The 576,716-nt window shown below is 36.2% G+C and overlaps 6 protein-coding genes and 4 long non-coding RNA genes across 35 annotated transcripts in view; 7 read left to right on the top strand and 3 right to left on the bottom strand.

Moving 5' to 3' along the window:
• Window positions 1-42,778, top strand: part of vav2 (vav 2 guanine nucleotide exchange factor) — a 238,597-nt gene extending 195,819 nt beyond the window's left edge. For 2 of the 10 annotated variants that reach the window (XM_009295357.5, XM_017352942.4), the window contains 24 exons: window positions 2,689-2,787; window positions 5,129-5,197; window positions 5,352-5,452; window positions 15,771-15,870; window positions 20,623-20,718; window positions 22,638-22,706; window positions 22,867-22,953; window positions 23,741-23,826; window positions 23,934-24,066; window positions 24,489-24,503; window positions 26,163-26,272; window positions 26,360-26,461; window positions 31,958-32,046; window positions 32,164-32,177; window positions 32,415-32,436; window positions 32,706-32,833; window positions 33,583-33,654; window positions 33,802-33,863; window positions 34,218-34,334; window positions 34,464-34,551; window positions 36,050-36,173; window positions 38,460-38,546; window positions 38,819-38,973; window positions 40,923-42,778. In XM_009295357.5, coding sequence (XP_009293632.2) covers window positions 2,689-2,787; window positions 5,129-5,197; window positions 5,352-5,452; window positions 15,771-15,870; window positions 20,623-20,718; window positions 22,638-22,706; window positions 22,867-22,953; window positions 23,741-23,826; window positions 23,934-24,066; window positions 24,489-24,503; window positions 26,163-26,272; window positions 26,360-26,461; window positions 31,958-32,046; window positions 32,164-32,177; window positions 32,415-32,436; window positions 32,706-32,833; window positions 33,583-33,654; window positions 33,802-33,863; window positions 34,218-34,334; window positions 34,464-34,551; window positions 36,050-36,173; window positions 38,460-38,546; window positions 38,819-38,973; window positions 40,923-40,970 — 2,073 coding nt within the window. In that variant the 3' untranslated portion in view covers window positions 40,971-42,778. Of the gene's footprint in view, window positions 1-2,688; window positions 2,788-5,128; window positions 5,198-5,351; window positions 5,453-15,770; window positions 15,871-20,622; window positions 20,719-22,637; window positions 22,707-22,866; window positions 22,954-23,740; window positions 23,827-23,933; window positions 24,074-24,488; window positions 24,504-26,162; window positions 26,273-26,359; window positions 28,066-31,957; window positions 32,047-32,163; window positions 32,178-32,414; window positions 32,437-32,705; window positions 32,834-33,582; window positions 33,655-33,801; window positions 33,864-34,217; window positions 34,335-34,463; window positions 34,552-36,049; window positions 36,174-38,459; window positions 38,547-38,818; window positions 38,974-40,922 lie in introns of those variants that run through there. The other 8 variants (XM_009295358.5, XM_068216025.2, XM_009295356.5 and 5 more) reach the window with 7 other exon arrangements.
• Window positions 42,779-49,151: 6,373 nt separating this feature from the next.
• On the top strand, window positions 49,152-51,321 carry LOC141379845 (uncharacterized). Its single transcript, XR_012396708.1, has 4 exons — window positions 49,152-49,207; window positions 50,450-50,555; window positions 50,678-50,748; window positions 51,188-51,321. It is a non-coding gene; the product is annotated as an uncharacterized lncRNA (long non-coding RNA).
• A 1,391-nt stretch (window positions 51,322-52,712) lies between these two features.
• LOC110438227 (uncharacterized) lies at window positions 52,713-79,725 on the top strand. Its single transcript, XR_002456322.3, has 2 exons — window positions 52,713-53,081; window positions 78,452-79,725. It is a non-coding gene; the product is annotated as an uncharacterized lncRNA (long non-coding RNA).
• A 1,047-nt stretch (window positions 79,726-80,772) lies between these two features.
• Window positions 80,773-106,339, bottom strand: dnai1.2 (dynein, axonemal, intermediate chain 1, paralog 2; the record flags this gene model as incomplete). Its single annotated transcript, NM_001080558.1, is given in 19 exon segments — window positions 80,773-81,099; window positions 90,048-90,230; window positions 96,495-96,594; window positions 98,218-98,366; window positions 100,550-100,626; window positions 101,721-101,802; window positions 101,887-101,976; window positions 103,119-103,366; window positions 104,101-104,144; window positions 104,242-104,359; window positions 104,455-104,539; window positions 104,719-104,847; window positions 104,972-105,031; window positions 105,209-105,457; window positions 105,543-105,623; window positions 105,773-105,868; window positions 105,963-106,031; window positions 106,220-106,260; window positions 106,263-106,339. Coding segments are annotated over 18 exon segments (1,982 nt in total), but the record flags the coding sequence as incomplete, so codon positions are not given.
• A 289-nt stretch (window positions 106,340-106,628) lies between these two features.
• On the top strand, window positions 106,629-111,910 carry stx2a (syntaxin 2a). 2 transcript variants are annotated; one of them, XM_005161168.6, is made up of 9 exons: window positions 106,629-106,876; window positions 107,135-107,197; window positions 107,897-107,996; window positions 108,239-108,313; window positions 109,072-109,151; window positions 109,248-109,356; window positions 109,915-109,988; window positions 110,079-110,216; window positions 110,824-111,907. In XM_005161168.6, the coding sequence occupies exons 1-9, from the start codon at window positions 106,847-106,849 to the stop codon at window positions 111,007-111,009; spliced, it is 855 nt and encodes a 284-aa protein (XP_005161225.2). In that variant the 5' UTR covers window positions 106,629-106,846; the 3' UTR covers window positions 111,010-111,907.
• A 5,006-nt stretch (window positions 111,911-116,916) lies between these two features.
• rxraa (retinoid X receptor, alpha a) lies at window positions 116,917-463,281 on the bottom strand. 6 transcript variants are annotated; one of them, XM_073934683.1, is made up of 16 exons: window positions 463,175-463,281; window positions 458,205-458,272; window positions 433,960-434,009; window positions 422,573-422,668; window positions 416,269-416,545; window positions 404,153-404,275; window positions 248,466-248,576; window positions 185,528-185,766; window positions 153,818-153,968; window positions 152,505-152,684; window positions 146,403-146,572; window positions 131,745-131,874; window positions 128,897-129,029; window positions 125,030-125,121; window positions 122,557-122,662; window positions 116,917-119,813 (listed from the first exon to the last, which is right to left on the bottom strand). In XM_073934683.1, exons 6-16 carry the CDS (start codon window positions 404,181-404,183, stop codon window positions 119,666-119,668), a joined length of 1,491 nt encoding a protein of 496 aa, XP_073790784.1. In that variant the 5' UTR covers window positions 404,184-404,275; window positions 416,269-416,545; window positions 422,573-422,668; window positions 433,960-434,009; window positions 458,205-458,272; window positions 463,175-463,281; the 3' UTR covers window positions 116,917-119,665.
• LOC141379844 (uncharacterized) lies at window positions 156,113-158,099 on the top strand. The gene is made up of 3 exons (XR_012396706.1): window positions 156,113-156,210; window positions 156,809-156,856; window positions 157,712-158,099. It is a non-coding gene; the product is annotated as an uncharacterized lncRNA (long non-coding RNA).
• A 3,873-nt stretch (window positions 463,282-467,154) lies between the features above and the next one.
• gsna (gelsolin a) lies at window positions 467,155-495,810 on the top strand. Of its 2 annotated transcripts, XM_021468752.3 has the most exons (17): window positions 467,177-467,258; window positions 478,755-478,952; window positions 479,076-479,230; window positions 481,164-481,325; window positions 481,413-481,562; window positions 481,642-481,731; window positions 483,688-483,820; window positions 483,903-484,207; window positions 484,300-484,433; window positions 484,518-484,608; window positions 486,042-486,068; window positions 487,435-487,605; window positions 489,296-489,470; window positions 490,014-490,135; window positions 490,257-490,334; window positions 494,511-494,571; window positions 494,930-495,416. In XM_021468752.3, exons 2-17 carry the CDS (start codon window positions 478,760-478,762, stop codon window positions 495,097-495,099), a joined length of 2,217 nt encoding a protein of 738 aa, XP_021324427.2. In that variant the 5' UTR covers window positions 467,177-467,258; window positions 478,755-478,759; the 3' UTR covers window positions 495,100-495,416.
• A 2,344-nt stretch (window positions 495,811-498,154) lies between these two features.
• stom (stomatin) lies at window positions 498,155-524,713 on the bottom strand. Of its 9 annotated transcripts, none has more exon segments than NM_001320073.1 (10): window positions 498,182-499,697; window positions 499,724-500,668; window positions 500,860-501,406; window positions 507,312-507,446; window positions 509,853-510,056; window positions 512,578-512,660; window positions 518,195-518,267; window positions 520,913-521,022; window positions 524,119-524,148; window positions 524,536-524,713. In NM_001320073.1, coding segments are annotated over 8 exon segments (885 nt in total). In that variant the 5' UTR covers window positions 524,597-524,713; the 3' UTR covers window positions 498,182-499,697; window positions 499,724-500,668; window positions 500,860-501,217.
• Window positions 524,714-526,355: 1,642 nt separating this feature from the next.
• On the top strand, window positions 526,356-557,750 carry LOC141379843 (uncharacterized). 2 transcript variants are annotated; one of them, XR_012396704.1, is made up of 4 exons: window positions 526,356-526,400; window positions 532,051-532,158; window positions 546,744-546,785; window positions 548,338-549,452. It is a non-coding gene; the product is annotated as an uncharacterized lncRNA (long non-coding RNA). The 2 variants fall into 2 exon arrangements; XR_012396705.1 differs by lacking the exons at window positions 526,356-526,400; window positions 532,051-532,158; window positions 546,744-546,785 and adding exons at window positions 547,973-548,240; window positions 554,942-557,750 and having other exon boundaries at window positions 548,338-548,420.
• The last annotated feature ends 18,966 nt before the right edge of the window (window positions 557,751-576,716 follow it).

The following is a 576,716-nucleotide window of genomic DNA, read 5'->3' as shown; positions in this document are numbered from 1 at the left end:
TTATAATGCAATGGCAAGTGTCATTCTCAAACCTACAGAAGTTCAAGAACAATCAACACTTGTTATACAGACCTCTGATAAGCCAGTTAATCACCGGCCACTATATAAGGTACGTCTTAATAGTACCGGGTTTGACCCCCTTTTGCATTCAGAACTTTGTGGCATATATTCAACAAGGTACTACTGTAAATATTCCTCGGAGATTTTGGTCCATATTGACATGATAGCATCATGCAGTGTCTGCAAATTCGTCGGCTGCACATCCATGGTGCGAATGTCCCATTCCACCACATCCCAAAGATACTCAATTGGATTGAGTCTGGTGACTGTGGAGGCCATTTGAGTACATTGAACTCATTGTCATGTTCAAGAAACCTGTCTGAGATGATTCTTGCTTTATGACATGGCATGTTATCCTGCTGGAAGTAGCGATCAGAAGATGGTTCCATTGTGGTCGTAAAGGGATGGATATGGTCAGCAACAATACTCAGGTAGGCTGTGATTTTGAGACGATGCTCAGTTGGTACTAATAGGCCCAAACTGTGCCAAAAAAATCCCCACACCTACCATCCGAATGTTGCAGCAGAACTTGAGACTCATCAGACCAGGCAACATTTTTCCAATCTTCTATTGTACAATTTTTGTGAGCCTGTGCAAATTGCAATTGTAGCCTCAGTTTCCTGTTCTTGGTTGACAGGAGTGGCACCCAGTGTGGTCTTCTGCTGCTGTAGCCCATCTGCCTCAAGGTAGAAGGTGTTGTGCATTCAGAGATGCACTTCTGCATACCTCGGTTGTAACGAGTGGTTGAGTTACTGTTGCCTTTTTATCAGCTCAAACCAGTCTGGCCATTCTCTGTAAAATTTAGGGATGGTTGTGCTTGAAAGTCCCGGTAGATCAGCAGTTTCTGAAATTATCAGATCAGCCCATCTGGCACCAATAACCGTACCACGTTCAAAGCCACTTAAATTGCCTTTTTTCCCATTTTGATGCTCATTTTGAACTGCAGCAGATCGTCTTCACCATGTCTACATGCCTAAAAGCATTGAGTTGCTGCCATGTGATTGACTTATTAGAAATTTGCATTAAACAGCAGTAGGAAAGGTGGACCTAATAAAGTGGCCGGTGAGTGTATAACACCTTTATTTCCAAGAAACCTCATAGCTCAAGATTTAATGCAGCTTTTCTTTAAATATTGTGATAAAGCTAAAGTTTAATATAAAATATAGTCTTTTGAATGTACACTTTATGTATGTATAGTGAATTGATCAAAACAGAGCAATAAAATTTTAGTTTTACAAGCTTATAGCTAACTTGAACTAATTGTGTGGTACTTTTATAGTACCATTTGTGTAATTTTCTGATAATTACAGCATGTGGCCTCTGTTTATATTATTTATAAAAGAGCTGCAAGAACATTCTGCATCCAACCAGATTTTTTAAAATTTTTTTTATGGATGACAAAGTCATGCAGGTTTGGATTGACGTCTATTATGATATCAGGCCATTTCTGATTATTTATTATTATTATTATTGTATTTTAGGTATTCTATTTTCCTTAAACATTTCATCATTCAATTGAAAAATATACAGCTGAATGTATTTCATGGCAGGAGCATTTTCCTTTGTAAAAAATGAAAAAGGAGGAGAAGGTGACTCAGTGCTTACATGTCCATCTGAACTAAAGAGAGTGCTGTCTCACCAAGTGAGCTAATGTTAGGTTATTTTAAACCCACAAGGGAGGAAATCCCTTCTTCAGACAGAGAAAACTGTCCCGCCTTCACAGAGAAATGCACACACACACACATACAGCAAGCCTCTATGTGGGAAAAATAAAGCAACTCGAAGGAAAGAAAGCATAGAAAATAGCATCAGACACCCAGACATAATACTTTCAGAACTGTTTTGTGATTTTGCAAATTTGATCTTTCTTCATACCACTCGATATCCAGAGTCTACCTCTTTAAAATATGCATACATCCCTTAGTCATGAACAGTTATAGATGAATTTGCCTTACCCGAATCTGTCTGCTTTCAGTGTTGCTAAGGGCGTTCTTCATTGTTCTTTCTTTCCATTTTTTCCCCCTTCACTCTAATGAAACAATTGTTTGTGGTCTTGAATTTCTCTGGATGTGGGCAGGTTTGCTTTGGCCTCATGCACCGCCAGACCCAGATGTTCAAATGTGTGTTCACTCCAGCTCTGGCCTCCAGCTGGCGTTTCCTCTCTTCCAGTGTTATCGCCACTTTCTTAAACAAGCTCACATCCCACTCGCATTACACCAATATCTAGTGATCAGACTTAATCAAATGCATCACCTTCTGTTAGATCATTTTCTGTTGTTATTGTCATGTGAATTGACCTCATTAAGTCCTCATCAAAACCATATTTATTATGGCTTTCCTGCAGTTGTTTTGTGCTTTTGACTTAAATGTGTATGTTGTTTTGAATGAATGCAAGATTCAACTTTTTATCCTACAGTCCTTGTCAGCATTACCCTTGAGAGTTTGTTGTAAAATGCTCTTCGTCCACCTCTGTCTTTTACTGTAGTGTGCTTTGGCTATCCTGATTGTGACCTGAATTCCTTTAAATAACAGTTTGGTACCTTGCACAGGTGTTTAAAGGTGCTGAGCTGGTCTCTTGCGGGACAATACCAACATAATTTGTGTTTTTTTTTCTTGTTCCCATAATAGAAAATGGGCATGACTGAAGATGATAAGAGGAACTGCTGCTTGGTGGAGATTCAGGAGACTGAGGCAAAATACTACAAGACACTGGAGGACATTGAGAAGGTGAGTGGGAAAAGCATTGAGTTTTGGAGCTGGGGAGAGGGGAATTGAAGGTCTGGAAGTGGGTCAAGGTCTTACTAGGGTCCTCCGAGGACAGTGAGGTAACTCAAAAATAGATGGAGAGAGTATAAGACAAAAGATGAGAACTGAGCCCCTAGGAGGCAAGTGTCCTGCTGCTGTATTCCTTTTGAATTATTCAGATTCTTTGAAGTCAATCTGAAATTCAATCTGAAACCATTTTCTTTATAAATGCTTATTTGGCTCAAATCATTCATACAATATATAGAAAGAAATATTGATGGAAAATAAATCTGTACTGCGCGTTTAACATGCTTGCTTACATAATATTATATTTAGATTACTTTTTTAATCATTTATTGATGATTAAGTGCTAATTCTTAACATTGTCAATTTTTAATCCTTTATAGTGTTGTAATGTCAAACATTATTGACATTATAACTATTGTTTTTAGATTGTGTTTTTTTTTTTTTTTTGCTTTATTTTGTAAAATAAAGTATTTTATATAATTAATTTAAAGAGCACCTATGATGAAAATCATCTTTTTAAAGCTGTTTGGACATAACTGTGTGTAGGTATAGTGTGTCCACAAGTCTCTTTTTAATTTCCTCAAGTTATAAGATCCAGATCCCTCCCTTTTTTTTAGGCCCACCGCAACTTGATATAAGAGTGCAGTTTCAATACCCACCCAATTGATTGACAGCCGCATATAAACATGTCTCCATAGTAATGCATATAATCATATCAACAAGACAGGACATGCGCAAAGCAACTTGGGTTAAAGATCTGTTCAGCTCTCTGTGATCATCAATCATCATCAAATGTGATCAAGAATGAGTTTTACAAGTTTAAAACGTTTAATACAGTGCATCTTTGTAGTAAGGACAGTAAAATCGCATCGTAAATCGCCACCACAGCCCCATAATGTCAGTACAATTATAAAAGAAGACGCTTCAATAACGGTTTGTAATTTTTAAATCAGGTTTATTTTTCATATTAACATAAAGGATATCCATACAGCAGTGGATATTAACATGCATCCTGTCACATTTGCCATGAAAAAACAGTGCAAAGTTAAGTTAATTCTGTCACTGTGCTGTTTATCTGACGCACCCAAGGCTGAGATTAAGGGACACTCTGACAGCCACATGGGAACAGTGGGCAAGGAAAAAACAAAAACAAGACAAAAACAGCTACATTGTGTTCAAAGCAGAAAATGTCAATATTCTGAAAGCTATAATAAATAATCTGATGGGTGTTTTGAGCTGAAACTTTACACACACATTCTGGAGACACAAAAGACTTCTCTTAAATCTTGAAAAAGAGGTAAAATAGGTGCCCTTTAAAAAGTCAATCATAAATATATATATATATATATATATATATATATATATATATATATATATATATATATATATATATATATATATATATATATATATATATATATAGCCTTCTGAAATTAATTTTATTTTTATAAAATTATTGTTTCTGTTTTAATTTCAGTTGACACACTGTATTAATATATAAATTAAAGTTTAGTCATAAAAAGGCTGGTCTAATTAAATAATAAAATCCTGAAACCTTACAATCCATTACATTCATGCTTTTCACATGACTGAAATCATAGCAGTCTGCATAAATTAAAAAAAAATCATACAGTCATATATAGGCTAAACATTTTTTTTCTTGATGTGTGCCCTCTCTTTGCCCTCCAGATTCAGGGGTCATTCAGAGGCCAGCAATGCCATGTGCTGACTACAAAGTGAAATAGCATGTCTGTTTACTAAATCAATACTGTTGGCACAAGATCCCACCCTGGGGTTATTGCATGCATTCACGCTTGTATGTACAAATCTTACAAACGTGTATGTGTGATGTTTAAGGCTGGCCTGTTTTCAATTGCTCTGTCAAACACAGCACACAGAATTTGAGGTGTGGAGCAAAATAGTCCAGTGTACTGTTATTAGAGGTGATGAATTGCTGTCAAAACAGTAAGGGGGTCGTCCGGATTTCATATCCAAGATAGAGGCTTTGTTTACTGATTATCACTTCTTTCGTTTCTTCCTAATTAATCCAAATGTGTCAGGATTGCTCTGAAATCACTTTCTGCTTTACAACTGAAACAAATAGATGCGTTTGCCAGGGTTTCTCAGGGTTTATTATATTAGAACAGCCTGCCTGCAGCCACGCTAGACAAGTATTTGACTTTTGCTGGTCAAAAACAATTACCAAACCACAGCAAGGTGTAAATCTAATTGCTTGTGTTTGATTGTGCCTTGTGAATTTATTTCTGAGTTTTTCCCCTCTGTTTTACCTTTTTAGAATTACATGATCCCCTTGAAGCAAGTGTTAACACCACAGGAGATGGAGGCTATATTTGTAAATTTAGAGGTGAGTTGCCATCTACTATGCTCCACTTTTACATCCATTATTCCCAACATTTTACAGATAGCTTAATTTTTCAGTTTCAAACCAAATGAAGGCAAAACAGTGTGGTACAGATAACAGATAAATAACATCAACTGGCAAACCTTTATTTTCACAGGACATTATCAGAGTCCATTTTGCTCTGCTGAGAGCTATTGACCTGACCATGGTGAGTGGGGGCAATGGCCTGGGGAAGATCTTTCTGGATTTCAAGGAGAGGTCAGTGTTTTCTCGCAGTGTGGATTTATTACTATCAGTTATGTTATAGCATCTCACCCTTTTGTCAACACCTTAAGCCTCAGTTGAGCTGAAATGACCTCAAGTGAAGGAGGCAAAGTCTTGCTGCTGTCACCCTCCCCAAAAAAAATCCATCACACCAGCATGGCCTGACCGCAGCAGCCCAGCTATTTTAAAATAAATCCTCGTCAGAGCCCACAACCCACAGGGCTTAAAAAGAAAATAGACCTGTCTGCAAGAGGCTGCTACATTAGAAGCAAACGCTTCCTGTTTGAGTGGTCTTTTTGTCTCCTGTTGCTGCTATATCAAAAATCAATAACCAGATAATAGAGAATGTTTTAGCTACTTCATCCACAGTAGTTGACAGATTCCCCAGGGGTTCAAGTAAAACCAAAACACTGTTATACAGTCTTTATTCTATGTTGAACCCATAAAAGTGTATCTTAATCTGTTTTTATATATATATATATATATATATATATATATATATATATATATATATATATATATATATATATATATATATATATATATATATTTTTTTTTTTTTTTTTTAATTGAGAAGGATGTTAAAGAAATCTAAAAAATACTCATTACATCATCATTTACTTTACTCCCATGTTATTTTAAACCTTCATTACTTCATTTTTTTCTGTGTACCACACATATATGTTTTGAAAGATGTTTCAGCTGATTTAGTCCAGGAATGAAAGTTAGACATTTCTGAGAACAGAAGGGTAGTAAGTCACACAGGGTTGGTGCAAATTAATGATGAAATATGTTTGGATGAGTTACCTTTTTAATTCTGTAGGCTCACATACACAGTGGGCAATATTAGGATGCAGACGAGCCACTCATATTCTCTCAAAAGTCTGAATGTGAGCGGCAGTACGTGGTGTACCACAGGTCACTGGTCTGGGACCACTGCTGATTCAGCTCAGTAATGTGCAATTTTCCTGCAGGTCCCTTAGGTTTGAGAAACATTGAAGCTTGACTAAATGACAGGCCATGTAACAGTCAGCTTATTCTAGTAATGCTACACAACATTAAACTTATCAGGCATTACCAAGATCTGTTGAATCTGTATTTCTATAAAAGAGTTTTGCTCTTGCTGCACTCAGCACAAATGCTGTTTTTTTTATCCCAACGGGGACCCACTTAATAAAACCAAGTAGGTGTAACACAAAATTATGACCTCACTGCAATTAGAGTGCATGTGTCCTCAGAGAGAAGAACTTTGGTCCAGTGTTCTGGTTTATTAAGCAGTCAGATGACCTTGCAGTAAGATCATAGGAATTAATGTTGCCGCAGTTCTCGACAACTTGCGAGCTGCGAAGGCACAGCCTTATCAGACACCAGCATTATAAAAAAAAAACTTCTGTTTTATACATGCATATCAGAAGGAAAAAGTGAATGGTGTAGATTTATTGCAGTAGCTTTACAGAACATATGACCCTAGTCAATGTTTCAATGCATGACCCTAGTCTACACTACCTGACTGAAGTCTTATCGCCTATCCAAGTTTTAGACTTTTAGATTACGCTTATTTTACCAAAATAAAACATGGTCATGCCTTGATTTTGAATTATTTAATTAGGACAGTAAGCTCTGACTTCGCTTAGACAAAAGTCTTGTCATTATACAGAAATAATGTACAGTATAGAATATAAAGTCATGGTGTAGTGGAAAAAGAATTAATATTGTTTATGGCTCTTATGAGCTTGGAGGCATCCCTACATCTCTGCAATGACTCAAATAACTTATTAATAAAATCATCTGGAATGGCAGAGAAAGCGATCTTGCAAGACTCCCAGAGATTATCAGTATTCTTTGGATTCATCTTCAATGCCTCCTTCATCTCACCCCAGACATCCTCAATAACGTTCATGTCTGATGACTTGGCTGGCCAATCCTGGAGCACCTTGACCTTTTTTGCTTTCAGGAACTTTGATGTAGAGGTAGAAGTATGAGTAGGAGCGCTATCCTGCTGAAGAATTTGCCCTCTTCTGTGGTTTGTAATGTAAAGGGCAGCACAAATGTCTTGATACCTCAGGCTGTTGATGTTGCCATCCTCTCTGCAGATCTCTCGGACGCCCACATACTGAATGTAACCCCAAACCATGATTTTTCCTTCACCAAACTTGACTGATTTCTGTGACAATCTTGGGTCCATGTGGGTTTCAACAGCTCTTCTGCAGTATTTGTGATTATTGAGAGATGCAATTCAATAAATCTAACCACTATAAATCTAATTCAATAATCTGCCACTTATCCCAATGATCAACTAGAAATTAAGTTAATATTTGTTGCTTATACAACTGGTATGGATGACAAGACTTTTGTCAGGTAGCGTATGGACATGTATAAGCATTTTAGAATCATAAAGAACACTTGATAGTGTCTGAGGTTAACATTTCTTAACATCTTCAATCAAGTGAATGTAGAAAGCAAAAAACGGGTTTAGTTTAAAAAGAGGGAATACACTGAAATAACCATTACTGGCAGCTGCCTGATTAGTTTAACATCATGTGGCAGACAAGCAAGCTTCAGAAATGTCCTTTTATTTAAGTGATGGTTCATCTAAAAATGAAAAGTGCAATCTTACATTGCCTATGGTATCCTAAACCTGCATGCCACAAAAAAACTAAATGATCTGAAATAACTTTAGACCCCTTTTACTTTAATTGCATGAGATATACAGTAATTCAAAACAATTTTGTGGCTCATAGAAAAACAGTTCTAAAGGTTTTAAAGACATAAGGGTGAGTAAATGGTAGCTTGTATTGCAGTAATGTGTCTGTTTTGATTTCATGTTAGCTCTAAAGTCTTTAGTATGCTCTTTCAAGCAGCCACTTGTTCTAATGCACATTAAAGACTTTGTTCCTCTTTTATCTTCTTCCCTGCTGTAGACATCTAATTTAACCTCCGCTTGAGTGCATCCATAGATATCTTATCTCTCGGGTGGGTAAATGACGTCTCCCAATGAGAATTACCATATAGGCTCTTACGAACATAACTGAGACTTTATTCTGCACCAGATTTGTTGAATTCAGCAGTTGCACGGGGCATTTGCTTTCTCCCCATGAGAGCTTGATCTGTACATTACTGTGGTGTGGGTAATGATAATTACAGGTTCGTTTTCAGTAATGATAACACACTCTGACAGAAACCTTTCTCAGTAATATTCAATCCTTTTTTCTTATTCTTTTTAACTTCCATTAGCTGAAGCAAACCCAATAATGTGCTTATTTGCTATTTACAGTTGTTTAAGTTGACAGGGATCGATCACCCCCCCCCCACCCCCAAAAGCATGGAAAAGAATAGGGATGAGGAGACAACCCTATTGTTTCCATTTGTCAGTTTGTATAGGTAATTGGCCCATTACAAGGCTCTTCCCAGTACCCAGCGGGCAGCATCACACAGAGTCAGCGTGACAGCACCGCCTCTCTCGCCCGCACTCTTTTGTTTATGTAATTCTGAGCCTGTCATCTCATTGAGCCAGTCTTCCGTGGGTGCTCCCACTAACATGCACTTTGGCACAACATTAGCGGGAGTGCGACCTCGTTCTGACACGCAAGATCATTTCTCTATACCTTGCTGCAGCACTTTTCCTTTTTGCTTGATTTCCTTATCCACCTGTTTGCTTGTCTATATTGTCCATGACCATCATTCTCTTTAGATAATTTAATTAGCTGATTCTCAGACATTTTTAAAATACTTTACTTATCCAACTTATCCTACATGTTTTTCACAGCAGATGCCCTTCCAGCTGCAACCCAACACTGGGAAACACCCATACAGTACACTCATATACACACACATACACTAAGGACAATTTTTGTTTTAATTCACTGATTCAGAGGTTGCATAAGAAGATGTAATGAATTTCTGTTTAAACACATCAGCGTATAGTTATAACTATACATTCGAAATACCAATTATAAATATGTATTTAACAAATAAATAAGTAAGGGACAGCTCAGATAATCACAGAATAAAGGTTAGAAATAATCTACTCACCTATTTGAACAACAAGAAACAATAAAATATATCTTCCAGACAAAGTTAATCCCATCGTACGTCCAGTAAAACCATTGGAGTATATGCCAATTTTAGATAGTTGTGAGGGGAAAAGATTGACAAATATTAGGGCAATGATCAACAAAGCTAAGACATTTTTTATTAATTTCAACGTTCTTTCAAGATTAAAAATATGGGAGAAATATCGGAAAATACTTAATGATAGGATGATAGTGGGATAGAATGGTAAAATATGGGACAATCCCTGCAGAATCGGGAGGGGTGAACAGGAAGTGTTTATCGAGCAACAGTTTTGCGGGGAATGCAAAAACTTAAAAAAATAATAATTTCCGATCACTATTGTTTTTCTTTCATCCATTTTTCTTTTCTGCCACCCATTTTTTCCCCCACCATCACATCCCTTTTAGTTCTCCGTAGACATTTGGGGACATTAAGCAGTAAACAAAGCTCAGTGTTGTTTGCAAGTTATTCATTTCATTAAAGTAAATGTCTGCTTTCTTACTATTAAAGCCATATGTTGATCATCACCCTTCATATGGAACCTCTGCACTGACTGATGGACGCACTCCATATGAGAAACTGATCCCAGATCAGCTTCTGTACAATTTAAATATATATGGGATATGAGTGTTTAAACACAAATTCACTAAATAATACAGTATGTAAATGTGTCCACATCCTGAGTGTTACTAAAATAATCAAATGCTTTCGTTATAGATCATAGTTGCATATCATCATCATTATAGTGCATTCCTAAAGTGACACCTCTGTTATCAAACAAAACAAAACGTGAGATTCATTTGCTGCTCTTCGCTTGTTTGATAACAGAGGTGTCAAAAACGTTGTGTATAAAAGCTGATCTGTATGGAATCACTTTATCATATAGAGCACATCCGTCAGTCTGTGCTTATACATGTATTAGCTGATTCAGAGGTTGCATATGAAGGGTGATGATGAACGCACAGACCTCCTAAGCTCTGCGTAACGGGTCTGTGATGAATTCTTTAAATTTTAAAGTTCGTTTTGGCCCAATACCTCCATTAGTGGTTCTGTTCTCCCATCAGTTGGAATAGAATAACTTTTGCATAGATTACAACAGAGACATTTTTCACCAACCTACTGTAGACCACACAGAACCTAAAAGGTACACTTTCAAATTTGAGTTTACAAAAAAAGCGCCTTTTTTTTTTTTGAGGGATTGATAACACAACAACATATACAATTATTTAAATAACATTCAACAGTGTTTTATCAAACTTTAAAGAGTTTTCTTTAAAATGATACCAAACATTTGCAATTACACCTCTGCATGTGGATTTGGTAAGCGTTTGAATTCAGGTTGGCAAAATCCAAGCGGAAACCCCAAAATGGCATTTGACTTTAAGAGGGTTATGAAAAATAAAGTGAATGCAGACATTTTTATATTAATTTCAATTTACTTTCAAGATAATCAAATCAAATCAAATCACTTTTATTGTCACATCATCAGCAGCACGTGTGCTATGATGAGTGAAAAGCTTAGGTGCTTGCCCCAGACAGCACAAAATACAGACAATACAAATAAAATGATAGTGCAAAATACAGACAGTGCAAATAAAATGATAGTGCAAAATACAGACAGTGCAAATAAAATGACAGTGCAAAATACAGACAGTGCAAATAAAATGACAGTGCAAAATACAGACATTAAAAATATATGAGAACTATGGGAAGAATACCTATGTATAGGATGATTAAAACATATTTGCAAAGATGCAAAAGCTTAAAAAATATATTTTCCTATCACTTGGTTTTTTTTTTTTTCCATACATTTTTTTCCTCACCATCACGTCCCTTCTGGGTCTCCTTAGACATTTGGTGGCATTAAACAACGCTGAGTATTTTTGGCAAATTATTCATTTCATTAAAGCAGGGCTGCGTCAATTTTCATCTGATTGGCATGTTTCTCTTTTTCATTATGGAATGCACAGACCTTCTCCCTTTCCTTTCAACAAAGAGAGAAATGGCCAGGGGATTTGGCTGTTGTGTGGCTGCTATCATCCACACCTCCTTCCATTGCTCAAAAAGCCCAGCTGCCTTTAATTAATTTTGTTATCTCTCTTGTAAGTCCCTGTGACCTTTTGCGGCACTGCGTTCCACAGAATGAAATAATTGAGAAGCTTTTCAGAAGCTGTTGACACTATGAAGGGCATATTGAAGAGCAAAAACACCATCTCATTTTAAACTGTATCAAGTTGCTTTATGAAATCACAGATTTTATAATGTCTTTAAACTCTCAAATGTTTTTTTTTTTTTTTTTTTTTTTTTTTTGGAGAGTTATTTCATAACTATTTTAAGAGATAGTGCTAAAATAAGCTAAGAGTTACTAAGGAACATTATTAGTTGGTTTGCATTGAGATTAAGCCGCTATTCACTGTGTTGTGCAGTGTTGGAGTGAAGGTGAGGGGTCTTCAATGCCTCATGTCAGAGACTATTACTTCTCTCACCGGCCTGTCACTTCCACTTTGCTCTCCGTTATCCTCATCGGCCTCGGTCTTTTCCTTTGGACAGATGGAACTGGAAGGAGAGCGTCTTTCCCAAATTGTATTTTCTGTGAAATAACATGCATGACAGCTTTGCCATAATGAGAAATTCGGGGACAGCGGGCGATTGCAGCAGAAGAGAGATGAATTCAAAGAGCATGTGTTTACACAGCGATGGCAAAGGTTTTCACCCCGGGGAATATTCACACTTAAGCAACCAAGGGTGTTTTTTCTCTCTCTCTTTTCCTCTCAATCACATCCCACCCTCACAATCTGAAGTGCCAAAGGAGGAGGAAACAAGGATGAACTTCTGGAGAAGAGCCTGAATAGCATTGACTGGTTTGCCATTGCTGTTGTCAGAACGTTGCATGTCTATGCTTGGCTGGCATCGCAACCAGTGAGACAAATTCCAACATTTATTTTTATTTCAACACCTTTGCTGTACAATTTGCCTTCAGGTAGGCTGAAACTGACTGTTTATCACTGCAAGCTGGATAAGTCATCAGAATTGGCTTCATAAAGAGTGCATTCCTTCAGGCTGCACTGCTGATGTGCAGTGGTTCTGGTTGTTAGCGTGTTCTACTCTGATCGCATTTAAACACATGTAATTAATGGGTCATTAAAGAGTGATCTCTACTGCACACTAATTTATGCCTGAGTACAAGCCTAAATGAAGGAGCATTTGCATCCTTCCTAATCAAATCTGTTCACTGAATTTGTACGCCACTCTTCACATTATTGCTTGTGCTTGTACGAATTTTTCTTTGTAATTTAATGTAGGCTAATTTAGTAACAATAGATGCTCCGCAAAGATGTACAAAGCATGGTTTGAGTGTTTGGGTGAAAGAACATCCATTAGAGCATCATGAATGGACTTGCTAGTGAACAAAGCACGGCTGTCCACTTTGAAAAATAACCTAGCTGACATGGTTGAATAGATTTTACTCATGTTCAATTCATTATTAGGAGAAATATTTACCTCAAGCAATGCTCAATTAAAGCGATTAACATTGAAAGGCACATTACATTTATTAAACACATGAGGTTAAAATATCATACTATTAATTTAGATATGTGTATACTGCCATTCAAATGCTTGTGGTCAGTAAAATTTTTCATTTATATATATATTTTCCATAGAAAAAGAATTGTTATATAAAAACTGTATATATTTTAATAATAAAATGTACATTCAACATTTAAATAATTTCTGAGATGGCAAAGGTAACCTGTTTGTTAAGTGCGACATCACGCGAAGCAGCTTTCAGTCCAAGTGCCATATTAAACTGTATGGGGAGGCTCATCAAATGGTAATAATACACATTTACAAAGCGATGTCTTTTGGAAAATCATGATCGAATAAATATATATCCATGCCATGCCCAGGGCTTGAAATTATCGAGCAAGTTAGACAGACACTTCCATCAGCCACTTTGGCTGGTTGAAAATAATTTTTAATTGTAGTTTTTTTAAAAGCTGGGCTCGACAGTAAGGATGGCCCAATATGTGTGCAAATGTAATCTTAGAATCAAGAAGCAGCACGGCTGACAAAATAATTGTGTTTGCCCAAGCACAATAAAACAGGTGAATAGCGAATGAGAGGATGATCACTCGCGCATGCAGGTGAATTGATGCGCGCAACTGTTTAAATCAGCCTTGAAAAGCATGCACGCTCCCGTTTACTTGCACGAAGCATCCTTGCCTAGAGGAAATGCAACTGGTGTGATCGGTTCTCTTCGAAATAGACTGGACAAAAAGTGATGATCTAAAAAAAAAATTTTTATTATTATATATATATATATATATATATATATATATATATATATATATATATATATATATATATATATATATACACACTACATTTCACTTGTTTTGACACATTATGTAAAATTTGCATCTAAGAAATTATTATTTATTTATTTTTGGTATGGTCAGAGATAAATTTGGTAAATCCTTAATTGTAGACCCTAAAAAGTCATGTGAAATTAAAAGTGGCCATAAACGAATATTTTCTCAATTCAAATAAGTAGCGGCTTGGACCCGGAAACAGTATTTCATACGTCACCGTTATGTCACGACTTAACAAGTAGATAGATTTTCCTTCAGTCGCTAACATCAGATGTTATTCTTTAGAAATGATTCTTATGTTGATTTTTATGATCAAGACCAAGACAAGAATAAAAGACACCTTTCAAGAATAAGACACCTTTCTAATTGATATGTCAAAATTGTTGAAAACAATCATGCTTTGTGGGAACTTGGAAATTATTGTTGTTATTGCAATACAATTTTGCATTTTAACAAAATATAGCAAATTTTACTTTAACTTAATAACTTTTACGTTTTGTATATGTTCATATATGCAATTTAAAACTTTAACAGCTGCTGTATTTCTGTCTGTTCTTGACTAATTTGAAGATTCTTCTACCATTGTTCCTGCTATTTCACGTGTCTTACATAGAGCGCCGTCTCTCCCTCTCCGTCCATTTTACGAGGCACCTGAAACATTTAATCTGGAAATTGCCTTGTAAAGAAGACCTTCATGTTCAATTATGTCTGTGACATCTGTTATTACAGTTAATTCCCGACACCTGCTCCCGCATTTTCAATATGCTGTTGAATGTGCGTTTCGGCTCATAATTGAGCGAGGCCGCCATTAATCTCCATCAGTCCATTTCCATAAGGAACCAAGCCCGTCTCTCTTGTTCCAGATTAGCCTTTAATCAGGCCTGCTTAGCCCAAGGGCACGGAGGCCCAGACATTGAGCAGAGCAGTAAGGGAGCCCCTTTTCAGCTTAAGACACTTTTACTTAGCTTTACGCTCTTTACAGTAGCAAATCTTAGTGGGTGGCTCAAGTGTCAATGCATGGAGCCTGTCCTAGATTGCAGACCATGAAGAAGGTTGTAACACTTCAGAGACCATAATTAATGAGCTGGATTTGAGTTGATCATCATCCTTGAATTCATTTGACCCCATTCAGATTTTGCCCTCATTAGTGGATAAACTCAGATAAAAATGTATCTTGCTTTGATCAGCCAACTTCTCTTTTCAGATCTGATTTTTCTTTTGGGGGGGAATTCTGCGGGATAACTGACACTTTCTTTCTTCTGATCAAGGATAACTAACCAATGAGTCTTTCTTGTGAAGTGAAATTGGCTTAACTAAGACCACAATTAAGAGGCAGGCAAGCTGAAAGTATGCGAGGGTTTGAGCTTGCCAACTATGCCAGTGTCCTACTTAAATCAGAGGCAGAAATCTGTGCCACACGTGGTGCCATCATCTAGGCGAGATGACTTTGAGCTGTTTCCAGCCTGTGCTGATCGCTATCAGGAGTCCATTGTGAAATTTAATAAATGTTTCTTGATGTGCTCAGTGGCCCAAATTAACTTGTACACAATCCAGAATCCATCAAAAAGCTTCACTCATATTCATTTGATGAAGAAAGCACAACAGATGTAGCTCCGTTATAAACATTATTGAACACTGTTATGTTTATCATTTGGTTTTAAAGATTCATAAAAAAAAGAAATATTATCCCAAAGTTGGAAATTCTGTTATCATTTACTCACATTCATTTTGTGCCAAACCTATCTAAATGACTTTATTTTTACGCAAAACATCTGTTGTTTTCCTTATAATGAAACTTTTATTCATCTTGTTTTGGGAATTGCTACTAAATTTGTAGTAAATTTGATTGCAGGCTTATGTTCTCCGCCTTTTTATTTAATTTGTAGACTGCTGATTTACGGCCAATACTGCAGCCATATGGAGAACGCTCAGAAGACACTGGATGAGCTGATTGCCACACGAGAAGATGTCAAATGTAAAGTGGAGGTAGGTGATTACTTTAGCTAATGTTGAATGGGACAATGTAATGCTTTTGTAATATATACATTTTTCATGTATACAGTTACAGTTTTATTATATGTAGTGGTGCTTACTGCCTGAAACTTTGCATCCATATTTCAACATTTAAAAGAGTTGATTTCGTTTATTAAGTGCAGTGTTTCATTGCTTTATAGACACTCTCTCTAAATGCTAATATTTTATTAATTTGAGGAGCAGAGAGTTTGTTTATAACATCTGTCAAGTCTTATCCAATACTGATTTAATAGCATTTACATAGCTTAATGTTTGTAATGTGATTTTGGCCAAATGATGTTAAAAAAACAGGAAAAATTGAGCACCCACATAGTTACAGTAAACTTAACCTGCAAGCTTGATTAAAATTTCATCTAATACACTCATGATGGACAAAAAAAATTCCTTACATTCGCTGGTCACAAACTTTGTAACTCAATTTAAGCTTGATTTTGGTAAAATGTAATCATATGACATGCTAGTGTATCACCATTCAGTATGTAAAACCACATTATGAAATTTTGATGGCATTTTGCTTAATTATTTAAGAAATGTATTTATTTTTTATAATTTCTCAAAAAGTGCTCCGGTTTCCCCCACAATCCAAAGCCATGTGGTACAGGTGAATTGGGTAGGCTAAATTGTCCGCTGTGTGTGTGTGTGTGTGTGTGTGTGTGTGGGTGTGGGTGTGGGTGTGTGTGTGGATGTTTCCCAGAGATGGGTTGCGGCTGGTAGGGCATCCGCTGCGTAAAAACTTGCTAGATTAGTTGGCGGTTTATTCCGCTGTGGCGACCCCGGATTAATAAAGGGACTAACCCGACAAGAAAATGAATTAATGAATTTCTCAAAAAGTAGTGGGTTTGGACATAACAAGGTTTCAATCGAACAGTGACGTATGTTTGTGTGCCTATACTTTACATATGTATGCCTAGTTCAATCAAAAGTCCTGCAAATTAATAAAGTTTCAGTTTAACTAACAAGAGACAGTAAAAATTATTTAATTGCTTATCTGGGTCTCCAGGCTATGCAGTGTAGGTTCATCTCTCATCTATATTCAGAGTCCTCATGTAATTCACTGGTTATGCCATATACTGGTTATGCCAGTCACAAAACTCATTCATTGTTCATGTTAATTGCTAAGGTTAGAACGTAATGGAGGCACAGAATAACAGAATATTGGCTGATTCACCTGTGCAACTGCTGGGATTGAATCAAGTCAATTTGAATTGAAACTGATTTGTTAATAAGTAAAGTAAGTAAAGTAACTAAAGTAAATAAATAAATAAGACCTGTGTTGTGAACTAAATCAAATTTCTTTAAAAAAAATCTACTCGAAGCACTGTTGTGAACATTGTTATTGCTTTTGTGATCTCTCATAAACTCAGTCTGTTGCTTTCACACAATTTCTTGTGGCGTGAAGAGTTGATGAGACAGTTGATATTAATTTTTTTTTTTTCCCTCTTTGTTAAAGATATAAAGCTTTAATACCCATTTCTTACTATTGCATGGAAATTAGCAGGCAGGATATTTAGTTATTTAGTGTTGAAATGATGTGCATTTGAAACATGAGCATGATTAAATAAAAGCAAAATGTAATTTTGTAGGTTATTAGTTTTTTATATTTTGAAAATTGATAAAATCTGGTGGAAATATTATTCAGGTCATGCTCCCGGTAATAAGCTTATTTCAGCCGGTTGAGTGTGCTGAGGCAGGGACAGTGCCTCAAAGCGACTGTTTCAACAGCTTTTTTTTCCTAGAGACCGCTTGAGTGGTCAGATGCAATGCAACACAGCATTCCCTCAGCAGACTGCTGTTGACAGTTTTGGGACATGAACTAATTTTGCTTTCTATTAATGCTGCTCAGAATGCAAAAGACTATAGGGCTTTTTTTCTCCCTGTCAGTGTGAGGAAATGTGGCTTACTTTAATTACTTTAAAAAATAAAGAGTGGCATAAGAAGCCGGTTTATTTCCAGTTGGGATTAAAGGAGATTACAGATAAAATCACAGCATCTGCAGTAGTGGACGTGCTTGTTGACAAATTCACGTAATTATTATCATCCTGTTATCTCACACATAAGAAGGCGTCCGTAATTGGGTACAGTTCATTCAGAGCGTGGCTACAAGACCTCTTGGAAAGAGACGAGAGGCTCTTGTTGTGGATTAGCTCTTGTTGTGGATTAGAGATCCTTCATCAGGAGGTACGTGGAGTCCCTGATAGTCATAGAGATGAGAAACCCCTTACTGAAGTATATTCTGAATGTCAAGCGTGACATTTGTGTGGTCCATCCACCTTGTTTACTTGTCACGTGAGAACAGGGAAGATTTCAAATAAAAGGATTAACACGGAAAGTAAAGACAATAAATTTATCATGCAGAGGAAACACATACTGTACATGTAACCTAAAATACATATTTGATTCCAGTCATTATTATTTAACAAAATAAGAAACATTTCTGGTTATATAGTTTATAATTTATGTGATTAAGTGGCCTGTTTCTCTCTCAGAATTTGGAGAAATTTAACATAATGAGGCTTTATAATACCAGTTATATTAAGGTTGTATAATATTGATATTCATAATATTTGTTCAGATATGAACTGAAGTCACATTATGAGATATCAGTCTTAAATTGGGCTCCATAACCACTGTAGTTTGTGCTGTACCTGAGAAGTTAAATATTTCTGCAGTATGCATTCAAATAACGTATTCAGCATGTGAATGTGTCTTGATGTAAAGATTGTGAAGATTGAAGCCTCCTGTAACTTATTTATGATTAGGGTTAGATTATCCCATAGAATTATGATTTCCCCAGCCAGTCTGGCTTGCAAATTTCCCCAAAAAAGAAATAAATAAAAAAATAACAAATCACAAAAGTTCACCAATGTTAATCGTCTAACTTCGATGAATGATTGATTTGTTTCTTTCTGACAAATGGCGAAAAGCAGTGGAGGCTGTAATATTGCCTATTAATCAAACTTCCTGTGGAGGGTTAATTATGAAATTAAATTATAGATGATTTATATCTGTGGATAGCGGCTGCATTTGCAGGTGCTCCAAATAATTTGCAGGTTGGGCAGGCCAGCTAATCTGAAAACTTTTTTGACAAACATATTTATTTTACATTTTGTGCAGATACAATATTATATTCATACAAAAAATAAGTAACACACTGTACTGCTTTTTCACAACTAAGAACCAATGAACATAAAAACAATATAGTTATTAAATAACACGGTAAATGTAAATATATAAATAATATAATATAATATATATTTATGAATGAATAAATAAATTACAAAAAATCTAACAATAACAGTAATAAATAAATAATTAAAAATATTCATTATTATTTATTCATCGTCCGCTTCAAGATCAATGGTGTAAATATAATTCAACAAAGGTTTCCATGTTTTGTAAAAAGATTTTAAAGACCCTCTTAATGAAAAACTAATTTATATATTATCCATCTGTCATATGAAGTTGGATATGTTTGTTTCCACCTAAGGAGAATAAGCCTTCTAGCCAATAATGTGGTGAAAGTAACAACATTCTGTGTTATTGAAAGCATATTTGATCTAGAAGGATTTCCGAATAGTGCTGCTAGAGGGTTTGGAGTGGCTGATATGTTAAAGATTTTTTTCAAAAGAATCAAACATTTTAGACCGAAACACTGTCAATCTTGGACAAGACCAAAACATGTGTGTGTGATTTGCTGGAGATTGTTGACACCTATTACAAGTATTACTTTTAGTTGGGTATATTTTGCATAATCTGGCACTTAAAACTTGTATTTTTTTTAACTTTTCTTAAAATATAGGACTGTTTTCAAATATATTTTCTATTATGCAGATTCTCAAACTGTGTTTTTGGGCTGAAATGGAGGTGAAAGATCTGAGAGAAAATAAAAAAGGGACAATTAAAACAAAAATGAAAGGCAAGAAGAGAACAGTGTGGGAGCATTTAGGCGAAGCAATTAACAAGTCAATGCTTGGGCTAAACATAGGATATAGTTTGTGTGTTGTAATGAGAGCAACAGTGACATTCCCATTAAAGTCTGAAGGAAGTAAAGCCGGTGTTTGTTTTAATAAGAAAATGGAGGCCAATCTGGGCAAAGCCAAACTTTTGCTTCATAAATAAATGTTCATTCAAATAAAAAGCAACTAGCATATTTTCTATAGATGCACTGCACAGATTAGCTCCAATGCCACTGAATCTTCTGATAAAAATAAGCAATTCACTAACCTCTCACTTAAAATAAAGAGTTAGAATAATTAATGTGATGATCAGGAGTGAATATCTATATTAGAGAAATGAATAGATGCAGGTGGAGAATTTGTTTGATATATAATCTCATATATTATATATCTGTGCATCTGTTGATCTGCGCATCTTATATCTTATACACACACACACACACACACACACACACACACACACACACACACACACACACACACACACACACACACATCTAAATATTTTTTCTACTATTCAATATATAATTATTATGTATAGATAAAATAGTATATTTATGAGTGTATGTTGTTAGGTTGTTTGTATTTATTTTGTTTATTCTTTTTATGTTGTTTACTTTTCCCCCACTTTAAAATGTCATTTCCTGAAGCACTGTCATTTTCAGCTTTGTAAAGTGCCATTTTGATTTTGGTATTCAGTAGTACTTTTGAGTTTCTGTTGAACTGTTGTCATAATATTCCTCCACAGGAGTGTACCATGAAGGTTCAAGAGGGGAAGTTCAAGCTGCAGGATCTCCTGGTGGTCCCCATGCAGAGGGTCCTTAAATACCACCTTCTGCTAAAGGTGAGAAGCGCTCATCATCATCGACACCCTTATCAGCTCCTCCGTCACTGAGAGGGTTTAAGAAAAAATAAGGAACCTGTTCAACTTCCATTTATTTTGATTTAAAGTTTAAAAGCAGAGCAGCAGCACCTCTTCTGAACCCCTAAATCCTATAAAACATTCAGATCATTTTTACCTCATCCAACAAGACCCATGTGGCTCTCCACTCTGCCTAGCCACTGCTAATAGAGATCATGTATAAAACAGGACGCCCTGCATGATACAAACCATCATTAATTCACAGCACGCATTAATAATGGATACAGAGAGAAAGAGTGTGACGTGTGACAGACGGGCAGGACACAGCAGAGCGGGAAGAGAGCTTTGGGAGGTGGATACAGTGACACTGTTTAAATCAGCCATGCTTAAATCATATTATCCGCACCCCATTTCATACACTCTAACCTAGGGAGAGTTGCTGTGGTTCAGATGACAGGTGCTGTTTCCTAAAAGGCTTCTTTCTTTGAGGATATCCTCTTTTGAGCATAGATGCTTTGGTTTCAGATCGCAATCAGCTAAAAATCGCTGCTTAATTCTCCATCATTGACCTCTCAATTTGATGCTGTATTTTATAGAGATGCTATAAAAAATTGTATTTCGATGCTGTAAGAAGCTCTAGGGTTTACAGTGAATGGTCCAAAAAAGAGAAAATATCCACTCCTGTCAACTATGATTGTAATGGAATGAGGGATATTTTCTTGGCACACTTTGGGCCCAATAGCACCAATTGAGCATCGTGCCAACGCCACAGCCTTCCTAAATATTGTTGCTGACCATGTCCTTCCCTTTATGATCAAAGTTTACCCACCTTTTGATGGCTACTTCGATAACGCCACCTGCCATAAAGTGAATCATCTTAGACTGGATTCTTGAATCTGACAATGAGTCCAATGTACTCAAATGGCCTCCAAAGTCACCAGATCTCATTCCAATTGAGCACCTTTGGGAAATGGTGGAACGGAAGATTCAATATGGACCAAAAGCTCTGTGGAATATTTCTATACCTTGTTGAATCTATGCCATGAAGGATAAAGGCAGTTCTTGAGGCAAAAGGGAGTCCAACTCGGTACTAGTAAGGTGTACCTAATAAAGTGGCCAGTGAGTGTATGTTACTGTAGAAAATATTTATGTAAAACTACTTAAAAAAAAAAAAAAAAGATCTACAATATAGTTTAGAATTGTCTTATGCTCACCATGACTGCATTTATTTCATCAAAAATGAATTCAACTTTATTATTGTTTGTATTTTATTAGAATTTAATTAGGAAATTTGTTCATTTAATGGCAAAGGAGAATGTTCAATGTTAGGTTTCATATGGGATCTTTATTTTCAATTATAAAATGTATAATTTTATTTCATAGTCATTACTAGTCATTAAACATTTATATTAAAATTTAATGCATCAATGATGATTAAAAGTATTAATGTCAGAGAAACTACTGATTGGACATCCTATACATAATTAAGGCTTTAAAGTCACTTTAGCATTGGTAATACATTGCTTTGGATATAAATATCTGCCAAAATTATTAAATGTAAATATAAAGCATTTTTATCCAGTGGTTTTCCATATTTGTTCACCAGGTCAGTGTCTTTGTAGGTTAAGGTTTTGACTCTTTCTTTTATAGGTGTTTAGGACCTTTAATAACTGAAATATTTTAGAAATAATTTTGTGATATTTAAGAACTATTGCCAATCAAAAACTATTGCCAATCAATTTTATTCTTTTGTTTTATTTTATTTTATTTTCAGTTTTGAAGAAAATGTTTCCTTAAGATAAATTTTTGGAGTGAGAAATCACCTGAAAAATCTTTCCTCTTCTTACTATAAACAGGCTTTGTTTGTATATGTAACTTATCATTATGTTGTCTGTCTGCAGGAGTTAGTGAGTCACTCTATGGACCGACCAGAGAGGCAGCAGCTTAAAGAAGCACTAGAAGCCATGCAGGTGTGAACTCTAATACAGCTACCATATACTGTTTGCTTTTGGTTTGTAATTTAACTGTGCTTAACATAACTTAACATTAATTACTTAATGTGTAAATATATCTTAGTATTTCGGTAATCAAGTGGTGTTTTAATGAGTGTTTTGTCTATGTCTTTTGAAGGACCTGGCCATGTATATCAATGAGGTGAAAAGAGACAATGAAACCCTGAAGAAAATAAGTGAATTTCAGAGCTCTATAGAAAATCTAGTGAGTGTTTGTGGAGATCATAATCAATGCAGTAAATGCAGCATAACGGTGTACTTCATCACCTGTAGTATTAATGACTCTTTTTGCCTAATATGTTAATGCTTTATATATTGCATGTGTATTTATTTCCACTTGTCATGCTTATTCAAGGGCCTGTTGATTTTTATATCACTTCACATTACCTTAACAAATCTAGTTGCACTCCTTTGCTGTCACTTGAAAGACTTACAATGTCTGAGTTCAAGCACATATCAGCATGCTGGCCAATTCCTCTTTATCCCCAAACATTTAGTTGTTTACAAGCCTCCACCTGCCCCCCGTCTGTCACTTCTGTTCAGTAAAATAAATCCCAAAAAGCCTCCAGGCCACAAGCACAGGCAGGCACACTTAGGACTGTGTTTAAAAGGAATGAAATCAGTGTATCCTCTTCCAGTAGCTAATATAAGAGTCAGTGTATCAGCTCTGGTTTATTTATGTGAGGGCCTGTGGTGCAGATGACGCCTGCGGCTAAACATCAATGAGCCAATGAGGCATGCCACTTACGGACAAAGACCTGCACTGTGGGCTTTGCCGTGCCTTTAATGACTCTTAATAAAGCAGCAAGTGTACTATTTTGTAACAAAAACATGAGGCATAAATCTGTAATTGGTATATAAATATTAGAGAAATGTCCTTAAGGTAACACAATTGCTATTGCAAGCAAGAAGGTCATCCATTGTGCATGAAACTCCTGAGGCCTTTATGCTAATATAAATGTATGGATTATAATTTTGTGTGTCATTTACAGCAGGTGAAGCTAGAGGAGTACGGTAGGCCAAAGATAGACGGAGAGCTCAAAGTGTGCTCTATAGTAAACCGGACCAAACAAGACAGGTAAGACTGCACCTGTCCATTTGTTTTTGTTTGCAGCAGGATCAAATGGGCTGTTTTGCTACACAATAATTTGTGTTTCAATCCATTTCTTCCTTTTCTCTACCTAGATATATCTTCCTGTTTGATAAAGTTGTGATTGTTTGCAAGAGGAAAGGTTATAACTATGAGTTAAAAGAGGTTATCGAACTTCACCTCTACAAGATGTCTGATGACCCCATGAATAACCGTGACATGAAAAAGGTGAGAGGCCTTCGATTGGCCAGCCATTGGATTTGTTTCAGAATAAATATACCTAATTATATTAGTTTTATCAAATTGATTATGGCACTGATCTTAACGTAATGTGTTAAACGTGCAAAGGCAATTGGGACGGTCTGATCGTTTGCTTGGTGAATAGCACAGATGGATTTCGTTCATTATACGCTTGTCCTTGAGTGTTATAGCATGATGCTTGTAATTGCAACCAATCAGAAATGATGTACTGCCCTCTTCGGTGCTCTGGCATGTGTATGTAAATGCAGAGAGGTCGATGCATTCTCCAGGAATCTAACAATCAGGAATTTTTGCATGTATATGAGAATGCATGTGTAACAGGGTGTCTCTTTCTCTCTCTCTTTCTGTTTTTTCTTTCTCCGCCTTCAATCTCTTTGCATGCCTGCCAGTCGAGTGGAAAAATGGTAAGCTGAATGCTCATGTTCTTTAAGCACTGACGTGCTGTGATTGTGCATTTCACTTCTTTGACGTTGCGATCGGTTTCCTGTCATCTCAAGGGATCCATCAGCTTTATGCTGCCAGAATAGCATCAGCAGTTTTTACAAATCAACAATCTGATATTTGTTGTGCAGACTCCATTGAGATGCATTTTCAGCATTGATCATGATCTGCATTTTTCAGTGTCTTAAAGATCTCATGAATTATAGAAGTTTTGTCTTTTACCTCTTTTCCACCAGAATGGTTTGTGTTCTGGTTCTGGCAGCAGAATCTTTTGTCAGCCTGTTCTCTGCCAGGTGAACTAGACCCTTTTACAAACTGGCCACGTATTTCCAATGACTTGGAGAATGAAAAATGATGTACTGTAACACTGCTATGTGTTGTTTACCTGGCTATAACCAGACTAAAAGATACATTGCAGGTCCTGCTGTTTCTATAGACATTTTAGCACTTTTGTTTTTTCTTTAGTTTGCACAAAATGTACATATGAAAGACAGGAACCCACATATGAGGGTGCTTTCACACTAGCAATTTGGTCCGCACCTAGGTTCGGTTGACGTCAGAGTATGGTACGTTTAGCTAGTGTGAACGCTGTCTTCCAAACTTGGGTGAGCATCCACGATCTATACCCGAGTCCACCTGAAAGAGGTGGTCTGGGGTATGGTTTGTGTGAACTGGTCTAGTTCCCTTCTGATATGTGTGTCTGTATATCACCTACCTTTGGGACAAGCGGGCCTGACACAGTGCAAACAGTGATAATGTCTGCTTGTCTTCACCAAAAACCACTTCTGCAGACATCGCATGATGTTCTGTACATTTATCATATTTTTTTACAGCAGATAGATACTAGTGGCTCTTTCGGTAACAAAGCAAAATATTTAGTAAAAGCATGATGAACGTGATATGCGGACGTCTCCATTTTGCCACTTTTGTGGCCTTCACCTAGCAACAGCTGTACACAAAACAGCAGCTTAATGATGCAGGCATACTGGCGTTTAGAAGAAACCAGCCGAAAAGGTGGCAAGGGGGGACAATCAAATCTGGGTTTGGTCCAGACAATTGAACCAAGTGTGAAAACACCCTGAATCAGGTCAGTGGAAAAGGGGTAAATGAGATCTATGCCTAGTGTTGTGCTGACAAAATTAAATACAAATATATATTTTTTAAACAGTCGTTTCATCACAGAGATTTTTATTTAAAACAATTCTGGGTAGAAACTAAAACAATAAATGTTTAATCAGCAAATATGGAAATAAGAAGTATTTCTTAAGAATCATGTGACACTGAAGATTGGAGTAGCTGCAGCTGAAAATTCAGATTTGCCATCATAGAACACGTCGTAAACAATGTAATGTGTAATAAAATTTTTCAATATTCTAAAATGCTGAAATATTTTGTTTTTAGAACATATTTAAGATCAATATTTCAGAACATCCGGTTTCATAAGGAAACTTGTCTATACAGAAAGAAAGCATGAAGTGAATTCCTAGGAACAAAAGCTGTGTTTGTAGCATGACAGGCGAAAACATGAACATTGGAAATAAAAATAAAAAACTATACAGGCAAACAGGTGAATGACCATTAGCACAATTTCAATTCATCAACCATCTTCTCTCCACCCATAGTGGTCGTACGGCTTTTACCTGATCCATCTGCAGGGGAAACAGGGCTTCCAGTTCTTCTGCAAGACAGAAGACACCAAACGCAAATGGATGGAGCAGTTTGAGATGGCCATGTATGTTAAATCCTCCCCATGTTTCAAAAACACACAGTTATTATGCTCTTTGATCACCATATCAAGTGTGATTATTAATCCACACAGGTCAAACATTAAACCCGAACGAGCCACTGCCAACCAGCACAACTTCCAAATGCACACGTTTGAGAAGAACACCAACTGCAGAGCCTGTAAAATGCTGCTGAGGTGAGGATACATGTACACATTTACCACTTCTCACTAAATTACAGAGGCGGTGCAGTTGACTGAGACAAGCTTCGACCCATGTTACTAGTTCTGCTGGTCTACTGATCTGACCTCTATTACATGAGCTGCTTCAGTGATTGGCTGTATCGACTTGTGTGAAATCATAGTGCGCTGACCTAAATTTGCCACTCTGCAGCACAGGTCAATGTGCACATTGGCTGCTAATTAAAACGGTTCCACATTTCAATCTGTGTGCAAACTGGCCTGGGATTAGTTTGGATGTTGAATGGTGTCGCTTAGTTGTGCCGACATATGGAGTCACAGGGGGTGATGGTTGTTGTTGTTGTTGTAATAATGCATGAAAAGTTTGCTTTCAAAGCCAAGCATCAATTTTACAGTGACTCATGCGTAGAATTTGCACAAGCCTCTAAATATTACGTTTCAGTGATGTTTGTGCTGTTACATCCAATGCAGGTATAGGGGACTATGTTGAACACAGAAATATTACAGTAGTTTAATTTATATAAAGAGCACTAAACCAGGACCAGTCACAACACCACAAAAAGAGTACTCTAAAGTTCAAAGATGTATTTACAAATTTTATGTTACACACGAGATAGTGGTTTCAAGGAAGCACTTGCTTCAGGAGGGGAATTAAGCCAAAATAACAAGCAAAACAGGGTTCTGTCTGGGGGTTAAACCTCTAAATAAACCACAAGAAAACAATGATGGAAATAAACAACAAAACTAAACTGACTCCCTGACTGACCTCAAAACAGGAGAAAAATTCCAACAAAAAGGGCAGGCCATCCACCTCCTTACTGTTTCCTGGAAAAAAAGCCAAATAAAGAAATCAAAGTTCAAAGTTACCAAACAGTGGTAATACTCGTGGCAACAACAGAACTAAAATACCAGTCATCTACAGGTCAGACAATAATCTCAACAAATCACAACAACTCTCGTATCATCTGAAACCCAGTTAGTGCTCTGGAGAAAGGTTCCTTTCTAGCTTCTTTCTCAACATCTAAGTGTCTGGCCTCTGTTTCACATGATATAAAAATCACAATAACTGAAAAAATATATGTCGTCAACATATTGTAACAGTGCTATGGGCATGAATCATACCTCAAATTGGTTTGTTAAATTCTAAAGGTGGAACCAGAATATCATAGAGAGTGTTTAGGCAATCCAACCTGCTTCATTTTGTTTCATGTGACACTGTTTGCTAGCATGGCTCAATGATACAACATACTCTACGTTAATTCTTCTTACCATTCATTTCGTGGGTAACAAGGGTGGGTTTTCTTAGCCTTGTGAATGAATATCTCCACAAAGATGCCTGCTATTTAAAACATTTCAGTTGTTTAAATTTGATTGGAAATGTACTCATGCAGCATCCAGTAGATAGTGAATATCACATACTTCACTATATGAAGAAAGAGCAAGAATAAAATATTTATCTTTAAACAAAACTTTTGTGAACAAAAAGGAATAACAGGGAAAAAGTCATTTACACAATATAAAAATCACAATAACTAAAAAAAAAAAACATCTCTAAATGTAACAGTGCTACAGGCATAAATCATACCTCAGATCCAGAACCAGAATATCATAGACAGTGTTTAGGCCACTTCCACACTGGACAGAGACAATCCAACCTGCTCCATTGACTTTCTTTTGCTGTAAGCTGCCTCCCTGTCATTTCTAGCATTTATTACAAAAAGCAGAACGATGCCCGAAAGCAAACAAGCTAAAAAACGAAACAAAAAAAATTTATAAGCTAAAACCTTTTAAAGCCAGCCTTTTAAGAGTGACAAATGTAGATGTAGGTCATAGACATGAAGCATCACCTGGAAGAATGGGTAAAGTGTGGGATCCTGACAGTCAGTATGGCTGTATGAGAGAAACATTTTATCACTGGAAAGTCAAATATGCAGATGTGAGTTTTATAAATGATATTTTTTGTAAAAAGATATATCAGTTTGACTTGCAAATTGTGGATAAAGCAGGGACAGTGTGGATAAAGCAGAAAGCTGCACAGTTACATTATTTGCAAGTGTCAGAAAGTTGTAAGTATTAAAGTGTTTCACGTCGAGCTATTCAATTGGATCATTTTTCCAACAAAAGCCTGGATAAGGAAAAAGGTTTTTCGTTTATTTGCAGGTCACCTTTTTGCATAGCAGCATTTAGATGTAGTTTGATTTTTCCTGCAATACAAAGTCAATGGAGCGTTTTTATAGTTTTCGTCTGGTTAGTGTGGCTAACTGTTGTGCAGGCTCTGTAGAACAGGGGTGCCCAAACTTTTTGGTATGAAGGGCCAAAAAATAAACATCGTTGAGAGCTGTGGGGCAAAGAAAAATACAGCAAGCTATTTTACTTTAAAGTTGCCATGAGTAATTTCATAAAATTAGAAAATAAATAGACAACATTACTTTATATCCTATTAACCAATCCAGTATAACTTTTTAAATGATAACTAATTGAAATAAAAACATAAACATTTACATATATAACGCAGTGAAGGTCAATGCTGAATACACTAGTCAAGTAGCATTTGTCTTTGCATTGATTTGCTCAACAAATCAATTTTTTTAGTTATTCTATCCGTCGGGGGACAGTATGTCTATTTTGAACTAAATCTGATTATATGACACCATTTATATTGAAACATTTAATTTGAGCTAGCTTTTTGTAGCTTCACAATACAGCAAACAAATAAAAGGTTAAATAAAATTTCTCTAAACTATCTCCATCATTCTTCCTCTCTTCACAAATGGGATGTGGGGCCAAAACAAAGGTTACTATAGACCAGCTTTGGCATGCGGACGCTAGTTTGTGCATCTCTGCTGTAGAACCTAAATGCTACACACACATCCCATTTACTTTTCAAACCTCTAACTGTGTCCATACTATCAAGTCATACAATCTGATTTCTTTTAAAGATGTCCTCAATATATACATTGTTTATTTTAGCAATGATGTAAACTTCAGCAACTATAACAAACACTCCATTTGCATTCACACCTGTCTGTTCACTAAACTCACATGTTGCAAGTTCAAAGTAACACAACTGAATGTAGATGATGTGCTGCTACTGCTGCTTTACGTTTCTCAGACACCAAAGGAAATCCACACACTTTTGAGTGCATGGGATTGTTCAAAGACGAGAGGAGAATCCGACACTCTTGGTTGAGGGTTGTCGCCTTTTGAAGACTAATTTTATTCATGCTTCTGTATAAGTCTGTAGCATTTTTGATATTCTTGTAGCATTTACATGGCTTTGATGTTCTCTGCATGCTATGCTTTGAGCGCATCTAAACAGTAAATCTTACTAATGTTATCTACAGTGTCTAAACTAACAGCGGTAATGTAGCTTAGTCAGTGTATTGCAATGGATTAACTGTACTATCAAAGGAAACAGGACAATGTTGCCAAGTTTTAATATTAATCATTTTGTTTTATGTGTCTGTTTGCTACTGTTGGCTAAGTGATACAATATATTCTATGTCAGGGGTGCCCAAACCTTTTCTTATGAAGGGCCAAAATCCAAGCTTGATTGAGAGCTGTGGGCCGAAAGTAAATATAGCAAACTGTAGGAAGTTGCCATGAGTAATTTCCTAATTTATTTCATAATATTTATAAATAAATTGTCAAATTTACTTCAACCGTATTTACTTCATATTTTTTTGAAAATGTATATTATTTTAACAAACTTATTACAATAAAACCAATAAAAAAATCTATTTCTAAAACATTGGAGTTCAATGCTGAATACACTAGTCATGCTAAACCTGCCTTGATTTGCACGGTGATGTCCTCTGCTTTATCCCCTATTCATGAAGTGACATTATGTACATTTTAAACAAATCATTTAATTGAACTTCAATTTCAGTTTGATTTGATTTATTTATTTTGAACAGAAATATCATACATGAAAATTCTTTAACAAAAAATACATTTCAACATGGTCGAAATGGAGCGAGATGAAGCACAAGCTTAATATTTTCCCATCATTTGTCTATTACTTATTTCTTCTTTTACTTATCTCTTCTTTTTACATGAGACATATGAGCTTTGCATGAGACATATTTTATCCTTTTGGCATCCTTTGCATATTATATGTTTGATTCCATTTGTACATTTACATTTTATAACATACACCCAAATATAAATAGTATTGCAAACAGCCATGAACTGAAATTTGATCATACCTTTCTTATTGTATTATTTTTCAGTCAGCTCTCTTCATCATAATAGTCCTTTAATAATAAATATTTGTTTTAACTTGTTAAATTGATTGATATCCTGACATTTTGAGAATCTGTTCTAGACTGTTCCATAATTTTACACCACATACAGACGTACACAATTTTGGAGTTTTCAACCTCTTAATTTAGTTCTTCTCACAGATGATATCCCCCTTGTCTTTCTTCAAAAAACTTTTGTGTGCATTTCAGAAGTAATTTATTTCTGGCTTTAAACATACACTGCTGTTTTAAATTTAACCAAATCATTAAACCTAAAAATAAAGGGTTTGTATGCCCCAGATACCCCACATTTTTTATCAGTCCAATGACTTTCTTTGTACATAAGGATCGTATGTTAGTTATATGTATTCCCCCAGATTTCAACACAATAACTCATATTTGGCAACATAAGTGTGTTATATAATACATACATTGATTTATTGTCCAGGATAAATCTTGCTTTATACACTATTGCTACAGTTTTTACTAATTTTGATATCACTATGTTTATTTGCTGTTTCCAACTAATTTTATGATCCAAAACAACACCAGAAACTTAATTGCATATACTCTTTCTATAACTTCATTAGCAATAAAAAAAAGTTAATAAGTAAAAGTTAAATAAAACAAACAAACAAAGGGTTTGTTGAAATGAGAATCTCTTTAAAAGGCCTTCCCCAACCCTTCCAATCATTTTCCCTCTGGCAGGCCAAATCAAAGGATACAAAGGCCAACTTAGGCCCACGGGCCCTAAATTTATTTCTACATTAACACTTCTCACTGTTCGTTCCACGGGTAACAAGGGTGGGCTTTTCTCAGCCTTGTCAATGAATTGCTCCACAAAGACACCTGTTATTTAAAACGTGCCAGTTCTTTAAATGTGATTAAAAATTCCAACGACTCACGCAGTATCCAGTAAATAGTGAATGCCACATAGTTCACTATATAAACAAAGAGCGCAAATATATATATATATTATATATATATATATTTTTTTTTTTTTTGACTTGGGTTTAAACACCTGCTCAGTAATGTTTTGTCAGCTTGTGCTAAGTTATGCATGGGTGAGCATCACTCAAACTCGAAACGAAATTGAGTTGTCTTTGAATGATTTTGAACTCTAATACCTCAGGACATGAGCGCATATTATCATATGATATACATGTCTCACGAGTCAAGGCTCTATCTGCATTCACACAAAGACACATCATGACATACCTGTCTCTCACACTTTTCTGTCCTTCTTTAGAGGTATTTTCTACCAGGGATACTACTGTTCTCTCTGTGGGACAGGCGCACATAAGGAGTGTCTGGAGATCATTACCATCTGCAAAATAAGTGAGTGTCTCTCAGAAAGCTGCTTCTCAAAGAAATGCATGTACATTACATCTGCTCTAATTGAAGAGTCCACTGACCGTGCTTTCTCTCTCTCTCTCTCTTTCATTATTATTTCAGGTCCCCATGATTCGGTGAGTTTTTAGTGGCCTGTACTAATAAACTTTCAGCTCTCAGACTTAATGTCTGATAAATTAATCATTCCCTTTTACTGACTTTTACCAAACTTTACTACATTATTTCATTTTAAACTTTGTCCTCATTTTGGAGAGACACTGTAGGGATGTCTTGCAATATGCCTGATATGCTTATAAAAACGTTAATACACTTTGAAGCGCATTAAATCATAATTTCCCTTGTGCTTTTGACAGGAGCCGGGGCTACCTCAATCAGGTAAAAAGACAAGTAAAATGTGGTTTTGTAACTTTCTTCTGTGATACTAATGAGGTTATGTCAATATGAAAAATTTAGATCATAAAATGAGATGGACCACACTGAGTGCTCAAAAGCTAATGAAGTTATACTTTAGCTCTCTGCTGCCATCTAGTGTATAGTGCATGCATGCATGCAGTAAACTCAGAGAATGGTTTACGTTATAGGAATATGAATTATAAGATTGCATATGCTTTTTCATCACACATTTGATTCAATGTGTTTTTAAGGTCCAAAAATGGTGGCCATCCGAAATTACCATGGTGCTCCGGCCCCGCCTGGCAAGATACCACTCTGCTTCCAGACAGGAGAAGTCATTGAACTGTTGAAGGGAGATCCAGACACATCATGGTGGGAGGTACAATATTAGAAAATCAAATTACTTACATTTTTACAGTGATTTCTTTGGTCTGAGTTTGACACTTTCCATGTGCTGAATACTTGTAGTACACACAGTTGAAATCAGAATTATTAGCCCCCCTGTTTATTTTTTTCCCTAATTTCTGTTTAATGGAGAGACGATTTTTTCAACACATTTCTGACCATAATAGTTTTAATAACTCATTTCTAATAACTGATTTATTTTATGTTTTCCATGATGACAGTAAATACTATTTTACTAGATATTTTTCAAGACACTTCTATACAGCTTAAAGTGACATTTAAAGGCTTAACTAGGTTAATCAGGTTAACTAGGCAGGTTAGGATAATTAGGCAAGTTATTGTATAACGATGTTTTGTTCTGTAGACTATCAAAATAAAATGTTTTTTAAAAAATTAAAATTTTCTTTTATTCTTGCCGAAATAAAACAAATAAGACTTTCTCCAGAAGAAAAATATTATCAGACATACTGTGAAAATGTCCTTGCTCTGTTAAACATCAATTAGAAAACATTTGAAAATAAAAATAATAATTTATAGGGGGCTAATAATTCTGACTCCAGCTGTAATTGGTTATTTGACCCATTTGATCATACCTGTTGCAGTTTATGCAGACTTTGTTCTTAACTATACTTTTACTCAGCTATTTTAGGAGCATGCTGTTCTTATTCAGTTTCTTTGATGTAGATGAATTCATTTTTACACCGTGTTGTATTTTCCTCTCAGGGTAAGCTCATTCAAACCCAAAAGACTGGCTACTTTCCCAGTTCCAGTGTGAAACCATGTCTAGACCCTAAGGTACAGGTTTAAAACTTTTCTAATTATTTTGAAATAAAATATTTATCTCTCTTTTAAATATATGTACACTAAAGTTTTATACAGTGCACTTCACTAATATTGGTCTTATGGTCTATAATAACTGTTTTCATTGTTTTTTTTTAATAGCCTTTCCAGGCATTTTCCAACCGTCAGTCCTCCAGGGAGACGGATTACTACGTTTATCCCTGGTATTTCATCCTGTTTGAGAACACAAGGATTTTTCTATTGACAATTCCAAGCTACAGCATAATTTATTTCATTTAAACATTACATAGTCTTGTGCATTACATTAATAATATAATTGCGATTATAAATTGATGAGTGCAGCTATGCTGATGTGTTTGTCTTTAGTAATATTTGCACTGAATTGTGTGTGTCATAACTCAAATCAATGATGGTGATTGATTAGCTTTAAACTAATTACAAGGCATGTTGAGTCTTTGTCTTTTAATGAGGTAATGACCTCTGTGAGAGTTCCTGTAATGATGTAGAGTCTATAGAACAGACTCGTGTATGAGGTGTGTTTTCCCTGTGGGCTTCAGGTTTGCAGGAAACATGGAGCGGCAGCAGGCCGACAACCTGCTCAAGTCTCACAGCAGCGGCACCTATCTTATCCGAGAGAGAACGGCAGAGGCGGAGAGATTTGCAATCAGCATTAAGTAAGTGTAAATACAACATTCAGTCATTTTGCATTTTGCCTATCTTCGATACAAAGGATCCATTGCAGTATTCCTAGGAAAAGTGTAATGATTTAATGAGTGGCAGAAACATTTCTCTTCTTTTAACAGGTTTAATGATGAAGTGAAGCACATTAAAGTTATTGAGAAAGACAACTGGATTCACATCACAGAGGCCAAGAAGTTTGAAAGCCTCTTGGTAAGAGAAGCCTCTCACAGTCAATATTATTAAGGAGTTTTATTAAGTTGCACAGTGAAGACTGCACTCAAAAAAACAACTTGCAATTTATTCACTTGGATCAATTGCTTAACATACTAATTTATTGCCAAAATATTTTCTTTAATGTACAAAAAGTGACCAAAAAGGCAAATAATCTTAGAATTTCTATTTCTAATAAATGTTAATGTTTCTATTAATATAAGATTTTATTTTAAACTATCACCATCTTAAAAAAAGCAAAACAGATATCAATATCAAGCGTAACTCTTTTAAACAGGGTGTCCGCGGGGTCTTAAAAAGTCTTAAATATTTAATAATAAAATGTTTGGCCTTAAAGTCTTAAATTCACATTGAGTTTATGTCTTAAATCATTTTAAACTGGTTAATTTTAAAAGTCTCCAATCACCAAAAATAACAAGTTTTTTTTATATCAATACTTTAGTTTTTTATTGCAAAGTGATTCACAACAGCTGTTAAACATTTTTACAGCAAATTCTCTTAATTAAATTCCCTAACCAAGAATTACACAATTCCTCATGGTAATAACAGCAATACATTCCTTTACATGATCTTCCATTTACACAAAACCTATTCACAGAAGTAAGGGTGAGTGGACACAATATTTATAAATAGGCATGAAGCATAAGGTTTTGTGTCAGAAACGCATTAGGTTGAATAGGAGTTATAATTAATTAATTTGGACAAAAAAAAAAACAAATACATATTTTTGTAATTTTATTCATAATAATTATACTTTTAACATTGCTAAACTTGTCATTAAAAAAGAAATGTTGGAAAAAAGTGAATACAACTATACTAACTAGACACATTAAAGTATGTGGTTAATTAGATTTTTTTGCCCCAATTCCTCTGGCCCAACCGGTCTATTACAACAAATCCTTAGTGTTTAGCTCTGTGTAAGTAACTGTATAAGCTCTGTAAAACTGTTTAGCTCTGTATAACTTACATTTGTATTAATGAAACCTGCAGAAACCCTATTTAAAAATTGAGTAATAAGAAATGTTACTGAATAATCGTGATGTTCTGAATGGCTGTTGAACATTAAGTTTTACCATCACTGAAATAACTAAAGAAAATTGTTTCAAAATCATGAACACCTACATATACCTTACTTTGAATGGTAATTCAGTAGACTATAAGTCAAATTCTTTTCCATGTTATTGTAAAATTTGCATTCTAAATTATGCTGCTTTTCTGCTTTTTTATCCAATTGTTCATCTTTAAAGCCATATGCTGCACATCTGCCAGAAAACAAGATGAGTGATGCTAATGCGGCTCTTAATTTGCATTTCATTTGCACAGAACTAAAGCCTAAACCAAGCCTACCTAAAACTGTAACTATTTTCCTGGCTAGGACAGATATTTCTACCGAAAATGGAGTTTAAGTTTCTACAGTACATTGATAAAGGTAATAACAGCTGGAACATGAAACTGAAACTTTTGATACGTGTAACAGGAGCTTGTGGAGTATTATCAGAGTCATTCACTGAAGGAGAGTTTTAAGCTGTTGGACACAACATTACGGTACCCTTACAAATCCCGGGAACGCTCAAGCTCTCGCACCAATACCCGCTCACCAGGTAAACACTCCCTGCCATAATCCTCCTCGTTTTTTTTATCTGTCACGTTTTTCTTGCTCTCTATTTCTCTTTCTCTCTCTCTGTCTTTTCTATTTTCGCCCTTTTGCTTTCTTGCTTTCTCTGGCACACATGTGTTATTGAGCCTCCACCATTCTGGCAAGCAGCTCTTTTGGACACGCTCTCGAGGTCTGAACAAATAAACCCTACCAGCTGGTCCCGCCCTCACATTCAGAAGGCTCCGCCCACTGGTATTTCAGCTGTCAGTCATCTTAGGTTTGGTAGTCACGGGTCCGCCCACTCTGGCTAAGGCTGTGGCCTGACTGAGGCTTTTGGCTTCTGGGGCCAAGTTTTGCTTGGCCAGCTGAATAGGTTCCAATAAACAGATGCTTCATTAGATGTATTATAAATGATGGGCTTTTGTTCCCCTTCCAGTCAAGCTTAACTGGTGCTCACTGGTATTTTTAAGCAAGTGCAAAAAGACAGTAGCTGTGACTTTGAAAGGTTTGAAGATCCTCTATCTAATCCTAGAGCCACTTAAAGTAGTCATTCATCAAAGATGAAAATCTTGTCATTCGCTGTCAGTATAACCTATCTTCTTCCATGAAACAGAAAAGACACAGGACGTTCACTGTATAAAAGTAATGCGAATATAGGATTATGTACAAACATAAAAAGCTTGGGTCTTTTTAGATGTTTTCTCTCTCAAATATTTATCTCACTTTTGCTAATTTATTTAGTAAAATATTGAGTATTATATATATTTTAGTTTAAAATGGTATTACAATGCTAAATGTGTTTAGTTTTTCCTTTTTAATGTGTCCCACAATCCTACATAAATTATTTCAAGATAATTTGGTGTTCAAAACATTAAAACATTAATGTTTTTTAAATGTTTTTTGATGAACAAATACTTCAAAAGAACAACAATAATTTAAAATATAAATGCTTTGTAACATTATTTATCTGTTAGTCTTTTAAATATATTTAATTATTAAATATAAGTGAGCACACTACTGTCAGTGAGGGCTGTTTTTTGGATGAGATGTTAAACTGAGGTCCTGACTCTCTGTGGTCATTAAAAATCTCATGGCACTTTTCGTAAAGAGTAGGTGTGTAATGCCGGTGTCCTGGCCAAATTCCTTCAATTGGCCCTTCTCCATCATGGCCTTTCAATCATCTCCATCCACTCAATTGGCTCTATCACTGTCCCTCTACTCCACCAATAGCTGGTGTGTGGTGAGGGCACTTTTACCGTTGTCCTGTGGCTGCCGTCGCATCATCCTAGTAAATGCTGCACACTGGTGGCGGAATGGGGAGAACCCCACCTTGATTTGTATGGCCATACACAATAAAAGCGCTATATAAATACACGTAACATTACATTTCTACTTTTTAAAACTTTTGTGCTGCTTAGTATATATATGGACATCATGATAAATAAATTTAAATGCATTTGATATAATTATATTACCTTTTTGCTTGTATTTCTCACCTATTGCAGGTAATTTTAGCTTTTACATGCAGAGTCGCTTAATTTTAAAGCAAAGATTGTGACCTATGATGACCTGTGATCTAAGATAACTTGCATAAAATTATCACGGTGTCACAGTATTGTGGTTACTGCTCTAAATTAAGTTCTTTTAAATGTCTGGGTAAAAAACAACAACTTTTCCCACATTTAACACAATATGTTTTATTTTAATAAACATTTCAAATATTTTGGAGCAGTGGCTTTTGATGTAGAGGCTCCTTTTCTGCTGGAGGTACTGTTGCTCTAAAAACTAAATAAAATAGTCCCACACAAAAAAAACTGTACATATACATACGTAAGACCAGTATAACAGAAAATTCTGGTGGTTTTAAACCTTGACTTTTCCAAACCCCGATAAACTTTGAAATCGGTTATCGTCCCATGCCTGGCAGTGGCCCTACAGTATCAGAAGAACTCTGAGGAGGGGCGCACGGTGCAAGCATCTGTATAGTAGCATTATAGTAGTTTTATTCGAATGTAAAATATTGGAGGAGACGATTTGTAAAAGCATTTCTGGGTGCTGCATTCAGTTTAGTTCAGTCCAGTGTGGTTTAAATTTCACTGCTGAAAGTCCAAACACTGAAGAGCAAATCCATCAATGCACACCTTATACACACACACTTTTGCCTTGTCTTAAATTTGATAAAGAAAACATGAAGAAAAACATTACACTGTTGTGCACTGCTCTTTTATTTATTTTTTGTGCTCTCTCTCTCACTTTCTCTCTCTTTCTCTCTCTCTCTCTCCTGTCTCAGCAGCCACCTGTGCTTCCTACAACTTCTCCTTCCTTAGTCCTCAGGGCCTCAATTTCTCCTCTCAAAGCTCTGCTCCCTTCTGGTCAGGTACTGCGCTTCTTACATCGTTCATGTTTCCGAATTCCCCTTCATGTCCTCCCATTCTCAACCATCTCGCTTGAGTTTCCAGCATCCATCCATTACAGCTTCAGATATTCATACAATTCCAGTGTAAATGGCCTATTAGTAGAGCAGTTTTCACAAGCTTTCAGTCATTACAGTTCATCTCACTCACAGTGTCATAATGTGTCCACTCATCTGCTAATGATGCTCCTCCGTGTTTAATGCGCTAATCTGGGGCTTTTGGTTGGCTTGTACAGTATTCACACCCAGGGTAGTCAGCACAGCTGTGGCGCGATACAACTTTGCTGCCCGAGACATGCGAGAGCTGTCACTGCGAGAAGGAGACATCGTCAAGATCTACAGCAAGATTGGGGGAGACCAAGGCTGGTGGAAAGGAGAAGCCAACGGCAGGGTAAATGAAGCAAGCCAATGATTTGCATTTAAATGTAATTATTTGGAACTGCAGTGCAGACGCTTTCATACAAAGTGATCTAGCAATAGACAATGGAGGAAAGCAATCAACGCAACATGAGAACAAAAATATCACAATTCCTGGTTAGTCTAATCTAGCGTGCAAACCGTTTTTAAAGGATCAAATAGAGAAAAGGGATTGTTACTGTAGTGTAAGACGGTGATGCAGTAATAAAGTAATGGAGAATGCATAGTGTTGGGACTAGTGGTGTAATGGATCACAAATCTCACAGTTCAGATCAAATTGTAGTTTTTTTTTTTTTTTGTCTTGGATCGGACCATTTTTTATATAAGTAAAAAAAACAGGAGACGACAAATGTAATTAGTTTTTTTTATTTATTACAAAAACAGTGCTGGAAGACACTATTGATTTTATCAAACAGAACCCTAGAACCTGTAATTTCATTAAAAATAAAATGAAGAAATAATCAGCTGAACAAAATTTGTAAATTATTCAGTACTATCATTACTACTACTGTTGCTGATGATGCTAAATGTATACAGTATATGCAGTATGAAATGTATATTTAGTCTCATTTTCAATAAATGATTCAGTTATTGACTCATAAAACTTCATGTTTCATTGCTAGATCTGTCATTTTTGAAGAATTATTCAGTGGCATTTATTTGATGGCTGGCCTGACTGATCACCTACTAGTTAAATAATGTAATTTCTGCCTACAACCTTCATTTTTGAGCATTGTTAAATGCACATAATAGTGATTTTAATCTGAACCATAAATGTCAGTGGTTATATCTAAACTATAAACTGTTACCCCAGTACTTCTGTGTTATTTGACTGTTCCAAACCGTATTCTACCGTACTGTATATCTCAGTGGAAACGGGCCATTTGTAACTTCATAATTAACTCTAAAGAATAAAGACTGAATCTCAACATATGCAAATCACCATCATTTATAGTTTATGTTGTGTGCATTTTGAGATCTCGATCTTTTAATGATTAATCGTGCAGCTTACACTGAATGCATACTACCTCATTCCTAATTACTCACCACAACTTCTTTCGTCATCATTATATTTCACAGGAAAGCCTAAATGCTTTCCTACATGTGATTTGAATGAAGTGAGAGGCGATCTCTCTGCGATCGTTACAAATTTAGGATTAATCTACCAGTAAAAAATAGTTTATTAATACGTGGGTCACGTGTTTTCCAAACTGTGGGTTGTGATTCAAATGAATAGCAAATCAACTGTAATCCGTTACACCCCTATTTGGTATGCAATTTTTATTTTCAAGGAATATAAAATAGAATCGGAAGTGTTGATGAGAAAGATGAATCTCATATTTATCATTTGTGAAAGCTTGTTTAAATGTACTGTTGGCCAATCCTGTCAGTAACATTACATTTGATCAAACTGATGCACATAAATCAGGGTATCTGCAAAAACTTTTCATTTCATTTCAGAAATTTTTCATTAAACAAAATCTTAAATTCATTGACATATTGTGACGTAGGTCTTAAATCATTTTAAACTGGTCTTAATTTTCCCATGTCCAGGTAAAGCTACCCAATCGAGCCGGCCCCCAATCACCAAAACTTTTTTATATATTTAAGTTTATTTCAAAGAGATACTATTCACAACAGCTGTTAGCCATCTTCACCCAAAATTCTGCAAATTAAACTCTCTAATCAGGGAAATAAAACTAAAGCAACAAATCCCTTCAGATGATCTTCCATTAATACAAAAACTATTTACAGAACTAGCTGGCCCAAATAAATCTAAAATGTCATTCATAATGGTCTTAAAATGTCTTCAATTTGACTTGAAACCCTGATTAATGCATTCCTTTAATTAAAAGGTAACAATTACTGAGTGTGCCAGTCTCAAGTTGTGTATTCTCACATTGTGTCCATGTTTCCATTCAGATTGGATGGTTTCCCTCCACGTATGTTGATGAGGAGGGTGTGCAGTGACACTCTGGGCTCACAGATCATCCAATCAGATTGCGTTCTGATCCGCAGCCGTCTGAGAGGACTCTTTGCTTCCCATGGCATCACCTCATGGAAGACTTTTCGCTGGAATCATATTTTACAATGATTTTTTTTGTACCTCTGTCTCATTTCGTCATGTACGGATATGCCCCCCCCACTCCCTTTCTCGGAATGTCTGTGTGATCTCTGTGAAGAAACCTGCTCAGAGTCTGTTCGTTCTCAGCATCGTCCGAGGAATCTGTGAACCAAGCAGAACTTTGCCTTGAAGTAGCCAAAGGACAAGCATGGCTTTAAGTTTGTACAGTAATACCTGTGATGTGCTGTGCGCTGCTGGCCACAGTGGTATAATCGGGGTGGGATGAATAAATATATATATAAAAATATAAATATAATTTATTAAAGAGATATATCTATGATTATAATGCAGCGTTGGACATTGGTCCAGTGGCAGCTGTGCAAAGAATATATGAGAGCAGAAAAGATGCACTTTGCATTTCTTTACAGAGAGATTTTGCCTTAGTAAATGGTAATGCCTTTAGAGATGGAGGTAAAAAGAGATGGATTTAGACTCATCTTGCACATATACACTCGTACATCCGCCCTGTCCAGAAACACGGTGCCTTTTTTTACATGTTTCTCACTCCCAACAGCGTCTGCTTTATGAGGCTGCAGCATTAGCATCTCTGTTCTGTGGCTGTACACTTTCAATCAACTCATTCAAGCAGAAGACCACACAACATCAGAGTGAACATTTCTTTGACTGAAATGAGCAGTGACCAGATCTGCTCCTCATCTCACTGGAACAAAAGGAGCAGCTGACCGAGAGTGTTATGTCTTGGACAATGAAGGATACATCCACCATTATGTCTTCCTATTAATCTGAGAGGACGCTAACGTGCAATGGAGTATCAGGAATAGTCTCCTTGAATGCTGTGATTAGCTTTTCTATCCACGTCCTCAGTGGTCCCAATTTGGACTGAAAGGGAAAGTGAAATGCTGCACTGATCTTCATGAATACCCAGAGGTTTTTGTGACTTTTTTGTCGTCTTTTACAAGCACATACATATTGCCATTGCGTGTTTCTCATCTGCAGCCTGCCACATTACAGTATCTTGCCTTACTGGTGGACACTTGGTGCTACAGTGCTACATATTGCAGACATTGAGTTGTTTTGCTGTCGTTCTGGATGAGGAAACCCACTGCTGAAGAACCTCAGCCATCAAGTGCACTTTATCTGTCCAGAGACCTTTTAACATGGGACACCACACTGCAGACCTGGACATTAAATTTTCATATTATTTAATAATAAGAAGAACCGTCCTTGTTTTTACCTCTGGAAGAAGTATAAAATCCTTCACACTATGAGCAACGGTCCTTCAGTCCCATATTGAACATTACCTGTAAACTTCATAAGTGCATGGATGTGTGTCCCTCATACAGTCCTCTGAGAAAAACCTTTAGCTGTTGCCATCAGAAATTGAACCCATAAATTGAAAGTGGGAGAGTGCTGGACTCTAATAAAGCATGGGATGTGGTTTTAGCTTGAGTACAGCTGTCTGCTGTGATGGAGGAGTGCGGCTCAGGTCAAGGTGCTGCTGGTTTAGGGGCTTAAGTACCTGTTTGTGTAGTGGACAAAACCCATTGCATGTGGTCATAGATATTACAACTGCTGTCTGTGGATCCTGAAAAAAGGAAAAAAGAAAAAAAAACAGGAAGCTGTGTACATTTTTGAGCGGTCAGTTATTTGGAAACTGAGGTCTATCATCAAATAAATATTTCTCTTTTGCCTATTTCCTGTGTCCTGTACACTGTTAGCAGGATGGATGGATGGATGGATAGATAGATAATCGTGTGTGCGTGCGCGTGCGTGCGTGCGTGCGCGTGCGCGTGCGTGCGTGTGTGTGTGTGTGTGTGTGTGTGTGTGTTTGTGCGTGCGTGCGTGCGTGCGTGTGTGTGTGTGTGTGTGTGTGAGTGTGAACGCGCGCACACTCGCGCGGATATGGCTTAGTTGTACTCGATTAAATTATTTGACAGTGATTCACCTCGTCCTTGTAAGAACTTCAAAATAATTTTAAAATTATATACATTTTGTTTATTTATATATATATTTATATATATATATATGTGTGTGTGTGTGTGTGTGTTTATATATATATATATATATATATATATATATATATATATATATATATATATATATATATATATATATATATATATATATATATAGTGGGGGGAAAAGTGGACCTGACTACCCAGGGCCCCGTCTAGGGAGAGGGCCCTTTGAAATTCCACCAATTTTTTATTCAATTATTTTTTTTCAATTATTCAAAATATATTGATAACAACCGAAATGGTTTAGTCCGCCCATAGACGGCAGCCGTCTATGGGCGGCAAACAGGTAACGCAGTGAGTCTAGAGCCTGATAATGCTGCGCAAAAAGCCCAAATCGGGCTTTCAAAAAAGAAAGACAAGAAGGAAAAAGAAAGGAGGCAGAATGAGGGGAAGCAGCTGATGACTGCTTTTCAAAAGGTGAACTGAGTTTTCTTGTTATGAAATTACATCTAATTGAAGTTAACATAGTCAACTCCAGACAGCTGCTGCTAATGCAGGGCTCGAAATTGCGACCATTTGGGTCGCATACAGTATAATGCTGATTTGTGTACAGTCATTACTAGGGAAACCGTAATATTTCAGCGCTTCTAAAGCGCCCCCTTGTGACAGAGAATGAATTTTTATTTCCAATAATTTTTTTCAGCTGTTTATGGTCAAATTATTGCAATTATCGATCTATGTGTAAATGTGAAAGAAGTTAATGTGCCTTTTAAAAATCTAAACAATTAAGTAATACTAATATAAGAAATTATATAATTCATTTATCCCTTTTAATGGTATAAAGTTTGAAATGCTATTGTATTAGATATTTGTCTGTATACGTCTGCAAGATGTCTGTTAAAGATCTCTTGATCTGGAAAGCACCTGCTGTATACAAACGTCTGGCAGACGTCTGTGTGATGTCAGTTTTACACACATTCTGAATCGCAAACATCTTAAAGATGTCTAATAGTAGTCTATTTCACATCTGATAGGAAACGTCTTGTAGATGTCTTGCAGATGTGAATGCACTAATGCAGACGTCAAATAGACATCTCCGAGATGTACGTGTGCCAATCAAAATCGGCCATTAAGAATCATGATCGGCGCATAACTAAAAAGAAAATGGGTGCTCCTAAATTTTTTGGGATGCTCCTAACTTTTTGAAGTTGGGAGCAGCAGTGCTACCAAGTAAAAAGTTAATTTCAAGCCCTGTAATGTATGTATGCTAATGTTAAAACTTTAGCTTAGTTTGTCAACTAGGCAGCTTGATGCTGTAAGTAAATTATGGGCCAGGCCAGCTAACATCAGGGTGCCAACATTAACCAGTTTCAGAAGCAATCAGTGGTTCTGACACACCAGCAGAAGCAGCACTCAATGGTGGTGAATGAAAGAACCAGTCATTATTATAATCTGATTTGATTATAGATTAAAACACTATTTGTTTATATTCAATATATGTTTATATTCAAATAATTTAAAAAAAATGTGTAGGGGGCCCACTGACATTGAGAGGGTACAGGGCCAAGAATTTGGTGCTACGCCCCTGTGTATATATATATATATATATATATATATATATATATATATATATATATATATATATATATATATATATATATCCCAGCAGTGACAATATACAGCCACATCACACTGCTATAGTGTGATATTGCTTTTACACAACAGTTTGACGGCATAATCGCGTGTATTAAAAAGAAAATCCAACACGAAGTGTAAACCACTTTTAAAATGTCGACCACGCCCCTGGACACACCTCTAACTTTGCCTTCAGTTTCCTTTATGAATTCAGGATGATGAGCCAGACTGTGCTGAGGTCTCATATGCCTCTGGTCTTCATGATGTGAAAAGACGGGCCTGCTGACAGTTATAAGCAGAAACAGGATTGGGTCGAATCGTGCATTCCCTGATGCATGTGTTTATGAGCGCCACTAGAGGGAGCCAAGTTACTTGCTTTTTATCATCACTAAATCCACTTGGCATCATTTTGAGGTAAATATTTTTAATTTAGCTCACAATACTTTCTGACAGATCATACACAGACCTACAGCTGTTTATAGCATTTTCCCTAATATTTTGGCTCCGATTTAAGAATGTGACCATCTGTGCTTGATCCCACATCTGTTCTGCCCATCATGATCAATTTCACCATAATAAATCTACTTACCAACCAACACAGCCCCTGCTGACAGAGAAAGGAGAAACATTGGCATTTCTCAGTGCCAGTTTCTAAAGAATAGAAAGATTTAGCTCTACTGCAAGTGCGGCTGGAACAAAGAGTCAGCGTTGATGCGATTAGGATGATCATTAGCAGTGGCACATCCAATTAAAAGAGATATCTTTGAGAACTGCTCGTGTCACGCCCAACTAGCTCTCTTTTTCTTAATTACCTAAGTGAATGCAGCAAGGTTGAGATTTATTAGAGGAAAACGAGCTCGGTTTTATTTTTATTCCCCTAATTTTGAGGTTTCTTGATGTTGTATTTATTAAAATGTACTTTGAAAAAGAGAATTGTTTTAGATTTACAGTATTCATATATACAGTAAACCATATTCATATACACCGAGCTCTAAAATTCAAGGATGTAACAACAAGATTAATTTTCCATTTAAATGTATCCAACTTGAACATGCACTTTACACTATACTACACTGCCCAGACACTTTATTGGGTACATTTTGACATAAGTATCATGGTGTAATGGCTTTTTTTGGCTCACTTTGGCTCCTTGGTAACAATTGAGGTCTTTAAATGCCAATCTAGTTCTGGCCGTTGTTGCTGACCGTGTCCATCTCTTATTGATCACAGTGTCCATCTTATAATGGCTTTTCCAGCAAGATAATAACACACCTTGTCACAAAGCTTAAGTCATCTCAAACCTTTTACTTGAATATGCCAATAAGGGATTTGTATTCAAATGGCCTCCACAGTCACCAGAATCTCAGTCCACTAGACTACAGCAGCTTTGGAATGTGCTGGAACAGATTTGCTTCATGGATGTGACAAACCTGCAGCAATTGTGGGATTCTGTCATATCAATACAGAGTTGAGTTTTGGTTTTGAATCCATGACAATGAGATTTAATATTTTATTACCAAACATATTAATATTTATGTGAAAAATACATTAAATGCTAATAGACTTTTAGATTATATCAGTCACATACAAAAGTTACATCTGTTCAGGGGAAATTCATACTTCACCTTTTAATGATATAAGATTGTGTGTGTGTGTGTGTGTGTGTGTGTGTGTGTGTGTGTGTGTGTGTATGTGTGTGTGTGTGTATGTGTGTGTGTGTGTGTGTGTGTGTGTGTGTGTGTGTGTGTACTTGTGGTTAAATGTTGATTTTCAGATGCTATAATACGTAGTCTGAGCGTACTTGTGCTTGGAAAGTGTGTGCTCTGCGTTTCAATTTGCATGAGAATACCTGCTAATCAAATACGACGTATGAGAGAGAAACAATGAAATATTATTAACAACATTCTACTAAATAGTCATATAGCCAATATATTTTCTTTGGATTTTTGGATAGTGGGACTATTTTGGAAAGTAGCCAATTTTACAATGTGCATTACTGGAGTATCTTTTTAACCCTCGTGCACTGTTCAAATGTACACTTTTGTTATGTTCAAGATGAAAACATCCACTAAATGTACCTGCTGTAAAAATACATCAGATTGCATAAATCTGTTAATCAACCTCAGTCCTCATTTAAACTACTAAATGCTTTTAAAAATTAGAGGATTTTAACTTTTTAATAGCCAAATTCATAAATGATGTCACTGATTTGGTGAAAAACACACAAAATTGTGTATTTTCAATAAAAGAGTCACTGTAGACTGCATTTTTAAAAATCTTTTATCACAGTCTTGGATGTGTGAACAAGTAAAAACATTGGCTTTGATGCATTGGTAGATTAAATTTGTTTCTCTCTAATTTACTGTTGGTGGCTGTTATTGCCCCATTGACTTCCATTATAACCACTTTTTTATTACAAAACCATGACAGCATCTAATGTGCATTTTGGATTGGAGTTGGTTTTCCCTGTTGGGACGAGGTCAAATTTTCACTATTGATTATCACTTGGGACCATTAACCCTTTAAATAGGCCTGTGCAAAAAAAAAAAAAAAAAAAAGCTTAGTCACCTGATTTTATATGGAGTAAGAATGGTAAGAATTACAGGGGATCTGACCCCCCTGATTAACACTCGATTCCTCCCCTTGAAGGACATTAAACCAAGATGTATGGGGAGATGCCTTCAATAGTTAAGAAATAGTTTGCTCAGATCTGTATTTTAAGTAATATTAATAATTAATATGAACTTAAATGATATCTTCAATATATATTTGACCACCCCTATAATGGTTCATACCATTGTGAATGCAGGTTTGTGCCAAAAATATACATTTGTTGGTTTAAAACCAGTAAATGGCAACAGACAGTGTGTGTTCATAAAACAGGTTTCTTTAAAAAGGACATTTGTAGGTGTCTGTAAAACTAGATGCATAGTTTGTATTTTATTATACACTTGCTCACACATGGAAGTTTAACAGTAAAATAGAAAATGTGTCTTGTCTTTTGTGGTCATCCATTAATAGGTGCAGGAAAGCAAACCTGTCACTTATTTAATATGACAAATGTCATTGTGAACCACTCGAAAATCCCTCAAAACACTGAAAACAACGAGTCTGATGATTAAATTAGATGTAATTGATTTAAATTTATTGGTTCATTGATGAAAACTTGACTTCCCCCTACACCACCTCATTCGCCAATGTATAAGTCGCACCCTGGAGTTATATGGAGGATAAAATGTAATGTTCTAAACAATTTAGTAGACTGAGCTTGATTAACAGATTAATACAAAAAGTAAGAAAAAAATCTGATGCATTTTTACAGCAGCTTAGTTTAGTGGATGTTTTCATCTCCAACATAACAAAAAGGTAAAGATAGTAAATAAAAATTCAATTAAATTCACAGAATTTTCCCAAAATATTGTGTCAAAATAAGATTTGTCATCAAAAATCATTCTGCTAGCTGAAACAGAAAAAAAGGTATGGCCAAATGAAGACTCAAAATCTCCCCAGAGTGGATGAAAATATCCCCAACAGAGCATAAGAGTTAAAAGTGAATATAAAAAGTGTTTGCTCCAGTTTGTCTTATTTTGATGGGTTTAGCTCAGCTATAGGATCATTAAAACAAACATTTTACAATATGCCACCGGACGCTGTGTGCTAGAAAAACTTCACCGTCTCTATTTTGCGCGCTAATCGTAGTAAGTGCCTTGCGTACTGTTGACATCATTAAAGAGCGTACGGCTACATTTAGGCGAGGGCGCTGCTGTATCGCACACTATTCGACAACAATTACTCTCTTCACTCAGTGATGTAGAGTTTAGTGATTGCAGTCATTTGTATCACTTACAGCGATCTATTTTTATCGTATAGTGTTGAGTCTTCCAATCGCTTTCTCTGTATATCATCGCCTCATGCGTTCTCCCAGATAGCAGGCAGTAATCGGCCCGAGCTCGGCTGCCCTCCGGCGCCTCCGGCTCCGACTCGGCATCGGCGAGTGTTATCCGGGCCGAGTGCGGCCCGCAGCTCGCTCGCGCACATGCGGTTGTGATACGGCTGTAAAGCACTGGCCCGATTCCGGTCAACCATATGGCAACCGATTAAGGCTGATGGCAACCGATTAAGTCCTTTATTTATCTAGTAATCTGTTAGCTCCACGTTTAATGATAATTTGAGAAAATATTCATGGTACGATAGCAAAAAAAAAAAAAAAAAATATTTAGTGTGGATGTTCGCAATGTTTAGACGCAAACAATATTATTTATAAATAGATTATACATGTCATCTAGAGAAAAACTATGTAAAATTCGCTTATTTTTGAGATAGCACGCTCCTGTGCTGACTGTTTTTGTTTTAAAGCAGAAGTTGGTTTCATAATAAACACATGCGTGACTAAACTCATGATCCACACTCCAATCCAGACGGTGGCGGTAATGCTCCAAAAAGCTGGTTGTCAACCACCATGGCACGAAGATCACAAGAAGAAAAAGTTTTTTTTTTTTAAAGACTTCACGTGAATTCCGGTCAGAAAGGTAAGCTTTTTACTGCTTGTGTTCTGTATAATTAGCGAATTTAGAGCTTAAAACATTTCCACGGTGTTTGGTTGTAACAGCGTTTAGTAATTTAAAACAGTTTGATACGAAATGAAACTTGCTTTAAGAAACACGACTGGAGCTAATGTATGCTAACGCTAACAGTTACAAACACGCCTGAAAGTTCCTGTCCCTAACACAATGTTAGATTGTGATGTGTGTAGTAACTGAAAACTATTTTAATTATTTTAAAGAAACATGAAACGAATTTGTGTGTATGCTAACTTTGCGTTAAAGAAAGTTTCTGTAGACGAATCCATTAACTAACATGGCAACGTGTTTTTTTCCTGATTTAACCTTATAAAGTACCGTGGATGTTGAAAAAATCATTGTACAGGCGTATACTTATCCAACAGTATTAATTCTGTGATTGTATAAATAAAAACTAATCGTTTTGGATTAATAAAATATTATTGTTTATCTTGTTTATGCAGTTAGTCACGAAAAGTGATCGAAACTCGACTGTTTACTATTCTCTTTAAATTATCCAAGAGAAATATATTACTATGCACTTTAATTCATATGTGTTAGCCTATGTGAATCAATTATATCTTTTGTTCAAGCTGTAATGGTCAGTTAATGTAAAACTGAACGTCTTAAAGCAGATTTTGATGTTTTTTGTTTGTTTTTTATGTTATTGACGGTGATAAATTCTGATTTAAATGAATGGGTAACAATATTTGTTGGTTAAGTCTCATTGTTCTTGTTTAACAAAGGTTAGTGAGATCATTTTGCAGTACATCACGACCAAAGAAGTCAATGGCACACTCTTTTGAACGTGAATAGGCATGTTATAGTTGTGTGCTAAAAGTCCATTATAAGCTGTAAACTGCTGATACATTTTCAACATAAATTGAGCTTTTCAGACATTACATTACTAATTGCTTCACAAACAGCTGAAACGGTTTATTGTTATTGGCTATCATCATCAAACATTTTTCACAATGGTAGGTTAATCTTCATGGGTACAGAATAATGCATGTGCTTGACCATCTTACAAATCTATGTCTCAGATTCATAAGGCTGTCACTCTGCTTGAATCTCCGAATAAATCTTGTGCAACCTTCTGTGTACTGATTATTTACACTATAGGTATTATATGCATTAATTAACTTTGATAGTATTTCAGGATTTGAACTTTTCTTTACGGGAGGTTAACAACAATGTGATGTTTTATTATAGATGCATATGAGGAAGCTCGACTAAAACATCCACATGCAACTGTGATTTCTGACTGGTAGACAGATGAGGACGATGATTGCCTGTCATACATCTCAAGACAGAACAGGTTTGTTTGCAATTATTTTAAACACATACTGTCAACATTGTCATTGATCTATTACAACCTGTGAGTTTTGCCCTGGCACTATACTAAAGTGATGTTTTGTTTTGTAAATGTATCTGATCAAGGGACAGTATAGACACATCTATACCATGATGAAGAAAAATTACTTTGAACAAAGAGGCTGGATAAAAGGCAGGTATGAAGATTTCAGAAATCAATGCAGCACCACAAGTACCATCACCATCAATGACTATGGCAGAAATCTTAAGACCACCATCAAGATGCACAGATACTGTACATTCCAGTACACCAGGCGTGTCCAAACTACGGCCCGCGGGCCATCTGCAGCTCAAAAAACATCTCTCGGCCCAAAAAGTTTGGACACTCCTGCAGTACACCTATGAACATTTACAGTCTTTGTTCTAGTGCAGTTTGAGATCAAGACATAACTTATTGCATCTCGTGATGTCTTTGTAAGAATTGAAGACATCACTAAATTTGTTAAGGTTTAATGCAGCTAGAAAGTAAAGATCAACTAGAGAATATCAGCAGTGTCTAACCCACTGTTGTATTTACAGAAGTTGTATGAGAATAAGCTACAGGTTGATTTATACTAATCTGTTTTTCTTTTTTAGCACGACTGACTGAAGTTTTAAAATCATGCAACATCATAAAGCAGCAGCTGGGCCTGATTTTCACAAAACCAAAACAGACGTGATGAAATTCCAGATGTAAACACATTTGACCTTCCTTTGGCCAATTGGATTTGGAAAAGCTTGAAAATCAACTAAAGGAGCAGCCTGAAGAAATGAAGAAACTGGTAAGTTCAAGCTCTTGCTAATTTCAAAGTGTTTTAAGTTTATTTGTTTTTTTTATTGTTTTTTTTTGCTTCGTAGGTAGCCTACTTTTTTCCTAATTTTTTCTTTTTTTTATATTAGTACTTGTTCACTACTAATTATCTGTTTATCTTTTAATCACAGATGGAGTGAGGACAAATGTCCATACCACGCCACTGATAAAGAAGTGGAAAAATGCATTACAAGGTAGCTACAACTTGCCCCTGACAGGGATGGAGGAAGAAAGAAGAGAAAGCTAATGTGTCAAATGTCTACATCACTATTTTGTTTTATTTTTTAAACAACATTTTAAGTGTATTAGGATGTTCCCTGATACTTGAACAATTTGTTTCTTTCATTTGCATTTATATGTATACATATGTATATGTATATATATATGTGTGTATGTGTGTGTGTATATATGTATGGTATGTAGGTATGTATGTATGTGTGTGCGCCAAATTCTGAAGAAACATCTTGATACATTTTTAATAAACGTAATACAAATAAAATTATAAATATAAAATTGCACAAGACGTGTATATATATGAAATGTATAATCATCTCACTCATGTCTTGCTGTTTGTGCAATTGATTTTGTTCAAGTTTATTTAAAAATAAGTTTGACTTTATACTTCTGCAATTATATATATATATATATATATATATATATATATATATATATATATTTGTTTGTTTGTTTGTTTGTTTATTATTATTTTAATGTTTTATTAAAAAATGTTTCAAGATGTTTCTTCAGAATTCTGCAGTACTTTTTACAAGTTTGACTTGGATATTTTACGGATTGTCATTGGTATTTTTAAGATGTTTCTTGCTATATCTTAAATTGGTTTCTATATTTAGGTTTATATAAAATTTAGCTGTTTGTACAAATTTTTAATTTAAGTCTATTGGGAAAACAGGGTTGTTTTAAAAACATCTGTGTGTGTGTGTTATTTTTAGACTTTTTGTTTAAATCTTTCTGCGTGTCTTTAATGTGTTGTTTTATTGTTGTTTTTATATTGATATTCTTGTGCACTACAAAATTATTTATAAAATTTTAGTACTATTTTTTTCTTGCAATTAATAAACGTTTAACATTTATTTATTTTGTCATTTGTCTGATTATTTTCGTTACAGAATGTGTATGCAGTTTGCACTTTATTCAAAGGTTAAACACAGTGCTTACACTTTGTGTTTACATTATAGCCTGTGTTTGCTGTTATATAAATTCAAATGGTTGTAATACCATATATTAAGTACCAATGTAATACCAAAAGATTTTATAAGGTGTATAAATACGGAGTCGCGCCAGCTCCGGGCCGCAGCGCACATTACCCTCGCGCCGATTCCGGCGCGGATGCGCAGCGTCGGCTCGCTTACGGCCGCCGCATCTGGCCCGCTTGATTCGGGCCGGAATCGGGCAGTGAGTCCACAGGCATCCGGCCCGAGTCCGGCAGCCGGAGTTGGGCCGAGGGGTAAGTCTTCGGCAGGCGACAATCTAGCCGGAACTGGCCCGAGTGTATTTTGCTATCTGGGCTGTGTTTGGAAATCGGCGCGCGTCACTGGAGCAGGAGCTCATGTCATCTTCTCAGCTCCTGCTTCTGCTGCTGTTGTCTCACTCTCATGGACCATCACATCCAGACAGCTGCTGGACCCTCTGTAGCCCTGTCAACGTCGCGTCTGTGTGTCGGTGAGTGTGTAAAGTGCTTATTTCCACCATAATGGACGGAGTTTTAATGTGAACTGAAGGAAGGGGAATGCTTTGACCAGCTTTTCGGGGTAATGTATTTGCGCATTATTTGTCTTGCATTATAATATCGTTTTAAAAGGTTCGCTATAAAGGTCATTTCATTCCCAACACAAATAAAAAGTGTAAACCGACATGCGTTTTGAATACGCATATTCGTTTTCGCATTTGTGGAAATAAATCAATCATTGGGGGTATTAAAAATCTAGTTAGCTGTCTACTTGGGGTACATTCAGAGGGCTCGTTCTGTTTTCGTTTTTGTCTGTAATCTTCGCGTCGCCTCTCGCGCGCCATAAGCATGGCATTTTAAAGTACTTAAACTTGGGTCTTGAGACACAAGCGTTCAGTTCCGACACTGTATGCGGGTCTAGCTGATTTTAAACGCAAGAACTCATCCAATATAAAGGTTTGCCAGATGGCATTTTTGGGGTCCACGGGCACGCCTCAAAATATGCTTCGGTTTTTACTTGTCCTCGTCCCACTTACAGTATGTGTGTATTTGATCTAACTTTTTGAGCAACACATAATTGAAATTATTATATTGTTCATTCAATGAAAGTCCACTTGATCCATTTTTATATTAGGGTTGGGCAAAAATACATTGAAATGTATTTTGAAATAAAATACCAAATACTTTAGGTTTAATTGTATCAAAACAAACTACAAAATACAGTAGCAGTCGCAAAATGTATTAAATAAAATACTGTATTTTTGAATTAAAAAAAACCCTACAAAATAATTTTATAAAGGAGCACAACATCAGTCCCTTTACCATTTAACTGCCTCTTCAACACTGATGATTTCTGAAAACTTCAAAGAACTGATCTATTTTTTGCAATATATCCTGCTATAACATGTCAGGTTTTAAGAGATTATGAAATGTGTTTTATATGCTGTGCCACTTTGACATCTTTAGGCATACATCTTCATTTAATTTATATCAATCACTGGCATTTAAAACAGTCAATGAAGTAGTGTAGGATTTGTTTTATGGACTTAGTTTGTTTTAAAGACAAACATTTGGCATTAGTAATTCATCTTACACTACTATTATTATACAGTATACTCTTTCTACACATATTTTATTTATTTATTTATTTTTTGGTTATTCTTTAAGTGAAGGGTTAATCATGTCCAAAGCACCAGTCAGAGGGTGCATTTAAATGATGCCATCATGTAGAGTTCTCACAAAGTATTTTAAAAATACAACAATACAAGACACTAAAGTATTTTGATATCACATATGAAGCCATTTCCATCAACCGTATCAAATACAAATGACAAAATACTATTTTCTATTTAAAATTCATTCATTTTCTTTTCAGCTTAGTCCCTTTATTAATCTGGGGTCGCCACAGCGGAATGAAACCCAAACACTGGGGAACATCCATACACACTCATTCACACACATATACTACGGACAATTTAGTCTACCCAATGCACCTATACCACATGTCTGGACTGTGGGGGAAACTGGAGCACCCGGAGGAAATCCATGCAAACATACAGTAGGGAGAACATGTAAACTCCACACAAAAATGCCAACTGATCCAGCCGAGGCTTGAAACAGCAACCTTCTTGCTGTGCGATCCTGCTACCCATTGCCCCACCATGCAGCCCCTTGTGTTTAAAATGTATATTTGAAAAACATATCATAAATACTGCATATAAAATGCATATTTGAAAAAGATGCATCATAAATGCTGCACATCCCTTCTTATTATAAATCTGACGGTTTGCCAGAAATGAAAATTTGCTGTTAAAGGGACAGTTTGACCAAAAAAAAATCTCAATATTCTCAGTTTACTTACATTCAAGTGGTTCCAAAAATGTATAGGTTTCTTTGTTCTGGTGAACACAATATTCTGAACAAAGCTGAAACCTGGTAACTGTTGACAAAAAGTAAGGAAAACAAATACCATATCAGTCAATGATTTCAGGTTTCCAGCTTTATTTAGACTACCTTCTTTTGTGTTCAACAGAACAGAAGATAGAAATTCAAACTGGTTTGTGAGGAGTGAAGGGTGAGTAAATGATGACAGGACTTTCAGTTGTCGATGAACTATCCCTTTAATTGTTATATGGTGCCTCAGGCCATCAAATATAAAGATGAGGGGTGATCAACCGTGTTCCTGGAGATCTCCCTTCCTACAGAGTTTAGCTCCAACCCTGATCAAACACACCTGAACCAGTTAATTAAGACCTCAACAGCACTTGTTAATTACTGACAGACAGGTGTGTTTGATATGGGTTGGAACTGAAATCTACCGGAGGGAAGATGTAGATGATGGCTGTTTCTCAATTTGAAGAACGCAGTGAACGGACTTGCGTTCTTTAGAAGACTGGTCTTGCCAAATTACCTCGGAAGAATAAACTAAGGAGACCGCAAGAACACAGAATGTGTCCTTTGAAAAATGGGATGCTGCATTTTTCCTGATGGTCACATGACCTTCATGCATTTTTAACTGAAAATGATTTAAACAGGATTCATACAAAATTTATTGTTTTTTTCTCTTTCCAGTATATATAAGATGCACAAAAGCCCTACTTTATACAAAAAAATCAGATTTCAATATAAACTTCTGCAAATAAACACCCTTATTGTGTTTATATCTTTATTAAGATTTTCAAGGCGATGTTTACTTTCACTGTCTCATTTAGGAAAACTCCTGATGTGAATAAGTTGTATTTCTGAACTTTAATAATAAATCTATATTAAATGCTGCGCTTCCCACCTCCTTTATTCTGCCGCAATGACTTCTAGAGCGAGTTTAGTGCTAAAGTCTGCATCGGTGCATCCTCAATACCAAGAACACATCTGGGAACTGTCACGCGTCCTCTGCTCTTGCGGTCTTGAGTTTCGGATCTGAACTTTGGCAGTTGATGATATACGAGATATACGAGAACACGAGGACGCAAGAACACTGAAGAATGCATATTAAGAAACAGCCCATGACTTTCAGATTTACTTCAGTAGAACATATGCACAAACACACAAATACATACATACACAGGCACAGCTAAATTAATTGGCTTCTGGCATTTCATGAAGTGAAACAATCTGTCTAGATGCCACAATCTACAGTATTTAAGAAGTGATTATTTCCACATAGCGTATCAGAATATTTGGAGATGCTATTTGAAAAGCCCTGCTCTGATTCACAATCCCTCGATTGAGCCTCTGAGACCGCTGTCTGTATTCAGCGCACAGTTAATAAACCCAGCTCCTCTAAAGCGGCTCTCAGAAAGCTGCTAGGGGACCTGACTTTTACCGCCGCCACCCATGAGGCTCTGCCACCAAAACAGAACGTGTCGGTTACCAGGAAACAATAGTGATCTGATGTGGCATTTTGATGCAGTTCATAACTCTACGTTTAATGCCACATTTTGGCCTTTCCTCACTTTGGTTCCCATTTGCTTGATTTTCATGTCAGTTCCTCTTTCTAAATGTCGGGACTCGATTACTAATCGCAATAGTCTTGTTGATGACTGTGACAGTAGGGATGTTTTTGCATCTACAGAAATAGTTTTTTTGAATCTCAGGCCATACTTGAATAAATCATCTGTTACCATTTGATAAGAAAACATTCATTAGTAATGCAATTCATCACTTCAGCAGGAATGTGACGTTTGTGTTGAAAACAAAACAACATTTCACACACAATTTAGGGCAGGAGCATTATAATGTATGCTGGTTATGTTATCAATCACATGAATGTAATGTAATCTGTTGAGATAACTTCAAACAGAACTAATGAGTGACCTTGACATTTAGGAAAGGGTAGTTCTTTTATTATGATCTCCACTATATATGAAGTAAAGCATCATCTACATCTAGGTGGTTGTTCTTGGATAATAAAGCCCTGCATGCTGATCAGACTAAAGGCAATCATTCTGCTAAAAAAAAACCTAGATGTACATTATCACAGTTATTACTTGGCTGCTTGCCACAAAGCTAAACACTTAGACGAAAAAAAAATCTGAGTTGTAATAATTTATAAACCTTTTAATTAAACAAAGCTGACAGAAGCAAAAAATGTCCAAATGCAGCCTGCACTGATCTAAAGTGCTTAATATTCAGTTGCAAGATGATGCCAACAGTCAAGAACAGTGGTGTGAGATACAATAAGCTAAATATATATAATATGAGCTAAAGTACTCGAAGGAGGCTGTCTTATTAGTTTCAGCAGTTGTTATCTGGGATTAAAATCCCTTGGAATGTCCTGATTGACCAATCAGCATTAAGTATTCCAGAGAGCCATGTAATAAGACTTAATGACCTGTTAATATTGTCTAGCTCTGCATGACAGTCTCTAAACTGTCATCATCCTGGTTAATCACTCCTAAAGCTGTGGTCACACTAGAGTTTGAGTATTTGAAATTCTGTTACACCAGTGTTTCTCAACCACATCCCCGGAGGACCACCAACACTGCATGTTTTGGATGTCTCCTTTGTCTTTTACACCCTGTACAGGTCTTTCAGTCTCTGCTCATGAGCTGATGATCTGTATCAGCTGTGTTTGTTTAAGGAGACATGGAAAATGTGCAGAGCTGGTGGTCCTCCAGTAACATGGTTGAGAAACATTGTGTTATACGGTGCTGTGAAAAGGAGTAGAAAACAAGATGACTCGACATCATTTAACCAAGTGATTGCTTCATATTTAAAAATTCTGTACATATTTTAATCTTTATATTGACCTCACACAATCACGTGAAGGGATATTGCAGGTCCGACTTTCCCAAGCTTGAACTTTGGAAAACATGCAAAACTTGTCATACGAGCTGGCGTATCCATTTGCATGCTTATGATTGGAAGTCTGTGGGGCAAAAAGTGCAGTGTGACTGTGTCTTTATATATGCAAATTGCTTAAATCAGCAGCTACTGCAGTGCACATACTTACCGGCCACTTTATTAGGTACACCTTACTAGTACCGGCTTGGACCACCTTTTGCCTTCAGAACTGCCTTAATCCTTCATGGCATAGATTCAACATGGTACTGGAAATATTTCTCAGAGATTCAGGTCCATATTGACATCATAGCATCACACAGTTGCTGCAGATTTGTTGGATACACATCCATGATGCAAATGTCCCATTCTATCACATGCCAAAGTGCTCTATTGGATTGAGATCTGGTGACTGTGAAGGCCTCTGTTGTAATGAATGTTTATTTGAGTTACTGTTGTTTTTTTATCAGCTCGAACCTGCCTGGCCATTCTCCTCTGACCTCTGGCGTCAACAAGGCATTTGTGCCCACAGAACTGCCGCTCACTGGATGTTTTCTCTTTTTCAGACCATTCTCTGTAAACCCTAGAGATGGTAAAAATCTCAGTAGATCAGCAGTTTCTGAAATACTCAGATCAGCCCGCCTGGCTTCAACAACCATGCCACACTCAGTCACTTAAGTCACCTTTCTTCCCCATTCTGTTGCTCTGTTTGAACTGCAGCAGATCACCTTGACCATGTCTACATGCCTAAATGCATTGAGTTGCTGCTCTGTAATTGGCTAATTAAACATTTGTGTTAACAGGCAGTTGGGCAGGTGTACCTAATTAAGTGGACGGTGGGTATATTTCTAACCCCCCATATATGATTTATTGCAAATAAAGATCATTTTTTTGTTTGCATGCATGTATTTTGTACTGCATGTATACACAAGCCCGATATTACTAAAAGCCCAGGTGAATTCTGACTTATTGTTACTTTAATTTATTTATCTTTTTTTTTTTTTATCTGAAATGACACAGGCTTTCCTAAAAATATAAGACAATGTACAAGAGGCATCAATGTGGGGAGGAAATCTGAGCTTTAAGTCAGTCTAAACTTTTTAACTTTAAGTCAGAATTTTCCAGGAGTATTATTATTTCCGGGCTTAACTGTATAAATTACTGATGTCAATTGATTTTAAAAATGTTTGCACATTAATTGCTATAATAGTCTCTGATTATTCTAGATTAATTTTAAACATTTGATTGAACTGTAAATATCCAGCATTTAAGAAAACATATCCACTGGTTTTATTATCTTGCTATACTTATGGTACATTAGTTTTGAACAGGCCCAAAGTAAATAGTGCAGAGGTCAGTTGTCCTCGGTTAGCTGTGCTGTTACACTGAGGTAGTTTTAGTCACTTACTCATGTCCAGTGGTCTCCAGTAAGTGCGATGGAAGTGACTTTTGCAAACTGACTCACCTTTTTACCTTTTATCCCAGTATTGTACAGTTCATGTAGTATTAAATAAAAGTTCTTGTTGATGTAACTGGTATGGTCCTGAACAACGTTGATAAGTCTGCAGTCCGTGGTGGTCGTTAGTGATGGAATGAGTTTGTTTAGCAGTTGGGCTTGCACTCATCCGTGCTATGATGCGCACGACTGGTTTACTCTGCCTCTGCACTGGCATTTTGCTAACATCTGCAAGAATATGTCTGGCCCGAAGATGGTACTTATTGTGCTTTGGTGAAACAACAGTTTATCACTACAATAAGTTTAACCAGCTTTTTATAATGATTTTTGCCATTCAGCACCTAACCCATAATTATCATATTATCCTTCACACAATAATAAAGCTGCAATGATGGCAAGAAGCTGGGGTCAATCCTTTTCTAAAGGTTCATTTGCGTTAAAGAAATAATAATATCTGTTAATGCGTTAACACTGACAGCTCTAATATAGATGGATTTAAGTTGCACTGTACCGAGGTTTCTTGCTCAAACAGTCAATGGTGGCCGGAGAATTGATGTTAGTGCCTGAATATGGGCGCCAATTCCACGTCTGTTTGGATCTGTGTGTCCTACGAGTGGAGAAATCAGTGATCAGGCCCAGCAGCACAGGGTGACTGACTCATCAGAAAATCATCTCAGTTGGATGACCACCCAGTCATGCATTGAGATCTGAATGAGCCACTCGGCTTCTCCCACACGGCTGAATGTAATGGCAGAGCTACAGTAAATCCCAGTGGTCAGAGGGATGGATGGTGAATGGTGTTGGTGAGGTGGTTTGTTTGTTTATTCAATGACTCGGGTTCACAAGTTGATGTTTTTCTTCAATTCATCATGTTTTGATTGTCTGTCTTGCACCAGCAGCACTGGGTGTTCTGCATCTTCTTGAATTATTACTGAATCAACACATGAGTGGTCTCTTGATAACTGCATTAAGCAGCTAGTATTGCGTTCATTTGCATTGATGCAGTGAGTTCAGTAAGTCATGTTGCCTTCTAATGAATTCATTACTCGTAATTCAGCAAAAATTCAAATATCTGGAGCTCTTGTAGCCCTGAGCAGTTCATTCCAGGATTTCTGTTAATGACGTGCCACACACACACACACACACACACACACACACACACACACACACACACACACACACACACACACACACACACACACACACACACACACACACACACACACACACACATCCACACACACACACTCACACACAAGCTCATTTAACAGATTGCTTAAGAGACACGTGTGGTGGTAAAATGTCAGGAAGACTGAAGCAAGTTCTCTTCATTGTGACCTGTAAGTCAAGCAGTGCAGGTGAAGTGATTAGAGGAGCTCTAGATTTCCCTCACACAGTTCCCACCTGTCTCTTATGGCTTTACTATGAGCTATAATAACAATCAAGGGGAAGCACGCCTCATGAGGGGCACAAATACAGACAGTTATATTATACACCACGGCTGTGCTGTACGTCATGATAACAGTAGGGTGTAGATGAACGGCTGCATACTGTAGGAAGCCTTTACATGCTTCATGTGTAAGTTCATTGTAATGTAAGGCATTATTTTTAAAGTCTTGTTTGATTTCTCACACACACACCGCTATGCCCATGGCAATTTCCATCTGGCTTTGAAGAGATGGCATTCTGGGTAGCAATCTGTGTGCATTTGTGTTTCTGTACTAAGGGACATCTAATTCCTGTGGTTCAGTCATTCAGACTCTGGGTTTGTTTTTGCATTTGGATTATAACAGTGATTATTATAAGAGTGATTAAGCATATCCTTTCTAGAGGTTGTCCACACAAATTCCAGTGACACTTGTGTTACTTCTGTGTATGGAATTCAAATGTATTTCCAAAATGTTGCTAATCATTCAACTGTTTAATCCCTTAAAATATGAACAAAAATTGCTATACAGCAGATATTTAGACCTACTGTTAAAACTAAAACAAGAAAACTTAACGGTTATCCTTTTTCTTTGTTTAAAAAAAAAAAAAATTAGATGCACTTATGCAGTTACACACACACACAACATATTATATGAATGCAGTGTCATCTCAAATGGAACACTAATAGTTTTTTTTTTTTTTACTAATTGAGAATTTAGTTTTAATTCAGAAGAAAAAAAATGAATGAATGAATGAATGAATGAATGAATGAAAGATGAATAATTGGAAATTTAAACCGTTCCCCTGATAACATTTGACGGTTGCCAAAGTAGTGAAATAAGTGACCAAACTACCAAGTAATTCCTGCCATGAGTTTAACCACATTCACCATCGGGGGGCGGAATAATGACTTTCGTAGTCAACACAAGCTCATTCTGAATACGTAATCCAGCGGATGTTTCTGGAGACAGTGGAATACGTCCTGGGAGGTACGTACGGCTGCATTTATTTTTTTTCGCGAACGCTACAGGGCGGTGTGACGCTGTTCCCTTTCGTGCTTGCCGGCTGGCCGGCCAGCCGACCGCTTACCTCCTTGTGTGGGGCTTTACCGCTGCAACCCGTTTGTCCACTCAGCTCACCGTGTACGACGGCAAGCTTGAGATGCAGAGAGGATTTGACCACAGCGATCGGTTTCTAGTCCGGGGAAGAGCGGTTCCAGCAATCAGGTAAGACAAAAACAGAATCCCAAAAATTAAGTGAACGAGTTTCATAACTGGGTGAGAACGCGGTGAAATCCGAAAACGCGGTAGAAAAAAAAATCCTGGCTTTTGTAAACTGTTGCTCGGGTTTAGGGAAGCGAGCGGGCGGGTGGGTCAATCGGTAAAATTGGTTGGGTTTAGGGAAGGAAAAGGGCGGGTCAGCCGATTGGCCGGTCGCGCAGTCAATCATCCGGTCAGTCGGACAGCGGCCTCTGGTAGGTTCACACGAGAACAGCGTGGGCGCGAACTCTCGCAGATTCGCAAAAACAAAAACTGCAGCCGTACGTACCCGCCGGGACGTATTCCGTGGTCTCCAGAAACGTCCGCGGGACTACGTTTCCACAATGAGCCTGGGTTGCTCGTAGTAGAATTTTGCTAAATAAGTAATCCTACATGAGCACCTGAAAGCTCCGCCCCTTCCGCTACTTGAGCAAAGCAGCAGGCGTTGAGAGCGTGAAGTGTTCAACATTCCACACTTCATTTTAACGGTTGAAAAGGTGCATCATATAAAAAATGCACTTATTCTTTTTAAAATGTTAGTGTGCACGCACTACTAACACTACACTATAAAATAGTGTAGAGTAGTGCATATTCAGACCCCTAGTTTCTTTGATTTTGCGGTGGTAATTTCCAGATATTTTTCCAGACAATTTTGGTATATAAATATATATATATATATATATATATATATATATATATAGTGGAAGTCAGCAAGAAAATTTTTTACAGTATGTCTGATAATATTTTTTCTTCTGAAAAAAGTCTTATTTGTTTTATTTTGGCTAGAATAAAAACAGTTATTAATTTTAAAAGCCATTTTAAGGTCAAAATGATTAGCCCCTTTAAGCTATTTTTTGATTGTCTAATGAACAAGCCATCATTATATAATAACCTGCCTGATTACCCTAACCTGCCTAGTTAACTTACTTAACCTAGTTTAGCCTTTAAATGTCACTTTAAGCTGTATAGAAATGTTGAAAAATATCTAGTTAAATATTAATTACTGTCCTCATTACTATTATATTTAGAAATGCGTTGAAAAAAATCTTCTCTCTGTTAAACAGAAATTGGGGAAAAAATAAACAGGGGGGCTAATAATTTACTGGGGCTAATAATTCTGACTTCAACTGTATATATATATAATCTACATCTAGATTCTAGATTTAGACAAAATCTAAAACTGAAATAAAGGGTGAGGATTAAGCCAAACATTTTCTATTTATATCTCTTTTAAATATGGTATAGATCGCAAAAATACAGACTTTCCTCTGTCTCCCATTCAGTTTTTTACGTTCTGCCCTCCATCTGAATTTTGCACGTCACCAGAACCACGCGATTCTTTGGAGTACTTGATACTTATAGGTCAATCAAGACAATTATTTTATGTTAGTTGTTAATCCCGGATAACAACTGCTGAAACTAACAACACAGCCTCCTCCCGAGTACTTGAAATCATTTTTTTAATATATATACAGCTTACATCTTTCCCAGATTTCACTCCTTGGAGGATCTGACATCATGTACCTCACTCAGGACTTGCATTAGGGCTTCCCCTACCGTAATACATCTAAAGCGTTTTCTCTTGTCAACTGCAGGGAAAGGGTTAAGTGAAATCATTTATCGATTTGACACATTATAATGCCAGCCATACATAATAATATAATACCGGCATTACAAATAATGTCCTTCAATTCGGTCATGTCCAGCAGCTGTCATCCTTGAACCGATCTCCATCATTGTAAACTGCTTATTATTCTGTCTATTTCATTGCTCCGTTTGTTAGATGTTTGCTCCCACTTTCTTTTGCAGTCTAAAGTGCGCCAAACGCACAAAACGTTCATTCGCGCCATATTATTCACTCCATTTGTGTCACAGGATGTCTAATTGATTGCATCTTTGCATCTTTTTTGCATTGACTTCACATGTAAATCACTTAATCTATGTGACGCTTCTGCTTACAGCACAGGCTGCAACACTATTTCCACCACTTTCATGTAATGTGGAATTTTTAAATAAATAATTTTTCGAGAGACACTCAAGCATATGCAACATCTATGAGTTCCCCTTCGGTTGGGGAACTTCAGTGCCATGAATGGGAGGATTCGGATCAGAAGCCGCTTATCTGGAGAGTATTGAACGGGCCAATGAATGAAATTAATTGGCAGCGTAAGCTTGCGCAGGTGTGCGACATCTGCAATTATCTCAGCATATAAGCACACCTGAAGCCAGCAGACGCCATCCTTTTCGCTTCAGATCCTTTCTGAGTGAGTCGATGAGGGTTCCTCTTGCTGATCAGCACTTCAGAGCGAACGAGTGTGTCTCCCGGTCCAGAGTGGGTCTTCGCGGTGGCAGACGGTCGAGCTGGGTTACTCCCTTGCCTGCGGTTCTTTGGGTCCGGTCCTCCAGAGCGGTGCGTATAGTTGCAACTTTCCTAAAAGAGCAACACAGTCGTGCAGCACGTCCTTTTCAGGATGGCGCTCCGACTGTGCGTTTCTGGATGCGGGGGTTTCCTGTCTCCGGATGATGGACACGATCACTGCATTGCATGTTTGGGGGTCCAGCATGTTAATGCGGTGCTCGCGGGCGGTTCATGTCGTCATTGCGATGCCATGACCGTTGCACAGCTAAGATCGCGGCTAACTTTCGCAAGAGAGCGAGCCACCCCAGTTGCCTCCTGCTCTAAAAAAGCAGCGGGCGCTCGGGCAGATCTGAGGGTTTCAGCGGGAGCTAATCCGCCGCCCACGGGCTCGCGGACCTCTCGCTCCTCACGGCGCTCCATCCAAGCTTCGGGTGGTGAGAGTGATCCGTCTAACCAGATGGTAGCTCTCACACTCGCTGACACCGGAGATCAGATGTCCTCCGCGGCATCGGAGGGTGGGCTTTCACTGTCCGACGAAGATCCGGACCCGCTCGCCCCCTCCGGGCAGGTGAGCGCTGTCAAATCGGATCCTGAAGCGGACATGTTAGCCGTGCTTTCCCGGGCTGCTTCGGCCGTGGGGTTGGAGATGGTTTATCCCCCAGCTCCGCGGCCGGACCGACTAGATGGGTGCTACGTAGAGGACCAGAAGGCGAAGCCTTCGAAGCCTCTCGTCCCCTTCTTCCCGGAAGTGCACAGTAGGCTCACGCAGTCCTGGAGGGCACCTTTCTCTGCCCGTGCTGCGAGTGCCTCCGCCCTCACCGCCATTGACGGCGGAGCTGCCAGGGGGTATGAGGCGATCCCGTCAGTGGAGCGCGCTATCGCGGTCAATCTTTGTCCGCGCGGCGCCTCTACGTGGCGGGGTTTGCCCCGCCTCCCGTCCAAAGCCTGTAGGTTGTCTGCCTCCCTCGGAGCCAGAGCTTATAAGGCTGCGGGCCAGGCTGCTTCTGCTTTGCACGCGATGGCCACCTACCAGCGCTACCAAGCGCAGGCGCTGGCCGAGCTGCACGAGGGCGGGTCCAACCCAAGCTTATTACATGAGCTGCGCACCGCGACCGACTATGCTCTTCGGACTACTAAGTCCGCCGCGTGTGCGCTGGGGAGGACGATGTCCACACTTGTGGTTCAGGAACGCCACCTCTGGCTAAACCTGGCTGATATGCGCGACGTTGACAAAGTTCGCTTTCTTGACTCGCCCATATCCCAGGCTGGCCTGTTCGGCGACACCGTCGGTGAATTCACCCAGGAATTCAAGGCGGTGAAAGAGCAGTCGGATGCGATGGGCAATGTCATCTATCGGCGTGGCCGTAAGCCCGCTCCGCCCGCCGAGCCATCCACCTCCGCTGTTCCTCGCCGAGGGCGCCCGCTAACGAGTGCTGCCCCGCCCCCGCCTGCGCCTCCGGCCAAGCGGGCGCGGCGTTCACCTCGAAAGCAGGCAGCCCCTCCTGCCCAGGGCGCCGTTAAGTCCGGTAAACGGACCGCGAAGCGTCCCTGAGACAGGCCATCCGGAGAAGAGGAAACTTGCTCTTTCCCCGCTGGAGGGCGGGGCCCCGATAACAACGGTACTTTTCAGTGCCACCAAAACATCAGTAAAAGAGCACTTTTTCCCTTCCCCGGATGTGACTGCACGAGTTCTGCCAGTCCGGGACGCGCTGCCTTCCGGCTCGCAGACTCTACGTGCTTCGCCAGTGGCTCACGAGCGCTGGGGGGACGGTCTCCCTTTCCTCAGCCCTCCAGCCCCCTCTCCGGAGTCAGGGTGCGGAGCCAGAGTGAATCGCTCTCCTCCAGCTCTTCCGCGGGACCCTCGTGCTTCCCGGATCAGCACACCCACTCCGCGCTGCCCCACCGCTGGTACGTCAGCGATTGTAGCGATGACTCCATTAGCGAGGGCTCTGCCTGCCTGGTTAGCGCGGGCCAGCCCCTCGCGGTGGCTCATACGCACAATCAGACTCGGTTACGCGATTCAGTTCGCGAAACGGCCCCCCAAGTTTACGGGCGTGTATTTCTCCAGGGTCAACCCCCTGTCCGCCCCTGTCTTGCGAGAGGAGATTGCTGCCCTCCTGGCGAAGGGTGCAATCGAGCCGGTTCCTCCAGCCGAGATGGAGAGTGGGTTTTACAGCCCATACTTCATCGTACCCAAAAAGAGCGGTGGGTCACGGCCAATCCTAGATCTGCGCGTTTTGAACCGCTGTCTGCACAAGCTGCCGTTCAGAATGCTCACGCAGAGGCGCATTCTCCAATGCGTTCGTCCTCGGGATTGGTTTGCAGCCATAGACCTGAAGGACGCGTATTTCCATGTCTCCATTCTTCCACGCCACCGCCAATTTCTGCGGTTTGCGTTCGAGGGTCGAGCGTGGCAGTACAAGGTCCTCCCCTTCGGGCTCTCTCTGTCTCCGCGGGTCTTCACCAAACTCGCGGAGGGTGCCCTAGCGCCCCTTCGGCTCGCGGGCATTCGCATACTCAATTATCTCGACGACTGGCTGATTTTAGCCCACTCGCGGGAGCAATTGATTATGCACAGGGACAAGGTGCTTCGGCATCTCCGCCTACTGGGGCTTCAGGTCAACCGAGAAAAGAGCAAACTCGCCCCCGTGCAGAGGATTTCTTTTCTCGGGATGGAGCTGGACTCGATCACCATGGTAGCGCACCTCTCCGAGGAACGCGCTCGCCTGTTGCTGAACTGTCTGAGGGAGCTCGACAGCAAACTAGTGGTCCCACTGAAGTTCTTTCAGAGGCTCCTGGGGCATATGGCATCCGCAGCCGCCGTCACGCCGCTCGGGTTGCTCCATATGAGACCACTTCAGCACTGGCTTCACGATCGGGTCCCCAGACGCGCATGGCACGCGGGCACACACCGGGTCTCGGTTACTGCGCTGTGTCGCCGCGCCCTCAGCCCTTGGAACGACCCCTCGTTCCTACAGGCCGGTGTGCCTCTAGGACAGGCGTCCAGCCATGTTGTTGTTTCAACAGACGCTTCCAACACGGGTTGGGGGGCCGTGTGTCGCGGGCATGCGGCTGCGGGCCTCTGGAAGGGTGCCCAGCTGCATTGGCATATCAATCGCCTAGAGCTGTTGGCAGTGTTCCTCGCTCTCCACCGCTTTTTACCGGTGCTGGAGCGGCAACACGTGCTGGTCAGGACGGACAGTATGGCGGCGGCGGCGTATATCAACCGCATGGGGGGTATGCGCTCTCGCCGCATGTCTCAGCTCGCCCGCCGTCTGCTCCTCTGGAGTCACCCGCGGCTGAAATCGCTGCGCGCCATTCACGTCCCAGGCACGCTCAATCGTGCAGCCGATGCGCTCTCACGACAGCTGTTACGCCCTGGAGAATGGAGACTCCACCCCGAGTCTGTTCAGCTGATATGGGCGCGATTCGGGGAGGCCCAGATCGATCTGTTTGCTTCCCCCGAGAACGCTCACTGCCAGTTGTTTTTTTCCCTGACCGAGGGCTCTCTCGGCACGGATGCACTGGCCCACAGCTGGCCTCGGGGCATGCGCAAGTATGCGTTTCCCCCAGTGAGCCTGCTCGCGCAGTTTCTGTGCAAGGTCAGGGAGGACAAGGAACAGGTTCTGCTAGTTGCGCCCCTTTGGCCCAACCGGACCTGGATATCAGAGCTCTCACTCCTCGCGACGGCCCTCCCCTGGCGGATCCCTTTGAGAGAGGACCTACTCTCTCAGGGACAGGGCACCATCTGGCACCCTCGCCCCGATCTTTGGAACCTCCACGTGTGGTCCCTAGACGCGAGGAAGACTTAGGTAACCTACCGACTGCGGTGGTTAATACCATCACTCAGGCTAGAGCCCCCTCCACGAGGCGCGCCTACGCCCTGAAGTGGAGTCTATTCACTGAATGGTGCGTCTTTCGCAGAGAAGACCCCCGAAATTGCCAGATTAGTGTTGTGCTCTCTTTCCTTCAAGAGAAGTTGGACAGCAGGCTGTCGCCCTCCACTCTCAAGGTTTACGTGGCCGCCATCTCCGCTTATCATAGCGCGGTAGCTGGCGGCACCGTGGGAAAGCATAACCTGGTCATCCAGTTCCTTAGGGGTGCTAGGCGAATTAATCCATCTCGCCCCCCTCTCATGCCCTCTTGGGATCTCGCCCTCGTTCTCACGAGTCTGCGATCCGATCCCTTTGAGCCACTCGAATCAGTATCTCTAAGATTTCTGTCCCTGAAGACAGCTCTGCTGGTTGCGTTGGCCTCCATCAAGAGGGTCGGGGACCTGGAGGCATTTTCGGTCAGTGACTCGTGCCTGGAATTCGGGCCGGATTACTCTCACGTCATCCTGAGACCCCGCCCCGGTTATGTGCCCAAGGTTCCTACCACCCCCTTTAGAGATCAGGTAGTGAACCTGCAAGCGCTGCCCCCGGAGGAGGCAGACCCAGCCCTTTCTTTAATTTGTCCAGTTCGCGCTCTGCGCATTTATGTGGACCGTACTCAGAATTTTAGATCATCTGAGCAGCTCTTTGTCTGTTATGGCGGTCGGCAGCAGGGAAGTGCCGTATCAAAACAAAGATTATCCCACTGGATTGTGGATGCCATTTCACTCGCTTATTCGAGTCGACGTCAGCCGTGTCCCCCGGGAGTTCGTGCACACTCCACTCGGAGCGTTGCATCCTCTTGGGCGCGTGCACGCGGCGCCTCTCTAACAGACATCTGTAGAGCTGCGGGCTGGGCGACACCCAACACATTTGCAAGGTTTTACAATCTGCGAGTGGAGCCGGTTTCCTCAAGGGTATTAGGTAACCCTTTGGTGATTGAGGAGACAACTCGGTAGGGTGTTGAAACACGCTTGCGGCGCCATTCTCCCTAACACGGAGGTACGTGCGCCTTTTTTATCTGTCAGTAAAGTTCCCCGTCAGGTGAGCCCTGCAGATTCCTCCGTGGCCCCCAGCACTGACTCAGCGGAGGAGTCACTTGCTGGCCCACTACGTTGTAGGTCTGCCCGCTGGTCAGCCCGCGTTTTGGGTATAGGTGCCTGCTATGCGTGATCCCCACTAGGCGATCCCATATGCTTATTCCGCCACGGTTAAGTCCCCCCCCTGGGTGGACCCGTGTCTTCCCTCTCCGCTAACCACTCTTTTGCTATGCGTACTCCCCCTTTTTAGGGCTAGTCCATAGGTAAATTCTGCCATCTATCCCCCCCTTGGGTAACGGATGGCCTCCGCAGCGTCCTCCCTATCGGGATTGCACGCTTCCCAACGTACTGTCGTATTTCCTAGAATTATCTAGATGCTCACGACTTCCCAAAAAATATATCTAAATCCGTAAAACTTCTGTTGAAGTAGGATAAATTAGGGCCAGGGACACGTTGGAGGACCGCGCCCCCCATGATGTGGGTGCGTCACGCTTGCTTGACTATCTCCTCATCGGGGGTGTTGGTAAGGTGCAGTCATTATGGCGCTTTCCATATTCTCCCATTCATGGCACTGAAGTTCCCCAACCGAAGGGGAACGTTCGAGGTTACGGAAGTAACCCTTCGTTCCCCGAGGAGGGGAACGGAAGTGCCATATTCCGTCGCCATAATGACTGTCCCTTAGCTGTTTGAAAGTCTCTTCAGCTTAAAAGGATGGCGTCTGCTGGCTTCAGGTGTGCTTATATGCTGAGATAATTGCAGATGTCGCACACCTGCGCAAGCTTACGCTGCCAATTAATTTCATTCATTGGCCCGTTCAATACTCTCCAGATAAGCGGCTTCTGATCCGAATCCTCCCATTCATGGCACTTCCGTTCCCCTCCTCGGGGAACGAAGGGTTACTTCCGTAACCTCGAACGTTCTCTATAACAATTAACTGCAAACTGAAGTGAATATTATCTGATTTTATGTTTTGGAATGGAATGTTTTATGAGATTATTGACATTGTTTTGTGATTAGTTTGCGTTTAAGTTAAGAATTTTACAGGATCTAAAAAAAAATTGACTTTTTATTGATTTTGCGTTGGATTGAGGGATCTCAAAAATGGTGAAAATTTAGAGAAACTGATAAGTATGCGATTTGGGACATACCTTTTTATGAAGTGGATTCCATTGTAGGCGGTTCATTTCGCTGTTAATTAATCACGTTAATAAAGGGACTAAGCCGAAAAGAAAATGAATGAGATTCCATTGTACAATGGTAGCATATTTCTGTCAGTTTCTTCAGGTGAATCTGAACTTATTTCTGAATGGTTGTTGTGAAAACACTTGCGTTTCTGTGTCTACTGTAAACACAGCTGTAGTTTTTTTTTCTGTTGGAAAATGCTTGTTCATGAAGTTCATATATGTTTATGTCCTCAGTGAGATACAGTAAAAGCCACCAGGAAACAGCTCATGTACGTACAGTTTAGTACACTTCCCTAAAGCATTTGACCATGTCATTCACTCACACAGGGACATTCAAAACATGCAAATGCCATAGTAAAATGCTATTTCTGCAGTTTAGTATCCATTTGTTCTTTGGTGACATATAAAATACTGTTTCCAGGTCCAAGCTGCTACTCATTTGAATTGAGGAAATATTCGTTTATGACTACTTTTTAGTCCTATCACACATTAATGTGAGTTTTATATAAAATCATGGTGTACACTACAGTCTCTGCACTTGCTGCATCACAGACACCAATATCTGAACAGTTTATAAAAATGAATTACTTTCTGGCCATCAGATACTAGGCATACTGCGATCGTGATTTTGCAAAGTATTACATCACTTTGTAAAGGTTTATTCGTACCATTTGTTGAGTCTCCCCATACAGTTTGATAGAGCACTTGGACCCGGAAGCTGCTTCGTGTGACGTCACACTTAATAGGCAGATTAAAAGACTCCAGTGTGCAGTTTGATTAGGTGTGCAGAGCTCTTTCTGATTCATTCATCCAAAATTAGCAAAAATCTGTGATGTTCTGTTATACGGTAAATTCCACGTTTATGGCCGGATTCTGCGATTCAGTGTTTTTGTGTCATGAAATCATGGGGGTCTATAAATTTTCATTTGCCAACTCTTGGCTATTGGTTAGTGATCCCTTCTGGAGAGCCTCTGCTTTAGACTCTGGCTAAAAATGATCACTGTTGTTCATATTTAGTAAAAGAGTTTTAAAAAATGCCTTCATGAGGAATTTCATCTGATATCATCTCATGCGCACCAGTTAGCCAGAAAGCACACAAACACAAAGTGAGCCATAATGCTCAAAATGACTTTGCTTCTTTTTAATGAGTCTATATTCACAGTCTCAGATTCACTCATGTGTTAGTAATGTCAATTGTTTACTGAACTGCAGTTCATTTCTATCTACTGTATGCTTCCTTTTATTAAACCATACCCCAATATGTTAGGAGTGTGTCAAAAAAAAACATTAAAATAAAATGTATTGTCATTTGGTAGGCAAATAAGAAACGAAAGTAACTAAATACCCAAAGAGGTGGTCCAGAGTGTATTTTCAAGGCTTGGTTGTGTTTATAGGATGCAAAGCAATGTGTGCTCATGCTTCATTTGTAAAAAAATTTATGTTATTTTTTCTTACTTTAATTATACAGTGTACAGCTACTCATCTAACAAGAAAATGATTGTCATGTCTTCTAGTTTCTCCAAAAGGCCCGCCCTCAAAAGGCTCTGATTGGTCAGCTAACATAATGTGGAAAGCCTTCACCCCTATAATAGCATGTGCTGTGCTTCTGCTGTGTAAATACTGTCAATCAATTTAGCTGGTAGTCGTATCAGTTTGAGCCTGAATCAGACAGAAAATGAAGACAGCTGAACCTCACGCCTGCTCTCTAAAATAAAATCTGACAAGTGTCTTTCATATTTATTCGGAATAAGCATGTGTAAGTAATATGAAGTTATTTGAGATGTAGAACACAGGGAAAGCGACTGCATGGAGAGATGCTGCACACTGCTGAAGACTGTGAGTGTTTACAGGGGTTTGACAGATAAATACAAATTTGTAGCTAAATTGTTAATCGCATTTCCCGTTGTTTGCCCTTTTCACAACATACCATTAATGCAAGAGACTATGCTTATAATCGATCAATTTCAGCTTTGTATATTATGGTTGGAGCTGCTCCTCCTTTGGGGAGTTTTTAGCTGAATCCAGCACTGAACTAGAAAAGATTCTGGAAGCTGTCCTTTGTCAAATGCTAGAGCTATATATATTTTATGATTATCTAAAACATAATTAAAGTTAAACTGTACACACTTCTCTCTTTGTGTCGTGTCCTTTGGAAGCCCAAATACAGAAACAGAAGAAGCTTTGTGGAAATAGCAGCGTTTGGACGACATTTTAGCTTTCTCTTCTATAACATTACAGCACCTCTGACCACACCCCTTTGCTGCGCAGGGTGTCAGTGTGTGGTGAATGTGTGTAACCTGAAGCTTTTATGATCTCAGTAACCCGGATGTAATTTTTTGTAGTCCCCAAATTTGTTCGCTGTAGACTTTGCTAAGCTAACTCTGTAAAAGTCTCCCTTTGCGTTGAATTTTGAGCATATTACATTCAGAGATGTTGTTTACTAAACTAAAGTCTAAAATATGATATTGGAGTAGACCACCCCTTATTGAACTCATTATTATAGTCAAATTTGAGCTGCTATATTCAGCTTCTCTTAGACATCAGAAATGAATCAACAAAAACAATCTGCCCTTAAAACCTTTTTTTCTGTTAAGGACTACAATTGAATAACTGTAATGGGGCATCTGAATAATAATAATAATTCGTTCATTCATTTTCTTTTCAGCTTAGTCCCTTTATTAATCTGGGGCTGCAATTTGAGCATACCTAATTCACCTATTCCACGTCTTTGGACTTGTAGAGGAAACCAGAGCACCCGGAGAAAACTCACGCAAACACTGGGAAAACGGGGAACGTGCTACCCACTGCTTTGCCCAATAATAATAATAATAATAATTATAATAATAATAATAACAATTAAGGGCTAATTTTTTCCAGGCTTTTTTGTTAAGCTGTTAATTAAAGAAGATCCACATCAAATGTTGTCTAATTTATATTGATCATGACAAGCAGTTCATTCAGAATAGTGATATAATAATAAATAAACACTCAGCACGGAGACTCTTAGGAGGTTTGCACAGTTATTGTGGAAGCCACCCACCACTTCCAGAAAGAAATGAGTTCAGGATAACACACTGGCAGCACACACACACACACTTCCGCTCAAATGACACCCAGAATAGTACCGCTATTCCCTCGAAGCATCTCAGTTTTAATATGCTGGTTGTGTGTGTGTGTGTGTGTGTGTGTGTGTGTGTGTGTGTGTGTGGCATGTCGAGGGTGGGTTTATGGCTAAAAGTCATTGTGTACGGCTGACAAGCACTTTTGTAACAAACTCGTTATGGGGCCTGTGTAATTACACACTGTATGTTACATTCGCCCCTGACAGCTTTTTAGCATGACCCCTCCTTCCCTTTCTCTTCCTCCTCGTCTGGAAACAAGACCTCCAGCATCCCCCCATTATTTCCCTACAGCGACGCAGCAAAGCCTCCTTGTGGCATTGTAAACAAACACAGGCAGATGATTCATGGCTGTCTCAAAAGCAATCTGGGATGATTAAAGGGAAGGTACAGCTCTGTTGTTCTGATTGGGATGATAAAAGCTACATGTTGTCGGAAGCATTTTGACATTCGCTTGTGTCAAAAACAGCAGACATTGGCGGGTCTCCACCCCTTCTGTTGGGACCTTGCTGTTGTTTTCTTTGCTCACGGCCGGAAGGTTGACTCAGTTTAGTTGGATTTGGGCCTCGTGTAAGAGCGTTCTAATCTTTTGAGTGTCCCTTTTTAGACACACTTCCATCTGAGATGGGCTCGCTGGGGCATGAAGGGAAGCATGAGCTGTATCAGTCTTGACTTCCGTGTTTGTTTGTGTGTATTTAAAGGGACAGTTCTCCCCAAACTGGAAATTCTGTCTTCATTTACAGTACATAAACTTACCCTCATGTTATTTTAAAATTGTATTAAATTGTAAAATTTTGTGGCAAAGCAGTGGCGCAGTAGGTAGTGCTGTTGCCTCACAGCAAGGTCACTGGGTCGCTAGTTCAATCCTCTGCTCAGTTGGCGTTTCTGTGTGGAGTTTGCATGTTCCCCCTGCGTTCGCGTGGGTTTGCACCAGTTTCCCCCTACAGTCCAAAGACATGTGGTACAGGTGAATTGGGTAAGCTAAATTGTCTGTAGTGTATGAGTGTTTGTGGATGTTTCCCAGAGATGGGTTGCGGCTGGAAGGGCATCCGCTGCGTAAAAAACATGCTGGATAAGTTTGTGGTTCATTCTGCTGTGGCAACCCCAGATTAATAAAGGGAGTAAGCTGACAAGAAAATGAATGAATGAATGTAAAATTTTGTGCAGTCAAGTATTAAACAGTAATTTGGATAAAACCCTATGCGAATTGACTACACTGTAATAAATTCCCAGAATTTCACAACGTTACTGTAATTTAGTCAGTAAATTACTTTAGTATCACTTTACAGGATATAACTGTGACACTTTTTGTATTCAGAATTTTATTGTGAAATTAAGGCAGGTATCGTGATTACAGCAAATTACTGTAAAAAATACTATATATTTTGCACATTAATTATAGGAATTCCAAAACTCTTTATTTTATTCCACATAGAAATTAATACACATTAACTTCTATGCAAGTACAGGCACATTTGTATATTTAAAAATATTTACATAATTATTGTTATTCTAACTACCTTACTGTAATTTACTGTAAATTTACATACAGTACGTTACAGTGAAAGTAATACAATTATTAGCCAGTAATTTACTGTAAATTTAAGGTTGAATATTTTACAGTGTATGCATATTAACTCAGTCTGTTAAAACACTGACTGTAGACTGTAACACAAAGGTTGTATGTGTGAACAGGTCCTTTTTGAAAATACCGGTAAATTCGTTCTGGCTATTTTCCGGAAAGAGAAGTTGTAACATTACCGGCAATTTGCCGGAATGCTGTGCTGTGTGAATGCAGAAGGAAGATTGCCGTAATAAGCGCGTGCACGTCTAGAAAGTGCTGACGTGAGACGTCTGCTTTAGCCAATCACAACAGTCAGACGCATTTACGTCCGCGCGGTTTGTGAGAATAAAAGCCTTTGAATATTTTTCCAGACACATTTAGCAGCTAGAAGTTAGTCAGATCACGTTTATATGTTCTTCTTAATGCCAACTGAGATGCTTATGATAAGCCGTTGTTTGTTTACCTTCAAGCTTTGCATGTGCCTGTGAAACAGCCTGTGAGCGCCTGCACACGCACATATTATGAACATCTCGACATGCGAAAGTGATCCTGCGAAAGTTGTTCACAATATTAATCATCCACAGAGTTTGTAATTTAGTCAAATGTTTACAAATACAAGCGCAGCCGTTTAAAGCTCATTTGGGGTGAATGATGTCAGAATTTACCGGTATTTTGGAATGGATGTGTGAATGCTCTTTTCCAGAAAATTTCCGTAACGTCCTCGCCTGTGTGAACAGCGCTTTTTTGAATATACCGGTAAAGTCGTTCCGGAAATTTTCCAGATATTTACCGGTATCACTGTGTGAAAGGGGCTACTGTGTCATTATACATTTACATTGTCATTTAAGCTAATGCTGCTCCTTGGCCAGGAGCAAAAATGTGCTGAAATTGTTGCGCTGATATTGTTTGTGTCTGTTTAAAATGCAAATGACCTGACTCTCCTACTCTCCACCCCCTTTCTAGAAGAAGGTAGGGTTTCTTTACAGCTCCTTTACTCAAGCAGCAGCAAACAAAACATCTACGTGTGGTTTGACAAGTTATGTGTTTTGGGGCTACATGACCATTGTTGAGAATCAGTAATATTCATTTCATTCATTTTCTTTCGGCTTAGACCCTTATTTATCAGGGGTCGTCACAGCGGAATGAACCACTAACTATTCCGGCATAAGTTTTACACAGCAGATGCCCTTCCATCCACAACCCAGAACTGGGAAACACCCATACGCTCACACATACACACACTATCGGCAATTTTGTTTACACAATTCACTAATAGCGCATGTCTTTGGACTGTGGGGGAACCGGAGCACCTTGCAGGACATGAACACCCCACACCGAAATGCAAACTGGCCAAGGCAGGAGTCAAACCAGCAACCTTCTTGCTGTGAGGCAACAGTGCTAACCACTGAGCCACCATACGACCCCAGAACCAAAGATGTGACACATTTTTTTCGTTTAATGCTTAAAACATTAACACTTGAATATGCTTGGAAGACGCAAATTTAATTTAAATTAACTTACGCTACTTTGCGGTTTGTGTGATCTCAGCATTAAAATAAAAGTCCATCTTGCTTTATATCATATATTGACTATAAACTACAACTTCCATAATGGATGTTTGTAGTACCATATTAATATTATTTCAGCGTCTTTTAAGTATTAGAGAAAGGGAAGGTTTATTCAACAGTTTCTTCTCAGTGTCAGTACAAGGATCATGTTTAAGAGAGGGCTCTTTTTATACTGTACAGTGGTCTCTCGCTATAACACAGTTCACTTTCCGTAGCCTTGCAGTTTCGAAGATTTCTTTTATGCAATTTGACATGCTTTTTTTTGCAGCGCATTGTGTTCTGCATTCTGATTAGCACATTGTGTTCTGCGTCTTGATTGGCTGTTGACAATTGTCAATCAATCTTCTCCTTGCCTTGTCTCCTATAGTACAGAATACATTCAGCTTGCCAAATTTACATGAATCTTTGATCGTTAGCAGTGTAACTCTGAAGTGCTGTACTGTATGTTTGCAAGTTTTCTCCCCACAATGTCGACAAAACGTTCTGCACCGTCAAACGCACCTTTGGTAGCACCCAAAAGGCAGAGGAATATACCAACTATTGCACAAAAAGTTGGACTTCTGGACATGCTAAAGGAAGGTAGAAGTTTTGTGACTGTAGGGCGCCATTACGGAATGAATCTTCAGTTCGTTACATTTGCTTTTACATTCTTAACACATCTAAACACAATTAAAAACAAAGCAAACTACTTTGCGGATTTCGCCTATTGCAGGTTATTTCAAGAAAGTAACGAGAAAGTATTTCAGGATTAACGAGGGACCACTGTATTGATTCAAATGGTTAACTTTATTAAAATGATTTAAATTTTATTTTTCAGTTTTAAAAATATATGATTTATGTGAAATATATAGTAAGTACAATTATATTCTGCATGATTAATGTCAAACTAACACAGTTCATCTTCACACCGTGCTGGACATTGGCTCTGTGGAGTCCCACACAATACAGTACGTTATACTAGGTCCCCAGTAACATTGCAAAACATTGTCTGTTTTGTTCCTTGGGAGAAGTAAAAACTGTCTAGAATGACACGAGGGTGAGTAAATCCTGAACAATTTTCATTACTTTGACAATAACATTATCTTGATATAATACTTATTGTTTTCAGAGTGCTTAAAGTGAAGGGAATGAATTATTCATGTAACTGCATGTGTGTAAATGTGCTTGTGGAGGAGGAGCCCCTCTTCAGAGACACACAGTGCATAGTTCTGTGGCCCTCTCTACACAGCTGAACTGTGGAGGAGTGGGCCTGCTAGGACTTCCCACTTCAATGTATCAGCAGCACAGAAGAGAAATAATTTCCAGGCTCAACGCATCCTTTCATATGTTATTTGTTATTTCACCAGGACTGACTTGAGAATGAGTTTTTCAAGTAGAGCATGAGCATGTATTCTTTGTGTGCGTGTGTGTGTGAGTGTGTGTGTGTGTCTGCATGCGATTCTAAATCCATTGTGCATTCAGACGGGAGTTTCAGAGACAGACAGTAACCAGGCAGAGGCTTGTGAAGGCTTCATTGAGCACACCAGGATAGGAATGAGATTTTTAGGCAGTTTCTTTCTCGCACCACTGACTCCTTTGTGAATAATACCACCTCTAATAGAAACCTGGACCAAAATCAAAAAGCTGAGGACTTCAGTGCGTGTGTGCGTTTGGCAGATGAAGCACTTTTATCCTGCGAGTTTTATGAAATACAGTATTGTGATACCTGTTTAAATGTCCTTGTTCTCTCTTTCAGATAGGAAAGACAGCCTAAGATGAATGCCAGTGACAAAATTGAAGACCCCATCCACAAGAAAAACACCCTGCTGTCCATTGTCACCGACTTCTCAGAACAAAAACCAGGGAAATAGCAACAGAAAAGAAAGTCCACAAGGGAATGAAAGCTATGTTGAACAGTTGTTAAAAGTAAGAGCTGTTCAAACTGTTCAGGCTTCACTTTTAATCCATCTTCAGAACAGTTTCAAAGTCTTCTGAAGCACAGCGTGTCCTTGATGTGTGAACATAAGAGATGTGAAAAGTAGGACACACTTGTTCACACAGGATCAGCCGATCAGCAGGACCCCTGGGAGACTAATAATGACAGCAGACTGATGGTGACAACAACAAGCTGAGCTTCACAGGTCACAGATCAGAACGGTGTGTGACAGCTGATCTGAGGGTGGCTGTCTCTGTGTCAGCGATGCAGCTATGTGACCATGAAGACACCGTCTCTGCCACCGGACTGTCCACTGCTGCAGTGGTGGCAATAGTGTGCAACATCCTGGTAGCTCTGCTCATACTAGTTCTCATATTAATCCTCTGCAAAGCATGCAAGGTTCCCTCCAGCCAGGAGAGCGTCCCGGTGTTGACTTTAGAGAACGCACAGCAGAGCAATGAGCAGAGGTACTTGCTGACGGCATGAAGGAAAGAAAAAACTGTAAACAGAATGTGTTTACATTGTGTATAATCATCCACTGTGGATTAGACGAGCTGGTTTGTCATGAATTAGTATTGTTTTGAAAACATGATTTGATAGACGTGTCTTTGCTATTCATAGAGCCCGTGTAATTGGGGCGGCATGTATAAAATAACCAGAGGATGAGGAGAGAGTTGGCTCAGCGTGGGCTGCCGGGACTCTACCTGAGCTCTCTTGTACTGTACCACTCTGCCTGAGTGTTTTATGTAAAGGTAAAGAGACTCTCCATGCCCTCTTCACAGTCATTGAGTAGTGCCATGACAGCATTGGTGAAACCCCACACCTGCAGCTAACCAACTAGTAATCAGCGCTATGCTAATTAGCATGCACAAACAAATAAAAGCTCAAGTGCAGGAATGAAATTTTAATAAGAGCACAATTGTGCTGCTTTGTTTTTGAAGGAGGAATTTAAATATGAAATGCATGTTTTATTGTGCTGGTTTGCATATGCAACAGGCCAGAGGGATCAGTCAACTACTAACATGCTAGCATCTTTCCCTAAGAACATCAGAGGACATTAAATGGTAGATGATTAATAAATATATTGAAATATCCATACCAAGTCTTGGTCTTTTTTTTTCTTCCAATTTTCCTTTATTGTGAAAGGACAGAATGTAGACAGCAAGTGAAACTGGAGAGAGGGAGGGGTGATTGGGAAAGATCTATGAGCCAGGACTTAAACTTGTGATGTCTCAAGCACAATAGCGCCACATGTCAAAGCACTGCCCACAAGGCTATCAGCACCGACATCTTGGTTTTTTTTTTAAATGTATAATACAAGTTGGATCGACTTTATAGGCATTATTGGCTACTCTCACAATTCAGACAATTCATTTAAAGGGATAGTTCACACAAAAATAATAACTTTGTCATCATTAACTCACCCTTGACCAGCTTGTGATTCATTTTTGTTCTGTTTATTACAAAAGGACATACTCTATCTGGAAGAATGTTGTAAACCTTTAACCACAAAAACTGTAAAAAGAAAAACAAAACTCAAAATGGTTTGGAACAAGTCAAGGATAAGTTAGTAGCTGTTTCCATTCACCTATTTTTATGCCCATATTGGATATGCACATAAAAGCATTGGATGAAAATGCCAAGATGCACATCAATTTTGAAAATGCACATAAAAAACCGTATTTGCATAACTTGCACAACTTTTTATTTGATTAGAAAATATGCAAATAAACTATGATGGAAACATTTTTACGAAACAAATTCCAGTACCGCATTAAAAAGGTCATGTGAATTTGTTTTAAGAGATTATGTGGTGATAAAAATGTGTGTGAATAGACAAGGCAGCAGGCTGAGCACCCTGTAAAACATCTGAAATGTTGTTTTGGTCATTCTAAAACGCCTAAACCATTTTAGTATTAGTGTTATTTTATTATTAATTACATCCAGGACTGTCAAGAGCGTCTGTGCTCCGCGTTTCACGCCTTCAAATGTGTTCATTGCATGTCGGTATCTTCTTCTGAGATGCCAGTCATTTATTAAATAAAGAAAAGATTCATGCAGCTTCTCCTACTGCAGCAAATTCTGCTTTTACTGTTGATATTTGGCGCCAGTTAATCAGGAAGTGACGATTTTGTTACTCGTTGACTGGCTGGATGGAAACGCTGCTTTATTCACATGTTTTTAAGCGATATTCCAGTTTTGTGCATGAATTAATTAGCATTTTTGGATGGAAACAGGGCCAATGATGGCAGGGTTTTAATTTGTTGGTGAACTATCCTTTAAAAATACAGGCCACGATGAATACTGTTTATTTGACTGGCTGTTTTTAGTGAATTTGTGCAGTGGTCCTGGTCTTACTGTGCCTCAGTCTGCTGTCTGTACCCAGGCTATCTCAGCGAGCTCAAGAGTTGCTCCATCTTCGCTATCTCCACCTCCGGCCCCTTCGGAAGCTCCTGACCCTTCTTCTCCTGCAGAGCCAAAGAGAGAAATGGAGAGAAGGAGATAAGTCACCGCTGCTAGAGAGAGGACTGACCCAGGGGTGCCACTAACAATCACAAATACTTCTCTGTGTTAAGCTCCCATTTAAACGGCTCTATCTCCACTGGCAGAGGTAATGAGAAAGGTGTTAGCAAGCCGTTATTTCCTCTCTGTGATGCGGTGGAACAAAACCACCAATGTCACCGTCAGAGACTCTAATCTCACATGACATTTGTCTGAGATGATTACAGTGACACATTGTTTCCTCCAGGGAGAATAGCCAAAGATCACTATGGTTACTGACCGTACTGATGCTGTAATCAACTAAACCAGACCAGACAAACTTCTCAGCAGAAAAACTCACTTGCACCAATTAAACACTCTACTGTTCCTGTCAATCATTAGGCAGATTCATGAGTCTGGTAATCGCTCACAGAACATCTGCTAAATGTGCTCAGCAGAATGCTAATGTTCAGACATCCACAAAGCTGCGGCGGAGGATTCTTCAATCAGCTCTAATAAGTAGCTCAAGGTTACAGCTATTCATAGAATCCCAACCAGCGAGAGCCACTGGGGAAATAAAATTTGGAGGAGCGAGAAATGTCAATCAAAGGGATTTATAAACAATTCAATTTCACTTCTTTAAAATCAAATGCTGGTCTTTGCCTTTCAGTTTGGCTTCAAAAAACCTTCAGTAAATCTCTATTAGCTTCATTGCGTAGCTTGAACAATTCAAACCCCTTAAGGCAGAAGTGTCCAAACTCAGCCATTGAGGGTCGGTGTCCTGGAGAGTTTAGATCCAGCCCTAATCAAACACACCTAAACTAGCTAATCAAGCTCTTATACCACGGTCACATTAGAATTTGAGCATGCAAATTCTGTCGTATGGCGCTGGGAAAAGGGGCCAGATTAAACAAGATGATTAGACATTAAAAAAAGCAAATGATTGGTCCATGTTTTAAATTTCTGTCCATAGAGGTCATATTTTGATCTTCGATTGGTCTCATGCAACCACAAGATGATTACAGGTGAGAGTTTACCAAGCTTGAACTTTCCAATGCAGCGATCGGTGTAATTTGTCGCACAAGCTTGCGTTTCTGGTCTGACGCATTCACGTTCGTATGAACGGAGGTCTATAGGTAGAAAAGTTCAGTGTAATCACGGCTTTACTAGACATACTAAAAACTGCCTAGCAGGTGTGTTGAAGCAAGTTGGACCTAAACTCAGTAGGACACTGGCCCTCCAGGACTGAGGTTGGACACCCCTTCCTTAAGAGGACCTAATTTGCAAAATTCACTTAAATAAGAAAAGTGTTTTTACATATTAACAATTGACCCTATACTAAGCCCCGTTCTCCTTAGATACTGTTTTCACACATTTTTACATAAATCATTCAATGAAAGAATAGCCAGAAAGAGGAAATTGATGAATTTGTGCATCCTTAACCCATAACAATGTACAGTACCTATAACTGTCAGTGTATTTGTGTGGCCTGCGGCCTCGTGCAAATGCACGCCTCCCACCAGTGCCGATATACAGCCATATCGCACTGCTACGAGGGTGAAATATATATTATGTTGTTGTACAGTGCTCAGCATATACAAGTACACCCCTCACTCTTTATTTTTCTATTTTAATATGAAGCTGTACAATATTATATTTTTCATATACATTAGATTAGTCGATACTGAAGCCAAATCTGGAGCTTATCTAACAAAATAACTTAAAGATAATGGCTCAAAAACTAGTCCACCCAAATTTATATGTTATAGAAAAAATTAAATACAAAATTTAAAAAGAGGAAAAATCAAAAGAAGCAAAAAAAAAAGTTAAAATAAAGCTGAAATTTTGCAATATTTTGCTTGAATTAAATTGTATTATCTTTCAATTTCTAAATATGTTTGGTGACTAAGATATTATTCTAATAAAAATATCTGTTTAATAAATCTGTTTTGTTTAAATGCACCAAAATACATGACCTATATTTACTGAGAAATTGATACAAATATTAATTTTCAAAATGGGGTGTACTTAAATATGCTGAGCACTTATACTTTTGTAGACTTTTGAAGTCCAAGCTACAGAGAAGACAATCTTTTAATTTTATTTCAAAAGAAAATGTGCTAAAGTGCTGCACAGTATATTTGTGCAAAATTTATTTCACACAGATTTGCATGTGCCATAGTCTGCAGCTAATGAAAATAATGTCATGCAGAGATGTATAAATCAGCATAGAGCGAGGATGGCTGAAGTATTCTTTTTAGAAACGATAGGCTTTTATCATCCATTTTGGGACTCTATGTAGGCATACAGCTCAGATGTTTCAAATACAGCACAAAATGAGTTATGCAAAGTCTCATTTTCTAATGTCTGCGGCAGATGACTGTGAATCAGCAGAGAGTTCTTATGTAAGTGAAGAGGAAGATTTTAATGCGTTTTAAGTGGCTCCCTTGGTAAGAGGACTTTTAATGTTTCTTGTAATTGCGATCGGTGTTGTGTAGTTTATTTGAGAAGTTGCTGACTGCTGAGAATGATATAACTTATAATGAAATAGATTACAAAATAAATCAGCTGCTGAGGTGGCAAACCGAGGGCTCGAGAAAGAAAGTGGACCCGACTGTTCATGCAGTGAATCTAAAAGTGTCAGTAAAAAAGGACCGGCTACGGGATTAATATGGAAGGCGTGATTGATGAGTCACAGGCACAGAGAGGTGGGCTGGAAGGTAGAAAGCATTTTTAAGGCTCACAGGAGGTGAGATGTGTGTCGGTGTCATGTCTTAGGCTTGAAAACCGCTAACCGTTTCTATTGAGTATGGAACATGCTGTTTTCAGACGCCACCCCATGGGTCCCACAGCTTTAATATATAACTCTAGACAGGTACATGTCTAGTTTCGGCCAGCATTGACCTACACTCACTTTAGCACAACTGGAAACCTGCAAAGGTCAAGCACTTTATCCAAAATCAATGTAATCCTTGTTCTTCATAAAGGTCTGTATTATAGAAGCTGTTGTTGTTTCCATTGCTTTGTTATGCTGTTTTAAAATATCTGAAGTAATGCTGTAAATAATGAGCTTGCTGACTAAGAACTGCTTTACTATTTTCTTGAGTTCCCTCCCATCACTAAGTGGTTCCTCCTAACAAACGACATATTCAGAATACATGTTATATTCAAAGAATAAAAGTAGATTGTACTACAAGTACAAATATTCAGTAAACAGAACTTAATGGCTACCAATGCTTTAGAGAGAATGAGTAAATGTTGTGTATAATGAAGGTACCGTTTTATGCAAAAGTTTGGGCACCTCTGATAATTTTCTGAATTGCAAGCCATAGCCTGCTGGCCTTTCAGATGAACAATTTCATTTGGATATATTTTTTACCCTAAGGAAAAACATTTCAGTTCTTACATGACATTTATTTAATCAACAAATGCAGTGTAATTTATATCATTACACAATAGACAGGTGTAAAAATTTGGCACCCCAAGAGAACAATGATATTTTTACTTTTTACTGAAATAACAGCCTGTAGATGCTTCTTATAGCCAAGGATAAGTCCCTACATTTTTGCTGAAGACATTTTTGACCATTTGGACCGGGCTCTTTCCAAATCAATTCATAGATTTTCAATGATGTTCAAGTCTGGGGATGGACATTATAGAACATTGTCTGATATCATGTCTGAGCATGAATTCCTTGGTAGATCTGGAACTGTGGTTTGGGTCATTGTCCTGCTGAAAAATCCAACCCCGTCATAACTTCAGCCTCTTGACTGATTCATGAACATTGTTCTTCAGAATCTGACGACACTGAGTAGAATCCATGCCACCTTTAACTCTGTGTTTTTAGTACTTGTGTTTGCTACACATCTCCACAGCATGATAGACCCTCCACCATATTTTACAGTAGGTGATCTGTGGTTTGATGGTGACCATTCTAACCATCATTCGCCTTTGCCTTTCAAATATTTTTCTTGGCCTACCACATCTCTCCTTTACCAGAACTGTTCCTGTTGTCTTCCCTGTTCTTCCTATATTTCTGACTGTGAAGATAGAGACTTTGTGATAGCTTTTTGCAACAATCTCCTAATTCATGTTGGTGAATTATCCTAGTTTTATGTCACTAAGAAGTTTTTTTTTTTGTCCCAATGTTGCTACTTTCTGGTTCACATTGAGAAGCACAACTAGCAATCAGCTATCTTAAATATCTTTTATCGTGATTGGTTGCGCATGTGTTAGGATTGTTAAGGTTCACCGAGTTACTCAAATCAATTTTGTGTTGTAATTAATCCACATTACAGTAAGTGACTACAGGTTTTGAAATCCACACAAAAAAGAAGGTCCCCAAACTTTTGCATAGCCAGCTTTTTTAGTTTTAATTTAATTTTACACATCTCAATACCGATACACTGCAGATTTCTGTCTGAAAAACATAACATCATCTAGCTTTCACTAGAAACCAAATGGCATTTCACTGTGAGCTCTGATAAAGAAAGAGCACATTAATATGCAGCCACAGGGGGGTGCCCAAACTTTTGCATAAAACTGTATTACCATTTGTAAATTGGTAGAAAACTAAGTAGTTTTTCTGAACAATGGAAAAAAGGAGAAAATTCTTTGGAAAAAAAAGCATTATTTTTGCAGTAAAACATTTTTAATATCCTCATTTTACAAGTCACCAGTCAAACTGTTGAGTTTTACTGTCTTTGAGTCCATTCGGCAGATCGGGAGTACTTTAGCTTAGCTTAGCATAGGTCACTGAATCAGATTAGACCATTGGCATCTCACTAAAAATGATTAAAGAGCCATGGTAAAGCAGCAAATTCCTTAATTATTACGTCGGAATAAGAGCATAGTTCCTATTTAAATTAGCCTGTGTCCATATGTCTTAGTACATGACAATGTAACTACAGAGGAGTCAAGCTTAAAATAATAGAAGAATGATGAAATTCTTCTGCCATTTTTGAGCAAGACGCTGATGGTCTAATCTGATTTATTGAATAATAAACCTTAACTGCATACCTCCAAAACAGTTGTCTAGGGAAGGCTATTTTTTTTTAAAGTGGACAGTTCCTTTAAATAATATGCAAAAATTCACACCTTTTTAACAAATATAAGATGCAAATAATCCACTCGATGAGGCAAACCAGGCAGCTATGTTAGTTTTAAATTGATTAGCCACTGCATCAGGAGAGTAAGTGTGCTCTTTCAGAGGTAATAATGACATTAGATTGTGGAACGCTTGTGATTAATGACTTGAGGAGACAGTGAATGTGTTGCATTGCTGACTCTCATCAGTCATATTAAAACCAATTACACTACAGCAGTTTTCTTCTTCTCTCTCTATCTAAGGTAAACAGCCACAGCTGCAATAATAAAGCCTCTTGCTAATCAAAAGCATTAGTGGACACAGTGGCTCAACCTGTGACACTATGCGTCATAAGATTCAGTCAATCAGATATAATGACTATCACCAACATAATATGTCCACACTGAGCAATGGCATCCACTGAGAGCTCCAAACAACAACTTCACCATTTCACAAGTCCAGCTGTAAAAGACAGCAGCTTGTCTGTGAGGCCAAGAGGTTTTAATTATGTGCTGCCATTGTTATTTACTACCTGACTGTAAACGAAGGGCTTGATACATAATCAATCAGTGGGCTGGTTTCTCAAGATGCAGAAAGAAAACTTTAATACTGATTGCCATTAACAAGATTACCAAAAGAAAAACCTTATAAAGCACTAATTCAAATCACGTGAATAGATATTGAGAAAAATAAAGCATACATAACAGGGTTTCAGCGGGGTCTTAAAAAGTCTTAATCCCAAAATTAAAAATTTGGCCTTAAAAAGTCTTAAATTTACTGAAATATTGTGTTGCAGGTCATAAATCTTTTTTAACAGGTCTTAATTTTTCTTCGTTCATGTATTGCTACCCAATCTGGCCAAAACCCATACAATCACTAACAATCATCTCAATAAAACTTAAAACTTTTATTTAAAAAGGTAATTTCTAACTCTATTTATGATAATGGTTTAATTATTTTCCTTAAAATAACATTTGTTTAAAAGTACTCTATGTATTTACTGCTGAGGACACTGACCTGGATAGATTGTTGTGCATAGATTTTTTTTTATTAATTAGTTTTTGAAACTTTTTAAAACATTTGTTCATTTTTTTATTTTAAAGAAAGTTTATGTTGAAAAAAAAAGTATGGATAGAAGTAGAGCTTGCTTGTTTTTAGCTAAGAAATGTCTAAAATAGTAAACATTTTTATTATTAAATTATTATTGTATTATTACATGTATTAAATTGTAATATTTTTAATAGAACAAATAATAATCTTTTTCATCTAGGCCATTTGAAAAATTCCTTAGCCTTAAGCCCTTTACGAGTTTAAGATTTCATTCATAATGGTTTAAAAATGTCTTTAAACCTGCAGAAACCCTGCATAAGGGTGCTACAGTGTTCTAATAGTGGCCATTTATTTTTCACAAATACATTTTAAAAAGCTGTTTTAATTTTAATTTTAAATTAATTTAATTTTAATTTTGTGATTTAATTTTAATAAGCAATTATTCAGTCACTCCATGCAACTGATGATTTACAAAACTTTACAAAATGTAAAATTGGAACTGATTTGAAGTGTAAGTACATTGGACAAAATAAGTGGGTACACAATTGTGAAACAATCACTGTGAATAAAAAAAAATCCATGTTTACTAAAGCTAAAGTCTATTTTTGATGGTTGGTGAAACTATTTAGTTAAGATTTTTGTTAACAGATGCGTTCAACAAATGCATATACAATCAATTAACAAACTCATAGCTCATAACTGTCTTTAAAGATTTAGCAGTTGTTTAAAAAAATAAAAAATAAATAAAAATGTGTTGAATTTTTTCTTTCAGAAGCAGATTGTTACACTGAGAGTGCACATTTAAAACTTCTAATTCAGCCAGTGCTGCTGGTGCTACTGGTTTGAGGCCATCTAATTAATAACTGTAAATGGACAAAAGTTAGCATTACCAAATGTAAAAAACCCACTGAGATCAAGATCACATTTACAATGATGGCCTGGCCATCAATTCAATTCAAAGCTATACCACATTACAATATGTTAAAAACACATACATTAAGAAATTGACTGTTGTTTGTAATAAAAGATAGAGCAAAATTATTCAATTGGGATAAACTCAGACATTTTTAATTCAGAGTATTCTGAAGAGTATTCCAGGATGAAGGGGTGGCATGACGGAAGGGTCTATTTCCTATTTCAGTTTGAACTCGCGGAACAGACAAATGATGAAGTTTCACTTGAATGTAGGGCATACTGGCTTTTTGACCTATAAGGAAGAGCACATAGGTATAAAGGTGCCAGAACCAGAAGAGCCTTGTAGAATAGAGTCATCCAATAGGTGTACCTTCTTACATTCTGAGGCCACTCAGCTTTGACATACATTTTACAGTCCATGACAGCCTGTAACAAACCTCAGAGCGCTATGATAAACAGTTTAAAGACTGAAGACATTTGGTTGAGGCTTTCATATACTGTACAAAACATCACCGTAGTCAATCAATGGTAAAAATGTTGCAGACACCAAATGTTTATGAGCTTTAAGAGAAAAGCGGAATCCATTTCGATAGTAAAACCCAAGCTTAACTCTCAATTTGCGAATTAAATTTGCTGCATGTGCTTTAAAGGAAAATTTACAATAAATTTATTTGACACTAAGTTTATTTGTTAATGGTTAGTTCTGGTGGAAAGATTTGTAAAAATCATTAATTTAGATTGTCACATTTAACCCAGTTATTTATTTAACTACAATATTTCAAAATAAGTATTAATTCATTTATTTTCTTTTCGGCCTATTCCTTTTTTCATGATGGGTCTCACAAGGTAATGAATCGCCAACTTATCCATCATTTGTTTTACACAGTGGATGCCCTTTAAGCCACAACCCAACCCAACCCAACCCAACCCAACCCACACACACACACACACACACACACACACACACACACACACACACACGTTTGTTTTTGTGAAAAGTGGGGATATTGCATAGGTTTCCATTCATTTTATACTGTCCAAACCATATATTATATTGCCCCCACCCCACCCCTAAACCCAACCATTACAGGAGATTGTGCAGCTTTACTCTCTGATTAAACTCATTCTCTAGGATTTATAAGCATTTTGAGAAATGAGGACGTCACCAATGTCCTCATATTTCACCTTCTTTTTGTAATACCTGTGTCATACCCATGTCATTATACAGATTTGTGTCCTGATATGTCACAAAAACAAGTACACACACACACATACACACACACTATGGCCAATTTTGTTTACCTATATTGCATGTCTTTGGACTTGTGGGGGAACCCGGAGCACCCAAATGAAACCCACACAAACACAGGGAAAACATGCAAAGTCCACACAGAAATGTCAACTGGCCCATCTGCGACTCAACCTTCTTGCTGTGAGGCGACAGGGCTACCCACTGAGCCTCTGTGTTGCTCCTTCAGAATTTGAACCTAAATTGTATACAAAATTTGACACTGGAAAAACATCAATTTCTTTAGTCTTGTCATTTGTTACTCTGCATCGGCTTCTTCTGAACACACATTTCCACTGATTGATGTCTTGAAATGACTTTTGAATATGCAGCAAACAAAAAATATTCCCATTTACATTCAATATGCTATGTTAATGTGTTAGCAAGACATTCTCATCCAGTGTCACTTAGCTAAATTGAGGCGTTCGATAACTGACAACAAATGCAGTAGGATCTGTGTGCTGTAAATTCGCAAAGATGCCGATGCAGCAGTACAGCACGTGAAGTATGGAGCAGCTCAGTGACTGAAACAGTGCTGATCAATGAAGCATGGGATTTCACTGGAGGCCTGTACAGAACAGAAGTACATCTCTCACCTTAGGCTTCTTGCGGAGGTTGGGTGAGAGCTTGAGGCTGATGACACGGCCGCGGTCATCGCCCACGATGATGATGGGATGGACAGGGTTGAATTCAATATGCAAGAGCCTGGTCTTCTTGGACACCACTTTTTGCTGGCAAAGAGCCTCATATTTGTTGATGCTGAGGTCAAACACGTGAACCTGAGAGAAAAATGAAGTTTTAGTCTTTGTCATTTTTCTGTTTCGCAGAAGTTTTGATGTTTTTAGTGTAAAGGAGACTTTAGCCCCACTGCAATGTACTCTTCTGCTTTGTCTCTGAGGGTTAGTAAGCCTAAGATTCATTTGTGTTTGTTTCTTTGTGCACTTGCATTTCAATATATTCATAAGTATGAGCACAAGAATGCATGTGACTGTGGAGGTGTAAGAATTCAGACCATCTGCTGGAGAGGATTGTATTATTTTAGAAATCTACAGTAAGTTTGTATACAGTATTTATTTAAGTACAGATCAACTTAACACACTATATATGCAAAAGTTTGGCCACCCCAGATAATTTTCATAATTGCAAGCCATAGCCTGCTGGCCTTTCAGATCAGCAATTTCATTTAAATATATTTTATACCCTAGGGAAAAACCAACATTTCAGTTCTGACATACTAACATGTATTTAATCAACAGATGCAATGCAAATAAGTCTTAACAAAAATGAGCAGGTGCAATAATTTGGGCACCCCTAAAGAATAATGACATCAGTCTTTAAGTCAGTCAGAATGTGTACAGCCACTTTTTGCTGAATAACAGCTTGTAGACGCTTCTTATAGCCATTAAGTTCCTGATTTCTTGCTGAAGGCATTTTGTGCCGTTCTTCTATGCACAACTTCTTCAGTTCAGTCAGGTTTGATGGATGCTGAGCGTGATGGTCCTTTTTAAATCAATGCATAAATGTTCAATGATGTCGGTAACTGGTGTATTTTGAACGAGAGCGGGCGGTCTAACAATATCGCTCCCGACTACCGAACGAGTGAGCACGCATATGTGTGTATGTGAATGAGACAGCGTGATGCTGTGTTTAGCTTGTTTGTTGCTTTCATGTGTTTTTATATATGTGTGTGATTGAGAGAGAGAGCTGTGTGTGTGTGTGTGTGTGTGTGTGTGTGTGCGTGCGTGCGTGCGTGCGTGCGTGCGTGCGTGCGTGTGTGTGTGTGTGTGAATGAGAGAGAGCGTAATGCCGTCTGTGCCACTTGCTTGGTGCTGTGTGTTAGCGGGAAAGGGTGCAACGGGTAGAAAATGGGGCAGGTCGGGCAGCGGTATAGCGAATGCTGAACATAAGATGGAGCGGTCGGATGCGGACTACAACCTGGCAGGAGCGGAATTCAAAATTTAGTCCTGTGCAGATCTCTAGTCTGTGGTTTGTCTGTTACCATTCTAAACATTGTTTGCCTTTGTCTTTCAGATATTTTTCTTGGTCTAACACATCTTTTCTTCACCAGATCTGTTCCCGTGGCCTTTCATTTTCTTACTATATTTCTGACTGTGAAGATAGAGACGTTAAACCTTTGTGATATATTTTTGCATCCTTTTAATTCATGTTAATTCAATTATCCTAGTTTTTAGGTCATTAGTAAGTTCTTTTGAGATTCCCATGTTGCTACTTTCAGGTTTACAATAAGGAGAAGCACAACTAGAAATCAGCTATCTTATCTTAATTTTTTGTTTCATGATTTTTGAAACTGTGTTAGGATTGTTAAGGTTCACTGAGTCACTCAAATCTATTTTGTGTGTAATCAATCAGCATTAAGTGACTACAGGTTTTGAAATCCACACAAAAAAAAGACGTTGCCCAAACTTTTGCATAGCCTGTTTTTCAGTTTCAATTTAATTTCACACATTTCAAAACTGCTACACTGCAGATTTCTGTCTGAAAAACATAACATCCTCTAGCTTTAGAAACTAAATGGCATTTCACTGTGATATTCTCTTCTAAGGAAAAAGCATATTATTAAGCAACCACAGAGGGGTGCCCAAATTTTTGCATAAAACTGCATATTTAGATATGTGTGTGTGCATATCGAAATGGAATTTTTGCAGCATATTTGCTGTTTGTGGATAAATTGAAATGTGTTTTAGTGCCTGTCAGAAACACAGATTAAGAATGAGCCTCTGTGAGAATGACAGAGCCATTTTCAGAGATGAAGTTTGTGGATGACAGTATTTCATTTGCTGCATTCAGTCAGAAAAATCCAAATGATACAGCGCAAGAGAGGAGTAAGTGAGTGAGTGAGGGATGGGTGATTATTATTCCCATCATCCTCATTGTCATTCATGCTGCCCACCTAAGCATGGTCTCTGCTTTGACAGATGAAAGACAGCGATGGAAGATGGGAGACACAGGATACAGGCTTGGATACTCATTAGTAAATATTTGTCAAGCAGCATGGCTCATAATTAGTCAGCGAGTGTGAATCTATCTTAACAGACCGATGATATTCTGGGCAGCTGACGCAGCGATGCGCCACGTCAGGATTAATGATGCCATCTGTAACTGCAGGAGTAACACCACATGTAACAACATCTTTAGAGCTCAAAAGCTTGACGGAAGGAAGTCCCTTTAATTAGGATTAGCAATTGAGCAGTTTTGTCTATCTGCTTTTATTTTTGTAGGTTTGCATGCAATGAATTTCTTCGTGGCATTTAGAAATAGCTGAGGCAGCCAAGCTGGCAGCAGAGAGAGACCTGGACACATTCCAACCAATTGGAGTGCAATACTGGTACACATCAAATCACGTTGTGTCTCCCGTTTACTGAGATACTAAAGCAAGCCACACAGGGTATGGTGATCTTTATGGTTGATGTCGGAAAATTTCTCAAGATATTAATAGCGAGCTTTGTGCAATCAGGAAATCACGTCATGTCATTTGTGATTTACTAAGATTTTCACATAACCATATATAGGACTTTCAGAGAATGATATTGCCAGTGATCCCAGCTGTGTTCTGATCCACAGGGTTCCCATTCAAAGCAAAACATCAAATTACCAGATTTTCCAAAAATTTCACTCTCTAAATAGGCTTTTTCATGATCAGTAATTTATGGAAAAACAGGCCGTTGTTGTGCTTTGCATATTAAAATGGTTTTAGCTTGAATATAATTTTGCAGCACCTTAATAGCCACTATAATGACATGGATAATTTACCTCAAATCTGAGGTACTTACAATTTTTGTGTCTGTGATGTGCTCTCTCTCTCTCTTTCTTCCGTATTTGATAGCTTGATGGTAGTTTTACAAATTTTACATTTCATTTTTTTGTCATCTATCTACTTTTTAACACATTGTCTTTGAAGTGGTAATTTTGCAGCCAAAGCTCCTGAAATGTATATTATCCTGAGAAGTCAGCCTTAATTAATTGCATTTGGCTTAAAGGGCACTTTTTTGGCTTAAAGGGCAAGCGGTTTGGACAGAACTGTGTGTAGGTATAGTGTGTCCACAGTCATATTGGAGTGACATTAGCCCCTTTCACACAGTGATACTGGTAAATTTATGTAAAATATGGAAAAGAGTGGTGTTCACACAGTCGAGGACGTTACAGAATTTTTACGGAAAAAAAGTATTCACACATCCATTCCAAAATAGCGGTAAATTCTGACATCATTAACCAGAAATTACCTCAAAACGGCTGCGCTTGTATTTGTAAACATTTGACTACATCACAAACTCTGTTGATGGATCAGAATTGTGAACAACTTCTATAAAACATATAGAGAAACACTTTTGCATGTCGAGATGTACATGATATGTGTGTGTGCTGGCGCTCACAGGCTTTTTCACGGGCACACGCAAAGCTTGAAGGTAAACAAATGGCTAATAATAAGCATCTTATCGATAACTATTTACACGGTTGGCATTAAGATGGACATATAAACGTTATCTGACTAATTTCTAGCAGCTAAATGTGTCTGGAAAAATATTCAAAGGCTTTTATTCTCATAAACCGCGTGGACGTGAATGTGTCTGACTGTTCTGATTGGCTAAAGACGTTCTATACGTGCACGCGCTCTTTCCGGCAATCTTCCTGCTGCGTTCACGCAGCGCAGCATTCCTGCAAATTACTGGTAATGTTACAACTTCTCTCTGTTGGAAAATAGCCAGAACAAATTTACAATTTTTAAAAAAGGGCCTGTTCACACATACACACCTGTATGTGTGAAAGGGGCTATTGTCTCTTTTTTTTTATTTCCTGTTGTTAAAATAGAATCAAAATCCCTCCCATTTTGAGCTCAACTATAGGAATGCGGTTTCCCCGCCCAACGAATTGACTGTCAGATGAGTGATAACATGTCTCCGTAGTATAATCATATCCACAAGACAGGACGTGCACAAAGCATCTGGGATTAAAGATCTGTTCGGCTCTCTGTGATCATCAATCATTATCAAATGTGATCAAGAAAGAGTTTAACAAGTTTAAACATTTTTAAAACAGTGCATGTTTGTGATAAAGACAGTAAAATCGCAACCTATTTTATCACCACAGCCGCATAGTGTCAGTACAGTTATAAAAGAAGATGCTTCAATCCTGGTTTGTGTATGTTAAATCAGATTTGTTTTGTACATGAGCATAATGGATATCCATATAGCAGTGGATATTAGCATGTATCCTGTCACATTTGCCATGCAAAAACAGTGCAAAGCTAAACGTGTTTGTGTGTGTAAGAACATTATGTGTGACTCATCATTGCAGAAAGGCTTTAATTAACTTCACTTTAAATATAAATAATAACCGTTGGGAAAATTCTTACTGTACTAAGACAGATCTGCTTCATTGTTTTCTGACAATGTGCTGTTTGTCTATGTGAAGGCTATGGCTCTGACACGCATGTGGGAACGATGGGCGGGGAGAACCAGCTCATTCGTATGAAAAGCACATGCAACAAAAACAGCTACAATGTTATAACAGCTCAAATTTCCCAGATTTAAAAAGGTATAATAAATAATCTGGTGGGTATTTTGAGCTGAAACTTTGCAGACACATTCTTGCGAAACAAACATTTATGTTAAATTTCGAAAAAGGGTTAAAACAGGTGCCCTTTATGGATAAGTGATGTGATTAACGGCTGATGAGCATGAAAGGAATAACACAGATGAAAAAAAAAGCGCTAATCTTCACACCAGACATGAAACAATGCAAAAAAATGGTATAGAACACACTACATTTTGTGAAAAAATAATGCTAAAATTGAAAGTGGCAAAAATTCCATGATATTACATGACTTAGGACAAAAATAAATACAAACATTTTTCAATTTCTGGAATATACCTTTTAAAAAATTATGATATTTCAGAAATTCACTGACCCTGTGGAGACCTTAGTTCCATTTTAAAAACCTTGTTGATGCCAGAAGTGAAAGTCTTGAGCTGATAGAAAGGAAACAGTGCCTACAGAAGAGCATCTCTGAAAATGCAACAGGTCAAACCTTGAAGCAGATGAACTACAGAAGAACACTCCTGTCAGCTGAGAACAGCCAACTGAGGCTACAATTCAAACAGGCTCAAACATTTGACAGCAGAATTTTGGAAGTAAGTTGCCTTTCTGTACTGATATTTGTAAAAATAATCTAAAGATTTGTTTGGTTTTGTTGGAAAATAGTGTGTGGTCTTTATTGGATCACACTGTAATAAGTTTCCTGTGAAGGGCAGGTGTAATTTACCTTGTCAGAGTTACGGTTTAGCAAATAACAGCAATAGCCACCACGGCACGGCACTTCAAATTGACTGAGACTGCAAGACTGACAGGTGATGCCTAAAGCAGTCTTAGACAAGTGCTTGAGACCAGCTGTGTGATTTGAAACTAATCTCTAACGATGGGCCACGGGATGGATGTCAGAGCTCTTGACTTGTGGAGAAAGGGAGTTTGTGTGTGTGTGTTTGTGTGTGTTTGTGTGTGTGTGTGTGTGTGTGTGTGTGTGTGTGTGTGTGTGTTTCTGCAGTTTACAGGTGCAATCAAACACTGCTGGAAAGACGTCCTGCTGTCTGGCAGCTACTGTGTTTCATTAGCAATCATTACACTGCTCATAAGGGTGTATGTGTGTGTGTGTCTATTTGTGGCGATGTGCATGTGTGTGTAAATATATGACGTGTGAATCATACTCCAAAACACACACCAAGGTTGATTGTTGACTTTCATGCACAAAAGACAATTAGTGGACTGTATGTCATGACAGTTGCTATGTTTAATGCAGCCGTGAGCAGCAGCTCTTGATTGTTTACTCACTGAAGCTCAGAGCGCCTGCTGAAATAGGTTGTAGCTGGAGGAGGTGTTATTGAAGGGACCGTTAAATAATTATTATAATTACGAAAATGAGTTTGAAAAATGTATGGAAGGATAATTATTACTTTTTGTTATTATTATGAAAATAGACTTTGAAGCCACTTCCTTGAAGAGAAAAAAAAAGAGAGTAAAAATCTGTTTACCTTTCCATCAGCAGTGACAGCAGCAAAGACAGTGGAGGAATATGGAGACCAGGCTACATCTGTCACGGAAGATTTCAGCTCAAAGGTGAATACTGGAGAGCTTTGAAAGAAACACATTGTACATTTGTATATTAGTATTACTTCATTCAAAACATCTAATCTGGGCACTTTGATTTTTTCCTTTTATCGTCACATTTGATACATTTACTGAGGTAGGGTAAGACAATACACATTTTTAAGCCCCTAGAAGGTCTTACCCAAAACTGTAAATATAACTTGATTTTACAAGCTCAGACAGGAAGAATATAAAACTGTTGTCAGTTAAAAGTATGGTTTTATGTAATAACAACTCATTACACAACTACACTTCTAATTGCTTATTTTGCCATTACAGATCTGTCAATTTTTTTTTTTAAGAAGGTAAAGCTCCAAGGCAGAAAACCAAGTTCGGAGAGAGATCTACCTGTTAGGACCTGTTGCAAAGCACAAGAGCTCTCTGCTGGCAGTGCACGGATACTGCATCTATAAACACTACTTAACGCATCACTACTAGCACACACACACATACACACACACACACTGAAAATGTCCAGTGACAAATTAATTCATTATTATTTACCCAAGGGTGTCTTTTTGTAGCATAGAGACAGCCTAATTGATTTGTCAAACAAATGCACTGGCAAGCTAATTATGTTTATTTTAATTGGAAGAGCAATGCATGTAGAATTAAATGAAGATAAGCAGAGTCTGAATTTCAGCACTAAAATGAAGCTGTTTTACATAATTTTGCTCATTACTACAATAGTATAAAATATGTTCATTTTGTTGATGTGTTCATTTTGTTCACATTTTTTTGTTTAATGCTATAAAATGGACAACATCAATGCTTAGAAAACAAAAAGCCTCCATTCTTGTGACAAACATCGATACAAGTTATTAGGCTCAATTATCAGGATTTTTATTAATTGGCTGTTTTAAGAAGCAGTATTGTCCATTTTGATTCTAATGTTACTCATTCATTCATTTTCTTTTTGGCTTAGTCCCTTTATTAATCACAGCTGAATGAACCGCCAACTTATCCAGCATGTTTTACACAGCGGATGCCCTTCCAGCTGTAACCCAGCACTGGGAAAATTTCAATGTTTTGAAATAGTATAAAAAGTTGAAATCAGGCTAGAATCAGAAACAAAATCTCATAAAAAGTGATATTGTTCTGCTTTATTAAAGTACACTGTTAAAAAAAAAAATCACAAAATATAAGGTAAAAAATGGCAACTATGGTTAACGGAAATTTACAGCGAAAAATACAGTAAGTTACTAAATACAGTACTAACATCTACACAACGTAGCATTGTTACAGACAAAAACACAACCATAAGCATGTATAGATGAGAAAGTCATATGCGAACCAGTGTTCATCACAAACAACTTTACTGATTTTTACTGTTGATTTTTTTGTTTATGTTTTTACTTTGAAATGACTGACATTTTTACAGTTTATATTATGTAATTATTAATTAAAATAAGAACTCACTGATTTAGAACCTAAACACATTCATCAGCTACATGATTTTTCAAGTACACACTTCAACTGTCCATTCATAACCATTTTAATATGATTCCTCGCAAGCCCTGCAAGCTGAAGAATAAGTAAGAGTGTGCTATTTTTAGAACCTGGAAAAGGTTGCTGTGGATATTGCACTGTAGGAAATGGTGGTCATACTTAATAGTGTGATCCCAAATTTTGACCATCCAGTCCCAGCCGCAAGAGATGAAGACATTGGGATGGAAGGGATTCCACCTCACACAGCTGACAGTCATGAAGTGGGCATCGTACATCTCTAAGAACTTGCTCGAATAATATTTGGAGCCCTGTCAAACACAAGCATAGACCCATTATTGGTTACATTTTGCACAACAGCACTCTTAATCCTTCTATAATGCTTCATTATTTACTAGAGTTTGTAAATAACCTTTGAAGACGCAGAGTATTACATGTTAACATTCTTCGCAAAAAGATCCAAACAATTTATCTGGTTTTGTTTGCCTCGTGCAGCTTAGGAGAAATGTTTGATGGATCGAATTCATTGTTCTCTGGGCAGCAAGTCATAAACAGAAGGGCTTTGAGTTTAATCTGAGAGATGAATCTAAAGAACACAGAGCTCAGAGTCGGCTGTCAGTCTTTAGGGAGACTGGGGCCATTTTTTATCCAGCAGTATGTTTCTAGCCTTCTGCGATTAAATGAGCCTCAAACACAGCTGCAGAACATCTTTACAGATATGTCAGAGCAGGGTAGGCTTTTGCATTTTGTGTAGTTTACATTGAATAAGCCTATTGCAGCAAGAGAAAATTAGCTACTATAAATTTGGTAAAATATGCCTAAAACAGAGCAAATATCTCATCATGACACTTGGACAGCTAGATGTTCTAAAAGATAGATACTTTCTTTAAGTCATTCACGATTCTTGATTAAACAGTTTTAGGTCAAGAAGCATAGGCAATGTGTGATAGGGCTGTCTGCTTCCAGACAGGCAGGTCTGCTAACATCAGCCAGGAGATAAAAGCATCAATTCTGCAGCATCTGATTCGCTTTACAGGCTGTTCCATAGCATGGCACATACAGTAGATGCTCATAGATCATTTATGCACATGCCAAACGTCTGTTTTGACAAGAGAAATTAACAGTGCTGTGTGTATATGTAGTATACCTAAACGTATTAACTGGTTTGTGCCCAGAAGTGAGCTAAATCTGTTAAAAACATCCTCATTTCTAGATAAAGTGTTTAAATTAAATTTAATTAAATTAGGGCGGCATGATGGCTCAGTGGTAAGCACTGTCAGCTCACAGCAAGAAGGTCGCTGGTTCGAGTCACAGATTGGTCAGTTGGCATTTCTGTGTGGAGTTTGCATATTTTCCCCGTGATTACGTCAGTTTCCTCCTGATGCTCGGGTTTCCCCCACAGTCCAAAAACATGCGCTATAGGTGAATTGAATAAACTGAATTTGCCGTAGTGTATGTGTGTGATGTGAGAGTGTATGGTGTTTCCCAGTACTGGATTGCAGCTGGAAAGAAAACTGCCATGTGAAACATATGCTGGATAAGTTGGCGGTTCATTACGCTGTGGCGACCCCTAATGAATAAAAGGACTAAGCCAGGGGTGTCTAAACTCAATCTCCTGGAGGGCCAATGTCCTGCATAGTTTAGCTCCAACTTCCTTCAACACACCTGCCTGGAAGCTTCTAGTATACCCAGAAACATCTTGATTAGCTGGTTCAGGTGTGTTTAATTCGGGTTGGAACTAAACTATGCAGGGCACCGGCCCTCCAGGACTGAGTTTGGACACCCCTGGACAAAGCCAAAGGATGTTAAATTAAATTAAATTGAATCAAAATTCAATTAAATCCTTTGAAAAATGTAAATGTAAAATGTAATTAACAATCAATTGGAGATTTTTTTTTTTAATTAGGGAGCTGGTTAAGGATAATGTATGTAATTTATAACTATTTGTGCATGCAAGCAATGAAAAGTCTGCAGGACATCCTTTTAGATAGATTAGTAAACCTGTGTTTTGTATAATTGGAGGGGTTGTTAAATGAGCATTTAAAAAGAGAGCCTGTGTTTTTACATGAACATGTCATTTAGAACAAAACAAAGTAAAGCACAACAGCATACAGATGAGAAACAAAACTAAGAGTGGTCTGTCAAAATGAATGGTTTGAATGCTAGTAAACCCCTGGCTGGCGGAATGAAAAGGTAAATAAAGAAAGGGTGAAGGAATATCATTAGCTGATGCTGCCTTATGCTTCTGTGATAGCAGTGCAGACAGTTAATAAGAAGACTTCCTCTCTGTTTGATGGCAAGGATATTATATAAACAGATACCCGCACCACAGACACAACAACATCACTGCCAGATCCAAACACAGAAGAATAATGTGATGACTCAAGACTGCAGATCTTCAGACAGCAGGATGTTCACAAGGCATATGTTGATTGATTTTAAGACTGGCCTTTGTGTAAAGTGATCATCTTGGCTGTGAAAGTGCATGACTGACCTTGTGAATCTTTCCAGCTTCAGTGCCAACCAGAAAATGGTGGTCCTTTTGTTTATGAAAATCCAAAGATGTTCCAGCTAGACCCATAGAGAAAGTGTTATAAGTGAGTTTATGTATATGTGTGTGTGTGTGTGTGTGTGTGTGTGTGTGTGTGTGTGTGTGTGTGTGTGTGTGTGTGTGTGTGTGTGTGTGTGTATATATATATATATATATATATATATATATATATATATATATATATATATATATATATGAGCAATATCACATGAGTAGCAGTGTGATATGGCTGTATATCAGCACTGGTGGGAGGCGAGCGTTAGTGCCCCCACAAGTGCCAATATACAGCCATATCGCACTGCTACGAGTGTGATGTTGCGTTTATACAACAGTTTGACGGCATAATTGTGTATATAAAAACAAAACCAAACATGGAGAGTGTCAAAAACCCTTTTGTATGAGGAACTACTTTCTTCCGCCTTCGATTCAAATCATAAGCTGACAGTTAAACAGCTGAGCAAGCATCTTTTAAACTTTAGATTTGTAGTGTCTGCTTTTTACTGGTTGTATGTGGGCGGAGTAAATAATACACAAAGGGTAAAGAGGCTTTACGGGTGCTGATATTACTTAAATATATCACGGCTATCAGCCAATCAGATTCAAGAACCAGACAGAACTGTTATACTGTATTTATATATAATATATATATATGTAAAGCATGAAATTATCTGCACCTCTGAAATGTTTATTCACGTTTATAGCACATTATAACTGTTTCTGTCTGATTTCTGTTATGTGTGATTTCTGAAAACATAATTGAAATTGATCAGATGCTACTTTGAGAGGCATGCCATACATTACAATAGACCCGAACATTAAAAACCTAATTTGTGTATTTTTTTTTTTTTTATAAAGAAAATGAATAATTGTTTAATTGCAGTAGAATCTCTTCAATGAAACATAATCCTAGAAACAGCTGAGGCCTAATAAGTTCATGAACTTTAGCAGCAAAAACATCTTTACTACCTTTTACTTGTCAATATTATGGTCATAAATTATGAGCAGGGTTTTTTTTGGTTAAATTGTAGGAAATTAGTATTTTATGCACCATATTGTGAATATAGTCACAGCTGAAAGGGATGAATGTGCAACACACATCAAAAGTGGTTTATACCTGTTGCAACTACATTCTTAAGGTCATCAGGTACTTTGTCCACTGGCGGGAGCTTAATGATGTCTGTGAATACTATTTCGTGCTGAAATCCAGATAATAGGCATTAGTTAACCTCATACAATAAAAACTTACTTTACAATTGACCACTAATTATTTCCTTTTGTACCTTCACCAAAGTCCAAGACACCACTCGTCCATCAGTGGACACTGAGAAGAAGTTGTGATTGCTGTCCAAATCGTCTTTTTGCCACTTCACCTGTAACAAAAACAATGAACATGCAAAACATAATTACCTTGAACAGTACATAAAATCTGTTTCATTTGAAGTACACTTCTATCATTTTTAAAAATTGGGGTTTGTAAAAAATATAGCAAAATGTTTATACTGTGAAAATTTTTTATAAGTAAATAGCTAATAATAGACTTTACTTCAGCTTTCCATGTTACATTATTCTTCTTTAAAGGATAGTTCACTCAAAACTAAAAATTCTGGCTCACCCCTCACAAACCTGTTTGAGTCTTTGCTCTTTTAAACATATTTTACATACTGAACATATTGAAGATGTTTCGAAAAGTTGTATTATAGATTTGAATGGTTACCAGTTTTAGGCTTTCTTCAAAATATCTTTTTTTGTGTTCAACTGAAAAAAAATCAGAAAGTATTAAAACCAATGAAGACTGAGTAAACTGTGAGTACATTTTCAATTTAGTGTGAACTAAATCACCTTAGGTAAATCATTTTAATATGCTGCTTTGGATCTCAAGAAACATTTCTCATAATAATCGATGTGCAAAAATTGTGAAACTAATTATTTTTCTCCAATTGTTTATCTTAACATTTTGTTTGATGAACAGAACATAAAAATCTTACAGGCCATAATATTTGACCAGTAGTGTACATCTATATTAAACACTTAAAATATCACAAACAATATAAAAAAGTAAGCATATATATGAGAAGCAAAAAAATAATTCTTGGGGTGAAATTTCGTAAGTTGTACCTTTTTTTTGCAATATTTTGCTTGAATTTAATTGTATTATCTTTCAATTTCTAAATATGTTTGGTAGCTAAAATATTATTTTAGAAATATTTAATAAATCTGTTTTGTTTAAATGCACCATAAATACATTGCCAATAATAACTGAGAAATAGATACAAATATTTTTAAAATGGGGTGTTCTCAATCATACTGAGCACTGTATATGAACAATAAATATTTCAAAATATATTTGTCAAAAGTATATCCAAATTTCTTAAAATTTTTGAAGCTGAATTATTTGTATGCATCTTTTTTTTAGTCCGAGTGCTATTACATCTTCATTGCAGTAACTGTAATGAAGGTTTACTGTTATTGCTTTAAGTTAACAATGACACCATGGTCACATCATCACCCATACCTGCCACACAGCTCCTGTGTGTTTGCCAGAGCTGGCTATGCTGTTATACATGGGTTGGTCACTCTTTTTCCTCAGGTCATACACGGACACACAGCCATCATATAATCCCACAGCGACCAGGTAGGACAGCTGTTCATGGATGTCCACACACATTACACCCGAGTCTGTGTTAAAGATGAATTCAGGGAAACTGGGATTCTTTAGGGTGTAAAAGAGAAGCATGCCGCGCTCCTGCTGAGTAAATTCATCTAGAGGGGTAAGATAAAACGCATTTTTAGAATCATTTAACTTACAAATGATTCCATTTATGTATATATATATATATATATATATATATATATATATATATATATATATATATATATATATATATATATATATATATATATATAAATAAATAAATAAAATACATGGTAAGTTAAGTAATGTTTGACAATACATTTTAAATTCACATAGACAGGTTTATGTCAAAAAGAAAAAAAAAGAAAAATTGTGTAAAAAAAAAATTAAAAAAGCAACTTAATTTTAGAGGATAGGGAGCTGGTTATGGTTAGTTTACAGTATTTATAATTAATTGTGCATGCAAAAAATAGAAGTCTATAATGAATGCAGATGCAAGTAAATCTCTGTGAGTTTTGTTTAAGTGAACAGGTGTCGGACTGAAAATTTAAAAAAAGAGAGTCTGTGTTTGCATGAGATATCTGTAATTTGGAACAAAACAAATTAAGCAAAGCACAGCATACAGATAAGAAATCATGAGTGTCCTGCCAAAATTAATACTTTCAATGCTAGTCAGCCCTGGTTTGGCAGAATAAATAGATAAAAATAAATAAATAAATAAATAAATAAACAGATAAATAAATAAAAAAGGGAGAAGGAATCCTATTATCTGATGCCACCCTGTGCTCCTGATAGCTGTGCAGAAACAGACAGTTAAAAAGAAGTACAAACGTTTCTTTCAGAGTAAATATAGTTAACTTACACGACCCAAGACCAACAGCAAACAAATCACTGTATATATGATTCCTAGAAATACACAAGTGTGGTTGCCATTATTTGTTTCTGTTTACTCAACAAAAAAAGTAAATGAATGCATTTTACTGTACTCCAATGTGAGACTCACCAGCAGAGGGCAGTCACAGACAGCCCTTTAGCTTTATCATACTGGAATTTCCACAGTGGGAGAAGAGTCCCCTTCTCTCCTCGAAATTCATCTGCTGCATCCTCAAAGTACATGAAATCTAAGGTTTGGAAGCAAATGTGATTACAAAACTTTTTGACGAATGTTAATCTGTCAAATGAAGAAGAACAAAATATATAATTTGATTAAAATTACCTTGTGCAACTTCATCAAATATATTTTGGTTCACCATACGCTCAATGATCTTGGCAGGCTTAGCTAGCTGGGATATGTCATCACTCTATAAGCACAAGTAGTAGGAACAGCTTTTTTATTTTCTTTTTTGCCAATAACTTTTGTTATTGTTGTTTTTTTCACTTAACCCCCTTTAAACCATTTTTTTACATTCTTTTGTAATTAGGACAATAGTGTATGTAGTTCTTTACAATGCATGTCAAATTATATTTATTTTTTAGCCACCTGAGCCTCTGCTTGGATCATCTTTTTCTTGCTTCTGTCCTCCTCTTTGTTTGGGAACTGGCTTTCTTGTTTCTCTTTGCTTTTCTCTCGCCTCTGAAGTTCCTCTACATAAAAGTCATAGATCTCCCACTGTAGAAAGACCAGGGTTTGCTAACACTGTATATATGTTCAATATAATGAAAGCATAGTGCTGGTTTAGTGCCAAAATTTTAATCAAAATAATTTACAGAAAAAAAGACTAAAATTATCTTACCTGATTGGCTGTAGCTGAGAAGTTTGCACGAGGGGGTGGCTCAGTTTGACAACTTATTTCCTGCAAAACATTATGTTTTATTGAAAAAGAAAATGAAATAATGTGGATAATGCATGAAATGTGCACAAAGCCTACAAAAGCATTCATGCAATCACTGTCAATCAATGTTCATTTTTTAATGAATAATAAATCCATGAGACGTAAAGGTTCAATAATGTAATCCATAGATCTTCTCACTCTTGGAAGGTTGTTTAATGTTTGTGAGGCTCTATCAATGAAGTTAAACTGGTTGGTGACTTTCTGTTCTCTCTTTCCAGGTTTGATTGGCACATTTTCTAGTCTCTCATCTCCACCACAATCTTCCCTTTCAGTATGTTTAGCCATCAGTCTTCGACCTTCATCTGATTCCTTGTGCACAAGATTCCCTTCTAGTTCAAAGTGAATAGCCATCTGATCCACAAAGACAATAGTTTTATAGCAGCCCTCCTGAAAAGACAAATAAATTTTAGTTGTTTAAATCATCCTCTTTAAGAAGCATAACTTTATATGCTATAGAGATATTTTTTTTTACTTTGAAACTGTATCTGACAACGTTCTGAGGGGCATTCGGATTGTTTGCTGTTAATACTCTGGTAATCTCTTCCTTCAGCTCCTTTTGAACACAAGAAACAGATATTATATATATATATATATATATATATATATATATATATATATATATATATATATATATATATATATAATAATCCCAACATTATTAGATGCAGAGTCAGACCACAGGCTCTATTCAGGTTTACACACTTCTTCAGTTAAGTCCAGCTGGTCTGGAGGCTTCACAAGGGTTTTTCCTTGCATCCATTCTTCTCCGTCAGCTGTGTCTATCCCTTCCTCTTCATCCTACGTGACCAAAAAATGCCTTTTGACAAATTTGACAAAGAATTCATTCAGAATGAATATGAATAACGTTAGTCGTGTTGAAGGCTAACGTTACCTTCTTCTTTCCAGTGGTTTTGACACCCTTTACCACAGGAGCCTTTGGCTGGGTGTTAACATTAGGTGACTTAATTGAGAAAATAAATGCATTACAATCATTAAGTAAATCAATATTCGTTAAATTAACATTGGTTAACCAGAAAGCAAAATTCACTAAAACTATAACGTTAGGTGCCAAAACGTGTTTGATACTTATAAAAGTTATTCTTTTACGATAGTATTAAATCTGCGTTCGTTATAATGCTATTTACATACCTGTTTACTTTTCACTGTCCCAACTTTATAAGAAACTGACATTTTTTCCTTTTCAAAAAACGTGAAAGCAACTTTCTTTGGGTAACAAGACTGCTCCGCTCTCTGAAACTAGTGTTTGTGCGTTTAGAGGTTGCCATGGCAGCTGCACCCGTCGGACTGGCGAGACATTACTGCGCATGCGCGTAGTTGGAGCCCCTCACCTGCTCCTCCCCTCCCGTTCCTCCTCGCTGCACAATAAATATAAAGCCATGTTTTGTGTTGGAAGAAGTAACTTCTTCTCACATTGTTTCAATTTAGGTGACCTTGAAGTTTTGTGAAAATAAATTTGCAAGCACGTACAATAAAATTTGAATAACGATGTTTGTTATTATGGTGTCAAAATTTACGGAAGTAAGAAGGCGCGGCTTTTGTGTCCTTGATAGTGTTGGAAAGTCCGATTCATTTAACAGCGAGTCGGTTCTTTAGAATAGTTCCCAACTATACCTATCAACGTATTCAAACGAGCTGTTCATACCGATATTGATTCATCAAGAAGATTCAACTCAAAGGGCGGTTTATTCAGGTTATTGTTTAACCGAGTCATTCAGTAATATTGTGGTGTAGCGGAGAAACTTATTTGGAGCTAAAATGAAGGATCGTCTGGGCGAATTATCAGCCGTAAGACAACATTGTCTTCTTAATTTATGTAATTTAGACGTAAAACTATTGATAATAAGTTCGATTTTTTTACAGATAAGATAACGTTACTTGCTCTCACTGTACAGAATATTTGCATTAATGCTTTTTGGATTAGCCAGCATGTGGTTACTGATAAAACAATGCTTTCTGTTTCATTAAAGCCGTTTATAAATGTCTCAGTGACTGCTTTTTTTTTAACAGTAATTGTTTTGACTAACCTTGGCTTTCCCCGTTCAGCACTACAATGACATCACCATCGATGTTGAGTCTGACGCTTTCCTGGAGAAGTTCCTGCCCAAGGTTTGTGTACTTACACCGTGTTGTTTGAACATCTACTTTATTGCGTAAAACGGTCTCTAATCCACATTGCTCTTACAAAAGAGAAGTATACAGTTACTTTATGTGTAGGCTACTTGAAAGTTCAAGTATAATTTAAGTATACTGTACAGTTTTCAGCACTAGTAATTTACCATTTTAATACTACTTGCTTGGCTCAAAGTTAGCCCAGTGTTTAGCTCATAAAAATATAATGTCAGTCATACTTTAGATGTAGTTGTCAGTTTCATTATTAACTTGTTGCACATTTTAGTTTAATATACTTAGACTATTCTTTTTCAACTATTAGCGTTGTAGTTTTTATTTTGCAAACAAACTTTAAAATTAAAAGTATAAAAGTCACATAACTTTTAATAGTTATTTATCTTTACTATGTTAAGGTATTGATTTTAGAAGTATAGTTTATGTAGCAGTGTATAAAACCATGTGGAAACAATATTTAGGCTACTCAATCTCATGCAAAATACGTATACATATAACTTCATTAAAAGATTGAGTAAGACCAGCCAGACTTCTGTCAGTGTTATTTTAAGTGTAGTCTATGTAAGTCAGTTTTTAGACAAGTTTTTTTTTTTTTAAAGTTTTAAAAACTATACTTTCTGTTAAGGTATAACTGAAAAGCAAATAATTTCTATCGTCATGCATGTTACTGTATATGTACAGGTTGATGAAGCTCAAAAACTTATAGAAAGACTTTCTTTCCTTGTGGAAGAAGTGAAGCTGAGACATCGTACCATTTTGACAGAAATCAACCCACAGGCTTGTGAGTATGTTGCACATTTTGTTTTAGCAGTCTTGTCTGCATTAAGCACCAGTGTTACAAATATTTAACAAAAATATAAATTAATTTGAAGAAATTCTAATCCATTAAGCATGAAAGTCATGGAAATAGACTGTTTAAAAGGTGTGAGAAACCTGAATGCATTCAATAATAATAAACAAAGTTGTTTTGTGCAGTCACTTCTCTTTTTCTTTGTTACTCTCTACCATGTTTTTGTCTCACAGATGTGAGAGATGAACTTGAGCTGTTTGGCAATGACATCAAGCAGATAGCAGATGCAATCCAAGTTAAACTAAAAGGTGAGTTAAAATGTATTTATTTATTGTTAGTTTACACTGAATATATACAGGTTCACTCCTAATAGGAGAAGAATCATCATAATTTTTTCAACAGATAGTTTTCTTAGTCTTTTACATTTTTCACTAAAGCCAGTTTTAAACAATGTGGAGGCCAAATTGTTTTAGTGCAATGTATAAACAAACAGGACACAACAAAATTCTAGGTCTAAATCTAATAATAATTTGAATGACAAAATCAAATATTTTGAAATGTAGTCACTCTTACCATTTTCTTTTCTGCATCCTAGCTCACAACCAGTTCTCCTACTGTCAAATGGGCATTTATCTATGCTGTAATATATTAATTCTGCATCTGCATTTACAGTATATTCAAGATTATATTATGTACAGACTTTTCTTTATTAATTTATTGACTTTGCACTGGAAAACGTGGAAAGGATGCACTGTAGTAGTCCAGGGCAGAGTTATAGCCAAGTCCAGCTCTGCAATTGACGAATTTAAAGGAGGATTTGACTTGCAAATAGAGAAGCTTGTCTGTGCCAGTTTGTGGTGGAATTTCATTCCATCTTTTTTATTTTTAACCCAGGAAATGTGTCTCTAGTAAACTTTCAGCTTTATTCTCTTCAAAAAACATTCTTCTATACCTGGCTTTATATCTGCCTGGAAAAAATAACCTCAACTCATTATTTTTGTCACAACATTTGTCATTAAATCTTTCGTGTTACATTTAAAAGCTTATTGGTTGATTGTTTATATAGATTTGGAAGAACATTTTTCTAAATATGGGAATGCAAACACAAACAGCAGCTCAGTGTACTGCCGCATACACACTACTCAGGTAAAAATCACCCTCTGCTGTATATATTTAATGCTGTTCTTTAGATGCTTGTTATATTCAATGTTTCTTTCTTTGTCTCTCTGTGTTGTTCTATAGCACACAGTACTTTCACTGAGGTTTGCAGAAATAATGGGTTTGTACAACCAAGAGCTGTTATATTTTCGTGCAAAGAGTAAAGAGCGGATACAAAGGCAGCTGGAGATCAGTGAGTGAGCTAATACGTTTATTAACACATCATCGTAAAATGTCTTTGACCACCACTGCCTATTGTTATTAGTATTTTTTTTTCTGTAATTGAACATTGTACTGTAGAATTGCTGTCATTTTGATTATGGGTTAATGGGAAAGGAACATTTGCAGTTAATTTATTCACCCTCAGGCAGTAGGAGCGGTAGGTGACTATTTTTAATAGATTATTGAAGAACATTTCCTGCTAAACCTTGGTATTCTTGGTGAATTCATAAAACACACACACACACACGCGCTAAACAAAATGAATTCTTATAGCTCCTGAGGATACACTTAGGTCTAAAGTGAAAGAAAATGAACGTTATTACCTATCATTACCTTTTATTAGCAGCCTCTGCAAACAGTTCTAAGTGCATTCACTACTGCAGTAAATTAACAGCTAACTTATATATCTGAGTGAACTAAACTTAAAGTTAACAAAAGCAAATAAAATCATGATTTATATGTACCATATAGTCTCATAATGTAGAATCAAACATGAATTGAAGATCAAGGATATTTCTTTCTATTTAAGGTGGCAATGTAATGACAGAAGAGGAGACAGAGGATTTACTACAAAATAAAAGTCCAGCTGTTTTTACCTCAAATGTAAGTTTCAGTGTTTTCAGAAAACTTAAATTTTTCCCACATAAAGTCCAGTAAGTTTGCTGAAATGTTAAGATATGTTCTTGTGTGTAGATCAGCTCTGGCTCCAGCATCACAGGGCAAGCGTTGAATGAAATTGAGTCACGACACAAGGACATTCGCTGTCTGGAGGCCAGCATTCAAGAGCTGCATAACATGTTTACGGATATCGCCATGCTAGTTAACAGTCAGGTACGACACGCTCGCTGCAGAGTTCAGTGAATAGACAGGAAAAATAGCTTTAATATACAGTTTGTAAGACTATTTTGGTCTATTATCTAATATAAATAAACTAAAAAAAGGGATTAGTTAAAAAAATCAGTAAACCCACTGCCTTAAAATTATTTAGTAAAAGAACTACAGTATGTGCATAATTAAAAAAATTACTTAATGGGTTTACTGACTTTTTAAAAGTACAGTCAATTTGTCACTTTTAAGACAACAGGTTTACTTGTGTTTTTAGAGGAGTTAAAAGAAGTTTTTACCTTTTTATTGTGTGATTAAGTGCTTCAAGTATATTATATTCTTTTTTAATTTGGTTAGACAAATGTTGTTTTAGTAATTTAGTGTCTTTTTAATTTTTATACAATTTTGAGATGCATACTCTAAAGTTTATTGATATTGTGACATAATTGTTCATGAAAGTGCAATGGAAAGATTATACATACTTTAAAGCTATTGTAAAAAGTATTTTTTTTTAAAAAGTTTATTATTATCAAGACATAAAAAGCTGACATGATAGTGCAATGGGACTTTTGAAATAGCCATCATTAAAAGGTGTTTCCTCTTTTTATTATAGGGGGAAATGGCAAACAACATAGCAAAGACTGTAATGAAAACTGGGAACTATGTAGATCAAGGGAAAGAGAACATCAAACAAGCTACTGAATATAAGAAATCATGGCGGATTAGACTACCTCCCTTGCCTTCATTCAAGCGCAAAGCAAAACCAGTAACCAATGAAGGGCTCTTGAATGAATCTTGAATTTTCAACATTCTACTTTAAGGTGTTGTCTCGGTTTGTGAAAATGATGGATTTGTTAATTTGCCGGTTCATGCTGATCTGTCTATTGGGTTTTCTCTATCCATTTACGAACATACAGTACACTTCTCATTTGCTTCTGCTACTATGTTTAACAATTAAGCTTGCTCTCAGATTTTCTGCAGCATTTTCTGATGTAACATGATGACAAATCAGGTTGTGAGTATCAGTGAATGTTTATATGCACTAATTTTCATTATTTAAAATGAAGCCAGCAAGCATTTTTTGTTTAATCAGATATGTCTAACAGCTAGGCCCACATGGAATCTGCGCGCATAGCGTTTCGCAGATTTCTGCAGATTTTTAGCCCATCATTAATTCTGTTTATTTACTTGAGTAAATGTGTAAATCTGAATTTATTCAGTTTTTATTCAGTAATTTATTACTTTTTATTTCATATATTAAGGTTTTAGTTATGATACTCCGCTGGATACTCCCAAAATAATTCCGCAGAAATCCGCAGATTTTTACCAAAATTCTCAGCAGAAATAGCAAAAACGTCCGCAGATTCCATCTGGCACTGCTAACAGCTAAAGCCCAATTCACATTGTGTGATGATTTTTATTTTTTAAATAATCGAAAACGATTGTAGCTTGTCAGACTGGACAAACATAGTCACACTGTAAGATCTCCGTTGACATAATGTCAGACTGAACAACAATAAAGATGCTCCAACACTGGCATGCAAGAAAACTCATGTGTCATGGATGGACAAAGTCAAAATCCACATTTGTTTGTACAAATTGTTAATACCTCACAGCAAATGTAAATAATCTGTAGGGTTACTTTTGTGCACAACATGCTTTAATAATAAAGCCAGAAAAAAAGCTTTGATATTTCATCAGATTCTCCTATTGGTTCTTGGTTTGACGTTTGTCGTAGCTGAAGTTGCACTGCAGAAAATTGCCTCAAATCAGAGGAAAAAAATTATTACAACAGTCATTAAGTCAAATCATTTATCAAAGACCGCATAATTTACCCAGATTTCTTTTAGGACTTCCCAAATTTGTTCCATACTACCAAATCATGGCTGAAATAGCAGTGTGAGCAGGGCTCAACATTAAGGCTAAATTTAAGGTGTTTAACAATAGTACAAAATAGACTAATATTAATGACTGCACATTTGAACTGTCTATTTGATGACTGGTCTATTTTCGGACTGTTATTTGATGTCTTTTAGAGAATATTTTTAAATATTAAAAATTGAAAAACTGACCTAGTGAACTGCACTCAAAGAAACAAATGCATCCAGGACATAATACTTAGAATGATAAGTAGCTGGTGCAGGAGTTAACTTAAAAAATAGCTTAAATACATGATGAAACTCCTGTGAAATGAATTTGTAAAAATAATCGAATATAAAATAAAGTGGTATTTATCTAGCTCACAGAACTAACAAGGATGCATTTTACGGCCATTTCACTTAAGAAGAAGTGATGTAAATGTTGTGCGTGGGTACCTGTTTCTCCCATAGTGGAAGAGTTTAGTCTAGTTTTAAACATTTAGAATTAAACATTTATAATAAAAATAATAAAATATATGTTATATATTAAATGTATTTTTTTATATATAAGACAAGAATGGGTGATGTTCAAATGGAAACAACCCATATGAATGAATGTACTGAGACCTTGTTAAGTGCTTTATATTTATATGGCTGACTAAAATGAGGAGCATGTGATTCCCTGAATTTAAATTACATATAAAATAAAGACGTTATATTGCAATATGTTGTTGTTATGTGTCCATAAAGGATCCAAAGAACATACGATATGAAAGGCAGAATGCAGTATCAGGTTTTGTTTTAGTGTTGGTAACGTCCCGCATTGTCACACACAAATCAACTATATTGTGCGTTGCACCAGCAAGTTTGCCAATGCCATTTTGGTCTTTTGATAGTCATTCTGCCTAAATGTAGTGCCATAACTTTCCTTCCTTTATCTTGAAGGGGCATTCATAACCTGAGCTTTCTGACTGATGCCCGTTCTCTAGATGCAGACTATAAACAGACTGCACCATTGGCGCATAACTAGTCAGTTCCACCCAGAGTGTTACACTGGATCTAGGATCCGATCAGACATAAAGGCCAATCAGCCACAAATTTTATTTTAATATTATAGCAAAAACTATATTATATATAAACAGTTGAAGTCAGAATTATTAGCCCCCCTGAATTGTCAGGCCACCTGTTTCCCCCCACCCCCCCAATTTGTTTAACAGTGAGATTTTTTCAACACATTTCTAAACATAATAGTTTTAATAACTCATTTCTAATAACTGATTTATTTTATCTTTGCCATGATGACAGTACATAATATTTGAAAAGATATTTTCAAGACACTTCTATACAGCTTACAGTGACATTTAAAGGTTTAACTAGGCAGGTTAGGGTAATTAGGCAAGTTATTGTATAACAGTGGTTTGCGAGAAAAATATAGCTTAAAGGGGCTAATAATTTTGTCCCTAAAATGATGTTAAATAATTCAAAAGTGTTTTTATTCTAGCCGAAATAAAACAAATAAGACTTTCTCCAGAAGAATAAAATATTATCAAACATGCTGTGAAAATTTCCTTGCTTTGTTCAACATCATTTATTAAATATTTAAAAAAGAAAATTTTTTGAAGGGGGCTAATAATTTTGACTTCAACTATATATATATATATATATATATATATATATATATATATATATATATATATATATATATATATATATATATATATATATATACACATACTTTTAGTTTGAAATCATCCTACACTAGTCCATGACTGTGTTTTTGTCTGTTTTTCACCAGAGGGCGCAACAGATCTGTACAAGACAAAGGTGCCTAAACGTTTTCTTTTCCCTTTAACTGTCCGCTCTACCAAGTGGTTGACCATGTTTGGACTGTTTTAAATAATGACTGTTAAAGTAATTAAAAGAATAACTGTTTGAAATAATGGTTTAAACACAGGACATTGTCGGCTTACCAAACAATCAAACAAACAATCCTGTTGCACTACTACTACACTTGATTTTGGTTTTATTGAAAAAAAAACAACAACAAGGAAACGATATTGAATGATATTTTTAACTCCCATAATTTTACCATAAACTGACATTTCAACCATTTGGTAGAGGTTGGTATTTTAGAAATTTTGCCATGTGTTGAAATAAAATGCATTGAGAGTGACAATAGTGACATTAGGAGTTAAGAAATGCAATCCAAACATTTTTTTTTCCTGGTAGGGTAGTAAAAGGGTTAAGAAGAGCCACTTGATTTGTAGGCTTGTGGGCCAAAGGTAAATAGTTGTCATAGGTAAATTCCTAATTTATTTAATATTATTTAAAAATGACTAGAACTATTGCTTTATATGAACTAATACAGTATTTTTGTACATTTTATAATGAACTTATTGCAGTAAAAAACTATCTAATGTATTACAGAATTACACTAGTTTTTGCCTTGATTTGCTTCTGCATAGTCCTCTATCAGTCGAGTGACAGTATTTATGGTTTAAAAACATCTAAATAATTTACAACATTTCATTGAAACATTTTTCTTCTGTTTGCTTTTGTTGTAGCTCAGCAATAAAACAACAAAAAAAAGGTTATGTCAAATAAGAAATGATGATCTCTTTGGTACAGTCATTCACCCCAACCCTCCATCATTCTCTCCTCCAGATGGGACGGTGGGCCAAATCAAATGGGCCAACTTTGGCCCGCGGGCACTATATTTGGCATCTCTGCTCTAAAATAACAAACCTGACTGTACTTATATCAACCTCTAAGCACAATAAATGTATAACCAGTATAAGTTAAGTATATACAAAAATGAATGCATAAAATGGACAAAATTGGAAGAAATAGAGACATAATAAATGTATAAAATCCCATTCCTAAAATATTACATCCACTGTATGGTAAATGAAAAGAACTGGCATTTACATTTGAAAAGCATTGAGGTTAAGCTTTGGCATTTCTTTATAAACATTGCAGAACATATACAAAGCTGTGCAGGAATTAATAAAATAATTGAATATTTACATCTGCAGGCACAAATTATTATAGGATCTAGATTTATTATGACAATTATTAATATAGGCCTATCTGATCAGAGTTTGACATGTTTCATATATTGGCATGACCCATTATAGTTATATGTAGTTAGTTGAATGTATATATTATTTGCTTAATATTTATTTGCTTACATTTTTATAGTGCAGGCTATCTATCTTCCTTTATCCTGTTTCATTTACAGTTAGTGCAACAATAATAGAACATTCTGGAGCTGATATTTGCTACATAAACACAATAATTTATTGGTACAGTATAAGTGAATCTACTGCTTATTGCAAGTGATTTGAATACAATTTTAAAAATGACATAATTTTCTGGCAAAAAATAGCAATATCAACCATCTTTAAGGCATTACAGTTTAGGTGCTCGGCTGTAAAATGAGCAGATGACTTGCAGAGAATAATTTTTTTTAAAGTATTTATTCTAACATCTATCGATCACAAACACAGAGCTCCTGTGGTCTGACATTCGAAAGAGTAAAAAGTGCTCACACACTGTAAATGATTTCATTATCTTCCATATTGACAGCAGCTTCCTCTTACACTCACATTATAGGACTACACAATATCATATTTTATAAACCGTACCTGCATCTCAGACAAATAGGAAAATCTGTAATTATGCCAATGCAAATTCACAATACATCATATAAAAATTATGCTAAAAGCACAACCTTTCAATTCTAATATTGTAACAAATAAGCCAAATCACACTCAAATCATAGCTATAAAACAAATTCAGGTCATTTCACATTTCAAATATGTATACTACTTGACAAAAGTCTTGTTGTCGCTCCCAGTTGTATGAGCGACACACAATAACTTGACTTCTAGTTGATCATTTGGAAAAGTGGCAGAATATAGATTTTTCTGATTAATCACAATCATCACAAACACTGCAGAAGACCTATTGGAACCTGTGGACCCAAGATTCTCACATATATAAGTCAAGTTTGGTAAAGTAAAAATTATGGTTTGGGGTTACATTCAACATGGGGCGTGCACGAGATCTGCAAAGCGGATGGAAACTTCTTCTCATACTTCAGCCATCACATCAAGTTCCTGAAAGCAAAGAAGGTGAAGGTGCTCCTGGATTGGCCTGCCCAGTCACCAGGCATGAACATTACTGAGCATGTCTGGGGTGAAAGAGGAATTGAAGATGAATCTAACAAATCTTGATCTCTGGCAGTCCTATAAGAGCGTTTTCTTTGCCATTCCAGATGACTTTATTAATAAGTGATTTGAGACATTGCAGAGATGTATGGATGCAGTCCTTCAAGCTCATGGGAGTCACACAATATTAATTCTTTTTCCACTACACCATGACTTTATATTCTATACATCGTTTTTGTTAAGAGACAAGACTTTTGTCTAAGCAAAGACAGACCTTACTGTCCTAATTAAATAATTAAAAATCAAGACATGATCATAGTTTTTTTGGTCAAATAAGTGTAATCTAGAGGCATTTGCATTTCATATAAACCACTTCTGATACCAAGGTATCAATTAGAAAGTCAAGTTATTGTTTGTTGTTCCTAAAACTTGGATAGGCGACAAGACTTTTGTCAGGTAGTGTACACACTTATTGACAAATAAATGACAAACTTCCAAAACACACTCTGAACAGCCTTAGAATTGAACTGGGCTATAGTTTTAATACCTCAGCACTGCAATATATTAACTTTACTTTTAATTCATTTGTTCACATCAATTACATTTGCTGTTTTTATTTTCTGCAAGCCTGTAAATGTTGTTCCAAGTAGTTTAATGAAGACACTACACATATCGTATTTTGAATTAGACGTTTAATTTGATTGAAAGACAAAACATCAAAGAACAACCCACAAAGTAGAACAGATGACTTTTTTCCATTTTCTTAAAAATAAAACAAAATATGATTAAAGGACGATCCTTCTCTTTGAGACGGCAAAAGAAGGAAACCAAAAGGCAAAGTAGAGTTTGACAGGGTTCAGGTGTGGATGCTGACATCCCCCCTTTAGACGCTCCACTTCCGATGCTCTGATTTGAACTTTTCCCACTTCAAACCAACATTTACACAATGTATACAACAGCCCACAGAAAGATGAAGGAAGGGAGGATATATAAGCGAGGGATAAAATTACATTTGTACAAAAATAGATTTCTCCTATTATCTTCTAAACATATTTTTAAAAGGTCCTGTGTCTGTGATGACCCTGTGCCAGAGTCAAAGTTGATCTTCACTAGTTTAAAGGGGAGAGAAAGGTGGTTAAGTTTCTTTAGGTCTTTTCACTAAGCAGACATCTGAGGTTTTGTAAATGAAAAAAAACAAAAAAAAAACGATCGATCGGTCGAGGAGCTGGTGTACTGTCTTGTCTTAGGGCTCTGAACTGCTGGTATCGATCTAAAAATTTTGCTTTTTCAATCTTTTTTTTTTTCAAGGCTGAACACAAAAGCTTCAGCAATTAAAAACATTTCTAGTATCTGAGAATGTAACAGTGCAATTAGGCCTGGTTTTAGTCAATTAAAAAACCTCCTTTACTAACATTGTGTGGAAACATTTAAAGAATGGACTTATATACTTTCATATTTAGAAATATACACACATTTACATATAGACAAAATAGAGCTTTATGTTATAAAGCATTTGTTTATGTATTAATTCTAGTTTTTCATTTCTGCTCCATTTGCTACAGGAGAAAGTTTTTTTCATTTTGAGCACATGAACCTGCACACGGCTTTAAAACACCAGTGATTCATCTGGTGAAGCCAATCAAATTCATTTGCCATGCAAAGAACATGAGGGTAAGAGGACGAAAACTGATTTTCACAAACACAGTCAGAGAGGCATCATCATTAACAGCATTGACTAAAGCTGTTGCAGCTATAAACCATCTCCAGTGATCTTAATCATACTACTGCCGAAGAGCCTTGCGAGACTGCACTCAAACACAAACAAACATCCATAATATTTCACGTAAAAGTGCCATTTTTTTCATCCGATTAAATACTTGTACAAAATTCAAGTAAAGTTGCAGTGCTGCATCTCCACCACTAGGTGGAAGTCTCAGCTCTCCCACTGCCTCAGTACTGCTCCACTCTCCCATTATCTCTCTAACGGCTGCTGGATGCCTCAAACTTGGTCCTGGTGGCCTAAACTTGATCAAATATGGTCTTTATATTTTACTGCCAGAGTTCAACAAACAAACAAAAAAAAACACAACCTCACTATGGACAGTCTTTGGGAAAAAAATGCTAAATGCATAGTTCAGCAGCAGCAGCAGCAAACAGAGAGAGAAAAAATGCTGAAGATGGCAAATTACACACTCGAAAACAGATGACAGCTTTAAAAAAGGCCCCAAAATCTCTCAATATAACACAACAGTGGGACTTGAAACATGAGGATAAGTGCTTAGAAACATCCTAATGATAATGCACACTTGCGAGACTTGACTGCATGACACGGCTTGTGCGAACAGGAGTGAACACGGGGACACATTTAACAGCAAAAGTGACTGAAAGAGAGGTAACGGCACACGTTTGGAAAAAAAAATCATCAAAAAAAAAGGATACCAATACTGAATTGGTTGTAATAAACTGTACAAGTGTCGCGCTCGCATGAAAAACCACTTGAGGTGAATTGGTATACAGACGAGTCGCACAGTGGAACAGTTGCAGGTGGCTTACAGATGGCTGGATGTCCACTAGAAGACTCCTTAGTTCACGTTTCAGCATCATGGGCTCATTAAGAACAGGCAGATTGGATTTGTAAAAGCTGATGAAAAACTGTAAATGATCATAATCCAAACCTCCGATAGCGACCTCAGACGTCCTGATGTCCTGATCCTGAAGTTACGTCCATATTGTGTCTCCAAGCCACCGCTGATGATGATGATGAGTTGGGAGAATCAGCATGGTTGTTCGTAATTACAGAAACATTCTATCAGGAACAGCTCACTTGAGGTGGAGGGGGAGAAATGGTAATTGCAGCAGGATTGTAATCGCAAAAAGTCCCATCAAGGGCTGAAAACTCAATGTTTGTGTACGAAACCCGAATCATTACCCGCATTATCATCTCCCAATAAGTCTTTATGCGCTCAGACATGCCAGCCCAGCCTTAATCCTGAATGCAAGACTAGTAAAGTCAGCCCATCCGTCAGCCACATGAGGCCGATTACAGCTCTGGATCCCTCCCACAAGACCCATTATATCCCAACGTACAACACTCCTGCAATTACTGGATCCAACAAATCTATTCTTTTTTTATTTGTATTTTTTTATACCCATTGAAGGACAGTTTGATACACCCGTGTTGTTCACTTGTCTGGGCGCTTGAAGTCTGTTGTCATCTTTTTTAATGTGTTTTATATATATTTTATATATATTTATATCTTTATACAAAGTACAAACAGACCCATGGACGCCATGACTGTATTGGAAATGCTGAGTTGAGTGGCAGTTCTGAACGTCTCTCTGCTCTGGCAAATGGTGTCAGAAAGGATCTTTGCGGTGGCAGACCCTTGTTTCCCCGTCCCGGAGACAGGAGGTCGTTGTGTCATTATGTCATTTGGTGTGGAGCTTCTAGCATCTCCATAAGGAAGGTGTCGATGGGTGTGTCGCCTATGAGCTTGAAGAAGAACAGATGCTCCAAACACTTGAGTCCGATAGAGCGCAGTGCAGGGAGCCGCAGCAACAGCTTAGCAAACCTGCACACAACATCACAAAATCAAGTCACATCTACAGCTAAACCCATCGCTCTTGATATGGCTCTCTGACAACCTTTGAAGTCAGGTATGACCGGAGACGTGTGAAGCTATGAATTTTCCTTTTCCTTTCTTCTTTTTTTAAAAATGAAACATCTTTTTGATCTCATCTCAAATATAATCACCGGCCAGTTTATTAGGTACATGTTTAACTCCATGTTAGTGCAATTATATACATCACATCAATCAAGCAGTGACAGCAGCTCTTTACATTTAGCCATGTATAGTAGATACAGTGTGATAAAGATGACCTGCTGAAGTTCAAACCAACCATCAGAATGAGGAAGAAATTTCTTTTAAGAGACTTTAGCTGTATCCAGTGTTGCCAGGTATAGTGGACTTTTTCCAGTCCAAAAGCTGTACAAATCCTGCTCAAAACCCCCCCCGCCCAAAATAATAGATTAATATTTATTTAAATTTAATCGGTTTAAATCGAATTTAACCTAGTTACTTTAATTGACATAATTTTTAACCATACAGCAACCAACATCAGCAGTCACCGAACCACGACATAACTGGATCACATCGAAACCCCCCTCTCACCCACATACAGTGCACTTATTGTTGTATAATTACACTACCTATTAGAGTATGTTTTACTTTTGAAATGGGGTATAAATACATCCCAGTTGGTGTTTAAAATTCTTTTGAACATAATAAGGTGCTGCTTGTCAATTAAGCAATGGTTCTATTTTTGTCTTGCTGTCAATTGTGGGTAAAAAATTATCAATAAAAGTGTCATCATAAACCAGTGTGAGTTTAACTGCAGGCACTGTGTGAAGCGTGTGCGTGAGAAGGGGACTCAGAATGAGTCAGATTTGCCCGGGGAGTTAGATTTTGATACAACTTTCCTTCACCTCCTCTGGCAAATGGGCCCACGCGGTTTGCACTTTGCACCGTTCACTACTAAATGAATGGAGCAGGAGCATATAGTTATGTTTTATTAGATAAGCTGCATAAAAAAAATTAAGTTTCAAAATGTTTAAACCCGCCAATACCATTTTTTTACCAGCAAAATGAATTTCAAAACCACCCAACTGTGCGGGAAATCACCCAATCTGGCAACACTCGCTGTCTCCAAAATAGCCCATTATACCCTCATTCACTATTCCGTATTCCACTAATACAGTCCACTTGAAAAAGTAAATGAAACTGAGTGATTGAATTGGAGCACTGAGTTTTGTTTGTGCTTTGCTTAGTGATGAATCCCTCAGATGGATTAGATTATTACCTCTTGACCAGACCCTGTGGTAAATATGCAACACTTTGCAAACTATATATTAGTAATCAAACAACGTATTTTAATTTCTGTCATGCATACAAATGTTACCCTAACAATTAAATAATCATTTAATTAGAAAATCACATAGGATTCTGCTGCAGATGCCATCTTTTGGTCAGAAACAGAAATGCATTCATTGTGTGAATTCACTGTGCATTATGGGTATTTTCTAGATGTTCAGTTTACACTCATTGTGTTGAACTGTGGGATTGACTGAGAGCACTTCAGAACTTCCACTATGGTTTCAGATCCCACTATAAATGGCTGCTCCTACAATTAGTGGTTAAATAATATCTGAGGGTTTATAGGGCGATTTCGGATACAGCCTTTGGATTTGGCTTGGGTGAGTATTTTAGAAGCTGATGATCTACTAAGATTTTAGTAAAAAAAAAATTGGAAATGCCTAGTGAGCACTGAGCAGGCAAGGAAAACAAACTCATTCATTTATTTTCCACTGGTTTAGTTCCTTATTTATCAGGGGTAGCCACAGCGGAATGAACCGCCAACTACTCTAGGATATGTTTTACAAAGCGGATGCCCTTCCAGCAGCAACACAGTATTGGGAAACACCCATACAATCTCTCTCTCTCACACACACACACACACACACACATACACACACACACACACACACACACACACACACACACACACACACACACACACACACACACACACACACACACTTCTGCCAATTTAGCTCATCTAATTCACCTATACACATGTCTTTCAACTGTGGTGGAAACCATGGTTCAGACTGCTGGTCACTTAAATGTGTGGGGAATATTTTTGACACATTGGCCTCCTTAATACTAACTGACCATTGTTGCATGTTGTTGCTTACCACATCAATCCCTTTATGACCACAGTGTGCCCCTCTTACAGTATGACGGCTACTTCCAGCAGAATAACACATCATGTCACGAAGCTTAAACCCTCTCAAACTTCCTCAGACTTCCTTAGTATGACAGTTCACCAACTTAATTAGCCTCTGCAGTCACTAGATTTCAATCCAATAGGAGACCTTTGGAATGTGGTGAAACTGGCGATTTGCATCATGTATGTGCATCTAACAAATCTGCAGCAATTACATTTTTAACATGTCAAGAAGCCAAATGTGTATGTAATCTTACCAGCAGCTTGCTGAGTATAAGCTAAAAGGCCTACGGCAGTTTGTTCAAAACTTTAAAGTATTGTCAAGATGTATCTAATTAAGTGGACAGTGAATGAACTAACATATACTGACATTCACTGACAAAAAAACTAACAAATAACTGAAACAATGTAAGAAAATTGTCAATAGGGGCCTGTGAAAGTACAAAAGCCTAGAACTGAAATGTGCTGTCATTTTGCAATCAGGTCATTACTGCAGTGGTGTAAAAACACTGGGAGTGGTTTTCGTACCTTCCAGGTTGTTCAGGGTACTTATGTTTGCAGTAAGCTTCCAGAGAGGCATAGACCTTCTCTCTCAGTGCTTCCACTTCACCAGGGTTTGACAGGCCTTTGGAGTCTGAAACAGCAGAAGATGCATAACAGAATTAAGTTTTAGAGTAGGAACTGTACCATCCTGCTCCAGCACATCCTCGGGGCAGACAAAGTCCCAACAGAACAAGAACTGTTAATAAAACCCTAGCAATGTTCAAAAAAACACTGAACTGTTCTAAACAAGCAACGGTTCTTGATTCTCAACACTAATCCTCTCTCATCTCAATCTGCTAACTTTGGAAGAGGCTTCTGAGAGCCTCTAATTGGGGAAAATGAGAGTAGTCTGTTTTCCCTCACTGTCTGTAATGTGAAGGGAACAGAAGAGAGGTCTGTCCTCTGAGAAAGAGCTGGACTCTTCCTCATTAATGAATGGGACACGCTTTGTGCCAGTGATTGGGGGTACATTTACTCTGGGGTACAAAGGCCAGTGTTCAGAAAAACCTAAAACATTGTAAAGAGATTGTGAGGGGGAATTGTTAGATGGAGAGAGAGGAAATGGGATCAAAAATCATTGCAGACTTGGACACTATTTGGACGCTGTTTATACTTGCTTAAAAAAACTAATTTCAACAGCATATGTTATGTTCACTTAAAGGCATGTGATGGAAGTTGTGATAGTGTTTTTTGCCTATTGTCACATATATCTGAGTGAAATGACTTCTCAAACAAGACAAACACAACATCAGAGATATATGCAGTTTAAAGTAGGAGAAAAAAATTTGCATATTTTTTTTTAAAGTTAGGGATTAGAGCTTGGTTTTCTGCTTTTGTGTAATTATAATTTTATAAAATGCTGTAATTTTAATGATTTATGTGTATTGTATGGATGACAACATTTGTTTGGTTTGTGCATACTGAGATTTTGTAAGTATGTGTGTAGTAGTGTTTTTTTTTAATTGAAAATAAATAAAGCATCAAAATATATGTTTTATAATAATTGAATAAGATGAATCATTTTCAAAAGTCAGCGTACATTTTTGTATACAGAAAAATAATAAAACTCGGCATAAATACAACAGCAGTAGCCTTATGTAAACAAGCTATACTGTTTAAATACTTAAAATAAAATTTAAAAAGTAGTTAACAAAATATGATAACAAAATGTATATCATAAAAAGTGTATAAAAACAACAACAACACATATACTGTATACATTTACCGGCCATTTCATTAGGTACACCTGACCAACTGCTTGGTAACACAAATTTTTAATTAGCCATGTTTAATCAATCACATGGCAGCAACTCAATGCATTTAGGTCAAGACGATATGCGGCAGATCAAACCGAGTATCAGAATAGGGAAGAAAGGTGATTTAAGTGACTTTGAACGTGGTATGGTTGCAGGTGCCAGACAGGCTGGTCTGAGTATTTCAGAAACTGTTGATCTACTGGGATTTTCACGCACAACCATCTCCAGGGTTTACAGAGAATGGTCAGAAAAAGAGAAAATATCCAGTGTGCGTCAGTTCTGTTGGTGCAAATGTCTTGTTGAAAGGCAACAGTAACTCAAATAGCTACTCATTATAACTGAGGTATGCAGAAAGGCATCTCTGAATGCACAACACATCCAATTGAGGCAGATTGGCTACAGCAGCAGAAGACCACACTGGGTGCCACTCCTGTCAAACAAGAACAGGGAACTGAGGCAACAATTCGCACAGGCTCCCCAAAATTGGACAAAAGAAGATTGGAAAAACGTTGCCTGGTCTGATAAGTCTCGATTTCTGCTGCGACTTTCGGATGGTAGGGTCAGAATTTAGCATCAACAACATAAAAGCATGGATCCATCCTGCCTTGTATCAACAGTTCACGCTGCTGGTGGTGGTGTAATAGTGTAGTGGATTTTTTCTTGGCACACTTTGGGCCCATTAATACCATTTGAGCATCATGTCAACGGCGCAGCCTACCTGAGTATTGTTTCAGACCATGTCCATCCTATTATGACCACAGTTTAGGCAAGACTACTTCCAGCATGATAAAATGCCGTGTCATAAAGCGAGAATCATCTCAGACTGGTTTCTTGAGCATGACAATGAGTTCACTGTACTCAAATGGCCTCCACAGTCACCAGCTCTCAATCCAATAGAGCACCTTTGGGATGTGGTGAAACAGAGATTTGCATCTTGGATGTGCAGCCGACAAATCTGCAGCAACTGTGTGATGCTATCATGTCAATATGGACCAAATTCTCAGAGCAATATTTCCAGTAACTTGTTGAATCTATACCATGAAGGATTAAGCAGTTCTGAAGGCAAAAGTTTGCAGTAAAGTCTAATAAATATCGAATAAAGTGGCCGGTGAGTGTATTGGTTGCAAGACATAAAGCCACAATTACTTTTTGATTTTTGTATTAAAAAGCTTACATTAAAAAAGAAAATACACAAGTGTTACCTGGGTTAAATAGTACAATGGCTCGAAGACATCCAAGCTCTGTTTTATCCATCTGCATGTCTCTCATCTTTGATACCAACTCCGTCAGCACTCTAAATATAAGAGAAAACACAGAGGTAAAGACAAAAGAGCCACAATAGATCTTTATAAATGAAACACACACTCCTAACACAATCAGCTGTCGAGAAAGTGGCAAGAAATTACTCCATTCAGGCTTTGATGTGCATCGACTGTCAAATATCAATAAAACATCTCCACTGGCATCACTTCCTCTGATCTAGAGGGTAACATCGCCTCTGACTGTGTTGACCTCTGCATGACCGGGTGACGACATACACACACGCAACATGGTTCCCAATCTTAACGCACAGTAATTGAATTGGCCTGCTGGAACAATAATAGGAGGGGTGTGGAACTTCAGCTCAGTGTTTAAGTCCACCATCCACTTCATTTGTAGCGTGGCTGTCACTTATAGAAGATCTGATAAAGAAACATTATCAGTGCAGTGCATCTTAATGCGAGCGGCATTAACACTGAGGCTCATTCTTTCATGCTGCGTATTCTAATCGCTGAAGCCTTCGGGCAGTGAGAGTCGAGTGGAGACTTGATTCTGAACCATAAAGCTGTAGGTTTAAGTGAATCAGGTGACACTGCTGCCAGGGAGGGCAATGCCCCAATTAAACTTAATATCGTTTTTACACTCAGTTGTGACTTTCTTAATCAGGAATTCTGTCTTGTTTTTTTTGTGCAATTATTTTGGAGAGTTCATCTTAAAATTCTAATTTTATTTTTTTATTCAGTTTCTTTTATTCTGCAGAAAGTAATAAAAGAAATAATTTTTTTTTAAATCCTAGCATTTTCAAAATTATTTATTTTCTCTTGAGCAAACCTAAATACATAGGATATTGTCAGCTTTTGAACACTCCATGCTAAGCATACATTTAAAAATAGTTCTAAAAAGATATTTAAATAAAAGACTGACTAAATAGTAGATATCTACTTTTTAAAATATCTGTAAATTATTTTAAAAGATACACACATATACTAGTATCTTGCATATTTTAAATATTTTTTATATCTGCACATTTTAAAAATCTACAAAATGTATTATCCAAACATTTGACATTACATTCAAACTTTTTAAAGCTTTTGAAGTTATTCTATATTTTTAAAAACATTTCCTAATGAAAAATTGCATTATATTGCCTTTAGTATTTACAATACTTTTTAGGGATGGGCTAGTTGCACAAGATGGCACCGGTAAGCTTACAACGCGCAAGTGTGCAATTTTACTTCCAGTTGTATAAAACTATGAAGGAAGAGGTGAACATTTCTCATTTTCATTACCAAAAATGGGCATGTTTAAAATAAAATAAAAAATATTTTATCAGCGACAGGTGAGAACATTCTTACCACATTACTGCATACCTCAGTGCACTTTTGCTTCCATTTTTCCCTGTTGGTGCTAAAGTTGGTGCTCAGTGCTTTATAGTGGTTGTTTCTCTGCAATGCGTTCTAATTATTATTTATTCTTATTAAAAAGAAGTTCCACATAAATAAGATCATGCTGAGGTGATTTTATTTCACTTCTGCATAAAACACAATCTTAGGCAATTTCTCTCAATATCAGTTGAGTCTTTGTTTTGCCTCTCCTCTCAACAGAGATAGCAGTCAAGAGCACAAGCTCTCAATATACACTCACACTTTACAACATACATACATATGAGATGTAAAGTATATCACAGATTGCAAATAGTAATATAGTAATGATTTGATTTTTTTTTTATTTTAAACATGCTCATTTTGGTAACGAAAATGAGAAATCTTCTCTTCCTTCATAGTTCTAGCCAATTGGTAGTAAATGCATACACACTTAAGTCTCGAAGCTTACGGGCACCATCTTGTGCAACTAGCCCATGCTATTCTTAAATGATTCATTCGTGTTAAGTCTTCTTCAAAACACTTGACAACCACCCTGGCTCTCTTCAACCCTTTTTTTGATTAAGATCTGGACAAAGAAAATAAAAATGTTGGCAGCTTTATTGCACATTGTTCTAGCTTGTGTGGGCACAGATACAGTGTGAAGCCTTCGGCGACATTAGCTGTATCAGCCATATTTTCTGATTCCATCATAAATGACACACAAATGGATTTCCTTTAACATTTTCTGTCTGAACACCCGACCATTTCTGCATGACCTCTGTTTCCAGCACGACTGCATATTTAATGAATATTGATGTAAATCGATAGAACACTCGCTCCTCCCTGTCTTTCTGTCTCAGAGTTGGGCTGGCAGAAATGTCAAGGTTCCTCTTCTGCCCTTGAAATGCCCATGAAAATCATCCTTTTTGTATAAGCCTCCTAATTATGTTGTACATTTTACATAGAAAGTGTATCAAAACACATTTTATACATTTATGATTTAAAAAAAATATGTTTTAAATAAATTTTTATATTTGTATGAATGAAATCATATAGATCAAAGACAAGCTATGCAAATTTGTTGACTGCATCAAATTACATTTGGAAGTGATTTTATATAAAAAGAAAGCATGTTAAAGTCAAGTTAAGTTCCTACATTAGTATTTCAAATTACTTTTGCAAAATTACAGTGCCAAATGATGGGTTAAATGAGGTTTCATCAATATTACCTATTAGACATGTAGAAATGAAACAACAAACTTCCTTTGTATTATTTTTACTTTACCTGAAGTAATTAAAACATATCAACGAAAAAAGGTAATAACAAAACGCTTTATTGAATTTTAAACTATTAAAATATAGTTGATTAAAAAATAAATATATCCTATTAATTTAATAAATATTGACAAAATATAGATAACATACACACAATGTTTTTTTTTTTATTATAGTAAATTTTTTTTCAAATGATTATTCTTATAATTTAGGTTAAACCAAACTATTGATATATTGAATGAAACTTCTTTCAGTAAATCATGGTAAAAATGTGTGAAAAATATGGTTGATGCATGAAACCCTTTATTGTCTCTGACAATAAACACATAAGTATTTAATTATTATTATTTTATTAATATTATTATAATTATTATAATAATAATTATTATTATTATAAAAACATAATATATTATGTTATATTATATAATTATTAAACATTATTTAAAGAGTTCACATTTAGCTGGTGATTGATTATAAAGTGTGTCTGGCATGTTGTCCCGGGAGAGAGCCCTGAGCTCATAAGATCCTCAAGCCTGGGGCTCCCTCCCATTGCAGGGCAAGAGGGGAGTTGAAGCTCAGGTGGATCTCAAAAACTCCCCTGCTTTTGTAACTAATAAACAAATAGGGAATTCTTTGAAGAGATAACTACTTACTAGTAGCACGTCTATGGTACCGATTTGGATTAGTAAATTAACTTAAGTTGCATGTTTTTGGACGGTGGGAAGAAACCGGGGGCCCCGGGGGAAACCCTCGCGAGCACAGGGAGAACATGTAAAGTCCAAACAGAAATGTGCCTGGCTTGGTAAGGACTAGAACCAGTGAAGTTTCTTGCTGTGAGGCATCAGTGTTAACCACAGGGCCACTGTACCACCCATCTAGGAAAGAAAGGCGGGGTTTTTAAAAACAAGAAGGCTGTAGAATGGAACATATTATTATTTATAATTAGCTATTTATGGTGACTTAGGAATCATCTGATTGGTAAATCATGAATTGGCTAATGCAGGACCAGCTGTGTACAATCGTGTTATCCTCTCAAAATTAGTTTAGTAATAAACTTCACATATTTACATCCCTTAAACGTTTCAGTCAAACTGAAATAGATTGGTGCCCCAAATTTCCTCATACCAAAATTTGTAAAAAAAAAAAAAAAAAAAAAAAAAAAGTTCACACCTGTCAAATATGGCTCCTACTCCGGCACTGTGGGCGCTGTTTCGGTGCACATGTAATCCTGTGGCCAACAGTATTCCATCTTTCACTGCTATGGATCGGTGCGAAAATGACGCAATGAGGAGCTCATTCCATCCTGAAAGAGACGGACAAAATCACCATACCTCATTGCACACAGTGAGGGGGAATTAAGCAAGCATGTGAGTGACAGGGCTCCTTTAACTAGTCTGCCTAGCAACTACCCCTCATTTCCCCAGAGTTGAGCTTGAGAAAAACTGAGATGCTTTCATCTGTGAGACAGCAGAACTAAAGTGGTTATTTATAGAAAACCTGAGAGCTCGCCGAGAAGGCCCTCTCCAAATGCTCTTCAGCTTCTTCTGAGAACATCAGAACGATTCGCTAATACAATGAGCCATGCAGGAAATTAAAAGCAAAATTGTTTGTTTGTAAAATGCTGGTCTACAGAGCATCTTTCTTTCTGAGTCATACTTGGTCAACTTCTAAGAAACTCACTTATAAATCTGACCTTGTAAATATAAACTGTTGTGTCAGAACTTTCTTTTCTAGTGTGTTTCTGTAACTAGTAAGGACACAACGCTCCTTATAATAGTGACCATGCATGGACACTATATTTTACATTTTTAAGTCCACATCCTCATCCCACACCAGTGTGGGCATGGGCCGGTATTTGATTCTGACGGTAGGATAGGCTTGGATAGAAATATCACAGTTTCACGATATTGTGATTACTGCTCTAAAATAAGTTCTTTTTAAATGTCTGGGTAAAAAAAACTAAAACTTTTTCCCTTTTGAACACAATATATTTTATTTTGAGAAACATTTTAAATATTTTGGAGCAGTAAACATGTCAGACTAAATAATTCAAATCAATCACTGACTTCTGCTGTCTTCATTAGTTTAAAAAAAGATTTCTTTACAATTTAAAACGACATCTTTTGATACCTTTTCTGATGGAGATACTGTTGTCCTAAAAAAACTAAAAATAATAAAAATAAAAAAATAAATAATAATAATAATAATAATAAACAATAAATGTTGGTGGTTTTAAAATCTTGACTTTTCCGAACCACAGTATACCTTGAAAATGATTATTGTCCCATGTCTACAGCAGTCATGTTAATCACTTAAACAAACAATATGTCAAAACCATATAAATTTCCAATAAGTGAGCTGGGGTTTTAGGGATAACTGTATTCACAGGCAAAACATTAAGGGTGCTTTCACACTAGCACTTTTGGCCGGCACCTGAGTTTGTTAGACATCAGGTTCTGTACGTTAAGCTAGTGTGAAAGTTGTCTTCTGAACTCGGGTGCGCATCCGTGAACTGTACCCAAGTCTGCCTGAAAGAGGTGGTCTGGTGGGCATTCGAACTTATGTACGGTCCAGGCAACTGAACCAAGTGTAAAAAACACCATAAGAAGCCATAAAACAACTGTTTGTGTGTATTACGCACCATTTGATTAACAAATAAGGTTATATTAGCAAATAAGTTAAATAAATGCAAAAACAGAAGCTCAGAACTTGTGACATATCTGTTTTTATAAGTAAATAATTTAGGTAAGGATGCCCCAAAATTGTATTTCTGTTTTCGTTCAAAAGTGGAAAATGAGTTATTAATAATAATTAGCCAAACAAAGGGCTATGCTACACCACTACGCAATGCTACAGTGTTCAGTGCGCTGGTTTTACTCCAGCGCTAGTCACTACATAGTCTCAAGTGGCTTTCGCACTGGATGTGAAAAGTTCACTGTCAACTAGCTGGCAAGTGTGCCACAGTCACAGTTCAAAATTGCTCAACAATCCATCAACCCATTTGCTGGTAAAACGGCACATCTTGACTCACTGTCGATAAAATGCTACAGGTAATAAAAAATGGTTATTATTATATTAACTGTATTTTAAATTAGCACATTTAAGTAGTTTTAATGGAAAGTCCTTTAAAATTACTTTATAATATTTAATAAAATAATAAATAATTATTACAAAGTATTTGCAGTTTTGGTTTTTGCCAAGTGCATCAACAATTTCTGATTTAGGTTTTGGCCCAGAATATTTATTGCAGTGCATACAGTAACTACATTTTGTTCATATACACTTTTAGAACCTAGAAGCTCTTTGTAAGGACAATCTTTATTTTCTTGCAATTATAAATTTATTTCGGAGTGACATTAAATAGGGAGATTTGTGCATTATAGAGTTCAAATATACATGTGAATTAGAGCTGAACAATGTTGGAAAAATCTGACATTGCAATATTTAGTTTTTTTGCGATATATATATTGTATGAATACAATTTCAACAGATTGCAAGCAAGACTAATTACAATCTAGCAACAAAAATAAATGGTTTCCGGGGAGTACAAAAATTGAATGAAGTGTAAAATAAAACTGTATAGAATTTATCGAAGTAATTCAGCAAAATGATTCTTCATTGACGTTACAAATGTTGTACATTTTTGTGCACAAATGCTTTAAACGCTCTTGAAATGTGTTTAAAATGCATACAAATGATAAAGTTTCCCTCTGTTATGGTTATACTATTCTAAATTGTTGATCAACTTTAAACCCAACTCAACAATGCATATCCTGTGATGTGACTATTTCAGACACACATACTTTGATACAGATACTGAAACCATATAATGTGCAGCCCTAATGTGAAACTTAGCATTTTCTAGGTTTTGAAATACCTTAAATAATAATAATAGCTGCATTACTTTAATATCAACACTCCTGCTTCTGAGTTTTACATATAAATGAACTGGTCCTGTTTCTAGCTGAGCAGGCTGTCTTATAGGAGTGCATCTGTCTGTTTGTGCTCTTAAACTCACCTGCTCGTAGTAGAATGACCTGGTCGTCAAGCGGGAGCTCAGAAAAGTGTGGAATCCTCTTCGCCCACTCCACCAGAGTAAAGAGCTGCTTGTCTGCGGCCTGACAAATGTTGGTGACTGGATCGTTGGGCTGTTGAAGAAAACAAGAACACAGCTGTTATACATGCTCTCAGTCCAAACATCTAGCAAGTCTGAACACATTGTTGTTTTGAAATGTGTAAGAGAACAGTCCAAGTGCACACTATAATAACTTGTGGCTTTCACTCCGGGCAATTACAGAAACTCCGTTATTAGACCTCATCATCAGGTTGGCTCCCAATGAAAATTAAATTCCTAATTAATTTAGACCTCTAAAATAGTATTCATAGAACCAAAACTATTCACAGTCCTTACTATGTGAACACACCTAAATCTGGGTACTAGTTTTAGGAAGTTTGTAAGATTTCCCGAGGAGCAAAAGCACCCTGTAGTCAGCTTTAGCATAATCTGTTTTTGTCTCCATTGAGTTTTGCGTTCAGGTCAACTTCTAGGCCATGGTTAGTTAAAGTTTACTAAACTGTTGACAAGTTTATAGCTGGCTGAATTATAACCCAGAGAAAGACATCTGAGAGCAACCTTATCACCATCTTGAACACTTGAGGTTTGATTAGCCCCACACAAAAGCGAACAGGAAGGCAAAACAAACAGTGTTTTTGCCCCGGCCTGTCGAGGAAATACCTGCAGAGCTCTGGTGCTAAAAAATGACTCTTTTCCAAGCAGGCGTTTCCTGCAGGAAGCTCCCTAGAATGAATTTCACTTTGACATATTTGCTCGTTTCCAAACATTTACAGAATAGCGCTAAACATTTAAAGGAGCCAGAGAAGGACGTGTAATTAACTGTCAGACAATGTGTTGTGTTCAAAGCACGGATGCATTGTTCTTGGAAATGCTTTTGTGTGGAACGTCACATGAGGGGGAGAGTGTGCTTTAAACAGCTCCTGGAGATGTGAGTCTATTAGCATGTCTCAATGCGTAATGCTCCGACTCCATCAAAGGGACAGGACAAATGAGAGAAAACTGATAAATGGCCTGGATGATTCCAGCTTCACGTCGTGTGACGCCAGGGGATGGACAGATATGCAGCTTTGTTTTATTAGATGAAAGAGCGAGTCTGTGGAGTTCAGGAGAGAGAGGGAGAATGAACTCAGGGAAGCAGCAGGAGTATGTTTTATGAAAGGATGAGGACAAATAGACACTGAGAACTGTTTTTCAACTTGAGTGTCAAAAAGGAGAATTATTAGAAAACATCAACAGTTCATTGCTATGGGTGAAAGGACAAATAGTTTTTAAGAAAACAAACAGAGGGGGAGAACAATCTAATTCGTATTTATCGAAATTATGGGTGGGAGGGGGTGTGCATTCCTGGAAAATCTTGACCTCACTTTGGCAGCCTGCTGGATTCATTTGGTGCAATGCAGGATGTTTATTAATAGGTTTGACACAATGACACCAAAATTATGAGTCAAGATCTTTGGAGATGGTCAATATTTCAGCCACAGTCACTGAAGCAGTCCCATATAACAGTCCATTAAGTAACAAATTCACTCAGTTAACACTTATAATACTTTGGAGGCTGGAAAGATGAGCATATTTAAAAATACACCTTTCACCATCACCCCCCTAAAAAATTATAATGATTTAAAAATCTAAAAATATAATGATTAAAAAAAAAAAATCATCCGGTCATTTCAGATATTATTTAACAACATATTTAACAACAAACTTGCCAATTTACTACATGCCAATTTGTACATAACAGCTGCACATATAACATTGTATATAGCAATATACCTGTACACTTGTCAATTTGCATATTTGCATTCACTACTTACTTCTATTTATTAATATATCTATTATCTGTTTTTTGTCCTGTCTCTGTAATTCTGTTGCACTGTAGAAGTCACGAAAACAAATGTATGTGTGAACATACCTGGCAATAAAGCTCTTTCTGATTCTGATATGGCTGTTGATAACATTAGATGTCAGAAATACATATAAACTTAAAAATCTATAAAGATATTTCAGTGTCAAAACACTTACTTACATCTAATACACTTAATTACTTCATTTATTATTTTCCACAATATGCTGTAAATTGCTTTGGATAAAGGTGTCTGCTAAATTAATATATGCAGTTATGTACATGTTTTATAAATTTGGGCTACACATTTTATCAGTTTTGGGTAAGTTACTTTAAAAACGTAATAGGTTACAAATTACCAACTACTACAGGAAAATTGTAATCTGATTACACTACTAATGTAATGTACAATGTAATCAGATTACTACTTAATTTACTTTGAAGTTACTTTTAAAACATAGAAAAAAGTATACCTATAAAAATACAAAATAAACAGCAGCTCTTTCAGTAATATAATATTCACTGAAAAACATTACAATGGGTTGATCACAACAGCTTGACATATTCAAAAAATAAAAAAAAAAACTCACCCAAAACCAAAATTCTATAATTTTATAAATAATCACTATCATTCACTTGTTCCAAACCTGTTTGTTTTTTTTTTTTTACATAAAAGAAGACATGAAGAAAACTGGATACATGTAACCACTGACATCCATAGCATGAAAAAGCACTGCAGTGTTTGGGTGTTTGGCTGAGGTAATTAGTCTACTGAAATGTGTATATGCCATGCAAAGCATGAAGCTGGCCAATTTTTGTCACGTGACTCGCAGTTTTCAACTGGTGCACCTGAAATATATGCGATTCAGATATGTGTGCGCAAGCCAATGTGCCTACATTAGAAATAATGAACTTGTGCGCGCAAAAGACGCAATATGTGAACCGCCCCATAAGCAGCTAAACTTCTCTTCACATTCAGATGATACCTTCACTCCCAATCCTGCACAAAACTTCTATTTAGCCTGTTTAGGCTGTAAGGCCTCAGTGTTTTGGGGTGTTTTATTGTCATAGCATGATTTCTATTCAAGTGCTTGAACAAGTTGCTGGTTGAGTTAAAAGCAGTCGAAATTTCTTTCGAGACTAGACATGAACTGCATTTTACATTAATATTTTTGTTTTTATGCTCAATGAAATGAAAAAAATGTCTATGTTTCATTTCAGCATCCATCCTCCACCAGTTTAAAAGAGCATGCTTGTTAATTGACGATGCAATTGAAAACGTTATCTAAAGCATTTTTTTCTTTTACAACTAGATTTGTAACAAACATAATGCACTTGCATTGACTTTAGTAACTGTAATAAAATGACACAAAATTAAAATGTATTTCGTTACATTACTACATTCCTCAAAAATGTAATTAGAATACAGTAACGCGTTACTGTGAAACACATTACACCCAACTCTGCATCTTATGTTGTATATGAAAATTAATTAAATTCCAATACATGTAATACTGGTAAATTAAATGAAATATTGTGCAATTTGAAACAATGATAGATTTAAATATATAATGCAACTACTAAACAAAGTGGCAAATGATGTAAAACTGATCAGATTGCTGAACAGAAAATAATTTTAGCTGAAAATCAGGGTTAAAATTACATATGTAAACACACTTTTGCATAAACAGACAGCAACAAACAGTGATGAACAAAATGAATGCCAAATAAACATCAAAAATAAAGAAAACTGTTTTTTTTAGACTTTAAAATGTAAACCCTGAGCAGAATATTTACAGTTAAAACAATTCAAAACAACCCCTATATAAATCAGTTGTTTATTAGATTTTTTATTTAGTTAATTATTAGATTTGCATGTTGCCTCTGTTTTGCTCTGTGTATGTATTGGCATTTGTGGCGTTGTGGCCATTATTACAAGCAAGAAACAACTCCACACTTGGGGAAATGACTGATGATAGAAAAACAGCGGGCTCTTCCGTGACTTTTACATCGGGACACAGGAACTCTCAGGAGAATCTTGTGAAAGTGTTGAACGTTTCCCCTCTCCGGTATTTAGGAGTCTGTTTAAAACTGCACTGACAACAGCAGCAGATCAAAGGCAGAAGCTGGAGATGGCAAACTGTTAGCCATCTCTCAGCTTATGAATATTTCTGTGGCGGATCGCATATGCAGACGATCCTCCTCGGTGCAACACTTTCTGCCATGTTCTTTAACAAATACATAAACAAACAGATCATTAATTCACAAAACAACAATATAAAGGAGAGAGAAGTGCTGGAGAGAACCTCTGACGCTCCTCGGCAGAATACAAGTCCCTGAGTTCTCGTTAAACATGGTAACGCTCATGAATGATGAATAGCTTCTCTCTGTTTACAATGACCTCATTTCGTCTACAAAAACAACCAAAAACGACCAAAAATACGTAAAAAGTGCAGAAACAAATGTTTCTATTCAAAAGAAACCAAAAAGAGCTACAAAAGATTGATCAAAATAAACACACACCCAAAAGTATTTCTTCAATTCTTCAAAATATCTTAAAAAGTCACACAGAAATTTGAATTAATTAATATGCATAAAATACTATAATAAAATACTGCTGCAAGCAGCAACTACCAGGGTTCAATAATAAAATTATATAATTAATATAATTAACATTAAATTAAGTACAATTAAAATATAATTAATTATAATTATTTTAGCCATGCAGGTACAGTGAATTGACATATTTTGCAGGGTTATGTGCAATCACATTTACGTGTATTTTTTAATAATTACAATAATTGATCAATTACAGGCATTTTCCAAACGACACTATTATAGCAATTCAAAGGGGAAAGCTGAACTTTTATTTTGATATTTATTGACCTAGAGAGTCTAGATCAGGGATGGGCAAACTTGATCCTCGAGGGCCGGTGTCCCTGCAGAGTTTTGTTCCAACACTAGTCTAGCACACGAACATGCTAATCAGTGTCTTTAAGATCACAAGAAATCTATAAGGAGGTGTGTTTGATTAGGGTTAGAGCTAAACTGTGCAGGACAAGGCCCTTCAGGACCGAGTTTGCCCACCTCTGGTCTAGTTAGTTGTGCTGCAGTAGATTTAAAGAGGTTGAGTGTCAAATTAAATTAAATTCAATACAATACAATACAATACAATCCTATATATATATATATATATATATATATATATATATATATATATATATATATATATATATATATATATATGTGTGTGTGTGTGTGTGTGTGTGTGTGTGTGTGTGTGTGTGTGTGTGTGTGTGTGTGTGTTAGTTTTTTTAAACAATTTTTTTCCCAAAGCATCTTTACAAAAGTAAACATTTACATCACAATCTAAAGTAAAAAGTGTTAAGGTGTTTAGTATATTGTACAGAATGTTGCACAGTATACAGCAGTTTATACACTTGTAAAATGCTGTATGTTGGCTCACTTTTCGCCCACTTTGGCTCTGGTCAGGCAAAATACCTAGGCAAGTTCGCAAAAGTAGGTTTTTAAAAAAATCCTAATATTTGAAAATTTCTCCAGGGTAGCGGATGGGTTCGATGTAAGGCAAGAAGTTTAGTTATGAGTAGGAATGCTCTGATTTACCAGTCAGAGATCGGTATCAGCCAATAATCACATTTCATGACTCAATCGGTACTCACTAATCTGGCCGATCTCTTTTGCCAATCTTTTTGCATATCAGAACTGAAAGTTCTGTGTTTTTAACAATATTGCAAATTTAAATAAACCTGGCAGGAAATATTGGGGAAATAAATAAATTAATTAATTTAAAAAATACAATAATAGTTAAAAATAATAATAATAGTAAAAAAACAATAGTTAATGGACCTATTTGCTTTCAGTAAAGAAGTAATGGATTTATAGGTGTGCATTTTAACTTCTTATGCCTCAAATATGCACTCCAAACTTCACTGAGACATGTTGGATTCTTCTTCCATCATTTGCAATGTTTCCATATTGCTTTGCTAATGATTTTTCTTACCAATTTTTTGCATGTTTTTTATCTATTATTTTCTGTAAAGCTGCTTCTGACCATGACATGTACACACTAAATGGTTACCAGAGACATGTTTAAAGGAATTATATGCTACATCTTTAATTTTCTCACTTAGGTAAGGCGAGAAGCATCATACTTAGAGGAAAAATGTGTTTTATGCATTATAAAGCTTGAAGCATCAGAACCGGTACTTGGTATAGGCCGATTACCATGGTAAGGAATTTGTACTTTGTATCGGCTGCAAAAATCCTGATCGAAGCATCCCTAGTTATGAGTGATTCTGTGTTCATGGCCACTGTATCACAACCATCAGGATAAACAGATGAGGTTCATTGACATGGCAGATGACAATGGTCCATACCATCTGGCAACGTTTCAAATCTCAACAACTTAAGGTTTGGTCTTAAGTCAAAAGGTAAATATTTATTTGTCTCTCCCATTTATTAAAATACATTTCTTTTTTTTTATTTTTAGGGTTTTTTCAACTTTAATTGGAAAGAACAGTGGAAGTTACACACAGGAAGGTATTGGGAAAAGAGAGAGGGTAAGGATCTGCAAAGGACCTCGAGCTGGAAATCGAACACGGGTCGCCGTGAGCACCATTGGTGCTATATGTCAGCGCACCTAACACTACGATATTTGCACCGACATTAAAATACATTTCTAAATATAATGTAATATTAATAAATACAATTAGAATGTACAAATATGTAACTGTGTACACACCAATTAGTATTTTAATGGAAATTAAAACTGTATTATTTTAAACAAATTATTTTAATTCCTCAAACAAATATTATTTATAATCTAACTATACTGAAAAATAAACTGAAAAAACAAAATGACAAAAAAAACTAAAAGAACTATAGGCAAGTTATGGCAGGCTTTGAATTGCAAGATGAAAACCGAGAGTTACCCCTTAAAGGATGATCTAGATTGAAATGTCTCCAAGTAGCATAAAATAAGCAATTGATGCAGGAGATAAAAAAAATGTCCATGAATGATTGGTTTAGTGTGAAAGCAGCTAGCCATATGATTTGCTTGTGTTCGGTCGGCGCGGGGCGAATGCTTGCCGGAGGCCACAAATGATGACGACTTTATAATATTCGAGGAGACGCTTTGATAAAACTCTCTTCATGACCATCACAAAACAACGGCTGTTTTTGTTCCTGCTGAATGGAAAGCATTGGGCCTGCATTATTCACAGCGGATCCTGGGCTAGCAGAAACGCCATGCTTGCATATCGCTCTATTAAATTTTTATCACTCGAGGAGGAGAGATGAGAGACATTTAAATTTTTCATTGTCTGCTTAAACTATATTATTGTTGCGTGACAACAGAGAAGAAAAAAAGCTGTCTGGGTTTATAGTGGTGCATGACGAGCGAGACGTCTGCAAACTCGCATGCATGTCTCAAAAACACCTCTGTGTGTGTCAAAGTTACTGAAACTAGGCTAGTGTTGCACAACATATCAGAATCCGTTATTTTAGCGTCACAGGGTGGCTATCATAGTTTATTGAATTCAGTGTAATTATTTTGTGCAACTTTGTTGCGTTTTTGTCAAATTAAATTAATTTTAGGGTTTTTTATGTTGCACGTATGTTGTATAAGTTGATGGTTCATTCCACTGTGGTGACCCCTGATGAATAAAGGGACTAAGCCAAAAAAAACCAGAATGAATATTATTAACAGTTAGACTCCACTGAAAACCATAAAGCATTGTTTGTTTAATTTTTATTGTTAGAATAGTATGTTTTATCCTGATCTCTTGTTTTCATGCTTTATTTTATTTTACTATAATTGTGAAGCTTTTTTTACAGATGCACTCCACTACAAATCCTTCCAATCAATATAAAATTAGGAATTATTTCCAAATGAGGTCATTTTGTGAAATCATATTTATACCACAAAAAAAAATCACAGAAAAAAATGTTATTTGAATCATGGTCAGTATGTTTAAATATCACTGCATTCTTCTTAGAAAATAAACAGACTCTCCACCAGAACATCAAAGGTGTTTACATGCGAAACAATTCATTTCTCCTCATTTTTAAATGTAAAGCAGTTTATATAATCCTCAATCAGACTATTATGCATAATCAGTGCATGATGAATAAACTCAATGTTGTTTAAAGGCATACAGTAGTTCATCCAAAATTTTTAATTCCTCCACTTTCTCCAAACATATGGGTGTTTCTTTTTTTCAGTTAACAATACAACATTATTTTTGGAAGTCAATGGCCACTGGTTAACAACATTTTACAAAACATCAAAGAAAATTTTACAACCACTTGAGGGTGAATAAATGGTGAGTAAATTCCCATTTTAGGGTGAATCATCCCTTTACAATAGAGGTGATGATCAATAATTAAAACTAAAGAAAAGAAAAAAAAAACAATTAAGAGGAAAAATTACATCAAAACGAGTGTAAAAGGAGCAAGCGTGAGCATGTTCTCCAGCTTCCCTGCCTAACTGGAGGCCTGTTACTAACGCCTGTTTAACTTCTGTTCTAGGTCACCATGAGATAAACACACTTCATTCAGCTTGGCCAAACCCCTGCCATTAGGCAGCAGCGGCAGGCCATTCATGAGCTGCTCTCACGGGCCAAACTCCTCTGATGAATTAACACACGGAGCAGTGATTTCCAAAAGAGTGCAGACAGAAGGAGAGCTGCGGGACAGCAGGAGGAGACCATATCGCTGACAGACGGCCAGTGAAGATCTGCACTGCAGCATTATTTGCTTTAATATCCTGTATTAAAGTATCATCTGAGGCCAGCAGCATGAGTTAGACTAAAGTTTCATGTGGTTAAATAAAAAAATAATAAAAATGGCCCAACAACATTCATTTATTAATTTTCCTTCGGCTTAGTCCCTTAATTATCAGGGTTGCCACAGCAGAATGAACCGCCAACTATTCCAGCATATGGACAAGTTTATGATCAAATGAATAAATGTTTCTTATAAATAAACCTCATTAACATTATAAAAGTACATGCTGTGCGACTGATGGTGTTGGGTTGCGCTGTGTCACTGTTCCAATGTTCATGGTTAAACTGTATGTTTGCTACTTGCTTTATTTTTAGATATGAGGTAAAATATAAACTGTCACTTTCAGTATGGAAATGAATGTCATGTAATCTGGTGTAAAAACTTATACTGGTAACATTCAACACTGAATAAATCACGTAATCAACATCTGAGGAGATTATTGTCATAGTTGTTCAAGCTGTTGCTCCAGTCACAACATCATACAGAATCTGTGATTAAACTCTCTTTTTACTTGAAAAGATAGCGCTTACCACATTCTGTGTTGCTTGTAGTTTGGACATAGTGTAAGATGCAATGTCAGCGTCTCTGACTGCAGATAATACTTAAAAAGCTTTAGGATGATGAAGTGTAATATATTCTATTTTTGACAGGCTTAAGTAGGTGTGTGACAGGTGCGTGCATGAGACAAACAAATAACCGTAGGATTTAGACAAGGTCAGGTTAAATAAAAATAAATAAATGAAATAGGAACATTATTGAGGACAGAGGGAAAAAATCTGTAATTTATTTTGCTTAATTAAAAATAAATAAATAAATAAAAATAATTATATATATTAACTAAATTAGTCTCAAAAGTAAACTTTAAAGTTTTTGCAGGGGTTTTAGATTAAAAAACTATGTTTGCCATGCTACAAGCTAAAAGTAAAATTAGTTTATTCATTCATTCATTTTCTCTTCAGCTTAATCCCTTTATCACTCAGGGGTCGTCACAGACGAATGAACCGCCAACTTATCCAGCATATGTTTTACGCAGCGGACGCCCTTCCAGCTGCAACCCAACACTGGGAACACCTGTATACTTTCATTCACACACATACACTACGGACAATTTAGCTTATTCAGTTCATCTATAGCGCATGTCTTTGGACTGTGGGGGAAACCCCCAAGGAAACTCATGCGAACACGTGAAGAACATGCCAACTCCTCACAGAAATGCCAACTAGCCCAGCCGGGGCTCGAACTATCAACCTTCTTGCTGTGAGGCGATCGTGCAACCCACTGCGCCACCGCACTGCCTAAATGTAAAATAAATCTGGCAAATATTTATTAAATAAATCAATAAATTTAAAAACTTTAGTAAAGGATTTAGATAGAATAAGCCCCCACAGAACAGAATATGTTAAAGAAAAATGGGAATAGGAAAGTAATCTCATTATTAATTAATTAACTAATTAATCTCGTAATTTCAGATGATGAATAGTTGGACAAGTGCAGATTTACATCAAATAATAAAAAAAAAAATGCTAACTCACACATGTGAAGATATTTTGGATGGAGATGTCAAATAGGATTTTTTATCACGTCAAAACAAATAGCATACGCCACAGGAAAAGATCCAAAGTGCTGAAGACAATGTGGGTCTTAGGAACCTAATCACTGGCACATTTTTTGGGAATGTCCAGTAATAAAACAATTTTGGGTAGAAGTACATAATAGGGTTTAGCGATGTTGACGAATTTGGCATAGTACGATGTCTAATGTGAAACATTGCGATGGAAGATGGTATTATTTATCAGCCCAACTCTAGTATATAATAATAATAATAATAATAATAATAATAATAATAATAATAATAATAATAATAATGTCCTCATCCACCACCAGCGTGCAGCATGAGTATGAGACAAAGGCATCCATATTGCGCCAGACCACACACTTTATGCATCAGCTGATTGATGGTGAAGAAAACAGAGTGATGAAGCCAATGAATAGGTTAAACAATAGGCCAGGGTTAAACCCCTACTCTTTTTCGTAAGACATCCTGGAATTTTTTAACAACCACAGAGAGTCAGGATCTCAGTTTAACATTTCATCTGAAAGATGGCCCTCACGGAGCAGTACAGAGTGCCCATGACTATACTGGGGCGTTTGGACCCACACAGACCACATGTTGGGTGGGCCCTGCTGGTCACACTAACACCACTTCCAGCAGCAAACCAGCTTACCCATCCAGGGACTGACCGGAAGCAGCCCTGCTTAGCTTCAGTGGGAGACCATGTAAGAGTTGCAGAGAGCTAGCTGCCGACATGGAGTAATAGAAAAAATACTTACTTGATATTTTAATAATTGTAGCCAAAAAAGCAATTACAAGACACTGGTTGATTACACTCTCCCTTCGACACTAAATTAATGTATTTAGAAACATCTGGTACAAGTGGACTAAATACATTAGGTTGCTCAAGAAATATAAAAATATTACTACCTAATTTCCATCCACAGAACAAACATTTTTCAATTTACGACCCATCGCACTCGCCCTCTTAATCCTCTCTTTAGATTAGGAATTTACAGCTGATAATAACTCAACTAAAGTTGAGCCAATAAATAAAGATTCGACCCTCTCTGACCTATCTATATTTAGACATTGACATTATTGGTTACAGTTTTATAATTACTGTTTTTTCATATATTTTATTTTATGAAACATTTGTTTTGTATTGTGTTGTTAATTTATAGTTTTGTAAGAAAGAAAAATGTTTAGCAATGGGAAATGTGCACTCTCTTAAGTGAAATCATTGTACTGTATATATTGCTACTATAAACAGACATTTTAGAAAATAAATAAATAAATGAAGCACAAATAAATGAATACTGTAAAACAATAGCCTTGCTTTACCCCTTGCTCTTACAAAATAAAATATAAGAGCCCCCTACTGGAGATCTAGCATGACGCAAGGCAAGCAAATCAGAGACTGAGTGCTTTCTAATGTAAAGCCTGGCAGCTTCTCCCTCATGACAGGCCTTACACTCTCCCTCGTCTCGCTACCTTTCCACCAAACGTCGCTCCTCTGTTCCCACACATTTTCATCTTCCCAAAATAACTCCCATTTACTCACATAACAGTTTCCAGAACATTTTCGCTCCGGTACATAACAGTCCCTAAAGAAACACTCAAGCGGCCAAACTCTCTCTTTCTCTTTCTCTCTCCCACTGCCTGTTGTCCTCCATCCTCCCCCTGTAGCAGAAAACTCTCCTCGGAGGCTGACGGGGGGACTGAAAGCTCTCTGGGACTGTCAGAGTGTTTCATTATTCAAACAATGCTGGAAAGCGGAGCCAATGATCACTTTGGTGGAGCTGATTTGTCACAGTGACTAGAGGAGGGAGAGAGACTTCAGTGCGCACAGGTAAACTCAACAACTTTATCTCACTCTACTCTCAGGGAATTACCAGCCAAAACTCTATTAAAACTGATTAGGAAGTTGGATGCGTAGCGTAGTGGGTATCGGACATGGTAGGACATATTTTGCCAAGCAGTTAACACACATTTTAACACTATGTGATGCAAAACATTGGACTGATAAATACACAAGCAATAGTAAACAGAGCTGTAAGAAGGTGGACCTTTGTCTTAGTGAATAGCGCTGCGGTGCTTAACAACATCACAGTTCTACTTCATGATTATTATAGTTAATAATGAAAAATAAATTTAATCTACACCCTGCGCTGACTGGAAATCAGCTTTTTCTGTGCAGTTCATCAGCCACAATTAATGGTCCCTGGTACAGTACAGTTCAATATGCTTTTATGGCTGTTTCCACTGTCAAAAGGTACCAAAAAGCAAACCGTACCATACGTTTTTTTTGGGAACCCTTTGCAAAGAGCTGAGCTAGACACACAGCTGAATGCTATTGGTTTAAAGAGAAACGTCACTAATGAAACCAAAGAAACCACCATTTTTAAATACACAGCCGAGACATTACATTGTAATACTATATTCATATAATTCCGAGCAATGGTCAACCCGAGCTCAAACAAACCTTGTCATTGTCTTGATGAACAGCCATCAAGGCAAGAAAAACTAAATGTGCCGTGTCCTCTTTTTGTTTTACAAGGTCGTTTAAAAGAGCAGTTTCACTTTCTCCAGAGAGCTTGCGACCACTTGCATGTGCGTCTATATTTGAAATAATGAACTTCTTGAGCTGATGATAATAACATGTGTGTGATTATTGAAGTGCTTCTGACGTCCGATCCTTTCAGAAACGAAAAAACGAGAGAGTGAAGTGCGAAAAAACGAGAAGCCGGAAAAAACAAAGGAGCAAATGATTCTTTCAGCAACCTCAAACATGAACAAACTGCCATGTTTAACTATTATCATCACCTTTTGTACTATTATGAACTCAGAATGTCGTAATTACTTTCTAACAAGAGGTTACATGTGTTACAGCTTTACTTTGAGCGAGATTTCCTTAAACGAGAATGACGTCGGCTGAAACTTTTTCATAAACCACGCCCACCAATAGGGCATCATTGGTACCCAGATGTACTGTATTAGTCAGTTGAAACGGGCCATAAGACTGTGCAATAGTTTTGTCCAGTATAATTTCATAGTTATGATTTTAACAATTAGTGAGGTAACAAGCATGCTTATCACGTTCAAAAGCATTCGCTGTGTGATGAGGCTTATTATAATATAGTACGAAAGACCACATAAATTAAATTATTAACAAAATACAACATTTCAACATACAGTAAGTTATTTTTAATATTATTAGAAGTTATTATTTATAAAATATTGTTAGTTCCAAAAACTATTTTATGCTGAAGTATTATCTGCATTCTTCACTGTTCAGCAGTGTTCAGTGCACTGACGACTTTCACATCAGACGTGGAAAGTGCTACGCTTTGAAACCCATTAATTTCAATGGCTTGTGCTGTACAAGGGTTATTTGTTACTGTGCTAATCAAAGAGCAAGGCAGTGGAACACACTTGTCTGCAAGCCATGTGCACATTTAAAATAGCTTAATATTTAATTCTGTGTTTATTATATGTACAAGTATTCTTATCTGTGCATTAACCACAAATGAGTCCCCTCAAATAGCGCACTGACAGGACATTTCTATACAGTATACTTGTTCTTGCAATGCTGGTAAAATAACACCCCTCGACTTTTGTTTATTTCATTGGATTCTCTTTTTTAAAATCAGTATAATTTAAGTTATTGAGTTAAATTTAAAGTCTTACAAAGTTACTTTATAACATTTATTAAATAATAAATAGTTAAATCAAAGCATTTACAAATTCAGTGCATCCAGAAATGGTTTTGGCTATGGCCTGGAATTGTGTGTGTGTATGTTTTGACAATCACCACTTTGTAATTCAAGAGGCTGACAGGTGAACAATAGCATCACAATAAACAGAAGTGATAGGTGAACAGCAATAATGAGCCTTTTGAAGTACTTCACACTGCAGTAATCAGACAAAGGAGAGTATTTTCTGGGAGATGCGCTCTATGACATCACACTTGTCCAAATGCGGCCTTCACCAAGCTGATTCACTTACATAAAAGCAAAACAAGCAGAGACAGAACAGCGCTTCTGAGTAGCCAACAGAGCATATGGTTGAAGACACCCTTGCTCTTGGGGATCTTTAGTGTCTTAAGTTGTTCTTGTAACTAAACCCATACTAAATTTACTCACACAGACTTATAAAGGACAAGAGCATCCAATGTTCTTCTTTGTCAATTCGTAAGTGTATGATTATTAAATGACACATTTGATACTCTTTTTTTTTAACAGAACCAAAACATAAAATAAAATAAAAAATACAGAGCATTAGAAGACAACATATAAGTCCTACAGTAACCAATGCAACAATGGAAAAATATACTTCAGTGCATAAGTGTTGTTTTAAGCTCAATGAAATCAGGGTATGAGGAAGTAAGGTCACTTACTGAATTTGATGGCATGGGTACATTAGTCTCAATGTAAGTCTCCGTCTTGGGCTCCACAGCAAGCTCTGCTTCCAGTATCTTCTCCACGGGCATGTCTTCATTGGCGCTGCTGGTCGACTCCACTTCGTTCTCACTGCGTTCCTTGGCTCGCTGGCGCTCCTCCTGGACGGCTGTATGTAATAATACTAGTCACGGTCACTACAGTTACTCAAAGTCAACACACACATCATACATTCTTACCACCAAATATGATGCATCCCAAATATATATATATATATATATATATATATATATATATATATATATATATATATATATATATATATATATATATATATATATATATATATATAATATATATATATATATATATATATATATATATATATATATATATATATATATATTTTTTTTTTTTTTTAGCATGTAACTCATAATATAAATGATAAAAGTTATTGATACAAATTCAAATACAAAGAGTATTTGTAGGTGAAACAAAAAGAAAGATTGAAACTATATGGGAAAGTATGATCAATGAAAAATATAATTGGCTTATATAAACTGCAAAAAAAATATAGTTTCTCTGAATTTATGGTTTATAGTAATGTGATTTTTGTTTAAAATTTGTTTTTTGTAAACAATGTTTCTTCCCAATTTAAATAAAATTGCTGTCATTCAGAATGCTTTGTATTTCATTAAAATAGGTAAAAAGTGCAACAGTTTATATGTCTATATTAATTTTTAGACAACATATGTTTTACCAATGTTCCTAATTTTCAGAGGAGATAAGAATCAATTCAGCGAAGGAAAAAATGCTGTACATGACACAATATTTATATTTGAAATTGGGAAGAAAATGTTATCATATCAATAAAACAAATATTACAGTAACACTGTACTTACTGTAAACATTTAGTAAATCTATGCATTTTCAAGTGGTCTCTTTGTTTTTCATATATTTTTATAGTGGGAGAAGATTATTATGTGAAAACTGTTACCATATTTTTGTTTTTGAAAGATATTTATTTTGCTTATGTTATATACGAAGATACATTCAGAAAGAAAACATATTAGCATAATTTAATATTTAATACATAATGCAATAACATAATCTATTAAAGAGTGGTACCTCGCTATAATGCAGTTCACCCTTCGCGGTCTTGCATTTTCGCTGATTTTTTGGGGGTTCCAGGAGAAATAACAAAACGGGAGGGTGGCTGGACATGGGACTGAAATACGATAGACTCCCAGCAAAAACTGGACTGTTGACAGGTATGGTATAAAGTTTGTAGTGAGGGGTTTTACAGCCTTAAAACATCTATAATAATTGATTTCACCTATTGTGGACTATTTTAAAAACGTAACTCACACGGATTTTAAAGCTGAATTTTCATCATCATTCCAGTCTTCAGTGTTACGATTGTTACTGCTGATTCACTGTCAATTGTAATATGCTGATTTGGTGTTCAAGAAACATTTTTGATGTTTTCATATTTTCATGAAAACCAATCTATTTATAAGCAGCATATAAAAAATTTATATTATTTCCTTTTTTGAACTTTTTAAAGAAAGAAATGACACATTTTTTTATATTCTTTTCATTAAGAACACATTAAAATATTCAAAAAAGTGATTATTCAAATTCAGCAAAACAGTTTCTTTTAAATGAACACCATTATTATGAACTTTCTATTCAACAAAAAATTTCGAGAAGGAGAAGAAAAAAAAGTTTTCAACATTGTTGTTAATAAATACAACAATGATTTATCATTAAATTAACAATTTAACAGATAATTATTGATCACGTTAGAGTGGCAACTTAGTTTATAAGACAGATTTCAAAAGGCTCATTCCAGACTGACGGTTAGAGTATTCACGCTAATAATACAGTGTTCAGTTACAGTATGTTTAAAAAATTTATTCAGTCAGTTTAAATGTAAATAACATTTCAGCTTTTTATTGCTTATATCAATTAAATATTCCCTTGAAGATCAGAGGAAACTTCTTTTGACTATCATAGGAGGTTTTAGATACTTGAGAGGAAGAGTGTATTATAACATTCTCACGAAATATTACAAAGAAAAGCATTATTATTGTTTCCTTAAATATAAGGTGCACTGATGAACATCACGCGCTTTAAAACAAGATCATGTTGACTTGATTAACTAAGCTGATTTAATTTCCAACTTTGTTGCACGACAGAATGTGATGCTGTAACATCTTTCTCATCTCTGCGGGTTCCTTCAACGGATTTGAACAGATCAGACATTTGATCGGCTCAGAGAAACAGGAAGTGGTTAGTGTTGAACAGTCACTCAGTCTCACTGCGGCCAAAGTGCCATTAACCACAATCCAGGCCCCTGCGGTTAAGAGTGTGTATGTGCCGAGCGCAGTTCATCCAAAAGACTCCAAACCCGCTCCCTATTCACAGCACTCTCAAACACACAAACGCTAAATCTTCTCCTTTCCCGGACCCCTCGATGTTTTCCTCAGCGGCGAATCACAGAGGTACTGTTGTGGTGGAGGGGTTCAGAAACAGGGGGATTCTTGCTTTACGGAAAGCGGCGTCTGGAGGTCAGCCCAAGGGTAAAATACTTCTCCAGGAGTCAGAGAGAGGTGAGAGGGGCTGAAATCACGTTAGCTTTATTTCCCCTGGAGAGGACGAAAGCATAAATTCATTTAATCCTGTTTTTCTGCAGATTCGCTCAGCTCTTTTTTGGGGGGTGAGCGTGGCCCAGCTCTCTTGTGCCTCGGGGTACGGCGCGAGCTTATGGGATACAGAAACAGGCGAACGCAAGCAAATGATCATATCCTTGAAAGAAGCCGCGATGATATAAATAAAGGAGACAAAAGGTTGGGCTGAGGTCATAGACAGTGGGTGCCAGAGCAAGATGTCGTGTGCGTAAGATCGCAGTGCTTTCTTTTTTTTCTTCTTTCACATAAAACAAGACCTAGAAAGATCCACTTTGGCAAATGGGGACTAGAAGTTGGCTATGCAATCTACAGCTACAAATATTTAATTTATATGGCCAAACTTGACTGACTGCTTGGAGTAACTCTGACCTGAGTTCAGCTTAGTGTTGTTTTAAACATCTTTATAAAAGTTTCAGCTTGGACACATTTCATAGATTCATTTTATGACAGTGTATGCTATATAAATAACATCATATATGAAAAAGGCTGGGTTAGCACGGTGGCGCAGTGGGTAGCACAATCGCATCACAGCAAAAAGGTTGCTGGTTGCCTCGGCTGGGTCAGTTTTCATGAAAAAAGGTCTGTTTTCTGAAAATTAAGTATATTAGGCCTTAAAAGCTATAGTACGACCAAATACATTCAATTCTCAAGATATAGGTGACTTTTTACGCTTCAGATTTTTATCTGAAACTGTGCTTGTTTGTGATTTATAAAATGCAAGTCAAACAAACAAACAAACAAACAAACAAACAAAAAAATTTACATTCAAAACTAATTTAATCCTTGTGTCTTTTAATGACACGTTGCAGTTTTATGAACTATAAACAATCAATATGTATTAATCCACAACTTCTGAACTCAAAGGAGTTCATCAGTTACAGTTGAAGTCAGAATTATTAGCCCTCCTTTGAATTTTTTTTTTTCTTTTTTAAATATTTCCCAAATTATGTGTAACGGAGCAAGGAAATTTTCACAGTATGTCTGATAATATTTTTTCTTCTTCTGGAGAAAGTCTTATTTGTTTTATTTTGGCTAGAATAAAAGCAGTTTTTAATTTAAAAAAAAAACATTTTATTAGCCCCTTTAAGCTCTATTTTTTTTTGATAGTCTACAAAACAAACCATTGTTATACAATAACTTGCCTAATTATCCTAACCTAGTTAACCAAATTAACCTAGTTAAGCCTTTAATTGTCACTTTAAGCTGTATAGAAGTGTCTTGAAAAATATCTAGTAAAATATTATGTACTGTCATCATGACAAAGATAAAATAAAACAGTTATTAGAAATGAGTTTTTAAATGTTTAGAAATGTGTTGAAAAAATCTTCTCTCCGTTAAACAGAAATTGGCGGAAAAATAAACGGGGGCTAAAAATTCAGGGGGGCTAATAATTCTAACTTCAACTGTAAGTTTTAAAAACTGAAGAAAGATGCAACACTGAAAAAAACTAATATCTCAAAAATCCACTATTAAGGGCCATTCACACAGAACACCTCTTAACGTGTAAAAATATGAGGCGCATCGCTCAAGAATGTTCTAAGTGTAGCATAGAGCATGAGGGTATTCGGACACAGCCACTGAGTGTCTGTAAACAAAAATTTGCTAAACTTGCCCTGCCTCTGAATTCTTAGTTTAATGCATTGGAGCTGACTCTGAGCAGTGGTCCGGCATGTAAAAGTTAAAGTTTGTTAACTTAAAAGGCACCTATGATGAAAATCATCTTTTGTAAGCTGTTTGGACAGAACTGTGTGTAGGTATAGTGTGTCCACAGTCATATTGAGGTGCTATAAAGACAAAAAGTTTTTTTTTTTTAATTTCCTGATGTTAAAATAGAATCCAAATCCCTCCCGTTTCGAGGCCCACCACAACGTGATGTACGAATGCTGTTTTCCCGCCTACCAAATTGATCGACAGCCGCGCATTAAAATATCTGCATAACACGTATAATCATATCAACAAGACAGGACGAGCGCAAAGCAACTGAGATTAAAAGATCTGTTCAGCTTGCTGTGATCATCAATCATCATCAAATGAGATCAAGAATGAGTTTAACAAGTTTAAAAAGTTATTAATACAGTGCGTGTTTGTAATGAATTACAGTGATTTTATTGTCTTTACTTTATCACCACAGCCGCATATCAGTACAATTATAAAAGAAAAAGCTTCAATCCTGGTTTGTGGACGTGAAATCAGGTTTATTTTGTACATTAACATAACGGATATCCATGCAGCAGTGGATTTTGATCTGTATCCTGTCACATTTGCCATGCAAAGACGTGCAAAGTTAAATGAGCGTGCTGTGTACATGAACTTTGTAATGACCTGCTTCCTTCATGTCTTTCACTGTGCTGACGCAGCTAGATATTGAGGCACACTCTTATAGGCATGTGGGAACAGTGGGCGAGGAGAAGTACAGTAGCATTAAAGGCACAGGCCACAAAAACAGCTACATAGTGTTCAGCGCAGAACATTCCAATTATCTGAAAGCTATAATAAATAATCTGATGGGTGTTTTTAGCTGAAACTTTACTGACACATTCTGAAGACCCAAAAAGACTTATTTTAAATCTTGAAAAACGGGTAAAATAGGTGCGCTTTAAGTTGGCATCATAAAAATGTGATGCTGATGTGTACAACGCTTCAAAAGACGCAAGTATAACAATCATGCATGTTCATCAACACTGTGTTTCTACTGAAAAACAAAGGAAAAGTAAAGCATTGGAATGGAAAAAAAATCCTTCTGTGAATAAGCCCTTTTTCTTTTCTTCTCGTCAATCAATACTCCAACCAGTACTTTCATGTCTGTCTTTTTAGTGTGCAAAAAGTGCTAATGCCCTCCTTTTCTTCAGTATGATAACCAACCCTTCACCTCTTCCACTCTTTCATCTCTCTGTGCCTCAGGTGATGATTTGGAAGACAAGATGGTCTTCTATATTTAGCAAAAAAGGGCCTATTTGAGCAAAAAAAAAAAAAAAAAAAGCACACCATCCTGTCTCGACCATCCATTTTCATGCCTTTCCTCCATATATTGAGAGTACACTACCTGTTCACTATGCACAGAATAAACTTGTTGACTGAAGACTCAATATGATCAGATTGGCAGACAGAATGTCTACATGAGCGCTAATTAAGTGCTGACCTGAAGTCTTGACAATTTAATGGGTGATTAGAGTATTATGAATGTTTCTTCTCGAGTCACACAGAGGTGACATTATGTCTAATAGCAAAAGGGCATAAGGTGCATAAAAAGTTTTTTTATGTACTTCTGCTAGCCTAAGTTGATGCTAAAGGGGTGTTTAGGTAGCATTGGAAGTTGTTCATTTTAATGAGATATGGAGGAGCGAGGGGAACTCTAACATTTCAGAGAGAAAAAGCAGAATCTTCTATCCTCAACTTCATGTGCTGTACCTTCTCTCTTCATGCCCATGGCCAAACACTTCTGATAGCGGCAGTACTGGCAGCGGTTGCGCTGGCGTTTGTCTATAACACAGTCCTTATTGTCTCGACAGGTGTAGGTCAGGTCTTTACGCACTGTCCTCTTGAAGAAACCCTTACATCCCTCGCAGCTGTACACACCGTAGTGTTTACCTGAGCAAAGACAAAAAGCACAAACAGAAGCCTAAGGAGTTACATTCAGGTTTGCAATGGTAATAATTTATGGATCATAGCTTTTGAGATTTGAAGTAAAAACATTGACCAACAGAAAGTTTCATGTCAGATTCTAATATCCCAAAACAACATTTATGTATTCACTAGTGGAGTAAACAGATGTAAACACTGCATCATTTACATTTTTACACTTATCTGAGGTTTTTATCCAAAGCTATACTTACAAGTGATCAAAAGCTATACTTACAAGTTAGGAAAAAAAGGTACTTCAATCATTAATGCTATGGCTAAGTCAGTTTAGATTTTATTTTCTCTGCATATAGAGAGGAGAGAGTGTGTCCTACATGTAGTTTGTCAATTCCACTCACCTTTGCGGAGCACACATAGAATTATGTTGGTATGGGGTGCTTATAAGAAGGTGTCTGGTGCATATGGAAAGGAGAGAGTGTGTCACCTACAGGTGGTTTATCAACCCCACTCACCTGCATGAAACACACTATAAATTGTACAGTATATCCAGAAGGGTTATTTCTAGATCTTTGTCATGCTAGATAAGATAAATGATGTTCAAAACTGGCTTAAGCTGCTCTTCCAGGTTGATTAAGCTTGTTCAGCCATTTGAGTTACAAGACTGATCAAAACTATCAAGAGATCAAGAGTGTATGTTGGAGCAAGACTGTAAATTTGTACATATAAAAAAGCAGGCTAAGCAGGTTGTTACTCCTTTAAGCTGGTATACTAGCTAACTGGAAAATAAGGTGTCAAAAGCCATTTATAACCACCCGAAAGACTATGAACAGGCTAGAAATCCAGCTAAAACCATATTTGATTTAGAACTTTTAAAAAAAAATCTACAACGGCCAAAAAGTATGGACTCTGAGCTACATTGTCTATTAAACCAAGCTTCGCTGATGTCCCAGATTTATTTGACTTGTTTAACTCAATGTTCAATGTTCAAAAACAATCCAACACATCATCTCGTCTAGACTAAAAGTTTGCTAAATTCAGAAAAACAACTTTTTTTGACAAACCCAACAACCCCTGCACAGTAACACTGTCAAAACAGAGTGTTTAATTCTCCCCAATCATCTTGTACAGTTGTGTTTTGGTACCTGAGGAGCGGTCGCCACAGATGGCACAGATGTGTTTGGTGAGAGAGAGTGGGGTGCCCGAGGGCTGGGCTGGAACCTTCATCACACCGTTGAGGCCTAAGGGCGGCTTAATATCCTCTGAGCTGCTGACAGAGTTCATGGGCGAGTTCAACTGCAAAATACACACAAACAAACAAACACACTTCATTTAGACACACGTCAACATATCGGCTCCAAGGGCCTAGGTGAAAGTGAACCAGAGTTCCTGAAGGCCCTGACTTTTCTGTCAGTTGTTTCAGACTGGTGCCCGACTTGACCCTACGGGGCGACATTGAGATTTCAGATTGATTTTGTGCCGTGAGACTGAGCTTCTCTCATCTGATTACTTTCTCTCTCTCTCTCTCTCTTCCTTCCTCTCAATGTAAGTACAAGAAATGGATGCTGAGTGTGTCCCTAGCCTCATTTTTTTCATATCCAGCAACAGCAGTGCACATGTTCTATGCTAGAATGGTGCCAATAAAATATTTAGTGGGACAGAGGATTAAAGACGTGCTACTCTCTTACTCGGCAAGCTAAAATGTGTCTGGCGGGCCTCATCCAGACATTTATTTGCACTCACTTTTGAATGAGAAGCACAGCGATACTCAAATTCCTGTGGAGACCAAGGCTACATTAAACAAACAAACAAAAAAAACTAATTTCATGACAAATGCTTCTTAATCAATGTAAGCCAATGTTTTACAAGTTGATGACGTCATAGTCATGCAATCACAATAACAGGCTGTCTTGTTTCAATTACATACTTTGATACAAATTTTATCAGTCACACAAGGGTTTTGCAAAATTTAATGTTGCAGATGGGCTGAAACAATGCCTAAGGGTCAAAAAGGCCCATCCAAAACAAAAAAGCCACACACACACACGCACACACACACACACACACACACACACACACACGCACGCACACACACACACACGCACACACACACACACATAAAAACAAATAGATCTTGTCTTTGGGAAGTGAGAAAGTCATTGAAAAGTCTTGTGATAAGAAGTGTGGTCGCTCTTGATGAATGTGTCACAAGCATTCGACTTCCTTTTACAATTTCTTTTATTTATATTAGAGTAAAAGTTTGACCAGTGACCAGTTTTTTTTTTTTTGGAGAGCCCTTAAAAACATGACACAAACTTAGCATTGGTCTCTGGACAGTGCGTGGTTTTGGCCACGAGACAGAAACACTCATGCGAGAGCCTCCAAAGTCTTGTTCCTATGCTGCATCTCATGCTGAAGCCAGAACACAGCTAGCAGTCAAACCAGCAAGAGAGGCCTGATAAAGACACCATTTAGACCTAAAAGGCTAATCGTCATCTCCCAATTCACACCATGGCTATGTGTTGATGTGAGGATGTGAGACATGCAGACTTGCTAGACGTCTGCAGAGTGCCATGTAGCCAGAGGACACTGGACACAGACAGTCCACTGTAGCTCTGCTGCCACTTAAATGTCATTTATAACAAATATATTGTGTTTAGCAGTGTATGAAGGTCATTTCCAAGATTGGATTTCACATATAATAAATATATTTTACATACACATATTTAATACACACAATTCATTGTGCCTGTGCATAACTTAATAAAAATTGTAACAATTTAACAAGAATTGGTTATTTTAATGACATATTATGCTTTATAATATAACTTTTTACAGAATGAGAAGTTGTAATGCTAAAAAGGTCATTCTCACTCACAAAACATGATTATATATTTGATATATTTGATATAAATATGATTAATATTTGTAATATTTGTAATGATTGATATTTGTTTAAACAGTAACAAAATGTCAAAACAGCATACACTGCTTAAAATTGTGGATGGAGAGGGGAAATAACTGTGGAGATGAGCATATTTTATTTTAAAAACATAATATTGCATATTCATTATATTTTTACAGTCGTTTTAGTTTGTTTAAAGCACATTTAAATAAATCTTTGACTAACATAAGTGTTTATTACACTGTAAAAAGTGCTACACTCACAAAGTTGGTTCTATCTACTTTAAATAATTGCAATCTAGTTAATTTTATTTGTTTTATACCAAAAAAATTAAATTTGCTTCCTCTTTACTTAAAATATATCAGTTTTTATATAACTGTATATTTTGAATAAAACTAATGCAATTTATTTGAGTAGATTTTTTTTACGTGGTTATTGTGTAGAATAAATGTTATAAAAGTGAGTTGACACAGACAATTTATTAGAGCTGCTGTCGATGTGGGCAGGTGTTCATAAAACGTGATTTTAATAGTTTGGCGTGACTCCTTTTTCATTGCCCGGGATTTAGCAGGCAGACGCAGCTTCTGCAATGGTCGACATTAACTGCTCCCAGCAGCGGATCTGATTAACACGGTAAGTTGCAAATTTAGCCGAATGATAATTGTAAAGTCATGCAAAACTGCTGTCTTCGCTAGGCAGGTGAGGTTTTAGCTTTGTAAATTGTACTGTAGCCTCAGGTATGTTAACAGTTAGACTGCTCTCACATGGAAAGCTAAGTTGGCTAACGCTAACCAACGCTAGTTTATGCTAACGATTAAAAGTGATATTATTGAATAAAAATAGTGAAAGTAGTTTTAAAACACTTAGTAGGTATAACTAACGTTGCAGAACCGATTAACAAGGTCACTGGTGGGCGGTCGGGGTGTGGGGGTTCAGTTTGCTAGCGCTAACTTAGCTAAAGTTAGCTCACCTAAGTTATAGCAGCACATTAAGGATGGATATTAAATGCAGAAACGTATGCAACAGTTAAGTAGTTTGTGTTTAACGTAAGAGAAAGTATAACTTAAAGTTTGTGTTTTAGAGATTTAGTCCATAAGTTTTTTAATGCTGCATAGTGAATAAATTACAGATTTACAATTTATTTTAACTTAAATTACATTTACTACTGATGTTTACAGAACCATTTAAATTGTATGCACCTCATTCTAAAATGCATGTTCTTGGTCTTTAGATACCAAAGTGATTTTGTTACCTGTGGATCTTCAAACTTCACATCCAGGTAAGAAAAACATTAGATACAACTACAGCTATAATTATTTGCAGGCAAGTAAAACATTGGTAAAATTGCAAACAATAGTGGGCTCCATAGAATTAACTTACATTTGATATCTGAAGATTTTTTTATGTGTGCAACAGTAAAAACAGTATAAAAATATCCTAATGCAGTTTCTTATTATCTGTCAGTCTTTCAATAAAGCTAACTGATAACACTGAATCACTGAACTGTCATTTGCCAGTGACATTAAATTTGAAGAAAAAAAGTCAATTAAATGTAGCTTTAGCAAAAATTTAATGTAAACCTTAATGTAATGTGTAAAATGGCAATGTATTTATTTATTTATTTAATAAAATTTGTATTATGACGTGCAAAGTTTGGTGTAAAATGAAGATGACATTTAAATTATAGAACTTGTATTCTATAATTTTCATATAGCCATTTTCAAACAGTTTTAATATCTAAATTAAATACACATTCTTATGCTTTATAAGTTGCCAAAATAAACAAAAAATGTAATACCTAAATTTTAACAATTCTTTGATTGACAGGAAAACACAATGACATGCACTGTTACACTGAGTAAAATCACAGTTTTCTTTAAAATTTGATAACTAAAAACACCTGGAATAATGTAATTACACAACCTCTATAACCTTTTTTTATTTTTTAAATAGAAGTTAGGTAATTTTAACTAAGGTAATTTTTAACTGATAAACTAAGGTGTTTCATCCATGCATCATTCTCACTGGACTTTTGTAACTTCACTTGTAGTTATTTCCTATTCAGTATTTAGCTATTTAATGTTGTTTGGTAGCAACCACCTGAACTCCTGTTTCTTTTTGTCTCTACCAATAGAGTTGTGAGGAATCAGAGGTGCATGCGGCTGCCCACGGGAAAAATTTGCCATCAGCCCAACACAGTTTGGATTATCATAGGACTGTCAGAGGTTTGCCAAACCTGTCAAATGCATGATGGCTCCTGTTTGGACTTACCGATGTCCTCGACTTCAAGTATCCATCAAAACTGTATACATTTGAGATATATTAGAGACTCTTTGTGGGACTGGACATTATGCATCCTAAATCTTTATCAAAATATGCAAATCTCCTCACTGAGTTGCCTTGGATGATTTCTCAATAGGATCTGGTATTATTAATGTTTTTATTTATGTATTGTGTATGTGTAGCCACATTAATGGCCTATTTTGTAGTCACTATTAAAAGGAACATCGATTGATATTGAATACATGTTATGGTCTTTAATCTATCTTCCCATTCTTATTTAATTGTTATTGACAGGAAAGTCTGTTTATCTGTGTTTACTAGTGTATATTGTGCTTACAATATAGAAACGAAGATTTATTTTCTGAGGTTACAGCCAGAAGTCAATTAAATTAGTTTTAAATGACATATGCATGGTTAATTTTATTTAGATCATTAAGTTCATAATACTTAATTAAAATGAGTACAGTCAACATATAGCAATGTATAAGTAAGTTAAGTTTAACAAAAAAAGTAAGTTTATCTGATTTGAGTAATTTTAGAAATATTAGTTGGCTCAACTTAATTTTATTGCATTTGTTTTAAGCAATGTTTTAGTGTTTAAAATACTTAAAAAAGGCTGGAAGTTGAATCAACCTAAAACGTCCGATGCAACCACTTGCCTCACTTTTTATAAGTTAGATCTAAGTAACATTTTTTACAGTGTACCATTTGGGTGTTTTTATTAACTTGTCTGGCATGTGTTTGTCATGTTCTGACAATCAAGAGTAGTTTAAAATGATGATTAACTAACTGGTTCCACTGTCTGCCTTCTTGGAATTGAAATAAATAAAAAAAAAAACAGATATTTAACATGTTAATTATCAATGTTGACATGACTAAGCATGGGACGACAATTGGCTTCAAGGTTTACTGTGATTTGTAAAAGTCAAGGTTTAAAAACCGTAAACATTTTCTGTTATGCCGTTCCTAATGTATATGTACACTTTTGTTTTTTTGTGAATATTTAATTTTTTTTTTTATTAGGGCAACAGTATCTCCAGCAAAAAGAACCCTCCAAATCAAAAGCCCACAATTCGGCAAACATCTGAAAAACAAGTCGCTTATACACGAACATCCAGCATAGACCTGAACAGAGTAGTGGCTTAATTTATACACTAAGAAAAGAAAGAAATCCAAAGATGCCCTCTCAAATTGTAAAGAAATCTGTTTTTTTGATACTAATGGAGATTATAAGTCAATGATTTGTTTTAATTATTTAGCCTGACAAGTTTAAAATGAAGAAGGCAAATATCCTTTAAATGTTTCTTAAATAAAATTTATTGTATTCAATGGGGGAAAAAAGACATTCATAAAGGACATATTTTAGAGCAGTAATCACAATACTGTGTTACCATGAAATCGTAATATTTTTTCCCAAGGTTATCATACCTTCACAATCCTATACCGGGCCCATGACTAGACTCTTGACATGAAAAAAAAAAAGATGTTTTCTACATGGGTAGGGGTCTGGGGTAATTCTTTAACCCTGATTTTATCAACAAATAAAAAACAATAATTTTATTAATAAGGAGTGTCTAAATTATTTATTAAAAACTAAAAGTCTCCAAATCTGATGAATCACCAAACATGTGTAAAGTTAAGCACCCTTACAAACGAACACACTAGCATCATTCCAGAATGTGGATTGTGGTACATGCATGAAGCCCAAGCATGCACACACACAGTAAAGACACTGCCATGGTCAAAAACTGCACTGAATACAAAGACTGAATGCTGAAACCAGAAGATCGACAAACCAAACAAACAAAAACACGCAAAGCTTATGAATCTCTGTCAACAACATCATTAACACTTGTGAAAATGGCTTCACTTTCATTCAGTATGATGATTAATTCCATCAGTCAGAAAACTAACAGGGAATACGCTGTGGACAAAAGCCCCTGTACTTCCGCTCGGGCTGATTTATGAAGTCAGAAATGGTCATTGTCCTTGAGAAATGCTGAAGGCACTCAAGGCTGTAGGGGCTGTAACAGAACGGCCTGTTCTGATGGAGAGAGGTGTTCATGAAGAGAAATAATGGCTAAATTACTCATGCCATACTATATTCTGAGGCTGTCATTTTACGAGAAATAAAACCCCTTTTGTTTTGCATTTCTGTCAGTGTGTCTCCAATGAGAACCTTAAACGTTCATGTTATCCACATTCTGTATAAATACCCATGGGGAGAATTTTCCAGGAATGAATTGAGTCTGCTGATGGAGCACATACTACCCGCATTAATGCCCAATTCACTAAGAGAATTATGCAAATGAGTTACCGTGGAAATGTGCCCATAAAATTTCAGCTAAACACTTTTTAATAGGCTGTGATCACAAGGTTGTGTACTTCACTTTGATTTGTGCAATCTCACTCAGCTTGCTAACATTAAATAAAAGAAATGTAGAGAAATAAAAGTTGAAGAAAGATAACGCAAGGTCATGGGTTTGATTTCTATAAAATGCATCAACTGATGAAATCTGCTTTTGAAATAAAGAATTAAAAAGCAATCAATAAAAGTGTCTGATAAATTAATACTTGCGAAATGTCTCTATTAAACAGCGTAAATATAAAGGAAATGGAGTTTGATGTCTATAGAGATTAATCTAAAACTGAGTAAAAAAGGGGCAAAAAAAAGCATAAAAATTAGGGATGTCCAAACCTCTCAGGAAGTTCTTGACTTCACACAGAAACGGCAACACATGCATCACTTTGTTGCAGAGACATTATTGGTGAAATGCCGGCAAAGTAGAACACAGAAGCAGCTTGAAGCAAAAAGCATGAGTGTGTGGTAAAGTCTAGATAGCATACAGCTGCTGATACACACATCAATACAGCATAATTTTTGTGACACTGTACAGCAATAATGAATATTTTTACAGTACTGTGATGGTTGGGTTTAGGGTTGGGGAGACGATTAAAAATAAAATTTGTTGGGTAATTTAATAAATAACATAAAGAATACTAGTTACAACTAGTAATAAAATACAATAAATGGAAAATGTAATAAAAAATGAATTATTCTTGTTAAATTCCGGCCAGAACCGTATCTGTTTCTTCGCTCTTCTACTTGTATATTCTTTTTTTAATGTAAATATCAGGGACATTTCTAATAAAAAAATAAATAAATAAAAATAAATAAATAAATAAATAAATAACTAAATAAATAAATAAATAAATATATATATATATATATATATATATATATATATATATATATATATATATATATATATATATATATATATATATATATATATATATATATCCTCCCAAACTGAAGATAAATGGACAAAGATCATTAAATGAAATACAAATGTGTATAGTACTGTGCTATTATTGTACATATAGATCTTCCATCATCTTTAGAAATACATTATTTTAAGCAGTGTAATTGTGCACTAAGCAAAAAAAAAACACCTTTTACCATAAAGAGACTCCTGACACAGACTTGTTGCCAATCAGCAGTTAAACATTAATTCTAGTTACAATAGTGGACATAATCATAATGAGGCCAAAATCATATTGGAAAATGGTGTGCTTGTTTTGGTGATTTCAGATAACAACATAATTTGGCAAGTGCACCTTTAAAAAATATTCCATTTAGTAACAATAAAGAGGAACTATAATTAAACAATATATTTTTTATAAATTTAAAGGGGTTTATTTATGTGAATAAAGCCAGGCTCTAATAAATAAACTTTATTAATAAAATTTTCTTTAGAATTACACTTGATATAATCAGTCTGTACAAATACTTTCATTGACATTCGCCCTTTCTGTATGTCATCTGAAGGGGACCGTACTGTTGTGACAATATTTGAGTTGAATCTGCCACTATGCATAGGCATTTGTAGCTTCACCCTCTATTAAAAAAAGAACTGGGAGCACAATCTCATTTGAATTTAAAGCAAAAATAACCAAAATGGCACAATTTGGATCAAAGCATAAAAAGGGCAGTTTCAAAGAGTCATAAAAAATTATTTTGGAATATTTTGAGCTGAAACTTTACATACACAATCTAAGATCATCCAAGATTCATTTTACAACTTGTAAAAAAGGTCATAACAGGTCCCCTTTAAAATTAGTTTATGGGCTACACTGCATTTTGCCACAAGCGGTAATACTGTAGTTTGAGTTAATGAATGCAATGACCAATCAGATGCTTTTTCAATTAGTCACCATTGAAAACACAAGAGTTTTGTTCAGGGCTCACACACTGAACTCTTTGAAGTTTATTCCCTTTTAATTTAAATTCCCTTCTCGCGCTGCAAACGGGAGGGAGCCCTGGGCTCGAGGATCTCAGTAACTCAGGGCTTTCTCCTGGGACAGCATGCCAAACTAGCTTATTACCAATCATCAGCTAAGTGTGAACTCTTGAAGTATAGTTGCGTTGCAAAAGATTCATTTCAATGCATTCAGTGCTAATAATGACCATAATGAGCAACATGTTTATCAGTGTAACTAGATAATGATGTACTTTTTCTCTAAAAATATGTTTATATGTATTCCAATCAACTCTAGCAGTCATTATTTTTGTCACAATACTGCAGCCTTATCATGTAAAGAGTTTATGTATACATGTTATATATTATTTACAGAGTAATAATGACAGGAAGGAAAGTAAGAGAGAGAGTTGCATTCATGTGATACTGAAATTAATTTATTGCTTTATTATTGATTGTGACTATTTTTTATCAATTATTATCAATTATTTAATTATGAGGTTTTGCCTAGTTAAAAATAATCAACAGACAAAGTAAATCCATAATTAAAATTTAAAAATGACAAGTACTTTTATTTTAAAATAAATATTTTTTAAAAATCTCAAATAAAAGATAACACTTTTAATATTTAAGCTTACTGTAGTTCAGACACTGGACAATCATGAGCTTGATTTCTTAGAAAAACATGAACCTCAATTCAATGCAATGAAAAATGTTAGCTAGTTGCAACAGGGGAAAAAAGAGAAAAAAATATATGTGCACGTGTGTGTGTGTGTTTATTTAAAGTTTTGCACAGAAAAGATAAGTGCAAAAACCACTAAAAAGATTGACCATGACAATGGTGCTTAGTAAGATTAGATAAACTTCATGCAAAACTGGTGCAGTTGTATGAACACATCTGTGGGCTATTCATACTCAACTCATGCACACACGCACATGTAGTATTTGTTCACATGCAAAAGCAGTTGTAAGAATACCTCTGTTTCTGGACCTCTTAAGTTTGTCTCTATCAGATGGAGAGTTGCACTATCAGGGGGCTCTATCACTGTACGGCTATTTTCAACGTGCAACTCAATCTGCCCAAACTCCCTCTCAATGCTGTATTTGTATGTGTGTGTGCTACAGAAGGATTAAAGGGTCTCAGTTCTGTGACTGTAAATAGAATAATCCTCCCTCCCATACATGATCACACAGTCTTCTTTGAGGGGTAGGGTGTCAGACAAGTGCCCCGAGTAAGAACAGCATGATCAGCCAGCCGTGCTGTGACACTTTAGCTGGACAGAGAGGAGGGGGGATGCAAAACATAAGACACAACATGCACAAAGGACATGTTTCTATCAACCTATTGCTCATTTTGCCAAAAAAAAAGCTTCATTAAAATGTGCATAAATTTTGAAAATGCACATAAAACATATATGTGCACAACTGTGTAGGGTGAGCTTTTATAAAAACGTGCTCAAACTACAATGGAAAGACATTTACCGGATAAATTCCAACATGTGCATCAAAAAAAGTCATGTGATGTTTGTTTTAACAAAAATGGGATGGATGGGATGGCATTAACAGACAAACCAGTAAATTGACCACACTGTACATTTGAAATGTAGCTTTGGTCAATCAAAAATGCAATCAAAAGTCCATCATCACCATACCTGACAAACCTCATGTTTTTCCCGGAATTCTCCTGTATTTCACAGTTCTATCCTGGTATCATCCCCTAAAGGTATTTTCCAGTATTTCTCCTGTATTCTTAAACTTTCTGTGCTGGGTGGCCATAAACATTAAAGAGCCAATCCTCTCTAAACACAACCCATACAGCCGAACCACCAGGGGACGCCCCTTGCTTTAATTATGAATCTGTTCTGTGCTTTCATTTTATTTAGGCATGAAAACAGTTTGCAAAAAAATATAAAAATGACGAGATTCCCTTTCCTTTCATTACAGGCGTTGTTGCCCCAATGCAATCCTCAAAACAGTCAGTCCATATAGCGGTGCGTGACTGTCAGACTGCTACTATGTTGATAAATAGACGCTGTTTCCAAAACGGATTCTGTACACGCCATTTGAAGTGGAGCTAAAGTGGACACTGAGTTTTTGGGTGCGTGTTTGAACAGACATATACACATAATAATTCATTAGCTGCTCTTTCATCAGCATGTTTAAATTATACAGTGAAGAAAAGTCCCATATTTTCACATCCCAATGCTGAAAGGAATACTCATCACAGTGGTTGAGTATAATTCATAATTTTACATTTTGTCAGTTTAGTAGTTTATTTGGGGTCATATGAAAATGTACAATTTTAAAAAGGTGGCATGGCCACCTTTATAAGGTTTCTTATAAGAAAGAAGGCCCACAGTGGCTCTCCAACCACAGCAAAATCGATATTTGGTTTATCAGGAAGTAAAGATTTTGTTCTATTTGTTGATCAGGTGAAAACAATGTTTTATTTGACATTAAATGACATTTAAAGGCAAATGCGATATTTCAGTTTTGCACACAAGCCTGATTCACTTTGATGAAAACATAGCTAAAGACACACACACAAACTTTCAAGAGAGGCCTTTAAAATGACTGTTGGTATGAGTAATTTACATTTACACTTTTAACAGATGTCTGTTTCCACTATTACTTACATTGCATTCAGGCTATAGCAATTGATCTGTTGGAAATAAAATTATTTTGTATTAGAACAAAAAAATAAAAAAGAGTTATTCTTATGTTTATTCATTTTCTTTTCGGCTTAGTCCTTTTATTAATCAGGGTTCGCCACAGCAGAATGAACTGCCAACTTATCCAGCATATGTTTTATGCAGCGGATGCCCTTTCAGCTGCAACCCAACACTGTGAAAATTCTTATGTTCATGTTGTATATAAAAACACGTTGCTGCAGAGGTGGGATATAATTAGACACAGAACATGTTTAGTTTTATTGTTAGGATCAAAGCTCAAAGTATAGCATCAGCATGTGAGTAAAACCACTATGCAATGTAAGACATTTATTTAATACAATACAAATGAGAAGATTATATAGAGCTAGTTGCATTTTAGACACAAGTCATCTTCCCTCAATGAGTCTTGCTTAATTTCTTAATGTGTAAGCTGTTTTGAATGAATAATTCAGACAATTAAATATGTTGATGAATGAATTTTTTGATACAGTAATCCATAATAAAGACAACCATTTCTAAATAAATCAACTGCTTAGAATGAACTGAATGAATAAACGATTCAATGAAATGCTCATTTAGACTTGCCACAATCTATTGCTGGCTTTGCACTGTAACGCGATGCAATATTACGACACATGATATCTTTTCCATTTTAAACTGAGTTTTTGTCCTAACCATTCATGAAAATGATACACAAAATTTCTATTGTAAAAGTGGTTTCTATTTCTGCAATGTATCATGTAAACAACAGCATAAACTACACATAAACTAATGACAACAATCACCTCAGGTACTGATTATGTGCTTTATTATGCATGTTTTATGACCATGATTTAAATTAAAAGTTTAAATCCCAGAATCTTAGGGCACAGCATTAGTGTCTTTTTTATACATAAGAAGCAAAGTTAACAGCAAATGTTAATTATCAATATAAAAAATAAATAAATACATTTCAAAACATTTCTGTCAGTATCGCACCACCATAACATGTTGACTTTTCCAATGAACTTATTATAAACTACACTATTAATTCATCACATGTATGCAGTGCCTTGTTTTATCAAAAGCGCATAAGCTGCAGAGGAAACGAGAGGGAGACAAGCTGTCAGTGCCTCTAGATCTGTATATCTGTGGTGAATCACATAACAGGGTCAGAGACTGTTGACTCAGGAGTAAAAACAGGAGCCTTGACCTTAAAAACTCACTAACAAAAGGAAGTCATGGCAGATCTGAGTGTCAGATACCGCCCGACTTATCTCACCAACATTGTACATCCACCAGTCTTTGTGCGAGTGTGCTGTAGATGTTGACACTTCAGGATGTCTCATAAAAGCCAGACAGAAAAGAGCGGTGCTGTCATGAATTTTGTCTCTATTTTAACAATAGTCAAGAAATCTGTCACTCAGATAGATGTAGACTGAAGGGCTGTTCACATTGCATGCTCTTGCATTCAGGTAACAAAAGGAAATGCAGGTTTTTAACAGTTTAGATGCTTTGAACTTGACTCTATATGTCAAAAATGCAATGTTCGATCTGTGAGTAGCTAAAATAATAGCCAATTGCAGTTTTACCATAATAAACAAGAACAATTTAGTGTCATTTTCACTATCAATTAGAATTATAGCTTTGAGTTGCAGTGTTTAATGATTTCACTGATGGATGTCTGACCTTTACAGACGGACAGTTTTCCATGTGAATAAAGGCGGAGCTTCAGAACCACACCTACAAATTACAGAATACCACAGACCAAGGCAGCTCAGCAAGTAGAAAGCTTCACATTTTTTTATTGAAATTCAAGCTTTTATTAAATCTCTTAGACTGGTTAAAAACAAGAAGAGTAATACATTCTTGGATTATTATTATCATCACAGATACATAAGTCCTTCTCTCCTCTTGCTGTATTGGTGTTATGCATGTCTGTTTACATTTTCCCCCTCTTTACTTTCTTTCTTTCTTTCTTTACTGGTTTTACTGTTTTTGTATTTTTTGTGTTGGCTCGAATTTTGTATGTTTGTTATTGAAGTCAAAAAAAAAAAAGCAAGTAGAACGTTTTTTTTTTAAATTTTATTTATTTTTTTTTTACAGAACTCTGAATCGAACTTTATTGAGGCCTGGTTCTGTCTGTAAGAACGTTAATTCATATTGCTACACTGTAAAACCCAACAGTCAACTTTATAAAATGAAATGAGTGTAGTCAAAAACTCAAAATTTACTGAAAGTTAATTCTACTCATTTAAAAAGAGTTTTGAACTTGAAGGTAATGAGTTAATTAAATACCTCATTCCTTTAACTTGGAGTTAAGTAAGTTCATAGTATTCATATAGATTATTTTTTTAACTGATTGTTTTAAGCAAACAGTTTTCTTAAATGGTTTGATTTGCCATAACTTATTGGGTTTTACAGTACGCAGTTGGTTTGAGTTCTCTTCTTTTATTGGGTTTTACTGTGCTCAAATTACTTCTTTTACTTAAATAGATTAAGTTCACAGTACTTATTTGGATTAGTTTTTGAACTTAAATGTTTTGTTGTAATCGGTTTCCACAAATGGTTTGAGTTACCTTAACTCTTTGGGTTTTACAGTGTATAAGTATATCAGGGTTTTCAAAAGAGGCCAAAATGTGTGTCCAGCAAATTTGTATATAGAAAAGAGCACAGATGTATGCAAGAACACTGTGCGAATAGATTCTTACCTTCTATGTTTAAAGGTCCCCTGAAATGCACAAAGAAAATCACAAAGGTCTTCAGAAACATTTTTTGTTGTGCTAGTTGAAAGTCTCTTCATATTCCAATAGTACTGATTAAAGTAAATAATCTAAATGTATTATATGTATTTTTATATTCTGGGTAAGGTACAAGATAAAAATAAATGTTTATCCATATAAAATGTGTTGATTTGATAATTCCCGTAATTCTGAAAAGTAACCCAACATGTCTGTCAGCAATTGTGGATTTGTACAATTGCGCAACTGTTCACACAGATTATCCTACTCCATCCTACTCTGAATATTCAGTCTGAAATAGCATGCAAGTATGGGTTTAATAACAAGTGTAATTCCTGCACCCCGCTGGCCAACCACTAAGCATACAGTAGTCGCTTTAGGACAAAGTGCTTGAGAGAGTCCAGCAATCCTTGCATGCATGAAATATTGCACACTATGACAAGTTATGCTTGCTAACTACACAAAAGAAAATGTGCTAGATATAATACAGTTTTTCATTCAGAATTGTAGTATTATAAATTTCTATAAAGTTTTCTAACTGGCAAATGACAGGATCCAGTGGGTCTCTGTCATCTTAAATGTGCACGATCGCTATTTCAGGAGGTGTGGGTTTGGACAGCAGGGGAGGGATTGTATTTGAAAGATACTATTCTAACCGATTAGCATTTAGGCAGATCACCTACTGCACCTTTACTTCCCAGTGCAACAGAAAGAGAGGTGTCATTTCAAATATTTTTAAAGAAATCGCCAAAAGCTAGTTGTGTTTACATTGCAGCTCGGCCAAAGCTTTAAAGTTTTGTAAAGTCAAAGCCAAAGTTTAAGCCTCATTTTATAGCTTATGACAGCCACAGTCAAATAGTAATATAATCTCCTCCATATTGTTTAAAAATAAACCATTCTGTGTAGAGTTCAGATGGGTCCAATACATTTTGTGGTTTGTGCCGACTCATATATATGATCCGATCTGTACTGTTGTGTCTCCAGACTGGAAAAATCTGTATGTTGTTGAGGGTCATGCAAAGTAAAACCAGCCTCCATTCACCACAATGGAAAGCATATTCATCCTGTCTGAATCATTTATCCCTTATATAGTGCACTATGCACCGTTCACCATAACTGTGTGAATTGTCAGCTAACATCAGCTAAAGCTTTTGAATTATGCTGTGTATGGGTGGAACATTCCAGATTTTAGATTGCATTTGATTGGATTAAAAAAAAAAATCAGATGAGAAGCACAGAGTGATGTCTACAAAATCGAAGATGCCTGCTGGTAGATGTAACAGCAAGTTTTGAATGCATATATATCTTAATATTAATTATGTTATTGTTTTGGAGTATCCCAGCTGATAGACAACCTTAAGGTTAACATATTCATAATAAAAGCCAAAAATGTCAGTTGTTTACACATGGATTAATTGAATGTTTTGACCAATAACTTATGAGTGGAAAGCTCAAGTTTTACCCTTACGGACCAAAAGTCCATTTTACAACTTCTGACTTGGTTCAAAACTCTCATCTTTGTAAAATAACAAACAAAAGAAACTTTCTTTTATGTTTCAGACTTGAATGCAGCTTAAGGAGACATATATGCTCCCACGAATGATGACCTGGTAAGTCAATGCACATCACACAGAAATCTGGAACCTTAGAAAAGCTTAGCTGATCTTACCAAGCTGAAAAACACACATCCCTCCAAAGGACACTTCAAAGAGTACCTCAAATCCTGCAGTAGACACCTTTAACACACGTTCACTTCTCACAACCAGAACCAAACTTCATTGTGTGGAGAACTGAAGTGCACTCGACTTGAGTGATCTTCAAATAAAACAAATGCTGACACTTTGCTGCCAACCTGTTATATATGGTATATTTCACTATAATACATATGCATGAAACAGAGCCATGCATTGCACACAGCAAAAATACCAGTAATGTTCAATAATGTACATGGTGTGATTTTTTTTGCTGTAGTATGAGCTCGTACTGAAGAGAGGACCTTATGAAAAAATTATTGCAATAATTTTTAAAAATGTCGAAAAAATTCATGAGCTGTCAGCTTGGATTTATGGCATATGTGCACTTAAACAAGCCGATCTGGAAAAGCACTGTATTTGAAGTTGACCAATCAATCATCTTCTGAATTCAAATCAAATTATATATTTATTCAAGTACTTACATAGTTGTTTAAATGAATTAATCTTTATTACTATTTGTGTATTTTATTTTTTAGCTACGAGGTGTGGTGGCTCAGTGTTTAGCACTTAGTGGTCGCCTTACAGCAAGAAGGTCACTGGTTCGAACCCTAGATAGGCCAGTTGGCTTGTCTGTGTGGAGTTTGCAAGTTCTCCCCTTGTTCATGTGGGATTCCTCCAGGTGCTGTGGTTTCTCCCATAGTCTAAAAATATAAGCTATAGGTGAATTGAACAAGCTAAATTGGCCATAGTGTATGTGTGTGAATGAGTGTGTATGGATGTTTCCCAGTACTGGGTTGCACCTGGAAGGACATCCAATGCATAAAACATATTCTGGGAAAGTTGGTGGTTCATTACGCTATTGCGACCCCTGATAAATAAAGGGACTTAACCAAAAGAAAATGAATGAATGAATGAATGAATGAATTAATTAATTTATTTTAGCTAAAATTGTAGAAATGTTGTTGTTTTGTCATTTTGGACTATTTATTCTTAAATAAATCATAATTATAAAACATTATTTTTAGTTCAATGGAACGTCATTTAAAATATTTCATTACATTAAGATAAATTACATGAAAATCAGAAATATGTCACCTGAACTGAAATGACTAACTGAAATTAAGATATTCTTATTCCATAGATTATTTTGGTATATTGCTCGTCATAACGTTTATTTTTATCTAAATGGAAAAAAAAGATCTTTGTGTCAGTGTTTCTGTCAACTATAACAACCCTGATTAGATCCAATATATATTTAATATTGTATATGTGCTAGCAAGCTATGCAAAAAAACATTATTATTATAGGTGTTAGTATATTTTACATTGACTTTACAAAGAACTCATCCACTCAGTCAGAGTCAGAAGTGTCCACCCAGAGTCTAAAGCCCCGGTCAAATCACATCATTTTTATTGTCAGTTAGGAAAGTCAATATTGTCAGTTTATGCTATTTTTTTTTCGTGATAAAATCTTGACTTGTTGTAGGTAACAAATGTGCTACACATTCCTTCACGATCAGTGATCCCGAGTCGTCTACAACAAGTGTTGCTATAACAATATTTCTTATCTCAATTTCAGTTTTTAAAAAAAAATCTTATTTCAATTTAAATAAACCTGAACGACGCATAAACAGCAGCACTCGCTAAGACAACCAAGAAATGCTGTGCTCTTATTGCATAGTGTCTTCCATGTGACAGAACTCATCATGAAGAACGAGAAAATAATTAAACATGCTAGACTTTCTGTGATGTTGTCGTTAGGCATCTCTAGCATGATATCGGTTGTCGTGAACTATGCCACATTACACAAGATCAAAGGATTTTACAATGCCCATTTGTTGTGTATGAATGCCCATGACATCCTATGAAGAAAATTGTGCCAAAATCGTGACAAATTTGAGTGATCTGATCGGGGCTTAAGGGTGTACTCACACTAGATACAGTTGCTCTAAACAGTGCCATAGCACGCTTGTCCCCCTTCCCCTCCTCACCCCGGCTCAGCACAGATATGTTGTTTTGTATTATTTTTAGTTGTTTGGGATGCAGTGACACGCAGTCAAATATTTTGCCGAACAGATTCAAAACTTTTGACGCACATAAATTATCATAAAAGTCCTTGTGCTGCAAATATTTGGAGGTTTGCTGAAGGTGCAGCTGTCGTGCAACGAGGGGTTTGCGTGTTTAATAAACTGCAACATTTTGTGTTCATTGAAAAGTAAAAATGATTAATAAATCCATATTAAAATCTCTTAAAAGTGACGTTCGTCTGCAGTTTCATGCTCAGGCGGGCTTTTAACTCACTACAGGCATACCATGTCAAAGCCCAACCAAACCATGCTCTGGCACATCTCTTGCAACCGGGCCAGGGCCAACTAAACCATGTCTGAGCCCAATTCAGAGCATTCGTGCTTTTCAAACAAACAGCCAAAAGGCCCCAGGCACGGTTCGAAAAGCATAGGGTGAGCGCACCCTAAAAGTCAAGCTGTCGTCAGTCCGCACTTGTCTGTAATGTGTAGATGAGCAGATGTAGAAGCAGAGCTGATAACACTGACCTCCTGCTGATCTGTGTTCACTGTAGGCCACAACCTGATGCCTCCGCCTGATAAACCCTCTCTACATCTGACCTCTGACCTGCCGCACTCATCCCTCACCCTCAGTGTGAGCTCAAACAGGCTTCTGTCAGCAGCGGTGTGTGTGAGAGGGACTCCCTGAGGACACGAGCCAGACCTGTTTGCTTTCAGCCCCTAAAGAAAGTGTGGTGTCGTTTGGGTTCTGGGAGAGAAACGTTTCTTGACAGGCTGTTCAGCTCTCAAATATGCATCATTAAGCTAAGTTTAGTAAAAGCCTTTTTGGAAGCCAGAAAGCCTGGGCTCATTAGAGCACATCATAATGCACATGCTGCAAAAATCCTTTTCTACAAAAAAAAACCAAAAAAAAAAAAAAAACAGTATTATTATTTTTAGAATTAATTTAAAAATGGTCAAGAAGTTAAGAACGCTCACTACGGTATATACATCAATGTAAATGTATACTACTGTATATACAGTGCTCACACCCCATTTTGAAAATAAATATTTTTATCCACTTCTCAGTAAATATATGTTTGTATTTTTGTGCATTTAAACAATAATACAAAATATTTACATCTTCAAAAATCTTTAGAAATTGAAAGATAATACAATGAAATTAAATTCAAGCAAAATATTACAAAAAAATATATACAACCTATAAAATTTCTCTTGATTTTTCCTTTATTTTAATTTTGTATTTAATATTTTTCTATTACCTAAATTTGGGTGGACTAATTTTTGGACCAATATGGTAAGTTATTTTGTTGGATAGGCTCCAAATTTGGCTTCAGTACTGACTAATCTAATGTATATGCACAATTATAATGTTGTATGGCTTCCTATATATGAATTTAAAAGAGAGATTTGTGAGGGGTGTACTTATATATGCTGAGCACTGTATACTGCAAGATTATCAAAATACCTTAATAATCAATTTTTGAGTATTTTTAATGGCAAAACAATTACTTATAAATACATGTTTACTGTAATTTTTACCTGAATCTTAAAATTGTACTTGATTATGCTATTTTATATGTTTTATATTATTTTGCACATATAATAACTATAACATATTCATTAAATATTGTTAAGGGAATACTGTTTTCAGGATAATTGTTTTTTAATGTTTTAACCAATAATGTAACAACATTTACTACATTTGATTACAAATAAACAACAAAAAAAATATATATATATGATCAATAAGTAAAGACAACATATGTTTTAGTGCATTTTACCTTAACTAGGTTAATCCTGTTCCAACTTAATTTACGCAAGTTCAGTTCAATTTTATATAAGCTCAAATGACCAATACAAAGATTTTGATTCAGAATAAAAGTTTAAGGCAACCGTTTACAGTGTAGATACAGAGTTATAGATATGTATTAATCCATATATATATATATATATATATATATATATATATATATATATATATATATATATATATATATATATATATATATATATATGTATATATATATATATGTATATATATATATATATATATATATATATATATATATATATATATATACATATATATATATATATATATATATATATATATACATATATATATATATATATATATATATATATATATATATATATGTATATATATATATATATATATATATATATATATATATATATATATATATATATATATATATATATATACATATATATATATATATATATATATACATATATATATATATATATATACATATATATATATATATATATATATATATATATATATATATATATATATATATATATATATATATATATATATATATATATATATATATATATATAGTCTTTTCTTATCATTATTATTCTTATTATTATTATTGTGTTGGACAAAACTTGATTGCTAAAAGAAAAGAAAAAATGAATCAATTAAAAAAAAGATTTTGTTTATTTGTTTACTGTTTACTTGTAAAATGTTATGAATAATGTGAAAAATTACCACAATAAATTCCTTCTCTATTATTAATCCAAAAACAAGTGAATTTTTATAAAATGCATCAGCATGTGCATTATGCAAACTTGAATCCTCAAGTATTCTTTCTATACATCACATCTGAGAGCTATTCTCTCCTGTCAAAACCAAGCAGCATCATCATCATTGTCATCATCATCTCCATGGCCGAATGTACATGATCTGCAGAGCACTGAAAACAGCAGAGCTGAATAACTATCCTGCAGCACTGGGTGAAGATGTGCTCCATCTGCCTCCTGCGCTGAACATCATGACTCTGTTTGTGTTTGCTAGACTCTGCCGAGGCCAAGACAGATTAGAAGCGTAGAGCCGTTTCCTCTGAAGAAATGCTGTTTGCTGGAATAATTGCCTGGAGCTGAAACAGCTGTCAGCATCCAGAGCTAATCTCGCAGTGTGGATAATCATCAGTGCTGCGCCGTGTTCACAACAATCGCCACGTGGCTGCATTGTTAAAGCCAGAATGAAACAGGGAGGACTGTAAATGGTCAAATGAATGAATGAATAAATAAATAAACAAGTAAATGAATAAATAAACTAATTAATTAATTTAATTAAATAGCCAAAACCATAGAAAAAATAATACAGATACAAATACAGACAGTATATAAATAATAATTATTAATAAACTAATAATTCTGACTTAAACTGTATAAATATATATATAAAAAAAAAAAATCAGTAGAGGGACAATAAAAGCAAAACAACATCATCAACAACAAAAACTAAAGCTTTAGTCTGCCACTTGTGATAACACTGAAAAAACAAGCATTCAAAACAACAAACAAAACATGAAGAAAAACAGCTGTCCTTGAGCTCGCCAGATAATACCTCCGCTAATTTCAAGGTTTTACTGCTGTGAAAAATATCATCAGCTTTTATTTGACTATCAAGGTTGCAAAGAATCAATTAACAAGCAAAATCTGCATGGACGTCTGAGGACACTGAGAGAGGGGGAGAGAGAGAATATGAGAGATAACTGGTATGGTGAAGTACAGTACATGTGCTTTGTGTGTTTCTCTCAATGCTCAGCAAACAATAGTTGTGCAACAACGTTAAAATCCCCTTTTCTGCTTCTTTAGAAAATCCTCTGCAAGCGGAGCCCCTTTGAGAGCATTTCAAACCGCTGTTATTAAAAGTGCTGCTTCTCCAAGTGTGTTTTACTCTATTCACCTTTTTTTCTACACGTTAATTCTGTGTATTAAATTATGGGCTGCACTTTCACTTTGGCAAACTTTTATTTAAAAATGCAGAAACAAATAATTTCGAACAAGAAGGTTGTGCTATAAATGATCCAAATGCATAGTAAAAACAGAGTGAGAGGTATATTTGACTGGGCTTTATTTTTGAATGTGTAGAGTTTCGGGTATTTGTGATTATTCATTGTCTTATTATTAGTAATACATTTTCTTTATGTGAAGTTTATTTATAAACTAATTTAGAGATGATCACATGCTTATTATTGCTTGCAGACGGTTCCTGCATTATTCAATTTATGATTCACCAATCAGATGATTCCTAAGTCACTATAAATACCTTATGTTTCAAATAACAGCCATCTTTGTTTTGAAGAATTCCCCCTTCCAACCTTACTCTCCTCCTTTCATAAATGGGTGGCACATTGGCCCAGTTGTAAGCACTGTTGCCTTACAGCAAGAATGTCACTGGTTCTAGTCCTTACCAAGCCAACCAACGTTTCTGTGCAGAGTTAACATGTTCTCCCCATGATCACGTGGGTTTCCGTCAGGTTCCCCGGTTTCCTCTCACTATCCAAAAACATGCAACTTAGGTTAATTGACTAATCCAAATTGGCACCATACACATGCTCCTAATAAGTAGTTATCTCTTAAGAGCAATCACTATCTGTTCATTAGCTACTACATCAGGGGAGTTCTCGAGACCTACCTGAGCTCAAACTCACCTCTCGCCTTGCAAATGGGAGGGAGCCCCGCACTTGAGGATCTTATGAGCTCAAGGCTCTCTCCTGGAACAGCATGCCAAACAAGCTTTATAATCAATCATCAGCTGAGTGTGAACTTTTGAAATATATATTTAATTGAGGAACTGTAAAGAGCACTATGTCAGTTTTGTTTTGCTTTTAATTATTTGCTCAAAGTTTTAAATCTTAAATAAGTTAACCCATAATTCATGTAAAACACAAGTGTCAAACTTCTGGAGGGTCACAGCTCTGCACAGTTTACTTCTCACCCTAATTAAACACAACTGATCAAACCAATTGAGTGCTTCAGGCTTGTTTGAAACCTACAGGTAAATGTGTTGAAGCAGTGCTGGAACTAAAATCTGCAGAGCATGCAGCCCTCCAGTAATTGAGTTTGACAGCCCTGATGTAAATCATCATGGGCCAAAGGAAACAGTTCAGACAAAGCAATTCATTTCTGCTTTTCTAAAATGATGTGTCGCCCATGCTCCAGGTTTGGTTGAGAAGTGTCACAGTTGCAGTTGTATTCTCCACTATTTCTCATAGTTAGGCTGTGACTTTGTCACTTAAAACCTAGTAACATCAGTCGCCAAGAAAAGTGTTTCTGTTGCTAATGTGATGTTTGTGTTTTGTATTGCATAAATATATCAGTTTGGAACTAAACTTTTGTTGAACTTTCTTTAATAGGGGCTAATTGTTTAAGAGACTGTTTTATTGTAAACGCGCTTCAGTGCCAAACTAACCAGTCGCTCAGACAGCATGATGGATAATATGCTTGTCTTTTTGGGGGAGGACAGATGTTTAGTTTGGAGTTTTGTCAAAATAAGTTGCTTGTATCTGTGAATTCAAAATCTGTAAATAAAAAAATAGATAAAAAGACACTTGGCGTCTCTAGATTTTAGAATACAACATAGACTCATTTAAATAAATGAAGTGAAAACCTAAAATGTCCTACTAACTGCTAATAATATCCACTCCAAAAACATCAGAAACTTACATTGTAATTTTGTAAAAGAAAATTAGGATGACATTTTTTTGATTAATTTAATTTATAATAATAAAACTAATATTTATTGTTAAAGTAACTCTAATAAAAAAAAAAACTATACCCAGAAATGAGAGTCTGGGCTTCAAAATAGCTTTTAAACCCCTCTAAACATCTTAATAACGGTTTAGCAATGTCTTAGTAAGCCCCTACTAGTCTAACAGCAGGCAACAACCACTCATACTTTCTATAGAAATGTTCGATTCTACTTGATCCTCTACTTGAGCTATAAGGAGAATGAGGAGAAACTGAGATCTTTTCACTGGCACTGAAGTCAAAGACATTTCAAAAATCTTGAAGTGAATAAAAATGAAACAAGAAACACGATCAGTTGCATTATGCATTTGTTCTCCTCTCACCCTCTTCACACAAACACTAGGAGCACATCTGAATGTGAACTAACAAAAGAGACATATTTTCCTTATTAGAGCTCAGTGAAAGCATCTCAGTCAAGGCCAGGGTTTGTACTTTCTCCTGCAGGCTTCAGAAAGCTCAGCAAATACTTGCCTGAAGAGGTGTTCTTCCTTCAGGACTCACAGGGACATTATTTCGGTGTGTTCTTAACGGTAACCATTGCCTGCATGTGTAATGTAGCCTTGAAAGGTTAAATACAAGTTAAGCTCTGCCAGAAGGATTTGTGCAATGCTGCTGATTAACGAGGAACTCTTTCAGACTCGTACCTCAGATAAATAATTCTGAGAAAGTGTTTAGCAAATAAACAACAAACTAAATAGACAAGAATGCACCTAAAGAAATGTACTTTCAATAGAAAAGTATAAATATTAATACGTTTTCACAGCATGTATTTTTCACTTATTGTAGCCCAAGTTGTTCAATAATCGAGTAGATGTCTATCCAGCTGATTGGAGAGCCTGAGAGCAGGGTCACGGCCTCCAGCACAGACTGATGGGTCGGCACCACTGGGGTCACAAGATCAAGTACTTGCTGCTATTTAATGAATCACAGGACAACAGTGAAGGAGAGATGACAGCTCCTCAGCACTGGACAACAAGTAAACCTGCATCGAGGGCCACAGCTGCCCTTTTTGAAACTGAAAGTATGTGAACTAATGCAAATATTAAGCCAACAAATATTTAAAAACTATTTTGCAGCTAAATTATTTGATTTAAAGCCTGGATTTTGGGCATTCTATTCATGGTTTAAGAAAAAGGCAAAGACACAATTACCAGCTACTATGAGGTACACACAATCCAGGCTCATTCTGAAAACATACCTTTAAATACATTTCTGGAGACCACCAAATACATCGCAATTTTTGTCACAGCCTCCTGTGTAAACTTTTTGAGATCACAAATTTCTCTTGCGAGTGCTATTTGCGCCTACTGTTCTTGCGGAAATCCACCAGAGGCTGCTGTCAACTGATTGTTTGACTGACTGAATGACTGACTGACTAATCGACTGACCCTCCTCCTTCCCTAAACCCAACCAATTGTATTGATTGACCCTAGCCACCCGCTTTCCTAAACCCAACCAACAATTTTCTAAAGCAATACAGAAAAAAAGCCCTCGTCTGATTTTCACACGGTTACAGATTTTTCCACATTCTCACCCTGTTATTTACTTGTATATCTTATTTTTTAGATTCAATTTTTTTCTGACCCGCTTTCTGGAAGCATTCACTTGAACCTCGTTGTCGTGGTCAACTTCTTTCTGCCTCTCAAGTTCGCTGACGTACATGGCGAGCTACCAGACAAACTGGTAACAGCAGGAAAGATATCCATATAATGGTAAGTGCAAAAAGGAATGGCGTCATACTGCCCTATGGCGTTCATTTTAAAAATGAAATGCAGCCGCTACATAGCTCTGGCTACATAATTTGCAATCTACAAAAATGTTATTAGAGCAAAATTTCAGAATGAGCCTATGTTGGGTACATACTATTAGGTATTTACACACTATTGGTTAATGAAAATGGCCTATGAAGACCACAATTTAAACCTGCTGAGAGGTGTCATTTTATGGGTGCATTATTTGAGTGGACAGTCCAAGCATACGTGCACATAATTCATAATGCCTGAAATCACAGTTAAATCAGCGCTTGTTCATGCGAGTAACAATCACACACTGTGAACTATCAAGGACGTGATCTGAGAGAATTACAGATGAGTCGCCAACACCCATGAGATTTTTGACATGCTAAATATCTGGAGCTGTCGACGATGCAAATCACGTTGCCTACAACAATATTGCCTACATTAATTCCACCAACAGTCAGACTATGTGTACATCTATTTACTGTCTTCTACGTGTTACTGTCAACATTGCTAATTGTAAATTGTTTAGTTTTTTTGTTTGGTTGTTGTTGTATTTTGCACTGTTGTAGCATTTTGACAAAGTTGTGGGCGATTCTTCCTATTCTATAGTCATGCAGTGTGAAAGCCCCTGTCCCTGAACCATCTTGCAGTGTAAACACAGCACCAACTAAACACTACCTCAGATAGTCATGCAGCGTGAAAACATCTATGACACCACAATTTTGAAAATCATACAGTCTGAAATCAGCATTAGCGGAATATCCACAGAGCAGAATATTGAATTATTTTTAACTTTGAATGTACACACAAATACACACCTTTATTATTTTTGTCATACTTCGGGCAGTGTTACTAAGTATTGTTGTAGACCATATCCATCTAATTATGACCACAGTGTAATCTAATGATATATACTTCCAGCAGGATAACATACTTTGTCAAAAAATTAATCCAAAACTGGTTTCTTGAACATAAATATGATTTCACTAAGCTTAAATGGCATCCACAGTCACCAGATCTCAACTCAATAGAGTACCATTAGGAAATAGGAGATTTTAATAATGAATGTGTAGCCAACAAATCTGCATCACCTCCATAATGCTAACCTGTCAGTATGAACCAAAATGAATGTTTCCAGCACACTTGTTAAATTAATGTCAAGGAGAATTAAACCATTCTGAAGGCAAAAGGCTGACACTAGCAAAGTGTATCTAATAAAGTGTCCAATAAGTGTACTCAACTACATAGTTTCCTCAACTATTACAACAACCTTCAAGTAACCATTTCCAAGTCTTCCAGTACAGTACACGGTGGACCAATGTAAGCCATTTAGGCTGGATGGAGAGCTAGCAATTGCTGAGGGATTCTTCAAAGCAGACAGAGCTGTAAACTGAACCGTGATGTGCCTAATGTGTCTCAGCTGCTGGGAGACGACAGAGTCCGTGCTGTGCCGGGGCTGGTGGGATTGAGTCTACAGGCAGCTGACAGCATTTGTTTGAGACTGAGCCACTGCAGCGATCGCTGTGGGTCGTCTCTGTCAAAACCAACCTCCCCGAGTGAACATTTGAAAAGAAGAGAACAAAAGAAAGGAATCCATGAAAGCCACAATCCAACTCAAACAAACGTGGATTGTAAATGCTTTCCAGCTCCATGTGAGGGTGGATGCTGCTTTAAAAAGGTGGATGATGCTTGATGTGAAACTGTACACAGACTAAACCCAGACGCACTAAACCAGACAAAACAAAAACATATTGATTTATACTTAGTAGGTGCAAAACAATGGGCAGCACGACACTTCAAATTTGAGGCAAACCCAGAGGTGCTTGCACACAGCAGTATATACAAATAAAAATAACAAAAAATAGATCAAATGAAAAGAGCATCTACTGTATTTTTCATATTATAAATTGTGGCTTTTTTTTACCTGAAACATGTTACTTGCATTCCAAAGTGACCTAATGTTAAGTCATACAAGCAAACCATGCCAAGTATGAACATATTTGAATCTGTGCAAAATAAGAGAGGAAAGACAGCATCTAAACTATGCATTTCTCACATACCATGTTTTTAATACATTGTTTAGACTTGACCTATAATACCTTGAAAATAATGTTTTTTTTTTAATGAATTTCTATTGATTGATCCTTATATTGCTAAATATTTTTTTCTGTTCTAAATACTGTTACATTTAAAGGATTTGCTTCAGAGTAAAATGACAACATATTTATGAAGCTTACAAACACTTTTTACCAACATTTTAGATTTATTTTATTTTAAATTATTAAATGTTACTTACTTTATACACCAATGCAACTTAAAAAAAATCTTTAAAAATGCTATTCAGAATTTGCAGAAAATATGATTAAAATGTATATGCCATATGGCTGGGCAATAAAATCGGTCTCAGAATTTATTGACCAAACACCACTGTCAATAATGCTAAAAAAAAGTTTGGTATGAAGTTTTGGTATCAAGTGCTATAGTTTTATTAAAATTTGGCTGCTGAGCACGTGCCTTGGAAGGGATGCCAATAAGTTTATGGTGTAAGTTTATCATTTTCAATGGAGGCACACAACTTGCATGACATGCACATGGTGTGCAAGTGGCACACATGTGATACGTTAAAAAACATATAAACGTCAGTGCCAATGGAGTAGTGGTTAGTGGATCGACACATGGCACTCTGGTGCTCAAGCTGACACGAGTTTGATTCCCACCTCGAGGTCCTTTGCCGAAATTTCACCTCTCTCTGCTCACCACACTTTCATGTCGAAACTCTCTACTATCCTATCAAAAGGTGAAAACCTTAAAAAAAAATAAATACAAATCTAAACTTTTCTGCATGGTGCAAGCACACTGCGATTCATTTAAGTAAAACTAACCTAACTAATCTGCTTCACAATTTGTATGGAATAAACAAAGTTCAGTAATGGCAGAGTAATTACACAGCACACTCAAACACTGCAGTGCTTTTTACTTTTTTCCATAAACTTGCATCGTAGTTGCAGCAATGCTTCTCTGTTTATCATCTCTGAGAAAACGATTGATGATCGCCTAGTTGCAAGAAAACCACATGCTTGCGCTTGTCACTTCAGGTCTGAATCCCAACACATGCAAAAATGAGTGAAAAGATTTTAAATAAAAAAAGATGTAAGGTCGTCACCAGAGTGGCTTTTTGGTTTCTTTTCTTGTGCATCCCAGCCACTAACTTACATCTGAAAGTGTTTTTAGCATAGGGGTAATATAGTCATTCAACTTCACAATTTGTAATGGTGCAGTAAGTATTGGAATATTCACTTTTACTTCAAAAAGCTCAGATTTGATTATCATAACAGATTTGATTATCATAACTTTGATTATCATAAAAGTTTGAGGTTTACTGTATCATTATTATTGAGACCTTACAGGTGTTGATCTACTTTTACCATTGCACACACTTGACTTATCATTTTATTTATCAAGTCTAAGAGTTTCTTTAAGGCTTATGTTTATATTATTAAAAAGAGATCAGACATATTTATTAAAACTATTTGCCTTAGTAATGTTAATAAATTAAAATAAGGTGGCTAAAAACAAAAAATCCTGATATTCCAAAATGAATTGTTAAAAATATTCAATAAAATCAATACCGAATGATATGAAACATATCAAACACCAGCCTAAATATGTAAAAATGGACATGGAATGAAATGGAAAAAAAGGAAAAATGACATAATAATAATACGTTAATTGAGTTAGTAAAGATTAATTGTTAGTTTCTGTAAGCGCAGTTCCATTCAAAATATGTATGAATTTATTACTAATATCAAATCTGTAATTGTTAATATTGAGATTAGCATTAGCTAAAATTATTATTATTAGCTAAAGCTAGCAAATGAAACATTATTTATTTAGTAAATTTGGTCATAATAGAGGGAAGCCTTAAGCAATACAACAGTGATTCCTATATTTCCTTTACACTATCATAAAAGAGTTCAAGAGGGTAGACCTGTGGGTGTTAAACCTTCAAAACAAACATTTCGGGAACAAACATGGCGATTGATCTTGACGCTGGCTTTGGTTAGTATGTTGAATGCTGGGGAATTGTGCTGTGTGTTGCTGGGTGGTTGGAGCCAGTGGGGAGCCTGTTCCAGATCCACTGAGGTTAAATACAGAGGGAGCGAGTCGCAACCCCGTTCCACCCGGCTGGGCCTGAAAACAGCCAGTCAGCCGAATGCTAAACATAAGTGACAAATGCCGTCTGACTCAAATCACCTTCCATCAGACCCCATGACTGCCTCCCACTCAGAGAGAGAGAGAGAGAAATGCATAGGAACAGTGCTGTGTAAAGATAAACACTTTCTCTAAGCGCTTCAGACTGCTGTAAGACAATGCAATAACTACATCTGTCTCAATCTATGTGTATACCTCACAGAACTGAAGCTTCAGAATTGGATGTGCTTGATCATGGTTGACTCACTGCAAAATATGTAAGATGTGAGCTAATGTATTAATTGAATGCATTAAATATATTTGCTGAACATATTACAGGATTTCGGTGATGGTTGCAACCAACAGTATGCTTTTTTTCTATGTTGATCCATTTTTGTATGTTTTTGTTCTATTTTTTTCTATTCTTGTTCTGTTTGTTTATTTTTTAAACAAAATAATACATATATATGTAGACTATCTTTGTATTTCTGCATATTAGCTGTTATTTGATGATAGTTAATGATACCATTTAGAAGTGAATGAGCGAATTTTACTAGTGTTATGAAATGTTAGCAAACCAAACATCAAGCTAACATTAATAATACAGTCCACAAAACTAATATATTGATTTTATGGGACCACAACTAGATAGAGCATTGTTTGAGCTGACTTACAGCTCAAAATTAACCAGCAAGTTCTGTATTCACATTTCTGCTGAAATAAAACAACCCATTTTGAAAATCCTCAGCAGTAATGGCACTACAATTTAAAATCAGCAAAAAAAGCTGATTGTAAAACCACAGTACAGCTATCACTGTGAAAAGGGGCCAGCACATTCAAACATGTGTGTGAATTCAAGAAGCATTTTACTCATGTGGATCAAGGCTTTCAAAGAAAACTAGGCCACTGCCAGCTTTGATGTCTTAATTGTGAGCCTTTTTTTAAATGACAAAGAGATGTGCAGGCCTATTTATGGAACAAAAGACAGATTGAGCTAGAGTATTGGAAAGAGGGAGAGAGAATAGTAGAATGATTTGTTACAATGTTTAATAGTGAAACAAAAAGATTCCTGAACATAAGCGTTTCTTTAACATTAAAATTGCCAGGAGACATTGTATAACTAAACTTGCAAGAGTCATAAAATGATGTCTTCAACAATGATGCTGAGCAATTCTAGGACGTACCATTTATTGATGACACCACCTTTGATAAAGACATCATTTCAGGCATTTAATCGTAACTTTACTATACAAAAAGTTTCATGCATATAGTATATGTATTCTTTTCAGTTTCTGTAAACAATTGTCCAATTATATTGTAAAATAATATATAATACTTTCAAATATGTGTAAGAATATGCACTGCATCGTTTGAACAGCTTAGTAATGATCATATTATTTGATCTATGACGGGTGATGCACTGCTGTGGAGTTTAGAGCTAGATCAGTCTTAAAAATAACACATTTACAAAATAAAATTCATACATGCACAGCATAATTCACAAAATCCACTTTGTAAATTTCATTCATTCATTTTCTTTTCGGCTTAGTCGTTTTATTAATCCGGGGTCGCCACAGCTTTGAAAATTTGTAAACACACAATTCATGAATTCACTAGGAAAAATAAAGGATAAGTAGGATAAATAAAAAGGAATGGATAAATATTTTTGCCAAATAAATTGGATTTGTGCATAAATTTAATTTTAAATGTGAATTTGTGCATTATTGAAGTTTTGAATTTACTAATTGGATTCGCATATTAACAAATCATGTTTTGGATTTATGAACTGGATTTGCATATTTCTGAATTGGGTTTTGAAGTTACGAATTTAACTTGTGAATTCACAAATCATGTATTGAATTTACGAATTGGATTTGTGCATTTACGAATCATATTTTGAATTTACCAATTGGATTTGTGTATTTAAGAATGATGTTTTACATTTACAAATTAGACTTGTGCATTTATGAATTTATAAATTATATTTGCATATTTACAAATTGCGTTGCGAATTTACGAATTGGATTTGCATTGAATTCACAATATTGACTTGCGCATTTATGAATTTACAAATTGGATTTGCATATTTAAAAATCGTGTTTTGAATTTACGAATTGGATTTGCATATTTATAAAACGTGCTTTGAATTTATAAATTGTATTTAAGTATTTACAAATTTTGTTTTGAATTTGCGCATTGGATTTGCGTATTTACGGATTGTGTTTTAAATTTATGAATTGGATTTTATAAATGTGAATTGTGCTGTGTGTGTACGAATTTTATTTTGTAAATGTATCATTTTTGAGACTGATCTGGCTCCATATGGAGAGATTAGAGCTTTTAGACTTACAACATATTAATTCATTAACTTTGCCTAAAATACATTTAGGAAAGGGGCTGTTTAACTGGAAGAAGTTTGGAGTAAATGTTCAAGTAACATAAACAGTGTGTATCTGATGTGCACCAACACTAAAAAATAAGTGGCGCAAAAATGACAGGCACTACTGTATATAGACAAGTTAGACTGCTAGTCTATACTGCAAGTATAGACTGCTGCTGCTGACAGGTGTAATTGAGCCATTTTGGTCATTTTTAATCTGAACTGTTAACAACAACGAGTTATAAATATCATGATTTTAGTAAAAGTCCATGACTAAAAGATATCTTATTTGAAAAGATATTATAAATAATTCTGTTTAAAAAAAAAAAAGGGTGTGGGTACATTCATCTCGTGGAGGTTCTAGTGTGAAATACTGCTATAAATTGAGGCTCTCAGAGCGCAGGCCTACCTGAGGGCTGATACTGGGGCCGTAACCCACTCCAGGAGATGCCATTGAATGAGGCCCCATAGGCGAGCTGATGACGGAGAAGGGAGAGCCCAGGCCATTCATAGGTGAGCTCAGAGTGCTGATGGGGGAGTGCAGGGACCCCGAGGGGCCTAATGAAGTTGGACTCAGCAGTGACGGGTGCATGCCCCGGTGGGACGTGGGTGAGCTGAGAGGAGAGGATGTCACCTGTCCAGTGCAGTCTGTGGGGAGGAAAGCAGAAAGAAGCATTTACTTTAAGTCTGAAGCAACTTGGCCCCCTAAAAAAAACTCTTTCCATGTATAATGACATAAAATCAGGAACTAGGAGACCATACACACAGGCTCTTTTCACCCACTTAATCAACCTCTCATTGCATGGTTATTTTGAGAAAGAAACAAAAGACAGATGGTCACACTGCACTTCTTTATCTACCGCAGGTCAGAATTCAGAGCATAGTGAATCATTTACCATAAATGAATATAATTACAAACATTTATCCTCCATATGGAGAAGCTGAGCTGGAGGATTTCATGTTTTTTCCATGTGCTTTCTCCTTGTAAATCATTATTTATCACAATTAAAAATATATTCACATCTTTACTTTACAGTACAAATACTGTAAAATACATTTAAATGCATTTTTCCAAATCTGAGTGGAGTAGATTTTTAAAATAATTGCTCACATGTGGTTTCTAAATCCACCATACATTTTTATCAAATACTTTCACAGTTATTTAAGAAAAATCATAATAAAATGAATAGAAATGTATTTCAGGAATTATACTCAATCTGTATTCAAATGTTACACAAAGATTTAAGATTATACTGTAGGCTTGTAAATCCTATATATAAATTTACTCCAAAAATTTGTAAATAAATTCCAAGACATTTTGAAGAGCTTTCTAGTTTCATGAAAAACAGAAGACGACTCCTGAAATGATGCACTTTTTTGGCATTTATGATTGTTCAGATCTTTGTTGAAAATGACAAATCAGAGAACGGACTTCTTGAACTTAAACCAAATGGCTCTAATCTAGTGCATGTTTACGGGCTTTGTGAACGCTCCAGAAAACAGAGAGAGAGACTGAGAGTGAGATTACAAGGTCAAGGGCCCCTAAGGATGCCTTCTGATTATCTCATTTTCTGCTTGCGTACTCTTCCTCTCTTCTCAGCCCATTCTGCGCTCTCCGGTTCTCCTTGAACCTGTCCGTCATGCTGTCAGCTGTCATCCAGAGACGATGGAGGTACATCTGTCAGTCTTGCTTGGGTGACAAGGCCGTATTTCCACTGTCCATGACTGCATGATTTCCCTCTCTCTAACCTTGTCCTGATCTCCTTGTACTTGACACTCTCATCTAGTTCTTACTTCCTTTACACTCCTCCTTTCTTCTTCTTGCCTTCCCAAACCTGCAGGCTTTATATTCTTAAATCTTGCTGCATTTCATTACTGTAATTCTTTTCTTTGATGTTTGGAATGGGAATAAAAATTTAAAGCAGTACCACAATTTGTATTGAGACACATGTAAACATTACAGTATGTATTATTGTTTAAATTTACATAAAAACTTATTCTGTTCTTCAGAATTCTTTGGATACGCATTTAAACTTTTTTTTACTGATATGTTACATCCTTTTAAATATTAATCACCCCCAGACTCAACTGAAGTCGGGGAAAGTGAATAGTGGGGCGGTAAGCCTGTCTTTGCCACGGTGTCCACCACGGCATAGTCACCCGACTTCTCCTCCATTTCCACTAAATTACCAGGACTGTTTTCTACATCCACTGCACCATCCTCATCGCTATCCCCATAAGGTAAAATTCTAGTTTTGTTTTCAGCCAAGTGCTTTAAAATCTCGTTTTTAATAAGACACTTCAGGAATTGCCTCACCACAGGAATGCGATAGTGTTCAACTATCTACAACAATTCATCTTTCCTACATCGCTCAAATCTTCCAATGTTGGATTAACAACAAATGTTTCTAAATCAAAAGAACTCATTGTCTAAATTCTCACAAATACTCACAAGAGACCAAATTGCAAAGGGAGAAAATTATACTTTGTTTCACTTGGTCAGTTTTTCCGCACCATCTGAGTACGCACACACAAAACTATTATTCAGGACAAAATTAAGAGTCTTAATTAATTCCCAATTGGGGAGCCCCCAATTATTAAAAAAAAATTATTATGAAAGAATTTATATCTTACTATTGAAAGATAAAAGTGAGCAATTCTGACTTTTTTCATTGAGATTCTTGTGTTTATATACAGTATCACAATTCTGAGTTTGTTTGTTTTTTTAATCTCAACCATTTGCTTACAACTGTAAGTAAAAATGCGAGATTGTAACTTGAAATTGTAATTCATATTATCGATTACATTTCACAATTCTTATTTTATTCTCAGTATTATGAGATATAAACCTGTGAACAAAAAAAAGTCAGAATTGTAAGGTGTAAAATTTGAAACTCAACGCTTTATGACACAAACAATTAAAAAAAGGTCAAATTTGTCAGCTATAACTAACAAATGCAGAAAACTGAAAAAAAAAAAAAACTGTGTACAGGTTCAAGACTGACTATCAACAAAACCTTATCCAAAATAATCACTGAAGAGAAAGAAAGGGGGAAAAAAAATCTCTTGTATTTCCTGAATTCACACAAATACGCAAGCGGCTGAGACTCACACCAGGCTAGCTTCATAAGGAAGCTGCACAGAATAAGGATGATGTATTACTCAATTAGGTGACAGTTGAGAAAAACAGCATGTCCAGTCTGTGTTTTCCAGGAGCTCTGTGTCTCCACTTGCCCGATGTCACTTCACAGTATCTTGTGATGGATTCCAGGCCAAAAGGCACTCGAGAGGGCGGACGAAGTATATAAAAGAGTGAGCTTGTCAGCGGGGTTTGCTAGCGGCTGCCTGCCTGCCAGATCCGCCACGCAAAAACACTTCCCCTACATCCTGCCCTCCTCCAGAGCACTTCCTGCAAACAGCCCCAAATCAGCTGCTTCTGTCGCTGCATTCATATACTTGTTCACACCCGCCGACTGCCAAAAAAAAAAAAAAGACATTAATTAATTCTACAATGTCACGGTGTCACATAAACAGGAAAACACGCTTTCCCGGCACATGCAAGCGTAACGCGATCATTATTCTGTCTAATGAGGGTTTTATGTTGAGGTGATAAGACCCCCAGAGATGGTGGTCCTGCTTCTGCTGCAGAAACACTTTGATGCCGATCTGTCAGCAGACAGATGCAATGCACTGGGGACACGCAGCTGATTCAGGGTCAGTGTGAGAGACTAATGCCATATCTTAATAAGGTGTAAGTAGTCGCCTTTTGAACATCCAGCTGTTTTTGTTTTTAATTATAGATCATTTATATAATATATGTAGCGTTTTATTTTAAATTGTGTACTTTTTGAGAGACACTAACCGGTCACTTTATTAGGTACACCCATCTAACTGCTCAATAATGCAAATTTCTAATCAGCCAACGTCTTGTTAATGCCTGGGGGCCAGAGAAGAATGGCCAAGCTGAAAGAAAGGCAACAGTAACTCAAATAACCACTCGTTACAATCAAGGTATGCAGAAGAGAATCTCTGAACACACAAGACACCAAACCTTGAGGCGGAAGGGTTATAGCAGCAAAAGACCAAACCTGGTGCCACTAATGTCAGCTAAGAACAAAGAACTGAGGCTACAACTCACACAGGCTCACCAAAATTAGACAATAGAAGACTAAAAAAAACATTGTCCGGTCTGACGAGTCTTGATTTCTGCTGCATCATTCGGATGGTAGGGTCAGAATTTGGCGTCAAGACCATGAAAAGATTGATCCATCCTGCCATGTATGAATGGTTCAGGCTTGTGATGTTGGTGCAATGGTGTTGGGGATATTTTCTTGGCACACTTTGGGTCCATTAGTACCAATTGAGCAACATGTCAACGCCACAGCCTACCTGAGTCATGTTGCTGACCATGTCCATCTCTTTATGACCTCAGTGTAACCATCTTCTGATGGCTACTTCCAGCATGATACCACCATGTCATACAGTGCTAATCACCTCAGACTGTTTTCTTAAACATGACAATCAGTTAACTGTACTCAAATGGCCTCTACAGTCACCAGTAGATCCAATAGAGCACCAATGAGCACCTTTGGGGTCTGGTGGAACGGGAGATTTAAATTATGTATTTGCACTGTGCAGCCAACAAATCTGCAGCAACTGTGTGATGCTATCATGTCAATAGAGACCAAAATCTCTGAGGAATATTTCCAGTACCTTATTCAATCTGTGCCACAAAGGATTAAGGCAGTGCTGAAGGCAAAATGGGTTCAACCTAGTACTATTAATGCGTATCTAATAAAGTGGCCAGTGAGTGTGCGTGTGTGTGTGTGTGTGCGTGTGTGTGTGTGTGTGTGTGTGTATATATATATATATATATATATATATATATATATATATATATATATATATATATATGATAGAAAATATCTTTAAATATAGTTAAATATGGTATCCTTAAAATATAGTAAAATTAATGATAAAAATCAGGTTTATTTTAAATTGATATATGAAAGGTACAATTTGCATTAAAATTGAAAATGAAAAAAATATAAATAAATAAAATATAAAATAAAATGCATACATTTATACGCATTTTAAACCACACATATATTAAGTTTAGGAATAGTTTTATATTTTGGCATTTTATTTTTTAATGCAAATAGCACATTTACTATTTCTATGAAACAAAATATCAAAAATATTTATGTTCATTTTGTCTACAAATAGTTTACATAAAACAAAACATGAATGTAAAAAATATAATCATAACTTATATTTAAATATGATTATTTTTGTTACCAATATTTCTGTAGTACACAAACAAGCATGTATATGTGTACACTTTATGTATACTGTGCTGCCAGTTGGTGGTGTGTTCCTCTCTATGAAGGCCAGGGTTGCCAGATCAGGATTACAGACGGATAAAAGGGGCTCTTACTTAATCCGCCCCAGAGAGGGGCACAGCTGGTGGAAAACAGGATAGAGAGAGAAGAAAAATGGACAGGCAAAAAAAGAACAGACCTCCATCCTCACTGACATTATACTGAAAGCTGCTGCAGACATAAAATAATAATGTAATAACAAGACTGCTGGTCTGAACAACATTTTTTAAAACAGCGAATAACTAACAGGGATAGTTCACCCTAAAAATATACTGAATATTTACGCACCCTCAGATGATTCTTAATCTTGAGTAGATCATTTGTCTTTCATTCGTAGTTCTGTTTTTGCAGGCACAGGTTTTCTTAACAAGGAAACAATACTATAAAATTCAATGGCTATCAGTTTGCAACATTCGTCTGTAACAGATCTCCAAAATAACTATGATACTATAAAACTATGTTTACCCAAGATCTGTTGCTTTAAAAACAGCTATCAGTCTATTAAACGGAAAATGAAAAGCTATACTAGTCAACCTCACTGACCTCACTGATCTACCTTATTTAAACTTAATGACACTGCATCCATTTCTGTCTTTCCTGTCTCTTGCCAATCTTTCACCCATTTCCCATTATCTCTCATCGTCTGAACCTGTTTGGTTGTAAAGAGAAGCATGCTTTATCTGAGAAAGTGTCTGTATAATCATCGGGGTGTCGTGCTACCTGAAGCTCAGCGGATAAATATGCTTGCAAGATTAGATAAGAGCAGGTAAGACAGAAAGCAGAGCCCTGGCAGCGTCTGAATAAGAGTGGCAGCCCTCCAAACATCACCCTGTGCCAACACGGCTGTCATCTACTGCCGATCACCTCCGAGGCATCTGACAGGTACAAACCAGCAAATAAATCAGCACGAATCACGATCATTATTTCAATCTGTCTGCAGCAAGATGTATTGCAGAAAGGTGCACTGCATAATGAACAAGTTATCTATTTTCAAATTGTAAATAAATGATCTAATACATGTTATATTTTAGAATATTTTAACATTATAAATAATAACTAAAGAGACCCCTTAGTTTTTGACGATTCTTGTGATTTTCTGAGATAAAAATGACTGATTTTGTGATTGTAGTTTCCAGAAATTTGCAGACAATTTTGTTAAGAAAAAAAATTTGTATGTATATATATATATATATATATATATATATATATATATATATATATATATATATATATATATATATATATATATATAATTTTCGCAAAAAAATTAAATACGTTGTACAGTGTAAGTGTTTCTTCAAAGGCGCTTTAAATAAAATGTAATATTAAAATTATTATTATTATTATTATTATTAACAGTTTTTAATTTCAAATAAATAATTTATTAGAAAAATTGATTTCAAAACAGATGGTGAGCATGCAAGTTTCAATCATTTCAAAAAAAAATTTGTTGGATATTTTATATCTTCAATATATAGTCAGAGAGATTCTAGAGCTGCTCAACTATTATACAAGGTGCTTGGAAGTAAATACAAATAGGAAAAAAAAGAGAATATTTGGACTACTTTTATTAAAAGAGAAAAAATAAATAACGATTTATTAAAGACAAAATCATTAATATATATATATATATATATATATATATATATATATATATATATATATATATATATATATATATATATATTTTTTTTTTTTTTTTTTTTTTTCCATTGGAACTACTAGTGCTAGATGTTACGGTGGTGCATTGGGTAGCACGATCACCTCACAACAAGAAGGTCACTGGTTCAAGCCCCAGTTGTGTCAGTTGACATTTCTGTGTGGAATTTGCATGCTCTCCCCGTGTTCGCGTGGGTTTCCTTTGGGTGTTTCGGTTTTCCCTACAGTACAAAGACATGTGGTACAGGTGAATTGAATAAGCTAAATTGGCTGTAGTGCATGTGTGTGAATTCAAGAGTGTATGGGTGTTTCTCAGTGTTGGGTTGAGGCTGGAAGGGCTTCCGTTGTGTAAAACAAATGCTGGATAAATTGGCGACTCATTCCACAGTTTCCACCCCAGATTAATAAAGAGACTAAGCCCAAAAGAAAATGAATAAATGATTGAAGAAGTAGTGCAGGAATTCCCTTTTTTCCTATTATCAAATTATCAATATACTTAATAGAATAAAAATATATAAATATAAATTTTTGAGACCTGGATTTTGTTGTTGTAATATTTAATAAGATTTCTGGAACAGATCAATTAGTTAAGAAAACATATATGGTATGTGTGTTTTCAAAATTCCAATTCATGTTTTTTTTTATTACTTTTTTTACTATATAAAATCATAGATCATTAATTTTAGCATGAATATGAAGTGAATGTAACGTAAATTCCTGTCTATGTAAATAAAAAAATGATCAGCATCCTTAGTTCTATAAAAGTGCTCTAAATGACCTTTGTAGGGAATGAAAGGACACAGTGAAGGTGAAAGGAAAGAAAGAGATCTCCTGTTCACCGTCACATGATACCCGCAAACCTCTCTCTCTCACACACACACAGACGTCTGAACACTATCATGTTGGGTCTGCTGGTGCGATGACTGCATGACTAATGTTTGCACTTGAAAGGAGCTGAATGGGTGTGATTGGTCGGGAGAACCTCTCTTGTATTCTTCTGATCTCCGCTTCACAGGTTTGCTGTGACAGGCGCTTTAACCACAGTTTCATATTCATTCCACTTATTGCTCTGGGCCGGTTACATCATTGCTGGAGAACAAAGCGAGCATGCATTCCTGTAGCAAGATAAACAGAGTCCATAAATGACTGCCACGGCTAGCTGTAATTCGTCGGGAAAACATACGGGTGGGAAAAGACCCTACAGGTGGGAGTTGAACCAGATAAATATGCAAAATTGTGTTTGTGAAGAAAAGGGTATTTTGAACAATGCCTTCTGTTTACTGTATGAACAAACTTTTTTCAAATATCGTTGTGTTCCACGTAACAATGAAAGTTATACAGGTTTGGACAATATAAAGGTGAATAAATGACCAGATCTCTTTACAGAAATCATGAACAGATTTTAAAGAACATTATACACTCAATAGCCACTTTAATAGGCACACCTTACTAGTACCAGGTTGGACCCTTTTCAAAACTTCAAAACTACCTTTGTGGCATAAATTCAAAAAGGCATTAACATATTCCTCAGAGATTTTGGTCCATATTGACATGATGGCATAACGCATTTGCTGCAGATTTGTCAGCTGAACATCCATGATGTGAATCTCCCAGTCCACCACTACCCAAATGTGCTCTATCGGATTGAGATCTGGTGAATGTGGAGGCCGTTTAAGTACAGTGAACTCATTGTCATGTCCAAGAAATCAGTCTGAGATAATTCGCGCTTTATGACATGGTGTGTTCTCCTGCTAAAAGTAGTCAAGTTCTGACCCTACCATTAGAATGTTGCAGCATAAATCGAGAATCATCAGACCAGGCAACGTTTTTCCAATCTTCTATTGTTCAATTTTGGTGAGCCTGAGCAAATTGTAGCCTCAGCTTCCTTTTCTTAGCCGACAGGAGACTTCTGCTGCTGTACCTCATCTGCCTCAAGGTTTGGTGTGTTTGACATGCATACCTCAGTTGTAACTAGTGGTTATTTGAGTTACTGTTGCCAACAAAAGAGTCAAATGGAAGTACAATAATAAAAATTTAAATATTCAAAACTAAAAGCAAATCAAACCAGTGGGTGTTTACTTCTCAGTGCCAGATGCCAATTGAATCAGTGTGTTCTAAAGAGGGAGTTCAGAACAGGACCAAAAATAATCCATTACAGTACTTCTAAACAGTGTTTTTGATGTAAACTATTTTGAGAACAGTAAGGCAGTACACAACCCTGGAATTATCTTCTTTTCCAGACCTGCATAGACCAAACTTTAGCCTGACAACAGAAGTTCAAGACTGCAGTTTCATTGCTCTGTCCAGATGCAGTCTGACTGACATGAGAAGAAAATAGTCACAGTTACAAATCAGCAATGTGCTTACAGTAACAGACCGGTGTGTCAAATTTTTAGACAAATTTTAAAAGAGTTGAACACATTATTTTAAAAAACCCAACATTTAGCGAATCATGATAAGATATATTCTTCAATTTCAGGTGGTTTGTTTTAAGACAGACCGTTAAAGAACACACTGAAAAATCTGAACTTGTCTACTTAGATGACAATCTCAAAACTCCTGAAGTGTTTCCAATCTGCTGTTATATGCATTGACTTTCAGCCAGCACTCCATGGCTGTGATGTTTGAGGCTGAGACTATTGCTTTCCTCACTGTCTGAATTTGACTGGTCCAGGAATGTCCTGTTGGTGCTAAAAGCTAGCAGGCATCGGCAACAGCAGCGTTTGCATTATGAATGGAAAACAGGAGCAGAGCTGCAGAGGGCTGAGAGCCTGCAACAGCTGTTCATCTCTATAATTCATTCTTTAACGCCAGAGAAGAGGACGGAGATCATGAGAGGGAAAACTTCAGGTCTGAACAGTCGTCGTTACAGGTGGCTATCAACTAATGAAGGGGTTTAACAAAAGAAAAGAGGTCCTTTTTAAAAAAAAAACTACTAGTCTGTGGCAGGCTGAATGTTTTGTCAACTTTAAGGGATACAGTGTTCAGCATATATGAGTACACTAGCGGTGCAACAATTCAATCTACTCACGGTTTGGTATGTATCACGGTTTTAGGGTCACGGTTTTGGTACGGTACGGTTTGTGCTATGCTTAGAAAAAAATGCCTACAGAACAATTCAATAAACAATAAACATATTTATTGGGTAACAAATAGCTGACAATGCACCAGCTTCACACATATGACTGTAGACTTGCAAGTTCTTGAATTAATTAAATAAAAGTAGGGCATTTTGAAAATTGTATGTTCAAATAAAAAATAAGCCTAAGAAAATAAGCTTAAATATCCCCTATTTTGCACCTTGGCTCAACAGTCTCAATCAATTATGCAGATAATAATTATGTCAACACATCTTAATAGTTGAGCACTTTAAAAGTATTGATTAATCCTGTTTACATTATGCTTGCATTACCAGGGCAACAATCTCCGTTTTACTTATCAGCACTATCGTAGTGAATGAAACTTAAGTAAAGAGAGAGCATTTGGCTCTTCTCTCCTAATTCAGCAGGAACAGTCCAACAGAGTCTGTAAACAGAGTGAATAGTGGTAGTGATAGGGTGCGGAAGAACACTCAACAGGAGCAGGAATGAAGTAACAGACCTATTGTCTGTCCTCGTCCGTATGAGATGCTTCTGGGTCTGGACGCGGACGTCGATCTACCTGTTAGTGACAATTGATCTAGGCTATCTTTGCAACAACAACAAAATACAGCATTCGATATGGTTTTGTGTAAGTCTGAATTTATATTGAGTGTCTGTTGAAACTGACAGCAATGCGCTGTGATTTAGCCTCATCAGGCACACTGGAGCCAAATCTGGAGCTTATCTAACAAAATAACTTATTTAAGTTTAAAAATTAGTAGCCAAACTTTATATTTTAGGGAAAATATTATTTAATTAATTAATATATTATATTAAATTCATTTTATTTAATTAATTAAATATTACTAATTGTTAAGATTAAATATTTTTTTTCAAAAAGAGGAATAATCAAGAGAAACAAAAATATATATAATTTTGTTGAAATCTTGTAGTTTGTCATTTTTTGCAATATTTTGCATGAATGTAATTGTATTATCTTTCCATTTCTAAAGATGTTCTGACTAAAATGTTATTTTAATAAATATATCTGTTTAATAAATCTGTTTCAAAATGGGGTTTACTTAATTATGCTGAGGACTGCAGTTCGCCCATCCAAACATTCTTGTTTCAAAACAGCTAGTTGGAGCGCAATTGATCCACTGCAAGTTGTACCACTGGCCATGGGTGATAATGCATATGGAATACAAAACTGCAAACACTTCAGGAGACAAAACAAAACAAAACAAAACAGAAAGCAAAGCAATTGTGAGGCCAACACCCCTCACGGGGGTTTTGTTCTGATGCAAAAAGGCTTAAATAAACAAATAAAATCTAGATCCATTTCAGTTATAAACAAACTTCATGTTGTCCTTTTATGTGAATATAAAAGATGGTGGTTTTAACATCCTTGATGCCCAAATAAAATTAGACCCCACTGACTTTCTTATTATGCGCAAAACATTTTCAAAACATCTGTGCTCAATTGCACTTGGAATGGAAAGCTGCTACCTTGCAGTAACAGCATTTTAATATCCACAAGTTCTACTAGTTAAACGTGGGTCCTTCAAAGCCTGCCTGACGTTAAAACAATGCCCAATGGATTCATCATAACAAGTGATTGAACTAAGCTCAACATGCAAAGCACTGATCCCCTCCTAGCTTTTCCCTATACTATACTTGAGGGAATTCTCCTCTCATGCTCCGCAGCCAATCTCCAGCACTTTTCCAGGAAAATCCTGGTCACTGCTCGTCTCCCCTGACGACAACTACAAAAGACGCAAATAAACCTCTCCCAACACGTCCACCCAACAGAGACTTTCAACTAATACACAAAAAACTGTTAGGAGTTTTAGAGCCTTTGAGAAGAAAAAAAATATGTTTTGTTTTGTTTTTTATTATTTTTTAGAAGTGACACACACAATCTATTATTCATAAAGATGTTTGGCACTGGCTGCCGTGCCTTTTTGAAGCCCACAGATTGTGGGCGCTCTGACGGCAGGATGAAACGGATATCATTTGCATCTCTCTGAAAATGCTCAGGTCTATTCGAAGGTAAGGACGAGCGAGAGGAAGGGGGGGAAAACACAGCAACTTCCTGAGGAACTTTCAAGCCGGAGCTTGAATTAATGCAGCGACTAAAAATACGAACTGGCAACGGGAGAAAATAGAGACTCTATTCTGGAGGGTTTGCCTTGCTCTGGTGAAAAACAGCAGACTAGTGATGAGCAAACAGCCGTTTTGGCATCCGCCGCTGCAGAGAGAGACAAGACTTAGCACATAACAAGCTACATACAGTATTTACAGTATATCGCGCCTCTTTGACAGTCATCATTAGTGTTATTCTCATCATCGCCACTTAAACTGCAGCTGCTGTTTATTGTTGTGGATGCACAATAATCTGTGTTTACTGTGTGGAAAATTTTCAGCATGTGAATGCAAAGACATAAGGTCTAGCGTGGGCATTAATCAGACTTTTTTTTCTGTGCGTGTTTGTATAAACAGGTTAATCTGCCGCGCGCTGTGTAAGCAATGGAAGTAAATAGAGCTGGCTGATGTGTTTACTCTGACTCTGGGAGTGCTGGCGGTCAGGTCGGGAAGCAGAGCCAAGAAGAACACAAAAAACGGCGCTGCTGAAGGAGGCCCCTGTTTTTGCATAGGGCTCCTTCACACCCCGGCCTGGAGATGCCCTCACCTGTCAGCATACCGTGACGGAGGATAGTGTGAAGCCACTGCAAGACTGCCTCTGCAGAAAGGCATGCTGGGTAGGGCACGGTGGGCAGTCACTTTCAGACCTTTTCAACTTCTCCCACCCAGGAGGAGACTATCTCACACAGCTGAAATGAGCCACAATTTGGACATTCTCAAGCACATTCAGTTTGTGGTGGTTCTTCATCTTTGGGTATATTTATGTTTTGTTTGGGAACATTAATGTAGTTTTTTTTCTCTTTGTCACAAATATATCGGGATCTATTTTAACGATCTAGACACAAAGTCTAAAGTGGAGGGCACAAAAGCATTAAGAAATCTACTTTTGCTATTATAAGTTTGGAAAAATATGCTCTGCGTCCCGGTGTATGGTCTAACAGGTTTGTGCTTAATCTCTTATCAAGTTGTGGAGGTGTTTTGAGAATAAACCAATCAGAGTCTCATCTCAAATTACCTTTAAGAGTCAGTTGCATCACACGATGGCGTATTTGTGATTTACATGGCGTAAGTGGATAAAACTGAACACTTCACTAGTGAGAAAAGTTAAACAAACCATCTGCAGCGTGAGGATAAAGAACAAGCCACCTCCATTCAGTTTTTCTACTTTCACTTTATTTTAGTTTTACTTTTTACTTCTTTACTTTCGTGCATAAGGAAACAATGTTGTACGCACTCCACTGAAGACATCCAATAGCCTACATATTTAATTTTGTTTGTTAAGTGCAAAGATTTGTTTCAAAACTATTTCTAAATTCAGTTCTAATTAAAAAAATACCCGCGAGATGAGGCATGGCGGCAGTGGTTTTTATATTTATGTAGAAAATATTTTTTGTAACATAAAAAATTAAAGAATTAAAATATGTAAAGATATTTGTGTATTGCAGTACATCCTGTGTTTTGGATCTAAATAGGCGCACAACTCGACTTTAGACCTGCTTTAAGTTGGTCAATTGCGCAGTCTATGTTAGGTCATCAAAATAGCAACGTGCCAACAACGCACCCTAACACACCTCCTTTTTACACCGTCACACCCATGAGTCAACAAAATAGCACAAATGGATTTTCTATTTAAACAACGTGGTGCAAAATGTGAAATTAAGGGTTGCGCTGGTCTGAAAATAGCAACAAATTGCGGTAAACTAGTCTTATGCCTTATTGTGCCTGGTGTATGATAGGGCCATCATGTTTAATGATAACGTATTCACAATAAAAAGTACATATATAACATATTTGATTTGATTGTATTCATAACCAACACTAATTAATTGTATAAACAGACATGGTGGATGAAAAATAGGTCATATTTTATAGGTATTGAACTTGTATCAGTTTTCCATATTTTGTGATTAATGTTTTTATTTCCTCACATTTATTCATGAATTTGAATTACGTTATAGGACCTTAAACTTTCTTTCAACAACTTTCAACTTTTCACCACATTTTAAATATCAAATGTATTACTTTAAAATAATATAGAGTACTGTACTGTCTGGGTTAGTGTTGTATACTATGCTACAAAACCCTTTTAATAAACTGCCTGTACATTTTTTTTCTTAGACTTATTTCTCTATTTATTATTTTTTTTATTTATTACATTATATAGAACTACACATATGTCAATAACAGTCACTTTGTTAAATTGTAGAGTTAAATTTACAACATTAAAAGTCAAAAGAATAGAGATCAACATGCCATAATGCAATTCACAACCATAAATAAATGAAAAACACTTTGGAATAATGTAAGATTTGTGTAATGGAAAAATATAAGGAATACTAGTAATTACAGTAAGGAAACAATTAATTAATTAATTAATTAACAGATTTTTAGTGCATTTAAATTATTCTTTTTCTAATTTTATTATTATTATTATTATTATTATTTACATTTATTTTGTGCTATAATAAATAATTTCTTAATGTATTGTATACTTGACATTAATTGTACCTTACAAAAACTAGAGTGTCAAGCAATTTATTTTATTGATGAAAAAAAAGCCCACATATTTAAGCTTTCTAAAAAAAAAATTTTTTTTAAAGTCCTGCAACTAGATAAATGGTATTGGATAAACTAAACTAGTAAAGTTCCATACTGTAAGAAGGAAACCCCACAGACACAAGGCCTTAAAGTCTCATCATATGTGTATAGTTACAGGACGAGATGCAAGCTGACAGCGGAACCGTGAGCGTATTGGGACCCGAGAGCAGTTTGAACAGTGATTCCTCTGTTTCTACTCCAAATGATGAATTTGCCAGGGCCCCCAAATCAACAAGCATTAAGACGAACAAAACAACAGCACATTAAAATGAAAAGAAAAACAAAATAATGAATGTTGGATAAGTTTTCAGTGGAAAAAGCCCTGGACTGCCCATGAGGATATCGCAGAGTGTGGTAAACTGCCACCCGCAGTTTGATGGATCTAACGTCTTATTTCCACAGATCTCCTTGTATAACTGCTGTCATTAAGAGCTCAACTCTGCTGTCAGGCTCTCACTTTTCATCTTTTTCTGATGTATTGTGCAAGTGAGAGACTTTTATTTGAATTTTTTTGGGATATTTATTTTTATTTATTTTAAAGTTGAAGAAATTATTAGGCCCCCTTTGATTTTATTTCCCAAATGTTTAACAGAGCAGGGAAACTTTCACAGTATATCTGATAATATTTTTTTCTTCTGGAGAAGGTCAAAATTATTATCCCTTTAAGCTTTTTTTTATTTGTTTTTTCGATAGTCTAACGAACAAACCATTGTTATAAAATAACTTGCCTAGTTAACCTTAATCTAGTTAAGCCTTTAAATGTTAATTTAAGCTGTCTAGAAGTGTCTTGAAAAATATGTAGCGAAATATTATGCACTGTCATCAGAGGGGCTAAAAATTCGGTGGAGGGGGGGGGGGTAATTCTGACTTTAACTGTATATAAAACCTTTTTTATTTGATCTTTATAAATTAAACACATGAACATTTTACTCAAAACATAATAAATTCATAAAATTCAAAGAAACTTCAAAAAATGATTAAAAGCTAGTATTGTACATTTTTATCCGTTTTATACTTTACTATACAGTATTATACATATTTAAATTATTGTGTCTTTCCAAAAAATAATGACTAATAATATTTCAATATATAAAATAAATCAATATATTTAATCTCAAGCTTGATGTTCATTTGTTATGAAATAAATTAATGGAATATACAAATAATAAATCTATTAATTTTGCCAGAGTTCTGAGAATGACACTAAAGATAACAAAATAATAAGATTAAGAGTAAAAAATGAACGTTTGTTTTAAATCAATTTATGATAACTTCACTCTTGGATTAGATCTTTCTTAGATCTATTCTATTCTATTCTCTCAGAAATAAAGGTACGCATGTTGCTGCTTTTCTCCTGATTCGACTTCCTTTTATTCCTCTTATTTTTTAAAGATAAAAGCATTTACTAAATGAGTAAGTGCAAATGCGAAAAGTAAAACAACAAAACTGAACATAAGCAAATTCTTTCTGCAAGCAAAGTCTCACAGAATGTTATTTTTGATGTAACTAACATTTTATTTCCCCAGATCTGCTTGCAGAAGTGGCATCATTAAGAGCTGAACTGCTGTCAGGCTCTCGGTTTTACGTTTCTCCATGTACTGTACAAGCGGGAGAGATGTTGTTTACCTAGAGGAGAGGAGAGAAAGCGGAGGAGATGCACTTGGCTGAGTATGAGGGCAGATAAGAGGAGATTACAGTTGCTATCTCTCCTCTCGTCCCGCTGCAAACATCAAGCTTCTCTGATACGGCCTAATTGTTCTCTTTAACTGCGAGGTGATATGAGTCTCTCCGTAAACCAACCCACGCTGCAGAACGAGCAAAAACCCGTTCGCACACACACTTTGTCTAAACAACTAAACACGCCGCTCACGGCCTTGCCTTTATGAACACAACGCTAATTCTCATAGAATGTTATTTTTACTTTTTCACTAAAGCCGGCTTGATTTAATGGTCTACTGTGGAAGGAAGCCAACTGTGCAAGAGGGAGTTCAAACACAAAAACATCAGAAACTTTGATGTAGCTCCATTCCTGCTTTCTTTAGAAGTAATCATTTCGGGAGGGTGGGGAACGGGACAATAATTCATTTGCAAAACAATGCCGCTGAATTGTTTAAAAAAATACGCAGCCCAAGACACAGTGCAGCTCCGGATGACTTGTTATAGTTTATGCAATTCTGATTTCGCAGATAACATCTACATATCATTAAAAAGCCCCCCAAAAACACTCATCACGTCATAAGAACACATCATTGCAATGAGTTATCTATGCAGAGAGATCTATATCAGCTGTTCCAAAGCAAATTACATACAACACAAATATAAAATGTATTATTTAGTGATTGCAAGGATGCCAAGTAGATATAAAATAATAAATATATTAGATGTACAGTATAATACTTATATAAAAAGTACATTAAAAATGTAAAAAATAATGTTTTTTTTTTATGTCAAGTAAGTTTTTTATTGAAGACAAAAATTCAGGAAAAGGATTCTGTTTTATACATGTTGTCCACATATTACATAGGCAAAGAAAGAGAAAATAATCAAATAAAATAAGCAGTGATGGAAATAACGGCGCTATAAATAAATGGCTTTACTAACGGTGTTACTTTTTTCAGTAACAAGAAGCTCTGCTACTAAAAAAGGAGACGAAGTAACAATATCAAAGCAAATAAAACTTTCTTTTTCTCCACTGCAAACACTTATTAGTCAAATGGAGAATTAAACAAAATAATATCTGGATATATAGTTGAGGACATTTTGCCGTTGTCCCTCACATTATCCTACAGCAAGATTAAAATGGTTTATATTAATGTACAATTTTTTTATTTTTATTTTTTTATAGTCATTTGACTATAAAATTAGATTTTTAAAGTAACACAATAGTCACTTTCCCTGGTAATTAGTTACTTTTATAATCATGTAACTCAATTATTAACTTAGCTACTATTTGTGAAAAGTAATAAGTAACTATAACTAATTACTTTATTAAAGGAGTGTGCCCAATACAGAAAAAAAAAAAAATAAATAAAAATAATAAAAAAACCCACCCACATAACATCACATAACTTGTTTACAAAGACTTGATTGAACAACAGAGTATGATGAAAAGGAATATTAAAACATTACATAAAATAAAGCATTAGTCCACAAGGTTTTTATCAAGGTTGAAGATATAAGGATGCAAGATTAGATCAAAACTGCTCAAGTTTTCTTTTCAAACATTAACTAATTCGCTCCAAATGTAACTTAGAATCATTTCTCTAAGCCACAGTTTACATGAAGAATATTCAAAACAATAGATAACCTGAAACTTTTTTTTATTAAAATTACAAATAAAATAACAATAAAAATCGAAATAAAAAAAACGTATAAAGATCTACGATTACTTGATATGATAAGGACTTTTTTTGTACACTTCCAACAGGTTAGAAATACCTGCGGTGGTAGCCAGATTGAAACACATCTTTTACCCATGGCACCCAAATGGTTAACTACATGTGACACAAAAACTAAAGGGATTTTCAACAAAACTTTTATTTATTATGACACTGTTATACTCAATAGGTTTTCAATAGGTTAACGTTTTTAAAAAGGCTGTTGAGGTTGAAAGTTTAGGTTGCTTTATTGGCATGACATTTAGTACAGTATTGCCAAAGCATTTAGATATGTATAAAATATACAGCAAAGGAGAAATAAATTACAGGAAAAATGAATAAAACAGATAATATCTCTAAAATGGGTATTTATTAATAATTAAATAAAAATTAGAATAAAAAGTATAGATTATTAAAAAAAAAAGGAAAATGAGTTTATTGCCCATTTCTAATGATGTACATATATTTTGCAGCCAGTTTAGATGTCATTTCAAATCTTTAGATCGCATTTTTAATGGCATTTAGATGGCCTCATAAAGGCGCATCTCTGTTGGGTCTCCGCATAGCATGTGACACTGTCTGAGGAAGTGTTGTTGTCAGTTCTTGTGAACACACAATGAGCAGTATGAAACATGTGAGAGAAGATTTTCCACTGGTAATAGAACTTAAACAGAAAAATGTGTAAAAGGATGATAATTTTGAAAAAAAAAAAAAACTGTAAATAAATATACTTGGGCGGCCGTTAATATACTGTACCTGGGCAGCCCGCCCAAGTAAAGTCTATTTGTGGGAAGCACTGCACTGCTGTTTAGAAAGTTTGATATCAGCAAACTTTGTTTATCAGTTAACCCTTACAAATATTAAGAAGAAAAACTATATAACAAATAGGAAATAAGTTTTTACATACCAAAGTCAGCATATTGGAGGGAAGATCATGAGCCACTAAAGACTACAGTTCAAAAGTTCACACTTAGATGATGATTGACTATAAAAGCTTGTTTGGCATGCTGTCCCGGAAGAGAGCCCTGAGCTCATGAGATCCTCGAGCCCAGGGCTCCCTCCTGTTGCAAGGCGGGAAGGGAGTTTGAGGTCAGGTAGATCTCGAGAATTCCCCTGCTGTAGTAACCAAGGAACAGCAAGTGATTGCTCTTGGAGATAACTACATACTATAAGCATGTCTATGGTGACAATTTGGATTAGTCAATTAACTTAATTTGCATGTTTTTGGATGGTGGGAGGAAACCGGGGAACCCGGGGTAAACCCACGTGAGCACGGGGAGAAAGTGCAAACTCCACACAGAAATGTCTGCTGGTTTGGTAAAGCCTGGAACGAGAGACATTCTTTACATTTACATTTAGCAGACGCTTTTATCCAAAGCGACTTACAAATGAGGACAAGGAAGCAATTTACACAACTAAGAGCAACAATGAATAAGTACTAAAGGCAAGTTTCAGGTCTGTAAAGTCTAAGAAGGGAAGTATTAGTAGTTTTTTTTTTTTTTTTTTTTTTTGTACAGTTAGTGTGATATTCAAAGAGGCAATTGCAGATTAGGAAGTGAAGTGGAGACTAAATAGTTGAGTTTTTAGTCGTTTCTTGAAAATAGCGAGTGACTCTGCTGTTCTGATGCAGTTAGGGAGTTCATTCCACCAACTGGGCAGATTGAGCGTGAGCGTTCGCGAAAGTGATTTTTTCCCTCTTTGAGATGGAACCACGAGGCGACGTTCATTCACAGAACGCAAGTTTCTGGAGGGCACATAGATCTGCAGAAGTGAGTGCAGATAAGAAGGTGCTAGGCCAGAAGTCACTTTGTAGGCAAACATCAGAGTTTTGAATTTGATGCGAGCAGCAACTGGCAGCCAGTGCAAACGGACTAGCAGCGGAGTGACATGTGCTCGTTTAGGTTCATTGAAGACAACTCGTGCTGCTGCATTCTGGAGCAGCTGAAGAGGTTTGATAGAGTTAGCTGGAAGCCCAGCTAGTAGAGAGTTGCAGTAATCCAGTTTGGAGAGAACAAGAGCTTGAACAAGGAGTTGAGCTGCATGTTCAGATAAGAAGGGTCGGATCTTTCTGATGTTATAGAGTGCAAATCTGCACGATCGAGCAGTTCTAGAAATGTGGTCAGAGAAGTTTAGTTGGTCATCAATCGTTACTCCAAGGCTTTTCACCATTTTGGATGCAGTAATGGTTGCCCCATCCATCTGGATTGAAAAGTTATGGTGTAGAGTCGGGTTGGCAGAAACTACAAGCATTTCCGTTTTTGCGAGGTTCAGCTAAAGATGATGATCTTTCATCCAGTGTGAAATATCCAACAGGCAGGCTGAGATACGAGCTGGAACTGAGGGATCATCAGGATGAAAAGAGAGGTATAGCTGGGTATCATCAGCATAGCAGTGGTAGGAGAATCCATGTCTCTGGATGACTGGTCCTAGAGATGATGTGTAGATGGAGAAGAGAAGTGGCCCAAGAACAGAGCCTTGAGGTACATTCTTGATGTAAGGCAACAGTGCCACGCACTGTGCTGTCACACATCTAGGAAGGAGGAGGAGTAGGGGTGGAAGGGGGGTCTCTTCAAGACGAAGATAGCAGTGGAATGAAACCCAGGGTATTTATAGTAGTTTAGGAGTTATCTGATTGGAGCATAGTGAATTGGATAATGTAAATCCAGCCGCTAGCAATCATAAGCACGTGATCCTCTCGAAATGAGTTTATACATAAACTTCACTTAAAGATGTTGACTAAAAATGCAATCACAGACACATTTTGTTTAAAAACACTAAAAAGCAAGTTTTTACACAGCTATGGCGAGAAAGGCATGGTTAAACACACCAGAACAGCGAAGAGCAGAACAATAAGGACTGAGACCAGCGATGTTGTGAGATGTTGTGAGAGACAGTCGGTACAGTAGACAGGATTGTTACTGACCCAATCGCTCAAGTGCTGCCTTGTCACTAAAGTTTAATTTGCCTGTGACTATTTGTCAATCGGTGCTAATACAGTCTTAGAATCGAGAAACGATTTGTACGGTTTGTACTTTTAAGCCCTCAAATGCTTCCTTCTCTGTGATGTCATGAACACCATGTTTCTTTTCGGTCCCCCTTATATCTGATTAGATATTTTGAGGATGTTATTTTTTTTCTGTAACCTGTTAACAACCAGTACAGCACAGAGACGGCAACATCGTGGCAACAGCAAATTATGAGGCTAAAACATCTGTTTGTAAAATCTTGGAGCAGACATTTATGTGGGTAACACAACGAAAACAAAAACAAAGTGATGTTTTGCTTTTTGCTATCAATTTGGCAAGTCAGTCACCAAAAATACCCGCACATTTTCCATACTACTCTTTTTGTTTGCACAACACTTACAATTTTGCTCAGTTATACGTTTATAATTTTTTTTTAATATATATTTAAATTTTAGATTCACAGACGTTTTTTTTGACACATTATTTTCAATATGTGGCTGAGAAATAGTTATTAACATAGAACTATTAATACTATAGTTTTTTTTTTTTTTTTGCCAGTAGAAAAAATCCTTAGTTTTGAACCCTGTAGGTCAATCAGTGTTGATTAACACCTCGTCACCTTGGATTTATAAGGTTCTATCTGCGTTCTGAATGTTTTTGAGATATCAAAGCTTCAAAGTTTTTGCATTCCATTGCAAACAGAATGTGTATGTGTAACATTTATTTTTTAAATAAAAAAGTCTTTAAATTGTAAACAAAAAAAAAACATTCTAAAAGATGTAAATAAGTTGTTGTTTAATAAGAAAATGTCATTAACTCAATTCTGAAAAATAAAATGTCAAGATAGAACCTTATACTTTAATTCTAAGGTGACGACCTGTTTTTTTTTTTTTTTTTTCCTCAGTGATTGGATTGGAGAGATGCTTTTAAGAGAGAAGATGGGCCAGTCCGGGGAGAATGAAGAGAGCCAGAAACAAAACACAGAAAGTGTGTTAATCTGCCATATGACTATAAATAAATACTTTAATCACCTGAATCTGTAACCAGGGATGTGACACTGACAACAGGGGTGAGGATCCACATGCAGGGTTTTATTGACAGAATGGTCAGGCAAGCAATGATCAACACAGGAGCAAGCAAATGTATGAGGGCAATTTAGAGTCGTCAAAATAGCAGGCAAATGGTCAGAAGGCAGGTAGCATACGAGAATAATCAAACAAAACAAAGCAAAGGTTCACAACATGGAAGGCAATGCAAGGAAATGGGTTGTTATGTCACTTAATAGATAACAAGACTCAGCAACAACTATATGTTTGAGAGGTGTTCTTATAGTACAAGTAATTAGTCTGTGAGAAGCTTCAGCTGTGAGAGTGTAATCAGTCAGGATCTAGAACGTGTGTGAGCGGAGTGCATGCATGGAGTTGTAGTCCATGAAATGGAAGATTTGTAGTCCGTTAATGTTTGTGATTGTTTTGCAGCAATCTATGGTGTTTTAGATCACTGGTGATCGTGACAGAATCATAGACCCTGCTATCTTTTTCCTTTATGCAAAACAAATTGTATTACAAAGGCAATATCATTTGAGAGGAGACTTTCAAGACCATAAAAAGTTGTGCAGACCTCAAACATACATCTATAACAATAAATCTTTGTTTTATCCAAAAATCCTGATCACTTAGTCACTATTAGTCATTATTGCCAACGATTTTCATCAGTCTGTTTGATCCCTCCTGTCACTCCAGTAACACCATTAGCCTGACTAACAACTACATTCACACAGACAACCTTGATCCACCTCAAACAGTCTAGGACTTACTCCCAAAAAAAAAAAAAAAAACCTCCATCATTACAACTTGCCTCGTCCCCCACAGATCTGCTTCCCTTTGTACCTTTGTGCCGCAGCAAAGAGACATTTCAAGTCTTTGCATAAAGCTGAAAATAATCAAATGAGTGTAGCGGGAAGCTTATTTAAGAGGCAGTGAGTTGTGCTGGTGCTGGCCGGAAACTCCTCAGGAGAGTCTTGCAAGAGTTGAGGACATGATTAGAGCGGGACGGGACATGACAGTGAGGGTAATTATGCGCTAACGCTCCTTAGCATCCCTTCCCTGGAGAGCCGGAGTGAGACTCCCAACACTCCTCTGCCATCCCACTTCTCTGTGACAGCAGAAAGAGAAGAAAAATCTACACAATCCTCACATCGCACAAAAAAGGACAGACAGCCGGGGTCCCTGTGTGAAAACGCTAGCGAAAAGCTAATCCACAAATGAATTAGCGCTAATGCCTGGTCCTGTGGCGCTGGCTTTAATGCTAGCAGAATGGCCTGCTGAGGTAAAAGGCAGGGTTTTATTAAAATGGAGGGATTTGTTAGGAGATCTGTGCTGCTCCGGGTTTGTTGGTCAGACTTGTTGTCGCCACAGAGAAACAGGAAGTGTAGGTTTAACAGTTCTTCCGCTTGCTCACAAGATTGCTCAAATTGACGAGATTGAATCAAAGCAGGCGTGCAGTGGATGATTTTATCTGGCCGAACCACACACGGAGAGAAAGCGTACATGTGATTGCTAACTTTAGACAAAGGGGTTTCACCGAGTTTAACAGGTTTTTTTTTTTTACTTTCTAGATTCATAAAATTCTATCAGCCATAAAATTTCACTTCAGACTAATTTATGCTGAATAATAAAATGCTATGATATGATAAATGATATTTTAAAGCTTTTAAATGAACTAAAATAATTGTATAATTGATAATCATTGCAAAATTGAAATTGTTATTAAACTGAAAACATAACTGGACTAAACTGAGCTTAATTATTTGAATAATATAATTTTATTTACTATATAAATTAAAAGTTTAATTCTTATGCACTGAAATAAATTATCAAAGGGTTAAATGTTTACTTTGTATTAAAAACTTAAATAAATAAGAATTTTTTTAAAAAAATTATTTTAAGACAATTTTATTTGATATTCGATAATTTATAATTAATTATAATAAAAAATAACAAACAAAAATTATAAAAGTGCAACATAATACACTACCTGACAAAAGTCTTGTAGCCTTTCCAAATTTTAGGAACAACAAACAATAATTTGACTTCTAGTTAATAATTTGATATAAGAAGTGGCTTATATGAAAGGCCTCTAGATTAAGCTTATTTTACCAAAATAAAACATGATCATGCCCTGATTTTTAATGATTTAATTAGGACAGTAAGGTCTGACTTTGCTAAGAATAGTCTTGTCACTTAACAGAAATAATGTCCAGTATAGAATATAAAGTAATTGGGCAGTGAAAAAAGAAAATTGTGTATGACTCCTATGAGCTTGGAGGACTGCATTCATACATCTTTGCAATGACTCAAATAATTTATTAATAAAGTCATCTGGAATGACAAAGAAAGCGTTCTTGCAGTTCATTAAGATTCTTTGAATTAATCTTTAATGCTTCCTGCTTCACCTTACCTCAGATATGCTCAACAATTTTCATTTCTGGTGACTGGGCTGGCCAATCCTGGAGCACCTTGACCTTCTTTGCATTCAGGAACTTTGATGTGGAGGCTAAAGTATGAGAAGGAGCACCATCCTTCTCATTTATGATGAATTTGCCCACTCTTGTGCTTTGTAATGTAAAAATGTAGCACAAATGTCTTGAGACCTCAGGCTGTTGATATTGCCATCTATGCTCCTATATTAAATGTAACCCCAAACCATGACTTTTCCTTTACCAAACTTGACTGAATAATATGTATAAAAATGTTATTAATGTATTTCATAGCAGTCACTGTTTTCTTACAAAGCACTAAAATGTATATCAAGACAAACTTTAACAAACAAAAATATTTTATTGGCTTTCTATTTTAGAAAGGGAGTCCATGTAAACAATTTCTTGATATCAATAAGGCTAAAAACTCCCACACATAAAAAACTGTCCCGTTTCTCACACAACACCCATCATGCACCTCTCTGGTTTCTGTGAACACAATAACAGACATTAAATGTCTTCTAAAGCACTATATTACCTTACTAAAGGTACAAGAACTCCATAAAAACTAACTGAAATGGCATGCGTCCAGGTCCAGGCGGGTTGGTTTTCCAGTGCTGGAAGCAGTGGGTCGCCTTTATGGGGCTTGAGGGGAGTCTAGTGGTCTGGCGCTTGGATTTTACACATCCCAGAAGCCCTCACTGCAACAACACAAGCTTCTTTGAGTGCACGTGTGGATACATAAACTTGAGCCAATTAAAAAAGGGAAACAAAACCAGACGACGGAGGAAGGAACAATAAAGTGTAATACGCAACTTAGTGGTTCTTAGTCTGGATTTGAGGGGGGTTTCGGCCAATCAGAAAGCTGTGATTCAATCTGATGGTTATTACATGAAGTGAGGCTGCTGAGCTGATGGCGGAGCGCTGTGGAATTTGTCACTTCTCCTCTGTGAGTGTGTGTGTGTGTGTGTGTGTGTGTGTGTGAGTGTGTGAGTGTGTGTGTGTGTGTGTGTGTGTGTGTGTGTGTGTGTGTGTGGCTGTGGGCAAAAGGCTATTTCAAGACAGACATTGAATTCACTTTCTGTTCTGCAGTGTATCGAGACAACAGGACTCAAAAACTCATGTAAATCTTCCAGAACGCTGCCCGCTGTGGGTGTTTGGTGCAAGAGTGTTACACTTGGCAAAGAAGCCTGTTTCAGTGAAGAGTGGCAAAAATGTGTGAACAAAAACAATTGCAAGTGTGTTTTTGAAGAAAAAAAAAAGAAAACAGTGAAGCAAGCAAAAGGGAAAACTACAATTTTCTAGTTTCCGCCTTGAGTTGATTTTCAGGTGCATGTTTTACTTTTACTTAGGCACATTATTAATTGTATGGATTATAATTGATGTATATTGTTGCATTTATTTAATTAACACAGGCTAAAATGTAGAATAATAGGATTAAAAACTGGAGGATGGATACCAGTCAACAAAATGCAGACTTGGAACAGAAGCTATCAATCACAGAATCAGCATTTAGATACAGGAATGTAGAATAGCTGTCTTTGAGAAATGAGGATTAGGAATGAATCATCGACTCATCTAATTTGTAACATAAAATCAAGGAATAAAACACATTTAACAAATCCAGAATTTTTACAATAACTTTAAATGAAAACACCAACAATTTGCAACAAGTCACTGCTTTTATGGCCAACAGCTAAGAAGTTCATTGAAACGGTTGAAGAAAAAGCATGTCATGGGACCTGCAATGTATTTACAAGCCCAAGATCATTCGTTTTATCCATATTGTGGAACTGTGCTTCATCAGACTCAAACCCAAGTGCCTGCATCACGAGTACAACATCGTAGGTGAGCTACTGAGCAAACTGACTGAAAAGTTGTGATAGACAGGCGAGACAAACATTGGTTTACAAATCAAGTCATTTTGAGGTATTTATTTGCCATTGTGCAAGTACAATGCCAAGTGCAATGTTTAAGTATATTCTTTCAAGTTTCACAGAAATGCAGGCCGAAGAACATTTTCACTGAGCCTGTTTTTGTCAGTACACTTCAATTCACAAGTCCTTTCCCATGGGCCAATAGGAGAGCAAAGTGTTCATTGGAATCTAACCAGAGCTATTAGGTCACCCGGTGTTTTGTGGTGGAATATTCTATCAGGTAAAAATATTGTATCTAAATTGTGTTACTTAATATCATCTTGACCATAACTATTACATAGTTACCACTGAAAAAAGTTTCAGTTGTGATGATTTTATTAAAGACAACAAAGGAACAACCGACTCAAGCCTCAAAACCAAAATGATGGCCAAACAAATGATCCACTGCAGCATCCCACAACACATGTTTCTCTGTCTATCCACATGCAGCGCTGCTCAGGAAAGATAATAATATGCTCCATGAATAAACTAAAAAATTTTGTTAACCAGACATGCTGTTGGCGTTTGCATCAGAAAAAAAAAAAAAAAAACTCAAAAGAACTGCTTCCCATTTCAGACGCGTTTCCTGGAAAAGCTGGAATTTATCGACCACATTACAAGGCTTTGAAATCTTTTCTCTTTCTATTTTATGATCTTTTGTCCTCTGTTCTGCTCGGGTCCCGTTAATGAAACACAAATGGGGAGTGATTGGGTTTTGGCGAGCTGTGGAGGTCTCTATGGTGGGATGTTCACCTCTTCCTCCCGAACAGTTGTGCAGACCCTTGGGTTGAGAGCAGGGAGGAGGGTGCGCTCTGGGAAACTATGCATCTACGTGAGGCAGGAAGAGGCCTTGCCGGCCAGGGGGAATGTGTTACACTGTACCAGAGGGGACTGTGCACGTGTGTGTATGTGTGTGTCTATATGGAAGTGTGCTTTATGTCTCATGGGGAAAGTGTGGTTGCGATCTTCTCCCACCAGTCTCCCTTCAGCTTGCAACAAACAAACAAACAACAACACTGAACCCAGCAGGCTGCTCTTCCAAGACAAACGAGCGACATTAGAGAGGAAAGTATGTTCTTTATGAATAATGAGAGTCCCATTCTGAACACACATTCGCTACCAGCTAGGCAAACACACACATATTCTCTACACCTCATGGAGGGAAAAAAAATATACTAATATAATCTCTTGTTCTCTCTGGTCTTTTGGAATAAAAATAATTTCTTTAATAACTTTTTCAGCAACTTTTTACATATAAAAATCAAAATTAAAAATAAAATCTTTCTTTTTTTTTCAATTTTGCAATTTTTTTTTCTATTTGCAAGTTTATACATAATTATTAAAATATAAATAATACATTAGATTATAATACATTTATACTAACCAAAAACCACCCAGCTATACAGAGTCCAGACAGCCTATAACAAGCTGTCTATATAAACACACACACACACACACACACACACACGCGCACATACACACACACACCCACTCACCCACCCACACAACCACACCCCACAGCAACAAACAAGCTAAACACAGCATCACGCTGTCTCATTCAAACACACACATGCATACGCATGCTCGCTCGGGAGTCGGGAGCGATATTGCTAGACGGCCCGCTCCTGTCCAAAATTAAACCAGTTACCAACCGCTCCCGCGCTTAATTCAGAAATTTATACCCGCGCCGCAGAAATCTGGTCGGGTCCCGTGGCTCCCGCGGGACAGCCACGGTAATGCAGACCTCTACTGTATACATACACTTTTTTTTCAACAAAAACTTTCTTTAAAAAAACATATATTTTAAAAAGACATTTTTTCATTAATGTAGAAATCTAAACTCTTGAGAGTAGCAGGACTGTGGGTGCACGAGCATCACTTTCTGTCCAGTTTACTTTAACGAAAAAACTAACCAACAAGTCGCGTTTGCAGGCACAGTTTCGCAAGGAAATGGGAGTTTGCATGCACTCGAGCGCATCATCAGTCATGCGCTAAACTAAAACCCTCGTCAGTGAGTGAAGAAAGCCTTTATCTCACCGTGCGCATGACCATGCTCTCGTTTAGTATTCAACTGCTTTCTTGTGCTCATGTGAATGATTTTTTTTTGTCCGTTGTGCTGCTTTTCGATAAAAGTTTAAAATCATTTTAACCAGCCAAAGTGGCTAGTGGGAGCGCCTTTCTAACCCACCACAGCTGAAATCTACCTGCATTTGGTGTGTTTGCGGGTGTTAATGTCAAGCCCTGGTTACAACCCTTTTTTTGCATCCTTAGTGGAACTCACACTGCTAGCGATCGAAGACTTATGTTAATTTAGCAAGCTGAACACATTCTGTACTGTACAGGAGACACAGAGAAGATTGATTGACAATGGTCTACAGCCAATCAGGACGCAAAGCACAATACACTGTAAACAAAAAGCATGTCAAATTGCACTAAAAAATCTGCGAAACTGAAAGGCTTCGAAATTGAACCATATTATAGCAAAGGACCACTGTATATTCAAATGTACAAATACTTTTGTGTTGTATTTATTATTTAGTGATTTTTAGTGAGCTTGTCAAGAATCTGTCAAAAATCCATTAATACAGCATATAGCATATCAACTGTGGATCACAAATATATATATAAAACATTCTTAGAAATGCGAACTATCATTACCATTTAGAGTCCGTTAGTTACTTTCTTCTCAAAATAAATGAAAAAAGAAAGAAAGCAGTGAGAGTTTTGACTTTACTATCAGGAATTCATTCTCTCTCTCTCATTCTCATCAGAGGGAGTCCCCTGAGGCTCAGGATAAACTGGGTTCAGAGAGACTCTTTTATTTGGAGCGATGTGAGGTGAATACTGACTGCAGCTTCTATGCGTTTTTCATTGTAAAACACTTCATGTCCAATTAGCTTTGTCTCTTGACACCTATCACAGCCGTGCCGTGGACGCAAACAAACCACCGTTATCGTAACTCCAGGCAGACGGCCCTCCCAAAAAAAGCACCACTTCAAACGTTTCGCCTCTCTTACGGCTAATCAACCTCAGGGCGACTTTAAAAGGGATCTGTTGGTCCCTTCTGTAAAAAAAGTCTTTGAGTGCAGAGACCGTGAGAGTAATAAACGGCAGCTTTTGTCACACAGATGAAACCAAATGCACTTTTGATCAAGTGCAGACAGGAAAGCGGAGAGCCCAGTCCACACCATGTCAAAAGAAGTACATGTGCCTAAAAGCTCAACCTGTCCAAGTGAATTACGCTCGTCACCTGCCCGAAAGGGACATCAGATGTCCTCTTTATTCCTAAAGGACAAGCGAAATGAGAGACAAAGAGTTAGCTGCATATATAAGCACATTTCAACATGCGTGTTTGTAGGCCCACGGCAACTCTTTTCAGATCAACTAGAAGACTGTCATTTGATTTTCTCAGGCGCACACTTTAAAACACTTTTTTTTTAAAACACTGTAAATGTTTTTGAATTCCATGAGTCATATTTTCATTTCTCTCTACAGAACAATGACTTCTCAGTGTTATTGACTGCTGTTTTTCCAAACAGGAACATTAGCGTTTCATGATGTAACACAGCCTGTTCGCTTTTCAAAACCGCTTTTCGCGATTTCATGCTTCTTCTGGGCCCACTGTGCCCAATTTATAACTGGCTAACTGATGTAAAGCCACCGTATGAGGTGTTGTGATTGGCACCTGGGGAAATGTTTGAGAGGGCAGGTGTTTTTCATTGGCTCGCTAAAATATGCCCATAAATCCTGAGCTACGATTGGCTCTGGAAGGACCGAGGCACTGGGAAACATCAATGCCAGGTGAGTGTGGGCAAGGACACACACCTTCAGAAACTCTCACCACCGGACCACCTGAAGCTTCTCAAACACCTCAGCGAAAGCGAGGTCCGATGGCTGCACTCGGCAAACACAAGCTTTGCTGACTTGTTCCTCCCTCCATTTTTTCTGGACAGAGGCCAAAAGACACAAAAAGAAGCTGAAAAGGACATTAAAGGGAAGCTTTCGCCAGGGTTTTTCCACTAGTTGGGAGAGCTTTTACCGCTCTGGCTTACAGTAAGACGGCAGATTAAAAGAACGATTCCGACACATGACTCAGAAGAAAAGGATGAACCTCTCACATTACATGCCTTCTCTTGTAGCTGAAATGAACGACTTGACATTGTAATATAGAAAATTACACGCTTCTGTGATGTGAGAGGCAGAACATCGTCTCCCATGTTCACGAGCCAAAAATACCATTAAAAGAAAAGATGGGAAATCTGCTGGCGCTGTGCTAAATCTTTCACTTGAAGTGTTCATATGGTTACAGATAAACACCTTAAAAGCTTTGCTGATTCGCAAAACAAAAGAACCAAATATACAGTGAAATATACACAGTTGAAGTCAGAATTATTAGCTCCCCCCTTTTTTTCTTTTTTAAATATTTTCCAAATGATGTTTATCGGAGCAAGGAAATTTTCACAGTATGTCTGATAATATTTTTTCTTCTGGAGAAAGTCTTATTTGTTTTATTTCAGCAATAATAAAAGCAGTTTTTAATTCTTTAAAAGCCATTTTAAGGTCAAAATTATTAGCCCATTTAAGCTATATATTTTTTCGATTATCTGCAGAAGAAACCATTGTTACACAATACCTTGCCTAATTACCCTAACCTGCCTAGTTAACTTAATTAACCTAATTAAGCCTTTAAATGTCACTTTAAGCAGTGTAGAAGTGTCTTGAAAAATATCTAGAAAAAAACATTTACTGTCATCAAAAAAGCAAAGATAAAATAAATCAGTTATTAGAAATGAGTTATAACTATTATGTTTAGATTCAGAAATGTGTTTAAAAAAATCTCTCTGTTTAACAGAAATTGGGGAAAAAATAAGCAGGGGGGCTATTAATTCAGGGGGGTAATAACTCTTACTTCAACTGTATATAAAAATTTGTGAGTGGGCTCTATGTCAGTAAGTCAGTAAATGTCTTAACATTTAAATTTGTATGTTTTTTGGATGCGGAAAAGTTAGGTCAGACTGTGTGAATTATTTCTATTTGGCAAAAAAAGATAACTCAATTATACTGACAGACTGACAGAAGGAAAGAGACATAAACATAGACAGATATACAGCTAACAAATTTAGCACACAGTAACAGTTTTAAGCACACTCCTAACATATTTAACAGTTGGATCTTCAGGGATTATATAAAATGTGTTTTAAAAAAAAATGTGTTTTTGTCATTTGCATTATTTTGAAAAAAAAAAAAAAATAAATAGACTAAATGGAAGAGTTGGGCGATTAGGCCTAAAATTAAAATCTTGATTAATTGAAAATTTTAACTATTTCGATTAATGAAGATTATTTAATATGTTTATTTAACAAGTTTTGTACAGTAAATATACTCACATATTACAAGTGAGAGATTTATGAATGAAGGGTGCATTAGTTTATTTTAAAATAATTGAAGAAAACACACTACTATATAATATATCTACTATCTATGATTCTTTAATGAACATCAACGTTGAAGAACTGATTTTAAAACACAAATTGCCTAAAACAAACAGTCACTTCTTTCTTATAAAAAAGTGAAAATAAATAACTTAAACGTTTTTCATATTAAAATGAGAAAATTAGCAGTATCTTTTCTAAATAAAATAACTCAGGTATATCCTGTAAATAATATTTTAAACAGTGCATCTACTGAATCTTCTGTAAACAAATATTTTAAATGTAAATAATAATTTTATTGTAATGGACAATATGCCGTCTCAAGACATCTTTGGTGCAGCTTCCAATCGTCATCAATGAAGTGCAAACTTGCAACGTGTGGTTACATTTTTTGAGAGCTACATGGGTATGCACATGAAGGCCGCACCAGACCATACCCATGCGTTTGACACAGAAGTATAAAGTAGCATTAACAGAGCGGGGTCACCTGACTCCACACGGTAGGGGAAAGTAATTGAAAAAATTGCTCGAAAAAATTTGATAGATTATTGGTTCTGAATGTCCATTTTGATTACTTTTTTCGATTAATTGCCTAGCTAGCTCTACTAAATAGTTAGTTTTTTTTTTTTTTTTTTTTTACTTATTTTAACTCATACATCAGGGTAGTTTAGTTTTAGGCACTGCACACACACAACCCATTCAATAAGCAGAGATTATATAGCACAGCTGACCTGACATGACTGTATTGCTGGACTCAATGAACTCACTCACTCACTCACTCCCTCTCTCACACTGTGCTAATGAAGACAGCAATACTCTAACTGACACATCATAAACAAACTCTTATCGAAAAACAGAGACCCCCCTTAGCACCCTACACAAACAGGAAAATATGCGCAGACGTGTATCTGTATGTGTATGTGTGTGTGTTTGTGTAAATCCCAGGCCTTGCAGACGCAGCTGAGGTTCCGGAGCCGAGGAGGACAGGTCTCCCCCACGGTCACTCACCGCCTGTCCTGATAAGACACATTAGCTTCCAGCATATCCCTTCCCACCCACGGCGTCTGCATTAACATGCCAATTAGGCCAGCAAACATCATCACGCCTCAGGCTATCGCAATACCAAAAATACAACCACGTGCACAAACAAAACACACACACACAAACACACACACACACACACACAAAAGGTTGCACAAGGTTGCACCTTAATGCACACTTGTAGGCCCAATCCCAATTCTATTTTTGTACCCTTACTACGTATTAAAACATATGCTTGTTTGTTGTAAAAATTCATAATAATGACAAAAAATACTAAATTGTGCACCTCCTGACTTCCGAGGTGCAGCTATGTTGCCAATGTTAGAGGGTGTATTCTGGAAAATGTTCTTACTACTTGGTTCCGAGTGTGGTCCTAAAAAATCTTCATTTTGAGGGCTCTAGCACTTCCCCTTAGCCCTACGCCTTAAAGCTAAAGAGAATTGGGACAAGGTAAGGGGAAGAGCTAAGGGGTAGAATTGGCATTGGGCCTTATAGTACTTATATTCACAAATACAGTGACAGATTTCACAGAATTGCATTTGATTGTAATTTAAATACATCATCATAGTTCAACTTTTCACCTCTTATTTATTTATATATTCATTCATTCATCCATTTATTTAATTTATTCTCTCATATTTTTGTTTTATGTGTAATAGGCCCACATACATATATGCCTGTAGTGTGTTTTTTTATATCCTGTCATGTATCAAAAGAAAACAATAAAAAAACTTAAATTGCAAAAAACTAAAATTATTTTACAGATAAATATACTTAATTATGAATAACTATATCTGATATATAGGACAATTTTTACTTTATATTTAAAAAATATAATATTACCATTAAAAAAATGTGAAGTCAGTAGATTCATTTATTATTATTATTATTATTATTATTATTATTATTATCATCATTCATTCATTCATTCATTCATTTTCTTTTTGGCTTAGTCCTTTATTAATCAGGGGTCGCCACATAGGAATGAACCGCCAATTTATCAGCATATGTTTTATGCAGCGGATGCCCTTCCAGCTGCAACCCAACACTGGGAAAGACCCATACTCCCTGACATTCACACACATACACCACGACCCATTTAGCTTATTCAATTTACCTATAGTTCATGTAACTCAAGTGAACACGGGGAGAACATGCAAACTCCACACAGAAATGCTAACTGACCCAGCTGGGGCTACAACCAGTGACTTTCTTGCTGTAAGGCGATAGTGCTACCCACTGCGCCACCGTGACGCTATTATTATTACTATTATCATTATTATTATTACCATTATTATTTTGATTTATTTATTTTCTAACAGAAATATCACACATAAAAAATTCTTTAACAAATAATTTTTTATTTTAATTGAAATGTATTTATTATTGTTATTATAATTACTATTAATTCAAAATAAATTAAATATGTAATAAAAATGGTAAAGTCTACATGGTTTTAAGTAATTAATAATCACTAATTACATTATATTTATAAAACAAATAAATATACTTTTAATGCAAAACATTATATAAACTTAATTATAATTATATAAACATACATGAATAGCATACAGAAATATGTGCACCATATTCATCACAACAAAGAAAAACAGACATTACAGATATAAAATAATCACATTAAAACCCGAACCCCACATCCCCTCCCTACATAGACACATATGGTCACTAAACTGTTTCGATTTCAAGCCAATCTGGCTCTACAATGCAAAAAGAGGCTGTGAGTGAGTCAGTGAGTCCCAGGCTGAGCTCTGAGCACGATGGGTGACACTGACTGATGGCTGCTTAGCGGTTTGTGTGGGGCACGGAGAGTTTAATCACCCATAACCTCAATTACAGACATCCACTCAGACTCATAAAGCAGCAAAACAAGATCAGCTCCTGCTCCAAATTCCAGTAAAGGCTTGGCACACACACACACACACACACACACACACACACACACACACACACACACACACACACACACACACACACACACACACACACACACACACACACACACACACACACACACACACACACACACACACACACACACACACACACACACAAACAGATGCAGGCCTTCATTGGGAGTGTTTAGTGACAACAACGCTCAGGATACCTCAGACCACACACAGCTCAAAAGCAAAGTAATGGGAAATGTGACTAATAATTTAGAAATTTTAAAGATGACGTACTGTGCTTCTTTTTAAAAGATGTAAAAAATAATCTCTCCTGTTTTACCATAATTTGTCTCAGAAATTTAAGCTCAAGAAGAGGGAAGAATCTTTACACACTATTCTGACACTCCAGAAACAACAAAGCAAATGGAACTCACACAGACAAATTGTCAGAAATGTGCTCAAGTCAAACTAGAGCTGGACGATTACTTAAAATCGAGATTGTGATTCTCATGCACATCTTGTCATAGAAAGCACAGCTCTGTCATCAGTAGTAATTAGCAACATAGCTCAAAGGTCTCATTTATAAATCTGTGAACATAAAAGTGAACGTACTCCAGAATACATTTGACGTTATTTATTAATGTTTATGGCTAATTTGATTATATAAAGAGGTTCAATTAAGTCAGAAAGTTAAATATTTTTTACTTACAGTTTACTTAAATCTGCACAGACAGGGGTCTCATTTATAAATGTGCTGCACTCACAAAGAAAAAGTGGAAATTTCTAAGCCACGTCTATAATGATAGGCCTGTCACAATGATGATTTTTTTGTTAAGCGATAAAGTATACAACAGCATAGTGATGTAAATAGCCATAAAGCTACAATGACTTTCCATTATTAAGATTATTTAGATTCTGTAATTTGATGTTAAAAAGTGGTAAGTAGGTTAAAAAAGGTTGACGTTTTAATGTCATATCATAAAAACTACCGTTTTTTTTTTTTTTTTTTTTAAGTAAAATGATTTTGTCCATCAAGGCAGCATTTATAAAAATGTAAAAAAAAAAATAAAATAAATAAACAAAAAAAGTTGAATTGTTAAATTCCTATTTATTAAGTATTTATTTATAGCTTATTGTATGTATTTTCAAATGAAATTATTCCTTCAGTCATTATTGCTTTTATTACTATTACCAATATAATAATATTATTAATAGGAGTAAGAGTGATTTCTAAAGGATCGTACGACTCTGAAGCTGAAAGTTCATTATTAAAGTCACTTTTGAACAGTTATTTGGTCACACTTTACAATAAGGTTCATTAGTTAATGTTAATCAATGCATTTACTAACATGAGCAAACATTGAACAATATATCTACTACTATATTTGTTCGTGTTAGTTTATTTATTTTATAGTGCAACAACATTTGACAATTTTACAATTTACACTGTATTTTTAATAAAATAAATGCAGCCTCGGTGAGCCGGAGAAGCTTATTTTAAAACATTTAAAAATCCTACTGACCCCAAACTTTAGATTGGTATTGTATACACATTATTAAATGTTCTATTATGTAAATAAACAATTATAAACCTTGACACTGGCAAGGTAGAATGTAAATGCAATTGTAAAATGGCTTTAAGTTAATTTGTGAATTTGTAAATATGTATTAATACACCACAAATGATTTAGGTCATGTACAACAATTACACAATAAGTTTATAGATTGATTATTGTGGCAGGCTTAATAAATGAGACCCTTGATCTCTGCAAATACAGATCAAAGACAACAGTATAAAAGCATATTTTTTCAACACATTTATAAACATGATCGTCTTAATAATTAGTTTATAATAACTGATTTATTATATCTTTGCTATGATGACGATAAATAATATTTTACTAGATATTTTTCAAGACACCTCTATACAGCTCAAAGTGACATTTAAAGCCTTAACTAGGTTAATTAGGTTAACTGGGCAGGTTAGGGTAATTAGGCAAGTTATTGTATAACAATGGTTTGTTCTGTAGACTATTGAAAAAAATATATAGCTTAAAGGGGCTAATAATTTTGACCTTAAAATGGTATTCAAAAAATTAAAAACTGCTTTTGCTCTAACCGTAAAAATAAGACTTTCTCCAGAAGAAAATATATTATCAGACATACTGTGAAAATCTGTTAAACATCATTTGGGAAATATTAAAAAAAGAAAAAAAAATCAAAGAGGGGCTAATAATTCTTATTGCAACTGTATGTGACATAGATATGAAGTTGCACACAATAAAGTTAAACTGACCAACGTTATTGAAGCATTCTGGAGGAAAATATATTTTTCCCAAAATATATCACTTGACATACGTTCTTCATTACATTTCCTTCAAAAATGTAATTCAACAATGTCCTGAGTTGTCGCTGGTTCAATGGAGACTTTGATGTCTGTTGGTTCATTTAACAACAGAACATTTGTAATGTTTTTTTTTTTTCTGGCATAAACTTTATAAATCTCCAACTACTACAGTAAGTAAACAGAAATGGCGAACTGTTGTATGGTGTAGAAACGCTGTGGGTGAAATGTTCAGATTAAGGGGTGGTAATAATAAGATCTTTTTATGTCACTAGGGGTGTGAAACCTGAATAGCTTACCAAATCAAAGTTACTAGTTTGTCCTTTTTCATGTTTCCTAGGTTGGTAGACACACTGGGGACCCAATTATAGCTCAAACATGAGAAAAAAAGCTAGCGTTTCACAATATGTCCCCTTCATAACACCTGAACTATTCAGAAATAACCAGACAACAGACTCACACGCAACTGATTCCTAATGATCACAAAAGGTTTGTCTGAGAGCCCTGGTCTCACATACACACTAGCTTTACACAGGATTAAGCTCTAGCCTTTATCGCCGAGTTCCCACAATCCTCAGTAGACTATTAGAGTCTCCTCCCAAGCCCACTTTCTAGCTCCCTTTTTATCATTTCTTCCACTTTAAACAGGAAAATGAGAGGACTAAAGTGATGAGTTGAGTGAGCCAGGTCAGTGCTTCTGAACGAGACACAAGCAGCGAGGACTGTTGGGCTTCACGCTGTCAGCGCTGAACTGAGCGACAGAGGTTTAAGGGTCGCGGCCCCTCAGCGACCCTCATCTGATGTCTCAGGAGGGCTGAGAGGGCTAAACGTTGAGTCATTCAGTCAGGCATGCAGCAGGAGACCTCCGTGTTGACGAGGCCAAGCAGCGAGACCTCAAAGAGCCAAATGTCATCATTAGCTGCTCAGTCATTTCCCTGTTTACAGCTCTTCATGCGGAGCTAAATAGGGGCTTACAGCCGAAAATGCTCTCTTCCATTATTTATAAAATGTTTCAGCACAATAATACAAAATGTCTGTTAACACACACAATAGCAGACAGACAAACTTATATTTCTGATTTATTATTTGCATTCAAATTTAAGGGCGACAGAGTGGCGCAGTGGGTAGCGTTGTCACCTCACATCAAAAAGGTCGCTGGTTCGAGCCTTGGCTGTGTTTCTGTGTGGAGTTTGCATGTTCTCCCTGTGTTCGCGTGGTTTCCTCTATGCTCCGGTTTCCCCCACATGTCCAAAGACATGCACTGTAGGTGAATTGGAAAAGCTAAATTGTCCGTAGTGTAAGTTTGTGGATGAGAGTGTACGGATGTTTCCCACTGATGGGTTGCAGCTGGAAGGGCATCCGCTGCGTTAAATATATGTTGAATAAGTTGGTTCATTCTGCTGTGGCGACCCCTGATTAATAAGGACTAAGCTAAAAAGAAAATGATTTAATTAATTAATAATTAAATCAACTTAAATGTTACATTTATATTAATACTTACATTTTAAAGCAAATATATCAATAAATATCTTAATCATTTTAATATCAAATATCTAAATTTTTTTAAATAAAAATACATTTAATTGACATTAAAAATGATAAACGGGTTGATCTTAGCTGGGTTAAATTAGCATTCAAAAAGGCTTAAATGCCTTTTTAAAATACAATTTTTTAAACACATACACACACACATACATTTAAAAATGTATTTCTGCTGCTTGTTCAAAGTTCTTATTTAAAATGAGCTGAAACAACACAATTCTGGAGATTTTTGGAAAAACATTATGCTTAATCCACTTAAATTTGTTATGTTAACTTAATTTGTGTTGGGACAACATGAATGAATTGTCTGGAAACCTGCATTTTTTACAGTGTACATACAGGGGGGAAATGAGTATTGAATATGTTACTATTTTTCTCAGAAAACATTTTTTAAGCTGCAGTTTAAAATATTCCCCAGATCTTTGTAACAACCAAAGGAATCCATATATGCAAAGAAAACAAAAGTAATCAGTTTACAAACTAAGTTTTGTGTAATAAAATGAAAAGACAGACGGAAAAAGTATTGAACACATAAAGAAAGGGAGGTGTAGAAAGGCAGTGAAAGCCCAGACAGCAGTTGAAATCTCTCAGTAGTTCTTCAGCAACTCTCTGCCTTTCGTCATTGTAAATTAATATCAGCTGCTTCATTCCAACATCTACATTAGCAGGAGGATAAAGATAAAACCAGCGTGGACATTTCAGCAAGACAGTGATCCAAAACACAGCATAGGAAACTTACAAATGCTTTCAGAGAAAAAAAAAAATCAAAGGTGTAGAATGGCCTAGCCCATCTCCTGACTTGAAAACTTGAATAAAAAATAGAAAATAAAGATCAGATTTGATAGATGAGCCCCACAGAACCATCAAGATTTTTATGAACCATCAAGATGCTGTAAAGCAATACTTAATAACAAAAATATATATAATATTTAACTAATATATCATATTTTTTATAATAAAATCAAGAAAAAAAAATCTCTATTAAATGTTTATAGCTAAAATGTATGTTTTATGTATATATATATATATATATATATATAAATAAACTATTATACATAAAAACTAATATATATTTCATTCTCATTTTAATAACAAAAATGTTTTTATATGTTAAAAGATGTTGTACGTTTAAAACATTTGTTCCTTGCTCCGTGAATTCAACAGACAGCTCTGACAAACGAGCTCAAGTACATGTGCACAAATACACGGATATATGCACTGACAGCAGAATCTTAAATGGCTAATGCGTCCTATTTAACTTGACGGATTACTTGTCTAAGTGAAAATAATTTGTTGATTCACAGCGCTGTCATGGTGACTTGAGTCCCACAAATCATTTTTAATTGACAGTATTAAAAGCAGGTGAAGGGAAAAAAAAATGCCTTGGAGAACATAAAACAAACATCTCTCAGTGTTGCGAGGGAACTTAACCACCTGCCACTAAAAGAAGCCATTAAAGTATAATCGAAAAACCTGCTTATAAAGATGAAGCGCGTCACATTTTGATGCTTAAACACCTTCTCCCGCAGTTTAAAGCACACCAGCCGACTATGAGGGAGCCTTTTGTAGGTGGAATTATGAAGACAATCAACTACAAACGATCAGATTTTTCACTTTATAACTAAAAATATCAATGGTATAGATTTCAATATAAATATATCATAACCAATATGATATATCTGTATTGATATCTGTATCAATAATGTTTTAACGAATTAGACATGTTTTTGAACAGAGGGGGCGATGTGCTTACAAGGGCAAGCTCGCTTTACCTGCACATAAGCGGCGAGCAAGAGGTGGAGCGGCAGAGTAAAATGACAGCGGTGAAGGGCTCCAGACAAACTGAGTGCAAATACTGTAAATTTTTTATTTACACTATTAAATGACGAATATGATGCACATAAACCGTCAGCACAGTGAAAATCTACTGTTACAGACATCGTAATGCAAAAAACTATTGATAAGCCAAACCATGTGGACCGAATAATCTGCAGCTCCGCTTGCTCCGGCGAGTGCGACAGAGATCACATGGTGCATTAGTGCTTTCATAGCAAAAGCGTAAAGACGTTTTCAGACTGAAAGGGAAAGTTGTTCTGTTACAGAAGCAGCTATTAGATTATTTTGAACCTCTCTTTTTCAAATTAGTTTATGCATATTTATATAATTTACTTATTATTATTATTGAATATTTAACATTTTCTAGATCATCTCTACTTAAGTGTATCATAATTATACTTATACTAATTAATTATACAAGTAGTAATAATTATTCACCTTCATGATCATGTTCAACTCTGTTCAACTGTCTCTATCCTACTATATAATTGGTAAATTTATTATCAATATTTTATGCCAGTGGCCAGTGGCCAGTGCCCTGGAGCAGAGGGGGCTATCGACCCCCTCTGTACACTTTGCTCTCTGGTTTAGGAAAGGCTTTCTTCTTCACACCAGCCATCGCAGTTCCCAGTTTTTTTTTTTTTTTTTTTTTTTTGTTTTCCCCATTAGTAAAGACTTCAGCTTATGCCAGAAAACAGATATGCTGATATTTCTTTTTAAAAATGTAAAATCCTAGCATAGTCACAGTTTTAGTTTGTTTATATTATATTTATATCTTTAATTTGTAATATTATTATTATTATTATTATTTTGTTGGAATTTGTTTTTAAGTTAGCCATTTAGTTATGGCAGAAAATATATTATTTTGCAAAAAAATGTGCAGCATTTAAGAAAAAAATTAAAAGGCTCTTGTTCACCTTAAATTTATTTTAAGTAATTTTGTTAAAAAAATCATGACTAAATTGTGAATCTTGAGATTAGTATCGTAAATTGTGAGTCAGGCGAATCGTTATATCCCTAACAGACACAAGTTTCAAAGGCTGTGTGTAAATGCGATTAACACAATGTGTGGTAAAATACATTTTTTATGTGCGATAATGTGATACTCTATGTGCAATGAACATAACATGGAATATAAGAGAATTTGGCAAATTTTAGATGAATAAAGTAGGGCTGTACATTTTATACACTTTTGATAAAGGTCTGTGAATGGAAAACAACAAAAAGACAATAGTTTTGCATGTCTGTGTGAGCTATTGAATGATCATATACTGACAGAAGCTTGAATATGGCATCCTGTCATGATAAAAGTTGGTTTAACAAAACAATGATGACAGACCTTTACTGTAGGCCCATAATTATTGTACAGTACAACATGCTTTTCAAAAACAATTTATTAATTATTAATTTATTATAAATTAATTTAATTTAATATAATAAATAAAAATGTGACGGCACAGTGGCTCAGTTGTTAGCACTGTCGCCTCACAGCAAGAAGGTCACGCGTTCGAGTCCAGGCAGGGCCAGTTGGCATTTCCTTTTTTCTTTTGTATGTTCTCCCTGTGCTCATGTGAGTTTCCTCCGGCAGCCGAAGGAAAATGAATGAATGAATGAATGAAAGTAATCTACTTTATTGTGCATGTTTTAATTTTTTATTTGTTTTCAGTTTAACAGGACAAAGATATATGCTACAGCTTGCATATGATATGCTATGTTTTAACCTTTTCATTAACAAGAACTAGGAGCCCACCTAAAATCCTAAAACAGTTTAGCACTCCCAACTGCCTCTATTTAAACAGAAGAACATCGGCCCAGATTAATGAAATGATGAAGGCTTGACAACAGAAGGAATCAGCCTGTGTTGTTTGGAGAGCGTGAGTCAGTGTCTCTCCCGCATCCCCATTACTACTGCATGCTCAGCCAATCAACTGCACAATGAAGCAAGATAAATGGGAATTACCCGCAAGGCAAAGGTTAATGTCTTTCCAACCGATCTGCACTCATTCTATCAACAAAAGGAGGAGATCAAAAAGCCTGAAGCATCTCTATTGACTCAGTGGACCAGAGCGACTGAGGTGTGTTATTTGTAGGTTGAGAACGCTTTTTTCTGTTGCCTTATGCTTGTAAGTTGAAGCATACGACGGAGAGACTTTAAAAACCTGTTTCGCCTTTTTCCTCCATCTCTTCCTTCAAGCAATGAGCAATGGCACCAACAATTGTGACATCTGTTCTGCAGAAAAGGCCCGACGGATTACATGTCAATTACAACAAAGAGCCCCGAGTCCTGATAAATGACAGCCTGCAGAGCTCCTTTGTGGTAAAGGAGAAAAAGTGAACGTTTAATGGCGTTTCTTTATTCACATGTATTTGGAAACAGATGTGAAAATGGCTAAGAAAAAGTACGAGTTTGACTGTAAACAGTGCCGATGAGATTGAAGCAATTATCCAGAGGCGATGAATGCATTTCTTTACACAGATGAGAAGTCAGAATGTAGGATTGTTGGTTTGTTTGCGTTCGAGGCAGAATCACTGATGAATGTGGGGAAATTAAGGATAAAAAGCGTTTAATTATCATTAGTATGTTTCTTTTTGGAGTTCTTTTCATTATTGTTGATGAAGTTAACAAAAATCTGATGTTTAAAAACGCTGCCAAAATGTTACTTAAACACTTTAAAGTAAACATACATTAAAGGGCACCTTTTTTACCCCCTTTTTCATGTTTATTATAAGTCTTTTGTGTCTCCAGAACTTGTCTGTAAAGATTTCATGCAAAAAATCCATCAGATTATTTATTGAACTTTACAAGATTTTGGAATTTTCTGCTCTGAACACTATGTAGCTGTTTTGCTGCCTGTGCCTTCAATGCTGGTTCTCCCCGGCCACTGACTGTCAGAGGGTGCCTCAATCTCCGCCTCAGCTGCATCAGATAAACAGCACAGTAACAGACATGAAATAAACAGATCTCACGTAACGTTTGGGAGAAATACTGCAGTAAGAACTTTCCCAATGATTATTTGATGTATTTGTTGAGGAGTTAATTCAAACCTTTCTGTGATGATGAGTCACACACAATGTGGCATTGTGTGTTTACATTGACAGTACACAACTTTTCACACATTATTGTTAACGTGAATGATAAAAATCTTTGTTTACACCAGAAAGTTTTCATTTGTGGTACTTTAGCTGAAATAGATATTTTAATTAGATGAATCAAAAAACTATTTTACCTAAAATATAATGTAAAAAAAAAAAAAAAACGAAAACATAATGAAGAATGTGAACAAAAACATAAACTGTGATCATTTTTTTCCAAAACCGATGAAGATATAATGTTTTGGTTTAAAAAAAATGTCATATTTTTCATCTTGTTTTGATTTTTTTTGTTGCTGAAATAGAAACCCTTTAAAGATATTAAAAAGGTGCATAGTGAAACAATAACATACTAAACAAAATATTTTTAAAAAACATGCTGCAAACAATGTTTTTAGAAGTAAATATCAATATAGTATAATATAGTATATAGTAAAAAATATATAAAATCATATAGTATAAAGTCCTGTTTGAACAACACCAGTTTATGAAATCGCATTTGGTGTTAATGAAGGCCTGCATGTGGGTGTGTTTTTTATCACGTTTGTGTCTGCTTTACGTCTTAGGCTTTTCCTTTCACTCTCGGCACAAACAGGAAGTCTCTAGGCTCTCTTCCTGGAGAGAAGCACAGTGGGATATGCACACACACTAACAAATGCAGGTTTAATGAGAACAATATGAGAACAAAGATCTTGACAGCGGGCCTGTTCCTTCAAACTTTTAAATATGCACACATAAAATCTTTCTTGAAAATCCTTGATAAGTTCAACAAAGAGAGTGAGGGTCTATAGTGAGACGATGGAAAAAAAAAAAGTGTTCAAAGACGCAAACGCAAAACAATGTTCTGATGTATTGCTGCAAACTGAGGCAAAACACACGCTCAAAACACCCTTTTTACAAATGTGCTTCTGTCCGAAGGGCGGATAAGAAACATTTATGACCACTTTAAATTCTCTGCACATGAAGCACACTTTTTAGACTGCATTCAATTGAAGCTGTTGCTGTCGTTATTTAGTTCAACTGAATTCAAACAACAAGACGGAGTAGAGAAGTGAAATGTTCAAAATCCTCTTTTGATCTGAAGTGTCTGTGACTCTAATAACAGCTACTTGCTAAATTTACCAAAATACTCCTAGAAAATCCAGTTTAGATCTCTAACTAGTCAAACACAGCACTGGGTTGGTTTTACTGTGGTATTGCTGTGAAAATTAACTTTAACCCTTTATTCCCCACAGCCGAATCTCCATCTGTTAGTGATTGTCATCTTCATGTCATGATCAGTCCCATAATCCCCCGTGCTCCGCTAGTGTCTGAAGGGTAAGGCACGTTCAAGTTTTACCGGACCCAGCACTTCACAATTGGTAATGTGCCGTCTTGACATCCATGCGTTCTGGCAAAAGATCCGAACCCAACATGATTCATTTATTCGTCTCTGAGTCGACTATTTCCTTAACGAATCAATAGTTTTAAACAAGGTGCACTTTCAGACTTAAACCTACGCTGGACGTTTTCATTTACTTAGTGCTGTGTTACACAATGCATAGGTCATTTTTAAAATCCCATAATAGGGGATTTTTAATAAAGCGGTTGCAAACACTAGTGAAACAATAGCACTACCACATAATACGCCAAACAGAGTTTTCAGTCTCAAAAAATTAGTTTTGTAAACAAACAGGCAAATTGCAAAAATAGTTCAAATAGTTTTATTGGCTTAAAATGTTCTGTAAATGACCCCTAAAGACTTTTTAAGGGGCTTTTTAAGACTACAGGCATCGCTAATTACAAAACAAAAAACAATTTTAACTATATATATATATATATATATATATATATATATATATATATATATATATATATATATATATATATATATATATATATATAGCAGCTGATGCCCTTCCAGCCCCAACCCATCTCTGGGAAACATCTACACACACATTCACACACACACACACACACACACACTCATACACTACGACAATTTAGCCTACCCAATTCACCTGTACCGAATGTCTTTGGACTGTGGGGGAAACCCGGAGCACCCGGAGGAAACCCACGCGAACGCAGGGAGAACATGCAAACTCCACACAGAAACCCCAACTACCTACTGCGCCACTGCTTCTACATTACTTTACATATTGTATTGTAAATAAATAAAACGAACATTTTCATATAATTCAATAATATTACTAAAATTATTTTAAAAACTGAATAAATAAAAAATATAACACACATTTACACAAGTAAATAAACAGACTCAATGATGGAATACCACAGTTTCACAAGATCACAGTATTGTGAGAACTGTTCTATGTATTCTTTTTAAATGTCTAGTTAAAAAACCAAACCTTTTCCCCCATTGTACAAAATATAATTTAATTGTATATAATTGGGAAACAGTTAAAATATTTTGGAACTGTAAACATGTCAGGCTGAATAATTCAAAACAATTATTGACTTCTGCTGTCTTTAATAATTCCAAAAACACAAATTTATTTACAATTTAAAACAGTAACTTTGGATATCTTTGTTGCTGGAGATGCTGTTGTCCTAAAAAATGAAAAAATTAAATGTAAATAAAAACATCTTACTCATACCTTAGAATGATATTACAGAAAATGTAGACGGTTTTAAAACCTTGACTTCTCCAAACCGTGGTATACCTTGATTATGGTTATAGTCCCATGCCTACCCACTGATAGGCAAAAGCACTTCTCTAACACTGTATCTGGTTAGCATTTTTTTATTTTAATCAGGCATGCACATCTGCATACTAGTTATGTGCACCTCTGCTAATAAAGTACTGGTAGCTAGATTGTTGGCTGGTTTAAAATGGTCAGATAATGAATAACTTAATCACCTTTGAGCAGTTAAAAGCTAGCTTAAACCAGCTACAAGCAAACTTTGCATCAGCTAGAAACCTGCATTTATGTTCCAGAACACTGCTGCTAGTTTAAGACAGACTTTCCATCGCTGTCCAATTCTGTAATTAGAGGGAAAAGGTGCAATGTTGGGTGAAAACGTTCCATGATCCATAATTTACGAGTTTCGTCTTATCAATTTAATCAGGAGACGACATGTTGTTTGCAACTCTGACCCACAATTAGCTGAAAGCATGTAATCTGGTTACTTGCATGTGAGGTGATAAGTCACAGCTTACACTGGGTTTATTTCACTCTGGTGCACAGGTAGCACAGAGGACACAAAAAGCATAAAATGTCAAAAAGCTTTTTGAATAAGCTGCAAGACAAACAGGATCTGGCCAGGAAAGAGCAGACCTGAGAAAGAGGTTTTTAATTTTAGCCTGGTAATCTTCATTTGAATCAATGCAAGGAGGAACTAAGAGTGACTTTGACGGATTGCAAGCAGAGGAAACTAAAGGACACCGACTGCACGTCCTCAATCATCACAACCTTGAGGACACTGTCATTCTTTTGTGAATTCTGCTTCGTTTTATCACCTGTTAAAGAGTGAAAATTATTCCAGTTGTGACGTTTGAAACCTGTCTGCCACAGATAAGCAAAACTGACAGGAACGAAAGAGAAATTGACTCTCACAAACACAAAAAAGTCCCATAACTCACTTAATACCCTCGGCATAAACACACTGAGAATACTCGCAACCTGACAGACCTTCAGATGGATGAGCAAAGCAGACCAGCTCCTGAAGGCCAAATAATCTCCTGTGATTGTTTGTAGTGTAAACGTTGTGTGGGTTTTTGTTTTTACAGAAACCGATTGCTTACCAGGCTTCCAATCCAGATGCAAGTCTGTTATTGATCTACGCTAAATTGAAAAGTCCTGGATGGCTGGCATGTCTTAACATATCATATGTGCGCCTGGGTTTTGAATAATTGAGCTAAGAGCGAGCGAGAGTGTCAGGTGAATTAGTGCTACATATAGTCGGAAGGCTTGCTTTTGTGTAATCATGATGATCTTCCACATACGTGTCTGCCGCGTATCACAATATAATAGGCCAGATGGCAGGAGAAGCGTTAAATAAACAGCGATGTGCGCACATTAACAGCTTGGGTTACACACAGCTGCCTTATTGGCCATTTCTGATCGGAGTATTATCGGAAAAGCGAGAGCTGGGGGAGCGCTGATGATCTGCATCGTCGGAGAGATTGAATACACATGATGTGAGCAACGCACACATCTCTCCCTGTTGAGGACACGACCACGGGCGTCCAGAGGCTTGTACTCTAATCAAACGCACAGTAAAACTGCAGGAACATTATCGGCACAGCTGGAGTAACAGTTGTCCACTCTCAGATGGAGATTAAAAGACATAATCAAGGCAGCGAGTACACACACATATACATGAAGGAGTGTAATCCAGAAAAAGGGAAAGCACTGCAGAGGTGTCTTTTTACACTAATCTCCACTTTAAATCCTGATTGTTTCCTCTGCGTTCGGACATCTTCGCTTGAAGAGCATTAGCAGATAGGGACACAGTGTTCTGAGAAAGTCAGGCAGCTTTCATAAGCATTAAAACAGCCCTCGCAACAGTCACGTACACATGGTTAACCCTTTGTCGGGAGCGCCTTCTTCTCCTTAAGAACAGTAGGAGAGAATTAAATAAGAGATAGATGACCAGCTCAGCTGGAAGTGAAATGTGAACCATTCACTCAGACGACAGGAAAGAGTCTCTCCTGACTAGAATGAATTAGGCACAGCAATTCTTCCCTATAGGCCATCCAAAAAAAAATATTTATTTGCGACTAAACAGGTGCATCATATTTATTTCCCTTAAATCATAAGAAAAAAAGTTTATTAAGAGTTTTAAAAAAAGGCCCAGAACAAGAATAAAAGACAAGACAAAAGATAAAAAGTTTGATGAAAGGTTTAGATTAAACTCAAATCTAGACTAGTGTTTATAAGATAAAACTTCTAGACCCTAATAGGGTTGTCATGATACTGGAAATCGGTACCAATCGCTATTGAAATTTGTAAAACAATCATTTCCTGCAAACATTGACTGGTAATGGCTGTTAAGCGCTTTCTTATGCTGACACCAAACGTTAAAGAAGCGTCAAGCGCGAGTGATTTACATGTCAAGTCAATGCAAAGATGCGAATAGACATTCTGCGGCACAATACACACGAATGAAGTAGCGCGAGTTGAGTGTTTTGTACGACTGATGTGCTTGACGCTCGTATTTTGCTCAAGATGGAAAAATCTCAAATTCAGCGAACACTTGCGCCACATTAACCAGTAAGGAGCTCTCTCTTGTAGGGTAGAACAATTCATAAAAACTCAGATCGGCTCAGTCATTAGCACCACTGAAAGCTTCCGTCATCCAGGTATATTGAATGAAGCGAATAAACTCAATATGTTCACGTGCCTATTTACACGTGAATATTGCAATTTATTTGCGCGTTTGTGTCTGGTGTGAACACAGCATTAAATAACGTTGATTTGCCATTGTGTTCACATGCTCAACAGAAATGACTGTGATTGGCTGTGAAGATCATCAGTTCGCCAAACTCATCACTTTCTACTGAGTGTAAACACAGATACAGGGACATTGGAGGGTTTTAAAGCGGCAATTCATCAGAGGATTGCTCGTATGTCAGCTTACAGACAAACCAGCTCATCGACGTGACTTTGAACGCTCCAGTGTCCCTGTATCTGTGTTTACGTTTTTAGAATTTCCGGTATCATGACAACCCTAAACACTCATAAATGTGTTTGGAGGAAAAATAAATGCATTTGTAATTAACAGGAAAAAAACAAGAAGGCAATACAACCTTTAGATTTAGCTGAATATGTTGTAAGTTGCAAACATTTTTCTAACAGCTCATTTAAAAGATGTTGGATGAATACACTCTCATATTACGCAATGTAAATGTTTAATACAACTGATTTGTAAAAATGCAGCAATACATATTTTTCAGAAGATACTTATTCAACTCATTTTTGCTGCATTTCTGTGACACGAAACTGCTCAAATAAGCTATTTTGTCCAAACTATTAATCCAACTTTTCATCATGGGTGTCTGATCAGATCAAACTAAAACACAACATTAAATATAAACTACAAAACACTACAGCTATTTAAAATCTACAAAACAAGTATAGCTAGAGTTGACACTATACCTCACACCAACTGTAAAACCCCCGTCAATCATCACTGACGGCATGTTGTTAGATTTTGAGTTTCATATATTTGTTATAACATGGCCACATCAGTCAATTAGCTCAATGTCACAGGCTGTAATGGACTTGTGGACATGATGCCCCTGTGGCGTTTGTTTCGCTCGGTCACAAATGCTCTGCGCTCTCTCTCTCCCATATACACAGCAGCATCGACTAAACTGCGTGTGTGTGTGTGTGTGTGTCTAGTAAAAGGTCAACTTTTTGCAAGAATTCCTCCGGAATAGCCCAGAGCGTAGCCCAATTTAAATGGATAACATGAAAAAAATGGGAACAATTTAGTCAAAAAAATTTAACTTTAATTCAAGTCCACTTTTGAATAGCAAACAAATACCTATTAGTGTAGAAAACAACAAAAATATTCCTAAAGCCCTCTAAAAAATAACAACAAAGTGTGAGTGTGTGTGTGTGTGTGTGTGTTTGTGTGTGTGTGTGTGTGTGTGTGTGCTTTAAAACCAAAGTCACAAGTGTGCGTCCCTGAACAGCGGTGCGCCAAAACAAGACATTTCCATTAGCTGTAAAAGTCCAAACATTTCCTTCTAGTGCAAACATGGCCAACAAGTAACACCTTCATTCCATCCTGACTGCATCCCAGCATGCTTTGCAACAAATTAGCACACTCAGTTGACATTGTAAGGTCACAGTCTCCTGTCCTTTAGTGACCTCTTTGACCAAAAGTTGGAGAGGATGGCAACAATGACCTTGCCCTTCATGAGATCAGCTCTGGTGGCATTCGGATCAAACAGTCGCTCCAGCTGCCTGCGCCCCCCTCTGTCTGCATGCTGGGTATAATGCCAAGTGTGTCTAATCGTTTTAGTGTCAAAATACTGTCAGGACCCCATCGACGACCTCCCGTACGAGTCCCCCTGCCCTCTCAGGCTCTAAGCAGTCACCCTAAGGGAAATAGACTTTCTTGTAGATGAAGCAAACTGGCCATGCTCTTTCCAAAAGACACCTGAGCTTTATTACAACTGTTAAGCCTGAGGCACGGTCCAGTTAACAAACAGTCAATCCACAGACATATGGCAAAATCCGATATGCATGGTGAAATCTGAGTATTAGCAATGCATCATCTGTTATAAACCAATCTGACTTGAGTCGGGAATGACTTGATAATGTGCATGGATATATTTTATTATAACATTAAAAAATTATTAACATTATGTATAGGTTTCAATGTGGTATAGGAGTCAAATGTGAACATATACATCAATCTAAAAATGTTAAATAACATTTCATCCAACAATAGTTAGATTGGAAAATGTTTTAATTGTTGTGACTGCCAAAAAAAAAAGAAAAAAAAAAAGAAGCCTTTTCACCCCATATTAATTTTACCTGAATAGCACTTCACTAGCTGGCCTCCGTTACAATCGCCCCCCTAAATCTCACTTCCATCCCGGACGAGCCCCCACGTGTAACCCACCGGTCCTACTGCACCCAAACTGGTCTGAGCTGGGATTCAGAGTCAGTTGCTCTGACAAGGAGTCTAAAGACCATGGCGCCTAGCGTCTGTCATTAGAGCACCTTTTGAGATCATAGGAGTGAGGTTTACCTGCACAGCACTGCACTAGCTAGCCTTTGGTACATTCAACCCCCTAAACCTTAAACCATCCCGGACGAGCCCCCACGTGTAACTCACCAGTCCTACTGCACCCAATCTGGTCTGAGCTGGGATCGAACCGGTTAATCATTGCCTTGGAGTTAGTTGCTCAAACAAGGAGGCTAAATACCAAGGCTCTAGTTTCTGTCACTAGAGCACCTTTTGAGGTCAGAGGGAGGTTTACCAACATAGCACTTCTTTAGCTGGCCTCCATTACATTTATTTGTACAAAATGTGTTCTGTATTCGACTAACTGAGAATTGTAATAGCACATATTGTCGTTCTTTTGTTGCTTTGATATTGTAAGTCACTTTGAATAAAAGAGTCTGCCAAATTACTCAAATTACTCTTACTGAAAGATTGTAACAACATTGCATTAATACATTACGCTTTTAAATAAACATCAAAATAAAAAACTTATTTTAATTTGTTATTTTTATCAATATTAATTTTTATTCAATAATATTTAAAATAAAATCAGTCGTGGAAGAGAACGTGTCAATAAAACCTTTAGAATCATACTCAAAATGTGTTTCTAGGTCAAAATGATTGATTTTTATGCACATAATTTGAACTATTTTTGCATTCGATTCCTAAAATCCCTCAGACTTTCCCCCCATCCATCCCAAAGGAGCATGAAAGATCAGCACTGAAGAATGTCAGTACTTCATGTTTGTAAAATCAGCGTGCACAGTGAACCTATGTGTGTCTGATCCAGAGCATCCTGTTGTCCCTGGCAGGATGGACCTCATGCATATTGGAATCAGATGACTTCAGTAGAGGCGTCCATCCAAACAACACTTGGAGCTCGTCTTCCATAAACCCACACACATACACTTACACATAAACAAGCAAATCACACACAAACAGCTAGTGTGCTGCTTTCTGAACGGCCTATATATTTCTCAGTCACAGATAAGTGAGAAGCTCTGGGCAGAACTAGTGTAATTTATGTGCAGACAGCCGCACACTTTCGTCCGGAAGAAAACCAGGATCAATAAATAAATCACCCAGATTGGCCCATTGCTTCGGAAGGGCCTCACTGAATGGCTTGCAGTTGTAAGACTTCAAATGTGAAACAATATCTTGTTGCGCAAGCAGAAAAGCAAAAAGAATGTGGCGCCGCTATATATCAAATGCGCAATTGTTTTTAATATGTCACCCGAAGTGTGATCCTAAAACAATGGCTGGTGCAAACAAATAATGGTGTATTTATTTGTGATATTTTACTGCGGTTGGAAAGACGTGTCACCTCAGTCCATTTCCAGCGGTCAACTGCACTGTAAACACATCTAAACTTAGAAAAAGGCTTAAACTAAACTCTGCTGTGTTTTGTAAGAACACAGCCTATTGTTTTCATTTCTTACTCACTCAAAATGAAGATTTTATCATAAGAACACAAGAAATAAAACAGATGGAAATGTCATCTGGTGTGTGTGAATTGCTTGTGTTTAACGGAACAACCTTGAATTTGTATTATCGATTAAACAAAGGTAGTTTGCTAGAGCATTCATGAAGCTCATATTGTGTATCATGGTGCAAGGTTTAAATCCCAGGGAATGCATGAATAGGAATGATAAAAACGGTAGCCTAAAGCATTTTCTAAAAATGTTCAATCATTTAGCGGTCAACATGAAACTTTGCAAACCATAACAACCATCATCTGAGCAGTTTCTTAGGAAATAAGATTGAGATTGGCAGAAAAAAGGGTTGAACTGACCTATGGCCATGTCCAAAATCAATTTAGGATTATTCTCAAAATGTACCTCTAAATACATTTCTGGAAATGGCCAAAGACATACCAGGAGCTACATTTTTTGCCGATTTAGTTTCTGCGAATCCACCAGAGGCTGCTGTATGCATTTTTTGAGATCTCAAATTTCTCTCGCAAGTGCCATTCACGCCTGGTAAACCCACCAATGGACGCTTTTGACTGACTGACTGACTGACCGAGCAACTGACCCACCCTCCTCCTTCTCAAAACTCAACAAATTATATTGACTGACCTAACCACCCTCTTCCCTAAACCCAACCAACAATTTTCAAAAGCAATCCAGAAAAACAAAAGCACTTGTCTGATTTTTACCAAATTTTCAGATTTGACCACATTATCACCCTGTTGTTAACTTGTTTATTTAATTTTTTGGATTTTGGTTTTGTCTTACCGTTCTTCACTGGATTCAAACCCCGTCATCATGGTCAGCTCCTCTCTGCCTTTTAAGTCTGCCGACGTACATGGCGAGCTAACAGGACAAACTGGTAACAGCGGAAAAGCTGTCCATACGGAGGTAAGCAGTCAGTTGATAAGTGCGAAAAGCAATGGCATCATACCGCCCTGTAGCATCCATTTTAAAAATTACATGCAGCCATACATAGCTCTGGCTACATAATTTGCGATCTCCAGATAGGACTACATTTTTAGAATGAGCCTATGTTGTCCAAAATACACAGTTTTTTTTTATAAAGAGAGCTTTCCCCACTTAAAAAAAATAAAATAAAGATATATATGTCCACATGAAAACGTAAAAATACTCTTTGATGCATATTAAGGGCATGCTGAACCATCAACAGGCGAAGATACTGACACTTCTATGCTGTGTTTTCGAAAGTAAATTGCATACAAGCCAATGCAAACATAAGAAGAGAGGCAGATTATCACTCAACAGATTATAATATGATGCGTTTGCTGCAAACGTGCAGAATCAAGTTCAATATGCATCTTCCGTATTTGATGTGAACCCAGTGTTGGCCAATCAGAAAGGAGAAAAAAGCATGCACACTGACACCATGAGGCAAAACTTTGGTTGTAGTTTTCACACAACTACACTGTGTTTAGAGTTTCGAAAATCTTCACTCTGGCTGGAGTTTTCTGAAAGTTTTGATTTCAGTCCCCAATATATTTTTTTGTGTGGACAAACTGTGAAAAAAAAAAAAAAAAAAAAAAAAAAAACGTGGTTTTGGAAATACCCATGGTCGGGTGGACTGGGCCTAAAATATGAGGCATTGACTGATTATTATGATAAAAAAATAATATTAAAAGCATTGAAATGACATACACCAAATGTCAGTAAATGAGGTTAATTTTGATTTCTTTTTGACTTTAAGCTAGAGCCATAATCACCAAAAATGAATCCTTAACGACAAAACTAGACTAAAATAATAAAGCATAATAGAAATTAAGTGGAAAAAAACATGCAGCAGTTCCTCATTACCAGATAAATAAGGCTAATTTATAATTTCAAAACTTTTAACATGAATGAACGCATGCTGATAAAAGTGAGCGAGAAGACCAGGCAAAGGCTGTGTATTCCAGAGGGCAGTGAGGCACGGCGTTGTCGCCCACCACCCCCTCGGTCAGCTGTGACAATGAGATAGGATTTCACTGTGATGGTGGCACAGAGAGATTAAGAGCTCAAAGATTTATCAAAGGCTTAGTCGTTCTGATTTTTTTCTCTGACCCAGACACAACGAGCGGCTGCTGTCACACTGTGCCAATGTTAGCTCCACTTCCTTTTTTCTCCCCTTCTTCTTGGTTTCTTTTGAATTTTGGCATCTCTTGCTTTTGTTTCAAATATGCTCGTTCTGGCTCTGATTGGGTGGCATGTAATTACATGTTTGTGAATGTCAGCTGGGCTCATGTTCTGAAGAAGTCACAACTGAATCGACTAGTTTGATGCACAGAAACAAACACAGATCCCTGCATGAGTCTATTTTTACAAACACTCAGAAACTGACCAATACATACAGTCTAAGCTCTAAGCCTATTTTAGGCCACGGCATTTTGTTCTGCAGCCTTTTGTGGTTAAAGTGAGGCTGTGTTTGTATTGAAAGCCTAAGACAAATTGTACTTCATTTACTTCCATTTTGTCATAAAAAAATAGTATATGTCAAAATAAAATGTCACATATTTTTCTTTATATAGCATAAAAAGATAAGAAATATTTTTGATGTATTAATTTATTCATTAATTTTCTTTTCGGCTTAGTCCCTTTATTAGTTGACACAGCGGAATGAACCACCAATCCAGCACATGTTTTTTTTTTACGCAGCGGGTGCTCTTTAATTTGCAATATTTAAATATTATTATTAATAAAATAATCCAATATTATTAATAATAATCATCATCATTGAAATCATTACCTTATTAATCATATCATCATCATTATTATTACTATCAGGGGTGTCAAAATTAATTGTTTCTTTGGTGCACTGCGATACAGAATACGCTCTCTGAATTGTCATTGACTGACACTGAAGTTACAGCAGAAGCCCCTATTTCAGTCCCAGGAGAAAATGAAAGTAAACTCCATTTCTCTCTCTTTCACTCTCTCTCACTGTGGCCCCTTTGACCTGCTGGTGGGACGTTTCCTCTCCTCTGGGCTGTTATAGCGATATTTGTGCATAGCGTTTTCTCCGCCACAATTATCATGGATCAGCTGTGATTGCCATATCTGTTTATCAGTGTCACTCATCGGTAAACAGCGCCAGCCCGTCAGAGCCAATCGCAGCCTTTTCTGTTGAGCATGTGACCAATCAAAGCCATTTAACAACTCTCTCGACAACTCTCAAAAAGCAAGCAGGATAATATTTACATTAATTTGTTAGCTTTAAATGCTCATTTTCCTCTGGGCATGTACTTAAGTTTAGTTTGATGCGGAGTGTTTTCTTTGAGCAGGTAAATTTAAAGGTACAGTGCATATATCTGACTGCTTGTATTAAAAGACAAGATTACAAATACAAATTAAATGTATAATAAATAATGTCAAAATAATACATTTTAATTAATTAGTTATTTAGTTATTTAGTTAGTTAGTTAGTTGGTTAGTTGGTTAGTTGGTTAGTTGGTTGGTTGGTTGGTTGGTTGGTTGGTTGGTTGGTTGGTTGGTTGGTTGGTTGGTTAGTAACATAAAATTGTGTATGGAATGCATCGTCAATGCACCATGATGCACAGAGGTGTCAAATTGAACCAAATCAATGGCATGATAATTGTAACTGAACCGAACAGTGAGACCAGTGTAGGTTCACACCTCTAAATACTATTATACTGAAGATTGAACAAAAGATCATTAAATATAGGTATTAAAAAAACATCTGACCAAAGCAATCTTCACAATCACACCAATATTTACTTTAAAGAACATTAAAGTTCATAAAGTTAATAAAGATTCCTCTTATCTAGAGTAAAATATTCAAAAATGCTATATTCCAGATCAATGCTAACAGCTTTAGAAAAGCCTGTTCAATAGCCTGCATTACATTGCCTTTTGACAGACACACTGCTCTCTCCCTCCCTGCTAATAGATCAGTGCCTGACATCTCTGATCCCCTCCAAAAAAATCCATTTAAAGCCAATACCATAGAAGTGTCCTCCATCATTTTCATTTCAAGAAGCATGGGCATCGTAACACTGGACATGAAAGCAAGCTGCTTCCAATTAGCTGGCAGATTAGCACAAAAAGTGCTTGACAGTGTCACGCGGAAAAATCCATCACAGCGAGCCGCTCGCCTCCCACTTCGCTTCCACTGTTTACACGGGCCTGATGAGGGAATAAAGTAAAACGGCTCTCCCAGATGAGATCACTCTGATCAAACTTCTCTTTTCGCTGCTCCTTATTAGAGACCCGATGTAAGGAATGTGCTCTCTGGTGCGGAAACCGAGGGTGGCTGGAGTTTTTAGGAGCTCTGCCAGGTCTTTATCAAATAGCTGATGAAAATGAACTTCGAAATCCAATTAGCCCATACCCTTTTGGCAGCTACGACCCAAATAATGACATACTGCAGGCCCACTGTGAGAATATAAACCAACATGAGTACATGTGACATAAAGACATGTTAAAAAATGGCCGGCGGACTGTTATTTCTTCACTGGGTTACTTTTGAAGCCCAGTTTAAATAAATAACACCATTAAAACAGTCGGTGCGCTGGCTAGTGATGAATTTAAGAGTGAGGAAAGGGCCCGACATTATAATCAACAAGCTGGAGTTTCCAGGCCCCTTTCGGTCGGCCCCAGGCCAACAGGAAGTGGCGAGGGTGTGCGTGGACGTCAACCAGAGCCAATTAAAAAAAGAGGAGCGCAGAGCATGTCGCAGCTAACGAGCTCCTTTCCTTGACCTCGCTCCCCTTTTGACCCCACAGTGCCCCTTCCCCTTCCCGTGCTACCACAAGGTCTACAAACACATGCTTTGGTCTCGGGAAGCCTGACCACATTCCCTTTTTGTCTCTCTGTAGGCTGATGGCGATGCTCCACCAAGCTCAAACACACCCACCGCAAGTAAAACAAGTAATTTATGGGGTTAATTCCACCACCACTTGCCGTAATGGGGCCGCAAGAGTTGTTTCCAAGAACTCGGGACAATAAATAGCCTCCAAATTAATTGGGAGAATTTATGAAGCCGTGAGATGCACCACGACCCAACCAATATAATTAAGTGTGGCCAGAAGTAATAAGGCTTGGCCTTGGGGCGTAACTTTGCTTAAGTTAAGCGATGCCAATAAAAGCGAATAATTAAAGACGAAAACACACACACACACACACACACCTGAAGGAAAAAGTATAGCTAAAACGAGCCCAACCTCGTCCTCAGCCAACCCTAACAAAACAACAAAAGACTGAGACAGCGATCGTCTCCTCCTGCCCGCAACAGAAGTGCTCCTGTCATTGGGACTCAAACATGGACCATATGTGAGTTCAGCGTTGGCAATCAGACTCCATTATGAAGCAGGCGGCTGAGTTCATCAGGAAAAAATTAGCCCGCCACTCGGTTGAGCTCTCCCATTGGCTGGTCACGCGGAGCGCAGCGTTTGAGGGCACCCCAGACATTCCTGTGGATAATCTTTTCCATTCCTCTCCTCGCTGCAGCAAAAAGAGCCCAGATCGCAGCACAAGGACGGCATTGTAAGGCCGTTTTTTAAATGCTCCCTCTTGCGCACTTCATACGGGTGCTTTTCTTCTAAAAAATAATATTAATAAAAAACTGAGGGCCTTTGAAATGAAGTTGGAACCGAATAAGAACGCTGTGTTTCTCACGGTCCGATTCCAGTAAAAACGTAAAACAATGTAAAACCACTGGAAGCCGAAGTGCTGCCACATCAGGGATTCAGAGGTAATGCTTGTTTGACTGCTTCATTTGCCAACAAACCCATGTCATATTCTTTGCTCTGCGCACTAAAAAAATATGTTTTTTTTAAAGGTTTCTAACACATTTTCTCAAATTATTCTTTGTGTTACAGTTTCTTTCTTTGCCTCCTTTCTGTTTTTTTTTTTTTTTTTTTTTTTTACTGTCAAAGCACCTCATTACTGCTTTTCAATTCCACAGTCTGTCGACACTCTCTCAAAAGCTAAATAAACTCTTACTTAAAATAATTATTTTAAAATATCAAATTGTAACCTATACCATAGCGGTCATGTCAGTTTCTGTTTTTAGTTTACCAGAACATGCAAGAGTCCGGTCTGCTCAGTTGAGGTTACCTCAATATGAACATCCATATCATTTTTTAATTTCTACTTGAGGTTTGTGCATAAACCGATATTGTCACAAAAAAAATATGAAGGTTGTCATGTTTTAAACAGCAGAAATGGCTCACATACTGTCCATTTTCACCCCATAATCACACTTGCTTTTACATAAACAGACAGACACACATTATGGCTTTAAACTTAATTTACAAAAAACATACTTAAATCATGTCCAAAAAGATGTCATTTACAGTGGGGTTGTTCAGAGATTTCAATGGAACTTGATCTTTTGTTACTATTTTTGCATTCAGCTAATAATTCAGCTACAAGTTTTTTTATCAGTGATAAAAAAGACCTGTCAGAAAATATAATAAAATGATTTTATATAAAAAATACATACAATTGATTAATAATACTAATATGAATAAAATAAACACACAAATAAATAATAAAAAAATATATGTATATATATATATATATATATATATATATATATATATATATATATATATATATATATTATGTAAAAGTTTTTACAACACCATTTAAGTCCTAAATTTCACTTTCAAAGAATGGGTCCTTTATTGAAGGGTTCTATTTAGCACCAAACTTGCTAAATAGAGCAGATTTCTTGCAGTGTGGGAATACATTTCCGAAAAAAATAGGTATATAGGTAGCGGTCGGTATCTTTGCTGTAATTTGAATGGAAGCGGGTGATCTAACAATATAGCTCTCCCAAGTCCCGACGTTATTGCGGAACAGCATATCTGTGATTTTCTCGCACATCATCTGCATAACGGTCCTTAGAGCAGGCTTTACCAACATGGGAGAGCAAAGTCTGGATGCGCTTTCCTTCAGCTTGCATTAGAAAACAGTCATTTTACTAGTCCCATAGTCTGATGTATGGGAGTCTTTTTCATGCGTCATAGACCCATTGCACGATGTGATAATACCTCAAAGCTTTACCCTTTAGCAGTCGCAAGACTGGAACCTCAGGTTTAAGGTGGCACTCATGTCTCATCACAAAGGGGCAAACAAAACTGACATTTAGCCTAATAGCCTTGCACAACCAACAGTTTTATCTGTTATCTGTCTCCCTTGGTAGTACCCAATTTAAATGTGAGATTTTGGAAACCAGATCTAAATTTAGTGGAAATGGTTGGGTCGGGTAGAAAACAGGAGCAGTCGGGTGCAGAATAAAACCTTGGTGAAGCAGGTCTGAAAAATTTGTCCCGCTCAGATCTCTAACCCAAATAACCTTAATTAGGTCCTGTTTAGAGCCATTTCTCCTAAGAGTGTGATTTGTGTGTGATTTGATCATCCCTGTACAAGAAACAAGCTACGACTGAAACACATCCTTTGACTCTGAAGAAACACATTCCCTAATTAGAAACATGGCTATTACGACTGCTATAAACGAGCGACTCCAGTTAGGCGAGCCACCACACCAGACCACAGGGTTTCCAATGTAACCGTTTCACCGCGGACCGACAGCTGAGCACCATGCAGGGTTTTAAAGACTGGTTCTCCACAAGCTCCATTATGGGTTCTGGAAACGACAATATGTAGACAGAAATCATTTTTATAGGCAAACTCATTTATGTTGCCGATGCATCCAAGACCACCACGCCAGCTTATGGAAATATTTAACATTTTTCACAAACAGAATGGCTAGAATGCCAATGTCTCCAAGTAAACCATATGCAGAAAGGATTCTTTGGCTTAGTTGATGTATAAAAGTAGTCCTTTGTTGCGAGCTATGCTTGTGGATTGTCTGTAGTAACTATTAAAATGCTTGCCATGCCTTTCAGGGTTGAGAGAATACAAAACATGCATTCAATCAATCGCATGAATACACGAGGGATAAAAGAGACTTCAACTTGAGTTTCTGAACAAATGCTGAACCCTTTGGTGTTTTTGTCAAATAGATTTAATAAAAACAATAATACACCAAGATGTGACTAGTCAAATTCAATATTACTTTAAAAGAAAAATCTAAACGTTTTTTCATTTTAATGCTATGGATATGAATGAGGTCTTCCACAATGCACCAGGCACTTGTGTAGGGTCACAGAAATGACTCACTCAAAGTGTGTACAGCAGAGTTTCCGAAAATCAATGGTTCTCATAAATGGCTGCCATAAATGTGCTTCAAGTTTGCTTTAATGGAGAAAATGTCATGCTAAAAGCAAATGATTAAACTATAATTTCATGCATACCTAGCGTATTCACTTTTTACAATCTTTTACATTTTTTAAATCATCAAAACATATTTTTGGTTGCTGATACCAAGGTCCTTAAACTACAATATTTGCAAGTTATTTAGTCAGTTAGTGGAATTATAGAGTTTCACTTAAACATGAAATGATGCAGATGTCAAAATTACATTTACTTCATTACACACACACAAAAAAAAATCAAATTTAATTAAATTATTTAGCCCAACATTGTAAACATATCCATATTTGACCCAGCACTGTACTAGATTTTTTTTAGCAACGTGTTAAGTCCTTACTAAAGGCACAATTTACAATCTAACTTTAAAGCTAAAGGATTCAGAATTGATTCTTAAGTGGTTCATAAATCTTATGAACTGATTCAGCAAGATGTGAACTGATATACTTCAAAATGTTACACTTAAAAAAAAAGTCATTCAAATTTAATTGACAAAAATGAACCCAATGTTGTATATTTCTATATTTGACCCAGGACTGTGTTAAAACAACCCAGCATTTTCTACAGTGTACTACTAATCATTTTTACACCGTGTTCAGGCATTACTTGATGCACAATATACAATCTAACGTCAAAACTGAAGGATTCAAAATTGGTTCTTATAAGTGATTCATGAGTCTTCTGAACTGATTCGCCAAGATGTGAACTAAGGGCCAACTCACACTATGCTATCCAAACCGTGCCCAGGCCCGTTTCGTTTGAGAAGTGTGAGTGCTCTGAATCGTGAGCCTGTCCAACAATCGTGAATCGTGAACCTAAGCGCGGTACGCTTGTGTTTGAGTGCAAAATGCGCCTAAGCCTGTAACTGAAAGCAAGATGTGACTCTTAAGGAACTGTTTCTTATGCATTTATTAATCATTCTTACCGTTCAACAAACACAAACTGTCATAGTTTATTAAAGACGCAAACCCCTCACTGCACTACAGCTGCACCTTCAGCAAACCTCCTAATTGCTGTAGCACGAGGACTTTATGATTGTTTATGAGCGTCAAAAGAGGCTGATCTATTCGACGAAATATTTGACAGCGTGTCACCGCATTCCAAACAACTAAAACAATATAACTAGAGAAATCTCCACTGTGCTGAGTGAGAGCGCTTATCTACTGAACAGAACATCATCGATGACGTAAGCGTGCCCAGGCTCGAATATATTGTGAGTGCGGGCCGTCGGAGGGATAAGCGTGCTTTGGCCCGGTTCAAGGCAACAGTACACAGTGTGAGTATGCATTAATATACTTTATTACACTCTAAAAAAAAAGTTAATTGAATTCAAATTTAATTGAAATAATGAACCTAATGTTGTATATATATATATCCATATCTGACCCAGCACTGTGTTGAAACAACCCAGCATTTTTTAGAGTATACAAGGAATAATTTAAGCACTTTGTTCCGTCATTACTTGATGCATTATATAAAACTTTAAAATTGAAGGATTCAGAATTAATTCTTAAGTAATTCATGAGTCTTCTAAACTGATTCGCCAGAGTCTTTCATTTAGAAACTAAGCAATGAAGATTGCACTATATATTTGCAGCAAAAATGTAATATGATACATGTAACAAAACAGGCTTACACGCAAGCAAGCAGTAATTCATTCTCCACATACCACAGAGTCACATCTGGAATGTGCAGTACCACTACCCTTAAAGATCACTTAGAGAAGAGCGATTGCTAACATGTCCATCAGCCGTTTAAACCAGCATAACAAACAGTAAATCACACACTGTAGCACTGCAGAAACATATGCAGGGTGCCAGACACTCTTTCACAGTTGAAACTGTATTTGTATGTGTACACATGTGGTGCATGATGTGTCTTGTTTCTTGCAGACACAGACATATTACAAGACCAGACATATTTGTCATGAGTTATAGCCAAGCACAGTGGAAAGCAGTTTAAGGCTCTAAATATGACTTCAGTGCATTGATTCATGCAAGTATTTTGAATGTTCTTCAAAGTAAGAACCATGGGGTTTCATGGGAACAGTTGAGGCACACAAAAAAGGCAGAATTATTTTGTGGTGGAGCTGCAAAGCTGCCAAAAGTGAAGTTACTGTTTGGAGTTTAGGCACTATGAAGAAAATTTCTGAATATGCACGTTACCTGTAGAAAGCCTGCGTTGATGAAGAGCACACATTCCGCTGAAACACGTACATGCTTCTGCTCGTCCTCTCTGAGGTGGCGGCGGTAGTGAGCACTGGGGCTTCAGGAACCCTATGGAAAACACACAAGAATGAACGTTACTATATTTAGATTACATAATGAAAAAACAAATACACATAATTCAAGTAAACATAACTGAGGTGAAGTAAATATTGAAAAATATTCAAACACTGTAAAAGTAATTACACATTTCGGTAATAAGACAATGCATTTTATGTATGTGGAAAATTTTGTTAAAGCAAAATTGAACTTGAAGCTACTTGCTAGTCTGTAGTTGTAAATTTTGTTCATTATACATACATAAATGCTCAATACTTTATTTAGATCTTACTAACTGCATATTAAGACACTGCCACTTTATCATATTTACAAGCTTTATACTGTTTTGCATTATACTAAACTTTTTGCACTATATACTGTTTTGCATCTGCACAACTCTGGTTTGCACTCCATGTCAAGTGCCCTTAAGTGGAATTAAGTTGGTAACATTTTTTTTTTACTTATATGTTTAGATTATATTATATGTGTAATTGTATTTTTTTTTTCTACCTTTTTGTATTAATATTATATCTCTAAGAGTCTGTGAGTAGTGAAATTTCGATTCTTTGTATGTCTGGTGCATGTGGTTGAGTTGTCAATAAAGCTGACTTTGACTTATATTTTTACTTTTATTTATACAAGTATGTACAAATGTTTGAGTGTATTTCAATTATGGACAAAATTGACTTATAAATACCCATTAAGTTAAAACCACTAAGATTTGAGAACCATGACATATTTAGAAGGGGGAAAAAATACTTTTTTACTATTATTATTTGCCAGAACTACAGTCTATAAATCTAAATTGTACTTTATCACTGAATATGGATTTAATTCAACATAAAAATTGGAACTGAATAACAGAAAGCTCAAAGGAAAATACATAATGACTACAATAAAAACTACACAATATGCTTTAAAATATCTTCAACATATGCAGAGAGTGCAAGAGGATCCAAACAGATCAAAATATCTCACACACACACACACACACACACACACACACACACACACACACACACACACACACACACACACACACACACACACACACACACACACACACACACACACACACACACACACACACACACACACACACACACACACACACACACACACACACACACACACACACAGAGTTTGGTCCCTTTGTATAGATCTATACATATACATACACAGATATTTACCCAGCAAGCATTTATTGTTTTTTAGAAGATGTCTAAAAGATGTCTAATAGACGTCTAAACATAATCGTCTTGGCTAAAACAAGGCTATATTTATCTTAAACAAGGCCATATAAATCTTTTAAAAAACTTTTTTAACAATTTTTTTTTTTTACCCTAAAATTACAATTGCCATGTTAAAGTAAAATTTTTCTCATGTTCACCCCCTTCTAGTGTAAAAAACACACATCTGATTGTCCACTTTACTATCAGCCTGGCAGACCTGTCAGATCACATGCATATTTGCCCTTTATATTCGAAATTGATCTTCTAAATAAGCAATGTCCTTTGACTCATGCTGTCTTGCGCATTGCCCCACTACCTGCCATGGTGAGCCCAGACGACCCCTCACATTTCCAATTTTGCCCACTTCTCCGACTCACAACCCCAGAGGCTGCTGGACAGGCGGGTCGGGGTGGAAGGGGCTAAAAAACGCCAGGGGGGAGTTAAGAAGGGATCAGGGGTGAGACGAGAGGCAGATGACTCAGTATAGGCAAAAGGCCAGATGATACAGGCATGCCTGCAGGGGTCGGGCTAAAACTCCTCGCTGTGCCTCTCAGGGCTTTCCAGTCCTTCCTCACACTGGGACCTTTTCTCTGGTACAATGGGTTAACTGATATCATCACCCACATGGCGAGAGATCACAGACTGGAACCTGCAAATTTTGCTGTCAATCACCATTTAAGACAAACTTAAAGGGACAGCTTCACCCACAAATGAACATTACTCGATCAATTTGCTGCACATCTGTGTGGCTTTTTGTCGAAATAAATGGGAAATATCTTCTGTTTCTATATAACAGTGCTGTCAATATAATGAAGCAAATGTGGAATTGACTTCTTTTTCGCATTTCTTGCACTTGAACAAACAGATAACTGAAACAACTTCCAAAAACATGTTATAGTCCATTATATAGCCCATTTGAGGAAGAAATCAAATGTGTATCACTATTATTCCAATGTAGTTGGTCTTAAATTTACAGTAGCCTAATGAAGCTGCTACTGTATGTCAATATTATACAGTTAAAGAAGCAAGACGCAGAGCTCAGGTGTGGGTTTATAAAAAGAGATATTATAATGTAATAACGAACTTATTAGAAATATTAAAAAAATATGTTAAGATAAACACTTGAAAATATATAATATAACTCAGAATATTAGGAAAAAGCCACAATTAACGCCTCCTCTGCCAAGATATAACAGTAAATTTAATCTTAAACTTACATCAGTTCAAGAGTTCCCACTTAGATATGCTTTGCATTGATAGCAAGTTTGGCATGCTGTGCCGGGACAGAGCCCTGAGCTTGGAGATAATTGAGCCCAAGGCTCCTGCCCGGTCAATAAGCATATAAGGGAATCCGAGATCAGATAGGTCTTGAGAGCGTAGAAAAGGGAGCAAAAGGAGGAGATGGGGTGGAAGGGGGGATTCCTCCAAAATAAAGATAGCAAAAGGAAAAACAGCGATCCATTTATTGAAAGCTTGGATCCATCTGATTGAATTATTACTGATTACAGATGAGCAGCCAGTCGTGCTCAATCATATCATGCGCACTTCTTGAAATTATTTTACGAAACTTCACTTGTATTGATTTGAATTATGTGTAACTCTCACATGGTCACCCAAGCTAAGTAGAGCTGTGCCCGGTCAGTACCTGGATGGGAGACCACATGGGAAAGCTAGGTTGCTGCTGGAAGTGGTGTTAGTATGACCAGCAGGGGTCACTCAACTTGCGGTCTGCACAGTCTTTAAACTGAGGTTCTGACTCTCTGTCGTCGTGAAAAATCCCAGGTTGTACTTTGCCCACTGGCCTCCATCCATCATGGCCTTCTAACTATCCCCATATCATAATTAGCTACATCGCTATGTCTCCTATTCAACAATCAGCTGGTGTGTGGTCTGTGGTCTGCCACAATATAGCTGCCGTTGCCTCATCTAGGTGGATGCTGCACACTGATGGTGGATTAGGTGATTCCCCTAAAAATGTGTAAAGCGATTTGAATGTCTAGAAAAGCGCTATATAAATGTAAGGAATTATTATAAAATAAAATAATCATGCCAACTTTCTACTACAAACAAAAACTTGCAATTGGTTGCCCCGCCTCTGTGAACTTAGTTACTCAAATATTGGCAAGTATAAACTATAGAACTACATATAACTTTATTTCAATTGTTTAACAAAAAAAAAAAAAAACATTCTTCAATCAAACCCAGACATTCAGTTCACAAGTTTTTTTTTTTTACGTTTTTGCTTTGTCTTTATTGTGAAAGTACAGTATAAACTGACAGAGTAGAAAAAAGAAAGGGATGGGATCAGGAATGGTCCTCAAATTGGGAGGTGAACTGAATTTGCCCATGGGAAGCTTGTGAAGCTAACCAATTGTAAGGAAATTGCTCCTTTAAATCCTTTAGTAAAAATCAAACAAATCACAAAATGTCAAAATAATATGCGTGACACTGTTTAAACAAATCACAGAGAGCAGCAAATAAATACTTTACGGTAGTAGACAGACTGACATTTGAGGATCTAAGTTTTGCCGTAGTCTACTTTCACAATTCAGCTATGGAATGTGTGATGACTCACAAAGCCAATGAGAGCTAGGATGAGCGAGCTTGTGCCGAATGTGCAGCGAATGATCTTAAAAAGCTCGTAGACCTTTCGGATAGGAGCGAACGCGAAGAGCGAAGGGCAGCCGCATCCCCCCGCTCTGCTCCCTGCTCAATAAAGCGCCTTTACTTCCACCATGAAAAACATGTCATTCCAGATGAGCTCAGCCAATGACATTTAAAACAGGCGCAGAGATATTGAATTAGTTCCCCATGATAAGCTGGCTGGGATGCTGATGCTCTGGTCAGAGGAGGGGGGGGCAGGAAGCGAACGCCTGCTGCAGCTGTTTGATTAAAATGACAAAAAAAGTGGAAATGTCAGAGAGAGAAAAGCATCCTTCAAGACCACACTAAGGTAAGGTAAGGATAATGACATGATGAAACCAGAGAAAAGAAGATGAGCAACAAGCAAAGTTTTTGTTACTAAATGCGTTTGAGAAAATTATGTAACCCAAAAATTACAATTTATTCACATTACTCTCATTCAAATCAAACTATTCCATAAAAGAAGCTTTTAACATAAAACCATGGCAGCCGAATCACACAGTAACTGATTTTGAAGATTGGAATCAGTTCAATGTCATGGTTGGATCGTTACATTGAGCCAGTTCAATATAAATGAACAGACTCTGATCTTGTTAACAAATAGAGCTAAATAAATTGTCCATGAATCAGTGTAATCTGGTTCTCTAGTTTAGCTCACTGACTCAATGATCTGAAGCAATTCCCGTTAACAGTTCACTGGAGGGGAAGATGAACAGTAAACTTAGATTTCCTCACCCAAGTAACATTTGAATCTAAATATAGTACTTGTGTGGTAGAACACTTAATTTATTGTGCTTTTTGTCATCATTTTTATTTATTATGAACTTTATTTGTTTATTAAATAAATCATAAAGCAAACGAGGTCCTATCAAATCTGTGTGTATTGGCTGTTTATTTGTACATAAAAAAAATAAATAAAAAAAAACATAGTCTACATGATCTTATTCTACATCCCTAATCCTAATAGAAATATGTGTGATATCAAAATGTACAATGTTTATTTTGCTAGTGCATATTGTTAATCTTTAGATTTAAAGAATTTAGACAATTAGTCCATGCAAGTTAATAAAAAATAAAAAAGGCAAAGTTTGACCAATTGATTCTGTGTTTGGAGTTGTGGATTTTTCAGTCAGTTTGACGGCTTCCGCCACAATATTCATAACCACGGCCCTGCTTCTATTAGTTTGCTATGAGAAAATTATGTGTAAAAAGAAATCCCCAGCCCCTACCCAATATTTCACTTCAGTTGAAAGTACAGTACATTAACATACTGAAATAAAAGTCCTGGCAACTTTTGACTCACATGAACCTTAATAACTATTATAAAGCAGCAAATTTTACATTTTTTAAGACAAAATTCTTAATTTATACCTTAAAATAAAGTATGACACAAAAATGTTTAACAATTTCTTCTTTAGTATTGCCTTGAGAATTACATTCTACAGTAACAGTGGATATTTCTTATATATTTTCTTCATGTTTCTAAAAATTTCTTAAAGATAAAGACTTTTGAATTTTTTTTGCGTATATAATATGGTAATAGTTTTTTCAGCTAGACCCCCCCACCCCCACCCCTCTCTTTCTGTTCAAGTCTACCTCAGAATTTAAAAAAAAATTATCCGACATGGGCGTGGAGTGCTGCAAGCAGAGGGAGTGTGGCCAGCAGAGCAGGGAAAATAGTAAAGCGAAGCAAACAACTGTCAGTTGGTGCACAAAATCAAGACCTCTCTCCTCCTCAATCCCCATATATAGTGGAGAGCAATGCAGCAGGTCTCTTGTTCTGTCCATTTCAACCATTAACTCTGGTAATCTGTATGATTTTAAACATTTGAACAGGTCAGCACAGATATCACACAACATCAATGTGTCTGAATGGTAACAAACTCAACTGATAAAAGAAAGTCTGCCATTCTCCAATTCTTGTACAGCTCTCCCGACAAACATGCTTGCTGCACACAGACAGCTTGGCTGTATGGGCAGGACAGCATTGTGGGGAAAGCCATACAACAAACTCCATAGATCATGGAAACAAATATGAAAGACTAAATACACTGGCGGTGTGTGGCCGAGGTCTCACAGCTCGGCAGGTTTGTAATCGGAAAGCACATGCTCTCATGAATAATTAAGAAGCAGGGTCTTCTCACAGGATGAAAAACTTAGCTATGAATAATTCGCTTGTTAAGTGTGACATCATGTGAAGCGGCTTCCGGATCCAAGCGCTCCATCAAACTGAATGTTGAGATTAATCAAATAGTCATAAAAAACGTTTACAAATCCATGCCTAATATCAGATGGCCAGAAAGTGGTTAATTTTTTTAGAAAGTGTTAGAATTTTGATATTTGTGATGCAGCAAGTCCAGATAATGTTGTGTACACTATGATTTTATATAAAGTTGACTTTAATGTGTGATATGGCCTATATGGCCATAAACTAATATTTTCACAGTTCGAATGAGTAGCAGCTTGGACCCAGAAACAGCATTCCATACTTCACGATACATCCCGACTTAACAAGCTGATAATGAGAAACCGACACGTCATCACTGGACAGGCAGACAATAACTATGTCACCAATTTTGATCCCCAAAAATTATTTTAAATGCAGAAGATGAAATTAGCTGAAAAAAGTTCAAAATTATCCAGGTTTATCCACAATTAAAGCTAATAGGTGCTAACATCGTAACTGACGCTCAACACACACAAATCTGTTAAAATACTTTAAAAAGTACTCGAGGGTTTAATCATTATAACCAGCAGCAAAAAAAATTAATTAAAAAATCATTATTTAATCATTATAACCAGCAGCAAAAAAATAAAAACTTATATATATTTTAATTTTATATATATATATATATATATATATATATATATATATATATATATATATATATATATATATATATATATATATATATATATATATATAATTAAAAGGGGTGCCCTTTAAAACCTCACTCATTGTGCATGTGATCAAAGTTTTTATTAAAATTGTTCAATTTTCAGGAATTGATTCCCAGAGCATTGGAGATTAAATTCATAGGGCCAAACAAAAAAAATGCTGAAATATTAAAGAAATATAAAGAATTGCGGACAGTGCAAGAGAGTTGAAAACATAGACCTGTGCTAAAGTAGTGAACTTCAAGAAAATGCTTAACATCCTCTCTTCCATATAAATAAAACAAACAAGCCATTTTTTTTTCTCTCAAATGAGCCAAATCAGCATCATGTGAAAACCAGAAAAGATTATAGGAAACTGAGCATAAGTCTGATTATAAATCAGGTGATAAGTCGTTGCTTATTGAAGAATTTGTACAGATTAAAGTCCAAGCCAATTTCTCGAAAATTTCTAAAAGTCTGATGGATGCAGTGAAAAGGTATTAAGGCCTCCCGCTTCTGCTTTCTAAGACACACTTCATCCAGCATGTAAAAACAGCAGACAAATCCAGCTTGTGCAAACCAAATTAAGCATGTAATACAAGGCATGAACATGGCTGAAATAAATTGGCGGTAATCAGCGACGGTCATCAGAATGAATTTAGGCCATTGGGGACACGTCTCCCCGTGGCGTATCCCTCCTTCCCTGGCTCGACTGGTCAGCAGGGCCCATTAGCTCTTGCCTAAAACCCCGACGGAGTGAATCACCTTCATTTCAGCACAACAGATTCCGTATTGTATAACCAGTGAAGGGCGGACAATGACACATCCCCGCTTGCTCTGAGCGATGTCACTGAAAATTACCGCTTTAACACATGAGCTAAGGCTCCCAGTCAACCTCGGCTTTTCCAAAAACACGAGTAATGTGGAAAGACAGGAACAACCACTACTCAAAAAAAGAAAAAAGGGAAAGGAGAGCGGAAGTTCTCAATCACACTCCCAAAGAATTCCGATACAATGAAAACAAACGTTTTTTGAAATGCTCCAGATATGCTCCAATTCTGCCAGCATATGCTTGACCGCTTATTGCTTCATAATGGATTCAATTAAAATCATATTTCCTGTAATATTACAGCACTTACGGTTTAATTTCTTAATTAGAAGCCGCAGACGGGCGAGCTGTTTTACCTTTTATTTATGGGTTTTAATCAGAGATGCGTGTAAACATCCCGCCGTGTGAGCATTTAATTGTGTTTTAAGCAGGTTTGATGAATATTAAGATCAAGTAATCGGTCTTTTAACGGCTCCTCTGGACTTCCGTTTTATGTCTTGGCTTGAACCAATGATTAGTCAAGTTTAATGTCTTTTCATGGCTCAGTATCTTGAATTAGTAGCCAGTCTATACGGGGTAAAAATACTGTACACCAGATTGGCTAATTAAGAAATTGTTCCCATGACCATGGTCTTTATAAAAACAGACTGATTACATTAAAAAATATAACCTTAAAGCACAGCTTCATTGAAGTACAGTCATATGATAAAATTAACATCGGCAGAGTAATGAGGACTCCAGCACAAAGAGGAGATGCTGAGGAATGATATCCTTGTTTAATAACACACTATTGGAAAGACTTAAAGAAAATTCTCTATCATACATTCCAGCACGGGAAAGAGACCTTCAAGTAGATATTACTGTTGAGGAATGGAAATATGATCGTCTTTTAGCTCAAACTCAAACCGTTAACACCAGATGTAGAATACTGCAATAAAAATGGATGATGCAATAAAACTAATATTCCAGACTGTTTCACAAAATGTAAAGATGAAATTGGAACTTTGTTTCACTGTATGTGGGGGTGTGGAGAGCTGCAGTTGTTTTAGAAGGAGGCTTAGTGTGGTCTGTGAAATGGCTGGAGAAAATGTTCCTTTGGAACCACAACCATATCACCCTGCAGCCCAAGACCGGTTACTTACTGAAGCTAGGCAGGGCTAAGACCTGGTCAGTAACTGGATGGGAGACAGCATGGGAAACTAGGTAGCTGCTGGAAGTGATGTTAATGAGACCAGCAGGGGGCACTAACCCTGCAGTCTGTGTGAGTCCTAATGCCCCAGTAAAGTGAAAGGGACATAGTATGTCAGTGAGTGGTGTCTTTTGGATGAGACGTTAAAACGAGGTCCTGACTTTTTGTGGTCATTAAAAATCCCATGCCAGTTTTTGTAAAGAGTAGGGCTTTAACCCCGGTGTCCAGGCCAAATTCCCTCTATCGGCCCTTATCATGGTCTCCCAATCATCCCCATCCACCGAATTGCCTCTATCACTATCTCTCCACCCCACCAATAGCTAGTGTGTAGTGAGCGCACTGACGCCATCGCATCATCAAAGTGTATGTTGCACACTGGTGGTGGTGTGGAGAGACCCCCTCTCATCATTGTGAAGCGCTATGGCCATACACAATACATGCACTATACAAGTACACATTACATTCTAAAACTTTGTTTATTACATATATATCCTGAAAATTTTTCAGTAAAAGCAAACAAAAAGAAACGTAAAGATTTCAGCTTTATACAAGCTAAACATGTTACAGCTTTGGTATGGAAAAAAACCCAAAGACCTTTTCTTGCACAATGGATAAAGCAAATGTCTGACAATCTTGCTCTTGAAAAATTAACATATATAATCAGAGGTTAAGCAGAGGCTTTTAAGAAAGTGTGGTCTCCTTTCAGTTGCTTTATAAATGGATTTAAAAGATGGTCTTTAAAAAGATGACTGTAATTTAAAAATCAATGTAATAATGTTTTTTTTTAATTGTATTGTATTTGTATCTTGTATAGTATTCTATTTTACAATTTGTTTTAAATGTTGGGGTGGGTTTCCCAGAGATGGGTTGCAGCTGGAAGGGTATCCGCTGCGTAAAAACGTGCTGGATAAGTTGGTGGTTCAATCCGCTGTGGCAACCCCAGATTACTAAAGCGACTAAGCCGACAAGAAAATGAATGAATGAATGAATGAATGAATGTTGCGGTGGGAATGTACATTCTGAAATATCATATAAGTTAATATTCTGTACTGTTTTGTAATATAAAATCAATAAAAACAAAGTTGAAAAAAAGAAGAGTTGCTGTTTTATTATGTAAAAAGTAAAGGATGGTGAGAGTAATATATGAGGCATGAAAGAAGCAGTAGCTAGATATTAATCCCACAGTATCTGATTGATCAAAATAAAGTACTGATATATTAATGTTAAGATCATCTAATCAACAGATGAATGTATACTCTCCCTGGTTTTGAGCCATGATGCTCATGAAGGACGCCTTGCTTTGAATCTCTGGTTTCTACTTCGCCAGCTCAAAATAATTCAGATTTTGTTCAGACTACAGGAATAAAAGAGGGTCTGAAGGCCACAGTGTGGGATGAGAGTTGGTGGTCTGTTTGAAAATTACCGTTGTCTTTCAAAACTCTGCTTCAATCTTCTTCTGAGGAAACACTGCTCAATGTGAAAGTGTAATTTAGCAATGGACGAAATATGGTTGTTATAAGAAATATAGTTATTACTTTTTTTTCTTAAGTCTTATAAAGCAGTGGTCCTCAACCACCGTGCCGTGGGCCGGTAAAAGTCGGTGTATCAATTGGTACTGGGCTGCACAAGAACCCATAAGTATTTCCGTTTTATTTATAATCAGAGTCTAAAGAATCTTTTATTTTGAAAAGTTTTTCATTTTGAAAAAAATGACTGTATTATGTTGCTTATATCACTTGAGGGCCCAAATTTAATCCACAAGCAGAAAATTTTGTAAGAAACAGACTTCAGACCCATGAACTGCCAAGGCATAGATCCGCAACCCATTTGTCAACAAATCAGGTAAATCAACCATGGCTGTGGAAGAGGATCAACTGATGGATATGCCAAATGACGGCGGCCTTTTAGGGTCCGTTCGCATATAGATCCTTTTCTAGAGATCGCACAAGTTCGTCATTTCCAACGGAGGTGCGTGGCTTGCACTCACACTTGGCGTGATGGGCTCGCGCCTTCCAGACCAGATGCACTCAGTTGAATGAACCCTACGAGTGCACTGTAAGTCTTGTGACAAGAATTGTTCAGCTTCAGCTTGTATGGAATAAACACATTTTGGCGAGACTAATTATCTAAAACACAGAACACCCAAACACTGCAATGTTTTGTCAGTTTGTCTTCCTCTGAGAAAACAGTTGATGGTCGCCTAGTAACCTATGAAACGGTAAAATTGTCAAGCGCTGACTGGTCAGCGGTGATAAAAAGGTTGAGGACCACTGTTATAAGCCACCATTTAGAAACACACACACACACACACACACACACACACACACGCACGCACACTATATTAGCAAGTTCTAACATTTTATTCGTTGGCCAAGCTATATTTAGTCTTTCCAGACTTATAGCAGGAATACATTTTATTTAACTTTTTTCAATTCATCTTGATAACACAAAACTGACACACTTCGACTTTAGCTTCAATGGTTCAGGGCTGTTTAATTCAGAAGACTGCGCTGAAAAAGCAAACAAAGTTTATATCATGAAGATTCATTTAGATGAAGATTCAATTTTAATTATCTGCTACACTGCATTCGTGCCCATCTGATTATTGACTGAATTTTGTAAACACACTTGACGTGGTCCTTTTTTCCAGGGCCCAATAAACAGCCTTGAGAGCTCAGAGAAGCAGGGGCGTAGCGCATTCCTCACGTCCTTGAAAAGCCTATTGTGTTGTCTCCACAGTATTAGCGGCGAGTGACGTTAAGCAGATTGCCTCATCCTTGAAAGTGGAAACATTCAAAGGAGAGCAGTTTCAATCGAATGCAAAGGACAACGAGAATTTTTAAACAACTCTTGAACTGATGAACTAATAACCCTTTCAAAACACAGTCTCTGTGGATGCACATGTTCTCCTGTACCAGTGTCCAAAAGCAAACTTTAGATGTTTGCTTTCCACTTACAGGAATAATCAGGCAGAGAAGCCTCTCATTAGATTCAATTATCGTACTAACAGTTATGCTACATCAGACGAACGCAACCTCCATGGCGCTTTAATCAAAGCCCATCACCAAAGACAGCCTGACTTTGTTGGGTCTCCTGGTTAAAGTCCAAAAGCTACTCACTCTGATGTCTCTGGGAATCAATGACGCGCAGGCACAATCGCTCTTTCACTGGAGAGCAAACGTCTTGGAAGCTGATCAGCATGAAGGAAATGTCAAACCTTTGCTCAGCAAACTGTCCGTTTCAACGGGAAAACTTCTTTCTGTGCTCACTCATCACTCGTCTGTGTGATGTCTAAGGTTTTAACTTTATTTTTAATCAGCGGGAAGAGGATTGGGAAGAAGATATCCAGAGATCAAGATAAAAGTGAGAGGTATAAAACACTAATATACAAAGTAAACGTATTAAGACTTATTATAATTATGTCACATTTCATTTAAGCTTAATTTAGGCAAAATTTATGTTGAAACCAATGAAATCAAATTTAATTTGAATAATCTTGCCAACTTAAAAACTGAATATATACTGTAAAAAAGCTATTGCTTCATAATATTTTTTATTGAATCCAATATTTTTACTTATCAATTAAATCAGTCAATTTCACTAAAAACTTTGTTTAGAAATGTTTTTTGATACCTGAATAAATTATTAAAATATATTGTAGTAACTAGGGTCGGGTCGAACAATGTCATCGTCCATTTTCTATGGCCGATCACGATACTGAGCCGACATTGCAATCTTTTATTCTGCCCCTATCACAGCAGCAACCCGTTTGTGAAAAATACACACTTAAGCCTGTTTACACTAATACATCTTACTTTTCAAATGGCATTTCAGAATGAAAAAGATCCACATACACATTAGTGTTTGATCTAGCGTTTCTGAAAAGATCTCCGTCTACACTATACCACTGAAAACGCACATCACGTGACCATCACAGCAACATTTGTACACGTCTGAGATCCAGGCAGTCAGCGGGTGCTTTGAGCACAAAACCCCAGAAAGCAGTGCACATTGGACAGTTTATCAAGGATGTACTGCTGGATTCACCTTGTCTCTAACGAGTCCTTAGTCTTTTAAATCTATCAGGTAACGTGTCACAGTGTCAGTGCACTGCTTCAATCTTTGGCTTTTACGCTTGTGCTTAGTAATTTTGGTGAAAACTTCAGATACTGTTGGTTGGTTCCTGTTGGTTGTGCACCTTTTGTACCAACCAATTTTGTCAACGCCATTATAACCACACAGATCACTCTGCTTAGTCATGCCAGAGTCCCGCGGAAAAAGTGATAGACAGGTGGTCATTTGTGTGTAACTTATCTTTATATATTGATAATTTGGTTATGGGTAAAACAAGAGACCATGCGGGTCAGGTAGTTGAAACGGTAGGCTACATTTAATGAATTTGTTATGAATGTATCAATTATTCGTAAATAATTAATTCACCGCCGCCTATGACAACGATGCCATCGTCCATCGCAATGTTTCACATTAGACATCGTGTGATGTCAAATTGGTTGAAATCGCCCAACACTAATATTAACCACTTGTTTGACTAGATAGCTGTAGCTACATAATATGGATAACCAACATGCTACCAATTGCAGTTCAAATCTATTTAACATAGAGACTGGACATATGAAAGGGACTATTCTAATAACCAGCAGTTATTATTGAGTAAAGCATTGATCATTATTGTTATAAATAAATCCATCAACCTAAACTAAATAAACTTCTACTTAAAGTAAAAACTCTATAACTCTTTAAGTAAAATCTCTATAGAATTCCTAAGTGCTTCAAGTAAATATAAAGACTCAATAAAACAAGTTATTATCTTTACTAAAAACACATAGGATTATACTTACTTTCAACATTTTTCCAGCTTAATGCAATCACATGCGAAGCATACTGGGAACTTCCCATTCACTACTCTAATAATACTAAAACTATTCATGTACACCCAATACAAAAATAATGTAATTATTATTAATATTATTATTAAAAATTAGGTGGATTAGACATAGAGTTTGCAGCATAATTTATTTTTTTGATGCAGATATTACTTGAGAAGCTTTGCATTTTATGCAAAGTTTTAACACATTCGGTCTCTTTCTTGCAGTGAAGGTCCCCACAGGAGGCGTAACTTTACCTCGCTCTGAAATTCCAGCCTTTACAAGGCCACTGCTGAGACCACAGGTGTTCTGGCTTTAACAATCAAAAAAAAAAAAGAAAAAAAAAGAAAAGCGGGACAGGTCACATGGACTGACACCAGGTCTGCCTGCTGGCCTCATGCTGAGCGCTGTGGTTTTAAGTGTCAAGTCAAAGGCCACTATCAGACCCCACTAAGCTGATATCATCAGGTGCTCTCGCTGCTTTAAACTAAATACCACTGCCACCCCCTGCCTCCCAAACTGACCATGAGCCTAAAACCAGCAGCCTTCCTGTGTCAGTGCTTTTACACCACACCAAACATTAAGCTGGGCTTATCACATCCAAATATATTACACACATTTGATCTGTACTGATCACAATGGTCAATTACAAAACAACTGATTAATTAATCACTTAAATAAATTAATTTTTAATAATACAATTACTAAATTGTAGAAATACATTTAAAACATGAAATAAGAAAGTAAGCAAAAGTAAACCATGAAGTGGAAATGCAAATTATATACACATTTTTCAATTCATGTTTTTTTTTCAATTCATCTTTATATCTATAGCGCTTTTACAAAGTAGATTGTATCAAAGCAGCTTAACGTAGAAGTTTAGTTTAGTTAAGTATTATAAAAGGAGAAATATACTTAATAAATACCATTTTCAAAACCACAAAAATCTAAAAAATAATATATATTATATTAAAAAACAAAAATTATTCCACAAGTTAATGGCTAAAATAATCAGTTAAATATTCACAATTATCAATATGGGATATTAGTAAATGCTTCTCCACATCAGCTCAAGCACTGGATCATTTAACACTAACACACAAAAAAAATCCCTAAATACTCCCTAAACACTCAAAACAAGCCATATTAATCAGTTGTTAATGTTTCCTGGATCAACTAATCATTCAGGTACAGTAAACAACCAGCTGTATGATTTTAAATGATCTAGAGTTGCACACCTACATTGCATCTTCCTTCTGCTTCACAGAAACAGTTCATCCAAAGATGAACATTTACTAACCGATTTGCTCACCAAAACTTTATTAGTTTCATTCTCCTTGGGATCACAGAAGAAAATACTCCTAAGGGTGCTTTCACACCTAGACTTTTGTTTTGGAACCTGGCACATTTCCCCAGTTAGCGTGGTTCGTTTGGCATATGTGAATCCATCAATCGCACTCAGATCCGTGCAAAAACAATCGGTTTGAGATTGCCTGAATGAGGTGGTCTCGGCTCGATTGAAACGAACTCTGGAACAGATCGATTGTACAGAGAAAGCAATACGATCCGAACCAGGGCATGTGTTTTATTGGATATGTAATAGGCATATATGCGGCTATATGAAAAGAGAATCATGAGTAAGGGGGCATGTCATTCCTACCGGTAAATGTGTGTTTCATGTCTAATACAAAAGTAAAAGCATGCTAAATATTAAGGCGGGCTGTTTATCTGTTAGGAAAATTGACTGAACAGCAGTCTTGGTTTATCTGTTATTTCACTTTATGATGTAAAGCCTGTAAGCCAACAGCGCTGTATGAGAAAGTCTTACCTCTGATTTATATCTGGTGACGATGTCTGTGAGTGTCACCATTCAAAATAAAAAGCGCAGCTTATAGGTTATAATGTCTTATTGCTCATTGTTATAAATTAAAATAAGTAGGCATGACAGCTGAGCGGGACTTTGCAAAATAAACCCTGAAACTCTGACCAATGTGAGGAAAGTTTACTCGCACGTGACTTGTTTTAGCTATTTTGGTCCATTTAGAACCTTTGTCGTGTGAAAGCAAACCACACCAAGAGCAAAGTGCAACAATGTAACAATTGTAATCCCTGTTTCAGAACAAACAAATCGATCCACAGGTGTGAAAGCACCCTAAGAATGCTGGAAATGGGTAGCATTTACATCCATACAGGTGAAAAAAAAAATGCAAAGAAAGGTAATAGTCATTCTCCAACAGATGAAATAAACTCAAACAAGGTGAGTAAATGATAACAGAATTTGAATGTTCGGTGAACAGTCCCTTTAAGTGCAGAGGCGGATGCAAAGATTCTTGAAAACCAGTCTTTGGTTGGCAGAAATGATGCATTTCTCAGTGCCAGCACCTTCCTATTCTCAAAATGACAAAGTGTGTGTTCGCGTGTGGTTGTGTGTGGGTCTAAAAGGGTTGTGCCAACGACAGTTGAGACCACAGATGTGTTTCTCGGTCTCACATTGACTGTTTATAGTGAACAAGCCCTGGACTCAGCAGACACCCTCCAGACCACAGACACACGCTGCTTCTGACTGTTGCTGTTCACCATGCTGTAGGTATATTCGTGTGGTTATACCTTCAACTTACTTTATCATTTTGCAGTGCTAAATTAATGAGTGACAATGTTGGAGCAATAATACTTTAAATCATATTTTAAGTGATGTTTTATAAACAAATTTCGGGAGGAGCATGCACAGATGTTTTAACAATTCTAACACAGCATTGACAATCATTCTATTATCCTGTCAACATTAGACCAAACACCCATAAATACTCATCCTTTCTTCATTATCTCACAACTTTAGGATCACTCCACCACCCTGACACCTCACCTTTTAAACACTCTCTACCCGATGGGAGCGTTCTGGGGCCGGGCTAGACACGTCACTCAAACCCCAATGTCTCTCACTTTCCTGACAAGGGGAATAAAACAAGTTGGGGTGTCCTTCACAAGCTCAGAACCCTCTCCCTGTACAGCATGCCAAACATGCTTTATTCTTCAAACATCTTTAAGTATGAACTTAAAGGGGCAGCAGTCTTAGGAGAGAACCCCAGACTTCCCTCTCCCCAGACACTTCCTACAGCTCCTCCGGGGGGATCCTGAGGCGTTCCCAGGCCAGCCGAGAGACATAGTCCCTCCAGTGTGTCCTGGGCCTTCCCAGAGGCCTCCTCCTGGTGGGACATGCCTGGAACACCTCCCTAGGTAGGCATCCAGGAGGCATCGGAAACAGATGCCCGAGCCACCTCAGCTGACTTCTCTCGATGTGGAGGAGCAGCGGCTCTACTCAGAGCTCCTCCAGGGTGTCAGAGCTTCTTACCCTATCCATAAGAGTGCGCCCTGCAACCCTTTGAAGGAAACTCATTTCGGCCGCTTTATCCAAGATCTCGTCCTTTCGGTCATGACCCAAAACTCATGACAATATAGGAACGTAGATTGACCGGTAAATTTAAAGCTTTGGCTTTCGGCTCAGCTCGTTCTTTACCACAACGGACCGGTACATTGACTGCATTTCTGCTGCTGCTGAACTGATCCGCCTGTCAATCTCATGTTCCATCCTTCCCTCACTAGTGAGCAAAACCCAGAGTTACTTAAACTCCTCCACCTGGGGACTTTCCTCCAACCTGGAGATGTTTATAAAATTGTATTAAATATTTTTGCCCAATATATATATATATATATATACAGGGCTCGAAATTAACCTTTTTGCTTGGTAGCACCGGTGCTCCTAACTTTAAAAATTTAGGCGCATCAGCCAAAATTTAGTCGCACCCACCAATTATGAGCACTAATCAAACACTAATCAAACTAACAAGCAAAAAAATAATAATATAAATATACGTGCGTGAGGAAATTATGTCTCAACGAAATCCCGTGATCACAAGAAAATAGATTTTTATAACAGAACTGAGTGACCAAAGCATACACGGAGCGCTCATCGGCCCTGCACACACTGCTTGAATGAATCTGTTAACGGTATAACGTTACCTGTGCTGTTCTCACAAGTGCTGTCTGATATTGCACTGATGCTTTTGACACATATTGTACCTTATTATATGCATACGTCATGTTAATAGCCATACCGGTCTTTTCATGAGTAAGTTAGCGATTTTAGTTTACTCAGTGTAAGCCCGTTCGCGATGGTGTACGTGATGTTAAATTTGACATATAGCTGCCCCTTGCACGGTGGACAGCATCTGGCGATTATATGAAGGATTAAACAGAAGCTCTCGTGCTAGATGTGGCAAACAGTTACCTGAAAACTCCATCTCACAGACTTTTTATAGCGGACTTGAAGCCAACAGAAGTCTTCTACTCTTGGAAAAGTGTAAATGGTGGATTAACATTCAGCACATGATCACTAGTAAGATGTGTCATTATTTGTAACTAGATGGTTTCTAAAACTAAATCTGTCCGCGTTATCTTCAATCTCATCTTTAGCGCTTTAGTTTTTCGCGGTAGTTGCTCTCTGTCATCCGAAGCCAGAAGGCGCTGACTGAGTGATTGACAGCTGATATTAACCAATCATTCGCGTTCAGTGCTAGAGCAGTGGGCCAATAAGAAGAGCGCGAAGCCGGGGCAAGCATTACGGACTTGGATTTGTTTACTGCAGCAAGTTGACATGACAACTGTTTTAAACCATTCCTGAGCGCTGCGTTTCGCGTTTCAAGTGCAAACAAAGAGCTTAGAGATGCATTCCGTGTGAATGTCTCCCGAATCCGCGCATGTGGTGAACATTTTGCAGTAAAAACTGGTCGCACACAACAATTTTAAGCACTCGCAGAAATGCTCCCAAAAATATTTTATGGTCGCATAGATAAAATTTCGGACGCATATGCGACCAAAATGGTCGCAATTTCGAGCCCTGTATATATATATATATATATATATATATATATATATATATATATATATATATATATATACTAAATACAAAGTCATGCACTATAAATATTTACAAAACAAAGTATTACATTTAATCAGAGATACACGATACCATTTTTTGAAAAAACGATCCAATCTGAATACCAAAATTTTGAGTATCGATCGATACTGATTTGATCCCAATAATGTGCCGTTTTTTTTTTTTCTTGTTGCAAACGAAATGAACCCATTTAATGCAAAACTAAATGCATTTCTCCACTGATTATTATATAACTAATATTAACAAATTGTCTGGGAGAGTTTTTTGTGTTGTCATAAATTTACAAAACACACAGTGGGATATAGTAGTCCTACAAGACAACTTTCTAGTGCCTTACAATAGGCTACCTTCATGGCTTTTGTTGACCTATAAATTCAGCAGAATATAGTGCAAGAGTAGATTTGGATCAGCATCAGCTGGCCGATACCCGATCCAGCGAAAATATGCGGTATAGAAACCGATATCCGATCCAAGTAACAAATCGGGTCATCCCTACATTTTATACTACTATATACTACTGAATTAAAATGACTTAAAAGATTTAATAGTACAAAATACTTACAGAGATACACACACACACCTATAATGAAACTTTAAAAACAACATATGCTACCCAAGCCTGGTATAAATTAAAAAAAGATCTTTTCTTATTGGATCAGTTATTAGGGTCAGGTGGTAGGACGCTATTAGAGCAGACACAGAGCAAAGGTGGAGGCTCAGACAGTGGGTGGAGTCTCCCTAAGAAAGGAGGAGACTCTTGTAATGAGGTTAAGAAGGGAAATGTTAAAATGTTAGAGCTGGCTTCAACACACAGCAAGCCAGACCCGCTGCGGGCCACATGCTGGAAACAAGGCCCTCACTCTCTGCACAGCCTCTCCAAAAAGTTCCTTGGGCAAACAGCATAATCGAATTTGTGTGATTGCACTCAGGGAAGAGAGAGCTTTCTTTGATGAGAGCGGAGACAAGGAAGCATTTAAAAATCCTGCCACCCGACTCACATCTGCACTGTTGCCGAACACATGATCGCAGTCTGATCTGGAGCAAAGAGAGATGAGCATAAAGGTGCATTTATTCGCATTTGACATGTCAAAAGCGACTCTAATTTGATTCCAAACTAACGGCTAATAAAATGCAGAAAGTATTCTACGGAGTGAGCTGAGGTTACTGAGGATGACCTGTGCTCTGCAAGTACATCCTGTTACATCTCTAAACAGGCTTAGCTGCAACCTGCAGCATTATTAGACAAAACAATAACCACAACCCTACCTAGATGCTGAGGTGAAGTCCCTCTGAAATCTTGACTGTTTCACGAGTGTATCAGTATGTTAACATTAACGTTATCTAACACAAAGACTAAATTCATTTATAGAAAACTTGCGGTTTCTCAATTGTGCTCATATGGATTAATCATCATATGGATTAATCACTTGAACAAAACGTAAATATATTCAAATAGTGCTTTATATACAGTTGAAGTCAGAATTTTTAGCCACCGTTCATTCTTTTCCCTGTAGGGAAGACTTTTTCTAAACATAATAGTTTTAATGACTCATTTCTAATAACTGATTTCTTTTATCTTTGTCATGATGACAGTACGTAATATTTGATTAGATCATTTTCAAAACACTACTATTCAGCTTAAAAGGCCATTTAAAGGCGTAATCAGGTTAACTAGGTTTACTAGGCAGGTTAGGGTAATTGGGCAGGTTATTGTGTAACGATGGTTTGTTCTGAAGACAATGGAAAAATTATACAGCTTGAGGAGATAAATAATTTTAACCTTAAAATAGCTTTTAAAAAATTAAGAACTGTTTTTATTCTAGCTGAAATAAATCAAATAAGACTTTCTCCAGAAGAAAAAAATATTATCGGAAATACTGAGAAAATGTCCTTGCTCTGTTAAACATCATTTGGGAAATATTTAAAAAAAAAAAAAAAAAATCTAAGTATTATAAATAACATAAAGTAATTCTGACTTTAACTGTAATTCATTCTTTTAATTATACAGTAACTACAAAATGTAATCATACATTTAACACTAGAACTACAGAGGAAGTCATTTTCACTGTTTTGGAGTTTTGTCGTTTTACCCCATATAACTATAATAGTTTGACTTTTTCTAAATGTGTGTTTTTCATTCTAACAATGCAATTGTGTTACAATTATGATACATAAAAGAGTTCTGAGTATTTCTACCTTGAACTGCCCTAACAGTCAAATCGACCATGACATGCATTTCAGAATTCACATTTTTCTCCTGCGCCCTTGGATATGCAAGACACTGTTGCCTAGCAACTTTCTGCTAACAAAACATCACCTAACTTCAGAAACTTCTAAAAACAAGTGGTATTTTCACGGCGGTTAAAAAACTTTGTTTGCTTTTATGAGCAGTCTGGTAATTTGCATACAATTCTAGGCTAAATATCAAAGGGTAATGACTTCATAAAGTATGATGACAGATATTTAAAGCTTTGAATCTCAGAAGAAACTAAGTATGTAAATATTAAATCACAACAATGATTTAATTTAGAATGAATGCTATGGCCATTCTAGTAGTTTTAAACTCCTTTCACACAGTGATACCGGTAAATAGCTGGAAAATTTACGTAACAACTTTACCGGTAATTTTTTTAAAAAGCTGTTAACGCATACAAGGATGTTCCGGAATTTTTACAGAAAAGACCATTCACACATCCATTCCTTAATACAGATAAATTCTAACATCATTAACCAGAAATGACCTTTAAAGGGCAGCACTAGTATTTCTAAACATAGAAGAGGTCAGGCTTTTGTTGATGGTTTCACTTTTATTTAAAGCTTTAGCATTCATGCAGCTGCTTTGTCTCTGAGACATCCAAAGGCATAAGTGCGAACTGCAGCTAAATGTAAACACATATGACGACATTACAAATTCTGTGGATGGATAAGTATTGTCGACAACTTCGATGAAAACATATGGAGGAACATTTTTGACATGTCATGATTTGCATAATGTGTCAGATCTTTTCAACAATTTCTGTGTTTACACAGAGCAGCATTCCAATAAATTACCAGTAATGTTACAACTTATCTTTCTGGAAAATTGCCTGAATGAATTTACTGGTATTTTCAAAAAAGGTCTGTTCACACATATAGACCTATAGGCAATTTTTCCGGAAAGGTCTATAGGTCTATATGGCCCCGTTTACACTGTCAGGTTTTGATGCCCAATTCCGATTTGTTGCCTATATCTGATTTTTTTTTTTTTGTCTGTCCATTTACACGTTCTTTTTAATTGTGACCCATATCCAATTCATGTGTTTACACTTACCATACAATTAACGATGTCGCACATGCATAAAGGCGGGTTCTAGCATCTGTACCACAATAGCCAGCAGCCACAATGGAGGAAATTGTCTTGTTTTTACTGCTGCGAAATATGCGAAGTGTAGTATAAGCAGTGAATGGTTTTAAGCAGTAATGGAATTAGTCCAGATTTACCCCCATGCAGATTATGTAATGGTATGGCCCTAATGTGTGTGTGTGTGGTTGGAAGATGTAGCCTTTGCCTGTGTGCGCACTGGTGTTGGAGAGAATAAAGTTGTTCTATGTGTAGCCCGCAGTGAGTGTATTAATGGCGACAAAAAGCAAACGTTACAACACAAAGTTCGCCCAACTTTAAAATGATTTTGAAGCAGAGGAGGTGGGAAAGGGCCGTCATCACAGCTTGCGCTTATGGTTTATATGCTTTATGATGTCCTCCACCATTCAGAGGAATTTGTGGGTACGACAGAGATCTAAAGTCTGGTGGGAGCAAATTGTGGCGACTGACCACTTTCCTCCATGTTTCCTCTGTTATTGTTGTTTACCGCGTTGGTATCTTCACACACACTCTTCCTTCTACGTCATTAAACCGCGGAGAAGCACCAAATTGTTGCAAGTTTAATAATGTATGGAACAGAATGCCTCAAATCTGATTTGCCTGTTTACATGACAGTCGCACTGTCACATATCCGATCTAGATCTGATTTATTTCCACATATGAAGGAGGCCTGAAACCGATCTGAATATCCGAATGCATGCGTTTTTTTCGTGTTTACATGGCCATAACACAGATCTGATCTGTGTCACATATGGGCCCAAAAAATCTGAATTGGGTCACATTTAACTGGCAGTGTAAACAGGGCCTATGTGTGACCGGGCCTTTTTTGAAAACAAAATGGTAAAATCGTTTTGGCAATTTTCCGGAAAGAGAAGTCTGTATGTGTGAAAGGGGCTATAGAGTACTGATAGCTGCAGGGTTAGACTGATAAATATTAATCAATTAAAAATCAACCTTGAAAATTCTCAGTTCTCATGATTTATTGGGTATAGGCTAAGAAAATGTTTAACCTGTTATCTTATTAAGCATTGATAACATCTACATTTTAAATAAAGCACTGTAATTATATTAATTTTTAATAGTTGGTCAAAATCACAAAAGTTCTGATTTGTTATGGTACAAAATGAGTTTTTGTTTTATAAATATACACATATAAACATGCTACACATTAAAAAAAAAAAAAAAAGAAGAAGAATACAGTACTCACTGTGTTATACTATCATGAAAAAATGCTAAATATTTACCTTACAAAATCCTACGTATACAACTAGATCTCTTGGCCTGCTCATATACTCAATGCTCAGAATCTCAGAATATCAACAGGGCACCTGTGTCCACATTTCTCATATGACGGCAAACACGCAATTATGCAAACATAAAGAAATCAGAGCGTTTGCACTGCACACGAGTCGCTGCTTTCACAATGAGAGCGAAACTCACCCGGCAGGTCAAGTAGGCAAGATTACCATCCAGACGACAATTGCAAACAGTTTGCTGAGCAAACACTCCAGCTTTGAAATGACAAATGAGGAGAAGAGCTCATGTGGAGCTCATAAGTGAAGATGCGAATCACTTCCTGGAGTTACTAATAAGAAAGTGGCAGTCAGTGTGTGTATTTCATAGCATTTTGACTGTGAGATACAATAAAACGTTCTTTGGAATCAATGAGGGCTTTCAACCACTATTAGAAGCATATTTTTCAGTTTTAGAGACCAAGCAGATGTGCGAGTCTGGGTGAAATAGCTGATGCAAGCCTGCTACGGTCTTCATTATTTTTCTCCGTCTGCATTTCACAGGCATCTAAAAACATGAACATTAGTGGGCAAAGTAAATAGAGTTGTGATTACAAAAGCACGCAGGTTGCCAGTGCTACAGTGGATGACTGTGATTGAATTGAACGCACTTGGATGATGAATGAAGGCGCACTCTGTTTTAATGTATGTGGTAATGACAGCAAATCCATTTTCTTGTAAAAATAAAGTGATTATAGGCCTTTGTAACCTGAAGTGCAACAAAACTGACTCAGTAGATGCACAGTGAAAGCTAGAAACTGGAAATATACTGCAAGACCGGAAATAGTCTAATAAAATTTTATATTAAATTAATTAATTAAAGAAAAATGTAAAATGAAACAAAGCGTATAATATAGGATAAAGAAAACATAAAATAAAACCAGACCAAAAAATAACAAGTAAAGCAAATAAAATAAAATAAGCAAAAAATATAATAATACATTTTTTTAAAGAGAAATTTAGTCTACAAACAAAAACAAACAAACAAACATGTTTGTTTTTGTTTTTATACTAAAACTTCAACTGTATGTAAGAACAAATGTACTTGTGTGTGTGTGTATATATATATAAGTACATTTGTTTTTATATACAGTTGAAGTCAGAACTATTAGCCCCCCCTTTGAATTTGTTTTTCATTTTTTAAATATTTCCCAAATGATGTTTAACAGAGCAAAAAAAAATGTACACAGTGTGTCTAATAATATTTTTTCTTCTGGAGAAAGTCACTTGCCTAATTACCCTAATCTGCCTAGTTAACCTAATTAACATGGTTAAGTCACGCAACAAAATAAACTGACAAAAAATAAGAATTGCCTACTTTTTTGTTTTTATAAACTATTATTATTATTATTTTAACATTATTATTATTATTTAAATGTTTTTATTATCATATTATTATTATAATTATTATTATTTTAACTTAATTATTATTTTAACATTATCATTATTCATTCATTTTCTTTTTGGCTTAGTCCCTTTATTAATCCGGGGTCGCCACAGCGGAATGAACCACCAACCTATCCAGCACGTTTTTACGAAGCGGATGCCCTTCCAGCCGCAACCCATCTCCGGGAAACATCTACACACACTCATTCACACTCATACACTATGGACAATTTAGCTTACCCAATTCACCTGTACCGCATGTCTTTGGACTGTGGGGGAAACCGGAGTACCCGGAGGAAACCCACTTGAACGCAGGGAGAACATGCAAACTCCACACAGAAACACCAACTGACCCAACCGAGGCTCGAACCAGCGACCTTCTTGCTGTGAGGTGATAGCACTACCTATTGCGCAACTGCTTCGTCTATTATTATTATTGTTATAATTATTGTTATTTTATTATAATATAATTCTTATTAATATTATAGTTATATTTTTACATTACTCTTATTATTTTTATATTATTATTATCATTATTATTATTTAAATGTTTTTATTATCATATTATTATTATTATATTATCCCTTTAACTATCCCAAGAAAAAAAATGTTGCATTTCATAACTCTTAATGTCGCTAGTTAACATACTTAATGCATTTTTTTTAACATATCCCATAATATCTAAAATATCAGCCTAAAATATGAAAGGTAAGACCAATTTATTGAAACAATATTCAAAATTTTGGAAAAAATAAATCACCTTTTTTCTCTCATTTAACAAGCTTTCTAGTTTATTTATTTATTTTTATTTTTTTTATTTACAATAAAACTAAAATCAAGAGTATTCAAGCAACAGGATGATTGTTTCATTGTGTGTGTGTGTGTGTGTGTGTGTGTGTGTGTGTGTGTGTGTGTGTGTGTGTGTGTGTGTGTGTAAGCCATTATTTAAAATTCTGTTGCCTTCTGTAAAATTTTGTCATTCTTTAAATGACTTTAACAGTCATTATTTAAAACAGTCAAAACAATGGTCAACCATTTGGTAGAGGGGCAGTCAAAGGACTATTATTATTCACAAAACCAATATATATATATATATATATATATATATATATATATATATATATATATATATATATATATATATATATATATATATATATATATATATATATATATATATATACTAAACACAAATAAAAAATAAAATAAAAAAAACAATAAAAAGATTTTCTTTTGACCCTGTGGGAAGGACATGAACCCAAGCCACCCTCATTATACAGAAATCGAGTTTGTCACAGATCAGCTTATTCAGACAGCTTGATAATGTTGTATTTGTGCCCATCCCTAAGATACAGAATAAATAATTGTTTCTTTTTCATGGAGGCTAAAAGAAAAGCAAAGGAAGAAGCGGAGAGGAGGGAGAACTGAAGGAGGATGGAATTTGGAGAACAGGAAATCTAGGTCAAGTCACATGACTGAGCGATCAACTGTAGGCAGGATTACACTTCTACAGCATGTGCCCATTTACAAAACAAATGTTGACTGCAGCTTTATCTGCGTTTTGTGAGGGGCTGAGCGGAGAATGGAGGTGCAAGAAACTCAGCGATGTGTGCTAAACAGTGGTCAGATACGGTAGCATCCTCTCAGACAGAAGTGAACAGGAAGACTAAGTCAAAACTGAACTGCACAATTTCTGCCTTCTGCGCTGCGTGTTTAGCTTTGGGGTTATTTTGGGTGGTCTGAATAAATAAATATTGCAGATATATACGCTGAAGTGATGTTCCTGTTTAACGCTGAAGTGACATTTTTGCACTGCTCAGAATCGAGGGGAAATCACTTGAACTGCATTGGCATCAATGTATGTTAAAAACAATAAATATGAATAGAAATATGCAGCAATGTTAGAAGTATAGATACTGATAAGATGACGATCACATTTCAAAACACCTCTCTGTAGGAGGATAGCCAAGTCTGTGGTTTTTCTGTGGAATTGAGCTACTTTTAAATTGTTGCCGTGGGTTGATATTTTCCACTAGTGGTTAAAGGTTTGTTATATTGCACACAATGAGTTGTGAGGTAATGAAGGTGAGTCTGTAGACCTTTACCAACAGTTTATGATATTTAACATATTGTGATATTTATAATTACTGTCATATAGGGTGCTACTTTAGGGTAAAACTGTGATTAAACCTTTGATAATACTTAAATGCTTAAATGTAAAGCGCAACTATTTAACATAACTGCTGTAAAGTTCAATAAAACAAAAATCGTTATTAATTATATTATATTATATTATATTATATTATATTATATTATGATTTTCTAGAGTTCAGTGCGAATGTAAAAATGAACAATAATGAAGAGATAGTTCACAAAAATGAAAATGTACTCACTATTTTTAAATCTCAAGTGGTTATAAACACTTTCAATCAATACGATTTGAAGGGCTCTTATTTTGCAGTTATTATATAATCATTCATTATAATTATGAATAAACCAGAACCGAATATCCTGTTATTTTGGTGCTTCGCTTGTTTACTTGTTTCATTATTATTTAACATTTGATCATCAGACAGTGTGTCGCTGTGATATTTGTGTTCGGATGTTTTTGGCGCTGTAACGTTACCAAAATACGCAGTTTATGAGCGACCAAAAACTACCGGTTGCTAAAATGACCGCAGTAACATCACCACTCAACTGTAAAACTTTTTTGTGCAGACATTGATAATCCAGATCAGATGAAGCTAATAAATCATCCACAACCCGTCTCCAAACACGTTTATATTACCTGAGCATTTGAGTTGTTTCACTGATCTTCTGCTATAATCAGCTGTAGTTTTCTCTCTGTCCAGTGCACATTTCATTTACAAGCGAGAGAGGGTTTAGCTTGAATTCAGGCAAAAGTTGATTGGTTGGTGTCCAATGGCATTTTTTAATTCTTTAACTCGACAAATGCACGTAGCAAAAGCAAAAGAAAAGCAAGTGGCAACTAGAGAAAAAAAAGCATTTGACAATATGCCTTTTTAAAAATTTAAATGATTTTTTAATACACATTTTTATTGTTTGATTATATTAAAAAAATAGTATGAACGGGTAAATAATAATGACAAACTGTATATATTTTAAACAAATATATATATATATATATATATATATATATATATATATATATATATATATATATATATATATATATATGTGTGTATTAATAAATACATAAAAATATATAATAGTTAAATATATTTATCATACTTATTAAAATAACATGTTATTAGGCTTGTTTTGGGTTATTTATGATTGGCCATTGGGCTTGGTTTGTTTCAAAGACCTGGAAACCCAGCACTTTGGGCAGAATTCTGTATTATGATTGGATGAATCTAAAAACATACTTAAATTTAAGTTCTTTCACATCATTGACTTTTCATAATGATTTAAACCTATTTTAACTTCAGAATAAAATTACCTGTCAGAAGAAACCGCCTCAGAAAAATGCAGTTTTAAAGCTTTTTCAGAGCAAACAGTCTTTATTTTAATGAACTGATAAAATTAATGTTTCTTTTGAAAAGAAAATATATATTTTGAGCATAAATCAAGACGAGGTGACAGAATGCATTGCAAAAGAAAGAAAAAAAACAAGCAGCATAGAAGCATAGTTAATGCGGTGTGACATCTTACGAGAGGCAAATGTCATGGGTCTAAGCTGACAACAGATTGAAAAAAAGGTGTGTGACTGCCAATAAAACACACATCACGGATTCATCCAATCAGAAGACTGAATAGTGATCCGAAGCTCCGCCTACAGCTTGCAAATCATCCAACCAAAACCAGCGATTGATGATGCTCTCTTCAGAAACCCTAATTAATGTTTTTACATGCATATTTGAAATGTGGATATCTTAAAATGATAGCTCACCCAAAAAATAACGATTTTGTTACTTGTTGCAAACCTAACAAAACAGAAGACATTTTGAAGAATGTTGGAAACAAGTACCCGATGACTTCCATATTATTTTTAGCTTTAAAATTAAGCTTTGGAAACACATTAGGGTGAATAATGAGAACTTTTGCTTTTATCTTTTGATTAACTCTTCCTTTTATAGATGCTTATTATCTTTGTGCAAAATTAGAAAAACATGATTAATATTGAAACACAGATATAGACCAATATATAACAGAAAAAAAAACAGTCTAGAAAAGCATCCCCAGGTCAGAAACTCAGCAAAAGTGACAGTCATATATGTTCAGGAACAAAATCTAAACAAATGTAGGTAAATTGAAAATCCTACAATCCCGTATTTGAGCACAACACAAGAGGCCACTTCTCTTTTTAATCAATAGACATTGTTCAAGAACCACCGACGATGCCTAAAAGCGCTCCAGTAGCAAGTAAAAAAGTGTGCATTCGGTTCAGTTCAGGGCAGCGACTGTTGATACACGCCGTGCCCGTCGAGTTCTAGGAAAACTGATAGAAAAATCCTGATTTGTGCTGCGCTGGAGGACGTGGAGGGGTGTGTGCAATGAGGACTGGGAATTAAATAATGTAGAGAGGCAACACACACACACTGGATGATGATGTGCATCAGCCTCTCCCTGCTGTTCCCGATGCAGTCAGGCAGAAAGATCTAGGCCATCTGCACAGCAACACAGAGAAAATAGCTCCGCGCGCAGACAGAGGGGGACACGATTAACCAACTGCCTGCGTTTTTTTTTTCCTCTCTCTCTTTCTGAGACGAGACGGAGTAAGAGACAGATAGAATTGAAATGGGCTTTTAGAAATAAAAACACACTTCTTTAGACGTCCGTCATGAGCAGGCAGCGGAGAGAGTGACAGTGCAAGAAATCAGGATGGCAGAGAAAAAGTGCCCACCTAATGAGGTGTGACAGTTGCGAGTCGGAAAGGTAAAGGAAAATATATGGCTTTAAAGCCCAGTAAGTGTGATAGCAGTCATAACTAGACCTGCTCAAACAGTGGCACTTAATTTTTTTGAACAAAAAGATCCCTCTTGTTCAAGATTTGTTTAGATGTTTGTAAATGGAAAAGGATTATATTATTTTCTTCTTGCATAAACTTATAGCGGATAAAGCATTTCTGTATACGTGTTAATTATAAAAATGTGGATTTATTGAAATATATTAAAAGGCAGTGCTTCCAACAGGTTTGAAATATACTTGCGGTGGTAGCCAGAATGAAACAACATTTACCCACATCACATAAATAGTTAACTATATGCGACAAATAAAACGCAATTCAATTTTTAACAAAAATTTAATTAATTATATAACTGTTTGACACCTAACAGTTACATAATAACTATTACATTAACAGTTTATTTTGAATAGGTTAACGTAAAAAAAAAATATATATATACACAATTATAATAAATAAAATAATTATAAAAAATAAATGATAGAAAAATAAGAAAAATATTATCAATATCTCTAAAAAATAGCCTAATTACAAGACTAAACCTTGTAGATTATTTAAATAAGGCAAATGCGTTGATTAACCATTGATGGTGTACAAATAATCAGCCAGTTTAGACCAGTCATTTCATCCTCTCCGAGTATATAGTACAATTTTTTTTAATCGTTTAGATCAGGGGTACCCAAACTTTTTCTTATAAAAGGTCAAAACCCAAACTTGATTGAGGGCTGTGGGTCGAATATATACCAAACCATATTACATTAAATTTGCCAAAGAGAATTACCTCATTCATTCAGTAATATAAAGAAATTGAAAACATTGCTTTAAATCATATTTAATATTTAATTTAGTTTTATTTTTAAGAATTTATGATAAAATTACAGTAAAAACATAATTTCATTTATAACACAATGGAGTTCAATGCTGAATACACTAGTCGAGCTGCACCTACCTTTACCTTTAGATGCTTGTAGATGTCAAAAGTACTGTGCGTCAAATGTCTTATTCATTTAAAACATTTAATTGCATCATTAAATTTCAGTTGCCTTTTGTAACTCAGCAATAAAACTAAGAAACAAAAGGTTTTTAAGGTTTAGAATTCAAATTCGCTTTCCTTATCCATCAAGATTTTCAATTAAAATTTATTAATAAAACTGTCATGAAAGGGGAAATTACAGAATGGAATTTTATTGAATTTTATTTATGATTTAAGCTCTTCATGAAGGACTGTATAAAGATTAAGGATACAGTTATTTCAAAACAGTTTAACTTAGTCGGCCCCAGTGGTGAAGTGGTTAGTGCATCTACACATGTACTCTGGTGCTCATAGCGAGTTCAGAGAATTCAGAGTTCAATTCCTGCCTCGCAGTCTTATGTCAATCCTTCCGCTCTCTCTGCTTTCCTGTCAATAATCTAAACTGTTTTATACATTAAAAGTGAAAACTCCAAAAAAAAAAAAAAAAAAAAAAAAAACTCAGATTCTACCTTTTAAAATGTTTCCATAATCCTTTAAAAAAAAAATCTAAAGCTGTTCTAAATACAGTCAAGTAAATAAATTAAGAGCAATTAATAATATTTAAACATGCATTCAAAATATTAAAGAATTGAGAAGATGCATTTTAGGTTGTATACCTAAACATTCTAGCAAAACTAGAAATTAACCAAAACAAACCAATTAATAATTGGTCTTGGTCAGTGGATTGGTCAGTTGCTACATTCAGAATTATGACCAATAAACTGTAGAATTTGTTTGATTATTTCATATAGCCTGTCTCTCAATTCATTTTTTGTCTCTTAATAAACTAAAAGACCTCAAATCAACTATTTATGCTCATTAATTTATTTGGCAATTAGCCATTTAATAATCAGAATCATCCCAAAACAAACTTGGTTCACCAAGTCAGGGTTGTGTTGACTGTGTTATTCCTTATCAACCATTCAAGATGGCAATGAACTACACCAATTCCTAAAAATTATTCTTAAACATTACACAAATCCTCCACGATAGCAAAACCATGCACTATAGAAGGAACTGTAATAACATGCTCTGTCGTTTTCGGTCTACAAAGATGAAATAATCTGACGTCTGCCAGTCCGGGACGAGATGTCAATACTAAAGTGAAAACCGCAGACTCATGTGGATGCGAATGCGAATGCAAGCTCAATCTACTGAAGCCTTTTAAAAGAGAATTTTAATTCCTAACCCAAGAGAGGTTCAGCTCAGGCAAGGTTACCATCACACATCAAAGCTGCTTTCAACATATAAAAAAAAAGCTGTCAATTAGGACTGGGATTTATGTTTGAGATTTGATTTATAAGCAGGTTTACATTAGGCTTTCAAGAGAAACTCTGCTAATTGCGGTAGTTAAACACAGCGGCACATGGTTCTTTGAAACCGAGATTATGTCATGTCACAAGTACCTCATACTGTATATAGGACATGTGTGATATGGTGAACAAACTCTGTTGTGTGGTTTGTGCATCTGTACGGCACAATGAGCGATCCATTTACTCAACATTTATTCATCTTCATATGGTTTAAATTTGTATGAGTTTCTACATTCTGTTTAAGAAAAAAAGAAGATATTTTGAAGAATGTGGAAAAGCCACTAACATAGGAAGCTAATGGGTACAGGTTTCCAACAATCTTTAAACGATCAAAAATGTCATTTGAATGATAGTAAGCAACAATATTAGAAATGACCAAATATGTATAGGCTTAATTATGCACAATATAATTCAATAAAAAAATAATATCATTTGTTTTTTATTTGATTTGAAATTGTGAGCTTAAAAGAGTCCCATACTGTTTCATGAGAATCACCCCCATAAAATGGCACTTTTCCAACCAGGTTTAGTGGCTGTTGTTGTGGTTGATAGTGTTACGAAAGGACGGCCGTCTCGCTGGAGGTTTATGGAGAGTTGAGTTTCACTAGTGCTCGGTCTCCCTCTCTCACCTCAGTGTCACTTAATTAGCCCGCCTGCACAAAGGAAAACCAGGCACAGGAGCCCAATTTAGACCACAATAAAGTCTGGAATGACTCGACCCGCTCTGTAATAGGAGTCCCACCCCCCTTCATTTACGGGCCAGAGACGTTCCTGAAACTTTGAAGATGCCGAAAACTGAACAGAGGGGGAGAAACTAGCTAAATCAAAGGAGGTCCCCTTAAATTCCATGCGATTCCTCCAGATGTTTCAGAAAATATTTGCCGAAGCATTCCAGATGTGCCACCACTCAGCTCCACTCAACTAGAAAGAAAAGGAAATTCAAGAAAGCAGCAAAGTTGTTTTGATCAGGGTTTTTTTAGGCTGACAACTGATTTCTGGAAGCAGATATTGGTTGACTTGAATTTGAAGCCTTCATTTTATGATTTATCATTATTTATAGGCATGATCATCTTCTTTCATTATCTTTTTATATTCATTACAAGCATCAATTTAGTCATTTTATTACAAATTATACAGTGTACCATTAGTTTATATAGGGCATCACATAAGTTGTATACAGTATCACCTTGGGCATGTTGAAAAATCCCCATTTGCCATTACTGGAATAAATGATAAATTCACCCTAAACTGAAAATTATTTCATCATTTACTCATCCTATATTTGTTCCAACCTATTTGACTTTCTTTTTTCTTTTGAAGTGAGTGGGGAAGATATGAGATATGTTGAAGAAAGATATGACAAGAAGATATGTTGAAGAACGCTGGAAAGCAAGCTGGAATATCACAATATTTGATTTTCTTAAAGTGAAGGTCAATGGTTGCAGGTTTTCAGCTTTCTCCAAATTATTTTCTTTTGTGTTTGACAGAATAATTAAGGACAGAAAAACATACGAAGGTTTGAAACCATCTAAGTGTGGGTAAATTTTCATTTTTGGGTGAACTATCCTTTTAAAACATAGCCAAATACAAATAATTACTTCACAATATAAATTTTGATGCAAAATAAACAGCCTTGGTGAGTATAAATGACTTATTTCATAAATATACAATGTTTAGGCTGGATTACGAACTTCTAAACAGTAGTACAGTGTTATTGGCAGTGTATGTAACGATGTATGTAATAAGCAGCATGTCTGCTCGTTTATTTCCAGTGTTTTGTAGAAGGAAAACATTTTATTGGTGTACTTTTCAGGTGAAATCTGGCAACATTACACCAAAACAATTCAAACAGAACCAAATGAGAAGAGAGGATCATTGTATGTTTGCAGCATGAATAACTGTTGTTGTTAACACAGACTGGTCAAGAGTTAATAAGTATCACTTATACCTCGCTGTGTAATAATGAGCAATATTATTATTTTAAATGCTGCGGGGAGAGTTTCAGACAGCACTGCTGCATTTATGTCCCATTTGCCACCAGTATTGATGTGTGATTATCAGATGAATGTGATTGGTAGCAGATCAATGGAAGCAGCCCAACTTTCTAGGATTTGCCTTTTTCTCAGTGCTCAGAAACTCAGCTACAACACTGATGCTACATAATTGATGAGAAAAAGAAGACTAGGACTAGAAAATATCTTGTTTGAGTCTGAGACCTGTGAGAAGAATTTGTTTGAGAAACTGCAGTATGCTACAATGTTGACTTGTATGCCAGCACTGTGCTCTTCCCACAGGCTGCGACCCAGCCATGACCCCTGACCTCACGTCTTCAGCACACAAGCGCTCTGTGCTTATTGTTTCTGCTTTAATCGCTGCTTTTAAAAGGAGTCGTCTCATTCAAACAGTGCCAGAGCATTTCACACACACCTGCGCAAAAACCAACCAACCACCAGCCGCTGATCTGGTTTTTATAATGCGAAACGTTCTCATGTTACATATACGAGTTTGAAACAGAAGAAACCATCCTAAATGTGACACTTGAACTTGCCGGGTGCCGTTTCTGCAGGCGTTGGAATGTAAGCCTTCTGGTATGCAACAAATTGACGTGACAGAAGCTGCCAGCGCCTGCCCGTCTGCCGATCTGTCCGACTGTCTTCCTGTCTGCAAAAGATTGTGCCACAGGCGCTCTCGAACTTCACCGTAAACATGTTTCTCAGCTCAGACCGCTGCCTAACAAATGCTGAGTGGAAGTTGAACTTGCATTTCCAATGCAAACAACTACTCAGGGACGACTGCCAAACCACAATTACCTCCCACAACGCAGCAAGAGCTAAAATACTTTGCCTATCCAGAATGAAAAGAACGGCCTACGTCACCCACACACACACACACACAACAATGATTCTTGAGATGATTCTTTTGAACTCTGACATTGTGTTTAAAAATAGCAATCATTCCAATTTAATTTTATTCAGAGAGAATCACTGTAACAACAATAGAGCAATTCATGTGATAATCTCCTTAGTAAAATTTACATTACTTGCCACAGCCACTAATTTCACACATATTCACACATTTGTATTTATATATTCATATATATATTCAACATGTATACACATTTATATCTATATACACTTAAAAAACTGACTCATTGGATGAACTCACATTAATTGAGGGCTGTATTTTCATCCAATAAATCTGTTTAGCACCAACTAAAAAAAAATATTTACACAATTAAACGCAATTGAGTTGGTCTAACAGGATTTTATCAAATAAATGTTTAAATACATTTGTATTTTTATTTAGCTTAAACTCAAAGGTCTGATAAAATCCTGTGTGTCTATTATGTGTCATACTTCAAAGTGTTAGTTTTGTTTAAAGTTATCCTAAATAATCTAAAAGAGCCATTTTAAGCATATTTCATGAGTTACATATACAGTCGATTGGGACTGATCTGAGAACTTATTTCAGGATAGTTATTGCTCACTGTGCAAAGCAACAAACTGCATTTGTGCTAATTAAGCTGCCAACACCCAAAGCATGGGGGTTTCTGCAAGGTGGTAACCTCAAAACTCAAGGCATTACACAAAACTCTTCTATATGTTCAAACTAAAGTGAAGATTAAACAAGTATTTCAAGTAACAAGTATTTTTATTAACTTTAAACACCTAAGATTACTTTTCTTGTCAACATTTCCCTTAATTCAATTCCACGCAAAGCTTGCTGGGAACTACAGATAACCAGGTAGTTGGACCAACACAATTACTTCATGTTGTCCCAAGACAAAATGCTTAAAGGTGCAGTAGGTGATCTGCCAGAATGCTAACCGATTAGCATATTATCTTTGAATGGCAGAGAGGGACTGTGATTCAAAGCCATGCCTCCTGAAATCGCAAACGTGTGCACCACGTCACAACAGCAGACAACCCACTAGTTAATGTCATTTACCAGTTTGCTAGTGTTTGGCTGGCGGCGTGCAGGAATTACATTTATTACTAAGCCATACCTACATGATATTTCAGAGCGAATATTCAGAGTAGCATAGTAAACAGTATAGGAAGTTCAAAAATGAACCAATGCGAATATAAAAGCAACTTCAGCTCAATAAAGCAGGCCAGGCAGAATAGCGCTATTTACTGATGTTTTGTTGTTAAACTAAATAAAAGTCTACATTATCGATGTTGTCAAAGGTGCCTTATAAAACTGAAAATAGTCACATCAATCTTTTGCCGGAAGATTTCAGTGGCTGAACAACACGTCTATGCATATAAGCCATTCATAACACAACACAGTCTAACATAAGTAATACTTCAGCCATGGTGTTGTCCTTCCTCCAGCATGCAAAAGTAACTAAAATATTGGTTCAGGATTTTCAAAAGTTTCAATTCAGCATTTGATTTCACCGCGTCTGTGATTGTCTTGTGAGCGTACGGCGCTCATGCAAACGGGCAGGCGGGCACGCGCAAATGGCAGATCTGGTTAAACAGATGCGCAGAAGTCCGAATCTACATTTTCTGACACAGTTTGAGCTACTTATCAGAATTATGGGAGATGTCGACCTGACGATATTTAATTGGATGAACATTTTTAAGTTGTATGCCTTACCCCGAATACAAAAATACATATAAACACATTTAGATCATTGACTTTAATCATTACTACTGGACTGTGAAGAAAATTTAAACCAGCACAACAAAAAAAATGTTTCTTAAAAAAGTTAACTAAATGGTTTACAAATTTAAGTGGACTGTTGTTTCAGCTCATTTTAAATTGATAGTTTGAACAAACAGCAGTAATCGTTTTTTGCGTTTACTGTACATATTAACATATATATATATATATAGTATGGTATATTATAGTATAGTATAGTATATAGTATAGTATAGTATAAAAAGAAAACATTGAAAATATGTTAAAACACTGAAAAATCTCAATTATTAATATATTGCTTAATATACTGTAAATATATTTTATAAACAAATAACTGTATAAACTAATTTAAATTAATAATTTATTTATTTATATAGGTTTTTTTCATTCTTTTTACTGATAATATTAGAGTAATATAACTTAATTCAATTCAAGTTTATTCATATAGCGCTTTTTTAATGTAGATTTTGTCAAAGCCGCTTAACATAGAAGTCCAAGTAAAGTCCAGATGCCAGAGTTTAAGTTCAGTTCAGTTCAGTTCAGTGCGGTGCGGTTTAAATTTCATTGCTGAAGGTTCAAACACTGAAGAAAAAATCCATCAATGCGCAGCTCCACAAGACCCAAGCCTGTGGTTACAGTGGTGAGGGAAAAAAAGTGAAGGAAAATATAACAATAATATAACAATAATATTATGAGTAAAATATTTTCTATTTAATAATAAGGCATAAATAAATTGGATAATACTGATGATGCTTTAAAAAAAGTCAATGCCAGTCTACGTGCACATGGTGTACACACACAGACACACGCTCTCTCTCTCCCTGGAGTGATAGGAAGTAACTGGCTCGCACACCTCCAAGATTAAAAGGCCTCTCAGCTGGAGTGAGCCGCAGCTCAACAGCCACTTGACAAATAGCAGCGGCGCTTGCAGCAAATGGGTAATAAGAGGCACGCTCTTCTGCCGAAGCCAGAGAGAGAAAGGCGACGGAGGTCAGAAGGCACCAGAGCACCCGTTCTCTCTGTGTAACTGACACATTCCATGACTTCTGTAAACAACGAGTGCCCTTACATCCACATTCTGAACCCACATATAATTAATAAGGTGACAATGCACATAGTCATGTAAACACATTTACCAATTTTCCTTTATCGGAATAAGGCCAGCATAAACCCTTCATCACAGCTGCATTGTCGCCCCTTATACTGATTCGCTAGACATCTAAACACATTTACTAGTTTATTAAAGTTCACAATGTGTGTGATATGTGACAGGAAGGCATACTTAGTGCGAATTTAAACACATTCAGAGAGAGCAAACATTTTGCAGTAAGGGAGAAAGAAATACAGAAACTCAGATTCTTTCTTGACCCAAAAAATTAAAAGAATGTTCACAGCTCCTGTTGCTTGAGCGGAAGTGGTACAATCAAAATGCTATATTTTTAAGAGGATCATGCAGCCGTAGGTATCCCACTGACATGTCGCAATGCTCTTCTCTGCTTTTTAATGATGTATTGAACATGACAACTGACATAACAAATGAAATCCTTGGAGTTAGATGCACAATTTATTAACTTTCGACGTCACTACTGGGAGATGAACTGAATTATTAATGAAGTCTTTAAAAAAAAAAGTGGCTTACATACATTGCTGGGATATTATTAGCTTGCATGTGAAACGGGACAAGACGAAAGCTGATTTTAGTGATTTATCAGTGAGTAGGTAATTGTGCTCAGTCAGAAAAATACAGATACTCCCTCCATCATCAGCTTATTGACCTTATTCTAAAATGCGGAAATGCGCCTGTTTTCGCGATTGTCTTAGAACTTCCGATTCAGTCGCCTATGGGAGAAATGACTAGGAAAACGGCAGAAAACGGTCAAACTACTTGCTCTACAAACAAATGTTTGCATGACTTTACTGATCAAGTAAAATAATATAATAAGAAAATATCAAATTGCAACATTAAGCAGCGTAATGAGCAGTTTTTAACGTCAAAAATGAATGGAAATGAATGAGACCGGAAGTCTCAAGCCAAAAAGATTCAAATGGCAGTGCTCACTCGTCGGCAGAGAATAAGGTGAATACCTCACACTGTAAAAACATATATATTGCTACCTTACATTTTTTGTTGTATAAAATTAACTTTGTTTAGTTATCTCAACATTATAAAAATATTGAGATAAACTTTATAGAAATTTAAAAATGTAGTTGAAACCTGATTAACCTATTAAAAATTGTTTAAGCAACATAAAAATACATGCTGTTTTGACTTTTTGTCATTACACATTTTACAGTGCATGAAGACATACTGAGCTGCGGCAGGGAAATACCAGAATATCTTACTTGTTTCCAAACACATTTGAAACTTAGGTGAGAGTCTGTGGTTGACGCGAATGAACTGTAAATCACTCCTGAAGCTCATCGGTCAAAAAACAGAGGCCTTGCTTGGGCACAAGGTGGATCGTGAGATCAAAAATCTAGCTTAGCCCATACACTGATGTGGAAAAGAACAGCGTTCATGCTGCCGTAGCAGAGCTGCCCTTTACTTCCATGCAAATCCCTTCATCTTATCTTTGTCATCGTATTTTGGTTGGTGTAACAGATATGGATTATCATAATTGCAATCATGGTCCTTAATCTGCTGGGTTGATTTAAGCTCTCCAGTGTAAGCTGTGGCATTAGTGGACAGAGCCCATCGCACACGCTCCAACACACAGACCACAACTCCACAGCTCAGTGATTTCATTTTTGCCTGTCATGATTGATACTTGTCAGATTATGTGACAAAAGCTCAGGAATCTGGAATAAAAGAAGCACAATACTCATTTTAGGACTTAAGCATCATTTTGATCTTGTTCTAAAATTCAAAAATAAGATTATTAGTGTACGTTGAAAAACACCAAACGAAACCTTTTTTATTTAAAATGTTTGTTTTTTTTTTGTAGGTTTTTTTTTTTTTTTTTTTTTTTTGCAATTGGGAGATTTAAATAAGCAATTGTAAGGTATAAACTTGAACAGGACCATGAGCAATACAGTCAGATTTGTGTGAAAGCCTAATTATATAAACATCAAATTTAAAATGATCTTATGTGGCAACATTGACTTTTTCTTAGAATTATGAAAAATGCAAAGCTGTGAGATGAACTCACCCTTCAGAGGTACAGTATAATGTGAAAACTACGAATGAGACTATACATTCGCAACTTAGAAAAACAAAACCGTCTGACAGGAAATACTGCAACAATGAATGAAGTAAAATATGTTGCTCCAGGTACATTTTATTGCACGTTTCAGATGACACATCCACTAGAGGGCTCTGTCTACTTTTTTGCAAATATGAAATGCAACCTACAACTTATAAAATCCTAAACCCAACCAATAGCATTTTCATAAGTGATTTTGAAAGAAAACTACCCTGTAACTAGAGCTGTACGATTTAGGGAAAACATCTATTTGCGGTTTTTTTTTTTTTTGACAGAAATTTTATTTTGTAGTCAGTCTTCAGCTAAATAATCTGTAAGCCATGGCAACAATTCTGTGCCAGCTCTTAAAAATGGCCTGTTTTAGTTCAATGTCTGTGACTTTGAAACCAAAATATTCCCAAATTACAAATGCAGTTTTCTTTGATATTAATTTTTCTATTGATGCTTCTGGAGCGGCGGACACCATTATCCTACTTGTCAGCACTTTCCTGTTTCTTTTATTTCTTTTATTGTGGGCATAGTTTGTTTGAGCAATTCTGATTGAGCAGAACGAAAGTGAGCTCACTCAATTGGTTATTAAAACTGTCACACAGCCGGCAGTCACGCATTTGCTCTGTGGAAGGTAAATCAACCATATTGTGCATTATTGTTATCTTTTTCATGAAACAAAGTTTCCCTGGACTCAAACCTGAGCGCTCTGCATCGTGACATTGTATAAAGTAAGCTGCCGAGCAAACTGACTGAGAAGTTGTCCATATGAAGATGGATATGCAAGTCAAATTTATCAGATTAAAAATTACAGACACCGTTAGGTTGTTTGACATTTATTTGGCATTGTAAAAATAATTGCTCAAAACATATCTTTTTTATTTGTCAATAATATGTCCCTGTAACTGTTGATAGTGTGAAAACTAACAGTTGTGGTCATAACCATTAATTTAATCTAGAAATTGCAGTCTAACATTTGTTAAAGTACATTTTTGAAATTTCAGAATGATTGCATTTTTAATTAGCCTGTGTTGCAGAAAATTTGTGAAAGCTTTAGGAAGTAAATCTAGAATTTTAAGAAAAAAGATCAGATTTGCTCAATATTTGTAGCTCGGAATGTACAATGGCACTCCATCTCGAAAGCAGAACAGCCACAGACGTCTTCACACAAAGACACCTATAAAGTCATTAGAGTGATTTAAAACGATCTAAGCCATGTGTCACTCCGCCTTCAGAGAGATAGAAGCCTGCTTCACATTTCTGTCAGTGCATTTTAATTAACGCCTGTCTGATAAAGGCTAATGTCACTACACTATGATATGAATTCTATGAATATGAATTCTACACATTAGAGCTGCTAATGGTTAATGTCCTGCAGTTCTGACACACAGGGTGCAGGATAAGTCCCAAATAGCTTCCATCTCACTGAACCTAAATCTCATTACATTACAGTACATTAAAAGTCATACAGCTTCTGAATAGCCGTGTTTGTTTTGCACAGCATTTCCACTATCAACGTGAACAGAGACTTACTTCACTTGAAATTTTTGGATTTAAAAAAAGCACCTGGTAAATAGCAAGAAGTACTGAAAAAATGCAACCGAGAGGTGCCAGATGCAATATTAATTCATTTGCTGAAACCTTCCCCAAAGCGTGCATGCAAAACCTCTCACAAGTTTGCAGAAAATAAATATATAAAAATGATTTCCTGTGAAGTCACAACATGCATTTTGGCACTGACCATCACTGGCTGGCACATAGCGAGGTGTCAAACAGCACTCCATCTACCCCAGGGCTGATGTCTCATAGAAGATGTGCAGTTTAGATTAAAATGTTATGTCAAAGAAAGGCTTTTTATGCTCATGAAGACTTCATTAATTTAAAGAAAACAGAGTAAAACTATATAAAAGTTTAAACTATTGTGAAATATTGCAATTTATAGTAATTTAATCTAGTTAAATGTTTCCCCTTTTATGCAAAGATGAATTTTCAGCCCAATTTGTGCAGTCTTCAACATATCACATTCTTAAAGAAATCCTTTTACATAGATTATTTGGTGCTCAAGTAACAATTCTTATTATTATCAATGTTAAAAACTGTTGTGCCGTCTAAGATTTTTGTGAAAATTGTGAATTTTTTTTTGTTTGTTTCTTTGATAAATTGAAAATATATCCAAATACTTTTTTTAATCTTACTGATTTCAAATTGCATTTAAAAAAACATATAATTTTTTTACAAATAATTTTAGTTTACAGCAAATCCACAAATGTACAAAACAGTCTGTTGTTCTACAGATTTATAGCTTAAAATTAAAATAAAATAAAATTATTGAAATTTATTTATAAACTAATTTCGAGAGAATCACGTGCTTATGACCGAACATAGCTGGTCATGCATTAGCCAATCAGACAATTCCTAAGTCACCATAAATAACCTAGGTTCCATACCACAGCCATCTTCGTTTTGAAGAATCCCCCCTTCCACCCCTACTCCTCTTTTCCTAGATGGGTGGAAAGGTGGCCCAGTGGTTAGCACTGTTGCCTCACAGCTAGAACATCAGGGGTTCTAATATTTATCAATTTCCCCTGCCATACCCCGGTTTACTCTCACCATCCAAAAACATGCAACTTAAGTTTATTGACTAATCCAAATCAGCACAATAGACATGCTCCTAGTAGATACCTTTTAATAGCAATCGCTATTTTTTCAGCAGGGACATTTCGAGATCTACCTGAGCTCAAACTCCCCTCTCGCCCTGCAATGGGAGGGAGCCCTAAGCTCGAGGATCCTATGAGCTCAGGACTCTCTCCTGGGACAGCATGCCAAATATGCTTTAAAATCAATCATTAGCTAAGTGTGAACTCTTACAAATAAACTAAAATAAAAAAATAAAATGGCTTCAATCAAGTTAGAAGCCATTTAATTTAATTTAATTTTATTATTTTAATAAAATAAAAAAATCATTGCTTATTAATTTAATAAGTTAAATTAAGCTTTTTTTGGAAAGTGTGAATGAACTTGACTAACTCAGAGCTGATTTGACAAAACTAAATAAAGCTTATCCTCTATCATCAGTTACTTTTACATAATCAGTGGTGCATCAGCATTCGAGTCCTATCAGACCACGATAAATGCATAAGGAAGGGCTGGCAGTATAATGTCCGTAATAGTTTATCATCGGTCATAACATTGTGAAAACTCAATTCTAGAAGTCCAAAGCAAATCCTCCAGCTGATAAAACATACGCGGAGCGGAGGTCAAGGTCTGAGGATCAGAGTCCACAGCTCCCCTTAAAGATAAAACACCAGCAACTGTTGGGGGCTGAAAACTCACAAATTATTAACAAGGGTTTGACGCATGGATAGCATAAACAGCTGTTTTAAAGCTGCATTTCTGCACACAGCGGTAACAATATTGTCAAACTCTTAATCATGGTTTAATTAAATATCATTCTTGGACTGATCATCATTAAGCAGCTACTGACATGTTTTATAGGAGAATAAATGAGTAAAAATGTAAAGATGATTCTGAGTACATCAGAATCATATAAATTTTTCAGAATATTAAAAATAATATTTAAATCAGAAGTAGGGCTGCAGGATATTGGAAAAAACTTGACATTGCAATATTTTGTTTTGCTGCGATATATATTGCGATATGAATTCAATTTTACCAGTTGATTTGAATAACTTTATTTAAAAAGATTTCATTAATTTAGATCAACTGGAGTGATAAAGTCTTTTTCTATGCCTTGCATTTGCATAAAATATAATAAATTACAAGCACCTATAAATGCAACAGAGCACAAATAAACGTTTGACAAACAATGCTTTATGGTTTTCTAGGGGGTCTAACAGAATTTTTTTTTAATAATCAATACTTCAATAAATAATCTAATCCTTGCAATATTGATGCTCAAATGATATATTGCTCAGTTCTAATCAGAAGTCTCTCAAATCTCAAGACTTTTATGTCTAGCCATTAAACCAAGCTTATGTCAACCAATTCTACTATAGCATTGTTTATGTCTGACTATTTTTTAAGTTTTCCTCAAAATTGCAAGAAAGAACGTGCTAACATTGTAATATCTAATTTGCAATCACATTAAAAAAGGATGATTTGCGAGATGTAAAATCTGAATTTTTGATTCAAAAAGTCATATTTATGGTTTGATGTCTCAGTTTATGACTTTTCCCTCAGAATTACGAGTTTATAACCAACAATTAGTACATTTTAGAATACAAAACTGCAAGAAAATAGTCTAAATTCTGAAATTTGGCTTAGAAGTCGGTAAAAAAATTGCAAAAAGTCTAAAAATAATGTTCAAACTCAAATTTGAAAGACAACAAATTTAAAATTGTGAGACAAATAGTACTTTTTTATTGTTTATATCTGACTATTCTTAAGTTTTCCTCAGAACAGCAAGAAGGAACGTGTATTTTTTTTTTGTTTAAATCTGACAATTAGTACATTTTAAAATTCAAAACTGCAAGAAAAAAAGGTCCAAATTGTGAGATCTGGCATAAAATTGTGGAAAAGGGAGCAAAAGTCTAGAATGTTCAAACTCAAATTTGCAAGGGGAAAAAAAATGAAATTTTAAGACAAATTGTACTTTTTTATAGGACAACGACTGTGATTCACCACATTTGAACTTCTTTAAAGTCAGTGGACGTCAACAAAAGATCCAGTGGTAAATGGCCTTGTGAGCTCTTTCCCTTTAAGCCATTAACATTCTCTATAAAACCTCACCAGTAAAAATGACAGCTGCAGCCCGCTCACAAAAGGGGGCAAAAAGCATCCGGCGAGAAACCTAAAACTGCCCTGCCATAAAAAAGAAAAGAAAAAACACAACTTGTATGGTTTTAAGAGGTAAACAGCCCACCCAGCCCCCCAATCAAAGCTCTTAAATCCGTACCCACGCCCAGCAGCACCTTTGTTCCTGAATTACGGCTGACACAGGAATGCACCCCCTTCAACTATGAATGTCACTTTCTCATCAAGACCATGAACTTCATGACGGGGGCGGAGAAAAGAAACACACCTCCTGTCACTCAAAGCACCTCCTTCTGACCCTAACAAAAATCAAAACTGAACTGAATGTGGTTTACACATTTACAGCAAATGGTCCCTAAAAATCACTCAACAACACATATTACAACAACAGGCCGACAGAGAGAGATTTCACATTCACAATGCTTTCATAATGTCTGCTGTTATGATGTGATTCAAGCTTTTAGTCTCTAGTACTTTCCTCTGTGATTTCCATAAAAGGGTTCATTAAATCTGTGTAGGCAAAAATAGACAAATATGAGGTATTTAGCACCTGTGCCTAGGGCTGGATATAAAAAAAGTAATAAACCCAACCTGTTCAGAATGCTGTGCAAAAACAAAACACAAAACAAAAATGATCATGAATATATCTGCAGTTTTTTAAAACCCTGCTCAATTTCCTTCTCAAATGTATTCGTAAATGCAAGTAATCATTCTGGTTTAAATGATTATGTGTCTGAATTTGTCAGGTCAGAGTCGTGCATCTGCTCTACGACACTCAACACATACTGCAGACAGCAGGAAATAGCACTCTGTTTGCAAGCGCACACATGTTTAATGAGTTGGAGATCTCGAGGTAATGATTTTTGGGGCTTTTATGATGAGCTTTGGTATATGTTATTGGCAAAACTGAAAACTATACATATAGTAAGCCACGCATCATTTAATAACCTTTTGGTGAGTTCAATTTAAATTATAATGGATGATTATCATGTTATTATGTTAACACAAACAATAAGGATTTATTAGATCATCTAAGTTAATGTATTAACTAATGAGCATTAACATGCAAATGTCAACCATGCCATGAAATAAATTTAAGTTTTTACACTTTTTGTGGAAGGAAGTATTTTACAGTACTTAAAAAAATTCAAAAATGTCTCTGTCAAAGTTTTAAATAATTATATTTGATTTCCCAAAGTCGCACAAATTGGACAGTTTCACATCTGTCACTTTCATAATGGAGAGATGTTACATCCATAACAAAGCTTTTCCTTCAGAAATGCAAAAATGTAAACTAAAATAAAATCAATCATGTTTGTTCTATTAGTGAGCCAACTTTTATCCTTTTGATAAGCATTGTTTCTTTTGGGTTGTGCTGTTTAGTTCACAGAATTTCTATACAGTATGTTGAAGACTGTAAAGTCGCAGCTGTTTTTTGGTCACATACATATTGCATGTTTATTTTCCTCATTCATTCATTCATTCATTCATTCATTCATTCAATTATTTTTTAAGCGTAGTTCCTTTATTAATCAGGGGTCGCCACATCAAAATGAACTTTAATCAACTTATCCAGCATCTGTTTTACACAGCGGATGCCCTTCTAGTCGCAATCCATCACTGGGAAACATCCACACACATCAATTCACACACATACACTACGGACAATTTAGCCAACCCAATTCACCTATAGTACCACATGTTTTGGACTTTGTGGAAACACTGGAGGAAACCCATGCAAACATGGGGAGAACATGCAAACTCCAACTGACCCGGCCGAGGCTTGAACCAGCGACCTTCTTACTGTGAGGCGAACGTGCTACCCACTGCGCCACTGTAGTGCCCCCATAACTCTGTGGTTGGTTGTTTTGAAAAATATAAAACAGTTTCAATATAATGTTCACATTTACTTTTTCTGTAAATTTATGTTTTGAGATTTTACTGCAAATGTCACATACGTAACGCTGCAATTGCTCATATAATGGAATTAATAATGGATTTAATAAATGTTGAACTATGATTAATAAATGCAAAAGTATTGTTCACAATTACTAACTAGTGAAACCTTACTGTAAAGTGTAACTGTTATTATTTAGTAAAAAACAAAGTAAAGAAACATAATTTATTTTTTTAAAGCCTTTTAAAGACAAGGTTAATGACTTGGTTGTCCTCAAGTTCCGATTATCTGAACTAAGTTGCACACTATTTATTATCTAATGTCCATTACTTTTAATATCAACAATATATACTGTATATGCGACCGATGTGACTTTTTTATTCTGAGAATCCAAATTACTATATATATATATATATATATATATATATATATATATATATATATATATATATATATATATATATATATATATATGTATATTAATCTGGATATTATTTAATACTTTTTTGTAATCTGAACTCTCAGATTAAAAAGCTAAATAAACATAATTATTTAAATGATATACTCTACTATATAGGGCTAGGCGATTTGGCATAAAATCGAAATCTTGATTAATTGAAAATTTTAACTTGATTACAATTAATGAACGATTATTTAATTAACTAATTTCTTTGGGCCTCGTAGTTCACGGACAAGTTTAGTAAATATTTTCACATGTTACAAGTGAGAATAAATGAAGAGTCCATTACCTAATTTTAAGTTAATTGAAAGAAACAAACACTTTCTATGATTATACATTGAACATCCTTAGCAATTCCTAGCAAAGATATTTGCACGCTCATATTACATGAATGCGCTCTTAAATTGTAATAATGCACTTACGACATTTGTCGGTGAAATAAAGCCATAGAGATGAGATCTGGCTGCAAAGTGCTGAACATTTTTCAGTTTAGCGGGGTCACGTGACTTGGTAGGGAATATGAAAAATTTGATCGATTTTAGGTTGTGAATGTCGATTTCGATCACTTTAGGAGTAATCACCCAGTACTAGTGCCATTCAAAACATATATAAGGCACAAATACCTCTTCCAATATATTTAAAACAGATCCAAAAAGCTGTTTAAATGTAAAATATATGATGATCATACATTTAATTTCAAATTATTAATGAAATGACTAAATTTACTAATAAAAATACTTTTAAATACCTTTAAAGTTTAAGATTTAGTATTTTAAATAATATTCAACAGTCAATCAAGGTAATTAAAACAATAACAATTTTACCAAAAGCTTTTCAAAGAACAACAATGACAAAGTCATCCTAAAGCGCATATCATTTAAACTAAATAACACACTATCTACAACCAAACTATTGTCTAAACTAATAAAATACGTGCCTACAGAAAAGTAAAAATAGAAGTATTTACATCCGGACTTCCCAGCATAAAAATCCGCACATGCAAAGCCCAAACACACCTTCACAACTAGTCTATTATGCCGCTTAGCTTTGTGGTTTCTCTGGTACAGGCTGGGAATATTCAGGGGTTTCGGGAAGCCCTGCATTCCTGCTGTCTCTCATCTCAGTGAACCAGTGGGGTGATGATGTATGTCAAGGTGTAACACGACTCCTGCATGAAAGAGCTACAGACACAATAACGCTCCTGCCTATACTGTAGCTCCTGAGTGAGCATGCTGGTTATTCAAGCTCACTTACAGTACGCAAAGTAAACCATGTGTGAACTTCTCCATGCATGGCAACTAATCTCCTATGCATAAGAGAGTAATGTGTATCATTTATTAAAGAGCATGTTCGTTTAAAATCCACATCCCTGCATGCGTGGGACGTCAAAGACAAATATTTAGACACAAAATTGCTTTACATTCAGGTTATTAATTATTTTGAGGTGTTATATATCATGTTATCTAAATCTCCTGCCTATTAGTCTATATTATGCATCGCTCGCTGATATCACATTATCTCTACTGCTGCAACATTGCACAATGATTTCATAATCGCACACTGACCGTTGGAATTTGAGAGGCTCTGATCTTTTCAGAAAACTAAAAGATAATTTTTCATTTAATAAAATCATATAGATATTGCTTTAAATATATTTTACAGACTAAAAAACGTTGTGTCGTTCTAAACTCACTTGATTTTATTTATTTATTTTTTTATATTCACTTAATATCGAGACATGTTTGAACAGAAGTGATTGAGGACGCTTCCTGTCAAATTTCAAAATGACAAAGAAAGCACCATAAAAAAAGGGCATTTCTGCAGTATTACAAGATTTCTGAAACTCTCTAATATTAGAGTTAGTTTATCCATACAGAAGGATTTAATGTCATTACTGACATCCTTCCAAGCTGTCTTTGCAGCTTTCATTAGTTTTTTGAGAAAATTAGCAATCAGGGTGTGAATTACAGGGGTGTTTGGTGGGATTGACCCTCCTAATTAATGCTTGATCCTCCCGAAAAACGCCAGAATTATTAAACCCCTGAATTATTAGCCCCCCTGTTTATTTTTACCCCATTTTCTGTGTAACGGAGAGAATATTTTAACACATTTCTAAACATAATAGTTTTAATAACTTATTTCTAATAACTGATTTATCTTATCTTTGCCATGATGACAGTAAATAATATTTCACTAGATGTATTTCAAGACATTTCTATACAGCTTAAAGTGACATTTAAAGGCTAAACTAGGTTAATTAGGTTAACTACGCAGGTTAGGGTAATTAGGCAAGTTATTGTATAAGTATGGTTTGTTCTGTAGACTATCTGAAAAAAACAGCTTAAAAAGCTAATAATTTTGACCTTAAATGTTTTTTTTTTTATTAAAAACTGTTTTTATTTTAGCCAAAATAAAGCAAATAACACTCCTGAAGAAAAATTATTATCAGACATACTGTGAAAATTCCCTTGCTCTGTTAAACATCATTTGGGAAATATTTAAAAAATAAGAAAAGGGGGGTTTAATAATTCTGATTTTAACATCTATGGGGAGTCAGCCCTCTAAATAGTAAGAAGTGGTTTGCTCCGACCTGTATCTTAAATACTAATATTACTAAATAAAATAACAGATAATATAAATGTACATTTGACCACTCCTATAATGGAGTACACCATTGTGAATTCATAATCAGTCTACGTCAATGGACATTAATAAATCACAATATGTAAAAAGTGTTTGTTTCTACATATAGCGTAAAAGTAAAGTAAAATTAGATGCATTGTTTGTATTGTTTGACCTACAGGAACCTCTGAAATAGCTAATTACAGTATATTGTAGGTCAGAATATAAAAATACCCCAAAAAACACTGACAACTTAAATATGTTTTATTAATAAAACAGACGTCATACATACATTTATTTAAATCGCTGAAGGATGTAATAGACAAAATAACATTACTGAAAAAGTTGACCCCCCTGATCGTCAATGTATAATTTGCACCCCGGTAGCATTGATCCAGTTTGCAAAACTAGACAGCGTTTTAATGATCCAGTTGCTATACAACTTCAGTCTGTTTAAAGTATTTGAAAACAGCATGTGTGTGTGTGTGTGTGTGTGTGTGTGTGTGTGTGTGTGTGTGTGTGTGTGTGTGTGTGTGTGTGTGTGTGTGTTTTAGGAAATCTTAATAGTGCTTATCTGGGTATTGACAGCCTTTCATCACATTCATTGTTTTACTGATAACAACCTGCAGAAGACTGTTTCCAAAATTCAGCTTTTGTGCTACACAAACACATGCAGGATTAGAAATTCTAACAAATATTTCCTTTTTGGTGAACTATTCCTTTAATATGATGGGCTAACATCATATGGAAACCACACCTACATTTTGCCTCAGCCGCGGATAAAAAAAGAAAGAAAAAAGATTTTTGAAGTTGGAGTTTGTTCCTCTAACACGAAGATATTTTATTATAAAACACATATCAGATATCATAGATGGATCTGAGATGAAGTCGTCTCGCTCTGCAGTGTTGTCACTTCATTCAGTAAACTTCTCGACTCCACAAAAAATAAAAACGCCAAAGTTTGTCCAAGTTCACTTCACTCAAGCGAGGCTCTCTCATACACAAACTGGTCTCGCGGCACTATTTAAGACCAAATTGCAAAGAAAGCTGATAAAATGTATAATTTCAGCGAGTAAAAAGTAGCCCGTGTGTGAAAAAAAATCGCTCTAAATCGAACATCGCAAGGTTATTATTATTTTTTCGTTCAGTAGCACTGGGAAGAAATCTGAATGATGAATTCCAACACACGTCCGACGCTTTAAAGGCAAACAAATGCACATTTCATCCGCTGAATGTTTCACTGACGCGCGATGCAGTTGCTTTGCGATTATATACACGAAAATCCTCCACACACACACATTCACTCTGCATTTCTCTCAATTTCAGTCTGAAAAGTGATCTAAATGATGCGCTTGAATCCAACATGAGCGCGCACAACATCGCATAAGCTTACAGCACGACACTATCGAAGTGTCAAATGATAGCTCATATCAATAATATAACTAGGAGTAAGCGCGAGACTGAATGAGGTGTCACTGTCCGAGCGCGTGCCAGCGCGGTTGCACGCCCAACTTTTGTGTTTACCTTTAGTTTGATTTACAAACTAATACACTGATTCACACCGTGCACTTGACCGCTGTGCATTATCGATTATCCTTCCATTAGTTTCCATTCTCCACGAACGCACTCGTCTAATACATCAGTCGATAAAGTGAGCGAACTAAAGCGATATTTATTATTATTAGCCTGCATGTTTCTCCCCTCATGCTAAACTCCAACTCGTTCGCATACCAAACAAACTGTAGAGAAAGAACAAATATCATTCAGTAGTCTGGGGGTAAACTTACCCAATGACAAGAAAGGTTTGGTTTCCATGTCTGGTGGGTTAGCTCATGCCAGCTGAGGCGCGAGCGGGTTAAGAGCTGTCGGCGTCTCTCTCTGATGACACTGCAAGACGGATCCACGCGGTAAAAGTCAAAAGCTCTGCGATAGTGTCAAATGTTCACTTTATGGCACTACTTCTGTTTGTTCACGCTTCTGCTCGGCTCTGTCTACAACTCTCCAATCCACACTACTGCAAAGGGACCCGGTGAAGGGGACTCCCACTGACGCTCACGCGGGCACATTTAGCATCGACGCGTGAGGGGAGCGTTAACCCCTCCTGCGCCGCTACATATACTGAGGGAGCGTGAAAGTAAAAAAGAAATGCAATGTTCATTTGAAGAAAGAGCACCACGTGCTGATGTGGTTAAACAAAGAGAGTTCAAAGTGACCATGTTTCCACTAATGAATTACCAATCAGTCATTAAAAAAACAAAAAAAGGGTAGACAAAAAAAGGTAGATCTACCCCACTCCTACACCCAACTTTAACCCTAACAGGAAACTGTGCAGTTTTACTTTCTGAAAAACACACAATCTGTAAGATTAAGGAGCCTTTTTAAAAAATAGAGACATCAGCAATGTCTTCATAATTCACCTAACCCTTGTAATACCTGTGTCATTTCCATGTTATTATCATACACATTGTGTACTGACTGATGTCATATAAAACATGCAGACACAGACGTCAATAAAGTGAACAATAAAAGAGTAAACTATTACTGAGAAAAAAAGCTATTATAGATATTGGTAAAAACAGTAAAGTGTATATATAATGCATTTGTATAGATTTAATATAGAGTACATAAAAGCAGCATGGTAAAATTGTATCTATTTAATTTTGTACACAAATATGTGAATATTTTGGGGCATGACATATGTAACATCTATAAATTTTACATTATATATTATTTAATCAAATATATAAACATTATTATTAAAATTATTTACTTTTAGGGCATCATGGTGTCGCAGTGGGTAGCATGATCACCTCACACCAAGAAAGTCGCTGGTTCGAGCCTCGTCTGGGTCAGTTGGCACTTCTGTGTGGAGTTTGCGCATTCTCCCCGTGTTCATATGGGTTTCCTCCGGGTGCTCCGAATTCCCCCACTAGTTCAAAGACATGCGCTATAGGTGAATTGAATAAGCTAAATTGGCCGTAGTGTATGTGAATGCAAGTGTATGGGTGTTTCCCTGTGTTGGGTTGCAGCTGAAAGGGCATCCACTGCTGAAAACATATGCTGGTTAAGTTGGCGGTTCATTCCACTGTGGTGACCCCTGATGAATAAAAGGAGCCGAAAAGAAAATGAATGAATAAATGAATTATTTACTTTTCTGTTTCCTTGCAACAACGTGACTATAATTATTAGCAATGACTTACTATATGGTTACGGTTAGGATGAGGCTTAGGTTTAAGATCAGTTGCATGCAATTATACATAATTTATTTTGTTAATATGCTATTTGTGTTCTTGTTACATGTACTTAGTGATTACAATTAATTATGCATTAATTACATGCAACTATCTTTAAACCTAAGCTGCATTCCATCCCTAATATAATAAGTATATATAATTAATTAATATTACTTATTAATTAAACAACTAGTTACAATAAATAAAAATAAAGTGCCAAAATGGAGTGCATTCTCAATTAACCTCAAAATAAAGTTCATTTCTTACAGTATAGTACACAGAAGATGTGTAACAAGGACACCTTAAATTAAGTGTTACCTAAAAATGTATGTATATAATTGTTTTAACGCATACGTGATATTACTGAAGAATTAAGTGAAAATTACTTGTCAATGATATTTCTTTTTTGCTGCATAATTTTCATCTAACATATGGTTGTTATTTAAATCTTTGCTCTTTAACCTGTAGCCTGGGATTATCTGATTATTCCAGTTGTTCATACTTGGAGATGAGTAAAAAGTTACTACAATGAAATCTTTATACCTGATCAAAGCTGTGTTGGCATAGTTTTCTTAAAGACGAGAGAATATTTTAAAGCAATGTTGCTGCAACCGTTGCTCTTAATGTACAATACACAGCTCACACAACCTTACGGCGTTCCCTTCTAATCCTGCCATTCAGATCCATACATTTTCAATGATACCTAAAAAACCAAATGAATGTATCTGTTGCTGACAAGGAACAGGCCTTGAAGCCAGTTTTTCTACATTGGCACTGCAGGATCCATATTAGCCCAGAGAGAACTAGGTCATTTCTCCAATATTACACCCCAGTCAATTGGATGTCGTCGCGCAGCTTTATCGTTGCTTCACACGGCTGTCTCAGCTTGCCGTGGATCTGTCCACCGAGTTACAAATAGCGCGCGCATGGAAGAGGCTTTGGTGATGTATTTGAGAATTCCTAGCAGCATGAGTAACCGTGGGCTAAGAAGAGATGTTGGCGGCCGTCCAGAAGCAGAATTCTTCAGAGGCGCAGCACAAGTTTTTTGCAAAGCTCTCTTATTTTGTTCATGCAGATAAATGTATATATACATGCAGTCCTGGAGCCATCCTGGGGGCCTACGAAAACACTGCATCGCTCGCTGAGTGTTTGAAGGTGTTCGCCGCAGTTCGGCTGGGGGAATGATTCATAATTAATGCAGCGCACTGCGCATTAGAGATCAAAGCCGTTTGTCTATGCTGTGCAATAAACCTAAAGCAGCCGTGACTGGGCTCAGATGAGTGTACGTGGATGTGAGGGACACTATTGAGGGTGTTTTTTCTCCTTCACACCCTCCAGGTGTCACACAGACTAACAGTCTCACCGTCGGGTAGTCCAACCAGTATTGGTAGTTTTTGTTCTGAGGAGACTTTCAAAAACACGGCTTCCTAAACTCTCAGAAGGGCTTTTCGCATTTCAAAAAGTGAACCTTGGGTCATTCGAAACCACAAGTAAATGTTATGTTGGTTTATGTCACTATGATCTTGGACTATGAAAAACGCATGATAGCCCAGGGTTTACAATTAATCCTGGGTGTTTATTCTCGGACATTTCTACATTTCAAAAGAAAGACAATCCCAAAGAGAAAAAGTTATATTGGAGAGAAAAATGAATACAATCAGGCAAGAGTTTAAAGCCTCTCAATGCTGGAGATATGTTAGAGAGCGGGAAGGCCTGTAAATGCCCACAGAGATTGCAGTTCCTGCTTGACACACTGGTTTTGATGAACCAAAAAATATAGTTGTTGTAATATTGTCTATGGGCGGTATGGTGGCACAATGGGTAGGGCTGGTGCCTCTCAGTAAGAAGGTCGCTAGTTCGAGTCCCGGCTGGGTCAGTTGGCATTTCTTTGTGGAGTTTGTATGTTCTCCCTCTGTTCACGTGGGTCTCCTCTAGGTGCTCCGGTTTCCCCCACAAGTCTAAAGACATGCGCTATAAGTGAATTAGGTAAGCTAATTGTCTGTAGTGTATGTTTTAATGTCCTGTTCCTTCAGGTTGGGGGTTAAGCGTTGGGCTAACGCCCCACCTCGTAACAAAATTATGCTACAAAACACCAACATGGTGCGGCTAAATATCAACTTCAATATAAACGGCCCCGGGAGTAAGAGAAAGTAAGTAATATTGTCTATAGTAATTTTTGTAAGCTGTCTAATAGCTGTCTAATACATTTTTCTTCATCAAACTTGACTGATTTCTGTGAGAATCTTGGGTCTATGCAGGTTCCAATAGATGTTTTGCAGTTTTTGTGATGATTGAGATGCAGTTCAACAGATGATTCGTCAGAAAAAAAAATCAACCTTCTGCTACTTTTTCAAGTGATCAAATAGAGTCAAGTTATTTTTGTTGCTCTTACAACTAGAATCCACAACAACACTTTTGTCCAACCCAGGCTCATTCTGAAAACGTAGTCCCGTGGACATTTCTGGAGACCGCAGAACCAGACCTTCCGGGAGGTACGTATTTTTGCAGTTTTTCTTTTACCCAATCTGCAAGAGACCGCTGTGTGTGCTTTTCCGCATCTCAAATGCCTTTGCGAGTACTGCTCGTGCCTGCGCTGTTCTCGCGTGAACCCACCAGAGGCCGCTGTCAACCGTCTGACTGACTGGGCGACCGGCCAATCAACCGACCCACCCTTCTCCTTCCCTAAACCCAACCAATTTTACCAATTGACCCGCCCACTCGCTTACTTCCCTAAACCTAACCTACAGTTTACAAAAGCCGTCCAGATAAAGAAAACCCCTCGTCTGATTTTTATCACATTTTCAGATTTTACAACATTCTCACCCTATTGTTCACTCGTTCATTTTATTTTTTGGATTCTGTTTTTGTCTTATCTGATTTTTAGAACCGTTCTTCTCCGAATTCGAAACCGGTTGTCACGGTCAACTCCTCTTTGCATCTCGTGCACGATGAGCTAATGTGCACGATGAGCTAACTGGACAAACTGGTTGTGGTGGGAAAGCCCTCCATGTGGAGGTAAGCGGTCAGCCGGTAAGAGCCAAAGGAACAGCGTCATACATAGCATTTGCATAAAAAAATTAAATGCATTCATATGTACCTCCGGCTACATAATTCCCAGTCTTCAGAAACGTCCGCGGGACTACGTTTTCAGAATGAGTCTGTGTTGCCTTTGTTCAGGTAATGTATATGGCCTGTGTTGCTTTTTTGTGAATTTGGGAATGGAAAAATGAAAGGATGGATGTGTTTAAGTGTAAATTTTAAATACTGTATCAATAGTGTCATAAAAGTGGGTAAAAAAATACTTCACAACCACTCCCTAAAATTTTTATGTAATCCGAATGTACTACATTCTCTAAGTTGCCACTGTTGAAATTTTGTCAACCTTTTGAATCAAGGCTCAATTATTATGTCACATAATGTTTTTCACCTACTATTTGGAACAGAATATGCTACTTCAGATGCAGCCAGTGTTTCTCAGAAATTGCTCAGAAATCCCTTTCTGAGTTGTAATTAGTTCTACAAGAACATTAACTTTTTACATTCTTGTAATTACAGTAATCACATTATGGTGTAAGTGAACCTGTTGCTGACTGCTATCAAATTATTCTCCTTCATGATCATTTCAGAGTTTAAAGGTTTTCTCTTCTTTCCTTCACATTTCAACATTTCCTTTTTCATTTTAAAACACAGTGTTTCAGTAACTGTCCAAAGAATTGAAATATGAAGTATATTATTGGCTCTGGATTGTTAAGCAACCAGCAGTAACATCCTAACATCACATTATTACACACTGTTCACATTTGGCACTATATTGTGGATTTAACAGTGTAAATGTGGTGCTCAAATCTGGTCTTGTTCAGAGACATGACCACACATAGCAAGGAACAATTTCACATTAACTTGCTATATGTTTATGCTGATATTTCTGATTATCGTTATGTCTACGTAAAATAGGAGTGAAATATTAGTAATAACATTCGCTGGTCAGTCTCAAGATTCCACGCTCTCTTTCTGGAGTGGTATTATTCAAAAATCAATCCCCTGCTGTGCTTTCATCTCAAATGGTATTACTGTGGAAAGTAATTGGTCTACATTTTTAAGTAGAGCACATATGCATACGCATTCGTATATTGTATGTTTGTGGCATGGTTTGTAGCTTATGCAAAAGAAACCCAACCAATAAGGCATCTACAGCAAGTGTATTTCTATAATCTATGTTGCATACAGCTTCCATCAATCTCTATAGATCATTTCAATGTGGTGATGTCATTGGCCCATGAACATCATATCTGCAACAAGAGGGGATTCAATCATAACTTGATGTTAAAACAGCTATCATAACATTATTTATCAATCCGTGGAACTTTTTGGAATTTCAGAAGCTATAGAAATTTATAATGTAAAACAGGTAATATGATAGGACCATTGTTTACCTCCTTACAAACCCACTTTCAAAATTAGGGCTCCATAATTAACACTCCTTTGTGGTGTTAAAAGAAGACAATGCAGGCTAAATCTTGCATTCATCTGGCAAGTTTCCTCCCCAGTCTAATGTAGAGCTGTGCGATAAAATTGGTATCATTGACCAAACACCATTGTCAATTTCGATAAAAAAGATGTTTGAAGCCTATAGTTTTAATAAAATGTGGCTGCTGAGCGCATGCCTTCCAAGCAATGCCAATAAGCTCAGGGTGTAAAATTGTAATTTCCAATAGAGGCACGTGACTTGCACAAGGTGCATATGGGAGCAACATGCACATGTTGTGCAAGTGGCGCGCATGTGAATTGCATGTATTTTCCAGCCGCACCTAGTTGAAAACATCTTAACTTTTCTGACTGCTGCAAAGGCACCATGATTCATGTACAGTAAGTGAAACTAACTAATCTGCTCCATGCTTTGTATGGAATATGCGCATTTCAGTAATAACGGCAGACTAATTACCTCAGACAAACACAGCGCACTCAAACACTGGAGTGCTTTTTACTTTTCTCCATATACTTGTATCAGAGCTGCAGCAATGGTTTATCTGTTTGTCATCCTCTGAGAAAATGGTTGATGGTCACCTAGTAACGAGAGACCCAGGGGAGTGCGAGCGCAAAGTCCTTTGTAAATGGTCTAGGAATCCATTCATTTATTTTCTTGTCGGCTTAGTCCCTTTATTAATCTGGGGTTGCCACAGCAGAATGAACCGCTAACTTATTCAGCACATTTTTACACAGCGGATGCTCTTTCAGCCGCAACCCATCTCTGGGAAACATCCACACACACATTCACACACACACACACACACACACACACACACACACACACACACACACACACACACACACACACACACACACACACACTCATACCTGTACTGTACTGTACTGTATGTCTTTGCAATTCACCTGTTCCACATTTCTTTTGACTGTGGGGGAAACCGGAGCACCCTGAGGAAACCCACGCAATCGCAAGAAGAACATTCAAACTCCACACAGAAACGCCAACTGAGCCGAGGCTCGAACCAGCGACCCACCGACCTTCTTGCTGTGAGGCGACATATAGATTAACAACACATGCAAACATCTGTGTCTTATAGAAGCAGCAAGAAGGTTGTAAATAAAAAGGATGTAAAGATGTTGCTAGAGTGGCTTTTTGGTTTCTTTTCATGTGCGTCCTAGCCACTAGTTCCCCATCTGAACGTTTTTTTTTTTTTTTTTTAGCACAGGGGTAATGTAGTCATCAAACTTCACAAATTGTAATGTTGCAATATGTTTTTGAACAATGATGGTTAGTTCCTTTACTTGAAAGCTCGATTTTGATTATATCACTTTGTGTTTTTGACAGAGTTTGAGGTTTACTGTATCATTATTATTCACACCTTAAAGTTTGCTTTGCTTGTTTAGCATTTGCACTTTACTATTGCACACACTTTGTCACATTTTAGTTTTGTTTGAATATTTTCAGTTTTCAGTTTTGTTTAAATATTTTTTAGATCAGTTTTGTTTAAATATTGTTTTGTTTTTGACTTATTAAAACTATTTGCTTGAGTAATGTTGGTTAAATAACAATAAACCCTAATATTCCTAAATGGATTATAAAAAAATATTCAATTATTATCAATATTGAATTATATAAACAATGTTGGGCAGTAGTGTTGCTACAAGTAGTGACGCTACTAGCTTAACTACATTTCTCAGTCGCATGGTGATGGCGTCGCTACTTTCTAAATCGAATAGGTTTTCAGTAGCAAAGCTATTTTATTCCACACAAGCTACATTTACCAATCGCGGATCAATAAGTGACGGCACCGACATTCACGGAGCTGTAAGGCCGGTGTCTAGACGATAAAAGTAAATCCATATGATGGTGAGAATGAGGATTTCTTCTTCCTATTTTACGATGTTCGACAACAAAGTTTTTGGTGCATTACAGCCACCTCTGGTAAAACTTGCTTGATGAATTGGAAAGAGGACTGATAGAGAGGAGTTATTTCTGAAGCAGGATTCCACGTGACCATGCCACGAGAAGTACATGTTAAGATGCAATAACTTTTTTTTTTGAGCACAGAATCAAAAATTAAAAATACTGTAGTATATATATATATATATATTTAATTACTATAGTATTTTAAATGTATAACATCTTGGATTATTGGATTTTTTAATGTGTTTCTGTTTAGTATGGCATACTATTTACAGTAAATAACTAAACTGAACCATTGTGCCTCATATGTTTCATTGGCAGTTTTATTAATCACTAATAATATGATTGAATTGGATTTGAGTTGCTTTGATTTAAAATTGAAAATTGTAATAATAGCTTAGATGTAGCTTTTGCCATGTAGCTTTTAGCTTAGCTTGTTATATTTCCCAGGTGGTAGCTTTTATTGTAGTTAAGCTACATTTTAAGTATAGTAGCTAATAGCTTAGCTCACTACATTTTTCAAGTAACTTGCTCAACACTGGATATGAAACATGTTATCATGATAATTATTTTTGCAATATCGCCCAGCTCTAGTCTAATGTAAATAAAACAACATGCTATAAAACAAAATACATTGTTTAGTGTTTCTTTTGTTGCACATTACCCATTTGTCTGTAGATGAATATACATATTTTAAAGGAGTTTTTTCTCCTTCACTAAGCAATAAACATCCACTTCAGCAGCACTTACAATATCAAACATTAGTTTTACTCATTTCTATATTCTAAAGGTTTTTACAAAGAGACATGTTTATACATAGTATGCCCGATTATATACTTTATAGATTGTACAAAAAAACAAGAACTTTGAACCTGACTATATTCAACTATATTCATTAATTTTTTGCTTTCATTTAGCTGGGGAATTATGGTGATAACATTTTATTTTTACCCTTATAGCCAGCAGCTAGCTCTCTGCAACTGTCACATGGTCGCACACTGAAGCTAAGCAGGGCTGTGCCTGGTCATTACCTGAATAGGAGACCACATGGGAAAGCTAGGTTGCTGCTGGAAGTGGGATTAGTGGGACCCTCAGGGGATCCTCAACCTGTGGTCTGTGTGGGTCCTAATGCCCCTGTATATTGATGGGGACTCTATGTTTAAGTAAAGTGTGAAAAGGATTAAACTTTAACAAATGTTAAAGGGACAGTTTACAAAAAAAAAATAAATAAATAAATAAAACATTACATTTAAATTTTTTTTGGGTAAACTATCTCTTTAATGAGCAACACAGCACCAGAACAATCTATAGTAGGAAAACAAGCAATACGCCAGTAGTTATGGTAACTGTGTACTGTACAAGTGAGTTATGTTATTGTCGATGTATGTTATGGCACGAAGGCCATGTATGCTTCCGGATACCAGCTGAACCTATAAATCAATGACTGTGCCTGATGACATAAGCCACAAGCATGGCACAAACATATACAGATCTATATGTGCCCTAAATACAAATGTTTAAGTTAATCTGAAGCTGAACAAAGGCTTAATTAATGTTTATTATGTAAAGACTTTTCTCAGTGACATGAGTCCTATAAAGACACAGCAGGAGGCAGATTTCTGTGTAAAGCCACTCCAGAAACAGAGAGAGGAACCTCAAGACTGTTCAGTGAATGTTATTACTAATATTTCATTCTTACTTTATAAGGATGTAAGAAAGATAATCAACAATGTCATGGAAATATCAGCGAGAACATTGCAAGCAAATGTGAAATTGATCCTTGCTATGTGTGGTCATGTCTCTGAACAAGACGTGATTGAAACCACCTCCTATGCATCACACAACTCCAATGATGACACACACAATGACCACGAAAAATATTTGGACACTTAAGCTTCGCCTCTAAACATATATATATATATATATATATATATATATATATATATAAACATTTCAGAATTATAAAATTATTAAATATATTATTTAAATATAAAATATATAAGACAAAATATAATATAATATAAAAAAATCATAAAAAAATAACTATATTATCTATCTATCTATCTATCTATCTATCTATCTATCTATCTATCTATCTATCTATCTATCTATCTATCTATCTATCTATCTATCTATCTATCTATCCATCCATCCATCCATCCATCCATCCATCCATCCATCCATCCATCCACCCACAACAAGGTACTGGAAATGTTCCTCAGACAATCTTCTACTGTCCAATTTTGGTGTGCCTGTGCTAATTATTGCCTTAGTTTCCTGTTCTTAGCTGACAGGAGTGGCACCTGGTGTGGTCTTCTGCTGCTGTAGCCCTTCCGCTTCAAGGTGGGATGTGTTGTGCGTTCAGAAATGCTCTTCTTCATACCTCGGTTGTAACGAGTGGTTATTTGAGTTACTGTTGCCTTTCTATCAGCTTGAACCAGTCTGGCCATTCTCCTCTGACCTCTGGCATCAACAAGGTATTTGCATCCACAGAACTGACGCCCACTGGATATTTTCTCTTTTTCTATTCATTCTCTGTAAACCCTAGAAATAGTTGTGCGTGAAAATCCAAGTAAATTAGAAGTTTCTGAAATATACTCAGACCAGCCTGTCTGGCATAAACAACCATGCCACATTTAAAAGTCGCTTAAATCACCTTTCTTTCCCCATTTTGATGCTCATTTTGAACTGCAGCAGACTAGAAATTTTAGAAATGTGCATTAATGAGCAGTTGGATAGAACACGTAATGATTTTTTCTTGGTAAATGTATTTCTAAAGGAGCTATCATCATGAAATGAACCCGGACTAAAAATTGGATTGTTTGGTAAAAATCTAAACAACCCATACATTCAAACAGCCAAAACAAAAACAAATATGTTATAAAAAATACCTATATGTAGGCCCACCCGGAATCTGCACGCGCAGAATTCTGCAGATTTTCCGCAGATTTTTAGCACATCATTAATTCTGTTCATTTATATGAGTAAATGTGAGTAACTCTATATTTATTCAGTCTTTTTTTATTAATTTCAGTAACATTATTGACAAATGTGAAAATGTTCATCTGATTTACAATGCAGTTAGTAAAGTCATATTTTCTGTAATTTACTAGATATAAATATATGACAAACTTGTTTTATTTACCAAATAAAGTTAATTTAATTTAATTTGGATTTTAAACATTAAATTAAAGTTAAAAAGATATCATTTTTTATTTTCATATATTAAGGTTTTAGTTATAATACTCCCAAAATAATTCCACAGAAAAAAGTACAGACTTTTACCAAAATTCTTTGGAGAAATAGCAAAGATTCCACCTGGCCCTACCTATGTGTAATAACAGCGGATTGACAAAAAAAGAAACTACTGAAATATATTTTATACTTCGCATAAAATGATTTTTTTTAGTAACGACAGCTTCTGTCTCAATATGTCTCAATATGAGAATGTAGCCACTACAATGTATTGCTCAGGTGTGATTTTTCCCCTCAGACTTTCCCCAGTCTAAAAATCTTGATGGTTCTGTGGGTCTCTTTTCTCAACTCTGACTGTTCTTAATATCTATTGGTTTCAGGTCAGGTGATTGGCTGGGTCAGTCTAGCAGCTTTATTTTCTTTTTCTGAAACTGGGAGTGTCCTTGGCTGTGTTTGGGATCACTGTCTTGCAGAAATGTCCACCCTGGTTTCATCTTCATCATCCTGGTAATGTTGGAGTTGTGACTGAAGCATCGAATATTAATTTACACTTACGAGTGGAAGGACTCTCAAAAAGCTCTTTTCATGTGTTTTCACATCTTCCATTCCATGTTCAATATTTTTTTTTCCAGTGTCATTTTATTTGATTATGCATTACTTATTTTTAAAACAAATTATTTTTGTCTCCTTTGTATAGGTTGAAACAGGCATCTAGAGAAAAAATTCAAGTCAACAGCACCTTTAGAAATAATATAAATCCAAAAATGTCCTTTTTGAGGCTGCTGCAGTTTAGGAAGGACATATAATTCCTGCACCCAAAAATCACAAAAGTCCTAAAAATACACCTTATTTAACAGTTTTCCTAAACGGCATCACCACGGCCAGGCACACTGTGATGTATGACTGACCACTGTAGAACTCCTCTGGCCTGCTGATTATAGAGTAAGCACTTTGCCGTGGTTCAGATGGATGTTTAGCCTACGGCTTGCACTCTGTAATCTAAGACAGACACAACACACTCTTAAACGCCTCAATCAGCCGCTCTCTCATCTGCCCGCAAGACCTGGCTATTTAATCCTTTTCTTTGGCCTTGATTAATGGCTGCTTGACCCCTGACCTTGCCGCATATAAATCTCCAAAAGGGTGTTTTGGGTCTCACTTCGCGACCAATCCTCTCTCAGCATCTTCATGTGCAAGTGTTTCTCTATTTGATTGAAAAATGCTCTCAGACCTTCAGGGGACACCGGCGTGACGACCTCCGCCGAGGAAACAGCGACAGTTTCTCTTTCAGGTCTCAAAGGCGAGGTGATAAATGGAAAACGCTTCTTTCTGTTGCCATTGTGTTTGAGAGTTTACAACACGCTCATCTATTATGGCTGTTTCTCCTGATGCTATTCTGTCATTACTATGATCAGACCTGATTACTCACAGTGGCAGAATTAGAAGAAGAAGAAAATTTAAAATATAAGAAATAGAAATGTTTTTGCAACCAACATACAGCCTGATTGGATATGTTGGATTAAAAATTAATTCACATAAATTCTGATTATTGAGTGATTAAAAATATTTTGGTATCAGATTTTCTTGTTGTGTTGACTTAAACCACATGCTATTAACATAAACTGCAAGAAATGGTTGCTTTAATAAGTGTAATAATACAAAAAATATGCTTTTGTGGATGTAGTGTACACTGTAAAACCCAACAGTCAACTATCAAATTAAATAAGTGTGGTTAACTCAAAAGTTAAGTCTACTCATTTGAAAAGTGTTTTGAACTCAGTGTTGAGTGTAATGAGTTAATTAAATACCTCATTACTTCAACTTAAATGGAGCAAGTTCACAGTACTCATTTAGATTTTTTTTTTTTTTACTCAAATGGTTTGTTGGAATCGTTTTCCTCAAATGGTTTGAGTTTCCTTAACTTTTGGGGTTTTACAGTGTATATAAATAAACAATTTTTCATCATTTTTTCATCTTCAACTTTTTCCAAACCTGTTTGAGTTGAAAAGATATGCTGAATGGCTGTCAATGGCTGCTGGATTCCAACATTCCTCCTGATATTGTGTTCAACAGAAGGGAAAAAAATCATAAAAGTTTGGTAATTTTAGGGGATCTATCCCTTTAAATTGCTAAAGGACTATAACATATAATGGGTAAGAGTTTACAACATGGTCACTTTAGTAAATGTTAATTAATGTGTTGGCATCAACAGTAACAGCTACATTTGTTACAATAGCTATTATATTATATTATATTATATTATATTATATTATATTATATTATATTATATTATATTATATTATATTATATTATATTATATTATATTATATTATATTTTTTAGTTATATATATTATATAGTTTATATTTATATTATATTATTATATAGTTTGCGTATCTTTATTTCTAAGAGTGTAGAGTGGCAGCAGATAAAATCATTAACACACTTTTGACATTTGATTTCAATGAGTTATTAAACAATATATAAGAATTTAACACACCAAAGATTAATAAAACCTTTTTCATTTTTGTTAAATTTACTAATGTGAACAAAGAGAGCTAAATAGGCCAGTAAGGAACCAGAACATGTTTATATTAACATTGATTAACATCTTGAAAATCCCTAACAAGTGTTCAGTCCTATGACGAACACCACTACAACAACCTGAATATATAAGGCATTCAATTCTATTTATTCTATACTAAGTAGCCAAAAAAAAAAAAAAAAAAAAAAAAAAAAAAATATATATATATATATATATATATATATATATATATATATATATATATATATATATATGATTATATGTTCATTCTAACATTTTAATGCAATATATCAGTATTGAAATGCAATCCAATACATTCAATCCAATGAAATGCATGGCAAATGGGGCAAAAGGAAGAGCCTGGAGGCCTCGTAAAAAAGAAGAAGGGAGCAAAACTGAACTTTCAGCCTGAGGGATGATCTGTGGTCAGCAACAAAGCAGTATGGGTCAAATTCCTCACATTCAGGGGTCAAAGTGCTTTCTGAAGACACAAGCTGACTTCCTCTTCAGACTGCCTCATGCCAAAAAACAGAAAATGTGACATGTGCAACAGATATCTGAGCAATTCAAATGTGTGCATGAACTTTATTTCATTACATATCATAATTTCAGTCTATCATTCGACTAGAAAGGGATTAGAAAGGAATATGTACAACCAGTTATATTCTGGAATATTTTTCAAATTTAAAATATACAATGTTTAAGTTTTAATAATTTTTTTAAAATACTACGTTTTATTATTACATGATCCTTCAGAAATTATTATAATATGATGATCTGGTGGTGAAGAAACAGTTCTTATTATTATAAAAAAAACTTTTTGTTTTGCTGCCAAATAGTTCTGAAATTATTCTAATACATTTTTTTAAAGATTTTCAATATAACAAATAATCTTTTTTAACATTATTTTAAAGTCCTTCGTGCTGTATTTGATTGATCTGATGTCATTTGGTGAAAAAAAGATGTATTTGAATCTTCCAATGCCCACAACTTAATTGGAAATTTGTTTAAAATTGATGAGATTATACAGTGCCCAGCATAATTGAAAACATCCCATTTTGAAAATAAATATTTTTCTCCATTTCTCTGTGAATATAGGCAATGTATTTTGGTGCATTGAAACAAAAAAGATTTATTAAACAGATATTTTTATTAAAATAACATTTTAGTCACCGAACATATTTAGAACTGAAAAATAATATTTATTAAATTCAAGAAAAAATACTGTATTACAAAAAAAATTACAACGTACAAAATTTCAACAAAATTTTTCTCTCTCTTTTTTTTTTTTTTTTTGGTTTTTGCTTCTCTTGATTTTTCCTTTTTAAATCTTGTATTTAATATTTTTCTTTAACATATAAATTTGGTTGTACTCGTTTTTGGACTGTTATCATAAGTTATTTTGTTAGATTAGCTCTAGATTTGGCTTTTGTACTGACTAATCTAATATATATGCACAAATATAATATTGTATAGCTTCCTATTAAATATTTTAATTTAAAAGATAGTTTTGTGAGGGGTGTAATTATATATGCTGAGCACTGTATGAAGTGTGATCTATTATAGTTTATTATTATTAGTTTTTTTTTTACTTTTATTTTAGTTTTTTAAAACAAAACTCAAATTGAAAGTAAAGGGAATTGATTGAAGTCTTCGATTAAATATTAAACTCAGTTGGTTTTATAAAACAGCAAAAACATATCTCAGAAAATTCAGGTTTTAAATTATTTAAACAATAAACTCACTGTCAAAATGTTTGCAGATGCCACTTTGGTTTGATATATTTGATCTGATGCAATGAAAGTCATACATTTTTAAGCATGAAGTATACAAACCCTTTCTGTGGGCAGTGTACAAATACAGATATGTACTTTTATACAGAATTATTTTTTTAACTCAGAGTATAATCTCAAATTTCAAACATACAAGCTTTTCATATTAGACCACACATTAAAGCACATCTAAATGAGTGACAAGCACATGCAGCATCCAATGTGTGGTCAGAGAATCAATAAGCAGATGAAAAGATTTTGCATGTGGAAAAATCCCCAGATTGCTTTAATACCACTGAAAGCGCTTGCCCACGATGGGGGCTTTCATTCAAACTGGAATCGGTTTGAAACGGTGGATTTATCTCTCCGAGATGACAAGACGACGGAAAGCAGCTGAATTGGGAGGAGAAGAGATGAAATGACGGCCCTACAGCTCAATATTTTCATAGGCAATTAGAGTCCGGTGCTCTGAGGGCAGTTATCAATATTGAGGCATTACATCACGATCGCTCTGCTGAAGCTTCACTGCAGGGATCCACCCAAACGCTGGCATACATCAAGCTTTAAATCCCATTACACAGATATTGGCTACATTCAAATTGGCACTGTGATAAATATCTGACATCTCAGTTTATTGCCAAGGCAAAGAAATGGGAATCATTTTCTCCTCAGAGTCCGATACTCACCAACCTGAGGAGATGCTATTTTCACTCAGAAAGAAGGAAAAGTCTCACTGGAAGTCATGAATGTTGACAACAGCAAGATATATACTGTAGATAAAGTAGGGCTGTATGATACTGGGAAAATATGCAATAAGCAATACAGTTGTTGAGTGTAATCAAATCAAAATTATATTTTAGCATTAATTAAAAAATGTAACTATGTAATGATCATACTAACTGAAAAGGCAACCGATAGTTTTCTAAGTTAATGGAATCTTAAAAAAAAAAACCGATAATAATATATATATATATATATATATATATATATATATATATATATATATATATATATATATATATATATATATATATATATATATATATATCACTTAAAAGTAGGGCTGCACGATATTAGAAAAAATCTAACATTGCAATATTATTTGCAATATGAATACAATTTCACTAGATGCATAGACTATTTCAATAGAGAAAAAGATACTAATTAAATAACCAGCGTCTTATTGTTTTGAGAGGCAATTGAAATGTATTCAGGTATGCAGTAATTGAATAATTAAATGCAAAATAATACTGTAAAGTCTTCGTTTTATAAACAATTCAATACATTTTTCAATAAATGCTATTAATGTTTCAAAGTTACAAATGGTACAATTTCTTATGCCAGAATGCTTTTTAAACCTTTACACAGTCATGGGCCTCAAACAATACAGCAAAATGATCAATTATAATCCAGACTCAATATTGTGTATACCTGCGTCCTGACTATTGTGAATGATCACATTGCAATTGCATTGCAAAAGAAAGAGAATGTGAAATTTCACAGTTTTCAATATGAAAGCAGAATTTTTCAACAAAAAAAAGGACCATACTGTGGTTTAAGCATAGACTTGCCTGCTGTAAGAATTAAACTTTTGGTTTCTTATTAAAGCTTTTGTTTCTTATTCTGTCAAGAGCATGGAATTATTTCATCCTTGTCTTTTGTTTTTTGATTAATAATGATAAACAGAGTGGGTTGCATGGTGGCATAGTGGGTAGCACAATCGCCTTATAGCAAGAAGGTCGTTAGTTCGAGCCTCGCTTGAGTCAGTTGGCTTTTCTGTCTGGAGTTTGCATGTTCTCCACGTGTTGGCATCCAGGTGCTCCGGTTTCCCCCACAAATCCAAAAACATGCACTACAGGTAAATTAAGTATGCTACATTGTCCATAGTGTATGAGTGTGAATCTGTGTGTAAGGATATTTCCTAGTGATGGGTCGCAGCTGGAAGAGCATCCGCGGCATAAAACATATTCTGGATAAGTTGGCGGTTCATTCTGCTGTGGTGACCCCAGATTAATAAAGGGACTAAGCCGAAAAGTAAATGAATGAATGATAAAAAGAGTTGCTTACAGGAATATATCCTGCTGTCCCTTTAAGAGCTGCATGGGTCCAATTTATGATTACAGATGCATTTTCATTTTCGACTCTTTACGTTCATTTATTAAACAACAAACGAGGGTTTTATGCGAATAAATACCAAGTGCCTTGTCCTGACAGATTTTTTGAATGCATTTGACCATTTATACTTTTAAGAACATGAGTGAATCGAGTACAGCTTAATAAATGAAGCACATCCAATCCTACAAATGCCATATTACATGATTTCACCGATTTGCTAAGGAACAAATGCAGGCCACTGAAAAGAGACGGGATATAAAGTAATAATCGTTTTATCTCAATAAATTTTTGTTAACAATCGTTGGGGGCCAAAATCAAAATTCGGTTAAATGCACAGCCCTAAAATGCCAGTAAATTGTCCATAAATGCACAAAAAGGGACAGACTATGAGACCCTTTAGAGGGATGCAGACAACATACGTTTTCCCTGAATGATTTATTTTGGTCTCTGCTGGGGGAGAACTGAGCTCTGCTGGACTTCAGCTGGAAAAACACAAACCACAGAGAGCGGCGTTCTTGAGTACACAATGGTCACATCATTGAATCACTATGGGGTTCATTGCAAATGGGCTTCCCTGGGCGACAGAGCCAGAGAGTGATGATGTAATTAAAGGATTTCCAACAAAACCCGCTAAATTTCTCAAGAAGAGCTTCATTATAAATTAATCTGTTCCATTTAGTTAAGTAAGGTAATGCATTTAATAACATGAAAAAATGATACATTTATTACTGTATTTATTTATCTTTAACTGGTTGTGTGTGTACGTCTCAAGCCACTTCTCTATTCTGATTTATAGCTCTTCACTGCCTGTTCACTCTTGTTAAGTCTCTCTCAATCTCTCTATCTACATCTGGTCAACCGCCACAGTGAAAGCAGCTGCCATGGCCAAATCTTGAAGCCATAAATCTGGACACTTCCTTCCACTGTCTCCTACTTCAAGGGGAAGCCTGAACTGTTGCAAACACCATTAACTCCTTTCCTCTCCATCCGTAAGCCAATGCCCCGTCCACCACTTGAAAAACACCCCGCAGAAAAAGAGCTGGAAAGACAGTAGATGAGTGAGGAAAAGAGAACAGAGGTTTTCTTGAACCCCTCCCTTCAGTTCTTTCCATAGAAGAAACTTCAGATCCAAGAGAAGCAGGACGCCAGATAATTTCCCATATTTTGTTTCCTGAATACCACAAATGACGCAATTCTTTAAGAATGTGAACTTACACACCCCTTGATCACCTTCCCAGCAAAAGACAAGAAGCCAAAATTAAATCAAAATTTTGTATTGGTATTTTTTTATTTTAAATATACTATTCTTTAAAGTTGAATGTGATTTTATTAAACATCTATAAAATTATAGTTTATGGTAAAAAAGGGATTTTAGGATATATTGCGATTTTTAGTGTTGGGGTAACGCATTACAAGTTACATGAGCTTCGTTTTACTTTTTAAGCAACTGTCACAATCACCAGCGATCTAATCGTTGCAGATCGCTGGTAAAAACACAAATTGATAAAGAACTACAAATCATTCAGCTCATTCAGAAAATGTACCTCTACTTCTGCACACCGCAAAATATGTCTCAGGAGGTATGTTTTTTTAGCAGTTTTTGTTTTCGTAAATCCATGAGAGGCTGCAAATCCACGAGAGGCCAATTTTATTGACTGACTCGCCCATCCACTTCCCTAGACCCAACCAACAATTTTTAAAAGCCATCCAGAAAAACAAAAGCCCTCGTCTGATTTTTACCATGTTTTTAGATTTTACCACATTCTCACCCTGTTATTTGTTTATTTTTTGGATTCTGTTTAAATCTTATCTGCTTTTTGGAACCGTTCTTCACCGGACTCAAACCCCATCATCGTGGTCAACTCCTCTCTGCGTTTCAAGTCTGCCAACATACATGGTGAGCTAATAGGACAAACTCGTCATAGCGGGTAAGCTGTACTTCCTGAGGTAAGCGGTCAGCTGGTAAGTGCGAAAAGGAATGGCGTCATACCGCCCGTAGTGTTCGATTAAAAAATTAAATGCAGCCATACGTACCTCTGGCTACATAATTCTTGAAATTCGTCTCCAGAAACGTATATGGGACTACATTTTCAGAATGAGCCTATGTTGACAAATCTGCTGTTACATGGACTACAGATCCAGTCATGCACAAGCACAACACACACACACACCTGATCAAAATCTCCATTGATTACACTCATACAGATGATGCTGCTCGAGTACTGATTACACACACTGCTCACTTTGAGACGCTCATCGCTGAGTCTTGTTATACTGACTGTGAACATTACGTTGCGTTTTCCTTGCCTTCCACGTTTGAATCTCGCATTGTTTTGTTTGTTTTACGTTGTCTGCTTCCTGCCTTTTGACATTCGCCTGATAATTGACTACGACTCTGGATTGCCTGTATACATCTGTTTGCCCTTGTGTTGACCGTTGCTTGCCTGACCATTCTCGTAATAAACCTGCGTTTGGAAAAAAAAATAAAAAGTGATAATAAGAGTAACTTTTTAAAACTTTAATGTGAGTTACTTTTTATTTTAATTAATTAGCTTTTAAAAAATAAATTGTTGAATTACAATTAAGAATGAATGAAAATGAATGAATGAACTGAAAATTAACATAGTCACACTGAATCATGCATTCATAAGAGAATGCATTCATTATTTTGATGGCATGGAGGAAAATGAAAAGAGATTGTCTCGATGGACAGTGATTTTATGTAATAAGAAAAAAGTACTTAAGTAGCAAACAAATTCTTCTGAACTTTTAGTAATCTGTATATATACAGCATGTAAAGCTTTGGGTCAGGAAGTTCTCAGAAGATAACATTATCCTAAATTATTACTTTTATGCGTTTTTCAAGATAATTAAAGATGTATGTTACACAATGTGCTGTTAATTGCAGAGCACCGCTATTTAAAAATAAGAAGAAAAAAACCTGCAAGTTAAAGCCTCAGCAAAGGTAAGGACAAGTAACACAAAAGTAAACTCAAAAGTAATGTAATGCATTATTTACCGTAAAGAGCACCTATGATGAAAATCTACTTTTGTAGGCTGTTTACACAATGCTGTGAGTAGGTGTAGTGTGTCATATTGGGGTGTTATAAAGACAATAAGTCTCTTTTTTAAATTTCCCAATGTTAAAATAGGATTCAAATCCCACCGCAACATGACGTTAGAGTGTGGTTTCCCCACCCACCAAATTTATTGACAGCCGCATGTCTCTATAGTAACGCATGTTATAATTTTAACAAGACAGGACGTGCGCAAAGCAACTGGGATTAAAAGATCTGTTCGGCTGCGTGAAGAACCAGCTCATTTTCATTAAATGCACAGGCAACACAGACAGCTACAATGCACTAACAAATCACATTCCCCAGAAGAAAAAAATATATATATAATAAATAATCTGATGGGTATTTTGAGCTGAAATTTACAGACACATTCTGGAGACACAAAATACTTATCTTAAATCTTGAAAAAGAGGTAAAATAGGTGTCCTTTAAAAAGTAACACAACAAATTACATTTTGCGGCGTAACTCAATATTGTAATGCATTACATTTCAAAAGTAACTTTCCCCAACACTGGTGATTTTAATGAGCAAGAAAAGCGGATGTTACCAAAATTTCAAGAAAAAATTGAGCTCCGAATGGTGTATCCTAGAGTAATGAATATTTTTTCTTATTCCAGTTTAATAAGAAGAGACGATCCAATTTTTGTAGGTTGATTTTCTTCAAAAGTGCAACTACTCTGCTGTTTAAGTCATGAAAGAATCTGAGTTTCTGAATAAATTGGTTAAATGATTCATTCAATGACTCGGCACTCAGAATGACACCAACTGATCTAATGATGCAACCAAGAGAAAGAGTAAATCAATGCACATATCTTTTCGAGTGTGTGTGTGAACAGAATCAAAAGATTTGAGTCACTTGGATGAATGAATTTGTGTTGAACTAGATTGAAGTTTTAAAAATAACTCTGTGAGAAGAACATGTAAACTTAAGAACATTTGCAATGGCTAAATATAAGATCAAGGAAAAACGTCTGTATATGGTCACTATGGGGCTGTCAAAAATAAAACTGAATTGTGAATATTTGTTACATTTTTTTTTTTAAAAGACCCAATTTTTGCTATGTCAAGAGCCACAAGACACGTTGACGTCTTAACTGATGTGGTTTGTTTTGTTACAGACAACTTGTAATAGGGAGATTTTCTACTTCCTGCTAGGAAATAATGTCTTGAATGGTGCTAGATTTCAGATATTCAAGCAATAGGCTTCATTTGACATCACTTTACAGATGAAGGCTAGTTCTGCTTCATCGAGATTAGTGCAGAGCTACATAAAAATAATGTAATGCTGTGTTCCAGATATGTAAAATACATATCTGGAACACAGATATGTCCAGAGTGTTCGAGGTGTAAAAGTATCCCACTTGCATCTTCAATGCATCACAGTCACATTTTCACCATGTGAGATGTGAATATTTCATAACATTTCATGTTATTGTGTTCTAAACTTTATTTCTAACACAGAAAGAGTAGAAAATCATAGATGTCCTAAGAATACAGGAAAAAGAACACATGATTATAAGTGTTTCTAAGGACACATGTTAATACGCACATGTCATTAAATATTAGTTTGTGGGGAAACAGCACTGCTATGTCACTTTATGGTAGTTAGGATCCTATTTTAATGTGAGGAAATTTTAAAATAGAGATTTTTGTTTATGTCACTCCAATATGACTCCAAGTGGACACACTATACATACACACAGTTCTGTCCAAACAGCTCCTAAAAGTTGAATTTAAAAATGTTGAACTAATATTTGCAGGTAATTCTAATCTAAATAATCAGATATCAGTATTGTTAAAGAAATGTAACATTGGTTTATCTAAAATGTTTATAATTAACCAACCACACTGAAATCCTCATGCTTATAACAATGAATCAACACAGTGATAAAAGTAATTCAAGTTAACAATGTCAAAAAACATGAATTGCATTGCTTTGGGACATTATCAAACGAACATCTCAGAAGACGTCTGCTGGCCATATCAAAATGGGTGACATTAAACAGCAACTCCATAAGGCATTGGCTCGAATGTGCGCATTTCTTAAGAAACGAACGTGCCTTTCTTTACAATGGCAGAGGGAAAACTTTTCAAAGGCTTTCCATGCACAGACGACTCCTGGCTGAGTGAAATAACTGTCCCAGAATGCCAATTTGCAGCTTGAGGAGCATATTTAGATGGGAAGGAGGTGTGTGCCTGAGAGGCTTGGAATAAAGATGTGTTGTCATTGAAACGCCCAAATGCATCTGTGAAATATGAGATGAAAGGAAAGAGGAGCTGTCAATCACACACCAGTCCTGCCATGAACTTGAACAGAGCTCTTCAGAAAACCCCAGCCTTCAACCTCTCGTTTTTTTTTTATTTTTTTATTCCGGATATTCTTGATCTCATTTGGGTCATTTAAGAATTCATGCAGCCAGAAAGGTTTTCTGAGGTAATTTCAAAATCTCGGTGTGGGAAAATGCAGCAAATAGTAAATAGCCAAAAGGACTAGATATTGCATAAGCATATCACGATTTATCATACTCACACGTCTTCATCTATAATGAGAGAAGCGTATCACCTCAAATATGCCCATTCGAGCTCATAAACCGAGGCTTCCAGTTTAAACATATGATAAATTATACTACATAAACACTCTCCCTCAAGACATTCTCTGACAGATGCTTTTCAGCTTCTGCTCTATGGTTTGGATCATAAAGCAAATAAAGTCAGCCTGAATTGCTGGAAATCTGCATGTTTAAGTTCTCGGCAGCAGAAAGGCTGTCATCCCATCAGAGAACTTGATCGGGTGACATTCAGCAGGGTCTGTGAAGTTGTCTCTGTCACCTTGCGTTTGCTGAAACCAAAACAATGATGTCATGTTTGTTCCCACTATTCTTGCAAGCATGCTGGGGAAAAAATGGCCTGACTTCATGGTTTCCTGGCGGTTCTCTCACCCAAAACTGTATTCGATGGTGCCTGCGGTCATTACTTCACACAAACAGACTTTAATTCAAAACATTACTGGTAGCGGCACCTGTAAATACGGTTTAATAACGCAGTCTGAGCCCAATGGGACTGCGACCCAGAAAGAGAAAGATAAACAAGCTCACACAAAAAATAAATGACAAGCAGGGGAAAAAAGACAAAATAAAGCTCCTCATTCAAATCATATTTAACATGGATCTTATGTCTCGACACGCTTGCTTAACAGAGAGGAGCTGAGCTTCTAAAGCAAGTGACAGCGAGATGGCTTAATATGACTGATTCCCTCTGTTGTGTTAATGTGATTCGGCTCTGGCTTGCCAGCGAGCACAAAAGGAAGAGTGAAAACGCTAAGGCAATGTAGAGTTTCCCTCATGCCGATCACAAACTAGCTTGGCTGTTCATTCAGCTGATAAAGAGGCAAGTATGTATGAGAAATGAGAAGCTATGGCAAAGAAGATAGTTTATGATACAATGAAACCAATTTAAAGATGTTAAATAATGACATAAGATGAAGACAAATACCAAATTCTGTTTTTGTCAAAACAAAGAAAGTCAATGGGGTCCAAACAAAACATTTATGAGACAACTTACACTCATCGGACACTTTATTAGATACACCTTTCCAACTGTTTTTTAACACAAATTTCTAACCAGCCAATCACATAGCAGCAACTTAATGCATTTAGGCATGTAGACATGGTTAAGACGATCTACTGTAGTTCAAACCGAGCATCAGAATGAGGAAAAAAGGTGATTTAAGTGACTTTAAATGTGGCATGGTTGTTAGCCAAAGAGCTGATCTGTGTATGTCAGAAACTGCTGATCTACAGGGATTTTCACACACAACCATCTTTAGGTTTAACAGAGAATGGTCTGAAAAAAAAATAAAATATCCAGTGAGCGGCAGTTCTGTAGGTGCAAAAACCTTGTTGAGATCAGAAGTCAGAGGAGAATGGTCAGACTGATTCGAGCATTCGTTACAACTGAGGTTTGCAGAAGAGCATCTCTGAACTCACAACACGTCTAACCTTGAGGCGGATGGTATACAGCAGCAGAAAACTACAGCGGGTGCCACTCCTATCAGTTAAGAACAAGAAAATGAGGCTACAATTCGCACAGGCTCACCAAAATTGGACAAAAGAATTTTGGAAAAACGTTGCCTGTGTGATGAGTCTGTTTCTGCTGTGACATTCGTATGGTAGAGTCAGAATTTGGCATCAACAACATGAAAGCATGGATCCATCCTGCCTTGTATCAACGGTTCAGGCTGCTGGCGGTGAAGGTGCAATGGTGTGGGGGATATTTTCTTGGCAAACTTTGGGTCCATTAGTACCAATTGAGCATCGTGTCAATGCCACAGCCTGCCTGAGTATTGTTTATGACCAAGTCATCCCTTTATGACCACAGTGTACCCATCTTCTGATGGCTACTTCCAGCAGAATAACACGCCATGTCATAAAGCACAAATCTTCTCAGACTGGTTTCATTAACATGACAATGAGTTCAATGTAGTCAAATGGCCTCCACATTCACCAGCTCTCAATCCAATAGAGCACCTTTGGCATGTGATGGAACAGGAAATTCACATCATGTATGTGCAGCTGACAAATCTGCAGTGATACTATCATGTTAATATGGACCAAATTTCTGAGGAATTTTTCCAGTAACTTGTTAAATCTATGCCACAAAGGATTAAGGCAGTTCTGAGTTCTGGGGTGGAACCCCGTACTAGTATGCTGTACCTAATAAAGTGGCCGATGAGTGTAAATGAAGATATTCCTATTGAAATTTAAGAGATTTTGGTTCACCTCAAATTCTAAAGCTTTAAATTGTTCGAATATAAGAGCAAAACATTATTCTATAATAATCAATCTAAATGATCTGAAGACTGGATTTATTTATATGATGAGCAGATTTCATTTTGGGATTTATTTATACAGAAACAGATTCACATGTTTTTGACCAGTGAAAAATAAAGCATTTTGAAAGCACTAAAGGCCCGTTTTTGTTTGTACAGGCTGGTGTTTTGTTTCAGTGTAGATGGACTGAAATGTTCATTTTTGAAAACATGCTATCCACTATCACTTTCAGACTGGTTTTCTGGACTACTGTGTATTGTGTATATAGTTCCCTGATTCATTAATCCTCTTTCATATGTACATTACACAAGTGGTATTAAAAGTAAAGATCCCAGCAAAAAATGGGCATACCCAGTGAGTGTAATTGGTCACGTATCAAGTGTTTTAGGTTGTATTTTGTGGATGGATCTTTTTCTAAAATGCAATACAATTGCCAGTTTGGACAAGGAGCGTTTTCATTCCAAAATGCCATTTTAACCACACTAGTATAAATGGCACCTGTGCCTCATTGGTTCTCAAGCATCAGGTAAGCAAGATTGAGCTTCCATGGGCAAATCTTTTTATTTTAATTTTTATTTTGAGTGAACTAAACCCACTAATGTTGTTCTTATTTGACTAACCATATGTGTGTAATTGTTTATCAACAGGGGTGTTGTCTCAATGAGCAGTGCCAATCTGAGATCTCCATGTCAACAGATGCAGCAGGCCATGTGAACATTAAAGCAGGTGTGTGTGTGTGTCTGCTGGTAAAGAGTGACGAGCGGGATGGATGAGAGTGACACAATAACAGCGCAAACTCCACCTGCCACTGCAGATCGCTGCATCTGCTCTACATTAGCATCTCCCTGAGCTCCTACTGCCTTCTGGAGAGAACAGGGGAACTTCTCAAGATGTGAGGACACTGAAGCATGCATAAATATCAATACAAACACATTCCTCCTGGAAATCTATTCCAAATCACTACTCTGCCTTTGGATTGGAACAAAAACAAACGTTAAATGAAATGTTTAACAGATGGCAAAGCTAAAGGCTTAACATACCCCAAAACATAAGTCTCAAAATAAAAGTTGTTTTAAAAAAACAAGCAAGTCTGCCAGCAAAAACATTAAATGTTTGCTAGAAGCGGAACAAAAAGTGCTAACAAAAACAGTAAATTGTTAGTAGATGGTGAAATCAAAATTGATGACATTGCTTGACCGACAGCAAATTGCAAAATGGAACAACACCCTTATAAAAAAGAAACTGCAAAAATACCCTGCCAACTCACAAAGCATCAAACAGATGCAAAAATTGTGAAAACAACAAAAAAGTTAACATTTTGTGGTTTGCAAAACAACAAATCATAACAAAATGTTTAAGATTCAAGACAGAACACAAACAAATTCACAAATTAAAACAAATCACCAACAAAAACAGCTGACAAAAAGTGTCTTAACAGACTGAATAATAAGAAATACAACCTGCACAAATACAAACTGCTTAACCTTCATTCATTCATTCATTTTCTTTTCAGCTTACTCCCTTTATTCATCAGGGGTCGCCATAGTGGAATGAACCGGCAACTTATCCAGTATTTGTTTTACACATAGCTGATGCCCCTCCAGCTGCAACTCAGTAATTGGAAACCCCAAGCGGCAACCTTCCACTCTCCCTGATGAAGCCAATACGGAAGTAACTGAAACTGCAATTCATTGACTGACCTTTAGGGGCTGGCCCCAGGAACTCCAGATGTTCACTGACTGCACTGCTAAATTGGCCAAATTTACAGCTGATTAAAACATGTTTACAGCCTGGTACAAGAGATGGTTTTGCTATATATAGCTTATATTACCCTTCATGACAATTGTGAGGAAGTGATTTTTTTATAACTCATCCGCTTTGTTTATGTTGAGTTATATTAAGTCTGCATAATTAAGGATGTGGCCACTTGAGTGACAGCTAGGTCTCGCTGGACACCGTCATGTCACTTCAGCTGATTCCGGCTGATTAGCTACTGAACTCGTCATGTCCATTGCATTTTTGTGTTCTTTTATGTGGCTTCACACAGCCAGTTGCCTTTTGGAATTATTTCCTACAATTATCAGGAGATATGACATGCTGTGCACTTAATTGTGCTCACAAACCATTCAAGTAGCCTCAATTTCCTAGGTGACTGAAATTATATACCATATCTATAAATGTACTTGTTTATTTAAGATACTTTATAATTTCATCTGAAATGTTGCCATACAGTGTTAGGACTGGATTTCAACAATAGCCTTGCATTTACTAACACAGACTATATTTGAAGTATTCGGAAGTAATTAGCTTTTTCCTCCTGTGAAAAAAACATCATAGGCACAATCATGTACAATGTTTAGTGGCTCAATGTGTTACATCAGTGTTTTTAAAAGACTAAACACTTTACTGATATAGTATACAGCCAAGCACAAGTGGTCAGAACACAAACGAGTCACAGGTAATGAAGTATTAAGCGTTTCTTCCATCTAAGCAAAATGCTAAAGCAGGCATCTGTAGCTCGTCTGGCGCTCCCCCTTTTTGTCCTTTTTTGGTCACCCTGGTCCGTGCAATGACTACTTGTAGCTTTATTTGCGATCTTCAGAAACCTATGGAAAACATCACGAATACTTGGTCCATATATTTTACAGTCTTTGGGAAACACCCACACTCATTTACACACATACACTACGGCCAATTTAGTTTTTCAATTCACCTGTACCGCATGTCTATGGACTGTGGGGAAAACCGGAGCTGCCGGCAGAAACCCACACAAACACGGGGAGAACATGCAAACTTAAGCCGAGCCGTGGCTCGAACCAGCTATTGCTTAACATATTGTAGAAAAAAAGCAAAACATTCATTCATTCATTTTCTTTTCAGCTTAGTCCCTTTATTAATCCGGGGTCGCCACAGCAGAATGAACCGCCAAATTATCCAGCACATGTTTTCCGCAGCAGATGCCCTTTCAGCTGCAACCCATCTCTGGGAAACCCCAATCCATACACACTCATACGGACAATTTAGCCTATCCAATTCACCTGTACCGCATGTCCTTGGACTGTGGGGGAAACCGGAGCACACGGAGGAAACCCACGGGAATGCAGGGAAAACATGCAAACTCAACACAGAAACGCTAACTGACCCAGCTGAGGCTCGAACAGCAACCTTCTTGCTGTGAGGCGACAGCACTACCTACTGCGCCACTGCATTGCCCCAAAAAGCAAAACAATAAATCTTGACAAAAATAAATAGTAATTAAAATAATCACAAAATGTTCGACAGCCTTCAAAACAAATCTTTAGCATCATAACATAGGGTCATAACGTTTACTACTTTCAATTCAACAAAATTAGATACATTATTCTATTACTCATAACACATAATAAGCTTTTTACTACTTCTTATAAGAGGCCTGGTATACTGCGACTCGTTTCAGCTCCAGCGAGAGAACAAGAGCCATGACTTCAAAGAGAGCTCATCCGTCAGCCTTCCTGAAGTCGACACATACCTGCACTTTACGGACAGCGGATGTCTTTTACATAACAGCGCCAGCTGAAATTCAAAAGGCAAAAGACTTCAAAAAAGCTGCCAATGATTCTTTTTTTCATCAATCTTTCCATCTCTTTCTGTTTCTCAATAAATAAAAGACTAGTATTTTATCTGATGCTGCTTTAGAGGGGCCCCTGTGCTATTTCCACCTCACTCTCTCCATCTCTTTTTCTGGGGTTCTGCCATTTTATCAGACTTGTAGAGGGAGTCACTGGCAGGCTAACTAACGCTGTGGGTCAGGGGCAGGTCAGTCTATAGAAAACCCCCATGATGATCATCCAGGAGAAGGAGAACCCCTTCAGTCCAGCCAAAGCCCCTTCTGCTCTGCCAATGCTGGCCTTTCTGCCCTTCCAGCGCCGGGGGTCAAGCCTCTATTGGTGGAGACACTTGGCCCACCACAGGGGGTCAGCTATCCCTTACAAGAAGTCTTGTCATGGGCCTGGTGACTAATAGACTGACCTCACTGACAAGAACTGATGGCACCCCTGAGGCCGGGCGACCTAATGAGACTTGCTCAGCTTCACTTTGTTTACTCACCTATTTTTAGGAATTTGCATTAAAAAACTGCTGGAAGGAAATGACAAGATTTTTTAAAATGTGCATGAAAAACATATGTGCACAACCGCATCAATTCCTTGATGCACATCAGTAATGTCATGTGATTTTACCATGTGTCATGTGATTGGATAACTAGACTAACTGGTATACTGATTTCATCTCATACCATCTTAAATTTTGTTTTAAAAATCCACCTGAGAAGGAAAAGTGTAACTTTAAAAATTTTGTATAGGTATTTCCTACGACTGTTTTACACAAATATTTGGCACTGCTCCAAACGCAAGGCAAAATACAAGAGTTTGTTATCATGTTTGTCGTCTGTCACTCTGAAGGGCAGCTTATTTACTATAGAGGAAAAAAACTGTGTTTTCTTAGCTTGCAGAAGGTTTTTCACCTTAAATTGGAAACGATTATGGAGGTTACAGAAAGGAAAGTATTGGAAGCAGAGAGCAGGGAAGGGTCTGCAAAGGACCTTGAGCTGGGAAACGAACTCGGGTCACCGTGAGCACCAAGGCACTATATTTTGGCACACTTAACCACTAGGGTACTGGCGCTGATGATGTATTTATGCTCTTGATCATACAGAGGGGGCCTTTAGAAGTGCACTTCTCAGGAAACAGAATGCCATGACTGCGGTTCATTCTCAGTAGTGGCCAATTCTGAAGACTCGATGCTGCAGGTGCCTGTTTTTCTGTGGAAGGTGGTGGGGTTTTCTCCATGTTTTGTTTATATTTGCTAAAATCTAATTCAATGCTGCGCCTGCTATAACTGTGTTTATTGTTTTCTTATAAGAGATATAGATTTATTTTAGACACAATATTGCCGACTCGCCTTAGCCATGGCTCTAATATTAAATTTCTGACAGCAGGTCTACAAACAAATCTTTTCATAGAGCTCAATTAAATGTTATTTGATTTGGCTGGTTATCAATAAACTGTTAAAGCCAAAATGAACGGTAAAATACAGCCTTAAATTAAATAAATTAAAAAAAAATAATTTTATTTATGGGTAGCGCTCACCTCACTGCAATAAGTTTGCTGGTTTGAGCCTCAGCTGGGTCAGTTGGCATTTCTGGCTGGAGTTTGCATGTTCTCTCTGTATTCGCGTGGGTTTTCCTCCGGGTGCTCCGGTTTCCTCCAAAGACAACTGCTATAGGTGAATTGGGTAAGCTAAAATTGTCTGTGGTGTAAAACATTTGCTGGATAAGATGGCGGTTCGTTCTGCTGTGAGGACCCTGGATAATGAAGTGACTAAGTCGAAAAGAAAATGAATGAATGAATGATTGAATAATTCAATAGCCTACAGTATATAGGCTAAATAAGTATAACATGTACAGTAGTTTGTCGTTCGATGCACCACCTGGTGGATGTTCTGTGAAGCACAACACAATTATTTCAATTCCAAGAAGAGTTCGACAACATGTCGTGGCTGGCCGCAGAAGGAAATTAGGCAAGCCGCGAAAAAAAACCATACATATAGCCCCTTCTGTATAGAATGAAAACTGTGATTTATTCGCAAATGTTTTGTGTGACATTTCAATTTAGCCTATAATGTAAATTCGCAGCTTTGAATAGAAACAGCTACTGGCACTGTAATGGCAAACCTCTGAGGCTGCAGGTGACTCGAGATGCAAGAAAAATGGCTTAGGATTAGCATAAACATGCTCTGACAAAAAGGGGCAGGCCGTTTTAGCTTGTCTTTCAAAATACCTCAGCTCCCGCCATGCCCAGCGCTGATTCCCATTACTCAACGCACGAACAAAAAGACACATGGTGAATGGGCAGAAATACCCCTGATAAAACATTAACAAGACTGACGTTCCTGCTGAGGGGGGATTTTGTTCTCACAAAGACACAGTGATCGGGATCGATCTAGCCTTCAATTAATCTTACAGGGATTTCAAATAACTACTGTGGTATGACACTGAAGACATTCCCACACTAAGAGACTCAAAGAGGCAGCAGGGACACTCGCTGTTCAGACAAAGAATCGGGATATAGAGTCAGCAGTCCAGGACTCCAGATTAACATTTGAGATCTACAGATGGTGGCATCAGCACCTGATTTGGTAGCACCACAGATGTCATACGTTTTTTCTCCGAGAAATGGACATTTTACACTAACCTGAGTAGGGAGTAAAAGAGCGTGAGTTGGGCTTGGATGGAAATTTGATTTCATTAAGACAAACAGTACCTTCTAGAAAATTATAAACCGTACCACTACTAAAATGTAGCCTCATTTTATGCACTGTAAAAATACCTCTAATTAACATCTCTGCTCTGTCGACTTTTGTGGGTTGAAAATTCAACTCTACAGTTTAACACGGTGACTTTTATTGACATTTTAGTTGGAAATAATAGGATGTATACAAAATAATTTAGAGAGAAGTAATAAAACAACAGAAAATGTAGTGGCAGTTCATTACAAGTGTTTGTAGATTAATACAACAGCCCAGACAATATATCACTTTAAACTAGGGCTGCACGATTATGGCTAAAATTAAATCACTTTTTTTTTTTTTTTTTTGCTTAAAATGAAGATCACTTACGATTTTGTGAATGAAAAATTAAGGTTAATATGAGTAGTCCATACTTACATAACATACTTACATTCATTCATTTTCTAGTCGGCTTAGTCCCTTTATTATTTTGGGGTCGCCACAGCGGAATGAACCGCTAACTTATCCAGCACCCAAAGGAAACCCACAGGAACGCGGAGAGAACATGCAAACTGCACACAGAAACGCCAACTGACTCAGCCAAGGTTTGAACCAGCGACCTTGTTGCTGTGAGGTGACAGCACTACCTTACTGCTCCACCACATTGTCTTTTACATATGTTCTGTTTCTTAATTCAAAGTAAAGTGATGACTTCAGAATACAACCATTCATTATTCTGATGTTGAATTATTATGTTTGAGAAATGATTGTCATTTGTCATTGACAACATTATTAGACCATTTTTTTTACTGGTAAAATGAAACATTTGTCATTATCTTGTATTATATTCAACGTTATATGGGTTAGAGTAGTTATACTGACCCAGTAAACTTTGTGTTGGCTATGAAAGAAAAAACATTAAATGCTTGCTGTAATCGTAACTCTATATGCGATATGATCATTTAAAGATGTTTGTGCTTTCGGTTTCACTTTCACTGCCGAGTGCGGCTCATATCATAGGAGCCGTCACTTTGAGAAAAAAAAAAACATACATGCAAATCATACTTTCCACAGGCTCCGAAACGATCACTCAGTGCAACAGTCTGAATGCTATTTACAACTTTATTACTTTTTTAATTTATTATAAAATTTATTTATAACTTTTTTAAAGTATTTTTAATACTTTTATTGCGGAAGTCGTGGCTGCGAATACATCATAACAGTACATTAAGACAGAAATGACATTTTGGGGTGAACTATACCTTATAAATACAGTATGTGACTCTTCCAACACCATTTTGAGATGTCCATGTCGCTGAGCAATGCATATAAAACAATGTGAAGACTTGTGCGGTTGCCTTTCCGCTTCTCTCCTGACCTTGAAAATATAATTGGCTGAATTGTAGAAAAGCTGAATTAAGATCATGTGTAGGGTTGAATTGAGATCACAATGTTTTTTGATTAATAGTGCAGCCGTGCTTTAAACTATATAAAATGTTAATAAGTCACTATTTCAAGTTTTTCAAGGTTAAAAGTTGTTGGAAGAAAGATCAAAGTAATAATCACAAAAATCACAAATTGATTTGTGAATCACAAAATATGGAAAACTGTTATTTTTACCTTTTAGTTTTAATGATATTTGTCATGAATAACTAAAACCTAAAGACATTTAGTACAAATTCAATTGCACAACTATTTTTGTATGTTTTTTTTTTATATAGTAAAAATATCCCACAGTTCTGCCAATGATTCATGTTTGTGTTCCTGCTTTCCACCTCAGGGTTGTGGAAAATGATGGGTGATGGTTCATTTATTATCATAGTTTGCATTGAGGAGCTCTGTAACAAACTCAAACAGCACTGTTTAGTGGTACTATAAAATGCATTTGCTCTACAGTCTTTTCTTTAGAATAGAACAGATAAATGGATCTGCTTTTGGTGCATTCAGTAATGTGTCTCAACAGAATATTATTGCTTATCAATTTAGCAAATTGGTGACACCAATACAACCTATAAAAAAATGTAACTGCACTGGCAGGTCACAAATTGTGAGAATTTAGTTGCAAAGCGGAGCCCTGCAGTCAGTAGATGATGAGTGGATAGGGCATTTATTTACAGAGCGATGGGGGGAAAAACTTAAAGCCATTCAACTGCAGAGTACAGATGGAAATATGTGAAACTGAGGATCAAATGCACTGAAACTCATTAAAAGAAAGCTAAACTTCCATCTAAACTTGTTATAACTTGTTCACTGAGAGCTAAATCTAGGATATTAAAGGTGAGAAATGGGTATGATTTATCTGGAGTTACTATGTTCTACCACTCATGAGGAAAAAAATTGGACCACAGTCATCAAACAAATAGGATTTGCCCTGCAGCAATGGAAATCAAAGCAGCAGAGAACCAGGCTAATAGATACATAATGATCAAACGCAGAAAGTAGGAGTATTATTTTCAGGAACGCTTTGGGAGAACACTAAAGGTGTTTCGAAACCAATGGATTTTGTGATTAATGTTCAAATTGGCCTGGAACTTCCCACAGACATTGCACGATTTGACAACATGCACAACTGTTCCTATAATGTATTGTTTTATAGAATTGTACAATTACTACAAATACAGAATAACCATAAGGCATTCATATACATGTAGGGTTAAAATTAGTTTAGCGCTTCCCAAACTTTTCAGCCAGTGACCCCTAAAATAACAATATCAGTGACTCGTGTCGTAAATTTTGACATCTCATCAATTACAAATTATCAGACCGGAGGTTTTGAATATCAGAAAATAGACTTTATTCTCCATAATAAAGCCGAGAACGAGCAGAGCAGACCCCAGAGCATTCTGAAGTCTCTCCTGGACACCTTCTAAAGTCTCTCCTGCTCCTTCTCCTTTATTTATGTTTTTGACACACCCCTATGTGTCTCTTTTTAACTTTTGACCATTTTTGAATAGGTTTTCTAGTCTAAGGGGTCTTGCTATTCTTGGCTCTCAGCCCACTAGCTCATGTCAACAGACATGTTACAGGTCTATGTCAGCAAAGTATTGATGCAACTTATGCAAAGGAACTAAGTGTTTACATACATTGTCATGATAGGATAATAACTTGATAATATGTTACTCATTCTAACTTCTGACACATATAGCTTCATAGAAGTATTTAACATATATATTCAGTGCTTTAAATATTCAGTTATTCTACACAATCAGTCACTCAGCCTTCTCCTAGTGTTGCTCCTGTGCAGGCTTACTCATCTTACACAGACATATCACTGTATTTTTAACACAGGCTGGCATGTTTGCTGCAAACACTACATACATTTTGAGAAGAGAAAATTAACTGCTTTACACTTAGAAAATACTTCATACAGAGAGAACAAAATCTTCTTTACTCGCGACCCCTATTTTCCTCTAAGTTGGTTATACAAATGTTGCACACAAAACTATAGGCATATATAAACAAGAGCAAATAGACGACACAAAACTGCAACAGTCTAATAGCCATATCATTTTTCATTCATTCATTTTCTTGTCGGCTCAGTCCCTCCAAAAATCCGGGCTCGCCACAGCGGAATGAACCGCCAACTTACCCAGCAAGTTTTTACACAACGGATGCCCTTCCAGCCGCAACCCATCTCTGGGAAACATCCACACACACATTCACACACACACACACTACGGACAATTTAGCCTACCCAATTCACCTGTACCGCATGTCTTTGGACTGTGGGGGAAACCAGAGCAACCGGAGGAAACCCACACGAAGGCAGGGAGAACATGCAAACTCCACACAGAAATGCCAACTGAGCCGAGGTTCGAACCAGCGACCCAGCGACCTTCTTGCTGTAAGGCAACAGCACTACCTATTGCGCCACTGCCTCGCCCATATACAGTAGCTTTTATAGTCATTTATTCATTAACTTAATATTAACCTCAAATATCCCATTTGTAATGTATTAGACTGCCATAAAGATTGTCTTAAAAAATTAATAAAAAATTATTCTGTTATTAATTAATATTTTGACAATGTTCTTGTGACCATTGCTGTCTATGGAAGATGAGAGAGCTCCCGGATTTCATCAAAATATTTTAATTTGTGTTCAGAAGATGAACTAAGGTCTCAGGGGATTGAAACAATATGAGTAATAAATAACATCATTAATAATTTTGACTTTGATTGTTGCTGTATTAGGGCGGAGTAATACACAAGGGTGAAGAGTGAAGAGGCAGTATGAGTGCTGTTAATGGCAGAATAATTACCGTTATATGACATTTGAAAAATGTATTTTTGCTGGTAAATTTTCAAGTCACTGGCCAATGGGTGTGTAACAAAATGTCATTACACACATATTTCTAGTTTATAATCTATATTACCATACATTACCAAAAATGACGATTTTTTCAAAAGCCAAGATACATACTGGTCATCAGACTGGTGCTTTTTTTTTAATGCATGACTAAACTAAAAGTTTGATATTTCACAACTATTCTTAGGGTTGAAATGATTTTTAGGCTTCAATATATTGTGAAACCATAAAAATAATGTGTATTCCCATCAGACTCTACCCTGAAAAACGCACAAATAAATTCCCTTTTATGTAAAAGTGACAATTTAGCTCTATAGGTTTCTCTTGATCACAGATTCAAACTGCGGCCGTCTTAACTGTTGTCATTCAGAGAACAAAGAATGCAGCTCTCCCACATCTTTTGTTTAATTTATAATATCGTAAAGCTCTATAACATGATTCTTGGTTCTTTTGTCTTCAAAGCAAATAAATAAATAGGACGAAATGGAAACGTGATACATGCAGAGGCTTAGCCATCATACAAAGGGGCGATAATGTATGCTGTGGGATTTTAGGACAAAAGTAATCACATTCACCACAGTTGGGCAGAAAAGCAGACCAGAGGAATTTCTATCCAGTGTCCCTTTCGCTTTGTTCACGACTCAATTGAATGTGGGGCTGTTTGAAGGGCAAAGCATATAGAGCTGTTCCATTTACATTCACTCTGTCACTTGGGCTTTTTGTTTTCAACTGGTCTATTGTTTCTGGCCGAGACGCACGCAGCACAAATTATAAAGCATGGAGGAGAAATAATTCCATGTGATTTTTTGGAGTAGAGGAGATGTTCACTTTTTTCTGTTTAAGTTGTACAGTATATCCTCAGGGATCAGTTGCCAAAAAGCAAAATCACATGTACACACAGAATATTCCATCCTGGTGTTACAAAGTCCACAAAAAAAGTGTATCATATGAATGAGTTGTGCATATACAGCAGGCTCATCGCAGTGGGAGAAAGAGATCAGCCAGATTCAGACGGCTTACAGCCACATCACTAAACTGTGAGAAAGTTTACACTAAAAAGACAAGATACACATTGGAGTGGCAAAGCAAATCGAGAACATAAAACTGATAATTCATTCTGGCACAAATTTATGAAATTTTCAGATCCTAATTTGAAGGGATAGTTGACTTAAAAACTGTTTACTTAATCACTTTCATGCCATTTCAAACCTTCGGGACTTTCTTTACATTAAAAAAGTGGGAAACACTTTAGTTCAGGTCACAATACTATTGCTATTAACTACTGGCTTATTACCTGCCTATTATTAAAATATTACCTGTTCATTACTAGTTATAAAGAATGAGCTTATTAGGCATCCCTTGTCCTACCCAAAGCCTAAACCCAACTTCTACTTTACTAACTATTAATAAACAGCTAGATTATTAAGCTAGAAGTGTTAGTTAATGGTTTATTAATACCGTGAATCAGGGTACAAATTACAAGGGGGTTTGACCCCCTCAATTAACAATTGATCCCACCTGAAGGACGTCAAAACAAGATGTATGGGGGTCAGCCCTTTAATATTAAAGAGTTTTTTTCTGATCTGTATTTTAAATAATAATATTAATAATTAAAATAATAGATGATATAAAAATACATTTGACCACTTTGATAATGGTTCATACTATTTTGAGCGCAAAATGGCATCAGTTTATGTGAGAAAAACACCATTCTTCAGTCTGAAACTGGCAGGTTAGAGCACCTATAGACGTTCGTATTCAAAAGACACTTTTCTCGTAAAATAGGTGTTTGTTTTCACATATAGCCTAAAAGTAAAGTCAAATTAGATGCATAGTTTTTATAGTTTGACCTAAGTTAACCTCTGAAACTACTAATCAAAGGTTACCGTAGCTTAGAATACTCAAAATTGTATTAATAAATTACATGTAATTTAAATAAATACATATATTTAAATATCTGAATCATGTTCCACACAAAATAACATTCAGAAAAAATTTGCCCCCTCTATTTGTCAATGTATAATTCGCACCCTGCCGTGAATTATGACCTTAACTAAAGTGTTACCAAAATGTTTATTAGACTTGGTGGCAGTCAAGATGTATGGACCAATCACAAAGCCTTAGTGTATTTTTTTTATCAATAACCAAGCATGCAGAGTCATTCCTTTATAGAGAAAAGATTTTAGTTAGATTTAATCTAAAGTCATGGTTACACCTGATAATAAGCTGTGTTCCTGTCTAAACATTAATACTAATGCAAACAGGGTCCAAAATGTTTTGAGTTTTTCTGCTTTCAACAGTGTCTAGACTCTAGAGTTTGAAGAGGCATTTGACCAGCCCAGTATAAACACTTGTCATCACAATGTCATCAAATTTGTTGAAACAACTTCATACAGTAAAAGAAGCCCTGTCAAGAATAAAGTAAGGTTTGATAAATCTGAGATATAAATTAATCCAATTTAAAGTTTTACGTCGCCTTCATTTCTCTAAAATCAGATTAAGTCAACTATTTCTCTCTGTATCTCCTAAGTGTGACACATGTGGTGGGGCAGAAAGGACTTTGGCACATTTATTTTGGTTTTGTTCTGTTCTTTATGAGTTTTGGTCCAGCATTTTTGAACAGTTTTCCAGTGCTTATGGAACCAATATCCAACCTGACTACAATTTGGCTATTTTTGGATATTCTAATACAATATACACATTACAACTAAAATAAACTGATTGAAATATCCAAGTTCATGCGACTGCTGAGTATGGCTTTGAAGGGGTGAGGGCTCTCCATGGGGGGCTTTCATGGTCCTCCTATTTCTTAATCTGCCCTTGGCTGGCAAACTCTAGAACTGAAAAAAGCAAGAAAAAAGGGACCATAATATCATCAGAACTCATGTGCTGTATCCCAACACTTCTGAAGTAGTATAACAGTTTTATGTGAGGAAAATGTATTTTGTTCACTATTTTTTTCTCCCATATTTAAATGTCCTTTCTGTCCTCTCAAGTTGAAAAGGATGTACCCAGAGTTCCAGAAAGGTTGAATAAATCTTATCCTGAACAGCACTGCAAATAAATGAATAATAAATAAATAAAGCATAATATAATTCGTACAGTTTCCCAGTACTGGGATGTGGCTGGCATCTGCTGCGTAAAACATATGCTGGAATAATAGGTGGTTAATTCTGCTGTGGCGACCGCTGATCAAGGAAAATGAATGAATGAAACATTTGTACGAGTGAAGAATTACTTTCAGTAGAATCTCCTATTTCGGTCTACATCTAAATATATAAAACTTGACAACGAAATACTGGTTAAATCATCTTGTGGCGCTATAACCAGTTAAGTGCTGGTCTGTTGATTTTCTAACTCTGCATTGAATGAATTACATGACATCAGTTGCTTTTCAGATCTGGCAATATCAGAAGCAATAAATCATTCACAGTTTTCTTCTTCCATCCATCCCGCAGCCTGAAAAAGAGTCAATGTCGTCAGTTTTAGTACTGCAGAGTGCCTCTTAATGACCATGTCCATTTACCATCCTCCACTGTGAATTACACAAGCACAACTTGTTGTGGAAGAGGAGGTGTTGGGCGGCCATAATTCACCCGACTCTGGCCCCTCCAACCTTGCTCAGCAGGAAGAATGACAGCAACTGGGTTTGTCAGTGGTTCTGTGCATAATTACCGCCAAGATTAATGGTTTACTCACGTCTACGCCGTAATGCTCAGATCAATTTTTCTCCATGATGAACGGCGTTTGCGATGGCACCCTGTCATCACCGGTATGCCTAAAGACAGGGGCTGTAAATCTCTCGCTCAAAGTCACCCTACGATTTCACAAAACGTGGGACCAATGTTCGATACAGGCTAGTCCTGGCACTCCCAGAATGCCCCAGGGCACAGCTACTAGTCATCTTGGGGACCTGCAATTAGGAGGAACCCATTTCCTTTATCACTAAGGGATTAAAGACATCTGCAAATAGGAGAGCCTGTCAAATATTATTAAAAGCACAACTCGAGACACAGCTGTCCAAGTGGGCCTCCTCTTTCATTTTTGTTCCACTGTTAAGCAAAAAAGGTAACACTTTACTTGAAGGGGTGATGCCATGAATGTGAATGAGCCTTTATGCATGCTTATGACAACTGTCAAAGTATCATTTGCTCAGTTACCTCATTTTAAATAAATGATAACCAGTCTATGTCATGACAACCTGACATTATGAAGACAACAAACTTGAATAATGTCATAAACATCCCCCTTTGGAGGGGCCAAACTTCCTACAACCAGTTTTTAAAGCATCTTTCTTAACCTATAAGCTCTGCTTGTGCCCAATGCCCCTTCTGGTTTTAAAACAAAGAAAGACACCCTCATATCATTCTCGCAAAGTCATATGGAAGACAAAATCAAAGGTTTTCAATAGTGAACTCGTCACTACTTGCAATGTGCTTAAATTAAACTGGAGCTTTCAAGCTTGAAAATACACAAAAGCATAACCTTGAACAATACTCCAGATCATTTAAAGTCATACAATAGCTTTGCTTGACAAAACTGACAAATCTTTTCCTCTCAAAGTGAACCATATGCCTGAATCACTGAGAGATCTGAACTACAAGACTGCATAAATCATTCTTCAACGGTTAGTTAAACCAAATATGAATATTCTGTCATTAATTATGCACCCTTGTGTTGTTCAAATACACTTAAACCTTTGCCACAAGCAACATAGGCTAAATCTAAAAACGAAGCCCTTTACATGGTCGAAGATCGCGAATTATGTAGCCAGAAGTACGTATGACAGCAATTCATCCTTAAAACGAACGCTACGGGAGGGTATGACGCTGTTCCTTTCTGCGCTAGCAGCTGACCGCTTACCTCCGTATGTACGGCTTTTATGCTGTTACTAGTTTGTCCAGTGGACTAGTTTGTCCAGATGCAGAAAGGAGTTGACCGAGATGACATGGTTCGAGTCTGGCGAAGAATGATTGCAGAAAGCAAGTAAAACAAAAACAAAAGCCAAAAAAAAAATATGTATAAACAAGTAAATAACAAGGTGAGATTGTGGTAAAATCTGAAATGTGGTAAAAATCAGGGACTTTTCTTTTTCTTGATGATTTTTCAAAACACTGTCAGCTGGGTATCGGTCCGTTGGTCAGTCAGTCAGTCAGTCCGTCAGTCAGTCAGTCAGTCAGTCAGTCAGTCAGTCAGTCAACAGTGGCCTCTGGTGGATTTATGTAAGAACAGCAGGCGTGAATGGCACTTGCGAGAGAAATTTGAGATCTAAAAAGGCCTATACAGTGGCCTCTGGCGGATTCGCGAAACCATATGGCGCTCTCCAAAAATTTATATACATGTAGCGCTACATTTTCAGAATGAGCCTGGGCTGCCTTCATTCATATTCAGAACACAAATTAAGATATTATAGAAATTCCTCAGGTTCCACAGACAGCAATGTTCCTGAGATGTTCAGAAAAGTCCAGAAAAGGAACTAACAATATTTGTCAAAACATTCCATTCGACTTTACTTCAACTAGAACTCAATCAGAAGAAGAAGCTCCAAGAACATTTTTGTAAAAATGACTTTACTGACTGACATTTGACTGTAGGTCCGTGTCCTCCTAATCAGATCAGGGTTTGTGTTGCATTGCTGACTCTAATAGCCAATGTTGTATTGCCCAAAGTAAACACATTGCATATATACTGTAGGCAAACAAAGTAATTTTTAAAGTTTTCAGAGAAATATGAACCCTATGAGGATGAGTAATTAATAACATCATTTCCATTTTTGAGTGAACTTTTAAGAAAGAAAGAAACTATAGCATACAATAAAGAAATAAGTAAAATCTTTTTAAAATATTGCCATTACTTTAGTCAGTGTTCGGAAACGTGCGCTTGTGACTGCACATGTGTATTAGCGGAATCATTTCAGCGGTTTAATGCTATTCATTTATATAAAACGAGTTTTATAGAACAGTTCATGTCAGATTTGACTGTTATATATGTGTATGCAATGTTATTTTGGCATGTATGCTTTTTAGATTTACCCATTCAGGTATACAGGAGTCAGTCTTGCATGCCTGAAATAGTTGGCTGGAGGCTTGTAAATATGATCGTTGAGTGAACTGACTTTTCCTAGAAAGGAGTCTCAGTCTCAAACTTCACATCAATGTACCAAACTTTAAAAGTCTGCCTGGAAGCAAAACATTAAAGGGACAGTTCACCCCAAAATGAAACTTCTGACATTATTTCATTCATTCATTTTCCTTTCGGCATAGTACTTTTATTTATAAAAGATCACAACAGAGGAATGAAACACCAACTTATCCAGCATATGCTTTATGCAGTGGATGCCCTTCCAGCTGCAACCTAACACTGGGAAACACGTATACACTCTTAAATCCACGCAAACGCAGAAAGAACATGCAAACTCCACACAGAAATGCCAACTGGCCCAGCCGGGGCTCAAACCAGCGACCTTCTTGCTGTGAGGCAATCGTGCTACCCACTGTGCCACCGTGATGCCTTCTGACATTATTTAATCATCCAAATTACACTTATCAACATTCCACATTATTTACTGTTGAAAATAAAAGATATTTTTAAAAAGGTCAGAAACTGAAAGTATGTTTTGGGGGGTTCATTTTAACGTTAGAGGTCAAAGGTTAGAGATTTGCATCATTCTTCAAACTATTTTAATTTCTTCAACAGATAAAGAAACTCATAAACATCTGAATTCATCTGGAGTGTGACTAAATGTTGAGTAAATTTTCATTTTTAGGTGAACAGTCTTTTTAACGGAACTATCCCTCCTTATGAAAAACACCAGACTGGTATTGTAAAAAAAAAACTGACTCAAAATAAAGATTTCTTTATGAATCAGACAACTTAACTAGTAAGTGCAAATATGTTCACTTTACAATTATTCATGACAAAACAGCTAGACAGACAATGGAATGAGTAATTCACTGAGAGCTGGACATGAGTCACTGTTCTATCTGCCATCTCTGATGTAATCAGCCTGATTTTCTATACATTAGCCATGTTCAAAAGAGCGAAATCAGGTTTAAAAATAGAATTTTCCACCTATTAAAGCACAGGCTACTTAAACAATTGTAGATGTTCAGTATGATAACCCTCAAATTCTTGGATTGTCAGTGTGACATTCATTCATTAATATTCTTGTCGGCTTAGTCCCTTTATCAATCTGGGGTTGCCACAGCGGAATGAACCGCCAACTTATCCAGCACGTTTTTACGCAGCGGATGCCCTTCCAGCCGCAACCCATCTCTGGCAAACATACACACACACACACACTCATACACTACGGACAACTTGGCCTACCCAATTCACCTGTACTGCATGTCTTTGGACTTTGGGGGAAACCGGAGCACACGGAGGAACCCACACGAATGCAGGGAGGACGTCAGTGTGACATGAGTTACATTGATTATGCAATGATACATATACTTCAGCAATTCATTTAAGTTCAATATTTTAAGATGTTGAAAATATTCACATGTAATAAACAAAATAATGCATATATCACATTGTTTTTCTGCTTTTTTTGTTGTTGTTGTTTTGTTGGTGTCTTACTAATGATGACTTGAGATCAGATTTGGCGTGCGTACACATGGGAAAGGGATGTGCTGTTGTAATGTTGTCAATACAATGCGCTTTCCTGTGGATGTTCTTTAGATTCAAAGGTACAGAAATCCTTCCCTCCCCTCTCTAAAGCCTCATTCCTTTTCCCCTCCCATCACATCTCCTCCAATCTCTGCTTCACTTCTTAAGAAATCACCCTTGCGCAGTCCCAAAGGACCAAGATAAAACCCTCGTCGGGCCCTCGGCAATGAAAGCAAGCGTAACGCTCCTCTTTTTCTCAGCTTTAGGCTCCGGGAGGAAGCCTCGCTCTCTCTCTCACCCTCCTACTCTTAACGGGAAGTATGCAATGTGTGAAGAGCTGGCAAATGCATATGTGTGTGCGTTTCTATACATCCCCATTTCATGCCCTTTAATGCTCTGAAATGAAGAGAAGAAAAAAAAAAGCTGCGCTGGCATATTTGGATGCATGGAGGTGGGCTATTAACTGCACGCCCGATCACTATTTGTTTATTCACACATATGCAAATGTTTGAAAAAATGCTGTGAAAATGATTAAACGAGGAGCTGCTTTGGATTAGCGTTAGGCATGGTGGTACACGCCGGGATGAAAACCATAGCAGAGTTGTTCCCCGGCCCCGCGGCTGATGCGGGACGGATGGAAGCTGTTTGTTTAACCTTATCTGTGGTTGTAATTTTAGCCCTGTCTGCTGTATGGATTTCCAGGCGGAAACCACTTTTATTGGCTTCTTGTGGGGAGCTACCTTAATAAAATAACATCTAATTATATCTACCAGAGCTGATCCTCAAACATGAAAAACAAAGCGGCCATTGTTCAAGGTTTCGAGCCAAGACGTAGGCCTTGAAACAGTAGCTTATGGTGTCAAAGTTTTTGTTTTGGATTAAACATTATATCTGCTTTGAAGAGCAGGAGATCCTTAAGTGGTTATTCGGGATGATCAGTGGCACTACATACAGAATAAAATCCTTTCTAAAGATTAAAATCCTTCATTAGTCAATCATGCCAGATGTTTCTATGCAATATTATTGTTGGTGAATAGAACAATTTGTTAATATATGCCTGCATACTTCTGTTTTTTTTTTTGTTTTGTTTTTTGTAAAACAGGTCGCATCACCTCGGGTTCAGTTGTTAATGTTTTGTCAAATATGGAGCTGTTTTACTCAACATTCCTTTCAAATGAGCTCTGAAAGATCTGTTCATCACATAAGCAGACTGACAACATAACATTCTGTAACATTCAAAGATTGAAATAAAAAATCTAAAGTGCCAGTACTGCTTTCAACATTTTCTCTGACAGGCAAATGCTACGACAAGCAAACAATATGCCTGTAGAACAGATAAACGTTTAAAGCAATATCTTTTATGTCTGAATAGTAAATTGTACAAAACATTGACAATCTATAATGTTAAAAGAGAATAGCGGATATGGGATGTTTATGGAATCCATTAATGCCTGAGGATATTAATGTTAACACTATTGCACAAGGGCACACAATCAATAAAGCAATACAATTCAAACCAGTGAGCTAACATACTACATTTATGTTCACATGATGATACACGCTATACATAAATATACAGTACATAGGCTATATATCTCCGCATATTTTATAATAGATTGTTCTTACTATAATAAATTTTCGTGTGCAAAACGCCATAAGGGTATCTTTAAAGTAATATAAAGTAAAAAGGTCACACTTTATTTTGATGGTCTGTTTTTTGTATTTAAGTTACATTGCATCCATATGCCAACTAATTCTCATTAGATAATAAGTAGACTGTTAGGTTGGGGTTAGGGTTAATGTAAGTTGACAACACTTTTTATAGTCAGTTAAATGTCTTGAAATAGCGGTATTAACAGATATTAAGCAGACTAATACTCAAATGGACCATCAAAATAAAGTGTTACCAGTAAAAACCTTGGTTGTGTTCACGATATATGGATTTAAGGCAATTATTTAATTCTTTAGAAGATAAAATGTTCATCTAATCATTTTATTTGGTTTAGATATTTATGATGATGCTTGTCTGTTGATCTATGCATGCCGCATCACACTCAGACAATCTCTGATGCTTGGCAAATTTTTTAAATATGTATGGCTGCTGTAAACAGAATGAATCACTGTATTGAGTCAATTTCAATTGTCAGCTTAATGTATTTATGAGGTGTAATTCCCCCATTAACCCAGTACATGTACTTAACCTCTTGTCATTTCCTGTGTGCTGAACAAACTAAACCAAAACCTTCTTTGAAGTATTTGATGTTGGCTAAAATACAGTTTCTTAAGTTTCCACAGATTCCAATATCTGCAAATAAATTTAGTTCACAAAATGAATAAACTAATAATGAATAAAAGATTATCGGTTGTACATTCATTAAAAAGCTTGTCTGTGTGTGGTTTTATAGATATTTAACACAATAAAAACATCACTTTAAGAATGAGTTAAGCTGAGTGATCGGGAGAGAAGAGCCAGTAACCCAATGGTCACTCTGTTTGAGCTCCAGCATTCTTCTGTGGAGAGAGGAGAACCTTACAGAAGGACAACCATTTGTGCAGCAATCCACCAATCAGGCCTGTATGGTAGAGTGGCCAGACATAAGGCACTCCCCGCCTTGAACTTGCCAAAAGGCATCTAAATGATGAGACTAAAATTGAACTCTTTGGAGAGAATGCCAGGTGTTACGTTTGGAGAAAAACAGGCACCGCTCATAACCAGGCTAATAGCATCCCTACAGTGAAGCATGGTGGTGGCAGGATCATGCTGTGGGGATGTTTTTCAGCAGCAGGAACTGGAAGACTAGTCAGGATAGAGGGAAAGATGAATGCAGCAGTGTGCAGAGACATCCTGAATGAAAACCTGCTTCAGAGTGCTCTTGACCTTAGACTGGGGCGACGGTTCATCTTCCAGCAGGACAATGACCTTAAGCACACCGCCAAAATATCAATGGAGTGGCTTCACAACAACTCAGTGAATGTCCTTGAGTGGCCCAGCTAGAGCCTAGATCTAAATCCTATTGAATATCTCTGGAGAGATCTGAAAATGACTGTACATTGTCGCTTCCCATCCAACCAGATAGAGCTTGAGAGGTACTGCAAAGAGGAATGGGCAAAAATTCCCAAAGACAGATATATAATAAACATTATCATACATATCCTATTTTTTCTGTGTGTTTATTCAAATATTAGAAATTAAGTGTAAAGATAGGTTAAAAACAGGAATGTATCATTACAGGAATGATACATTACATTATGTATCATTATAATAAACCACATAACACTCGTCCTCCATGTCAAGGTAAAACAATGTAACACAAGTCAGCTGACCTGGGCCCCTGGTCTCTTTGACTGGTGTCTTTCATTACATTCACTAAACACTTGAAAGAACTTCCCACTGTATAAATAGGATGAAGCACTCATAAAAGAAGTGACAATAGTATTTAGCAGCAGAGTGCGAGTGAACATATTTACTTCATCTTGGTGTTCACTAAGAGCCTCTTGTCTCTGTGTATCATTGTGCTCATACAGTATGATCATTTGCTCGCTCATGGTACTGAGCCAGTTATTATAGCCTGAGAGTTGAAGCTGACAAACAGAGAGAGCGACGTGAGAAGTCTTGAGTGTTTCTGACTCCTCCAGGCTGATCATATCAAGACAGAAGACCTCGCTCTGATCACATCTGACAATCACTGGACAGAGGCCAGAGCCGTGCTATAACCTCTCTGACAACACAACAACACAATACTGGTGTCATTGTGTTTTCATTGTTCTGATCACAACACAAGTCCTTTGGGGAAGTATTCAGAAGTGTCATTTTTTATCAGTATTTTGAAAAGTTACAATTCCTTTTTTTTTTCAAATGTAATTTAAAGATTTTGGACAAATTTTTTTTTTTTACAATAAACAATGAACTTTAAATTAAATTATGATTTTATTTTTCTTTCAATTTCCACTACAGTTTGAAGCACCCATATAAACTACATTCAATATGCTTCTTTAAAAAAAAAATACTTCTTTTATTTAATTTTCTTGATCCCAAACTTTTCACCTATAGTGTAAACCAGGGGTTCCTGAACTTTTCAGCTTGCAACTTTCAAAAATAACAATAGAGTGGAGGAACTATAACATCAATTTGTATGCAAAAACCCGGAAGCGAGTTAGCAATTTAGCAGTTCCGGTTCCCTTGTCCCAAAGTCAATGGGTTTTTTTAATGGGATTTCAGTAAAATCGCTTAAATAAGGTCCGTGGCTAACACAAACTCAAGATACTTTCACGTTTTGTTCTACGACATAAATCACATCAGTTACAGCACACTCTTGAATTTTTAAATCGGTTACGCTTCTTTAAAAAGATGGTTGCTATCAAGTTGCTAAATGGGACTACAGGCGGTGTCGGGGACATTATACGTCATCAAGCTGATCTGGTCTGGAGCGCAGTTCGCTTGTGTTGGCCATTTGGATTTGTTATTGTTATTTAGGTATATTCGTAAATAGTATTTTATAGTCTGTAGTATTTTTCTAATTGGGAATTCAGATTGTGTGTAGATAATTCCTGCACTTGTAAAGGCTGTCGAGACAGGTTCATTTGTTGATCATTTATTTTAATTAAACGATATTATGAAGATTCTGCTCACCAGTGCAGCCTGTCTCTTTCCTGCTCTCAGTAATGCAAACGTGTGAATAAATGTCATGTTCACTGTCATTTTCACGTGATCAAGTGATTTTTCGTCTTTTTTTCTTCATCTGAACACATTTAACTCTGTCATAACTGCAATATTTACACTTCTCCATGAAATGTATAGCAAATGTGACTGTATGGGCTGCTTTTCGCTGTACTTCGTGACAAAAAATGAATATTGAATGTTGCTATTGTGCTCATGCATTTGATAGACTTGTTCCTCATGCCTCATTTCTGTCGTCTGTTACGGTAAGCGGGCTGTATGCACGCGAGCGATACACTTATTTTAATATGTCATATGATAATACTATGAAAGCAGATTTATACACACACTTTTAAAAAATTGTAGAACAAAGCAAAACAGATGTATTTACTACGTAAAAACTATCCAAAAGGCACATAGGTATATGTGGTTTTGCGTATTTATTTGTTTGTAATATATACCGTGGATTATAATATAATTAACAGAGAGATTGACTCTTTGTCATGGACATTATTTCTAAAAATAATTTTGAAAAGTTGTCTGTAGCAGGGTGGTGACGTCACAGGCGAGCGCGCCAAAGGCTCTGTAGTTCGTTTATAGCCTAATGTTAGCTTTCATTTCTTACATTTGCATTTAAGATCCAAAAGGGCTCAAAGTTGTATTTTCGTGTGCCGATTATTCGGCTGGACAAAACGTGTAAGTGTAATGAACTCTGTTTGACAAAAGAACTTATTATTTGCAATCTATAAAAAGCCTATGGGAAAATCCTATAGGGATTTGCACGAGGGAACCAGTTTTATGCTAGCAGCCGATTAGCCAACAAAGTGACATCATAGTTCCTCCACTTTATACCAGAGACTTGCAGCCCCCACTATCATCAAAGGTGGTTATAAATGTACATACATTACACACAACAGTGCACACACATTAGAAGAAACTGTAAAAATGAGCTTATTGACAACACAAATAAGTACAACAGTCTAACAACAATACATTTTTTATAGTCAGTATTTACTTGTTTATGTTAATATTAACCTCATTTACCTTGCTGAAAAAAAAAAACTGCTTAAACCAGCGTAAGCTGGTTGATTGGTTTTAGCTGGTCGACCAGTCTGGTGTTTGACCATTTCCAGGTTGGTTTCAGCCATTTCCAGCCTGATCTTAGCTGGTCAGGCTGGAAAATGACCAGCTAAAACCAGCTTGACCAACCTGGTTTAAGCTGGACCTAGCTCGTTTTGGCTGGGTTTAGCTGGGTTTAGCTGGTCATTTCTTAGTCTGACCAGCTAAGACCTGGCTGGAAATAGCCAAAACTAGCTCGTAAATGACCAAAACACCTCTAAAACCAGGCTAGTCAACCAGCTAAAACCAGCCCAGCAGCTTAGACTGGTTTAAGCTGTTTTTCTCAGCAGGGTAATGAGAATGATGAACAATGCTTACAGCACAAGACTATTGTCGGATTCATGTAGGAGACCATCCTCTATGTTTAGCCATGGCCTAAATCATCAGCAAAAACCAGCTTGTCCATCCTGGTTTAAGCTGGACCTAGCTGGTTTTGGCTGGGTTCCCAGTCTGGCTTGGCAGGTCAAGCGGGTTTTAGAGATCGTCCTCTATGTTCAGTCGTGGCTTTTATTTTAAATGTACGTGAGTGCCGTAAAGGTGTCAAAGTTTAACATTGTGCCATAAAGTCCCTGCTACAATTAACATTATTGCTGTGTCATTAACTAGCGTAATAACCCCAGAAGTCGTAATCCAATGGAAAAAAGAGTAGAAAGGCTGATGGATTTTTATTTGCATGTTGTTCTTTTATGTAATTATTAAATACTATTGTTATCTTCTGCAGGTTATGGATAAAATATGGTTATTCTAATAGTTTAATAACATACATTATATGATATTTCTGGAAATTCCCAAGCAACCTCCACTTCACTGTCTCGCAACCCCCCCTTTGAGAACCCCTGGTTTAAATTAGGCATATTTTGTTTTTCTTATTATATTACCCAAAAGCCAAACTAGAAACAAAAAGCAGTGACACTTGAAGAGAACAAACAATATTTATTGAAAAACAGAATTTCCCTTTTTCTCCTTCTGACACACAGGGAGAGAAAATGAGGGTTTAGAAATGCCGCAGGGTTAAAGGAGACAGAAAAACCGCATGGTGACAATTCACTTATTTTGTATAGAGAACTTCCAGCCGGTCTATATTTAGCTCTTAAGCGCTCTATAATCACTAAGGAGGTTTTCAACCACATAAAGGATGGTAAGTTCCTGAAAGAAACCAGCGCTGGTAAATCCTGCAGCTTCACTTCTGTTTAACCTTTGACCCATCATGAACTTAGACATACACTTCATACAAAAACAACACCGTATGTCCATTTACTAGCTTTTCACTGCCTCATTCATAAAAGCAGGGGTCTTTCCTCCTTCACCTTTCCTCCGGATATTCCTGCAGTTTCGAAAATATACAACCACACCTTATGAAAAACCCAGAATGGGTCAACAGTTGACTGTAAAAACATTCAAGCAAAAGGACAGACGTGTTTGTCCAGGACTTTGCATTATACATTCACGTCCTTTGTCTCACCACAGAAATCATAACTATGTATGCTGCAAATGTTTGGACATACTAAAAGTAGTAACAAGATGGCAGCTTAGCTATTTTAAAAAAGTGGAACTTTTCCAGTCAGGACAAAAATATTCAACTTAGGCTAAATGGAAATACAAGCCCAGGACTACATTTGTGCAAACCTTGAAATACGTTGCTCCGGCAATGTTTGCTTGCAGCTTTTTTGACAAAGGCCGTTGTGTATATTTATGTGAATCTCAAATATGTTACTGGGTTATGTTTTCTAATATGTGCCATTTGTACGTACTTCTCATAAATACACTATAGGCTGCTGTGTATATTTCTGTCAATCTCAAATATGTTACTGGGCTACAATCCCTCATATGTGCCATTTACAAGTCCTTTTCATGCATGTCCATGAGAAGCAACTGATTGACTGACCCACTCCCCTCCCTAACCCATCCAATGTTGTTTTCAAAAGCAAATGAGAAGAGAATAGTGCATTGAGGCAGCATATTTTTACCACATTTTCACAATTTGGTTTTTGGAAACATCCTTTTCAGACTTGAACCTGGTCCTCTCCGTGTTTCAAGTTCGACAACGTACAGGATGAGCTATCAAGCAAACTGACTGCTCTGGAAAATCTGTCCATGTGGAGATAAGGGGGTGAGGTGATAACAATCAACTGTATTTAAGTTGTTTATGCATCAATAATATGTACCAGTAAGTGTTTTATACTCTATTGTGAAAAGGAATTGTGAAAATATCCTTCTCGTAAATCCACTAGAGGGCGGTGTGTGTATTTCTGTCAATCTCAAATATGTTACTGCACTACGTTCTCTCATATGTGCCATTTACAATTCCTTTTCGTCCATGTCCAGGAGAAGTGACTGACCCACTCCCTTCCCAAACCCTATCAATGCTGTTTTCAAAAGCAAACGAGCAGAGAATAGTGCATTTAGGCAGCATACTTTTACTACGTTTTCATGATTTGGTTTCTGAAATCCTTTTTCAGACTTGAACCTAGTCCACTCCATGTTTCAAGTACGACAGCGTACAAGGCGAGCTACTGAGCAAACTGACTGCTCTACACAGTAAAAAAGGCCGTGATTTCAACTGTTAAAAACTTAACTGGTTAACAGTATGTTTTACTTAATATAAACGGTGAATAACCGTAAACTGACTTTCCCAGAATTTTCTGCATGCCATTTTATTTTTATGCTTTTTGTTGACATTAATAGGTATATTTTTAGCTGTTTCCCCATCAGTTGTGTACATTAGAGATTTATGTTACATCTGATGTCGATAAACAATGTTTATTTCATGACATTCATTTTATGCGTGTTACCATACTGGTGTTTAGTAGCTGTGTGAATCACACTGAGCATCTTCTATACACTTATACACTTTACTGCTCGTTGGAAAAGTTGTTTGTGATAAGCATTGGTTCATTATGTGACTTTCTCTCTGTTAACGTGTCTATCTGTGTAACAAAAGTAGATGTTGGTAATTCAAAATACAGACATATTACATCTACAAATTCATGAAATAAAGTATTTTACCGTAAAAATGAGAAAATTAATTTTACTGTTTGTACCGTATTTCTAACAGTAAAATACTGGCAACCACAACTGCTGTTTTTTTACCGTAAATTTTATAGGTTTATTTTTTACAGTGTACAAAAGCAGTCCATATGGAGGCAAGCGGGTGAGGTGAACACAATCACTTGTATTTAAAGTTGTTTGTGTATCGATAATATGTATCCATAAATTTTTCACATTGTAGAGTAAAAAGGATAACAAATTGTTGGCCGTCCTGCTGCTTCGTAGCATTTGTTTTATCCATATCATGGAAACTGCTTCAAATACTCCATGTCAGTCATACAGAATTAAGTCAGCACAAGTTCAAGTCTTGGATGAGCACTTTGTGTGTTCTGCAATGCTCTGTGGTGATTTAGCTCCTCAAGAATGGATGGCCATTCTTAATCTTGTCTCAGAACGGGGCTGGGGGAGCAGATGCTCATTAGCATTTAAAGACACATGAATTGAAACTTCTCATGGAGGTGTTTTTGATAGGGTAAAATGAGTGTTTATTTACACATTGTGAAATTTAACCAAAAGAATCATATCAACTTGTGTAAAATGGACTTTCAATGTCACCTTTAAAGATGTAAGATAACTTAAATATAATCAGATGCAATTTCAAATAAATAATGCAATTATATAAATGATATAATGCTGTATTTAGTTTGATAAAACATGTCAGTAGATTTTAAATTAAAATAAACATATTAAAACTTGTACTGTTTTCTTAATAATGCTTTTAAAATGTACTTTTAACTACAAACAATATAAAAAATATTTATTAATATCCAATTATATAAATTGGAGAATATAAACATGATATCTTTATAAAAAAAACATACCCATAATAATAAACCATAAGTATGGCTGCCTGCAGATGAAGATGTTTTATCTTTTAAAAGGCAGGTCCATTGCAAGTGGATCATAACGCAGGCAGAAAGCTCACGGTTATACTAAGTAACTCCAGCAGAACAATTAAAAAATAAAAGTAGCTCTTAGCCTAGCAAGCTACAATTTAAACCAGCTTCCACAACACTCCTGATTCTGAGTGTGAAACCAACTGTAACGCATGCGACGCAAAGTGGAAACAGGTTTATAACCCTGCTGCTTCTTTATGAGTACCATTCAGTAAGCAAAAAGACTTCTCATCTTGAAAGAGAGGCCGGATTTGGTACACATTTGTTTCCAGGCCTGTTCACTTCGGCCTGTGACATTAAACCACGGCTGTGGGTGTGGGAAACAGTATGAGTGACTTAGCATAAAACAACAAGACAGCTTTTGACAGAGTACGGCGAAATAAACATCACAGCGAGGCCAATATTTCAACTCAGCATATTGACTTTTGCTATGTAAAGCAACAGTATACCCAAAGGAGCTTCAAAGAAACGCTGACACTCTATATTGTTCGGTCACAGCGTGATGTAAATCATGGGGTGAATTTTCCCTATTGTGCTGGGATGCGATCCAGAAACAACCAGGCCACGACGAAGAGGGCTCCACTAATCAAAAGAGCAAGAAAATAAACAGTGGCCTACGAAACAAACGCTAGATTGGAAATGATCCCCTGATAAAATCTCAGGGTCGTGTATTTCCAGAGGAAGCGCAACTGACAAATGTTGATCTTGCAGCTTGACAGTTTCATCAGTAACTGTTGTCTTAGGCCAGCATCCCATCTTATTTATTTTCTCATTGTTTGGAATCCAAACTTTCCGGCTGCTCTGGTTTTATTGTCCTCAGCGATTTTTATACAAGCATTCAATGTCACCGAATTGGCACGAGCCAAGACGAGCGAGTCTCAAGAGTGTTTAGTGTTAAATGGGAGTTTGTTGACTGATGCCTTTTATCTTTTCCTTTCTTGGAAGCACAGATGACATGCCCTCAGCAGAACCACGGCTCCATCTTACCAAATCAGCCCTTTTTTCCTCTTTCCTCGTGCAAGTTCATGACAAGCGGATCAACCATCTCAGCAGATAAAATCTCGCTTGAAGCAGCAATATTTATTTTCCTTTTCCTCGAGAGTCGCTAACTTTTTCTTCCTGTCTTCATTATGCTTTTTGCGAACTGCGTGGGCTTTCAACAAGTGTGCAGTCAGCTGGGTGGTTTGGATGTGCCCAGAGTTTTCATAGGTCAACAGGAATGCTGGAGAAAACTAATTCTTTTATTGCAAAAGAGTGGTCAAACCGCTGATGATGGTGGTTTCACTTCAACCCTACAGCGAGAAGAAACAGAGATAGGCTGACTCATACTGCTGCCAATTTAAAGGTTTACACAGAGATGATTCTAAAAAAACGTACTCAAATGATTTACCCACTTTATGTGGCTTTTCTCACATGAGTTGAAATATGTGCAACTGACTGCTTTTTTGATTGTCATTTTGATTAGAAAAACTCATTTGAACTAGATTTGCAAAATTCTGAGAATGATATGACAATGTAACTAGTCCGGTGTTTTGAATACTAACAAAGTTAGTCAGAGTCAATTTTTTTCTGAAAAAGAAAATAATCATTAAGTCCATTCATCTATCCATCCATCCATCCGTCCTTCCGTCAGTCTGTCCGTCGGTTCGTCCGTCCATCCGTCTGTCTGTCTGTCTGTCTATCTAACTATCTATCTATCTATCCATTCTTCCATCTATCCATCCATCCATCCATCCATCCGTCCTTCCATCTATCTATCTATCTATCTATCTATCTATCTATCTATCTATCTATCTATCTATCTATCTATCTATCTATCTATCTATCTATCTATCTATCTATCCATCCATCCATCCATCCATCCATCCATCCATCCATCCATCCATCCATCCATCCATCCATCCATCCATCCATCCATCCATCCATCTATCTATCTATCTATCTATCTATCTATCTATCTATCTATCTATCTATCTATCTATCTATCTATCTATCTATCTAACCATCCATCCATCTGTCCTTCCATCTATCCATCCATCCATCCATCCATCCATCCATCCATCCATCTATCTATCTATCTATCTATCTATCTATCTATCTATCTATCTATCTATCTATCTATCTATCTATCTATCTATCTATCTATCTATCTATCTATCTATCTATCTATCTATCTATCTATCTATCCATTCATCCATCTGTCCCTCTATCTATCTATCTATCTATCTATCTATCTATCTATCTATCTATCTATCTATCTATCTATCTATCTATCTATCTATCTATCTATCTATCTATCTATCTATCTATCTATCTATCTATCTATCTATCTATCTATCTATCTATCTATCTATCTATCTATCTATCTATCTATCTATCTATCCTTCCATCTATCCATCCATCCGTCCTTCCATCTATCTATCTATCTATCTATCTATCTATCTATCTATCTATCTATCTATCTATCTATCTATCTATCTATCTATCTATCTATCTATCTATCTATCTATCTATCTATCTATCTATCTATCTATCTATCTATCTATCTATCTATCTAATTTATTTCTTTTAAACAGTTCAGCCGAATATAAAAAGGTAATCATCATTTACTCAACCTCAAGTGTTTCCAAATCTTCACAAGTTTCTTTATTTTCTGCTGAACACAAACTATATATTTTGAAGAATGTTGAGAACTCATAGCCAATGGAAGTCAAGGACTGGACTACCAATTTACAACATTCTTCTAAACATATTCTTGTTTGTGCAACAGACAAAAAACTAAACTTCATTTTCCTTCAGCTTCAGTCTCTATTTCAGAGGTCGCTATAGTGGAATGAACCCCCAATCATTTCAGCGTATGTTTTACACAGCAAATGCCCTTCCAGCTGCAACCCAGTATTGAGAAACACCCATGCGCAAACTCATACACTACGGCTAATTTAGTTTATACAATTCACTTGTTGACCATGTCTTTTGACTGTGTGGGAAACTGGAACACTTGGAGGAAACCCACGAGAACATGGGCAGAACATGCAAACTCTTTACAGAAATGCCAACTGGCTCAGCAGAGACTCGAAGCAGCAACCTTCTTGCTGTAAGTCGACAATTCTAATTACTGAAAAACCATGCCACCACAAAAACTAAACTACACTATTAAATAAATCAAATAAAACACTCAAAGAACAAGTGGGGAGTGAACTAACACTTTAATTTTCTCCAAATTAAGATAATTAAAAATATATCAAGATAAAAATAGCACCTGTACCCAATAAAAAATCTTCACATTTTTATTTTCCATCGGGGTATATTTGCACCAGGTAGACATTAACAGAAACAACAGTCTACCCAGTCGGCTGGCCAACTTCCTGTGCTCTGCGGTGAGGCTCTTCAAGGGTTGGGTATCAGAGGCAGGGTATAGGAATTTTTTTTTCTTTTCTTTTTAACAACTTACATGAAAGCTTAGCAGAGGCAAAGGTGAAGAGAAGGGGCTTTGGCACAGGCACAAATACGCAATGAGCCATTTTAAAAGCAAGCAGGTGGTTTGCACAATCTAGGGGCAACCTGTGGTAAAATGAGTCTTATTCCCCTCCGTACAAAGCAGATTCACACTCTCTCCTCAATCAATATGCTATTCGCTTTTATTTACCACCCGCTGAGCCAGACATAAGATTCAGTTGGACAGAGACAGCGAGAGTCTGGGCCTGCTGTCTCTTCCTCTGTATGTGAATCAAAGAGACAGAGACATGAAAAATTCTCCTTTCTATGCACAGTCACATTCGCTTGTGCCAGTGACGATTCTCTGCAGCCTCGCTCGCTTTCTGTTGCGTTTCTTCTGTCTTCCACAGAGCCTACAGCTCGATCTGCAAACAGTTTCCATGAACTTTCTACCTCTGCACGTCTGCATGGCATGCTGGAATATTTGTGATAATGAATGATGTGCTATCAAACATTTCCCGCTCATACGTCAAAAAGAAATGGAAGTATTTGACAAGAACTCTGTGCAAACATGGGGGGAAACAGAGGAGATACAAAGAGTTGAAGACAAAATTATTAGCTTCTGAAATGTTTAATATTTTTCAAATATATACAAAGTGATGTTAACCATTGTTTTTAAAGTATTTCCTATTATACAGGGTGGGCCATTTATATGGATACACCTTAATAAACTTATTGGGAATTTCACAAGAAAAACAATGATGTGCTTGGTTTTAAACGTAACTTTATTAATTCATGAGTTATTTACAAGCCCCCTCACATATACTGCCACAAACAGGACGTTTATATCACCAACCATTCCCATTTTATTAAGTTGTATCCATATAAATGGCCCACCCTGTACTTTTTGTTCTGGAATTTTTTTTATTTTTTTTATGGCAGAAATACAAATTAAAACTGTATAAGGACAATATTACATTTTTTCTTTTCTCAATTGGCTAAAGAACCTAACCTAGTTGAGCTTTTAAATTGCAGTTTACCATTTTTTTTAGTCGTCAACCAGTTTGTCCAACCAGCTGTCAAATTTTCAAAACTCTAAGCACAAGTAGCACAACACTGGTCTTGTGTGGCTACAACATTCACACATTTCATGCCGTTTTCATCCAATATGCAGTCAGTGAACACATTTCCACACCGCTTACATTTTTTTATCAGACAAGCTATACCTCCCAACAAAATTATGAATTGTTTGTGTAGTATTTACAAATAGTCGGTTCTATCTGCATTCTGGATGACTTTGAGATATTGAGCTTCAAAGTTTTTGCATTCCATAGCAAACAGTATATGTGTAACATTTGTTTTTTAAATAAAAAGTTTTAAAATGTAAAAAAAAAACTTATATAAACATCCCATAATTTAAATAAGTTGTCATTTAATAAAAAATGTCAGATAGAACCTTATAATTTTAAGGTGACGAAATGTTAACACACGACATCCCACAATAGCAAGAACAATTTTCCAAACCTTAGATACAGTAGAAAAACATCTGCTTCTGCAATGATATCAGTACAAAAACTATATCAACATCAAAAATAAATCTCAGCTGATAATAAACAAACAATTGAACACAGTTTTTTTTCCAACTGCTTACACACTAAATATTTTCATGTCACACACTTTCACTTAAGATGCAAACTACACCTCAAATCTCCAAAACCATAAGCTGTTTCTCAGTGTTGAACTCAGTTTTCAATTGAATGAAACTCTTTTTTCAAAACACTACACACAATTCTCTACCTTAAACACAATAATCTAACAGGAACTGATTTGCTTTTCTTTTCCAAACACAACGAATGAAAATGTAAGTCACCCGGTCACACACACAAATGTGCACACACTAATTTCTTTACTGATCACTAACCAATCACTACTTTACTCTAGTATAGGCCTATAACTAGGTCAAAGGTGACCGAACACTGGGCTGTTTTGGGCCAAAAATAAAACCAACTGGTTCACAATTTGTAGTTTTGTACCTACCGCATATTCACTTTTTCTAAATTCTAAATTCTAAAGGCAAAGGACACTTTTTCCACACTCTGTATTTACTATCTAGAGAATATACTTTAGATTTGCATATGCTTTACAATCATTTTTACAAAGAGTATGTTTATGGTTTTATTGTATGCTACTGTATACTGTTTGGCTTAATGAATATTTTCTGTTATGTTCTTCATGTAATTGGTGTTTACAGTGTACCTATTTTTGCTCTTAGCAGATTACTCTCACTGTAGAACATTGTATTGAACTGTAAATATACTGTAAACCTATAAAGAGAAAAGAGCTTTAGATTTAGAACAACAGAGTTTACATGCTGTAGCCAAACATTTACTATTATAAAATAACTGTTTGCCATTTGATGCAAATGCTTCATTCGGACATGTGGTTTATGGCATTTTGAATCTAGTGTTACATTTTGCAGCAGATGTAAGGTGTTTTGCATTTTGTGTGTACAGTTTTTAGAATTGTGTGTAGAGTTTTGAAAAAAGGAGACACTGTTTTGAAAATGTGTGTAAGCTACTGAAGAAACTGTAATTGACACGCAACTAAGCTGATTCCAATCTGGCTTAGACTTTGTGGCAAGGGTTATTTTTTCTATTACATTTACACTTATACTGTAAAAGGAGGACTTTGAAGAGAGATGTTGATGAAAACATGTGCCCTAACCTTGATGATCGCAGAGATTAGAAACAGTAATTTTGTTCCCCCTTTTCATCCGGGTTTTTTGCTGTTGTTGTTTTGTTCAGAATGCTCTTGTGTGTTTAATGGATATTTTGTTCAATACTGTAAAACTTTTTCTGTTCTATCATACCATGTTTCTACTGTACCTCCTGCAGTAAACATTAAAGGAAAAAATGTATTTGCTATTACTAGAATGCTTTTAAATGTGAACATTACTGTACATGTGGACATACAGTTCCCAAACAAGACATTTAGCGTCAAACTTAAATTACAAAACGTGGATTAAATGTTTTGCATGCAAATAGCTGTAAAACTGAAACATAAAAGTTTCTGCAGTTTTTGTACTGTAAGCAATAGTCAGTATTTAAAAACCTGGTGTACTTAGATTGACTGCATGTACCTTGTAAAGTAGAAACAAGTGTTATTCTTTGAGAGAATCATTTAATTTTTAATCAGATTTCCAGTGTTAAGGTAAAGTTAGTCTGCACAGAAAAAGATTCTTATTTGAAATGGCAAGTTAATATACTTTTAACCAAATGAATTTTTAAGAAAAAAATTTTTCCATTTGGCCAATTGTGTTTTGTAGGTGTGAGTCTGTGGTACAGTAGTACTTTAAAAAAGGTATCTGAAGTATGGGTAAGTGCTTCTTCGCGATTGACAAAAAACTGGTTAACACTTAATTTTGATGGTTCATTTGAGTATTAGTAGACATGTCTACTTAATATCTGTTGATACTGCTCCTTCAACAGACATTTAACTGACTAGAAAAAACTTTGCTAGTACTGTACATGTCAATACATGTCAACTTACACTAACCCTAACCCCAACCTAACAGTCTATTTATAATCTATTGAGAATTAGTTGACATGTAGAATTGTGACCAAAAATTGTAAGTTGAATATTAATATAATTCAAAATAACTAATCAAATTATATGTATTGTCATCAGACAAAAAATATGAGTTATTAGAAATGAGTTATTAAAACTATTATGGTTACTTTCCACGGAGCATTAAAAATGTTGTCTAGCTGTATAAACAGTAGTTGCAAACTTAAGCTTTTGTAAATTTGATTGTTATACTCATGAGAGTTATAGATATACTGTTGCATTTCAGTAAAATACTGTTAATGCACGTTAAGAATTTATGATATACATACTAAGCATATTTTATGGGTGTATTTTTATTTCAGGAAATGTTTGCTTCACTACCTCGCAAAGCATAATATTGTATTTTTCTGTGTATTACATATTGTCATTCCTCCTTATTTTGAAATGAACAAATCATGCTCCGCTCAGGGATGTGATAGTGGGGTTTGATTTGTGAATGAGCTGATTGTTTCCAGCTGACCAGTTCAGTTAGTTTGCGAATCACACTAAACGATTTATTGATCTATTTGCATATGTTCTTGATTTAACGAGTGATCTCTAGTTTTGAATTCATTGACCAAACATCAATGTCAAATGTCAAACATCTTTTCTGTTGCATTAACAAAAATAAATAAATAAATAAATAAATATAAACATAATAAATTTATTAGTAGCATGTTTGCATTGTGTTTGCCCTAAAATGGTAAAACTGCCCTCTGTGATGTCTTTTTTTTCATTTTTGTCTACATATATTTATAAATTTATTTCACATTATTTACACATTGTTTTGTTGTTGTTTTTATCATCTCTATATACTAAGCTATGTGGTAAATTTTGTTGTTTTCACTTGTTTTTGCATACATGAATTACTTTTAAACATCACTAACATGGTAACAAACATTTTATTGCTAAATACTGTAAGTTTGCAACAATCAATCAGTACTTTAACTTGAGTAATACTTTATTAGGATATCTATACAGTATGTATTTAGTGTACTTCATTCATCAGTGCCTTTTCATTAAACCTAAAAAGTTATACTTTGAAACTAATTACATACATTACTGTAATTTGTTACAGCTAAAAATGGTCTCTCAAAGTATAATTCACCTTTGGTTCAAACTTTAAATTTAAAGTAACATAAATAAATTAAATAAACAAATTAAATTCACACAAAAGCATAGTGTTTACTTTAGAGACCTTTATTTTATTAATTTTTTTGTTAATCACAATTATTTGTACACCAGTTATTGTTTGCTCTTACCTTGGAGCATAATTTTCTTTAAGTTTCTGTTTTAACCAAGTCCTCAATCTAAGTGTGCAACCCCTTCTTGCCTAGACTACCCAGAGGTTGTAACAAATGTAAATTAAAGAAAAACTTTTTAACCTTATATCAAAGTATAATTATAATTTCTCAAATCATAGTTTTGAATTGGTCGATTTTGAAAATGTATTTAATAACTAAGAAAAAAAAACATTTACATTCACTTGAAGGTAAAATATTGTTTTTGCAATGAATTCATTTAATAAATATACATTTATTTTTATAATATACATTTAATTTAATTATATTATGTTTTATATTTAAACATTATCTTTTACTAAAAAGAAAGTTATTAAAAGAAAGTTAAAATTAAATACAGTTGAAGTCAGAATTCTTAGCCCCCTTTTGATTTATTTTTTCTTTTTTAAATATTTACAATAGATCTTTACCAGAGCAAGGAGATTTTCACAGTATGAATAAGTCTGATAATATAATGTTTTTTTATTTTATTTCTTATTTGCTTTTTTTTTTTTTTGGCAAAAATAAAAGCAGTTTTTAATTTTTGAAAACTATTTTAAGGTCAAAATTATTAGCCCCTTTAAGCTATTTTTCCCAATAGTCTACAAAACAAACCATCATTATACAATGCCTAATGACCCTAATCTGCCTAGGTAACCTAATAAACCCAGTTAAGCCTTTAAATGTCATTTGAAGCTGCATAGAAGTGTCTTAAAAAACATCTAGTAAAATATTTTTTACTGTCATCATGGCAAAGAAAAAAATAAAGCAGTTATTAGAAAAGAGTAACAAAAACTACCATGTTTAGAAATGTGTTGAAAAAATCTTCTTTCCGAATTGGGGAATACTGTACATACACATATGGCTTTTTTTTTTGTTCACGATTATGAGATAAAGTATCTTTCAGAATTATAAAAGATGGTTATTAGAAATAATAAAACTGAAACTAGAAAAAGAAACATGAAAACTGCTGCTTTAACTATAAACTAATGCTTTTAATTTGACCCAAGGGGTTCCTTTATTGCTTTAAGCCAAATTGAATGAAGCAGGTTAAAATTAGAAACCATACTTTATCACTTAATCCAATATAAAAATGTACTTTGAATGAAAGACACAGTAGTTTCACCTTTTTCAGTGTAGACACTTTAGACATACTTTGAAATCTAAAAAAAACATTTCTGTCAATAGTTCATTTGAAAAGTATATCTGTGTAAGTGTACATTACATTAGATACATATTTTTAAGTGTGCTTAAAGTGTACCATTCTTGTGTACCGCTCTATCCCCAACGTAAACCTCTGACACAATGTTTAGCTAATGCTCGAAATACCACCATGTAAGGTCAGACCTCTCACTGTGGTTGTCAGCACTGTTGTGGTACAGTATACAAATGTCGTTTTTCCATTGAACTTTGCAAGAAGTTGTGCCACTTCCTGACATGTTGTAATTATAGAATCTGATACAGATGGCAAACACGCTCCTCTATAGCAATCATAGCGAATCAACCACACTCCAACATTACCAATGTGTTATAACCATATTTTGATATATAAAGTCCTGCCATAAGCCTCTGAGCACACGAAAAGCCATCCAGGAGGCCGAGAGGGAAAATAAATTAGAGCGACTGCCTTTGGGACACAAAATAGTGGTGAATTTATCACAGCAGATGTGATGGAGTGTATGGAAAGTGACAGGTGCTAAAGAGAATGAACTAGAAGCCGAGCGCGGCACTATCACAGTCAATACGGATGTCACAGCTTGGTGACAACATGACAGCCTGATTATTGTAGAAAATCTGTCCTCACTACGCTCCCAGACACAAACTCAATGCATTCATGACCAAGGATCTTGTCTGTAACCGAATAAGTGCTCCCCGCTGCTCAATACAGTGCGGATTTAGAGAGAATAGGAAAAAAGAAAGTTCAGAGAAGCCTACAGAAATAGGGGTCTCATTAAGTACACTGTAAAAAATGCAGGGTTCCACATAATTCATTCATGCTGTCTCAACACAAATCAGTTGAGTTAACACATTACATTGGATTACACATAAAACAATGAAGGTGTCCCCAAAAATCCCAAGAATTATGTTGTTTCAGTTTATTTTATAAAAGTAGTTTGAACTAGCAGAATTTTTAAAAATGTATACAGAATACACAATGTGGTGGACAGAGCTTTGAGAACATATAAAAATATTAAGATTTTTAAAATGATCATAAAATGTTTGGTATAAAGTCAGTAAAACTTGTGGTCATGTTGTGTTTTATGCTGTCTATGTTACTTAAAAAAAAACATAATTTATTTATTTATTTATTAATATTTATAATTTATTAATTTATTTACTTTTTCACAAATCAATCACATTACACAACGAAGATTCACTAATATGTAGCCTAAAATAATAATAAAAGATTTACAGTCAATTATACATGTAAGATATTCCAATAGTAGTATCTCCAATTTATTTATTTTTTATTCATTGCAATACAACTAATATTGACAAGAAAATACAGCAGTGGTTCTCAAAGTGTGGGTCAGGACCCCCTGGGGAGTTGCGAGACAATGAGGGGGGAAGGGCGGTTACTTGATGTTTTCCAAAAATATCATACATGTTATTCAGCTATTAAAATGAACATATTTTTTCCATAACTTGCAGAAGATAAAATAGTGTTTATAGTTACATAAAAACAGCGTGAATTCGACCCTTGGGGTTATTATGCTAGATTCTGGGGTTATTGCGATTGGGGACCCTTGGGTTATTACACTAATATTACGCTAATTCTTGCACAACAATAGTTTTAGTTGCAAAAAAAATAAATAAATAAATAAAAAATTGAAAAAAGAAAGAAAGAAAAGAAGGAAAGAAAGAACCATGTACTGTAATTAAACCAAAAGGAAGAAAAGAAGAAAAAATAATGAATTATTAAAACAAAAAGAATGAAATAAAGAATTAAAAGCAAAAACAAACAATTAAACTATGAAAAAAGCTAGAAAGAAAGAAAGAAAGAAAGAGAGAAAGAAAGAAAGAAAGAAAGAAAGAAAGAAAGAAAGAAAGAAAGAAAGAAAGAAAGAAAGAAAGAAAGAAAAACTAAAAAAGTGAATTTAAAGGGAAAAAATTAACAATTAACATTTGAACTACAGCAAAAAAGAGAGAAAGAAAAAGAAAGAAAGAACCATGTACTGTAATTAAATAAAAAAAGAAAAAAGAAGTAAAAAGAATGACTGATTAAAACAACTAAAAAAACTAAATAAAGAATTAAAAGCAAAATCAAAACATAATTAAAGAAAGAAAGAAAGAAAGAAAGAAAGAAAGAAAAAAAGAAAGAAAGAAAGAAAGAAAGAAAGAAAGAAAGAAAGAAAGAAAGAAAGAAAGAAAGAAAGAAAGAAAGAAAGAGAAATAAATACCAAAAACGGAAGGAAGAAGCATTGAATTAAAGCAAAAAAAGAAAGAAAAAGGAAGAAAAACAAATAGAATGAATGATTCAACTAAAGCAAAAAAAGAAAGAAAGAGTGAAAAAAGAAAGAACAATAAAACTAAGATCTATTGTCAGCAATAAAATAAAGTTGTGGAGCGCTTCCTCTTTACCCAGTGCTGTCCTCAAAACCCTCAATACTCTCTAGAAAGCCAGTGGAAAGTCAGCATTAGTAGATTGGCCTTGAGCTTTGTGTATTCAACAGACTGACAGCAACAGTCTCCCTCTAATCTCCATCACATCACAAGCAGGACAGATGGAGGAGCTACAAACTCATCTCAATATTCCACCGAGTCTATCCAACAGATTCAAAACAAGCTACAAGGGTCAAAAACGGGGAGCTGGAACTAAAACAGATGAGTATGATAGTTGCATAACGAGAATTTTTTATTGCAAACTCTTTCCGCTCAATGTCGCCTGGTTCTGTAATAATGCAATGCTTCTGAATGGGACTGGCATTAGGTGTTTTGCTGGTACCTGTTGCTGGTGTGAAATGAGTGTGTGTCTGAGTGAGTCATTGGTTGATTTAACCCTCAGACTGGCCCCTGAACATCTGCCACCCACATGTCTGTTCACCTACTGACTTCTCCACACAGCCTCACACTCTCTGACTCACTGCTAGCAATATAAAGGTGAAATTAAATACACTTAGAAAGATTTTAACTTAAGGATGAGGAGTCAAACAGAACAACATTAAGAGGTTGACTGGGTTTATTATTTCTATACAAAATGTACACACAGGTATCTTGTGTGTAGCGTTTTGCAACATGTATATGTGCTTTCAGAGTGAGGTAAGAGATTTGGGATGTTATAGTTTAATGTCTTAATTCTTTTAGATAAAATACAAATGAAATTTCCTCCAAAATGTTAAAAGCAAAAATTTTTATTTATTTATTTATTTATTTATTTATTTTTTGCTTAAGACAATTAGTAAAAATAAAAATGTATCATGTTCTCAAAGATGCTTATGCAAAACATAATGCATGGCATTATCTGTTGTTCTGATCAAAATTTTCTTCAAATGAGAAAGAAAGAAGAACAAGACCTTTATGTAATCAGTCAAATATTACTCAAACTCATTACTAATAAATACTACCATATTACTCAAATATATTATTTCAATCGAAGTCTTGTGCAAGTCACGCAATGAAGCCAGATGGGCATAAAGAAATTCTGAGAAATGGCAATCTGTGCAAATCACATGTTTAAAACACAAATTCACATTTAGATTTCAGATATATAAAACTAAGCGCCATGTCTCCCTTTCAGAACCTAACCATAACAGTTATGTGCAACTATACTGTGTTTATGTATAGTCACAGGCCTTAGAGTGCCTTAGTGTCCCACCAGTGTCGATATACAGTAATATCACACTGCTACGAGTGTGCTATTGTGTTTAAACAACAGTTTGATGACATAACTGTTTAAAAAAAAAAGAAAGTCAAACACAGAAAGTCTAAAATCCTTTCGTATGAGGAACTACTTTAGTCCGTAATTCATTTACATCTGCAGCTGACGTCAGAACAGCAGAAACTGTTGCTACTTCACCAACATCACTTTAGAGCTAGTATTTGACAGATTCTCTAGCGTAATATCAAAAATTATGACAAAACAGGTGATTTTGCTCACAATTTTAAGAATATAAGGCAGCTGATTCAGACCAGAGACATTTCCTAGTATTTCTCTGTTGCAGTTGGAATATTACAATAATTAACCCTAAAAAAGCCAAAGCTAAGCAAACATTATACTATGGTATAAATACAGCACTACAGAGATCGACTTAGAGTGTCAGTTACCAGTTTAATAATCATTTGATCAGCTGTAGTTTGAAATGACACTGAGTTTTTACATTTACATTTAGTCATTTAGCAGATGCTTTTATCCAAAGCGATTTACAAATGAGGACAGGGAAGCAATTTACACAACTCTAAGAGCAACAATGAATAAGTTATATAGGCAAGTGTCAGGTATGCAAAGAAAGTGTAAGAAGCAAAACATAAGTAATTTTATTTTTTTTTTTTTTTGGTAGTTAGTAGAGGAGTCAGAGAGGGAATTGCATATTAGTAAGGAAAGTGGAGACTAAAAAGTTGAGTTTTTAGTTGCTTTTTGAAGACAGCGAGTGACTCTGCCGTTCTGATGCAGTTAGGGAGTTCATTCCACCAACTGGGCAGATTGAGCGCGAGCGTTCAGGAAAGTGATTTCTTCCCTCTTTGGGATGGAACTCCTCTAAGGGCTTATTATGCGGTCTCTGTCGCCATCTTGTGGTGGAGCACCAATCGTCTTTGCTCTGCTCAGTATGACTGGCTTATGGATGCTGATGTGCTGTAACTCCAAAATTATAAATATTTAAAATATGCACTATCCTTATAAATGAACTGCATAGTGTCAATCTAAACAACTACATTCTCACCTAAAAACAACAAAACAAAAGTACATTATGTTATCTAACAGCTGCAATGTTTGTCAAACTGTAGTGAGTTTATTGATCTGTTGTCCCTCTATGTGGGTGGAGTAATACAGAAGGGTGAAGAGGCTGTACACATATATATAGTGCTGTCAATCGATTAAAAAATTAACTAATTATTCACTCCTTTTTTTATTAATCACAATATATCACGATTAATCACATTTAAAAGACTGAAACTTGTAATTTTGAATATTTGAATGGAAAAAATTAATGTAAACGCAGGACAAAAACTATTTAAATTCAAAATATAATTGTTTATTGGAATTTTTGTTTAACTTGTTACAGATTTCTGCATGTAAACAACATACCCACAATAAACCATCAAGATCCTGGCTTGAGAGCCATATTTATTACAGAAATAAAAACACAGGCATGTTAATGCCATTTCAATTTTAAAACAATCAATGCCAATAAAGTAGACTGCAAAAAAATGCCAAAATACAGGCATTACAGATATGGAAAATGGATAATAATAATAATGATAATAATAATAATAATAATAAAGTATTGAATAAAAACAATTGTACTCAACAGGGAAAAAAATTGCAACTGTGTTAATTGCGTTAATTTTTTTACGCGTTAAATATTTCAAATTAATCGCATGCGTTAACACACTAATTTTGACAGCACTAATATATATATACAGTTATATATATATATATATATATATATATATATATATATATATATATATATATATATATATATATATATATATATATAATTTTAAATAACTGATTTCTTTTATCTTTGCCATAATGATAGTAAATAAATTTTTACTAGATTTTACTAGAACGATTAAGACACTTCTATACAGCTTAATGTGACATTTAAAGACTTAACTTGGGTAATTAGGTTAGCTAGGCAGGTTAGGGTAATTAGGCAAGTTATTGTAAAACGATGGTTTGTTCTGTAGACTATAGAACAAAATATAGCTTAAAGGGGCTAATCATTTTGACCTTTATTCTGGCCAAAATAAGACTTTCTCTAGAAGATAAAATCAGAAATACTGTGAAAATTTCCATAATTTGGAAAATATTTAAAAAAGAAAAAAAGAACTCAAAGGGGGGCTATTAACAATTATATAAACCTGACATAAACTTTAAGAGTGTCTTTAATCCTTTATTTCTGTACCTTATTCCTGTTCAAATTTACAATGACGTTTTCTCTGACTGGGTCTAAATCTATCCCCTTCACAAAGACACGAGGACCACAGTGTCTGGTAAATTTAGAATTTCATTTTAAGGCTCCCGAGATGTTCGTCAGGCCTGTGCATCGCTGCCTTTGGTCATTGAATTTGTGTGACGGTCCTCTCGGTACATGCGGACCTAGAACTAAGCATCAGATGGGAGAAGAGAAAATATGCACTTACATATATATCCAATATTCATGCCCTGAGTGTCTCAGCTTCTCTCAGTCATTAGTGCACTTACACTGTCTCTGACAGGCCTGTCTCAGACTCATCAGACAGGCCTTCTGAAGTCATGTTCCTCTGCAAAAATCATGAGCCTGTCACCAGCTGACTGCCTCCCACACATAGAAATGTCTCCATTTCAGTTTTTTTTTCTCTTTCACTTGCACCATTTTTTTTTTTTTTTGGTTACGACTGTAACCATATTCAAAATATGAAAGTCTACCAGGGTAAATCAGATTTTAACAGACAGGTGATATTATTCTGTCATGAATAAAATATTGAATAAAATATTAGAGTTGATGTATAAGCTAGGTAAGATTTTGTATATTTGTTTTTTTTTTACTGTAAATGAACAAAATACTGGAGTCGTCTTTATATGCACATTACTTAATTTGATCTATTTTGAATTTAGTTTTTGGTCTTGCTTTAAATGTGTTTATATATGTAAAGTAGATAATTAAGCAAAATGTCTCACTGGCTTTTTAAATATTTTAAAATGATGGCCCACTACAATGTGATATTTTAAACTTTAGTTGATGTGTAATGTAGCTGTGTGAACATAAACAACATCTCTGAATGTAATATGCTTAAAGTTCAATGCAAAGGGAGACATTGACTTTTACGGAGTTAGCATAGCAAAGCCTACAGCGAACAAGGTTTGGTGACTACAAAGAAAATACATCCGGGTTAGTGAGATCACAAATGCTTCAGGTTAAATGCATTCACCACGTGCAGACAACCCGCGCAGCGAAAGAGAATGGCCAGAGACACTGTAATGTTATAGCAGAGAAAGCTAAAATGTCGTCCAAACGCTGCTATTTTCATAAGCTTCTTTTGTTTATGTATTTAGGCTTCCAAATGAAGCCCCACAAAGAGAGAAGTGCTTACAATCTTGTACAATGTTCCAGAGAATTATAAAATATATATAGCTCTAGCATTTGACAAAGGACAGCTTCCAGAATCTCTCCCAGATCAGGGCTCAATTCAGCTATAAACTCCTCAAAAAAGAAGCAGCTCGTACCGTAATAGAAGAACTGTGGATTGTGAGCCACAACCTGTAAGTGTTTTTATTTGTTAAAACTGATCTATTACATGCATAGGGTTTAGCGTTAATAGTATGTTTTAGCAAGGACGTAAACAAGAATATATACAAGAGGAAATGCTGTTTGGCACCATTAACAATTTAGCTACAAATTCATATTTATCTATCAAACCCCTGTAAACACTCTACAATCTTCAGCAGCGCTGCAGTGTCTCTCTTTGCGGCCACTTTTCCTCAAATAATAAACTCGCAAATTATATGTGAACGTTTCATATTACTTACATATGCTTATAATCTGAATAAATGCGAAAGACACTTGTCAGATTTTATTTTAGAGAGCAGGCGTGAGGTTTAGCTGTGTCATTAATTTTCTGTCTGATTCAGGCTCAAACTGATACAGATAACAGCTGCTCTGACTGACAGAATTTACACAGCCGAGGCACAGCACATGCTATTAGAGGCATGATGCTTTTTCTGGTGATGTAGAGCCGATCCGCGAATCACAGCACTTTATGTTAGCTGACCAATCAGAGCCTCTTGAGAGTGGGCTCAGTCATTTTTATGTTAGCTGAGTAGCTTTATATAATCAAAGTGTTTAAACACAACCAAGCCCTAAAAATCCACTCTGGACCCTCACTTTAAGAAACAACAAACTGATAAACTATAATAGTGTTTCCAATCTTTCCAGCAAGAGCTGTTAAAAAGATCATGTAAACTACTTAATTCGAAGAAAAGAGCTTTAGTGATTATAGGCATGATGAAGTTTGAAAACAGCTCGCATACACTTGTAATATGTGAAAGAAAAAGAAAGAAAATTGATTAAGGCTTCATTCACACAACTTAACAGAACTTCACAATAACTCACAAGATCAATATTCAATTAACTCCATACAAAAATTGACAAAGCCAGCTGTACTCTACAACAGAAATCTCAGTCAATTACTCACCCTGACTGAATGAACTAGTGTGGAAAAAGTCTTCGCTTTTTATATACTGTACAGTCAATCCACTTTCAAAGAGCGATGTCTTATTAAAGTTAGTTACACCACAGATTACACAAAAAGAAAATACTATTTAAACATGAGAATAAAAGATCAAAGAATGAAATAGAAATGTGGAGTTCAGTTAAAGCATCTCATTTCTGCCTTATGTATGCTCAGAAGAACAAAGTTTTGTTTTGGCAGCACCAGTGCTCATGTTTTCACTAAAAATTTATCCAAAAATCTTGCATATTCATCCGGCATGGAAAACATTTTCAGTTTTTTAAGTGATTATAAAAAAAATATAATTTGTTATTAGTTTTAAAACAGGCAGTGTGTCCTGAATAATGATGTAAGTCATGCATTAACTACTATGTTATGATGTATTGCTGGAGAGACTAACAAGTCACAATAATTTATAATGCATGTAATGCAGGCAAACTCTCAAGTGTATGATCCAAGTTCATGTGTGATATGCCTGGAATTTTGTGTGTTGGTGTGCACACACACATCGGAGCCCTTTATTTAGTCACAAGGCATCATATGTTGACAGTAAAAGTAAAAGAAGGCTACAGGTTCATGGGATTCTTTTATCTACATAAATTCGGATAAATTTGAAATAGCTATGATTAAGGTGTTACTGTTTTCAAGCGTTTTTTTCTTCAAAATCTCCTTATTCACATTAAAATGTCTTAGAAAAGACGTTTACATCCTTGAATTGCGAGTGAGTAAATAGCCAGACACTTCAATTGGTGTAATTTACATTTATTTCCACCTCTTTAAAATGTCAACACGATGTCAAGGAAAGGCATTTGTATAAAAGGACAGCCATAAAAAGGGTGATACAGGAGTATAAGAGACGCAAAAGTATGAAAATCGTAAACCTAAATTTATCTACTAGGACTTCAAAAATCAGTCAAGTCATTAAACTACATTGGTAATAACAGAATGTGTGACCATATCTCATGATGCTTTTAGGAAACAAACTCCTGCAGAGTTGAGCTCAACACACTTGTCAAGACTGTGAATAGCTGGTAGGGCTGCACTATTAATAAAAAAGTCAAAATCTCCATTCAACCCTACACACAATCTAAATTCAGCTTTTCTGCACTGCTAACCCAACAGTCAACTTTATCAAATTAAATCTTTGTAATTAAATCAAAATTTTCTGAAAGTTAAATCCCCTCATTTGTAAAGAGTTTTAAACTCAGTGTTGAAGGAAATGAGTTAATTAAATACCTCGTTACTTCAACCTAAATGGAGTAAGTTCACAGTATTCATTTAGATTAGTTTTTTAACTCAAGTGGTGTTGGAGCCATTTTTTATTATTATGATATGATGATATGATTATTATTATTATTATTATTATTATTATTATTATTATTATTATTATTATTATTATTATGTTTACATTTGATAATTATTGTACTCAGGTTTGAGTGTTTGCTTTGTATTCTCTTTATGTTGTGAATGATGTGGTAAGGGAAGAGGAAAAAATTTTCACACCATGAGTTGGTATGTGGTGACGGGTGCTACTGATGAGCAATTAAGCCATTTCACTGATTTGATGGCACAAGATGTGATAAGAATAAACAATGAGAAAAGGATTCACAATGTACTCGCGCATCATTGTTTACCAGCTTAAAGCAAAAATGTGCTACAAATAGTTTGTTGCAATCTGTTTCCTCAAATGGTTTGAGTTGACTTAACTTATTGAGTTGTACAGTACTCAGTTTGAGTTTTCTTCATTTATTGGGTTTTATTGTGCTGAAATTGCTTAGTGTACTCAAATGGAGTTCACAGTACTGATTAGGATTGGTTTTTGAACTTAAATGGTTTGTAGCAATCAGTTTCCTTAAATGGTTTGAGTTATCTTAACTTTTACATTTTTTGGGTGTATGATTCAGGTAACTACTGTATACTTTTACGGTCAGAAGAGAAGCGTAAAGGCAGTCGCACAAATCTTCACATTGTTTTATATACGTTGCTCAGCAACATGGACACCCCTCCCCAATGGTGTTAAAAATGTTACAAACTGTATTTAAAGGTATAATTCACCCCAAAATGCCAATTCTCTCGAAATGTAATGACGTGTTCATGGCCGCGAAATCACACAAGCTAACACACTGTTTGTTTACTACCGAGATGACGCGTGTGCGTGCCTGCCAATGATGTCGGCTTAATTGAACAGAACCTGCATAGGCTGTGAAAATGAAGTTGCAAATAACGTTCAGTTTGTTGCAATCTGATCTCAAAGTGACAGCAGCCATGACATGAGCTGTACTCGGCAGTGAAAGTGAAACCAAAAATGCACAAATTTGAATGAATATATCGCATTTTAGTTATGACTACAACAAGCATTTGATATGTTTTTTTTTTCTTTCATAGCAAACACAAAGGGTTGTGCCTGAAAATAAATGTTTAACAGTGTCAGTATAACTACTCTAGCCTATATAATGTTGAAAATAATGCATGAGGGTGACAAGCATATATGTCAAATATAATAATTCAACTTAATAATTATATTCTGATGTTGTCACTACTGTGACTTAACGTGATGTATTTAAAGTCATTCGAAGTCTATACAAAATGCAGCATTTTAACCAACATTAGACATACACATAGGCGTAATATTATTATGGTTGTTTTACCATATGTTTGACAAATAAGAATAATGAGAAAAAATCTTGATTTTAGGGGAAAAAAAATCATGATTCTCATTTTTGCCAGAATCGTGCAGCCCTACTGGTTAGGTGTTTAATTAGAATTGGACATGAACTAAGACAGCGGCCATCAAGAAGGTTTGGATATCCTTGGCTTTAAAAAGTGTATTCCAGCAATAGATTTCAGTCTTTTTCAAACAAGCTAAGTTTTCACAACCTAGATAGATCTTTTGTAATAACCTTGAAAACCAGGCAGGCTGGGACACTCACTTTCTTTATTTTTCTAGCCTGAAATTCTCCCTGCCTGAAGCATTTTTTTCTGATCGTTATGTGACTCCTCCTTTTCTGGACTCTTCAAACTGTGAAGTGAAACTTTTTTAGGGTCTTTTCATGCCAGTAACCAAATGAGTTACAAAGTGTATCGCTCAAAATGAAAAAGTCTGCACAAAGAAGAATCGCAGGTCTGGTTTTCTTCAACCAGACAGCGCTCACCTTTCTCTTTTGTTCGCTCTAAATCAGATAATGGCATCTTGTTCACATTAAAGGCATTTTATTTTAAAAAATCTGGGAACTATGATGTCAAAAAAATGAACGTGAAGGCCAAGTTGAGGTGCAACAGCTCGGTTTATGACCCAAGAAAGGAAGCTTCCCTCTGATGCGCGTGTGTCCTTTAGGCCAAAAGGCGTCCAGGGGCACCATTTGTCTCTATAACCTAGAGACGTAAACAATACGTTGGTCCACCTGCTCCAGCCATTATCAGTCCCAGAAAGGGATGACGATCTCATCGGCCCTAACAGGACTACCCACTGGGGAGGAGGCAATTAGGGCCTGAGGGAGAGCAATAAATCTCCATAAACATCACCCAGATGCTCTGCCTCAGTACTGAGTTAATGCACAACAGCTTCCCTGCTCCGCTCTCTAGGGAGCGTGCAGCACAACAAGGAAAGCTTGCCTTTTATCACAAATCCCACTAGAAAGAGTTGAAACGCCTGGAGAGAACAGGCAAGGAAACCTCAAAGAGAGGAGAAACTTCCCCACGGCCCACAAAGGAGTTACTAGCAAAGCCCTTCGCCTGAAGAAGCAAAGTTTATCTCTCTGGTGTGTTTGCACTGACACAGAACAGGATTAGTCCTTGACCAAACAGCGATCTTGGCCATTCAAACAGGTTTCTTCAGCTTGAGCACATCGGATCGAAAAGAGGATCCAGCTCCAACTCAGCGTGCCCTGCATGCCGTTGTGTCTTTCATTATGACCATCAATTCCATGAATGAATCTCACGACCTCATTAGTTAAACTGCTACCGGCGTCGTTTGGCTGCAGGCCTGGTTCCCTTTTCTCACACATCACAGGGGACGTTCACCAGGCACATCCTTCCTGTTGAGGAAACGCCTGTTTCCTTTTTTGTCAGATGTTAAATAACACAAATGCCTCCGTCAGCTTGATGAGAACTAAACGAACATTTCTGGACAAACAAGAATGCGTTTGCTGCCGCCTTCCAGTTATCAGCCAGATCTGAAAAGCAAATCACAATGACAAATACAGGCTGCTTATAGTCATTCAACAATAGTCATTCAACAGCCATAGTCGACCTGTCAAGAAATTCCAGTCACATGACATGATTTTGGCTTAGTCTATCTTCAGGGTGTCTGCCGCTGTCGCTTTATCTACAAACACCTCCTACACATGTGCAAACGCTGGAAAGGAAGTTCCCCGTCCTTCGCTGACACACACCTTCCTATCTTTTACCAGTTTAGACACATGAAGAGGTGGCGAACGCCTTTTTTAAGTCTACCTCTGTGGCGTGATATCACTTTACTGGGTCACCAGATTTCTCAGTGTCATTGTGGGGACACATTGCTCACCTCTTAACTTCTTTACCTCTTGAACTGGCAGAAATTCTCCCTTGATACCAGCCGTGACTGCCAGCTGTCATTTTCTCCTCCGACTTAATAGGAAAAAGAGAAAAAGCGAGCCGCAGGAGAAGGGCTGGTGCGGCTGAAAGCAAGAGTTGGAAAGCGATAAGCATCTCGGCTTATTTGTAGCGTCCCTCATCAAAGTTGAATGACTGAGTAATTGGTTTGTAACAGTAACACTTACTTGGCCATCAATAATGGCCACGCAAGCTTGGGTAGAATTACTTCGCTCAGGGGGACCGTTGTCAGGTTTCAGACTCATTATTATCTGAAGGGCCACGATTATGTTGGACAAATATTTATGCAGTGTCGGGTTACCTGGAACATCCTAACGAGAGAACACAAGAATAGGCGAGGTGATTGAGAAGTCAAATACACATGTCCAACATTATTATCTAATCTTAAGATCTCAAAGCAAAACAGTAATGATAAGATTGTAAGAATAAGCTTTAAGATAAGAGATGGGGATCGCAAAGGGTTTCAGTTGCAATTGCGTTTCTTTCATGATTATGATTTTTCCATCAGCATTTATGCCTGGAAAAAAATGCAATCTGATCCAACCTAGTGCTCACATGGGCAACTCTTTAAATTTGGTGGCATATATTTTATATAATAATAATTTAATTCACTTCTTATACCACTGAAATCTTTAACTACACATTTTCATTTATACCAAGCATTTAAAAAAGGTACAAATATACACATTCAAATTTATTTATCAAATTAAATTTTATTTATAGGTTGTTTTTAATCACATGGTGACATGTGAAATTCAGACGGAGCGCAGGAAGTACAAAATGAATGTGAGACATATAGGAAAGTCCGTATTTTTGCGATTTATACCATATTTCAAAGGAGATATAAATAGAAAATAAGCACGTGTTGGGCATGATATCATGAAGAGGGATGAGTTTTCTACTGAACTAAATATATTTGCATTGATAGCGGTAGATACTGTATAAACTATTATGTTACATGAAAAAATAAATAATATGTTTGGAAGCGTACTTTAGATAATTACTTGCAATTACTTATAATTACTATATAATTACCGTTGATGCTGTGGTATGACACAACTAACTGTAGTAATAAACAAAATATTCAGTATGCTTCAGTTATTACACACCATCACAATGCACCTCAGTTTACATTACCGTTTCATTATTTATTACAGTTTATCAGTGTATTATACTACAGTATTCTGTAGCAATCATTAACAAAGAGTTGTACACATTATAAACTTTACTATAGTGTGGTTCAAAAATTGTATTATTATAAATTAATATAGTTTTCCCAATGCAGATATCTTCCAGACATCAGGAAATAACAGATGAAAGCACACAGAAGAGTGGATACATAGTCTATATTATTTGAAGAGTTTAGATGCAAAAACCTCCAATCGTCATTTGATATTTTCTTTTAAAATTAGCATTGTTCTCTGACTCCTGTGTGTAGGTTTAGTAATTTTACTAGTGATGAATAAGTTCTTTTCATTGTTTTTCAAGTGAAATAACTGAACATACATAGGTGGCTTTTAAAAGTGCTAATTTCAGATTAACATTTCAAACAGCATTTAGAGCATCTGAACTCTTCATTTACAGTATTTATTTATTTTTTGTAAAAGGGAATAAGTGCTCCACCATAATATCCATCTAGTTTTGTTGCAAGGGTTGCATTTCTTTTTTTATTCTGTCGATAAACTTACTATCAACAAACATTCACTGCTGATGCCCATCTCGATGTTCATGTTACAGTTGTTTATTTTACCAAAACGTCATTAAAGACTTAGATTATTGCAAAACAAGACGAAGATTTCATTACAGCGATTACATGGCAGGGTACATTATTTATATTCTCCTGAATTTCGTATAAGTGTGGTGGTGTTTGCATCTGATTTTTATAAAACACATTAACATATTTATACACATAGCTAGGCCTGTATATAATCCTTATTGGTGCTGTCAAACGAATTATCGTGTTCAAAAAACATGTACACATGTATTTATAAATGAATGCTTATGCTGCCTTTTCTTCAGTTTTTCCTGTTTCTTGAACTTTCCCCCCTTTATGAGCAAAAACTTTAGTAAATTTAGTAAATCTGTTCGCATTACTTATATTGGCTGATTTAAACACTTATAAACAACATAAAACAGAAACATTTTAATGCCCTGATGGTGATTCCTATGTAGAAGAATCACTTCCTGCCCTCCATCTGGATTACACGCATCATCAATGACGTCATTTGAAAACAACCTAGGGGTCACGTAGTGGCGCAGTAGGTAGTGCTGTTGCCTCACAGCAAGAAGGTCGCTGGGTCGAGCCTTGGCTCAGTTGGTGTTTCTGTGTAGATTTTTGCATGTTCTCCCTGCGTTCGCGTGGGTTTCCTGTGGGTGCTCCGGTCTCCCCCACAGTCCAAAGACATGCAGTATAGGTGAATTGAGTAGGCTAAATTGTGCATAGTGTATGAGTGTGTGTGGATGTTTCCCAGAGATGGGTTGCAGCTGGAAGGGCATCTGCTGCAATGTGCTGGATAAGTTGGCGGTTCATTTTGCTTTGGCGACCCCGGATTAATAAAGGGACTAAGCCGACTAGAAAATGAATGAATGAAAACAACTTATAGATTAAAAATATATGAATTATAAGACATGACATATTTTATTTAGTTTTAAAAAAACTTCATTTACCATACTGAAAATTGAAAAGTCTGATTTACAGAAGAACTGAACCAGATAACAATGGTCATGGTGTGTGTTTTTGATTCATTAAAAGGGCCAGCAAAAGAGTCGTTCATTTGGGAATCAGACTAAATTGGCTATGCTGTTTGTCTTTGTATCATTAAAAAGAACCAACACAGACTCAAGTCTCAACAACATGATCTTGATTATGGATGATGAATGCGCAGCAAATTCTTTAAACTTGTGCAATATATTGCACATAATCCAGAGAGACCTTTTCAAAAGCTCAACAGTCAGAAAGAGAATATGAATCATGCAAAACACAAGGTCACCCTTAACTTTAGTACCCTAAATTTAACTTCTTGAGATTCTTAGCCTTACTCTAAACCCTGCAGCTACTCAGATCCACTAAAAAACTGTGCTTGTTTTATGTGTAATTTGGTTTCCCCTTTTCCACTCCTGCTCCCTCCTTTTGCTCTTTCCCCAGTGCAACAGAACACTAAAGATGATGTCATCTCAAAAGTTAATTCCACACAGCATCACATCAAAACAGATCTCTGGCGGTTTCGACACACGAGCTCTGAATTAAGATATGATTTGACATTTGCAACTGGAAGAAGTTGTCACGGCTTTGAAAAACAGAAGGTGGAATGAAAACGGAGCTCATTGAATTGCTTAGACTCAGGCACGCTGGTGTGGCCATATGTCCGCATCCTCTCTGGTTTCTCATAAGCCCCTCCTTACCTCCCCAGAGATGCACAGCTGTGGGACCTCTGTTTGAACCCCCAGCTGGGGGTTGAACAATGATTCCCTCCAAAACATACACACACACACACACACACACACACTTTTGCGAGTAATCATAGCCTCATACAAGGCCAAACTTTAAAGCTGGGGATCACTTCCCTGTGGTCGCTGCCCAGGCAGTAAACAGATCCAGTGGGCAGCTCACCTGAGAGAGCTAATGCGAACCCTATCAGGCCTTCTCAGATGTCCAGCCCTTTCCACTGCCACTCGGGCAAGGCTACGAGGGCAGAGACAGGGGCCTGCGAAGAGGGATCATGGTGATACCCAATCAAACGTGGTAAATCCTCTCTGCATACAGGCACGGTGATACTCTTTCATTCACTAATGGCTTGAAACTAACTACGTCCTCTTCGCACATGAAGCAGGTGACAAATATAAGTCCACTGACTCACAGAAAGCAATAACATATGCTCCGCGCAGGGAGGAGATCACACTACCTCTTGAAGCATAATATCAAAACAAACAATGAGAGGTTGGGATCCGTCTGGGCTCAGACACAAGGGAGTCTTGGGATTAATTACCCAGCAGTGACTAATCATTCCTCTGCAGCTCAGAGTGGAAAACTTCATTCGGAAATGAGAAGTCTCTTCTCACCGTAATTCTCCACAAGTGCAAACTTTTCCGTTGGAAATGTGTCTTGTTTGCTGTTTTTAAGGATATTGTAAAGTTGCAACGTAAGCATCTAGCAAAAACAGTGTATGGGAAAAAATATTAGTCTATAGAATAGTCATACGTTTCTAAAACTCTGAATATTAGCACAAAAAATCCCTATATAAAATTTTGTGGCAGATTTTTATCATATGATATAATTAAGCAGGGCTGCACAGTGGCGCAGTGGGTAGCATGTTCTTCTTACAGCAAAAAGGTCGCTGGTTTGAGCCTCGGCTGAGTCAGTTGACTATTCTATGTGGGGAGTTTGCTTGTTCTCGTGGGTTTCCTCTGGGTGCTCCGGTTACCCCCACAGTCCAAAGACAGTGTATGAGTATGAATGAGTGTGTTTGGATGTTTCAAAGTGCTGGAAGGGCATTCACTGCGTAAAACATATGCTGGATGAGTTGGCGGTTCGTTCCGCTGTGGTGACCCCAGATTAATAAAGGGACTAAGCTAAAAAGAAATGAATGAAGAAATATAATTAAGCTATATTTCTCAAGTCACAAGTAAGATATCACACAGTAAGATATCACAATGTGTTCTGTTCACATTCTGCTATATTTTTGCTTTGGAACAAAAATTTTGGAAGAAAAAAAGTCTGAACTGTTGTGAATTTCTGATCAACACATGGTGAGCAGTGTTTCCTCTTTGAATGTATCTGCATTTTGAATGAATCATAAGCCAAGGATGATACCCTTGACTGACATTTACTGTCATCGATCAGTTTCAGTTTTGCTTATTTAGTTTTTCCCTAATTCACTAAATTAATGAATCAAGAATAGTTATTGAATGAATAAAGAATAACCCAAAAAACTTAATCCAAAAACTTACATTTTGTCATCATTTACTCACCTTTGTGTAATTTTTTTTTGTGTATTATCAATTTATTTTTGTTAAACATCATGAAAATAATGTGAAAGAATAATTTTATTATTTGGCAACACAGTGGCTCAGTGGTTAGCACTGAAGGTCACTGGTTCGAGTCATGGCTGGGTCAGTTGGCATTTCTGTGTGAAGTTTGCATGTTCTCCCTGTGTTTGCGTGGGTTTCCTCCAGGTGCTCCGGTTTCCCCCACAGTCCAAAGACATGCACTACAAGTAAATTGAATAAACTAAATTGGCCGTAGATAACGCAGTGGCGCAGTAGGTAGTGCTGTTGCCTCATGGCAAGAAGGTCCTTGGTTCGAGCCTCGGCTGGATCAGTTGGTGTTTATGTGTGGAGTTTGTATGTTCTCCCTGCATTTGCGTGGGTTTTCTCCGGGTGCTCCGGTTTCCCCCACAGTCCAAAGACATGCGGTATAGGTGAATTGGGTACAGGTAAAATTGTTCTTAGTGTATGAGTGTGAATGAGTGTGTATGGATGTTTCCCAGAGATGGGTTGCAGCTATAAGGGCATCTGCTGCGTGAAACTTGCTGGATAAGTTGGTGGTTCATTCCGCTGTGGCGACCCCGGATTAATAAAGGGACTAAGCCGACAAGAAAATGAATGAATGAATGAATGAAATTGGCCGTAGTGTATGCGTGTGAATGAGTGTGTATGAATGTTTCCCATTACTGGCTTGCAGCTGGATATGTTGGCAGTTAATTCCCCTGATGAATAAAGAGGCTAAGCTGAAGAAATAAATGATTGAATGAATTTTATTAACCAAACAGTTGTTGGAGCAGCAATAAATGCCCTGTAGGTTCAAATTGTGAAAAGCAAAAAATAAATTTAGGAATACAAAATATTAAATATTTTCTTTTAAAAGCAAAATTTGCCAGCCGGGGCTTGAACCAGCATCCTACTTGCTGTGAGGCAACGGTGCTAACCACTCCACCACCATGCTGCTCCCAATTATTAACTAATATTAATTATTAAATTATTTATAGCTTCAGGCTTGACTGTATATTTGTATATATAAGAACACAGCTATATGTGTATAACCACAGCTATATTACTCTTTAGCCATTTTACTTTACTGATGAATTTCTGAGAAATTACTTAATTTTATTAATCAGGAATGGGTTGAATTAAGGAAATTTAACATTACATTTCAAAATGTTGCCATTGGGAGAGCTTGATAAGTAAGAGAGATTTGTAACCTCAACAGAAAAAGCTGTTTAAAAGGCCCACAGAGTTATTCGTTGGGAATATAATAAATACAAAAAAGTATTTTATTTCCATTGTGGAACGAGCAATGATGAATCATACACAATAAAACCAGAAACACAGGCTGAAATAATGTTCCATTTGTTACCTCAAATTAATAAACTAATGAATATAATTAAATTAAATTCTGAAAACTGACTGTGAAATAACCACTAGATAGCCAACAGCACCAGAGATATTCTTTTCGTCTTATACATTCATTCACATTTTACTTAAAATGAGATCAATCCCTTCATGAATAAGTCCCAGTGGTCCAAGCTCACCTCCAGTGGATAAAAAAAGCACTGCGCTGCTTATTATCACAGCAGGCAAAAGACAAAAAAAAAAAAAAAAAATGCATTGTGCTGGAAATTTACAAAAGTAGTACAGTTTTTGTTTTTTACAGTACATCTCACTTGAAGCTGGCTTCTCACTTGACGACATTTCATGCTACCCTAAACTGCTTTTGTTCAGCAGGGCTTTACTTTATTAAAGAGACAGACCTTCAGAGCAAGCCTGCTTATGTTTCCATTCCTTGTCTTTGCTCATTTGTCTCTGTTAGGTCAGGGCCAGACAACAGCATCACTATTATTGTTATTGATCTGAAGCAGTTACGATTGATTTTCTCTCACCCATCATCCTTAGGTCATTTTTGTTGGTCGAGGGCCTGGGCTTTTCCAAACTTCAGATGTGTATTTTTGTTAAATTAAAATAAAATAAATTAGTTTTTTATGACCTCATTGATTCTTCATCATTTATTACATTTATTTAATATTTTTACTTAAGACATTCATTTGGGCTGTATAACTTTTAGCACAATGATCTTAAACCATTTTGATAGAAATATTAGAATTTTGCTTTTGACTAATTTAATAGAAAATTAAGGCCCTAAAATTTCCACAAACTAAATTTTATGTTTATGGCACAGATTATCAGAATTTGGTGCATGTTGTATTTAATTATTTCAAAACCCATTGGAACTCATTTACAAATGCCTGTTCTTTTATTACCTTACAAATAAAATGAAAGAAGTGCATTTTGTTTTTGAGTGATTATGTAAGGTGCAAAAATATGCTATATTTATATACACCCATTCAAAGTTGAAATAATAAAAAGACCATCTAAGACTTTAAATGCTATAAAACTGAAAAATCTGTCTGTAAATGCTAAAAAAAGCTGTACACTAACCATTTCTAAAAATAAGGACAGCATTTTTTTGCAAGTTCTGTTAATACTTAATAGATTGTACGAGAAAGAATGCCTGCGATGACCACCTGAAGTCAAAAACCCCTAGCCGAAACAAGGAGAAGCTACAAGGAATTAATTTATCCTTTCAATTTACTATACAAGTACAGTAGCATTATCACAAGCGAGGCATGATTTTGTGGAAGATTTTGTTGCTGTGTGTGCAAAGGCTGATATCCCATTAAAGAAAATAATGTGGCATCTGTTTTGTATAAAGCACTGCAAACAGGGAGGATCATTGCCTCAAAATAAAAGCAAACTTCATCAAACCTACTTACTAACATCTTTGAACTTATGATTTATAAAACTGTATATGACAATCGTTTACTTTGCTGATGCATGGTATCTAATAAATTAAAGATTTGAACACAAACCCAATACTGAACAAAATTAGTGGGAAGAAAATATTACTGATATGCCTATGATATTCAGGCATTTTTTACATTAAGTGAATAATTTTGGACAAATGTATTTATTTAAAACTACAAAATTACTGTTTGTCACGTTTTCCTTCTACTACAGAGACGCACTGGAATCGCAGGAGTTAACAAGAAAACCTGTATTTATTTTCATAGACACTTACTACAGGCACTGGACATATATACACGCAGGAATCACAGAAATGACAAAGTAAAACATACAACCTGATCACAGAAGCTTAAATACACAGGACATCATTGAACTAATTACATACAGGGGTGAGACACAGGTGAAAATCATGAAACTAACTAGAGGCGGGAAAACAAAACAGAGGAGCACATGATCATAACAAAAGCACATGGAATAAGTTACACACTGGGAAGTTAAAAACCGTGACACTGTTATGAATGTATTAAGATGACTGAATTATTGGTTACAATATTTTAACTTATAAAGCATAATATTATCTGATTATAATTACTAAATTACACTCATTTTATTAGGTACACCTTTCCAACTGCTTGTTAACGCAAATTTCTAATCCGCTAATCACATGGCAGCAACTCAAAGTATTTAGGCATGTAGACAAGGGCTGTGTCCGAAACTGCATACTTCCATACTATGCAGTACACTAAAATCAGTATGCGAGCCGAGTAGTATGTCGGAATTCGAAAATCAGTATGCGAGAAATACCCGAATGACCTACTACTTCTGGCGAGATTCCCATGCACACTGTGTATCCCATGCACCATGCACTATCCCATGATGCCCCACGAGAGAATTCATGAAGGGGAGTGAAGCGATGTAACTGACGCAGGTAGGTCACATGACCATGACAAAATGGCGGATGTAGTACGTCCGAATTCTGTTCATATTTTTCACATTCATACTGTATAGAACGCACTTTTCTAACAGCCGAGTAGTACGTTTAAATTCAAATGCAGTACCTACTGAGTAGTAGGTGGTTTCGGACGCAGCCATGGTCAAAAAGATCTGCTGCAGTTCAACCCCAGCATCAGAATGGGGAGGAAAGGTGATTTAACTGACTTTGAATGTGGTATGTTTGTTGGTAGGGCTTAAAGAGAATGGTCCAGAAAAAAGGAAAATACCTAGTGAGCGGCAGTTCTGAGGGTGCAGATGCCTTGTTAATGCCAGAGGTCAGAGGAGAATGGCCAGACTGGTTTAAGCTGATAGAAAGGCAACATGAGGTGCTTCTTAATTTGCATACTTCTGCAATATTTGATGCCATTTTGTAGTATAAATAGTGTAAGTACTGTGTTCACACTGAAAACTCCAAAAAGTATAAGTGTACTTTAATTTCCCGAATGATGCATTTATTCAACCGTTAAAATGAAGAATGGAATGCTGGATACTTCTCACACTCGAAGGCCACATGCAGTGGAAGGGGCGGAGCTTTCGGGCACTGATGTTGCATTATTTATTTTTGATTGTGAAAGCAAAATTCTCCTACAAGAGTAATTATAGCGCCTCCCGATGGTGAATGTGGTTATACTCATGAAAGGTATTATTTGGTAGTTTAGTCATTCATTTGCTAACTTGGCAGCTCAAATGTCAAATGTCATCTGGGAAACAGTTTGAATTTCCGCTTATTAAAAAAAACAAAAACCTTTGTTCCGTTTGGGATGACACTATATACGTATACTATGCTTTTGTGTGTGTAAGTGCATAAGTACATAGTGGATAGGAGCATAGTGTATAGTGTGCCATTTGGGACACAGCTAATAACACAAATAATCACTTGTTACAACCGAGGTATGCAGAAGAGCATCTCTGAATTCACAACAGGTCCAACCTTGAGGCAAATGGGCTACAGCAGCAGAAGACCACACCAGGTGCCACTCCTGTCAGCTAAGAACAAGAAACTGAGGCTACAACTTGTACAGGCTCACCAAAATTGGACAACAGAAGATTGAAAAAACATTGCCCGGTCTGATAAATCTCAATTTCTGCTGCGACATTCAGATGGTAGGGTAAGAATTTGGCATCAACAACATGAATAATAGAATAAGAAATAAATAGAATAATAACATTTTTATTTTGTTTAATTAAGAAAGAATTAAGAAAAAAAATACAGAATTTGGGGAAAAAAACAAATAAACCAGTTTTCGCACAAATATCTCCTAACTCTTCTAACTATCTTCTAACTAAGAAATCTGTCTATATAACAGACTTATTTTAAAGAAAAAAAAGGTCTTCCTGGGGGACTATCAGATAAAAAAAATGCACAGGACTTATGCCCCTAACAACCAATGAGTGACAGTGTTTTGGCATTTAGTCTGACGTTCATAATATTGTTTCCTGTTTATTACCATTTGTAAACGTTGTACAAAAACAATTCCGAGGTTGGTTGATTAATTTCATTGACAAGCTCAACTTATCTTAATACTTGAATTTGTCCAGTCTTAAAAGGCAGCAGCCGCCACTGATCTAATCAGAGACTGTGGTTTCCCATGCTGCTGTGCATCGTGTCCAGACGCTGTGCGCCATGATTCATAAAGTAGAAATAATACAGAACTTTATGCCTGAATCTCACTAAGTGATAAAGTGATAAGTGAGCCACAGATTTACCACATGAGTTCTGTTAGGCGATATCTCTCTATGCGCTTATTCAAGTTGAAGAAGAAACGCTCTATGGCCTTCACTGGCTGCCTGCAGGCCTAACAGACGCTCTGCTTTTCACATTAACCAAGCTCACCAGCTCACTGTAACTACACACAGGACTACATTACTTCACAGCAGATAAAATCTTACTGTAATGAAAACGAGAGGTCACAAAGTGAAAATGCACGTCATTATTCATTTTAAAGCCATTCAATCTAAATAGGCTAGTGAAATGGTGTAATGTAAGATTATCTAGAGCTTTCTTGGGAAAGAAATACATGTAACTATAGCTAAAATATCAGAATATATTCAGAAATGAAGAAGCTAAAACATCTTCTTTAACACTGTGCTTCAATGACAAGTCTTAAAATGTAGTCTTGTAAGTCGTAACTTGAGGCACTTACAGACCACCAGTGCATTATGGGAGAAAACACATTCAGACATTTACAAAGGAACATTACAGATCAATATATTGACAAATGTGAAAGCATTACAACTGTGAATAAATAAGCAACTAGTGGACTGTAGTGTAAAGAACAAGCATAAAGAACTGCATAAAGAAAAACAACTCTGAGAATTAGTCTAAAATGGATTGCGACTTTTAACAGTTAGCTGCATATAGACCAGGGGTAGCCAATCTCGTTTCTGGAGGTACGGTGCCCTGCAGGGTTTAGCTCCAACTTGCCTTAACACACCTGCCTGGCTGTTTCAAGTATACAGTACCTAGTAAGACCTTGATTAGCTTGTTTAAGTGTGTTTGATTAGAGTTAGAGCTAAAATCTGCAGGTACCGGACCTTTAGGAGCAAGTTTGGTAATCCCTGATAATAGACCATTAATTAGTTAAAGCCCAGCTTGGCCTGGCCATACGATCTAAAGGTGAACAAATTACACGAAAGGGCTGCGCGATATTGCGATATCATGTTTCATGTTATTCGTTATTAATAATTATTAGGAATAGATTATTTAGGAATATTAGGATTTTTTGTTATTCAACCACTTTATTTTAATTTACCAACATTACTAAGGCAAATAGTTTTAATAGTTCAAAAACCAAAATATTTAAACAAAATGCTAGTGTTAAAGAGACTCAAACTTAATAAGTAAAATGTTACAAAGTGTGTGCAACGATAAAGTGTAAATACTGAATAATCAAAGCAAACTATCAGGTGTTAAAAAATAATGATACAGTAAACCTCAAACTCTGTAAATAAAACTATGATAATCAAATCTGAGCTTTTTAAAGTAAAGGAACTGACCATCAGTATTCAAATACATACTGCAGCATTACAAATTGTGAAGTTGAATGACTATTACCCCTATGCTAAAATATTTCAAATGGGGAGCTAGTGGCTGGGATGTACAAGAAAAGATACCAAAAGGGCACTCTGGTGACATCCTTACATCCGTTTTTGTTTACAATCTCCTCACTGCTGCTATACGGCACTTATTTTCGCATGTGTTGTTATTCTGGCCTCAAGTGACAAGCAATTTCTGCAGCTCTGATACAAGTTTATAAAGTAAAGTAAAAAGCACTACAGTGTTTGGATGCACAGTGCTTGTCTGAGGTAATTAATCTGCCATTATTACTAAAATCTGTCTATTCCATACAAAGTGTGAAGCAAATTAGTTCGTTCTACTTACATCAATTGTGGTGCGCTTAGGGCATTTGGAAAAGTCCTGATGTTTTTCAACTAGTTGTACCTGGAAACTTTACGTGTGTCACATGTGCGCGTAGCTCTCATGTGCATGTAGCGCAGTACCAAACTTTTTTTGATCGTTATTGATAATTGTGCTTGGTCAATAAATACTGATATAGATTTTGTCGCCCAACCCTACTACTCAATACAATTTTAACTGTTTTATGAGGTTGTACATGATGGTTTTCCCCAAGGGAGAAGTTGCTTATTGATATTCATATGGTTATGGTTTGTACAGTGTGACAGGAACTTATGAGGTGAGTGACTTATGAGCTGTAAAATGTCAAAAATATTCAGGAGCTTTGGGCTTGATTTTGAGAGGTGTGTGTGACTAAACTATCCAATCTGTCAAACTATCTGAAGGTGACCAATCAGGAGGACAAACTCACTGAACAGAGAGAGCAGTACGGTGATAGAAAGAGATAATAGTTTACAGTAGACAAGCTTATAATACACTTTAGAATTCACACTCATTGGGTGACTGAGAAAGAGAGAGGGAGGCTCTTAAAGCAATAAAAACAGTGCTCTCCTCTGTCCATATTTTGGCGTGGAATTTCATGCTTTGAAATTTGCAGGGGCCTAAAATCTTGTTATACATCACAGAGTCCAAACAATGTCATACATTTTGGGTACCCTTTCTAAGGTTTTATATATATATATATATATATATATATATATATATATATATATATATATATATATATATATATATATATATATATATATATATATATATATATAATTACAGAAGTTACCAGGGCTTGACATTATCTTTTTTGATCACTAGCCACTGTGGCTAGTAGTTTTCAAACATTACTAGCCACTTACCATTTTTACTAGCCATAATTTGTTGTTGAGAAAATATACTTTATATACATAAATTTGACTTTGGTATACTCAAATCACTTGATTTAGATTATGTGTTGTTTCCACATGCCTTCTTGTTCATTTCATTTTTATGTGTGGTGTATGACCTTATTCAATGAGCATGAGCAAATGGGCTGTGGCTTCATAGTTTCAAGTTGCAATTAGTTTTTATTTCACATAAATTTTCAGGCCTCTATCCTAAGGATTTATTTTTTAAATGACTATTTTTATATTATTTTCTTCCCTCTGGCCACACCAAACTAAATATTTCCTTGACACAAAATTTTAATACTGTGTCAAAACAAACAACATATAACTGTATTTATACACTTTTTATTCAACAAAAATGTTCTTGAAAAAACAATAGACATTTAAAAAATGATTGTCATGGATCTAAAATGCACAGTAGTTTTAGTTAACTTTAGTTAGCTATACATAAAAGGAGAGTCAATCTCTTATTAAACCTATGTTATTATAAAGGATGGTAATTAAAAAATATTAACAAAAATTATTATAAGCAAAAAGGAGACGAAAAACACTGCAATATTAATGAAAGGGTGGTCACGCACACACAGATATCTTTTCAAAGAATGGTTAAAATGCTGCTGCTACCAAAAATTCTGAAGCTCTTGAAGGAAATAGGTGGGTGTGTGAGTACTCCAGGTTATTTCGAAGAGAACTGATGACACTAGTTGTATTTCCAAGCATGGTTGCATTTGCATGCACATTGACAAACGGTCTTAAACTAAAGTTCTAATCTTTAGTCATGAGCCAGCACGGGCAATGTAAAAATAATTTTTGACTGGCCAAAGAGGCTAGTGGCGGTGGCTGACAAACCAACCACAGCCGAAATCTACCTGCATTTGGCGGGTGTTAATGTCAAGTCCTGAAAGTTACAGTACACTAGGCTATTTTGCTATCATTAATCTGCAGTTATAATCGAATCATGTTCATATAAAGTTCAGTAATGTACATTTATACACAAGTATTTATGTGTATAAAGCATCTATTTTGTGAGAAGTGCTTCTAATATGATATGTGAACGACCTGTACAGCTTTACTTTGACATTTCCTTGAGCAAGAATGACGTTGACTGAAACGTTCTGTTGTACACCACCAAGATAAAGTTGACCTGTAGGGAGCCACACCGTACCGTACCACTCAGTGGAAACATTCATTCAAAAAATTCATTTTTAAAGATAAAAAATCTTAACAGACATTAGAAATCGAAGCTCAAGTATTGTGGATTAAAGCAGTATTTTACATTGTACTCTCTGAGCATGACATTTTTTTTTTTGTAGTATTTCATATATATATACAATAATTTGTTTAGTATATGGTGTTCTATGCTATGGTAGTATGCTGTTTTGACCAAAGCTACTGTCTCCCCAACAGTTAAAGCCCATGGAGAATCTGAAATGCCCTTCTCTGACTGTGGAGCACTGCATGTACTCTCACATCCTTCCTTACAGTGGTTTCCCATCTTACCATATCCAATCCCAGCACTACAGAGCCAGCTAACCTTCCCAGAGAGCAGCCGTCCTTGCTGTCATGGCACTTGGCAAGTGCGGAGTGTGAATTAGACATGACAGGGTCTCAACCCTCAAGAGGAAACAGCCAGACTACAGAATACAATTGGATACAAACATAAACACAAATGTCAATTTGTCTATCAGACTTCCTGTCTTTATACTGTACTTCCATGTTTGATGCAGAAAACCAGCCAGGTCAATGTATTTTTTTTTTTATCTTTAATGCATTTTTTAAATATAGATAAACCATTATTTTATTAATGTTATTTGACAAGTTGAGCGTAAAAACAATTGCTGAATATGGAATAGAGCTGCACAATATATCATTTCAGCATTGATAACGCAAAGAGCGCATTCCCAATAGTCGCATCACAAAGATTTGCAATGTCAAGTCTGAATTTAAGTTGACCAGGTGCTACAGAAGTAAAAACAAGATTTTTTCACTAACCCCACATGCAGATAATTCCTTAGAACAAGCAAGAAGCTCTTATTTTTCAATTATTTCTTCTGACGGCGAAAACTAAACAACATCTTTACTTGGTCTAAGGATTTTATTTTAATTTTATATTAAGACTAGAAACAAAACAAATTGAGAAAAGTATTTTTTGTATTTTGATTATTGAATTTCTGTACTCGAATACTGTTCGACTCCCACAACAAGGTCAAATAGAGCTATTCAAACTATCTTCTGAAACTGTATTCATATCGCAATATTTATTGCAGGAAAATAAAATATCACAATATCAGATTTTTCCAATATTGTACAGCCCTAATATGGAATTAAAAGATTAAATATTTAATTTACTGCTTTAAGTTTTAAGTGGAATTTAAACAACTTAATAAATCAGTTTTATGACTAAAACATCAAGTTAAATCTCGTAATTTTTTTTTAACAAAATAACATTAAATGTAATAGTTACGAAAATATTAATTTAAAGTTATAGTAATAGATTTTTAAAGTTATATATATATATATATATATATATATATATATATATATATATATATTAATTTAATGAAAATATCAAATTTAACACTTATGTTTTAATTATTTAAAAAGTTATTCATTGATTCATTCTCCTTCAGCTTAGCCTCTGATTTATCAGCGATTACCACAGTGGAATGAACCACCAACTATTCCGGCATATGTTTTACAAAGTGGATGCCCTTCTTGCCACAACCCAATTTAGTTTAATTAATTCACCTATAGCGCATGTCTTCTAGAGGAAACCGGCAGAACAGGCAAACTCTGCACAGAAATGCCAACTGGCTCAGCCGTGACTCAAACCAGCGACCTTCTTGCTTTGAGGCGACAGTGCTAACCACTGAGCCACTGTGCCGCCATTGTAAAAAGTCATGCTCTGATCTATTACTATTACCTGTTTTCAGTGTTCCTACAGAAAAAAAAAAAGTGCAGACAAACAACTGCAAGCATTTTCATAGCAGGTTTTTATTTTAAAACAAATCTTTCAATCTTCATAGCTTTAAGAGAAATTATTGGATATAGTTAGAGAGGGGATGGAGTTTGGAGGTGTGCCAGATTATTTTTAAGGTTTAAAGGAGGGCGATCAAAACCGTTTGAGATCCACTGGGCAAGACTATGATGAGAAACGGTTTCTGTGGTAATAACACAAGCTTTACTTGAATTGAAGATGTACTGAACACAAAATATTTGTAAAACTTTTTTTTTGAGTAACATGAATGCAAAGCCTTCATGTTTCAGTCACAAGGACAAGTGCACAGATATATTACTGATTCAAATGCAGTGGCCTCGTTTTCTGTCTGCAGTCTATTTCAAAACAGACCACATAATATATGTAGCATTAAGCACTGGTCTGTAATTTAATTTCCCCTTAAATTTGGCAGCACTGCTGCATTAGTTCACTACAATCAATATAAAGATGTCTGCACTGAAAATATTTTTTTGCTGTCTTCATTTTAAATTACATCATGCAGAAACATTAAAGTAAATTGTAGATGGATCCTGTTTCATTATTTATTGTTTCATAGACAGTAATTACTGTCAGGCGACTTTGATGTGGTGAAAGCACTGCTCATTCCCTTCCTGTTTCCCTTCCTTGCAAGACGCTCATTCTATAATTATTTCAAAAGAATAACGATGATTAATTCGATTAAACTACGTATGCAAAAAGAGACACATACATTTTCAGTCATATGGTTTGCTCTAACTGCAGTCCGTTTTCGCTCACTGCGGTTAAACGCCAGTCTTCACTTCTTCTTCTTGAATAATATTATGTCTTGTCTTTAAATAGGACATTTCTGCGGTATGCTACAGTACCTATTCAACTCTAGTAGACCCCATGAGTGCATTCAAACAAAGCACATTTGGAAATCATTATGATTTAGCCGCTGAATGGAGCTAATGGATGGGAAACAGGGTTTAGGGGGTTTATAGGGAGGCTGATGAACATATTCAGAGAAGTAAGTTCATTAGTCTTGGCTGAGAGCAGCAAGCAGACTCGCACAATCATGCTTCACTCTAGGCGCACATCCTAAGTGTGGTGTACCGCGCCAAACCAGAGAGTTTACACAACCCTAAAAGAGCAATCTAAAACACCACCTCTCTGAATTGAAAGCTTGTTCTGATGATAGTAAAGGCAACCGCAGTGTACACGCACAGGAGGAGCCCGACTTTGAGCTTGGGAAAACAAAAGCCGCAACTGAAGCGAGAAAATATATAGCATGGGAAGGTGTATTTACACACTGAGGTGCAACAATTGGCTGGTTAGCGTAGCTGCTGGTGGTCACTGTCTATGTGCAAAACTGTGTATAGTACATTGTTGATCATTTGGTATCAGAAGTGGCTTATATAAAAAGGCAAAGGCCTTTAGATTACACTTATTTTAACAAAATAAAATATGATCATGCCTTAATTTTTAATTATTTAATTAAGACAGTGAGCTCTGACTTTGCTTAGATTAAAGTCTTGGCAGTTAATAGAAATTATGTACAGTATAGAAGATACACGGTGCAGTGGAAAACAAATTAATATTGTATATGACTTCATGAGCTTGGAGGACTGCATCCATACATCTCTGCAATGCATAAAATAACTTATTAATAAAATCATATAGGATGGCAAAGAAAGCGTTCTTGCAGGACTCCCAGAGTTCATCAAGATTCTTTGGATTCATCTGCAATGCCTCCTCCTTCACCTTACCCCATATATGCTCAATAGTGTTTTGTCTGGTGACAGGGCTGGCCAATTCTGGAGCACTATTCTGCTAAAGAGTTGGCCCTCTCCTGATGTTTGTAATGTCTTAATACCTCAGGCTGTTGATGTTGCCATCCACTCTGCATTTCTCACACGCCCCTATACTGAATGTAACCCCAAGCCATGATTTTTCCTTCACCAAACTTGACTGATTTATGTGAGAATATTGGATCCATGAGGGTTCTAATAGGTTTTCTGCAGTATTTGTGATGATTGGGATTCAGTTTAACGGACGATTCATTGGAAAAATCTACCCTCTGTCACTTTTCCAAATGATTAACTAGAAGTCAAGTTATTATTTGTTGCTCTTACAACTGGAATCGACACCGAGACTTTTGTTAGGGAGTGTACAGCTGAAGATTTTATCTTTGGTAACCTGTTGCATATACTGCAAATTGAAGTAACTATTTTTTAAATAATAAAAAAAGGAAAATACTATAACAATTTAAAGTAATTACACTTGTAATATATATAAAACATGTATGGCAAAGCTGATTAAATAAAAGCTAAAGGGGATAGGATTTATTTGGATTATTTATCAATTCATTATCAATATTTTTGTCTCTTTTAATAGAGTTCCTGCATTCTGAATTTAAAAAGTTTTAAAATATATATATATATATATATATATATATATATATATATATATATATATATATATATATATATATATATATATATATATATATATATATATATATATATAAATTGTGAAGGGTCTTCCAAAAAGTCAGTTTCTGAAGGTCATATGCAGTGCTCACTTTAAAGAAGAACTTTCGTAATTAACGGTCATGTAACCAAAATGTCAAGTCCTTGTGTTTCATTTAACAAAAAATAAATAAATAAATAATGTCTGTCATCATGTCTTCAAACCTATTTGAGTTTCTTTCTTCTATTGGAATGCTGGTTGGTGGTAATACTAACTTCAATATATATTTTTCCATTCTATGGAAGTCCCTATGGAATATCCCTTTAAAGCTGGAGATCCAAACTAACATATGCTTTCTGAAAATGTATACGGTACTGGAGATTGCAAATTATGTAGGAATGTACTTTATGGCAGCATTTCGTCTTTAAAATGAACGCTACGAGGGTGATATGATGCCATTCCTTTCCTCGCTTACCAGCTGACCGCTTACTTGCATGTGGACGGCTTTTCTGCTGTTACAAGTTTGTTCGATAGCTCAACAAGTACATCGGCGGACTTTAGATGCAGAACAGGGTTGACTGTGACAACAGGGTTCAAATCAGGTGAAGAACAGTTCCAGAAAGCATTTAAGACAATAAAAAGACAAAAATAAAAAATAAAAATAAAAAATAACAGAGTGAAAATGTGGTAAAATCTGAAAATTGGTAATAAATCAGGGTTTCTTTTTTCTGGATTGCTTTTCAAAATACTGTCAGTTAGGTTTAGGAAAGTAAGTGGTTACTGGCCAATCAGTGCTTTTTAAAAGACAATTAGTTGGGTTTATGGAAGGAGGAGGGTGGGATCGGTTGGTTGGACAATCAGACAGTTAGTCAACTGCGGCCTCTGATGGATTTACGTAAGAACAGCAGGCGCAAATGGCGCTCAAGAGAAATTTGAGATCTGAAAAAGTGTACACAGCGCCATCTGGTGTATTCGTGAAAACAAAAACTGCAAAAAATATACCTCCTGGGACATATTTTGCTCTCTCCAGAAATGTATATAGGGGTACATAATTAGAATGAGCCTGGTTTGATCAGAACAGTTCAAGAAAGCAAAACAATGCAAGTTAATTTATTATGTTTCTGATTATATATTTATCACACATTTCATAAAAAAAGTATAATTAAGCTTCATAAGTACAGTGATCAGTCAATAACTCTGACTTCTTGACAACATTGTGCATATCATTAAAGACTGATCAGGAAGCAAAGAATAATCTACCCTTTTTTTTGACAACACAACAAGAATTTAAAAGTCAAAAACTGCAGACTATTTAAACCAAAATACTGTGTAGACCGAAGCTCAGCATAAATCAAATTTGTCATATTTCCTCCATGTAGTATCCATCTACTCTTTGCCCAGTTTCAGGTGATGTCAGATATGTGTCCTGCAGTATGGAGGATGGGCATCCATGCATGAAGGATGGTTTGAGCTTTGCTGGCGTGATCTTCTGCCCCATGGATTGGATGCATGATTCTCTCTTCCCAGCTCAGCGCAAGCTTGCATGGTGAGCTGTCAAAGTTTATTACAGTCACACACTTCCACAATCAATAGAGCTCCGTCCAGAGACGTACAGGGAGATGGAGGGATGGTGAGAGAGGAGGAGAAGTACACAGAAAAAGGTCACATGGGGCTACGAGAGATACGAAGGAGATGTGGATGTGGTGAAAATTCGTCCGTGCCCTTTTTTCCAGCATGCATTAAACCGCTATGCAATTTAGTGTATAGAACAGCCAAGTCAGCCAAACTGTCAGCGGTTCATACAGACATATTAATGGACCATTAAGAACAGTGTTCTAATATGCTGCAGCCAAATCATGCAGTTGATGTTTAATCGAACTAGTGAGAGACTAAACGACTTTTTTTTTATTATTATTTTAGATTACACCCAATGGCATAAACATGAGGATGAAATCTGCTCTGCATTTATGACAAAAAAAAGTCGGCTTTTGATGCCAAACAGAGCAACAATCTTTCCACAAGCACTGGCACAGAGACAATCTTTCTAGCTTTCTAAAGCATGAAAAGGTCCAAGGGTGTGCTGAAACTTCCACACGCCTTCATCTGGGGTTTTGTTTAGTTGATTCTTTTGGCAGATGACTGTGTCACTTATGAGACAGCAGGATTTGTGTGGCTATGAGGCAGATGGAGGGATTCAGAGAGCCGCTAGGAAAATGAGCTGACAAAGCATGTTGAAGTCAAGCCCAGTCTAGACTGCAATCAACAAATCTTTGTGAAATTATAGCCTGCTAATTCTTTCGCACATGACATGCGATAGCCAATGAGGATGATGAAAAGTGTAGATAAATATACGACGGAATATATTTGCATATTTATGTAGTGATAAGAATATTTTTTAACATTATAAATGTCTTCACAGTCGACTTTGATCAATTTAACACATTCTTGCTGAATCAAAGTACTAATATTTATTACAAAACCTTTTTTTTAAATAGCAAAGCATGGTTTCTCCACTAAATATTTATGTATTTCTTAAGTCTTCTACAAAAGAACAAATATGGCACATTTTTCTGTTATTTTATGCCAAATAAATGACAACATTTTTAGTTTAAATTTGGAGTCATGTCATGTGAAATTTACAGAATAAAACAAAAATGACATTTAACTCAAACCAATAACAAGACATCTGAAATCAAGAGAAACTAAAGCTTCTTGAAAGGTACAATCCATTAAAGAGCACCTATTTTACAAAGAGCACCTATTCTACCTTTTACAAGATGCAAGATAAATCTTTGGTGCCTCCATAATGTGTTTGTAAACTTTCAGCTCAAAATTCCCATCGGATAATTTGCTATAGCCTCCAAAATATGCCAAAATTGGTATCTGACTACATTGTAGCTGTTTTTCTAGCCTGTTGCTTTAAATGCAAATGAGCTGCTTCTCCCCACCCATCGTTCCCATGTGCATGCATTCGAATAAAGCTGAAATACATCTCTTTGGCTAAAAATACCAAGTAAGTTTGTTTGATGCATTTGTGGTGGAGTTTTTTCAAGCCTTTCTGAAATGATGAGTCTCCCACAAATGCTATTTACACTACATACACAAACACATAAATTAGTGTTTACAGACACCATGCGTCTGTGGTGATAATAGTGGTTAAGAATTACATAACGATTTTACTGTCTTTACTACAAACGTGCTCTGTTTTAAAAACTTTTTATTAAAACGTTTATAAATAAATTTTATACAAATCACAAAGAGTTGTAACAAATATTTTAATCCTAGTTTATTTGCAAAAAAAAAATTTCTGTGGACATGTGCATCAGTCAACGCTATGAGCGAGGAAAACTGCACTCCTACGTCACGTTGTGGTGAGCCTCAAAATCACTGGGATTTGGGTCCTATTTTAGGTCAAGAAATTTTAAAAAAGAGACTTGTTGGTTTATATCACTGCAGTATGACTGTGGATACACTATACTGTACCTCACACAGTTCTGTCCAAACCTAAAAAAGCCTACAAAAGTGGATTTTCATCAAAGGTGCCCTTTAACATTACATAAAAAATACGCATTTATCAGTCGATGAAGATATGTCTGCTGATATTGTGCAAAAAATCTAATAATAAACAAATAAACAACAAGATGTAGTAAACAAAGCACTAATTGCTATTTATATATGCAATGCCACAGGTCCCAGGTGTTTCTAGAGTTTTATCTGTGAAGTTTCAGCTCGAAATATCTCACTAATCATTTATCTGCAATGCTGTCATTGGCACTTTTTACGGTGAATCAAAAACAACTCTCCTCCCCTTTTCCAGAAGAAGGTGGAGCCTTTATATTTTGTCCCTCATATACTCTGGCAACAACAAACTATCATTTGCATGCGTTATAAAGTCTTGTCAGTTTAAACTCCTGATATCGCATTTTCTGATAGTACCACACAGAAAGCTAACTGTTACACGTTGTGTCATGTGACTGTCAACTGTAAAATGTACAAAGTTATGTCAAGAGAACATTCACACATACACAAAAAAATGCCAGTTCACATATTATTGCCTAAGTTTTTAACAGCTGTGAAAGAAACTGCATGTGTACATTAAATCCATGTAAAGTGACTCTTGGATGTGAAGACACTCCATTAACACAATAGCAGGCCTTGTCATTTAAAATTTATTTAAATTAAGAATATTATGGTGTTTCTATTCCTGAAAAAAAAAAAAAACTCAGAGCTATGATCATGGATCCGATGCTTTCTGATGTATAGAATAACTCCTTTTCAACAGAACTTTATGCTTTGTAACTTTTAAAAACTTTTTAATACAACATTATGCACCTAATGATGTTTTTTTAAATGCAAAAAGCATCATTGGACATTTATAAAACATTATTTGTATTATTACTTTTATTTATCTCAAATTTGTCTTATTTTTAGGAATGATTTAATTCCCCAAAGATGCTGAACAAACCCACACACACCCACACACTCCATCCAGACTTTGGCATATACTGACATGTGTGTCTATAGGCCACAAATAATTGTTTTTTTCCTATTGGATCATTGCTCCCACATCGTATGTCTGGTCAATTATTCAGCCAGAGACTAGTGGGTTTTTTCTTGCACCCGAGATGTTGCAAGACGACCTGAATGTATCTGCATCAGCAGTCTGACAGTCCTCATCTCATCACGCAGTGCAGCCCCCTGAACAAACCCTCCTCCAATGTCCAAAAACAGATCCTCTCAAAACTATTTTAATTATTAAATGAAATGATGATTGAAACATCTACATTGTAGAAACATTTGTGCAAAAGCTTTTGTTTATATTGTATGCTTGCTCATATTCACAACAATATTACAGCAATTATCGCTGCACAATATATCAATTTAGAAAGTGCACATCCACAATAATTGCAATTTGTGTAAAAACTTTGGAAAATGCAAACATAATGAAGTAAAAGTTTATCATGCAGATGTTTTCTAAAGATGACATATATTGCATTAGTTTAATAAGTTAACTTGTTCTCTGATATGTACATTGTAGGTTTATGGCTTTGGTAAGTTCACAAAAATCTCCAGAAATAGTTTTATTAGCTCATTCATTACTCTATAAAATACCCATAAAATCAGAAGGTCCATGATTGACCATATATGGTTTGTGACGTGAATATTAATGAGCTCCGCTCTGACATGCCACTCTTACAGACAAACGCACATGCACAAAGCGTGATGTATGCTAAACACGGACAAATATAAACCCAACCAGAGTAAAGTTAACCTATTTTGTTCACCAGCTCTGTTGTGGATAAAGGCTAAATCTTAATTAAACTTGACCAATGAGAATGATAGAGATGTATCACATTGTATTTTCAAGCTACAGTCAAAGAAAACACTGCCAGGACTTAGTATCAACCTCTGCATGAACACTTGAGCTGAGTGATTTGACACGATTCAGAAGTATACATGTGTTTGTTAAATATACACTTCAAATTTCACAATAATTATGATAAATTACCAAAAGATGTATCTAAGCATACCTTATGCCTCTTCGGAGTGTAAATTAATAAATGTGTAAACTGTACATCTTGCATTTTGTGCCCTGAGGCGTGTTTGAAACAACTCACCTAGTAATTTGGGGTTAGTGTTTTCAAAATAAAAGTCCCAAATCCATATTAAGTAAAATATACAGTGCTCAGCAAATATAGGTACAAATCTGGAGCTTATATAACAAAATAACTTAAGAAAATGATTCAAAAACTAGTAAACCAAAATTTATGAGTTATAGAAAATTAATTCATTTTCTTGTCGGCTTAGTCCCTTTATTAATCTGGTCACCACAAAAGAATGAACCGCCAACTTATCCAACAAGTTTTTACGCAGCGAATGCCCTTCCAGCCGCAACCCATCTCTGGGAAACATTCACATACACACTCATACACTACGGACAATTTAGCCTACCCAATTCACCTGTACCGCATGTCTTTGCGGTGGAAACCGGAGCACCTGGAGGAAACCCATGCGAACGCAGGGAGAACATGCAAACTCCACACAGAAACGCCAACTGAGCCGAGGTTCGAACCAGCGACCCAGCGACCTTCTTGCTGTGAGGCGAACGTGCGCCACTGCATCGCCTGTCATAGAAAATATGAAATCTAATTTTAAAAAAGAGGAAAAATCAAGAGCAGCAAATAAAATGAAAATTTTGTTCATTTTGTAGGTTGTCATTTTGTTTTTTTCCAAAATTAAGCTTGAATTCAATTGTAATATCTTTCAATTTCTAAATATGTTTGGTGGCTAAAATATTATTTTAATAAATATTCCTGATTAATAAACCTGTTTTGTTTAAATGCACAAAAATATGTTGCCTATATTCACTGAGAAATGGATAAAAATATTAATTTTCAAAATGGGGTGTGCTCGATTATGCTGAGCACTGGGGGGGAAGAAAACCCGCTGTTGTTTTACTAGAAAACGTTTGCCTTATCAAACACAGCCCAAGACATGCATATTAATGATCTCAGAGCTGCATATGAGTCATGTTCTTTTGATGACATCAGCTGCTCGTCAGGTCCGGATAAAAGCCCTAAAGTAGGCATACATGCAAATGCGGAGGTCATGGCCTGTGAGTCTCGTCACAGTTAGTTTTGTCCACTGAGGTTTTACACTCATAGAATTTGCATGAAAATGAGGAAACAGTGATGTCTGAGGCTCAGAGTATGCCCATTTTCATAAACTGATCTCTTATAATTCTAATGGTATACCTACATTTTCATTATAGGGGACATTTAAGGCCAATTACTGTGCTTACATCTGAATTTGCAGCACTCAGGCACTACAAACAACAATATGCGTAACATTTAACAAAGATGAACTGTTTTTAATGTAAACAGTGAAGACCATTTATTGTTATTTCATATTAGATTATTTAAATTCTATAAAACTCTATACTGTAATCATCTCTAGAAAAAACAGGTACTGTTTATGTCATTTGTATCTTTATTCTAATGGATTTATCCATGCTTGTCATTTGTTTAATATATTTTTACCCATATGCACCCCCCCCCAAAACAAATCCATTCCAGTCATTCTAAAATAATTAATTCCTTCCAAATAGAGCTACTCAATAGTGAAATAGTATGTTGTCATAATGCAATACATCAGATGTGTTGTCATCTTTAGTTCTATATTGCGCAGCCCTAATTATTAAGCACTATAAACCATTTTCAACATTTATAGTCATAAATGTTTCTTGAGCATCAAAACCTGCATGTTATGATTTCTGGGGATTGATATAACACTGAAGACTGCAATAGTAGAATAAATTCAAATAAATTATCGTTGACTGTTAAAATTAAATGATTAAAAGACTATGTAAAAAAAAGGCTTATCACTAAAGAAATACCCGCAAACCCTCCCAGAGTCCACAATGTATAAAAGCATTAACATGTAGACTTAAGAGAGTGGCTTAGGACGTCTGACAGCACTAATGGCACTAATGTGTAAAGATGCAGTTTGAGGGTGTAAAAAGAGCTGTGTCAGTTCGCAGAAAATAGACGGAAATAGAACAAATTCGATTTCTGAAAGCTCTTGAAGGCTAATGTTTTTACCTCTGTATTTATTCAATGCGCTATCCCCATTAAAATCAATGATTTCATAGCAGTCCCTGTAAAGTAGTTAAAAAGGTCTGAACGTGGTGTCCATCTGACATACAGCAGCTCAGGGTTGATAGTGAAGCGACTTGCAGAAAACACTCTCCGGCTTTTGCAACAGCAGTGGCCTACATTCCAAAGCGGCGTGCCAGCCCTGTTGCAAAATCAATACTCTTAACAAACACTCCGGCTCTTCCCAGTGGTATGAGAGCTCCGCTGCCTGCCAAACCTCTGTCAGACTCATATTTATGCGCTAAGATTGAATTCAGCATTTTCTTCGCTCTCTATTTTCTCTTTCTTTTTGTCCTGATGGATGAAATCTGTGGCTTTCAAATGGTAGCAGAGCCAAACTCAGCCTGCGGTCCAGTCTTCACAAAAAAAAAAAAAGTAAAGATCAGCCTGTCCACCCTTAAAACGTGGTTTTTTAGATGGCTCCACACAAAACACTGCTATACTGAGACAAACCAGCTCGTTTCAGGGAACATAAATGAATAAGAGCATGCATTTATTGCTTAAAAGAGCAGCCAACTAATATAGAGTCCAAGATATTGCCTTCATGACTCCTACTGAGAGTGAAACCTGCGCAGAAAGATTTAGTATGCCAGGAGAAAGACCTTTACTAAGTCCACATAAAAAAAAAACAGCTCAGTCATCGTCCAGTGGCATAAACCAACTTTAAAAAATGCCAACAATCACTTGCTTGAAAATACATCAGGAGCATGAAGTTCTGTCACAAGGACTGCACTATTTTTTAGATGGATCAGAACGTTTCCAAGAAGCACTTAGATCCAGTTGCAATTATGGCAAATATCCACACATTTAGAGTGCAACGACGTGCCTAATGAAACGATTAAATACAGATGTTATAATTACGATGGAAGAGTTATAACAGCAGCAACCAATATTTTTACTTATTCCTATTTTATCCAAGTACAAACCTACTATTGTAGGAATATTCTGGGTTAAATACAAGTTATGGTCAAGAGAAAGCATTTGTGGCATTACGTTGGCACAACTACCCAACTAACAAGGGAACGCTTTCAGAATTCTGGCTAATGTTCTGGCTACGGTTCTCTCAAAGTTATGAAACATTCTTCCAGTAAAATGTTCTTATAAAAATGTCTGTAAATTTGTATACTGTATGTTATTCCTCAAAAGTATTATTTGGATATCCATCAAATGGTGCAAAGAAAAAAGGTTTGAAATGTTTTTCAAACATTTCTTCTTAAATAAATGGTACATCATAAGACTTACAAGGAAAGTAAATGGGGACAGCATGAAGATAATTAAAAATAAAAATATGAATATTTTTATGCAAAATTATGCACTTAATGAAGTGTTTAAGTGCAAAAAGCATTATTGGACCTTTAAAAAATATTATTTTTTATAATTTTAGTGTATTAAATATAATTTTGGTCCCCAAAAAATCTGAACAAACATGCACACACGCTACCACAGTTCATCCAGACTTTGGCATGTTATTTGAGTTGAACTGTGCAAACTTCATACACAAAAAAGGTTATCAAGTGATATTTTCACATACATCATTGTAACACATTACAAGTGTTTATATTTTTGAAACGGTAGCTACACTGTAAAAAATGTCCGCAGCTTACTGGCAGCAGTTCGCCAGTAACTTACAGTACAGTAAATCTAATTACAGTATAAATAGTGTATTTCCATTTACAGCAATTTAAAAAAACTATTTTAATTCTGCCAAGGGCATATTTCCCACAATGCAACGCTAACATACAGTACTATACTGTATAACTGTTCAACAGTAAAATACAATTCCTTTTAAAGTTAAATACTGTGTAATTTGCAGAAATTGTTAACAGTGTATGTTTCTATCCAAAAATGTGAATTAAATGTATGTGCAAATACCAAATATTGCATGAAAACCATCCAACAAGTCAAAAAGAACAAAATCGTCACTTCCTAATCAACTGGCGCCAAATATCAACAGTAAAAACTGAATTTGCTGCGTGAATCATTTATTTATTTAATAAATGACCTACGCCTCAGAAAAGAGAATTCTGGAGGTAATTAATAATACTACTATTAAAAACACTAATACTGAAACAGTTAAGAATGACCAAAACAATATTCCAGATGTCAAAATCACATTTCCTCTTTAAAGCGCATACTGGAATCTGTTCGATAAAAGTGTTTCCATCATAGTTTAATGACATTTTCTTCTTATTAGATAAAAAGTTTATCCTACTCAGTTATGCACATATATTTTTGCGCACATCGTGGCATTTCAACCGATTTTGATGCACATGTTTAAAATGCACATAAAAATAGATGGATGGAAAAATGTTTAGTGACTATTTTAAGGTTTACACAATGGGCCCTTTCGCTTCCATTACAGGTGCCTCACTGTAAACCAAATTTTTACTTTTAAAAATTTGCATTGACCAAAATGACTCTCACAAAATACATTCATAAAAACAACACGACACAAAGTCAGCTGAATTCCTAATCTAAAAATATTTCTTTTCAGACTTTGTCAGGATAATTGAATGCAATAATATCGCAAAAAAATCCTAACAGCATCCCAGTCTTTGAGACTCACCCATGTGGATATCAAGGCAGAAGGGATCCATGAGGAACAGCCAGAGCTCGTAGACGTGTGGTCTGAAAGATGAAGGGAGCTCCGCCAGCCTGCAGTGATCTTTTCTCTCCTCCTGACATGTACCTAAGACAAAACAAAAGGTTTCTTTTGAGGCTCCTCTTAGAAACACACGTCCATGAAGTACCTTTCTCTCCCCCCTGCGAGCGGTCATTGAAAGAATAGACTGTCCCCTGCTGCCGATCAATCTGTTAAGAACTCTCCATTCTCTCTGAATTAGGAAATCCTGGCTTTCTTCCACTGGAAAGCTATCGAGAGTGAGCACTGCAGGATGGATTTCCAAAACAAGACTTTCTCATGCCAAGTGGCACCTCTGTGTACAATTGAATTCCAGTAAGGTTTGTTTCTCTGTTTGTTTTAGATCCATGCAATTTAGCTGCACGTCTATGCCTCGCGAGCTAAGATTTCAAGAGCAGGAAATATGATTAAATCAGACATGTTTGTGCCATTTAAACTGCTTTTTAATTACTACTAAAACAAAATGTATCTCGAACTACAATGGTGTGAAGAATTTGGAAGCAAATATGTATATATTTAGCATATAAACAAGAAGAATGGGAACTGGATAGGTCTAAAATACTAATAAGAGACATATTCTAGTACTGTAGTAAACTATATTTAAATTGTTGGTTTGACCTGAAGTAACACTTTCGTCATAATTTACTCACACTGCACCATGCTGTTTTACTTTCATAGAAGTGTATAAATATTAAAAGAACCACTGTGTTTAAAACTATTAATTCTGTAACTAAATAGTCCAATAAATGAATCATATTGGGTTCGGATCTTTTGCTCGAACACCTCAGCGTCAATACAGTACATCAACAAATATGAAGTCCCAGATCTGGTAAACCGTGAATGCACCTTTCCCTACAGACATTGGTGGAGCACGGGGGATCACGGGACTGATCATGACATGAAGATGATAAACAATGACAGATGAAGATTTGGCTGCGGGGAATAATGGGTTAAAGGTCACTTTCACAACAATACCACAGTATAGCCAACTGTGTGCCATGTTTGTTCCTGTCATTTTTCTGATGATTAATACAATAACCTATGCTGCAATGCGAGATTCAATGGGCCAATTGCTATTAAAGGAAGGTGCAGCAGAGACTATTATGTATGAGACTTTGACAGGGACTTTGTCAATTCATATGGACCAGTTACTTCTTCCTCCAAATCATAACATGTAAGTGTAATTAAAATAGCGTAGTTTTGTGTAGTTTGCAAAATATGTATTTAATTGTATTTTTTAACTTTTTTGTAATCACTTATCTTATCTTATATCAGTGCTTGTACTTTGTCTCTCAGGGTAGATTTTTATGGGGCTTTTCACATATTGCGTTTAATATCCACGTTGAACAAATTATATGGGAGTTTTTGGGATAATTAAATAAAAATAAATGCATATTATAAGACAATAAAAGTGTTTTATCCAACATTTTAAATCAATGCCAATGGCAAATGCTAAGTTTTTTATGAACAACTGAAATTTTGCTCAATTCATGAAAATTTGTATTTAAGCATTTATTAAACTAACAAGTACAATGAAAAAAATTATTCAAAGACGATTACTTGGGTTTACTCTTTTTTTTAAGTTAAGTGGTCATAAACAATTTATTTGGGCTGAATTTAAACAATCAATTTAAGTTGAACATTACTAAATTTAATTTGTGTTTAAACTCAACACAAAATGTTTGCAACAATTTTGCAGACAAAGTGTAATCAGGCATTTTTGTCACTTGGCTATTATTAATAAAACAAGACATTAATAATCTGAAGTTTGACTAATAAAAAAAAACATATAGTACCAGTACTGTATTTTTTAAAGGAAAAAATATTCCTATAAAGACTTGAAAATGAAATAAAAAAATAGCAAAAAAGACACACAAAAGACCAAAAAAAAAAAAAACAAGAGATTGAGAAGAAAATCAATTCCACGCAAGCTATGAATCCAGAAAAGCACTCAAAAATGGCCATAACTGAGTACATTTGCTGCATAATATTTCAGCCTCTAAATGAGGCAATTAACTAAATCGCCTTGTCTTGACAATGTAATAAGGCAAGTGGGAGGAATGGCACAGCAAAGATGCTCACGGCTGGCTTGACCTGCTCTATTCACAAGAGCACCGACTGACCGCACTCACCAACGCAGACGACAAATGAGCCACTTTAATAACCAGAAATCATTCAGTTAGATGGAAAAAAGACACATTCAACACTCTATCATCACCGAGCCAAGGAAAACCAGGATTTGTGCAAGTTATTCTATTCTATAACCAAAGGAAAGGAAAACCATAATCTCCACGTACAGTTGAAGTCAGAATTATTAGCCCCCCTTTGAATGTTTTTTTCTTTTTTAAAAATTTCCCATGATTTAACAGAGCAAGGAAATTTTCACAGTATGTCTGATAATATTTTTTCTTCTGGAGAAAGTCTTATTTGTTTTATTTTGGCTAGAATAAAAGCAGTTTTTAATTTTTTAAAAACCATTTAAGGTCAATATTATTAGCCCCTTTAAGCTGTATTTTTTTCCGACAAAGCTATTTTTTTTTTTTCAGGACAAACCATCATTATATAACTTGCATAAACACCCTACCCTGCCCAGTTAACCTATCAACCTAGTTAATCCTTTAAATGTCACTTTAAGCTGTATAGAAGTGTCTTGAGAACTATCTAGTAAAATATTATTTACAGTCATCATGGCAAAGATAAAATAAATCAGGTATTACATGAGTTATTAAAAGATTATTTTTAGAATTGTGCTGAAAAAAGTCTTTTTTCCGTTAAACAGAAATTGGGGAAAACAATAAACAGGGGGCTAATAACTCAGAGGACTAATAATTCTGACTTCAACTGATAATTCATGTCTTTTGACAAATAACTATATTTCGAACACATGCTATTATTTTAAATGTTCTGTTTATCAAACAATACTGAAAAAAAATGCCAGTTTTGACTAAGAAAAATACTAAGCATCAAAAATATTTCTACATTGATGATAAAAATAAATGCTTTTCAGCGTCGAAATAATGTTTCAGAATGAATGCAAAAAATCCAGATTTGATTGTACTTTTCAAATATTTATTGTTTATATATATCAGGCCTGTAGCCAGGGGGGGTTTGTGTGGTTCGAAGACCCACCCCTCACTGACAAAGGTCCAGAGTTTTCCCCATCCATGAGCTCATTTGTGATATTTTGACTGGTATGCCATCATAAATAGTGAAAATAACCCATCAAAAAAGGCTTTAAGACCAAACTGAATTGGCCGTCGCTTTGGTGTGACTTCATCTAATCAGTTTTGGACAATGCTAACAAATATTTTAATTTCACAAACTGACTAAAGAGAAATCTTCTTTAGCTATTGTATTGTTTTTAAACAAAGAAAACATTTTACAGATAACTTTTATCTTAAATCTCGGACCTTATTCTTGAATCCACAAAATAAGCAATAAAAAAGTGTGAAGCAGCAAAGCGGACCATATTAAAACTGATTTGAATACTATTTTGGCTATTGTTGTTATCATCCATGAATTTTCAAATGCACTTATTTTTTTTTTAAAGAGAGGATAGAAAATTTTGTAGCTCTACACTGTTATTATTATTATTATTTAATATTTTTTTATTTAAATTAGCTATTTGTTATTTGCCTAATAAATAACATTTGGCTACAGTTTTTAGTTTAAAACCTTAACAGATTTAGATTTTTTGTAATCACATATGATGCAATAAATGTGTTTTTTAAAAATAAGTATTATTTCACTTTTTTTATTATAAATCTTTGTAAAAAAAAAAGTTTAGCAAACGTGCCACCGTAGCGAGCATGCTATGGGTTTTGTTAACAAGTGAGGGAAGGGTGGAGAGTGAGATTGACAGGCAGATTGGTGCAGCGGCAGTAGTAATGCGGTCAATGTATCGGTCCATTGTGGTAAAGAAGGAGCTGAGCTGAAAGGCAAAGCTTTAAATTTACCGGTCAATCTACGTTCCTTCTCTCACCTTTGGTCATGAGCTTTGGGTCATGACAGAAAGGACAAGATCTCAGATATAAGTGTCCGAAATGATTTTCCTTTGCAGAGTGGCAGGATGCACCCTTAAAGATAGGGTGAGGAGCTCTGTCAAGCGGGAGGTGCTTGGAGTAGACTCCTCCACATCGAGAGAAGTCAGCTAAGGTGGCTCGGGCATCTGTTTCGGATGCCCCCTGGATGTCTACCTAGGGGGGTGTTCCAGGCATGTAAAAGAACCAGGACACACTGGAGGGACTATGTCACTCAGCTGGCCTGGGAATGCCTCGGGATCACCCCGGATTAGCTGGAGGAAGTGTCTAGGGAGAGGGAAGACTGGGGTTCTCTCCTAAGACTGCTGCCCCTGTAACCCAACCCCGGAAAAGTGGACGAAAATGAGATGAGATAAAATATTTTTGGTATACCAAAAAGAGTTATGAGAAGCTAATTCAGCTAAAATAGTGTTTTAAATCTTAGTAAAATGCATTATTTAAATTTCATAATTAAATAGAAAATTAGGCGAACAACTGCAAAAAGGTCCACTTTTTAAGAAAAAAGAAACCCCCACCACTTCCACCAGGCTGGCCACAGACCTGTATATTGTAAATATATTTAACAGTTGGAAATGATTCAGTGAAAATGAGCGAAAAAAGACAAAAGATATCTATCATAACCCAAAAAAAAAAAAAAAACCCTAGAAAGAAATCATGTTTTTTACATGATCAACACTTTGCTTCTGACTATTCTGCTTCATCATTGCCAAATATAGCTTCTTTGGTTCCAGATGGGATCTATGGGTTTTTTAAACCTTTTCTCCTATACCTTTGAATAAAAAAATCATAATTCACTTGTACTGACAAAGCTCCAGATGTGTTTTCTTAGAGCCAAGGACGCAGAGGTGCTCATATGTCACCTGAAGGATGTGTATGTACAGTATCAATCAGTGCCATCTGCTGTCAGCCATAACCTGACAAGACAAACAGGGTCAGTAAACAATCACAAATGACCATCGTGTTCTTTCAGGACTTCAACATTCTTCTTTAGCATTACCATATTTGTTTCTTGGCTAGAACATCACATTCTGGTTTTCCTTCGGTTAAAGAGCTCCATTAGAGATATTTCAGTATCTTAAGAGGTTTGTTGACATCGTTTGCAGTTCTAAACTTTAATGGTTGGGCCACATAATTTAAGGATTTAATTTAAGAATCAATGGAGCTGCATTTACAGTATGAGGACTAAAGTAATGGAAAAGAAGAAGAAAAAAACAAGTCTCATTTGTTGACTGCTGCCTGCAATCGCTCTCGATTTTAAGAGGGCTCAGGATGGACAGAATTACACAAGACTCTCAGAGGGCTTCATGAAGCACAAAAAGCAAATGTTCCTGTTTGAGCAGAACAAGCTAAAATAAGGAGGTATGTGCTAATGCACTGTGTCAGTCTACTATAGTCCAACAGAAATATATACAAAACAGAGCTAACAATTTGATGTGATTTTAGTCTGACTAAAGCATTTTAATGACTTGAAAAAAAATAATTTGGGGCCTCATTTTTGTTGTTGTTGTTAAACTCTGTTCAGAATTTTTATACAGTCCTCATATTACCAACTTTTTGTTTTTGTTCTTGTTGAACAGCCATGATATGTATTTTATATTTTTTAATTATTCATTTGACATACAGTAATCAACATTTGAAGTGATTCAAACCCTTTCATCAAATATAATCTATAAAACTATTAAACAATCCTTAGTCTTAGAAAATTTTTGAAAACCTTTTTTTTAAACTATATTCAGTGGGGGAAACAGGTATTCAGCCCGTCACCATTTTTCTCAGAAAACATATTTATAAATAAGACTCTGATGTAGAAAGTGAAGTCACATGCATCAATCAGGTGTGAGTGTAAAAATCCTGATTGTTCTGTGTCTGTCGACTATCAAATCTGATCTTTACTTTGGATTTTATATTGGATTTAAGTCAGGTGGTTGGCTGGGCCATTCTACAGCTTGATTTTCTTTCTCTGAAAGCATTTGAGTTTCCTTGGCTGTGTTTTGAATCATTGTCTTGCTGAAATGTCCATCCTGGTAATGTAGATGTTGGATTGAAGCAGCTAATATTAATTTGTAATGCTATAATTTAACAAAGGGGGTAGGGGTGCTGAATAACTACTGAGGAATTTCAGCTGCAGTCTGGGCTTTCATTGCCTTTTTACACCTCCCTTTCTTCATGAGTTCAATGCTTTTTTTCCTGTGTGATTTATCTTTATTACACAATTTAATTCATAAACTAAATTAATTTGTTTTCTTTTCTGTATTTCATTGTTTGTTATCAACATCTGGTGAAAATTTCAAGTCAACAGCACAATTAGAAATAGGTTTTCTGGGGAAAAGGGTGTGATGTTGAATACTTATTACCCCCACTGTTCACCACCTGACAAAAGTTTTGTTGTCTACCCAAGATATAGGAACAACAAATAATAACTTGACTTTTAGTTGATTATTTGGTACCAGAATTGGTTTATATGAAAGGCAAAGCCCTCTAGTGTATGCTTTTTTTTTACCAAAATAAAATTTGATTTATAATTATTAATTTAGGACAGTAAGGTCTGACTTTGCTTAGACAAATGTCTTGTCACTTAACAGAAATAATGTACAGTATAGAATGTAAAGTCATGGTGTAGTGAAAAAAGAATTAATATTGTTTATGACTTCCCTAAGCTTGGAGGACTGAATCCATACATCTCTGCAATGACTCAAAAAACTTATTAATAAAGTCATCTAGAATGGCAAAGAAAGCGATCTGATAGGACTCCCAGAGTTCATCAAGATTCTTTGGATTCATCTTCAATGCCTCCTCCTTCAACTTACCCCAGACATGCTCAATAACTGGTCTGTTGACTGGGCTGGCCAATCCTGGAGCACCTTGACCTTCTTTGCTTTCAGGAACTTTGATGTGGAGGCTGAAGTATGAAAAAGAGAGCTATCCTGCTGAACAATCTGCCCTCTCCTGTGGTTTGTAATGTAAAGGGCAGCACAAATGTCTTGATACCTCAGGCTGTTGATGTTGCCATCCACTCTGCATTTCTCAAACGCCCCCATAATGAATGTTACCCCAAGCCATGATTTTTCCTTCACCAAACTTGACTGATTTTTGTGAGAATCTTGGGTCCATGTAGGTTCCAATAGGTCTTCTGCAGTATTGGTGATGCAGTTCAACAGATGATTAATCGGAAAAATAAACCTTCTGCCACTTTTCCAAATGATCAACTAGAAATCAAGTTATTATTTGTTGCTCTTACAACTGGCATTAACAACAAGACTTTTATCAGTTTGTATACATCTCAGATATATATCATCAGGCACTTCTAATTAAGGATCAATGAATAAACATATTACTACTACAGCATTTATTTCAGTACTGGAAGTTTAATTTCTGTGATTTTACTACTGAAGTAGACGTAATCATACAAAAAAAACCATAGAGATCAGAGGTCTCTGATTGTTTGTGTCATCAGGTGTGAAGTGAGAGATACTACAACTTTGATAAAAACTCTCACAGGGGACACTGAGCTCTGTTAAGGGCCCCTGTGACACCCTGGACACATGAGCTCTGAGCTAGTAGATATATGAGCCTGTGTAAACAAATCCCATGGCAAAAAATAAATAAAAAAATCACATCACAACTAATGTTGTTGGGTTATTTTCTGCTCTACAGGTATTTTTTTCTCCATTAGGAGTCTCTAACACTGCTAAGGGGAAATAAATGAGCAGAGAGGCTTGTTTTTGTACAATGCTTCAGGATTTTTCATCCAACAAAATGGGAAAGTGTGACTGATTGCCACAGTCTGAGCTGGAGCACGGTGGTCCAGCATTCAAAGTGAGGTTTTTTGACTTTGTGATAAATGATTTAATGTGTGTACATTGGCGTTTGGAGTTCCATCAAGCATATCTGAACAGATCGAAGTGAAGATAATCAGATGTGAAAATCACACGGCTTCGGGGGGTCGTTTTGCTTAGGTGTTGCGTTTCGTTTCTGCTACAGGGCAGACATTTCAACCTTGTCATTCCAAAGCTATTGCCTGGAGTAAAGCACATTCTTTTCTGTTTATACTTCATATGTTTTCTACAACATATTTAGATGACGAAGGAGGAGGCCTGGTCAGATGTGGCCTCCTGGAGAGCCGTATGTTTGAGAAAGACAATATCATGAGCCTTGTGATCGAAGGCTGCCTCATCAGAGAGCAAGAAGTGAAGAAACCACATCTGTTTTCACTCAAAACAATCAGCATCAACACCGCAAGCAGCTCTCCAAAGCCTGCCGAGGGATAGAGTGAAGCAGAATATTTAGACATTCTTAGCTTGAGTTTTAACACAGAGTGAATGTAATGCATACAGACACGGAATCCCAATCAGTCAAGATACCTAAACCAAAGTGGATCTCACCGTGGGACATGTAAGGGTTATCGATTGGAGCACAGCTTGATGGATTCGAAAAATGAGGATTGAATTTCACACTCTAAATGTAAAAAAATAAATAAATAATGAAATAAATCCAGAATATATAAAAATTACACTGGGGGTGAAAACTTTTACACAGTATGAAGATGTCTACATTTTTTCTTATTTTCTTGAAATCTCTTTTTCAAATCAAATTCAAAGTTTCATTCCCTGGCTCTAAATGCATGACATCTCCATCTGGAACATCAGTGAGCATTTGAACCTTTTTAAATAGTTGTGTTAGAGTCCCTCAGTTGTCCTCAGTGTAAAAAGATGGATCTCTAAAGTCATACAGCCACTGCTGGAAAGGGTTCAAATATGTAAAGGATGCTGGAAAACTAAAAAATCTGCGGGACCTGGAGGATTTTTTTTTTCTGAAGAACAGCAGGCAGTTCAACCGTTCAGGACAAACAAGGGACTCATGAACAACCATCACAAAGAGGAAAGAAACAGTTGTAGATTATCCACAGGATTTCTTCAGGTTTCTTCAAATCAAATGTAAGACTGTTTAAGACCCCTTTAAAACTATTATGAATGAAATTTTAGACTTATACAGGGCTAAATGCTAAAGATTTTTTTCTAAAGGCCCGGTTACATCTGTAAATACTTTTTGTAATAATGAAGATCATGTAAAGCAATGTGCTTTAGTTTTCTTTCCCCGAATATGGAATTCAGAGGATTTGCAGTAAAATGTCTAACAGCTGTTGCAAACTGTATACCTTTGCAATTAAAAGCGATATATATATATATTTTAAAAAAGAAGAAGTTTTGAGATAGATTATAGGTGACAGATTGAGTAGCTTTTCTTCGGACACAGAAAAATTAAGACCTTTTTAAAAAGCTAACCCTAACCCTAACCCTAACCTACAACACATAATTTCAATAAATTTAAGACTTTGTAAGGCCTAAAATTGTTTTAGTTGAAATTTAAGACATTTTAAGACTTTAAGACCCTGCGGACATCCTGCATCCAGGAAACCACACACTGTATTAAAAGGCAAGGGTTCATAAACATTTGGAGAGTGTTATTTGAATAACTTTGTCTTGTGGACTACATTTAAACATATTTTATGTAAAATATCTATCTTTCTATTATATTTTTTGTATATATTTAATGACAAGTTGCTGATGAGATACTTAAAAAACATGTCTGTTTCTTTATTCAAAATGTTATGTTAATATAATATTATTATTAATGATGATGATTAATGTTAATTTAAAGAGGTCACTTTTATTCGTTCATTTCTGATTTGTAATCTAATCCATTTTTATCTAAATCTTGCAATTATTTTCAAACATGGAAAACATTTAAACATTTATTCATTTTCTTGTCGGCTTAGTCCCTTTATTGATCCGGGGTCACTACAGCGGAATGAACCGCCAACTTATTCAGCAAGTTTTTACGCAGCAGATGCCCTTCCAGCCGCAACCCATCTCTGGGAAACATCCACACACACATTCACACACAATCATACACTACGGACAATTTAGCGGACTGTGGGGGAAACCGGAGCACCCGGAGGAAACCCACGCGAAGGCAGGGAAAACATGCAAACAGAAATGCCAACTGAGCCGAGGTTCGAACCAACGAACCAGCGACCTTCTTGCTGTGAGGCGACAGCACTACCTACTGCGCCACTGCCTCGCCCATTTAAACAAATTTTATATAAAATATCTTACCTGCTACAGTATAATAAAAAATAGCAAGTATTTTGCATGATCTTTCTCTTGTCTTCTCTAGTATCTATCTATCTATCTATCTATCTATCTATCTATCTATCTATCTATCTATCTATCTATCTATCTATCTATCTATCTATCTATCTATCTATCTGTCTATCTGTCTGTCTGTCTGTCTGTCTGTCTGTCTGTCTGTCTGTCTGTCTGTCTGTCTGTCTGTCTGCCTGCCTGCCTGCCTGCCTGCCTGCCTGCCTGTCTATGATATTTAAATATATATCTGCTGACAACTTGCTGATGAGATACTTAATAAAAACATTATTTCTGTATATTTGTTAAGGTAAAATTTTTATTATTATTTAGAGGCAGCACAGTGGTGCAGTGGGTAGCGCCCTCACCTCACAGCAAAAGGTCACTGGTTCGAGCCTCGGCTGGGTCATTTCTGTTTACATGTTCTACCTGTGTTCATGTGGGTTTCCTCAGGGTGCTCCGGTTTCTGTCACAAGTCCAAAGACATGCAGTATAGGTGAATTGGGTAAGCTAAATTGTCCGTAGTGTATGTGTGTGAATGGAAGTGTATGGGTGTTTCCCAGTGTTGGGTTCCAGCTGGAAATGTCCAAAACTGTGTATTCTAAATATTTTTTCTATGACAAGCACTTTAACTAGTTCATATAAGAAACTGTTAACTCTGTTTATCACATGCAAAACTTCTAATAGCTAGTTTTTGTAAAAAAAAAAAAAAAAAAAAAAGCATTTTGGACAATAGTTGCGGGAATTGATTTATTGTTTGGCTTTAGAAAAAGTAACTTATATCTTCAAGAGAAAACCAGAAAAGGTTTTTTTTTTTTTTTTGGGGATCCCTTTGTAGGTTTCTCTGTATAACTTGTATTACCTGCTATTGATATACTGTTGTTGTTATATGATGTACCTTTATATTGTATGTGTAAGTACAAGCATTAACTTATATGTTTGTATTTTTTGTTAATATTATTTTAATTTATTCTATTTCTATTGTTTTACTTTTTATTTATTATTATTATTATTATTATTATTGCTATAATTTTGTATGTTTGGTTTTGATTTCTGCTGCACATGTTAAAAGCTACTAAAATTAATAAAGACAATGTTAAAAAAACAATTACACTGTAAAACCCAAAAAGTTAAGGTAACTCAAATAAATTGAGGAAACTGATTGCAACAAACCATTTTAAGTTAAAAACTAATCCTAATGAGTACTTTGAACTTTAACCATTTGAGTAAACAAAGCGATCTTAACACATTAAAACCCAATAAATGAAAATAACTCAAATCAACTGAGTGTAAAACCCAATAAGTTAAGGCGACTTAAACCATTTTAGTTAAAGTAAGGAGGAATTTAATTAACTCATTACCTTCAACACTGAGTTCAAAACTCTTTTCAAATGAGTAGAATTAACTTTCAGTACATTTTGAGTTAACTACACTCATTTCATTTGATAAAGTTGACTGTTGGGTTTTACAGTGTACAAACATGCTTTGTCATTTATACAGCCAACTAAACCTCACTAATTCATCATACAAAAAGGCTTTACTTGATTAAATATTCACTTATCAGATATTAAAGCCCTGTCATCTCTTTTCATTAATAGCTTTACACTCAATGCTCAAAAGTCTATTATATATTTAATCATAATATGTCCATTCGTAATCCACTGCATGGCTCAAGCTGAAAGCGGCCAAGACAACCATCAAATTCACATGCACTGCATCATTTAGTAAAGAAGCTGTACTCACAGAATAAGAAACCTACTTTTAAGCTAATACTGTATAGACTACTGGAAGATTCTGCTGAGCCGCAGCCTTTTAAATTATTTGAGGAACACTCGCTCTTTAAAGCTGAATTATTTACCCCTATTTTATGAAGAATCCAGCCAGCTGGTCTTCCATTAGTCGACTCATTCCACGGACCTCCATGAATGTGAGTGTGTGTGTGTGTTGACTTCGGTCCTCACACTGCCCACTTCAATTAAGTCAGCCGTGGGCTCGTGTTGGGAGAGGAATGAGGGCTGGATGTCCTTATGCAGAGGTGGAACACTTGTCAGCCGCTGCACGTGTTTGGGCCTTCGCTGAGATGACAGAGATCCAGGCCTGACCAGGAGGAACAGCCTGCTCCCTCAAAACAACACCTGCTGGGAGAGAAGTGAGATGAAGAACTCAACTTCAAACACACCATGACTGATTATTACAGTAGCATACAGATAAGCACTGAAGCATATGGAAAAGTGAGTTGAAGTTTTTTTTAGCAACAGTTTAAATTGAATATAAAAATTTTAGGTCTATGCTGAAAAATTATTTGACAGGAAAAAATAAACAACTGCATAAATATGATTTATATTAAATATATTTATATTATTAAATAATCGTTAATATATTTACAGTTGAAGTCAGAATTATTAGCCCCTCTTTTATTTATTTTTTATTTTTTAAATATTTCCCAAATTATGTTTAACAGAGCAAGGAAATTTTCACAGTATGTCTGATAATATATTTTCTTCTAAAGAAAGTCATATTTGTTTTATTTCAGCTCGAGTAAAAGCAGTTTTAAATTTTTTAAACACCATTTTAAAGTCAAAATTATTAGCCCCTTTAAGCTTTTTTTTGGATAGTTTACAGAACAAACCACCAAAAATTACCCTAACCTGTCTAGTTAACCTAATTAACTTAGTTAAGCCTTTAAATGTCAATTTAAGCTGTAGTTAAGTGTCTTGAAAAATATCTATTAAAATATTATTTACTGTCGTGAAACATATTTAATATATATTTTTTGATATTTTAGTAGATATTATATGTAAACTTGCTGTTGCACAATTCACAAAAGAACTGTATGATTATTTTTAATATGTGATGTAAACTGATTTTTTTGTTTCGTTTTCAATTTAAGATTAATGTTTACCTGCATATAACATCTCCATCTTAACTTATGGACATAAAGAAAATAACAATGAAAAAAATTCACACATGAATGAAACAAGTATCATATTTCTCCATAAGTGTTATTAAACTGAATGTTTAATAAAAGCACAACAACCAGGATTATGGACCATCATCAACAAATCTAATTATTTATTTATTTATTTATTTTTGTGAAAACATCAATATTCTTTTTTTTCTTTTTACTTTAACACAACTGTATGAAAATTGGTAAAGGTTTTGCTATGTTGCATGAGAGTGGGGATTATGGAAATAATTTTAAAAAGGTTAAATGAATAAAACAAGCACTTGAACTGGTTGTGGTAAAAGATGTAATAAAAACATATGGAAAAATTATTATATCCTTCATAACAATAACCTAAATCCTTTTTATTTGTTTTTAAACTATATAGTATCTTCTTTAGAAAGAGATCAAAGTGGACATTATTTGTATGGAACTTTCAACAGCGTGCATACATGGAGCTCAGTCAAAAACTGGTAAGTCCTGGAATTTAACTTTTGATATCGTTAAATCCTTTGTTTCTTCCTTCTAATGTACAGCTTTTCTGTTTATGGTCTATATGCATCTCATGATGTAATAGTTATTTATTTGTACTTACCTAACTTCTTCTCTGTATTTGGCTTTACATTATTCTTTATTTTTATTTATTTATTTATTTATGTATTTATTTATTTATTTATTTAATTTATTATAACACAGTAAGCTTTTAACTTCTGTCATTATACAACAAGTCTACCTGTATGGGGATTGGGGATTCAGGGTTGTTTTATGATATGGTCATATGCTCTCTATATTAAACAAAAACTGAAATAATAAAAACAATTGTTCACAAAAAACATAGGGAGAACATTCAAACTCTACACAAAAATGCCAACTGGCCCAGCAGGGCTCGAACCAGCGACCTTCTTGCTGTGAAGTGACAGTTCTAACCATTGAGCCACTGAGTCGCCTGAATGTGAACCATTTAGAATTACACAAAATAAAACACTTTTCCAAACAGATAATGCTTTTGTGTCAAAGCAATACACTAGCAAAAATATATTTGCCAATTTGTCGAGTATTAATTGCTTTTTTAATGACCTTCCCACATGCAGTTCTGCCTTTGCATTTCAACTTTGTTTTAAACAATGTTGGTGTTGTCTTACATTGCTGCATATGAAGGTCCCTCGCTAGCTTATGGAAAAAGCTAAATAAACCACAGCTGTGCAATTCGTCTTCAGCTCAGTTGGTGCCCATGAAGCCCAATGACAGTCTCTTCCAGATTAACACTAACAAACAGATGCATGTTTTTCTCATTTACTGTGTATCTGCATGTAAATGAAAGACCATGTCTATGGGCAGAATGAGTAACCCCTGCTTTTCCAAACAGAGCTGGTGTTTTTGTGTAAAAAGCAGTATAAAACTGGACAATATGAATCATTTTTTTACTGAAAGTGATACTAACAATAGTGAATAAAATAAGTGTTTTTAATTACTAATGTTAACAGATTATTTAATTCATTAACAAAAGCATTATTAGATAACTTTAGTACTGTAAATGGATGAACTACAGGTAAGTATGGGAATTATTAGAACATAGCATGTGTCTTTGGGCAGCATGAGGACACCTTAAGCCCTGCTTTTCCAAACAGAGCTGATGTTATTGTGTAAAAAGGAATATATTAGCTATAATCTATCAACCAAATTGTCTTGTATTGACTGCTTTTTTTCAATGATCTTTTCAAAATGCTTTATGGTATTGTTCTTTCTATTGTTGCCTTTAAATTTAGCCCATTTTTATTTTATTTTTTTGAAATCCTGTTACTGTTGTCTTGCTGCCCATGAAGGTCCCTTGCTACCTTCTGGATCAGAGCTAAATACACCACAACAGTAGCGTCCATCTTGAGCTCAGTTTGTGCCCATGAAGAAAAGCCAGATTAACACTAACAAATAGGTGTATGTTTTTCTTGTTTACTGTGTATCTGGCATTTGAATGAAAGAACGTGTGTATGGGCAGCATGAGGACACTTTAGCCCCCGCTGAGAGCGTCCCGTCACTGCAGCATGGCTAGTTTAGACGCTAGTTTAGCTCTGCTGGCAGAAAAGCCAATGAGACGAATGGACAGAACAGATCAAAGGCACCCCGGCTGTGGCACTGAAATCCACTTTACTGTAAGGCATTTCAGTAAAATAGGATTCATATTTTCCACAAGGCCCCGGTTTTCCCTCGCTCTCCTCCCACTGAAGAGAAAAAGAGGTGAAGACCAAACGCAGAATTGAAAGTGGACGGGCGTCTGAGAGAGAGGACTAGAACTGCGCAAACACATTCTTTCACACATCATTTCTTGTAATTGATTAGGAATTCGCTCATCTGTTCTGTTTTCAATTTCACAGCAAATCTATGAGACAGCTGAACCAGTCTGAGCCATTATCATTTTCATTTTTCACTTTAATCACGCCGGCAACTGCAAACTCGAAGCGAAAAACGTCTGCAGAAGAATTTCCATATTTACTGTTGCTCCCAATCACAGGTGGAGATCATTTGTTACCAGTCATTGCCCTGTACAAATCACTTTGCACAATTGGAATGTCATATTTTTCTATTAAAAACATACACAGGGGGTGGGATACACAGTGTGTGTGTCAAAAAGGACCAGAATCAATGGGCAGTAAAACTGTACTAGCTGTAAATATTTTGAAAACACTAAGGGCCCTATCATACATCTTGGGCAATAATGTGCGAGACATGTTTGGCACAATTTGCTGCTATTTTCAGGCCAGCACAATAATAATTTTCAAATTTTGCAGCACATTATGTAAATGGCAAATCCATTTACGCCACTTTGTGGACTTATGGGTGTATCAGTCTATAAAGGAGATGTGTTAAGGCATGTTGTTGGCATGTTGCTATTTTGAGAAACTAAAATAGACTGCACCATTGACCAACTAAAGCTGCTCTAAAATCCTGCGCAGAGCACATTAGTTATGGGCCTATGCAGGTTCAAACGCTTAATACACACAGGATGTAAATCAATATACAAATATCTATACTTATGAAAAAAAAAACATTTAAATGTTACAAAATTATTATTTCCTACATAAATAAAAAAAACACTGTCTAGGTTTTTTTTACTTCAGTTTATTCATGACATATTTTTTATTCATTAATAAAAACAAGTTTAGATTTGTCCACCAATTGGGTTTTGGAGAGGTATGCCTCACCATATTGGGCATAGGAATAGGACATCTGTTTAGATATAACTCAGTTTTTGACCACACTTTATTATTATTTTTCACCTATTTATTAGCTGGAAATTAGAACTGAATTTAGAAACAGTTTTGAAACAAATCTTTGCACTTAACAAACAAAATTAAATACGTAGGCTAATGGATGTCTTCAGTGGAATGCGTACAACACCGTTTCCTTATCCACAAAGGTAAAGGAGTAAGGTAAAGAGTTAAAATAAAGTAAAGGCAAAGTAAAGAGGCCAAATGGAGGAGGCTCGTTCTTTATCCTCACGCGGATGGTCGGTTTAACTGTTTTCTCAGTATAGGAAGCGTTTTTCCACGTACATAGTCCACTATGTATTAGCAAATGCATCATGGTGTGACTCAACTGACTCTTAAAGGGAATGGGAAATGAGAGTCTGATTGGTTTAACGAATGTTATGTTCAAAACACACCCATAATGTATTTATTTAATTTTTTTTTATGTACAGGGTTTTTGCAGGTTTCACAAAGCCAAATTTAAGACTTTTTAATAGCATGAAAAATGAAATTTCAGACTTATATAGGGCTAAACACTAAGGATTTTATTAATTGGTCAGAAAACTAATTCTAATAATTAAGTAAAACAAATGTATAAAAAAAAACAAAGTACAGTAGCATTTATTTTATGCTTCTAAAAAAATCTGTATAGATTCAGTCCATTTGGTCCACATATTTCTGAATAAATTAATTTGAAAGCGAAGGGAATATGTAACTTTTTCCATAACATAAATGACGTGTACAATTTCCACCCACTCTTGGTTTGTAGACGTTTCAGAAAGCAACCAGTGCCTTGTGATTGCTTTTTTGGCTGCAGTTATCGATATGTCAAATAAACGTTTCTTAGGCCTACACGTCTGGATTTCAGAAATTCCTAAAAATAAAGCTGTAAATTGAAAGATAATATTAAATACTTTTTCCATTAATTTTATGTACGTCCACCCAGAACTTTTTTATCACTGGACACACCCAAAATGTGTGCCAGTGATTGGCTTTCCAGAACCTCTTGTCTCCAGCATTAATATGTGTTTTTACTGTTAATTCAGACTCACTGTTATACTGTAGTTTAACAAATTTTGCCAAATGGAACCTTATTGTAATGTACTAAAAATACTTATTCAATTTTTTTATTTAGTAGTTTGAGAGATGTAAATAAAAACAATGGCCCTAACGTATGTCCTGTTTTACATTTTTAATTTATCTAGCTTCCGATAATCTAAAAAGAGTCACATAATGGTAAATTATATTATGATAGCTGTTTTAACATTAAGTTATGATTGAATTGCCTCTTGTTACAGTTATGAAATAGTTTGATACTCAAGCAGGAAATGTTCATGGGCTAATGACATGACCATTTTGAAATGGTCTGTATAATTTGTGTCTACCTCTATGTTTTTACACTAACTGTCAAAGGTCTGGAACATTCATATTTTAGCTCACCTATGGCTGCATTTATTCAATAAAAAAAAAATAAAAAAAAATAATGAAGACAAAGTAATATTGAGAACATTTTCAGCATCATTACTTCAGTCTTAAATGTCATAAACTTAATATAAATTTGTATTTATTAATTGTATTACTTAAAAAATGCATAATGGTATATTTAAGTGTTTTTAATAAAGAGCAAATTATATTGTGAAACTAGTTTTTACTCACACTTTGAGTTTGCAGACTCTTAATTTTGGCTGAAGGCTGTTTCTAAACCTTCTCCCCACCTTGTGAAAATCACTTTGCTTGAGACTGATTGCACTACCTTGCATTGCCATGACACCTCATACTTATCTCCCATTGGGTGAGTAACTCGTCTCAGAGTGACAAATGTGTCAGAGTCAAGGACGGACTTCTGATGACAGCCAAAACACACCCAACTCCTCTGTCCCACCCGGACACATCAGATTCACAGTATGAGTGATGTGGACAGCGCTGCATTGAATTCACAAAATAGCACTTAAAGGCTGCTGTGTGCAGTGACGCACCTTGAGTAGGCCATTCATCATGCCTGATATTGACAGCAAAGCCATATGTTTATCACTCATCTCCACACCAACAGCTGCCCTCGAGTCCTTGATTACCTACAGCAAACACAAAACTTAAATTTATTTCTTTAAAGCCTAAGATAGTATCTCAAATACACTTCCCAAGAGTTATTAATAACGCATTCAATAAGTATCATTAGTAAAATTAAAAAATACCCTTAAACAAATGGTTTTGTCCTTTTTAACACTGAAAAAATGTTAAAGAGCCCCTGTTATGGGTTTTTGAAAATGACCTCCCATGCAGTGTGTAACACTCCTCTAAGTGAAGTGAAATATTCAGCTAAGGTTTAGATCTGAAAGTGCACCATGTTTAAAACTATTGATTCATTTATTAAAGAGTTGACTCATAGTGATTTGATTGAATCGCCACTTTAACAAGTCTTTAGTCATGCCGGCATGACGTTGATACAGAACTCAAGCCCCGCCCATTTGTTGCGCAGACCCGGGAAAATTTAAATCCCCCAGCCCCGCTCACAAACTCTGAAGAAAGAAAAAGAGGAAGACAAACACTGGGTTGCATCATTTCGCGAAGACACTGTGTTCTGAAGTTTGAGCAAAAGTTAGTGTTATTTTCCCTACCCAAACATGAGGCTGTGAAGAGTCAGTAGTTGAAGTTTATTTTTGCAAATATACCTCAGCATTATAGCCCCAACCTTGTCCTGTGTTACCATTATTTTTCTGACGAGTGCTTCAGCAATCTACATGCTTACAACAAGAGATTCATCAGCTGTTTGTTATATCAGAGAAGGATCAGAAAAGACTATTGATTTATGGGACTTTGTCAAAGCTGGATCAGTTTCTTCCTCCATTTCACAAGTATAAGTAAGTGCAATTAAAATGGTTGCCTCCTTGTTTTCTGTAGCTTGCAAATTGCGTATTTAATTGTGTTTTGTTACTTGTAACCACTTGTACTGTATCTGGTTAACTCTTTGAATTCAAAACGCGACATATGCCACTTTGTTAACGGGTATAAATTTATTTGTGAACTCCCGATCTTCTGCCATTTGTCATTGCTATAGCCACCGTCAGCTGTTCCTACACACGTGCGGTAGTCAAGTATCAAAATAGTAGACCTTTTGCCACTGTGTGCATTGATACTGAATGTGTGTCATGGTTAAGAATAGAGCAATAAGCATGGTGTTAAAGTGCATTGCTTTAATGCACTACTGCATTTGGCTCACACATACTGTACACTCTGCACTCTGACTAATAGTTGATAAGACATGCTTGGCATCTCACACTGAATGCAATCAACCAATCACAACAGACTGAGTCATCGGACCAATCAGCGCAGATTAGCATCGTGCTAAGGAGGTGTTTAGGAACAAATGAATCACTCAACGAATCATATGGGAGTTGTTGGGATAATTAGGTATAAATAAATGCATATTATAAGACAATGAAAGTGTTTTTTTACCTCGAACGTCTATCAGACTGTTGTTGGAGAACCACAAAACCAAAATATGACCTTTTATAATGCAACTATTCACCAAAAACCTTTAAATAATAAATCTTTCAACTGTAATATTATTTGGATCAAATAAATGCAATAACAACATCTCTTAAAACCATTTTTTACAGACACCAGCCTTTTAAATAGTGGGGTGTTTTGTGTAATTAACATATCATAGAATATAAAAGCAAAGCAAGAAAGTAAAGAAGAAAAGAAAAGTCAGAAGGTCTATGTGGATGATGGTGGTTTTATTAGGACAGTTAATCCTGAATAGCGTTCTATTGCTTATCTTGCCATCTTAAATTCCAGACTGCCAAAAGCAGCATGTCTTTTCTCAACATCATGACTTTTATTAGAGTCATGGGCTGTTTGCTGCTCAGTCACAGTTTATTAAATGCAAGAAACAAAAGTATCCTGCAAAGAAAAGTACTGTCTGAAAAGGCAATAACAAGGCTTATTTAATTGTAGTAGTTTTAATCACTGATGACCTACTTTCTTCTGGGGAAAAAAAAACTATAAACGTTTGCATCTGTGATTTTAAGAAATATGAATAAATAATGCCTAAATGCAATATTAAACTGCAACCTTTCTATCCATCTGCTATATTAAAAACACATACACAGGACTTTTGAGGCCATGTAATCCGTTTGCTTGGGTCCTGATCTAACCTCAGCTGTGAAGCGATCTTTGCACTTTCTCTCTGATGCCATGGGTAATAGATGTCTGGAGTCTTTTTTTGTAAAACTTTAACAGCTGACAAAGTGCAGTTAATCTTTCATTTCCCTTTGAGGCACATCACCGACAGTCTATTGGACGTCAGCTTTAGAAAAGATATAATGAGATACAAATGAGCCTCTGGACACTCTGCTTTCTTGCTCTGCAGGTGTCTTGTTTGAAGGCCAAAGACTGACACATGGATATGCAGAAAATGTATTAACAAAAATTCAAGAATACATTCTACGAGAATGGATTGCAGTTGACTGTAAAATAGTGAAATGCTAATGTTCAGTTTTGTGGAAATCCTACAGTATGTTGAGCAAAGTCTTTATTTGTGATATCCATTCTGTGCTTCATAATAAATATAATTAATTTCTTTAAGATATAATTTCATAAACAATAGATAAACTGTGGAAGATCAGCTGTTTGTGTGGCAGTCATCCATTAGAGGCTGCTGCTTTACTTTCATTTTGTGTTTCTTTCATTTTCTATTCAAGTTTACAAATTTGCAGATTCATAAACTCCAAAGATTATGCACTGTTAGAGATAGCTTGATAAATGGATAGATAAAATCAATAAAGAAAAGAATAATTGTATAATAGAAAAAACAAATAATGGATTAATTGAAAAGCTAAATTATAAAAAAGATAGAACATAAAATTATAACATTGTATAAATATAAGTAATAAATTATATTAAAAAAGTAATAAATTATATTATTTGTGTATGTAACTATTTTTGTATTTTTATTTTATTTGTATGTTATTTCTGTAAGTTTACTTTCCAAAATGAATTCTCATTGCACTTAAAAAGTTACAAGTTACAATCATAATAAAGCATGTTAGCAAGTTTTTAATTATTAGTGAAGGAATTATAATGCTTTGCGTTATTATTTCATCTTTATTTACAAGTAGCATGGTATTCACAGCTATTGTATATCTCTGTCCATTCGCATCCAATCCTTTTGTGCCCTCTAGCAGCATAGTCGCAAATTGCTGTTACACCTAAAAAGACGTTCTTAATCCAGCGTCACACACTTCGGTAATGGTCCTTTTGAAGTGTCACCCACTGTTATGTGGATTGATAAATAGAGAATGAATAGTATATATATATATATATATATATATATATATATATATATATATATATATATATATATATATATATAGATAGACAGACAGACAGACAGACAGACAGACAGACAGACAGACAGACAGACAGACAGACAGACAGACAGACAGACAGACAGACGAGAGATAGACATATACAGTAGATAGACAAACAGAGACAGAGATAGGAAAATAGACAGACAAAAACATAGATAGATAGATAGATAGATAGATAGATAGATAGATAGATAGATAGATAGATAGATAGATAGATAGATAGATAGATAGATAGATAGATAGATAGATAGATAGATAGATAGATAGATAGATAGATAGATAGATAGATAGATAGATAGATAGATATATAGACAGACAGACAGACAGACAGACAGAGTCAGACAGACAGACAGACAGACAGGCAGACAGGCAGACAGACAGACAGACAGACAGAAAACATTATTTAACATAATGAACCAGTAGTCATCAGGGCTCATTTTCAGCATTCAAATACTTTTCCATATGGTTTTAAATTTGCACAAGGCATCTGCTCATGACACTCATTTCATTTTACAGGAATTCCTTCACAGGTTTTTGAGTTTAGAAATCTCTTTATAAGTTATATATTATGACATAATTCTCTAATGTTTATTATGTGGTTTTATATCAGCAGAATTACACAAAATGATGGAAAGCAACATGACTCATGTTCTCAAATTCCCACCCTTTGTCATGAACGATTGAGCTTTTGCTCCCTGACGGAAAACAGCAGGGTGGATGGGGATGGGGGTCTGAATTACAGGTTTCTTTTGTGAACAAGTTTGAAACCCCTCTGTTTTAAACGACAGCGCTGAAAACCCATCTGTCATTGAGCAGATTTCCATTGTGTGAAATTACTGCTCTGATTTTTTTTCAAAGGTGAGCAGCACCACTGAACGCTGTACAAATCTAGCACTTCTCTGAGTCCCTGGGCCCTAAGCGCCTCCTTGAGAGCAGGAGTCTAAATCAATCTAACAAGGAGAACAGCAGACCAAAATGCATAACTACTTCTTCATTTTTATTTTGTATGAAAAGGGAAAGGATTTCACTGCTGAGAAAAGGGGAAATGAGAAAGGCGTGATTTAGAATAACGAGATGCTGAAATATGGGGAGAATTGTGGGAAGAATTAAAGATGAAGTGTGAGTGGGTACACAAAAAGAATAAGAAAATGCTTAAAAAAAATTAAGAAGGGGAAAGAAATGGGGGGAGAAGGGCCCCAGACAGGCTGGAGCAGGCCAGCGCAGGAAAGGCTGTTTTTGCTGAAAGGGAGGAGAGAACTTGCCAAGAATAACCTTCTTTGCTGTCATGCAGCCATTCAAGAGCGGCACAGGGAGCGAGAGAGTGGAGAAAGAGGGAGAGAAATGCCTTAGGAGCTTAAAGAAAAAAAATCACATGGGTGCCAGCACTCTCTCTCTTTTTCTTATTTCTTCTCTATCCCCTATTGATTTAACCACCCATTTCCATCTTTCCACACTCTGCAGTGTCATCAGACCAAAAAAGAAAGAAGAGAGAGAATCTGTCTGTACAAGCACTGATCATTTCAGATTATTTCAGTGGCATCCATAGAAAAAATGTCAGGTGAATATTAAAAACGTGTGAAGTTTCGTTGAAAGTTTAGTTTAAAACTTTTACAAATTGTCATCACGAAAAAAATGCTGAAGAATGTAATATCCATTCTTTTCTATTTCAGTAATTTATTCATTTTCTTTTCAGCTTGGTCCCTATATTAATATCGCCACAATGAACCGCCAACTTATCCAGCATATGTTTTTACGCAGTGAATGCACTTCCAGCTGCAACCCATCTATGGGAAACATCCATACACACTCATACACTACGGACAGTTTAGCCTACCCAATTCACCTGTTCCGCATCTTTTTGGACTGTGGGGTAAACCGGAGCACCCGGAGGAAACCCACGCGAACACAGGGAGAACATGCAAACTGTAAGACACACAAAAACGCCAACTGACCCAGCCGAGGCTCTAACCAGCGACCTTCTTGCTGTCAGGCAACAGCACTACCTACTGCGCAACTGCATAACTCTTTTCTATTTGATCAAAATAAAAGTTTTCACACTCAAACACTTCTTATTGAGATAAAACAAAATCAAACCCAAGTGGTAACAAACTTTTATTTTCTGTTATTGAAATATTGTAAACCAGCCTTCATTAACATCTTTAGTAAGAAAAAAAAAACTAAATATGGAAGTCAATGGCTACCGGGTCCATACAGATATTTTAAAATATCTGTAATTAAAGTAATTAAAATGCGAGTAATTAAAATGCTCCAACTGCTTAAAAAGCAAATAACTGAGACAGTCTTTCACTGAGCCGTGCTGACCGTTAGAGCCAACTGCAGCCTTTTGTTTTGAGCACGTGATCAATAATAGGCATTTAAGAACTTGCTAAACAATGCTCAAAAAGCAAGTGGAATAATATTTATCGTTGTTTATTTGCTATAAATGCTCATGTTGTTCTGTGCATGTACTTGAGTTTTGTTTAGTATACCGAGATATCGTTTGATGCACCGTGAACCGAATTGATGGCATGAAAATTGTAACTGAACCAAACTGTAAGACACCACCTAATAATAATAATAATAATAATAATAATATATATATATATATATATATATATATATATATATATATATATATATATATATATATATATATATATATATATACATACACACACATACATATACATTATCACAAGAGTAGCAATGCGATATGACTGTATATCAGCACTGGTGGGAGGCATGGGCCTGAGCGTACCACCAGTGTTAATATACAGCCATATCGCACTGATATGAGTGTGATATTGCGTTTATACAACATTTCGACTGCACAATCATGTACATAAAAAAGAAAATCAAACACGGAGTCTAAAAACACTTTTGTGTTTTGTGTGAACTACTTTCTTCCACCATTCATTCACATGTGCAGCTGACGGAAGCAGACAGAACTTTTTCCAACATTTTCAAAATAACTTCTTTTGGGTTCAACAGAAAAAATAAAGACATACACGCTTGGTTAAGTAAATGGTGGCAAAAATTTTATTTTTGGGTAAACTATCTCTTTAAGTCTGGTATTAACCAATACCTAAAGCATTAGCCAATTCTTCAACCAATCACAATCCAGCCCTTAAGCTATCTATTTGAAATTCATTTTATTTCCTCCAATAAAGCTGTACAATTCATCCTAAACACTACTGGATTTCAGCTCACCATTAGATTTAAGTGATTTTACTGTTTGAAATATTTGCCCGTTGATTAAATACACTACGCAATATAATGTCAGTTTTGTTAGGCTTATCTCGAGTCAGCCCTCATTTCACAATTTAGACAGCATGCTGTGAATTATTCTCAAAGGGAAGCAAACAGCTGGTGTGAAACATCCGCACAGAACAGACCAGATCAAAAGAGCTGATAGAGAGAGAGAAAGAAAGAGAGATGTCAAGGAGAGACAGAGAGACTGAGCAAATCCCACAGGCCTTTAACGCAACACACCAACACAACACGTCTGCCTTCTAAATCAGCACCTCTCGCTCTCGTTGCTCCATCCACTGGCAGCCTTTGAAGAAGTTACTTTGTCATTCATTTCCCCGACATCCAGCACGCTGCTTCTCCAGCTCTCTAAATGTTTGATTTTTATTCACTGAGCTGCAGAAGTGACATTCACCTCAGACAGGTTTGGAGGTCCTTTGAGAAACACGCTGCATTTGAGACCCCAGTGCGGGACGGACAGAATAATTACAAATCTCTGCACAAAAGACATGTCTGTTCTATAGATCTCTGTGACGGTAGGGGGGAAATTATCCAAAAATATAATGTTGTTTTGATTGGATAACGAGGACGTGAGTAGACAATTGGTAAATAAAATAATGATCGAGAGTTCAGATGCAAAAACCTCTAAGTGTTGCCTGAAATTTCTTTTAAAATTAGTATTTTTCTTAGCCTCCTATGTTTATGGTCAGTTATTTCACTTTAAAAGGAATGAAAATAATCTGTCCTTTGCCAAGGTAAAATTAGAAGAAAAAAGATTATCAATAAGTTAGAACAACTTATGTTTTTGTACATTTTAAACCCTTATGTACTGTTGGGGATGCTTTCATCCACTCTGGGGTGATTTGAAGTCTTAATTTGGCCATACTTTTTTCTGTGTTTCAGAAAGCAGAATGAGTTTTGGTGACAAATCTTATTTTGACACATATTTTAAGAAAATGCTTTGACATAAAAAAAAAAAAAAAACCTCAATACACTCTGGATAAATTTACTAGCCTTTTATTATGTTCTGGGTGAAAAAATCCCAAAAATCAACTGCTGTAAAAATGCATCAGATAAATATTTATTTTTACAAATTGTTTTCAAATTTGTTAATCAACCTCAGTCTTGATCCAAACTACTAAATTGTTAAGAAAATTACAGGATTTTAACAGTTTAATTGCCAAATTATTAAATTCCCTGAAAATATCACACAAAATGACATATTTTCAATATAAAAAGTAATTGTGGACTGAATTGTTTTCTTTACCTTTTATCACAGTCTTGGACATGTGACATAACATTGCCTTTGATACATGGTTATTTATTGATTTTAATTATTCTCCCTAATTTACTGTTGATAGCTGTTTTTGCCCCATTGACTTCCATTAAAACCACTTTTTTGGTTGCAAAGCCATGACACCATTAAATCATGGATCTTTGATTGTTGGTGGTTTTCACTGTTGGGAAGAGGTCAAATTTGTAATTTTTACTGTTGATCATCAGTCGGCAGCATTAAACCTTTAGCTAGGCCTGTGCAAAAAAAATGTATATAAAAAAACTATTTATATGTGTAAACTGTGTGTGAGAGTGACTCACTTACCTTGGCGTGTCTGAGAAAATCAAAACATGCATTTCAGCTCTCAGAACAACATGGAATCAACATAAACTGTGCATTTATGCACCATCAAATGTGATTATAATGGAAGTCAATGGGGCAAAAACAGCCACCAACAGTAAATTAGGGAGAAAAAATGAAAATCTAATAATGCATCAAAGCCAATGTTGTTACTAATCGTTCATATGTCCATGACTGTGATAAAGGTAAAAAAAAAAAAAAACAGTCACCAATTACTTTTTATATTGAAAAATACACCATTTTGTGTTTTTTCACCAAATTAGTGACATCATTTTGGGAACTTGGCAATTAAAGAGTTAAAATCCTATAATTTTCTGAACAGTTTAGTAGTTCTGATCAGGACCGAGGTTGATTAATAGATTTATGTAAAAGAAATTGGAAAAAAATATTTATCTGATGCATTTTTAAAGCAGTTTAATTTAGTGGATGTTTTCATCCCGAACATAACAAAAGTCTAGAGACTTTGAACAGTGCACAAGGGATAATTAAAAAGGTATTAAAAAGGTTAACCGTGTTCAACTTTTGAAAATTATACAAGCTGCTCTATGTCAAACATAAAGCATTTAACAAAGTGCAGTGTTTCCCTTAGTATTGTATTGTAGGCCTGCCATACTCCCAATGGCACCCCACTTAAAAGTCAAGTTATTTAATTGTATTTTCTTTATAAAGCAGCAGGTCACAACAGAAATCATTCATTCAATTTCTTTTCAGCTTAGTCATTTATTAATCTGGGGTTGCCACAGCGGAATCAACAGCCAACTTATTCAGCATATGTGTTACACAGCGGATGTTCTTCAGCTGCAACCTTTCACTGGGAAATATCCTGACACACTCCTTCACACACATACAGTATTTGCACTATGGACAATTTAGCTTATTCAATTCACCTATACCTCGAACCAGCGACTTTCTTGCTGTGAGGCGACAGTGCTACCCACTTCGCCACCACGTTGCCACAACAGAAATCAATTGATAAAGTTCTTTCCTACAGAACAGGTCTATACTTTGTTTGTTTACTAAACGAACAAAAGAGCCTCATGTTATTCATCTTATTTACATAATGGCATGTTATTTCTGTCTGATCACTGTATATTGCATAAATTCTTGCACAAACTCACACCAGCCGAGAGAGAAAGCTCATCGTAAGATATGTTGTGTCTTCCAGATGGAAATCAGCTGAGCAAGGCGAAAGTAAACAAAATCCCGCTTTTATGCTGGGTTCACATAAACACAGAAATAAGTATTTGCATTAGTTAATAACATAAAATCAATGCAATAAATTTGATTTATATTAAGAATACAGACAAATACGCAAGTAAGTTTTACAGAAATTTGGTGTACAAATGCAAAATAATTCTGTTTCAATAATAGTATATGCAGTTCATTCCGCTGTGGTCTAACGGACTAAGGGACTAAGCAGAATGAAAATAAATTAAAGAATACATTTAAATATGATGTATTGCTCCAAATGTCTCGAATAAACTGTATTTGAAGACATACTGATGCAAATTATGAGAAAAAATGCCATAAAAATAGTCATTTTAGACCCTGTAATGCAAGTTAAAAATCAACTTTAACACAAATTTAACACTGCCACAAATAATGGAAACCAACTGCCACTGACTTTTAGTATTTTTTGTATGTTTCTACTATGGATGTGAATGGCGACTGGTTTCCAGGTTTCTTCAAAATATATTCTTTTATAGACTGAAAATAATAATAATAATAATAATAATAATAATAATAATAAAGGTTTGTAACCACCTAATTGGGAGTAAATGATAATTTTTGAGTCACCTATCCCTTTTTAATTCTTTATTTTTTAAAATGTTAATTTAAAAAAGCATCGTATTGCAACAGTGGTGATTTTATTTATTCATGTTCATTTCAATTTCATTTTTAAGTGCCACCAGTCTTCCAAAAAAATTTCCCATAAAGGATGTGCGGAAAAAAACTTTTCTGCCAGTTTCATAGAGCTCCAAAAACGTCACTGACTACTTCAAATTTATCTGCTCTTTCTCAGCTGTCAGCACAAATATATTGTGGCTAAAACCCTTTAATGTAAAAAGCCATTTCATGCAGGCTTCTAAATTTTATCAATAATTACAGAGTGCATTACCAAAAGCTTTTTTAATAGGTAATGGGGATATATTTTTTGGAAGGTACAATACTTTCTTATTACCCAAGCCCAATGTACAACATCAACAGTGGTTTATTTGAGTGTTACATCCAGTCCAACACTAAACGAAGGAATGCCCAGCAAACCTTTTCATATATATTTAAATGTGTGTGAATGTAAGAGTGTATGGGTGTTTCCCAGTGTTGGGTTGTGGATGGAAGGGCATCCGCTGCGTAAAACATATGCTGGATAAGCATCTTGTTTAATCTGAATCATGTTTAGAAAGCTCTAGAAAGTTCTCAAATCTACCAAACAAGCTGTTTTGGTTTTCACTGGATGATGCAGAGTTGACAAAATTAAAATAAATGGTCAATCTGGATTCTAAAAATATACTGTACATAAAAATAATACAACAAATACATAAAATACTATAACTTAAAACTATATAACTAAAAAAAATCGACAAATAAAGTAAAAATAGCTATAAACAACATGTTTTAAAAAAATCTATTAAATTAAATATTTAAATAAATTTAATTCAAAATTGTATGTAAAAGTTGCATTTTAAAACCCCAAAGAAAGACAAGGGGAAATATGCAGTTGTCACAACACAAAGCATAAAGTATTTTTTCATAATAAAAATAAAAATGTTTAAATAAAAAATGTCATTTATTAAAATAACAATTCAATGAAATAAAATGACAAAATGAAGTCTCTGACCCAGGTTAAAAGAGTATAATAAAATAAATAGGTCAAAAATGGCAATTTTATTTCTCAAAATAAAATAAATATATAAAGATAAATATGAAATAAATATAAAAATAAATAAATAAAGTTATGACCATTCCCACAGAATTGACACACTATACCTTTAAGGTCCTGTATCAGTTGAACTGAACTCCAAATTAAACAACTACTGAGTTCATTCTCAGAAACTGGGGACATCTCTCTATTTGAAATAAGAGCTGGAGAGACACTGTCACATACCTAATCTTTGTGCAGGAACACAGACTCCTTATGGTGCTGTCACCCACCTGCTGAGAGAAAGAGAGATAAAGAGAAGAGTTAGAGAGCCCTTGTTGACACAGAAAACACTATGAAATTGAAGCACATCAGCATCTATTATTCCATGTTGCATATTTAGTGAAGCCTTTTGTGCTAATTATCCCCATCTTCATCTACTCAAACATGCACCCAGATGACCTTTTACCAGAGCAAAATCAGTTCATCTCAAGAGTCTATACAGTACATACAACCTGCACATTTTTTCCTGGAATGTTTGTTAATGGAAGAATTGTAGGGCTTAAATCCATTAGCTATTTGAAGAGTTTTACAGAAGACAATTACTTTTGTAGTTGTCTCCTTCTACTCTGGTTTCCAACAAGAGCTGTAAGTGGTAGACCAATCACAACAGACTGGGCCAACTAACCAATCAGAGCAAAGTAGAGTTTTGAGAAGAGCCACTCTTAAGAAAAAAATGTTTGAAATTATTTTAGATTTGATATAAAATGTATAGATCAATTCTGTCACTAAAACTGTGCATAGTTTTTATGGACAGAATTTCTATGCGCAGCTTTTGGCTGGAGGGGGTCCAGTTCTGGGACCGCAGATGATGTTGTTTGCAGATGACGTTGTTCTATTGGCATCATTAGACAAGGACCTTTAGAAGGCACTGGGGTGGTTTTCTGCCAGGCGTGGCACGTCTGGCATGGGAATTAGTACCTCCAAGTCCGAGGTTATGGTGCTCCACCGGAAAAAGGTAGCTTGCCATCTGCAGTTTGGAGGAAAGTGCTTACCCCAGGTGGAGTTGTTCAAGTATCTTGGGGTTTTGTTCACCAATGAGTAAAGGATGGAATATGTGATTGGCAAGCAGATCAGTGCAGCAGCAGCAGTAATGCTGTCTACCAGTGGTAAAGAAAGAGCTGTGCCGAAATGCAAAGCTCTCGATTTACCGGTCAATGTATGTTCCTCCTCTCACCTATGGTTTTGAGCTTTGGCTTATGACTAAAAGGACAAGATCTCGGATACAAGTGGCCGAAATGAGTTTCCTTCACAGGGTGGCAGGATGCAACCTAAAGCCTCATTCACACTACCAGCAACTCACAAAGGCAAAGCAACAAGCGACCGTTGAATGAAGAGCGACTTTGAGCGTCAGCCAGTAGGAGCACCAGTAGAGCTCATGTGATCCTCTCTCAGCTTGTTCAGATGCATTCGTGCTGTATATACCTACACAGACCTGCGTTTGCAGCAGGTCGCCACCCAGAGCGTCAGGCAGCTACAAAGTCACTTTTAGTCTGAATGAGACATTATAGATAGGGTGATGAGCTCTGTTACCCGGGAGGAGCTCAGAGTAGAGTCGCTGCTCCTCCACATCGAGAGAAGACAGCTGAGGTGGCTCGGGCATCTATTTCAGATGCCTACTGGACACCTACCTTCCAGGCATGTCCCACCAGGAGGAGGCCTCGGGGAAGACCCAGGACAGATTAGAGGGAGTTTGTCTCTTGGCTGACCTGAGCACACATTCAGATCCCCTCAGAGGAGCTGGAGGAAGTGTCTGGGAAGAGGGAAGTCTAGGGTTCTCTCCTGAGACTGCTACCTCTGCGACCCAGCCCCGGAAAAGTTAAAATTATTAATGTTAAAAAAATTAAATGAATGATTTAATAAATGATGAATGTATAGGAGAAAGTAAATGTGTTTTTATTTATTTACATTGGATGCATGTAAACCAACAATAGGACACTTAAAAATAAAAACAGATTGACAAAAATTGCAAAAGTTTGTGGTTCGTAAAGTTTTGTAGTGGAAAATACAGAGCATGGTGGCTTGTTTGTTAGTATTTATAATTTGTGAGCAGTGACCTGTTAAATAAAGATAATAAGAGAGATGGAAAGAAAGAGAAAGAGAGGTTAAACAATATACAAAATAAAAGTTGATTAAAATGGTTAGGTAAGTCTTAAAGTTATTCTAAAAGGTTGAATCTTATTTATTAAATGTGATCACTGAAACTGAATTAATAATAGCTTTTGAGATTGATCACAGCTTTGGAAATATCTACTTAGGAAACATAGTAACGTTCGAGGTTACAGAAGTAACCCTTCGTTCCCCGAGGAGGGGAACGGAAGTGCCATGAATGGGAGGATTCGGATCAGAAGCCGCTTATCTGGAGAGTATTGAACGGGCCAATGAATGAAATTAATTGGCAGCGTAAGCTTGCGCAGGTGTGCGACATCTGCAATCATCTCAGCATATAAGCACACCTGAAGCCAGCAGACGCCATCCTTTTAAGCTGAAGAGACTTTCAAACAGCTAAGGGACAGTCATTATGGCGACGGAATATGGCACTTCCGTTCCCCTCCTCGGGGAACGAAGGGTTACTTCTGTAACCTCGAACGTTCCCCTTCGGTTGGGGAACTTCAGTGCCATGAATGGGAGAAATGGAAAGCGCCATAATGACTGCACCTTACCAACACCCCCGATGAGGAGATAGTCAAGCAAGCGTGACGCACCCACATCATGGGGGGCGCGGTCCTCCAACGTGTCCCTGGCCCTAATTTATCCTACTTCAACAGAAGTTTTACGGATTTAGATATATTTTTTGGGAAGTCGTGAGCATCTAGATAATTCTAGGAAATACGACAGTACGTTGGGAAGCGTGCAATCCCGATAGGGAGGACGCTGCGGAGGCCATCCGTTACCCAAGGGGGGGATAGATGGCAGAATTTACCTATGGACTAGCCCTAAAAAGGGGGAGTACGCATAGCAAAGAGTGGTTAGCGGAGAGGGAAGACACGGGTCCGCCCAGGGGGGGGACTTAACCGTGGCGGAATAAGCATATGGGATCGCCTAGTGGGGATCACGCATAGCAGGCACCTATACCCAAAACGCGGGCTGACCAGCGGGCAGACCTACAACGTAGTGGGCCAGCAAGTGACTCCTCCGCTGAGTCAGTGCTGGGGGCCACGGAGGAATCTGCAGGGCTCACCTGACGGGGAACTTTACTGACAGATAAAAAAGGCGCACGTACCTCCGTGTTAGGGAGAATGGCGCAGCAAGCGTGTTTCAACACCCTACCGAGTTGTCTCCTCAATCACCAAAGGGTTACCTAATACCCTTGAGGAAACCGGCTCCACTCGCAGATTGTAAAACCTTGCAAATGTGTTGGGTGTCGCCCAGCCCGCAGCTCTACAGATGTCTGTTAGAGAGGCGCCGCGTGCACGCGCCCAAGAGGATGCAACGCTCCGAGTGGAGTGTGCACGTACTCCCGGGGGACACGGCTGACCTCGACTCGAATAAGCGAGTGAAATGGCATCCACAATCCAGTGGGATAATCTTTGTTTCGATACGGCACTTCCCTGCTGCCGACCGCCATAACAGACAAAGAGCTGCTCAGATGATCTAAAATTCTGAGTACGGTCCACATAAATGCGCAGAGCGCGAACTGGACAAAGTAAAGAAAGGGCTGGGTCTGCCTCCTCCGGGGGCAGCGCTTGCAGGTTCACTACCTGATCTCTAAAGGGGGTGGTAGGAACCTTGGGCACATAACCGGGGCGGGGTCTCAGGATAACGTGAGAGTAATCCGGCCCGAATTCCAGGCACGAGTCACTGACCGAAAATGCCTCCAGGTCCCCGACCCTCTTGATGGAGGCCAACGCAACCAGCAGAGCTGTCTTCAGGGACAGAATCTTAGAGATACTGATTCGAGTGGCTCAAAGGGATCGGATCGCAGACTCGTGAGAACGAGGGCGAGATCCCAAGAGGGCATGAGAGGGGGGCGAGATGGATTAATTCGCCTAGCACCCCTAAGGAACTGGATGACCAGGTTATGCTTTCCCACGGTGCCGCCAGCTACCGCGCTATGATAAGCGGAGATGGCGGCCACGTAAACCTTGAGAGTGGAGGGCGACAGCCTGCTGTCCAACTTCTCTTGAAGGAAAGAGAGCACAACACTAATCTGGCAATTTCGGGGGTCTTCTCTGCGAGAGACGCACCATTCAGTGAATAGACTCCACTTCAGGGCGTAGGCGCGCCTCGTGGAGGGGGCTCTAGCCTGAGTGATGGTATTAACCACCGCAGTCGGTAGGTTACCTAAGTCTTCCTCGCGTCTAGGGACCACACGTGGAGGTTCCAAAGATCGGGGCGAGGGTGCCAGATGGTGCCCTGTCCCTGAGAGAGTAGGTCCTCTCTCAAAGGGATCCGCCAGGGGAGGGCCGTCGCGAGGAGTGAGAGCTCTGATATCCAGGTCCGGTTGGGCCAAAGGGGCGCAACTAGCAGAACCTGTTCCTCGTCCTCCCTGACCTTGCACAGAAACTGCGCGAGCAGGCTCACTGGGGGAAACGCATACTTGCGCATGCCCCGAGGCCAGCTGTGGGCCAGTGCATCCGTGCCGAGAGAGCCCTCGGTCAGGGAAAAAAACAACTGGCAGTGAGCGTTCTCGGGGGAAGCAAACAGATCGATCTGGGCCTCCCCGAATCGCGCCCATATCAGCTGAACAGACTCGGGGTGGAGTCTCCATTCTCCAGGGCGTAACAGCTGTCGTGAGAGCGCATCGGCTGCACGATTGAGCGTGCCTGGGACGTGAATGGCGCGCAGCGATTTCAGCCGCGGGTGACTCCAGAGGAGCAGACGGCGGGCGAGCTGAGACATGCGGCGAGAGCGCATACCCCCCATGCGGTTGATATACGCCGCCGCCGCCGTACTGTCCGTCCTGACCAGCACGTGTTGCCGCTCCAGCACCGGTAAAAAGCGGTGGAGAGCGAGGAACACTGCCAACAGCTCTAGGCGATTAATATGCCAATGCAGCTGGGCACCCTTCCAGAGGCCCGCAGCCGCATGCCCGCGACACACGGCCCCCCCAACCCGTGTTGGAAGCGTCTGTTGAAACAACAACATGGCTGGACGCCTGTCCTAGAGGCACACCGGCCTGTAGGAACGAGGGGTCGTTCCAAGGGCTGAGGGCGCGGCGACACAGCGCAGTAACCGAGACCCGGTGTGTGCCCGCGTGCCATGCGCGTCTGGGGACCCGATCGTGAAGCCAGTGCTGAAGTGGTCTCATATAGAGCAACCCGAGCGGCGTGACGGCGGCTGCGGATGCCATATGCCCCAGGAGCCTCTGAAAGAACTTCAGTGGGACCACTAGTTTGCTGTCGAGCTCCCTCAGACAGTTCAGCAACAGGCGAGCGCGTTCCTCGGAGAGGTGCGCTACCATGGTGATCGAGTCCAGCTCCATCCCGAGAAAAGAAATCCTCTGCACGGGGGCGAGTTTGCTCTTTTCTCGGTTGACCTGAAGCCCCAGTAGGCGGAGATGCCGAAGCACCTCGTCCCTGTGCATAATCAATTGCTCCCGCGAGTGGGCTAAAATCAGCCAGTCGTCGAGATAACTGAGTATGCGAATGCCCGCGAGCCGAAGGGGCGCTAGGGCACCCTCCGCGAGTTTGGTGAAGACCCGCGGAGACAGAGAGAGCCCGAAGGGGAGGACCTTGTACTGCCACGCTCGACCCTCGAACGCAAACCGCAGAAATTGGCGGTGGCGTGGAAGAATGGAGACATGGAAATACGCGTCCTTCAGGTCTATGGCTGCAAACCAATCCCGAGGACGAACGCATTGGAGAATGCGCCTCTGCGTGAGCATTCTGAACGGCAGCTTGTGCAGACAGCGGTTCAAAACGCGCAGATCTAGGATTGGCCGTGACCCACCGCTCTTTTTGGGTACGATGAAGTATGGGCTGTAAAACCCACTCTCCATCTCGGCTGGAGGAACCGGCTCGATTGCACCCTTCGCCAGGAGGGCAGCAATCTCCTCTCGCAAGACAGGGGCGGACAGGGGGTTGACCCTGGAGAAATACACGCCCGTAAACTTGGGGGGCCGTTTCGCGAACTGAATCGCGTAACCGAGTCTGATTGTGCGTATGAGCCACCGCGAGGGGCTGGCCCGCGCTAACCAGGCAGGCAGAGCCCTCGCTAATGGAGTCATCGCTACAATCGCTGACGTACCAGCGGTGGGGCAGCGCGGAGTGGGTGTGCTGATCCGGGAAGCACGAGGGTCCCGCGGAAAAGCTGGAGGAGAGCGATTCGCTCTGGCTCCGCACCCTGACTCCGGAGAGGGGGCTGGAGGGCTGAGGGAAGGGAGACCGTCCCCCCAGCGCTCGTGAGCCACTGGCGAAGCACGTAGAGTCTGCGAGCCGGAAGGCAGCGCGTCCCGGACTGGCAGAACTCGTGCAGTCACATCCGGGGAAGGGAAAAAGTGCTCTTTTACTGATGTTTTGGTGGCACTGAAAAGTACCGTTGTTATCGGGGCCCCGCCCTCCAGCGGGGAAAGAGCAAGTTTCCTCTTCTCCGGATGGCCTGTCTCAGGGACGCTTCGCGGTCCGTTTACCGGACTTAACGGCGCCCTGGGCAGGAGGGGCTGCCTGCTTTCGAGGTGAACGCCGCGCCCGCTTGGCCGGAGGCGCAGGCGGGGGCGGGGCAGCACTCGTTGGCGGGCGCCCTCGGCGAGGAACAGCGGAGGTGGATGGCTCGGCGGGCGGAGCGGGCTTACGGCCACGCCGATAGATGACATTGCCCATCGCATCCGACTGCTCTTTCACCGCCTTGAATTCCTGGGTGAATTCACCGACGGTGTCGCCGAACAGGCCAGCCTGGGATATGGGCGAGTCAAGAAAGCGAACTTTGTCAACGTCGCGCATATCGGCCAGGTTTAGCCAGAGGTGGCGTTCCTGAACCACAAGTGTGGACATCGTCCTCCCCAGCGCACACGCGGCGGACTTAGTAGTCCGAAGAGCATAGTCGGTCGCGGTGCGCAGCTCATGTAATAAGCTTGGGTTGGACCCGCCCTCGTGCAGCTCGGCCAGCGCCTGCGCTTGGTAGCGCTGGTAGGTGGCCATCGCGTGCAAAGCAGAAGCAGCCTGGCCCGCAGCCTTATAAGCTCTGGCTCCGAGGGAGGCAGACAACCTACAGGCTTTGGACGGGAGGCGGGGCAAACCCCGCCACGTAGAGGCGCCGCGCGGACAAAGATTGACCGCGATAGCGCGCTCCACTGACGGGATCGCCTCATACCCCCTGGCAGCTCCGCCGTCAAGGGCGGTGAGGGCGGAGGCACTCGCAGCACGGGCAGAGAAAGGTGCCCTCCAGGACTGCGTGAGCCTACTGTGCACTTCCGGGAAGAAGGGGACGAGAGGCTTCGAAGGCTTCGCCTTCTGGTCCTCTACGTAGCACCCATCTAGTCGGTCCGGCCGCGGAGCTGGGGGATAAACCATCTCCAACCCCACGGCCGAAGCAGCCCGGGAAAGCACGGCTAACATGTCCGCTTCAGGATCCGATTTGACAGCGCTCACCTGCCCGGAGGGGGCGAGCGGGTCCGGATCTTCGTCGGACAGTGAAAGCCCACCCTCCGATGCCGCGGAGGACATCTGATCTCCGGTGTCAGCGAGTGTGAGAGCTACCATCTGGTTAGACGGATCACTCTCACCACCCGAAGCTTGGATGGAGCGCCGTGAGGAGCGAGAGGTCCGCGAGCCCGTGGGCGGCGGATTAGCTCCCGCTGAAACCCTCAGATCTGCCCGAGCGCCCGCTGCTTTTTTAGAACAGGAGGCAACTGGGGTGGCTCGCTCTCTTGCGAAAGTTAGCCGCGATCTTAGCTGTGCAACGGTCATGGCATCGCAATGACGACATGAACCGCCCGCGAGCACCGCATTAACATGCTGGACCCCCAAACATGCAATGCAGTGATCGTGTCCATCATCCGGAGACAGGAAACCCCCGCATCCAGAAACGCACAGTCGGAGCGCCATCCTGAAAAGGACGTGCTGCACGACTGTGTTGCTCTTTTAGGAAAGTTGCAACTATACGCACCGCTCTGGAGGACCGGACCCAAAGAACCGCAGGCAAGGGAGTAACCCAGCTCGACCGTCTGCCACCGCGAAGACCCACTCTGGACCGGGAGACACACTCGTTCGCTCTGAAGTGCTGATCAGCAAGAGGAACCCTCATCGACTCACTCAGAAAGGATCTGAAGCGAAAAGGATGGCGTCTGCTGGCTTCAGGTGTGCTTATATGCTGAGATGATTGCAGATGTCGCACACCTGCGCAAGCTTACGCTGCCAATTAATTTCATTCATTGGCCCGTTCAATACTCTCCAGATAAGCGGCTTCTGATCCGAATCCTCCCATTCATGGCACTGAAGTTCCCCAACCGAAGGGGAACCAATTTTAATGCTCAACACAAATACCTTCTCAAATTTCACTACTAGCAAAAAAGCAATAACTAGGAAATGGAATCCTACCAAACAATAGTGGATGGTTATTGTTATATACTATATTATAAGATATACTGTATTAGATACGGAGAAAAAATCTTTACTTTTAGACACTTTATAAATAAATTCAATAAGAATTGGTTAAAACAGTTATTTCAATACAAGTAAAGGGAGTGTATAACAACTATGGAGTGTTTAACCATGTGTTAGCAAGGTTTCTTGTTTCCCCAAGTTCAATATGTGAGGTATTGACTGAGCATTTTGGACTTATTTTGTACCATATACACTTCCTTTTAGTTTTATTCATTTATTTATTTTTTGCTGCTGATCCTAATTATTATACTTCATTCCCAATTGCAAGCGATAAAAAGAATGCAACTATATAACTATCATAAAACAACATATTTGTGTAAGAATTATGTAAACGTCTGTTTATTCTGTTCTTTATTTATTTATTTGACTTATCTATGCATTTTATGAAAAAAATGTATTTGTGTTGGTTAAATTTGACTAGTAGATGGCGTTTTCTCAGCAAAGACTATAACGTTATTAGTGCAAGTAAAAATCAGAATTGACTTAACGTAGCAGGATCTGCTCTCTCATGCATGTACAGTACATATAAAAGTATGACGCAAGCGCTCTCTCTGATGTGCCTGACTTCTTGATAGCTTTTGGCACTCGTCTAGAAAACTTGCAGAACTGTAAATTACAGCTGCAATTTCAGAGTAAAACATTTGGTCTCTCTCAGAAGCGGATCAGTGTTACACTGCACAGATGCAATCAATATACAATGATAAGTCTGATACACTGAAAAGTTGGAATTCTAAACCTAATTTAAAGGCATAGTTCACCCAAGATTGAGAATCATTTACCTAGCACTTTTTACTTTTTTTCATTTCATTTTTTTTTTTCTATGGAAGTCAATGGTTACAGGTTTTCTAATATTTTTCAAAATATATATATTTTGTTTTAAAAAGAAAAAAGAAAAACATTTTAAGACTGAAAAGTGAGTAAATAGTATAAGCAGTAGTGAACAAGAGTACTGAAAAAATCATAACAAAAAAGTACAATTACTTGCCCAACAACAGCGCAAGTAGAGTAAAAGTATCTGTTGTAAATATTACTCAAAGTATGAGTAAAAAGTAGCCCTTTCAAAAGTACTGAGTATTGAGTTAAAAAGCTGATGCCTTTACATACAATTTGTGCATGTGTGTGGGTGTTATCGTAGCATTCTGAAGTGCATAAAGTGATTATTTAAGGCCATTTGGTCTTGGTGATAAGTCTCTAGGTCATTGCGTGTTAGGATTTTTGACATCTTCTTGGACAGGACACTTTTAATACTTCCAAACAGTTTGCTGCATTTATAAAGCTTCCATGTTTTGAGGTAGTTCAATACGATGGGATTTACTTAATATGAATGATTTGATTGGACAGGAATCACAGGTCAGATGCCAAGTAGGGTAGGGCGATGTCGATCAATTTGGCATTGTACAATATTTAATGTGAAACTGGCATCAACAAACTTGGTTGGTAAAAAAAGGAGGTTTTTGCTAAAATTACTAAGTGTGAAAGCGAAAGATAGAAGCAGACGCTGTGACACGTTACCTGATAGATTAAAAAAACGGAGAGTCATTAGTTTAATTAAATATCATGTTGAACAACTATAGTGAGATGCAATCCAGCAGTACATCCTTGATAAACTGTCCGACGCACAATGCTCTGCAGGGTTTGTGCTCAAAGCACCCTTTGACTGCCTGGAACTCAGCCAAGTATGTGTGTGTGTGTGTGTGTGTGTGTGTGTGTGGTCACATGATGTGCGTTTTCAGTGGTATTGTGTGGAAGGATGGCTTTTCAGAAATGCTAGATGAATCGCCAGCATGGAAGTGAATCGTTTTTGTTCTAAAATGCCATTTTAAAAATAAGAAGTATTAGTGTAATTGGGGCCTAAGTGTCTATTTTTCATTAGCGGGTTTGGGACAGGGGCAGGGCAATCCCCCAATCCCCTCTCTCTCCCCCCTTCCAAAACTGTAAACCTAGGGGAAACACTGTCAATTAAAAAAAAAAATTCTATAACATTACAAATGTGTTTATTACTTTTTCTACAATAGCTTTAGTTAATTTGTGCTTGAGGCAAGGTGATAAGATTTAACATATTTCATTCACTTACTGTTGCCATGCTTGGTTTATCCTTAATCACAAAGAAAATACAAGCTGCACATTCATATCTTCTTCATAAAAAAGTGGTTAAGCATCAACTTTAAGCTACTTTATATAAGCCAGCCTTTTAAAGTAAACGTTTGTCAATACCAAACATTAACAGTGTGAACATAGCCTAAGACATTTTGAAATATTTATTTCCATATAACTTAGAAAAACACTAGAAAAACACTTGAACCAAATAGAAGCATTTTCTCTGCTGTATCGTTTTCAGCATTGGCTTCTCTGCACAGCAACAGAGAGGCTTGTGCACTCATGGTCGGGTAGAATAACCAAATAACACGAATATTTGAAAACAATGGCTTCCTGACTTCTAACTGAACCCTCACCTTATCCTTCTAAGGTCGCAAAGCCTAAACTTGACCCCCCCAAATGACACATGGCATGCAGTCATCTCTGTTTCACACTGAACTCTGCCTCAGAGGGGGAGAACAAGCTCTAAACCAAGTCCAGCTGTGGCAGACTAACAATTCGGTGCTAGACAAAGTTTTAGTGTGCTGCCTTTGAATGGTATGTTTACATGAAATTTAAGCACTTAAAACTATTCAGTTTTCCCTTTGTGTCTCGCATACAGATGACAATGCTGTCAAAACAATCTCCATTCAAAGAGACTGTGAGAATGACTAAAACATCATGAACACCAGGCCAGAAGTTGCCGATGTCACTCACAGAAATAAAGGTATGAGAGCTGTCACTGGGGTGGTTCCTTTTTAAAAGGTACATATTTGTACTTAAAGGGTCCATATCAGCAGTTTTGGGCAATAATACACAGCTACAGTAGTAATGTGTTATTGCAATAAGGCATTACTTTTGACAGTAACTAATATTGTAACACATTTTTTTAAAATATAGTAACTCTGTTACCATTGCAATATGATGCTTCTGTCTATTACTTGTTAATTTAATTACTTCGGCTGCAGTGTAGCCAACAGCTTCCTGTTTACGGCGGTGACGCATTGTGGGATTGGTGAATGCCAACCAACCTCTGTAAAGAAGACACGTTGTGTATGAGGCGCCAGACTGGACAAAAGTAGAGGGACTAGTTGTACGTAAGAGAGGCCGAGTGTGCACACGAGAGTGACCGAATGTGGGCGAGGTAGGCAGAGTGTGGTGCACGAGAGACCGAGAGCCTCTATTGCTAAAACAGCTATGTTTGTTGTTTCAAATAAATAAGCACACATTTGTTATCTATATAACAAAATTGATTAGTTTATTAGACAGTGACACATTTCTGCTATATTTCAGAACATGTTATTTAATATGCAAAATACGATAGGACCATCGTAACTGGTCTTGTCGTAACTGAAGGCTACTTCCAGCAAGATAACGCACCATGTCATAAAGCGTGAATCATCTCTGACTGGTTTCTTGAACACGACAATGAGTTCACTGTACTCAAATTGCTTCCAAAGTCAACAGATCTCAAACCAATAGAGCATCATGGATGTGCAGCCGACAAATCTGCAGCAACTGAGTGATGCTATCATGCTATAATATGGACTAAAATCCCTGAGGAATATTTTGAGTACCTTGTTGAACCTATGCCATGAATGCATGGATCACAGCAATTCTGAAGGAAAAAGGGGTCTAACCTGGTACTAGTACCTAATAAAGTGGCCGGGGATTACATATTGTGCAGTCCTACAATGCACAACACAAAAACAAATTATTAATAAATCCCTCACCACCTTTCCGAACATCAATAATTGTATATCAAAAAGTAACAACAGCAAAGAAGTCAGTATTCTTGCTATGCTACAAAACAGTTTTAAATTTCAGCAATTATTTAGCAGAATTATGATTTGTTTACAATGTTCTGCTTGTCCTGACCTGTACTGAGATGTTTAAAACTATGGAGCACACAATACACTTCACATGCAAGCTGCTTATACATTACACGCACAGTCAGGTTTAAAAATAATTAAAATAATAACAGCTATATTGCATACAGGTTACCAGTTTAAAATGTAGCCTATTTGTTTTATATAAATAAAAAATAAATAAAAATGTTCATATAAAGATGTTTCCTGCACCTCTGATTAGTTTAGACAGAAAAATAATGTGCCAAAACATTAATATTAGTATGATACAGCAAGCAACAGTTGTACCCTGTGCAGTGTTTCAAATAAGTGACATCTCAGGGTTTTATTTTTAAGACAGCTCATTAGGTTTTGAAGACTAAGAGTCCCAGAGTACTCGCAACCGACTTTCAAGTACCTTTTAAGGTACTCTCTCTTGCATTAAAGTCCTTTGCTGGACTTCTATTACTCCACTTATCAAGCTGGTTGTCTTCATTGAGTGTTATGCACTAGCGTTTACAAGAACCATTATCGCAAAAAATAACTACTGCCTAGATAAATAAGTATAGGAGATTAAATAGGTCTAAATGCCCTAAGGGAACAAGATGGGTTTAAAGAAAGTATGCCCATGAAACATCACTTGCTTAATTGATGTGGGTCCATAACATAAAAACACTCATCCTGTGTCCTATTAGTCAAGGAAAAAAGTAAAAAGACTAGAGCCGCCATCCTCGTGCACTAAGTCTGGAAAGGACACAATGATTTATTTTACTCTATGGTTTCGGATTGGGGCAATGTTTGTGTGTACTGACGGGAAACACAACATTTAGTGAGGGCTTTCAAAACAGCATTACCGCAGAGTCCAGGCCAAGACAAAATGCCACCCACATTTAGAAGCTGTTTCTTGTACTGGTCTAACAACCATGGCAACAAAACATCAGATAGCCATATGCATTTAGTGAGCCATTAAAACTAAAATACAAGTGTCAAGACTTGAATACCATGATTCAATTTCTTCTGGGTTCACATTGACAAACCCTAAACGTAAGCACTCAAAAGCAGGACAATGACTCAAGTAAAACCTTACAGTTTGCAAGATTAACCGTGTGCAAAAGAAACTCATGTCAAATAAATGCTATGCAATTCATGTCTTTTTTGTAAATGTGTTTACGATTTGCCCAAGCATCTCATTCCCAGCAAAAGGAGGACAATAGATCCCTTTCGGTTCAATCCCAGACATATGGAACTGTTTAAGAGCACAATAATCGCCTATTCTCAAAGCAACACTATTTTTACATCATTGCATAAACATTTACAGATAGACAACAGACTGCATTCCTAATGAAATGAAAGGCAATTAATCTCCTGTTATACTAATTATATATCTTAAAACTGCTCTTCAGGAGAGTCCAACAACCATGCTGAAAAAACAGTCTAAACTAAAGCTGGGCAGATAAACGATATTATATTGAATAAAATGCATCTCAATGACAATGATAAGCTCTGGACTTTTTTTACTCTATATTGATCTAAGAGCCAAACACACAGCAGAAATGTGTAACAATGGAAAATGGAAAAAGTGTGCTGATATTATTTTGAGATGTACTTGGCTGAAACTATGTCATGCCATTTAATGGACCCTCTAATTTTTGTGGCTTTAGTCATTATTGGGGTACTCCTAAATCTGGAAACTTACATCGAAAAAATCACTGTTCAATATGGAAAATAATTATCAAGATTGATTCATTTAAACAAAAAGTCAACTGCGTTTACACTTTACACTTCGTCCATACTGGCGTTTTTACAGTATTTGATAAAAACAATCTCCGTTCACACTATCCAACCTAAATGTATGATAAATGATCATTTATACATGCATATCTTGCCGGTATACTGTAAATAACTGCTGTTCAGTGGCATAATGATCCTATGAGATGGGCTTGATAGTCGAGAAGACCAATCAGTGCAACTGTGAACAGACAAGTCTATATTTTTAAACATCTGCATTTTAGCACATCTATACAGAAATGCAACACCAGCATTTTCTCATGTACAAGAAGCCATTAAAGTGGTGCCAGGTCTAACAAAATGTAATCCTTTTTTAAATGCAAAAATGCAAATGGCGTCTTAATACTGGTAAGCCAATAGATGTCCTTAGATAGATGGTTCCTGTATCAATGGTTTTTTGTAGTTGCCCATAAAAATAACAAGATGCTGTATGTCACGATATCTAATAGATCACAACTAGATGGTTTATGCTGTTTATGACAATGTTTTCTTAAACTTACTGCTGTACTATCAAGCTATTCAATCAATGAAAAACCTAACTTGACTAGTCACGTCATAAATCATAATTGAACGCAAGTTAATTAGAACTGTCATTAGTGTCCTCTGCTGATTAACCTCTGCTGATTAAAAAGTCTAAGACCAAACTAATTTTAAATGAATGATTAAGGCATCTAGAGACTGATTCATTATTTTTGTATTTTGCAGGTTCCCTAATTTACTTCACAATGCTTTGATGCTTAAATCCGGGTCTTGATTCTCCTGATAAACTAAAAGACTTTGCAAAAACAATGTTTTTAGGTTACAACCTCAGATTAGGAGCTGTAGCTCCAGTTACATATTTGCATGTCTGTTTAGAAATGTTTGTTGGAATTAGATTCGAGATACACTTTATTTGTTTAACTGTGTTGGTAACAGAACTTGTGATCTTGGAAAATACTATGACCAGCTGAAAAGTCCCCAATATATGGCTGGACGATATGGCAAAAATGCAATCTTGATAATTATTTTCCATATTCAACAATGACAATATATATTTGCAAATAAATTGTTAATGCTTCCAGATTTAAGAGTACTTCAACAATGATTGAAGCCACAAAAATTAGAGGGTCCAATAAATGGTATGACTTATTTTGAGCCAATAAATTTTCAGTAGCTGAAAATTCGATACATCTCTACTATCAACACACTTTTAGATTCCTATTGTTGCACATTTCTGCTGGGTGATTGGCTCTTAGATCAATATATAGAGTAAAAAAGTCCAGAGCTTATTATCGTTATTGACACAAATTTTTATTGCGATTTGATTAATTATTTATCGGCTCATGCAGCCCTACCCCAAACCCCTCTAAAACCAGTTTCAGACTAGACCGAAATATTGAGTCAACTAGGTAGTTTTCTTTAGTAGGGATGGCCAAACCAAAAATAGTTTCTTGAGTTCTACATTGTGAAGCAGTCTTGCATACAGTATGCTGACTCACAATAAATGCATTAACACAAGGCCGCCTTGAATTTGCAATGCAAGTGCAAAGAAAAGATGTGATGAAACAGAACAAGCTGTCATTCTGCGGTGCTAAGCGCTGGCACTATTTGACAGTGCTAAACTGAACCTCCATCCATAGGGCCTTTCGTTCTGCTGACGCTGATTATGGCCGAGGAAAGAACAAGGAGGAAGGGATGAAGATGTGGAAGGAAGGAAGGAAGGAGGAGGGGTATAAAGATCCTGCGGGAAATGATTATTTATTCATTGTGAATGGTGATGTATGTTAATGCCTCATACTTAGCTTGTGTTTGGACTCGTCTGTTTTTTTCTTTGAGAATCTTCAGCCCAGATCTTCTCTAAGCTGGCTGTATTGAACGTTAAGCCGTTGTTTATTTGATTGCGTCATCTCTGAATGTGTCAGTGGCTATCGTCAACCTTCATTAATCTCCCTTTCATCTCTATAGCTCTGCAATGCTGAGACAGATTTTCACAAAGGAGGTTCTCTCCTTCCACAGAGGCTTTGATCTGATCCTCCCTACCTTCTCTGGCGGATAACAGAATGAGATGGATTGGAGTCGTAATAGGGCCAGAAAAACCAATGAAACATGCTTTATAGTTGCGGCCCATGTGTGCACACGGTCTTTTCCCATCAATGATCTGAACGAGGAGATGCAAGATGTAGATTTCAAGCTGATTTTACGATCCAACAGTGAGTGGCAAGTGTCAGAAAAGGTTCTCGTTTATGCGACCGCTCCTGTCTATATTTAATGGACTGAATCTCTGCTCCTCTGAGAGTGATGGCAGGCAGACATTCAATGAGAGAGAAAGGGAGAGAGAAACACTTTCTTTGATGAAGTGGGGCAGGTCCCATCATTAGTAGCTGTCCTGTGTGTGAAACTCCATGCCGCGGGGACATGATTAAATCAGCCCCTGTAAGACAGCTTTAAAAAGGCATGAACAAGCAGCTGCTTTCCAACATAGTAAACATTTAGCATATATTGAAAGAAATTAGTGCTGTGTCGTCTCTCTCTGATTAGTCTGTTCATTTATAGCCCAGCTGAGCTGCTCTGCTTCATTATGCTTTGTGGTTTGGAAATGTATTCGACATGCATTTTTAATTCTTCTTAGCATTTGTGCAATGATACATGCCAGCATTTGTTTAAAAGGCCAACAAACAAACAGACAGAACATTTACTACAGTATGGTCACAAAATGACTATCATCAAGCTAAATCTTTGTTGGAAAAAGCCCACAGTTGAGCCCAGAAAAAGCACTGGCAACCGAAATTTGCGTAAAAAAGTTTGAACGTTGCATACAGATTGAGCAGCCATTACACAGAACAAATTAGCTGCATGAAAACTGTGCCGTCTAAATGCATCAACACAACCGGCGATGTGGGACGCAAATCATAAGTCTTAGTGCACTTTGAAGGGATATGGAGCCTTTGGTGGAAACGCAGTCTACCAAAATCCTTTCTTTTTGAAGCCAAGTGAAGTAATGCAACCAGCAGTCTGCACAATGACTCCACACAACCCTGCACATTTATGAAACCATAAACTGAACATTCATAAAAGAAACATTGGGAAACTTCTGTGGCTCTGAAGCAAGCGTGTCCCTCATCAGATGGAGTTGAGAAAGCAGTTGGGCAATTTTGTGTTTACAGATGTGTATAAACTAATCACTTTCTGCAAACCTTTCTAATGTTGATCCTGATGCAGATTAAATGGAAGAAAATGACGATTGTTGAATTATGAGTTACTTTATGCTTCATTTCGGAGCCCATCCGGAAATGGAATTACGGGAAGAACATCATGAAACTCTAAGAGCTTCAAACTCGACCGCAAAACCACTTTAAAATTGGAGCCAGGACTAACAGCAAACCCTGGGGTTGGTATTGAGAACTGTGGGAAAATAAGACAAGGGGAGGCAAAGTACATTTTGGGTGGATTTGAAAATGTCTTGTTGTTTTTAAACATATACAATAAAGTGAATTGGAACAACTGTCCACACTTAGACCTATTAGAGTAAAAGCAATTGAGCTGCTCCTTTGAGTCTGCTTTCTGTTGGCAGTAGCAGTGAACTTAGATTGTCCTGATGCCTGAAAACTATCACAGATGAATTGCCTAATCCTCAGTCTACCCCTCACATATGTTGTTAAACCATTGCGGACCAGTTTGTCAAGACAATGGAATGAAGAAAGATATTAGATCTAGCAATCAGTCATTTTTATACTCGCTTTTCTGTGCTACAGGTGGGCTTTCCTTATTCAGTCTGTAACAGATGACATTGACAAAATGATCTAAATATAAATAGCAATAATAAAAAAACAAATATTCATAAATCTAATGGTAATCCGGGCAGAAATATTGGTGTATGGGAAATAGGACTGCATGATATTGAAAAAATCTGTGATATTTTGTTTTTCCAAGACATTTATTGCGATATACTTTGTTATACTTTGTGGAGAAATTTTGTTCACATTTTATTTTAAAGTTCAGTTCTTGCTCTTAGCAAACCATTTGACAGGAGGCTTCAATGAAAGCTTAATTTGCTCCTTATTAATAGTTAGGGGCCAAGCACCATAGGTGCGTAGGCACCTATTGGATCCGTTAGCGTTCCTATTATTATTATTATTCTTCCGTTTCTTCCGCCGGATTTGAATGGCAGCCCATATAGGCGTATGCGGGAAAGTTGTATAATTTGGCACAATGATAGAGGCCGCAGTCTCAACATTAATCAGACCAAATATGAAGTCTCAAAATCAAACTCTCTAGCGCCACCACTTGTTCAAACTTTCACGTATGTTTATCATGATAACTTTTGAACCGAATGGGCTACAATCAAAATTCTTTTTTCCTCTGATTCCTTGGCTCAGTCCGATTCAAACGCAATATTTTACGCGCTATTTTAAATTTTTCGAAAAACCTATTTGATCAAACTCGTCCTAGGCCGTTTCTCCGGCCTAGGTCTACTGACCATGCCAACCAAAAGTTATGGAATTCAAGTTGAATAGACCAACAGTTTTCATTTAACTTGCGATCAAATTTAACGAAGAACTTGCAAAAATGAACTTGAGACAATATCTCCGTAACGCATTCACCGATTCACACCAAACTTGGTGAGTGTTATGACAATTATGGTTTGAGGTTATACGCAGAGTTTCCGCTCACTGCAAAAAAATTGATTTTTGGCTTATAACGTCTCAACCTTTCGTCCGAAACTCGTAAAACTGGTCTCATTACATCCGGCAGAGCATGTCGAGTCGAATGATGTCTGATTTTCATAGGTCAGCCATTTTGGCCGTCGACCATTTCGATTTTTGGCTAAAAATGCTATATTTTACCAACACATTCACATATCATTACAAAACATGATATGCATCTTTAACCCCATGCCCTGAAAGTACTCAAAAACTTCAGGAGCAGCGCCACCTTTTGGGCAAAAGTGCTTGGCCCCTTAATTGCTGCTTGCAGCTATATTTATTAATGTATTTGTTAGGATTATGAATGTAGAATAAGATTATACAGAACATGTGCTTTATAAGTACTAATAAGCAGCCTCTGGGCTCTATTTTGACGATCCAGGCTCAAAGTCTAAAGCACTGGGCGCAAAAGCATTAAGGCCGTGTCTGAATCCACTTTTGCCATTTTAAAGACAGAAAAATCCACTTCGCGCCACGGTGCATGGTCTAAAAGGGTTGAGCTTAATCTCTTAATGAGTTATAAGTTTGTGTTTTAAGAATAAACCAATCAGAGTCTCATCTCCAATTCCCTTTCAGAGTCAGTTGCGTCGTGCCATAGCGCATTTGCTATTTACATGGCGGACTTTGTAAGTGGAAAAACTGAATGCTTCACTAGCGAGAAAACAGTTAAACAGTGCATCTACAGTGCTAGAATGAGAGATGAGCCTCCTCAGTCTTTACTTTCACTTTCACTCTCGTGGATAGGAAAACGTGTTTTACGCACAGACATCCATTAGCCTATACATATTTAATTTAATTTATTAAGCGCCAAGATTTGTTTCAAAACTATTTCTAAATTTAGTTCTAATTTACAGCAAACGAATAAATGAACAATAATAACAGAGTGTGGTCAAAAAAACTGAGTTAAATCCAAATACACATGCTGTGCCCTATATGGTCTAAAACCTGACAGGTGGACAAATCTAAGCTTGTTTTTAATAAAACAAATATAAATATGCATATAATATACTGCTAATAATAATAACAACATTACAAATGCAAATTGTCATGAATAAACTGAAAAAGCCCCCTGAGATAAAGAAGGTATGAAGACAGTGATTTTTTATTTATTTATGTAGGCTAGAAAATAATAATTTTTGTAATATTTTAATCCTTTAATTCTTTTTCATTTAAAAAGATGTTTGCGTATTGCATTTTTTTAGCTGAAGAAGTTGGCAGGTAAACACCTCCAAGGATTTTAGTATTTCATAGTCAAGCATCCAACCAGCATATTAGAATGATTAAAGAAGGATTATATGACAATGAAGACTGAAGTAATGACTGCTAAAAAGATTTTTACAAAATATCGCCTGTCCTTTATCATTAAGCCAAATCACGAAATATTTTGAGAAATGACTGTCACGCATTCAAGTTCATTGGCAAAAACAATGACTTCTAAACTGCTGAGTCTCCTGAATTGCAAGGAAGTGCCAGCACACTTCATCAACACACAGTGTACTCCCACATTTCAGTCACGGCTACGTCTTTCATTTATCAAAGATGTGAGCAAGTTCTTATGAGGCTCTACAATAGTTTGTGTTGGCGTTTCTTCAATACAGTTAATCTATTGAAAAACTGGAGATGCGGCATTGCTAGAAAAAATGTCGGAGAGTTTTGCAGTTAGCCAACTTTTTTCTTTGCCCTCCCTAAAAAGTCAAAGTCAAACCAGCTATTGAGAGATTTCTGACTGAAAGAGAAGGCTTTGAAGTGGAGTGAAAGCGTTTTCTTTTGATCTGTGTTGAAATGCTAAATACGTGTCAGTGTGGACATTTGTTCTAACACGCTGGAGATCCAAACAGAGATGAGCCTGTTGAAAGAGAATTAAAAAAAAACACACACACACACAATCCTTTCTGGAAAAACCGAGAGTTTTCTCCACATCTCTCTGCATGCACTGCCATAAGACCCCATACATCACTGACGTTTGTGATTACAGGGAAAAACGATACATCAAGAATAAAGCTGGCTTTTGTTTTAAAGTATGTGTGACTTGAAGGAACTGTCTCAACAGTAATAATAAACAGAAACGTTTCAGTCATGGACTCGCTTCCTCAACTGTACCAGAGACAGTGACCGAGTTCAAGACAAAGGGAGAGAGAAAGAGTTGGGCAAGAAATCAGAGGGATGGAAAGGATACTCTCCATCCCACAGGACGAAAGATAATGAGTTCCTTTCTACACGGTTAGTTTTCCTAATTTCATAAACATGTTTAATTGATTAATCGCTCCTGCGACATCCAGACAATATTTCATTATGGTCATGCGGACATGTGCTGTAAAGGTTAAAGTAGACTGTTCTGCCAATAACTGAATCAGCCAGCAGAGATAAGCCTCTGTTTGGGTCCACAGTCGTCTGTCTTAATTTAGCAGGAAGACGCTTAAGAACATTTGGAGAAGTAACAAGTGATGAAAAGATTATCTTGAAGGTTTTGTAGCTATGAAGTAATGACCTCAAATTCAGTATGTAACATTTTGAAAATGTGCCCGTAACTTAAATGCTGTTTAGAAGCAGAATCACGACCTGGTGGCTCAGTGGTTAGCACTGTCACCTCACAGCAAGAAGGTCTCTTGTTTGAGCCCTGGCTGGGCCAATTGGCATTACTTTGGGGAGTTTTCCCAGCTGACTAGTTCAAAGACATGTGGTGTATGCGAATTGGATTAACTAAATTGGCCGTAGTGTATGGCTGGGCGATTGATCGACAGTAATTAAAATCGAGGTTCACAACCTATAATCGATCAAATTTTTCCAGGTGAATTTTTTTCTATTACTTTTCCTACCACGTGGGGAGTCACGTGACCCCGCTCTGTTTACACTTCTGCATCGAGCGCAGAACATGGTCCGGTGCAGCCTTCGCATACCCCTCGCCGTGACTGACACCGATGCTGACCTCTCAAAAAATGTTACGACGTACTGAGAACATACCTGTCAATCGTCCCGTTTTTCCCGGCATTCTAGCATATTTTACAATTCTATCCCGTTTTCATCCTGTGAAAGTATTTTCCCATATTTTTTATCTTTTTGTGAAGGGTGAAAATAAACATCAAAGAGTCAATCCTCCTTATACGCATACCATACCGCCAAACCACCAGGGGACACCACTTGCTCTTAAATGTGGATCTGTTGTGGGCTTTCAATTTATTTAGGCATGAAAACACTTTAATATACAAATGGCAGGATTCCCTTCCTTTTCATTACAGGCCCCGTTGCCCCTCCTATGCAATCCTCAAAAGTTCAGGTAGCAGTGCATGACTGTCAGACGCGCGCCATATTGAAAAATAGACATTGTTTCCCAAACTGATTCTGTACGCACGATTTGAAGTGGAGCGAACACTCTGGGTTTTTGGTGCGTGTTTGAAAAGACATGCACATAATAATAATAATAATAAGAAAATAATAATAATAATGATAGTATCAAAACATATCGATCTTAGTGGGTTTTCTTTTAAACTCAACAAATTTAGTCTTAAATGAGCATTAAAAGTTAGGAAAGCGATTGAATGCTTTCATTATACATCTGCCTTAGATCTGTGCATTTTTCAAGTAACACCTCTGTTATTTATTGTGATCAGACAAAAAATCTAAATATCAGATTTATTTGCTGCTTATTATATATTCATTTATTTCTTTTCGGCTTAGTGCCTTTACTAATCTGGAGTCGCCACAGCGGAATGAACTACCAACTCATCCAGCACGTTTTTACGCAGCGGATGACCTTCCAGCTTCCTTTAGCCTACCCAATTCACCTATACTGCATGTCTTTGGACTCTGGGGGAAACCGGAGCACCCGGAGGAAACCCACCCAAATGCAGGGAGAACATGCAAACTCCACACAGTGGTCTCAATTAAAATTGAACATTAATCAAGATTTTGATTTTAGGCCAAATCACCCAGCTGTGCTGTAGTGTATGAGTGAGAGTGTGAATGAAAGAGTAGGTGGGTTCTTCTGTACCAGGTTGCGGCTGAAAGGGGCATCCGCTGTGCAAAACATTTGCAAGAGTAGTTGGTGGTTCATTCCTCTGTAATAAATCGGGGACTCTAGGCAAAGAAAAATGAATGAATTGTTCTCTAAGGGATACTACATAAAAAAATAAACAAATAAATGAGAGAAAATAGTGAACAAGTTTGTAAATATACACAACAAGAACCAACTAACAATTCAATAAAAAACACTACTGACTGTTGCTCACCCACACTTACAGCAGTACTGCTAACAAAAGTATATTTGCCGTTGCATTTTTTAAATATGGATTTTAAATGACCCAAACCATGAACCAAACTAACCAGATACAAAGAAGTCACAACATAACAAGCTTTAAACTGAAGCAAATCATTGCCAAAAAACAAGGTAGAAAACTTTAATTAATGTCTTAAAATAAACGGCTACAATCCAATGAACCATGGCTAATGATACAATTAAATGTAAATGAATGAAATGTAAAAATACTATTTTAAATTGCAGATTGTAAAAAAAAAAAAAAAAAAATTATATATATATATATATATATATATATATATATATATATATATATATATATATATATATATATATATATATATACTACATGAAAGTGGAAGAGGCAAAACAAAAGTATTTTGGCACACTTTGCTACATTTTCGGCACAGCCTTATGGGTAATGTAGTTTTTTCTGTACAAAGTACAAATCCTGCTACTATAAATAAGCTGAATTAATGCAAACAAATGGGTTCAGCATAAAGCTAAAACAACATGAGCTCACAACAGACCATGTAAAGAAATAAAAAATTCTTTATAGGAAAATTAATTAAGTCTTTACTTCGGGAACCCGATTGTTGTATTCTGTTGTGAAACAATTTTTCAATTAAAAGTCTATATGCATTTTAAGGTAATTGTGCAAAACGTGTTAAAATGTAGTATTTTTAAGAGCAGATCTATTCATTTAGAGTAATCTTATCGCATAATATTAAATCTTTTCTGATAAAATTTTATGTTTGTCTGAATTATTATGATTTTATTCTTAGCAGTGTAAAAAGTCTTAACATGTTGGTAACCATCACTTTTACCATTTTTTGAACAGGATTTTTTTTTCCAAAAATCGAATCACTCAAAGAAACCAATTATTCTTTTAGTAGGCTCAATACAGCTTCTGTAGATGTAACCAATGAGACAAAGCTTATCAAACTGTCAACTGTTCACATGCAGAAATGTACAAACACAGTCCAATCATCGTCAAAGACACTTCAAATGTGTAAAAGTAATAAATGATGTCCTTAAGCAAACCACATAAAGCTCCAAGCAGCCATAACTTTATCTGACAGGCCACACTTGAATCAATTGTTTTTAAATAACACAAACCTGAAGTTATCCGTTCCTCAACATAAACACAGCCAGCCTCTGTGAGGTATTTCTTGGAGCTCAACAAAGAGCTTTCTGTGTAACCTCAAGTGCCAAAAGCAATATTTTCATGTGGAAGCCATACCTGTCCTCTGATTTCCTGTCTTATGTAAGATATCCTTATGCACAAGATAAGACTGGTCTGTAGCTGTGCTGTTGAAAAAGAGAGAGAATGATGATTTAGAGCAGTCTGATCTAGCTGACTGAGAAGCTCCTTTAAAAAAGTTTTGATAGTGAAAGATTGGCATGCTTATGCTATGAAAGAGACTACTGTACAGTCATACTGTACAGTACTGAAACTGTACACACACAAATAAAAGGGGCCTTTCAAAGGGATCCTAAAAAAAGACTACTTATAGACTCTCTAACATACACAGAACTTTTCTAGAGCATATAAATCTATAATGCTCTTCTGGTCTGTTCTTCTCATTATAGGTAGGCCACGGATAGGCTATTAAGACAGACCTCAGTGAAGCACTACTGCTCCCTTGAGAACTGAAAACAGCGGGTGGAGACTTAAAGACTAATCACATCATACTTCCCTTCTCCCACGAATAAAACGTTTCAGACACCGTCGCTGGATCGGCAAATCTGACAGACAATAAGGCGACAGCGGCGCTGCATTTCACAAAGAGGCTCTTTCAGATCCCCTTCATTTTCCCGCTGTTTTCAACAGCAGTTTTGAAGCTGTCTGTCATGACTTTGGCGCCACAGTGCGGTAACTGGAGCCAGAGCTTCATTGGGGAAGAGTACAACGTCTAAATAATTATACGCCGTACCAAACGCATAATGAATTCAGCAGGACCAGGACCAGACGATAATGCATATCTATAATATTTTATAGCTTCTTCTGTAAATACTTTACCCATATGTCTTTGCGGTTCATATTATTTATGGGCTCAGCTCAAGTTGGTTGAATGGAAATTTATTTTTGGTTCGGAATACAGTTATTATTTATGTCATGAAATTTCATCACACACTGCCAATTTACAATAAAATAAATAAAAACGAAAAAAAAAAAAAAACTTTCAACTACAAGCTATTATTTGTTACTATATAAAGCTAAAACCAGAGAACCATTAACTTTTTAATTTTGTATGGAAAATATTTTATTTACAAACAAAAATTTTCGAATTCGCAGCCATTTCACATTTTTAATTGAAACTGATGTTTTTATTAAATCTCTTAGACTGGTTAAAATCAAGAAAAAAGTGATAGTTTCTTGGATTAATATGATAATTATTTTGAAAATATCACAGATACATAAGTCCTTCTTTCCTTTTGCTGCATTTGTGTTATTTATGTATGTCTGTTTAATTTCTTATCTTTTTTTACTGTTTTATGTGTGTTTATAATATTGTTTAACCTGATCTGTTAATTTATTATCATTGTTGGTATCATTGTCTTTTTGTTTAAGATGGAATTTTGTACGTTTGTTATTGAAGTCAATAAAAAAGAAAAAATAATAATAATAAATCTACACTACTGGTCAAAAGTTAAGAGAAAGTTTTTTTCATATTTTTTTCTGTTTATAAAGGCGGCAAAAAATGTAAATTGTTAAATATTTATAAAAAAAAAATATCTGCTTTTCTTATTGTATGTAGTTTCAAATGAAAGTATTACACCAGTCATTGTTGCTTTTATTATTAACACCATTAATAATAATAACAATAATAATAATAATTATTATTATTATTATTATTATTATTATTATTATTATTATTATTTCACTAAAAAAATCACTGGAATAAATTAGTAAAGTAAATGATAAACTATTTTTGAATTGTCATTTTATAGTGCAATAACATTTCACAATTTTACAATTTTTACTGTATTTTTGATTAAATAAATGCAGCCTTGATGAACAGGACAAGCTTATTTTAAAACATTCCAAAATCCTAATAATCCCAAACTTTTGACCGGTAGTGTATATTTTTTGGAAGAACTGAGTCTCATACATTTAAACATATAAGTTTGAGAAGTAGGATACAATTATGAATATATATACCCAAAGTCATGTCATCTAAAGTTTTATTTAGTAATAATTTTCACTTGACAACTCATCTTCTTTAAATACGCAAATGTCCTAGATTGTTGGTTTTATCAATCCAAATATTCAGAAAACATGACATTATTAGTTATTTTCTCATAGAAGATTTATTTTTTAAATGTTCTTCTTGACTGTCTGAATGCTAAAATAAAAAAGGTTTAATTCTGCGTCTTTTATGTATGCCAAACATTTGATTGAATCTTAATGCAATTAATTGTCTCATTTTGTTTGTATATTTTATTTGTCTTTGTATAAAATTAGTTTAGTACTTAATTATTTTCTTTTTTTTATTGAAATTTTTTTTTATAATACATGTATCTTACGCAATTGCTCAAAACATACTGTTTTATACTTGAGTTATCATATTTGTTTATCTTTTTTCAACCATTGGTCTTCATAATCAAGGTTTAATAGCTTTTTTATTTAGAAAAAGTTTTTTGTGCCATTTAATAGGTCACCGATTCTACTTATGAAAGTATATTTATATTTTAAAAAGTCTAACATTTAAGAAAACTGTTCCAATACATTTTTATTTACTCAAATCACTTTTGTGTTAATGTGTATGTAGCTATATATAATAGGCTACTGTCATACTAATATGTGTATACTGTCATACAATATTATTCAGAAGCATGTTTATTTATAAGCTCCTCGGTTCTAAACATGTCGGGGCTAAATAATTAATTGGTTGACTCCATGAACGCTCCGAATGAGTCGTTACATGAATCATTAAGCCACTTTATTTTAAGATTCGGTCCATAATATGATTCATTACAGCGTGTCACGGTCATCAAAGGTCGCAGTTCTTTGACAATCAACTTCTCTACAGTGATACATAGACTATAAGCGACTTTTGCCAAGAAGACTGGCTTATATTAGAGTAGATTTGATGTCCCATTCAACGTCAAACACAAACGAAAGACATTCATGATAGTCGGGTTCATAGCCGAGGTCGGGGATCAAAAGTTCAGTCACTCAGTTTGACAGAAAAATATCAGTGAATGTCCCCATCTAGTGGCTAAAGACAAAACAACAACACTGAAAAATAAATGATGTCTGCATTGAAAACAATTTATATGGGTTGAATTTAATTAAACAAATTAAGTTTAGTAATGTTCAATTCATAATATAATGTTTATGACTAATTAACTTAAAAATTGTAAATTCAAGGAATCATCTTTGAACAATTTTTTTTAGTGAAGAGATGTAAGTGACAGTCAAAAAAAAGCCATTTCGTTCGGCTGAGTTTCTAATAACTAATTACTTTAATCAAACAATTAATAATAAAAAGTGTCCAATAAGCATTATAGCATAGCTGCAACCACAGCAGATATAAAATTTGCTGACTTTTTAAATTACTCCCACCATTAATATATTAATGATAAGTTATTCTCCCCCCAGCTGCTGCCAAAGGGAGACTATATTAATATTGGAAAAGAAATTCATATCAATAATACAAATTACAAGGTGTATTGGACTTGTTCCAACATCTACAAAAGTCCTTTCCTCTAATTATTTTTCTTTAATCAATAGCTCAGATTAACATAAAATTTTATTTTTGTTCTCCCAACAACTTTTTGGTGAAGGTGAACCTGAAATCATCACAAATTCCTAAATTTATTTTTATATGTGTTTTAAAGATAAGTATAAATAGTATTCCAATATTATAATACAATACTAGGGCTGCACAGTATATTATTTCATCTCAGATATCACAATGTAATCATTTGCAATAGTCACATCACAGGATATGCAATGCTGAGATTGTACTAGAATTTATCATTTGCACATGGTTTTGATGCCTATGATTGTTTAATGACTTTAAAAGCATTCAAGTATAAGATATTGTACCACTAGTGACCTTAACTATTATTAATTTTATTGAATGACTTTTATTTTGATCATTTATTGTACTTGAATACTGTTACTCATGTACAGGCCACAGCAAAAATGTGTCTGGGGATTGGGAAATCCCCAAAAAGTTTACAAATTGTTTATTAGAGTTTATGGAGATGCAAATAGTAAACATTAATTCATCAATCTCTGACTAAACAAGTGCATAGAAATACTCACAACATGCAAAGACAGAAATGCACAGCAAATAGCACAGAACGAAAATGTGTTGGGGGACCATAAAATTTGTATAGATTGTTTATTCGATTTTATAGAGATAAAATCCCACTTCAGAATCATCCCAGATGATCTAATATTATAAATTCTTTCCAAATAGAAATATTAAATCATCTGGTGAGATTGTAATTATTTCTCAATACATATGACAAAATAAAAAAAAATATCACAATGTTAGAGTTTTCCAATATCGTGCAGCCTTAATACATAATATGTACCACTACACATTACACACTACACATACACATTAGGAACAACAGGTACACCTGTTCAACTTCATGTTAACACTATAATTGTATCAGTCAATCACATGACAGCATTTCACTGCTTTATAGTATGCAGACATTGTTAGGACAATATGCCATCAGAATGGGGTAGAAATGTGATTAAAAAGAATAGATGTTTGTTGGTGCCAGACAGGCTAGTTTATTATTTCAGAAACTGCAGATTTTATTGGTATTTCAACGCACAAATATCTCTAAGGTTCACAGATAATGGTCAGGAAAAAAAAGATTCAGTGAGCACCATTTCTCTGCCGAAAATGTCTCATTTATACCAAGGGTCAGAGAAGAATGGCCAGTCTGGTTTGAGAAGATAGAAAGAGGCAACTCTCAAATAACGACTTGCTACAACTGTGGTCAGCAAAAGAGCATTTGATTACTTAACACAACAAACACTGAAGCAGATGAGCTAAACTGCAGCAAAAATAGTGACAATCCTGTCAGCTCCAACCAGAAAACTGACGTTACAGTTAACACAGCCAAACAACAGAAGATTGGACAAAGCCTGGTCTCATGTGTCTGTTTAATTTGTGAATTCTGCACGGCAGGGTCAGAATTTAGCATCAACACCACAAAAGTATGGACCATTCCTACCTTGTATAAACGTTTCAGGCTGCTGGTGGTGTATGTGTGAAAGATATTTTTCTGTGCACCCAACTGGGCTCCTTAGTACCAAATGTGCGTCGTTCAAAACAATTACCAGCAAAACACTGCCACCTAGTGAGCTATGTTTCGCATGGTTACCATAGCTTCCTCCAAAATACAAGTTATTGCAGATATTATTGTTGCAGTAACGCTATTTTTATTGCTCACTTGAATGTTCGTGTTGCTTTCCAGTCTGTTTTTGCTTTGTTTTTTCAATAATTTTCAGTGATTCAATCTTTTGTGATATCTGGTCTCACAACTGGTGGTGTAATGGTGTGGGGATATTTTTTTCTAAAACACTTTGGGTTTCTAATAACAATTGTGAATATTTTAAATGGTGGGAATCTACATGGGTAATGTTGTTGGCCTTGTCTATATCATTTTAAGATTTTATGATTACTTCAAGCAGGATGTTGTGTCAAGTCATTCATTCAAGCAGGATGATGTGCCAAGTCATTCATTCATTCATTTTCTTTTCAGCTTAGTCCCTTTATTAATCTGGGGTCGTCACAGCGAAATGAACTGCCAACTTATCCAACATATGTTTTACACAGCGGATGCCCTTCCATCTGCAACCCATCACTGGAAAACACCCATACACATGCATGCACACACATACACTACGGACAATTTAGCTTACCCAATTCACCTATAGCACATGTCTTAGGAGTTATGGGGGAATCCAGAGCACTTGAAAGAAACCTACGTGAACACTGGGAGAACATGCAAACTCCACACAGAAATGCCAATTGACCCCGCCGAGGCTCGAACCAGCAACCTTCTTGCTGTGAAAGGATCATGCTACCCACTGCGCCACCGTGACGCTCATGTGCCGAGTCACAAAGCTCAAATCATCTGAAACTGGTTTCTAAGATATGACAATGAATTCAATCAATTCAATGCAATCCGCAGTCACCAAATCTCGATTCTCACACGCAATCAAGTCAATATGGATGTTTCCTGAGGAATGTATTGAATGTAGAAGCTCTACATTAATAGTACTATTTGAGTTACCTTTTTAAAAATGTCACTTTTTAGTCCAATTAATTTTGCTTTTAAAATTGCTAAATTAATATTAATGTAGTCACACTGAATTACACACTCAGTGAGAGAATATGGTCACTGCTGGAACAGACATAAACCACAATAGCAGAATAGAGCTTTACATTTCTGCAATGGAAGTATAATCTCAGCATTTTGAACTCTTCGAAAAAAATGAAAAGCAAATTGTCTCAATTTCAGATTTTACTTAACTAACAAGAGAAAATGGCACGAAACTTTTTTAATCTGTATATATGACATGTATAGCTCTGGGGTCAGCAGTACATTCTCAGAAGATGACATTATTCTAACTTACTGTTTTAATATGTTTTTTAAGGTAAATGAAGGTGTAGGATATATAGTGTGTAGTTAATTAAAGATTAACTCAAAGCAAGAGTAGAGAAAGTAACTTAAAAGTAACATTACACATTACAATAAAAAATTAACTGCAACTTAGTTACCCTTTTGGGGAGTTACTCAAATTGTAATGCTCTATTTTCAAAAGTAACTTTCCTCAACACTGCTGGTAAGCATATATTAGACTGTTGTGGAAAAAACAGCATATGCTGGTTAGGTAGGTTTTGAACAATTGCTGCTGGTTTAAATTGGCTTAAGCTGGTTCTTTGCTGTTCATGTTCTGGTCCTAAGATGTGCCTATCCAGCACATGACCAGAAATGAACATGCTTAAATCAGCTATTATTTTTTTAAAATCTACCCAGCAAATGCTGTCCTTGTCAACAGTCTAAATATTAAATAAATCCCCTATAACTACACTTACTGGCCACTTTATTAAGTACACTTTTTCAACTGCTTGTTAACACAAATGTCTACTTAGATAATGACATGGCAGCAACTCAATGCATTTAGGCATTTTACAGTAGACATGGTCAAGACTGTCTGCTGCAGTTCAAACTGAGCATCAAAATGGGGTAGAAATTATATTTAAGTGACTTTGAACATGGCATGATTATTATTGGTGCCAGATGGGCTGGTCTGAGTATTTAATAAACTGCAGATCTACTGGGATTTTCACACGCAACCATCTCTAGAGTTTACAGAGAATGGTCTGAAAAAGAGAAAAGAGAAAATGCAGTGAGTAGCAGTTCTGTGGGCGCAAATGCCTTGTTGATGCCAGAGGTCAAAGGTGAATTGCCAGTCTGATTCAAGCTAATAGAAAGACAACATTTACTCAAATAACCACTTGTTGCAACCGAGGTATGCAAAAGAGCATCTCTGAATGCACAACAAATCATCCTTGAGGCAAATGGGCTACAGCAGCAGAACACCACACAGGGTACCACTCCTACTGCAGCAACTGCATAATGCTATTATCTCTCAATATGGACCAAAATCTCTGAGGAGCAGGGGCGGACTGGCCATCTGGCAATTCTGGCAAATGCCAGAAGGGCCGGACCATTTTTTAAATGTGGGCCAGTCAGCTATTTTTACATTTTTTTATTTTTTTTATTTGTATTGTTTTTACATGCAGGCAGCTTTTATCTCTTGCAAGATGTAAGTATTATGATGATGATGATGATGATAGTAATAATAATAATAAATATTAAGCATTGGCCCAATCAGCAATGAATGGCTGGTTTCGAGATGGGCTGACCCAAAATCTGGCTAGAATGTCAAAAAAACAGTAAGTGCAACACAAGCTAATTGTCAGAAATGGACCATAAAAAAGGAAAGGAGGTGCCGAAAAGCTCAGAGAAAGCAAAAAAAAAAAAAAAGAAAAAAGTAAAACTTTGCCGAAATGCATAAAATTAACAGAAATAGTCTTGAAAGAGGGCAGCGGAGGGGCGCAAGAAGATTGCTTTTTCGAGTCTCGGCTGGGTTAGTTGGTGTTTCTGTGTGGAGTTTGCATGTTCGCGTGGGTTTCCTCCTGGTTTCCCTCACAAGTCCAAACACGTGCTGTAGGTGAATTGGGTAGGCTTAATTGTCCGTAGTGCATGTATGTGAATGTGTGTGTATAGGGGTTTCAGTCACAGTGGGTTGCACTTTGGAGGGCATCTGCTGCGTAAAACTTATGCTGGACAAGTTGGCGGTTCATTCCGCTGTTGTGATTCCAGATTAATAAAGGGACTTAGCCGAAAAGAAAATGAATGAATGATCGCATATATAAATTCGATTTTGTTCCAGTCACATACATTTAATGTTTAAATATCTATTACATATATGGTACTGCTTATATTATTTCACCATCTGTACACCAAAATAAGTAGTGAATGTGCATGTTCGTGCATGGGGCTGTGTTGGTGTAGTAATGTGGGCTGGTGTGGCTACAGTGCCAGGGCTGATTTTTAGTCCCAGTCCGCCCCTGCTGAGGAGTATTTTCAGTACTTTGTTGAAACTATGCCACAAAGGATTAAGTCAGTTCTGATGGCAAAAGTGGATCCAACCCAGTACTACTAAGATGTACCTAATAAAGTGGCCCGTTTGTGTATTTTTTTTTTGAAAAGTCAAGGTGTGTACAGCTAAAGTAATAGCCTATAAATTATCTTTAAATTATCTGTCTTATAGCCTGCAGTACTATTTATGTTGAAAAATATTATTTAAATTATTTATTTATTTTGTAGCTATGACATTATTTAGTTACATTAATAATAACAACGTGTTGCCAGACATCACACGAGAACTGAATCACTGAAAATGACAGAAAAAAACAAGACTGGAAAATGACTGGAAAATGACACCCACGAGTAATAAATAGTTACAGGAACAACTTGTATTTGGAGCTGAAGGAAGCTATGGTTACCATGCTAAAGTTTAGAGAAGTTGTGAGCGTAGTATCCACGTGGTGCAGTAGGTGGCAGTGATTTGCCTTGTCCCGTTGTCAGATGGGAGTGGTTTAAATGCCAGGCAGGATCACCCCCCTATGAGGATTATTTGAGCAGTCTGTCTCAAACAGAGGGGTGTTGCCCTGTCCACGCGAAACGTTCTGCATTTGCTTTTCTCAATTACAGACAGACTCCAGTAATTCTACTTAAGGTAAGACTGCTATATTACACCTCTCTTTTACATTCAAGCAACCAGCAAAATTACCAAGTCAGCAATAACGTGACGGTTTACCCCACTGTAAACAACGCTGAAGTGTTACTTTCCACAAGCGTCTCTTTGTGCCTAATGTTTCCACAGGAGTGACACTTTCTAACGGGACACGCCAAAAACTCAAACTAAAATCGTTTCAGAATGTGTAGGCAGGCAGTGCATTATATTGAATAATTTTACCAATCTACTCAACTCGTATTAAGATTTGAAACAAAGCCATATATGGAAAGATTCAGAATTTCTGGATGCGCCTTTTAATAATGCGGTAAACGGGATGTCTGGAAGTGCGCAGTGAGCAGGATTGATCTGTCACATGCATTAAGAAGAGCAGGCCTATGTTATTGATATTTGGATCGATTTCTCCTTATCCTCAACCCATTCTCCTTAATGTTATTCTCAAAACACTTTATATAATGATAATAAAGCAGATGTTAAGACATTCATTTTGTATTTTTGTATTATTTACATGCTGTGGCTATTAGATCAACTTGTATATTTGAATGGTACTGTATGTCATGTGGTGTGTATTTCTACTTTTGATTACTCATCCTCAGCCCCTTGTGCATAATTATCACTTGTTACCATAGAAACACACACCCAACTGAGACAAACATTGGGTTTGTGGTAAAGATGCTGTAAAGAAGGAGGAAGCAACACAGGAAACACCTTCCGTGTTTGTGAAAAAACTACAGCAACATTCTATAAATTATCACAGAAATCATGTGTGTTATACTTGCATATATTTTATTAATGCACCTAACAAATCAGTGTTGTTGCTTTCTTTCATTTATAAAAAACAACCTTTTTCATAAAATGCAATCCTAACACACATTTACACACACAGAAACACACATAATAATAACATACTGGCATTTTTTCATGGGTGCTCTAATCCAAACACACCTAAACACACACTCATTGATAACATACTAGCATTTCCTCATTGTAGTTCTAAAAGACACCCATATATACACAGACCTAGTGATTAGAAGAATTACAGAGTCCAGTGAGAGTAACGTTTACTTTGTTTCTGCTGAAAGGAGAGAAGCTAGTCCTTAAAATACATAGTATTGTATTTACATTTATTTGTCATGCAAAGTGGCATGGTGGTTCAGTGGTGAGCACTGTTGTCGCACAGCGAAAAGGGCGCTGATTCAAGTCCCTTCTTCACCAGTTGGCATTTTGGTGTGGAGTTTGCATGTTCTCCCCATGTTCGCATGGGTTACATAATATTTTACTAGATATTTTTCAAGATACTAGTATTTAGCTTAAAGTGCAATTTAAAGACCTACAGTTGAAGTAGGGCGAGGCAGTGGCGCAGTAGGTAGTGCTGTCGCCTCACAGCAAGAAGGTCACTGGTTTGAACCTCGGCTCAGTTGGCATTTCTGTGTGTAAACCCTGGATTAATAAAGGGACTAAGCGGACAAGAAAATGAATGAATGAATGACAGTTGAAGTCAGAACTATTAGCCCCCCTTTGATTTTCTTTTTTAAATATTTCACAAATGATGTTTAACAGAGTAAGGAAACCTGCCTAGTTAACCTAATTAACCTAGTTAAGCCTTTAAATGTCACTTTAAACTGTATAGAGGTGTCTTGAAAAATATGTTGTAAAATATTATTTACTTTCATCATAGTAAAGATAAACTAAATCAGTTATTACAAATAAGCTAATAAAACTATTATGTTTAGAGTTGTGTTGAGAATCTTCTCTCTGTTAAACAGAAATTGGGGGTAAAAATAAACAGGGGGCGCTGGTGCTAATAATCCAGGGGGGTTAAAAAAAGCAAATAAGGCTAAAAAGGTAAGTCATTATACAGTTATAGTGGTGTGTTTTGTAGACTATCGAAAAAATGCTATAGAGGGCTAACAAGTTTGACCTTAAAATTTATTCTTTCATTTTCCTTCATCCTAGTCTCTATTTCAGAGGTCGCCAACTATTCCAACTATTCTGGGTTGTGGTTGAAAGGACATCTGCTGTGCACATGCCGGAAAAGTTGATGGTTCATTACGCTTCGATGACCTATCTGAGTCGATGATAAATCAGAGTCGAAGGAAAATGAATGAATGAATGAATTAATTAATTAATTAATTAATGTTTTTTTAATAAATGAAACAAGTAAGATTTTCTTCTGAAGTAAAAAAAAATATTTAAGAAATACTGCAAAAACGACCTTACTCCGTTAAATATTGCTTCAAAAAATTTATGAAAAGAACAAAAAATATTGCACAGGAGGACTAATAATAGCCCTCATCTGTATGTAAACATCTGCAGTAATATATTTAAAGGCTTAGATCAACAAAAAATGAAAATTCTGGTATTAATTATTCACCCTCATTTTGATTCAATCCCCTGAGACCTTTATCCTCAGTACACAAATTAAGATTTTTTAGATTAAATCTGTGCGCTATCTGTCCCTCCATAAACAGCAAGAGTCCTGATATGTTCAAAGTCTAAGAAGCCAAAATCACAGTCAAAACAGTTGAACAACTGAGATGGAATGTTTTGACTGTGTTTGTTTTTCTTGAACATCTCATGACCCTTGCTTTTTATGAAGAATCTAATTTAATCTAAAACATTTCAAATTGTGTTTTGAAAATAAACAAACGTTTTTTTTTTTTTTAATTATGCTGAAATTTGTATGCGTCACCAATAAGTTAAACAAGGAAGTATCAGCCATAACAATGTAAGAGAAACAGTCAGACAATCTTTATGGCTCAGACTTTGAACTCTTGCATGTTCCTCTTTATACCAAATTGCAGTTCTCAAAGTTCTATGATTGTAATACAGGGCTTGCCTATAAAACTTTGCATATGCAGTCGCTGGTTAAGCTGTTTTCTTTTTGAGTAAACACAGGGTGCAGTCAAGGGCTTAGACAGTGCTTTGAATCAGTGGAGACTCCATGCTAAGATATTATCTCAGGAACTTTGGTGCTTGTTAAAAGGTGTTGGAAGAAATGCATAGTTGGAAAGTTGGAGTCACTCTGGTAGTTCCTCCACCCCAGGCATTTCTCCAGGAAAAAAGGAAGATGATTTAGTCTGTTATTCCAGACTGAGGATTATGTCAAAACACATGAATTATTTTACACACAGTATTTAAGTTAAATTCTTATTAGAAGCACAGGCGAGGCATTTAGCAGATTAAGAACCTATCCAGTTAAGAGGGAACTTTCTCAAATATTCCTCACAGTTATGAACATTGCCACTAACATTTACAGAACATTTTAACTGAAGTGATGTTTTGTTTGATATTTACCACAAAAACACAATTTACAGATTAACATTTTTTTTTCTTAAATGTTTTGTCTCACATGTTGTTGTTTTTTATTCAGACAACATAAAATGGTAAGATTGAATGTTCCATTAAAGGGCCATGAAACCCTCCTCTTTCAAATCAAGTCAGTAAACAGAGGGAGGAGTGGGCTTGGCCGGCAGAGCAGGGGAAAAAGAGGGCAAACAACTGTCAGTTGGCCCACAAAATAGACACAAACTGTGAGGAGACACATGATTTCATAGTTTTTAAAGTTAAAATCCAAAGAAATAAACAATAAGTAATTTAATGTCCTGCTACATATAAAGATAATCATGTTTATATAAACACTGTAAATGAGGAGGACTTCTCTCCTCCTCATTCCCTGGGTCTCAATGCAGACACAGTGGATAGCAGTGCAGCAGGTCTCTTGCCCTATCTAATTCAACCATTAGCCCTGCTGGTAATCTGGAGGATTTTAAACATACTGTAGGTGAACACAGCAGCACAGATATAGGTGATGTGTCTGAATGGTAACAAACTCAACTAATAAGAGACAAAGTCCGCCATTTTCCAGTTCTTGTACAGCTCTCTCGACATAAATGCTTGCTGCAAACCAACAGCTTGCTGTATCTGGCCTGACAGCATCGCGGAAAAAACATGCAACAAACCCTCTTGATCATGGAAACCAACACATATGACTCTTCATGAACGGCTAAATACTGCCTGCCGAGCGTGGATGCGGTCTCACAGCTTGGCAGGTCTGCCTTGCTTTCGGAAAGCACGTGTCAAGTCAAGAGTCATGAATAATTAAAAAGCAGGCTCTTCTCATAGGATAAGAAAACTCCACTATAAATAAAAACAAAGATAATAGCATACACAAGACGTGTCACTTGTATACTTGTATACTTGGTTTGTAGTGTATTATTATCAATGGTGGGCGAAGCAGTGGCGCAGTAGGTAGTGCTGTCGCCTCACAGCAAGAAGGTCGCTGGTTCGAGCCTCAGCTCAGTTGGTGTTTCTATGTGGAGTTTGCATGTTCTCCCTGCGTTCGCATGGGTTTTCTCCGGGTGTTCCAGTTTCCTACAGTCCAAAGACATGCGGTACAGGTGAATTGGGTAGGCTTAATTTTCCGTAGTGAATAAGTGTGTGTGTGTGTGTGTGTGTGAATGTGTGTGTAGATGAATCCCAAAGATGGGTTGTGGCTGGAAGGGCATCCCCTGCATAAAAACTTGCTGACTATGTTGGCGGTTCACTTCTCTGTGGCGACCCCGGATTAATAAAGGGACTAAGCCAACAAGAAAATGAATGAATAAATTATCAATGGCATTTTTTAGTGGGAACATTATCATTATCATTATTATTATTTTTATTAATAGTAGTAGTAGTAGTAGTAGTAGTAGTAAAAGTAGTAGTAGTATTGTTATTATATATTTATTTATTGAAAATATATATATTTGTATAAATATTTATAAAAAAAAATACAAAATGTTTTAAACATTTTGTACTAGCTGGGGATGCAGGTATTTACTTTCTATGTGACTTTTGAAACAAAATTAAATATGTCAAGGACTTTGTGTCCTCTTTGCTGTGATAACTTCAGCTGTTGACATTGGTTTATTGTTAGTGGACATTGTTCGAATGTAATCACATCTGAAGTTTCAAAAGTTTTGGTTGTAAAGTTTTAGAATTAAATCACTTTTAAAATGTGATCTATAATGTCTGGATAAAAACAAATAAATATAAGGATGGATGTATCATTACGAACAACATGTATTTATAAACTGCACAATTAGGAATTTCCAAAGATTCATTCATTCATTCATTTTCTTTTCGGCTTATTGCCTTTATTAATATGGGGTCGCCACAGCGGAATAAACCCATCACTGGGAAACATCCATACACACTCATACACTATGGACAATTTAGCTTACCCAATTCACCCATGTCTTTGGATTTGTGGGGGGAAACCGGAGCACCCGGAGGAAACCCAGGCCAACACGGGGAGAACATGCAAACTCCACACAGAAACGCCAACTGAACCAGCTGGGGCTCAAACCAGCGACCTTCTTGCTATGAGGCAATTGTGCAACCCACTACGCCACCGCGCTGCCCAATTTCAGAAGATGTAAGATATTAATATAGTAGATATTTAGCAGTCATACATCCTACAAACTCTGTTAACCCTTAAAGACCTAGAGGTATTTTGTGGGCACCTAATAGGCCTATATTATTATTTTTTTAAAAGCAGTTTTTATTTTTATTTTAGCAGTCAGCCTCAAGTGTCATATATCATTTTAAACAGGAGAACCTGAAGTTTCAATCTGTATCATTTAAAGGTCCAGTCTAAAAAATTTTTTGGTCCAAAAACATATGAACAGACAGAAAATATTCCAGAATTTTCCAGAAACGATTTTTTAAAAAGTGGCATTTTCTAGTTGTTACAAACAAAACCTTATGAAGTTTGTTTTTCTTTCTTTAGAAATACATGCTATGATGTTTTATACTTCCAAAATAAATTTTGTCTACATCCACCATTCCCTGAGCAAGTTATAGCAATTTATTTCAATGTTATTCCAAGGCGTTTTTCAATGGGGGAAAAAAATGCATTTATTTACTGACAATGTATTTGCCCAAAAGTTTTGGGAATGAACTAAACAGAAAAAAAAGTTACAAAATAACAGAACAGTGAAGCAATTTTGACTTTTTCCAAATAATATATTTTCAGTTACTATAAACAACACCACTTACAATGAACAAATAAAAAAATAAGAAAATAATAAATAATGCCTCAAAGTCCAAATAAACATGGTGCAAATCCTCAGGAAAAAAATAGATATAAATATTTACTATACTATAAATAGTTACATAACTAAACTAGATTCAATATGGACCATCCTTAGGTTTTATGTGCCAGCATGGACATGATTGTCTATGGATTTGGATATGGTTGTCTGCAATGCAGACAAACAGCCGCACCTTCATTTGCGTCTTTTGAAAACAGCAAGAGCAGCACTTCGTCTTTGCTGTGTCACTGTTTTGTCATGTTTCTGTGCAGATGTGCATGCAAAAGTACTTAGTATGAGAATTATTTCATGCAAAACTTTTTTTTTGCGTTTTATTTAGCCGCGCGTAAATGTATGCCTATCTCTCATTCCGTGTTGTTCAAAAAGCTCATTGTTGGTCCAGAAAGCGAAACCTATGCTTATTGGTTGTGATATAGCGAGTTTGAACCAATCTGGGCATGGAGGAGGGACAATGCATCAATGTATCATATCTGGTTTGTTCGGAGACACAGTGACGAGCGTTTCTTTGTCAAATCAGCGTTGTCAAATTTTGATGACGTAACCGCACTGATTCCGGAGCCTCTGAAAGTCCGCGAATGTACTATGTTACAGCGCTGGAAAGCTGAGATTCTCTTCTTTATGCCAATCTTTGAATTGTATGAATCGGATCAGCGGATCAAAAGTTATTAAACATTTTAGAGCAATACTTATTTTTAGCCGCGGGCGGCTGTCTCGGTCTTTAAGGGTTAAGGCCTATTTAATGACTGTACAAAGGCACTTCCCAGAAACATCTCCCTCCCTTTTTGACCCGTAAGCAAATGTCACATGACCCAGGCTATTTATAGTCCCCTGTGGGCCAGCAGACAGGCAGCAACCTCATCAGTACTGTACATCACACAAGATGATGATGCTGTGTGTTTAGTTCAGAATAGCCTGATGTATGCTAAATATTTCATGCAAGTCTCGAGAGAATAAACTGGGGCAATAAATAACAGACTGCGTACTGTTTAATTAGCCTTTCTGTCACACTAAAGCTTGTGTTCAAAAGAGCTTTCAGATGAGTCAATGTCCCTTTATGTACTTAGGCAGATCTTTGGAAATCAGTTCCAGATCACAAGGCGTCCACTTTAGTTTACATGCTGATAGCACAACGGCTGAAGTGGAGCAAATGAAAGCGGGATGTTTGTTCAATATCGGGTTCATTATCAACACTTGTTTCACAGCGTGCCTGTGTCTGGCCTAAAATAGATGCCTGATTGTGAAGCATATGTTGTCTGGGAGCAGTTTGGTCTAATATAGGTGGTGTCGGGGAATATGTGGTGACAACTGAAGTGCTTCTGCTGTATGTAATTGACAAGCTTGGTATGTTGTGTCATGAGTGTATAGAGGAAAAGACCTTATGATTTTGAAATATAGCTAATTTTATTTTTGTTCAATTCAAGCAAATTCATTTGAGTTTAGTCATACGAAATTGTACAACTTTAAAAAGGAGGCATGCCCCACCCCTAAATCCAGCTGTCATTGGGGGATAAGCAAATCATACTAAATTGTACAAATGAGATTGTACAAATTTATACGAATTAGTCACTAAATCAAAAAGTAACAAATTGCCATGAGATTACGTTGGATTGATCTATTTTATTCATGATTTATATGTAAAGATTTATTGACTGTATATACTGTATATTGACTATTTATAAGACCTGTGACGAGATGATGCCAACCATCAAAGACTTCGAGAACAACACATACACTTAATACACAAATACACTTCACCGAACATGTACACAGTGACATCACCTATACACTATACTTGCATGATAACTATGCTTGTATATAATATTATTAACTTTTAAAACCTATTATTTAATTGTTAATTAGTTATTAGTAATACGTTAGTCATTAGCAACTAATAAAGTTGTATGGTAACTAATAACTTTTATAATAACTAATAACGTTTTGATAATACAATAATGTGCACCTTCTGTAAAGCTGCTTTGAAACATCAACTGTTGTGAAAAGCACTTTACAAATAAGCTTGAATTGAAAATATAATTTAATGTCCCATAATTAATTTATTTTGAAAACCTGAGTCTGTATTCATTTATCAAGGCTGGATTTATTTGATAAATGTTACAGTGGATTAAATGCAGTAAAATAAGGTAGTTTTAGGTATAGTAATTTTAAATCGTTTTCTGTCATTAAAAAACAGTTTTATATTTCACAATTTCAAAGCTGAACTTGATCCTTCAGAAATCAGAGTTTTGTACTTAAAAAACATTTCTTGCATTGAAAACAGTTGGGCTGGTTAGTAATTGTGTACAAACCTAGATGCTTTTTGCACAAAATTATGAACAACCACAACTATTTAAAAGAAATGTTTTTTTAGGATTCCATGAAAAAACAACTTATTGCAATGTTTAAAAATAAGTTTAGTTTCTTATTAAGAAAATAGTTTTCTTATCTAATTAAATTAGGTTTAGTTTAAAATTTCTACTAGGTGTAACGGATCACAGCTGATGCTGGATTCGTATGGATCACAACCCATGATTTGGATCACACAACCTTCAGATTAAAACTTCTTTTTTGCTTTTAATCCTAAATTTGTACTGATCGCAGAGAGATCCTCTCTCACTTAATTTAAATCACACGTATGCAAGCATTTAGGCTTTCCTGTAATATTTAATGATGATGGAAGAAGTTGTGGTAGGTTATTCGGGAAGTGGTGGGTTTCTTAGGTTATTAAAGATGTTTTCTGTCACCACTTGTTTAGCCTGCATAAAAGGTAAGCTGCATGATTAATCATTAAAAGATCATGATCTCAACACCCACACAACATAAATTATAAATGATGGTGATTTGCATGTTTATTAATCCCTTGATTCGCTGCATTTGAATCTGTATTTGAAAAACGCAAAAATCAAGAAAGAGATTTAGTCTTTAGTCTTTTGAGTTAGTTATGAAACAGTCAAATAACACAGAAGTACTGGGATAACAGTTTATAGTTAATATTAAATCACTGATGTTTATGGTACAGATTAAAATCACTATCATATGCATTTAACTTGGTGCTCTAAAAATGTAAGTTGTAGGCAGCAATTACATTATTTAACTAATAAATGGCGACAACCAGCCATCAAAATATGCCACTGAATAATTTCTCAAAAATTACATATCTTGTAATAAAACATGATGTTTTATCAGTGAATAACTGAATCATTTATTGAAAATGAGACTAAAAATAAATATGGGTTGTACGAATTAAAATGTTAGATTTCCACATTTAGCGTTATCAGCAACAGTAGCAATAACAGTGAATTTTTCACAGTACTGAATAATTAACAATTTATAGTTATTCAGCTGATTATTTCTTCATTTTATTTATAATAAAATTACAGTTTCTAAGTTCTGCTTGTTAAAACCAAAAGTGTCTTGCAGTACTGTTTTTGTTACAAACGGAAAGCAAATTGTCTTTTTGGCTGATTCGAAAAATTGTCTGATCCATGACTAAAAAACCATAATGTGATCCGAACCGTGAAATTTGTCATCTGTTACACCACTAATTCGTAGACACCCCAAACTTGAATGTTTTATCTTTTTCATTTTCATAATGTATTATTAAACTGATCATTAAACTGGTATAGGTACGTAGATTACCATATTTGGAATTGTATGTACTTCTCATCCTTTCTTAGAATAATTAAAAGATCACCCTGTTTAGATTGTTTGACATTAGAGACTGTTTCTCTCCTCCAGTTTGCTGTTTCGTAATGTTAATAAATACTAAACCACAGCTACTTCAAGTTAATTGTGATGGATGAATGGTGAATATTGATCCTTTCTTAAACACAGCTGCTGCCTTGAATGAACACCATTTTTTTCTCTGTGGAATGTCTTGTGGTCCGTGAAAAGACTCACAATGCTACCGTCTCATTTCTGAATGACTCATGTCTAAACCATTCCAAACATCATCATGTCCCACCCCAAAAGTGGGCGTTCAGTTCAGCTGACACGCTCACTCTCTTTTAGGCCCTCGCCACATTAAGAGCTGGCGAGTGTTTATATGCGAGGGCCGGTATTATGACTGATCCAGTCAGGCTGTATCCACGATTGGCACTGTCACTCCAACAGCCTTAGTCACAGCGCTTCCTTTTCCTGCATCCAGTATATTGTCCATCACCGCAAAAGGAAACTCCCAACCACTGAATTTTTATAGTCAAGTTCACTGGGTGTAGTATGCAGTCAAATGTGCATTTCCATTATATATTTGGAATGTGAAAATAAAATAGTGAGGGAAGCTGTGTCCAAGAAGTCACAGAGTAAAATTTAACTACTGCTTTACTAGGATCTATTGGGATATTAAGGATAACAAGATGATTTTTCCAAAATTCGATGACATCTCAAAGACGCATTTATTAAAGTCAGCAATCACACTGGCACATTCACTTGCAAACAGTTGTAAGAACTTTAAGGGATAGTTCACCCAAAACTGATGCCTTGAACACTATAGAATATATTTTAAAGAGATAAATCTGTAAAACCTGTAATCAATGGCTTCCATAGTAAAAAAATAATAATAATACTGTGGAAGTTGATGGTTTTAGGTTTCTAGTTTTCTTTCTCCTAAAGGTTTGGAACCACTTGAAGGTAAATAAATCCTGAGTAAGTTTTCATTTTTGGGTGAACTGTCCCTTTAAAACACTATGCCATTTTCGGTTGTACAGAAAAAAGTGAGACCTAATCATTTGCAAAGGTAAAGGGTTTACTTTAGTATATACTCATGATAATCACAAGATGTGCTTTTGTAAAATAAAGATGACAAGCAATTTGCACTTTCTGCTGCCTCTTCTTTTCGGAATGGAATTTTATGACAAGAGCAGACATGAATTGTGTGTTTTCCCCAGGCAGTCTGGGTGCCTGGTCTTTACGTTTTCAGGTCCAATCGTAGTGCTGACATTTTTGACATCTACCAACCACAAAGTGTTGTAGTATATTAGTGGACCTAATATACTACAACACTTTGTGGTTAGTGGATGTGAAAAATGTCAGCACTACGATTGGTCAAAGTAAATTCTTTGTATACTGAAAATAGACATTGTGCTTTATATGTAGTTATTGTCAGATGTTAACAAAATATTTTAAATAAAGTGAAAAAAGAGATTTAGTCTTACATAACCTATTGAAGTCTATTAAAACATGTAAATTACATTCTTTTCATTATATAATCTGTTAATCTGCATTTGTCCAGTTAGTTAAGCTATTGCTGCAAATAGTAAAATAAAGACATTAACTCTGGGTTTATGAATTTATAGGGTGAATTAGCACTTCATGATCATGCAGTATTAGTTGTTATCGCTTAGCAGTACGATAACATTTTTAACTGTTTGTTTTGTTTCTCTAGACATTATGGTGTACCACCCTGAGTTTGAGCGAGCAGGCAAGGAGCCCGGCCTCCAGGTGTGGAGAATTGAGAAGTTTGATTTGGTTGCAGTTCCTGAGAATCTCTATGGAGGGTTCTACACCGGCGATGCTTATCTTGTCCTCAAAACTATCAAGCAAACCTCTGGCAACCTACAGTATGACCTCCACTTTTGGCTGGGTAAAAGAACAGTGCCTTGTTAAGGAGAAATTCAGAATTCTGCACATTTATTTTACTGCCATTCATACTAATTTCCAGCTAGAGGGTTGAGATGTTAAATGCTTCACCTTCTGTATACTGCAGGTGACTACTGCACGCAAGATGAGAGTGGGTCGGCAGCCATTTTTACAGTGCAAATGGATGACTATTTGGGTGGAAAGCCTATTCAGTACCGTGAAGTTCAAGGCCATGAGTCTAAATCTTTCCTGGGATATTTTAAGAAAGGACTGCAGTACATGGTGAGTAATTCATTCGTTTGCAGGACAAATGGAAAGTAACTCTGAAATTTGAAAAAGATAACAAATAAAATTGTCCACAATGTAAAACAGTAGAACTCATGCCAAAATAGGTTTATGTTTGTTTAAATAAAAAAAGTGTAACCATTTTTCCATCTTTTTTTTAGGGTTTATGATTCAGCTTGATATTTTACTCTGAATATTTACTCTATTTTACTTCACTATTTATTCTTCATCCTGTGGTTTCAAACCATTATGAATTTCTTTCTTCTGTTGATCATAAAATAAGATATTTAAAAAAGATGAAAACCTGTAAGCTTTGACATTCATTGTAGGAAAAGCAAATTCAATGGAAGTCTGTTGTTGCAGGTTTGGTCAAAACAGGTTTGGAACAAGTAAAGGACAAGTAAATGATAACAGAATTTTCAGTTTTGGTTGAACTAATGCTTCAAGTCACTTCAACTTACATCACGTTAAACTGACTTAAAGTAAATATTTAAGGCGGCAAAATGTTTTAGGTTTGTCTACTTTGAGGTTGGATTTATCAGGATTCCTTTTACAGTTTTGACATTGTGCTCAGAATTGTTCAAATAGCCATAAAAGATGACCTACTGACCTATTGATGTGTTGTTAAAGTCAGCAGACCAGTCAAATGTTGCAATTTGAAATTATAAGTTAGTTTTAAGGTGAACTAAGCATGGACTGGTATAAGATTCTGATGGCATGATAACCTATATATATATATATATATATATATATATATATATATATATATATATATATATATATATATATATATATATAYACATATATATATATATATATATATATATATATATATATATATATATATATATATATATATATATATATATATATATATATTAAACGTGTGGGTAAGAAACATGAACTTTTTTCCCCTTTGAACACAATATTATTTTATTTTGAGTAACTTTTAATATATTTTGAAACAGTAAACATCGGGATAAATAACTCAAATAAATCCTTGACCTCTGCTGTCTTCATTTTTTTTAAAACACAGAATTTTTTCACAAATTAAAACAGCATCTTTGGATATCTTTTCTGCTGGATCTTTTCTACTGTTGCCCAAAAAAAAAAAACGTAAATAAAAAAAAAACGTAAATAAAAAATCATACAGATACCTTTAAAACGGTATTGCAGAAAATTATGACGGTTTTAAAACCTTGACTATTCCAAACCGCTGTATACCTTGAAAACGGTTATCTTCTAATGCCTAAGATGAACAAATGTAAAAAATCTCAATGTTCTTTTAGCAGTCCTGATTCAAAGCCAAAGCATTTATGGTAATTTTTGGCCATCAGAGAAAAGGAATAAAAGCTGCTGCTCACTATTTTGTTTTACATTGTTTCATTTTGTGTTCAATATAAATTGTGCATTGAAAAGCACAGAAAAAGCTCTTTCATGCTCTCACCTATATAGATCTATATGAGAAATTGAAGAGATGAAATGATGCCAACCATCTTAGATCTTCAAGGACAAAAACACTAAATACCCAAATACACATCAATAAACATTTATTATACACTTAGACCTCACCATTTTGAATGACACTATATACTGTATAATTGCAGGTTAACTATGCTTATACAGTCCACACTATACACAACTCTTGACATTTTCAGATTTTGACAAATGTCATAATAATCTGCACCTTTTGTAAAGCTGCTTTGGAATGATATTTATTGTGAAAGGTGCAATAGAAGTAAACTTGACTTTAATATTAAATTGTTAGACCCTCCGCTCAGAGAAATCAGGAAAGTGGACAAAAAAAAAAAGAAAACAGATTTAAACATTTAGTTTAGGGTATCCAAAAATCTTAGTTGCAGCTGTGAATGAAAAGTAATCAATGAAATGGTTTATTTTTTTAATTATAGCCTTATCTGTTGTTTTTCAGCAAGGTGGAGTTGCATCTGGATTCAAGCATGTGGTCACCAATGAAGTTGTAATGCAGCGAGTGCTACAAGTCAAAGGTCGGCGAGTTGTCAGAGCTACAGAAGTGCCAGTCAGCTGGGACAGCTTTAACCAGGGAGACTGCTTCATTCTGGACTTGGGCAATGTGTGTATAATGTGTAAAGGCTGTGAAAGAGATGTAAAAAGGTCCAAATCTCCAAAATAATCTTGTTTGCTCTGGCTGTTTTTAAAGGAAATCTACCAGTGGTGTGGTTCCAAGAGTAACCGCTTTGAGAAGCTGAAAGCTACTCAGCTTGCAAAAGGCATTCGAGACAACGAACGTAGTGGACGTGCCCGTGTGTATGTTTGTGATGAAGGTGTGGAACGTGAGAAAATGTTGGAGGTAAAAACACCAAAAAACAATAGTGTTTAACATCAGCTAAGGAATATACTGAAAACATGGTTTATCTATGTGATGGCAGGTTCTAGGAGAAAAACCAGACTTGCCTGAAGGAGCATCTGATGATGTCAAGGCTGATGCCTCCAACAGAAAAATGGCCAAACTCTACAAGGTACCCACTGGAGCCTAATCAGACTAATGTGATAAATGTATTATGCTCACAGTAAATGCATTACATAAATAAATGTTTCTAAGTGTATAAAGGAAAAGTAATGATAATGAATGTCAACCCTGTTTATTTATTTATTTAAATGTTCTTGCTGTTTGAGTTTGTGCACCACTGTAGTATATTATATTTACCTCAGTATGTTTACCTAAAAGAATCAAGCACATGGATTGGGTAGAGTAGATGGTAGATATTTGATAGGCCAGTAGGAGTAAACTGAGGTGTTGAAATAGTCATGGGCATAGACCATTTTTTTTATTACTTCATTTTTTTAGAGTGTAACAAACTACAGTGAATGGCCCGAGCATTCATGTTTCTTGCTATGTTGTACAATAAATTTCCTGTCGTTTTCACAAAACCCTTGTATACCCCTAGAACACTTGGTACAGTACACAGTGCTTCCCACATATAAACTTTACTTAACCGAGCCGCCCAAATATTTTAACGGCCGCCCAAGTATATTTTGGGGTGACACATGAATAATACTTTTATTATCATCCTTTTAACCTTTTTTTAACTGCCCAAGAAAGCTAAACAATCCCGATCGATTGACCAGTGGAAAATCTTCTCTCGCTCTGCATGTTTCCTACTGCTGGTTCTGTGTGTCCGCGAGAATAATCAACACTCACACAATCTCACGTGCTCTGCAGACCCACAAAGACGCATCTTTTTTTTGCCAAAATGCATTCCTAGTTTCTGAATCTCCTAAAATGTCTGGGATTGGGCTTTTGCTTTCTAAACTTGCTGTTATTTGTATGCGCTTTTGCATGACTTTTTTACAGCTGACTGTGCATGCACATCTGCGAGAGAAACATTAAATGATTAGTTATTTAATAAACGACTCACGTAAACTTTACTATATACTCAGAGAGGACAAAATGACGTCTATACTGGCTGTAAAATATGTGTACACCATTAGAAATGGGCAATCAACAAATTTGCTTTATTTAAATAATCTAAATTTTTATTCTTGTAATTATATTTTAACAATATTGTCTGTTTTCATTCCTTTTTTTCTGTCATTTATTTCTCATTTGCTGTATATTTTATTAATTTAATAATGTTAATATATTACATACCTTACATGTACAGTTGAAGTCAGAAATATTAGCCCCTTTGATTTTTTTCTTCTCTTAAATATTTCCCAAATTATATTTTAAAAAAGCAAGTAAATTTTCACAGTATGTCTGATAATATTTTTTCTTCTGGAGAAAGTCTTATTTGTTTTATTTCGGCTTGAATAAAAGTTTATAATTTTTAAAAGCCATGTTAAGGTCAAAATTATTAGACCCTTTAAGCTTATTTCGAAATAGTAAAAAAAAAAATAATAATAATAATATATATATACACACACACACACACACACACACACCCACACACACACAAACACACACACACACACATGTAGGTAACTATTCTGTGCCATGGGTGTGTTTCAATCGGGCTGCCACCACAAGTATATTTCAAACCTGTGTGAAGCACTGGCACATATTGCACATTTTACATCCATGTTCTATCCTACGGTGGTATTTTTCATTTTTCCTTTTTTTTTTTTTACTATTTAGATTTTTTTTAAGCTCATTGGTTACTTTATTGTCATTATGGATAAAATACAACAAAACTGTAGAGATTTTATTTAAGGTGACACACAAATACACATTTTTACATGGTATTAAATGATAAATAGACTACAAGAATAATGAGAATATGATACTGTAGAAGCTATTTGTTGTATAATTTTATTAAATAGAAAGTAATTGTTTGTGAATAATGTCTTGTGTATTTACTACCATTATATGGATGATCAAGCAGGACTTTTTGGTATAAGAATTAGTGAAGGGCATATAACATTTAAGAAACTATGAAGCAGGTTTAATTATTGTTGTGAAATGTACTTTTAAGGTCTCTGATGCCAGTGGAGACATGGCGATTGCCCTGGTGGCCGCTGAAAATCCTTTTACCCAGAGTGCACTAGAATCAAGTGACTGTTTTATCCTGGATCATGGCTCAGATGGCAAGATCTTTGTTTGGAAAGGTAAATTCCATTGACCAATACAAACATAAACCTTTTAAAAAAAATTTTTGATTTTTTTTGAAACTCCATTGTTTATCTACAGGCAAAGATGCCAATATGGAAGAGAGAAAGGCCGCCATGAAGGCAGCAGATGAGTTCATCAAAAAAATGGGCTACCCCAAACACACACAGGTTCAGATTCTCCCAGAAATGGGCGAAACACCCCTTTTCAAGCAGTTCTTCAAAAACTGGCGTGATGTGGACCAGACAGAGGGCATGGGTGTAGCATATGTCTCAAACAGCATCGCTAAGATCGAGAAGGTGCCGTTTGATGCTTCAACTCTGCACGATTCACCAGCAATGGCCGCCCAACATGGAATGATAGACAGCGGCAATGGAGAAAAACAGGTTAGCAAGTAAAGCACACACACACTGCATGTGACTGCAAAGTTATGTATACACATGCAATGAGGGTATTAATTTGTCACCCGACACTTTAGATCTGGCGTATTGAAGGATCAGACAAAGTTCCAGTTGACCCATCTACTTACGGCCAGTTTTATGGTGGAGACAGTTACATTATCCTGTACAGTTACCGCCATGGTGGCAGACAGGGTCACATTATCTACATCTGGTACATCTTAGCTACATCTTCCATTTAACTATTTAGTTGTTCTTTGGTTGTTTTTTTACTGTTGACATACGGTATCTCTCACAGGCAGGGGGCAGACTCTACACAGGATGAGATCGGGGCATCTGCTATCTTGGGTGCCCAGCTGGATGATGAGCTTGGAGGTGGACCTGTGCAGGTAATGCATATGAACAAACCGCTTGATCCACTTATTACGTACACATTCGTATATATGTTACGTCATGCTGAATTTGTTATTGAGAGCTCATTACATTTAGAGTAGTCTTGCAAATCTTTTATTTAAAGGTGCAGTAGGTGATTTTCCACAATGCGGTGTTCAGTAGTTTTAGGACAGGTTTGATAAAAGGTTTTGTAGCACTTAAAATGTTGACTGTATTCACAGTCTGTTTTAGACCTTACATAAGTAAAGTGTAAATAAATGCAGGGCAATACTACACTAGATACATTGTGTACTACATTATATAGCTTGATTTGTGCCATCACTTAACATTCACTTAATCCAGGGGTTGCCAATCTTTTCAGCCCGCGACCCCCAAAAATAACAGTCTCAGTGAGTTGCGACCCCAATATTCGCTGAGGTGATTATAAATGTATAATCCCTACACACACCAGCGCACACACATACCAATAGGCCCAAGTGTATTCATCTTTTAATTTTGGAGAATGCCACTGGGAGACCATCCTCCATGTTCATTTGTGGACTATATTTATTTTTAATGTACCTGAGTGCCGAAAAGGTGTCAAAGTTTATCATGATGCCATAAAATCAAAGTGCTGCATCTGAAGCTATTGCAGTGTCTTTAATTTAACATAATCACCTCAGGGGTCGCAAAACAAACAAAAGGCTGTCGACTTTTTATTTGTATGTTGTTTTTTTAATGTTTATTATTAACATGTTAACAATCAAATTATTTGGTTAAAAGAACACTTTGTTCTGAATTATTTTTTTTCACCAAGTTAACAATACCAATCCATAAACTTTCTTTTCACTCTGGCACACGCGTATTAGAAATGGTCATTTTGTCTCATCCGTAATTCATTGGAGGGTGCTATGGCAAACACATCTGCCAGATGAAGACCGCTTACTAGCGTTAATTTGGCAGAATAACAGTGCTTATCGCTGAGTAACAAACTGTTGTAATACGCTTTGAACATTATGTAAATAATATGTAATAAATATAACTCCTCTAATAAAACTACTTATTTTATACCACATCAGTGTCATTCCTTCACTGCAAAAGCTAGCACTTTCGTTTTTTTCCTGCAATCATGATGCACATGCATCTTGAATGTTTATAAACCGATAATTGGCCTATAAACTACTTTTTTGTTCTTCAGTAGGTTATGGATAAAATATAGTCATTCTAATAGTTAAATAAAATGAATTAGATTTTTGGAAATTTTAAATTTTATGTTGACCAAGTTCAAGCTTCATTTTACTTCTGGTTCCTCCTGTAGCTTCATAGCTTTCCTTCATTCTGCTATTATTGCCTTTTGCAATGGCCTTCCCTGATTTTCCATCTGTTAAACCAACATCCACTTCTATGTCTTTCCTTCCTGTCATTTATTCATATCAACATCCTGCTGTAGATGGCTGGTGCTCCCCTTACTACTCAGGTATCCATATCTCAGGATAGCATGCTCCTGTACAGAGCCTGACATTTCTGCATCATGTAATAATAATTATAATAATTATGGGTGAATTTCTTCTCATTTTACTCCATTGTGTAGCGACATCGTGTACAGCTAAACTTTATTAAATCCACTACATTGTTAAATTCGCAATTCCACTTTTGTCTGCATAATCAAATATGTAAAAAGAGAATTGTTTTCTGTAAGGCTCTGTACACTGACATGCACACTATCCCTGTTTATGCCTCTGTATTTGTGTCTTTTTTGTGTTTATGTTGTTATTTCATAGTATGTGCACAATGAACTAACTGTCTTCCACATTTCCAGATTTCCAGAGTGAGCATGTGAACATTAACAGAAATGCTCCATTGTGAATTCACAGTTATATTTTAACTAGTTTAAATGTGACTTCTATTTTTGTGTCTGGATTTATGCATGCTGTCATTCACAGTGCTATTGTAGAAATGAGAGAACCTGAAAAAAACGAGCATGTGAATGTAGTTGGTGTGATCAATATCTAGGGAATGTTTTGGTCTGTATACACCTGCGTACAAAAGTTTGGGATACTTTTTAAAATTTGTTTTACATTTATTTTTATTTTTAAAAGAAATGAATACTTTCATAATGGGGTCATTAAAAAGTCTTAAGTGACAATAAATATTACATTTTTTTAAAATATAGGTTTAGATTGTCACACATTCTATTATCTTTTTAACTTTCTTGAGGAACATTTTAAAAATATCAAACTGAAATTTTAGATTTGTCATCATAGAAAAAAATAACATGATGTAAACTGATATATAAAATGTTCAATTGTATTACTATTTCACAATTTTACTCTTATTTTGATTATATGAATTCAGCATTAATTTTAACCCTAATCATTTGAATTGCAGTTTACCATATTTTCTATGTCTTCTTTACTAAAGTGTTTGGAAATAGTAAAGGAAAACACAAGAGCAGATATTAGATTTAACTCAATACAACAATGTAATTAGCAGGAAATAACATAAGAAGACTAAATGTTTGAAGAGTTTGGTTTAGAAACTGTAAAATAACCACTTTTGTACTGACTACTGATAAATCTCTACTTCCTCTTGCAACTGAACGGCTCACTCGCATAATGCTAACCACAAAGGATGCTGGGAATGAGGCTTTGGTCCCACATTTCCCAAAGTGAGCTCAACACTGCCACCTTGTGGAATTAAATGCTATCCTCAATCAAAGCCTCTTGAAATCTAGTCCTGCTAGTATGATTTCTATGATTTTATATACCATACATGAGTATTTTCTGTTAAATTTTTTGTAGAAGCATTGACATCCTGTTATCCTCTATTTAATGTTCATCCAGGTGCGTGTGGTCCAGGGTAAAGAACCTGCTCACCTCATGAGTCTATTCGGTGGGCAGCCTATGGTGGTACACAAGGGTGGCACCTCCAGAGAAGGTGGTCAGACGGCGCCAGCAGAGACTCGGCTGTTTCAAGTGCGCTCAAATTCAGCAGGGTGCACTCGAGCTGTAGAGGTCAGTGGCTATTATTATGGGACAAGTTTTAAAGGGGTCATGACAAGGATTTTTACTAATTATATTAATATGCTGTATGATGTTATCTTATAATGTTAATAATGTTTTTTTTTTTTTTAATAAAATAACAAATATAAAGGCTGAAAAACTCTAACTTACACATTTCATCCTGACCAGTTTTGTGAAAGGGCCTTGTTTTAAGGGGCGGGTTCTTTATAGCTAGCCCAATGTTTCTATTGGCTAATGTCATTGCATAGGGAACTGCAGCAACACTGCCTCGTAGTTCAAAATGTTGTGGTGCAGTTATTGATTTGACTTCTGCGACATTATCCATATAAAGTCATCATTCGCAGACAAAGTGCAGTGGCTGTCAGTTGCTGAACATTTGATTGCTTTGTCTTTCAACAAAATTTACTTGGTCTTAAAACAATCTGCAGACAAATTTTCTGCAAAATGCATGTAAACATCAGAAATCCAATGCACATCTGTAAAGCAATGCGTCTCTATAAGTTTGCTTTTGATGTAACACTTGCATACAGTCATTTTTACAGTACATGCTTTTGTTTATAATGAGAAGAATGTTTTAGTCATTGAAATTTTCAATATATTTTTACCAAAAAATGAAACTCATTTCATTATTTACTCACCTTTCACTTGTTCTAAATTTATTTAAGTTTATTTCTTCTGTTAAACACAAAAAAAGTTAAGTTAAGTTTCGACTTCCATCAATTTCTTTTTCCTGAAAGTCAGTGAGTCCCAGCAACCAGCATTCTTCAAAATATCTTATTCTTAGATAGAAACTCATAAAGGTGTAAAACCACATGATGGAGAGTAAATCATGGGGTAATTTTTATATTTGGGTGAGCCAGGCCCGGATTGGCTAATCGGGAGGACCGGGAGAATTCCCAGTGGGCCAATCTGTTTTTTGGCCATGAGGGTCGGTGTCTTTAGCTGCTTGCACTCTCAGCAGTCACACTATTTTCATTTATTTATTTATTTGATCATAGCCTCACTCTTTTTATATATTATTCTGCTGCAGCTCCGCTCTTTTTATTTATTTTCTCGCAGCCAAGTGAGCAAAATGCAGCCTGCAGGTTAATGATGGTGTAACTATCATTCAACCCCAAACAGCACCACCTTAGTGAATATAAGAATTTGAATCATTTATATTAATGAATATTACACCTGATCAATGAAAATCAGATGATTCGCTACATTAAAAAATCTGACATAACTTGGTCAGAAATCTAAAAAGGGGCGAAAAAGATTAAGCCATCAATAGAAAGTAATACTGTGGTTAAAAGAGTCTTGTAGATAATAGTGCAATATTTATTTTTTATCCCAACCACACCAGCACAACAATGCCATTGTGGTCCAGTGGTCAGCACGTTGCATTATGATGCTGCTGACCCGTGTTCGAACCTTACCCAAGTAATTTATATATTTATTTTTTTATTGTTAAGACATATAATACTGTTAGGGTTGTTGAACATTTGAAGTTCTAAAGCAGCTGTTTTCTTGAAAAAGACGTGATAGATATTTTAAAATAGTCAGTCGTGAACTGAGGTGGGCCGATCTAAGGCTTAAAAATCCAGGGCTGAAAAGGAGTCCCACTCTGGCCCTGGGGCGAGCTATTCGTATTTCACATGTCATGGTGATACTTTCTGTTCTTAACCATTCTTTCATTCAGATTGATGCTGTATCTTCTAATCTGAATTCCAATGATGCCTTCGTTCTGGTGACCCCAGCTGCCTCTTTCATATGGGTTGGTCAAGGAGCCAGTGACATTGAGAAACGTGGCGCACAGCAGCTCTGTGGCATCCTTGGAGTGTCTCCCTCTGAGCTGAGTGAAGGAGGAGAGGATGGTGAGGAATCCTAGGAATTCTTTAATGGATTAGTTCATTAAAGCTCTTTCTTAGTTTACAATATCACACAAACCTGTATGATTTTGTTTCCGTCATGTAACACAAAAGAACGTTTGGAGATGAAATTGGCATATTTTGGGGGGAATGAAGCCTTTAAAGTGCCTCATTACGCTTTTTTTAATATAAATTATACATAAGTACCCTCTAGGAGTCCTCCAAAAATAAATTAGGGATCATGAAAATGGCATAATTGGGACACTTTAATGTTTAAAGCAACATAGAAGAGTTAGAATAGTAGTGCATGTAACTTATGATGTCATTTTGTTTTTTGGTTAAATATTCAGTTTAAACGGATTTTAAAAAGTAATAATAAAACAATGAAATGCAACTTAAATAAATATTTTCAATCCTTAAATTATTAGTGATCATTTTATTACAATATAATATTTTAGTTCCATTATTTAATAGTAATTATTTAGTTTTTTTTGTACATCTATGATCCTGATAATTAAACTTCTATGTATATATATCCTTCTACTTCAGGTGGATTCTGGGATGCTCTTGGAGGAAAGGCTGCTTATCGCACATCCTCCAGGCTAAAAGACAAAATGAATGCCCACCCACCACGACTGTTCGCCTGCTCGAACAAAACTGGCCGTTTCATTGTGAGTAACACCTGGACATTTTCTGATTGCCCTGATTTGACGGATTATCGTGTCGGTGTAGCGTGAGATGTAGATGAGTGTGAGAGAGTCCATCAATACCGCTGTGTTTATATTCATGCAGATTGAAGAAGTACCTGGAGAGATGACCCAAGAAGACCTGGCTACAGATGATGTCATGATCCTTGACACCTGGGATCAGGTAAACCCATTACATGAACAGAATTGCTCTACTTTACATAGTGTTCAAAACAAAAGCAGAGAGAAATCTGCTCTTATTTACACCAGTGGTAGCATGTGACTTAGAAAGCACTCAGTGTTGCTTGAAAAAAAAACAAAAAAAAAAACACATCTGCCAACATAGATTAACTATAGAAGATAATGAAATTCATTGGATTCAATACAGTTTGCAAATGGAGGGATAAACAGTGCAAATACTAATTATGATATTCATCAATATTATGTTATTATATTATATTATTCATATTTATGGTGCGTTTACACTAGTGTGGTTTAGTTTTTAAACGGCATTGTTGTTTTTACATTGTTTCAGAAAAACAATCTTCATCAACACTAGACAGTGTAACATGCAATAAACATGACTATTCACGCTCACTGGGCATGCGTGTATTTTGCTGGCATCCATACTTGTCATCTACCACTTGTGTTATGATTAAATAAGAGATCATATGAAATTAATGAATCAGGGAATGACACACAGTAGTCCAGAAGACCAGTCAGAGAGGGATTATGGATTGCTGTGCCTCTGTATTGAAAAGTCCATCTAAACCGAAACGCTACCTCAGCAATTCTAATGTAAACAGCGTGTTTAGCTTTTTCAAAACACAATGTTTTTGCAAGTCAAAGATGCCAAAGTGGTGTGAAAGCCAGGCATACCTTATGAACTTTTAAAACTCATGCATTTTAAAAAAGTGAAGTTTAATTTTAAACTAATTTCAAGAGGAGCACGTGCTCGTGATTGATCCAGCTGGCCCACATTAGCTAATCATGATCCTCCAATCAAAGGATCCTAGGTCACTATAAATATCCTTATTTCCTTTCTACAACTTTTCCTTTCTTTTGCTGCGTCCCAATCCGCATACTATCCATCCTAAATAGTATTTGAAAATAGAATTAGTATGTCCCTGTAAGAATGAGTTTTAACCAAAGCGGTTCGAACTGTAGTTCTGCCGAATGACTAAAAATGATCAGTATGCATAGTAAAAAACTGTACATTCCTAGTCAAACCATTCTTCTGCAATCTCATACCAAAAACGCAAATAAGGGCAGCATTAATAGCTATAAATGTGGGAGAGATTTGATAGTATGTGATTGTATTGTAATGCAATATGGAACTTGCATTTAATTGTTGGTGTTAAATCAAAAGTAATTCACAAATACTTGAAAATGAGATGATTTAATGACAATAATTCTCTATGGTTACAACTGAATTAATTAAAAAATAACTGTATAAAATGATAAAATATGGGATGATAAAACATGTGCTATAAATTGTACCCAGCTTAAATGTAAGAATCCAAAATAGCAGACCCTGAGAATTGTTATGGAATTTCATGAGACAAGATGCAATGCTCTGATGCACTTTCTAATCTGAGAAGTGATCAAGAAACCAGCTGTTCAACTGTTCTATTCAAATCACTGTTGACAATGCAAACACATGCTGGAGAAACAGAGCTACACTACAGCAGGGGGCAATGCGAGACAGTCACTCTTCTCCTTCCACCTCAAAGCCCTTTTCTTGACCCGTATGTTACCTTCTGATTAAAGCACATTTCACATAAAATGTTCAAGGTTTTAATATGGTGTATCTTGCAGCACTATTTTCATGTTTGGTATCATTTTAAATGTCTCTGTGTGATTGGTAAAGTGGTCTTAATTTTACAGTAATATTTCACTGGGATTAAATATGACAGAAATTAAATATGACAGAAATGTCGATGATTGACAGGGGGCATAACTAAGCAACACAACAATCTGCTAAAGGGGAAGTAGTATGTCTCAAAGCTTGCATACTCTTCTGTTGCACACTCAAAAGTATAAACTTTTCCTTCACAAAAAAAGTACATACTTTTAGGGCGTAGTATAAGTATGCGAATTGGGATGCAACAAGTGTCTGGAAGAAACCCCCCTCCTCCCCTTCTTCCACCTTTATCCAGAAGGGGCGGCACAGTGGCCCAGTGACTAGCACTGTTGCCTCACAGCAAGCATACCTATGGCGTTGGGTCCTAGCTGGGCCATCTGGTTTTTCTGTGCAGAGTTTGCATGTTCTCCCCGTGTCTGTGTGGGTTTCCCCCACCTTCCCTGGTTTCCTCCCACTGTCCAAATATGCTCTATATTACAAATAAAATAAGCCCTAAATCTTTTTCCTAATGTCTTACTCTCAGGAAATTCACCTTAGCCTCAGCAGCGGTGGAGTTTGAGATCGACCTGAGCTCAATTTCATCAATCTTGCCTGCTGTGACTCTGGCCTGCTGCAAATCTCCTCCCCCTAACCCCCTCCCTCCACACCTAACAATTGCCACCCCCCCAATCCCCCCCCCCCAACCCCAAGCCCCAAGCCTGGTTTATACTTCTGCATCAAATGATCGGTGTGACCAACGTGGTTAAATTTGTTGCTTGTCTGCTGGTTCCTGCCTCAAAATGAGCGGGTTTGAACCACTTGTAAAGAATATACAAAACACCAGTGAAGAAACTCGAAACAGAGGAACAGAAACACCTCACTGCCACCTGAAGTGTTATTGCAGAGCAACAGAAACAGCGCACAGAAGTATGAATGCACAGCTACATGTGTTACATGTGTTGCAAGTTGATCACTGCGTACACCGCGCCGTGGCATGCGTGTAAGCTTGACTTTATCGATCGCCACCCAAACACCCCCCACCCCCCACTGATCTTCACTTTCTTGATCGCATCAGATGTGTCCTGAATAAAGCTGCGGTCACATTAGAGTTTGAGCATGCAATATTCTGTCGTGCGGCACTGCGAAAAGGGGCGGGATTAAACAAGCTTATCAGACATTACAAAAGTGAGCGTTTGCTCAATGTTTTAAGATTCTGTCCAGAGAGGTCATGTTTTGATCCTCGATTGGTCTCACGTAGTCAAGTGATGCGATTTCACAGGTCAGAGTTCACCAAGCTTGAACTTTGCACTGTAGCAACCTGCTAAAACTTGACGCATGACCCTGCTCTTCTGGTCTGACGCATTCGCGTGCGTATGAATGGAAGTCTATGGGGAGAAAAGTCAAATGTGACCGCAGCTTAACAGTAACTGTTTCCCGGGTTGAAAATGGTGTCTTAGTCCACCCCTTGCAGTTTACACTAGTACATTTTCATTTTAAAACGCATACATTTTACTACGGTTATGCCTGGAGTCACATTCTGGCATCTCTGACCAGCAAAAATGGTGCATTTTGAAAATGCTAAAGAGTCCATTTTAGTTAAAAACCGAACACCCCTATTTTCAGTGTATAAAAGGACTTAAGTGCAAACTTTAGAAAATGGAGGCATGAATTTTCACATCCTCTCTCTGAATAGTCTTCTGGACTATTGCATATTGTTTCCTGATTCATCATGCCCCACTCATATGACCATTACATAAGCGGCAGACTGTAAGTACAGATGCAGGCAAAATATACACATGCCCAGTGGGTGTGAATGGTCACGTATCAAGCGTTTTAGACGGAGAAAAACTGGCAGAGGAGCATTTTCCTTCTAAAATGCTGTTTTGAAAGAAAAAAATGTCGTTTGGTAACATCTTTCAAATTCAGAATCTTGAAAATTCCCAGAAAAAAAATGGAAAAACCCAGAAGGCAAGCAATGTTCAATTTTAATTATGACATGAAATTAACATAAAACAAACTAAAAAAAAAAAAAAACACTTCAAGTCAATCTTAATATCCAAAATCAAACAAAAAGTGCTCAGGGGAAGCTTAATTAATGTGTTGGTGTTGTTTGGGTAAGGGATTCATCAGAATAAACAGCAAAATTAAGTCCAAGGCACTCGAAAAATTTGGAAAAAATATATTAAAAAGCTTTTATTGACATGGCTATTCCTTAAAACTGCGCCTACATGTTTCAGCAAACACTTGCCTTCATCATCCATTTTACATCCATACACTGATATCCTGTTCTTGACCACTTAAGTAATGACAATGATAATCAAATGTACAGACAGGTTTAATTTGGAAAATGAAGGAAGGGTGCATTAGAAGCAGTGAGGACAGATATTGGAAGAAACTGCCGACCAAACTGAATTGAAAAGGATGTTATACATCACCTTGATCAAGTCTTGGGAAATATGTGATGTGCTTTTGATATCAAGGTGCCTGCTGGGTAATTAATCTTGATGTGTTCTGCAGGTGTTTGTTTGGATTGGTAATGAAGCTCATGATGAGGAGAAAATGGAGGCAATGACTTCAGGTGAGGCTTGTTATACTGAATCATCAACACCAATGTGCACTGTATAATGTCTACATCTATTTTAGCTCTACTGATTCAATTACTATTATTGATTTGATTTCTCATGCAGTATATAACGGAGCAATATAACAGAATATTTTAACAGCATTAATCTGAGTTTAATAAATAAAATAGACTTTAATTATTTATTTGGTTGGTTGTTTATTACAGTAGTGTACTTTGCCATAGAGTTTTTTCTTCTCTACATAATAGTGTTATCCATGACTTAGTCCACCAGGTGGCAGTAAAGAAAAAAAAACACAAAAAACATTTTTTGAGCTTGTGGCATTTCTAAATCTGAATCGAAATTTCTCTGCAGCTGCCCAATACATCCAGACAGATCCAGCCAACCGTGACCCACGCACAGCTATAGTGAAGATTAAACAGGGCTTTGAGCCGCCCACCTTTACTGGCTGGTTCCTGGGCTGGGACCACGACTACTGGAGCACTGACCCTCTGGAGCGGGCCATGGCGGAGCTGGAAATCTGAACTATAACCTCTCAACCCCACTGCCTTACTGCAAGTCAATCAGATTCGCCCTTAGACATGTATGAGACTCCAGTTTGATGCAGTTTCAGAAAGAAAAGCAGGTCCTGGGTCAGTTCGAAAAAAGCACCTTACTGCCCTGAGCTTCAGTCACAAAACTTTAAAGCAATTCTTTTCATTTGTCACCTTGTTACTTTGTATTTATGTTTTTCTTTAAACAATTTTTAAAGCTTTCAGATTGTTGTATTTTGTCTGTGCACCTTTTATTTCTGAAGCGCATGAGTTTGTTTCAAAAATATACAAGGATTTCCTTGTTTAAATCTGCTAGTTTTTTTTTATTTAAGCAGTTTTAAGAGTTTTATTTGTAGCACTACTTTAGTCTTTACATTTTTTGTATTTATGATGAAACTAGATTATTTTTTATCTTGCTGCCAAAATATTAGGGTTTTTTCTCTTCATTTGGATGTAATTGTTTCATAAGACAATTGCATTTGGATTCAGTCATTGTCTGTATTTGGAATAACATACTAGTATACTTTTATGACATAGAAAACATAAGCTAAATCAAAATTAGAAATGATAAAAAATAGAAAATTGAAGAAAAAAAAAAAAAGAAAAATACTTACTGGTAATATAAATTAAGGGGAATTTAAATCAAAATCTAGATTCTAATATTACATAATTTAAATAAATTTTCTTTATAAAATTGTACCTAAAAATCTAGTGTTTGATTTATTTTTTGAAAATTAATATAGAATGGTCAAGTGAATTAATTAGCAATTCATATTTTATTTGGAGATAAATTAAAGCAAGAATGGCCAATTTGAGTCAGCAATGCAAATATACTCTGGTAATCTGGAAAAATAAAATCTAGATTAAAGTACTGGCTACACTTTTTATAAAATAAAGTGTAATCAGCAAAAGACAAAAAATCTAATATTTGTAAGTAACGTATACAGGACTGGTAGTAAGCCAGTATTCCAAACACAGCTACGGTCACGCCTAGTATGAAATGACATCCTTTTACAGACAGAGGGCACTTCAAGACTGCGCCTTTATCTTTATCTGAAACAAGCCATTCTATTAACTTATTTTAGATTTGAAAAAGCAGCGTTTCGAATTGCATTTGTTGAGCAGCATAGAATTTCTCATTCCAGTCATAATCAATTTGCCATAACTATTAAAGATGACTTTTAATTTCATAATCAGAATGTTTGAGTGGAATCTGGGCCCAGTTTTTCAAAAGAAATCCAGTGGGATTTTGGATCACGGGTTGGATCAAATTTTGGAAATGTTTTTTTCAAAAGTAACAGAGGGATTTTGAATAAAAATCAGACCATGTAATCCAGTCTTACATTTGCCCCTTGGGTCATTCAAAACTTTGAACTCGGATTGGAATCAATTTGATGCAAAATAAATAAATAAATAAATAAATGGATTATCCTGATCCCATCAGAAGGGTGAATTCAGATTTAGATTTTATGAACCAAATAAAATTTTAAAAGTTTTTTTTTTAAGTAAATGATCACAAACTTAATGGTTACTGATGATATACAAATTCCTTTTTACTGTAATTGAAACCTATATGAAGCATGTCACATCTAATAAGATATGGCAACCAACAACAACAAAACAATATCAAAGCAGTACTGTTAACTAAAAAATGCCAAACAGAATTTACAGTTTATAACCAGCAACTGGGGTGCCGGAAAAATTAATTTCAATTAATGGGCGTTATTTTACGGTACATTTCTGCAATTTAACGGGCGTTATTTTACGGTAAATTTCTGTAATTTAACGGTCGTTATTTTACGTTTGTTTTTTTCAGCACCCTAGCTGCCGAAAATAATCTGTAAAGTTGTGGATTTCTTTACAGTGCATTTAAGGCTCTGGTAAACAGGATTTGGGTATCCTGAAATTTGGTATTTGGATAACAGTGGTCCAGCTCAATGTTCCTCAATTAACTCAAACTGTTATAAAAGTAAGATAGATCAGTTAACCCTGGATTGCAAAACACAGGATTTCCAAATCTGGACCAATTTGATCCAGATTAAACTTTTTGAAAAACTGGGCCCTAGTTGCTTCTTCTTGGAGGCCATAAAAAATGACCCAAGATTCAATGGAGAATAAAGACAACCTTGCTGTTTATTTTTAAGGGCTGAATTAAACATTAACATATGACCCTAAAAGTATATTGTCATTTTATGTGCAAGTTGAACAGTTCTTGAACTCCAAAAATTCATCATTGTTGAGTGTTTGTGTTTTGTCTGTCCATTCATAAAATAGATTAGTAGATCTTTTTATCCTCTCACACTTTTATTTTTTGCCATTTGCAGTAGTCAATTTCTTGTTTCTTTTCAAACTACACAGTAATAATGCTGGGATCCACACAACCGATTCATGTTGGAACAACATGAAGGAATTAAGTTAACTTGTTACTTTTTACAAATTTAGGTAGATTGAACAAAACAATTAAGTTGCCCCCTAAAAAAAGTAGAATTGTGTCGATTCAGCTCATTTCAAGTAAGTAGTTTGAACAAACAGCAAACATCATTTCTTGAGTGTTTAAAACTCAATTTATGTTTGCTGGTTGTTCAAATTATTTAAAATGAGCTAAACACAATTATTAACATTTTTGGGGGCGGTGGGGGGCAACTTAATTGTTATATGTTAAGTCCACTTAAATTTGCAAAAACAATTAAGGTTATCAATTTGTGTTGGGACAACAAGAAGGAATTGTGTGGAACCCGGCATTTTTTTACAGTGTACTTAATGTTTGTGTCCTATACTCTACATGGCCTCTCACATACAGTACATATCAGTTGATGTTTAAAAATCCTCATCATGCAGTAGTTGCCTTTAAAAATTGCTGACAACTTGTGTAACAACGTATCTAAAAGGGTTATTCCAAACTTTTGCTGCTTTCACAAATCTTTCTGTACCTGAAATAATATATAATAAATAAATAAAAAAAATCCCAGTTTAACATCTTATAACCACAATCACAAAAGTGTCCAGACTGTTCTTCACTGATCAAGAACTGCAACAACAACATTAACAGCTTTGTTTAAAGTTTATGTATTTTTATGTAACGACATCACACGTTATGATTTAGTGACAAGAATGGGACAGTCAAATATATGACAGGCATAAAAATACAGTACAAACTGTAAAAAAAAAAAAAAAACATTCAATGTCACCATGTACATAAAAGTGAATTGGCAAAACATCAGGTGTTACTTTACATACATCAGTTACAATAAGACAGAAGAAAGATATTTTATATACGTATAGAATTGTGACAGACTGATGAGCGAATACAAACATACGGAAATATCATTGAAACAATAAACAGTCCTAAGCAGCACTGCAATTCATTCACATCTTTAAAAAGTTTGTAATCTCATACCTGGATATTTAAAACAGCACAAACATTGACCTCTATAGCCTTCATTTTGTTTTCGGCAAGTAAAAACATTAGATTAGATTTATTAAAATGTCTCGCATGAAATGTTACGATCAAAACCAAGTGATAAACAGGAGGTTATTTAAAGGTTTTAAATGTCAACCGTCATGATGTAAACCTGTAAATATTGATGGAGTAATTAAAGTTGATATGGCTTAAGGCTTTTGCATTGACAGTCAGCGTTGATAAAGGTTTGTGGAAGTGAACCTGTAGGCACAATAAGCGTTGCTGTCAGTTTCGTCCCTTGACACCCGATACTACTCAAATATATCTCTTCAGATGGTTTATTATCTATTTGGCAATCAAGCAGATTAGGTTACATATGCTGAAAACACACACAAACACTCACACACACACCTGCACATGCACTCATATGCACAGGAGGCGTTTAATTAACCATCAAACCAAAAAGAAATTTTTTTTTTTGTGCATTATTCATCATTTCAAATATCAATCAGCTCTGGTCTGTATCCCTCTATTACAATTATGACAACCAGAGATCTTTTGTTTATAATTTTGAATTATATGGTGTAGAGTTTGTCAGAGGATTTCACAATTTGGAGTCAGAATTGCTAAAAGATTTACATGCGAGATTAACTCACAATTAAAAGAAATAAATATATTTTTGAGTATAATTTTAAGTCTGAATTTGTCTCTTTCAAATCTGGGTTTTGAGAGGTATTACGGTGGACGAGAGAGTTTAACATACTGCAATTTAAGTAAACGTGAGTTTACAAAAAATGCCAGCAAATTCAGAAAAGATCTTCATCGGTTTGACAGCACACATGCTGCAAATTCTCAATACGCAAACACATTAAAAAACAACAAATTTTCGAACAACGCAACCAAATTAATAAAACGCTCTGCATTTTCTCACAATGCAACAATTTACGAAAACGTGCTTCATTCAGAACACAATGAAAATGCTTCACCCAAAAACGTGATGGACACCACTGTGCCGTGACTATTGCTCAGTGAAGTTGTGGGTGATCTTCGAAAGGTGAGCTTTTTGTTTGTTTATTTTACCATCTAGATTGGCTTGTTTTTTGTATTTTATTATCATAAATAACCATAACCTAAATAGCCAGGTCATTACGTTTTAGTGGCCCCTTGAAATATTTCTTGTGTTTCATGCTATTTAAAAGTGTTGTGAGAAAATGCAGTGCGTTTTTGTAAATTGTTTGCTTTGTGAGAAAATGCAGTTTGTTTTCGTGAATTGTTTGTGTTTAATATGTAAAATGCAGTGCATATGTTGTCAAACCGATGGAGATATATTCCTAATTTGCTGGCATTTTATTTGTAATTGCTAATTTTCCTAAACTGCAGCACATTAAGCTCTCTCGGTCATCGCAAGTTTCTCATTAATCTAGGTTCAGACAAAATGTCTAAATTGTGACACGTAAACTGAGAATTGAGAGAATTTTTTTTTAATTGCTTACATCTCACAAATCACAACAGCAGCAAAATGTGAGAATAAAAAGTCAAAATTGTTATTTAATATATAAACTTAAAACTGCAAGTAAAATAGGAATTGCAAAAAAAGTTTTATAGTTTTATATATATATATATATATATATATATATATATATATATATATACATATATATATGACAAATCTGTGTTTGAAAAAAAGAAAAAATTGTGAGAAAGTCTTAGTTACAAAAACATAGTTTTTTTTTTAATACCATGGTCTGAGATCTGTATACTTTAAATCCAATTATTAGTATGAAACCCATGCTGAAAGTTTGAGACAAAGAGCACAAAATGTTTTGCACTCAATTTTCTCATTTAAATTCTTATTTAATGGAGGATTTTATGACTATCCTTCATTTTGTATCCAATTTCCTCCAAAAAAAAAAAAAAAAAATTAAAGGAATCACACATGTAAATAAAGAGGTGTGGGTGTTTTACATGGACCGTGGAGTCCAAAAGTCTGAGACCACTAATGAAATGGTGAAAAATATTTAGCATTTTCATTTTATATTATCAGAATGATGACTGGAGGGTTCAGATGAATATACACTACCAGTCCAAAATTTGGCATCTGCATTATTTAATATTGTTTTAAAAGAAGGCTATTACTAATAATAACTGTTTCTAATAAAACTTAAAATCATATCAATATGATTCTGAAGGATTCTGTGACAGTTATGATGCTAAAAAAATCAGCTTTAAAGCCTAGTTCAACAGGAAGTTGCTGAGACTTTATTTCAGTGTGTTGATGTACTTCCAACTGAAACTGAATATTGATTAGGGGGTGGGGCTTTCTTTTTGCAGATCATTCCCTCATAGCAAACTAACGGTAAGATAATATATTCCAATTTAAATGTGAAAGGTTTTACTGTATTTCTGATCAGATAAATGCAGCCTTAGAAGGTTTAAAAGGTAGTGAAGGTATATAAATTTCAGGATTTGACTTTTTGACCTCCTCCAATCTGTAAAGTCACATGATCAGCAATGCACAAATTCGATTAATAACCAACAAACCCAATTTAATCTCTAAATTTAGATTCTCATTTTAGATAAAATCCAGGACACAGAATAGCAGATTCCTCAGACTTCTGGACCCCCTGCAGTACATTATCCTCACACGAGTGCATGTTACATAACCTTCAGTCTGTTCATCTGTGCATGGCTGCGTCTGTGTGTGTGCGCTCAGTGCTTCAGGAAGGACTGCATCATGTCGATGGGCAGAGGGAAGATGATGGTGGAGTTCTTCTCTGCAGCGATGGTGTTGAGGGTCTGGAGGTATCGCAGCTGCAGGGCAGACGGAGACTCTGCGATCACCAGAGAGGCCTCCTTCAGAGCCCGTGACGCATTCATTTCTCCTTCAGCAGCGATCACCTGCAGGGAAATGAGGCCAATTTAGAAAACCTCAGACACCACACAAAACTTCCAGAATGTTACACTAGTTTCACATTGACACCCACTGTTTGTCTTTTTAACTTGTATCTTCATTGTAAGTGATCTAATGCTTTAGGAGCCAGATGTCTGGTCACAAAATGAATACAAATTTAAAACTGATGAATATTAGCCTATTTCTTTTTTACTTTAGATAACCTACAGTATGTACCTATTTTGTGAATTTTACCACAAAAAAAAAAAAAAAAAAAAAAAAAAACAGGTTAAACAGCAAACAGTTAAAAATGAGGTAAAAATATGTGGATACACTACGTTAGTTATCTACATTCTTTGGTCAGAATATACTGCACTATAAAAGAATAGATATAAAGAGCTAGATTAAGATCTAAGATATTTAGGATAGATAAAATACTGTTGGCTAAAGTTTTGTTGAATCAAATAAACTTTTCTAGTCACCTTAACTAACAGACTATATATCAAGTATAAAAGTGTATGATTAAAATAAGTTCATTAAGACTCATAAAAAATTATTTATTGTCATGCCATTTTATCATATATTTGTGTAGAACTGCATTCTAAATATTGTTTTCAATTTGAAAGAATTGGCCTTCATTTTAGTTTTTTTTTTCTGTTGATAATGAACGGTTCCAGACAAACAAAATAACAATAACAACAACAACAACAACAACTAAAGATAATAATTAGCTAATTAATAAATATAAGCATATTTAAAATTCCCTGAAATCCATTTAAAAAAATACAAAATAAAAATAAATAAATAAAACTATAATCATTTTACCACAATATCTAAAGGTCAAGTAAGATTTATAATGAAGTCTCATTCTTTAACATAGCCATTTATAAGAATTAATACAAAATAATAATGAAGTATGCTTCTGTATTTTTTAAAACCTGACAGAAATAAACAAATAAATTTTTGCCAATTTTGGTAAACTTGTTCACATTTATATTTTCTGTTAAATAATAACTGTCTTTAGCTAACAAGCAAACAGATAGAAAGAAAGAAAGAAAGAAAGAAAGAAAGAAAGCAAGAAAGAAAGAAAGAAAGAAAGAAAGAAAGAAAGCCAAATGACAATACTAATATAATTTGTTAAAGGGGTGATCCACTACGATATCATATTTTAAACTTTAGTTAATGTGTAATGTAGCTGTTTGAACATAAACAACATTGGAGACATTGGCGTTCACAGAGATAGCTTAGCAAAGCCTACAGTAAACAAAGTTTGGTGACTACAAAAAATACATCCGGGTTAGTGAAATCACAAATGCTTCAGGTTACAATCATTCACCACATGTGTACAACCTGCGCAGTGGCCAGAGGCACTGTAATGTTATAGCAGAGAAAGCTAAAATGCTGTCCAAATGCTGCTCTTTCCACAGAGCTTCTTCTGTTTCTGTAATTGGACTTCCAACGGAAACAACATGAGAGAAGTGCTTACAATTTAATTTTAATTATGTTCCAGAGAATAATAAAAAAATATCTCCCAGTTCAGTGCTGGATTTGGCTAAAAACTCCTCAAAGAAGGAGCAGCTCCAACTATAATAGAAGAAGCTGTGGATTGTGAGCCACATCCTGTAAGTGTTTTTATTTGTTAAAATTGATCTATTATATGCGTAGTGTTTATCGTTACCGGTATGTGGTAGCAAGGACAAAAACAATGGGAAATGTTGTTTGTCACCACTAACAATTTAGCTACAATTGCCAGCAGAGAAATTACAATGGTCGTGACCAACTGAGTCTGATTTCTCTCAAGGTTTTTTTTCTTCACTCTCGCCAATTGGTCAAGTTTTTTTCCCTCTCTGCTGTCACCACTAGCTTGCATGGTTTGGGATTTGTAGAGTTACACATCGATGGATTTGCTGTTCAGTGTTTAGGCCTTCAATAGTGACTAATAAACCACACTTAACTGAACTTCAACACTAAATTCTACACTGTTTTAATTTACTATGATCTTTTATGTGAAGCTGCTGTGACACAATCTACATTGTAAAAGTGTTATACAAATAAAAGTGAATTGAATTTAATTGAAAATTGATATTTAAATCCCTGTGAAAACTGCAGTGCTGCAGTGTCTACAGTGTCTCTCTATGCTGCTTTCCGTGCTTTCTACGTCTCAAATAATGAACTCGCAAAAGATATGTGAACGTTTCACATTACTTACATGTTTACAACCTGAATATATGTGAAAGACACTTGTCAGATTTTAGCTTTGTCCTCTAAGACAGATAACAGCTACTCTGATTGACAGTATTTACATAGCATAAAAGCATGTGCTATTAAAGGCGTGGCACTTTTTTCTAATGACGTGGAGCCGGTTCACAGCACATTATGTTAGCTGACCAATCAGAGCCTCTTGAGGGTGGGTCTTTCAGAGGAATAAAGAAATATGATGTTTTCATGTTAGCTGAGTAGCTGTATAAAATCAAAGTAAGATCAATAAAAAATTATGTGATTTATTAACAAATTAGCATGAGCACACACTGCCTTGCATCTCATAAACACAAGCAAACCTTAAAATTATGTTCTGGACCACCCCATTAACATTGTTAACATTAGTTAAACTAACAAAGACAATATTTTACAATTCTTATCAAACTTAATCTACATGATCTTATCAACATTTTCAAATAGTTCATTTATTAACAAACAATAGTGAAGTTTATGATTAGCTCATGCCATTGAATGTGTTAGCAGTCAAACCATTTAAAATTATTTTGCATTTATTTAATTCATTAATTCATCGTGCATTAATGCAAATACACATTTTTTAAATGCGCAAATTCTGTAAATGATCAAAATGTCTCACTGTGATTAGAATAAATTAGGTTCATATTAGACTACAAGTGAAACTGTATCTGTATATAATTGGAGACATGTTTCATTTTTGTCTTGCACCTTTTTAATTTTTTTTTTTCTTGCAGTGTTCTTTTCATTATGAAGTCATGCCACACACTAGCATCTGGCTAATCTTGCTTTGTGAATATATCCAGATACAAAGCAACAAATGAATTTGTGCCAAAATCCTGAAGCCAAGTGCTTTATGTTGCACCTTATAAAACGTGGTAAACATCCACTTATTTAACTGACGCAGTAAACCATCTATACTTAAACTAACCAAGTCAGTGGTTTCCTACCTCTCTCAGTGTGGTTAATGTAAGCAGGGCATTGCTTTCAACAAAACATTCTTCTTGTGTCTCTGAACAGAGCACTGAAGAATAATTGCGCACCAAAAATAAACTCATTAAACTTCCTTTCCCATGTTCTTCGGAGAGCATGTATGTATTTTTATGGGAAGCACAGAATCTTCAGCTGCAAATGTCAAAATACAGACTCTCACATAAATCATCTGATAAATGAGAGGAAAATCCTATATAGAAGCAGGAAAGGAGTTTTCACTTCCAGCTTCCTAAGAGAGTTTTTGATAGCATTGCCTCATGAAACACTAATGATTTGGTCTATGTAGTGCATTTTTATTATATATGAGAAGACAATTATTAGGTGTTTTCTGCCAGCAAATACTGTTATATCTATGTATGTATGTTATCCTACAGCATGTAGTTAAATAAATGACTCAATTTATAGTAAATAAAATGCTTTACTGTCACTTTTGTATAAGGTAATACGCGCTTGAAAAGATTACGCTTTTTAAGTGGTATTTTTGAATGGTACTGCTGAAAAAAAAAGCATTTCTTGCTTAGATTTTTTTGTCTTGTCGTTTTTGTCTATGTTTCTAATCCAAATATCTAAAAATTCTTAAATCAAGAATCATTTTCTAGACAAATAAAAATATTGTTTGTTTCAAGAAATAATATGTGAAAATGAAGTGAGTTACCTAAGGGACAGAACTGTGTATACTGTGTGTGTTTATGTGTCCATGTCTAATTGTGCACGCAAGGTACACAATACACACAAAAGTAACATTTTTATCCATGAATTCCATTAAGACTACCCATTTCCATGAGTTCTTACTGCTGACACACATCTACCTTGAGCAAGCATTTCTAGACAGAGGTGGTGGTAATATTTTGTGTACACAGACTTTCTTATCTTAATGAAGCATTAAAATATGTTGCCAAAACAAACACACAAAAAAGTAAAGAAGTAATAACATACATTAGAACAGCTGTTCATCTGAGCAACTTTAAAGGTGATATCTTTGTGTTATTTATTTTTTGAACAGTCAGATTCCAGATTTTCACATTTTTATCTTGCCCAAATATTGTCTTATTCTAAAAAGTATACATTAATGGAGATATTATTTATACGGCTTTTGAGTACTGTATAAATCTCAATTAAAAAAAAAAGATGGTCCAGAGTAAAATACAGTTGAAGTGAAAAGTATTGTCAAATACTGATGTCAAAATTTTATTATTTAAAATTATTTGCTATAATATATAAATATAACAATATATACATATTTCCACATTATAGTTTTAATAATTATTTTTTATTTTTATTTATATTTAATTTTACCATATAACAAACAGCACAATTTAGAAAAAGAATATTCAGCATTAAGTAGCATCAGAGTATACAAATATAAAACAAGTAAATCATCAAATCCAGGTTATGTTACTAGATTAAAACAGAAATCAAATAGCAGCATATGAATGGTCAGTGTGATAACAATGGGTATTATGTAGGCACTTGGCAAAGGGTTCATAAAGGGTACAAAAATATATTCCAGGTATCTAAAAATATGCAAGTTTTGCTTTTTAAGCGATATGTTAAATATTCCAAATGCAGTGTGTCCTTGAGGATATTTTTAAATAATTCAAATGTTGGAGGGAGTTCCTGTTTCCAGTTTAACAGAACACATTTCCTAAATACATAAGATATCAGACCTATACCGTACCATTCAAGTCTACCCCAAAAAGAGATATTAAAAGAGTCTTGTGATATTTCTTTCTCAGGCCCATCACAGAAAACTCACGTACAGTATCCCAAAATTCATTTAGTTTTTAACAGTTCCAAAAAATATGCATAATGCATATGCTTCTTATATCTTTTACACAAAGGCAATGCACCGGGATATATCTCACTGAGACGAACTATGGTCAAATATATTCTTTGTATAAATTTGTAATTTTGTTCAGCTATGTTGTTACTAGAAAATGAAAAAGATACACATTTGTTTACAACATCCCTCTGATCATCATCAAAATTACAACCAAGGTCTTTTTCCCATGCATTATTTAGTGAGATTAAAGAAGAATCAGCTTGGTCTCTTAAGATTGCATACATCTCAGATATCTTTCCCTTCAACGTTAAAGTATTCTCTAAAAACTAACTTCTAATAACTAATTTCTTTTTATATATTTTTTTTATAATTTCTAGTTTTTGCCACGATGACACTACATACTATTTTCCTCCTCATTTTGCAAGATACTGTAATCCAGCTTAAATTGAATGGAATTTAAGACTTAACTAGGTTAATTAGGTTAACTAAGCAAGATTGGAAAATTAGGCAAGCTATTGGATAACTGGGGTTTGTTCTGAAGCCAATCAAAAAAATAAATAAATAAATAAGGGGGCTAATAATATTGACAATAAAATTTTTTTTAAATGCTTTTATTTCAGCCTAACTAATTGAAATGAGACTTTCTCTAGAGGAAACAAAATATTATAGAAAATACTGTGAAATTTTCCTTGGCCTATTAAACATAACTTGGGAAATGTTTAAAAAAAATAACTTAAAAAATTCAACAGCAGTGTTAATAATTTTGACTGTCACTGTGTGTAATCCGTTGTCTTTCTGACTGCTAACAAATCATTATCTTGAATAAAAACAACTAACTGGCTAATCTTTCTCAACCTATAATGAATATCAGCAGCTTTTAGTAAATGTCAAACAAAGCCCATTACCTTTGCTCTGGCTTCTCTGGACGCTTCAGCCTCGGCTGCCATTGCTCTCTGCAGCTGCAGGGGCAGTTTAACATCCTTAATCTCCACACGCTCCACCTTAATACCCCAGTCATCTGTGGCATCATCCAGTGTAGACTGAGGGAGAAAAAAACAGAGTTAAACCCTAACAGAGAATCCTCAAAGCCTCAAGCTCCACAAGTTTAAAGCACACTGCCAAGAGTGCCTGCCATAAACAATGTTCTCCACAGTTTTGTAAAGGATGTCAGAGCGAACAGCGGGCCACGTGTGAATTAGTACTGCAGTCGAAATGGATAAGTCGACATTTCGGCTGAGCTACTGTGAATCACTGCCTGAAGATATGAAATGTCTGCTGGAATCAGGTCTTGCCCAAAATCAACTCAATGAGAGATGAGGGTCTAACTTGAGTTTTAGGGTGTTCCATTCCTTTAAACAACTGCCATTTGTGTTGGGATACAATCGATTAAAGGGTTAGTTCACCCAGAAACTTATATTTCTTCAGTTAAGCTCTGGCCTTTCGATTTAAAAAGCTTCCCATACCCACATGCAGAGGTGTAAATGCAAAAGTTTGGTATCATTTGAAAGGAAACCCTTTGAAATTTCATAAAATACAGTTGAAATTGAAAACAATTGTTGTATACTGTATATTGTCTGTGTTATAATAAACGCACAAAAAAGGCGCTTTTTTTTTTAATAAACTGAAGTTTGGAAATGTGTAACTCAGGCCTTGAGTGCTCCAGCACCCTGGAAACATTATATTTCTTTTCAGCAGGTGTCAGCAAACACAGGAAAAATGATTTTTTTTTCTTTATAATAGTGTATGTAGGAGTTATTCTATTCCAACTGCAAGGAGGAAAAATGCCTTTTTTTTATTTCCGCCTATCTATTTTTTAAGTCTTCCCATACCCTCATACAGTACAATAAATGCAATATCTCAATGTCATTTTACAGACAACCCTTTGAAATTACAAATAGAACTGCTGAAAGTGCTAAATATTATTATATATGTTGTGTGTCCTATGCTGAACCACCTCAACACAAACCGCTTTTAGTTTTTTTGTTCTAAAGCCTGATTTAGAAAGTGTATAACTCAGGCCATGTATGCTCCATCAAATTGCAGATTATTTGGATTGTTACCAGCATTTGTCAGGAGACACTTGAAAAAAAGATTTTGTTTTTATCATGTAGTACGCAATTATTATTTTAGTTCAACCGAAGGGTGGGAAATCACTACTTTTTCGCGTATGATCTGTGACTTTTACGCACTCTGTTTTGAACACCTCTTCCCGTTTGTCATGCAATATCTCAGTCACTGATTGGCTGATCAAGGCTCGTGATACATCAGCATAAAGCAGAGAATTTCTAATGATACATAATCCATCTGGATAGGTTATCCTATTTTCCCGAATTTTGGAATATCATGACCCTAATTGGTTGCGTTTGGCACTTACAAGACACAGCAGGGGCTTACACACATCCTCAGAAAATGCTAAAAATGGACCAATTTTGAAGAGGACAACCTAAGGTAAAAGATGATGTAGCTTGTTTGGCTATCTATGCTATCTCCGGCAGCTTACGGAGCAAAAAAATCAATTTCCCTTGTATGTTTACAAAATACGAGTTTATACTTTATGATTCATTCGAAGACTCTTGGATATGTGATTGTAAATCAATAAAAATAACGATGGATCCTTATTATTGGGAATGAGAGCTTTAATTTGATGTATTACTTGCCAATATGTGTCTGATGTGTAAATAACTTCGGTACAGTACAACAAATATCAAAGTGATGTGTATCAGTTGAAAATAGACATTCTAAGCTTTCACCCAGTAGGTCATATGGTGTTATTGATGCAGACAGACCTCTTTAATCTGTAGTTATTCTCTCGATGACGTCATTTTGTCCCCGGTACCGGGCACGCAGAGTTTAACTGGTTAATTACTCACCCTCATGCCATTTCAATTGTCTATAGTGCTTTAAATCAATATTTCTTATCCATGACTGATAAGCTTATTTATTTTAATTAATTCATTAATGCATTAATTATATTTTAATGTCATATCAGCAGCATTTTCTACATTCAATGCCAAAATCTATACTAATATATATACAGGCCCGTAGCAAGCCTAGTGAATGGGGGGTGGGGGGGGGGGGGTGGGGTCCTTTTCTCTAAAAGTGGACCTTTTTGCCACATTTTGGATTTGATTAAGAAATTTAAATGCATTTAATTTTGGTGACATTTTATGATATATTTTGTGCTGGATTAGCTTGTCTTTTCATGTGGATAATTTTTGCAGTACCAAAAATAATGACTGTTTTGTCAAATCAAATAGCTTAATGGGATCATGTGCGCATTTTATCAGTCAAACACACACTACATGTTATTTTTTTGATTTTTATAGTGACTTCCTGTAGAGGTAGCCATATGGCGAAATTCAATAATGCAATGTGTTGTAATAACCAATATGCACAATATTGATAACAATTATTTTAACTTTTAAAATATATTCAGATTGTGGTACCTGCATGCTGTGTGCGATCTCCTCCCGGTCAGACAAGATCTCTGCCAGGTTCTTTGTTCCCAGCACATTCCTCAGAGTGGTTTGTGCCAGCAGACGAGTGGCAGCATCAGCATTGGTGATGTTGGCGACTGCAAGAGTTGCGTTTTGCACGCGGTAGTAAACCACACCATCTACACTCACTGTCACAGAGTCCTTAGTCAACACCTGTAGGGATCAATTAAACCAGATTATTTGATCAAAAATAACTGGGTTTCTGTAACAACAACAACAACAACAACAACCAAAAAGAGAACTACACTAGCAGTCAAACATTTGTAATAATTACAAAATAATTTATGTTTTTTTTTTCATCTATTTTTCCTATGATAACCAAGGCTTCATTTATCTGACCGATAATAGAGAAAAATATAGAACATAAATAACTATAAACTATTTGAAATAACATATATGGAAAATATATACAAATACGGTGCATGTGGAAAGTATTAATAGCGCTTCACTTTTTTCACATTTTTTATGTTTCAGCCTTATTCCAATATAGATTAAATTCATTTATTTCCTCGAAATTCTACACACAATACCCCATATTGACAATGTGAAAAAAGAAATTGTTTTTGAAATTGTTATAAATTTATTACAAAAAACCCTGAAAAATCACATGTACAGATTGTACACAAGTGTTTACAGCTTTAATACTTTGTTGATGCACCTTTGGCAGTCTCAAGTCTCAAGTCTTTTTGAATTTGATGCCACAAGCTTGGTACACGTCTTTGGGAATTTTTGCCCATTCTTCTTTGCAGTACCTCTCAAGCTCTATCTGGTTGGATGAGAAGCAACGGTGTACAGCCATTTTCAGATTTCTCCAGAAAGGTTTAATAGGATTTAGGTCTGGGCTCTGTTGTTCAGAAAGCCACTCAATTGACATTTTGGCTGTGTGCTTTGGGTCATTGTGCTGCTGGAAGATGAACTGTCGCCCCAGTTTGAGGTCACTCTGAAGCAGGTTTTCATTCAGGATGTCTCTGCACATTGCTGTATTAATCTTTCCCTCTATCCTAACTAGTCTTCCAGTTCCTGCTGCTGAAAAACATCCCCACAGCATGATGCTGCCACTATCATGCTTTACTGCAGGGATGGTATTAGCCTGGAGATGAGCGGTGCCTGGTTTTCTCCAAATGTAACGCCTGGCATTCACTCCAAGGAGTCGATTTTAGTCTCAGACCAGAGATTTTTGTTTCTTATGGTCTGAGAGTCCTTCAGGTTTATTCAGATGTCGACACTGGGACCTTATAGACAGGTGTAATCCTTATCAAATCATGTCCAATCAAATGAATTTACCACAGGTGTACGCCAATAAAGCTACTAAAACATCTCAAGAATGATCAGTGGAAACAGAATGCACCTGAGCTCTGTTTAGAGCTTCACAACAAAGGCTGTGAATACTTACATGTGGTTTTTCCAATTTTATATTTTTAATAAATTTACAACAATTTCAAAAAAATCTTCTTTCACATTATGTCATTATAGGGTATTGTGTGTAATTGGGTGCTTAAGAAATATTTATTATTATTTTATTTTTCAAGCAATATAGAATAAAGAATATTTTCAGCAAGGACATATTAAATTCGACAAAAGTCACACAAAAGTCATATACATATTAGTGCTGGGCAAAGATTAATCATGTTTAATTACATCCAAAATAAATGTTTGTTTTGACATAATATATGTGTATTTTATTTATTCAGTATGCATGTATAAATACACCCATGCATGCATTCATACATTTGAGAAAATGTTTATTTATATTTAAATATATATATATATATATATATATATATATATATATATATATATACCCATTTAAATATATAAAAAGGGGTGGCACGGTGGTGCAGTAGGTAGTGCTGTCGCCTCACAGCAAGGAGGTCACTGCTTCGAGCCCCGAAAGTCCGTAGTGTATGTGAGTATGTCCTGGTCCTCCAGGTTGGGAGTTGGGCATTGGGTTAACAACCCACCTCGTAAAAATTAGATGTTACAAAACACCAACATGGTGCGGCTAAATATTAACTTTGATATAAACTGCCCAGGGAGTAAGTAAGAGTAAATATTTAACAAAATTGTTAATTGTATAATTTTGTTTTCTTGTATGTGTGCATTAGTGTATCATATATACATAATAAATAAATAAATAGATAAATAGATAAATAAATAAATAAATAAATATAAAATACACATATATATATTATGTTAAAACAAACTCTTATTTTGGATGAAATTATTCATGATTATTTATATAATGTGAAATCACTTTTTAACAATAAAATACTATGAAAGATAAATTTTTTTGTAGCTTTGAAATTGAATAGGAGCTATTAACCATTAGTAATAAATGAGCACGTGTAATAAATGCGCACCAAATCAGTATGTATGAGTATAACAGAACAATTAAAGAGGCTATGTAAATTATGCTCTGCTAGTGACAAGAAACAGCCCACCAAAACTTTTAAACAAGGTCCCCAAACACTCCGACCACCTGCTTGCCCAATCTTGTTTGGTTATCCGTCTACAGATGGCTTGTTTATACTCTCTGTATACTGTAGTCTTTGCACAACTATTTGGCAAATGTAATAACATAGTAAAAATGATATGCATCGCCTTTCAGCTGATGCTGGTCATGAGATGAAACACAGGCTGATGTAAAGAAGTAGTGTTTGTACATATTTCTCACCTCCTGAGGCGGGATATCAAATGTAATGGTGCGCATGTCCACATTGATAAAGCTGTCTGTGCAGGGTAAGATGAAGAATAGACCTGTACGAAAAAAAAATACACACACACAACAGAAAAATGAAAGCAGATGAAAGAGCATCAGAGGAAGAAAGAGCATGATAATGATCAGGAGCTCTCAGAAACACAGAGGAGATCTTGAATAAGTACACAACTGGCAACCGGCCAAATTCCAATCCACGACTAACTGGAATCATCTGACTGCATTCATGAGTGTAATGAATGATCACACTGACATCTGCTCTGATGCTTTACAGTACTGAACACTTGCATCATTTTACAGGATTGGATTTTTTTTGTTGTTGCTGCTGAATATTGAATTAGAAAAAAAAAAATCATGAGCTATATATTAAACATTTTATAAAATGCATTTTAATATGAATGATATTTGTGCTCAGATAAAATTATTACTTTATTATATTAAATAATAAGATTATTGCATCATCAAGGCTCAATCCCAATGCTATTTTTGTACCCCTACCCCTTCCCTTTACACCTTGAAACAGACTGTGAAGGGGGAGGGCTTCAAAATTTACCCCTAAAAAATGGGACAGCACTACAGCACCTGTACACGTTATCATCATGTGTCATCGCGATCTCATGCTTCATATTAAATCGACGATCGTGACTGCTGTAGTGATTCCAGTTGCGTTATTTGGGGGTATTTATCTATTTATAGGAAATCACTGAAGGCAATGATATCATGTTATCATAACAATATAATGTGGCAATGAGATCGTAACTGTACTGTGCATTTACACCGTGGCCATATTCATCTCTGTAAACACACAAAAACAACATCAACATTATAGCAGACACTGTAAAAAGGTCATTCCCAGCCACTAGACTTTTCTGAAAGGGTATTCGAGTGTTAAAATGTTGTGGGACTGCTATACAGGAACTATGGATTATAGATAGCGTTATTATTTTAGCGTTTTTTTTAAACCATGACGGTAAAACATGAACGCTATTATTAATGTATATTTGTATATTTTGTATATATGTATATTTAATGTTGTAAAAATTCATAATGACAAAAAAAAATACTGATTTGTGAATCTCCTGACTTCTGTGTGCATGGTGTATTCTACAAAATTTCCGTACCAATTGGTTTTCAGTGTGGAGACCCCAAGTGGTACTATGTTTCAAGGGGTATTTAGCCCTTACCCGTTGCCCTACACCTTTAAGCTAAAGAGAATTGGGACACCCTTACACCTTTACGTAAATGCTTAAAATGAGGGGTAGGGGTAGAATTGGGATTGGTCCCAAATAATATTTTGCAAAACATTCTAATTTCAGATATTTTTTTATTTTGATATATTTAAAAACAAAAACATTAATTGAACTGTTATTTAGTCAAGCAATTTATTTTTGCAAAAACTATTTAAAAATTAAGTAAACAAACTATACATCTGCCACTTTAATAAAATTAATCAATTAATTTAATGCAATTTTATCTTATAGACTCCTGATTATACAGTAGTCAGCATTTTAAGTGGATCAAACACTTTTTTATAGTAATAAGACAAAAATGGGTGTTGTTGAACAGTTTTAGAACAACCTTACTGAAAGGTGAAGATCCACTTCAAATGTTAACTACTGTATACATAGCATGATTGCTAAAAACATTTTACATTTTACAAATAAACCCTCAGTTTTAAATTTTTTAAGAACAGCTAAAAAGCTTCTTTAATACTCTACTACAGAACAAAATTTACCTACAACTTTACTGGTCTGAAGACAAATAAACTAACAGCAAAGTTGAATTTTTGATTGAACTAGCCCTTTAAATGAAAAAGCATGTCCGGGCAAAAAAAAAATGCTGAGAAAAGAAAGAACAAAAACTCTTTAGAAAAACAAAGAACAGTTTAACAATATGCAAGAGAGCACGTCTTTGTGTGTGTGCCCATGTTTTAGTTGTAATTAATATCTTCCATTTGTCATCATACAGTTTCTAAACAAATCTGGGAGGTTTTCCAGAGTCATTCAGAGGTTTGTATACTCCACTGTGGAAAATTCCGGTCACATTCCGGCCCTAAATACAGCCGTGGAGGAGGGGTCCACTGCTAATTGTTTGCAGACCCAAGTTGCCTCAAAAGAAGACCAAGGAAACAAACTTTCTTCTCAGACCCAAACTAAAGTATAAATGAAATCTACAGTATATTCAATTTATTGCTTCAAAATGCTGGGTTCCACACAATTCCTTCATGTCATCCCAACACAAATCCACTAAATTAACTTAACTGTTTTTATAAATTTAAGTGGACCAAACATAAAACAAGTAAGTTGTCACTACCAGGAAACTCTTAAGTATTGTGTTGTTTCAACTTATTTTAAATTAGTAGTTTAAACAAACAGCAAAGGTAATTTTTTGAGTGCATTGAAAAGGCTTGCTAAAGAAAGCTTACAGCAATAAGCTTCTGTTGACATTGGGGTCATAAGAGGGATAAAGTCAGTGGAGTAACTCTAATAATAGACACAACCCTCATCAGTTCATTTCAGGAGGAAAAGCCCTGGGATTCATATTCCAAAACACAGCACGGACAAGTACATACTAGAGACGCCACCTTTGTGACTGTTTGAATGGATTTGACCACATGTGTGTTGACATTATGAAGCAATCCAATTGAGTGAGTTTTCAACGACCTCTGGAATTTTTCACAAGCGCTAGACAAAGTTAAGACATATTTTTGAAAATCTTTTTTAAGGCATTAAATTTTTGTTGCAAATCTATTAACTGAAAATTAAACGCAAATCTGCTTTCATAGATGTGTAATATGTTGTGAGAAAGTTCACAATGTTGACTTAATAAATTGTTACCTCTGGTCTGTCATTTACTTTCACTGATTTTGTGCCCTACGAAGCAGGTCGTTGTGCTGCTTCAAACTACGATTTTCTCATCATATTATGATATTAATGGATTGACATAAACACATTAAGCTCGTCATGATTTTGCCAAGAACGATGCGATCCTGGATTAACCATTACAATGATCCTGAAACATAACTTTTGCTCAAAAATGTAATCCATTGTTATTCCCTATCCCAAAATCCAACCATAACTGTAAAATATTAATAAAACCAGAGGGGAATAATAGTGGATTATAATGGATAATAATCATGTAGAAATGCATAAATCTAAGCCTAAACTTAACATAAACCGTAATACTTTTAGGCCCAGTTTCACAAACATGGCTTAGATTAAGCCAGGACTAGGCCTTAGTTAAATTAGGCTATTTAAGCCACATTTATAAAAATGGCCTCAGAAAAATATACTACTGGTGTGCACCTGGTGATAAAATATGGCACTGACATATTTAAAGACATCTCACCGCAAGTTATTTTGAATTCATACAGCTCAAACATGCAATTTAATCTTGACTAGCCTTAAACCTTGTTTGTGAAACCGGGGGATAATGTTTATGTTAAGTTTAGGCTTAGGTTTATGCATTTCTACATGATTGTTATCCATTACAATCCACTATTATTCCTCTCTGATTTTAAGAATATTTTAATTCTGATTGCTGATTGGAATGTTGTTCCATGATCAACATAGATGTTAATCCAGGAACATGGGTGAAATCAGGCTGGTGAACACACTAATGCTGGGCTCCACACAATTCCTTCATGTTGTCTTAATACAAATAGATTAAGTTAACTTAATCGCTTTTACAAATTTAAAAAAGGGGCCTGAACATAAAACAATTAAGTTGTGCCTAAAAACCTTTAAGAATTGTGTTGTTTCACTTTAAAGTAGTTTAAACAAGCAACAAAGTCATTTATGCGAAGCACTAAAAGATTTATCTTTAACAGTGATTATTTTACCCATACCAACAAATAAATGTAAAAACATTTGCAGAAAAGAGCTTACTTGCCTTGCTAAATGAGTTGGATAATTTACTGCCTTGTACTGAAACGCTTGAATTCATACTTGCGAAGAAAATGAGCCAACAAAAAAAAGCTTGTCAGTCTAGTCTTGCAAGCATTCACAATGTTGTGTAGCTAAATCCAAGAAGTAAGACACAAAACTAATTAGAAGTAACTAAAATATACACCGAAAACCAGGTAGTGACACGGCACTAAACTTGGATAGCACTGAACCAAATTAAACTTATCCAGGATTACTGTAGATTTTGATTAGCCAGCCTGGGCATTTTTGGTAATTGTCCTGTTATTCTATTCCTGATTGAGACACGTTTAATGTGGGTCAAATACCAGACAAGAAGCTCTGCATCAAATCATATCTTCAAAATATAAACATTTATATTAGCAGTGTTTTCTATGGTTGTACACGACAGTATTTAATGCTCGGCTGCTGACCCTCAGTCTTTTTCTTCTCGTTTTTTGGTTTAACAACCAAATGAATGCTTAAATCTATTTAACTGACCATATTCTGATTATAATCTACTATAAAATACTAATTTAACAGCATTGGAAATGTAGTAATGTAATTGATAAAAGGATAGTCCACCAAAAAATTAAAACGTACTCATCATTAGAAACCTTAACAAGTTTCTTTCTTCTGTTGATCAAAACAGAAGATATTCTGAAAAATGCTTGTTGATGTACCCATTGATACCCACAGTTGGACAAGAATTACCATGGAAATCAATAGATATCATGAACAAGCATTTATCAAAGTGTTCTTAATAAACAGAAGAAAAGGTTAAGTAAATGATGACAGAGATTTCATTTTTCGCATAAACAATCTCTTTACAGAAACATGAGGATAAAGCCACAGCAATCTTTCACTGGATGTTTTTTCTAAAAAATGCTTCATGGCCAAGTCAGTTGAGAGAAATGGGAAAATGGAATTACATCTACTCTACAAACTAAAACAACACAAGCACGTTTTACTTAAGTTATTATGGATGTAAGACCAAAAAAAATAAATTGATCAATAAATTAGAAAATCGCCCAGACAACCTGATACAAAATCTTCAACAAAAGATGGCTTAATGGTAACAGGGCCATAAACAAAATGGAGGGTTATAAGACATCTGATCTTTTTTTTTTTTTTCATAAGACTAGAGTACTGATCTTGAGATTTGTGATTAACTTGACATTACAACCTAAGACATTAACACCTTTCTATAGCTTTTACTTTCTTAACAGGAAGACTAGGTTTTGCAAGGTTATGGTGTGCTAACGAACACCTGAAATAAAACGTGGTACTTTTAAGATGCTATAATATTTTACAGAAGACCAATATTTAAAAAATAGTTCAGTTTCTATTGCATTTGAGCACGATTTTTGTTTTTCCAGAATGTACAGTAGCATGACTTTGAAAAAATGTGGTTTATTTAGGTCAGCAGAAATGCAAAACAGATCACTTCTGTTTCTCTTCAGAGCAAGCTTTTTTTATTTTTTGCCTTTGTCAAAAGCAGGCATTGTGGTGAACGGCCACAAAACAAATGCAAACAAGGGGACTGCAAAAAGTATCACACTTAACCACACACATGACACCATCACAAGTGTGTTCACTGATAATGTTTTTTTTTTATCACATGATATCAGCGATTTAATCAGAGCAATCAAATTATATTGATTTTGTTTTACCTGGTCCTTTGGCTCCTCCTCGTAAAATGCGTCCCAGGCGAAAGATAATTGCCCGTTCATATTCCTTCACTATCTGCAGGAACAAGAAGTATTTATATCTCATAAAAAGAGCTAAATTACACCTCTTTAAAACAGAGGAAGGTAAAAAGGCCTCTCAATTACATACTTTAGATGTTGCATGGCAACCTTTATCATGCTTTCGTCATCTTCTCTTTAAAGATAAAGATGATAAAGATAAGGCTTCAAACTTCAAGAAAATTTAGATTTACAGATAAGGGAATGATTGGCACAACCAGGTGGATTTTTCCAAATATGCATTCCAAATAATAATAATAATAATAATAATAATAATAATAATAATAATAATAATAATAATAATAATAATAATAACAAATAAATTGTGCACTCGTGAATTTCTTAGACATTTCGACATGGTCAGTGTTGCCAGATTAAGCTTTTTCCCGCCTAATTAGGCGGTTTTGAATATGCCTGTGCAGGTAAAAAATGGCATAGGCATGTTGACAAAATTTGGGCAGCTTTAAAACTTAACTTTCATATGCAACTTATTCAACAAAACCTAACTGTGTGCTCCTACTCAGTTAGTAGTGACCAGAGCATAGGGTAAACCGGATGGGCCCACCAGCAAAAGAAGAAGAAGGAAAGTTGTATCAAAATCTGACTCCCCGGACAAAACTCACAGTAACAGCGGTTTATCATGACACTTTTATCAATCATTTTTCGCAATTGACCGCAAAAACAAACATATTGTGTTGTTTGATTAACAAGTGTTTCAGTGAGACCTGGTTATGTTTTGGTTCTGTGACTGCTGGTGTTGGTTGCTGTATGGTTATAAATTATGACAGTCAAAGTTACTAGGTTAATTTTTAATTACTAGGCTAAATCAATTAAAATTAAATAAAATATTAATCTAATACGTTGAGTATTTTTTGTGCGTTTGGATGGTTTTCGACAGCTTTTGGGCTGGAAAAAGTCAGGTATATGTGGCACCACTGTACATGATTAATAATTTTAAAGTTGTGCATATGTAGATTTATTTTAGATTGCGCAATTTAAAGATGATATTATTGGACATTTAATCTTACATGTGTATTTCAACTATATAACACTCAATAAAAGTTTCTAAATAAAGCTAATAATTAAAATATAATTTTCAATTAAATTTGGCACATAATAAAATTGTGATGCTGGCTACACTGATTTGCAGCATTCAAGGGATCATATTTCATTATATTTTGACTCAATAATTATTATTTTTAAAGGTCCCATGAAATTAAAATAAAAAAACAGTAGATATTAGTTTTAAGGATATCTATAAGCTAGTGTGCTCCAAAACAGAGACTAAATTCGCGTTTAGAAAATATAAAACTAATATAAACATCCCAAGCGTGCAATGTGTCATTTACACCTAAATGGATCAACAATTTGGCTGATTAGCTGCTGAACTCATCATATACATCATATTTTTGTTTTGTTTTATGTGGCTGCACACAGTCAGTTGCCTTTTGGAATTATTTCCTACAATTGACAGATAATATAGCATGCAATGTGCACTTCATTGTGCTCACAAACCATTTAAGTGGCCTCCATTTCCCAGCTGAGTGAAATTACATACTTATATACTATAACTATAAATGTATTTGTTTTACTAAAGATAATTTATCATTCTGTAATGCACTCCAGAATCTGACAGATTGATTAGCAGTAGACTATAGAACAGTTATCTGAAACGTTGTCATACAGTGTTAGGCCTGGATTTCAACAATAGCCTTGCATTTACTAACACAGACTATATTTGAAGTATTTGGAAGTCATTGGCGTTTTCCTCCTGTAGAAAAACGTCATGAGTACAATGTTTGGTGGCTCAATGTATTACAACGTTTTTAAAAGACTAAACACTTTATCAATATAGTGCACAACCAAGCACAAGTGAAGTATTAAGCGTTTCTCCCAAAGATAAGAATGTCTAAGCAAAATGTTAGCAGGTGTCTGTAGCACCACTCATGCTCCACCTTTTTGCTCTTATTTGGTATCCCCCGGTCGATGAGATGACACGCAAACAAAATCGCGATGGTTGGCCACGCCTCCACATCCTTTACAGTCTATGGCTTGACCTCAACCACTCTTACTGGCAGAGCATTGATTTAAACAAAAAGCTTTTGGACGTTTTTTTTTTTTTTTTTTTAAAGGTGAGGAGTTATTCTATGTTCCACACTCTCTTCATTTTCCAGTTGAGCTTATGTCAAACATCAAATAAAAAAATGCACATTTCAAAGCACTCCATGGGACCTTTAAGGATATTTACTTATATTTTTGTGTGTATTTAACTAATATGTGAATATTTATAAACACACATCAAATACCATGAAAAACCCCATAGACAAAGGTTTAAAGCAGTGGTCACCAATCTCTGTAATGGAGGGCCAGTGTCCATGCAGGGTTTAGCTCCAACTTGCCTCAACACACCTGCCTGGATGTTTTAAGTATACCAAGTAAGACCTTGATTAGCTTGTTCAGGTGTGTTTGATTAGGGTTGGAGCTAAAATCTGCAGGTTGCCGGCCCTTCAGGAACAAGTTTGGTGACCACTGGTTTAAAGTAAGAAAGAAATTCTTCTGGAGTTCTGGTGTACATCCCCAGGTTAAACAGGACTTGATCTTAATCTGTATGACATCACACTAATTAGGACCACCCCTAAGTACCTTAATGCACATCCATATAGATAGAGGAAGGGTCAGCAACGTGAGCAGGATGGAAAAAATCACCAAGATCCATCCACACAAACCAATGTCGCTGTCTGTGTTCTCCAAGGCTGAAAAGCAAAACAAATATGTATATAAATACACACATTATACCGCCACAGAATAAAAATAAAGATATAAAAAAAGACAACAAATGCATGTTACCCTCAAAAAACTGAAAGTTACATAAGTTCAAAGATGCAAAATCAGAATATTGTAGCATCAAACTGAATTGCATGCATTAAAGTGCATTATCAGTATTGAAAAGATAAACAAGAAATCGTCATAATCACATTGATTAAATCAAGCCACGCAAGTGAATGCAAATGAATGCTTTCTTAGATTTTAAACAAATTTAACAAACAAAACTGCCATTAATTTGCTTATAAATGTCACCTACCTTGAGAATCATCAACTGTGTGACACCATTGATCTATAGAGAAACGTAACTGTAAGCTACTGTGTGTGTGGCCTATAAGACTATTAGGCTACAAGCCCTTCTTCTCTAATCAGGGATAAGACATGACCATTGGCAGACGCAAATACATCAAGAACAAATTACATTACTGCTGGGACAGTCGAAGGAAAGTAAGACTGAATGCTAGGATATGATCATTGAGCAGGACAATGATCACAGTAATTGTTGAATGATTAAATCATTTCTTCCTTGTACTTGCCTCACAGCTATTGCATTACAGCCGAGATCTTTGACCACAGGCCACATGATCTGAAGAAACTCCTGAACTAAATGCTTTTTGACAGGGTTCATTGTAAATCAAATCGCTTTCAAAAGACAGCACAACTATACACAATACTGCTTACATTTATTTGATATATTAAATTGTCTTGTTGAATTTATTTACTTATTTATTTATTTATTTATTTATTTTGCCTGACCATGTCATGAATGTTTCTTTTAAATATGATTTACAGTATTTATAAAATGTCACTTAGCACAACAATTGTTTATATACAAAATAATCATGACAGACATATTTAGAATTAAAAACAATAGTCTAAATATAAAATATTATACTTTTAAAAAACTTGTTTTACAGATTTTAAATAATAAATACTACATTTTAATTTAAAATCATTGTTTTATGCCATAATTTGTCAGCCATACTGTATATTTTCAAAAACTTTAAATATACAAATTTTATAGGGCTGGGCGATTTGACCTAAAATCAAAATCTCGATTAATTGAACATTTAAACTCGATTACGGTAATTAAATGATTATTTTATTTATTTATTTATTTTTTGCATTCATCGTTCACTGACAGGTTTTATACAGTAAATGTGCTCAGATATTACAAGTGAGAGATTTTTAAATGAAGGGTGCATTACTTTATATTAAAATAATTGAAGGAAACGCACACTATCTACTATCTATTATTTATTGAACATCAGGATTGAACAACTGAAATTAAAAGACGCATTGCCTAAAACAATCACTTTTTTTGTAAAAAATTGAAAATAAACAACTTAAATTATGTTTTTTTTTTATATTAAAAGTAAAAACTAAGCAGTATCTCTTCTAAATAAAATAACTCTTGTATGTCCTGTAAATAATAATCTAATCTGAATAATAATAATCTTCTGTAAACAAATATTTTAAAGTAAATAGTAATTTTGTTGAAATGGAAAAATATGCTGCCTCAAGATATCTCTGACACAGCTTCCAATCAACACCAATGTAATGCAAATGTAATGCTTGAAGGCTGCGCTGGACCATACGCGTGTGCTCGGCACAGAAGTATAAATCAGCTTCAATAGAGCAGGGTCACGTGACCACACATTGGAGGGAAAGTAATCGGAAAAAAATTGACCTGAACAAATTTGAGCGATTATGAATGTTTATTTTACTTACTTTTCAATTCATCGGCCCGCCCTATTGTTTGTTATATTTCAATAAGTACAGGGCAGAATAATTATGTTATTTATTTTTTAAATATATTGCAACATTGGAATTATTATATGGTTCTAAATAAGAAAAATGTTTTCTGTAACAACTTATTTATATTGAGTGATTTTATAGATTAAATATGCATTTGTTATTTATAAATGATGTAGAAACTAAATTAAGAAGTCTCATCTTTGACCTGTAAATTAATTGATAGATTTTGATTGCTTCAAAATTGCTGCAAATGTTTTGCATAAAGTATTTTGTTCAGCACAAATAATGTGAATTTACCTTTTTTTTTTACTATTATTACTAAACCACACCTACCTTACAAAACCATACCACACTCGCACATGAAACAATACTATAGTTTTTAACCATAAAAAATAAACTGTATATCAGACAGTATATACAGTGCTCAACATAAATAAGTACACCCCTCACAAATCTCTCATTCAAATTAATATTTTCTATAGGATGCTTTACAATCTTATATTTGTGCATATTCATTAGGTTAGACAGTGCTGAAGTTAAATCTGGAGCTTATATAACAAAAATAACTTACGATAACTGTCCAAAAACTAGTATACCCAAATTTATAAGTCAGAGAAAAATATTAAATACAAATTTTTAAAAGAGGAAAAATCAAAAGCAACAAAAAAGATATACAATTTTGTTGAAATTTTGTAGTTTATAATTTCTTTTGCAATATTTTGCATTATTTAAATGTATTATCTTTCCATTTCTAAATACGTACTGTGACTAAAATAATATTTTAATAAATATATCTGTTTAATAAATCTGTTTTGCTTAAGTGCACCAATATATATTACCCATATTCACTGAAAATGGACAAAAACATTCATTTTCAAAATTGGATATACTCATTTATGCTGAGCATAGTATTATAGTATTTACAACATTGGATTAATGAATGCTACATCATACCATTGTATTAACTTGTTTCTACTACAATAAAAGGGGTGAAATTAATGTTATTTTATAACCTATAGATGGAAAAAAAACTACAGTACAGGGTCATTTGTTTATATTACTATAGTTGTATTACCATATCAACTATAGAATCACCACAACTGATTAATTTAAGTACTAAACACTATTTACTAAATTACTATACATTACTATAGTATTTTTTCATATGGGTTACTACACACAATACTGCACCACAATAAACTACATAACTCCAAACATGTAACAACACTGTTCTATATTATATTAAATATATTTTAAAATGATAATACCTTTATTATTTCTCGAGCTCAATTCAGAGTCTGGCAAAAACAAACAAAACACCAAATGATTGTTATGATTAAGAATGAAGTCCTTGTTCCATACCACAATGCTAGAAGACTCTTTTAAACGTTGTCAGGATATTATGAGGACCTGTTGTTGCTCAGATTGGCACAAGAGCATATGAAGACACACCCATGGTGCACTACCAATAATAAAAGACCTTAAAAAAAATAAATGCACCATTAACGCGCTTCTAATGTTTACATATTTATAAATGCATTTAAAATCTATTTAAATACATGTAATATAGAAATATCTAGCATGGGTAAATCTTTTAACGTCAAATGAATGTAGCGCATATCCAATGCACACAACGGTACAAACACGTGACATTAAATAATAACAATAGTTATTTAGTAGCAGACCTATTTGTCGCTTCCTCCGTTCTTCCTCTCTCATCGCAGCTGTTTCTCTGCCATCTTCCATGGTCGGTGTAATCTTTGAGTTATTCAGGCTGATACGGAGCAGATCTTGAATGCACTTCCAAGCAAAAGATCTTCTCTGTGATGTTTTTTTCTACACGGGACAGATGATCGGGTTTCTGCGTGGAGTACAGCCCCCTCTCTCACTGGAAGAGGTTGGGCTGGAGTGGGCGGGCATTATTGTAGTCTCATAGAGGTAACCTAGAAACGGAAGTATTTACCACAGAAATTCCAGATCATTTTACCCACGGGGGAGTTCATATAAAAATAACGTTTTAAGTTAAAGACCGTGTTCTTAATCGATGGTGCATGTTTCTTACTTAAAGGGATAGTCCAAAAATGAAAATGGCGTTATTTATTCACCCTTTACTTTCTCTATTTTGTTTCAGTTTTTTTTTTTTTTTACAGTTTTATGTGTTTATAATATTATTTAACCTGATCTGTTAAGTTATTATCACTATTACTACCATTGTCCTTTTTGTGTAAGATTGGAATGTGTATGTTTGTTATTGAAGTCAAAAAAAAAAAAAAACTTGTTACAAACTTATCAATTTTCACTTTCTGTTGAACACAAAAGAAGATATTTTGTAGAATGTTGGAAACCAGACTCTCAAAGTAGTATTTTCCTATTATGGAAGTCCCTTTCACACATACAGGATTTCCGGGAAATTACCGTATATGTTTTTATATGTTTTCATCGAAGTTGTTCACAATACTGATCATCCACAGAGTTTGTAATGTAGTCAAATGTTTACAAATAAAAGCGCAGCCGTTTAAGGCTAATTTGTGGTGAATGATGTCAGAATTTACCGGTATTTTGGAATGGATGTGTGAACGGTCTTTTCTGGAAAAATTCCGTAACGTCCTCGCCTGTGTGAACAGCACTATTGACTAGCCTACTAATTTCCAATATTCCTCAGAAGATCCAAAAAAAGATGACTTTTTAAAGTTTGTCAGTCTTTAACTTTTTAAATTAAAAAAAGATTTTGTTTTTAAATAAACACAGTGAAGAAAACCTGTTTGTGGTGTTTTTCCTGCTTAAACAAGAACACTATATAAAATATCAATAAACAGTAGCCTATAAGGTATTGCCATTGCAGATGGCTTGAGGCAACATGCATACTTCTGTTGTTGTTGTTGTTGTTTATTCTTACTTTTTGATTATACCAGAGATGTCCAAACTAGGGCCCGTGGGCCAAAGTTGGCCCATACCTTTGATTTGGCCCACCATCTGACAAGGGAAAACGATATGATTTAGAGATAGTCATTTAAATCTAATGTAACCTTTTGTTTATTTTAACATTAACTGAAATTAAATGTTTCAAATAAATATTGTAAATGAATCAGTTTTAGTTCAAAATGTACACACTGTAACCAGATGAATGGAGGACAATGCAGAGACTTTGGTGAGAAGGCAAAGGCTGATTCTGCTTGGCAATTGTGTATTCAGCATTGAACTCCACTGTACACTGTTATGTTTTATTGCAATAAGTTATAATAAAAAATTATACCGCATTAAAGTAATCATTTTATTCATTTATTTTTTAAATATTAAGAATTAATTTAGGCAATTACCCATGGCAAATTTAATGTAATATAATTTGGTATATCCGGGCCACCGCTCCTAATGATAATTGGTTTTTGACCCTTTATACGAAAAAGTTTGGCCACCCGTGATAAATAATGTACGAAAACTACACTACCCATGATTCTACTAGGAGAACTCTCCACCAATCAGAGAGTCGATTAAACCACGCGGCGCCATGAATACGTTAGCGCCCTCTCCTGAAGTAGAAAGTCTCATGAAGGTGAGGTGAAAGCTGTCATTCTATGCTCTTAAAAGTCTTATATAACGATGTATATTTTGCAACACACGTAAAATGTGTAATTTAATATATACATATTTTAACATCTTCAAATCAATATACCCATCCCATCGTTTTTCACCAATCCATCGGCCAAAACAGTGGCTTGTTTTTACTGGGGTAAGGCCGTTTAAAATGTATTTGAATTCAGTGAAAAAATGGATTATAGCTCGAATACTAGGTTCTCCGTGTTTGAAGCTATATATTTAAGATATAAAACTATTTTTCGCAGATAAAGTAATGATATACACTTAAGGAGATTTAATGTGGCTCAATGAACTATTGACTTTCTGAGCCTCATAGCGCCCCCTAGGAGGAAACTAAGGTTGAAAAAAAAAAACTGATAGTCTTTGCTGTATTTGAAACAAAAGTTACTATTGCCATCTAGTGCTGTGGAATGGTGTTGCATATAGTACCTCTATTCACGCCATTGATGATCTCCTAACTCATTGTTTAACAGACGCTTTAAGAAAGTGAACGTTAAAGGAAAAGTTTACACAGAAATTAATTAAATTCATTGTCATTATTTATGATAAAACAATGTATGTTCAGATCATCTATACTGGTGGCATTAAATTTGTGTCATTAGTAACAGAGCTTTTTAAAGTCTCACATGGGCTTTTCATTTACAGCTAACCACATTATAATGTTTTAATCCTTAAAAATATTGTTGACCAACAGAAGTTAAGCGGGGAAATGTAGGCAATTGTTGCCAATATTCATTAGAATATTGATCAGTTCAAATCAGTTCTATAGAAACATTGAACAGTGATAAATAAAATATAAGAATAAATATCAACAATTAAAATTAATTTGAAACTAATAATTGACAATTATCAAACCTAAAAACGTTTGAAAATGCAGCAATTCTCATAATAACATTTAAGGCCACATTGTGCTTTTGTAAGATATTTGTAGTAAAACAGAAAGAAAAAGAGTTTTAAAAAAGCAAATTAAATAAATCTTCAGTCTGTCAAAATTTGTACTTTTTTTCCTAGTGATCAATAATGTAATTGCCAATCATAAAAATACCATGTTTTATTTTTATTGGAAAGTGTGCGTTTGAAAGGGAGTGCTTCTAGTCTTTGCACTAATCCTTAATTAACATTTATTATTGGGTTTAAATTGTCATGGTTGTCTCAAATAATTGTGATTAGATCAAATAACCATGCTTAGCTGATTAAGCATATATTCAATGCGACATGCTTTGACTATTGATTAATCATAATATTATTAAATGGCACACATGGGTCTACGCACATATGTTTTTTATTAGAATCTTATCAATTTTCTTCATTATAATATTTAATGTTTCATAGTTTTATTTGAAATGTTCTATTTTGTGATTTCACTAGATGGGGACTGTAATGCGACTACTCAAATCTGCAGCTTTAATTCAAGATGTGTTAATTTGTATGTGGACCTAGAATGCGGTTTTAAGTCAGAAGATGTAGAAGTTGTGTCTATTCAAAGCTTTCAAATAACTTATAAAAATAATAAGTCAAAATTTGAGTGAAATAATGTTTATCATTCAGCATAACAGATATTTTTTTGTACAAATGATCCAGATTGCTTATTCTAACTTAAATGTATTCAAATATGTTAAAAAGTTATACATTATAATATTAAATGTTTCATAGATCCATTTGAAATGTATACTCTGAAGAGATGACCAAAGTACAAAGTTTGTCTCTTTGCTCCTGTGAGTTTAATTTATAGTTAATTTAAAATTAGTGTTTGTGTATAGTTTTTTAGGCATGGGATGATAACCGGTTTCAAGGTTTACCCCCATGTTTGGAAAATTCAAGGTTTTAAAACCGCTTAAATTTTCTGTCATATCTTTCCTAAGGTTTATTTAAGTTTTTTTTTTATGTGTTTTTAATGTGTTGTAAAGGAATCTGTGTTTTGAAAACTAATGAAGACAGCAGAAGTAAATTATTTATTTTAATTATTTAGCCTGACACGTTTACTAGGGAAGCTCTGATCAATCGGCTGGAAGATTGGTATCAGCCGATAATCACATTTTATAACTCGAACGGTACTCGTAGGTGTTAGTTTATGAATTTACACACAGAGGAAACACCTTTGCTAGTTGGAGAGAAAAATATTGGAATGGCTTTGCATGTATTTAGGCCTTTTTACATATATTAAAACTGAAAGTTCTGTGTTTTTGACAATATTGCTAGTTCACTAAAATCTGGCTCAACATTTTAGTGAAATAAAAACAATATACCTTTTTGTTATTTACTTACTGCAATAAACATTGGTTTGTTGCAATCGGTTTCCTCAAATGGTTTGAGTTACCTCGACTTTTTGGGTTTTACATTATTGAAGCATCAGAATCGGTACTCAGTATCAGCTGATCATCATGACAAGGAATTGGTACTTGATATTGGCTGCAAAAACCGTGATCGGAGCATCCCTAATGTTTACTGTTCCAAAATATTAAAAATGTTTCCTAAAATAAAATACATTGTGCTAAATTGGGTGCTAAAAATATCGGCCCATGCCTAATAGTGGTAATTTGTGTTGGGTGTAATTAGATTACAAAGTAACCATTGTAATTAGATTGCTTTTTGTCAAAAAAAAGTTAGGGATTACTTTTCTATTTTATTTCATTAATTAAAATATATTTGCCATAAATACTGTAAATAAACTCAAGAGTTCTGGATTAATCAGTTCAGAGAAGCAGAGTTAAAGAATTACATTTTGCAGAATAATTATATTTTTCTGCTGAAGTTTATCAAGACAATTAAACATGCTTAAGATATAATGATTTGAGTCAGAAATGAATGACATGTATATACAGTGCTCAGCATATATAAGTACACCCCCCTCAAGTCTATCTTTTAAATTCATATTTTTAATAGGAGGCTATACAATATTATATTTGTGCATGTACATTAGATTACTCATTACTGAAGCTAAATCTGGAGCTTATCTAACAAAATATGTTGCGATTAATGGCCCAAAAACTAGTGCACCCACATTTACTGTATATGTTATAGAAAAATATGAAATACAAAATTTTAAAAGAGCAAAAATCAATAGAAGCAAAAAAATAGAAAAATTTAGTTGTTTTGTAGGTTGTAATTTAATTTTTGCAATATTTTGCTTGAATTTAATTGTATTATCTTTCAATTTCTAAACATGTTTGGTGACTAAAATATAATTTTAATAAATATATCTGTTTAATAAATCTTTTTTTGTTTAAATGCACCAAAATACATGGTCTATATTCACAGAAAAATAGATAACAATATATATATATATATATATTTAATTAAGCTACACTCAATTATGCTGATCACTGTATGAAATATGGTGTCATTACCTTAAAATGTTTTTTGTTAGATTGTTTAAATATACTATATTTATTTTAGATAAGTATTTTAAAGTATTTATTTTAACAAAGCAAAAAGGTCCTGCTTGACTCAAATGTAGAGAATTAAAATAGTTTAATTTCTATATTGTCTATGCATGTAGATTCATTGGGATTTTAAATAGTATCGAGTAAATTAATTCAATTACCTAAGTTACTTTTTAGACATAGTGATTTAAATACAATTTCAATTAAGTAATTAATTACTTTCAAGACTGTAGATGATGCATGTGCATGTGGCTTTTTTATAAGCATTCCAGATATGCTGCTTGTTTATGAGTTAAATACTTTTGAAGGCAAATGGGACTTGGTATATCAAGTTCATTGTATGTTAATTAATGTTTTAATGAGTTTTCCTTTTAAACTTCACTTAGCATTAAAAATGCACATATTTTACCCTCTTTTCAAGATTTAAGACAAATATTTTGGGTCTCCAAAATGAGTCTTTAAAGTTTCAGCCAAAACACCCATCAGATTATTTAATATACGTTTCAGAGTATTGGAATTTCTGCTCTGAACACAATGTAGCTGTTTTTGTTGCCTGCGCCTTTAAGTTCTTCCTGCCCACATCTCCCACATGCTTGTCAGAATGTGCCTAAATCTCCACAGAGATTTACTACAGTAAGAACGTTCTGACTTTCTGCAAAGTTGTTACAAAGTTCATCACACACACACACACACACACACACACACACACACACACACACACACACACACACACACACACACACACACACACACACACACACACACACACACACACACACACACACACACACACACGCATAGTGGACACACACACAGCATATGTACTGTATTTGCACTGCAAATGTGACAGGATACACATTAAAATCCACTGCTATCTGTTATGATATCCGTTATTTTAATGTACAAAATAATCCAGATTTAACGTCCAAAAACCGAGATTGAAGTGTCTTCTTTTATAATTATACTGACATTCTGTGGTAATAAAGTCGGTAAAATCGCTGTAATTCATTACAAACATGCCCCGTTTTAAAAATGTTTTAAACTTGTAAAACTCATTCTTGATCACCTTTGATGATGATTGATAATCACAGAGAGCTGAACAGATCTTTTAATCCCAGTTGCTTTGCGCATGTCCTGTCTTGTTGATATGATTATATAGATATACATTACTAAGAAAACATGTTAATAAATGACTGTCAATCAATTCTGTGGTTAGGTAAACGCACTTCTACATCACGTTGTGGTAGGCCAAAGCATAGTAGGGATTTGGATCCTACAGTATTTTACCATTAGGAAATAAATAAAAAAAATGATTGTCTTTATATCACTCCAATATGACTGTGGACACACTATACCTACACTCGATTCTGTCCAAACAGCTTCAAAAAGTTGATTTTCATCATAGGTGCCCTTTGATGCAGGCCTTTGATGACAAGTCAGAGTGCGCTCTAGATTATCATGGTCAAAGTGACCGAATCTTGCTGTCATTCCTCTCACGCCTTTCATTTTCTGGGCGTCAATCCAGACAGCCTCTCTCTCTCTCTCTCTCTCACCATTGCTGTCGTTCCTAGAGGTGCGATTATCCTGAGAAAGTAAGGGGAACGGATGCGCTGCTCGCTGGAGTGGTCTGGGACTCCATGGCGGCTAATCCTCTTTTAATTAGGCTAAGGAGAGAGGATATGGGACCCCCCTGGCTTAGTCACAGCACATTGACAAAGCACCAAGCTGGGAGAAGTGCACATCACTGACTGCTAGCAGCCTGTTAGGGCCTTACGCTGCCTTCTCATGTGTGAAAAAATGCTCTTCCCTCACCAGCGGCTACCTCGGATTTGACCTTTTCCTTCAGAGCTAAAGATTTTTCTTGAGCTCCATGTAGTCACGGAGGATGAGTTACAAAACACGCCTGCTCTCGGTTTCTCACTTGAGCTCTCTCCTTCTCTTTCTTCCTCAGTAAATCGCACATTCTCTCATGCGATCCTCTCTGTTTTTGTCTTGTACCGCCTTAATGATTGCTGACAGAATCCCTCCAAGGTTCTGAGGTCTATAAAAGCGCACAAATCAATTCCGGTGCATACCAAATCACCTGCTGTTCTGAACACGGTTCGCTGGAGACAACAGCAGCACCGTGCTCTTTCTATAGATGTTCTACACATTACAGTGTGTTCCTATGTAGTACAAAATGTGATATCGCTTCCTAAGTACTGCTTTTAATGTTTTTTTCAGGCATCAGGAAGAATATTCAGGCCCGTGATGTTGATGTAAACAAAGCCCAATTGCATCATCACTCTTCGTGTGTTCTGCAATACCGAATATTCACCAACGGACAGACAGGTAAACTTGCAGGCAATAGAGAGAATGTGTAGCGTAGTGTTCTAATCAAACTGCAACTGCACTCTTAACACACAAGAGGGAGGTATTACCCCTCAGAAGAATAAAGCTTGTTTCATCTTGAGGTCATTTGTGACCACTAGATATTGACTCCAACTTTGAATCACATGTTTTTACATGTAAAATCTCACAAATGTTTTGGTCAGATTTACATAATTATTTCATAAATTACAATCAATGAAAGTACTCTTCAACCTGAAAGATGTTAGTTAGTTTGTTAGTTTGTTGACTCTATTTGTCCCCGTAGGGAAATTTCATTTGCAGCATACACTCACGGAGACTTCTGACATTTCACATTTGGCATATATATTTATATATAAATAAATAATTTAAAAACCCTTACCCTTACTAAACCCTTGGTACCCTTACTCTAAATACATATCCAGTCAACTGGCCACCAACTGCTACTGAGGGTGGAGGAATTTAAAAACATAACTGTTTGATAATTTAAAATGATATTTTATCCTATTTCTTACACGCCTGGGAACACAAAATCGACGTCCTGATGGTAACAATTGGAAGGTGTTTGATAAAGGATGTCTCTCATCATTGACAATCTTGATAGCCTTATTTAGTAATCTTTCTTTGTATTAATGCTCTTTAGTTTTATTGCCAATAACTTACTGGCTGTTGTTTCCACCTTCCTCAGTGACCTCTTCTGGGCCTCAGAAGCATTTCCATACCAACAGATCTTCTTATAAAATTTTAATAAAAGCACTATAAAACATGATCAACATTAAAAGACAGTAATTTCTTTAAGAAGTATATTCTCTGTTGAAGCTTTTTCCTTACACAGTCAGTCCATACATCCCACTTAAGCTTTATTTATAGTTTGTTATTAACTGAATTTAATGTATTCTTTGTAATAATGTATTTGATGTAATATCTGATGTAATAACTATTTGTTATTATACTAATACAAAAAAGAAGAATATATATATATATATATATATATATATATATATATATATATATATATATATATATATATATATACATACATATATATATATATATATATATACATACATACATACATACACACACACACACACACACACACACACACACACACACACACACACACACACACACATACATACATACATACATACATTTTTATATTATATGCGAAATTTTTTATGCACAAACAAAAATTTCTTAAATCCTCTACCTCATTTGCCCATTTCTTAATTAAAATGGATTACTTGCTTAAAGCTATATGTTTATCTAACAACAAAAATTCTGCAAATTAATAGAAACTTAGGAAAATATCATGCTTCCAGTAAGTTAGTCTTTTTTTGCTTTGTGTTTTTTTACATTTTTTTTTATTTTGTACATCCCCTTTCTTTCTTTTGTTCTCTATTTTCTTTCTATTTCTTATTTGGAAATAAATAAATCCTGTAGCTTATTTCAAAATATGTAATGTGTAAAAACTATTTTCAGTCAAAAATGTATATGTAGAAAGCATATTAAATGCAAGTTAATCTTTCTAATAACTTTTATGAAAATAAAATATCAAAATATGTGTGAAATATCGCCACAGCGGAATGAACCGCCAACTCATCCAGCATATGTTTTACACAGCAGATACTCTCCCAGCTGCAACCCAGTACTGGGAAAAATCCAAACACACTCATTCACATACAAACACTATGGACTTTATTCAATTCAACTACTGTAAAGCGTATGTCTTTGGACTGTAGGGGAAACCAGAGCTCCTTGAAGAAACCCACACAAACACAGGGAGAATTTGCAAACTCCACAAAGAAATGCCAACTGATCCAGCCTAGACTCAAACCAGCAACAATCTTGCTGTGAGGCGACAGTGCTAACCACTGAGACACCATGTCGCCCTTGGCAAAGTATAATGATATGTAAAATTATTAGTATTTGGGGATGCACCGAGATACTTAAATGGAGTCTTTAAATATTTAATGTTAAAAGACTAAATGATTCTTGTTCCGAATATGCTTGAAGAATTTATTTTAACTTTTTATTGAGTTATATTTTAATCATTATTTTTCTCTAAGTGAAGTTTATTCATAAACTAATTTCGAGAGGAGCACGTGATTATGATTGAACACGGCTGGTCCTGCATTAGCATGCTTGATCCACCAATCAGGCCATTCCTAACCACTATAAAGAGCCAGGGTTTTCTCACTACAGTCATCTTCGATTTGAAGAATACACTGCTCTGCATCAGCTGCTACTGCTACTGCTACTGCTACTGCTACTGCTACTGCTACTGCTACTGCTACTGCTACTGCTACTGCTACTGCTACCGCTACTGCTACTGCTACTGCTACTGCTACTGCTACTGCTACTGCTACTGCTACTGCTACTGCTGCTGCATCAACTTCTCCAGCTACAACTTCTCCAGCAACAACATCAACTTCTCCAGCTACATCAACTTCTCCAACAACAACAACTTCTCCAGCTACATCAACTTCTCCAACAACAACAACTTCTCCAGCTACATCAACTTCTCCAACAACAACAACTTCTCCAGCTACATCAACTTCTCCAACAACAACTTCTCCAGCAACAACATCAACTTCTCCAGCTACATCAACTTCTCCAGCTACATCAACTTCTCCAACAACAACAACTTCTCCAGCTACATCAACTTATCCATCAACTTCTCCAGCTACATCAACTTCTCCAGCTACACCAACTTATCCAACTACAACTTCTCAACCTTCTACTTCAATTGCCTCACACAATGCAATCTCTGTGTCTTCAACCCAATTCTCCAACAAGATCACAGTAAAAACTCGATCACCATCCATGAACTTTGCCTAAACTCTCAATGCCTGCGATTCAAGCTGAACTCTCTTCTAGGGGTGCACCAGCGGTAACATACATGACACTTTTTAAGGGGAAGCCTCACAAACTACAACTAAGATTAAACATCCATCTTTAAAGGATGATTCTAGCGTGAATAGAATGACTCACCTCTCAATCAAGGTTGTAGACAATCCAATCCTTAAAACATCAGTCCACAACTTATGCATACATTGATAAACATCCATGTTAATCCTCCAAACTAGTCGCTGTGGTGCATTCAATAGAGTAGCATCTCCAATCATAACACTAGTTCTCTGGCAAACAAAATGGCCGCCAGCCTTTTTCTGCAACTTTGATTGACACTCCTTCGAGCCAATAGCTGAAAGGAGAAGCGTCACCATCCAATGAACTCTCAAAAATTTGAGATGGTCCCACCCTCTCTCATGACAAGCTCATGAATGATTATCATTACATTTACACAATTACTACTAAATAGTGACATTAATTTTAAGTTCAGGGTTCGATGTTGGCAGATGATAAATAAATACATAAATAAATAATAAAGAAAATAAATAATTATAAAATATAAAAAAAAAAAAAAAAAAAAAAAAAAAAAAAAAAAAAAAAAAAAAAAAAAAAACTGCCACATCTGATAGCAGTTTAACTTCTAAAAAGTTTACTCTGCTACTGAAAAACATTCAATGCATTAGGCATAGAAGTCCAATCGTAATATGCCCCAGTGACTCATGTCCATACACTTATAAGCCATAAGCTTATAATGGCAAGTTGGTTAGATGTGAAAACAGCAAAGAAACAAACTTCCTGCTTTGACTTCCACGAATGAGAGGAGGACATTTCTGACATGTCCGATGTTTCATCAATTGACTCTGCGTTAGATACAAACCAAGGGGTTTAAACTCCACTATAATTCCACCTACCCTGTCTTCAATAGGTACATCAGGATCACTAGTCGAGCAGATTTCCCATTTAATATGCCATCCTTAGGAGGGACAAATGCCTACCTCTACTATCTTTGCTCGTTGCGACAATGAGGCTTCGTACCATGCATTAACAAAGGCACTTCCACACTTAGTTGCCCATGCTCTTATTAAGACGCCCCGCATGGTTATCAGCTAAAATAATTCATTGTGTTTGCCATACATGTACCATGTTGTAATGTCATTTCTGATTCTCTCTTGTTTTTCTCATTTCAGAGATCATGTCAGCTGGTTGCAGAAGCTGACCCTCATCCAACCTATTACACTCCACATCCATTTCTAAATACATTTACACTCTTTGCAAATGACACTTTTCCACTCACATAGCCCACACCCTCGATGCCATATTCACACTAGCCTTTATAATTTAAGTCTTCTGAACTAAGTATGACATTTCAATCCAACGATACACCTAACCATATCTGTTCTATCTTCGCAGGATGAAGGGATGCAGGATGATATCCGTTCCCCCACACACCTGTTCTAAACAGGCCCGGATTGGCTAATCGGGAGGACCGGGAGAATTCCCGGTGGGCCGGTCTGTTTTTTTTTTTTTTGGCCGCGAGGGCCGGTGTCCCTAGCTCCAGAATCTGTTGCTCTCAGCAGTGACACTTTTTTAATTCATTTACTTGACCACAGCTTTTTATTCATTATTTTACCACAACTTTTCTCTTTTGTTGTGGTCGAGTGGTTGGCACGTTAGGTTAAGACGCTGCGGACCTGGGTTCGATCCTTGCTAGAGTAATTTAGTGTTTTCATTTTTTGATAAGACATATAATACAGTTAGGGTTGTAGAACATTTGAAGTTCTAAAGCAGCCGTTTTCTCAAAAAAAAAAAAAAAAAAAAAAAAAAAAAAAAAAAAAAAAAAAAAAAAAAAAAAAAAAAAAAGACATGATAGTGCCATTAGAAACTGATTTGGAAATATTTATTTACTTATTTTAATATAGTCAGTCGTGAACTGAGGTGGGCCGGTCTGAGGCTTGAAACTCCAGAGCTGAAAAGGTGTCCCACTCCGGCCCTGGTTCTAAACCTCTTAGCATTTTTACACCACAGAAGAGCAATACCACCTCGGGGAAGCCCAGCCGATCCTCTCCAGCCAACTTCCACCATCATGCATTATTGGGTATGAAGTATGACTCTGTCATTTCCTTCCTATTTCCCTTCCTATTTAACATAGGAGCTCCTTCACTACCCTTCCCTGTTTTTCTAGCTTTAACTTTTTCTCTCCAAATTTAAACTATCCTATACTTCTATTCACTTTCATTCACCACAGCTCCGACCAATTCAGGGGTTGTCTTGAGTTTCAGTTGCTGCAACAGGAACGTTCTAAATGAGCTTGCATACACTTACAAATTTTCTAAATACCACTATCGTTGCACTCCCCGCACTAATACAGCAGTAAATGCTTCTGCGGGAGCACAAGTTGCCTCCATACTGGCCCACTACACCACTGCAGCCGCAGAAATGCTCCGCAGAGTTGCACACCCAAAGCACCACTGCTACCGCAGTGACCCTCTAGCATATGCCTTATTCACCTTCATCTTTACATATCACTAAAGGCAGTATTTAACGTCCCTGCGGGAGCACTCAAAACTTACTAATATCGACTGTTTAGGTGCTCCACTTAACTATACACCCCATTAACATCACTGCAACTGCAGTGACGCTCTAGCTGAGCCCCCTTTTCACTTTCATCTCTAAATATCACTGCTAATAGTACTTAGTATTTCCGTGTGAGACTCTAATACTGAGTACCACTGCACCTCTGCTCTTGCAGAGACGCTTTGCCGAGCCTTATTCTCCCTCTGCACCACTGCTGCAACAGTTAAGCTTTGCCTGAGCTGCAACTGCAGAGACGGCTGTTTAGCCTTAATTCTCTGCACCACTGATTTTATTGCACTTCTGTAACTGCAGAGAAGCTCTGCTGAGATTATTTTTTCCCCTGCACCAATGCTGCAGCAGTGACGCCCTGCCTGAACAGTCTTCCAACAACAGATATAAACTCTGTCATTGGTCCTCTAACACCTCTAAATCCTCAATTTGCCTCAGCCAATATTTCCTCAGAGAAGCCCAGCTGATTCTCGGTTGCAGACTTCAACCTAGTTTCCAAGCAGCACGACTCTGTCTGTTCTTCCTACTTTCTGTCTTAGTTGCATAGGACTCATTTTTACTAAACTTTCCTTTTTATTTTATTAAACTTCCCTTCTCTTTCTCTTCATAATTTTTTAATTTCACTTGCACTCATTCTCTGCAGCTCGGACTCCCACAGGGGTAGCCCCAAGCTCCCACTGCCACAGCAGTGAAGCTCTTTAAAAGCTCACATGTACACTTTTCAAAAAATTTTACCATTATCACACTCCGCCGCAATAATACAGCCGTAAAGGCGTAGCGGGAACTCGTATTGCTTCCATACTGACTACAATTACACCTCTACAGCAGCTCCACTTAATTACATTGCATTGTAGCATCAATTTATTCTCCATCACCACACTCCCCGCAACAATACAGCCATAAAGGCTTAGCGGGAACTCGTATTGCTTACATACTGACCACCATCACACCTTTACAGCAGCTCCACTTAATTACATTGCATTGTAGTATCAATTTATTTTCCATCACCACACTCCCCGCTATAATACAGCTGTAAAGGCTTAGCGGGAACATGTATTGCTTTCACACATATAATGCACCAGACTCTGAATACCTATGCACCCCTGCAGCCACAGAGTCGCTCTACTGTGTCTGATTCCTATCTGCTACACAGCTGTTAATCAGCTCTCCAAAGCGCACTTCCCTTTAGAAACTGACTTTCACCGCACCTCTGCAGCCGCAGAGACGCTCAGCCGAGCATCACTCCCCTCTACATCACTGCCGCAGCAGTGACGCTTAGCGAGCGCATATACACTTCCACTTAGCAATCCACTACTGATACACTCTCCAGCACTGCCAAAGCAGTTAAACGTCTCTGCGAAGGCGTATTTACCTTCCAGATACTGACTTCCATTGCACCTCTGCAGCAGCAGAGACGCTCAGCCGAGCATCATTTACATCCCCTGCACCACTGCTGCAGCAGTGACGCTCTGCTGGAGCTCATGCACACTTCCATTACACTTATACCACTTCTGTCACTCCCAGCACTGCTAAAGCAGTTAAAACGCTGCTGCAGAAGCGTATTCTTCCCCTTAGGACTGACTACCACCGCACCTCTGCAGTCGCAGAGACGCTCAGCCGAGCATCACTCCCCTCCACATCACTGCCGCAGCAGTGACGCTCAGCGAGCGCATATACACTTTCATTTAGCAACCCAATACTGATACACTCTCCAGCACTGCTAAAGCAGTTAAACGTCCCTGCGGAGGCGTATTTCCCTTACAAATACTGACTTCCATTGCACCTCTGCAGCAGCAGAGACGCTCAGCCGAGCATCATTTACATCCCCTGCACCACTGCTGCAGCAGTGACGCTCTGCTGGAGCTCATGCACACTTCCATTACACTTATACCACTTCTGTCACTCCCAGCACTGCTAAAGCAGTTAAAACGCTGCTGCAGAAGCGTATTCTTCCCCTTAGTACTGACTACCATCGCACCTCTGCAGTCGCAGAGACGCTCAGCCGAGCTTCATCCCCCCCTGCACCACTGCTGCAGCAGTGTCGCTCCACCGGAGCTCACGCACACTACCATTTATCCATACCACTACTGACACACTCCCCATTGGACTGCCAAAGCGGTTAATCAGTTAACCGCTTCTCATCTGCAGCTACAGCTCCGCAGAACCTTACAGCTTTATTTTCCATCACTACTATACTAAACCTTTACGAAACTCACCACATATGTTTTAAACCTTTACACTTACCCCACTTACTCTCCCGCTGGTCCTTACAATTAACAGAACCCGGGAGCACACATAGTCATACATAAGCACTTTCAGTTAATTTTTACACCCACACCAGTCTCTGTTGCTCCTCCAAGCTATTTCTGTATCACTTTTCAGCAGCCGGATATGGCATTAATCTCCTGTGCCTTTTGGGGGGTTCTTCAAATACGCGGCTGCTGTCCCGAGCGGAGCATTTTGGGGAGTTGTCGAGATCTACCTGAGCTCGAGGCTCCCCTCTCTTCCTCCAAACGGGAGGGAGCCCAGGGCTCAAGAACCTTCGAGCTCAGGGCTCTCTCCCGGGACAGCATGCCAAACTTGCTTATAATCAATCATCAGCTAAGTGTGAACTCTTGAAGTGAAGTTTATTCATAAACTAATTTCGAGAGGAGCACGTGATTATGATTGAACACGGCTGGTCCTGCATTAGCATGCTTGATCCACCAATCAGGCCATTCCTAACCACTATAAAGAGCCAGGGTTTTCTCACTACAGTCATCTTCGATTTGAAGAATCCCCCCTTCCACCCCTACCTTTTCACCTTTCCCTCCATAGGGCAGCACGGTGGCTCAGTGACTAGCACTGTCGCCTCACAGCAAGAACGTCACCGGTTCTAGTTCCTTAACAGGCCGGTGGTCGTTTCTGTGTGTAGTTTGCATGTTCTTCCCGTGCTTGCGTGGGTTTTCCCCGGGTTCTCCGGTTTCCTCCCACATTCCAAAAACATGTACAACAAGTTAATCGTTAAATCTAAATTTTAATACAGGTAATCTAATAATGCAGCATATCTTTTAATAGCCTTCAATCTTAATCTTTAGCTATTATAAAAAGGGGAGTTGTCGAGATCTACCTGAGCTCGAGGCTCCCCTCTCTTCCTCCAAACGGGAGGGAGCCCAGGGCTCAAGAACCTTCGAGCTCAGGGCTCTCTCCCGGGACAGCATGCCAAACTTGCTTATAATCAATCATCAGCTAAGTGTGAACTCTTGAATGTACAGTACACACATTTTAATGAACAAAATATTTAAGCTGTATTCCACTTTTATTATTTTTATGCTGGAAAACTATTTGATAATTATTTTTTCAGGACAAATGCATTTATTTAGAATATAGAATTTTAAAAGATCTATTTTTTATTTTATATTTACAATAATTTCTTCGTAAAAAATAGATTTCATTTTTAATCTTAGCAGTAATGAACAAAAATACGTTTATCTTGCTTTAGAAAATACACACAATCATAAAACAATTGCATTTTTTCATGCACTTTTTTTTTCATAATTGTGTGTACATTTTAAGTTAAAATAAATGCATTTTTTCTAGGTATATTCTGAATCGCCCTGCTAAAATTTGTGCTGTCTAAATCTGGGCCCAGCACATTGTAAAATATTGCACAAATCCATAGTCTCTGTTGACACAGATCAGATTTTCTGTTTATTATTCCAGTTATCTGGCTGTGTGCATGGTGCTGGCTGAGGTTTTTCGAAAGGCAGAGAGATCCGATTGTATCAGATCCCGCAGGTAGCATGGTTAAAAAAAAAAAACACTACATCCTGACCCGTCTCTTCCAGTGAAATGAGTTCTCTGTCAGTTGCAGAAGATCTAGGGCCCACACAGCTGTTCTCCCTTGAGCTGGCGTAGATGAAACATAATAGCAGAGCCTATATGAAAAATGCACAGAGCTGTAAAAGACAATACGCTCATCAGGCTCAATATCATGCTGCTGTTGGAAAAAAAAAGAAAGAAAGAAAGGATAGAGAACGAGAGAGAGAGACCTGGTTGCCCCGGATAGATCCTCTTTTCAATGGAATGGGTTTGACGGCAGGTCTGGATGAATGCCTGTGCAAACATTTACACACGGTGCACCATCCACCGATTGCATTACAAAGATTGATAGTTCAGTCGCTATCTTACCGACTGCTGTTTCATTGGCCTGTGTGAAATCAAACGAAGCCTTGATACAGGAGAATCAGTGGAGAGGAGGAATTGCGCACTAGGGACAGCCAAACTTGCAATAAAGGACGGCAGAGGACATGAGTCTTCCACTACAGGTCTTTGTTTTTGTGTGCTGATAAAATGGACGAAAAAACGAGTGATAATGTACACAGCAAGAGGGCAAAATAACTAACGGCTTCTCTTTTTCATTCAGTTTAGACATCTTACACTCACGAAAAGTACAGTTGCTGCCATGGTATTGGACATATTTTGGTTGACTTTAAAATATTGCCACTGTGTTTTTGTCTTTTTTTTAATGCTTCACTAATATTCAGATAATTAGTAAACCACAAATAAGCATAGCAGTGTGGTTCGATTGTTCTGAGTGCATTGAAATGCAATTGAAGCTGTGAAAGAGAAAAGTGTAAAAAATATCTGTTAAGTAACACAAGTGTTTTCTGTTTATTTAATTGCATTGTAGGATGTTGATCTCTGCTCTGTTGACTTTTGATGTTGAAAATTCAACTCTACAGTTGTTAAGCAAAGTGACTTTTTATTGACATTTATTTAGTTTGAAATACACAATCAATCAATTCATCTTGAATTGTACATATCTGCTGCATATATATATTTGTAATTATGTTCATATCTATCTGCATACCTCTGATTTTTTTAATAGCATCGTGTACATACTCACAGGCCACTTTATTAGGTAAACTTACTAGTACCAGGTTGGACCCTTTTTGCCTTTAGAGCTGCCTTAATCCTCTGTGGCATAGATTCAACAAAGTTCTGGAAATGTTCCTTAGAGATTTTGGCCTAATATTAACAAAATAGCATCACGCAGTTGCTGCAGATTTGTCGGCTGCACATCCAAGATGCAAATCTCCCATCCCACCACATCCCAAATGTGCTCTATTGGATTGAGACTGGTGACTGTGGAGACCATTTGAGCACAGTAAACTCATTGTCATGTTCAAGAATGCAGTCTAAGAAGATTTGCGCTTCATGTATCGTGCTGGAAGTAGCTATCAGAAAATGTGTACACTGTGTTCCTAAAGGGATTGACAGGGTCAGCAACAATGCTTAGGCTGGCTGTGGCATTGACATGATGCTCAATTAGTACTAATGGACCCAAAGTGTGGCAAGAAAATATCCCCTCCACCATTAAACCACCACCACCACCAACCTGAACCGTTGATACATGGCAGAATGGATCCATGCTTTCTTGTTGTTGATGCCAAATTCTGACTCTACCATCCGAATGTTGCAGCGACATCAAGACTCATCAAACCAAACAATGTTTCTCCAATCTTCTATTTTCCAATTTTGGTGAGCCTGTATGAATTGAAGCCTTATTTTTAGCTGACAGGAATGGCACACGATGTGGTCTTCTGTTGCTGTAGCCCATCCGCCTCAGTGTTTTGTGATGTGTTGTGCATTCAGGGATTCTCTTCTGCATACCTAAGCTGTAACGAGTGGTTATTTGAGTAACTGTTGCCTTTCCATCAGTCTGACCATTCTCCTCTCAATCAACAAGGCATTTGTGCCTACAAAACTGCAGCTCACTGGATATTTTCTCTGTACCAGACCATTCTCTGTAAACCTTAAAGATGGTTGAACTTGAAATACCTTTAGATCAGCAGTTTCTGAAATAATCAGACCAGCCCTTCTGGCACCAACAACCATGTCACGTTCAAAGTCACATAAATTGCATTTCCTTACTATTCTGATGCTCAGGTTGAACTGCAGCTGAGTTGCTGTCATGTAATTGGCTGATTAGAATTTTGAGTTAATGAGTGTGAGTGTGTATTCATATATTGTAAATCTCTTCATAGTTAATACAACCTGTATATAATGTCCATAGTACATCCATATGTAAATATCACCATAGTTTTTCTATAATTGCACTTTATAACTTTTGTCCTGCACTTGCTGCTATTGCACTGGTTAGACCTATATTGCATTTCGTTGCCTTGTACTTGTACAGGTGTAATGACACTAAAATTAAATCTAATCTAAAAAATCCAGTGTATCTGAAATAATATATATAGAGAAATAAGTCTGTAAAATAACAGAACATGTACTGGAAGTTTATTACAAAGTTTTATAGCATAATATACAACACAACATACAAAACAGTAAAAAAGTGACTTTTAATTATCTTTTTAAATAGTGTAAAATGATAAATTGTCTAGGTTCAATATATCACTTTACACTGTTGATACACTGAATGATAATTAAAAGTCACTTTTTTACTTCTTAGGTTAAAAGTTGTTGGAAGACATATCAAGGTTCCATAGTCATATCTGCGGGGTCTTAAAAAATCTTAAAATGCAAGTCTCAAAAGCTAAATTTTAGGCCTTACAAAGTCTTAAATCTACTGAAATATTGTGTTGTAGTTCTTAAATCTTTCTAAAGATGTATTTATTTTCCTTTGTCCATTTATAGGTAACCAATCAGGCAATTAACACCTATACAATCACCAACAATCCTAATCTCAACAACATCTTTTAATTTTTATAGCATTAAATAGCATTTATTTACTGTACTTTTACCTGACAAATATATTTTTTATAATTAAATTATTATTAATGTAGACTAAAGTAATTCGCTTTTTTCGACATGGCTAGTGAAAATCTTTCCTAACTAGGATATTTGTAAAAAAAGAAATCCTTAACATTAAGCCCTGTATAAGTCTAAAATTTTATTCATAGTGGTCTTAAAATGTCTTTAAAAATCTTAAATGTAACTTGGTGAACCTGCAGAAACCCTGCATACTGCAATTAATAATCAAATAAAACATAAATCACAAAATATGGTAAACTGCTAATTTATTAATATTTTTATAGTGTAGGTTTCATTTCCAGTGGGTTTAGATGCATTTATTGCTTTCAGGCATAAATTTTCAAGTCATATAGACCTAATTTCTTCACATTATGTATGCAGGTAGCCACGTTTCTGCATATTATGTATGCAGGTAGCCAAATAAGGGTGTATTTTGTTGTTGCTTCTGTTTTATCCAGTTATATACAGGTGTCATGTCATATAATGAACCTGAATTCTTCAAAGTATATGATTCAATAAGTAGTCAAAGTGTGTTTATTTAAAAACCTAAATACCATGTGCATGCTGTTTTCTAACATAGTGGCTCCGGAATGGAAAAAAAATAGAAAGCTGGCTGCAAGGTGACCCAGAGCTTTTACCCCAAGCCTTCCAACCCACTAAACCAGCCACAACCAATCAATTCAGCCCATCTAAGTCCATGCAGAAACAGCGAGAGGCATAAAAGACACTCGTGATATTTCCATCAATATCTAAGCAGTGGATATTAAAAGAGAGCTGAATGTAAGAGAGCGAGAACTGGTTGAAAAACGAAGCCGCTCAATTCAGATGCCGCAGAAGGGCCAAGAGTATCTCGAGTGGAAACAAGCGTGTTGATGAGGGCCAGTGACCTCCGAAAGGAAGTGTCAGTGCACGGGAAGAAAACATGCCTTCCGCCTTCCCTCCATCCTCACAAATAATTTGATAAAACGCAACAGAGGAGCGCTCAAGTCATCATCAGATTAACCCCTGTACGTCCGAATGCATTTCTCTTCCTCCGAAAGGTGCTCACGTCGTTAGCATTTAGATAGACGAGAGCAGCAAGGCCTGCGTAATAGGCTGCTCCCATCCCTCCTGCTCGAATCAGCTGAAGAGAGGAGGATTAAATGAAAAGAATAACAGTGATGATAGCAAGGGTGAGGGAATCAGAGAGACAAGGGAAGGCCGTGTGACGCTCCAACAGCCGTGAGCTCATTAACCGAGGCCTTGACAGAATTGATGTTAGAGGTGATTGGAGATTATCACATTTAGAGAAAGCTTCATCCTTTCATCACCCTCCGTTCCTCTCCTTCTCCGCTCTTTCTCTCCATTTCATCCAAGTCAGCTGGCCTGCGCTCAATTCCTGGCTCCGAGGAATCCTGTGGGAGAGGGCTTACGGATAGTATCAGCACGCGCCTGCCCGCTTGATCTCCTAATTCTGCTTCATTTAAACTTCATCAACTTTTCCACTGGACCGGAAGACAAGAAGAATAGAAACAGCTTGCGTCTGTGCTTTTTTTTTTTCCACCTCCACTATCCTTTTGTTGTCAGATCTGATATTACGCCTTCACACCCCAGTGCTGCTCGCTCACATAAACACACACACACACACACACACACACACACACACACACACACACACACACACATCGAAACACCCCTTAACAGTATCACAAGATGGAAATGTCTACAGAATGGTTCAAGAGTACTAATCCCACCTAACCCTCAACCCCAAACCTCCACCCTCCCTTTCCAATGCAGTTACCACTTCATCTGCCACTGCACACACAACACACACACACATGTCAGTGAATTTGGTCACCCCTCTAACTGATGCAGAAAATTAGATTACTTTATTTAAATGACTATGATAATAGTGTTGTGTGCCTTTGGCCCGCTGTAAGAGGGGATTTCTGCTCAACTCATTGTTAGCAATTTAGTTGAGCCGCCTCATCTGCACATACTAACAATGGCGATGTCATACGTACAGGTTTCTACCATCTCTCGTCCCTCATGATCCTTTTTTTTTTAATCCCCTCCCAGTGAGACACAGATGTGGGGGTCTCTCTTTATTCTCGATTTACAGTCCATACGCAAGGTGGGCGATTTGCTTGCCAGGCCATACGGTGATGGGATACGCATATTGCATTTTAAATATACTAATCCCATCTATAAACAGAGTTTACAGCATGTCAAAAGGCTGAAGACGCCGTCATCTCAGATTTAGAGAACAGGTGTTCGCTGAGAGCATGTCTGAAGTTTCTGTCTGCCAGTTTCTTTCTTAGATATGTTGACTTTACTAACTGATGTTGTATTCAGATGTGATTGTTCTGAACCTACTTTTTTTTCTACAGCATTTAAGCACTTGGCTCAGACCTTTATCCTGTTATAAATTGGTGAGCATTTTTCTCCTAACCAATTTGACTTTTCCCCCTTAGAACTGTGTTTTGCAAGAGAATGGCTATGGTAGTTTTTGCATGCATTTAGTTTGTTTAGATATTTTTTTGTGTTAAATTAAAAATTTACCTTATGCTTTTCTGTTATATTTTGTCCAAGTGTCTTTATTTTTTTTTTTCATGAAACAACTACATATATTATATACATTTCTTTGATTCTCAAATATATGGATTATATACTTTTACCTGCCACTTTATTTGGTACACCTGTCCAACTGCAATGTCAATTGCATTTTCTTGTGCGCTCTCAAATAACGCTGCTGAAGTGTGATTTAGTGTGTTAATGTAGTAAGTATGTCTCCAACATTTATTAGATTTGCTAGGAATATTTATGAATGTCCACTAGACCTACAAAGCGGTATTAATGCATTCTGAAGTAAAGTGAAATGGCTATAAACTCTAGCAAGATAAAGTCATTAAATGCAGAGCCCATAAACTTTTATCTATAAAGTATTGAAACTGTGTTTATCTTAACTGAAAGCTACGTCATGTTTGCTGGACTTACGCATCACGCACCTGTCAATCAGTCAGTCATTTAGCACGTAACCTTAAAGGGTTAAACAAATAACTCACAGCACCACTACGCTACAGAAAAGTTTGCGCTGTTATAATTCACTTACCTTTTAATACATTTTGGTGCGATTATAATCCGCTATTTAAAAAACATGTTTGAATGTTTTAATGAGATGCTGTAATGTAGCCGTGGCGGGACCAATTTTTGTGCCATGGAAGAATGAATGTAGCGGAAACCATGTCCAGTGAGCGCCAGTTCTGGGCACACAAATGCCTTGTTGATGCCAGGAGTCAGAGAATGGCAAGACTGGTTCGAGCTAATAAAAGGGCAAAAGTTACTCAAATAACCACTCATTACAATCGAATTATGCAGGAGAGCATCTCTGAACACATAAGTCAAACCTTGAGCCGGTTGCGCTATAACAGCAGAAGACCACACCGGGTGACTCTCCTGTCAGCAAGGAACAGGAAACTGAGGCTATACCTCATACAGGCTACCAAAATTGGACAATAAAAGATTGGAAAATCGTTGCCTGGTCTGATGAGCCTCGATTTCTGCTGCGACATTCAGATGGGAGGGTCAGAATTTGGCATCAACAATGACTCATGACAATGAGTTCACTGTGCTCAAATGGCCTCCACAGTCTCAATCTAATAGAGCACCTTTGTGACATAGTGGAACGGGAGATTTGTATCATGGGTGTGCAGCAGTCAAATCTGCAGCAACTGCTAGATGCTATCATGTCAATATGGACCAAAATCTCAAAGGAACATTTCTAGAACTTTGTTCAATCTATGCCACGAAGGATTAAGGCTGTTCTAAAGGCAAAAAGGGGTCCAACCTGGAACTAGAGTAGTAAGGTGTATCTAATAAAGTGGCCGGTGAGTGTATATTTTTAGACAGTCTCACAATGTTATTTTTTTTATTACATTTTATTATAAACATAAACTTAATTAAATTATTATTTTCCCGTTACAGGTGCTTTCACATTATTTTGCCATCATTTTGGCAAATTCGGTGGGTGAAAAGGATCCATTGTCTATTTTCAATAGCGCAGTAAGGTATGAAGAACAACTCACATCAAACTCACTTTAAAACAGTTTGTAAACAATTTAAAACCATTGCAAAGACTGCAGTGGAAAATGTTTGGTCAAATAAAAATTCTTGATCTAGAGCAATCCTACTGAAATGTCTGGATTTTGTCTGTGAAATCCACTAAACAGTGGAAAATGAGTAAACATAGACCTCTTGACTAAAATAAGGCTAACTTTGGTCTGCCAGCGAAAATCTGATAGACGTCTAACAATAGTCCAAAAAAAAAAAAAAAAACACTAGTCGTACTCACTCATTACTAGACTCACACAGAATCTACAGATTTCCGCAGATTTTTAGCCCATCATCGAGTCCATGTATTTACTTGTGTAAATGTGTGTAAATTTTGATTTATTCAGTTTTTAAATTAATTTCACAAAAATTACTGTGATATAATATTAGTAATAATAAAATGTTCATTTGATTTATTTACAATAAAGTTTGTAAAGTAATATTTTCTGTCTTTTAGTAGATATATTATAAGAGAGACTTGCTTTGTTTACCAAATCAGTGGATTTATTTGGATTTGCATCGTAAAGATAAAAGTTAAAAATGTATTATATATATTTCATATATTAAGTTTTTGGTTACGATAGTCCTAAAATCATAAATCCGCAGATTTTTTTTTTTTTTACAAAATTCTCAGCTGAAATAGCAAAAATGTTGGCAGATTCTGTCTGGCCCTACTCATTACTGTTATATACTACTATTTGATAGTTTTATACGTCTATTCAGTTTTAACTGACAGCTCAGTTAATATATATATATGCAACACATATATATTATGCAATAATATATATTAAACACACACAAAAATTTGTGCTGGTTTTATAAGGTAATACATTTTTAAATTTTTGTTTCCACAAGAACCTTTACCATTCATTGGACTAAAGAATCTTTATAGTGGAAAAGTATTCCTCAGATTATTAAAAGGCTTTTCACACTAAGAGAAATCATTCCAGACTATTCAATAACACTTTTTTTTCTGTGGCATCAGTTCCAAAGAAAAAAATAAAATAGAAAGAAAGAAAAAAATTTGCGACCTTTTATTTTTAAAACTGTACCTTGTGTAACTAGTGTGCAAGACATTGGTAGCAATGCTTTTGTGCTGTTTTATTGCATCACGTTTTGTGTGAATCACCCATTAAGCCCCAAAGGCCAAACCGAATGTCTTGCAGAGTTTCCATATTCCTTAAAGTCACAGTAGACAAGTCCTTGAAGATGCACCAAGTCAATGAATGTGTTACAGAAAGCCTCAGTGGACAACAGTGGCTCTTCCCCTAATATATGACCACAATACTACGCATTAGCAAGAAACATGAATAAATGATAAAAATGATCCACAGATATAGGAGAAACAGATATCTTCTTGCAATGCTTTATTTATGCATATTAAATATTTAGAGTACAGTGTGCAAGAAAGCGCAGGTCAACAAAACATAGTGGCGTAGCAAACGGCGGCGTGCGTAATGAAGCTGCATTAAGGCTGCGTGCAATGGCTGCTCTGATAGAGTGACTACCAAGTGCTGCTGTTTGTTCCAGAGCACTTCATCATAGGTGGGTTTTTCTGCAGGCCCCTGCGTCCCATGTTCCCGCTCTACCTCCCCAGGCCCCCCGCCGCTTGCGTGATCTATTACCGTTCCGCAGCACGAGGAGCGATAAATCACCGTAATGCAGAGCGCTGATGATCAGGGCTGGGTGCGAGGAGACGAGATGAATCTACGTGAGCCGGGTGGGGCGGCCGTACAGTAGAGAATGCTGGTTACTGATGGGGTTTGTTGTTTCACAGTGTGGTACCTTGGCAGGGGTGGAGGCCCCTGGGTATTGAGAACAGCAACAAGATGCTCGCACTTTTGGGGAGACATGGATTGGGACAGGGTGCGTAGGGACATGTATCCGGACATGTTGAGGAATGCGACTTTGCTAGGTCGAAATTAGCCTAACACTGATTAAGACACAATGCTGCTTGTTCTGGTCAGGGCAAAGCAGGGGACAGGAGAAAGATGTACTGCTTTACTGGAGTACAGAAATAGGGGGTGGAGGGGAAAAAAAAGCTGCAAATATTTCCAGTGGGAATAACTAATGCAGAATGCACGCAACATTCTGCAAGCGCAAACAATTAAAAACACATTTATATCAATAGCAGGATTTTAGCCTCATTTTAGCCTGAGCAGAAGCATTGGTTTAGATAACTCCAGGCTCCAGACTGAATAAATGGTGGCAAATGCGACAAAAATAAATAAATAAACATTTGCCACGGTAATTCAACATCTAGTCATTAAAGAGTCATTTGTTCGTAAAGTGGTTTCATGATTAGTGCTATGTTCATTGCCTCTACTGGAAACACTGTCCTGCAATTTAATGATGTAGTTAGTCTGCAAATTTCTTTATGAGGAAATATCAGTTATTGTGATGTGGTTTCTTATTTATTTAATTAATTAATAATTTCAAATACTATCAATCACAGAGACAAGGAAAGGCTGCATGACAGGCCAACAGTCGTGAGCTCATTAACCAAGGCCTTGACAGAATTGATGTTAGAAGTGATTGGAGATGATTATATTTAGAGAAAGCTTCATCCTACTGGAATCATTGTCGTGCAATTGAATGATGTAGTTAGTCTGCATTTTCTATCTTTTTTTCAATTTTTTAAGTGTAAGCAGAGTTCTCCGTATGCAACAATCAGCAAAATGTGAGCCACAATAACTGATTTACAGATGTCACTACTTCAATGTGTTCCTTTTGCCACCATTCTTACCGCGGTGGCTGCGGTAATTGGTGCGCCAGCAGCTTTTGACTGCTGGGTGGCACTTTAACCACAGATATTCAGCTTTGCCTTTTCACAATACTAAACAGACTTTCTGTATGTGATCCTTATGTGATGTGATGTGTTCAATTAAAATATAAATTTGTTTTAGTTTTCTTAGTAATAAACATGCTTTTACACTATACTGTAGGTTTTAGAAAAGATACATGGTGAGAAGTATTGCCCTAGGCTGCAAAAAGCCAATATAAGAATGAAGTTCTTTAGCCTTTATAGTGCCCTATTAAATTGCGTTGGGGTGAAAAGAATGCTTCGAATTCTTTGACCATCATGGCGATGTTATTACCTTAAATCTTAAACGTGTGCATATGAAAACCGCGGCACAGCACACACTAAAAAATAATATTAAGATCATGCTGGTGGAGCACATCACCTGATTGTTATATAACTTACTTTATCAGTAGGCTATTTATTATTTATTACAGGCTATGTTACAAATATTTGACCAACTGTCACTTCATGTAAACACTCTCATGCACTCAGAACTAGTGGCAGTTATGAATTAAATAAATGGACAAATGTATATACAACTCTTATAAGCCTTTCATTTTCATTTTCATTTAAATGGAAAAAACAAAACAAAACCTAAATAGCTTTAGACTTGCTTGTGAAGAGGGTCACTAAGTGGCAGTGTCTGGCAAAGTCACTTTTGAAGGTAATGGATTACAATGTTAAGTTAAGTTTCTTAGTTGCATTACATTTTAAGCAAAGTAATGCATTACATTCTGCTTTGAGTTACTTTTTGGTTACTTTTTTATCTGGCTGAGGCTTGATCTCATTCAGAATTTGCTGTTTTGGTAATACTTTATTTTGATGGTCCGTTTGAGTATTAGTAGACTGCTTAATATCTGTTGATACTGCTCCTTCGACAGACATTTAACTGACTATAAGAAACTTTGCAAGTACACGTCAACTTACACTAGCCCTAGCCCTAACCCTAACTCCCAACCTAACAGTCTACTTATAATCTAATGAGAATTAGTTGGCATATACAGTAGATGCAATGTAACTTAAATTCAACAAATGGACTATCAAAATAAAGTGTGATCGCAGTTTTTTTTCTTCTTCATTTAAATAGAGAAGCTCTGCAATTAACAAAGCCCTGTATAACCTTTATTTACCTTTAAAAAATAAAGAATAAAAATAGTAATTTAGGATAATGTTATTGTCTGAGAACTGCCCCCAGATATACATGTCACATACACAGATTAAAGAAAGTTTAAAGCAATGTGTTTCTCCTATTTTATTATTAGTAAGTAAAATCACTTTCAATTCATTTTAAAAAGCTAATTATTTCAACTAAAAGGTAACTCACATAATGTTTTTTTAAAAAGAATCTCACATAATATTACTGTATTTTTTTTAAAGTGATGCATTACTTGTCACTTAGAAAAGTTGTATTATTATGTAACTCACTTGTTACTTGTAATGCGTTCCCCCAACACTGTTAGATGGAAATTTGTTTCAACAGTAGTAAATGTTGTGTAATAAATATTTTAGGAGAACAAGCTATCTGCAATCAACTATTAAGATACATATACAAATTCTGTTAAAAAAAATTTGAAAAAAATATTTGTTCCCAAAAAATATTTAAATATATGTTTTTAGCAGTGGTTAATTTTGCTGTGGTGACCTCTAATAAATCAGAGACTAATTTTAAGGGAAATAAATGAATGAATAATTTTAAGCATCATATAAAGCTAAATGGTTATTTAAGACTATTAGATGAATACAACCATGATTACTACAATGATAGCATCATTTTGTAATCAAATATATTCTAAACGCAACTATAACATCAGTTTAAATGCAGAAGAAGTTGACAGCTGTGCTCTCAGTGAGCTGAAGCGCTGCAGCACAACCATCTTCATAGAGCGATTCTCCCAAGTAGAGTCATTTGGCTCCTGAAAGTTTCATTTTTGGAGCCAATGGCTCCCTAGTCGTTTTCTTTTAGTCTGGAGGATAAGCAAGTGAAAAGACAACGCTCTGAGCTGACTTGTGAGCAGATTTCTTTGACACACCAAAGACCTTTGTGATGTGTCACTACAGTACACAAATAAAAAAAACAAGTCAGATGCTTCGAATGCAATAATGTCTCAATATAACTTCTCTTTAGTCCCGAAAACACCACCAAAACCATGACCGTAACCTCACGAAGAAGAAGATGAACTGCAAAACATAGCAGAGCTTGTCTGTTTAGTCTAGGTGCAGTTTCAGCGTGTTTCATCAGTGTGAAGGTGAGGAGTGGCGGCGAGGGCTTCTGTTGACATTAGTTTACACGCTGTTTGCTGCTTGTTGCACGTCTTGCGCCGGATGCCTCAAAGCTCACTTCATCAAATCAGACAGAGGCGCCACGTTGAGTTACAAAAAGAGGGGAAAATAAAGAGGGAGAGGTGTGTGTGGGGAGAGAAATCGAAGGTTTTGTTGGTGATGTAACACCTCAGGTCGAATTGAGATGCCTGAGGCGGATCTCAGGAGCTGCTTTAAACTTCTGCTTTTCGATTCCCACTACCGTTACTCTGTAGGGTTCAACTCTCTCAGCACTTAAAGAGAAAACTTTATTTGTGAGAAAAATTAAGCCCTGAAATTAAGCTCATCTTGCCAAAGGGATCACTTCAGATCTTAATTTATGTTAGGGATTGTCGCATATGCAATGGTAAATCATTAAATCAAGGATTGATTGAGATGAAATGCATTCTTTTTAACTTTGTTGTACTGGTAGTTTATTTGATCTATTTTTTTATAACCAAATATTATTTCAGTGCTGTAAACATGTTTGAAGTTGGATAAAATCACTGAGTATGATGTAACTCTGTAAGAAAATAATTTTTAATATTCAAGCAAGCCTGTGGCACATGCTCCAAAATCAACATGCTAAATACTGACTCTTATTTTATGATTCAAAAACAGCCGCTAAAGCAAAAAAAAAAAAAAAAAACGCATCCTGACAACTTCTACAATTTCAATTTTGTTAAAATTAAGTTAATCTCATTTTTGAAGTGCTTTTTAAGAGGTGAAGAATAACAAAATTTATTGCATGATGACACTGCACTGACTGTCTGGAATATTATAGAACAAACAGGTAAATAATACTATAATACAAATTCATCAAATAATGCAAGATAAAATATCATGACCAGACTTCCATATAAATTGTCTAAATTTAGCCACCATTAGCAAAAAAACATTTTAGACCCAGCCGTTGCACAGTTTAAGCTAGATTACATTAGTATAAGTCTTTTTTTAACTATCAAAGTTTACAGAAAGTACATTGTCAGAGGTGTTTAGACTCAGTGTTTTCAATCTTTAAGCTGGCCTAATCTTGAGAGGTGGAACACCAGCTCATCCTGCTGTTTCCCCCTTTATCCCTTCATTGTGTCGCCTACTCCTGCCACCCCTCCTGGAGCGTGCTAATTCCCTTTTGATGAGGCGTGCTAAAGAAATCCTTTTTCCATGCTTTTAATTCCCCTCTGGCTCCCTAAGCAGCGATCGCGGTAACAGATTTCAGGCTCTCTGTGCCGTTCTCTTGGTCCTATAATAGAAGCCATCTCATTAGAAGACTTCGTTTCACCTACGCTGTCCACAGCACAGGTCAAAGCACAGGGAAGGACTTTCTGTTTAATACATACATCACAATAACTACCTTCCTTTCTTCTTGTGTTCTAGACTATCCGCTCCATTGTGCTTACAGTGTTTTACCGGGATGGTAAGTAGCTCGTCCATTTCTCTCTCTGCGCGTCTGCGGCAGGCCAGGTTATTAATGAGAAGCAGCTGGGACCAGTGCAGGTACACGCACAGCCAGACAAAGCCCAATATATAACCGTGAAGCTATAAAAAACGAGCTGATGTAAATGAGAAAGAGCCGAGGAAGGAGGCTGGGGCAGTTTTTAGAGCAGAGCAGGATGCTGTCGAGACTGAGGACGAGAGTCACAGGTCAGGTGAAATCGCCGGCACATAAAGGGCCGCTTAGCCGGCGGAGGGCGACCCGGACACTTCCCCCGTCGGTCGTCAGGGTCAAGGGTCAGCCCTTGAGAGGTGTAGTGGTGCATCTATCAGATGGACTTTTCCCGCCTTGCGTGTGGCACTTAGCCAAAGGTGACAGCTGCGTGAGGAGCTGGGACGTGTTCAATCAAATGGGAGGGGGCTTCTTAGCCTCGGCGCCATTCGGGTAAAGTGGCTGTATATCACAGCTAATCATGATTTCGGCTGCTACCTGAAGATTATTCAATCCTGATCGCAGCATTCAGCCCCCTTATTCTTCTTCAGTCCGGCTGCGAATCATTTCAGACCACCTTTTGGGGTCAGAGAGAGAAAACGAGCATGGCGGCATAAACAAATGCGCACTTCGCAACTAGGTCAGCTGGCAACCTGTCCGCTACAGTACATCACTGCAGTCCAGACTTACCGATTCCAAGAGACATACTGGCGGATTTTGATCCCACAATGGCTCGGAAAGCGCTTGCGGTGCAGTTTATATAAGCAGGTGATGAAATGTACGGGAAGTTTAAGAAGGTAAACGATATTAAGATGCAGGGAGATGATGTCAGAGCAGGCAGAAGCTCATTTGTAGTGCAGGGGCGTCGTACGGGCTTACTCAGACACATGCTCCCAATTAGCTGGCCTTCCTCATGTAAATGCCCTATAAATTATCCCCCGTGCTACAGGATTAGGTGCTCATAAAGGGAGTTAGCATCTCAATAAAGAGACAGGTTTGCTGCAAGAGCAAATTAGTGGAACGGAGAGACAGAGGGTGGGAGGGAGATGCGGCAGGAAACAGTGCGAGTTTGTGTTGATTTGTGGTGTTTATGTTTATATTTGCATATCATCTGTTTTATTATAGATCAGTAACAGGAGGGGGTCACCCTCAAGTTAAGGTTTAGTCCGTGTGTGCGGGATTTCGTTCATGCGCGTGAGATATAAACAAATGAACAATGTCATTAGCCCTGTAATACTGAGAAAACACCGAACGGCCTAACATGATGAATGAATAAACATGTCTAGGAAGGAACGGCTCAAGGATAAGGATCCGTGTATCCGGTTTTAAAAGTGCTGCCAGTTTTGGTGTAAGCGTAGACATGCGTGTTGGCATTCAGCAGCTCCGGGTGCAGAAACAGACACCTGACCTGGCAGTAAGGGGAGAGGTATGCCTCGTGTGTGGGGTAAACATCAATGCCCAGAACAGCCACTGGAGAACCACACACTGATATATTTATCTCACAGTAATCTCGGATATACAATCCCAAACGCTGGGTCATTCTGCTAAATGGGTGTTATTTGCGTCCCTTATATACATGTGTGCACAGTTTTGTTGAATAATTACTTGATGATGCCAGAATGTAGTGTATATTAGTTATATACTATATAGATTTATTTCCTTACAATGTGTACTTGCTAGTATACACACAAAGAAAGGTGATTTAAGTGACTTTGAAAGTGGCATGGTTGTTGGGCAGATGGGCTGGTCTGAGTATTTCAGAAACTGCTTCTCTACTGGGATTTTCTTGCACAACCATCTCTAGGGTTTACAGAGAATGGTCGGATACAGAGAAAATATCCAGTCAGCGACAGTTCTGTGGGCGCAAATGTCTTGATGATGCCAGAGGTCAGGGGAGAATGGCCAGACGGGGACTGTTCGTCACAACTCGTCAAAGCTTGAGGCAGATAAGCTACAGCAGCAGAAGACCACACCAGGTGCCACTCCGGTCAGCTAAGAACAAGAAACTGACAATTTGCACAGGCTCCCTGAAATTGGACTATAGAAGATTAGAGAAACGTTGCCTGGTCTGATGAGTCTTGATTTATGCTGCAACATTCGGATGGTAGAGTCAGAATTCGGCATCAACAACATGAAAGCTTCGATCAATCCTTGTATCAATGGTTCAGGCTGGTGATGGTCGTGTAATGGTATTGGGGATATTTTCTTGGCACACTTTATGCCTATTAGTATCAATTGAGCTTTGTGTCAACGCCACTGCCTACCTGAGTATTGTTGCTGACCATGTCTATCCCTTGATGATGACAGTGTACCCATCTTCTGATGGCTACTTCCAGCAGGGTAACTGATAACAATCATGTCAGTATGGAACAAAATCTCAGAGGAGGTCTAATCGTAAGGTGTACCTAATAAAGTGGCCGGTGAGTGTATTTACACAGTGTACATTTGGATTAGTAAACCCCAAAAAATAGGATTGCAAACTTTGTAGACTCTCAACTTACCATCAGGCTCTAATCTAGTCTAGTCTAGCTCATTGGTAACATAAAAGAAACAGATGTCCCTTTTAAAAAAAAACCATACGAGAACATTAAACATGAACAACTTTCCCTGGTTAATCTTAAGCAAGATCACTCAAAATAACAGTTAATTAATCATTTACTCATAGATTTGAAAGTGAAGCATAGGGGCAATTGGAAACTAACATGACAAAATAGAAAGGCAAAACATGCAAATTCTAGAGAATACTAAATTTTTATTGTTAAAAAGGAAGAAGAAAATGTAATGTATTTGAGAAAGTAAACTAATCATTAGCTAGGACATTTTTTATTGGTTATACAGTGTATATGTAATATATTTAATTTACGTCCACATTTCTACAAATGATCTGTTGTTAACAGATAATACTTATTATTATAAGACTTATTATAAGAATTATTTACCTATTATGAATTATTTAAAATGGATTAAATAATAATAAAAAACTTTAATGAATGTATAAATATTTTATATAATACGTTTACAGAGCTTGTTTTTTATATAAAATGCTCAAAGCAGAAACTAAGGCATTCACGCCAACTAGGAAATCTCTTGAAGTCTCTTGAAAGATTGACTAAGCATGCAATATGTTACCAAAACAGAGGCTGTCATACGTTAATTGACACAATGAGGCAGTGATTTATTAAATGCAGGGTATTATTAAGCTTGGCACTGGGCAGACAGTTAATCGGGACATGGGTTACATTGTTGTAGCTAATACACTGCCAAATATTTCAAAACATCCGAAAGAAACTGAAATCTTGCTTGGCTCCCTTTAGTAGCTAAATTAAATGAGGCAAAACATACAGCAGACACACACACACACACACACACACACACACACACTCACACACACACATAAACATAAGACATTTAATAGGGATTTCCTCTTTAATTAGCCTATTGTTCCCTCGTAGCCACATAAAAATGTGCAGTCATCAGGCCTATCAACTTTAATTATGTTTTGTCTTCTCACGCACACACACACACATAGAGACCGCCAAAGGGTTTATGAATAAACGAAAGGTGTGGATGGATTAAGTTAATACCAGGCTCTATTTTTAAGATCTGCTGTGTCCAGATCAGGCAGCAGATGGCGCTGTGCTGGCAGTGCCAGGAGATAATGGGGACAGATCGGGCCGCATTACTGCCCATTATCTTCTAATTACTTGTGCGAGGAGCGCTGATCCTGGCGTTTGTGTAAGGAGAAGGCAGAGCCCGGATTACTCGCTCTCTCTCCTCGGGGACTGCAGAGATTCAGCCAGGCTGGTGGGCTACACTGAGATCTAAAAGAGAACAATCCCTCTCGCTTCCTCTCTCTTTCTTTCTTACTCTCCCTTTCCATAGAAAAATACATCTTTTCATACAAATGTCTTCAGTCCTCACTGAGTGATGCTCTCATGATTTCTCTATCAATCATGAACTGTAGTGATTCTCAACTGGTGGGTCGTGACTCAAAAACAAAAAAGTGTCAAAGGTCTGTATATTTGGCAGGGCTCAACAGTAAGGATGACTCAGAGCCAGAGGTTTTTTGCCTGTTAATGGAGATTGACCAGTTGGCTTTGTTAATCCTATGTGCGAGTTTGAATGTCTTGTTAGGTTTTGCAAAATGTGGGGATTTAATAATCTTGTTGTTATTAATCAAGATTATTATTAATTTAATAATCTTGTTGTAAACTAATTATTAAATGTTTACATAATTGTAAACCTTTAAAACATTTGCAGGTTTATAATGGTATTCCTTATAGTAGTAATTCATATTAACAACATACATATTAAATAATTTTACATAAAGATTTTAGTTATATATATATATATATATAGTTGTTAAATGTAGCAGTATATTTTGTTACAAATAAATGTAAAGAGATATGAAAAAGCGCTGTCTGAAGTTTTTTTCTAATTTTCCTGTTTATATTTTGTTTGTTCACTTTAAAGGCAATGATAATATTACTGAACCTACACACAGGATCCTAAGGAAAAAAAACTATTTTAGAAGAAAATTCAGATGTCACTTAGAGACTTTTGTATCAGAACTTTTACATGTATATGTTGTTTTTTTAATATCACGTATATGCATTGCTCTGAATATTTGAGTACACCCCCCACAAATCTCTCATTTTAATTAATATTTTCTATAGGATGCTTTACAATATTATATCTTTGCATATACTGTTCATTAGATTAGTCAGTACTGAAGTCAAATCTGGAGCTTATCTAACTTACAGTAATTCAGTCTGGCTCAATTGTAAGGATGACACAGTGACTCAGAGCCAGAGGTTTGAACCTGTTGATGAAGATTGTTTAGTTGGGTTAATTCATCCTATGTGAAGTTCAAATGTATTTTGCAAAATGTGGGGAAAATAATCTTATTGTTATTTGTTAGAATGTGTTGGAAATGACAAACTAATTATTCGTTGTTTGCATCATGCAACCTTTAAAACATTTGCAGGTTTATAATAGTTTTTACTAATGATAGTACTTAATATGAAAAATAAACATTTTTTACATAAAGAATTTAGTGTTTAATATATATTTATATATAGGTGTTATATGTAGCTGTATATTTTGTCAGAAATAAATAAATATGAAGAGATGAAAATAGCGTTTATATTCAGTTCTTTCACTTGAATGAAAATATTACTGAACCTAAACACAGGATCATGAGAAAAAAAAAAATATTTTAGAAGAAAATTCAGATGGCACTTAGAGACCTTTGTATCTGAACTTTTATATACATTATATATATATATATATATATATATATATATATATATATATATATATATATATATATATATATATATATATATTGTTGCTTTTGTTTTGTTTCTTCATATCACATATATACATATCTGCATTTATTATAAATGGTTTTGAGCCAATTGTTAATATTTGTTTTATTCCATAAAGGTCAGATTTTTTATAGAATATCTCGTTTTTAAATGAGATCTCATTTTTAAATATTTAAAAAATTCTAATAGAAATATTGTTATATATAGCAGTGATTCTCAACCGGGCCTCAGCGATCCTTTAGGTGAGCCGCGAGGGGGACCACTTAAAATTAACTCTCAGTATTATACTATAATTTTTGGATTTCATTATTATTATGCTATATTAAAATGATCAAAGTAATGCACTTTGTCCTGTTCTTTGATTGATTACCTTAAACTCGATACAAAAACAGCCTCATGATTGTGTCTTCAACATGTACACAACTTGTAACTATGCGTGAATGAGCATCTCATACAACCATTTTACAAACATTTTAGAGAAAATGTTCAAAAATTTATTGGAGAAAGAAGTGGGCCCCGAAGTGAAAAAGGTTGAGAACCCTTCATTTAGAGCATTTTTGTTTTAAGAAATTACAATTAGTCATAACAGATTAACATGAGATTGTTTTTCATAAAATCAGATTAATCTGCCCATTATTAATTTCAGAAGTGTAGTCTAAAATTGAACAAACAGATAAATAAATGTGTACATAGAATAAAAAAGGCATTTATTTTATATATCTGTGATTTGATAGTGTTGTGCCTCTACAAAGTGTAAAATATAAACCTGTGTCCCAAAGCAAAACTAGTGCAGTAGACCACACGAGCACCTGCTGTAGGCTGAACAAAAAACATCTCTTGATCATGACCTCTTGCTCCCTTACATCCCACATGAAACAGTCTAGAAAGCTAACAGAGTTGCTCACTATCAGAAGCCACTACGACTACTCATACACTCGTTTAGCTGCACTCACTAATCAGATCCGAACAGTGGTGTAAAATCAGGTTGAAGGGCAGCTCATACATTTTAGGGGACTGAATCAGAGCAAAAGCATTACTCTAAAAATATAAGAGGAAAGGAAAAGCAAGCGAGCGCTGCCCGAGGCCTCCCAGAGGAGCCTGCTAACTGCTCAGAGGCATATGGCTAACCATGTGCTGGCTCCCCCACGCCTGCTCTTAAGCTCCACAAGAGCCCAAAGCTCTTCACTTCATTACCAGCGTTTTGTACTGCATCCACCATTTGTGCATATTAATATCTATCAGGCACGCAAACCCAAGAAACTGTACAGTCGGCTCTGCCAAAGTCGTAAAAAAACTGTTTCTTCAGGAAAAGCAACTCGATAAGAATCTCAGGGCACCATTTGTGGGTTTATTCGTTGGTTTATGCGGGCAGATTGCAAATTATTGAGTCAGCTCGACTGGATTGGTTGCTGATCCTTAGAGTGGATGTGGAATGATGTGTATGTTCACGTCCAGAAAATGCAAACGAGAAAGAAAGGTGTTTGTGACCTTGACTGCATGTTTCGTATAAATATTTAGTGTTTGTACTCTTAAAAATAAAGGTTTCAAGCGGGGGATTTTCCAGCAGTGCCACAGAAGAACCTGTTTTGATGCCCAAAGAATCTTTTAATGCAATGTTTTTTTTTGGCAACACTTTACAATATTATTAGTTATTTATTATTGGTTACTTATTAGTTAATATGATGTTATTTATTTGAATAATATGAACAAACAATGAACAATACATTTTTTTAAATAATTTGTTGATATTTGTTGACATTAGTTAATGGAAAAAAAGGCAATTATTGTTAGTTTTGTAACTCACAGTGCATTAACTAATGTTACCAAGCAAGAGTTTGGACTTTAATAATGCATTAGTAAATGTTGAACTGTGATTAATAAATGATGTACTAGTATTGTTCCTTATTAGTTTGTGTTAGTAAATACATTAGCTAATGAAACCTTATTGCAAAGTCTTACAGTTTTTTATTGTTAGTCTGAAGAACAATTTTACTTTGACAAATCATTTGTGGAATAGAAATGCTCTATAAATTATTATTCATAGAACCACTGTATAAAAACTCTTAATTTGTCAAAAGCAGAGATGCCTAAACTAGTGCTTGTGGGTCAAAGTTGACCAATTCTAACTTTTGATTTGGCCCACCATCCCATTTGAGAAGAGAGGAAGAATGATAGGGAGGTGGTTGGAGTGAATATCTTTGACAAAGAGAGTTGTTGTTAATTTAACCTAACCTTTTGTTTGTTTGTTTGTTTGTTTGTTTGTTTGTTTGTTTTGTAATTGGTTTTGTTTTGTAAATGAATCAGATTGTTTAAAAATGTATACTGTCTGTATGCTGTTTACCTGGATAGAGGGCAGTGCACAAGACATCAGCGAGCAAATCAAACCAAAGGCAGGTGGCAGCTTAGTGTATTCAGCATTGAACTCCATTATGTTATTAATGGCATTGTTTATGTTTTTACTGTAATATATTCATTATACTTTTTTAAAAATATACTACATTAGTTATAAAATTAGGAAATAAATACTCATGGAAGCTTTGGTACAATACAGTTTGATACAGTATATTTAGCTTCAGCCCACAGCCCTCAATCAGGTTTGGTTTTTGACCCTTTAAAAGTAAATATTTGGGCACCTCTGGTCAAGAGTGTATATAAGAGTGTATATGGAACACATTTAAAGAGACTTCAAATTCTTCCTTAATAATATTTTAAACATATAAACTTTTTATTTTCTGCAGTATATAAAAGTATGTATTTTCATCATATTTTGGTCTTTTTTATAGCATTAGAAACTTCAACTACACTAAGACAAATGATGTTTGCAAAACTGTTGCAAATAATTTCATTGTGTTGAATTTAAACAAACTAATTGAATTTATTAATATTCATCTTAATTTGTTTGTTTGAAATGAATTGTCCAAATGAATTGATTACAACCACTTAACATAAAAACAAAATTAGTAAATCCAAGGAATCATCTTTGAATAATTGTTTTTCAGTGTACTGTTTAAAAATGTGCATATTTTGAAGCTCAACGATATCTGATTGACTTATTTGTTCTTTTGATTTAGTCTTTTCTGTTGAAAAGATACAAATTTTGATTGAATTCAAAACAGTCCACTCAAAAATTCAAACTCTTTCTTGCACATTGTTTCAAACCAATATGACTTTGTTTGTGAAACATTAAGCATGGTAACTTTGAATCCATTTTAAGCTCAATGAATAGATTCAAAATAACAATAACTATGAAAAAGTTTAAAAAAATTGAAACTACACTCCGAAAATGTTGTTTTGCTGCTTGTTTAAACTAAATATTAAAAATGCGTTGAAACAACACAATTCTTACGTTTTTTTTTTTTGAGACTACTTAATTGTTTTGCGTTCAGTCCACTTAAATTTGTAAAAACAATTAAGTTAAATTAATCAATTTGTGTTGGGACAACATGAAGAAATTGTGCAGAACTGGGGTGGAAAAACAAAATCCACATTTGTTTTTTAAAAAAATAGCTTAACTTTATCTGATATGAGACATTTGAATAAACAAACAAACACATTTTGAATAAATTCCTCAGTTCACAAAATCTAATGTGAAAAACTTACCACAGACAACATCTGACATCTGTTTCAGCCATTTTGAAAAGCCTGTCTTAAAGTCTGTCATGAAAATGATTTGGTGTAATTAACACAAGACAACATGACCGCTTTATTGCATTTCATTTTTTTTCCTTCTGACTCACAAAACATTTGATACAATATGTCAAATTTTCGCAACGTTAAATGAATTAGGCTACATTTCTATAATCTCGTGTTCCACAGAAAGGACGTCAGACAAATTTAGAGTGACATAAGTTTGAGTACATGATAACATGTCATTTTTTGGTGAATTAAACGCATTCACACATCATTTCACATCTCTGCTTGTGTCTGTGTATATATGTTCATGAAGATGGACTGCTTGCATTATATGCATACCTAGTTATGCACATGCATGAGTGTGAGTGTATGTGTGTGTGTGTGTGTGTATGTGCCCATTGCGTCTGGTTCCTGCCTCCGACTGACATGTAATAAAACATGCCGCTGTGTTGTTGATCAATCTCAGCGGCTCGCCGGCCGCACAGCAAGGGCATGTACATGCAAATGAGAATAGCTAAATACCACTGAGGGGGTGGAAGAGAGAAGCAATCACTTCATCTGACAAACCACGGGGAAAGGAGGAGGGATGGGGGATATATAGAGAGAGGTATATGCAAAGTTGAGGGAATACAGAGAAGGACAGGCTGCTAACGAGCATATGCGCTTAATTACACAAGCCCGTATGGGGACCGTGGGTGCAAGCATGGGCCTTTTCTGAGCTCCTCAAAGACGCCGGGGGGAGTGCTGGAGTGTTTTGTGGGACACTGAGGGCTTTGTGAGTTCATTGAGAAGGTTTGGATGAACTCTGCCACAGAGGGGCAGCAGAAAACCCTAAAGCGAAAACCATCAGGGTCATGTTAATGTTTGCTTGGGAGCAAGACAGCGGGACAAAAAGTGTACGCTTTTGTTTGTATGTCTGAAACCACCCCAGTGACCATAAGGTCAGCTAATCTCAAACGCTCTGACAATCCCAAATGTACACAAGTGGAAGAAAGAGAAGAAGGTGGCAAGAAGATGGAGCGATGGGATGAGCGGGACGAGATGGAGATGAGCAGTCGACATGACAATGATGTGAGAACCGATTAATGGGTTCTTTCACTACTATGGGAACTGAAGGGAACTTTGACCCCTGGCTTTCAATCTTTAATCATCGATTCCTTATGAAGAGTCAATCCTGGTGGCTCTTTCTCTCTTTGCATGTCTAAGTGAGTCCATAGACACATTATTAAAATACAATGGGATCAATCCATGGGCTTTTGGCCCAAATAATTTACTTTTTAAAACCTGCAGCCATTCTGCCCTTACCTCTTTTCTTCTTTTGTAGACTCTGTTTAACTTTAGGATGGAACGCACATTGGGCCTGTAAAGCTGGTGTTTGAGAGCAGGTGAACTGAGGAAAGAAAAAGATGAGTAAAAAGAGGCTCGTGAGCTGATTTGCATTTAATTTAAACATATACGCGATGGAGTGATAAGTGATATAAAAGATTTCCAAAGTAATCTATGAGCGAAAAAAATACACTCTTAACTGCAGCTTTGTTGTGGGTTTTGGTGTTCTGCCTTAGTTTTTTATTTATTTATTTTATTATTTTTTTATTGAACTAAACCAACAAAACTGCATTATTATTCAAAATGACTGGTTTTAGCATGGCAGGATGAAACCTAAATCATCTAGATTGCTTCACTATTTTAAATCTAGATTTAAAAAGTACCACAAAAAAAAAAAAACTGTGCCGTTAGCTTAAAAAATAAAGGCAAGGGTAAAAATAAAAAGAAAGGAAGACAAAAAAAATGTTAATTTTGGCAGTTTTTACTCACAATGTTGTTTCCAAACTGACAGAATAAAATATATAACATACTGCTTACTCTTTAAGAAAATCAAGAGGGAATGTTGCTCTAAAGCTCTGAAAGAAAGCACCATAAAAATATTATGAAGGGGTCAGTATGACTTTTTTTGTAAAATTATGAATCTTCCTTTGCTGTATAATGAAAATTATTTTCAGTGTTCAGTTAATATTATAATAATTCCTTTCAGAGTTCTTTAAAGAAGCAGCAATAATACAAAATTCCTTATTTGAATCTGTCCTTTTCAATGATCCAGGAAGTCCAGTTAAAATAATTTAAATGTCTTGATGAATGTTCATGAATTGTATTAGTTTGATTCACAAGTTTAGCTCACCGTCTAGTGAAATTTTTACAGAAAAAAGGAAAGCAAAGCAAAGCAAAGCAAGCATGATTGTGAGTAAATTATGACAGTTTTTATTTTTAATTGAATTAGATACCTTTTTTTTCTCAATTGACCTAGTGTATATATCAGTGGCCTGGGCAGAACGTTTAAAAGCAGTGGACCTTATGGAAATAGGGTTAAACTCTAGAAATCCAAAACTAAAACAAACAACCAAAAATAGGTAAAATTGCATTGTTAACTCAATTTTTTAAGCTTAGTCGCTGATTTATCAGGGGTCGTAAATGACAGAAACCAAACAATACCAATCATTTTTAAAGAATATATGTGGTTTGTAGTCTCACCAAAAATTAGCAGATAACATACAGTTGAAGTCAGAATTATTAACCCCCCTTTAAATTTTTCATCTTTTTAAAAATAGTTCCTAAATGACCGCAGAGCAAATTTTCACAGTATGGCTAATAATATTTTTTCTTCTGGACAAAGTCTTATTTGTTTTATTTTGGCTAGAATAAAAAAATACATTTTTAAAAAACCATTTTAAGGTCAAAATTATTAGCCCCTTTATGCTATATATTTTTCAGATAGTCTACAGAACAGACCATTATTATACAAAACCTTGCCTAATTACTCTAACCTGCATAGTTAACCTAATTAACCTAGTTAAGCCTTTAAATGTCACTTCAAGCTGTATAGAGGTGTCTTGAAAAACATCTAGTAAAATATTATTTACTGTCATCATGGCAAAGATAAAATAAATCAGTTATTAGAAATGAGTTATTTAAACTATTATATTTAGAAATGTGTTGAAAAAAATCTGCTCTCCGTTAAACAGAAATTGGGGCAAACAATAAACAGGGGGCTTAAAATTCAGGGGATTTAACAATTCTGACTTCAACTGTATATTTGCAAATAAGCCCAAACACATAGCATGATGCAAACATTTTGAGATAATCCTCAGAGTGGTACAGTTTTACAGGTGGCTTTGATAAAGCAATAGGACATAGGATTCATTTACATTGTGATGATGCAGTCTTAAATGTTTGGTTTATTGAATGAAACCACACAACTGGATGATTCGTTTTACCAGGATATTTTTTAACTTTATATTTATTCTTAAATATGTTTTTAATACAGGATTTTTCTTTGCCCCTATGATATTTAGGTATTTTTCTCATTGAATTGTATCGTCTCAGTTTGAGTAAGCAAGTGCTACTCAAGCTCTTTTGCAGTCTCGCCGCTATAAAGAACAAGCATAACCATAATTCCTATTGTGTTTGACAACTTATGGTAGACACTTGGCATCAAAACACTGAATAATAGACTCAGACTACAATCACTTTCCTAGCACAAGGGTCCTATAGATCAAATTCAATTTTCAACACTCACAACTTTAAAAACTGTTTTTGTCTTCTGAACATTTTTTTTAAATATCAGAACAGTTAATGTTAAACAACAATAATATCATTGGACATACTTTAATTCCTTCTCAGTATCATTTTCATTCCTTTCAAGGCACTTTTCTCACAAAGATTTATCTATACACAAAACTGAAAATGCCTTCTTTTTGATAAGTGTTTTTGTGACTGGTGGACTCTTGTCTAATTTTTACTTCGTAAAATCCATTCCTCTCTGCTTTTTGCCTTTGATTGAATGTAAGTCCACCACTGAAGGAAACCATACAGTCTTGTTGCAGCCTGCAGGAATTCTGCCATTCTAATTCACAATGCTTTTTTTTTTTAAACAAGCAATTCTGCATCCATGCCACCTCTCCTCCAATTAAATTAAAGAGATGGGTAATTGGCAAATGTCCTTCAGGCTAAATTCCCTCCTCGTAACTTACCGCAGCCCACCGGTGGCTTGGCTCTGGAAAGGGGCTTTACTTTCACGGCCGCCGACAACTTATCAGTTCCGCTGAACGCTGACACCTTGACGTCCTTGACAGTGCATTATTACTTTTTCATGACGCAACCAGATGCAATTACAGCAACATTCTTGCTGTGTATCCATCCCCAACTGTCAGAAATGAGCCCAGAGTGGAGAAATATCAGAGATAAGACATCAAGCCCACCCAGTTGTTAAGAAGCAGACAGGAGAAGACTGAAAGACAGTGACTCTCAGGACAGGGGGGTGGATTCATCTTTCCTCTGGGAAGCCAATTTTGTCCTTTTCACACCATGTGTCAAACGGCCATAAAAATTTTTAAAGTATTTTGTTCATTTATTTGACTTGAAAAGGTATTTAAGACCAAATTGTCTAATAGCCAAATGCGTTAAATGGTCAGTGCCACCAAAACAAAGACAATACATTTCTCAGAGGCGCTCTCAGAGGAGTCACTGACCTCAGGCCAGCAGCTGGCTCACTCCATCAGTGTGATAACCTGGGCCTGGCATCTGCGTGTCTCTCTCCGTCTGCTCGGAGAACTGCTTTAATGGACCAGCTCACCCACCTGACCTGCCCTGAACTAAAAACCCTTCATTATATTGGATAAATAGCATTAAATGCAGAAATAATCACCTCAGACATGTATGCATAAGATTCAAGCATTTAAGCAGCTGTCAATTAGTGATACTGCTATATTGACAAGAGGCAAAAATGAAGCAATGGTTGGACCTGATAGCCTTGTGGGCAGCATTGCAATATACAAGTTTGAGTCCCTGCTTTCTTTGCAATCCTGCCCCCCTCTCTCTCCCACATCGCTTCCTGTATACTGTCATATGACAATAAAGTCAAAAATGGCAAAAACAAATCTAAAAAAAACTTGCAGCAATGCGGCACCACACATCGATCTGGTGCACTGAATCTCTATATGGAGATTCAGGGAGTCACCTTGTAATTTATCGTTACTCAAATAAACAAATCCGGATTCCTGATTTATGTTAAGTGGATGAGTTTAATGCAGCAGCTGATCATAAAGACTGTTACTCCAGTTACACATTGTTATAAATCTTTTTTTTTTTTTTTTTTTTTGCTGTTGTTATCATTCATTATTATAATTAATATAATAAATAATTATAAAAAATAATTATTTTAATTTAAATTTACTTTAAAAAAGTAACCAATTAAAATAATTAAAACTAGAGAACTTTAACTTCCTGCTCTACCAAATAGTTGACCATATTTTGACTGTTTTAAATAATGACTGTAAAAGTCATTTAAAGAATGACTGTTTACACTCTCAAAAAAAGGTACAATGTTGTACCAAAGAAGGTACAAACCCTTTTCACTGGGGCAGCACCTTTTAATATGGTTTGTACCTTTAAGGACATGATTTGTACCATAGGAAACCAAAGTTTATCTTTGTTTTTTAAAACCTGCAGACACAAAATTGTACCTTCTTCAAGGGTACAAATCTAAACCATGAAGGTACAACTACAGTGACAAGACACTTACCTTGCCAGTGTCAAATGTGTTCTTTTAAGAACTATTTAAAGGCATTTTCACTCATTCATACATTTTCTTGTGGCCGAGGCTCGAACCAGCAACCCAGTGACCTTCTTGCTGTGAGGTGACAGCACTACCTACTGCGCCACTGCTTCACCCTTTAAAGGCATTTTGCTATATCCAAAATGTGTCTAGCAAAGTGAAAAAGGAAAGCAAATTAATAGTGGATATCAATAATGTATTTATCAGAAAATGCTTACCAAACGTTTATAAAAATGCCTTAAATGTGTAGTTTACTATACCTTTAGTTTTATGTTTTACCAGTTTTTTCTGTGTTATAGATCTTATTAATTAATGGTTATGAGTTTCTTTAAACACATGCTTTTAAATTCATGTTTTAATATGAAGATTATTCATAAAATCACTTTGCCTTATTAGTAATATTTATTTTCATAGATACTGTAAGAAAAAAGGAGTTGTCCAACACTTTTGTTCCTTTTTATGAGAACATTTGTGTACCTTCATTTCAATTGTACCATAAAAGGTACAGAACAGTATCATAAGAGGCCTTTTTTTGTACTAGGTACAATTTTTACCAAGGTACAAAACTGTTCCTTAAGGAACATTATTTCTACCACCATGTACCTTTTTTCTGAGAGTGTACACAGCATTGTTGGCTTTCAAAACAGTCTACCAAACATAATCCTGTTGCACTACACTTGATTTGGGATTTATTGTAAAAAAAATAAAAAATAAAACATGTTAAATGTGATTCTAATATATTTGATGGCATACTTCAAAAAATTAAGATAAATTGGTATTCAAAAATGTTTTATTTTGATTATGTTTTCAAAATAAATTAATCTTACACTTAATATTTTCAGATTTTTCATAGTATATGTATTAATTCTACTTTTACCATAAACCAACATATCAACCATTTGGTAGAGGCTGACCACCAACTTATCCAGCATATGTTTTAGGCAGTGGATGCCCTTCCAGCCACAACCCAAGACTGGGAAACACCCATGCACTCCTGCATTCACACACATACTGTACACTACTGCCAATTTAGTTAATTCAATTCACCTATACTGCATGTCTTTGGACTGTGGGGGAAACTAGAGCCTTCTTGCTGTAGGGCAATCGTGCTACCCACTGCGCCGCTGTGACGCCCGTTATTGATGTTATTAATATTATTACCATCATTATTATTATTATTAGTAGTAGTAGTAGTAGTAGTAGAAGTAGTAGTAGTAGTATTAAAGGGATAGTTCTCCCAAAACTGAAAATACTTCATCATTTACTCACCATGGTTCTATACCTATTTGACTTTATTTCTTCTGTGGAACACAAAAGAGGATATTTTGAAGAAAGCGGTGTTTGTTTTTTCTACTATGGAAGTAGATGGCTACAGGTTTTTAGTTTTCCTCAAAATATTTTCTTTAGTGTTCAACAAAATAAAGAAACTTCAAAAGTCTTGAAACCACTTGAGGCTGAGTAAGTTGTGAGGAATTTTTGAATTGTGTTTTTTTGGTAGGTGAACAATACTTTTAATGTTCAAAAGAGGTGCAGCGTACAATATGATACTATTTTGTGAAAACTAAAACTTTTTTCTTCAGATTTTTGCATCATTTTTGATAAAGCGAATAACTTAAATCCTTGATAAGCCTAAAATATTAATGTATTTTGAATCAATTACTTTTCTTAAACTTCTGAATTGTTGGTTAGTGAATAAGAGCTTCTTAAGTGCTTATCGATGATCATCATATTTAACTTTGTTTTTCAGGATGAGCTACTTTCAACAAAAATTTGAAAGCACTTTTGTGCTCGTTCTGAATGCTTATAGCCATCATAAGCCTCCTCTTCCATTCCGGTCTCAGCAGTCCACAGCAGACCATTACTTGTTTTTGCTTTTTTTTTCATTCTCGGGTTGTGGCTCATCTGAGATAAAATGCTTAAAAGAGTCGTTTTCCTCTCCTGTTCCATCAGAAACCCATAGGAGCTCCATCTCTTTCAGGTACAGTAAAAAGGAATAAAAGATCTCTGTGAGGGGCTGTGGAGGAAGCCCATGTGAATAGTGCTTGCTAGATTTTTCCTTCCTGCAGGTATTGATTGCCTCATGCCTGTCCCCTGTCTACAAGTTACAGGGGAAGATTTTGAGTGCTGCGACAGGAGAGGAAGAACAGAGCGATGGATGGCTCAAACTCCCCTTCATCTCCCACAGGACTAAAGACTCATTGCATTGAAGACTCATCAGCTCTTTCTCCACTACACTGATCTCCATATTTTGCTCTGTTCTCAATTCACCTTCTTCCCAATTCCCGTCTTGCGGCCTACCATTTCCTTGGCTCTGGGAAACGACATCTGAAAAAGGACAGCTGGCTTGTGCGGTTAAGGCAAGACATCACTTTAGGTGAATAGGGTAAAAATAAACTAATAGTCACTTCCCCAATTGATTGATTGGAGGTGACACTTTACTCTAAGGTGTTTTTGTTACACTGTAACTATTCATGTAACTACTGAGTTAATACTGAGTAACTTGGGGAGCTGCGCATTAATGGATTTGCTCTTTAGTGGACTTACAGCAGTAAAATTGAAAGCACAGGGACTTCAACTCTGAAAACTGCACTGACACAGTTTCAATTTAGGCTGCTTTGACACAATCTACTGTACATTGTAAAAGCGCTATAGAAATAAAGATTAATTGAATTGAAAATTTAATTAATATACTACTTATTATTGGGATGAGTTGCATGTAATTATGAATAAATTAATTGTAATTACTATAGTAATTACACAGGACGTTTGTAACATGAGACACCTTAAAATAAAGTGGTACCTTTTGAATTACAGGTTTCTAAAATGATATGTTTACATATGTAAACGAGGTGTTATTTCATGAAAGATGTGCTAATTTGCATACATTTCTTGCACAAGCATTCTTCAGAATTGTATTTCTTTGACAGATTCGGCTAGGTTTTTAAAAGGTTACACTTCATTGTAAAGTGAGGTAGTTAGTGTAACTATTCATTTGAATAGTGAGTAATATTAATCAGTTACCTGTAATTACTATAAGGATGCGGTTAGGATGAGGGTTAGGTGTGGGATGAGTTGCATGTAATTATAAATAAATTAATTAATAATTAAAGTTAAGTGTTACCTTTTTGTATTACAATTTCTATAATGTTATGGTTACATGTGCAAATTGGGTATTATTCATTCATTCATTCATTTTCTTGTCGGCTTAGTCCCTTTATTAATCCGGGGTCGCCACAGCGGAATGAACCACCAACTTATCCAGCAAGTTTTTACGCAGCGGATGCCCTTCCAGCCGCAACCCATCTCTGGGAAACATCCACACACAGTCATTCACACACACACACACACACACACACACACACTACGGACAATTTAGCCTATCCAGTTCACCTGTACCACATGTCTTTGGACTGTGGGGGAAACCGGAGCACCCGGAGGAAACCCATGCGAACGCAGGGAGAACATGCAAACTCCACACAGAAGCGCCAACTGAGCCGAGGTTTGAACCAGCAACCCAGTGACCTTCTTGCTGTGAGGCGAACGTGCTACCCACTGCATCGCCCAAATTGGGTATTATTTTATGTAATATGTGCTAATTTGCATACAATTCTTGCACAATCACTGTAAAAAAAATCTTGCTGACCTAAATTTATCTTCTCTTGCTGAAGCAAATTAACTTTTCTAGTCATCTCAACTTACATCAAACTGACAAAAATATTAGATTAACTTAATTTTAACTTAAAAAAGTTATTGGCACATAATTAACTTATTAAAATACGTTAAAGTAAAATCAAAATATTTGTTGTTTTCTTGTCAATAAAATGTTATTTTAGTTAACTTTTATTAAGTTAATATAACTTGACATTACGTAAAATAGTTTTGGCATCAAAGCAAAAAACTTTTAATTACTATTTGAAGTTTTCTGAACTTAATGTTTCTTTTCTTTAAACAATTCACCATGTCTCTTTGAAATGATTACTTAAGCTTAAAATTCTGCCTTGACATCTGCGCTGATTGGTCGATATATGTTATATGACACAAGGTGGTCATTTTGTTTGTGATGCTAAATTTTCTTGAAGCGCTGCAGGACAGAGGCACTACTTGAACCCATCTGACCAAAGAGAAAAGTAAAATTAGTAAGTAGATATATACATATATTTTTATTAATTGATATACAGTTCATGCAAGGGCGACCAGGTTGCTCAGTTAGCACTGTCGCCTTACAGCAAGAAGGTCGCTGGTTCGGGTCCTGGCTGGACCAGTTGCCATTTCTGTGTGGAGTTTGCATGTTCTCCCTGTGTTCACATTTACTTCAAGGGCTCTGGTTTCTTCCAGAAGTCCAAAGACATGCGCTAGGTGAATTGTGTTTGCTAAATCATTCATAGTGTGTGTGTGTATATCCTGGTCCTCCAGGTTGGGGATTGAGCGTTGGGCTAATGACCCACCTTGTAAAAATTTAATGTTACTTAACACATCGTGTGGCTAAATATCAACTTTGATATAAACTGCCCTGGGAGTAAGTAAATAAAGTATATAAAAGCTGAAAAAAAATTGGAAGTTTAGTCTACTAGCCATTTTAAGTTATCTGTACTTAATATACCTGTATTTAAGTATTTGTATCTGTACTTGTACTTGTATTTAAGTAAATTCAATGAAGAGACCACATTTTGTAAACTCAAATAATTGAGTTCAGTAGTAAATTTAGTTGTAGATTAGAAGATTTACCATTACTCAAATGAACTGAGGGAATCACTTTCCTCAAATCATTGAGTAGTCTCAACTTATTAGGGTTTACAGTGTATAGAGTTGTTGTATATTATCAGTTAATTTATGTATAAGCATATCCCTCTTTCAAAAATTATTCAGAATGAATGAAACTAAAGTTTGGTCTGGGTAAGTCCCGCCAAACTGGGGATTTTTGAAAAATTATGAGTGGTGATTTCTAGAGAAAAAATAATAATTTCGATAAAACAACCTTTAAAAATATGTATTGTAATTTAAATTGAAAGACACCAATTGCGAATGCTTGATTTAAAAATAACTTTTTCTATATATTTTTTTACATTAAATGAAAAAAAAGGCAAAAAGTGGACAAAATTGACAGGTGTGTGAAAAATCCCAGTTTTTGCTGTTGTGTCTCGCCTTAATGACACCTCAGCGAGCTATTGGTTTTTCTGGGCCTCTGTGTGTTTTTCTCTCTGTCTCGCCTCCATCTTCTTTTCCCCTCCATACCTTGACACTGTTTCTCTCTTCGTCTCTCTGTCAAGCTCAGATTTATTCTGCCTGTGATGCGTGGAGAGGAGAGCAGTGCGAGTGCTCAGGGAAAGGGTCAGTAGGAGGGAGGTGTGTGTACAATAAGAGATAAGATCATGGCTCCCCGGGGGCTTGTTTGGCCCTGTACCCGATCCATCAAACGCATGCTCCCGGTGCCAAGGTCAACTCTAATGAGCATTTGCTGGGGTCTTATTCTCGGCACCCCACACCCCTCTACCTCTGTCTCGCTCTTTCACATGTACACACACACACATACACATACATATATAGAGAGAGTGTGTGAAATTCCTGTACAGTTCAGAAATACAGTTACATTACATGCCGATGACTGTGCGTTGCTTCAATTTACAGTGAACAAATAATGTAAAAAGTGAATATTTGTTTATTATGAATATAATTCAGTTATATATCCTTTTTTCTTGATGTCTCATGTAAAAGAGTTTCTATGAGGAAGTTCTAGTGTGAATAAATATCTTTGGATATACCAGGAGTGCCCAAACTTTTTCATATAAAGGGCCAAAAACCAAATATCATTAAGAGCTGTGGGCTGAAGGTAAATATACCAAGGTATATTACATAATTGCCATGGGTAATTTACAATTTTTGTTTCATATTATTTAAAAATAAATAGAAAACATTACCTTAAATTGTATTAACTAATGCTGTGTATTTTTTAAGTATAACTTATTAAAGTAAAAACATAATCACATTAAAAAACAGTAGAATCAATGCTGAATAAACTAGGCAAGCAGAATCTGCCTTTCCCTTCATTTGCTCACTGATGTCTTGTCTTCTATCCTTCAGATTACATCAGTACACTCTCAGAAAAATATGGTACAATGTTGTACCAAAGAAGGTACAAACCCTTGCCACTGTGGCAGTACCTTTTTATGGAAAAAGAATTGTACCTTAAGACAAAGAAACTCATTTGTACCGTTGCAGTTTGTACTTTTAAGGACATGATTTGTACCATGGGAAACCAAAGTTTATCTTTGGTTTTTAAAACCTGCAGATAGCATATTGCACCTTCAACAAAGTTACAAATCTGATCCATGAAGGTACCACTACAGTGACGCTTTGTACTTTACCAGTGTCAAATGTGTTCCTTCAAGAATTATTTACTGTATAAGGCATTTTAATATCCAAAATGCATCCATTTATTTTTAGTTCATATAAACATCAAATACATTTTTAAACAATGTTTTTTTTAAAAGTTTCTTTTTTCATTTACAATAAAGAATAAAAATTACTTTAACATAAATCAAAAGATCTTTTTTTTTGCTAAACATTTCACAACACTTCACAAAAATGTTATAGAAAATATTCTTCCATTTTTCTCCAATTTTAACACAATACCTTTGTAATCACTTAAAAGTCAATGTCATTTGCTTAATTTTAAAATAGAATTATGCAAAAGTATTGTAACAAGATATGCGCAATGTTTGATTAGTTTTACTATAGTAAAATGTTTGCATAAACACTTTGCATATGTAGGACTTTTGCTAGCTCACTTGCGTAGGCAAGAAAATGCCAAAAGGTGCAGATATCAATAATGAAAATGCATTTATGAGAAAATGCTTACCAAATGTTTATTAAAACTGCCCTATATGTTTAGTTTACAATACATATAGTTTTGTTTTACCAGTTGTTTTGTTTTATAGAACCTAATAGTTCATGTTTATAAGTTTTTTTAAACATATGCTTTTAAATGATGATTTGTGTTTTAATATGGAAATTATTTATAAAATCACTTTGTCTTACCGCTAATATTTATTTTCACCACTAATATTTATTTTCACCTGTAACCATCCCCATCATTCTCCTTCTCTTCTCAGATTGGATGGTGGGCCAAACCAAAGGTTACCATGGGCCATCTTTGGC

The sequence above is a fragment of the Danio rerio genome, chromosome 21 (assembly GCF_049306965.1).
Source record: "Danio rerio strain Tuebingen ecotype United States chromosome 21, GRCz12tu, whole genome shotgun sequence".
In the NCBI taxonomy this organism is placed as follows: domain Eukaryota; kingdom Metazoa; phylum Chordata; class Actinopteri; order Cypriniformes; family Danionidae; genus Danio; species Danio rerio.
The sequence above is the reverse complement of the archived record's forward strand: the minus strand, read 5'-3'. Positions and strand labels throughout refer to the sequence as shown.

Excerpts from the sequence above, each read along its gene's own strand:
- stx2a (XM_005161168.6), top strand. The coding sequence starts at position 106,847 with ATGAAGGATCGTCTGGGCGAATTATCAGCC. Across the intron at positions 107,198-107,896 it reads TGGAGAAGTTCCTGCCCAAG|GTTGATGAAGCTCAAAAACT; the intron begins GTTTGTGTACTT and ends GTATATGTACAG. Across the intron at positions 110,217-110,823 it reads CCATGCTAGTTAACAGTCAG|GGGGAAATGGCAAACAACAT; the intron begins GTACGACACGCT and ends TTTTTATTATAG.
- rxraa (XM_005161183.6), bottom strand. The coding sequence starts at position 299,873 with ATGGAAACCAAACCTTTCTTGTCATTGG. Across the intron at positions 153,969-185,527 it reads GCCCCAGTATCAGCCCTCAG|TTGAACTCGCCCATGAACTC; the intron begins GTAGGCCTGCGC and ends TGTATTTTGCAG. Across the intron at positions 146,588-152,504 it reads CATGGGCATGAAGAGAGAAG|TATTATTACATACAGCCGTC; the intron begins GTACAGCACATG and ends GACCGTGACTAG.
- gsna (XM_021468752.3), top strand. The coding sequence starts at position 478,760 with ATGGTGTACCACCCTGAGTTTGAGCGAGCAGGCAAGGAGCCCGGCCTC. Across the intron at positions 478,953-479,075 it reads TGACCTCCACTTTTGGCTGG|GTGACTACTGCACGCAAGAT; the intron begins GTAAAAGAACAG and ends TGTATACTGCAG. Across the intron at positions 489,471-490,013 it reads GAGTGAAGGAGGAGAGGATG|GTGGATTCTGGGATGCTCTT; the intron begins GTGAGGAATCCT and ends CTTCTACTTCAG.
- stom (XM_017352833.4), bottom strand. The coding sequence starts at position 524,596 with ATGGAAGATGGCAGAGAAACAGCTGCGATGAGAGAGGAAGAACGGAGG. Across the intron at positions 507,447-509,852 it reads AGATCGCACACAGCATGCAG|TCTACACTGGATGATGCCAC; the intron begins GTACCACAATCT and ends TTTCTCCCTCAG. Across the intron at positions 501,407-507,311 it reads CCAGAGAAGCCAGAGCAAAG|GTGATCGCTGCTGAAGGAGA; the intron begins GTAATGGGCTTT and ends ATTTCCCTGCAG.